This window comes from Notechis scutatus, chromosome 14 (assembly GCF_049901735.1).
Source record: "Notechis scutatus isolate UNSWTSFEM ecotype Mainland chromosome 14, rNotScu1.2, whole genome shotgun sequence".
Taxonomy (NCBI): Eukaryota; Metazoa; Chordata; class Lepidosauria; order Squamata; family Elapidae; genus Notechis; species Notechis scutatus.
In genome coordinates, this window is record NC_142022.1 from 3,480,304 (window position 1) to 3,959,468 (window position 479,165).

The 479,165-nt window shown below is 45.4% G+C and overlaps 22 protein-coding genes, 2 long non-coding RNA genes and 2 other non-coding genes across 36 annotated transcripts; 14 read left to right on the forward strand and 12 right to left on the reverse strand.

The window, feature by feature from the left end:
* Nucleotides 1-6,146: 6,146 nt before the first annotated feature.
* Nucleotides 6,147-37,950, forward strand: PPP2R5B (protein phosphatase 2 regulatory subunit B'beta). The gene is made up of 13 exons (XM_026685775.2): nt 6,147-7,312; nt 20,104-20,300; nt 24,557-24,658; nt 25,083-25,175; nt 26,788-26,918; nt 27,204-27,263; nt 28,762-28,870; nt 28,980-29,033; nt 30,431-30,481; nt 30,625-30,744; nt 32,792-32,919; nt 34,505-34,606; nt 36,137-37,950. Exons 1-13 carry the CDS (start codon nt 7,114-7,116, stop codon nt 36,264-36,266), a joined length of 1,476 nt encoding a protein of 491 aa, XP_026541560.1. The 5' UTR covers nt 6,147-7,113; the 3' UTR covers nt 36,267-37,950.
* A 5,745-nt stretch (nt 37,951-43,695) lies between these two features.
* Nucleotides 43,696-52,522, reverse strand: GPHA2 (glycoprotein hormone subunit alpha 2). Its single transcript, XM_026685776.2, has 4 exons — nt 52,369-52,522; nt 50,747-50,853; nt 47,630-47,814; nt 43,696-44,256 (listed from the first exon to the last, which is right to left on the reverse strand). Exons 2-4 carry the CDS (start codon nt 50,838-50,840, stop codon nt 44,155-44,157), a joined length of 381 nt encoding a protein of 126 aa, XP_026541561.1. The 5' UTR covers nt 50,841-50,853; nt 52,369-52,522; the 3' UTR covers nt 43,696-44,154.
* Nucleotides 52,523-68,405: 15,883 nt separating this feature from the next.
* LOC148129501 (uncharacterized) lies at nt 68,406-70,548 on the forward strand. Its single transcript, XM_087943771.1, has 2 exons — nt 68,406-68,577; nt 69,530-70,548. The coding sequence occupies exon 2, from the start codon at nt 69,555-69,557 to the stop codon at nt 70,503-70,505; it is 951 nt and encodes a 316-aa protein (XP_087799897.1). The 5' UTR covers nt 68,406-68,577; nt 69,530-69,554; the 3' UTR covers nt 70,506-70,548.
* Nucleotides 70,549-71,882: 1,334 nt separating this feature from the next.
* LOC113424183 (uncharacterized) lies at nt 71,883-73,943 on the forward strand. Its single transcript, XR_003372470.2, has 2 exons — nt 71,883-71,947; nt 72,946-73,943. It is a non-coding gene; the product is annotated as an uncharacterized LOC113424183 (long non-coding RNA).
* A 4,031-nt stretch (nt 73,944-77,974) lies between these two features.
* SNX15 (sorting nexin 15) lies at nt 77,975-93,131 on the reverse strand. Its single transcript, XM_087943760.1, has 8 exons — nt 92,943-93,131; nt 92,243-92,278; nt 84,931-85,051; nt 83,349-83,464; nt 82,324-82,516; nt 81,168-81,320; nt 78,923-79,186; nt 77,975-78,234 (listed from the first exon to the last, which is right to left on the reverse strand). Exons 1-8 carry the CDS (start codon nt 93,039-93,041, stop codon nt 78,128-78,130), a joined length of 1,089 nt encoding a protein of 362 aa, XP_087799886.1. The 5' UTR covers nt 93,042-93,131; the 3' UTR covers nt 77,975-78,127.
* A 2,142-nt stretch (nt 93,132-95,273) lies between these two features.
* ARL2 (ARF like GTPase 2) lies at nt 95,274-99,999 on the reverse strand. Its single transcript, XM_026685400.2, has 5 exons — nt 99,848-99,999; nt 98,707-98,817; nt 98,451-98,613; nt 96,851-96,931; nt 95,274-95,799 (listed from the first exon to the last, which is right to left on the reverse strand). Exons 1-5 carry the CDS (start codon nt 99,910-99,912, stop codon nt 95,665-95,667), a joined length of 555 nt encoding a protein of 184 aa, XP_026541185.1. The 5' UTR covers nt 99,913-99,999; the 3' UTR covers nt 95,274-95,664.
* Nucleotides 100,000-103,970: 3,971 nt separating this feature from the next.
* On the reverse strand, nt 103,971-108,219 carry SAC3D1 (SAC3 domain containing 1). The gene is made up of 2 exons (XM_026685399.2): nt 107,201-108,219; nt 103,971-105,476 (listed from the first exon to the last, which is right to left on the reverse strand). The coding sequence occupies exons 1-2, from the start codon at nt 108,081-108,083 to the stop codon at nt 105,016-105,018; spliced, it is 1,344 nt and encodes a 447-aa protein (XP_026541184.2). The 5' UTR covers nt 108,084-108,219; the 3' UTR covers nt 103,971-105,015.
* A 2,461-nt stretch (nt 108,220-110,680) lies between these two features.
* AHNAK (AHNAK nucleoprotein) lies at nt 110,681-185,313 on the reverse strand. Of its 5 annotated transcripts, none has more exons than XM_087943475.1 (6): nt 185,126-185,313; nt 136,073-136,167; nt 134,355-134,508; nt 132,559-132,746; nt 122,773-128,665; nt 110,681-122,223 (listed from the first exon to the last, which is right to left on the reverse strand). In XM_087943475.1, the coding sequence occupies exons 3-6, from the start codon at nt 134,506-134,508 to the stop codon at nt 112,043-112,045; spliced, it is 16,416 nt and encodes a 5,471-aa protein (XP_087799601.1). In that variant the 5' UTR covers nt 136,073-136,167; nt 185,126-185,313; the 3' UTR covers nt 110,681-112,042. The 5 variants fall into 5 exon arrangements, with proteins under 5 accessions (XP_087799601.1, XP_087799602.1, XP_087799600.1 ...); XM_087943476.1 differs by having other exon boundaries at nt 110,681-121,576; nt 122,543-128,665; XM_087943474.1 differs by having other exon boundaries at nt 110,681-120,828; nt 121,198-128,665.
* On the forward strand, nt 179,840-337,373 carry LOC148129502 (uncharacterized). Its single transcript, XR_015745344.1, has 2 exons — nt 179,840-179,965; nt 337,246-337,373. It is a non-coding gene; the product is annotated as an uncharacterized LOC148129502 (long non-coding RNA).
* Nucleotides 233,746-254,672, reverse strand: EEF1G (eukaryotic translation elongation factor 1 gamma). The gene is made up of 10 exons (XM_087943478.1): nt 254,638-254,672; nt 252,524-252,682; nt 250,844-250,907; nt 249,826-249,968; nt 248,814-248,971; nt 247,770-247,891; nt 244,267-244,450; nt 237,005-237,177; nt 236,739-236,863; nt 233,746-234,085 (listed from the first exon to the last, which is right to left on the reverse strand). Exons 1-10 carry the CDS (start codon nt 254,650-254,652, stop codon nt 233,927-233,929), a joined length of 1,302 nt encoding a protein of 433 aa, XP_087799604.1. The 5' UTR covers nt 254,653-254,672; the 3' UTR covers nt 233,746-233,926.
* Nucleotides 255,945-277,694, forward strand: LOC113423846 (pre-mRNA-processing factor 39-like). 2 transcript variants are annotated; one of them, XM_026685408.2, is made up of 14 exons: nt 255,945-256,170; nt 256,896-257,206; nt 259,179-259,304; nt 260,643-260,761; nt 262,999-263,166; nt 265,082-265,283; nt 267,218-267,325; nt 267,548-267,712; nt 269,170-269,296; nt 270,973-271,241; nt 273,397-273,581; nt 273,688-273,762; nt 276,141-276,291; nt 277,162-277,694. In XM_026685408.2, the coding sequence occupies exons 1-14, from the start codon at nt 256,092-256,094 to the stop codon at nt 277,216-277,218; spliced, it is 2,142 nt and encodes a 713-aa protein (XP_026541193.2). In that variant the 5' UTR covers nt 255,945-256,091; the 3' UTR covers nt 277,219-277,694. The 2 variants fall into 2 exon arrangements, with proteins under 2 accessions (XP_026541193.2, XP_026541194.2); XM_026685409.2 differs by having other exon boundaries at nt 255,977-256,170; nt 276,144-276,291.
* On the reverse strand, nt 277,019-282,203 carry MRPL49 (mitochondrial ribosomal protein L49). Its single transcript, XM_026685413.2, has 4 exons — nt 282,075-282,203; nt 280,128-280,293; nt 279,642-279,769; nt 277,019-279,010 (listed from the first exon to the last, which is right to left on the reverse strand). The coding sequence occupies exons 1-4, from the start codon at nt 282,177-282,179 to the stop codon at nt 278,864-278,866; spliced, it is 546 nt and encodes a 181-aa protein (XP_026541198.1). The 5' UTR covers nt 282,180-282,203; the 3' UTR covers nt 277,019-278,863.
* On the forward strand, nt 282,270-291,071 carry FAU (FAU ubiquitin like and ribosomal protein S30 fusion). 2 transcript variants are annotated; one of them, XM_026685411.2, is made up of 5 exons: nt 282,270-282,421; nt 285,421-285,503; nt 287,244-287,388; nt 290,447-290,502; nt 290,905-291,071. In XM_026685411.2, exons 2-5 carry the CDS (start codon nt 285,429-285,431, stop codon nt 291,028-291,030), a joined length of 402 nt encoding a protein of 133 aa, XP_026541196.1. In that variant the 5' UTR covers nt 282,270-282,421; nt 285,421-285,428; the 3' UTR covers nt 291,031-291,071. The 2 variants fall into 2 exon arrangements, with proteins under 2 accessions (XP_026541196.1, XP_026541197.1); XM_026685412.2 differs by having other exon boundaries at nt 282,314-282,417.
* On the forward strand, nt 292,981-294,724 carry ZNHIT2 (zinc finger HIT-type containing 2). Its single transcript, XM_026685410.2, has one exon. The coding sequence runs from the start codon at nt 293,065-293,067 to the stop codon at nt 294,253-294,255; it is 1,191 nt and encodes a 396-aa protein (XP_026541195.1). The 5' UTR covers nt 292,981-293,064; the 3' UTR covers nt 294,256-294,724.
* Nucleotides 298,026-313,000, reverse strand: TM7SF2 (transmembrane 7 superfamily member 2). Its single transcript, XM_087943477.1, has 11 exons — nt 312,464-313,000; nt 310,624-310,794; nt 308,790-308,986; nt 307,797-307,851; nt 306,803-306,997; nt 304,459-304,562; nt 303,146-303,265; nt 302,571-302,739; nt 301,411-301,491; nt 299,272-299,394; nt 298,026-298,590 (listed from the first exon to the last, which is right to left on the reverse strand). Exons 2-11 carry the CDS (start codon nt 310,676-310,678, stop codon nt 298,430-298,432), a joined length of 1,260 nt encoding a protein of 419 aa, XP_087799603.1. The 5' UTR covers nt 310,679-310,794; nt 312,464-313,000; the 3' UTR covers nt 298,026-298,429.
* Nucleotides 312,098-322,104, forward strand: LOC113423844 (uncharacterized). Its single transcript, XM_087943700.1, has 7 exons — nt 312,098-312,118; nt 312,343-312,416; nt 314,381-314,435; nt 315,755-315,874; nt 318,272-318,389; nt 320,867-320,926; nt 321,559-322,104. Exons 1-6 carry the CDS (start codon nt 312,098-312,100, stop codon nt 320,893-320,895), a joined length of 417 nt encoding a protein of 138 aa, XP_087799826.1. The 3' UTR covers nt 320,896-320,926; nt 321,559-322,104.
* On the forward strand, nt 318,461-318,538 carry LOC113423862 (small nucleolar RNA SNORD126). The gene has a single exon (XR_003372439.1). It is a non-coding gene; the product is annotated as a small nucleolar RNA SNORD126 (small nucleolar RNA).
* On the forward strand, nt 321,117-321,262 carry LOC113423861 (small nucleolar RNA SNORA79). Its single transcript, XR_003372438.2, has one exon. It is a non-coding gene; the product is annotated as a small nucleolar RNA SNORA79 (small nucleolar RNA).
* On the reverse strand, nt 333,050-337,851 carry LOC113423841 (uncharacterized). The gene is made up of 2 exons (XM_026685403.2): nt 337,713-337,851; nt 333,050-335,465 (listed from the first exon to the last, which is right to left on the reverse strand). The coding sequence occupies exons 1-2, from the start codon at nt 337,756-337,758 to the stop codon at nt 333,532-333,534; spliced, it is 1,980 nt and encodes a 659-aa protein (XP_026541188.2). The 5' UTR covers nt 337,759-337,851; the 3' UTR covers nt 333,050-333,531.
* A 3,918-nt stretch (nt 337,852-341,769) lies between these two features.
* Nucleotides 341,770-364,535, reverse strand: VPS51 (VPS51 subunit of GARP complex). The gene is made up of 10 exons (XM_026685397.2): nt 364,257-364,535; nt 362,923-363,052; nt 360,967-361,113; nt 357,288-357,507; nt 355,837-356,590; nt 353,454-353,669; nt 348,660-348,878; nt 347,796-347,908; nt 344,778-344,865; nt 341,770-342,412 (listed from the first exon to the last, which is right to left on the reverse strand). The coding sequence occupies exons 1-10, from the start codon at nt 364,464-364,466 to the stop codon at nt 342,152-342,154; spliced, it is 2,358 nt and encodes a 785-aa protein (XP_026541182.1). The 5' UTR covers nt 364,467-364,535; the 3' UTR covers nt 341,770-342,151.
* A 1,279-nt stretch (nt 364,536-365,814) lies between these two features.
* CATSPERH (catsper channel auxiliary subunit eta) lies at nt 365,815-368,554 on the forward strand. Its single transcript, XM_087943709.1, has 3 exons — nt 365,815-366,492; nt 367,110-367,209; nt 368,475-368,554. The coding sequence occupies exons 1-3, from the start codon at nt 366,307-366,309 to the stop codon at nt 368,552-368,554; spliced, it is 366 nt and encodes a 121-aa protein (XP_087799835.1). The 5' UTR covers nt 365,815-366,306.
* Nucleotides 368,555-368,681: 127 nt separating this feature from the next.
* Nucleotides 368,682-383,199, reverse strand: ZFPL1 (zinc finger protein like 1). Of its 5 annotated transcripts, none has more exons than XM_087943484.1 (9): nt 383,058-383,199; nt 383,003-383,024; nt 380,009-380,149; nt 379,490-379,601; nt 376,618-376,811; nt 374,179-374,254; nt 372,181-372,327; nt 371,209-371,338; nt 368,682-370,459 (listed from the first exon to the last, which is right to left on the reverse strand). In XM_087943484.1, exons 3-9 carry the CDS (start codon nt 380,108-380,110, stop codon nt 370,276-370,278), a joined length of 945 nt encoding a protein of 314 aa, XP_087799610.1. In that variant the 5' UTR covers nt 380,111-380,149; nt 383,003-383,024; nt 383,058-383,199; the 3' UTR covers nt 368,682-370,275. The 5 variants fall into 5 exon arrangements, with proteins under 5 accessions (XP_087799610.1, XP_087799611.1, XP_026541178.2 ...); XM_087943485.1 differs by adding an exon at nt 380,360-380,392 and having other exon boundaries at nt 383,003-383,199; XM_026685393.2 differs by lacking the exon at nt 383,003-383,024 and having other exon boundaries at nt 383,130-383,199.
* A 112-nt stretch (nt 383,200-383,311) lies between these two features.
* CDCA5 (cell division cycle associated 5) lies at nt 383,312-396,360 on the forward strand. Its single transcript, XM_026685402.2, has 6 exons — nt 383,312-383,446; nt 387,965-388,077; nt 388,975-389,037; nt 389,742-389,786; nt 392,471-393,004; nt 395,545-396,360. Exons 1-6 carry the CDS (start codon nt 383,392-383,394, stop codon nt 395,623-395,625), a joined length of 891 nt encoding a protein of 296 aa, XP_026541187.1. The 5' UTR covers nt 383,312-383,391; the 3' UTR covers nt 395,626-396,360.
* Nucleotides 396,361-401,446: 5,086 nt separating this feature from the next.
* On the forward strand, nt 401,447-412,540 carry LOC148129504 (uncharacterized). Its single transcript, XM_087943486.1, has 6 exons — nt 401,447-402,826; nt 404,280-404,314; nt 406,853-406,975; nt 407,747-407,813; nt 408,892-408,996; nt 411,538-412,540. Exons 1-6 carry the CDS (start codon nt 401,480-401,482, stop codon nt 412,438-412,440), a joined length of 2,580 nt encoding a protein of 859 aa, XP_087799612.1. The 5' UTR covers nt 401,447-401,479; the 3' UTR covers nt 412,441-412,540.
* Nucleotides 412,541-421,245: 8,705 nt separating this feature from the next.
* On the forward strand, nt 421,246-457,503 carry NAALADL1 (N-acetylated alpha-linked acidic dipeptidase like 1). The gene is made up of 19 exons (XM_026685390.2): nt 421,246-421,564; nt 423,741-423,913; nt 427,521-427,642; nt 429,723-429,845; nt 433,083-433,272; nt 434,078-434,171; nt 440,646-440,750; nt 441,241-441,326; nt 443,520-443,639; nt 444,623-444,708; nt 445,870-445,933; nt 446,686-446,753; nt 448,117-448,208; nt 450,970-451,060; nt 452,706-452,787; nt 453,571-453,744; nt 455,255-455,345; nt 456,178-456,270; nt 457,236-457,503. The coding sequence occupies exons 1-19, from the start codon at nt 421,362-421,364 to the stop codon at nt 457,405-457,407; spliced, it is 2,229 nt and encodes a 742-aa protein (XP_026541175.2). The 5' UTR covers nt 421,246-421,361; the 3' UTR covers nt 457,408-457,503.
* Nucleotides 457,504-460,633: 3,130 nt separating this feature from the next.
* On the reverse strand, nt 460,634-465,700 carry LOC113423838 (uncharacterized). The gene is made up of 3 exons (XM_026685401.2): nt 465,247-465,700; nt 462,775-462,927; nt 460,634-460,975 (listed from the first exon to the last, which is right to left on the reverse strand). The coding sequence occupies exons 1-3, from the start codon at nt 465,652-465,654 to the stop codon at nt 460,805-460,807; spliced, it is 732 nt and encodes a 243-aa protein (XP_026541186.1). The 5' UTR covers nt 465,655-465,700; the 3' UTR covers nt 460,634-460,804.
* Between the last annotated feature and the right edge of the window lie 13,465 nt (nt 465,701-479,165).

Below are 479,165 nucleotides of genomic sequence, written 5' to 3' on the forward strand. Positions count from 1 at the left end.
GAAGTCTTCTCGTCCGGCCAACCCCCTGCAAAAGCAGGAGACCCCACTTCTTTGCTGGCTGGGGAATTCTGGGAGTTGAAGTCCTCCAGGCTTAACGTTACCAAGGTTGGACACCCCCTGCCTTAGACCATCCCAGTCAAATGGTTCTCTAATCTCCTTTTGAAAACCTCCAGCGATGGAGCAGCTACAATCCCGAGAGACAAGCTGTTCCATTCATTGGTCTTGCCGTCAGAAAATTTATCTAGCTTTTGGTTGCTTCTCTCCTTGATGAATTTCCATCCATTGCTTCTTCTCCTGCCTTCTGGTGCTTTGGAGAATAAGTTGACCCCGTCCTCTTCTTTGGGGCAGCCCCTCAAATGTTGGAACGCTGCTATCATGTCACCCCTAGTCTTTCTCTTCATTAAATTAGACATGCCCAATTCCTGCAACCATTCTTCATCTGTTTTAGTCTCCAGTCCTCTAAAATCATCTTTGTTGCTGTTTTCTGCATTCTTTCCAGAGTGTCACCAGGGTGTGTTGTATTTTGCAGTTCCCCAAATGACAAATTAATCAATAAGGAAGTTAACGACTCAGACCCCAAACTTCCTCTTTATTTCTATTCTGTATCCTTCTGAGAATTGCTGAGTTTCACTCATGGATGGACACAGATCTTAGCAAAATGCATTTAAAAAAAAATCTAGGTCAGCCATCACTTCTTTGTCACAAAATCTTGGCAGTTGCCATTCAAAAGTACAAGGAACACTGTATTTAACTTGTCTCCTTTATCTGGGTCTATGCTGTAAAAACACACACCGCTGTTTTCATTCCTAAATATGGAGAGGGTTTTTTTTTTAAAGTGACTTCCTGTAAGCCTGATAAACAATTCATGTCCCCAAAGCTTGCTCAGTTTCCCAACAGTTTCTCTGGGGTCACCCATCATGCAAAACCTACAACCTGGGGAGAATGGAATGGAGAGTAGAGTAAATCGAATCAAATCAAATCGAATCTATATATATAAAAGTGAAAGACCACTCATGCATCAATCGCAAAATCTCCAGCACCGTCAAGCCTACAAACTTGAAATTTAGCACGTAGGTTCCTCTCGGCTTCTAGGGGCTCACTAAGAAAGGATTTTTTGAAATGACCATCAGAGCATCAGCATTTCCTAATAGTAACGCTAAGGAGTTCTACTCCCCCTCCCCACCTGAAAAGAAATCTGCTCCAAATGCAAAACACAAGCAGAGGAGAGGAGTTTGAGTTTCACAGCACTAAGCAACTTTAGCACAGTTGAGCTAAACCATGCCCAGGCTCCTTGCTGTCTCCTTCTTGCTCACACAGCAAATACTGTTTCAGTTTCCAAACAGCCCTCAACTCTCTCACACACTGACAGGACGCTAGCCAGATGAATACTGATGGATGCTGGTAAGCAGAGGCACAATGTTTTTTCCCCTTATTTTCCTCCCCAAAAACTAAGCCCGACCCCGAAGCACGGGTATTGAGCTAGTATCCAATAAAATTATCCACTCACAAAAGCCACAAGATGAGAAGCAGGAGACCCTATACCATTTCAGACAAATGGTCCAAGAAGCTCCTTCCCCTCTTGCCATTGATTAATTGTTCTTCAGTCAGAACTGAAGAAGCTCCTCGGAGGAGAAGCGAAACGTCTTCAGAGAAAAACCAGAAAGTCCAATTGCCTCTTGGAAAAAAAAAAAAAAAAAGCACCTTTGGGGCAATTCTGCATTCTGTTCCCAGGTTCTCCTTGAAGGCTGGTTTGATCTGGTCCTGGCATCTCTGGTTTCTGTCCGGGCTGCCTCCCCATTGGCATCACTTGTCTTCCCATTGCCATATTTCTTTTTGCTATTCTACATTTGTTTGACACACACACACACACACACACACCACATTTTATGTCAAGATGCCAACAAAGCACAAAAGCTGAAGATGGCAGATCTGACAATCCTTCTGTTGAGGCTGCCTAGGCCTGCATTAGCTTTTTTGGCAGCTGTGGCCTACTGCTGGCTCATACAGTTCCACTGTCTGGTTTGGTTCTGCAACGCAACAGGACAGACCCAGGCTTCAGAGAGTGGTCAAGCAGAGGGGCACCCAAATTCATTGATTTAGTTTTAGAGGAGCCTCGGAATTGCAAAGTTTAATAAGCTCTGCCCAAACTACAGTTTGGGAATAATGGCCCAAAGAAATCTCCATGAGACGTGTGGCCACAAAGCTAAATATTGTCAGCAATAGATTTGGAAAGGGTTTTATTTCCATTAGACAATCAGTGACTTGCTTGGGTTATCGTTTCGCAGATATTTCCTCATATAAACTGAGGGGGGGGGGAGACAGGCAAAGAAGCAGGGGTGGCTTTTGACTTCCTGATGGCTTCCCCATTGATTTTCCTTACAGAAAGTTTGGCAGAGCGAGCGCATGGGAAATGCAGATCATGTAACCATATCCGGCTGCAGGAAACGCAGCACCACAAAGTTCTGGGTTCTACATTTAGGCAAGAAAAATCAAATGCATAGGTAGAGTATAGGTGGTACCTGGCTCAATAGTAGTAACTGTGAGAGGGATCTTGGAGTCCTAGTGGACAACCATTTAAACATGAGCCAGCCGTGTGCTGCAGCTGCCAGAAAAGCCAACACAGTTCTAGGCTGCATCGACAGAGGGATAGAATCAAGATCACGTGAAGTGTTAGTACCACTTTATTGTTCCGACCAAGGTTTCCTGAGACACCAACAAACATATAAAATACAAACCCCTTTTATCTTAGTTCAATGGCTGTGAATTATCATCATTCACAGCCCAGAATGAGTTTTAAACCGGTTATAATTAGTCCCAGGGTTGTCTGCCAAAATTCCTCGGGAGAAGTCTGGTAAGAACGCACCTTTATCTGACTTGAAGTGCTGCCAACGACTAAAGTCCCAATTAGACTTTCCAAAACTAAACAGAGAACAAATTCACCAACTTTCAGAGTCCAAACCGATCAGTTACTTCCTGCAACGGATTTTCTACCTTTGCACTTCCTTTATAGCTTATGGGAGGGGCAATCACCTCCAAGCCTTACTCCTAAGTAGCCCCTTTTGTCTCAGCTGCTCCTGCCTTCTGGCAGCTCTGCACATACGCACACTGAGCACAGGCTCCCCTTGCTCCTCTGCCTCATTGCTGCCAGACTCCGGAGGCAACAACCCTCGTCCAAGCCCTCCCAGACTCCCGGACTGGTCCCCGTTCTTCCCCACTGTCCAATTCCGCTGCTGTCTGCACAGGCTGCTGGCGAAACACAGCATTTATAATCCCTTGGTAAGGCCACACTTGGAATACTGCACCCAGTTTTGGTCTCCGTGATGTAAAAAAGAGGTTGGGACTCTAGAAAGAGTGCAGAGAAGAGCAGCCAGGATGATTAGGGGGCTGGAGGCTCAAACATTCGATGAACGTTTGCAGGAATTGGGCATGTCTAGTCTAATGAAAAGAAGGACCAGGGGAGACATGATAGCAGCATTCCAGGATCTACCACAAAGAAGAGGGAGTCTTGTCCTGAAGGCAGGACAAGAAACAACAGATGGAAACTAATCCAGGAGAGAAGCAACCTGGAATTCAGGAGAAACTTCCGAACAGTGAGGACAATTAACCAGTAGAACTGCTTGCCACCAGAAGTTGTAAATGCTCCAACACCGGAAGTTTTCAAAAAGATGTTGGATAACCATTTGTCTGAAGTGGTGTAGGGTTTCCTGCCTAAACAGGGGGTTGGACTAGAAGACCTCCAAGGTCCCTTCCAACTCTGTTATTCTATTCTAAAGTTGCCAAATTTTGGATGCATCCTGCAAGTTCGCCCATTTGAGGTATGTTAATTTAAAATGTGTTGCTCTGAAGAGGCACCGTTTCACCCAATCAAAGGTTACAAACAATCAAACAGACACGTAGCATAAATTTGTTTGTTTCATGTATATTTTGAATACATTTAGAAGCAAATGCGAATTCATGATGAAATCCCAGGCTGCACGTGAAGGTTATGATCGTGCTCGTATTATATTACCATGCTTTTCTGAATAAGCAAAAAAAAGGCAGCATTCACGTTACACCAAAACAAACCACAGCAGCTGGAATCGCTCAATCGTGTTTCAGTTTTTCTGTGTGGTTAATTTACGATTACAGTATTATGGAAATCCAAAATTAAAAAAGATTGAGCTAATAACCACTGCTCAATTATCTATGCACAGGTAAGCATGTTATGGGAGGGGAGGAAGATCACATTTTGCAGGTAAACTATTCCTTAAGAGTTCCAGATTAGATAGCCGTATCTTTTCATAACATCATCCCTGTTTATGGCTATTATTTTTGCAATTTAATTAAGTGCTACATAAAGAATTCACAGGTGTTGGTCTCATCATTTTCTTTTTATAGAATCATTGCTGTAATGTAGTCCTCAGTTTACAATCACAACTGAGCCCAACATTTATGTTGCTGAGTGAGACCGTTGTTAAGTTAATTTTGCCACATTTTACAACCTGTCTTTAACAGATTAACAGGGTTGGAAGGGGCCTTGTAGGTCATCTATTCCAACCCCCCTCCCCAAGTGGGAGACCCTACACCATTCCTGACAGAAGGCAGTCCAGTCTCTTCTTGAAAGCCTCCAGGGATGAAGCTCCCACAACTTCCGAGGGTCCAGGCCCCGTAGATCCTTTTTCCAGGTGTCTCCGTCCTTCCTCATTGTGTCTGGGCTTCAGGTGCCTGGAGAACAGCGACCCCTCCCCCTCTGGGCAGCCTCAAACGCCCCGTCTCCCTTCTCCCTTCACCTGCCTTGCCACAGCTATTGATTGAATTATTGTTAAATTAGTAACCCGGTTGTTAAGTGAATCTGGTTTCCTCATTGATTCTGTCAGATGGTCGCAAAAGAGGATCACACAGTGTAACCGTCATAAAAGCAAACCAATTGCCAGGCATCCAAATTCTGATCCAGTGACCACAGAGACGCTGCTACAATAAGTGTGAAAAAACGGTCACAAGTCCCTTTTTTCGGTGTTGTTGTAACTTCGGCCACTAAATGAACCGTTGTAAGTCGAGGACTATTCTGCTGCCTGGAGCTGATGCCTTGAGGCTGCCTCTATTCTCTCTAGACTCGACATTGGTATCCAAATAGATATTTCTAAAGTTTTTATTTTATTGTATTTACTCATCTAGGTGAAATATTAATATATAATATATTGCTTGTTCATGTATGATACGCCGTACGCTAAATAAATTCACAGGTGTGGTTGCTATATGCCTACGTAGCAAAAAAGAGGAAGCAAATAGTTTTAACTATCTCTTGCAGAGTCATCCTCTTAGATCGGGGTGGGAAATAATGGCCCTTTTATGAAAGGCTCAGGAATTCTGGGAGTTGAAGTCCACAAGTCATAAAATCGCTCCCCGTCCCTGTTCATGGATTAACGGAAGGGACCTTGTAGGTCATCTAGTCCAACCCCCCCGCACACACCATTTAGAGGTCTCTCTGATTCTTGTTTATATCGCTCTTTTTCAATGATACTGCAGATTAAGCTAGGATCATGACTGTTTTTCCGAAGATATTGGCTGGGACTCCCAGAATTCCTAGCTGGGACTACAACTCCCCTGATTCCTAGCCTGGAGAGATACTAGTTGGGAACTAGAGTCCTAAACTGGAAGTGATGAGTGAGAAGGCCTTGCAGATAATTACAACCGAGCCTCATGGGACTGGCTGGGGAGGATGGGTGCTGGAGCTGGATGCCCTAACATGAGACTGGCTGGGGAGGATGGGTACTGCAGCTGGATCCCTAGAAGAGCCTCATGGGACTGGCTGGGGAGGATGGGTGCTGGAGCTGGATCCCTAGAAGAGCCTCATGGGATCATCTGGGGATGAGTGATGATGCTGGAAGAGCAGCCCCATGGGATCGGCTGGGGAGGATGGGTCCTGCAGCTGAGGGGGAGGCCGAACCGCGCAAGCGCTCTAAGCTCTCCCCTCCCCCCTCCCCTCTCTCGGCCGGGCCGGCGGCGATGACATCACCTTGCCGGAGCCTGACGCAGCTTCTATTTTTAGGGGGCCAATGGGAGGGCCCCCGCCGGGGTCACGTGGCTCGCGGGCAGGCGGCCGAGCCGGCGCCTGCGCGCGCGCGGGCAGGCGCGGGCGGGGTGAAGAGCAGGAGTTGTGGCGGGAGCGAGCCCGGCGCGCGCGTGCCCCGAGACGCCTCCCGGGCTCCGTCGCTCCTTCCGTCGCTGCTGCTGCTGCTGCTGAGACGCCCGCGGGGAGGAAGGGAAGCGGAGCGGAGGTGGGGAGGCTGGCCATGCGCTTGCCCGCACCTGCCGGCTAGCCAGCCCGCCAGCCCGCCAGCCCGGGGGGCGCCTCGCCTTCGCCCTGCTGCTGCTGCCGCCGCCGCCGCCCTGGGGGCCCCCATGGGAAGGGGCCGGTCCGGAGGCGCGCCCGGGCCCCGCCTGCCTGCTCGGGGATGCCGCCGCCGCCGCCGCCTCTGATGCCGGCTTGAAGGGAGGAGGAAGAGGAGGAGGAGAAGCAGCTGCAGCCGCGGCAGAGCCGCCTTGACCTTGCTCGGGACGCCGCTCTGCAACCTGTTGGCCGCATCTGCGAGGAGGAGGAGGAGGAGGAGGAGGGGGAGATACAGGGGGTCTCCTCTGCCGGCAGGCCGCTGCCCAAGCCGTCCATCCCTCCTTCCTTCCCTCCATCCCTAAATCCCTCCCTCCGTCTCTCCCTCCCTCCCGGAGCGCCAGGGGACCCCGGTTGACCGGCTGGCCCTGGGAGGAGGGGGTCTCTCCAGGCCCCTCTGCTTCCCCCCTTTCTTCAGAGGCTTGCTTGGTCTCCTCTTGATGGGGGGGCCCTGAACAGGACAGTCTGCAGCCCCCTTCCTTCGATGTGACCCACAGCTGCCACTGAGGACTTCAACTCACCCGAATTCTTCCCCCCCACTCCCTACACTCACCTGAGATTGGCAAGGAGCCAGACTGGGACTGGCGACCCCCCCCCCCGCCATCCCTTACCTGGACAGGTGATGGGGTTCCCGCTGCTGCATCCGGAGGGGATGCCCGGTGCCCCCCTGAGAGGTTAAAAGCAAAGCCGGGCGTCACCCAGGGTTAAGCTGCCGGACGGACAGACGGACTACCCCGCTTAACGACATGGAGACCAAAATCCCTCCGGCCGTCACACCGACCAGCCCTTCGTCCCCGGGGCTGTCTCCGGTGCCGCCTCCGGATAAAGTGGACGGTTTTTCCCGCCGGTCGCTGCGCCGGTCCCGCCAGAGACGATCGCACAGTTCTTCCCAGTTCCGGTACCAGAGCAACCAGCAGGAGCTGACACCCCTCCCACTGCTGAAAGGTAGGACTGGGGAGGGGTGGGGAACTGGCTGGGCTGGCTGGATTTCGGACCCCTGCCCCATGGGGTTTGGGGGGGGGATTTTGTCAGATGCCCAAGGTTAAGCCCCCCGCCCACTCAACTTGGGTGCCATTGGATGCCAGCCTGGGCCGAGAAAAGGCAGCCTTGCCAAGCTATGACCGCCCCCCCCCCGCCCCCGAGACAGGCCGTACCCAAATAGAAGACCGAGTTGGAAAGGGGCACTGAAGGTCTTCTAGTCCAACCCGCTGCTCAGGCAGGAAAAGCTGTAAATCAATTCAAAGAAAATGAATCCCGAGTTCCTGAGAAGGGCAGAACTTGCTCAGATAAACTGTGGATTGCTTATTTGTGAGTCCTGTTGAGGATACCGTAGCTTGTTAAATGATGGCTTGTTAGTACCGTGCAATTTTGGGTGGTTTCATACAGTAAAACTCTGGGATAATTTATTCTTTTTATAGGTTTAAGCCTGCCTCTATTACAAATGCAAGGGAAGGGGGTTGGACTAGAAGACCTCTCCAGGCCCCTTCCAACCGTATTATTCTTTGTTCTAAGGTGGCAAACCTGCCTAACATTCCTTCCTCCTCCTTTTATCCCACAACAGCCCTGCAAGGTGGGCTGGGCTGAGACAGAAAGACTAGTTTAGAGTCACCCAGCTGGCTTTTGTGTCTAAGGCAGGACTCGAACTCCCTGCCTTCTGGTTTGGCTTCAGCCGGCGATCAATAAACCAGAGCCAAGCAGTTGAGATCTTTATGTATTAGATTTATATCCTGCTTTTATTACTGTATATATGTAACTCAAGGCAGAAACAGGTACCTCATACAGGTAGACCTCAACTTACAACAGTTCGTTTAGAGTGATTTAGGACCGTTTTTTCCAGCAGGCCTGTGGTCATGTGATCAAAATTTAGACGCTTGGCAACTGACTCGTATTTATGACGGTTGCAAGTGTCCCAAAAATCACGTGATCCCCTTTTGTGACCTTCTGACCAGCAGAGATAATGGGGAAGTCAGATTCACTTAACAACCAAGTGTCTTAACAACTTCAGGGATTCATTTAACAACGGTGGCAAGAAAAGCCGTAAAATGGGGCAATAGCACTAGCCTTTAGATTTATATTCTGCTTCACAGGCCTCTCTAAGCGGTTTACGGAATCAGCCTATTTGCCCCCAACAATCTGGGTCCTCATTTTACTGACCTTGGAAGGACGGAAGGCTGAGTCAACCTAGAGCCGGTCAGGATCAAACCGCTGGCAGTGGGCAGAGTTAGCCTGCAATACTAGATTCTGACAACTGGGAAGGGAGGGAGGAAAGAAGGAAGGAGCCCTTAGACTTATATACCGCTTCACAGTGTTTCACAGCCCTCTCTAAGCGGTTTACAGAGTCAGCCTCTTGCCCCCAACAATCTGGCTCCTCATTTTACCCACCTTGGAAGGACGGAAGGCTGAGTCGACCTTGCTAAGTCAAACTCACTTAACAAATGTTTCACTTAGCAGCATAAATTTTGGCCTCAATTGTGGTCGTCACTCGAGGAGTACCAGTAAGTTTGAACGTAAACTCACTCCACTGCTAGTCTGCCCTGCAAGTTTAACCCACAAAAAGCAAACTTAAAAATGAAGTTAACTGCAGTTGCGGTGCCAATGGCTCGGTTTTGAAGTGGCTAAGTTAAATGTTTCAGAACCTAGGACTGGGAGGGACTTCGGAGGTCTTCTAGTCCAACCCCCTGCTCAGGCAGGAGACACTTATACCATTTCAGACAAATGGTTGTCCAATCTCTTCTTAAAAACAGTGATGGAGCACCCACACCTTCTGGTGGCAAGCTGTTCCACTCGATGCTTGCCGTAAAAAGGATCAGCCAGGAAATAAGATGACAAGGATAATCCTTTTCATCTTGCAGCTCTCGTGAGTAGATAATTTTATTGGATACTAACTCCATACCCGTGTTTCGCTACGGAACTATGTGGTCGGGCTTAGTTTTTGGGGAGGAAAATAAGGGGGAGAAAAATGGTGCCTCTGCCTACCAGCATCCATCGGTATTCATCTGGCTAGCATCCTGTCAGTGTGTGAGAGAGTTGAGGGCTGTTTGGAAACTGAAACAGTATTTGCTGTGTGAGCAAGAAGGAGACAGCAAGGAGCCTGGGCGTGGCTTAGCTCAACTGTTCTGGACTAAAGCTGCTTGGTGCTCTGAAACTCAAACTACTCTGCTTGTGTTTTGCATTTGGAGCAGATTTCTTTTCAGGTGGGGAGGGGGAGTAGAACTCCTTAGCATCAGAGCGTGTTAATAATAATAATAATATAGGAAATACTAATGCTCTGATGGTCATTTGGAAAAATCCTTAGTGAGCACCTAGAAGCCAAATTTCAAGTTTGTAGGCTTTACAGTTCTGGAGATTTTTTGATGATGCCTGAGTGGTATTTTGCTTTTTATATATATAGATTTTCCTAGGGAGATGACTTGGTTTAATGCAGCTTCCTGGGTCACAATCTTGAGAAGGTGGGTAGATAGGGAGGTGGGCGAGAAATTTTGGGTCAGAGGTTGGATCCTGGGGCGGGGAGGGGACTAAAATTATAGGTGTGTTTGCAGGAAAGGGCCAACCCTGGTCTTGCATTTTTTCCAGCATCTTACTTAAGGGATTATTTTCCAAGGCTCCTGGGGGAAATGCAGGAGTTTGGCTGGAACCAGTGGGGGAGATGCTCTTATTGATTGCTAGTAAAAATGATAGGAAGGAAATCATTTTACTGATGATCTCTTGGCCGAAATGCAAGCCTTAATGATCACTAAACAGCCGAAGAGCCATTAAACACATTACGTATTACGGAGAAAGGCCCAGGCAGATTAGAAGGAAATAACAAAACTTACTAGCTATAAAAAAAAACAAAGTAGCCACACACACACACACACACACACACACACAGAGAGAGAGAGAGAGAGACACTGAAGGGCATATAACTGGAGCCGTGCCCCACCCCAGCTGAACAACAATATCATGGCAAAGGAGGATTTCATTGCAACAAAATATTTCTCTGTTTGAAACATAATAAATGGGAGAAACTTAAAGAAACATTTTGTCTTTTTGTTTTTTTTGGAGGCTCGAAGAAAAGAACCATAGGAAAGTCAGGTCCTCACCAAAGAAAAACAAACCCAAATGTGAAAAAGCAAGAGTTTTTTTTCACCATCAAACCTTCTTCCTGTCCATCCATTTTTCTAGCTATCCTCCCCAACCTTCCCCTATTTTTCCTTTCCATCTATCTTTCCTTCTTCCTTCCTTCCTTCCTTCCTCTGTATATCTATCATCTGTCTGTCTCCATTTATCTACCTACCTACCACTCATCTGCTTCTATTTATTCACCCATCTTCTATCCACTCATCCTTCATTTATCTATTCTCTCCCTCCCTCCCTCCCTCTCTCTGTGCCCATGAGTGCATTTGGTCCCTTTTCCAGAGGTGGCCTCAATCCCCCCCCAGATTCCTTTTACTCCAGGAACTTGGCCATAGTGGAAAGGTCATCTGATGCTACCACGTCCCTCCTGACGCCTTGATGCTGGAGCCTCTTCTCCTGGGTGTTGGAAGCCGTCAGCCTCCCAGCTGCCATGGTTACAGTTCCCGGGGGCTGCCGAGAGCTGCCTGGGGCCCCAAGGGTGCCCCCAAGGAGATGGAGACAACATGCCCAGGGCAGCCACAATCACAACCAGCCTTCTGCTCTTAGTGCCGTTCCTTAACAGGATTCCTTGCTCCGAATGCCTGCTGGCGATGAGCTGAGGATGGCAACGGCTTGGCCCCCTTGCGATGGCCACCCTGAGGTTTCTGGGACCCGGGTTTGCAACTTGCAGCTCCCTCTCCCCCCGCCAAGTCTGGAAAAAGTGCGGAGAAGAGCAGCCAAGATGATTAAAGGCCTGGAGACTGAAGCATATGAAGAATGGTTGCAGGATTTGGATCTGGCCAGTCTAGAAGAAAGAAGGACCAGGGGGGACAGGAGAGCAGCATTCCAGCATTTGAGGGGCTGCCCCAAGGAAGGAGGGGGTCCAGTTATTCTCCAAAGCCCCTGAAGGCAGGAGAAGAAGCAATAAGGATGGAACCTCATCAAGGAGAGAAGCAACCTGGAATTAAGGAGAAACTTCCGAACAGGGAGGACAATTAACCAGTGGAACTGCTTCCCACCAGAAGTTGTGGCTGCTCCATCCCTGGAGGTTTTAAAGAGGAGATTGGACAACAATTTGTCTAGGAAATGGCATAGGATCTCATGCTTGAGCAGGGGGCTGGACTAGAAGGCCTCTAAGGTCCCTTCCAACTCTATTCCCATTAAATGGCAGCAGAATTATCCTGTTGGAGAATTCCCATGGGAAGGGGGGGGGGTGTTTTGATATGTGGGAAGAAATCCTTTTGGCTGTAATTAATGACTTTAATTACAACCTTCAGCCTTTGAAAAGCAGCTTTACTTTTATTGACTGTTTTGAGCTGGTCAGATGTGCCGGCTTGCACTAAATCAAAATATATATGAGTAATTTGTGAATCTCTACAAGTTGTTCACTTAGTTTCCTGGTTACTGACAAGCTCAGTAAGATACAAAGAGCATAGCCTATATCAGTGGTGGCTAACCTTTCTGGGCTCCTGTGCCAAAAATTGTCAATAGATAACAGATAATCAAGAGTTGGAAGGGACCTTATAGGTCATCTAGTCCAACCCTCCACCCAAGCGGGAGACCCTACACCATTTCTGACAAATGGTAGTCCAGTCTCTTCTTTAAGGTCTCAGGTGATGAAACTCCCACAACTTCCGAGGGCAACTTCTGTTCCATTGGTTGATCTTGTGCGTGCGCTGATGCTCGCGCGCCCGCGTGCCAGCACTCAAAAGGCAATGCGCCCCCCCTGCGCATGCAGTATTACAGGAAGTGATGATACAGGCCTATTATTCGTCCTGCAAAGCCTGCAGAGGCTTTTTTCAAGCCTCTGGGAGGCCGAAAAAGGCCTCAAACCAGCGGAAAATCAGCTGTGAGGTGCGCGCATGCTCAGTGAGGTAAGTTTGCCTGCAGCTCGCATGCCTGCACAAATGGCTCTGCGTGCCCCCTGTGGCTCTGCGTGCCATAGGTTCACCATCACGGGCCTATATCCTATATGGGGAATTCTGGGAGTTGAAGCCCACACACGTCTTCGAGTGCCCAAGGTTGAGAAACATTGTTGTTCAAAAGTTTCCCATCCTTAATGAAAAGAGGCCTCCGTCCTTGTTTGCTGTTTAGAGGGGAAAAGTTTTTATCTATACTAGCTCAAAGGGTCATTGTTCTTTAGTTTTTTATCAGTACCAAAGAAAGCCAGAGGTTTCTCCCTGTTTGACTCCCTAATTTTCCCGACATTTCCTTGTTTCTTTTTCATTCTTTTTTCTTTCTTTTTTTTTGTATGTGTGTGTTTTACGCTTTTTTGAATTTTAGTAAACTTTTGGGAGGGAGAAAAGAAAAATGAAAGCTTTTTATCTGGGAAAAGTAAGAGGTTATTTAACGTATCCTTCCTTCTTCCTCAGCCCTCGGTCTGTAAAGAGTGCAGAGAGTCAGTAACAGAATAGAGCTGGAAGGGACTCTGGAGGTCTTCTAGTCCAACCCCCTGCTCAGGCAGGACCCCCTACTCCTGGTTGATGAGTTTCCACCCATTGTTTCTTCTCTGCCTTCTGGTGCTTTGGAGAATAATTTGACCCCCCTCTTCTTCTTTGGGGCAGCCCCTCAAATGCCGGAACGCTGCTATCATGTCCCCCCAAGTCCTTCTCTTCATTAGACTGGCCAGACCCAAATCCTGCAGATGTTTTAGTCTCCAGGCCTTTGATCGTTTTAGTTGCTCTTCTTTGCACGTTTTCCAAAGTCTCAACATCTTTTCTTGTAACGTGGTAACCAAAACTGAATGCAGTATTTCAGGTCTGGTCTTATTAAGGCTTTATAAAGTGGTAGTAATACTTCACGTGATTTTGATTCTATTCCTCTCTTTATCCAGCCAAGGATTGTCTTAGCTTTTTTGGCTGCTGCCGCACATGGCTGGCTCGTGTTTTAAGACCCAGAACGGGTCCCGCACAAGCAAGCACAACCCCAGGTGCACATGTGCGGGATGCAGGAAGCGTTATGAAACCACATTGCCCCCATGGTCCGTGGGAAAACCGGCTCTCCACACAGACCGGTCCCCGGTGCCCAAAAGATTGGGAGCCACTGCTATAAGGCATCCCCCCCCGATTTTCACCCCGAGCAAGTTGGTGGCCCTAGAAATTTTCATCAATAAATCAACGAACAAACCGTTAGAGAATCAGGCTGAAAACTGAAGGAAATTTCAGAAAGGCTAATGCCAAATTAGCTTCGCTTAGCAAGCTGAAACCGACAGGACGCTGTTGAAAAGGGAATTACCTTTGCTCGGTAATAAATGTGTGTGTGTGTGTGTGTGTGTGTGTGTGGGGAAGCTGTTTTTGGTAACAAGCCGAGTGTGAATCAGCAGTGAGAGAGATGATGATTTAAAAAAATAAAAGGCCATTTTAGGCTCCATCAACAGAACTGGTCACAGGATTTTCACTGTCTTCTGTGCCAGTCAGCCGCTTCCTCTAAACCCCGTGTGCCTCTTTTTAAAGCAAAGCATTATTATTATTGTTGTTGTTTGTTGTTGTTGTTGTATCTTTAGTGAGATTCACAGCCTTTGGGGCTGGTTGGTAGTTCAACAGCTCGAGTCCTAACCAAGGACCTAGGAACTGTTCAGGTAGCCTCGGAGGATATGAGCTGTTCCACGTAGGGTGGTTTTTTTTGTAGAATCAGGGTATTCAAGTCTGATAAATTCAGGATTTCCAAATAGCGAGGCAGCTCTTTAGGTATTGATCCAAGGGCTCCTATTATTATTATTATTATTATTATTATTATTATTATTATTATTATTATTATTATTATTATTATTATTTACACATTTTCCAAACATTTACACCACATTTCCATTTTTGACAGTACATCAGAGTCGTCTTCTTTCCTATTTCCATAGTAATAATTTCATTTTCAATTCCTGGTATATTTCTCTACTATTTGTACAATTGTATTTACCTTTTTATAATTCCTTATATATACATTTCCTGCAACTCTCCAGTAATTTTATACCTATTCTTTACTTTTCTCCTCTAGCCACTCATACCACATGTCCCAAATCTTAATAATATTCTGTTTCCTCCTTATCTTTAAACTCCATCATTCATTTGTCGATTTCTGCACATTCAAGCCCTTTTTAAAATCACCGTATCTTCTGTAAGGGTATCGGTCTGTTTCCACTGTTGTGCGAAAACAATTCTGGTCACCCATCGGTATATGAAATCTATGAAGCAAAGCGTTTTAAGCGGGAGTTGTGCCGACGTGAAATCATGAAAAATGGAAAAGGCTTGAAAAAAAGGGATGGAAACGTGGAGTAGGAACTGGGAGGAGAGGCATGGAGGCCGCTGGAAATGTTTAGCTTTGAGAAAGAGGCTGGGTCGTTCCAGAGCAGACGTGAAAGGGAGGATGTCAACTCATACAATATTTCTATGGTCTTTTTAGAGTTGCCAAAACGAAGAGAGGGAGGAGCAGTGCAAAACCAAAATTGCATTCCATAAATGTTTTCAAAGATAGTAACTAGGTGACTGAATATCTAACACGCAAATATCTAACTGGAGAGCCTGATTGATGACTTGGCTATGGATGTGTCCCATTGGAGAATATGAATTACGATGCACCCAGGGGGTGGGGGAAAACCAGGGTCAAAAGTAACAATGAATTATGTGTCTCAGAGTCGGCTACACGCAGGCAGTGCTGACATGCTAACTCCCAATAAATCCTTTTAAGTTTTGGAAGTTTGGCTTGAGACTCATGATTTAAATTGGGGGTAACTGCCGGAATCCTGACAGAGGACTTCCTACTCCCAGGAAAACAGATTTCTGTGAAATTTTATTTTATTTTATTTTTATTTATTTATTTGTCAAAAGCTTACAATACAACAGAAACAAGAATAAATGTAAGTTTAAATACAAGAAATAGGAACAGGGACGGTAGGCACAATTGTGCGCTTATGCACGCCCCTTACAGACGTCTTAGGAATGGGGTAAGGTCAATAAAGGTTAGTTTGAGGGTGAAGGAGTAAATGTTGGGTAAAACTTCCTAAATACATCAGCTCCTCTCTGCCGGATATCTGAAAGAACAATTAGGAAGAGATGAGCATGGAGGAAAATCTATCCCCGATCCCCGGGTTGTGCAACCCACTAATCGGCCGTGGCCTATTCGCAACCTGGCCACACAGGCAGCACACCAGCGGACACACGTATGTTTGCACAGCTCTATTTGTCAAGCTGGTGGGCATAAGCATGCACGCTGGCACACCACACACACGAGTTGTGCATGCATGCCGGCCCACCCTCGCGTGGGTCGGCTCCCCTCTCCTCCCCCCCAGCCAGGCCACCAAGTGGGGGAACCACAGGTCTAGGTCAGTGGTTTGGCAATTTTTAAGATGTCTGGATTTCAACTCCCAGAATTCCTGACTGGGGCATACTGGCCGGGGAATTCTGGGAGTTGAAGTCCACCCATCTTCATACATGCTGGCTGGGGAATTCTGGGAGTTGAAGTCCACCCATCTTAAAGCATGCTGGCCAGGGAATTCTGGGAGTTGTAGTCCACCTAATTCAAAGTTGACATGATTGAAAATCACTGTTATAAACTGATGGTTGAGACAAACTTTGTGATCAGTGTGTGTGAATCCACCAGAATTACACTGGGAATTATACTTAATCTTCTTTTTAAAAATACTTCTTTTATGCCACAAAAAAAGTGTAGGGTTTTAAAAAAAAAACCACCTGGGAATTAGATTACTTAATCTTCTTTTTTAAAATTTTCAAAAATGCTTCTTTTTCACACAACCTTGTATAGTTTTTTTTTAAATATTCATCTGCTAATTTGAATGTACAAGTATACCGGGCTGGTGAAGGAGTTCTGATTTAGGATGGTGCTTCCTAAGAGCTGAGAACAACTCGTTAGCACAAAAATCAAAAAGATATTTGCTGGATGTCTCGAAGCACAAGTTAGGCGCTCACCTCTCCGGGATGCTTTGACTTAAATTCCTACACCGAGCAGAGAGGCTCAGCCTGATAGCCTCAAGGAACCCTTCCAAAACTCGGGTTCTGTGCCTGCAGATCTCGAATATCCCCATTTGTGAGCTGAGATATTTGGGGTGACAAGAGGACAGCAGCAGACTTAAACTAACCTTCAGGGCTAGCTTTCCTGGTACTAGACGTTCCATTAGTAGAGGGGTTGTGTGTCTGTATTTACTGGGCGATTTGTAAACATTTGAAGCATTCTTCTTGTCCCTATTTTAGGAAAGGAACAAAGTCACTGAAAATAGAGCAAAGTTTTCCTTGCAAAGGCCATGAAAGATCAGCAGTGGAGCTAAGCTGTGGGAATGCAGGAAAGGTCAAGGAACTGTTGGTATCGCATTTCAGCTTCTTCCAAAGCTTAATTGCCCTGCAAATTCAAATGTAGACTTACGCCTGCAATATAAGCTTATAATATATTTATGGCTGCTTAGTCAGTTATATCTGAGCGGTATACATGTCTATGGAGGTAAGCAGCTTATTTATTTCACTGAAGGGAACTACACCCTTTTAAATTATTTTTTTAACCAGACGCGCCCAGAAATTATTATTTTTTCCCACTGCAGAGATTTTGGGAAGTGAAGTCTCTTGAGTTGAGCCTCACTTGTTTTTCTTTTCTTTTTTTTTTAAATTACAAAAATTTTATTGAATAAATTGTTAAAAACATTGGCCGTGGTGTGATTGTCCTGGCAATCCTGTTTGTCATACATATTATGGCATAAGGTGTTTTATATGCATTTATGCGTTTATACACATTTTCTATTTCTACTCATCCGTTCTGCCCACCCTCCTATCCTTTGGTTCTAGATCCTTCCTTTCCCCCCTCCCCCAATGATAAAATTTATCCCATTCTTCGTAGTATTCTGTTTTGTCTTTGTCTTTTTAGAATAGAATAGAACAGAACAGAATATAATTCTTTATTGGCCAAGTGTGATTGGACACACAAGGAATTTGTCTTGGTATAAATACTTTCAGTACACAAAAGAAAAGATACATTCGTCAAGAGTCAAGAATCATCAGGTACAACACTTAATAAGAGTTATAGGGTACAATAAGAATAGAATAGAATAGAATGGAATAGAAAAAAATGGAATTGGAATAGAATAAAAAATTGGAATAGAATAGAATTATTGAATGGAATAGAATAGAATTCTTTTATTGGCCAGGTGTGATTGGACACGCAAGGAATTTGTCTTGGTGCAAATGCTCTCAGTGTACATAAAAGAAAAGAGACATTTGTCAGGATTCAAGAATCATAAAGTACAACACTTAATAATAGTCATATTTCTAAAGTTGATTTGTCCATCTCAATGCAAGTCCAAATCTTTTTTAATACATCATCTTCATCAGGAATTTATTTTATCTTTCCACTTTTGAGCAAAAGCTAACCTTGCTGCAGTGATCACGTGTATTATTAAGTAGATCACCTCTTTTTTTGTGTTTGAGTTCAGCCTCACTTTCTGGCGGTCTTGGGTGAACCCAGCCCTGCAAGTTGTTTTGGGAATGGTTTTCTGTTGGTGTTTGGATCCTGGGGACTCTTTAAAACAGGGGTCCCCAAACTTGGCAACTTTAAGACTTGTGGACTTTAACTCCCAGAATTCCCCAGCCAGCAGAGCTTTAAAAAAATGCACAGGCTGTAAGTCACCCATCTTTGAATTGTGATATTTCCCGGGTACAGCACTAAGCGATGAAGGTTTTACGAGCTATCTTTGAAGTGTGGTGTAAAGCGCCATAATTAAAATACTCCGTTAATTGCTGTTGCCGTGAAGTTGCTCCATAGCAATTAGCCCCCAGAGATAGAAGGGTGTGTGTGTGTGTGTGTGTTTTCCCAGGCTCTGTGGCATTAGAGATGCAACTTTCCCAATGCAATTCTGAGCCGTTGGTGCTTTCCCACAACCGGTTGGATTTCCGACGTTGTTGGCGGTTGTAAGCACATATTTTGGTAATGCTCAGCAGCTCTGGTCTTTCCCTTCCAAAAAAATAGTGGAAAAGAGTGAAAGGATATGTCACGCGTGTTGGGCCAGTCAAAGCCGGATTGCAGTGAAGGGAAAGAGACAGCCATGTATGTGCTTCCAACATATGAGCCCTCTGCTTTCTCATATGGGATGCCATGTAAATTCTCACGGGGCCTCTGCTTTCTCATGGAGGATCCCATTGTATGAGCTGTGATGGCGTGGTGGCTAGAATTTAGCATTGCAGACTGACTCTGCCCGCTGCCAGCAGTTCGATTCTGACCAGCTCAAGGTTGACTCAGCCTTCCGTCCTATCCGAGGTGGGTAAAAGGTGGGTAAAATTGTTGGGGGCAAGAGGCTGACTCTGTAAACTGCATAGAGAGGGCTAAAGCGGTATATTAAAGTAGCATAAGGACTATTTGCTATTGCTCTCAACAAGACGTAGAGGCTGTATTGAACACTGCAACAATCCCAGATCCAGGAATTTCTCGCAGAAAAACAACAACACGTTTGGTCTGAACCTCCAGTGCTAGTTGCTCACCAACAGCTCCTCAAGGTCAAGGGGTTAAAAGCGCTCTGTGCATGCTCAGAGGACTACGCATGAAGGTTATCATCTAAAGACATCCCATTGTTTTTAAAATCTTGGGGCATAATCCTGGCTCTTCTGTGGGGAAGGGTGGGAACCCTGTCCCTCCTCAGAAACTCTGAGCACACATTCTCATTGGCTCCAAGTTGGCTCAGCCTTCCCTTCTTCTGAGGCCGGGAAAATGAGGACCTAGATTTTGAGGGCTAGAGGCTGATCCCATAAAAAGCTTAGAGAGGCCTGTAAACACACTGAAGTAGTATATAAATATTCTATTCTTTCAGTCCAATATTCTACTCTACTCTACTCTACTCTAACCTTCATTCCAATATTTATTCTATCCTATTGCCATGGTGGCACAGTGGTCAGAGTGCAATATTGCAAGCTAACTCTGCCGATTGCCAGCAGTTCCATCCTAACAAGCCCAAGGTTGACTCAGCCTTCCTTCCTTCCGAGGTCAGTAAAATGAGGAGCCAATTGTTGGGGGCACGAGGTAAACCGCTTAGAGAGGGCTTTAAAGCCTTATAAAGTGGTATATAAGTGTCTAAATGCTATTGCTATTGTCCCTTCCTTCCTTCCTTCCTTCCTTCCTTCCTTCCTTCCTTCCTTCCTTCCTTCCTTCCTGGTTAGAATACAGTATTACAGGCTAACTCTGCCAACTGCCAGCAGTTTGATTCTCACTGGCTCAAGATTGATTCAGCCTTCCATCCTTCCGTGGTCGGTAAAACGAGGACCCCGATTGTTGGGGGCAAGAGGCCGGCTCTGTAAACCGCTTAGAGAGGGCTGGAAAGGACTGTGAAGCGGGATATAAGTTCAAGGGCTATTGCTATATTTTCCTTCCTTCCTTCCTTCCTTCCTCCCTCCCTCCCTCCCTCCCTCCCTCCCGGTCAGAATGTAGTATTGCAGGCTAACTCTGCCCACTGCCAGCAGTTCGATCCTGACCAGCTCAAGGTCGACTCAGCCTTCTGTCCTTCTGAGGTCGGTAAAACGAGGACCCCGATTGTTGGGGGCAAGAGGCCGGCTCTGTAAACCGCTTAGAGAGGGCTGGAAAGGCATTGAGAAGCAGGGTATATATACGTCTTAAGGGCTGTTGCTCTGTGAATGCTCACGGCCCCCTCTGCTTTCCCCCTGCAGACGCTCCGGTTTCAGAGCTGCACGACCTTCTGTGCAAGAAGCTGCAGCAATGCTCCATCGTCTTCGACTTCCTGGACTGCGTCGCTGACCTGAAAGGCAAGGAGATCAAGCGGGCAGCCCTGAACGAACTGGTGGAGTGTGTGGCCACCAACCGTGGCATCCTGATCGAGCCGCTCTATCCCGAGATCATCAAGATGGTAAAAAGCTTCTGCTTGTGAAGAGGGGGGGAAAGAATTGAAACTTTGATCTTGGTTTTGTGGATCAGAAAGATTATTTCTGGCTAACGAAATATCAGTGTGTAAAAGTAAAACGTGGAGGCTGGAGTTAGTTTATCTCGTACGGTGCTAGAAAGTGTTGGAAGTCAATGCCCCCTTTTATTTCTTTTTCTCTTCCCCCTTTTATCTCACACCCCCTTTTCCCCATTCCCTTTCCTTCCCTTAATTTCCTATTTTCTTTTATTTTTTTGCTATTTTATACAATAACTAGCTCTTATACCCGTGCTTCGCTACGAAACTATGTGGTTGGGTTTAGTTTTTGGGGAGGAAAATAAGAGGGAGAAAAACTCTGCCTCTACCTACCAGCATCCATCGGTATTCATCTGGCTAGCATCCTGTCAGTGTGTGAGAGAATTGAGGGCTGTTTGGAAACTGAAACAGTATTTGTGTGAGCAAGGAAGAGACAGCAAGGAGCCTGGGCGTGGCTTAGCTCAACTGTTCTGGACTAAAGCTGCTTGGTGCTCTGAAACTGAAACTCCTCCGCTTGTGGTTTTGCATTTGGAAGAGATTTCTTTCCAGGTGGGGAGGGGAGTAGAACTCCTTAGCATCAGAGCCTGTTAATAATAATTGTAATATAGGAAATACTAATGCTCTGTTGGTCCTTTCCAAGAATCCTTTCTTAGTGAACACCTAGAAGCCAAGAGGAACCTATGTGTCAAATTTCAAGTTTGTAGGCTTTACGGTTCTGGAGATTTTGTGATGATGCGTGAGTGGACTTTCGCTTTTATATATTTAGGGGGGGAAAAGAACAATGAAAGAAAAAGATGGTAAAAAGCTGCCCAAAAAACGTGCAGAGTAGTGGCAGGTGGTAGGAACTCGTACTACAGGTGGTCCTTGACTTACGACCGCAGTAGAGCCCCACATTTCTGTTGCTAAGTGAGACAGTTGGTAAATGACTTTCATTCCATTTTGTGACTTTTCTAGTCGCCGTTCAGTGAATCACTGCAGTTCTTACATTAGCAACACGGTCATTAAGCGAATCTGGCTTCCCCACTGACTTTGCTTGTCAGAAGGGGATCAACACGAACCTAGGACTCTGCAACCGTCATAAATGTGAATCAGTTGTCAAGCATCTGGATTTTGATCATGTGACCATAGCAACCGTCGTAAGTGTGAAAAATGGTCCTATGTCACATTTCTCACTGCCGTTGTAACTTTGGAAGGTCACTAAATGAACGGTTGTAACTCGAGGTCTCCCTGCACCAACCTTCCTGAGTTTTTATACCGATCCATTGCTCTGAAAGGAAGAAGGAAGAAACCACAATAAACAATAAATTCAGAAAAATCACAATAAATTCCCGAACGCCATCACTCTGCTAAACAACTAATTCCCTCAACACTGTCCAACTATTTACAAAGTCTGCACTACTATTCCTATTCATCTTCTCATCCCTCCTTATCACTCATTTCCTCCCACTTGTGATTGTAGGACTGTAACTTTGTCGCTTGTATCCTTACAGTTTATATTGACCGTTTCCTAGAATGATTTGATTGCTTATTGCACCCTATGACTATCATTAAGTGTTGCACCTGATGATTCCTGACTTTTGATGAATGTATCTTTTCTTTTATATACACAGAGTATTTGCATCAAGACAAATTCCTTGTGTGTCCAATCACACTTGGCCAATAAAAAGTTCTGTTCTATTCTATTCTATTCTATTCTATTCTATTCTATTCTATTACTTCCAATATCTATTCTATTCTATTCTATTCTATTCTATTCTATTCTATTCTATTCTATTCTATTCTATTCTATTCTATTCGCACCCTATGACTATCATTAAGTGTTGCACCTGATGATTCCTGACTTTTGATGAATGTATCTTTTCTTTTATGTACACTGAGTATTTGCATCAAGACAAATTCCTTGTGTGTCCAATCACACTTGGCCAATAAAAAGTTCTGTTCTATTCTATTCTATTCTATTCTATTCTATTCTATTCTATTCTATTCTATTCTATTCCATTCCATTCCATTCCATTCCATTCTATTCTTCATTCCAATATTCTATTCAATTCTATTCTGTTCTGTTCTATTCTATTCTATTCTATTCTATTCTATTCTATTCTTATTGTACCCCATGACTATCATTAAGTGTTGTACCTGATGATTCTTGACTCTGGACGGAAGTATCTTTTCTTTTTATGTACACTGAGAGCATTTGCACCAAGACCAATTCCTTGTGTGTCCAATCGCACTTGGCCAAGAAAGAATTCTATTCTGTTCTGTTCTATTCCTATTCTTTCTATTCTACTCTACTCTACTCTACTCTACTCTACTCTACTCTACTCTACTCTACTCCTATTCCTATTCCTATTCCTATTCCTATTCCTATCCTATCCTATTCTTCATTCTAATATCTATTCCATTCTAAAGAAAAATGGGGAAACGGAATTACTTATCCAAAGCATTACTCATCATTAGACTTATCCAGTTGAAGGTGATGCTGAGTTGAAGATGACACATGTGCTGTCAAAAAAGGGGAAGAAAGATTAGATACCTTTTACATTGTGTTTTCAGGGAATCTGAGAAGTCGCTGTTAGCTTTGCAGTTAAATTATTTGCAGATCTAAACCTAGGCTTTCAGTCTTCCAACGGTTTAAAACAGGAGTTTCAAACTCAAACGTGGGAGCCGCATTACATAAAATGTGTTAATTTGTGGGCTGCATTCATAAAACATGCAAACTTGTAAGAAACAGTCAACGTTCATTCATAATTCATGGTTTAAATAAGTAAAACAAATGATTGTATAACTGCTTTGTAATGAATCATGGTTTAATTATTTTAAAAACTAAACCAAAAAGGCACGATTGAAGGCTAAGGGAGCCAGTTTGGCATTATACTGGAGGCCCCAGCCAGAAACCAGGCAAAGGGGAGTTCTAGTCCCGCCTTAGGCACGAAGCCGGCTGGCTGACTCTGTCACTGCCTGTCACTCTCCCTCAGCCCTCGGAAGGAGACAATGGCAAACCCCTTAGACCTCTTTGCAATGGCAAATCCTTAGAATGAAGGAGAAACTTCCAGACTGTTAGAACAATTAATCAGTGGAACGAACTTGTCTCCGGAAGTTGTGAATGCTTCAACACCGGAAGTTTTTAAAAAGATGGCTGGATAACCATTTGACTGAAGTGGTGTAGGGTTTCCTGCCCCAAGCAGGGGCTGGACTAGAACAGTGGTTGTCAAGCAGTGGGCCGGGGACCACTGGTGGTCCGCGAGAAAATTTTGGTGGTCTGCCGAGAAATGTCACCCTCAAAACAATTAATCCAGGCTGCCCACATGGCCCGCGGGAACACAAGGCTTGTGTCGCTTGCATTGCGAACCACATGAGGTGGTGAGGGGAGGGGGAAAGGGCGGAGGGGGGGAACTTGCCCCATGCGCCCCACACGCCTGGCCTGGCCACCGGGCTGCTTCTTTCCGCTTCTTTCTTCTTCTGCTTTTGGCTGCATGCAAGGAAAGCAGCCAAAGTCTTTCTTTCTCTCCCCCAAACTCTGCCAGAAATGAGTCTTTGAGACCCTGCAAGGCCTCCTGCTCCAAGAAGCTGCGCCGGCAAAGACTCATTTCTGGCGGAGTTTGGGGGAGAGAAAGAAAGACTTCTGCTGCTTCTACTGTTTTCCTTGCATGAAGCCAAAAGCTCTCTCTCTCTCTCTCTCTCTCTCTCCCCGAGAACAGAGCTGGAGACGGTATCCTGCAATCCCAAATAAAAACGATCAATCGGTAGGAAAACAGGGTGGGGAATTTTCCTGCAGACTTTTTGGGGGATTTTCCCAGGGTCTCTGGTCCGCGGGATTTAAAATGATGAGTTTGGTGGTCCCTGAGGTCCCAAAAGTTGGCGACTCCTAGACTAGAAGAACTCCATCCTATAACAGGGTTGGGGGCTTCTAGTCCAACCCCCTGCTAAGCAGGAAAGCCTATACCAATCTAAACAAATGGCTGTCTAATCTCGTCTTAAAAGCCTCCAGCGATGAAGCCCCCACGACTTCTGGTGGCAAGTTGTTCCACGGGTTCATTGTTCTCCCTGCCAGGAAATTTCTCCTTAGCTCTAGGTTGGATCTCTCCTGTTATTTTTTTTCCTGGGGCTTAGCTCTGGATCCAAAGCTTGGGTGGGGTCAGTTCTGGCCTTGAAAGGTTGTCTCATTTCCAGATTTTGGGCTTGGGCTGAACTCTCCCTTCTCCCTCCAGATCTCAGTCAACATTTTCCGAATTCTTCCACCCAGTGAAAATCCAGAGTTTGATCCTGAAGAAGATGAACCAAATCTGGAACCGTCTTGGCCGCATCTCCAGGTGAGAGTCCTTCTGAAAGCCTGGAGATTAATCGCTTACTATCCTTGAAAAACTATGCATGGAATGCACTTTCGATTTCCAAGCTGCTGCTTCGCCCCCTCCCTTTCTTTTTTGGCAACTCTAAAAAAAACCATAGAAATATTTTATGAGTTGACTACCTGTTTATCAGAGAGGCCAGAGTAACCACATCTTCACCAGCAGCAGGCAGATCCTGCGCTTTTCTTTTCTCAGCTGATCGTGGGAGCCTTTTTTTTTTTTTTTACTACCGCTTCGGACAAACCGGTATGAACCGCTAGCACTTCCCCCCCCCTGGCCTGGTGGAACTTCCATCTTTTCAAGGCTTTCAGGCTTTCGCCTCCTGGTGGATGAAGAAAGTTGAGTTGGGTTTGCTGGCTTCTCCTTCTCTCCCTCTCTCTCTTTCCAGCTTGTATATGAATTTTTCCTCCGGTTCCTTGAAAGTCCAGACTTCCAGCCCTCGGTGGCCAAGCGATACATAGACCAGAAATTCGTGTTGATGGTAAGCGAGAGCAATAGGACGGGTTTTAGGGTTGGGAATCATGGTGGGGAGGTCGTGGGTGCTCCCATCACCGAGGTGTTCAAGAAGAGAATTGGCCTGAAATGGCATAAGGTCTCCTGCTGGAGCAGAGGGTTAGGCTAGAAGACCTCTGAGGTCCCGTCTGCGGGATGATTCTATGAGATAAAGATGGATGGGTAGATAGAGATGATAGATGATAGAGATAGATAGATAGATGATAGATAGATATGGATGGATAGATATATAGATAGAGATGATAGATGATATTTGATATATAATGATAGATAGATGATAGCGATAAATAGATGATAGATAGAAATAAATAAATAGATGGATGGATAGATGGATAGATAGAGATAGATGGATAAATAAATAGAGATGAATAGATATAGATACCGTATTTATCGGCGTATAACACGCACAGGCGTATAACACGCATCTTCATTTTAAGGGGGAAATTTCAGGAAAAAATTTTTAAAAATTCTGCCTGCCTGCCTTAGTTTCTGGTTGTTTGGGAGCAGCTTCGGCTGAGAATAATAACTATTCGCCTCTTTTACTCAGCCGAAGCTGTTCCGATTCAACCATTAACGAAGCGCAGGCAGGCAGGCAGAACGGAGCACTGCGGGCGGGCGGGCGGGCGGACGGGGTGGGGAGAAAGGCGACAGGAAAAGCCCCCCCCGCTTCTTTGAAGCAGTTTCTTCCTGTGCTGGTGGAGGAGCGAGAGAGCGACTGAGAGAGCTGACCCAGAGAGAAGGACAGGCTTCGGTTGCTTCCTCCCTCCCCTTCTTTCATTTGTGTCCTTGATCCCCGATCCCAGCAGCATTCACCGAAGGCTTCTTAACATTATATCGGCGTATAACACGCATACATCATTTGCCCCTATTTTCAGGGGGAAAAAGTGCGTGTTATACGCCGATAAATACGGTAGATGATAGAGATGATAGAAATAAATAGATTGATAGAGATAGATAGATATGGATGGATAGATAGATATAGAGATGGATGGAAGGAAGGAATTAGAGCAAGAGAGACCCAGAGGTCATAGGTGCTCCATCACTGGAGCTTTTCAAGAGGAGACTAGGCTACAATTTGTCTGAAATGGTATAGGATCTACTGATTGGGCAGGGGTTGGACTAGAAGACCTCTGAGGTCCCTTCTGCTCTATGATTCTATGAAATAAGATGGATGGATGGAATTGGAGAGAGAGACATCCAGTGGTTTTGGGTGCTCCACCACTGGAGGATTTCAAGAAGAGACTGGACAGCCATTTGTCCGAAACGATATAGGATCTCCTAATCGGGCAGGGGTTGGACTAGAAGACCTCCAAGCTCCCTCCCAACAGTATAATTCTGCCTTTTCTGTTCAGAATAGAATAGAATAGAACAGAAAAGAAAAGAATAAAATGAATGGAAGAATAGAATAGAATAGAATAGAATAGAATAGAATAGAATAGAATAGAATAGAATAATGAAATATAACAGTTCTAGACTAGCCCATTAGGATGCCTTTAACAACTTGCAATGCATTTGAGGTCATGAAGTGGGAAACGTTTTCCAAATCCTCGGCAATAATGCTCTTTTTTCTCTCTCTCCAGCTGCTAGAATTGTTTGACAGTGAAGACCCCAGGGAACGTGAATACCTCAAGACCATCCTTCACCGGGTTTACGGCAAATTCCTGGGCCTTCGGGCGTACATTCGCAAGCAATGCAATAACATTTTTTTGAGGTGAGCTTGGCCTGCGTTTTTCATCCCCAGCCACCGAGGAGCGTCATGTTGTGCGTAAACCTTTTCTGATTTCTAACCTGGCCCCAAAATTTCTGATTAGTTCCAAGGAGGAACCTTATCAACTGAGCCTGTAGACCTACCTACCTGTCGTGTTTCAGGAAGGTGGGGGAAGGGGCCAAAGGGGAGAGGGAGGGAGGAGTTGCCTGCCAACCTCAGTTTTTAGGGAAGACAATGAGACGAGGATAAAACCCTCCCTGTTTCTTCCTTTCCTTCCCTCCTCGACAGGTTTATCTACGAGACCGAACATTTCAACGGAGTGGCTGAATTACTAGAAATCCTTGGAAGGTAAATCTTTCAGGGCTGGGGGCAAGCAGACGCTCCGTGAGGGCGTAGCGAGGGTGGCCTTTCCCCGTTCTTGGGACGGGAGCCCCGAGGTCATCTAGTCCAACCCTCTGCTTGAGGGCAGAATCCAGGAAAGCCATCTCTTGAAAGGAGGGGCCTCCAAGCCCTTTGGCCTTTAGCCAAGGAGAACTTGCCACTTCATGTGGCGGCGGCTTCCACAGGCTGCCGGCAAGGGTGGGATTCAGACCGGTTTGGGCGAAGCGGGTGTTAAATTTACATCTAGTTCACCGGACCGGTAGTTGAACCGACCGCCTGACCCCGCCTACCCCTCCCAGAGGCCCATGTTGGATACAAGTAAGAGCAGGGTCCGCGTTCCGGTAGGCCACGCCCACCATGGCTGTGCCCACCCAGCAACCGGGCAGCGATCCCACTCCATGGTTCCCGGTCTATACAATTCCTACTCATCTGGATTTCTTTGAACGGTGGTTTTAGTCCACTGGTGATCCTTCTGCACACAGAAGAACAGGGGAGGAAAACGTTTCCTCTTCTTCCCTTTGACAGTTTGGAGACTGTTTTCCTCTCTTCCCCTGGTCTGTCTCACCTGGAGACTGGACCTACAGAGATCCTTTGACCTGGTGGGTGGACAAGCCAAATGTCCAATTTCTGCCTCTTTTTAAACGATTCTTAGCACCCGAAAGGAGCATTGAGACAAGCCCAGCTTTCCGCGTTTGTTTTATTGTAAAAGTCACTTTTTGTTACAGGTAACGACCAGAATTGGGACCAGAAGTCCCATCCCTAAGCCATGTGGTCGTTAAATGAACATGGTCATTAAATTAATGTGGCCTGATTTTACGACCTTTTGTTGTTGTTGTTTGCCACGGTGGTTAAGCAAATCCAGCTTTCCCCTGTGCATCCTTTTGGGCACCTTCCCAAAGAAAGAAAGAAAGAAAAAAGGAAAAAAAGAAAAAGAAAGAAGGAAGGAGAAAAAGGAAACGAGGGATGGGGCGGGATGGGATGGGAAGAAAAAAGGGAAGGAAGGAAAGGAAAGGAAGGAAGGGAAAGAAGGGAAAGGGAGAAAGTAAAGGAGAAAGAAAGGGAGGGAAGGAAGGAAGGAAAAAGGAAGAAAAAGAAAGAAGGAAAGAAGGGGATAGGAAGAAAAAGAAAAAGAGAAGGAAAGAAAGAAAAAGGGAAGGAAGGAAAGTGAAAGAAAAAACAAAGAAAAAGAAGGAAGGAGAAAAAGGAAACGGATGGGATGGGATGGGAAGAAAAAAGGGAAGGAAAGAAAGGAAGAAAGGAAAGAGAGAGGAAAGAGAAAGAAAGAAAGGAAAGGAAAGAGAGAGAAAAGAAAGGAAGAAAGAAAAGAAAATGGAAAAACTGGTGTATTACTGTTTCTCAACCTCTGGGGAATTCTGGGAGTTGAAGTCCACTCATCAAGCCGCGTAGCTACAATGGCCCTGCCGGGGATGACCCTCCCTCCCTCCCTCCTCGGCGTCTCTTTCAGCATCATCAACGGCTTCGCGCTGCCCCTGAAGGCGGAACACAAGCAGTTCCTTGTCCGGGTTCTCATCCCGCTTCACTCCGTCAAATCGCTCTCCATTTTCCACGCCCAGGTGAGACTGGCAGTGCCCGGCCAGCCACCCCGGGGTTGGGGGCGGAGACGAGCCTTCAGGGGGCGCTCTGGGCTCCTGTGGGTTCCTGACCCAGATTCCTCTCTTGCAGCTGGCCTACTGCGTGGTCCAGTTCTTGGAGAAAGACGCCACACTGACCGAGCATGTGAGTCGTCCGGCCTTTGCCAAGGGGCGGAGCTGAGGGGAGGGCCATGGGCGGGCTGGGCGAGATTTGGCAGCGGGACAAACCTGGTGGCAAGCTGTTCCACTGGTTCATTGTCCTCAATGTTCAGTAAGTTTCTCCTTTAATTCTCTCCTTGATTCGTTTCCATCCGTTATTTCTTGTCCTGCCTTCTGGTGCTTTGGAGAATAAGCTGAGCCCCAAATCTTCTTTGGGGCAGCCCCTCCAATCCTGGAATGCTGCTCTCATGCCACCCCTAATTCTTCTTTTCTCTAGACTAGCCAGGCCCAGTTCCTGCAAACATAGAATAACAGGGTTGGAAGGCACCCCAGAGGTCTTCTAGTCCAACCCCTTGCTCAAGCAGGAGACCCTATACCATTTCAGAAGGCAGCGTCATGTTGGGGTCTGATTCCGAGGGGGAGGTCGAACAGCTGACCGGGAGTGGGAGTGAGGCTTCAGTGGCTGTGGAGGAAACTGGGGAAGGGCACAGTCCGGCTGGCCTTCAGAGGAAGACCCAGGTCCACCCCCTCTTCTTCGTAGGGCACGCAGGGAGGAACAGAGAAGGGAGCAATGTGGGTTACGGGGGAGGAAAAGGCCCTGATTCCCTTCATTAGCTGCAGCTGGGAAAACAGGATAAAGAGGGGGTTTGTGCACAGCATCTTGCTGGAATTCTCTGTCTTTGCCACGTCTTATCTGGGTTCTGGCGTCCTCCCAACCGTGCGTGTTTCGTTATCTTTTGAAGCCTGCAATTCCTTACCTTGCTCTGTCTCGTTAATTGCTGCAGCCGGTGGTTTGTGTTGGTTTTTATTTATAATTTAGATTTGCTTTGGGTTCAGACTGAATTTCTTCCCTTTAAAAACTGTTCTTGGGAGAGGTGTTTTTTTTTTTTTAATAACTGTTCATTGGAGGCCAAGTTGGAGGAATTACAGGAACTTCACCTGCTTTTGTGACTTCGTTGCTTTTGTGCTACGCCCCGGATCATCACAAGTGGCAGTCCAGTCTCTTCTTCAAAGCCCCCACAACTCTTGGAGACAACTTCTGTCCCACTGGGTGGTTGTCCTCACGGATAGGACATTTCTCCTGTCGCTCCAGGATTCGTTTCCCTCCGTTGTTTCTTGCCCTGCCTTCTCGTGCTTTGGCTAAAAAGTTTTGTTTGGGTTATTTTTAACATTAAACAGATGGTTGTGAGGACTGTGTGTGTGTGTAGTCCTCAACTTACAACCATCCGTTTAGTGTTAAAAAAAAATCACACACAGACACACAACACACACAAATGTTTGTTGACACTTTTATTTAAATTAAATTTGTATATCGCATGACCTCTGCAGATACCATACACTCAATGCAAATAAATTAATCAATGAATCTCTTTTCTTTGGCAGGTGATACGGGGCCTGTTGAAATACTGGCCGAAGACCTGCACCCAGAAAGAGGTATTGAAGGCCCCCGCCGAGGGTGGTGGGTAGGGGGTGTTGCATGTATGTTGGCGGGGGGGAGGGGTCGGGCCCTGCAAACGCATCAGCCGGAGGGCCCCCCTCCTTCATCCCCTCCCTATCCCCTCCTCCTTCCTGATCAGGTGATGCTCTTGGGGGAAATCGAGGAGATCCTGGACGTGATCGAGCCCTCACAGTTCGTGAAGATCCAGGAGCCGCTCTTCAAGCAAGTGGCGCGATGCATCGCCAGCCCCCACTTCCAGGTGCTTTGGGAAGGGGGCACCGAGCAAAGGGGGCAAGGGGGGGGCCATCGCAGAGGTCGTCTTCAACCTGCGACCGCAACTGGAGACGGGATTTCAGTTGCCAAGCAATGCAGTTGCTCAAGCAAGTCATCCCGTCACCAGGACTGCATTTCACAATCATTTTTTACTGTGGTTATTAAGCAAATTGCATGGTTGTTAAGTGAATTGTGTGGTCGCTCAGTGACTCTGACCCGCCGCATTGATTTTGCTTATTAGAAGCCAGGTGTCAGGAGTCCGGGCGTTACCCCCAATTAAATCACGAGTCTCGAGCCAAACTTCCAAAACTTACAAAGGATTTGTTGTGTTCTGACCCAGGCTTTGTAAACCGTAATCACGCCCAAACTTATTTTAAAAACAAGACTTATGCTGAGAATTGTTTTCATTCCCAGCCGGAGCTAATCTCAAACAGTTCCCCAAGATAAGCACCCACCTTTCAGTTCTATGAAGTGCGGCCAAATAGAGAAGTATCAAAAGAAACCAACCAAAGTACAAAAGAGCTTCAAGGAGGACTCGGAACCGATCGAATGACTTTGCTTCCTGCAAAGGTTTCGTCATTTAGGCCTGATTTTTATCCCTTATGGGAGGGGCAATCACCTCCCAGCCTTACTCCTGAGTTGCCCCTTTTGTCTTAGCTGCTCTCTCCTTCTAGCAGCTCTGCGCACATGCGCACTGGGAACAGGCTCCCCTTGTTCCTCTGCCTCGCTGCTGCCAGACTCTGGAGGCAGCACCCCACTGTCAGATGGTCCTGGCCCCATCCCTGCATCGGATGCAGGACCCTCGTCCGATTCCTCCCCAGACTCCCGGACTGGTCCCCGTTGTTCCCCACTGTCTGATTCCGCTGCTGTCTGCGCCGGCTGCCGGTGAACCACAACATATTGGGAGTTAACATGTCCGGCACTGCCTGGGTGTAACTGACTCTGAGACACATCATTCACTGTCACCCTTGACCCTGGTTCCCCCCCCCCCCAGTGTATCGTAATTCATATTCTCCAATGGGACACCTCCATAGCCCAGAGTCATCAATCATGCTCTCCAGTTAGAATTTTGCATAGCAGAAACTTCAGTCACCTAGTTACTATCTCTGAAAAACTATGTATCGAATACACTTTCAATTTCCAAGCTGCCACACTGCCCCCCTCCCTTTCTGTTGGCAACTTTAAAAGACCATAGAAATATTTTACGAGTTGACAACAGGTAGGAGGGTTGAAACTGTAATACACACGATTGCCAGTCGTGGTATTTTGTGATCCGATGTGCGACAGTTGCAACTTTGAGAATGGGTCATAAGTCACTTTTTCTGAGGCCGTTGTAACCTCAGACCATCGTTAAGCCATCGGTTGCAATTCAAACACTGCCGTACAGGTCATCCTCTACTTACAACCATTCGTTTAGTGATCGTTCAAAGTTACAACAGCACTGAAAGAAGTGACTTACGACCGTTTTTCACACGCTTATGACCGTCGCAGCCTCCCCATGTCACGTGATCAAAATTCGGAGACTTGGGCCAGAAAAGTAGCTGTGAAACTTAATCTCCCTAGGCTATTGGGGAAAGTACATCCAGTGTTTCATGGTAGTTGATTAAAGCCGTTCGTTGGTTCTTCATTGAGGCCAGCAGAACATGCAGCTCCGAAGCCTTTGCTCGTTGCAGGGCATGAACATTAGGAGGTTAAGAAAATTTTGGATTCTAGGATCTTCAGGGGGAAGTTACAATATTTAATTTATCGGAAAGGTTATCCAATTTCACAAGCAACTTGGGTAAATAGCTGGAAAGTTAATGCTGATAGATTGGTGGGAAAATTCCATGAAAAATATCCACACAAGCCTAAGGCGAATTCTGTGGGTGTCTGGCTTAGCAAGGGAAATGTCTCACTTAACCACAGAAATGTTGGGTTCCCTCGTAGTCGTAAGTCAAGGACTACCTAGCTTGAAGGCAGCTGGGTCGGGGGCTTTTCAAGTGGGCTTTTCAAATCCTCACAATCTTTCTTCTGTGCCCCCGCCCCGAAAACAGGTGGCCGAACGGGCGCTCTATTTCTGGAACAACGAATATATCCTGAGCCTGGTGGAGGACAATTGCCACACGGTGCTCCCTACCATCTTCAGCACGCTCTACCGTGTCTCCAAGGAGCATTGGAACCCGTGAGTCCAGCAGGCACAGTGCTGGGGAGAACTTGGTCAGAGAAGGAGGACTTCCTCACAACTCCCAAAAGTTAGAAAACCCACCTGGGGGAAAAAAAAAAAGCTCACTTCCCACTCCAGGAAATTACAACCTGGTGTAGGTTGTCCTCTTGGTCAATTGAAATGGTACAACTCGCCATGGACAACTCGCCACGGGACAATTCGCTGCAGGTCAATTCAATAATTCAATTATTTCAAATATTTTTTAAAAACAAATTATAGGGACCCACCTCAGCTCTCCCCCTCAGGAAAGCATGACTCTGGAAACCAGGGATTTGTCAGAATTACGCGTCTCGGAATCGGCTGTCAGGATTCCGGCAGTTGCCCTAGTGAAATCATGAGCCTCAAGCCAAGCTTCCAAAACTTCAAAGGATTTATTAGGAGCGAACATGTCGGCTTGCCGTGACCCTGGTTTCCTCGCACCCCTCTGGGTGTATCATAATTCGTGTTCTTCAACGAAATGCATTCGTAGAGGAGAGTCATCAATCACATTCTCCAATTAGGGATTTGCAGGGCAGAAATTCCGGTAGCTTAGTTACATCATCTTTTCAAGATCAGAATGGAATAGGCACTTTTGGTTCCAAACTGCTGCATTGCTCTTTCAAATTCCTCCCCCCCTCCCCCCTTCTGTTCATGGCAACTCTAAAACAGGCCGAGAAATGTGTTATGAGTTGACAGGGTTATTTCAAAAGGAAACTTTTTTACTGATAGAAAGTGATTGCAGGGAAGACAGGGAGAAGCGGAAGTTCCCGCGGAAAGCGCTAGGCTGTTTTCCCCATTCAGACCCTACCCCAGTGCCCCTCGGACCGCCAGTAGCCGATGGAATGCCAAAAAGGTATTCAGAGAACTCTGAGGTGTTGGGCTGGTAGCAGTTCATCCACAGGACGCTGGGACTTTGGTAACAGGCTAGAACTGGTTAGAACAAAAGTGAAAACTTGCAGGGAATTCAGCTCTCCAAAAACCCACCCCCTCCCCGCCAAAATGGCAGCATCCCTAAGAGGGCCTGGCAAAAATATTATAATTGTTGTCATTCACATTTTATTTTTGTCCCTCCTTTGGCATCCTTTCCTTAATGATTCTGTTCAGCCATTTCTTTGATATTAGTATGACTCGTGTCATACAGTGAGTTGGCCATGGCAAGTTGACCATGGCTACTTGGCCATGGTGAGTTGGCCATGAAGAGTTGGCTGTGGTGAGTTGGTTATGGAGAGTTGGCCATGAAGAGTTGACCATGGCTACTTTGCCATGGCGAGTTGGCCATGGAGAGTTGGCAAATGAAGAGCTGACCATGGCTACTTGGCCATAGAGAGTTGACCATGGCTACTTGGCTGTAGTGAGTTGGCCTTGGAGAGTTGGCCATGAAGAGTTGACCATGGCTACTTGGCCATGGAGAGTTGACCATAGTGAGTTGGCCATGGAGAATTGACCATGGCTACTTGGCTGTGGCGAGTTGTCGTAGTTGTGGGACTGTAGGAGTGTCTGTCCTCCCCGTGTGTCCCAGTTTTGTCTTCTTATTCTCACCCCCTCGTCCCACATCTCTTCCCAGGACCATTGTGTCCCTGGTCTACAACGTCCTCAAGACCTTCATGGAGATGAACAGCAAGCTCTTCGACGAACTCACGGCCTCCTACAAGGTGGAGAAGCAGCAGTAAGTGTGTTTGTGGGAGGGTGTGAACTGTTTGAGTGGGGGGTGGGGGGGAGATGGTGGGCGGGCAACTCTTGGTGATGGAACAGAAGAACAGAGCTCGCTGGTCTTCCGTGGTTTCAGAAGATGTGGTGGGAAAGCTGGACAAGCTAAACCAAAGATGTCCAACCTTGGTGGACTTCAGTTCCCAGAATTCCCCAGCCAGCACAAGTTTACCTTTCTGCCTGAAACAATTTGACCAAATTCACATGACATGCTAAGCTTGGCTTGGTATTGTGAATGGGGGGGTGGACTTGGCATCTTGTACAAAGCCGGCCCATCGAGTTAGTCGAGGGTTCAGTCAACAGTCATAGAATTATGGAGTCAGAAGGGATCCCAAGGATGAAAATACGGAATAACAGAGTGGGAAGGGGCCTCAGAGGTCTTCTAGTCCAACCCCGTGCTCAAGCAGGAGACCCTCTACCATTTCAGACCAGTCCAGTCTCTTCTTAAAAAACCTCCAGTGATGGAGCATCCATAACTTCTGGTGGCAAGTTGTTCCACTAGTTAATTGTTCTCCCTGTCAGGAAGTTTCTCCTTCATTCTAGGTTGGGAGTGCAAGAAAATTAGCTAAACCACTCATGTGACTCTGTGTGTGTGTGTGTGTGTCTCCAAAACCTCCAAAGAGGGAGAAATCACAATCTCTTACAACTGATGTTCAGATCTTACCCTCAGGAAGTGTTTTAAGCCTCCTGCTTGGGCAGGGAGTTGGACTAGAAGACCTCCGAGGTCCCTTCCGGCTCTATTCTTGATTGATTGATCACTGGAGATTTTTTAAGAAGAAGAGATTGGACAGCTATTTGTCTGCAAGGGTATAGGGTCTCCTGCTTGAGCAGGGGGTTGGACTAGAAGACCTCCGAGGTCCCTTCCGGCGCTGTTACTCGGAAATACAATCGGGTGAACTCCACGTTAGGCCAATCATTTAGGTCAGTGGTCCCCAACTGTTGTGGCTTGGTGGCCCGGCTGGAAGGGGGGAGAGGGGAACTAAAGCCACATGAGTGGTGGGCCAGTGTGCACACACACACATGCATGTCGTGCAAGTTGAGCTGTGCGCACGTGTGCATACGTGCCAGCCTGTTGCTCGTGCAGTGGAGCATGGCCTGGAGGGTTGAGGATCTCTGGTGTAGGTATACTTTATTGGGCCAAATGGCTGCCCAATCTCTAGAGCAAGGGAGCACAGGCTGGCTGAGGAATTCTGGGAGTTGAAGTCCACACGTCATAAAGTTGCCACAGTTAGAGACCCCGTAAAGTTGCCACGGTTGTAGTCCCGGTAAAGTTGCCCAGGTTGGAGTCCCCGTAAAGTTGCCCAGGTTGGAGTCCCCTGCTTTAGAAGTCCTCCAAGATTCCTCCCAAATCCCATTATTCCGTAATTCCGAATTTTGTCCTTTTTCTGGGCACCTGCTTGGGGTGGGTGGGTGGGTGGGCGAAGAGGGATGCCAAGCCTGTTTCCTTTGCCCCTGACCACCCGCCCTCCCCTCCTGCCCCTCCCCGCAGGGAACTGAAGAAGGAGAAGGAGCGCCAGGAGCTCTGGAGGCACCTGGACGAACTTCAGCTGCAGAAGCTGCAGGGCCTAGAAGAAGCCAAGATGAACCGCCTGAATTTGCAACGCACCCTGGCCAGCTAGGAGGCCCTCCGCCCCCTGGAAGCGAGCCCCTCGCCCCACCCCCGACTCGTGGGCGGTGGGAATGGTCCGACCCTCCCAGGCCTTTGAGTCAGCGGGTTCTCCCCCACCCCCACCTGGCGTGAGGAGTCGGAATTCGCGTCCTCGGCTGCCCCCCCCCCCACACACCCCACCGCCAGGCCAGCCAGAAAGCAAAAGGACACAAGAGTTTGGGGGCTGGGCTGGGGGGCAGTGGAGGGAGGGGGCAGAGGCCCCCACTGGGCTGCGATGCCCTCCCCCCCCCTGCCTAAAACTGATGGGCCTGTAAATAATAAGGGAGCTGCAATCTTGCCAAGACAATTTGGGGGGGGGGGACGGCTAGACAGACTTTGGAGGGGTGGGATTATGACCCCTTTCTAAGGCCCTGTGGGACCCAAACCTATTTCCCTCTGGGGCGGGTGCAATAGGAAAATTGGAGGAGGGGTCACACAGTGCTCTCCTCCCCCCCATGGCCCTCCGGGACAGGGAAAATGCCCAAACCCCCCCACCTTAGTAGTGACCCTGACCCACGGCCGTAGAGCCTCTCCTTGCCTCCTAGCCCCCACGCTTCCCTTCCCCAAAGGGGCCATCCTCTTTGCTTGGGGGGCAGAAGGATGGTTCTGAAAGGCAGTGGGGGCATGCCCTGCCAAGGAAGAAATGGGGTGCCACACCGGGAGAGGCCCTGCGCAAGGGGCGTAGGTGGTGGTGGACTTGAGTGGGGGAGAAATTTGCCCCCCACCCCCAGCAGTTGTTAGGGTGGGTTTGCCGTTGTGTCTGGCTGTGTGTGTGTGAGAGAGAGAGGGAGGGAGAGGGAGGTGGTAGGTGGTCTTCACATCGTCCTCTGCAGCTCTGGGGGGGCACGTGGGGAGGGGCCTGTGTGTGCCCCCTGTCTTCTGTTTGTGTTGCCCAGAAGGTATCGGGGAATACTGGGTCACAGCTGCTTTTGCCCACGGCCAGAGCAAGCGCCTCTCTTCCTCTCCTCCTCCCTCCTCTTCCTCTTCTTCTATCTGCCTTCCTTTTCTCCTCCTCTTCTCCCTCCTTCCTCCCTCCTCCTCTTCTCCTTCCCCTAGCTGCCTTCCTTTATTTATTTTATTTATTTATTTTGATTTGTCAATCACTTACAAGATAACAGGTATAAATATAAACATAGTTATGAATACATGAAATGGATACAAATAAGAAAAATATAAAAGAATCAATAGGACAGGGACGGTAGGCACGTTGGTGCGCTTATGCACGCCCCCTTCAGACCTCTTAAGAAAGGGGTGAGGTCAATAGTGGACAGTCTAAGGTTAAAGTTTTTGGGGTTTGGGGGAGAAACCACGGAGAGGATTCCAGACATTGACCACTCTGTTGCTGAAGTCGTATTTCCTGCAATCAAGTTTGGTGCGATTAACCTTGAGTTTGTATCTATTGTGTGTTCTTGTGTTGTTATGGTTGAAGCTGAAGTATTCATTGACAGGTAGGACATTGCAAGGTATGGTTTTATATACTGTACTTAGATCGGACCGAAGGCGGCGTAGTTCTAGTTTTCTAGGTCTAGAATTTCGAGTCTGGTGGCATAAGGTCTTCTCTTTTCTCCTCCCTTTTCCTTTTCTCCTATCTGTCTTCCTCCTCTTCTTTTCTCCTTCCTCCTCCTCCTGCCTTCCTTCTCCTCCTCCTCCTCCCTGCGTTTTCTTCCTCTTCTCCCTCTCCTATCTGCCTTCCTTTTTTCCTCCTCCTCTCCTCCTCCTCTTCCACCTCCTTCCTTCTTCTCTTCCCCTTTCCCCATCTGCCTTCCTCCTCCTCCCTGGGTTCCTGACTTTAGGGAAGATATATTTGCTGAGTGACTTCCAAGGGGTTGCAGCAGGCTCTCTGCCTATCTCGCTCTGTGTGTGTGTGTGTGTGTGTGTGTGTGCCTGTTGTATGTGTTTAGTACATAAGAGAATCATTCTCAGCCACCCAAAGTCTCACTGAAGGAGGGCAGGGCAGGAAACTGACCGCAGCAGCCCCTCTGATGGGCTTGGCCTGTGGGAGCCTCTGGAAAGCAATCAGCTCCATTCTCTGCAGGCATCCGCATCTGGCTTGGGATGCTCAGAGACACAGAACATCTGGAAAGCTACCTGAGGGGACTTCTCCATCCCCGCTGCACCTGGGTGGGGACTGAGCGGAGGAGCGTTAAAAAAAAAACAAACATAATTTTTTATAGCTCCCCGTTGAACTGTGAGGTCCTGGGTGCTCTCTGAGTTTGGTGGTTTTCTTGCAGACGTTCCATGCTCCAATTAGGTCACATCAGTGCTAAGTCAATCAGAATAGGAGGGACCTTGGAGGTCTTCTAGTCCAACCCCCTGCTCAAGCAGGAAAATCTATCCTATTTCAGACAGATAACACTCCCGTCTCCTTAAAAACCTCCAGGGATGGAGCAGCCACAACTTCTGGAGGCCAGTTGTTCCACTGGTTAATTGTTCTCACTACGAGAAAACTTCCTCCTTAATTCCAGGTTGTTTCTCTCCTTGATGAATTTCCACCCATTGCTTCTTGTCCTGCCTTCTGGTGCTTTGGAGAGTAAGCTGACCCCCAAATCTTCTTTGGGGCAGCCCCTCGAATCCTGGAATCCTGCTATCATATCCCCCCTAATTCTTTTTTTTTTTTTTTTTAGACTAGCCAAACCCAAATCCTGCAGCCGTTCCTCACGTGTTTTATCCTCCCGTCCTTTAATCGTCTTAGTTGTTCTTTGCACTTTTTTTTAGAGAGTTGGCAGGGGGAGAGAGAGCTGCAGGTGGCAGAAGCGTCTGTTTGTCTTCCTACGGTCCGATGGGGCTCTATGAAAAGTCCAAGAAAGACACTCTTAGACTCCGTTGTTATAGAGAAAATAAACTTTTACTGGAAGTGGTAGCATCCAAAGGATTCCGGATCTGAGGATTTATGCGCAAAAAACACATATCTAAAGTGATGGCAACATTCCCACCCACCCTAGTTCAAATGGCCCGTCCAATCAAAGATGTGCAAAATGTCATGTGGGGCATCTTCAGGTGGTGATGCAGACACCTGGCCATTGACTTTGGCCTAGTTTGATAAAAGAGGTGCAGTTGCACAGTAAGCAAGTAAACAAGGATAAACAAGAGTTTCACCCCCCAAGTTGTACAGTTCATTCTCTAAAGCCTCCAGCACACTTCCCACCTCCACAAAGCCCAATTAATTCACCCTCACCCCCCGTTACTATGGCAGCCAAAAAGATAGCAAGAGAAAGGAAAGGAGTCTTGAAGGCTGACACCTTTTAGTCTCCAGGCCTTTGGTCATCTTACTTCCTCTTTGGACTTTTTCCAAAGACTCAACATCTTTTTGTAAGGTGGGGGACCAAAACTGGACACAGTCTTCCAGGTGTGGCCTTAACTAAGGCTTTACAAAGTGGTGCTAACACTTCGCCTGCTTTTTGATTCTGTGCTTCTGTGTACACCCCCTCCGCAAGGATTGTATTCGCCTTTTTTTTAATGTTAGATGCACTGATGAAGTTCCCTCATTGGGTCTGCAAGAAAACCAGCTCAGAGAGCACCAAGGACCCCCCCCCCCAATCCTAATTTTAAGTGCCAGGCTATGGCTGCAGCTGGCATGATAGCTTCTCTCCCACCCACCCCAATTTTTGACTGCTGACATCCTATTCTCCCTCCAGATTGACGTGTTTTTCTCTCCACCGAAGGTTGCGTGTTTTGTGTGTGTGTGTGTGTGTGTGTGTAAGAGTCTACATGTGAGGGAGGTGAGGAGTGCGAGGTAAAACACCCCCTCCCCTCCCTCTGGGCATGACCATCTCCACACGGTCTTGGTACCCAAAAACAGACCCTCGGTGGGGAGGGGGAAACGGGGGGCAACAGCTTTCATGGCAGTTTTATTTTTTTAGCAAACATTCGGATCAGATTCTTCTCCTATATAATCGGACTTTAGTAATAATACCCCACCGCTGTAGTTTTCACAGGAGAAGACCCCCCAAAAGCGCTGGAGGGGAGGGCCAGGGGAGGGTCGAAGTGGGGCTAGCAGGGTAGACCTGGGAGGGGGCTGCAAGAGAGATATTTTGTGGGGGGTGGCAGGTGGGTGGGGAGGGTCGAGTCTATTTATGAATAGTTTCCTGGTCACGAAACCTTCCCACTTTCCCCGTGTTCCTTTTGCTGGACGACTCTGTATTCAATAAAGATGAAAGTTTCATGTCCCAAGCGCTGTGGGGTCGGCTGTGGGTCCAGGGTGGGTGGGGCAGGGGCATCACTCAAGGCTGCAGAGAAGGGTCTGTCAGACTTTCAAAAAACGTAGGGTGGTTTCAGAGCTGGAAGGGACCTGGGAGGTCTTCTAGTCTAGCCCCCTGCTCCAGAAGGAGACCCTATACCCATGATGGCGAACCTACGGCAAGTGTTCCACAGGGGGCACGCAAAGCCTTTTCGGCCGGCCTGCGAGTTGCAGGCAAACTTACCTCACTGGGCATGTGCGCGCCTCACCGTTCATTTTCAGCCGGTTTGAGGCCTTTTTTGGTCTCCCAGAGAATTGAGGAAAGCTTCTGCAGGCTTTGCAGGCTGAAAACTAACCCCGTTCCCTCACTTCCGGGATTTTCGGAAAAACAGGAAGTGACGAAACGGGGCTAGTTTTCGGGGGGATTACACACGCATGCATAGGGGGCGTGCATTGCCTTCTGGGTGCTGGCACAGGAGCCCAAAAAGGTTAGCCACCTTATACCAGTCCAGATAGGTGATTGTCCAGCCTCCGAGTGATGAAGCACCCACAACTTCTGGTGGCCAGCAGTTCCTCTGGTTAATTGTTCTCATTGTCAGGAAATTTCCCCTGAATGTCAGGCTGCTTCTCTCCTTGATTAATTCCCCTCCGTTGCTTCTTGTTCTGCCTTCTGCTGCTTTGGAGAATAATTGGACCCCTTCCTCTTCTTTGGGGCAGCCCCTCAAATCTTGGAAGTCTGCTTTCATGTCACCCCTAATTCTTCTTTTATTTGGCCAGACTCCAATCCTGGAGCCATTTCCTCCTGTATTTTAGTCTCCAGGCCTTAATTAATCTGAATTGCTCTGCCCTTTTTCCAAAGTGTCACCATCTTTTTTTGTAATGTGACCAAAACTGGATGCCATATTCCAAGTGTGGCCTTACTAAGGCTTGATAAAGAGGTACTAAAGCTTCACATGATTTGGATTCTATGCCTCTGTTTATACAACCAGGGATTGTATGAACTTTTGGGGCTGCCGCCCCACATGGCTAGCTCGTGTTTAAGGGACCGTCTACTAAGGCTTCTTCCACTGGTTAATCGTCCTCACTGTCAGAAAGTTAGTTTCCATCCGTTATTTCTCGTCCTGCCTTCTGGTGCTTTGGAGAATAAGCTGAGCCCCAAATCTTCTTTGGGGCAGCCCCTCCAATCCTGGAACGCTGCTCTCATGCCCCCCCCCTAATTCTTCTTTCCTCTAGCCTGGATGGGTGGGCTTTGATTCCCAGAAGTGCCCAGCCAGCATAAAATGGAGATGAGACGATGGCCAGCTGTAGCCTGTTTGAAGCGAAGGAGTCCTAGATGCCCGGCCCTCTTTACTGTTAAAGCGCTTGTAAAAAAAAAAGGCTATTTCAATACTCACAACAGGTGGAAATGACACTGAATAGAAAATGGCACCCCACCCTATTGAAGCTTTTCGTGCAATTTGGAACAACTAGTAGTCCTTGGCTTACAACCGTTCGTTTAGTGAACGTTCAAAGTTACCAGGGCACTGAAAAAAGGACCCATTTTTTCACAGTTACGACCCCATGGTTATGTGATCAAAAGTCAAGTGCTTGGCCACTGGTTCATACTTATGACCGTGGCTGTGTCCCAAGGTCACGTGATCAACTTTCGTGACCACCTGATCAGCAAAGTCAACAGGGATCGACTTCACAACCATGTAATTACTCATGTGATCGACTGGGGTGATTCTCTTAACTGATGCAAAAAAGGGGGCAAAATTCACTTAGCAGAAATGTTGCGGATCAATTGTTGTCGTATGTTTGAGCCTCCAGTCCCCTCATCATCCTGGTTGCTTTTCTCTGTACTTTTTCTGGAGTCTCAACCTCTTTTTTATAATGTGACCAAAACTGGATGCAGTACTCTAGGTGTGGCCTTACTAAGACTTTACAGAGTGGTATTAATACCTCCCTTGATCTTGATTGTGTCCCTCTGTTAATGCAACTGAGGACTGCATTGGTTTTTTTGGCTGCTGTTGCAAACTGCTGGCTCCTATTTAGCTGGTTGTCCACTAAGACTCCAAGATCCCTCTCACAGCTACTGCTATTGAGCCTGATGTCACTAAAATCAGTTTTCGAGAACCGCATAGCAAAAGTTTGTGTCTTTTGTGCTTCTGAATGTCCAAAGCCTTGTTTGAGAATCACGTTGCCCTGCTCCCACTTGGGAACACAGCCTGGAAGGGCCGACCGATGAAAGATGCTTCAGCCATGATTTACCTTTGAGCAAAAGAGGTTAAATCAGGTTCGTTTTAAAAGCCTCTTTGCCATTTCTGAATCGATTCAGCCATTTTTGCTTTTTATAGGGCAAAGCTAAAATTAATCCCTGGTGTTTTGGTTTTTGTTTTTTTTCCCTTAATGGAGGCTGCTTAAAGCATTTCTGGTCTGACTGAAGATCCCGAGATCCCTCTGGATAGATGTAGGGTCGGTTTGGAAAGATGACCTGAAAAGTGAGCTGGATTCTGCCTCGGTTGTCTTAATGTTAAGATTCTAGGAGAAAGAAGAATTCCAATATTTCAGCATCAGTGGGGAAATTCCCTTCTTTGTGTGACTGGCTCTTGCATGAAGGTTCCCAGCAAAAACGCCCTTTAAAAGGCCCAGCTAGTGAATATTTTGTGCTGCTACAACTCACCTCCCTAATGTGACATGGAGTGTATTGGCTGTGTCTCTGGGGATTGACATGGATGGATGTTCACACAGTCCCTTAGGAAAAAGTGTCCCATAAATGGTGCATTTAATTTGGCCTTTTTTTTTAGGGTCAGAAACTACCTTCATTCCTCCCTCCTTCCCTCCCCACTTCTCCCTCCATTCCTTCCTTTTCCTTTCCTTCTTTCCTCCCTCCCTTCCTTTTCTCCCTTCCTTTCTCCTTCCTTCTTCCCTCCCTCCCTTCCTTTTCTCCCTCCTTTCCTTTCTCCTTCCTTCTGTCCTCCCTCTTTCTGTTCTTCCTCCCTCCTCCTGTGCCCCCTCCATTCCTTTCTTTTCTCCTTCCTTCCTTTCTCCTTCTTTCCTCCCTCTTTCTCTCCTCCCTCCATTCCTTCCTTTTCTCCCTCCCTTTCTCCTTTCTTCTTCCCGCCTTCCTTCCTTTTTTCTGTCTTCCCTCCTTTCCACCCTCCCTCCCTCTCTCCTTCCTTCTTCTCTCCCTTTTTCCCTCCCTTTCTTCTCTCTACTGTCCCTCCCTCCCTCTTTTCCTCCCTCCCTCCTTCCTTCTTTCCTCCCTCCCTCCGTCCCTTCCTCCCTTCTGTTAAGCAGCGCCCAACCATTGAAACCTATCAACAAAAAAGGCAAAAACCAAAACACACATTGTAAAAAAAAAAAAAAAAACAGAATGTATTCCACAGCCAAGTTACCCCAGGCACTCAGGGGATTCCACACACAACGTGGCTTCCCTCATACACAGAAATTCCCTTGTAATTTCTTACAGAATTAAAAGCATCTCTCTTTTTTAAACACAAACGGGCCATTTCAGCGCAAGGACAGTGGCAAACACGGCCTGTAGAAGATCCATTTGGTTCCGTGTTTCTCAACTTTGGCAAACTTTAAAATGTGCGGATTTCAACTCCCAGAATTCTGGGAGTCCGCGCATCTTAAAAGTTGTCAACGTTGAGAAACAACGGACCTTGTTGGTGGCTGCAGAAATCATCAGAAAAGAGCTTCAATATCTGGAGAGGCGGCACACGTCACACTGGCAGGTCTTGGCAGTAAAAATGTCCACTGTTTTCTGCAAACCGAGATGGCAACGCAGCCGGAGTTTCACCTGGAGAGGAACAACGCCAAAAAATAAAACCCCATCATTTGACATCCGTGATATCATCCCGCACTTTCTTTGCACCTGCAAAACTGTAAAATATGGACAACAATTGGCACCCGGTACACTCAACAATCGCTATGCAACAGGGCTGCAGCTTTGCGCACCCGATCAGAAGACCCCCATGTTTTGGTTTGGTTTTGGTTTTTTAACTTTTGGTCCTGCCTTCCTTAAAATGTCTCACTTAACAGCAGAAATTGTGATCGTAAGTCAGGGACTACCTGTCATACGGAATTCTGGCTGCTTAGTGTCAACTCCTAAAATATTTATCTGGTCTTTTTAGAGTTGCCAACAGAAAGCGAGGGGGGAGCAGTGCGGCAGCTTGCAAAACCGAAAGTGCATTCCATAAATGTTTTCAAAGATAGTAACTAGGTGACTAAAGTTTCTGCTGTGCAAATATCTAACTGGAAAGCATGATTGATGACTCTTAGCTATGGATGTGTCCTATTGGAGAATATTAATTACGATACACCCAGACGGGTGGGGGGGCAAACCAGGGTCAAGGGTGACAGTGAATGATGTGTGTCAGACTCGGCTACAGCCAGGTAGTGCCACCATGTTAACTCCTGTCATGCCCCTGTTGAAGTCTGACTCCGAGGGAGAAATGGAAGAGCTGGCAGGGAGTGGGAGCGGGCTCCGGTGGTTGTGGAGGAAACTGGGGAAGGGCACAGGCTGGCTGGGCATTCAGAGGAAGACCTCAGCCCACCGCCTCTTCATCCTAGGGCATGCAGGGAGGAATGGATAAGGGAGCAACATGAGTGGCGTGGTCTATGGGAGAGGAAGGGGCCCTGATCCCCTTCATAGGCTGCAGCTGGGAGGACTGGTTAAAAGGACAAACTGCATGGCAAAGGTGCTGGAAGCAAAGCCTGCATTCTTGTTGGAGCTTATCTGTTTTTTGGCTTCCTCCCAACTGTGGTTGCTGGTTATCTGGTAGAAGGCTGCAATTAATCATTCTTGCCTGCCATAGTAATTCTTTCAGTGCGGTTTTTGTTGGTTTTTTTTTAAATTTTGAATTAATTTTACTTTGGATGCGGACTGCATTTACTCCCTAAACTGTTTTCTTTAAGAGTTTGATATTCAGCCGAGGATAATTGGACATTGGGACCAAGTTGGAGGCATTAAAGGGACTTCCTTCTATTTTTGTGACTTGGTTAGTTTTGTGTCACGCCCCTTTGGGTCATCACAACTCCCAATAAATCCTTCTGAAGTTTTGGAAGTTTGGCTCGAGACTCATGATTTTAATGGGGGGTAACTGCCAGAATCCTGACACTTAGACTGTTACAGGGAGTCCTCGACATACGACCCCAACTGAATCCAGAATTTCCATCACTAAGCAAGACAAGTTGGTGAAGTGAGTTTTGCCCCATTTTGTGACCTTTTGCCACCATTGTTAAAAGGACTGGTTGGAATTCAACTTTTTTTCAGGGCTGTTGTAACTTTGATTGGTGGTTAAATGAAGGATCCTAAGTCAAGGATATAGATAGTCCTCGACTTACAATAGTTCACTTAGTGACCATTTGAAGTTACAACAGATGGTGTTTCACAACTTATGACCATTGCAGCCTCCCCGGGGTCACGAGATCAAAATTCAGACGCTTGGCAACTGACTCGTATTTATGATGGTGCGACCCTTTTGCGATCTCCTGACCAGCAGAGTCAATGGGGAAGCCAGAATTCACTTAAGAACCAGGTTACTTAACAATTAAAATAGGGCAAAATTCACTTAACAAATGTCTCACTTAACAACAGAAATTTTAGGTTCGGTTGTGATCATATGTTGAGGACTACCGGTATAAGCAGCCAGAATTCCATATTACAGGTAGTCTTCCACTTACGACCAGAATTGAGCCTAAAATTTCTGCTATTAAGTGAGACATCAGTGGAACAACTTGCCTCCAGAAGTTGGGGTGCTCCAACGCTGGAAGTTTTTAAGAAGAGATTAGAAACCAATATCTGAAATGGCGTAGGGTTTCCTGCCTGAGCAGGGGGTTGGACTAGAAGACCTCCAAGATCCCTTCCAGCTGTATTGTATTCTGTTCTGTTATCTTCTACATTATTCTATTCTATTGTACATCCTATTCAATATATTTTCCTATTTTATTCTACATTATTCTATTCTATTCTATTCTGTATTTTATTCTGTATTTCTATTCTGTTCTATATATTCTCCTATTCTATTCTATTCTATTCTATTCTATTCTATTCTATTCTATTCTATTCTATTCTGTATTTTATTCTGCATTTCTATTCTAATTCTATCCTAATCCTAATTCTATTCTATTCTATTCTATTCTATTCTATTCTATTCTATTCTATTCTATTCTATCCTATCCTATCCTATCCTATCCTATCCTATCCTAATCCTAATCCTAATCCTAATCCTATTCTATTCTATTCTGTATTTTATTCTGCATTTCTATTCTAATTCTAATCTATTCTATTCTATTCTTATTCTATTCTATTCTGTTAATTTTGCCCCATTTAGGAAGTTTTTGGCCACAGTTGTAAAGTGGATTGCTGCAGTTGTGAAGTTTCTAAGTGAATCTGGCTTCCCCATTGACTTTGCTGGTCGCAAAAAGGGGACTTACGTGACCTTGGGACACTGCAACCGTCATAAATATGAGTCAGTTGCCAAGCATCTGAATTTTGATCCCGTGACAAATGGGGATGTCAGCAGGGCTGGGATTCTACCGGTTCGGACCGGTTCTATAGAACCAGTTGTTATGATTCTGCACAGAGAACCACAAATTGTGCCTCTGGGTAGCCCGGCCCCTCCCCACTCCTCCCCTCCCCACCCAGTCAGCCCCACATCGCTGACTGTGTTCTCCCCCGTCCAGTCACTCCTTAAGGGGTTTCTTTTTCCCCTCCCTCCCAACAATCAGCTGTTCCAATGATCGGCTGTGCCGGGATCCCCCTCACTGTCTTCACCCAGGAGGCAAAAAGGGGCATGCGGGGGTGGGGGTGGCGCTGTGTCCCCCCACTCCATTTTTTCCCTTCCTGGGCCTCAGGGAAGCCTTCCTGGAGCAAAAACGCCCCCGGAGGCTGGCCTAAGGCCCAGGAGGCAAAAAAATGGGGGTGTGCTGCAAAAAAGCCACACCCACCTAGCCACGCCCACAGAACCGGTTGTTAAAAAAATTGAACCCCACCCCTGGATGTCACAATGGTCACAAGTGTGGAAAGCGATCCTAAGTCGCTTTTTTCAGCGCCATTGTTTGAAACGGTCGCCGCGCAAACTCTTGCAAGGTGAGGACTACGTGTATAATTTCCTTCCGCTTCCAGAGAGGACAAAAGCTCGGAACCAGCCGAGTCGGAATTCTCTCACCGTCTGCATTCGGCTGATGGTGCAGCATTGCGAGACGGAGGTGATGTTGTGCTTGAAGCTGCTGGCCAGGAGCACCGAATACTTGGAGGGAAAGGCGCTGGACTCGCAGTACCCCACGCAAGCCTGGATGGGGCGGGTGCCCCGGCACATGCCCTGGCGGTCACTTTGGAGGGTGACGTTGAAAGCTGGCGAGGAGAGGAAAAACAGAACAGCATCAATTCCTGTTTCCCCCACAGGGCGGACTGTCAACTAAAAATACTCCTGTGATCTTTTTAGCGGCCAGCAGAAAGGGAGTAGGGGAAAGCAGGGCATTCCTTAAATGCCTCAGATAATTCTGTTGGCACGCAAGATTATTACTGGAGAGCATATTTGATGGCTCTTGGCTATGGATGTGTTCCACTGGAGAATATACATCCAGGGGGTGGGGGGGAAGACCAGGGTCAAGGGGGAAATGAATGATGCGTCTTAGAGTCGGCTGCACCCAGGTAACACCGACATGGTCACTCCTAATAAATCATTTCTTTTTACTCTAAGAGATGCGGCTAGAGACTTAGGATTTGAATGGGGGTGCATGTTGGAGCCTTGACACAGACTACAACTCCCATCCAGAGGTGGCATTCAGCAGGTTTTGACTGGCAGCGGAAATTTGGAGTAGTTTGGAGAACCAGCCAATGCCACCACTGATTGGCCCCGCCCCCATGTCTTCTTCGCCCCCCATTGAGTCCCAGCTGATTGGCTGGTTGCCCTGCACAGGAGAACGGAGCTGTAAAGCAGGTCAGTGGGGTGGGGAGGGAAGGGGGATTTTGCAGTATATCCTTCCCCTGCCACGCCCACAGAACCGGTAGTAAAAAGTTTTGAATCCCACCCGTCCCCTTGACTGGAGGCCTGGGGGTTTCAATCAGGCACGTCCCCCGAAGCCGGCCTCTCCAACTTGGAGCCCTTCAGCTCCCAGGATTCCCCGGCCAGCCCTGCAGTGATAGGAGGGAGGGCAGCACAGAGACTTAAAGGAGGACAGAGATTCTCTCTCCTAGAGAGGTAATTTCTGCTTTCCTTGGTTTTTTCAAGTCCTCCGTTGAGGGAAGCAGATTTATTGTGCCTTTTAAGGCTGAGATTCTAGAAAGAGGGCAGAGAAGAGCAATAAAGACAGAATACAGAATAACAGAATTGGAAGGGACCTTGTAGGTCATCTAGTCCAACCTCCCACCCAAGCAGGAGACCGTAGACCATTCTGGACAAATGGATGTCCAGAGTCTCTTACTGAAAGCTTCCAGTGATGACACTCCCACAACGATGTGAGGAAGGATAGATAGATTGATAGATAGATAGATGGATGGATGGATGGATGGATGGAGAGAGAGAGAGAGAGAGAGAGGTAGTAGGTAGGTAAGTAGATAGAATAGATAGATAGGTGAGAGATCATAGACGTAGAGAATTATCTATCTATCTATCTATCTATCTATCTATCTATCTATCTATCTATCTATCTATCTATCTAATCTATCTATCTATCTACCCACCTACCTATCTATTCTACTTACCTACCTACCTACATCTATCATCTATCATCTCTGTCTCTCTTTCTTTCTTTCTCTCTATCTAAACTATTTATCTATCTTATCTATTTGATAGAATCACTGGTCTGGAAGGGAACTTGGAGGTCTTCTAGTCCAACCCCCTGCTCAAGCAGGAGACTTAGTTTACATCATTCTGGACAAATGGGCTGTCCATTCTCTTCTTAACAGCCTCCAGTGATGGATCATCCACAAGTTCCAAAGGCAAACCCTTCCACTGATTAATTGTTGCCATTAACAGAAAGTTTCTCCTTAGTTCTAGGTTGGGTTGAAGATTATTAGGAGGAGGGAAGGCTGTAGCATACAAGGAATGGCGATGGGAACTGGATATGTCCAGCAAAACAAAGAGAAAAACTAGGGAAGACATGATAGCAGTCTTCCAATATTTGTCAAGCCCAAAATTGACATATGGACTTTGTTCATTTCTTTTTAAATGGATTTCATCCCTTGGAAACCTGACAGCCATAAGGAAGAGGGGGGTCCAGCTCTTCTTCAAAGCAGCCGAAGGCAAGAGGGAACTAACCAAGTAGACAAACACTCCAGGATCAGGGAAGGAATTCCTGACAGTGAGAACAAGGAACCAGTGGAACAACTTCCCTGAGACGTTCTAGGTGCTCCATCACTGGAGGCTTTCCAGAAGATGCTAGACAACCATTTGTCTAGAATGGTGTAGGATCTCCTGCTTGAAGGGCAGGACTAGAAGACCTCCAGGGTTCCTTCCAGCTCGATTCTTCTCTTACGGTGAATGCACGACATAAACCTAGAAGGATCTCCATATCAGAGCAATTCAAATCCTTTTTCTTTCCTGTCTGTTCTGGGTCTGTCTGAGAGCTCCTTGATGCTGCTCTCTCAGCTGGGTTGTCTTCTGGACGTCGTTTCGTTAGCCAAGCTAGGTAGCATTGTCTCTGCTAATGTTCTCCTTTATTGCTCCTTCTGTCTTTCTGTCTGCCTGTCCATTTGTCCCCCTCCCCCGAAGCTGTTCTGACCCAAACCTGGTTCCAAGAGAGTAAACACAAGGTACCAGCACAACCTTTGCTGTTTCATTTACTAATCCTGTTTCTTCACAGATCAAAGGCTGCTTCCCACTAATTAGCTCCGACAAGAAAGAGCCTTGCCAAGTTTTTGCAAGGCTGCCGAGAACAACAGATAAATTTCCTAAACAATAAATCAAAGAGTCTCCAAATACCAACTCAGATATTCTAACGTCCACCAGGCTCGAGGATCAAACAACTTTGCCTTCTGCAAAGAACTGCAGTTTCTCAGCTGGCTTTTATCTCTTGAGGGAGGGGCCATCACCTTGCAGCCTTACTCCCGAGTCACCCGTGCAGCTGCAGCTGCTCTTTCCTTCAAGCAACCCTGCACGTGCACACACTGGGCACAGGCTCCTCGGGGGCCTCTTCCTCACTGCTGCCAGCCTCCACACTCTCCACTCCCTGATGGTCCTGGCCCCATCCCTGCATCCCACGCAGGCCCCTCATCCGAGTCCTCGCTCTCCGACACCTCAGCCGCCTGCACCTGCTGCCGGCGAACCACAACAGAAGCTTACAGTGTAAGTGGCAACCGAGTCTTGCAGCTTTGTGAGCCCTGACTTCTGTAGCCAGCAGACAAGAGAAGACGGCAGCCAAGAAGAACCTCAACATTTCTGTGGAATCTCTGAAAAACAGAAGATCAGTATTAGCAAAACCCGGTGCGAAGCCACAGCAATAAAGGCCACCAAGGACGTGTTTGTTATGTAGCAATTCATGCTTTGGGCCAGAAAACAGTAACATCGGGCTTCAAATTTCTACCCAGCCGACATTTCTTAAGCCAAGTCAAGTTACCTTACAAGGTTGTTGTTCGGGGGAAATTATTCAAATCATCCCTTCTGAACCCAGATCCCAAGCAGAATCGTTCATTCTCATTGGCACTTGGTCGTGTCTCCCTGGGGAAGCTGCAACCATGCAAGGAGTGGACATAAGTCCCTTTTTCAGTTCCATTCTAACTTTGGAGGTCACTAAGTGAATGATTGTTAAGTCAAGGACTGTCTATATACTTTTTATATGACCACATTACTTTCTTCTGGACCAGATCAGCAAATAGAATGAAGGAGAAATTCCCTGACATTGGGAACAATTAACCAGTGGAACAGCTTGCCACCAGAAGTTGTTGGAAGAGAATAGAATTCTATCCTATTCTTCAATTCTTCTACCCTATTCTGTTCTTCTATTCTTTTTCTCTATTCTATTCTATTCTTTTTCTCTATTTTATTATTCTATTCTATTCTGTTCTATTCTATTCTTTTTCTCTATTCTATTCTATTCTTTTTCTCTATTCTATTCTTTTTCTCTATTCTATTATTCTATTCTATTCTTTTTTTCTACTGAGGACCTGTATATCCTGCACGAGTCAAAAAGAGGGCTGTGAAAATATCTACAGACCCTTCACATCCTGGACACTCCTACCCTCCAAATGACGTTATAGGGCACTGCACACCAGAACAACGAGACACAAGGACAGTTTTTCCCCAAATGCCCTCACTCTGCTAAACAAATAATTCCCTCAATACTGTCCAACTATTTACTAAGTCTGCACTACTATTCTATTAACCTTCTCATCACCCCTTATCACCCATCCCCTCCCACTTGTGATTGTAGGACTGTAACTTTTTTGCTTGTATCCTTACGATTTGTACTGACTGTTTCCTAGTATGATTTGATTGCTTGTTGTACCCTATGACTAGCATTAAGTTTTGTCCCTTATGATTCTTGACGAATGTATCTTTTCTTTTTATGCATACTGAGAGAATTTGCACGAAGACAAATTCCTTGTGTGTCCAATCACACTTGGCTAATAAAGAACTCCTATTCTATTCTATTCTATTCTATTCTATTCTATTCTATTCTATTCTATTCTATTCTATTCTATTCTATTCTATTCTATTCTTCCCAAATACCCTTTTCTACACCTTTTTTAAAAACCAGGCTCTCTTCCATTGTCCTGAATGAGATCCGCCTCCCAGGAGAAAAAAAATGCAGAATTATTTTTGGGCAGTTGGTGGGGTTTTAGCATCTGCTCGGATGCCTTCGTCTTCCTTTGAAAAATCCCCTTCCCCAGCTGAGATCCCAAACTCGATCTGCATCAGATCTCCAGCCAATTTGAGACCCCCCCAAACTCTTTTAAGCCACTTACCCGATCGCCTGAGAGAGAGATCTGCAGTTTTCACCTGGTGGGCTGCAGCCGGTCTCTTCTCTTCAGCCGACCAAGGTCTGTCTCAGGTCCCACCCACCTACCCCTCACCTGGCTGCCTCTTCTCACCTGGGCCCAGCCTTCCCCTTCCTCTCTCCACCCACTTCTCAACCGAGGCCTCTTCACACCTGCCTTAGCCTGCCAGCTAAGATTTAAGCACTCCGAGTTTGAAATCAGAGGATTTAGTTAGTAGCTTCAGAGTTAGGGCTGCCATAGGCAGCAAAGAAAACTACTCGGATGGGTTTGTTTGTTTTTTTTGTCTAAAAATGCATGGCAGTCACTAAAATAAAATAACTTTTTTTTCCTCTTCCCTTATTTATATTTCATTTGGTTATCCTACTTAGCTTGACTTTGCATGTGATTTTTATTACTTTACTTTCTTTTGCTTTAAGCAAAAGAAAAGCTTTATTTAAAACAAAAACAAAACAAAAAAACACCAGGCTTTTGTTCCTATAAAGGACAATATTTGTAGCTTAGGGTTGAAATGAGGGGTCCTTGGTGCTCTCTGAGCTTGGTGGTTTTCTTGCAGATGTTTCACTACCCAAACTCGGTAGCCTCATCAGTGCTAGTGAGGGTGGGGATAATAGCACTGATGAAGTTGCCTAGTTTGGTAATGAAACGTCTGCAAGAAACCATCAAGCTCAGAGGTTTTATTCCTTTAATATTTTAATCTCCTTCTCCTTCGTCAGCGTCCTGCCCAAGCAGGAGCCCCAACACCATTTCTGACCGATGGCAGTTCAGTCTTTTCTTGAAAGCTTCTAGTGATGAAGCTCCCACAACTTAAGAAGCGGGGAGGGTCAACCTATTTTCCAAAGCGCCAGCAGGCAAGACAAGAGACAATGGATGGAAGCTAATCAAGCAAGCTACAATTAAATTGAACTTTCCTACAAGTGAGAACAATTCATAATGATAACAGAATAGGTGTGGAACAGCTTGCCACCAGAAACTGGGGGTGCTTCATCTCTGGGAGCTTTTAACAAAAGAACGGACAACCACCTGTCTGAAATGGTGTAGGGCAAGGGTCTTCCAACTTGGCAAGCTTTAAGCCTTGTGAACTTCAACTCCCAGAATTCCTGAGCTAACATGACTGGAGGAGGAGGAATTCTGGGAGCTGAAGTCCGCAAGTCTTAAAGCTGTCAAGTTTGAAGAGCCCTGGTGTAGGGTCTCCTGATTGAGCAGGGGGCTGGACTAGAAGACCTCCATGCTCCCTTCCAGCTCTGTTCTGATCCTGATTTTTCCGCCCAGCCTAGCAACGTCTTCCTGTTTCGCTATCTGCTTTGTGGGCCAGACCAGACCTGCCCTTTCTGGCTGTCTGAGAAGAGTCTAAGCTGGGGGACTTTCTTGCCTCAAATTATTCACAGCCAGAGATAAGCGCCCCCCCCCCGCCCCCATTGCCTGCTTCAGCACGCAATCCAACTGGAAAAGTTGAAGTAAGGCTGATCTGCCAAGTCTCCATCGCCTGAAGGCAGAAGCTTAAAATCCATCCGGCAGAACTCTCTGTTCTTTCCGACGCGTTTATTATAAATTCTGAATTGTGCATGGTCCAATATATGTGTGTGTGTGTTGTGTGTGTGTGTGTGTTGCTGACTCGCATTGCAATCTCTGAGTCCTGTTCTTCCAAGATGCACTGTTATTTTTTTGGAAGGATTAAATTGGTCGTCTGGCAGGGAACTGGTTCTGAGCCCCTGTCACCTTCCTAACAACCCTGTGAGGTAGGTTATGGCTCGGTTGATAAGCCGGATAGCCAGCGCCTGTTTTAATCCAGAATTTTCAGCAGAGAACCAGGTGCCTCTGAGGTCTCACAACATCAAGATGGAGTCCTCTCCCCCCCCCCATAACCTGGGGGTCATTTTCATAAAGTCCAGGTCACTTGTGATTTTTAATCTTAAACTGGATTTGAACATGGATTTCCCCCCCATTTCCTGTTCTTCCTTTACCACAGCGTTTCTCAATCTTAGCACTTCATGATCTGCTTCAAGATGAATGGACTTCAACTCCCAGAATCCCCCAGCCATCTTGGCTGAAGTGTGAGGACTTCAACTCCCAGAATTCCCCAGCCAGCATATTTCAAAATAGGTGGGCTTCCAGGATTCTCCAGTTAGCATGCTTCAAGATGAATGGACTTCAACTCCCAGAATCCCCCAGCCACCATGCTTCAGCATACCTTAGCATGCTGGCTGGGAAGAAGTCCACTCACCTAAAGTTGCCAAGATTGAGAAATCCTGTTCTAAGCCATCACATTTGGGGGGAAAAGGGGGGGTGTTTCCGTAAAGAAAGCGTGATTTTTCCATTTTTGAAAAGGATGATTTTATTTTTCCAGAATGAATGTTGAGCATGGCGGAGAGGGAGGCCCTGCCAAAGAAGGTGCACACAGGCGAGAGCTATGTGCCCAAAGGGAGTTTCGGAGCTCTCCTAAAAGCAGCCGCAAAGAACGGGGAGCTTTTAATGGACCCACCCAGATCCAGAAAGCCTCCAGTAGATCAGGAAGATTAATGAAGCTTTGGCAATGTCTCCTGAGCCATTTATCCACTCAGCGGCCTCCCGGAGTTTGGCAAAGACACAATTCAGCCTCAGACAAGCCATTTCCACCGTGCTCCATCGCGGGAACTTCCTAGAATCGTAATAACGGGCCCAAAGCTTTTGCTATCAATATTTTATTCACGAGGAGGACATTGTGGGAAGTTCTCAGGTCCTTGGACTGCTCTCCAAGGCAGGCAAAGTTGAGGAGGAGGCTTCAGCCCAGCTCGATTTAGGGTGGAAAAACAGTTGAAGGCCACAAATCTTCAAACAGGCTGGATGGGGAATTCTGGGAATCGAAACTCCGCCATCTTAGATGTGTGTGTATTGTGGGAATGTGCATAACGGTTATCCTTTGAGAGCTGAATGCAATGAAATGCAATGAGGTACCAATACTTACTAAGGCTCTATAAAGCCTTAGTAAGGCCACACCTAGAGTCCTGCATCCAGTTTTGGTCACCACACCATAAAAAAGACGTTGAGACTCTGGAAAGTGTGCAGAGAAGAGCAACCAGGATGATGAGGGGACTGGAAGCTGAAATGTACGATGGACAGTTGCAGGAACTGGGCCTGGCTAGTCTAGGGAAGAGAAGGACCAGGAGAGACAGGAGAGCATCTTCCAGTATTTGAGTGGCTGCCACAGGGAGGAGGAAGGAGTCTCAAGCTATTCTCTAAAGCCCCCGAAGGCCACAGAAGGAATAATGGATGGAAACTGAACCAGGAGAGATTCAACCTGGAAATAAGGAGGAATTTCCTCACAGTGAGAACAATCAACCCATGGAACAGAAGTTGCCTTCGGAAGTTGTGGGAGCTTCATCCCTGGAAGCTTTCAAGAAGAACCTTCTGTCAGAAATGGTTTTAGGGCAGCGGTCGCCAACTGGTGGGCTGGGGACCAGCCGTGGACTGCGAGAAAATTTTGGTGGTCCTCAGAGAAATGTCCCCCCCAAAGCAATTAATCCAGGTCCACATGGTTCCCCCAAAGTGGTGCAAACTGGCTGAATCCCATCACTGCAATTGGGTCAGTCATATACAGGAGGTTCTTGAACTTACAACAATTCATTTAGTGACTGTTCAAAGTTGCAACGGCATTGCAACATGGGACTTTTGATAGTTTTTCACAGTTACGACCTTTGCAGCATCCTCCGGGATGTGTGTCACATGATCAAAATTCGGCCGCTTGGCCACGGACTCGTATTTAGCAGAGTTGCAGTGTCTCAGGGTCACGTGACCCCCTTTTGTGACCTTCTGACACACCCAGTCAATGGGGAAGCCAGATTCACTTTACAACCGTGTGTGACTAACTTATCCACAGCAGCGATCCACTTAACAACCGTGGCAAGAAATGTTGTAAAGTGGGACAGAACTCAAATATTTCGCTTAGCGATGGAAATGGTGGGCTCTGTAGTGGTCGTGAGTGGAGGACCAACTTTGCAGGAGGAGAAAATGATCTCATTTAGAAATGGGGGCTAGGAGGGAGGATTATCCTGGCAGGAAATATCTAAGGCTTCTTTTGAGCTGGGTGGGGCATTTCTTAAATGGGTTTTTTTTCCTTTTCTGTTTTTTTCCCCTCTCTCTCTCTCTTTCTCTGTTTCGTTATTATTATTATTTTTGCTTTGCAAGGGGTTATCGAGACAAAGATGGGCGAGACCCCCCAAGACGGAGAGATGGAAACAGCCTCTGAGGAAGGACTCGAAAAGCTTTTTGCAAATCTTGTGCAGCTGCCAAGGGCTTCTGGAGGATTTCTTTCTTTCTTTCTTTTTCCATTGAGTAAACAAAACATAGAACAAGAACTATCTATCTATCTATCTATCTATCTATCTATCTATCTATCTATCTATCTATCATCTATATCTCTATCTGTATCTCTATCTGTATCTATCTATCTATCTATCTATCTATCTATCTATCTATCTATCTATCTATCTATCATCTATCTATCTATCTATCTATCTATCTATCTATCTATCTATCTATCTATATCATCTATCTATTCTATCTATCTATCTATCTATCTATCTATCTATCTATCTATCTATCTATATCTATCTATCTCTCTATCTCTCTCTCTATCTTTCTATCTATCTATCTATCTATCTATCTATCTATCTATCTATCTATCTATCTATCTATCTATCTATCTATCTATCTATCTATCTATCTATCTATCTATCTATCTATCTATCTATCTATCATCTATCACCTCTCTCTCTCTTCTCTCTCTCTCATATCTATCTATCTATCTATCTATCTATCTATCTATCTATCTATCTATCTATCATCTATCTATCATCTCTATCTATCATCTCTATCTATCTATCTATCTATCTATCTATCTATCTATCATCTCTCTCTATCATCTCTATCTATCTATCTATCTATCTATCTATCTATCTATCATCTATCATCTATCATCTATCTATCTATCTATCTATCTATATCTATATCTCTATCTGTCTATCTATCTATCTATCTATCTATCTATCTATCTATCTATCTATCTATCTATCTATCTATCTATCTATCATCTATCTGATTAAAAAGGAAAATAAGACGAATAATTGAACGTGAAGCAAGAGAATGAGAGAAATGAGAAACGACAGGCATTTTTAAAAGCATGATCTTAAGGCAAAACTCAGACGTAAACATCATATGTAATACTAGCTGGATACCTGTGCTTCGCTGCAAAACTATGTGGTTGGGCTTAGTTTTTGGGGAGGAAAATAAGGTGGGGGGGAGAAATCTGCCTCTGCCTACCAGCATCCATCGGTATCCATCTGACTAGCATCTTATCAGTGTGTGAGAGAGTTGAGGGCTGTTTAGAAACTGAAACAATATATGCTGTGTGAGCAAGAAGGAGACAGCAAGGAGCCTGGGCATGGCTTAGCTCAATTGTTCTGTACTAAAACTGCTTGGTGCTCTGAAACTAAAACTGAAACTCCTCTGCTTGTGTTTTACATTTGGAAGAGATTTCTTTTCAGGTGGGGAGGGGGAGTAGAACTCCTTAGCATCAGAGCAAGTTAATAATAATAATATAGGAAATACTAATGCTTTGATGGTCATTTGGAAAAATCCTTTCTTAGTGAGCACCTAGAAGCCAAGAGAAACTTAGGTGCCAAATTTCAAGTTTGTAGGCTTTACGGTTCTGGAGATTTTGTGATGATGCATGCAACGTTTCGGCAGAATCTCATCTGCCATCATCAGGCTTCTGTATTGTGTACGTCTGTGACAGACGAACACAATACAGACGAACACAATACAGACGAATTATTATTATTAATTAATTAATTAATTAATAATAATAATAATAATAATAATAATAATAATAATAATAATAATAATAATAATAATAATAATAATAATAATAATTATTATTATTATTAACTTGCTCTGATGCTAAGGAGTTCTACTCCCCCTCCCCACCTGAAAGAAACCTCTTCCAAAGGCAAAACACAAGCAGAGGAGTTTCAGTTTCAGAGCACCAAGCAGCTTTAGGACAGAACAGTTGAGCTAAGCCACGCCCAGGCTCCTTGCTGTCTCCTTCTTGCTCACACAGCAAATACTCTTTTCATTAAAGAAGAACTTCGTCACAAATGTGAGTTATGAGGATACCTGATGAACCAATAAATGTACTTTGTTATGGACGTCTTGTTGAGTTTATCTATCTGGATCTGCACAGCTTAAAAATCCACTACTGTGCAGAATACAGAAAAGGGTTCAATGAGTGGTTCAGCCAAACCCGCTTAGCAAATTTCTCAGCCACATAAATTCTGGGCTCCACTGTAGTCGTAAGTCTACCTGTAACCAGGGGTGGGATCCTACTGGTTTGGACCGATTCTATAGAAACAGTTGTTATGATTCTGCACAGTTCGGAGAACCAGCAAATTGTGTTCCTGGCTGGCCCCGCCCCTTCACACCCAGTCAGTCCTTATGCGCAACATTGCGCATGCCCGACATTGCCGACTGCATTCTCCCCTCTCCAGTCACTCCTTAAGGTGTTTCTTTTCTTTCCCCCCCCCCTCCCAACGATCAGCTATTTATACGAATACGCCCACAGAACCAGTTGTTAAAAGACTTGAACCCCACCCCTGCCTGTAACATCGACCAGTCCGAGTTGCGGGTGTTGTGTGAATCAAACCAATGTTCCTTGTGAAAAGTTTATTCTCTTTAGGCCAGATCCTGTGAGGAGTGGGGGGAGGGGAAACGGGGGGGTTGGAATCTGTTTTCCTCCGCATCAGTTATGTCTCATCCTGAATTGTGTAGATCACCAGATCGTTACGGAGAGCCGCCTGCCGACACCTCCGGTCGCCTGGCAGCCACCCGCTGGCCAAGGCCACTTTGTGCTTGCGAAGTTTGTACAACAAAGTGACCAAATCCTGCTCCGTTTGTCTGAGGGATCTCAGGCTGGATTGCATGTTGCAGTGGCGCCGAGGAGGAGACCAATCCTGGGCCGGGATCCTGCGCCAGTCTCTGATCTGCAGATCAAAATAAACAGGGAAGCAAATGCTGCCTTTACATAAACACCGGATTTCAATGGGGGATCGATTGTTGGTGGGTTTTCTTGGCATGTGTCTGTACCAAACCATCCTGGATTATTATTATTTTTTCTCTTTTAATCTTTGGACATTGAGCGTTTACAGATTAACAGAGTTGGAAGAGACCTTGTAGGTCATCTAGTCCAACCCCCTGCCCAAGCACAACACCCTACACCATTTTTGATAGAGGGCAGTTCAGTCTCTTCTTGAAAGCCTCCAGGGATGAAGCTCCCACAACTTCAGAAGACAACCTCTGTTCTATCGGTTGATTGTTCTCACTGTCAGAAAATATCTCCTTATTCCCAGGTTGAATCTCTCCTTGATCAATTTCCATCCATTATTCCTTGTCTGGCCTTCCGGTTCTTCATATGCAAGAAAGCATAAAAATGCTGAATGCAATGAAATGCAAGAAGGTACCACTCTATAAAGCCTGAGTAAGACCACACCTAGAATACTGCATCCAGTTTTGGTCACCACACAAAGAGGTTGCGACTGTGGAAAAAGTACAGAGAAGAGCAACCAGGATGATGAGGGGACTGGAGGCTCAAACATACGATGAATGGTTGCAGGAACCGGGCCTGGCTAGTCTAGTGAAGAGAAGGACCAGGGGAGACAGGATAGCAATCTTCCAATATTTGAGGAGCTGCCACAGAGAGGAGGAAGGGATCAAACTATTTTCTGGTAATAACAATTAACAGAATTGTTATTCTGTTCTCTTAAGCCCTGCCAGTGTTGTTTTCCACTTGAATAATTACTCCCTGCATGAGAGGTGTGTTTCTGGTCTGATCATGTTACTTAGTTGGGAAATGAAATGTCTGCATGAAAACAACCCAGATCAGAAAGCTCCACGGTTCAACCACAGTTTAGCCCTGAGCTATAGAGAATCTCTGCTACGTCCCAAGGAGAATGAGGATGTGGAGCTTGTGTACACATCACACCTGTTCCTACAATACCACTAACACAATCATCCTCTCTAGGGGACGATTATCCATCCATCCATCATCTACATTTGTTTGTCTGTCTGTCCGGCCATCCATCCATCCATCCATCCATCCATCCATCCATCCATCCATCCATCCATCCATCTCTCTATCATCTCTATCAACTGTATCAGCCCAAGGACCTGCTGATCCAGTTCTACAGAGGAATTATTGAGTCAATCATCTACACTTCTATAACTGTCTGGTTTGGTTCTGCAACCCAACAGGACAGACACAGACTTCAGAGGGTAATTAGGACTGCAGAAAAAAAACAATTGCTACCAACCTGCCTTCCATGGAGGACCTGTATATCCTGCATGAGTCAAAAAGAGGGCTATGAAAATATCTACAGACCCCTCACATCCTGGACATAAACTGTTTCAACTCCCACCCTCAAAATGACACTATAGAGCCCTGCACACCAGAACAACTAGACACAACGGGAGTTTTTCCCGAACGCCATCACTTTGCTAAACAAATAATTTCCTCAACACTGTTCAACTATTTACAACGTGTACACTATTACTGTTAATCTTCTCACCACTCCTTATCACCCATCCCCTCCCACTTGACTGTTTCCTAGTATGATTTGATTGTTGATTGTACCCTATGACTATCATTAAGTGTTGTATGTTATGATTCTTGATTCTTAACGAATGTACCTTTTCTTTATGTATACTGAGAGTATTTACACCAAGACGAATTTCTTGTGTGTCCAATCAGACTTGGCCAATAAAACATTCTATTCTATTCTATTCTATTCTATTCTATTCTATTCTATTCTATTCTATTCTATTCTATTCTATTCTATTCTATTCTATTCTATTCTATTCTCTCTATCTATTATCTATCATTATCTCTCTCTCTTCTATCTGTCTATATCTATCTATCATCTATCTATCTATCTATCTATCTATCTATCTATCTATCTATCTATCTATCATCTATCTATCTATCTAATCTATCTAATCTATCTATACTGTTGTCTGTCTATCTGTCTACCTATCTAATCCAAGGATCTTCAAACTTGACAGCTTTAAGACTTGTAGACTTCCACTCCCAGAATTCCTGAGCTAACGTGACTGGAGGAGGAGGAATTCTGGGAATGGAAGTCCACAAGTCTTAAAGCTGTCAAGTTTGAAGACCCCTGATATAATCCACCAACCCCCATCCATCCATCCCCCCATCTATCATCTATCTTCTATCATCTGTCTATCTGTCTATCATCCATCCATCCACCCCATCCCTGTGTCCTGCCTCTCCAGGGCCCCCGTCTCTCCCTCCCCCAGGACTCACGGCAGCTTCCTTCGGCCTTGGCGGGCTGCACCCCTCCCCGGTGAAGTCACCCAGGATCCAGACCAGCCCGTAAAAGCCGGCCAGCGTCAAGAACCACAGCAGCAGCCTCTGTCCCAGCACCTCGGAGGGGAGCTGCAGGTCCTGCTCGTCCTGGGCCCTCTTGTGGCTCTCATCGGAATCGCTCAGGACCAAGGTGGGGCCCGGCCAGCCCAGCAGGCAGGAAAAGGCCAGCCTGAGAAGGGAGCTGCCCTCCTGGGGAGCCATCCAGTCATGCTGGGCTCTGCTGGGCTCTCAGCTGGGTGTCAACCAGCCGTGACATCACAAACCCCTGGAGAGGTGAGATGCCAGGCCACTATTTCCCAGCCTGGGATGAATGGACTTCAACTCCCAGAATCCCCCAGGCATGTGCTAGCTAGGGAGTTCTGGGAGCTGGGTGGACTTCAACTCCCAGAATTCCCTAGCTAGTGTGTATGAACTTCAACTCCCAGAATTCCCTAGTCAGCATAGGTGGACTTCAACTCCCAGAATTCCCTAGCTAGTGTGTATGAACTTCAACTCCCAGAATTCCCTAGTCAGCATAGGTGGACTTCAACTCCCAGAATTCCCTACCTAGGATGTGTGAACTTCAACTCCCAGAATTCCCTAGTCAGCAAAAGTGGACTTCAACTCCCAGAATTCCCTAGTTAGTGGGTGTGAACTTCAAGTCCCAGAATTCCCTAGTCAGCACATGGGGAATTCTGGGAGTTGAATTCTGGGGGGAGAAATTAGATAAGAGGCCAAGCCAAAACATGACTGTTTTGTGTTTGTTTTTATTTTGTGTTTTAACTTTGTTCTGAATAAAATAAAATAAAATTATTCTGCCTCTCATATCTTCAGGTGCCCCTTCCAGCAAAAATAAAAATTTAAAAAATTGCAGTTTGGGCCACTGTTTGTCTTTCTCTGCCACTACATGACCAAAAGATGGAATACTTCACCATGATACCAAAATATATATATATAATAATGCTGAGAACTTCAAGGGTGGAAAGAAGAGCAAGGAAGTTGATGAGATCTGGAGGCTAAACCGTGTGATGAATGGTTGTGGGAACTGAGAATGTCTAATCTAATGAAGAGAAAGACAAGGAGGACATGAGAGCAGGGTTCCAATTTTTGAGGGGCTGCCACGAAGAAGTGGGGGTCAAATTATTCTCCAAAGCACCAGAAGGCCAGGACAAGAAGCAAAAGATGGAAACTCATCAAGGAGAGAAGCAACCTGGAATTAAGGAGAAACTGCCTAACAGGGAGGACAATTATCCAGTGGAACAACTTGCCACTAGGAATTGTGGGTGCTCCATCACTGGAAGTTTTAAAGAGAAAATTGCACAACTTGTCTGAAATGGTATGATCTCCTGCTTGAGCAGGGGGTTGGACTGGAAGACCTCAAAGGACCCTTCCAACTCTATTATTCTACGGTTCAAGATGAGAGCCAAGTTCAACAAAATTCCTTAAGGTGGATAATCCTGGCCCTTGCATGGTTGATATTTTGTTAGCACCGACTTGGGTTTTGTTGCCCATAAACCCTGGTTTACAGTTTGACTCTGCATCACATGCAGAACCATGGCTAAAACAAATCATGGCTTATCGGCAGCTGTCTGGAATGGGTTTTTTTTTAAGCCTCCCTGCGTGAGGCTAAACCTTAGAATTGCGACCCCAGCGTGTACATCCCTATCTCACAGGGTGGTTGCCTGGCACATCCACAACCACCCCGGGGCCACTTTGAATCTGGACCGTACACAAAGGGCACAATTTCTCCCATGTGGTGCCCGTCCACTCTCAATACTTTTTATTTCCCGTTATCTAATCTTCTTTCCTTGTCGCTCACTCCTCCACGATATCGTAGACGGCCAAATTAAAGGCCTTGTTGTTCTCTTGGACCCGCTGGCAGGCGGGGGATTTGCAGCTGCGGTGGCGGGAGATGAGGCTGGCCTTTTGGTTGCGGACCAGGGTCATGAGTTTGACCAGCTCTTGCTCCATCCGCGAGAAAGTCTGCAGGAGACGGGTTTTCAACTCGTCTGAAGCCACCAGGGCATCTCGCTGCTGCGGAAGGGACAGAAGAATAGCAGAAAATGGATGGTGTTTTTTTTTTAATTCAGTGGAGTGGAGACAATTACGGGCTGCAAATTTTTTAACAACCGGTTCTCTGGCTGGGTAGGCGTGGCCGGTTGGTCAGGTGACTTGGTGGGTGATGTCACTCATCACACCCAGCTCCCACCTCATGGCCACTCGCCTCAAAGGATTCAGCCAATTGGGGCTAATCCTGCCCCTTTTCGGTCTGTTTTGGCGCCATTTTCAGGCCGTTTTTGTGCCATTTTTGTGCTGTTTTCAGGCCGTTTTTCAGGCCAATTTTGGACTGTTTTTCAGGCTGTTTTCAGGCCATTCTTGGGCCATTTTCAGGTCGTTTTTGGGCTTCTTTTCAGACTGTTTTGGGGCCATTTTCAGAACGATTTTGTGCCATTTTTGGGCATTTTCTGTTTTTTTTTTTTTTTTTGCTGTTTTCAAGCCATTTTTGGTCCAGAAAACAGCCTGAAAATGGCCTAAAAACCAGGCCATTTGGGGGCCATTTTTCAGGCTGTTTTTGTGCCATTTTGGGGGCATTTTCTGGTTGTTGTTTTTTTTGCTGTTTTCAGCCCATTTTTGTTCTAGAAAGCAGCCTGAAAATGGCCCCCAAATGGCCTAAAATGCCCCCAAAGCCAGGCCGTTTTGGGGCCATTTCTCAGGCTGTTTTTGGCCTGAAAAATGGCTGAAAACAACCTGAAAAATGGACTGAAAATGGCCCCAAAACAGACTGAAAACAACCCCAAAAATCAGGCCGAAAAATGGGCTGGGATGGGGCCAGCCAGTGATGGGATTTGCCAGTTCGCCAAACTGCGCCTAATCTGAACTACTGGTCCACCAGAACTGGTGCGAACCGGCAGCAGCCAATCTCTGGGTAGAGACCCGAGAGGGCAATAAACGAGCAAAAATGTCCTTGTTCTTAGGGATGCCATGGTTTAGAATGGTGTTTTCACAAATTTGGTGAGTTTTTAAGCTGTGTGGACTTCAACTCCCAGAATTCCCAGCCAGTCATGTCAGCTAGGGAATTCTGGGAGTTGGAGTCCACAAGTCTTAAAAGTTGCCACATTTGGAGAATCCTGTTCTAGAAGAGTGGGTTTTTTTCCCAAAGTTGCTGACTTTAGGCTGTGCGGACTTCAACTCTCAGAATTCCTCCAACTAGCTGGAATACAATGGAATAGTCCTCAACAACTGAGGCCAATATTTTTGTCGTTAAGCGAGGCATTTGTTAAAGTGAATGTTGCCCCATGTTATGACCTTCCTTGCCACCGTTAAGTGAATCACTGCAGTTGTTAAGGCAGTGACATGGTGGTTAAGTGAATTTGATCTTGCTTGTCAGAACATGATCCTTCCAATGAGCAAAGTCAACGAGAAGCCAGATTTGCTTAAGACTGACTTAATGACCTCAGCGATTCGCTTAACGACGGTGGCAAGAAAGGTTGCAAGATGGGGGGGGGGCAAAACTCAACTTAACCATGGTCTCACTCAGCAACAGAAATGTTGGACTCAACTATGGACATAAGCCGAGGACCACCTATATTTGTTTGTTTGGCCACCCCATCTCACCTCACCAAGAGAATCTGGACCGCTTCCCCCACCCGATGGCCCAATGGGGCCCCCGGGCACCACTTCTCCACCCCAGGGCCCTTCAAGTCCTGGGCCCTTCACCTTGGATGTTCTCCTGCCTTCCGGACTTTGCTTCCGGGTGAGCAACTTCATCGCCAGCGCCAGCACCAGGGCCACCACCATGGCCGAGCAGACCGCCAGCCACTCCCACACCAGGGAGAGGGGCCCTTCTGCATCCTGCCCACTGGCTATGCCTTGGTGCGCGGCTGAACCGCCTTGGCACAGGCAGAAAAGGCAGAGAGGGCCACGCATGGTGGAGGCAGGAGTGCCCGAGTGGAGCCTGCAGCCCAACTGGAGGATGGACTGTGAAGTCACAGTTGGGGCAACTGCTGTGTTGGTTAGCAGGTTGAGTAACTCTTGGGGGGAGGGGGCTTTGGTGTGTGTGGGGTGTCTCTGGGTGGGTTTGCCTTATCCTGGAGAAGTCCCCCTTTTGAATTGAACTGAATTCTTTATTGTCATTGTACGAATATACATGTCAAGTAAAAAAATACTTCTTTGGTCTTTTTAGTTGGCAGCAGAAAGGGAGTGGGGGAAAGCAGTGCATTCCTTAAATGCTTCAGATAATCGCTTTGGCAGCTGAAGCTGTTGGCACGCAAGATTTTTTTTTAAAAATTTTTTATTGGTTTTTAAAACAAACATAAACAAACAAAACATAAAAACATCAGGCCATCTTCCATATATGTACATACAGTGTGCCGGTTGGTTTACAAATTGTTTTGTGCTTCCATTTCGTAGCCTTCAATTACAATTACATTGTATATGATCTCATATTTTCAATCCAATATTAAATACATTGGTATCATTATTAATCAATCATTTGACTATACTTTTATTCATTCATGCTTTAGAAAATAATCATATTTTACTTAATTTGTTTTGTGACAATTCATATTATCATCCCAAATCTATCCTAGAATCATTTTGTAGATATAATAAGAAAAGAATACATCTTTATATATTTAGTATTTTCTAAAAGTCTACATATTTCGTTACTATACTTTGTCTAACCATTGATAGAATAGATCCCAAACTTTATAAAATTGTTTATCATCCTGTTCTCTAATTTCAAATGTCAATCTGCTCATTTCAGCACATTCCAATATTTTCTTAATGATTTCCTCCTGTGATGGTATTTTCTCATTTTTCCAGTTTTTAGCAAATACAATCCTAGCCGCTGTTAATACATTTACAATCAGGTATTTCAAATCTTTACTATATATTTCAGGTTAAATTCCCAATAAAAATATCTCTGGTTTCAAGTCTATATGCTTTTTTGTCATTTTTTCCAACCACGTGTGGATTTTAGTCCAGTATTTTTTAGCATCCGCACAAGTCCACCACATATGGTAATATGAGACAGGTGTCTGACGACATTTCCAACATTTTTCGGATTTATTCTTGAACATTCTTGCTATTCTTGTCGGGGGAAAATGCCACCTGTAAAACATCTTATACAAATGTGCAAGATTATTACTGGAGAGCATGATTGATGACTCTTGGCTATTTTTATTTTTATTTATTTTTATTTATTTGGTTTGTCAATTGCTTACAAGATAATAGGTATAAGTAAAAACATAGTTATGAATACATGGATACATATAAGAAAAATAAAAGAAACAATAGGACAGGGACGGTAGGCACGTTGGTGCTCTTATATGCTCGCCCCCTACAGACCTCTTAGGAAAGGGATGAGCTCAATAGTAGACAGTCTAAGGTTAAAGATTTTGGGGTTTGGGGAAGAAACCACAGAGTCAGGTAGAGTATTCCAGACATTGGCCACTCTGTTGCTGAAGTCGTATTTCCTGCAATCAAGTTTGGTGCGGTTAACCTTGAGTTTGTATCTATTGTTTGCTCTTGTATTGTTATGGTTGAAGCTGAAGTATTCATTGACTGGTAGGACATTGCAATGTATGATTTTATATACTATACTTAGATAGGACTGAAAGTGGCATAGTTGTAGATTTTCTAAGTCTAGAATTTTGAGTCTGGTGGCATAAGGTATTCTACAACGAATAGAGGAATGGAGAACTCTTCTTGTGAAATATTTCTGGACTTTCTCAACTGTGCTAATATCAGATACGTAATGGGGGTTCCAGACTGATGAGCTGTATTTGAGTCTTGGTCTAGCAAATGTTTTGTATGCTCTAGTTAGTAGTGTCATATTACCAGAGAAGAAGCTACGCAAGATTAGGTTAACAACTCTTAATGCCCTTTTGGCTATGTAGTTACAGTGGGCTCTAGCACTTAGATCATTAGAGATGAGTCCTCCAAGGTCCTTGACAGAGTTTGGATCATCAACAAGGTCTTCACTATTCAGCTTGTATTTTATTTTCTGATGTTTTTTGCCAATATGTAAGAAAGAGCATTTGTTTGTTGAGATTTGAAGTTGCCATTTATTTGACCATTCTGATACATAGTCGAGGTCTTTTTGAAGAGGTCTTTTTGAAGTTCCCATCATCCTTGGCCATTAAGGCACTTTGGTAATATGGGGACCAAAACTGGATGCAGGATTCCAAGTGCGGCCTTTTTACATTTAGATAACAACAGAACAGAACAACAGAATTGGAGAGGGACTTTGTAGGTCATCTAGTCCAACCCCCCCAAACCTCCCCCAAGGACCCTGTCTGGCAGATGGGCAGTCCGGTCTCTTCGGGAAAGCTTCCCGTTTTCCCCAAACCGAACGAAATCCGCCTCTTCCACCCCCACCCCTTACTCAACCCTACAAAAGGGAGTCTCTCCTATGGGGGGGGGAGAGACATTGCCCCCAGCAATCCCTCCCCTCCCCCCCCCGCAGCCGTTCCCACGTGCAACGCGCGTCCACTTCTGGTCGTGGGAACGCCTCTTCGGCCTGGCTTTTGGAAGGGAGGGAGGGAGGGAGGGAGGGAGTGGGGGACGGGCCTGTCCTCGCCCACCCCCCACCCCCAAGTCACGTGAGCCCGAGGGAGCCCAACATGGCGCAGTCCTGAGCAGCATCACTCCGCCGGGCGGTTTAAGGCACAGGAAAAAAGGAGAAAGAAAGAGAGAGAAAAAGGAAGAAGGGGGAGAGAGAGAGAAGAAGAAGAAGAAAAAGGGCGGGGGTCGTTGCATTGCACGAGTAGGAATCCAGGCCGGTGAGTTAGGGGGCTGGGGAGGATGGGCTTGATGCTGCAATGGCCGAGGGTCGGGTGCAAAAGCCCCCCCCCACTCACCACACCCCCCACCCCCTTTTGCAAATTGAACCACATTGGGGCGTGGGCCTCGCGTCCCTCTGGTGCAATCCGGATTCGCAACGGAGCAGCGGCTGGGGATATGCTCCGGGACTGCGGGACCCACCATCCTCTCCCCCGGCTTCCCCGCGCTGCATGCACCGCCCCTTCCCTCTTTACCTTCGCCCCCCCACTTCCCTCCTTTCAATGCAAAGTTTGAGGGCGCCCCACGGGAAAGCGTGTAAGGGGCCTCCAAAGACAATGCCGACTTCAGATCCCATCATCCTCAGCCAGTCCAAGCAGCTCTGTGGGTGGGGGGAGATTGGGGTCAGCCTTGGGTTGAGGGTCAGGGGGTCCCCCCATAATTCGGATTCTACACAGACACACACAGCCAATAGTGTTGGTCTAGTGCAGCATTCTTCAATATTGGCAAATTGAAGCGATGTGGACTTCAACCCCCAAAATTCCCCAGCCAGCATGCTTTAAGATGGGTGGACTGCATTTCCCAGAATTCCCCAGCCAGCATGCTTTAAGATGGGTGGACTTCAACTCCCAGAATTCCCCAGCCAGCATGCTTTAAGATGGGTGGACTGCATTTCCCAGAATTCCCCAGCCAGCATGCTTTAAGATGGGTGGACTGCATTTCCCAGAATTCCCAGCCAGCATGCTTTAAGATGGGTGGACTGCATTTCCCAGAATTCCCCAGCCAGCATGCTTTAAGATGGGTGGACTGCATTTCCCAGAATTCCCCAGCCAGCATGCTTTAAGATGGGTGGATGGGGGGGGGGCAGACTTGTTCAACTGACCAGGGATAAACGTAATGTCTGACCGTCTTTAGATTCACTCCTCTCCCTCCTCTTCCTTCCTTCCTTTCAAGGGATTCCTGGCAGGTGGGGGCCACCATGGTGAAGATCTTCGTTGGGGGGCTTTCTCCTGTGGTCACAGCCGAAGAGCTGCGGAAGCTCTTTGAGCAGTACGGCCAAGTCAACGAGTGCGACATTTTGAAGAATTTTGCCTTCGTCCACATGGAGAAAGAGGACGAGGCCCACCAGGCCATCAGCACCCTGCACAAGAGCGAATTCTACGGCACCCACTTGACTGTGGAATACGCCACCTCCAAGATCCGCAACGCCACCAAGATCTACGTGGGGAATGTCTCGGCCAAGGCCACCACCGCCCAGATCCGCCAACTCTTCGAGCGCTTCGGCAAAGTGGTGGAGTGCGACATTGTCAAGAACTTCGCCTTTGTCCACATGGCCAAAGAGCGGGAAGCCATGGACGCCATCTTGCATCTCAACGACACCCCACTGGAGGATCAGAAAATTTTTGTCACCCTTTCCAAGAGCAATAGTTCCCTCCGGGCCACCAAAGGGGCCTCTGTGCCCACCCCACCCACCCCGACGTCCAGCTACTACTTCTCCAGGGGACGCGTGCCCACAGCGCCAGCCACCTATTCGCCCTACTGTGCCCGTGGCTGGTACGATCGGGAGTATTGTGATCAGTACACATACGAGCTCTACGACCGAGCGCGGGCGGCATACGACCGAGCCCTCCCCTCGGCCCCAGCGGCCTACAGAGAAAGGAGCCCCGTGGGGCGGAGGACATCTACCCCTACTGCCGTAGTGGCCCAATACGCTGACCCTTATGCTGCGGTGGCGGCTGCAGCGGCTGCCGCCATGGCTGCAGCAAACCAGACTTACAGCCAAGCCTACAGCCAGCCCGGATACGCCGCCGCCGCCACGTCAGCTGCTGCCACATACTCTCAGTACGGTCTAGGAACTGCCTACAACGTGGCAGAGTACTACGAGAGGTACGCCAGCGCTTACGCTGACCAGTATGCCCAGACGTTCTGAGGGCGCTGCACCCTTCCAGTTGTAAGTGTTCAGAGCTGCTCGGTTGCACGGGGGATGCAGGGAAGGGAGGCGGGAGGGAGGGAGGGAGGGACGAGGGTACGCTGTCCCTATGGGGGAAAAAGAAAAGACAAGGCTGATCTTTGTGGACCAGCAGGGGGGGATGGTTCCGTACAAGTGGTGGGCACGCGCACGTGGGCCTGAATGAAACCCATCGGTGGAAATGGCAGGCACACCTGTCCGCCGCTCGCACCAATGCAGCAACATGCATATTGAATCGCTTGCGTGCTGCTGGCACAAATGGCGATATGCGCGCATGGCCTCCTGCCACTTCCGCGGCCCAGTTCCCAAACGGCTCAAGGCCCAGGAGTTGGGGGCCTCTGATCTAGGAGGGAGAGCAGCAAAGCCCCCCCCCCCCAAGGCAGCGTGTTTATACCCAGCCTGCTTGTGGGTCCACATTCGTGTCCAGCCTCTGCCCAGGAAGGGAGCCCCCCGGTTATTTTGACCCCCTTCTCCCCATGTCTGGGCAGAAATGCCTCGATGTACAACCCTAAGCGAGTCCCCAGATGCCATAACTAAGCAAGGCAGTTGTTTTAAGTGAGCTGGGCCCCATTTTATGACCACGTTGGCCACTGCAGTTGTTTTTTTTTAAAAAAAGCATGCGATCATTCCATGAAACTGGCTTCTCCCATTCACCTGCTGGGAAGGTTGGAAATGGTGGCCATCCATCAACCAGGGGTCTCCAACCTTGGCAACTTGAAGCCTGGCGGACTTCAACTCCTTCAACTGGCTGGGGAATTCTGGGAGTTGAAGTCTGCCAGGCTTAAAGTTGCCAAGGTCGGAGGCCTCTGCTCTAAACCATCCTAAACGTAGGCCGGATACTGTAACCATCATAAGTTTAACCCTCATAAATACAGGCCAGATGTCAAGCCCTGGGATTTTGATCATGTAACCCTGGGGATGCTGCAACGGACGTGTGAAAACCGGTCATAAGTCCGGGTTTTTTCCCAGTGCCGTTGTAACATTGAATGGTCATTAAAGGAACGGTTGTACGTTGAGAGTAGAGGTCCTGGCTGAGGGAGCACTGTAGTTCAATCGTTTCCAGAAGATTCTAGGTTCTCCCCTCTTGTTCCTGCTCCCCCCACCCCACCCCTATGTGGTATCCCACAAGCAACCACTTTGTTTCCAGATAGACACAATGGTGGGTGTAACAACCAGTTCGGTGAGAGCGCGAGGCTGACTAATCGCCAGAACTACCGGTTCACCCGAACAGCTGTGAACCGGCTGAATGCCACCCCTGGGCAAAGTGTGATTTCTGAGGTCGATGCACGCTTCTCGCGATCCAGGTGTACCCCCTAAACTATGTAGATTTCTTTACAGGCTCTTTCCCTGGGCAGAGTCGGAGCGATGTCTCATGGCCAACCCGCTGAGCACTGACTTCCAAGGTTGGTGATGCTGCATTTTGTGTGTCCCTCCTTTCCTCCCCTCCCCCTTCCTTTCTCTTCCTTTCCTTCTTTCCTTTCCCCCACGTTTCGATCCGATCCGGTCGAAGAACTGCCACGCCAACCCCGCCTTGCGAAACTGCGATGGGGGCCGAAGACGGTGTTGTCCGTTGTCTGGTTTTTCTTTCCCCCGAACTCTTCCCTCCGGCACGGAATGCCGCACACACCTTTGCACACAACGGCTCCTCCCCTTCCGCCAGCTCCAATCTTTGCTTGCTGTGTGTTTTGCGTGCTACGCTTCGATCCCTGCCGCCGCCGCCGCCGTCGCCACGATGCCAGCCTCTCTCAACCAGGCTTTCGGGGTGGGGCGGGTGGGTAGGGATTTATGATTATGATTATGATTTTTTGCTTTGCTGGTTTGATCGATGCCTTTTTTGTTTTTCTCCCGTTGATTTGTTCTCGTTTTTAAGTTTGTACAACCGGTTTAAATGAAACGGGTTTGTTGGCGGCAAGTTGTTTAGCTTCCCTCTCCCTGGTTTTTAAGATGTGAACGATTAAACGTCTTTCACAGAAGCTCCCGCGTCCGCCTCGTCAAATGTGTGTTCCGATCGCCCCCCAACCCCTCCTCGCCGCCTCGACCCGGCTTCTCCTCTGCCGCCTGCTGCCCACTTCCTGTCTGCATGGGACGCCACGATCCGGATTTGCCGTAGTCGGCGCCCGCCTTTCACTTGCTCCTGCCGCCTCCGCCGCCCTCCTCCCCTTTGCTTTCCAGAAAGGAGGGCCCCATCCTTCCCCCGCTGGGGGGCTGCTCTCGTCACTAACCCCCTCCCTCCCCGGCAGGGAGAGTCGGCCAAACCGTTGCACAAGCCGTGTGCGCGATTGCCAGATTCCGTCGCTTTTTGGCTTTGAGACTAACCGAACACTTGCCAGGCCACTGATGTTGTTTATCCCTGTTCCTCCCCCCACCCCACCCCCATTGATTTCTCTTTCTCTGTGGACAGCTGTTTCTGGAAGAAGCCAGGGACTTTGGAGACCCCCTCCCCATCTTCCAAGCAGGCAGAGCTGATCCGACACCACACGGCGCAAGATGCTGCTTCATCTACCCAAGGGGGAAAATATCCTGTCACACCCTTTAAAATAGGCACCAGAAAAACACCCGGGGTGTTGTGAAAAATGGCCGTTCATCTCTTGGGTTCTTGATGTTCTCGGAGCTCAGAGAATACCATGATCCAACGGTTCCGTGTTTACAGCTCTTCCCCGACAGTTGGGATTTGCTGGTTTTGCATCCTGTATCGATCCCTTCCCAAATCAGTTATGAGCCACGGTGGCACAGTGGTTAGAGTGCGGTACTGCAGGCTACTTCTGCCAGCTGCCTGCAATTTGGCAGTTCAAATCTCACCAGGCTCAAGGTTGACTCAGCCTTCCGTCCTTCCGAGGTGGGTACAATGAGGAGCCAGATTTTGGGGGCAAGGACTGACTCTGTAAACCGCTTAGAGAGGGCTGTGAAGGCACTGTGAAGTGATATAGAAGTCTAAGGGCTATTACTATTTTCCTTCCTTCCTTCTTTCCTTCCTCCCTCCCTCCCTCCCTCCTTCCTTCCTATTAGAATGCAGTACTGCAGACTAACTCTGCACACTGCCAACAGTTTGTTTCTGACCAGCTCAAGATTGACTCAGCCTTCCGTCTTTCCGAAGTGGGTAAAATGAAGAGCCAGATTGTTGGGGGCAAGAGAGGGCTATGAAGGTATATAAGTAAGTGCTATTGCTATTTCCTCCCTCCCTTCCTTCCTTCCTTCCTTTTAGAATGCAGTACTGCAGGCTAACTCTGCACACTGCCAACAGTTCGATCCTGACCAGCTCAAGGTTGACTCAGCCTTCCGTCCTTCCAAGGACCCAGATCATTAGGGGGAAATAGGCCGACTGTGTAAACCGCTTAGAGGGGCTGGCAAGCACTGTAAAAATGGGATACAAGTCTTAAAAATAAAGCCGCGCAAATGGGAGATCAAGGGAGTCCTCACCTTATGACCACACTTGAGTCCAACAGTTGTTGCTGAGTGAGACAGTGGCTCGGTGAACTTTGTCCGCTGTTAGCGATCCTCGTTGCCGCAGCCTTGAAAGGAATTCTGTTGTTGTGAAATGAGCAACGTGGCTGTTAAATAAATCTGGCTTCCCCATTGCTTGCCAGAAGGTTACCAAAGGGAAACACCTCACCCTGCAACTGTCATAAGTCCATGCCAGTTGCCAAGCCTCTGAATTTGGATCACATGACCCCAGGGATGCCGCGATGGCCGTGTGAAAAGGGGCCCTTAAATCACTTTTTGCCAGTGCTGTTGTAACATCGAACGGTTGCAAGTTGAGGACGTTGGAGATCCAGGCAGGCGGACCGACAGCTGGCATGGGATTCTGGGAACTGAAGTCCCAAACATTTGGATTCCTTTCAGAGGACAGGAAGCTGCTTTATAGTGCAAAATGATTTCTACTTCCTTCCTTCTGTTCCAAGGAAACAAACACCAGATGGAGGTAACAGCAAAACCTTTTAATGATTTTTTACGAATTCTGTTCCTTCATGGTTAAAACTCATTGTCTCTGATAAGAACGAGCCTTGCCAAGGTTATGCAAGACCGCCAAGAACACTAGATAAAGTTGCTAAGAAAGATTTCAAACACAAAAAGTCTCCAAACACAAACTAAGAGAGTCCAAACATTCACAAGGCTTGAGTGCAAAAACTTCTTTGCTTCCTGCAAAGAACTCTGGTTTCTCAGCTGGCTTTTATCTCTTCAGGGAGGGGCCATCACCTTGCAGCCTTACTCCCGAGTCGCCTGTGCTGCTGCAGCTGCTCTTTCCTTCGAGCAGCTCTGCACGCACACGCCCTGGGCACAGGCTCCTCGGGGACCTTTTCATGACTGCTGGTGACTGGGTGACTTAATAAAGGAGATTTGGGTATGGTGGGGGCAACTGGATAGCCACACACAATTTCTGCCACTGCACCTTCCCCAGGTCCCATAGGGAGGCTGGCTGCCTATAGTTGGAGGAGGAAGAGGAGGAAGGATGGAGAAGAGAGAGGGGCACACTGTTTTACTGTCCTTCAGCTGCCAACTTTTAGCCTGATCCAGGCAGTCCTCGATTTATGACCACAATTGAGCCCAAACTTTCCATTGTTAAGCGAGACACATGTGAATGTTTGCCTCCACTGACTATCTCTCTGGCCACCGTTGTTCAGTGAGTCATTGCAGCTGATTAAGTTAGCAATATGGTTGGCTTCCCCAATGGCTTTGCTCGTCAGGTGGTCACTAAAGAGAGAACACATGACCCCAGGATGCCACGACCGCCATAAAAGTGAGTCTTGCTCAATGTCCGAATCTTGGGATCGTGAGGATGTGCAACGGTCGTAAGGGTGAAAAATGGCCATAAGTCACCTTTTTCGGGGTTGTGTCTTTGAACGGTCACTAAGTGAGCTTATAAGTCAAGGATTGTCTGTAGTTTCACACATTGGGGGCTGTGTCCGAAGGGTCAGAGACCCTATTCGCACAACCTATAGCCAAGGGCAACCAATCTAGTGTCTCCATTGAATTAAATTTTAAATGGCGCTAAGCAGCCATTTTGTAAAACACTTGTGCCCATTTTTTGAAATGAGGATGTAGTGATGTCCCCAGCCCCGGGCTGCCAGATGTGCTACGATGCCCAAATAGGGGAATTCTGGGAGTTGTAATCAGAATAACAGAAGGGACCCCAGAGGTCTTCTAATCTAACCCCCTGCTGAAGCAGGAGACCCAATATCATTTCAACACATTGGTTGTGTTCTCCACGTCCTTAACCAGGTAGGTACCTTACCTGCATTCGCAGAGAATCTCAGATAAATTTCATCTCGGTTTGTTTTCATGAGCTTTGGAGGGTCCAATCGATAGTTTATGGCTCAGGAGAGTGTGCGAAGCCCCCAAATGGGATATGGATTTATTCTTGTTTGACTCGAAGATTCTGAGCAGTTTAACAGCATATAAAATGTCCAACGAAAACAGGAAGAGTCCAAACAGGTTTTCTAGGCTAGGGGTCTTCCAATTTAGCAACTTTTAAGATTTGTGGACTTCAACTCCCAGAATTCCCCAGCCAGCGCATGCTGGCTGGGGAATTCTGGGAGTTGAAGTCCACAGGTCTTAAAATTGCCAAGATTGGACACCCCTGTGGTAAAGTCACCCCTTTCAACGCTGTCAAGATTGACGCCAGACTCTCTCCAATGCACTTTCTCTTCTCTTTTTTCCCTTCCCTCATGATTAAAGGATTCCGTTTTTCTGCCTCATTCCTCTAAACCTGTCAGGGTGGTGTGGTGTGTGTGTGTTTTTTTAAGCTGACTTTGCATTGGTAGTGCAACTCTTCCCGATGTTCCTTTTTTATTATTCGATTTTCCTTTTTGAGTTTTTGTATCATTGGGTGCATCTCTCCATCCTTCGGAAACTATCTGCACATCCCTTCCCCCCAAAAGAGGGAGATTTGGGAGACGTTGAAGTCCACAAATCTTAAATTTTAATCTTAAAAATTTAAATTAAATTTAAATTAAATTTAAATCTTAGAGTTGAAGTCCACAAATCTTAAAGTTGTCAAGGTTGGACACCCCTGCCATAGGGAGTCCCGGGTACCAGATTTTGGGTTCATTCTGTAAGTTGGTCCATTTGAAGTTTGCCGGTTCAAAAATGATTGCTGTAGGATGCACCGATTTGCCCAGTTGAGGGTGACAAACCAGCACGAGAATTTTTAGTACAGGTATTCCTTGACTGACAACCACAATGGAGCCCAACATTTAAGTGAGACATTGGTGAAGTAAGTTTTTGCCCCATTTTATGGCCTTTCTTGCCATCGTTGTTATATGAATCACCAGAGTTGTTAAATTAGTAACATGGTTCTTAAATGAATCTGGCTAATCACCATTATGTCAACTCATAAAATATTTCTAGTAGTTGCTATTAAAAAAAGGGGGGAGGAAATCTGGAAGAGCAATGTAGCAGTTTGGAAGCAGAAGTATAATCCAACTCTCCTCTTTAAAAGGCTGTAACTACCAGAGATTTTGCCCTGAATATATTTAATTGGAGAATGTGATTGATGACACCCAACCCGTGAAAGTGCTTAATTGGAGAATGTGATTTATGACACACCCGGGGGGAGGGGGGGGAACAGGGTCACAGGGGACTGGAAATTATGTCTGCCAGAGTTCGCTTCATACAGGGCAGTGCCAGTATGTTGCCTCTAATAAATCCTTTGAAGTTTTTTGAAGTTTGACTCGAGAATCATGATTTCATTAGGGCGATTGCTGGAATCCTGACACATTGAATAATAAACTTTCCCTTCACGTCCGATCTTTGATTTGAAATTCAAGGATTATTGTCCTGAATTCCACTTTTTTGGCCCAGGCCAAAAAAGAGAGAGAGAGAGAACCAAGCATGTTATAATGTTCAAAGAGATTGAACAGCTTGGAATTTGGGCAGGGGGTGTCCCAACACACTTGGGGAAGGCAACCGAATTGCGTTAAACTGTAAGATGGGCAGCAAATAAAATTGACAAGTTTCATTACCTCAGGAACGCTACAGGAGGAAAGGAGATCCATGAGGTTCACAGCCCTGTAAGATGGCCTTCCGATCCCCACATCCTGCACCTGCAGCCCTGAGACCAGGGAGACGAGTTTCACAGCCCTGTGTGATCACCCCAGCCCAGTCCGTCATAAACCAAATTATTGATATTTCTTGAAGTGACACACGACCCGAGGAAGGCTACACTTTTTCCCGATTTTCGACACACCAAGCTGAAAAGGTTAGCCATCACTGCTTTAAGGTTTTAACACGGTAGAGAGTTGAATCAACTGAATTCTGCATTCAGACCAACTCCTGCGTGAACCGAAGCCCTTTCGGCCAACCCCCTTTCTCAGCCCTCTCCGAAGGGGAAAAGAGGTCCCAAGATTATTTTTCACCCGGGTTTAACTTTCCAAATCCGGGATTGAGGGATGGAGGACTGGAAAAGGCCCAAAATGCACAACTAAAGCCAAGAATTCAGCTGCAGTCCTTTGGAAGAGGGAAAAAAAAATGTACAAACTTATTTTACAACATGGGAAAACAAAAACGGCCTTGGAAAAGCCGTCAGCCTGAAACCCGGGTCTGTTGGCAGCAAGAAATAAATACAAGCGTTCGCGGCGGATCGGGAGTCACAGTTCCAGATGCTTCAAATGTTGCTGGAAGATTTCTTCCGCCCTCTGAAGGTATTCTGCAGTCTTCTTCTTCACCGCTTCCCTGCGGGCTGGGTTTGGATCGCCTGCAAACGGGAAGACATATTGGATGCCATTTGGGTGGCTCTCATTTGGACCCTGGAACCCTCCTCTTTTAACAACCCCCATATAATCCCTTGCGGGGTGGAGTCTGGGCAACTGAATAGAGCGAGCAGAGTGTTTACTGGCCGGATGCCCTTCCTGTTGCCATTGCGGAGTTTTGTTCAGCAGAGATATATTCTCATTGTGCCCAGAGAGAGAAATATCTGACCTGGCAACCCAAAATTGTCGGCGCGCAAGAATATTACTGGAGAGCACGATTGACGGCTCTTGGCTATGGATGTGTCCCATTGGAGAATATTCATCCAGGGGGCGTGGGAAAGACCAGGGTCAAGGGGGAAATGAAGGGTGTCTTTTAGCATCGGCCGCATCCAGCCAACACGTCCACTTCTAATAAATCCGTTTTCTTTTCTCTGAGATATGGCTAGAGACTTATGATTTGAATGGGGGTGGGTTTCTTGGAGGTCAGGCCAACAACTCGGGATGACAGCGCCCCACCCCTCTTCACAAGGCACAGGGAAGGGAAGTTTGAACTCTCCGCTGGCTGTGTGGCCTTCGGGCCTCGTCCCGGGTCATCACACGGCACCCTCTTCAGGGACCAAACTCTCCCCACTTTGGGAAAAATCCCAGAAGCCGAAGACACCTGCTCCCCCCGCCCCCAAAAACTCAACCTACCTTGCAGACCCTGAAGGAGCAAGTCAACTCCACCGCGGTAGCCGTGAAAAGCCCCCTGGAAGTCTCTGGAGGCTTCGCACAACACGGCTTGCCGAATCCGCTCGATCGCCTGGGGCAGATACCTGCCGGGATCCGACGAGGAGGCACTTTCTACCTCGGGCTTCTGCGTCGGGTCCGCGCTGAGCAGGGCTTCTGGTTTGGTCTCTGAGGCCTCCAGAGAAGCCAGACCTTCCCCAAGGGAGAGGCTGGTGGCAGTAGAAGAAGCTGGGCCGGAAGGAAAAGAACGGATGGGCAGGTGCTCAACTGGCTAAAGTTTAGTTTAAGTGTAAGTTTTAGTTTAGTTTAGTGTCATTGCACCTCGTACAATGAAATTAAATACTATCTTCAGTGTACATGATGACTATGAAAATAAACCCAAACACACATCCATCACATTCTATACAATTGACTTGAAAACTTCTGATATTGCATTAATATTGCACTCTACAATAGAATTCAGTGGAGTTACTGCCCTGGGTTAGAAGCTGTTTTTCAGCCTGTTTGTCCTTGTTTTTATTATCTGGTACCATCTGCCAGATGGTAATAGTTCAAAAAAAGGTGTGCCCAGGATCTGTGAGAATGTTTTGACCTTTCTTAAGTCAGCGAGAGCCGTAAAGCTCTTCCAAAGAGGGGAGAGGGGCAACCCATGATCCTCTGAGGGGCAATGACGTTCACCCTCTGGAGCGCCGTCCTATCTGCCCCTGTGCAACTGGTGAACCATACAGAGGTGCAGTAAGTTAAGATGCTCTCAGCGGTAGAAGGTCACCAGCAGTTTTTCATTCGGTTTTAAAGAAGAAGCTGGCCAGAAGATCAACAAAGATGATAAATGATCTGGAGGCTAAATCGTATGAGGAACGATTGAAGGGAACTGGGTACGTCTGGTCCAAGGTCTCCAAACTTGGTGGCTTTAAGACTTGTGGTCTACAACTTCCAGGAATTCCCCATTCAGGATGGTTGAAGTCCAATTCTGGGAGTTGGAAGTCCACAAGTCTGAAAGTGACCATGTTTGGAGAGTCTGGTTAGTCTAACAAAGAGACAATGAGGGAGGACATGATAGATATGACTTCTAATACTTGTATCATGCCCCTGTTGGAGTCTGAATCCGAGGAGGAAGACGAACAGCCGACAGAGAGTGGGAGTGTGGCTCCGTTGGCTGTGGAGGAAACTGGGGAAGGGCAAAGTCCGGCTGGGCAGAGCAGGGGAGAGGTAGAACAAGGGAGATGGAGTTCAGAGGAAGACCCAGGCCCACCTTCTCTTCATCCTAGGGTGCACAGGGAAGAACAGAGAAGAGAGCAACATGGGTTGCACGGCTTACAGGGGAGGAAAAGGCCCTGATTCCCTTCCTTAACCACAGCTGGGGATGAGAGTTTAAAAGAGATGCATGCTGAGAGCAGTGTTTTCTGGGAGCAAACACGAGTTTATCTTGTATTGACTTTGTTGACCACGTTTTGGACTTGATTCTCTGCAGCCCAAGGCTGTTCCTGGGAGAGTTTTTCTCCAGCCAGAAAGTATCCAGGACCTTGGGGGCAAAGTTGGAGCTAATAAAGGGACTCATTAGTTAACTGACTGTGTTGCCCTTGTGCCACGCCCCTTTGGGTCATCACACTTGAGGGGCTGTCACAGACCAGACTTAATCCCCAAAGCACTTGAGGCTGGGACAAAAAATATCGGATGGAAACTTATCACGGTGAGATCCAACCTAGAACTAAAGTGAAATTTCCTGACAGCGAGAACAATTAACCAGTGGAATGGCTTTTGCCTTCAGAAGTTCTGGATGCTCCGTATCACCGGAGACTTTCCAAAATAGATGGTAGAAGGTCTCCTGCCTTGAGCAGGGGTTAGACTACAAGACCTCTGAGGCCCCTTCCAGCCCTGGGGTTCTATGCCCCATGGGGAGATTCCACCCCTATCAGTGTCTTGGCTCACAGGCCACCATGGCTGTGCATGGAGAGGAGCAGTGGTAGGATTCTATCAGTTTCCCTACCGGTTCGATGATCGCAGACTTCCCGCGTATGCATTTGCACGCACCTATTGCGCGCAGCTTTCCAAGCACCAGCTGAGGCGAGAATAAGGAACAGAAAAGCTCAGGGGCCGGTAGGACGGCCGATCTCCTCTCATTGTCGGAGCTTTTTCCGCTACTGGTTCGGGTAAACCGGGCTGAACGGTAGCATTTCGCCACTGGAGGAGACGTTCATCTCCTACCTACCTTCTTTGGAGAAGGGGTCAAAGAGGGCTAATTCTTGGACCGATAAGAGGCAGTGAGAAGGCGAGTCATTCTTGGCTTCTTCCTCCTCTTCCTCCCGGAAGGCAAAGAGGGCATCTAGATCTTCCTCTCGTCCCACAGCATCAGAGGCCCCCTCTGTGGTAGAAGCATCGGTCACTAGAAGCAGAAGCACAACTTCTAAGTAAACTCCCATGTTGGGTGGAGATTATGGAACCTTAAGATTAGGTTCCCAAATGGCTGCAGGCATGCAATTCATCAGACCAAAATGTTGGCAACTTTTAAGATGGGTGGACTTAAACTCCCAGAATTCCCCAGAGAGAGAAAGAAGACAGAAAAAAGGAAAAGGAAGGAAGGGAAAGAGAAGGAAGGAAGGGGAAGGAAAGGAGAAAAGGAAGGAGAAAAAGAAGGAAGGAGGGAGGGAAGGAAGGAAGATAGAGAAAGAAGGAAGGCAGAAAAAAGGAAAAGGAACAAAGGAAGAGAGAAGGAGGGAGGGAGGGGAAGGAAGGGAGAAGGAAGGAGAAAGAAAGGCAGAAAAAAGGAAGGGAGAGGGAAGGAAGGAAGGTGAAGGAAAGAAGGAAGGAGAAAAAGAAGGAAGGAGGGAGGAAGGATAGAGAAAGAAGGAAGGCAGAAAAAGGAAAATAAAGGAAGAAAGAAGGAGGGATGGGAGGAAGGGGAAGGGAAGGAGAGAAGGAGGAGGGAGGGAGGGAGGGAGGGAAGGAAGATAGAGAAAGAAGGAAGGCAGCAAAAAGGAAAAGGAACAAAGGAAGAGAGAAGGAGGGAAGGGAGGAAGGGGAAGGAAGAGAAAGAAAGGCAGAAAAAAGGAAGGAAGGGAAAGAGAAAGAAGGAAGGGGAAGGAAAGGAGAAAAGGAAGGAGGGAGGGAAGGAAGATAGAGAAAGAAGGAAGGCAGAAAAAAAGGAAAAGCAATGAAGGAAAGAAAAGGAAGGTAGGGGAAGGAAAGGAGAGAAGGAAGGAAAAAGAAAGAAGACAGAAAAGAGGAAAAGGAATTAAGGAAGAGAGAAGGAGGGGAGGAGGGGAAGGAGAAAGGAAGGAGAAAGAAAGAAGACAGAAAAGAGGAAAAGGAAGGAAATGCTACTTTCATCCTTTCTCATTTTGGAATCAAGAGCCTTAAGGGGGTACCTTGGTTCTCCATTTGGGCCTCAGCGACACCATCTTTATTGGCTGCCTCCGGCTTCGGCTCCAGCAGCCCATCCTCCTGAACCAGCCCCAGAGCCTCCTCGCCCTGTTCGACTCCTGCCGCGGGCACGGGGATGAGAGGGAGGGGTAGCGATGGCGACTCCAAGTGCCTGGGACAACTCTGCCCCTCTCCGCCCTGAAAAGACACAGCAGCCAGGGAACCGAGTCGCTGAGTTTGCCTTCTACTGGATTTGGGCACAAAGGGGTGTCAAAACTGTAGGTAGTCCTCGACTTACTCCCATAGGGAATAAAGAGTGAAAGGGGAGTGGTGTTTGCAGGAGGCTATTAGTTCGTTTAATTAGTGTGAAGATTTGTTTGTGACTCTCAGAGGCTCTTTTTGCCAAGTATTTCCTTGTACAGCGTTGTGCTTGGAAAAGTGGTGGGATTCAAACATTTTTACTACGGGTTCTGTGGGCGTGGCTTGGTGGGCGTGGCTGCAAAATCCCCATTCCCTCCCCACCTCACTAACCTGCTTTCCAGTTCCGTTCTCCTGGGAAGGGCAATCAAAGGAGGCCCAGCCAATCAACTGGGACTCAATGGGAGGCGGAGCATAGATGGGGTGGGGCCAGTCAGAGGTGGGATTTTCCGGTTCTCTGAACTACTCAAAATTTCCACTACCAGCTCTCCAGAACTGGTCAGAACCTGCTGAATTCCCACCTCTGACTTGGAAACTATCGGCCTGGCAACTCTCCAAGCCCGATAAAGGTCTGTGGTCGTAATTCACTCTTGAAAGACGGTTTGCAGGGACTTTGCTGGATGTGGAGGCTAGGAATTCACATTATAGCCTAATAAAAAGAGGTTTTGTCGGGACGAGGAATCTGCTTCCTGATTTTGTGAAACCTGGCTCAGAACAGCCAGCCTGGCAAGCCACCATTGCGCAACGCACAGTCGGCCCCCTCCCTCTTTCCCCCCCCCCCCAACGTGGCTCTTGTTCCAAAATAAAACGCAGAATAAATAAATGAAGGTACCCGGAAGAATTCCTTCAGCTGGGGGCTGTTATTTAAGGCCGGGATGTGTACGGTGAAATGCAGCATATCTTCCGCTGCTTTCCTCCGCTCTTCGATCACCTCGGGGTCGAATCGGCCTATGCAAGATTTGGGAGCAAGGTTTAAGTCTAGTTTATAGGTTAAATTTAATTTATACAAAACATGTGACTATATAGTAGCATTCTTCACCTTGATATTCTCCAGACGGGTTGGGAATTGCAATTCCCAAGAGGCCGAAACTAACTGGGAATCCTGCAAACTGTTATCTAAGTGTAACTGGAAAGTCCTGGATTGAGACTGTTATATACCGTAGTTATCTTCCAATGAAGTTATCCTCAGAGCCTCGGTGGCGCAGTGGTTAGAGTACAGTACTGCAGGCTACTTCTGCTGCCTGCCGGCTGCCTGCAATTTGGCAGTTTGAATCTCACCAGGCTCAAGGTTGACTCGTCCTTCCATCCTTCCAAGATGGGTAAAATGAGGACCCAGATTGTTGGGGGCAACAGGCTGACTCTGTAAACCGCTTAGAGAGGGCTGTAAAAGCACTGTGAAGCGCTATATAAGTCTAAGTCCTTCCTTCCTTCCTTCCTTCCTTCCTTCCTTCCTTCCTTCCTTCCTTCCTTCCCTCCCTCCCTCCCTCCCTCCCTCCTTCCAGAATGCGGTACTACAGGTTAACTCTGCACACTGCCAACAGTTTGATCCTGACCAGCTCAGGGTTGACTCAGCCTTTCGTCCTTCCTATGTCAGTTAAATGAGGACCCATATTATGGGGGGGAAATAGGCTGACCACTTAGAGAGGGCTGGAAAGCACCGTGAAGCGCTCTATAAGTCTAAGTGCTATTGCTATCCCAAGGGGATGTTTCTACAATGGTGCAACTTCCTGGGTAAAGATTTATAAAATGAAAATCACTTTTACATGCAGCTCGGACCGACTTGATATGCTACTTCATAATACTCCGATACTGGCACATCATCTCAAGAAGTCTTAACACACCCTAATCAATATTTACAGAATGCTGAATAGCAAAAGTTGGAAGAGACCCTGGAGCACTGGTGGGATTCAATTTTTTTTTACTGCCGGTTATGTGGGCGTGGCTTGATTGGGCGTGGCAGGGGAAGGATACTGCAAAATCCCCATTCCGTCCCCACCCCACTAACCTGCTTTCCAGCTCCCTTCTCCTGTGCAAGGCAACCAAAGGAGACCCAGCCGATCAGCTGGGATTCGGGAGGCAGAGAATAGATGGAGTTGGCGGGACCAGTCAGAAGTGGCGTTTGCCGGTTCTCCCAACTACTCAAAATTTCCACTACTGGTTCTTGAGAACCGGTCCGAACCGGCTGAAGACCACCTCTGCTTTGGAGGTCAATCCAACCCTCCGCTCAAACAGGAGACCCTAAGAGATGCCTAATGGCTGGGGATTAGCGGCATTGTAATCCCCAGGAAGACAGCCGGTTGGGGGGAAATGGGAGTTGAACACACACACACACACACGCACACACAAAGATCTGGTGATTCCCCCCCACCACTCCCGGGCTGCAAAACTGGACAAAGGGTCACTGGAGGACTCACCGAAGACCTGGGCTCGCGGGAAAGCGGGGAAATCCTCCATGCGACGGAAGAGATTGCGATGGGTGTACGCCAGGTCTGTGTGCAGTTTCTTAAAGTCGCTGTATCTCTTCCAGACCACGATCTGTGGGATGGGAAGGAGAATTTTGTGGCCTGAGCTACATTTTCTCCAAGCAGGGACTCCTTGCATGTCGGAAGGTGTTTGGAGAAGGGTAGTGCAGTATTTCTAGATGTTAGCAATCTTCAGGTGGGTGGACTTCAACTCCCAGAATTCTCCAGCCAGCCATGCTGGCTGGAGAATTCTGGGACTTGAAGTCCAACAATCTTCATGCCCATTATTTCCTAGCCGAACCACAGACAACTACAATGATCTAATACATATCGATTTTACAGAAGACATTGTTGAAATAGCACTGCACAATCTAAAACCAACCCTATCTATTGGACCGGATGGAATATGTGCCTACTTCTTAAAAAAGCTTCCACTGCCATAGTCGAACCTCTAAGCATAATCTTTGAAAAATCTTTCAAGACCAGCTCCTTGCCAAAACTATGGTCACTAGCCACGGTCATCCCCATCTTCAAAAAGGGAGACCCCAGCCTAGTTGAAAATTACAGACCAATCTCCTTATGCTGCGTCACCTGTAAAGTCATGGAATCAATTATTGACCAATCCATCATCCTCCACTTAGAGACAAACAACCTACTCTCCAATAAACAATCTGGTTTCAGGAAAAAACTATCCTGTAATCTGCAACTCTTACACTGCAAAAACACATGGACTACACAACTCGATCAGGGCAAAGCAATAGACGCAATCTACATAGACTTTTGTAAAGCCTTTGATTCAGTGGTACACGACAAACTACTCCTAAAACTAAAATCTTACGGTATCTCTGGACATCTGCATAACTGGATAGAAGCATTCCTGTCAAACAGACAACAAATGGTCAAAATTGGGAGCGTCCTATCAAATTCTGTACCTGTCAACAGTGGTGTCCCCCAAGGCAGTGTTCTAGGACCAACTCTCTTCATACTCTACATAAATGACCTCTGTGATCATATTAAGAGCAATTGCCTTCTCTTCGCTGATGATGTAAAGCTGTTCAATACCACAGACAATACTGCTACCCTTCAAAAAGACCTTGACTATGTATCAGAATGGTCAATCAAATGGCAACTTCAAATCTCAACAAATAAATGCTCTGTCTTACATATTGGCAAAAAAATAATAATCAGAAAATAAAATACAGGCTGCATAGTCAAGACCTTGTTGATGATCCAAACTCTGTCAAGGACCTTGGAGTATTCATCTCTAATGACCTAAGTGCTAGAGCCCACTGTAACTACATAGCCAAAAAGGCATTAAGAGTTGTTAACCTAATCCTGCGTAGCTTCTTCTCTGGTAATATTACACTACTAACTAGAGCATACAAAACATTTGCTAGACCAATACTCAAATACAGTTCATCAGTCTGGAACCCACATTATGTCTCTGATATTAATACAACTGAGAAAGTCCAGAAATATTTCACAAGAAGAGTTCTCCGCTCCTCTACTCTTTGCAGAATTCCTTATGTCACCAGACTTGAAATTCTAGACCTAGAAAACCTAGAACTATGCCGCCTTCGGTCCGATCTAAGTATAGTATATAAAATCATACATTGTAATGTCCTACCTGTCAATGAATACTTCAGCTTCAACCATAACAATACAAGAGCAAACAATAGATACAAACTCAAGGTTAACCACACCAAACTTGACTGCAGGAAATACGACTTCAGCCACAGAGCGGTCAATGTCTGGAATACTCTACCTGACCCTGTGGTTTCTTCCCCAAACCCCAAAAACTTTAACCTTAGACTGTCTACTATTGACCTCACCCCTTTCCTAAGAGGTGTGTAGGGGGCGTGCATAAGCGCACCAACCATGCCTACCGTCCCTGTCCTATTGTGTCTTTTATTTTTATTTTTTATTTTTCTTATATGTATCTATGTATTCATAACTATGTTTTTACTTATGCCTATTATTTTGTAAGCAATTGACAAAAATAAATAAATAAATAAATAAATAAAAATAATAATATAATAAAATAAAACTTGCTAAGATTGAGAAAAATCACTATTGTGCTTCGGGGAGACCTCATGTCTACACACACACCCTTAGGTATAGAACCTCCCTTTCGACAATCTACCTCACAGGGTTGTTGTGATGGAAGAAAAAGAATAATATGGTTAGAAGGGGCTTTAGCAGGGGTGGGATACTATTGGTTCTGTCCACTTCTGTAGAACTGGTTGCTCTGAAAAGCAGCAAACAGAGAGCATACATAGAACCAGTTCTATGTCTGCTGCTGTTTTGGCCCACCCGCCCATCCGGGCTCTTACCTGACCTTTATTTCCTGCGTTTTCAACCACAGCTGCTTTGCACGACACAGCTGCAGTTCAAAAAGCAGGAAAAAAGGGCTTTTTCAACCGCTGCGCACCTGCGCACAGTGCTGCTCAGCTGCCCAGGCAGCTAGATGACGACGATATACACACATCCGCAGCAAAATGTAGAATCACCGAACCGGTAGTTATACCGGTTGGATCCCAACCCTGGGCTTTAGAAGTAAATCAATCACAGATTAAGAGAGTTGGAAGGGACCTTGTAGGTCATCTAGTCCAACCCACCACCCAAGCAGGAGACCCTACGCCATTTCTGACAGAGGGCAGCCGAGTCTCTTCTTGAAAGCTTCCAGTGATGAAGCTTCCACAACTTTTGAAGGCAACTTCTGTTCCATGGGTTGATAGTTCTCATGGCCAGAAAATTACTCATTTCCAGGTTGAATCTCTCCCTGGTCAATTTCCATCCATTCTTCCTTGTCTGGCCTTCAGGTGCCTTGGAGAATAGCTTGACCCCTTTCTCCTCTCTGTGGCAGCCCCTCAAATATTGGAAGACGCTATCCTGTCATCCCTGGTCCTTCTCTTCCCTAGACTAGCCAGGCCCAGTTCCTGCAACCGTTCGTCGTATGTTTGAGCCTCCAGTCCCCTAATCATCCTGGTTGCTCTTCTCTGCACTTTTTCTAGAGTCTCAATGTCTTTTTTATACTGTGGTGACCAAAACTGGATGCAGGACTCTAGGTGTGGCCTTACTCAGGCTTTACAGAGTGGTATTAGTAGCTCCCTTGAGCTTGATTGCATCCCTCTGTTAATGCAATTTAGGATTGCATTGGCTTTTTTGGCTGCCACCGTCTCTTAGTCCACCCCGTCTCTATACTATTCCAGACGTTCTTTGGGCTTGAAGGGACACATACATGTGATCACAGAGAGAATAACAGAACAGAATAATAGAACTGGAAGGGACCTTGGAGGTCTTCTAGTCGAACCCCTTGCTCAAGCAGAAGACCCTATACCATTGTAGACAAATGGCTGTCTAATCTCTTATTGAAAGCCTCCAGTGACGGAGCACCTACTACTTCTGAAGGGAACCATACCACTGGTTGCCTTCCTCTGTGGGTCAGTTGAACACAGAACATGATCCTAGAATGTAGAAAAGGGAGAAGCCCACTACATGCTTCCTTAGTGGCAGATAAACCCAGCAAATTAACTACTAAGTGTATTTATTCTGTGGCAATCTGCAGAGGAAATATCTCCTATGAGGAGAATAACCGCTTTGTTCTTAGAATGCATGATTCTTGCTCACATTCACTTGACTTTTTGTTTCCCTGTAAAAAATCTGCTTTTCTCTTTCTTGCTCCTCTAATAGGTCTCACTTAGCAAGGGAAAATTTGGGCTTGATTGTGGTTATATGGCGAGGACTGCCTGTTTATGTAAACCAAGATTCATATTATTAAGTTGAGCCGGGTGTGTTGCTGCAACAGAGATTTGCAACTGACCGGGGTCAGTGTCCTTGGAGAATTGGCACCACCAGGCATTGGCCAAACCCTGGAAAAGGCTGCTGCTACGAACCCAGCCGCTAAGCTCTTGCACCAGCCCACCCCCACATCTTGGGACAGCGTGTTGTGGGAAAAACAGGCAAGAAAAACAAAATGCGTAAGTACAGTATAGATCAGGGGACTTCAAACTTGACTTGTGGACTTCCACTCCCAGAATTCCTCCTCCTCCAGTCATGTTAGCTCAGGAATTCTGGGAGTTGAAGTCCACAGATCTTAAAGCTGTCAAGTTTGAAGACCCTTGTGATAGATGGTAGATAGATGCATAGATAGATAGATAGATAGATAGATAGATAGATAGATAGATAGATAGATAGATAGATAGATAGACAGACAGACAGATAGACATAGATAGATCCAAAAAATAAAGGGAACACAAAAATAAGACATCCTAGATCTGAATGAATGAAATATTCTCATTAAATACTTTGTTCATTACATAGTTGAATGTGCTGACAACAAAATCACACAAAAATTATTAGTGGAAATCGAATTTAGCAACCCATGGAGGTCTGGATTTGGAATTACACTCAAAATTAAAGTGGAAAAAAACACTACAGGGTGATCCAACTTTGATGTAATGTCCTTAAAACAAGTCAAAATGAGGCTCAGTATGTGTGCGGCCTCCACGTGCCTCTATGATCTCCCTACAATGCCTGGGCATGCTCCTGATGAGGTGGCAGATGGTCTCCTGAGGGATCTCCTCCCACACCTGGACTAAAGCATCCCCCAACTCCTGGACAGTCTGTGGTGCAACGTGGCATTGGTGGATGGAGCGAGACGTGATGTCCCAGATGTGCTCAATTGGATTCAGGTCTGGGGAACAGGCGGGCCAGTCCATAGCATCAATGCCTTCGTCTTGCAGGAACTGCTGACACACTCCAGCCACATGAGGTCTAGCATTGTCCTGCATTAGGAGGAACCCAGGGCCAACCGCACCAGCATATGGTCTCACAAGCGGTCTGAGGATCTCATCTCGGTACCTAATGGCAGTCAGGCTACCTCTGGCGAGCACATGGAGGGCTGTGCGGCCCCCTAAAGAAATGCCACCCCACACCATTACTGACCCACTGCCAAACCGGTCATGCTGGAGGATGTTGCAGGCAGCAGAACGTTCTCCACGGCGTTTCCAGACCCTGTCACGTCTGTCACATGTGCTCAGTGTGCACCTGCTTTCATCTGTGAAGAGCACAGGGCGCCAGTGGCAAATTTGCCAATCTTGGTGTTCTCTGGCAAATGCCAAATGTCCTGCATGGTGTTGGGCTGTAAGCACAACCCCCACCTGTGGACGTCGGGCCCTCATACCACCCTCATGGAGTCTGTTTCTGACCGTTTGAGCAGCCACATGCACATTTGTGGCCCGCTGGAGGTCATTTTGCAGGGCTCTGGCAGTGCTCCTCCTGTCCCTCCTTGCACAAAGGCAGAGGTAGTGGTCCTGATGCTGGGTTGTTGCCCTCCTACGGCCTCCTCTACGTCTCCTGATGTACTGGCCTGTCTCCTGGTAGCGCCTCCATGCTCTGGACACTACGCTGACAGACACAGCAAACCTTCTTGCCACAGCTCGCATTGATGTGCCATCCTGGATGAGCTGCACTACCTGAGCCACTTGTGTGGGTTGTAGACTCTGTCTCATGCTACCACTAGAGTGAGAGCACCGCCAGCATTCAAAAGTGACCAAACCATCAGCCAGAAAGCATAGGAACTGAGAAGTGGACTGTGGTCTGCAGAACCACTCCTTTATTGGGGATGTCTTGCTAACTGCCTCTGCTTTCCACCTGTTGTCTATTCCATTTGCACAACAGCATGTAAAATTGATTGTCAATCAAAGTTGCTACCTAAGGGGACAGTTTGATTTCACAGAAGTGTGATTGACTTGGAGTTACATTGTGTTGTTTAAGTGTTCCCTTTATTTTTTTGAGCAGTGTATATACATACATAGATGATAGATTGATAGATAGGTAAATAGGTAGGTAGGTATGGAGAAAGAGAGAGATGATACATAGATGATAGATCAGGGATCTTCAAACTTGACAACTTTAAGACTTGTGGACTTCCACTCCCAGAATTCCTCCTCTAGTCATGTTAGCTTAGGAATTCTGGGAGTTGAAGTCCACAAATCTTAAACTTGCCAAGTTTGAAGACCCTTGTGATAGATGGTATCAGGCTCATTAGTAGTAACAGTGAGAGGGATCTTAGAGGCCTAGTGGACGATCACTTAAATACGAGCCAGCCATGTGCTGCAGCTGCCAAAGAAACCAACGTAGGCTGCATAAACAGAGAAATAGAATCAAGATCACGTCAAGTGTTCATGTCACTTTATAATGGCCTTGGTAAGGCCACACTTAGAATGTTGCACCCAGTTTTGGTCGCCACGATGTAAAAAAGATGTTGAGACGCCGCAAAGAGTGCAGAGAAGAGCAACAAAGGTGATGAGGGGACTGGAAGCTAAAACATACGATGTTCGGTTGCAGGAACTGGGTAGGTCTACTTCAGTGGTGGCTAATCTTTTTGGGCTCCTGTGCCACAAATTACATGTGCTCTTGCACTTGCGCACTTGCCTGCCAGCACCCAGAAGGCAATGCGCACCCCCCCCCCCTTGTGTATGTGTGCGTGATTCCCCCCACGCCGCCCCCTTACCTGCATTGCGCCTCCCAGCTGATTTTGGCGTGTTTGAGGCCTTTTTCGGCCTGCCAGAGGCTTGAAGGACGCCTCTGCAGGCTTTGCAGGTCGAAAAATGGGCCCGTTTTGTCACTTCCGGTATTTCTGGAAATACCAGAAGTGACAAAACGGGCCTATTTTTCGCCTGCAAAGCCTGCAGAGGCTTTCCTCAAGTCTTTAGCAGGGCGAAAAAGGCCTGGAAATCAGCTGGGAGGCGCGCGCATGCGCAGTGAGGTCAATTTGCCTAGGACTCGCGTGCCTGCACAAATGGCTCTGTGCACTACCTGTGGCATGCATGCCATAGGTTTGCCATCATGGGTCTAGTTTGATGAAAAAAAGGACTGGGGGGGCATGATAGCTGTCTTCCAATATTTGAGGGGCTGCCCCAAAGAAGAAGAGGGGGTCAAGCTATTCTCCAAAGCACCTGAGAGTAGAACAAGAAGCAATGGGTGGAAATTAATGAAGGAGAGAAGCAACTTAGAACTAAGGAGAAATTTCCTAATAGTGAGAACAATTAATCAGTGGAACAGCTTCCCTCCAGAAGTTGTGGATGCTCCAACACTGGAAGTTTTTAAGAAGAGACTGGACAGCCTCTTGTCTGAAATGGTATGATCTCCTGCTTGAGCAGGGGGTTGGACTGGATGATCTCCAAGGTCCCTCCCCGCTCTGTTATTCTGTTCTGTTCTGAAAGGTTTCTCCTCCCTTCCCTTGACAGCGTCTACGTACCTCCTTGGTATCATCTGGGTTCGCCTTTGAGACAAACTGGAAGGAAAGAGAGAAACAAAAAAGTTAAGAGAGAAACGACAAAAAAGTTAAAAATCGGGGCCTGGCCAAGTTTTTGCCCTCCCTGATGGCCGGGGAATGCCAGGAATGGCAGAGGTGCCATCCGACTCCAGGGGGAGGGCAGAGCAGGATGCCAGCTCAAGGCCAGCTCCCTCCTGCCTGTCCAGATGTTCTCTGGGGGGGGGGCAGCAATTGCAGCCTGGGGGCAGAGATTCCCAGCCCACCCCCAATCTCCCCTCCAGACCCATCCACTGGCAGCCCCCAATTGCACCGCCCGGCAACTGCATTACACACCCACTCCTCCGCCAAGGGACAGGCTGGGGAGGGAGTGGGGAGGGGGAGGGCCCTGCTTGAGCAGGGGCTTGGACTGAAAGGCCGGCAAGGTTTCCTTCCCCCTCTGTGATTCTGTCATTTATTGAAGCAGCCCCCCAACCCCTTTTGCAAAAATAAATAAAAAAATAAAATAAAAATAATAAACGCAGAAGGGGAACCAGCGCCTTCCCCGGCTCTCTGCACATGCTCCTGGAAACTCCCTCCTTTGCTTCTCTGGCTGCACCCGCATTTTGTACGGGCTTGGGGTCTGGGGGCAAAGCGAGGTCCTCCCTCCCTCGCCCTGCCTGCTAATGCAACCCCTTTTCCTCACTTTGGCCGTGACTTTGTATTCCGTGTAGCCTTTGGGGTGGCTGCGGGGGTCGCTGACCGCGTAGGAGCGCTGGAACTCCTCCTTCGCCCGGCGGGACATCCCGGCGGCTTTTTCGGCGACGCGGCCCCTTTAAATCCAGGGCTGCGGCCGGAGAGGAGAAAGTCCGCGCGCCGCCGGAGGTGGGGGGCGGGGGGGAAAAAATGCCTCCTCCCGCAGGGCGCATGCGCACCCATGCCTTCCTCTCGCCGCCATCCAAGGGACCGTCTACAAAGGACCATCCTGCGACTTCGGCGTTTAGGGACCGGGGGGCAATATCCCCGTTTGGGCCAAAAGCGAACAAGGGCTGGATTTCATCGCTTTCTTTCTCCAACCTGGCGCCCATCAGGGGACCTTTGCAAAGAAGGACCACTCCCCAAATGCCAAAGCGGGGTCAGGAATCTGGGAAATTGGGCTTCCCACCAGCATCTCAAGCTGCGTTTCTCAAACTTTCACCTGGGGAGGAATGGTCCAGATTGTTTTCTTTTATGTTTGCGTTTATAATTATAACTAGCTCTTACACCCGTGCTTCGCTACGAAACTATGTGGTCGGGCTTAGTTTTTGGGGAGGAAAATAGGGGTGGGTGGGAATTCTGCCTCTGCCTACCGACATTCATCTGGCTAGCATCCTGTCAGTGTGAGAGAGTTGAGGGCTGTTTGGAAATTGAAACAGCATTTGCTGTGCGAGCAAGGAGACAGCAAGGAGCCTGGGTGTGGCTTAGCTCAACTGTTCTGTCCTAAAGCTGCTTGGTGCTCTGAAACTGAAACTCCTCTGCTTGTGTTTTGCCTTTGGAACAGATTTCTTTTCAGGTGGGGAGGGGGAGTAGAACTCCTTAGCATCAGAGCGTGTTAATAATGATAATATATGAAATACTAATGCTCTGATGGACATTTCGAAAAATGCTTTCTTAATGAGCCCCTAGAAGCTAAGTGCCAAATTTCAAGTTTGTAGGCTTTACAGTTCTGGAGATTTTGTGATGATGCCTGAGTGGCATTTCACTTTTATATATATAGATTGGTCAAACCAAAATGAAAACACGAATAATATAAAATTGTGGAAGGGGGACAGGGTGCAAATCTTGAAAATAAATAAATAAATGCAAGGAATCCTCAGTTTACGGCCATGGAGCCCAAACCTTCTATCGTTAAGTGAGACAGTTGGTTAATGAGCTTCATTTGCCCTGTTTTACGACACTTTCTTGCCACCATGGTTAAGTGGATCACTGCAGTTGTTCGATTAGTATAACAAGATTGTTAAAGGGAAACCTGGATTCCTCACTGGCTTTGCTTGTCAGGGATCACATAACCACGGGACACAGTCTGTAACCGTCGTAAATATGAGTCAGTGGCCAGCATCCAAGTTTTGATCATATGACCATAGGGAGGCTGCAGCGATCGTAAGTGTGGAAAACGGTTATAAGTCATTTTCCCAGTGTCGTTTTAACTTGGAACGGTCACTATATGAATTGTTGTAAGTTGAGGACTATCTGTATGCCAAACCCACCATGGAAGAGGTGGGTCACCCCATGCTGGCTGGGGAATTCTGGGAGTTGAAGTCCACCCATCTTTAAGGGATCGAAGTTGAGATACACCCATCTAAGAGATTGCCAAGCTGGAAAAAGCTTATCTGTTCCAACCCCTCTTTTATTAGAGATGCGGGGAAAAACTTTCGAAATCGAAAATATGTTTTCCTGTTTCTGGGATTTAATAAGCAGATTTGCTTCCCTCTCCAAAGTAGGATTACGGTTATTTCAATGTTCTTATGAACCTGGGGACGGGGGACAGTTACGCAACATGGAAAAAAGATTATTTTACAACCATAAATAAAGCAAATAATGAAACACACATGCAGGCCTTCAGATTCAAATTAAAAAAAAAAATAAACAAACTGGTCAGCTGGTTGATGTGGATGAAATTCTAAGCGCAGAAGCTGTTCCCAGAAATTTTTCTGGTTCAAAAAAAATTGTTTTGTTTGGTTTAAAGTTTTAGCCTCGCCCTCCTAAACATAGGTCGGCTTCCTTTTTCCCCCCCCCCAAGGATGCTTAGCCCAATATGGTTAAACAAACTCATTTTTAGACTAGAAAAAAAACAGGCCAGCTTTGCAATCAGGGGCCTAACCACGAAACAAACTAACCGACTTAAGAAACAACCAAGTTTTTAGGAGCATGAATCTAATCCCTCCCAAACCAGTTGTGGGAATACAGCTAAACCTGCTTTAGCATGTGCAAACCTTGAACCCAGAACAGGAGTGAACAGACTCCAGCCACACACAAGCTGACTCCAAAATCACCTGACTCTCTTTAAAACAGCCACAGCTTTATTGGTGTGCTCTTAACACAATCCTGTGTGGAGAAGTGAAGATAATAAAAGACCAGTGGATTTCTGGCCCCCCCACCCGGCCCCCCCAGCCACAGGATTGATGCCACAGGCCACACCAAATACAGATGCAAACACCGATTTTTGCACTGGACGTTGCTTCAAAGATGGACCCAGATCCAGGGACAAAGATGGGCCTTTAAGCAGTGGTCAAAATACAGTCTCTGAATCAGTGTTTTTCAATCTTGGCCGCTGGAAGATGGGTGGACTTCAACCCCCAGAATTCCCCAGACAGCTGTCTGGGGAATTCTGGGAGTTGAAGTCCACCCATCTTCCAGCGGCCAAGATTGAAAAACACTCTTAGATCCTCTCAATCTGCGGTGAATATCCGGCTTGAGATGTCATCCAACAGCCAATCGATGCCCGCCAGTAGATTTTCCCCGGTGTAAGCACTGCAACCTCGGATGCACCAATGGTGGGTCTGGATGCTGTCGAGGCCCAGGGCCTGGGGAGGAAGCAAAGAGAAAAATCAGAAAATCCCCCTTCCGTGCAAGGGTCCCCCCTATTCTCTGGACTGTTGTGGCCTGTGGGCTGCTGGCCCTCCAGCAGCTGAATGAGAGGAGGAGGAGGAGGAGGAGGTGTGGAAGTCAGAGCATCAGACGGAGGCGGAGCCTGGGCCGTCCATCAGCCCTCAGATGGAGAGTCAATAGCCCCCAGGTCTGGAGGGGGCTGATGAGGAAGAGGAGGAACAGCTGGGTCCAGTGCCTGACAGAAGTCAGAGGAGAGGAGAGCAGTGGAAATCTATGGGCCGGTCCTTGGGACGGAAGAGCCACTGTTCTGCTGGTGAAGCCCCACCCAAGCTCTGGGATCAAAGGCAGTGGGGGGCGGAGACGAATAGGGGTGGCAGACAACTATTCATCTCCCTGCCAGACTGACTTGTTAGCCTGCGGTGAGAGAGAAAATTTTTTTTTTGCCGGGGCTCCTAATAAAGGAATCTTTTGAGTTAACTTCTGAGGGTTGGTCATGTTTGGGGAGCTGGGTCAGAACACTGGAGTTATTTTTTTTGTTCTGTGTTTTTTTCTTCTTCACCACACCAGTAATAAAAAACTGAACCGCAATTTAGCAATATAAACATATTAAACTATATTGTTCACGTATCAACAATGTGTGTGTTCATGTGCATACAATTACCTTGTCAAATTGCAATTTAATTTACATTGCTATATCACACCTCATCTTGCTTTTTAAAAATCATTCCACTTGTGTTCTGGAAGTTGAATAAAGTACGTTTTTAAAAAAAAGAAGAAATGTAGTAGTCCTTGCTACACTCGGCAACTGACTCACATTTATGATGGTTGCTGTGTCCCAAGGTTGTGCGATCCCCTTCTGCAAACATCGGACAAGTGAAGTCAATGGGGGAAAAGCCAGATTCACTTAACGAAGGTGGCAAGAAAAGTCGTAAAATGGTGGCTGCCCTTGCAGCGAGAAGCCGGGAGTGGTGGTGGTGGAAGCAAAATAATTCAATAAATAAATACACAAACAACCCTGGTCCTTACCTCCTGGATGGCGCTGGGACTTAACGCACCTGGCAGGTCCTGCTTATTGGCAAAGATGAGAAGCGTGGCCCCGGCCAAGCGCTGTGCAGAGGAAGAGGGAGAAAAGCCAACACAAATGACCGAAATCTTCTTGTTCCACCCAATGTTCTGAGCAAAGGCTTCCTGAGACCGTAATCAAGCACACACTTAAAACAACTCTTGTTTTATTTCAACGCAGGGAATTATGTTCATTCCCCGCCCGTAATGAGTCCCAAATAGTCCCTCGAGATAAGCACCCACCTTTCTCTCCTTTGAATGGCTGCCAACAACTAAAGTGCCAAATGAACTGTAAAAAACCAACCGAAGTACAAGTCCACACAGAGCTTCAAGGTTGAATCTGAACCGAGCGAACGACTTTGCTTCCTTTCGTCCCCTTTGCCTGTCCTTTATCCCTTAGGGGAAGGGCAATCACCTCCCAGCCTTACTCCCGAGTCGCTCCTTTTGTCTCAGCTGCCCTTGCCTTCTAGAAGTTCTGTGCACACCCGCACTGGGAACAGGCTCCCCTGGTTCCTCTGCCTCGCTGCTGCCAGACTCCGAAGGCTCCGGAGGCAGCACGTACCTCCCAGATGGTCCTGGCCCCATCCCTGCATCGGATGCAGGACCCTTGTCCAGACCCTCCCCAGACTCCTGGATGGGTCCCCGTTCTTCCCCAGTGTCCGATTCCGCTGCCGCCTGCACAGGCTGCCAGAAAACCAGAACCCTCAACGGCTGTCTGAAGCTAACAGGGGTCAGCACCCCAAATGCCCATTTTGGGAACTGCAGTCCTAAGAAACGGGACCCGAGGTGGGGCAGCCGGGCCAATTCTTCCCCTGGACGGAGGAGAGCGGAGGCGTTGCCGGGGAAGCGTGGTTCAACTTTACGATGGGCGGGACTTCAACTCCCAGGATCCCCCAGCTTGGCCTAGAAGGTAGAGAGTTCCCAGCCTTTTGCTGGGTTGGGCCACAAATACAGCACAATCCCAAATAGGTTTCCTCAACGGCTTCTCGGCAGATGCTCCACCATGCTGGAGTTGGTTAGGGACTGGATGGGAGACCACGAGGAAACCACGGGGGCGGAGACTACATTGCCAAGAATATTATTTTTGTGATATTTATTTGTATACCGCCTTTATTCTTTTTACAAATAATAACGCAAAGTGGAAAACATACCCAACACATTTTCCTCTTCCTATTTTCCCCACAACAACCCTGTGAAGTGGGCTGGGCTGAGAGAGAGGGACTGGCCCAGAGTCACTTAGCTGGCTTTTGTGCTTAAGGTGGGACGAGAACTCCCCGTCTCCCGCTATCTTTGCGAGATAAAACTGGTTATAAATAACTGGTTATACATTTGTATCTATGAAGCGACTGGGAGTCAAGGAATTGTGGGAACCTCTTCAAAGTTCCCACGGTTGAGGCTCCAGATGTTTTGGGGAAATCTGCCATAAAATCCCCATAATTCTCTGCCCCGGCCAAGGAATTCTGGGAGTGGAGGCCTCCAAGATGCTGGAAGGCTTGCAATGGCCCCCTCCCATTCCACAGGAAGCTGGCCCTTCCCTCCCCCTCCCCCTGACGAGGTTGCCCACCTCTTCCACCAGGAGGGTCTGCAACTCCTTCTTGCAGTCCTCCAGCCGCTGGTGGTCGGCGCTGTCCACCACCCAGATGAGCCCATCAGTGCTCTCAAAATAGTTGCGCCAGTAGGAGCGCAGGGATTTCTGGCCGCCGACGTCCCAGATGTTCAGCTTGAACCTGTGGGGGGGGAGAGAGAGAGAGAGGCATGGCGGAGGTGGCAGTGCCAGGCCAAAGGGCCCCGGGAAGAGGAAGAGGAGGCGGCATCCTCACCCGCGGTGCTCCAGGGTCTTGATGTTGAAGCCCAGCGTGGGCGAGATGGTGTCGATCTCGTCCCCATTGAACTTTTTCAGGATGGTGGTTTTGCCGGCGTTGTCCAGGCCCCTCAGGGTGGGACCGAGTCAAGGGCCACAAGCCAACGGTGTTTCAAAGCAGAGCAGCAGGAAAGGAATGTGCCAAGCTCCTGGCAAAGGAAAGCTGCGGAGCAAGGAAATGCATGCCTCCCTAACAGAATAACAGAGTTGGAAGGGACCTGGGAGGTCATCTAGTCCAACCCCACTGCCCAAGCAGGAGACCTTGCACCATTTCTGACAAGATGGCAGGCCAGTCTTTTCTTGAAAGTCTCCAGGGATGAAGCTCCCACAATTTCTGAATAACAGAATGATAACAGATTAACGGAGTTGGAAGGGGCCTTGGAGGTCATCTAGTCCGACCCCTCCCCCATCCAAGCAGGAGACCCTACACCATTTATTAACAGAATAACAGAGTTGGAAGGGATCTTGTAGGTCATCTAGTCCAACCCTGCCCAAACAGGAGACCCTACCTCCACCTTTTATTAACAGATTAAGAGTTGGAAGGGATCTTGGAGGTCATCTAGTCCAACCCCATTCCCCAAGCAGTAGACCCTACACCATTTCTGACAGGTGGCATTTCAGTCTTTTCTTGAAAGCCTCCAGGGATGAAGCTCCCACAATTTCTGAATAACAGAATAATAACAGATAAAGAGTTGGAAGGGACTCTGTAGGTCATCTAGTCCAACCCCTCGCCCACCCAAGCAGGAGACCCTACACCCTTTCTGACAAGTGGCACTCCAGTCTCTTTTGGAAAGCTTCCAGGGATGAAGGTCCTCCCCCCCAAGCACTTCTCCTCCCCTAAACTTAAGGGCAAGCGTGCCTGGGAAGCCCAGAGCATGCAGAGATGGAGCCCAAAGCACTCTGTCCATGCACAGGGGCACTCTCGACCAGGCGAGTTGAGAAATGGGAAACGCTGCCTGGGGAGGGAGCGCAGGCCGAAGCAGCTCCTCTTTCCTGGGATGCCAAGTCAGGGGCGCCCCCCCGCCTTTCCCAGCTCCCCCCCCCCCAAATCCCGGTTTCTCCCCCCGCCCATTGTTCCTTTTTTCCTCGCGGAAGGATACAGCATCAGCAGCCGCAGCTCCCGCTCCTTTTGCCGCATCTTCTTCAAGATGCTCAGCAGCCCCATCGCCCGCGCGGAAGCTCTGCCCGCGCTCTGCCCACCGCCGGGATACCGCGCGCGGCCCCGCCCCTCAGAACTCCGCCTCCGCCAATCAGAAAGGCCGGGGGGCGGTCCCGGCTTGGAGAAGACCATCAAGGGTGGCGGGGGGGATGTGTAATTTATATACTTCCGGCTCTCAATCGCAATTCTGCTGGTTCCTGACATGGCAGCGAAGGGACTTGGTGTGAAGCAATTGCATAAATGCCCACTAGAAGACCTCTAAGGTCCCTTTGTTATTTTGTTAAATCTCTTTGCTGCCATCTGCACAACGTCTCCACACAACTGTGTGTACCTCTATACAATTGTGTATATACAGTTGCATCTATACAATTGTGTGCATCTAATTTTTAAATTTATTTGTATTTTAATGTTTCAAAATTTCAATAAAGGTTAAAAAAACAATTGTGTGCATCTATACAATTATAGAGTAATATAACTATAGAGACTTTGTGTAGATGGCAGCAAAGAGATTTAACAAAATAACAAAGGAACCTTAGAGGTCTTCTAGTCCAACCCTCCCCCCCCACACACACACACAAGCAGAAGAACCTAGACTTTGAGAGAGCAGTTATGCATAATTTGTGTGAATATTGCCTGGGTGTTTGAAAGTTTTTGGTCTACTTAGAAAAATTAACTTGATATTTTCAAATGGGTGGAATATTTAGTGATTTAGTCAGGTTTTCCACCGCCGATGCAGCTTTCACTTCAAAAGGAACCTGAAGTCGAATCTGCCCTCAAGTAGGACCGCACCCCTTTTGCTTCCGTGGCCATTCAACGACCAGTCCCGCCCCCTTCCGGGTAAAGAAGACGAATCGCCAAGTGGGAGGATTGTTAAAGCTACCGCAATGTAGATCAGCGAAACTTTAAAGAGATACGTACTGTTGCATTGAGAGTTTAAAAAGATTTATTTTTTTTTGCCGGATGGAAGAGACCATAAGAAATTAGGAAGAAAAAAACTTGTCAATTTGTCTCAATTCACTTTTTATAATGTTTATTTAATGCAAAATAAGCAAAAAGAGATGTCCGTTGATGAAATTGCTCAGAAAAGGTATCCAAGTTGGTTTACATTTAAAAATCACACAATTGCAAATCAGATCTTCATATTTCATTGACTAAAAATCAGCCATCTCCAAACTTGGCAACTTATTAAGACTTGTGGATTTCAACTCCCAGAATTCCCCAGTCATCATGGACTGCATACATGGAATGCAGAACCCCAAGCTGGCTGGGGAATTCTGGGAGTTGAAGTCCACAAGTGCCTTAACATCGTTGTCATGCCCTTGGTAGAGTCGGACTCTGAGGAAGAGGAGGAACAGCCAACAGGGAGCGGTAGTGTGGCTCCAGAGGTGGTGGAGGAGGCTGGGGAAGGGCAGAGGCCCGCTGAGCAGTCAGAGGAGGACCCAGGCCCATCCCTCTCCACTAGGGGCAGGGGAGAGGATCAGGGAAAATGTGGTCTACTCGGGAGGAGAGGGCCATGATCCTCTTCATGGGTTGCAGGTATGTGATTTGCATTAGAGTTTGGACCTGTGTGCTAACAGACGCTGGAGACAAATTAGTGTTTTCCTTGGATGAGCTTTATCTTTATTTCTATCTTTATCTTTATTTCTATCTTATTTTTATTTTTTATCTTTATCTTTATTTCTTCGGTTATCTTCCTGGAATGTGTGATTAATTATCTTGGTTTGCCTTGGAACTCTCGTCAATACGGTTTCCTTTTACTTCATTATCTACTTTTTTGAATTTAAACTGTGACTAATAAAACAGCAAAGCTAAGTTGAAGGCATTGCAAGACCTTGACTCATGTTTTAGTTTTTGTGTTATTTTTGAGACCCTACAGGTCATCACAGTTGTCAAGTTTGGAGAATCCTGGGCTAAATGCACCCCACCATTTCTATTTCTAAAGCAACTGCAATTAAATTGTGTGGAAATTTCCCCTGTCCTTCTGCAAGGCTTAGCTTTTGGGATTTGAGTTGATTTGAGACATCTGCACATGCTCAGACTCCCTTCTTTTGACATTTGGCGACAGGGTCTTTGGAAACTTCCATTTAAGTGCATGGGTTTTGTTGTGGTCGGCCTGCAGAGCCGGCAGCAGAGTGGGACAGTGGGGAGGAACATGGTCCAGTTCCGGAGTCTAGGGATGACTCGGACGATGGTCCTGCGTTTGACAAGAGATGGGGCCAGGGCCATCTGAGAGTGGGGTGCTGACTCCGGAGCCTCCAGAATCTGACATCAGCGAGGCAGAGGAGCAGCGGGAGCCTGTTCCCAGTGTGCACATGCGCAGAGCTGCCAGAAGCCAAGAACAGTTAAGACAAAAGGGGCGACTCAGGAGTAAGACTTGGAGGTGATTGGCCCCTCCCATAAGACATAAAGGAGGAGCAAAAGGACAGAAGCCTTTGCAGGAAACAACTTTGTTCGTTTTGTTCAGTTTAAAATCCGCAGCTCCGTGTGGACTTTGTGCTCCGTTTGGCCTTGTACACCTAATTGGCAATTTAGTCATTGGCAGCCTTTCAAGGAAGATAAAGGTGAGTGCTGATCAGCCTTATCCCAAAGGACTGTGGCAGATTTCTGTGGGACTATTCACAAACTGTTTGAGACTCATTACGATGTGTGAATGCATATAATTCACAGCTGTTGAAATAAAAACAAGGTTTTTGGGAACAGCCTGTGATTGTTACTGTCTCAGGAAGCCTTGGTCAGAACAGGTTGTTGATGTGCTTCAATAGTCGATGCAATGTGTGGACTTCAAATTTCAGAATCCAATTCCCCTATGCTGGATGGAGAATTGAATCCACAATACAGGCAGTCCTTGACTTACGACCACAATTGAGCCCAACATTTCTGTTGTTAAGCGAGACCGTTGAGTTTTGCCCCACTTTATGGCCTTTATTGACAGTTCAGTGAAACACTGCTGTTAAGTTAGTAGCATGATGGTTAAGTGAATCTGGCTTCCTCAATTTTGAGTCCAAAATTTCTGTTAAGTGACACACTTGTTGAGTTTTGCCCCATTTTACAACCTTTCTTGCCACTGTTGTTAAGTGAACCACTGCAGTTGTTCAGTTAGTCACCCAGTCGTTAAGTGAATCTGGCTTCCCTGTTGACTTTGCTTGTCAGGTCACAAAAGGGGATCTCGTGACCCTGGAAACACTGCAACCGTCATAAATGTGAGTCAGTTGCCAAGTGCGTGAATTTTGATCATGTGACTGTGAGGATATTGTATCAGTTATGTAAAAAAAACCTGGTCATAAGTCACTTTTTTCAGTGCTATTGTAACTTTGGTCACTAAATGAATTGTTGTAAACTGAGGACTGCCTGTGTTGCATGCATGTTCTTTCAAGGGTATTTTCCTCAGCATTATTTGGGGTTTTATCACAATTGATTGGCGGCGTCTTAGCCTACGTATTCTGTTCTGTTCTGTCCTAGGCTTCCCCCAAAAGCACTAAGCCCAGTGATGGTGAACCTTTGTGTTGGGGGTGCCATAAGCGTGTGCCGGCACCCACAATGCAATGCCCCCCGTGCATACGTGCGCAACACCCCCGCCCCACCCCCTTTCCTGCACTGCGCATCCCAGCTGATTTTCGGCCCATTTGAGGCCATTTCTGCGCTCCCGGAGACTCCAGGGAAGCCTCTGCGGCCTCGGGAGGCCGAAAAATGGGCCTTCTGGAAATACCGAACGTGCCCGTTTTCAGCCTCCGGAGAGCCTCTAGAGCCTCGGGAGGCTGAAAACAGGCCCGTTTTGGCATTTCCGGAAGGCCTGTTTTTTGGCCTCCCAAGGCTGCAGGCTTCCCTTGAGCCTCCGGGAGGGCGAAAATGGCCTCAAACGTGCCACCTGTGGCACATGTGCCCCATAGGTTCGCCATCACAACACTAAGCCAACTCTGAGTCCTGGCAAATGCATTCTTTCGCATAGTTTTGTAGTGAAACACGGGTATCGAGCTAGTAATAAATACTCCAGACTCTGGATACGGAAGTTGTCTCTTTTAAGGGTGGCTTTGTTCCATTCTTTTAAAAAAAACTGAGGCAGAACGTTCCACTGGCTAATCGCAATGTTTTTATTTGGTTTGCAACTCAAGTCTCTTCTACTAACCTACAGCTGGCCATGGATGCTGGGAGTTGTAGTTCATCATCAGAGTGCAGCCATGTGGAGTTTGATGAAATACACGTTCTTCACCTTTGAACTACTGGGCAAAGACAGCCACAAAGACTGACCAAATTCAACCCCAACAGAATAAATTAAATTTTAGTGGTAATTTAGTGCTGGCTTTTCTCACGAACAAAACAGGGCATTGCAGCCCCAAAATAGCTATGACTAGAACTAGTGCATACTTAGTCTATGGCTGAGAAAAGAATACGAGCCATGTGCAGTGAGGCCCAATCCTTTTCTTTTTTTGCACAACTATTCCAGTGCGATAAATAGCACTCACAACACATCGAAGCACAGCTATGAGCCCGTAATACGATCTTTCTCAAACCTCTGCAAATGTAAAATGGGTGGACTTCAACTCCCAAAATTCCCCAGCCCACTATGCTTAAAGCACACTGGGCTGGGGGATTCTGGAAGTTAAAAGTGCACATTTTAATTTGATTTATTGAATTTATATTGCCGTCTATTCGCACATGGCGACTCAAGGTGGCTTATGGGATATAAAACCTCATTTAAAACAATAAAACTAATAAAAAAGAATCAAATAAATTAATATAATAAATTAAAATAACCCCCACCACCGCGACAGCTTAAGATATACTTTAAAGCTTGCTAGTTGGGGGATTCAGGGAAATGCAATCCACCATCTTAGAACCTGCTGGCTGGGGGATTCTGGGAATTACAACCCATCCACCTTAAACTTGCAGAGGCTGAAAAACACAGCTCTAATACAAGCAGCAAATACCGGTTAACCCGTACAGCAGATCAGCGAAGCTGTAAACAAGCATCACGATTTGCTGCAAGCAGCAGCATCCCTGAAGGGCTGGCTTTCTACATACGGGGAGAGGTTTGCAACCCCTCAGCCAGCATTTCAAGGCAGACCCTTCTTCTGCGCATAAAAACGAGACTAGCAGCCGTCCCACGCCACCTCAGCTGCAGACCCTCTCGGAGAGATCCAACAGTGTCCCCTTCCATTTCCCATCCACCAGGAGAAGGGAAGTCCGGTTGTCCAAAGAAGCCGAATCCCTGAAGGAGCCTTTCTGGAAGACAACGCTGCCCTCCGTCACAGTCAAGCCATGCACCCGGCATAAGTCAGCGGCCTCCTCCAGGCTGTCGATCGCCAGCAGGTGGCTCAGTCGGGCCAGGGGGTACCGGCAATTCTTTGCATGGAAGCCATGGCTGAAAGCGAGCAACGCCAGGCGGCGGGTTTTGGCCAAGTGGGGATGGAGGGCGCAGCTGGGGAGGTAAGGGAGCTGCCGGGCCAGGCGGAAGAAACGGGCAAAGTTGCGTTCCAGGAAAGCCCAGTGGATGGCCAAGGCTGCCTTGAGGTCGGGAGACGTCCGGATATCGTCGGAGAGCTGGAGGATCTGCCGGAGGGCATCTGGGGAGCCTGGGGGGGAGAGGAAGAAACAGAGATAAGGCAAAAAAGTAAAAATTAAAAAAAAGGAAGGGGGCAGTAATCCCTGATTTGATTTACGACCACAATTGAGCCAAACATTTCTGTTGTTTAGTGAGACAGTTGTCTTTTTAAAAGCAGATCGGCTGCTTGAATTCTTGTTCCGATGAGTTTGTTCTCCTATGTTGTGCCATCCGTTTATGAAGTGGCTGTTTTGTTTCCCCAACGAACAGAACCTGCAAACAGTTCGTTGCATTTGTGCTCAGGTTGCGTCTGGGTGTTTTTCCAGGATTTTAGGGGCAGCCACAAAGAGGAGGGGGAGGTTCTACCTATTTTCCAAAGAAACCTAAAGGCAGGACAAGAAACAATGGATGGAAACTCATCAAGGAGAGAAGCAACCTGGAATTAAAGTGAAGCTGCCTAACAGTGAGGACAATTAACCGGTGGAACTGCTTGCCACCAGAAGTTGTGGGTTCTCTATCATGGGAGGCTTTTAAGAAGAGACTTGTCTGAGATGGCATAGGGCCGTGATGGTGAACCTATAGCATGCCCTCTTTGTGGGCATGCGCACCGTCGCCAGCTGCTCTTCTGGTTTCTGCCAGCCAGCTGGTTTTTGTGGGTGCCAGGGCACCCCAAAAATACCCCTCCAAAACAGGCCATTTTTGAGCCTTTTTCAGGCCATTTTCAGGTCGTTTTACGGGCTGCTTTCCGGATCAAAAACAGCTCAAAAATGGCCAACCCCCCAAAAAATGGCCTGAAAACACCCCCAAAATAGGCATGCGCGCTCCGGCCAGCTGGTCTTTGGGTTTCCAGCACATACACACATGTTCTGGTTTGGGCACTCGGTGCCGAAAAGGTTCGCCATCACTGGTATAGGGTCTCCTGCTTGAGCAGGGGGTTGGACTAGAACAGTGGTCGCCAACTGGTGGGCCAGGGACCACTGGTGGTCCGCGAGAAAATTTTAGTGGTCCGCAGGGAAATGTCACCCCCCCAAAGCAATTAATCCAGGCTGCGCGGGAACACAAGGCTTGTGTCGCTTGCATTGCGCACAACACGAGGTAGTGAGGGAGGGGAAGGGTGGAGGGGGGGAACTTGTCCCACGCACCTGGCCTGGTCACCGGGCTGCTTCTTTCTGCTTCTCTTCTGCTTTTGGTTGCACTAAAGGAAAGCAGCCAAAGTCTTTCTTTCTCTCCCCAAATTCCGCCAGAAACGAGTCTGTGCAAGGCCTCCTGCTTCGAGAGGCTGTGCCAGCAAAGACTCATTTCTGGCAGAGTTTGGGGGAGAGAAAGAAAGACTTCGGCTGCTTCTGCTGCTTTCCTTGCATGAAGCCAAAAGTCTCTCTCTCCCCCTGAGAACGGAGCTGGAGACAATATCTTGCGATCCCAAATAAAGAACGATCATCAGTAGGAAAACGGGGTGTGGAATTTTCCCGCAGACTTTTTTGGGGATTTTCCCAGGGTCTCTGGTCCCCGGGATTTAAAATTAGGAGTTTGGTGGTCCCTGAGCTCCCAAAGGTTGGACTAGAGAACCTCCCAGGTCCCTTTTATCCTATCCTTGGAGTGGGCAAGCTTCACCTCCCAACCATGCCGTTCCATGGGCAGCCCCTTTTCCTGGCATCCTGCCCCACCCCCTCCCGATCCAACCCCAGGGTTGTCTAACACCCCCCGCCCCCCCAAACCCCAGGATGAGTCCGTCCGGCTGCGCTGCCCGCGGCTCACCCAGGTGGTAGAGGAGGAAGAGCGCCTGGAAGCGCGGCTGGGCAGGATGCGCGGCGGGGCGGCGGTAAGCGCGGCGCAGGGCGGCGAAAGTCTCGCGCAGCTGCCCGTCGTGGAGGTGGGCGTCGAAGCGCGCGGGCGCCTCGTTGCAGAGCCGGGCTCCGGCGTGGAGCAAGTAGAGCACGGCGCGCTCCAGCACGGCGGCGCAAGGCGAGGCGGGCGGCCGCTGCAGCGCCAGATCCAGCCGCACGGCGCGCAGCCGGTCGGCCACGAAGGCGCAGCGCTCGGCCGGCGACACCTCGCTCGCTTCGGCCACCGACCGCCCCAGCAGGTGGTGCACGGTGGCCAAGAGCACCGCCGGCGGGCGCAGGTCGCAAGGCGCCGGGGGAGCCTGGCCGGCCGCCGGGCGGGAGAACTCCTTCACCGCCCGCGCAGGGTCCGCTTGCCGATCCGGCCCGAGCTCCAGCCGGTGCAGCCGCTTCTGGCGCCGCCGCCGCGCGAACTCCCCCGCCGGGCACATCTCCTTGCAAAGGGCCGGCCGCGGAGGACCCTCCGCCTCGCCCTCGCTCATGCCGCCGGCCCCCGGAACCCGCGCGGGCTGGGGAGCAGGGCCGGCCCCGGGAGGAGGAGCCCCGCCTCGCCGCGCGTTGCCCGCCTTCCCGGAGGCTGGTTCTCGCCCTGCGCCCGCGGGCGCCCGGTTGCAAACCGCGCCGAGCCCAGGCGACCTTTCCAGGAAGAACCTTTTTGGGGGCGATCGCGGCTCTTCCACGCTGATCCCCGCAGCACGTGGAGACCAGGATCGGTTCTCCCACGCCGGGGGCAGCCCAGTCCAGTTGCGCCAGCCCTTCGGGGATCGTAAGGCCTTAGGATCGCGCGCTGTGGCCATTTTTTAAAAAAAACTATTATTTTCTTCCTTTCTGGAAAGGGAATTTGATCGCCCGGATTGCGGTGTGGAAGGAAAAGGAGCAGCAGCCGCAGCTCCTCCTCCCACGTGCTAGCCGGGGGTGATGGGGTTTGTAGTCGGGGAAGGCGTGGTTGAGCGGACCTTCCACTTTAGACAACGGGGGAAAAAGAGGCGCAAAAGGGAAATGCGTTGCGACAGTGCAGAATGGTTTCTAAGGCTGGGGAGGGGGGAGCCTTGAGATCTTCTAGTCCAACCCCCCCCTCCTGGAAGCAGGAGACCCATCCCAAAATTGCATTGCAAAAATCCCCTTGTTCCTTTTTCATATTTAGCAAAACCTGAAAATAATAAAAGAGTTGGAATTCTTAGTTGACACCCCCACCCCAAGGGGGGGTGGGGATTAAAAAACGGTCTTCGAAGCGGATATTGCGCTCTGCGTGTCTCTACTAGTTTTATAGATCTAGGTGGCTCCCCCGGCTTGGCCAATCGCCTGCTCCTTCCCAGAGAGGGGCGGGTCTTCAGGGTGAATGATTGCCGGGCGAAAGGGGCGTGGCCCGATTTGTGGTCAATCGACTTCGGGTTCTCGTTCGGTTTGGACGTTGGAAACGGTGGAGGATTCTGGGATTTTAAAAATCAGATCTGATTTTATATTACATTTTAAAATAAAAATAGAAAGAACACAGAAAAAGGATGTAAAGATCCTCTTCCTGATTTTTTTTATTTTAAAATTTAATATTTAAGTTTTTCTATACGTTGTATGGTGTGTGTATTAAGTAAAACCATTGTATTTTAAATCTGATTTATTGTGCTTTTTGTTATCTGAGGGCTTTTTTTTGTTTTTGTTTAGAATCGGTTTATTTGAGCACAAAATCTTGGATTTGTAAAGAAAACCTGACTGGAAACCTCGCCTTAATTTTAGCAACGCTGGAGTTGAGTGTAGGACCAGAGCAAAACTTTTATCTCTCTCAACCCACCAAGGATCCACCCTTTTAACATTTCAATGGCAGAGCAAACATCCTAATCTAGGTAGCCTTGGACTTACGACCACAACGGAGTCCAAAATTTCTGTTGCTAAGCAAGACAGTTGCTAAGTGAGTTTTGCCCCATTTTACGACCTTCCTTGCCATGGTTGTTAATCCGGTTTCCTGGTGGACTTTGCTCGTCAGGTCGCAAAAGGGGATCATGTGACACTGCAACTGTTGTAAATATGAGTCATTTGCCATGATCACGTGACCATGGGGATGCTGCAATGTTAAGTGTGACAAACGGTCATAAGTCACTTTTTTCAGTGCCGTTGCAACCTTGAAAGATCCCTAAATGAATAGTTGTAAGTTGGACTACCTGTGCATTTTATTTATGTGCATACATGTTTTTGCTTTTACAGGCAAAAAATGGTGATTCTCTTAATTCCATGTTGTTGTATCCACAAGGATACAATCAGGATCAAGGGAGGTACTAATACCACTGTGTAAAGCCTGAGTAAGGCCACGCCTAGAGTACTACATTCATACTGCAAAAAAATACCGTTGACAGGCTAGAAAAAGTGCAGAGAAGAGCAACCAGGATGATTTAGGGGACTGGAGGCTCAAACATACGATGGAACGGTTGCAGGAACTGGGCCTGGCTAGTCTAGGGAAGGGAAGGACCAGTATTGGAGGGGTTGCCCCAGAGAGGAGGAAGGGGTCAAGCTGTTTTCCAAGGCACCCTAAGGCCAGAGAAGGAAGAATGGATGGAAACTGACCAAGGAGAGATTCAGCCTGGAAATAAGGAGGAATTTCCTGACAGGGAGAACAATCAACCAGGGGAACAGAAGTTGCTTTCGGAAGTGGTGGGAGCTTCATCCCTGGAGGCTTTCAAGAAGAGGCTGGACTGCCATTGGTCAGAGATGGTGTAGTAGGGTCTCCTGCCACTCACGCATCATCACAAAATCTCCAGAACTGTAAAGCCTACAAACTTAAAATTTGGCACGTAGGTTCCTCTTGGCTTCTAGGGGCTCACTAAGAAAGGATTTTTCCAAATGACCATCAGAGCATTAGTATTTCCTATATTGTTATTATTATTATTATTAACATGCTCTGATGCTAAGGAGTTCTACTCCCTTCCCCACCTGAAAAGAAATCTCTTCCAAATGCAAAACACAAGCAGAAGAGAGGAGTTTCAGTTTCAGAGCACCAAGCAGCTTTAGTGCAGAACAGTTGAGCTAAGCCACACCCAGGTTCCTTGCTGTCTCCTTATTGCTCACAGCAAATGCTGTTTCAGTTTCCAAACAGCCCTCAACTCTCACACTGACAGGATGCTAGCCAGATGAATACCGATGGATGCTGGTAGGCAGAGGCAAATTCCCCCCCTTATTTTCTTCCCCAAAAGCTAAGCCTGATCACATAGTTTTGTAACCAAGCAGTGGTATCAAAGTAGTCTGTAAATATATCAAACTGACTTTCCAGCTGATTAGGACAATTTGGTCACAACCTGGAAGATCTATTTTTGCCTTTGTAGATTTGTCTGCTCTGTGTTGCTTGCAAATACAGACACCTTAAATAGTTGCAATTGAACAACAAAAGAACCCAGAAAAAGCACAGCAGTTAAAAGGTTAATAAACAGTTTATTTGCATTTTACAAGATCAGTTTCCATACATTCTCAATTAATTTGCCATTAAAGTGCTGAAAAATAGTTTTCTTTGTATTTGTTTTGTTTTATAATCAAGGTACAGTTAATGACAAAAGATAACAGTTTGCACCTGTCAGAGGAATTAATGACAAAAATATTTGTTCCTCAGCTAGGATAACTTTTCTTTTACAAAAATAAGAAATATACAGAAACAATTAAGATGACGTCATAAGGACTGTGGCTTGAATTATTTTGCAACAGCAATGCATCTTTTGAACAACAAATAAATTACATGTGGATATTTGGTTGAAGTTGGTTTAGTCGTTTTGCCAAACAAATGAAAAGTCATTTTTGTTGAATTTGACACATCTTACTTGCTTCTGTATATGTGCAGTGTTTCTTTTTCATAAAACCATAATTTTAAAGGATAAAACATTTTAGCCCCCTGTAGGTAAAAGCAAAAAAATAAAAATAAACCCCTAGTAGTTTAAAATTAACACATTTTCATGGATCAACACTGAAGATACTCAGTGAATTGAAATATATATATATATATAAAATATATCTCAATCAAAGCTTGCTTAGGTAAACAGAAAGCTCTTACAGCATACAAAGCACAACCCTATACCTGAACAGAAGAGAAAAATCGTCCAAAATACTCCCAAAAAACTGTACACCTTTCTTCCTTACGGCACAGCTTTAAATATCACATAATCCAGGCTTTTTGAAATTCGTCACTTCTCCGTCTGCAAAAAATTGCCCATTTGCTCATCTGTATATCTGGGAGGAATTCTATATTGAATGAATTCAAACTGATACAGCCGACAAACCTTGCTGCTGTTTGTTTTAAGGCATTTGCTGCTTTTTTAAAAAAAGTTTTTCTTTGTTTAAAAAAGACTTGTGTTTTTTGGTGCAATTCAGCCAAGGCCACTTGGGAAGAATTTGGGGGATATTCACGACCCCAACAAAGGGTCAGAAATTTCTGGTGGGCTCTGCAATGTCACATGCCGTGGCCTCGCCGTGAAAATTGTGCCAATGATATATAAACTGCTCATCATCACCCTTAGATGAGCACGGATGCCGCTGTATCAGTCTGGAATTGTTTTACATCTCTGGAAGATAGAAATCTCTCAGTGGAACCTGCCCTATTCACAGTAAAACAGGAATGACTTTGCTCTCAAATCCTACTATTTCACTGTAGACCACCTGTTTCATTGCAAAGTATTTGAAGCCGGGAGGAAAAATATATATATACAGCGGGAGAAGGAGAGGGCCATGGGGAGAGAGGGACCTTATGTACAGGAAGGGGCGTTATGTACACAAGCATTTTCCTGGACTACTCTTTCTTTTTCGCCACTGTCAGCTCGACTGCCGGCACTCGGAAGGCGGCTTTTGTCCCACTTTCGTTACTCGAAGAGGAGGAAAGTCGAGATTTTTTGGACTCCAGGGAGGCTCCGCTGCCTTGTGTTCTCCCTGCCTCGTTGTCGCTTCCCGTGACCTCGTAAGACCCTTTGCTTTTCGACCCTATCCCCCCAAAAGTGCCAAATTTGATCTTGGCATGCTTGCTTTTGTCTCCTTCGTGCTCCAGCGTGCCGGTCGGGGTGGAGTGCGAGGAGTGCTCATCACTAAACGAGGACGACCGGTGCCGAGACTTTTTGGTCTTGAAGAAGGAGAACTTTCCTTTGGGCGAGACAGCTGCTTCCCCTACTTCCACTTCACCTTCTAAGGACCCTAAACTTGCTTTGAGCTCTCCTTCAACTCTGGCCCCAGATGTTGAGACCTCTGGGGAGCCGACACTTCCCTTGACTTTGGGTTTGGAGAAGGCAAACTTGGGCATTTTGATTTTAGATTTCTTCAATTTCAGGTCAGGTTCTTCCAGCTCAACCGTGCCTGCCTCAACGTGGAGACTTGCTTGTGGCGGTTGGGGAAACTCAACATCGACTCCGACTTCTCTTCCCACCGGTTCCTGCCCTGCCACCACAAATTTTGGTATTTTCATCTTAGGGAAGAACACCTTCCCAGGTGAACTTTCTAAATGGCCTTGTGGAGCATCCATCCCAACAGAAGGACCTTTGATACCTAATTTGGGACCACTGAGATCACCCCCTATGTTTGGTCCAGAAAAGTGAAAGTCCCCTGTCCCTTTGGCGCCCATGTGTAGCTCTGGCGTTTTGGCCTTGGGCCCTTTCAGATTGACCTCAAAGTCCGGCCTGGAAACCTTTGGACCTGAGACATTGAGGGAAGGTCCTCTCAAACAGATATCCGGGGTCCCAGTGTCCAAGTCCAGGCCAGAAACCTTCATGCCTGGCATTTCTAGCCCAATGTGTTGACCTTTCAAGTCGGTAGCAAACTGGGCATCTCCTTTCAAACTTGGTCCTTTCATGTTCAAATCAAAGTCAACTTCAGGTCCTTTGATCTGTGGTCCTGAAATGCTGCCTCCTTCACCAGCGATGGCAAACTGTGGAAGTTTCATGCAGGGAAGTTTAACTCCACCTCCAGAGCCTTCCACCTTGGGGGATGTCATGCTACCAGAAATGCCGAAATCTCCTTTGATCTTTGGTCCTTTCAGATTGATGTCTACGTCAGATCCAGAGATGCCTCCTTCCGAAGTCATCTTCACTTTCGGCCCTTTCATGTCAACATCTGGAGCTGTTAGATTGACGTCTAGACCTGAAGGCTTTTGCATCTGAAACTTCCCTTCAAATCCACCGACACCAACATCTGGCATGCCAACATCCATCTTCGGAGCTTTAATCTCACCAGAAAAACCCAGGTCTTTTCCTAGCTTTGGTCCTTTCAGGTTCACATCCATTTCAGGAATGCTTGCCTCTCCTCCAATTCGTGGGCAAGAGACATCAAGGTGTGCAGAGGGCAGCTGTTCTTGAATGTCTACATCTGGCCCTTCCAGGTTCATTCCTGGCTTCCCAAATTTTGGCAAGCTGAACTTGGGGAATTTCAGCTTCCCTCCTGGGCCTTGGAGTTCGGCCCCTGGGAGATCAACATCACCTTTTAGCTTTGGTCCTTTCAAATGAACATCAACACCGGGGGCAGAGAAGGAAGGTGCGGAAACATCCACAGGGGGTATGTTGACTGATGGACCTTTCAGGTTGATGTCAGGAATGGCAAGGTTGGCCTCAGCGCTGGGGATTCTCAGATCTCCTTCCAATTTGGGACCAGCCAGGTCAATGCTTTCACCTGAGAGCTTGAACTCGGGGGCCTTAAGACCAATATCGGGACCTCCAATGTTGACACTTGCACTTCCACTGGGAACGGAAGCTTCAAGACTGGGTGACGTCACATCCATTCCTGGCAGCTTGACCTCTCCTTCCACCTTAGGCAAAGAAGCATCAGCCTTGAACATGGGAGATTTGATGTCAAACTCAACATCAGGAAATGAGAGTTTTCCAAAGACCGGTTTCTTTCCCTTGGGGGATTTGATGTTGGCATCTGCTTTCAAGGATGCGTCTGGGACCGAGAGGCTTCCTTCCAAATCTGGTGATTTCAAATTGGCGTCCATTTCTTCACTCACATCAAAACCACCCTTCTTGCCTTTGACTTTAGGTCCACTCATGTGGAGTTTGGGCATTTTGAATTTGCTTTTCTTCCCTTTGGCAGAAATGGCAACATCTGGTGACTCAACGTTCAGCTCAGCTTCTGGAAGAGACACGTCCAAAGTGGGAGATTTCACATCAGCCTTGGGGCTCTTTGCTCCAAACCCAAATTTCGGCATCTTAAATTTGGGGAGTTTAACATTGCCCTCTGGCCCTTCAATATTCACATCAGGACATTCCAAGTCAATCTCTGGAGCTTTAGCTTCAATCCCTGGTCCTTGGATTCCAGGAATGGAGACATCCACATCACCCTTCATCTTGTGACCTTTCAGATTTAGGTCAATTTCTGGCATGGAGATCTGAGGTGCTTTGAAATGCATTTCAGGCATCTTCACCGTAGGACCCTTCAGTTGTCCTTCTGGTCCTTTGATGTCCAAACTCGGAGCTTCAATTTTCACATCAGAACCTGATACTTTCAACTCTCTTTCAGGCAGGTTGACGTCCAACCGAGGTCCTTCTCCTTTGAACTCAGGGGTGCCAAATTTAGGAAGCTTCATCTTGGGTATTTTTACTTTTCCATCTGGACCGTGGATATCAACAGTAGGACACGCAATGTCAATTTCAGGACCTTTCAAATCTCCTCCAAGTTTTAGTCCAGAGACATCACCTTTCAGACCGAGCTGTACATCAGGCATGGAGATTTGAGGGGTTTTCATCTGCATTTCAGGCATCTTAATTTTGGGACCTTTCCAACTTCCTTCAGGACCTCCAACATCGATGTCTACTTTGGGACCTCTGATGTCAACATCAGGAGCCTTCAGGTCAGCTTCCAACCTAGGCACTGAAACATCTACATCTCCTTTCATTTTGGGACCTTTCAAGTTCAAGTCAAAATCCGGCATGGAGATTTTGGGAGTTTTAAAATGCATTTCAGGCATCTTGATCTTAGGACCTTTGAGTTTTCCCTCTGGACACTGCAAATCCACATCAGGTATGGAGACATCCAGTTTAGGGCCCTTGATATCAAGATCAGGCTCCTTCAAATCAGTATCTATTTTGGGAGCAGATACTTCTAGATCTACGTCTCCTTTCAGTTTAGGGCCTCTGAGGTTGAAGTCCATGTCTGGCATGCTGATTTTGGGGGCCTTGATGTTAAATTCAGGCATCTGAAATTTAGGGCCTTTCATTTTGCCTTCAGGTCCTTTAATATCAATGTCAGGAGGATCTATCTGAGGAACATTAATGTCTATTTCTGGACCTTTAAGATCACCTTCAATCTTTGGCACAGATACATCCACATCTCCTTTCATCTTCGGACCTTTCAAGTTCATATCAGGCAGAGAAAATGTAGGGGCCTTAAAATGCATCTCTGGCACCTTAAATTTGGGTCCTTTCAACTTCCCTTCTGGGCCTTCAAGATCAACATCTGGAAGATCAACATTTAGTTTGGGCCCTTTGATGTCAATGTCAGGGCCCTTCAGATCACCTTCCAAGCTCGGGACTGAGACATCCACATCTCCTTTCACTCTGGGACCTTTGAGGTTCAAGTCAAAGTCTGGCATGGAGATTTTGGGAGCTTTGATGTTCATTTCGGGCATCTTAAACTTCGGACTCTTCCACCTCCCTTCTGGGCCTTCAATTTCTACATCTGGTGCATCAATATCCAATTTGGGACCTTTGATATCCACATCTGGGCCTTTCAGCTCTCCTTCCAGTTTTGGGATAGACACATCAACATCTCCCTTCAATTTCGGACCTTTGAGGTTCAGGTCAATATCAGGCATAGAGATCTTTGGGGTCTTGAAGTGCATTTCAGGCATCTTAAATCTGGGACCTTTAACTTTTCCTTCTGGGCCTTCAATGTCCAAACATGGAGCTTCAAATTCAACTTGTGGGACAGAAACATCAAGATCTCCTTTGGGGAGGCTTACGTCCACATCTGGACCTTCCCCCTTGAAGCTGGGCATTCCAAATTTGGGCATTTTGAATTTGGGCATCTTCAGCTTTCCTTCTGGTCCATGAAGTTCAACATCAGGTGCATCAATGTCTAATTTGGGACCTTTTATATCCACATCTGGACCTTTCAGATCTCCTTCCAGCTTTGGGACAGACACATCAACATCTCCCTTCAATTTTGGACCTTTGAGGTTCAGGTCAATATCGGGCATTGAGACCTTTGGGGTCTTGAAGTGCATTTCAGGCATCTTAAATTTGGGGCCTTTCACTTTTCCTTCTGGGCCTTCAATGTCCATACATGGTGCTTCAAGTTCAACTTTTGGGACAGAAATATCAAGGTCTGCTTTTGGGAGGCTTACATTCACATCCGGACCTTCCCCTTTGAAGCTGGGCATGCCAAACTTGGGCATCTTGAACTTAGGCATTTTGAGTTTTCCTTCTGGACCATGTAGGTCAACATCTGGAGCATCAATATCTAGCTTTGGACCTTTGATGTCAATTTCTGGGCCTTTCAAATCACCCTCTGGAACCGAGACATTCAGGTCTCCTTTCAGTTTGGGAGCTTTCAGGTTTAAGTCCACATCTGGCATTGAGAGTTTAGGAGTCTTAAAATGCATCTCTGGCATTTTAAATTTGGGACCTTTCCACTTCCCTTCAGGTCCTTCAAGATCAACATCTGGAACATCGACGTCTAGTTTGGGCCCTTTGATGTCAATGTCAGGGCCCTTCAGATCACCTTCCAAGTTCGGGACTGAGACATCCACATCTCCTTTCACTCTGGGACCTTTGAGGTTCAAATCAAAGTCTGGCATGGAGATTTTGGGAGCTTTGATGTGCATTTCAGGCATCTTAAACTTGGGACTTTTCCACTTTCCTTCAGGACCTTCAATTTCCACATCAGGCGCATCAATATCCAGTTTGGGACCTTTGATATCCACATCTGGACCTTCCAGCTTTGGAATAGAAACATCTGCATCTCCCTTCAACTTTGGACCTTTGAGGTTGAAGTCTACATCTGGCATGGAGATCTTTGGTGTCTTGATGTGCATTTCAGGCATCTTAAATCTGGGTCCTTTCACTTTTCCCTCTGGGCCTTCAATGTCCAAGCTTGGTGCTTCAAGTTCAACTTTGGGAAGAGAAACATCAAGGTCTCCTTTGGGGAGGCTTACATCCACATCTGGGCCTTCCCCTTTGAAGCCAGGCATGCCAAACTTTGGCATCTTGAATTTTGGCATCTTCAGTTTTCCTTCTGGTCCATGTAGATCAACATCTGGGACCTCAACGTCCAGCTTTGGACCTTTGATGTCAATCTCTGGTCCTCTAAGTTCTCCTTGCAGTCCTGGAGCTGAGACATCCATATCTCCCTTGAGTTTAGGTCCTTTCAGGTTGAAATCCACATCTGGCATTGAGATCTTAGGGGCCTTGATGTTCATGTCCGGCATCTTAAATTTGGGTCCTTTCCACTTTCCTTCTGGGGCCTCCAGTTCAATATCAGGAACATCTACATCAAGTTTAGGTGCTTTGATATCAACTTCTGGGCCCTTCAAATCACCTTCCAATGTAGGTAAGGTCACATCTGCATCTCCTTTTAATTTGGGTCCTTTCAGGTTTAAGTCAAAATCTGGCATGGAAATTTTGGGAGCCTTAAAGTGCATGTCAGGCATCTTAAATTTGGGGGCTTTCACTTTTCCTTCTGGGCCTTCTATGTCCACCTCAGGGATATCAACGTCCGCTTTGGGGCCTTTGATATCTATTTCTGGACCCTCAAAGTCACCTTCCAGTGTGGGAGCTTTCATATCAATATCTCCTTTGACTTTATGGCCTTTCAAATTCAAGTCAAAATCTGGTACAGAGATTTTAGGGGTTTTAAAATGTATGTCAGGCATCTTAAACCTGGGTCCTTTCAGTTTTCCTTCTGGGCCTTCAAGGTCAACATCTGGAACGTCAATGTCTACCTTTGGACCTTTGATGTCAACCTCAGGGCCCTTCAAGTCACCCTCCAACTTTGGCACAGAGACATCAACGTCTCCCTTCAATTTTGGGCCTTTCAGATTTAGGTCTATGTCTGGCATTGAGATTTTAGGAGTTTTGATATGCATTTCTGGCATCTTAAACCTTGGACCTTTCAGCTTCCCTTCTGGCCCTTCTAGGTCAGGAGTTTCAATGTCCACTTTGGGGCCCGACAGGTCAAGATCAGCTTTGGGAAGAGTTACGTCCACATCAGGAGCTTCTGCTTTGATTCCTGGTATTCCAAATTTGGGCATTTTAAACCTAGGCATTTTGAGTTTGCCTTCAGGGCCATGAACATCAATTTCTGGTGCACCAACCTCCATCTTGGGTCCTTTGATATCAACCTCAGGGGCTTTCAAATCTCCTTCCAGGCTTGGTGAAGAAACATTCAGGTCTCCCTTTAATTTAGGCCCTTTCAAATTTAATTCCACATCTGGCATTGAGACTTTAGGGGAGGAGATATTCAATGACGGCATTTTAAATTTACCACCTTTTGCTTTTCCTTGGATATCCACATCTGGACTCTGAACATTCACTTTTGGCCCTGAGATATCAACATCTGGTTTCTTGACCTTCACATCAACTTCAGGTGTATGAAGTTTGGGGCCAGAAAAATTGAATCTAGGAAGTTTAAATCGTGATTTCTTTGGTTTTGCTTCAATGTCTACTTTTGGTGTCTCCAGTTCAACATCAGGTCCTTTCAATGCAATGTCGGGTCCTTTAATGTCACCTCCTACATCTCCTTTGAGTTTTGGGCCTTTCAAATTCAAATCAATATCTGGCATTGAAATTTTGGGGACGTTAAAATGCATTTCCGGCATCTTCATTTTGGGGCCTTTCATTTTTCCTTCTGGGTGTTCGATTTCCAGATCAGGTGTTTCAATATCTAGTTTGGGACCAGATATATCCACTTCTCCCTTGGGTATGGTCACATCCACTGAAGGACCTTCTCCTTTAAATCCAGGCATCCCAAACTTGGGCATTTTAAATTTGGGCAGCTTGATTTTACCCTCTGGACCATGCAAGTCAACATCGGGCATATCAATGTCCATTTTGGGGCCTTGAATGTCCACATCAGGGGCTTCAACTTTTGGCAATGAAACATCCACATCTCCTTTCACTTTAGGTCCTTTCAGGTTCAAGTCAAAGTCTGGCATGGAGATTTTGGGAGCTTTGATGTTCATTTCAGGCATCTTAAATTTGGGTCCTTTCCACTTCCCTTCAGGTCCTTCAAGATCAACATCTGGAACATCAACGTCTAATTTGGGCCCTTTGATGTCAATGTCAGGGCCCTTCAGATCACCTTCCAAGCTCGGGACTGAGACATCCACATCTCCTTTCATTCTGGGACCTTTGAGGTTCAAATCAAAGTCTGGCATGGAGATTTTGGGAGCTTTGATGTTCATTTCGGGCATCTTAAACTTGGGACTCTTCCACCTCCCTTCTGGGCCTTCAATTTCTACATCAGGTGCATCAATGTCCAATTTGGGACCTCTGATATCAGGGCCTTTCAGATCTCCTTCCAGTTTGGGAACAGAAACATCAACATCGCCCTTCAGTTTTGGACCTTTCAAATTCAAGTCAAAATCTGGCATGGAGATCTTTGGAGCTTTGATGTGCATTTCGGGCATCTTAAATTTAGGACCTTTTATCTTTCCCTCTGGTACTTCCACACTTATATCAGGGGCATTAATATCTAATTGGGGTGCGTCAATATCGAGTTCTGGCCCCTTAACATCCCCCTCTAGCTTTGGCACAGAAACATCAACATCTCCTTTCATTTTAGGACCTTTCAAATTCAAGTCAAAATCTGGCATGGAAATTTTGGGAGCTTTGATGTTCATTTCTGGCATCTTAAATTTGGGCCCTTTCCATTTCCCTTCTGGTCCTTCTATGTCAACATCAGGGACATCAATACCTACTTTGGGACCTTTGATGTCCACACTTGGGCCTTTCAAATCCCCCTCCACTGTTGGTATAGATACATCGGCTTCTACTTTAGGCTTCCTCCAGTTCAAATCTATATCAGGCATAGAGATTTTAGGAACATTAAAATGCATTTCTGGCATCTTAAACTTAGGACCTTTAAGTTTTCCTTCAGGCCCTTCAAGGTCAACTTCAGGAAGGTCAACACCAACTTTGGGCCCTTTGATGTCCACATCAGGACCTTTCAGGTCACCTTCCAACTTTGGCACAGAAACATCCACATCTCCTTTCACTTTAGGTCCTTTCAGGTTCAAGTCAAAGTCTGGCATGGAGATTTTGGGAGCTTTGATCTCAGGCATCTTAAATTTGGGTCCTTTCCACTTCCCTTCTGGGCCTTCAAGATCAACATCTGGAAGATCGACGTCTAGTTTAGGCCCTTTGATGTCAATGTCAGGGCCCTTCAGATCACCTTCCAAGCTCGGGACTGAGACATCCACATCTCCTTTCACTCTGGGACCTTTGAGGTTCAAGTCAAAGTCTGGCATGGAGATTTTGGGAGCTTTGATGTTCATTTCGGGCATCTTAAACTTCGGAGTTTTCCACTTCCCTTCTGGGCCTTCAATTTCTACACCAGGTGCATCAATATCCAATTTGGGACCCTTGATATCCACATCTGGACCTTCTAGCTTTGGAACAGAAATATCCACATCTCCCTTTAGCTTTGGATCAAAATCAGGCATGGAGATCTTTGGTGTCTTGAAGTGCATTTCAGGCATCTTAAACTTGGGACCTTTCATTTTTCCTTCTGGGCCTTCAATGTCCAAACTTGGTCCTTCAAGTTCAACGTTTGGACCAGAAAGATCAAGATCTCCTTTGGGGAGGCTTACATCCACATCTGGACCTTCCCCTTTGAAGCCAGGCATGCCAAACTTGGGCATCTTGAATTTAGGCATTTTCAACTTTCCTTCTGGTCCATGAAGTTCAACATCAGGGGCATCAATGTCTAGTTTGGGACCTTTTATATCCACATCTGGCCCTCTTAGGTCACCTTCCAGCTTGGGAACAGAAACATCCACATCTCCCTTCAGCTTTGGACCTTTGAGGTTCAGATCAATATCAGGCATAGAGATCTTTGGGGTCTTGATGTGCATTTCAGGCATCTTAAATTTGGGGCCTTTCACTTTTCCTTCAGGACCTTCAATGTCCAAACTTGGTGCTTCAAGTTCAACCTTTGGACCAGAAACATCAAGATCTCCTTTATGGAGGCTTACATCAACATCTGGACCTTCCCCTTTAAAGCTGGGCATTCCAAATTTGGGCATTTTGAATTTGGGCATCTTCAACTTTCCTTCTGGTCCATGAAGTTCCACATTAGGTGCATCCATGTCCATTTTGGGACCTTTGATATCCACATCTGGCCCTCTTATGTCACCTTCCAGCTTTGGAACAGAAACATCCACATCTCCCTTCAGTTTTGGGCCTTTGAGGTTCAGATCAATATCAGGCATAGAGATCTTTGGGGTCTTGATGTGCATTTCAGGCATCTTAAACCTGGGCCCTTTCACTTTTCCTTCTGGGCCTTCAATGTCCAAGCTTGGTCCTTCAAGTTCAACTTTTGGACCAGAAGCATCAAAATCACCTTTAGGGAGGCTTACATCCACATCTGGACCTTCCCCTTTGAAACCAGGCATGCCAAACTTGGGCATCTTGAACTTAGGCATTTTCAACTTTCCTTCTGGTCCATGAAGTTCAATATCAGGTGCATCAATGTCTAGTTTGGGGCCTTTGATATCCACATCTGGCCCTTTTAGGTCACTTTCCAGCTTTGGAACAGAAACATCAACATCTCCCTTCAGTTTTGGACCTCGTAGGTTTAAGTCTACATCTGGCATGGAGAACTTTGGAGCTTTGATGTGCATTTCAGGCATCTTAAATTTGGGACTTTTCCACTTTCCTTCAGGACCTTCAATTTCTACATCAGGTGCATCAATATCCAGTTTGGGACCTTTGATATCTACATCTGGGCCTTCCAGCTTTGGAACAGAAACATCAACATCTCCCTTTAGCTTTGGACCTTTGACCTCTGGCATGGAGATCTTTGGTGTCTTGATGTGCATTTCAGGCATCTTAAATTTGGGCCCTTTCACTTTTCCCTCTGGGCCTTCAATGTCCAAAGTTGGTGCTTCAAGATCAACTTTGGAAAGAGAAACATCAAGGTCTGCTTTGGGGAGACTTATATCGACATCTGGGCCTTCCCCTTTGAAGCTGGGCATGCCAAACTTCGGCATCTTGAACTTGGGCATTTTTAATTTTCCTTCCGGTCCATGTAGGTCAACATCTGGGACATCAACATCGAATTTTGGATCTTTAATATCAATCTCTGGGCCTTTCAGATCTCCTTTAGGGAGGCTTACGTCAACATCTGGACCTTCTCCTTTGAAACTGGGCATTCCAAATTTGGGGGTTTTGAATTTTGGCATCTTCAACTTTCCTTCTGGTCCATGAAGTTCAACATTAGGTGCATCAATATCCACTTTGGGACCCTTGATATCCACATCTGGCCCTTTGAGGCCACTTTCTAGCTTAGGAACAGACACATCCACATCTCCCTTCAGCTTTGGACCTTTGAGATTCAAATCAACATCTGGCATGGAAATCTTTGGAGCTTTGATGTGCATCTCAGGCATCTTAAACCTGGGCCCTTTCACTTTTCCTTCTGGGCCTTCAATGTCCAAGCTTGGTCCTTCAAGTTCAACTTTTGGACCAGAAAGATCAAGATCTCCTTTAGGGAGGCTTACATCCACACCTGGACCTTCCCCTTTGAAACCAGGCATGCCAAACTTGGGCATCTTGAACTTAGGCATTTTCAACTTTCCTTCTGGTCCATGAAGTTCAACATCAGGTGCATCAATGTCTAGTTTTGGGCCTTTGATATCCACATCTAGCCCTTTTAGGTCACCTTCCAGCTTTGGAACAGAAACATCAACATCTCCCTTCAGTTTTGGGCCTCTGAGGTTCAGATCAACATCTGGCATAGAGATTTTTGGAGTTTTGATGTGCATTTCAGGCATCTTAAATTTGGGCCCTTTTAATTTTCCTTCTGGACATTCTAAGTGAATGTCTGGTGCTTCCACATCCAGTTTCGGAGACTTTACATCAATCTGAGGTCCTTCAAGATTGCCTCCAATATTTGGTACAGTTACATCCATCTGTCCTCTGGCTCCAGGTCCTTTGATGTTCAAGTCTACATCAGGCATGGAGATCTTTGGTGCTTTGATATTTAGTTTTGGCATCTTAAATTTTGAACCTTTTAGCTTTCCTTCAGGACCTTCAATATCAAGTTCTGGAGCTTCCACATCTATCTCTGGACCTGAAATGTCAATTTCTCCTTTTGGCAAGCTTAGTTCTACATCAGGACTTTCTAGTTTTGGGCTTGAAACAGTAAAAATTGGCATCTTCAATTTTGGCATTTTTAGTTTCCCCTCATTCTGGAGATCAACGTCTGGACCACTTAGTTCTACTGTAGGCTTCTTGATATCAATGCTGGGTCCCTTGAATTCTCCTTGTAATGTTGGAATAGAAACATCCATATCACCTTTCACATTTGGACCTTTCAAACTGAAGTCTGGCATGGAGACTTTGGGTGTTTTGAAATGCATTTCAGGCATTTTAAACTTTGGACCTTTCAGTTTTCCTTCTGGGCCTTCAAGGTCCACACTTGGCATATCAAAATCTATTTTTGGCCCTGAAACATCCAAATCTCCTTTGGGAAGGCTCACATTAACATCAGGACCCTCTCCTTTCAATCCAGGTGTTCCAAATTTTGGTAGCTTCATTTTGGGCATCTTCAACTTGGCTTCTGGGCCTTCAAGTTCAACTTCTGGGAGATCTATATCCAATTTTGGTGTAGCAAGATTGGGTCCTTTCAAATCTCCTTCTAGTTTTGGAACAGTCACATCCATTTCACCCTTCATTTTGGGGACTTTGAGATCTACATCTGGCATGGAGATTTTGGGAGCTTTAATATTCAGTTTTGGCATCTTGAATTTGGATCCTTTAATTTTTCCTTCAGGCCCTTCCAGCTCTACATCAGGGACATCAACATCCAGTTTATTATCTTCAATATCAAACTGAGGACCCTTAAGTTCACCTTCTATTTTTGATCCAGAAATGTCTGCATTCCCTTTCCATTTTGGCCCTCTTAGATTCAAATCTACATCTGGCATTGATATCTTTGGTGCATGAATATTAAACTCTGGCATCTTAAATTTGGATCCTTTTAGTTTTCCTTCTGGGCTTTCAATGTCTAAACTTGGTGCTGCTACATCAACTGTTGGAACAGAAACGTCAAAATCTCCTTTAGGGAGGCTTACATCCATATCGGGACCTTCTCCTTTGAAGCTGGGTATTCCAAACTTAGGCATTTTGAATTTTGGCATCTTCAATTTCCCTTCTGGTCCATGTAGGTCAACATCTGGAACTTCAATATCTAATTTTGGACCTTTGATATCAATTTCTGGACCTTTTATGTCACTTTCTAATTTTGGAATAGAAACATCAACATCTCCTGTGAGTTTGGGCCCCTTTCGATTCAAATCTGGCATGGAGATTGTAGGACCTTTAATATGCATTTCTGGCATCTTGACTTTGGGACCTTTAATTTTGCCTTCTGGTGCTCCAAGATCCCATCCTGGGGCTGCAATATCTACTTTAGGACCTGCAAAGTCAAGGCTGCCCTGGGTAAGACTGACGTCCACATCAGGAACTTCACCTTTCAAGCTGGGCACACTAAATTTAGGCATTTTCAATTTAGGCATTTTGAGTTCAGGCCCATGAAGGTCAACATCTGGTGCTGCAATGTCTACTTTAGGAGCCTTGATGCCCACAGCTGGGCCCTTCAGTTCTCCTTCCATCCTTGGTATGGAGACACCCATGTCGCCCTTGATTTTGTGACCTTTCAAATTTAAGTCAATGTCTGGAATGGAGATTTGCGGAGTTTTGATATGAGGCCCCTTCAGTTGGCCTGAAGGAGCTTTGAGGCCAATGTCAGGAGCAACAATGTCTACTTTGGGTCCTTTAAGGTCTATCTGTGGGCCCTTCAGACCACCTTCTAGTTTGGGCACAGAAACATCCATATCACCCTTTAATGATGGCCCTTTTAGGCTCAGGTCAAAATCGGGAACTGAAACCTTTGGTGCCTTAATGTCCAGCCCAGGAGCTCCCATGTCTACTTTAGGACCCGAGATGTCAAGGCTGCCTTGGGGAAGACTGATGTCCACATCAGGAATGTCAGCTTTCAAGCTGGGCACGCCAAATTTAGGCATTTTCAATTTGGGCATTTTGAGTTCAGGCCCATGAAGGTCAACATCTGGAGCTGCAATGTCTACTTTAGGTCCCTTGATGTCCACAGCTGGGCCCTTCAGTTCTCCTTCCACTCTTGGTATGGAAACACCCATGTCCCCCTTGACTTTGGGGCCTTTCAAATTTAGGTCAATGTCTGGAATGGAGATTTGTGGAGTTTTGATATGAGGTCCCTTCAGTTGACCTGAAGGTCCTTTGACGCCAATGTCAGGAGCAACAATGTCCACTTTGGGTCCTTTGAGGTCTATCTGTGGGCCCTTCAGACCACCTTCTAGTTTGGGCACAGAAACATCCACATCACCTTTTAATGATGGCCCTTTCAGGCTGAGGTCGAAATCTGGAACTGAAATCTTTGGTGCCTTAATGTCCAGTCCAGGAGCTCCCATGTCTACTTTAGGACCTGAGATGTCAAGGCTGCCGTGGGGAAGACTGACGTCCACATCAGGAACTTCACCTTTCAAGCTGGGCACACCAAATTTAGGCATTTTCAATTTGGGCATTTTGAGTTCAGGTCCATGAAGGTCAACATCTGGTGCTGCAATGTCTACTTTAGGAGCCTTGATGTCCACAGCTGGGCCCTTCAGTTCTCCTTCCACTCTTGGTATAGAAACACCCATGTCCCCCTTGACTTTGGGGCCTTTCAAATTTAGGTCAATGTCTGGAATGGAGATTTGTGGAGTTTTGATATGAGGTCCCTTCAGTTGACCTGAAGGTCCTTTGACGCCAATGTCAGGAGCAACAATGTCCACTTTGGGTCCTTTGAGGTCTATCTGTGGGCCCTTCAGACCACCTTCTAGTTTGGGCACAGAAACATCCACATCACCTTTTAATGATGGCCCTTTCAGGCTGAGGTCGAAATCTGGAACTGAAATCTTTGGTGCCTTAATGTCCAGTCCAGGAGCTCCCATGTCTACTTTAGGACCTGAGATGTCAAGGCTGCCGTGGGGAAGACTGACGTCCACATCAGGAACTTCACCTTTCAAGCTGGGCACACCAAATTTAGGCATTTTCAATTTGGGCATTTTGAGTTCAGGTCCATGAAGGTCAACATCTGGTGCTGCAATGTCTACTTTAGGTCCCTTGATGCCCACAGCTGGACCCTTCAGTTCTCCTTCCACTGTTGGTATGGAAACACCCATGTCCCCCTTGACTTTGGGGCCTTTCATATTTAGGTCAATGTCTGGAATGGAGATTTGTGGAGTTTTGATATGAGGTCCCTTCATTTGACCTGAAGGTCTTTTGACGCCAATGTCAGGAGCAACAATGTCCACTTTGGGTCCTTTGAGGTCTATCTGTGGGCCCTTCAGACCACCTTCTAGTTTGGGCACAGAAACATCCATATCACCCTTTAATGATGGCCCTTTCAGGCTGAGGTCGAAATCTGGAACTGAAATCTTTGGTGCCTTAATGTCCAGTCCAGGAGCTCCCATGTCTACTTTAGGACCTGAGATGTCAATGCTGCCTTGGGGAAGACTGACATCCATATCTGGAACTTCACCTTTCAAGTTGGGCACACCAAATTTAGGCATTTTCAATTTTGGCATTTTGAGTTCAGGCCCATGAAGGTCAACATCTGGGGCCGCAATGTCTACTTTAGGTCCCTTGATTCCCACAGCTGGACCCTTCAGTTCTCCTTCCACTGTTGGTATGGAAACACCCATGTCCCCCTTGACTTTGGGGCCTTTCAAATTTAGATCAATATCTGGAATGGAGATTTGTGGAGTTTTTATATGAGGCCATTTTAGTTGATCAGAAGAACTCTTGATGCCAATGCCAGGAGCAGCAATGTCCATTTTGGGGCCCTTGATGTCAATCTGTGGGCTCTTCAGGTTGCTTTCCAGTTTGGGCACAGAAACATCCATATCACTCTTTAATGATGTCCCTTTTAGGCTCAAGTCAACATCTGGCACAGCAACTTTGATTGGGGTAGGTTTCCCAGAGGGCATTGAGATTTTTGGACCTTTGAATGGTTCACCAAGGTCAACATTGGTGCCCTCAATACTCATGCCAGGCCCTTTCAAGTCCCCTTCAAACTTTGGCCCCGAAATATATACAGCTCCTTTTCCTTTGGGACTTTTAAGATTCAAGTCAATATTTGACATAGAGATTTTGGGTGTCTGTCCACTAATCTCAATCCCTCCTTTTGGAACATTGATATCTGCTGCAGGGCCTGAAACAGAAAATTTAGGAATATCCATATGGTGTATTTTGAATTTGTCTTCACTGCCTTCAAATCCAATGTCTGGAGCCCCAAAATCTATCTTTGATTTCACCCCACCTTTCAAATCCAGTCCCTTTACACCTATATCCAACTTTGGTTCTAGTATTCCTCTGCTTGCGACCGCATCTTTGGGGCCTCCTGGAAATCCTCCTGGGCCTTTGATTGTCACAGATGGAGCTGTTGCATCCAGTTGAGGAACCTCAATGTCAGCACCTGGAGATGATATTCCAAATTTGGGCATTCTCATTGCAGGGAATGTAAGATTTCCTTTGCTGTCATCATCGAGACCTGGACTTGTCATCTTGCCTTCAATGCCTGAGGCAGGGACCTTTACCCCTGCGCCTTGAAACCCTCCCAATTCCCCTTTAATTTTAGGACTTTTGATATCGAATTGCAGTCGATCCCCTGTTTTCCCATTGATTTCAGGGCTGCTGAAATCTGTCTGACCTCTCAAACCTTTACCCATGATGTCAGAGACTTGGATATCAGGTTTCCCCATCTTTGGCTGCCGCACAAGGGTATCGGGAACACCTGCCTCAAATTTTCGGGTAGGCAAGTCAATCGTTGGTCCAGAATATGTCACGTCATAAAATTTCCCTCCTTCGTGGGAGGTTTTTCCAAAGCTGGTTCTCCCAGGCGAATCCACGTGTGGGATCTTGATGACAGTTTTCCCAGGTTCTGATTCAATTCCAACATTAGAAATCTGGGTAAGTTCATGTTTAGGAATTTTGATCTTGAACTCAGGACTGCTGATGTCAATCTCTTTGGCACCTTCGTGGCCGGTAACATCAACAGTGTAAGCTGTGACTCTTTTGGTAACTGTGATGGTCCTGCTTTGAGTTCCTGCATGCTCAATTTCTGTGCCATCTTCTGATTTAAGGCGAGGTTTAATTTTCGTGGTGTAAATCCGCTGATACTCTTCATCATCTCCACTCTGAAAGGAAAAGGAATTGTGTATCAAACTTTCTGCTCAAACTAGTGCGCTTCAACAAGGCAATCATTGATGGTAGCAATCTGTATCAAACAACATCCCAAAATGTCTACAGTGATACGTCTCATCATTTCAAATATTCTTGCTTAGAACATAAAATAATAGGGTTGGAAAGGAAGATTGGGGGTCTTTTAGTCCAAACCCCTGCTCAAGCAGGAGACCCTGTACTATTCTAGTCAAATGGCTGTCCAATGTTTTCTTGAAAACCTCTAGTGATGGAACACCCACAACTTCTGGTGGCAAGCAGTTCCACTGGTTAATTGTCCTCACTGTCAAGAAATTTCTCCTTAGTTCCAGGTTGCTTCTCTCCTTGATTAGTTTCCATCTGTTGCTTCTTGTCCTACCTTCTGGTGCTTTGGAGAATAGGTTGACCCCCTCTTTTTTGTGACAGCCCCTCAAATATTTGGAAAGCTGCTGTCATATCACCCCAGGCCTTCTTTTCACTAGAGTAGCCCATCCAATTCCTGTAAACGTTCTTTAGCCTCCAGTCCCCTAATCATCTTTGTTGCTCTTCTCTGCATTTTCTAGAGTTAGTTCAACTACACTTACTTCATCTGGATGTCTATATTGTACAATATCAGAACATCCAGCCAAGTGGGATATCTCTGCCAAATGTGAGGTATTTGATATTGTTTTTCTGGGCAAAATGTACAAAATATAAGCGGCTTGGTGGCACAATGTTGCTCAAGACAAGAGGACAATGTGCCACTTTGACAATATCAAGCACTTGATATTTTTTCATTCTCTTATTGCACGCACGCACACACACACACACACACACAGTATGATTGTGTGTATGCACATTTAATTCTATGATTCCCTGAAAGTATTGCCCATTTCTTACCTCCACCCACCAATGTCAGGTTCTTACCTTCCACCAGCCTGGAAATACATCATGGACAGGTTCAAAGAAACATGTGCCATTCAAATCCAGATTGGCAAAATACAAATCAGATATTTAAAAAAACCATGCTTAATGTCATGAGCTGATTCCACCACAGTCAAAAAACCCTGGAATCTTACAGATTAAATTTTTAACAATTGTTAAATCTGGGATGTTGTTTGGCAGGTGCCTGTCTATTTGAATTCTAAAGTCCCGGAGCAATTTAGCTTCTTCATTTCCTATGACTTTTTCTATTGTATGGTTCCACCAGTTCTTGTTTATACAGGTAGTCCTTGACTTACAATCACAACTGAGCCCAAGATTTATTTTGCTAAGCGAGACATTTGTTGAGTTTTGCCCCATTTTATTATCTTTCTTGGTACAGTTGTTACGTGAATCAGTGAAGTTATTAAGTTACTAGAATCTGGCTTCCTTACTGACTTTGTCAGAAGGTTGCATGTTAACTCCAGGACACTGCAACTGTCATAAATAGGAGCCAGTTGCCAAGAATTTTGATTACATGGGGATGCTGCAATGGTCATATGTATGAAGATATATGTAAGTCAGTTTTTCCAGCACCGTTGTAACTGAAACATCACTAAAAAAAATGGTTGTAAGTCAAGGACTATCTATAGGCAAATGGTATTAAGAGCCTCTCTATGAGGGAGTTCAGTGGTTAAGAAGCTCCATAATTAAAATAAAATAATAAAATAATATAATAAAATAAAATAAATCAAATCAAGTCAAATAAAACAAAACAATAAAATAAGTAAAATAAAATAAAATAAAATAAACCAAGTCAAATAAAATGAAATGAAATGAAATAATAAAATAAAATATAATTCCAGTAAAATAAAATAAATCAATTAAATCAAATTAATTAAAATAATAAGAAAATAAAATAAGTAAAATATAATATAATAAAATAAACCAAGTCAAATAAAATAAAATACTAGTAAAATAAAATAAATCAATTCAATTCAATAAATTAAAATAAGTAATAAAATAAAAAATAAAATAAAATTAATTGGCTGGAGTTAGCCAGGTGTTTAGATTGGATTTGGCATTTTTATGCACCTACTGAGCACTTCCTACTACTATTATTGTTATTGTTATTGTTGTTGCTATTATTATTATTATTATTATTATTATTATTATTATTCCTCCTCTATTATCTTCCACTCTTGGCTCCAGCTGAGGGAAACTTTTCCCTCAGGCCGGCTCTCCCTGCCCTGTTTTTTCAGCTGCTGCCTCCTTTCCTAGCTGCCTCTTCCCAGCCAGGCTGCCTTTTCCCCTCCCCAGTTTTTCTCTTTATTTTGAACCCTGGGCTTTGGCTCCATTGGTGCTGGAGCCCCTTCTTCATGAGGGCCTCAGAGCTCCCAGGTAGCCATTTTGTCTTCCCTCCTTCTCCCCGAAGCCCAACATGGCTGCTTGACTAACAGCTGCTGTGTGATTAGTAGCTGCTGTTTGATTGGCAGCTGAGTCATCCTGACAAGGGGAAGGGGTAAGGCTGAGGAGAAGGCGGGACCACAGGGACCCTGGGGCTCAAGGCAATGAAGACCATGCGTCACTATCCTTGTGCAAATGCCGGCAGCTTCTGGCTGCGCACACCTGCACACAACTGGATCCTCCGAAGGCCCCTGCAGCTAGCTTGCCCTCAATCAGATGATTGTTTGTGCAAGAGAGCCATGAATCGATGTTTGTCAGTACTGATCAGCCTAAAGCAGCTAAAAGAAACAATTAAATAAGGGGGAGAAATGAACTTTTTTGCTCTCTGACCTTCTGGATACTTTTATAGATTTCTAAAAAGTAAAGAAAGAAACTATATGGGAGGGGGAGGGAGGGAGGGAAAGGAAGGAAGGAAGGAAGGAAGGAAGGAAGGAAGGAAAAGGAAGGAAGGAAGGAAGGAAGGAAGGAAGGAGGAGGGAGGAAAAAGAAGAAAGGATATTGAAGAAAGGAAGGAAGGAGGAGGGAGGAAAAAGAAGGATATGAAAAGGAAGGAAGGAGAAAAAGAAAAGAAAGGAAAGAGAAAAAGAAAGAAAAGAAGAGAAAGAAAAGAAAGAAGGGAAAGAAAGAAAAGGAAGGAAGGAAGGAAGAGAGAGGGAGAGGAAGGAAGGAAGAAAGAAAGAAAAAGAAAGAAAGAAAGAAAGAAGAAAGAAAGAAAGAAAGAAAGAAAGAAAGAAAGAAAGAAAGAAAGAAAGAAAGAAAGAAAGAAAGAAGAAGAAAGAGTTTTACATGGGCAAATTATGCTCCTGGCTCGTATCTCTTGCCAATCAGCGCCCCCTCCCCAAATGAGAAAGTGAGCCCGTCTTTGGTCCTATCTCAAGGGGGAGTCTGACTCGAGCCTCACCAAACCACTGCAGTCCCTGGGACCTGAAATGCTCCCCCCAGTCAGCTTCCACCTTATGCTTGCTTGTGCTTGCAAAGAGGGGAGGGAGGGAAACCCACCCACCCCTTCATGGAGATGGTCCATCCTCAGCCTGCCTTCCCCAATTTGTTTTTCTCTCCCTGACGGTGAAATTGTACCAGACCGACTTTTTCAACCACTATTTGCAGGAAGTGGATCAAACCAGGTCTCTAATGCTCTCACTAATTATACCATGGCTGCAATAACAGAATGACAGGAGTTGGAGGGGACCTTGGAGGTCTTCTAGTCCAGCCCCCTCCTCAAGCAGGAGACCCTATACTATTTCAGACAAATGGCAGTCCTGTCTCTTCTTGAAAATCCTCCAGTGTTGGAGCACCCACAATTTCTGAAGGCAAGCCGTTCCACTGATTAATTGTTCTCATTGTCGGGAAATTTCTCCTTCGTTCTAGATCAATCTCAAATTTTAAGCACCCTTGACCTAGAATTAAATAAGGCACTCAAGATAAACTGAGCTTGTTGTGTTCCTTAAATATTCCACACGTGCACAGTACTTCTTCCATTCTTCTTCTTTTCACACTTACTCACCAAAACGACTTCTGGGCTCCTTGGAGGAAACATGTCATAGGAGCCAGACTGCCCTGGTAATGGGGAGCGGTCTCCCTTCCTCTGTAGCCGCAGGCCCACCGTATGATGACCCACATTTTTAAGGAGCTCCGAGACCTCTCCTGAGTGCACGTTGTCAAAATAGATGGTGGCGCTCACAATCTGGTCTCCTGCAGAACGAGAAAGGCCAGGATTTGGTTGTTAGATTAGGAAGAGCTCAAGGAGACATCAAGGAAAGGTAGAAAGGATAATGACAAGAGTTGGAAGGGATCTTGGAGGTCTTGTAGTCCAACCTCCTGCTCGAGGCAGGAGACCTTATTCCATCCCACACAATGGATATCCAATCTCCTCTTGAAGACTTCCAGTGTTGGAGAACCCACAATTTCTGGAGGCAAGCTATTCCACTGATTAATTGTTCTTGCTGTCAGGAAATTTGCGCTTAGTTCTAGGTTGGACCTCTCTTTGATAAGTTTACACTTTTTGTCCTGCCCACAGGTGCTTTGGAGAATAGCTTGACTCCCTCTTCTTTGTGGAAGCCCCTCAGATATTGGAAGATGCTATCACATCACCCTAATTCTTCTTTTCATTAAACTAATCGTACCCGATTCCTGCAGCCATTCTCCAGCCCCCTAACCATCTTTCTTGCTCTTCTCTGCACTCTTTCTAGAGTCTCAACATCTTTTTTCATATTGTGGTGATCAAAACAATGAAAGTGGTGCCACCACACAAGTGCCATCCCATTGGTAGGCATGTCATCTCACATGTGGACAAAACTGAAGGAATATACAGCATACACAAGAGCGTTAGATCTTGGATACTGCTCTTCCGTTAATGGCTGTAATGTGCTTTCTTTCAAATATTCCTCTAATTTGTTTGCATCTATTTCTTCTTGGTTATATAAATTCTCAAAATAATCTCTTGTAATTGTTTTCTTTTTCTCCAATTCCGTCTCTAATATCCCATTATTATCTTGCAATTGGTATATAATTCTTTTTTGGTTTTCTTTTTTCAGTTTATACGCTAACCATCTTCTGGGTTTGTTTGCGTATTCAGAGTAATTTTGTTTTGTGTATAGCATTGTCTTAATTAAATCTTCCTGGTCTAATATATTCAATTCATGTTTAAGTAATATCAAGTCATTTTTAATTTGTTCGTCCCCTGGGGCTTTCATTAATCTATCTTCTAAATCTTTTAGTATTTTTATTAACAGGTTTTGTTTCTTCCACTTTTCTTTATTTCTCTTGGCTGTAAAGGCTATCGATATACCCCTTAGGTACGCCTTCATTGTATCCCAAAGAATTTGCAACGAGGTATCTTGTTTTTTATTAAATTTAAAAATATCTCTAATTCTTCCTTAATTTTTTGAGTGTATCCTTTTTCTTTCAATAGTTGTGGGTTAAATGTCCACCTAGCTTTCTTGTAAGTTTGGATTTTCTGCCCAAGTGTTGGTTAATATTTCTATATTTTTATATCCTTGAGTAGATCATTATTCATCCATGCCATATCTAACCTAGACCAGGATTTATGTGGATTGGAGTAGAAGGTAAACTGGACCACTTCTGGATTCAATTTCCAAGGAGAAATTTTCTAACAGTGAGAATAATGAACCAGTGGAACTGCTTGCCTTCAGAAGTTGTGGGAGCTCCAACACTGGAGACTTTTAGGAAGAGACTGAACATTTGTCCAGAATGGTATAGAGTCTTGCGAAGATGGTTGGACTAGAAGACTCCAAAATCCCTTCTGTTATTCTATAGTGACCCCAAGATTGTTTGACTAACCTTCCTGTACAATTCCTGTCTTGGCAGCTGGCGAGTCCTGTTGGATCTGCTTCACAAAGACACCTTCATCTGTCTCTTTGATGGTAATACCATGAGAGCTGCCTTGCCAATCAGGGAGTAGGATCTCCCGCGTACTCTCTTCTTCCTTGTCCATCTTAGGCACAGAAACAAGAAGCTGTCAATCTCCCAAAGGCTTAAAACATAAAAATAAGGGGAAATCCTATTCGAGAGATATTCAAATTGCGTAACACTTAAAACTAACTGATAGAAGTGTAATGGTTTATACTTACATACATACGACATATATATATATATATATATATATATATATATATATATATATATATATATATATATATATATGTGTATAATGTTTTCTGAGGTTCTCGCGGTATTTGTATGTGGATCTTTGGTTTCTCCACGGAGAAAACCCGAATAACCAAAGATCCTATATATATATATATATATATATATATATATATTTTTATTTTATTTCTTAAGTTTTGGGTACTTACATGTATGGTATTCAGCTTTGTTCGGGTATTTTCCACGTCATTATAGTTGTGCTTTTAAAGTTGTAGCAATGTTCAGCAGAGATCTCATCTGCCATCATCAGGCTTCTGTACTGTGTTCGTCTGTGAGTCAGACTTTCACAGTTGTTTCAGTTTGACTTTCAGTAAAAGTCTGACTCACAGACGAACCCAATACAGAAGCCTGATGATGGCAGATGAGATTCTGCCGAAACGTTGCTACAACTTTAAAAGCACAACTACAATGACGTGGGAAAATACTCGAACAAAGCTGAATACCATACATGTAAGTACCTCAAAACTTAAACACACACACACACACACACACACATATACACATATACACACACACATATATATACACATATATACATATATACATATATACACATATATATATACACACACATATATATATATATATATACATACATACATACATACATACACATACACACACACACACACACACACACACATACATGTCCTATTTTCTTACCAAGGATCTCATGTGGATGCAAGTATAAATGAGACCTCAACTCTGATGAGCTTTTCTGGATCAACCAGAGTTAGCAGGCTGCTGACATTTGGATAAAAGCCTTTAGATCATCCAAATTGGCCAGCAAACTTATCCACAAAAAAAGCACCAATGAAAAGCATTGAAAATTAAATTCATTAAGGTGGAAATTACAATTTGCCACATAATAGCTAAGAAATATTATAATCCAGTGTTTTCCAACCTTGGCCACTTTAAGACGGGTGGACTTCAACTCCCAGAATTGGCTGGGGAATTCTGGGAGTTGAAGTCCACCCGTCTTGAAGTGGTCACATTGAGAAACAGTGCTCAAATCTATCATCTCAACAAGCGAAATCAACACTGTAAAACAGATACACTTAAGGATCACATGATTCAGTGAACAGCTGTGGTGATTTGCTTAATGAACAACCATAGCAAAAAAAAAAAGGTCATAAAATTGAATCACGTGGTCCTTCAGTTAATCTGTTTTTCCCCTGTTGACTTTGCTCATTGAGCAGTGATTCTCAACGTGACCGCTTTAAGGAGCCCAACTCACAACTCGCTCCTTGTTTAGCAACGGAAATTCCTAATTGTGGCCATATATAGAAGACTATCTCTGCTGCTGTTTCTAAAAGGTAGAGGGAAACATGAGTCGCCGTATAGTCTCCAACCTTTCTAGGACTTTGCTTCAGGTAGGATCCGCCCCAGGAATGCAGTACTTCTCACTTGCCGATCCTTTTGGTAATGTTCGTTCCAACTTCACAACCTAGGAAAGAGATTAAAACTTCTGGTGAATAAAATCACTCTCAGTTTTTCTGAAACCTCGAATGTCAGAATTTTACCAAGCACACAACTTGGCAGCCTGTCAGGTCAGTTTTATTTTACTATTTTACTGTACTTTTAATACTTTATTTTTTATTTTATTATTTTATTTACTAAACATTTTATGGCACCCATATCAGAAGTGGTATTCAGCAGGTTCTGACCAGTTCTGGAGAATTGGTAGCAGAAATTTTTAGTTTGGAGAACCAACCAATGCCACCTCTGACTGGCCCCGCCAACCCCATCTATTCCCTGCCTCCCATTGAGTCCCAGCTGATTGGCTGGGTCTTCTTTGATTGCCCTGCACGGGAGAACGGAGCTGGAAAGCAGGTTAGTGGGGTGGGGAGGGAAGGGGGATTTTGCAGTATCCTTCCCCTGCCACGCCCACCGAACCACACCCACAGAAACGGTAGTAAAAATTTTTTGAATCCCACCATTGACCCATATGCTCGGTAAGGTGACAGCTTTTAATTCCTAATTCCTTTCACATCTTTCTTTTTCTATGAAAAGCATAAATATTTCCTCCCTTTCTGCACAAATTTAAGTGTAGCAAGATTTCACACGAAATTTTTACAGATAACCTGACAGGTTGCTTTTTTTCCCCAAGATAGGAAAACACGCAAAATGTTTTTATAAGTGGCAGCTTTTGCAATCAGCTTGACAAAGCATGCTGTGAGATTCGAAAGCTTGCACATTCCTCGCTAAAACCAGCTGGCTGCACAAACGACACTTTTAATTCCCAGTGGTTCGGTTGGCCGCCTTCTCCCCAAGAAAATACAGCTACAGCTACTGTTTACATGTCGTCAGAATGAATTTGTCAGCACAGATCTCTCCATTCAAAAAAAACCCCACCCCACCTGTATATTCCTATCAAGCCATTATTAATCATTAATATCGGATGAGGATTCTGAAGTTTACACATCATAAAAGGAACATGAACTTACTGTTTGCATCAAAATTCATAGGGTCAAAAAAGCCACATCAAACTGACATACACTGGGAGTTGAAGTCCACATGTCTTCACGTTACGGAGATTGAGAAACATTGTTCAAGACAATTAAAATCTCAGAGCCTGAATTAGTGTAAGCCACAAAGCTTAGGTGTTAAACTAAGTTTAATTTTCAGGCTTCGTATGTGCTGTGAAGCAGGAGTGGGATTCTACCAGTTCGGACCGGTTTGGTTGAACCAGTTGTTACGATTCTGCACAGTTTGGAGAACTGGCAAATCGTTCCCCTGACTGGCCCCGCCCCTCTCCGCCCCACCCAGTCAATCCTTATTGCACGCATGCGCGACATCGCTGACTGCATTCTCCCCCGCCCACCCCATTCAGTCACTCCTTGTGGTTTTGTTTTTTTTCCTCCTGATGATCAGCTGTTCCGATGATCGGCTGTTCCGATGATCGGCTGTGCCGGGATCCCCCTCGCAGTCTTACCTAGGATGCTTCCCTGAGGCCCAGGAGGCAAAAAGGGGTGCGCCCACCTAGTTACATGGCCACGCCCACCTAACCACTCCCATCTAGTCAAGGCCACAGAACCGGGAGTAAGAATATTTGCATCCCATCCCTGCTGCGAACCCCCTTAGTTTAGGTTACTTGATGATTCAAAATACGATGCAAAGCCAGAAAGTGGAATAATTCAGAAATTAATTCAAGCAGGTGGTGTGAAGGGGGGCTTGGATAATTTCTCTCTTCGGTCTCACCAATCTGAAGTAAAGTGTTCCTAAACCCAAATCCTTCAATCCTTTCCTTGCAGAAAAACATGTACCAATCAAACAATAATATTTGCTCATTTCCAGTAGAGGACACTGGTGCCAAACCGAGAATATTTTTATCGCTTAGTGGCTGAGACCTCATGTTTTCATTGCTGTTATTACTATAATGTCAGGATTAGATAACAGTTTTTCCTGGCTTGCTCCACACCTTGCTGCACAAGTTGATAATGGCATTTACGTTGAAAACTCAATTCACACACAGAGAAGTGCGTTTTACACAACCTATTGTCCCCAGAAAAAAAAAAAAGGAAGCCTAACCCAGTTTAAAACTCACCAAATTCACGCTATTGTTGAGAACGTGGCCCCTGAATTGTAAATGACACGGTTAAAGCATGTTCTGTGAACAGAGCTGAGTTAAGGTGGCTTGCAAGACACCAAAAAATTTGTACGGGGAAAAGAACTGGGTGCTGGGTGACTTTCTAAATTGGTTGAGCAGTCCCTGTTCCCAGAAGGTGAGCATGCAAACTATGGTACAAATGCCCGAGGAATGACAAGCTTGCTTTCGCACTGCCACGACAGAACGGGCTTTCAGAACAAGCAACTTCAATGGGGAAAAAATTAATGGCGACAATTCACATGTTGTCCAAAGCTGTGGTTGGTTTTAAACCACTCTGGTAGGGGTAGGGACAGAGTAGAGTGGAATAGAGTGGAATATGGAATATGGAATATGGAATATGGAATATGGAGAATGGAATGGAATGGAATGGAATGGAATAGAATAGAATAGAAAACAGGATGGGATGGAATGGAATGGGATGGAATGGAAGGGAAGGGAAGGGAAGAGAAGAGAAGAGAAGAGAAGAGAAGAGAAGAGAAGAGAAGAGAAAACAGGATGGAACGGAATGGAATAGAATAGAATAGAATAGAATAGAAAACAGGATGGAATGGGATGGAATGGAATGGGATGGAATGGAATGGGATGGAATGGAATGGAATGGAAGGGAAGAGAAGAGAAGAGAAGAGAAGAGAAGAGAAGAGAAGAGAAGAGAAGAGAAGAGAAAACAGGATGGAACGGAATGGAATAGAATAGAATAGAATAGAATAGAATGGAATGGAATGGAATGGAATGGAATGGAATGGAATAGAACAGAACAGAACAGAATAGAATAGAACAGAACAGAACAGAACAGAATAGAATAGAATAGAATAGAATAGAATAGAATAGAAAACAGGATGGAACGGAATGGAATGGAATGGAATGGAATAGAATAGAATAGAATAGAATAGAATAGAATAGAATAGAATAGAATAGAAAACAGGATGGAACGGAATGGAATAGAATAGAATAGAATAGAATAGAATAGAATAGAATAGAAAACAGGATGGAACGGAATGGAATAGAATAGAATAGAATAGAATGGAATGGAATGGAATGGAATGGAATGGAATGGAATAGAATAGAATAGAATAGAATAGAATAGAATAGAATAGAATAGAACAGAACAGAACAGAATAGAATAGAATAGAATAGAAAACAGGATGGAACGGAATGGAATAGAATAGAATAGAATAGAATAGAATAGAATAGAATAGAATAGAATAGAATAGAATAGAATAGAATAGAATAGAATAGAATAGAATAGAAAACAGGATGGAACGGAATGGAATAGAATAGAATAGAATAGAAAACAGGATGGAACGGAATGGAATAGAATAGAATAGAATAGAATAGAAAACAGGATGGAATGGAATGGGATGGAATGGAATGGAATGGAAGGGAAGGGAAGAGAAGAGAAGAGAAGAGAAGAGAAGAGAGAGAAGAGAAGAGAAGAGAAAACAGGATGGAACGGAATGGAATAGAATAGAATAGAATAGAATGGAATGGAATGGAATGGAATGGAATGGAATGGAATGGAATGGAATGGAATAGAACAGAACAGAACAGAACAGAACAGAATAGAATAGAACAGAACAGAATAGAATAGAATAGAATAGAATAGAATAGAAAACAGGATGGAACGGAATGGAATGGAATAGAATAGAATAGAATAGAATAGAATAGAATAGAAAACAGGATGGAACGGAATGGAATAGAATAGAATAGAATAGAATAGAATAGAATGAATAGAATAGAATAGAATAGAAAACAGGATGGACGGAATGAATAGAATAGAATAGAATGGAATGGAATGGAATGGAATGGAATGAATGGAATAGAATAGAATAGAATAGAATAGAATAGAATAGAACAGAACAGAACAGAACAGAATAGAATAGAATAGAATAGAATAGAAAACAGGATGGAACGGAATGGAATAGAATAGAATAGAATAGAATAGAAAACAGGATGGAACGGAATGGAATAGAACAGAATAGAATAGAATAGAACAGAACAGAATAGAATAGAATAGAATAGAATAGAATAGAATAGAAAACAGGATGGAACGGAATGGAATAGAATAGAATAGAATAGAATAGAATAGAATAGAATAGAATAGAATAGAATAGAATAGAAAACAGGATGGAGCGGAATGGAATGGAATAGAATAGAATAGAATAGAATAGAATAGAATAGAATAGAATAGAATAGAATAGAATAGAATAGAAAACAGGATGGAACGGAATGGAATAGAATAGAATAGAATAGAATGGAATGGAATGGAATGGAATGGAATGGAATGGAATAGAATAGAATAGAATAGAATAGAATAGAATAGAATAGAACAGAACAGAACAGAACAGAACAGAATAGAATAGAATAGAATAGAAAACAGGATGGAACGGAATGGAATAGAATAGAATAGAATAGAATAGAATAGAATAGAATAGAATAGAATAGAATAGAAAACAGGATGGAACGGAATGGAATGGAATAGAATAGAATAGAATAGAATAGAATAGAATAGAAAACAGGATGGAACGGAATGGAATAGAATAGAATAGAATAGAATGGAATGGAATGGAATGGAATGGAATGGAATAAATATTGGAAGGAGGAGAGGAGAGAAGCTGGAAGGGACCTTGGAGGTCTTCTAGTCCAGCCCCCTGCTCAAGCAGGAGACCCTATACCATTTCAGACAAGTGGCTGTCCAGTCTCTTCTTGAAAACCTCCAAGGATGAAGCACCTACAACTTCTGGTGGCAAGCAGTTCCACTGGTTAATTGTCCTCCCTGTGAGGAAGTTTCTCCTTAATTCCAGGTTGCTTCTATCTTTGGTTAGTTTCCATCCCTTGTTTCTTGTCCTGCCCTCCAGTGCTTTGAAGAATAATTTGACCCCCCTCGTGGCAGCCCCTCAAGTACTAGAATCCTCTCCCCAATGGCTGTGTTGGCTGAGGAATTCTGGGAGTTGAAGTCCACCCATCCGGAAGGGCTCTTAATCAAGGAATGCTAAGCTAGCCAGCTTCAGGACTTCTGTTCAAGTTGATTTCTGACTTTTTAAAACAGAGGTAGTCCTTGACTTACAATCCCAATTGAGCCCAGTATTTCTGTTGGTAAGCCAGGCTGTTGTGAAGTGAGATTTGCCCTGTTTTATGACCTTTCCTGCCACAGACATTAAGTGAATCATTGTCATAGTTAAGTTAGTGAATCTGGCTTCCCCACCGACTTTGCTTGTCAAAAGGCAATTTCACAACTCTGTAACCGTCACAAATATGAGCCAGTAGCCAAGCGGTAGGAATTTTTGATCACATGACCATGGAGATGCTGCAACGGTCAAAAGTATGAAAAACGGTCATAAATCATATTTTTTCAGAGCCGTTGTAAACGGTCACTATAACAAACTATTGTAAATTGAGGACTACCTGTAAGGTGTCCTAAAGGTGCTTTTTTTTCAAGAGGCAACTGGACTTTCTTGTTTTTCTTTGAAAATGTTTCACTTCTCATCCAAGAAACTTCTTCTGCTGTGATTAGATAGTCACTTCTCATCCAAGAAGCTGAAGAAGCTTCTTGGATGAGAAGCGAAACCTCTTCAAAGAAAAACCAGAAAGTCCAGTTGCCTCTTGAAAAAAGCACCTTTGGGACAACCAGGACCGAGAATCTCCACAGTTACCTTTAAGGTGGAAGCAAATTGACAAACGCCACCCTAACAGCCTCACATTTTGGGGAGTTTTAGTGCAGGTGTTTCCAACCTTGGCTACTTTAAGACTTGCAGACTTCAACACCCAGAATTCCCCAGCCAGAATTCTGGGAGTTGAAGTCCAGAAATCTTAAAAGTTGCCAAAGCTGGACATCCCTGTTTTAAGTGGCTGTCGCCAGGGGGCAGCGCTGCCCTCACCCATCTATGTTTTCCAGGCACTGGCTGGCACCTTCCCCAGCCCCACCTCTCCTGCTGTGCCAATTTCCCGGAGCTTCAAGAAAGTTTTCCATTTCCAAGCAGTTGGGGTTCATGTGCAGGACTGAAAGTTGGAGGAGGAGGAGGAGGTGGTGGCAAGGCTTTGCAAAGTCTCAGCTGACATCAATTCGGCCTGTTTGATCTGGATGAGCTTCAAGAGTCGAGATCTGAACCAGAACACAACAATAACAACTCTGCAAAGGTGGCAAAAGAAAAAAAAAAAAAGAAAGAAAAGAAACAGCCCAGGACTTGCCTTGCAGCTTTCCTTCCTGTCTTTTTGCACAACTTCCAAGATTCCGGAGCTAAAGACAAAGGATGTTTCTGTATCTTTTGCAGCACAGAATTCTTAACAGAGGGGAAAAGAAGCAAAATGCTCTCCTTCCTCCTCCCTCCTCCTCCTCCTGTAGTTCAAATTCCTCGACAAGTTGAAAACAGGGTAGGTTGGTGGTTTGGTATGAGTCCACCACGGCTAGAATGTGACATCAAGAGTCCACGGGTTGTCAATTAGCACCCAAGATATCTTGCTCTCCTTGGCTGCCTTTCCCACACTACCTTTCATCGTGTCATTTGCATAACATGGTTTATTTCTTCTAACTTACTTCTTGTTGCATTCATTCGGATCAATCCATTGAGCAAACCGAGTAAGTATGGGAAGCAGCAATCGAGTGAAGGGGAACTTACCAAATTTGCAGATGACACTAAGCTGGCAGGAACAACCACACCCTTAGAAGATAGGCTCAAGATCCAGATGGATCTTGACAGACTTGAATCCCTATCTCACAAAATGAAATTCAATGTACAGAAAAGTAAAGTCCTACACTTAGGCAAGAAAAAAGAAGCACACATCTAGATTGGGTGAAACCAGGTTTAATAGCAGTAACTGAGAGAGGGATCTTGGAGTCTTAGGGGACAACCAGCTAAATAAGAGCCAGCAGTGTGCAGCGGCAGCCAAAAAAGCCAATGCAATCCTAAATTGCATTAACAGAGGGATAGAATCAAGATCAAGCGAAGTACTAATACTGCCTATAGTAAGGCCTAATAAAGCCGTTAGTAAGGCCACACCTAGAGTACTGCATCCAGTTTTGGTCACCACACAATAAAAAGATGTTGAGACTCTGGAAAGAGGGCAGAGAAGAGCAACCAGGATGATGAGGGGACTGGAGGCTCAAACATACGATGAACAGTTGCAGGAACTGGGCCTGGCTAGTCTAGGGAAGAGAAGGACCAGGGGAGACAGGAGAGCATCTTCCAATATTTGAGAGGCTGCCCCAGAGAGGAGGAGGGGGTCAAGCTGTTTTCCAAAGCACCTGAAAGCCAGACATGAAATAATGGATGGAAACTGAACAAGGAGAGACTCAACCTGGAAATAAGGAGGAATTTTCTGACAGGGAGAACCTTCAACCAATGGAACAGAAGTTGCCTTCAGAAGTTGTGGGAGCTTCATCCCTGGAACCTTTTCATAAGAGACTGGACTGCCATCCGTCAGAAATGGTGTAAGATCTCCTGCTTGGGCAATGGGTCAGACTAGATGACCTACAAGATCCCTCCCAACTCTGTTCATCTGTTAATTAGTATCTTGTGTGCAAACTCCACCTTTGCAGCTAAGTCCTCAACATAAGACCATCATTGGGACTAGTATTTCCATTGCTAAGAAAACACTTGTTAACTGAGTCACGCCTGGTTTTATACGGCCATTTTTATTTTTTATTTTTTGGCCACGTTTGTTAGGAAAAATCATTGTGGTCGTTAAGTGAACCATGCAGCCGTTAAGCAAATCTGGCTTCCCCCATTGCCTTTGCTGATTGGAACCTGGCTGGGAAAGTGGTAAACGGCCATCCCTTGACCCAAAGGACACTGCAACCATCGTAAATACATACCTACCACTTGCAAAGTGCCTGAATTTTAACCCCATGACCACCGGTTGTAAGTTATTGATTTTTTTCAGCGCTGTTGTAACTTATTGCACCTGTGTATGGTTTGCCAATTGCACAGGGGCAGATAGGAAAGCATTCCAGAGGGTTAACATCATTGCCAGAGGCTCTCCCCTCTTTGGAAGAGCTTTATAGCTCCCACTGCCTTAAGAAAGTTCAGAACATTCTCAAAGATTTATCCCATCCTGGGTACCCATGTTTTTTGAACTATTACCATCTGGCAGACGGTACCGGAGAATAATAAAAACAAGGACAAATAGGCTGAAAAACAGCTTCTATCCCAGGGCAGTAGCTCGTTTGAATTCTACTGTATAGTGCAATATTAATGCAATATCGGGCGTTTTCAATTCAATGTGTGGAGGGTGAAGGATGTGTGTTTGTGCTTATTTTCATGGTCACGATGTACACTGAAGATGGTGTTTGATTTCGTTGTACGAAGTGCAATGAAAATAAAGTAAGCTAAACTAAACTAAACTAACTTAAACACTCATTAAACGAAAGGTTGTAAAGAGGAAGGCTACCTCTATTTCTTCTCTTGTCTCACACCTTGTCTCCTTCTTCATCAACCTCTTATTTCTTGCTCCAAATCGTTTGGAATAGTGGTGTTTTGTTTTTTTTAAATTCCAATCAAACCTTTTGATTGTACAGGTAGTCCTCGACTTACACCAGTTCATTTAATGATCGTTCAAAGTTACAACAGCAGTGAAAATGGCCGTTTTGCACACTTATGACCCTGGCAGCATCCACGGGGCAGTGGTGGTATTCAATTTTTTTTAACTAAAGTTTCTGTAGGCGTGGTTTGGTGGGTGTGGCATGGCTTGGTGGGCGTGGCTTGGTAGGCGTAGCAGGGGAAGGATCAGAGGTGGGTATTCAGCAGGTTCTGACCGGTTCTGGAGAACCGGTGGTGGACATTTTGAGTAGTTTGGAGAACCGGCCAATCCCGCCTCTGACTGGCCCAGCTAGCCCCATCTCTTCTCTGCCTCCCATTGAGTCCCAGCTGATTGGCTGGCTCTCCTTTGGTTGCCCTGCACAGGAGAACGGAGCTGGAAAGCAGGTTAGTGGGGTGGGGAGGAAATGGGATTTTGCGGTATATCCTTCCCCTGCCACACCCACCAAGCCACGCCCACAGAACACCACACCCACCAAGCCACGCCCCCAGCTGATTGGCTGGCTCTTCTTTGGTTGCCCTGCACAGGAGAACGGAACTGGAAAGCAGGTCGGTAGGATGGGGAGGGAATGGGGATTTTGCAGTATCCTTCCCCCGCCACGCCCACCAAGCTTCAGCCACAGAATGGGCAGTAAAAAATTTTTTGAATCCCATCACTGAGGCTTACCCAAACTAGGTAACATTGTCAGTGCTGGTAAGGGGCTTACTCCTTTACTAGACCTGATGATGTTGCCTAGTTGGGTCATGAAACGTCTGCAAGAAAAAATGCAAGCTGAGAGAACACCAAGGATCCCTCAAATATTGTCCTAAAGTAGTATAAAAACTAACTTGAAACATGAACTCTAGGGTTTCCCAAACCAAAGGAAATTATCCAAATTTAAAAAGTAGTTTTTCTTCAGGTATCCTAAACATAACCCAATTACAATAGGGACATTATTAACCAGAAGTGTTTTACCTACATCAGGTTTTTTTTTTTTCAAAGATAAGCTGTTTTGGAAATGAAGGAAACTGTTGGGGAAGCATTGCATTAACTCGACAATCTCTCCCTGCCTCAAAAGCTCTTCAAAAAAAAACCCTTCTGGATTTATTTCTGTTGATTTAGACCTGTGTTTATTTACAACTAGTTTCTGTTGATGTTTCTGTCCAACTAGCTCAAGACAGTTTCCAAAATGTTGATCCAGGACATGTTGCATGAAAAATATAACGCTCCACAAAATAAACTCTGAAATCCGTTCAGAATATGAATCCAGCATAAGAAAATACCCAGAATGTTTTCTTCCAAAAAATAAAAAAATAAAACCTTTTGACAGTTCTGCTGTTTTGATCAGTATTTCTCAACTATTGGTAACTTTAAGACCTGTGGACTTCAACTCCCAGAATTCCCCAACCAGCCATGTATGCATGGCTGGCTGGGGGATTCTGGGAGTTGAAATCCACACCCCTTAAAGTTCCCAAGGTTGAGAGACACAGGTGTACATCTTTTAATCCCATGTGTGTGAGCCATTGCTAGATTTCACAGACTTCTGAAATTAATTTAATGCCCATCATTTTCAAAATCCCTGGGAGAAAACATGAGCGCATTTGATTCATCCCAAAGTAATTTTATCTGTGCAGTATCTTTACGATTATATAATCATCTGTACCTCTTTCCACCCATCCCCTCCCTTTTAACAACTGGAATTTCTGAAGTTTGGCTAAAATTAAAATAATATTAATAATAAGCATGGGCCCGTCCCAACCACAATATTATTTCCTTGCTGAAATGCCTCCCTGGCCCATTTTGTAAATGCTGATGATTTTGCAAAATTATTTCAGGAATCTAGTTAGGCTGCTGAGTTCTGTGGTTTGCTAAGCAGAAGAGACACGCCCTGGAAATTTTATTTAAGAAACTCATCGATAGAGATACGGATGTGTGGAAGGCGGTTTACACCCTGGAAATTAATATTTACCATGCCTTAGTGCAGTGTTTCCAAACCATGGCAACTTGAAGATGTAGGGACTTCAACTCCCAGAATTCCCTAGCTGGCCAAGAATTCTGGGAGTTGAAGTCCACACATCTTCAAATTGCCAATGTTGATTAGATTAGATTAACAGAGTTGGAAGGGACCTTGTAGGTCATCTAGTCCAACCTCTCGCCCAAGCAGGAGACCCTACACCATTTCTGACAGAGGGCAGCCCAGTCTCTTTTTGAAAGCTTCCAGTGATGAAGCTCCCACAACTTCTGAAGGCAACTTCTGTTCCATCGGTTGATTGTTCTCACTGTCAGAAAGTTCCTCCTTATTTCTAGATTGAATCTCTCCTTGGTCAGTTTCCATCCATTATTCCTTGTCTGGGCTTCAGGTGCCTTGGAAAACAGCTTGACCCCTTCCTCCTCTTTGTGGCAGCCCCTCAAATATTGGAAGACGGCTATCATGTCTCCCCTGATCCTTCTCTTCACTAGACTAACTAGGCCCAGTTCCTGCAACCATTATAATTCTCTTCTAGGCAACCAATGTGGGTTGCGTGCCACCAGACTGGCAAGGCCCCTTAACAGCACTGTCAAAACCATTCTTCACTGAATTATTTTACTCCCCGTCCTTTCCTCGCCAGCAATCCTCATGTCGTTCCTCACGAGCTGCCGATTTTTGCAGCCGTCCATCCGTCCATCATGATTTGCAGCCACTCCTAGCCAAGAAGCGGGTCAGGCCACAAGTTTTCGGGGAAAATATTAGCAGCAGGCGAGGCTGCTATTCCAAATATTTCACCTTTGGCATTCAGAGGCTGAAGGGCCAGTTTTGTCTTCTGCAAAACATCGCAGGGCGGCTGGGATTAAAAGAATGTTCTTGGCCTGGATGATTAAAGGGCCCCCGAAAAGATGTTTTTCTAGAGATATTCCAACTGTGGGATAAGGCTACTGTCCTGTCCCACCCGAGACAGATAAGGAACCCCTGAAAAAAGAAAGGGTCCAGAAATACTTTAAGAGGCCCCTTATTATTCCAGAGCAAGATAAACCTTGCATCTGTTTCAGGAAGTCCTCAAGTTACATCCAGTTCTCTGTAGCCACTGTTCAAAGTTCAAATGGACCTAGCTCAGGGGTATAAACCAAGGGTCTTCAAACTTGGCAACTTTAAGACTTGTGGACTTCAACTCCCAGAATTCCTGAGCTAACATGACTGGAGGAGGAGGAATTCTGGGAGTTGAAGTCCACAAGTCTTAAAGCAGGTTGGCTGGGGGATTCTGGGAGTTGAAGTCCACAGACTTAAAACATGCAGGCTGGGGGATTCTGGGAGCTGAAGTCCACAGACTTAAAACATGCAGGCTGGGGGATTCTGGGAGCTGAAGTCCACCCCTCTTAAACTTGCTAGGGTGGGGAAACCCTGGCTTAGAAACCCTCTGAAGATTCCTTGCGTTCTAGGATCCTCTTAACAGGAAGCAATTCTACTGAATTTATGAGATCTACTTTTAAGGGAAGAAGTGAAATGAAAGGAGCTGTTGGTTTCAATTCCCCAAATATATATTTTAAGATCTGTTTTCCTTCCCTAATATTCGTTCCTCAACCGCTTAGATTGGGGTTTCCCCGCCTTCTTTCCTGGGGGCCCTTCTCCAACTTTTAAAAGTAGCTTGTGGGGTTTCCTTCTTTTTTAAGTCCACGCACCGCAGTTTGCCTTCACCTAACTTTTCACGTGCACAAACGTTCAAACGTTCAACTTGACACAAAAGCAAGTTTCTTTCCATGTGCTATGCTGCAAAAAAACCAAAAAAATCTAACCAGGTTTCCAGCTATTTAAGTTCTACATGTCGCGTCCATCTGCTACCACACTTCTCTCTAACTTAGCATAAGCCAGGTTTAATGGACTTTTAAGGCTCTCAGGCCTTAAAAATCTAGTCTAAGTTAAACAGTTGCCCAAACTAAATGAGGTTGGTAACAGCGGGCTGGGCAAAACAGAAGTGTCCAACCTTGGCAACTTTGTGGACTTCAATTCCCAAGATTCCCCAGCCAGCCATGTCTGTCTGGCTGGAGAATTCTGGGAATTGAAGTCCACAGAGCTTAAAATTGCTAAGGTTGGATAAGAAAACAACACTCTATTTTTCCATCTAAATTCATAGTGGCGCAGAAATAATAAAGTTTTCCTTGCAACGTATTGAAAAAAAAAAAAAAGTTATTTTCCTGGGATTTGCAAAAAGGGTAGAGAAAGAAACAGGAGGCCGAATTGTAAGGAAAGACAATGCAAATAGCTCAAATCTGCCCTAATGAAGGAGAACGTAATGTTCAACAACTCCTTGGAAGGAAGCCAAGCCAGGAAAAGATCAATATGCAAATCAAGAGGTTGTGTGTGTGTGTTGCACTGTTGAACAACAAACGCCCCCCCCAACACACCCATAAGGCAAATATAAAGTTGCGATAAACGAAAGCATTTCCAAGCCGCAACATACCAGGAACTAAATCTGTGTACACAAGGTGTACAATAGATTTACTAATGCCCGCCCCAAATGACCCCTTTTCTTCAAAGAATGGTGTGGCTACCACACTTGGAGGTAAGCCAGGGTGTTGCTTCATCAGGAAATAGATCTATATTGGTTAAATCACAGAATCGGAGTCGGAAGGATTCCCAGAAGGCATCTAGTCCAACTTCTGTGCTAGTGGCATCACAGCATCTCTGCTAGATGGACCTCTTGCTCTGTTTGAAAGGAAAACTCATGACCTCCTCATACTGGGTCCAGTTTTGGTCACCACGAGACCAAATAGATGTTTAGATTCTGGAAAGAGTGCAGAGAAGAGCAGTAAAGATGATTAGGAGGCTGGAAGCTAAAATTGTTGTGGTTTGCCGGCAGCAGGTGCGGGCGGCTGAGGTCCCGGAGAGCGAGGACTCAGAGGAGGGGCCTGTGTGTGATGCAGGGATGGGGCCAGGACCATCAGGGAGTGGAGTGCTGCCTTTGGAGAGCGTGGAGGCTGGCAGCAGTGAGGAAGAGGACCCCGAGGAGCCTGTGCCCAGGGCGTGTGCGCGCAGGGCTGCCTGCAGGAAAGAGCAGCTGCAGCAGCACAGGCGACTCGAGAGGCCAAGGTAATGGTCCCTCTCTTAAGAGATAAAAGCCAGCTGAGAAACCGGAGTTCTTTGCAGGAAGCAAAGAAGTTTTTGCATTCAAGCCTTGTGGACTTTCGGAATATCTTGGTTTGTGTTTGAAATATTGCTTAGTAACTTTACCTGGTGTTCTTGGCAGCCTTGCACCACCTTGGGAAGGCTCGTTCTTATCAGAGGCAATGAGTTTGAAACAGCCTTTTAACCATGAAGGAATGGAATTCATAAAGAATCATTAAAAGGTTTTGCTGTTACCTCTGTTTCGTGTTTGTTTCCTTGGAACAAGGTTTGGGTCAGAATAAAAACATACAAAGAATGGTTGCAGGAATTGGGTATGGCTAGGCCAGAGAAAAGAAGGACTCGGGGTGACGGCAATTAATAACAGAAGTTGGAAGGGACCTTGTAGGTCATCTAGTCCAACCCGCCTCCCCTCCCCGAGCAGGAGACCTTACACCATTTCTGACAGATGGCAGTTCCAATATTTGAGCATCCTGCCACAAAGAAGAAGGGGTCCTCAGCCTATTTTCCAAAGCACCCAAAGGCAGGAGAAGAAGCAAAGGATGGAAACTAATAAAGGAGAGAAGCAACCTGGAACGAAGGAGAGATTTCCTGGACAGTGAGAACAATTAAGGAGTGGAACAGCTTGGCACCAGAAGTTGCGGGCACTGGAAGATTTTAAGAAGAAATTGGACCAGCATTTGCCTGGTGGAGCAGGGGGTTGGACTAGAAGACCTCCAAGGTCCCTTCCAACTCTGGCATTCTGTATATCTTGCTGGCCGCTGGTACAGAAGGGATGTTCCTGCCAATTTCTAGCTTCAACCTTGGTCCATTTATGACCAGTTAACAATTGTTTGTGGTTATGACAGATCTCACCAGAGCGACTTATTATAAGTGACTTTTTAAAAAAATGAGTTACACAATTTTGATTATTGCACCCTGTGACTATCATTAAGTGTTGTACCTGATGATTCTTGACTCTTGACGGATGTCTCTTTTCTTTTATGTATACTGAGAGCATTTGCACCAGGACAAATTCCTTGTGTGTCCAATCACACTTAGCCAATAAAGAATTCTTTCTTTCTTTCTTTCTTTCCTTTCCTTTCCTTTCCTTTCCTTTCCTTTCCTTTCCTTTCCTTTCCTTTCCTTTCCTTTCTTTTTTCTTTTCTTTCTTTCTTTCTTTCTTTTTTCTATCTATCTATCTATCTATCTATCTATCTATCTATCTATCTATCTATCTATCTATCTATCTATCTAATCTCTCTCTCTCTCTCTCTCTCTCTACCTGATCACAATTTTGGCACTTGGCAACTCGTTCACATTTCCAGCTTCTCGCAATAACCCACAAACCTGTGACTGCCATTTGTGAAACGTTTTGTCAGTTTCTAGTGTTTTATTTTCAGGTTATGACATACACACAAAACCCCCCATTGGGGAAAAATGGATTCACTCAACAACATAAAAAGACCATCGTAAAAAAAACTGTTATTAATTTCTAATCCATTCATATAATTTGATTTATGACTACAAGGACTTTAAGTAACTCCAGGCTCAATTCTGGTTGTAAGTTGAGGACTACCTGTGATGTTAGCCCACTGGATTTGGTCCTGTCTACCCATACCCTCCTCTGTGTGTATGGACTTCATGTTGACTGGAGGATTCTGGGAGTTGACGTCTACCTATCTTCAAGCTGCCCAGCTAGAGAAACAGAAGAATTCTGGGAGTTGAAGTCCACTTGTCTTCCTGCTGACCAGGAAGACAGATGGACTTCAAGAAACACTAATTTAGAGATTGCAGTGTTGAACAATGCTTAAAGGCTGATGATCCATTTTGTTTCAAGACAGTTTGATGATGTCTGGACCTCAACTCCCAGGACCTCTTTCAAGAAAGAACAGCTCTAGTATAACTTATCATTGCAGAAATATTCGACCATCAACATTCCAGTGTCAGGCCCGATTTATGGCTTTCTATTTGAGCTTGAATATGTCTGGTTCGGGATGGGCCCGGCTGCTATAGCGACAGAGAATATTTAAAATATTCTCCATTGCTTAAGAGTTGCAAAAGTTTGCAGTGCAAACTTTGTATGAATAAAGGGGAAATCAGCCTTCTCACGGGTTCTAGAGTCAACCTTTGTGTATATTTATTTAAGCTGTTTTCATATAGAACAGTTAGAATAGAATTCTTTATTGACCAAGTATGATTGGGCACACAAGGAGTTTGTCTTGGTGCAAATGCTCTCAGTGTGCATAAAAGAAAAGATACTTCCATCCAGAGTCAAGAATCATCAGGTACAACACTTAATGATAGTCATAGGGTACAATAAGCAATCAAATCGTTCTAGGAAATAGTCAATAAATACAAGCGACAAAATTACAGTCATGCAATCACAAGTGTGTGATAAGGAGTGATGAGAAGATTAATAGTAATAGTACTGCAGACTTTATAAATAGTTGGACAGTGTTGAGGGAATTAGTTGTTCAGCAGAGGGATGGGGTTCGGGAACAAACTCTCCTTGTGTCTAGTTGTTCTGGTGTGCAGTGCTCAATCGTGTTAATGCAAAAAAAATAATAATTAAAAAAATCCCGCTGATTAGTTGCAGAACCTTTGAAATAAGAACCAAAAGTTACTTTTTCTTTCCTCTTTCCTCCTCAGCCAGATTCCTTTTAGGTCATGACAAATTAACAGATTAACAGAGTTGGAAGGGACCTTGTAGGTTATCTAGTCCAGGCATGAAACCCTACACCATGTCTGACATTTCTTGAAAGCCTCCAATGATGAAGCTCCCAGAACCTCTGAGGGCAACTTCTGTTCCATGGGTTGATTGTTCTCACTGTCAGGAAATTCCTTCTTATTTCCAGGTTGAATCTCTCCTTGATCAATTTCCATCCATTCTTCCTTGTCTGGCCTTCCGGTGCCTTGGAGAATAGCTTGAACCCCCTCCTCCTCCTCTCTGGGGCAGCCCCTCAAGTATTGGAAGGCTGCTCTCCTGTCTCCCCTGGTCCATCTCTTCACTAGACTAGCCAGGCTCAGTTCCTGCAACCTTTCATCGTATGTTTGAGCCTCCAGTCCCCTCATCATCCTGGTTGCTCTTCTCTGCCCTCTTTCCAGAGTCTCAATGTCTTTTTTATAGTGTGGTGACCCAAACTGGATGCAGGACTCTAGGTAGACCAACTGCAATTGCATGCCATAAAAAAAAAAAAACCCAAAAGATTTCTGATTTCAGGGTACATAGGCACAGGAAAACACCCCCCTTCCCAAAGACTGCAATTGTTCTGTTGTTGTGGCAACTCTTGGGAAAAAAATGAAGACAAAAGGCACCACACCCTACTTTGTTCCCCTGGAAAGAAGCCTCTGGCCAGGGTGGGGATGCCTGCCATGGATGACTCACAACCTACACACACACACACACACACACACACACACACACACACACTAGAGAGAGCCTGGGGAGGTGTTCTTTTTCTGCAACCACAATGCAAAAAAGAAAAAAGAAACAAAGGATCAGCGGAAAAATAGAACCTGCAATTATTCCTGTTTTTGTTTCTATGTATCATGATTGTGTTTACTTAGCTGTTAACATTTCCATTGTGTCCTTGTCTTAGCTGATTAACATAGGCAGGAGTTAACAGATTAACAAGAGTTAAAAGGGATCTTGTTGGTCATCTCGTAGAACCCCCCACCCAAGCAGGAGACCCTACACCCTTTCTGATAGATGGCAGTCCAGTCTCTTCTTAAAATCCTCCATTGATGAAGCTCCCACAACTTCTGAAGGCAACTTCTGTTCCATGGGCTGATTGCTCTCCCTGTCAGAAAAATTCCTCCTTATTTCCAGGCTGAGTCTCTCCTTGATCAGTTTCCATCCATTATTCCTTATCTGGCCTTCAGGTGCTTTGGAGAATAGTTTGACCCCTCCTCCTCTCTGTGGCAGCCCCTCAGATATTGGAAGGCTGCTATTATAGTATCTAACTGTGACAGTTATAAGACCTGTGGAGTTCAACTCTGTCTGGGGAATTCTGGGAGCTGAAGTCCACAGGTATTAAAAGTTGCCAAGGTGTAAAAAAAAAAAATGCCCCATTTCTCCATCTGAATTCATAGTGGTGGAGAAATAATGACGGTCTTATTGCAACTTGTATGGGAGGGGGAATGTATTTTCTTGGGATTTGCACCGCTGGCTAGGGAATTCTGGGAGTGAAAGTTCCACAAGTCTTAAAGTTGCCAAGATCGGACACTCCCAGCTTAAAAGAAATCCCTATTTCTCCTCACAACAGTCCTGCAAGATGGTTAACCTCTTGTTTGTTGGTTGTCCATTGAATCTTCTTCACATTAAGGGTTAAGCCTTAATTATTTGAACTAGTTCACTTTCCCTGGGACTCACTCGTCTAAGCTCGTAAAATAAAACCCAGAAGGAGTAACCGCCTTCCTTCTCGAGGAGAAATTCCTTCCCTCTCGCTATTTGTCCATAAATCACCCCTCTGGGTACCGCTTCCACCCCCCCCCCATGGGACGGAGCCAGCTTGTGCAATGACTCACGCAGAGTTGCGACAGAAGGAGCGTTCTCTGCAAATGGGTCATTCCATGGAGGAAGGAGAATTAATGGCCACCTCCCTTCCCCATATCGAAGGAAACCCGAAGGGCAGGGATGCCAGAGCCGTGATTCACGTTGATCTGCAGCCGTCAACCCAAATTCTTTTTCTAAGGGGCTCCCTCGCTTCTCATCAATCTATCAATCAGAACAGAGCTGGGAAAAGGGGCCAGGGAGGGGTATTCCAGTCCAACCCGCTGCTGAAGCAGGAGAGCCTCCATTTTAGACGGGTGCATGAGCAGGAGAGTCTATATATACCATTTCAGACAAATGCCTGTCCAGTCTCTTCTTAAAAATCTCCAGCGATGGAGGGCCCATGATTTCTAGTGGCAAGCTGCTCCGCTGGTTAATTGTCCTCATTGCTAGGAAGTTCCAGGCTGTTTCTCTCCTTGATTAGTTTCCATCCACTGCTTCTTGTCTTGGCTTCTGGTGGTTTGGAGAATAATTTGACCCCTTCCTCTTCTTTGTGGCAGCCCCTCAAATCCCGGAAGACTGCTATCATGTCCCCCCCAGTTCTTCTTTTTTTAGACTAGCCAAACCCAAATCCCTGCAGCCGTTCTTCCTATGCTTTAGTCTCCGGGCCTTTAATCCTCTTAGTTGCTCTTCTCTGCACTTCTTCCAAAATCTCAACATCTTTTTTTATAGTATGGTGACCAAAATGGGTTGGCTTTTATAAAGCAATACTAATACTTGACCTGGTTTTGATTCTATGCCTCTGTTTATGCAACCAAGGATTTATTAGCATTTTTGGCTGCTGCCACACACGGCTGGCTCATGTTTAAGTGATCGCAAAAGGGGATCATAAATACGAGTCAGTTGCTGAGCGTCCAAATTTTGATCATGTGACCATAGGGGGGGGGCTGCAATGGCTGTAAGTGTGAAACACTCTTTTCAGTGCTGTTGTACCTTTGAACAGTCACTAAATGAATAGTTGTAAATTGAGGACTACCTTTATGTTATTTTACATTATTTCTGCTGTTTCTCATGTTTGGTTGATTTGGCTACGTTTCTCTTCTGGTTTTCATTGTTAGCCACATGCTTATGAGAATGGCAGCCTTAAAAAGGTGTGAAATAAATACATAATATAATTAATATATTATAATATCATATTGTAATTAATATATTATAATATCATAATGTAGTATACTGTAATTAATATAATATTAAATCAATATAATACATAATGAATTAATAAATAAATGCATAAACAATACCTGGAATACTGCATTCATTTTGGTCCCTACATTACAAACAAGATGTTGAGACTTTGGAAAAAGTTCAGAGAAGAGCAACTAAGAGGATCAAAGGCCTGGAGACTGAAACATATGAAGAACGGCTGCAGGATTTTGGATTTGGCCAGTCTAAAGAAAAGAAGAATTAGGGGGGTGGGAACATGATAGCAGTATTCCGATATTTGAGGGGCTGCCCCAAAGAAGAGGAGGGGAGGGTCAACTTATTCTCCAAAGCACCAGAAGGCAGGAGAAGAATCAATGGATGGAACCTCATCAAGGAGAGAAGCAACCTGGAATTAAGGAGAAACTTCCAAACAGTGAGGACAATTAACCAGAGGAACTGCTTGCCACCAGAAATTGTGGGCGCTGCATCACTGGAGGTTTTTAAGAAAAGACTAGACACTTGTCTGAAATGGTGCAAGGTCTTGTGCTTGAGCAGGGGGCTGGACTAGAAGACCTCCAAGGTCCCTTCCAGCTCTATTCTGATTGAAACGGCCTTCTGCAGATTTATCAAATCAAGTCCAATTTTACCAATGTCCAGCGCATGCGGTGGTCAACCGTGGTACTCACAGAGACCAAAGCAAGCTGCGTGTCACAGCAACAACCAACAATCACATAGCAACTATGATAAGACGTCAAGGGCACCCTACAAGTTCAACAGCCTGCAGAAACTTCCTCCCAGCTATCATTCAAAGAGGAAGGCTCTCTACGCCTTAACTAAGATTGCTAACCACGGTTTGAAGCAATTTCCCAGAAGCCAGTGGTCACATGCACCTTAAGTGCAAAGAGGTCCCAATTGCAAAATGGGACCAAACGAGAAATAGGCACAGAATATCCAGAATAATAGAGCTGGAAGGGACCTCGGAGGTCATCCAGTCCAACCCCCTGCTCAGGCAGGAGACCCTATATCATTCCAGATATCTGGCTGTCCAGTCTCTTCTTCAAAACTCCCAGTGATGGAGCACCCAGTAGAAGACACTGGTTAATTGTTCTCACTCGCAGGAAATTTCTCCTTAATTCTAGGCTGCTTCTCCCCTTTGATTTTTTTGATATCTCCTCTGATGTCACAAAGGTAGACTCCAGAGATGTTGGGCTTCAACTCCCATAATCCTTAGCCAGAGCATCCACTGGAGAGGCTGGCTGGGCAGTCAGAGGAGGACCCAGGCCCATCCCCTCTCCATCCTAGGGCACACAGGGAGGAGAGGATAAGGGAGAGACTGGTCTACAGGGGAGGAGAGGGCCTTGATCCTCTTCATGGGCTGCAGCTGTGACAACAGGATAAGAGGATGGACATGCGTATGGGCGAGTGCTGGAAACAAAGCATGGAAATATCTCTAGTTTATGGTTCCTCTCTGAGTTTGGTGTCCTTCCCAGTGTGTGTTATCTGTAGACGTCCTCCAGCCCTTATCTTGCCTGGTTTGGGTTGCTTTTTTCCTTCTTCTTGTAACTGTTTGTGTGGGAGTTTTTTGTCTTCTGTCAAGGATATTTGGAGCTTGGAAGCAAAGTGAAGGAATAAAAGGGGCTTTCACCTGTTTTCTGTGACTGTGTTTCTTTTGTATCCCACCCTGGGTCATCACACACAGATTCCTCCTTTTCTTATATGAGACACCTTGTCCCATTCTCCACATCCCACCGATCTGAAAAAATTCACTTTTGGGGAAAATACAGGTAGTTCTTGAGTTACGACCATGACTGAGCCCCAAAATTGCAGAGATTCACTTAACAACGGTGGCAAGAGAGATCATACTATGGGCCAAAGTTCACTTAAGGAGTGTCTTGCTTAGCAACAGAAACTTTGGGCTCCATTGTGGTCGTAAGTTGAGGACTACCTGTAGAATCATTATAGGCACAATCATCATATAATTCCCCCTCCTGCCCCACCCAGAGTTTAACAGATTAATAACAGAATTGGATGGGATCTTATAGGTCATCTAGTCCAACCCCCGAAGTTATGACTTTGGAGTTTCGTGCTGATACCTGCCCTTGGCAGGAGGGAGCCCGTTTAGCAAAGTCTGAACCTGGGAAATATTTGTTTTGTGTCCAGCAGTGAAACAGGAGACATCCCACCCCAGGCAGTCATGTCAATCACCCGGGCTTTGTGCCCTGCGCTGCCATTCAGGGGGGCCCGGCGAGCGATTGGCCTGCCTTGTATTTTTAGAAGCATTAACTCTGCCTGGCAAGTACGGAAGCGGGCAGGTTTTCTGGGAGAGATGGGAGCTTACCGGGAAAACGGAGAACAAGCAAAACTTTTGGATCTCTGAATTGCCAAGGGAAAAAGAGATTCCAGGCCACGTGAGCCTTTGCAAAACTTCGGTGTCTGCAAGATGCGGCGAAGAATGGTGGCAGGAATTGGGGGTGTCTAGTTTAACGACAAGAAAGGCGAGGGGTGACACGATAGCAGTCTGTTTGAATATTTGAGGAGCTGCTGCCCCAAAGAAGAGGGAGTCAATCTGTTGTCCAAGACAAGAAGAAATGGATGGAAACTAAGCAAGGAGAGAAGCAACTTGGAATTAAGGAGAAATTTCCTGACAGTGAGAACAATTCACCGGTGGAACTGCTTGCCACCAGAAGTTGTGGGTGCTGCTCCATCCCGGGAGGTTTTTAAGAAGGGATTTGTCTGGAGTGGTATAGAGTCTCCTGCTTGAGCAGAGGGTTGGACTAGCAGACCTTCAAAGTCCCTTCTAGCTCTATTATTCTGTTCTGTTCAATGGGAAAAGTTCACACATACACACAGATATGCACACGGAGAGACATACGGTATATCCCTCTCCTTCTCTCTCTCTCTCTCTTTCCCCGCCTTGTCTCCCTCTCACCCACACAAAATATCTAATCCAGTGCCATTCAAATAGGCCAGGTTAAGATGTGTGGACTTCAACTCCCAGAATTCCCCAGCCAGCACTGCCTTAGTAGAGAATTCTGGGAATTGGAGTGCACACATCTGGAATTGCCCCACTGGGGAAGCACGATAATTTGGACCAGCGTTTCTCAAAACTTGGTCGTTTTAAGGTGTGGTATTCATGGTCAGTTGGAGAATTCTGAAATTTCTAGTCCATCCATCTTAAAGCATGCTGGCTGGGGATTTTGGGAGTTGAAGTCCAGCCATGGCAAATTATGCTGGCTGGGGAATTCTGGGAGTTAGTCCATCCATCTTAAAGCTTGCTGGCTGGGGAATTGGACCAGAAAACCTCCATGATCCCTTCCAACTCTTATTATTCTGTTATTCATCTTGAAGATTGCTGGCTGGGGGATTCTGGGAGTCTGTCCATCTTCAAGTTGCCACAGTCACGAAACATTGCATTCTGGAGCCCCAACTTTATGAAGGCAACAGAGAAGGTGCACGTTATGAGTGCTCGGGGTATCTGGGAAGAATCTGCAGGCACCATCACAGGGTGAAAGCATCTCTTGATCCTAGCAGCACATCTGCCATTGTTCATGTGTACTGTGTGATGACAGACAGAGAAAATTGCCCTCCAGAAAGAACACAATAGGCAAGGATGTGCTGAGCGGAAAAAGACCGGCGTTCCAGCTAATTCTCCATGATCAGCAGCCCTCCAGCCCAAAAACAGCAAACAGAGATTCAGGGAAAATGGCTGAAGCTGGACATTTGCAAATGCTGGTTACCTTTTTCCAGGAAGGATGTTCTGACCCAGGGTTTGTCAAACGTAATTAATCACAACCTTGTTTTAAAAGCAAATATTTTATTTTATTGCAACGCTGGGAATTGTTTTCATTCCCAGCCAGAACAAATCTTAAATAATTCCCCAAGCACACACCTTCCAGTTCTGTGGAATGCTGCCAAAAACAGAAGTATCCAATTAACTACAAAAAAAACCAACCAAAAGCTTCAAGAGCTTCAAGGAGGACTCGGAACCAATCAAACTACTTTGCTTCCTGCAAAGGTTTCATCATCTTGGCCTGTCCTTTATACCTTATGGGAGCGGCAGTCACCTCCCAGCCTTACTCCCGAGTTACCCCTTTTGTTTCAGCTGCTCTCTCCTTCTAGCAGCTCTGCACACACACGCACTGGGAACAGGCTCCCCTTGTTCCTCTGCCTCGCTGCTGCCAGACTCTGGAGGCGCCGGAGTCAGCACCCCACTCCCAGATGGTCCTGAGTCCCTATGCATGTCCGAGTCCTCCCCAGACACCTGAAGAATGGTCCCCATTCTTCCCCACTGTCGAGTTCTCCTGCCGGCTGCACCGGCTGCCGGCGAACCACAACAGGTGAAGAGAAAAATAATCTTTCCTAGATTAATCGCATGGAGAACATTTCGCCTCGCTCCGGTCAAGAATGCAAGGGCTCCTGTGCAAACCTGACAGGTCCTGGATTTAGAATCGTTTGTTGAAGTGACGGTTCAAATTTACAATGGCACTGAAAAGATTGTAACCCTTACGACGACTGCAGCATCCCCACGATCAAAAGTGGGATGCTTGGCAACGGACTCATATTTATGATGGATGTCACATCCTGGGGTCATGTGATCCCCTTTTGCAACAAACGAAGTCCAGGGGGGAAGCCCCACTCGTTTAACAACTCTGCTCCTAACGTTAAACGTGGCAGTGATTCACTTAATGAGGAGGCAAATTCACTTAACAATGGTCTCATTAGCGGTGGATATTTTGGGCTGTATTGTAGTTGTAAATTGAGGACTAACTGAAGTGGACATTCTGGAAATATCTTCAGTTCAGTGACTGGGGAAGTCTGCAGAAAAGCCACTTATCAAAATTGGCTTTGCTGGAAGAAAGAAAATCACATGGATCACATTCATATAACCCACTCGGGCTAAGCTGGGAAATTTAGATTTTTGCCTCTTGTGGGAACCATTCTCTTTGCACATTGTGTAAATAAAACACCCCGTTAAGTCATAGTGTGGCTTATCTATTTAGGCACTGTGTGTTGGGTGAATGCAACCAAGGTGGCTGGCTCAAGGTTTAACCTTGCCTGCTGTTAAACCAGGGTCTCAATAGGTTTAAACCAGTATTTCTGCACCTGGACACTTCTAATATGTGTGGACTTCAATTCCCAGAATCCCCTAGCCAGCATGCTTGAAGATGTAAGTGAAGAGAAGGACCAGGGGAGACATGAGAGCAACTTCCAATACTTGAGGAGCTGCCCCAGAGAGGAGGAAGGGGTCAAGCTGTTTTCCAAGGCACCCGAAGGCCAGACAAATTGATCAAGGAGAGATTTAGCCTGGAAATAAGGAGGATTTTTTCTGACAGTGAGAACCATCAACCCATGGAACAAAGGTTGCCTTCAGAAGTTGTAGGAGCTTCATCCCTGGAGGCTTTTAATGGGAGATTGGACTGCTATCTGTCAGAAATGGTGTACGGTCTCCTGCTTGGGTGGGGGGTTGGACCAGATGACCTACAAGGTCCCTTCCAACTCTGTTAATCTGTCAAAGATGGGTGGACTTCAACTCCCAGCATGGATAGCTGGGGAAATTTGGGAGTTTGGTCCAGAGATCTTAAAGCATGTTGGCTTGGGGAATTATGGGAGTTGAATTCATTTTCAAGGAGCCAAGGCTGAGAAACACTGAGCTAGCATGTCAAGATCAAATGTGGAATTCTGGGAGTTGAAGTCCACCTTAGAGTTGCCCAGGTTGAAAAATACTGGTTTGAACTGTCAAGAATAGGAAAAAAAATATATCTTTCTCGTCCTGACTCGTAACTATGTGAACAAATGAAAAAAACCCTGTATTTCTCCCATTGCCCAAAGCGAGGATGGGGCCTTTTGCTTCTCCCAATCCTGGTTTTTGATCTTGGCTTGTATAGAAAGCCACATGCCAAAGTGCTGATTCAACGGCATTGCTATTTTAAATTTTAATTAATTGAATGTGCTGAATTTGTAAGGCCACCTACTTGTTCAACAACTCAAGGCAGCATTCGGGGAAAGTCAGAAATGATTACGACAGTCAAAAGTCATAAAAAATTACCACCCTAATTTTTCAAGGTGATAAAGCAGAAAGCGGTTCAATCTACAATAGATTCCTATCTGAGCTGCGTTCAATGAATTTAATGCAGCGTACATTTAATATGAATTGAATCCTCCTGAGATTTTTCTGCCCTGGTCTCATTTGAAGTCCTGGGTGAGCTTCGCTCTCAGCTTAAAAAAATACCTTTGCTTTTCAGCAACCAATCCTGCCTGGATCCATTCGCACACGCCTCCTTCAACAGAGAGCAAAATTCTCTAAAATCCTGGCTTATTGTGCTGTGGGAACTGCTCTAATGGTCAAGGCACTAGGCTAGAAACCGGGAGACCGGGAGTTCTAGTTCGGCCTTAACCAGGACAGCCAGCTGACTAGCTTTTGGCCAATCACCAGGTGACGGTGAGTTCTAGTCCTGCTATTTATGAAAACCAACTGGGTAGCCAATTACTCTTTTTCAGCCCAACTCACCTCACAGGGTTGTTGTTATGGGAAGGGGAAGGTGTGTTGGATACGTTCTCTGCCTTGAATTATTTGTCAAAATAAACATGGCGGGATGCAAATAAATAAAAACTATACCAGCTATGGCATTTTCTGCTGGAAAATTCAAATGTGGGTGAACAGCCTATCCCCAGTTTACAACTCGAAAAGAGTGCAGATTTTTTTCCTCCTTTTTCTGCCAGCAGAAACCCTGCCATTAAAGATCTTGCCTTGGCCTTGCAAACCTCCAATTTACAACCCATAGGATCTTCTTCTTCTGCAGGATAACGCAAAAAAGAAAAAAAAATATTCCCACCCAGATTGCATCTGCTTTTGAGCAGCCCTTTGCAGCAGCAGCCGGCAGCTGGTGATGTGAGTGGAAGGGAATGTCAGGGGTTTTTTTTTTGGCAAGGGGTGGGATTTTCAGAAGGGGTGGTGCAGCGCAGGGAGGGGTTAAGAGATGGTGAAATTTAGGAGGCAGCTTCTCAAGAACAGGCTGGGTTTTTAAGCTTAGCAAACCCGGATGCATAAATCAGTGTTTTTTCAAACTTGGGGAAGACTTCAACTCCCAGAATTCCCCAGCCACTGCAACTGTCATAAATGTGAGTCAGTTGCCAAGCACCTGAATTTTGATCAACTTGACCATGGGGGGGGGGGTGCTGCAACGGTCGTAAATGTGAAAAACAGTCATGTCGCTTTTTTCAGTGCCGTTGTAACTTTGAACTGTTGAGGGCTATCTGTAGCTAAATAGAAATAGCTAAATATGAGCTGTGGTTGCACAGTGGTTAAAACGCAGTATTACAGGCTAACCCTGCCCATTGCCAGCAGTTCGATCCAAACTGGCTATAGGTTGACTCAGCCTTTCGTCCTTCCCAGGTTGGTAAAATGAAGGCCCAGATTGTTGGGGAAAAGAGGCTGATAAACCACTTAGAGAGGGTTGTAAAACACTATGTAAGGCTAAATACTATTTTCCTTCCTTCCTTCCTTCCTTCCTTCCTTCCTTCCTTCCTTCCTTTTCCTTCCTTCCTTCCTGGGTGGTGCAGTGATTAGAATGCAGTAGGAATAGGAGTAGAATAGGAATAGGAAGAGAGGAGAGGAGAGAAAAGAGAAGGGAGAGGGGAGGGGAGCGGAGGGAAGAGGAGAGGAGAGAAGAGAAACAGAAACCAGAAGGGACCTTGGAGGTCCAGCCCCCTGCTCAACCAGGAGAACCTATACAGTCTCAGACAAGTGGCTGTCCAGTCCCATATTGCAGGCTAACTCTATCGACCGCCAGCAGTTAGATCCAGTTCGCTCCAGGTTGACTCAGCGTTCCATCCTTCCGAGGTCGGTAAAATGAGGATCCAGGTGGTTGGGGGGTGAGAGGCTTATATTTGTAAATCACTTAGAGAGGGCTCTAAAGCAATATATAAGTCTAAGTGCTATTGCATGTGTGAATCTGTTCCCCAGATGCCAATCCCGCTCCCTTTGGGGCCCCAGTTCCTTGGAAAAATACTTTATTAGTTTTACCTTTAAAAGAACAACATAACTACAAATTATGTACAACAAAAAGACAAATAGGCCTTGGTACAGGCCAAGAGGGAGAGAGAGGAAAGCCTAAGAGAGGGGAAAGGGAAGAGTAAGGGAGGGGAAGGATAGAGTAGGGAAAACAGTTAAAATAAAACCATATTTTGTGACTGTCTGTAAGATCCTTTCTTCTTCAAAAGTTCCAATCATGCACATAGGACACTGAATTGAAACACATCGCATTTGCCCTGCACCAAAACATCCTGGCACGCTTCCCCCCCTTTTTTTTTTTTTTACAGAAAAACTGCTTCCCTGAAGATTTCTGGTCAAAGGAGAAAGATCTCAGCCCCCCCTCACCCCGCTCTACTTAGAATAACAGAGTTGGAAGGGACCTTGTAGGACATCTAGTCCAGCCTCCTGCCCAAGCAGGAGACGCTATATACCATTCCAGAGAAGTGGCTGTCCAACCTCTTCTTAGAAATCTCCAGGGATGAAGCACCCACAATTTCTGGAGGCAAGCTGTTTCATTGGTTACAGAATAGTATAGAAAACAAAGTTGGAAGGGAAGTTGGAGGTCATCTAGTCCAACCCCCTGCCCAAGCAGGAGACCCTACACCATTCCTGACAAAGGGCAGTCCAGTCTCTTCTTGAAAGCCTCCAGTAATGATGAAGCTCCCACAACTTCTGGAGGCCAGCTGTTCCACTGGTTAATTGTTCTCACCTTCAGAAAATCCCTCCTTATTTCCAGGTTGAATCTCTCCTTGTTCAGTTTCCATCCATTGTTCCTTGTCTGGCCTTCAGGTGCCTTGGAGAATAATTTGACCCCCTCCTCGTCTCTGGGGCAACCCCTCAAATATTGGAAGATGCTCTCCTGTCCCCCCTGGTCCTTCTCTTCCCTAGACCAGCCAGGCTCAGTTCCTGCAACCTTTCATAGTATGTTTTAGCCTCCCGTTCCCTCACCATCCTGGTTGCTCTTCTCTGCACTCTTTCCAGAGTCTCAACCTCTTTTTTATAGTGTGGTGACCAAAACTGGATGCAGTACTCTAGGTGTGGCCTTACTAAGGCTTTATAGAGTAGTATTAGTACCTCACTTCATCTCGATTGTATCCCTCTGTTAATGCAGCTTAGGATTGCCTTGGCTTTTTTGGCTGCTGCTGCACACGGCTGGCTCAGATTTAACTGGTTGTCCACCAAGACTCCAAGATCTCTTTCCCAGTTATCCAACACCAGTCATGCTAGGAACCGACATAGGCTATAGCCATAACTGAACCCCAAATTTTCCTTGCCAAGCAAAACTAAGTGAGTTTTACCCCATTTTACAACCATTATTGCCACCGCTATTAAGTGAGTCATTGCAGCTGTTAAGTTAGTAACAGGAATCTGGCTTTCCACTGACATTCCTGGTCAAATCTACACTGTTTTTTTTTTGTTTTGTTTTTTGTTTAGCCTTACAGACTCCAGAATAACAAGAGTTGGAAGGAACCTTGGAGGTCATCTAGTCCAACCCCCTGGCTCAAGGCAAGAGTCCTTATATCAACCCGGTCAAATGATTGTCCAGTCTACTGTTGAAAACCTCTAGAGATAGAGCCACCCACAAGAGATATTGAGACAAAATTTACAGTTTCTTTTCTTTACATAATGTATTTAACTGGATCAGTCCCAAAACTGTATTTATATCAACACTGAATAGATGGGTGGGTTTTGACCTGGTTTGTTGCTGTGGCTTGGTCACTCAGCCCCCTTGGTTAGATTATGCTCCAATGTCCTGCGCAAATCAACCATGTAAAAATGGGCATAGCTATTAGCAGAAGCTGACAACACAGGCTGTTGACAGGATTATAGTCTTTATGGATGGCAGTTTTTGCTGAAATGTTTGATTATGTCTCGTTTTTGCATTTTGTACTGTGAGCCGTCCATTCATAAAGCTGAAATCAATATAAATCGATAGCTATATAAATTCAACCCGTCCATATGTGTCTGTGCATTTACACGCTGGACTGTCACATTTTTTTGATAAAATGCAAGGTTTTGTGTGTACAAAAGACATCCAAACGTTTGTATTTTTGTTTCCCAAATACAGTTTCACTAACATTTTCCCAAACTATCCCCCATCTCTGAGTACAATCTACAGGCAGCCTGGCATTCATTTTAAAAGAAAAACACATAATATTGTCAAATGGCACTAAAAATTACTCCGAGAATTACTTTGGACGGATCCAAGAATAACCAAGGTTCAGTTTCTTAGTTTGGAAATTCAAAATAGATCGGAGGAAATTCTAAATCTAAATGGATTCCTTGACTTATGACCATTTATTTGACATTTTGAAATTACAATGGGGTTGAAAAAATGACTTCTGTCCAATCCTCAAAGTTATGACCATCGCACCACTTGGCAACCAGTTCTCATTTATGACAGTTGTCGAGTCCTGCAGTCATGTGATGCATGATTTATGACCCTTCAGACCATCTACTGACCAGCAAAATCAACGGAGGAAGCGAGATTTGCTTAAGAACTGCAGTGGTTCACTTAATGACTGTGGTAAAAATGGTTGTAAAATTGTGATGCCTCGCTTAATGATTGCATTCTAAGTCAAGGACTATCTATATCAGGGGTTCCCAAACTTGGCAACTTTTAAGACTTGTGGACTTCAACTCCCAGAATTCCCTAGCCAGCATGGAGAATTCTGGCTGGGGAATTCTGGGAATTGAAGTCCGCAAGTCTTAAAGTGGCCAACCCTGCTTTAAACCTTATTTTTAAACCTGCACAAAGGCTCTGTGCTATGAATGGTGTTGTGCTGAGGATGTATGTGCACTAAGGGAGGTTCAGCCAATCTCATTGTACACACGTAGTGCACTGACAATAAAGGTTTGAATTGGAATTGGAATTGGAATTGGAATTGGAATGCAGTCTGCTGGAACCAACAACCCATATTCTGGCTTTGCATCATAGCCAAGACTGCCCCATCAGACAATGTCTGGTGAAAAGCACTTGCAAGCCAAAATTGCAACCATTGTGAGGCAAAGCCTAAGCAATCATAGGAGCCAGATAAGCCCTATCAGTCCTCCAAGGAAAAGAGTCAAATGGCTAGAGTGGCTTTAAAAAAACAACAACACAAGATTCTCTATCAGAGAAATCACTGACTTGGCAGTGCCAAGAAGCAACTCCCCAAAGTGGATTGGCTGGCCTACCACAGCCACGCCCACTCCTGTGCCTGCTTGGCCAATGGAGACAGAGCTATTGACATAATGAAGCTTTGTGGTCAGAAGATTGATGGGGAAAATAGCTCCAAAGTTATAATGGACACGTTGGCAAAAGTGTCCATTTTTAATGCAAAGTTTAAAAAAAGAAAAATAAGCAAACAAGTCCCACAAACTGAGTTTTGGTGCATTTGCAAAGATAAAAAACAACAACAGAGGAAGGTTGCCCTGAGCTGAATGTTTGCTTCTGATTTTGCAAAATATGATGGTGATTTAGGAGAATGCATTTCCCATCTCTCCTCCCCTCTAAATGGCCTCCTTGCCTGATAAGCCAGAAATGAAATCAAACAAACCAAGAAACTAAGCTAAACCGAATTTCCTTTCCTTTCCTCTTTTCTTTTCCTTTTTTCTCCTTTCCTTTCCTTTATATTTTTATTTTTTATTAAATTATTTGTGGTCCATTGTATGCTTTGAGGTGACTGAGTGGCTCAGAGTCCGTTCTTTGTCCTTTCCTTCTTTCCTTTCCTTCTTTCCTTCCCTTCCCTTCCTTTCCCTTCTCCTCCTTTTATCTTACTTTCCATTTTCCTTCTTTCCTTTCCCATTCCTTCCCTCCCCCCTTCTTTGAAATGTCTAAGTGATTGACAGGATAAAAATATCCTTCTGTTGTCCATCTCTTAACCCTGTTTTCATATAGTTTTACGTTTTGAATTTGCGTAGCTTGGATAGTTAAATTCGGTTTCTATTTTTATAATCTATAAGCTGCCCATAGGCATCTTACAGGGGAAATGGACGGCATAAACATTTCATAAATCAATAAAATAAAACGTCAACTCATCTCTACTCACAAGACCGCCTTCAGAGAGACACCCTCTCGTCTCTCCTGTTACCCCCAGCAAAATATCTGCAAAATATCTGGCCATCTACCGTGCAATTAATCCCCAAATGAGCCTCTCCTTCTTTTAGTGTAAGAATTATTAAAGAAAACATGAGCCCTCTTCAAAGTAGAGAGAAGCAACAGGACAGCCATCTGTCAGAAATGATATAGGGTCTCCTGCTTGAATAGGGGGTTGGACTAGATGACCTACAAGGACCCCTTCCAACTCTGTTATTCTATGCTAGGCTAAGTCCAATGTGATGTTTCTCAATCTGTTTTCCCTTCATTATCCAAAACCGTTCCTCAATGTTATCTGATTGTGAAGACTGGTCATAAATTTCTTCCTTGATTACCATCGTAATTTTCGAAAGATGACTGAACAAACTGTCCTAACCTGTATTAATGCAAAGAATATCACTGCATGATCTTGGTATCCTTTCAACAAATTACCACTGACAATTTCATTTATTCAAATGAGTACTTTTGGGAGACGTTTGAATATATTGTACTGTATGTGGCAATCCTTAAGTCAGTTTAAATGACAGACAGGCCATGGGTTTAGGTGTCGAAGAAAAATCTTACCCAATATGGGAGTAATTTATTCAAGGTTGGATAATTTTTAATGACCGGTTTGGCGAACTGGCAAATCCCACCCCTGGATGCCCCCCCCCACCTCCCCCCCAGGAGCCCATTTTGGATGCAGGTAAGTGCAGGGCATGTGTGGAGGCTCGAAAAACAGGACTCCTGGAGGATGAGAAAGGCCAGAAACGGGCCCGTTTCTGGCCCCTGGAGAGCCTCCAGAGCCCGGGGAAGTGCGAGGGAAGCCTCCAGAGCCCAGGGAGGGTGAAAACGCCCCCGTGCCACGGTGCAGGAGGCCAACTAGGCCACGCCCACCATGGCCACGCCCACCCAGCAACCTGGCAGAGAACCTCTTGCTAAGATTTTTGAATCCCACCCCTGGTTGTAATACCAACAAAGCTCTGCAGATTGCCCAGAGCAAAACGTTAGTTCGGCTTTAAACTGCACGCCTTTCCCGGTCTGAAATGCCAAGACAAAATACAAGCCATCCTGGACTCACAACAAGTCCCTTTAGTGACCCATTCAAAAGTTGCAACGGGACTGAAAAAAGAGACTTAGAGGACCATTTTTCACCCTGACGACCATTGCAGCATTTCCCAGGGTCATGCAATTTACATTCGGATGCTTTAACAACCAGTTCACATTTATGACGGTCGCAGCATCCAGTGTGTGTGTGTGTGTGTGTGTGTGTGTGTGTGTCACATGCTTTCCCCTTTTGCAACTTTCTGACAAAAACAACAGGGAGACCTGATTCACTTAGCGACCGGGTTGCTGGTTTTAAGAACCCGCCATGATTCCCTTAACTCCTGGCAGCTGGAAAAGTCATAAAATGGGGCAAAACTCACTTTAGCCAATATCTCGCTTGTCGACCTCAATTCTGGGCTCCGTTGGCGGTCATAAGTCGAGGACGGTCTTGGAGTGAAGCACAGAACTGCTTGGTTTCGATAGAGAACGATCGCCGAAGCCAAAGCAGTGTGTGGGAACAGCCGAGATTCCTTTCATTTTCCTGCCTCGACAGGTTTTTTGTGGTTTTGTTTTTTGTTGGAAGGATTTAAGAGCCAGAAATTCTGGAACCGCTTCCGAGATTGCGGCATGGAGGGCAACGCGGAGCAATTGCTACCCTCTTTCTTCTCTTGGGCGCTCTCCAAACAGACCAGAATTTCCACTCCAGGTTCCCAGGAGGGAATCGAACCCCCACGGCGGGCAAGATCCAAGGGAAGGGTCCCTTCATTGCCAAGGCAAAAATCCCACCTGGGCAAAAGGCGAAGTCACCGTGCCCACATGCCCTGCCCCAACGAGGCGAAATCTTGCGTCCTTTCTATGATTTTTGTATTCTTTTCCGACTTTATCTTATTTCGTTTTATTTATTTTTTAATTCTTTTCTCGGAGTTTCCTTGGCCAGGTTTGTCATCGCCTCCTTCTTAGGGCTGAGAGAAAGTGGCTGGCCTATGCTAACCCAGCTGGGGCGGGGCCTTAGGACTAGAACTCTGGACCTCCCGGTTTCTGGGCTTAACCACGACACCCATTTGTCCTGGAAGGTGACCCCGGTCACAAGCCTTGTGGCTCCGATTTGCCCTTCCTGTCCCATAAAAAAAACCCAACCCATGGGCCTGCAGCACCTGAAGATTAACAGAGCTGGAAGGGACCTTGTAGGTCATCTAGTCCAACCCCCTGCCCAAGCAGGAGTCCCTACACCCTTTCTGATAGATGGCAGCCCAGTCTGTTCTTAAAATCCTCCATTGATGAAGCTCCCACAACTTCCGAAGGCAACTTCTGTTCCATGGGTTGATTGTTCTCCCTGTCAGAAAATTCCTCCTTATTTCCAGGTTGAAAAATCTCTCCTTGTTCAGTTTCCATCCATTCTTCCTTGTCTGGCCTTCAGGTGCCTTGGAGAATAGCTTGAACCCCTTCCTCCTCCTCTGTGGCAGCCCCTCAAATATTGGAAGATGCTCTCCTGTCTCCCCTGGCCCTTCTCTTCCCTAGACTAGCCAGGCCCAGTTCCTGCAACCGTTCTTCATATGTTTCAGCCTCCAGTCCCCTCATCATCCTGCATCCTGGATGCAGGACTCTAGGTGTGGTCTTGCACGTGTGCACTCACGCACCTACACACCCAGCTTTGCACACTGCTCACCGCACCGAAGTGGGAAAATCTCATTCCAGAAGAATGCGCTACAAGCATGGCTGGTTGGAGAATTCTGGGAGTTGAAGTCCACCAGTCTTAAAATTGCCAAGTTTGGAAACCTTTGTGCTAGATGAAGATCGTGCTCAGTGCGCATGCACACACACACACACAAAACACACCTCTCACGTCTTTGCAAGCCTCCGGGCAGCGGTGGAGAGAGAACCTGACCAGACCTATCCCGCTGCCTTTGTTGAAAACAACCTGCCCTGGCTTGTTACTGGCTGTGAGGGTGGCAGCTTCTTTTCAACGGGAACAAGATTTCGTATCCATGCGTGTCTCTCTCCTTTCACACCCACTTAGGATGGGAAGCAAAAGGCTGATCAGGCCGATAAATAAAGAGGCTCGGCTGGTTTTTCCCCATCTCCATGCCAGGGCTACACTCCCCCCCCCAAAAAATGTCCCACCTGATCTTCTTGTCCCACCTAAATTCTCACTGTCTGCTCCCCTCCCCCACGCATGCCATCCTTCCCCCCCCTCCCACATCCAGTGGGTCTTCCGGGCTCCTTCCCTTCTTCTCCTCAGCCTCCATATTTGGGCAAAAATCTTTCCCAGAGAAATCTCGCCAGATCTGAAGGGTTTCTGGGTGAGGAAGAGCTCTGAAGCACAACTTCAAAGGTGTTAGGAAGGGGAGGGGAGAGGAGAGGAGAGAAAACAAAAAGGAACGAAGGGAAGACAAGAGAAGAGAAGAGGAAAAAGAAGAGGAAAGAAAAAAGTGAAGAGAAGAGAAAAAAGAAGAGAAAACAAGGGAAGAGGAAAGGGAAAAGAAATAGAAAAGAAAAGAAAAGAAAAAGGAAGGGAAGGGAAGAGAAAAAAGAAAAGGAAAGGAAAGGCAGCCAGGCAGGCTACATGATAACCAAGACAGCAGATTTCCCAGTAACTAATTAGATGGCCCCCATTTCTGCCTTTGATCTCCTGAAAACAGAGGAAGACTAATCTTCTCCAAGCCTGTTTTAGGTCCAAAGGGTTCCGTTTTACTGGAACGCTAACGCTTGCAACCCGACTTTTACAGGACCAGAGTGGGAGAAGCAAGCTTTTCTTTCTTTATTTTTTTAACCCCAATTACATCGAAATCTCCAGCCACACCAAGGTCTGGGAGATTCTCATTCTAGCTAGAGATGTACACACACACACACACACACACACACCCCTCCAGCTTCCTGCATTCCATTTCGGAGCCTCCTCTGACAAATGAGGATTTCGGAAACCTGTATAATTTTGCCTACAACTGGGCGGGGGCAGAAGGAACTGGTTTAGCTGGTTACGGGGCAGGGCATGAAAATTATGCACAACGAGGAGGATGCTGCAGTGGTGATAGGGAAACTTATCTCCATCCAGAATGGTTCCAAGCATGAGATTTTTAGTAGGCATTTCACCCAAAGTGTTCCAAACCTACAATGGGAAACATGAGGACTAGGAACCTGCAATGAGAAAAAGAAGCACCCCCCCAAAAAACAACAACCAGATTTCTTTTCTTTCTTTTTCCTTTGCAGGTAGAGTCATATTGTTCTTAGTTGCATATTTATATACAATACACTCAGGATCTAACAGGAATCTGAAAGCTAAGCCTAGGTCTGGGCTGTACCATTTCGGATTTCGGGTAGCAGCGTTTTTACTGGCTGGCACAAATCCTCCTCGCCGTCTGATGAGGCAACGAAAGAGTTTCATCAGCTCAGTTTCACCCCATTTTTTCCCCTTGGTTCACTCATTCTTCCATCATTACTGTCCTCTGACAGTTCAGGAAAGTTCAGGTAATCCTCAACTTACAACCATTCGTTTAGTGACCAAAGTTACAACAATGCTGAAAAGAGTAACTTAGAACCAGTCCTCGAATTTAGGATCAGTGCAGGGTCACCGCAGTCACATAGTTAAAAGCAACGGCCCAGAGACCCTCTCTGAGAGAAAGGGGCCATTAAGAAGTCACTATCAGTCTCATTTAATGACCCCATGATCCCTTGCGGGGTGGAGTCTGGGCAACTGAATGGAGCTGAGCATTTACTGGCCGGGTGCCTTTCCTGTCGCCAATGCGGAGTTTTTTCAGCAGATATATTCTCATCGTGCCCAGAGAGAGAGAGAGAGAGAGATCTGCCTTTACCTACTATCGAACTCACAGCCTCCTGATTGTGAGGCGAGAGCTCCGACAGGTGATTAAGAAGTATCAAATATAAACACACAAACAAGCAAATAAACTCTCTTAAATTAACCATGATTGCAGCATCCCGCGATCACATGACCATCACTGGTAATCTTCCCAGGGGGCTTTGGACCAGCTAAGTCCACGGGGAAGCTGGATTTGCTTAATGACTGAGAAAAAAAGCATCATAAAAGTGGGCGCGAGTCACTTAACAACGGCATCCTTAATGATGGAAGTTGTGGTCATAAGTTGAGGACTACCTAAATTCAAGTGACCAGGTCTTGGATGGGAAATCCAATCCAATCCAGTAAGAAATCTCAGGACTGAAGGCAAAACTGAACAATGAAAAAACTAGCAAAGACAAAAGAGTAGAGTAGAGTAGGAGAATAGGGACTATAGAATTGAATAGAAAATTGAATAGAAAATTGAGTGGAGTGGAATGGAATGGAATGGAATAGAATAGGTTGGAAGGGACCTTGGAGGTCTTCTAGTCCACCCACCTGCTTAAGCAAGAAACTCTATACCATCCCAGACAAATCTCTATACCATCCAGCCTCTTCTTAAAAACCTCCAGTGATGGAGCACCCACAACTTCTGGTGGCAAGCAGTCCCACAGGTTAATTGTCCTCACTGCAAGGAAGTTTCTCCTTAGTTCCAGGTTGCTTCTCCCCTTGATAAGTTTCCATCCATTATTCCTTATCCTGCCTTCTGCTATCCTGCTTTAGAGAATAGCTTGACCCCTTCCTCTTCTTTGGGGCAGCCCCTCAAATTCTGGAATACTCCTATCATGTCACCCCTAATTCTTCTTTTTTCAGACAAGCCAGACCCAAATCTTGTAGCCGTTCTTCCTATGGTTTAGTCTCTGGGCCTTCTCAACATATATATATATATATATATTAAGATTAATTAAGACTTGTGGCAGGTGGCTCGAACTTATGACGGTGGCAGCGTCCCGGAGTATATATTTGGTAATACAGGGACCAAAATCGGTTGCCGGATTCCAGGTGTGGCCTTACCAGGGTTTTATAAACCGGCACGAATATTTCACGTGCCTTTCCATCACGGTGCCGAAGGAAACCGCAGTTTGTATCAATAAAATTCGAAGAATCAGCTCAGAATTACGGCACTGAACAACAACATCCCGGTGTTGAATTTCGGACTGTTCCTCAGCTTACAATTGTTGGATTAATGACCTTTGTGAAGTGAGTTTTGCCCCATTTTACAACTTTGCTTCCCACCATTGTTAAGTGAATCACTGCCCTTGTTAGGTTAGTAAGCTGGTTGTTAAGTGAACCTGGCTCCCCCCTTGACTCCGGGACGCTGCAACCGTCATAAGTTCGAGCCACCTGCCACGAGTCTTAATTTTGAAGGGGAGGCTTCGAAGGTTGCAACTGAAGAATAATCATGTCAGGTTTTTTTCAATGCTGTTGCAACTTTGAACGGTTACTTAAACGAACTGTTGTAAGGCGAGGCCACCCTGCAGATATTTCTTTGCTCTCGATGTAAAGGCCAGCTCTCTGTGGCTCTCACCTTTCCTCGCAGGTGACCGAGGCAGAAGAAAAGCTGTTCTGTTTCAAAGATTAATATCAAGAAAAGTGATGTTCTTTTGTCATCGTTGGTATGCCCGTTTAAAAAATGAGGAAAAAAGGCCAGATGTAGGCCACAGTTCCTTTTACACACCTTGTTGTGTCAATTCGTAAAGCTTGCCAAACTACCGCAAGAGAATGGCTTCCTTTGTAAGGAACACGCCGTTTGCAAAAATGCAACTTGGCCCAGCAAGTTCATTCCAGAGGTGGCTCCTGCCAGTTTGCACCGGTTCTGGTGGAGCAGGAGTTAAGATTAGGCGCAGTTCGCCAAACCAGCAAATCCCACTACTGCTGTCCCCACCCTGGCCCATTTTTCAGCTGGAATTTTGGCCCATTTTAAGTCTGTTTTGGGGCTGTTTTCAGTCTGTTTTGGGGCCATTTTCAGTCCACTTTTCAGGTTGCTTTCAGCTGTTTTTCAGATGAAAAATGGTCTGAAAAAAAAACACAGTCTGAAAATGGCCCCAAAATGGCCTGGTTTGGGGGCTGTTTTCAGGCCATTTTGGGACTATTTTCGACCATTTTTTCAGGCCAAAAACAGCCTGAAAACAACCTGTTTGGAGGCCATTTTCCCTGCCGTTTTTGGGTTGTTTTCATGCCGTTTTCTGAACCAAAAATGGTCTGAAAACCGCACAAAAAACAGCCCCCAAATGTCCTGAAAACAGCCCAAAAACGGTCTGAAAAATGACCCAAAAATGACCTGGAAAATCACAAAAAGGGCACAAAAACGGCCTGAAAATGGCCCCCAAACAGACCGAAAAATGGGCAGGATTAGCCCCAACCAGCTGAATCCTTTGAGGCGAGCGGCCGTGAGGCGGGAGCTGGGTGTGATGAGTGACATCACCCACCCAGTCACATGACCAACCGGACACGCCTGCCCAGCCAGAAAACCCGACGACGACGTTAAAAAATCATTTGCAGCCCAGCCCTGGTTCATTCCCTCTGAGATTCTTCTTTTGCGGTGGTTGTTTCCCCCCCCGCTCTGTCCTCATGGTTGCCGTACATGACCTGCATGAAGCCACAGCAATGCAAACATATCCTTTTCGGTGGGATTTAGAAAAGGGTGTGGCGTAAGATTCCTTGTTGTCTGGGGAGCCTGGGTGGCATTCAATCAAAGCTAGGAAAATCTGAATATCACTAGTTCTCGACTTACAACCGTTTGTTTAGTGTTTAGTAGAGTTTAGTAGAGTTGCAAGGGCGCTGGGAAAAAAGGGAACTTAGCACCCGTATTTCACACTTAAGACCCGTTGCCGTATTTCATGGGATCAAAATTCAGACGCTTGGCAAGTGACTCATAGTTACGACGCAACAACAACAACAAAATGCAAGTGTAACTTTTGCAAATCCCCAAACGGTATACGAACCACCTTCTGAATGTCCTGTAAACAGCCACCACCACCATCATCACTACTACTCTTACTACTGCTGCTACTACTACTATTATTATCCTGATTTTAAAAAAAAAAAAAAACAACTGGCAGCTTTTCTGCAAAGCAACACCGACAAAAATCTTGGCCTAGGATCCCGGAAAAAAATCACAAAATTTTTGCAGCGTTTTCGGAATCCACTCTGGGCCTCTCTCACGTGGGGCAACCTCGTGCCTCGGGAAGCCCCCTGCCCCACTTTGGATAGGACGGACGGACACAACGCCGGTGGTGATATTTTTATTTTAGAGCATTATATATATAATCTGTGGCGCAGTGGTTAGAGTGCAGTACTGCAAGCTCCTTCTGCTGCAGCCAGCTGCCTACAATTTGGCAGTTCAAATCCCATCAGGCTCCAGGTTGACTCAGCCTTCTGTCCTTCCGAGGTGGGTAAAATGACGACCGAAATTGTTGGGGGCAAGAGGCAGACTCTGTAAAACTGCTTAGAGAGGGCTGTGAAGCCCTGTGAAGCGGTATATAAGTCTAAGGGCTATTGCTACATAGCTGGATGTGGAACTCTGGGAGTTGGGAGTCCACAAGCCTTAAAGTTGGCAAAGTTGGAGAGTCCTGTTTTGCTGAAACTCAGTTTAGGACATGTGGTGGGGGCCCTCTAACCACTGAACCCAACCACCTTTTGGTTTTGTTTTTTTACAGAGGGGAAATGGGGAAAGCCTCGTGTGAGAAGGAAGCCCAGGCCATTGTGCGTAAGGTGGGTCAGGAGAGGGAAATGACCGTGTTGTTTTCGAAACGGATGCCAGCGTACGGGGACGCCTCGTGTGACCTCAAACTAATGTAACCTCCCCCCTCCCTGCCTTCTTTTTCAGAGCGAACCGTCAGAGCAGAAAAGGAGCAACAGCTGAGAGACAAATTGGACCAGCTTATTTTGAACAGCAGGTTGGGACGAGGACACCAGCAGAAACTAACTTAGGTTTTAAAAAAAGAGAGGAAAAAAACAACAACACGCCAACAAACCTCTGCAGATTTTGCAAACTGGGAAGTGGTGGTGGGGGATTGCAAAGAGGACCACTATGGAAGGAAAATAAAGATTAAAAATAAACATTCTGGCCAAAGGTCCAAGAAACAAAACAGGCCAAAACCTACATGCAAATAAATAAATAAATAAAAAGAATGCACAGGGAAGGAGAAATAAATATGACCACAATTGAGTCCAAATTTTTCACTGCTAAGTAAGGCAGTTGCTAAGTGGGTTTTGTCCCATTTTATGGCTTTTCATGCCACTGTAACCTGGTCGTTAAGTGAATCTGGCTTCCCCATTGACGTTCCTTGTCAGATGTTCGCAAAAAGGGATCGCGTCACTCTGGGACGCTGCAACAGTCCTAAGCATGAATCAGTTGCCAAGCATCTGAATTTTGATCCACATGTGACCACACGGATGCAGCAATGGTTGTGTGAAAACATGGCTATAAGGCAACTTTTTCAGTGCTCTTGTAACTTGGAACAGTCACTAAACGAATAGTTGTAAGTTGAAGACTACCTGTATAGAGGGGGTTGGAAATAGGCTCTAAAAAACATGCAAGAAACAACACAAAGAGAGAAAAAAATAAGCACAGGAACAATGGAATAGAATGGAATATAAAACTCTCTCTCTTTCTGTAGATAGATAGATACATAGATAGATAGATAAGATAGATTAGATAGATTAGATAGATAGAGATAGAGACAGATAGATTAGATAGATAAACTGAGAGTTATATAAACCATTATATAAAAATGACAGAATATAAAACTGACAGATAGAACAATTAACCAGTGGAACAACTTGCCTCCAGGAAGTTTTTAAAAAGATGTTCGATAATCGTTCATTTGAAGTGGTGTAGGGTTTCCTGCCTAGGCAGGGGGTTGGACTAGTAGACCTCCAAGGTCCCTTCCAACTCTGTTATTCTATTCTATTCTAAAATATATAATATATAATATGGAGTGACGGGGAAGGGGAATGGAATGGAAAATAGAATAGAATAGAATAGAATAGAATAGAATAGAATAGAATATTTGATAGAATAGAAAATAGAATAGAATGGAATAGAATAGAAAGAATAGATGATAGAATATAATATATGATAGAATAGAGAATAGAATAGAATAGAATAGAGAATAGAATAGAATAGAATAGAATAGAATAGAATAGAGAATGGAATAGAAGAGAATAGAGAAGAAAATAGAGAAGAAAATAGAATAGAAGAGAGATGAGAATAGAATAGATATGAGAAGAGAGAAGAGAGAATAGAATAGAATAGAATAGAATAGAATAGAATAGAATAGGATAAGATATTGGAAGGAATAGAATAGAATAGATTTGTTAATTGATTAGTCTTGCAATCTTATCAACAAGACAAAAATAAAAATAAAATACGTAATCTGGTTCCAGGATAAAATAAATGGAAATATAATAATAGTTACGTGATAATACAAGCAGGCAGCAATCAGATAAGTGAGTCTTCCTTGCAGAATACACTTATTCCTTATCTCAACTGGCTTCATTAAAAACTCAGCACTTCTGTTTACAATAAATACATTACAATAATGAGGAGCCCCACAAAAATGAGAGGAGCAAGACAGGACTTTAGCCAGCCGCAGAGAGATGCTTGGTTTGTCAGACGGCTGGCTCCTACATTTCACAAATAAAAATCCATCCATCCATCGGTGCAAAGGGCCCCTTTTTTGGGGGGGGGGGGGCTCTCCTGATCCTGTTTTTGTGTCCTTTGCAAAGGCTCAAGCGTGGCAGGCTGACAGGGTTGGAACTGAGATTTGGGAGGCAAAAATCCATCTCAACAGCCCCATGTGTGGAAAAAATGGCTGTTCCGTGTTTTCTCCCACGTGCCAGCTTTCCGCCTGCAGTGGCTGAAATGGAGGGCGATGCAAAGCCAGGGGCTGAAGCCTACGCACCAGAAGGCCTCACTGAAGCTGAAAATCATCCAGCTTCTGTCCTCTCCCTTGGGGTCAAAACTTTGGTGTCCCAGCCTTCTGGCGCCAACTCTGAATTTCATCATTTTGGGAACAAAAGGATGACGCTTCAATCTTCCTCTCTCTCTTGGGCAGAGCAAGACCGAATGAAAAGAACAGGGGCCATGGGAACAGTCCAGAGGCGCCTGCCCCCCCCCGTTTCATGGGCAGCCATTCCGACCAATTGGAAAGCCCCCAAAACCTGGCAACGTCCCTTCCATCCGTGCCAGCCTGCCCAGAGAAGCAAAATGCAAGATCAAACCATTCAACTCCCACTTTTTGTGGCATCAGCAGAAAGCGGGAATGGAGTTGGGGGCCCTGGGCCCAGAGAGAATATCAGGCAGCTCCAGGCCCAGCGGTGGGAAATGGGTTGCAGAAAGTGTGTGTATGTGTGTGTGTGTGGTGGGGGGGGAACCAGACTCTGCCCCAGTTCCCCCCTCCCCCGAAAAAGAGGATTATTATTTATGTAGCGTACGACGGTTGGAAGAGGACAATTTCCCAGATAGCAAATGTAGAAGGAAGTGTGCCATTCATGGATACGGTCGGGAAATGGAGACGACCAGAGCAATCTTGTAGGGTGCGAAAGATCTGACCTTCCTTTTGCCAATCTGGACTCCAGAATCCATAATCCCCAGCCAACTGCACTGCTGGCCAAAGAGCTGAGGACAACAGATTGGGTTGGGGAGGGGGGAGAAGTTTTGATCCCACTCTCTGCTTTTATTGTTGCCGTAAATATTCAGGGCATTGCTGCCCCATTTCAAGAATGCCCCAAACGCATCAGTGACACACCCATTCTGTAAAAGTCACACACCCACAGACACCCCTTTCCTCTTCTCGGAAGAGGTCTTGGCAAGCCTCAACAGCCCACCCTGCAGGGTAGGTCCAGTCTATTGCAAACTTATCTTAAAGTTTTGAAGAGCAGGCAAAACCTTCCCCCATCATCTGCACCTCTAACTGTCTGGTTTGGTTCTGCAACCCAACAGGACAGACACAGACTTCAAAGGATAATTAGGACTGCAGAAAAAACAATGGCTACCCACCTGCCTTCCATGGAGGACCTGTATATCCTGCACGAGTCCAAAAGAGGGCTGTGAAAATACCTACAGACCCCTCACATCCCGGACAGAAACTGTTTCAACTCCTTCGCTCAAAACGAGGCTATAGATCCCTGCACACCAGAACATTAGACACAAGGACAGTTTTTTCTCTGCTAAACAACTAATTCCCTCTACACTGCCCAACTATTTACAAAGTCTGCACTACTATTACTATTAATCTTCTCATCACTCCTTATCACCCATTTCCTTCCCACTTGTGACTGCATGACTGTAATTTTGTCGCTTGTATCCTAACAATTTTTATTGACCGTTTTGCTTACTGTACCCTATGACTATCATTGTTGTACCTGATGATTCTTGACTCGATGGATGTATCTTTTCTTTTTATGCACACTGAGAGCATTTGCACCAAGACAAATTCCTTGTGTGTCCAATCACACTTGGCCAATAAAGAATTCTCTTCTCTACTCTACTCTACTCCTACTTCTATTCTTATTGTACCCTATGACTATTATTAAGTGTTGCACCTGATGATTCTTGACTTTTGATGAATGTATCTTTTCTTTATGTACACTGAGAGCATTTATTCCTTGTGTGTCCAATCACACTGAATTCTCTCTCTACTCTACTCTACTCCTACTTCTATTCTTATGTACCCTATGACTATTATTAAGTGTTGCACCTGATGATTCTTGACTTTGATGAATGTATCTTTTCTTTTATGACTGAGAGCATTTGCACCAAGACAAATTCCTTGTGTGTCCAGTCACACTTGGCCAATAAAGAATTATATTCTGTTCTATTTATCTACCTCCTGTCCCATCCTGAACAAGAGGCAAACCACAGGTTGGGAAAGGAGGAAAAACCTATTTTGACATTCCAAGACAAAACTTGGAGTAGGTTTGCACGACATGCTAATCTAGGTTGAAGTAGGTACAGATAGCCATCGTCTTAAAGCAGTTCATTTAGCCACTTTGAAAATGGCACTGAAAAACAGGGACCTATGACCATTTTTTACACTTACAACAGTGGCAGCAGCCCTACAGACCCGTGAACAAAATTCACAAGCTTTGCAACTGGCTCGTATTAATGACAGTTGCAGCATCCCAGGATCCCCTTTTGTGACCTTCGGACGAGCAAAACCAACGGGAGAGCCAGATTCACTGCCAATGACCGTCGCAACTAATTTAAACCCCTGCAGTGAGCCACTTCACCAATACGGCAAGGAAGATCGTGACATGGGGGGGCAAGGCTCGGGTCATCAATGCCTCACTTAGCGATGGGACTTTTGGGCTCGGTTCAAAGTCGTCCCAAATTCCAGGGATTACGTGGGAATCCGGCTGTTCTGTTCGGACGAAAACGGGATGGGTTGAATTCGGACAGTTGCCTGCTACATCCAGCTCCCATTGTGCGAATTTAGTTTCAAAGGCTTCCATTGCAATGGGTGTGACTTCAGTTAGATTTCAGGAGCTGCCCCTCCTCTCATCCTGGGCTTGCAAGGGGTCTGTCTGCAGCTGGACACCTCCAACCCCTCCTGTCTCCCCCAACATAAAACCCATGGATTCCTCAAATGCTCTGGGACTCCCTTGGGGAACCAAAGCAAGGATTTGGGGGGCAAAAGATCATCGCCTGAAATCTTTCCTGACTCCTCACCCAGCACATCCGCACACTGGCCCCTGTTAAACAGATAAACAGATCAACAGAATTGGAAGGGACCTTATAGGTCATCTAGTCCAACCGCCCTGCCCAAGCAGGAGACCCTACACACCATTCCTGACAAAGGGCAGTCCAGCCTCTTCTTGAAAGCCTCCAGGGATGAAGCTCCCACAACTTCTGAAGGCAACTTCTGTTCCATCCGTTGATTGCTCTCTCTGTCAGAAAGTTTCTCCTTATTTCCAGGTTGAATTTCCCCTTGTTCAATTTCCACCCATTCTTCCTTGTCTGGCCTTTGGGTGCCTTGGAGAATAGTTTGACCCCCTCCTCCTCCTCTCTGGGGCAGCCCCTCAGATATTGGAAGGCTGCTCTCCTGTCTCCCCTGGTCCTTCTCTTCCCTAGACCAGCCAGGCCCAGTTCCTGCAACCGTTCATTGTATGTTTTAGCCTCCAGTCCCCTCATCATCCTGGTTGCTTTTCTTTGGTTGCTCTTCTCTGTTTCCCACCCCTTTTGATTCCCAAATCTCTAGCAGACTCTCTAACTAAAGAGGTCAAAAATAAATCAGGAGAAGCACATCAAGTAGCAGGGAGTTCCACGGCCTAACTTTGCACCAGAGGTACTGTTAGAACTTTGATGCTGACCACAACCAACCATGAGCCTCAACCTCACCAGGCTATGCCAGCCCTGCAGATTAAAAGATTCCTATTGCACTTCAGCCACAGCTATTTGAAATGGTATATATAGGGTCTCCTGCTTGAGCAGAGGGTTGGACTAGATGATCTCCAAGGTCCCTTCCAGCTCTATTCCCTATTAAATGAAGTTGACTTCATACTTCTAGCCCATAATTACTCTTTACTCTCTTCTCCCCCCAAACTGGCAGGAATGTTGCCATAAAGCAGGAGGGAGAGAAATATTTCTGGTTGGGGAAGGTTGTGAGAACACAGCCCTTGTTTTAGCATGCGGCACAAACCCTGCTCCCAAGCCAGACTGCAATTCCTGCCTTCTGGAAAAATCTCTCCCCCCAATCTGTGTGCCCCCCCACACACACACTCTTTGTGGTTATCAAAGACCTGGTGGTTCTCCCTGGTCTTATGCGATTGCAAAATCCCTTTTTATTCTTTCCGATTTGACTTCGGTTTGTGCAATTTAGAATAGAATACAGCTGGCAGGGGACCTTGGAGGTCTTCTAGCCTAACCCCTTGCTTAAACAGGAGCTACAGACCATTTCAGATGAATGCCTGTCCAGTCTCTTCTTAAAAAACCTCCAGTGATGGAGGGCCCACGATTTCTAGTGGCAAAGCTGTTCCACTGGTTAACTGTCCTTCTCCTATTAGGAAGTTTCTCCTTAATTCCAGGTTGCTTCTCTCTTGGATTAGTTTCCAATCAATTAATTGGAATAGAGCTGGAAGGGACCTCAGAGGTCTTCTAGTCCAACCCCCTTCTGCTTAGGCAGGAAACCCTATTTACCATTTCAGGCAGACCTCCTCCTCCTCCTCCTCTTTGTGGCACCCCTCAAACACTGGAATGCTGCTATCGTGTCCCCCCCTAATTCTTTTCTTCTTTTTTTTAGCTTTTACACTGCAAACTCCCCCTCCTGCCCTCTAAATCTCATCAATAAAAATAGAAAAATGAAAATAAACCCAGCCAGGGTGTCCTGTTAACTCTGGGAGGGGTCCAACAGCTTATGCAATCCCTTTCCTTCCTTCCCTCCCTTTTTCTTTCTTTCCTTCCTTCCCTCCCTCTTTCCTTCCTTCCCTTCTTTTCCTTCCTTCCTTTCTTTTCCTTCCTTTCTTTCCTTCCTTCCTTTCTTTCCTTCCTTCCTTCCTTCCTTTCTTTTCCTTCCTTTCTTTTCCTTCCTTCCTTTTCCTTCCCTTCCTTCCTTCCTTTCTTTTCCTTCCTTCCTTCCTTCCTTTTGCTGCCTCGTGTGAATCCCCGCTGCCCGCCTTCGGAATTCCTTCAGCTCCCCTCGGCTTCAGCTCAGAGCCCCCCCGTCCGAGCCTTCTTTTTCGGACGGGCTCAGCCCTTCCCCTCGGAGCGCGGCTGGCCTTCGTCAGTCTTTCCACCCAGCGCATTCCAGAGGGCTGGCGGGGACCCAAGGGCAGGGAAGGGGGGCGGGCGGGGTGGGGAAGGGGAGGGAGCGCTTCCCCGCCCAGAGGGGACCCAGACCCAGCCAGGATCCAGCGCCTGCCCCGCCCGCAATCCACATTCACGCCAGTGTGCAATAAAGAAGCCAAGGAAGAAGAAGAAGAAGAAGGGCTGCAAAAACAAAACAAAAAAAAAAAAACCAGCCAACAAACTTTGCAGAACAAAAGCGAAGTGGAGTGGCTCCGGCACTCCGGGTGCTGCTGGCTGGATCCGAATGGGAGGGTGGGGTGGGTGGGGAAGGGAAGGGGGCAGCGGGTGGGGTGGGGCCGCTGGGCTTCCCACGGGACCGACCGAAACCTCTCTCTCTCTCTCTCTCTCTCTCCCAAAAGCGCTTTTTTTTCTACGAGGCAACTGGACTTTCTTGCGTTTGTTTTTTCTCTTTTGAAGACGTTTCGCTTCTCACCAAGGAGCTTCTTCAGCTCTGACTGGATGGTGGGGAATGGGGATAGTGGGAAGTGGGGATCTCTTTCTTTTTCTTTCTCTCTCCTTTTTTTCTCTTTCTCTTTTTCTTTCTTTTCTCTTTCCCTCTCTCTCTTTTCTTTCTTTTTCTCTTCTCTCTTTTTCTTTCTTTCTTTTCTCTTTCCCTCTCTTTCTCTTTCTCTCTTTTTCTTTCTTTCTCTTTCTCTTCCTTCCTTTGCTCTCTCTCTCTCTCTCTCTCTCCACGAGGCTCTTCCAAAGCGAAGTCGGAGCGGAGTCACTCCGGCAAAAGCAGAGCAGCGGTGGGGGGTGGGAGGCTTTGCAAAGGAAAAGGAAGGGGGCTCCGAGCCCATTCAAGCCCCCTTCCCGTCTCTGGGCTCTTCTGCACAGCTGCCAACCAGCGGCCGCCCCGTTCCGCCACTCCGGGGCGAAGGCTGCAAGCGGAGCCGCGCCCTGTCCCGAAGTGCACACGCGGAGAAACCAACGCCAGTCCCGAGAGAGAGGGGGGGGGAGAGGGGTCCCCGCTCAGGAGCAACCTCAGGGGAAGCCCACCTGTGTCCGAGCCCCTCCCCGTTGCCTCGGGAATGCCGAGAAAGCCTCCAGCCGAAGCGGAGTCACTCCGGATTGAGGCAACGCCTTGCTGGCCCGCCCAGCCACATCAGCTCCGGGCCTGCGCGTGCCTGCCAAGCCCCGAGTCTTTCGGGGAGCCCAAACTTCCTCCGACGGGTCCATGCCGAGGGTCTCCCCCACCGCCCCCCCCCAAAGGAAGCCCCCCCCTCGCCCTGCACGGAGGGGTTGGAGGGGCTTTGGCGGCCCACCCCAGCCGCTTTCTCAAGGGCTATATGGGGCGGGGGGGTGGGGTCCCTTTCCCGCTCCAGATTCAGATTCAGCCCCCGCCCCGGCTGGGTGGAGGGGGAGCGTGTCCAGCCTCTAGGGCAAAGGAGGGCGCGACCGCAGCCCCTTTTCGGACCAGTCCGACGGGACCCCCTCGAGCCGGACCAAGTCTGGTGCCCGAAGTGGGGGCCCCCGCCCCTCCCGCCACGGGGCCAAACGCTCCCACCAATTGCCCGCAGGGAACGTGGAGAGCGGGGCGGGCGGGGGGCTCGAAGAACCGTCCGGACTGCTCGGGGCGGCGGCCAGGAGGGCGGAGGCTTTTTCCTGCAAGGGGCGACCTATTGCGGGGCTCCACTCGGGTCTCCGCCTGGAATCCGGAGTCCGCGCGCGAGGGGGTTGTTTTGGGGGAGCTGAAACGGGGCTCCGGGGCCCCCAGACGCGCCCCCGCCCTCACCTGCCGTCGGTCCGAGGCTCTCAGCTGCCCAGCACGGCCATTCCAGGCGCCGTCCCGGTGTTCACGCCCTCAGCCCCGACGCGGTTCCTGGATTCCTGGTGGCGGCGACCGAGCCCTGGCCAGCGGGCTCCCGACGAAGCCCTGCCGCGGGAACGAAGCGAGTGGGACGCTCCCCGCCCGGCTGCGGCTCTTGTACCTCGGCCCGGGATGGGTGTGACTCTACGCCCGGCCCTCGTCGGGGAAAGGGAAGGGCGGGGAGGGGAAGAGGCGGCCGGGAGGAGGGGAGGGAGGGAGGGAGGGAAAGGAAAGAAGGAAGGAAGGAAGGAAGGAAAAGAGGGAGGGGAGGAGGAGGGGAAGGAGGAAGGAAGGAGAGATCGGTTGGTTGGAAAGAAGGGAGAAAGGGGAAGGGGGAAAGGAAAGGGAGGGAGGGAGGGGAAGGAAGGAACGGGAGGGGAGGGCAGAAGAAAGGAAAGAAAGAAGGAAGGAAGGAAAAGGGAGGGAAGGAGGAGGGGAAGGAAGGACAGATAGGTTGGTTGGAAAGAAGGAAGGAAAGAAGGGAAAAAGGGGAAGGGGAGGAAGGGAGAAAGGAAAGGAAGGGAAGGAGGGAGGGAAGGGAGGGGAGGGAAAGAGGCGGCCAGGAGGAGGGAGGGAGGGAGGGAAGGAGGAAGGGGAAGGAAGGAAGGAAAAGAGGGAGGGAAGGAGGAGGGGAAGGAAGGACAGATAGGTTGGTTGGAAAGAAGGAAGGAAAGAAAGAAGGGAGAAAGGGGAAGGAAAGAAAGGAAAGGAACAAGGAAGGAAGGAACAGGAGGGGGAGGGCGGAAGGAAGGAAAGAAGGAAGGAAAAGAGGGAGGGGAGGAGGGGGGAAGGAGGAAGGAAGGAGAGATAGGTTGGTTGGAAAGAAGGAAGGAAAGAAGGGAGAAAGGGGAAGGGGAGGAAGGGAGAAGGGAAAGGAACAAGGAAGGAAGGAACGGGAGGGGGGAGGTCAGAAGGAAGGAAAGAAGGAAGGAAAAGAGGGAGGGAGGAGGGGGAAGGAGGAAGGAAGGAGAGATAGGTTGGTTGGAAAGAAGGAAGGAAAGAAGGGAGAAAGGGGAAGGGGAGGAAGGGAGAAGGGAAAGGAACAAGGAAGGAAGGAAGGAAGGAAGGAATGAGAGGAGAAGGGAAGGGAAGGAAGCGAGAAAGGAAAGGAAGAAAAACTGGCTGAGCCACTCAGAGTCATCGCTTCTCTTCCTCTCTTCACTCAGCCGCCACCCAGGGAGATCGGAAATCTAGTGGCAAGGAGTTCCATACATTATCAGACAACTGTAAGGGGATAATTTGTCCAATGATCCAGCTGCGGCTAGTAGATTTGCATGAGGTCTGGTGACTTCCCACACAAATGAAAAGTGCTCAGTGCCAAAGATCTTATCAAAGGGAGAAGCGCTGGGATTTTCAAGAACGTTTTTTCATAAAGAGGCCTCAGCCAGATCTACCTCACAGGGCTGGTGTGGAGGGGAAAATGGAAAGGCGAGACCAGAGTATCTTAACTTCGTTGATTTTGGGTGAGTTCACGGAAGCAACTTTGAGAGGGTTATCAAAGCAAAAAAATCTGCTGTATCAATTTACTGTCAGGACTCCAACAAATCCACCCCCATTCAGATCATAAGTCTCCAGCCGTGTCTCTCCGAGAAGAGAATATTGATTTATTAGAAGTGGCCCTGTTGGTGTTGGTTGGATGCAGCCGATCCTAAAATACATCATCCATTCCCCGTCCCCTTTTTTGGAAAAAGTTTTTTTTAAATTTTTGTAACATACAAAATAATAAATAAAACCATCTTTCAGTTATACAGTGTGTCGGTTTGGGATATACATCATGTGCACAATATCTATAATTCTTTCCTCTTACCTTTACACTCGTATTATATTCTAGTCAACATTCCACATCATATTGTCTTGTTATTATACTATTATTAAAATTTTACTTTCATTTCCAGGTCATCTTTAAAAGCAAAACTCAATTCTTACTAAGTTATATTCATAGTATCACTTATTTAAAAATAATCAATTATAATATATCATTACTATTACAATATACTTCAATTTCTTACTCTTCTATCTAGCCATTGATAAAACAAATCCCAAATTCATTTACCCCTTGACCCTGGTCTTCCCCCACCCCCTGGATGTATATTCTCCAATGGGAAACATCCATAGCCAAGAGTCATCAATCATGCTCTCCAGTAATAATCTTGCAGGCCAACAGCTTCGGCTGCCAAGGTGATTATCTGAAGCATTTAAGGAATGCACTGCTTTCCCCACTCCCTTTCTGCTGGCAGCTAAAAAGACCAAAGGAGTATCTTTTTAGTTGACATTTACAATGGTTCGTTTAGTGACAGTTCAAAGCTTTTCATACGAGCATTACAGCATCCCGAAGGTCCCATGTTCAAAATTCGGCAGCCTGGTCACTGACTCACATTTATGATGGGTCGCAGCATCCCGGAGTCACATGATCCCCTTTTGCGATGTTCTGACAAGCAAAGTCGATGAGGAGAGCCCGATTCACTTAACGACCGGGTGTCTGACTTAACAACGGCGGGGATTCACTGGACAATGGTGGCAAGAAAAGGTCGTGAAATGGGCCAAATCTCACTTAACAACTGTCTTGCTTAGCAATGGACATATTGGGCTCGATTGGGATCAAGGAGTAACCTGTGCTCTCTTGTTTAGAAATTCTGAGATTTCCTTGTGGTCCTCCATCCAAGATCTAAATCAGGGATTCTTCTAACTTGACGGCTTTTAAGATTTGTGGACTTAAACTCCCAGAATTCTTCCTCCAGTCATGTTAGCCTAGGAATTCTGGGAGTTGAAGTCCACAGGTCTTAAACTTGCCAAGTTTGAAGACCCTTATGATAGATGATAGATAGATAGATAGATAGATAGATAGATAGATAGATAGATAGAGAGAGAGAGAGAGAGAGAGAGAGAGAATAGATCAGGGGTCTTCAACTTGACAGCTTTTAAGACTTGTGGACTTCAACTCCCAGAATTCCTCCTCCTCCAGTCATGTTAGCTCGGGAATTCTGGGAGTTGAAGTCCACAAGTCTTAAAGCTTGCCAAGGTTGAAGACCCTTGACCTGCTTTCCTGTTAGAACTTAATCAAATTGAGCTCAACCACCCAAGGGTGGGATTCAGCCGGTTCGGACCGGTTCGAGTGAACCGGATATTAAATTTACAACTGGTTTGCCAAACCGGTAGTCGAACCGACCGGCTGGCCCTGTCCACCCCACCCCGCCCCTCTCAGGAGTCTCCACACAGCCTGTTTTGGTCTGCACGGAGGCTCTGGGAGGGGAAAACGGGCCTTTCGGAAGTACTGGAAGTCTGAGGGAAGCCTCCGGACTCTGGGGATGGCGGAAAAAGCCCTCCCGGCAGCAGGCCACGCCCACTGTGGCCACGCCCACCCAGCAACCGGGCAGCGAACCGGTTGCTGGTGTTTTTGAATCCCACCCCCTGGCCACCACCCCAAGGCGGCGTGAGATCTGCAACGCCCGAACTGTGACCTGGGCTAAGCAGCCTGTGGAACTCATTGCCACTAGACACGAACCACCCGTCCTTTGAAGTTGGAAAATAAAACCGAGCCATGTAGGTTAAAGATAAATTAAATTAAATTAAATTAAAAAGGAGCAGAGGGAATTTTAAAAAAGGAAAGTTATTACAGAAGCCAGCGGAAGGTTGTGCGGTCTGGAAGTTTGTGAGATGAGCTGTTGATAAGAAAAGGTGTTTCCCCCCCAATGGGCCAGAGAGAAAGTTTAACAGTAGGAAATGGGACTGTGTGGAGGAGATGTCCAGACCGCAAAGCTTCCTGTGGGTTGTTGAAGAGTGACAGAGCTCCAACCACACCTCCCAGGAGACAAAAGCAGGCCCCTTTCTCAACGCCAAAGAGTGAGGCCCATTGGCCAGTTGTGAATACTCACCCCCTGCAACTGGTTGTTAGCACTTACATATCCTGACCATGCCCTGATTTACAATCCCCACCATTTTCCTCTAGGAGAAAAGAGTTTTTTCCCCCCTCTCATTTTTCTCTCTTTTGATGCTTCTCCAAGCTTTCATGAAATGTAGAATCCTAGGGCTGGAAGGGACCTTGGAGGTCATCTAGTCCAACCCCCTGCTCAAGCAGGAGACCCTATGCCATTCTGGACAAATGGCTGTCCAGCCTCTTCTTGAAAATCCCCAATGATGGAACATCCACAACTTCCAGAGGGAAGCCATTCCACCCATCCATCCATCTATTCTTCCGTCTGTCTGTCATGCAGCTTATGTGTCTCAGAATCCTAGAATCCTAGGGCTGGAAGGGACCTTGGAGGTCATCTAGTCCAACCCCCTGCTCAGGCAAGAGACCTATGCCATTTTAGACAAATGGCTATCCAGCCTCTTCTTAAAAGCCTCCAGCGATGGTGCACACACAACTTCTGGTGGGAAGCAGTTCCACTGGTTCATTGTTCTCATTGTCAGTCAATTTCTCCTTAATTCTACGCTGCTTCTCTCCTTTGATTTCTTTGATATCTGCTCTGATGTCACAAAGGTGGACTCCAGAGATGTTGGACTTCAACTCCCATAAACCTTGGCCAGAGCATCCAGTGGAGATGGGGGCAACAGGAACAGCCGGATTCAACAGGAAAACACCAGCTGGGAGGCTGACTGGTTTTAGACACAGCTTCACTCCCTTTTCTTATATAAGACGCCATGCCCCATTCTCCACATCCCACCGATCCGAAAAAGCTCACTTTGGAGGGAAATACAGGTAGTCCTCAAGTTACGACCACAATTGAGCCCCAAAATTTATGTGGGTAAGGAAAACATTGGTTAAGGGAGTGTTGCCCCATTTTAATGACTTTTCATGCCACAGCTGGTAAGTGGATTTGCTTAATGGCCATGGGGATTTGCCTAACAACCACCTCAAAAACAAAAGACAATTAAAAAAAATAAAAGACATATAACTGAGTCAGTCACATGATGGATCACTTCATGACTGGCATGATTTTTTACTATAATTCCAGGCTCTGTTATGGTCATAAGTCAAAGACTACAAATGGATGGATGGATGGATGGATGGATGGATTGTTGAAAGAAAGGACAGTAGGAAGGAAGGAAGGAAGGAGGGAGGGGAGGGAGGGAGGGAGGGAGGGAGGGAGAGAGAGAGAGAGAGAGAGAGAGAGAGAGAGAGAGAGAATCACAAAGTATAAAGACCTACAAATAGAAGCAGAACCAGTGGCAAAATAAAGCAAAGATAGTAGCAGTAGCCACAGGCACCTTGGGGGCATTCCCAAAATATCTTGAACATCCCTTGAACACGATCAACGTTGACAAAATCCCCATCAATCAATTGCAAAAGGCAGCTTCACTCAGAAAAGCTCACATACCGCAATGACACCTGTAACCCCATGAAACATCCACACCTGTCTATCCCAGGTCTTTGGGGTGGACTCCAGAGGTGGACAAAAATGCCACATCCAATCTAAACATCTGGCTGACTGTGCGATTCCACCCTAATTTTTATTTTATTTATTTGATTTGTCAATTGCTTACAATATAATAGGAATAAGTATAAACATGAGTAAGAATACAGGAAATAGGTACGAATAAATGGGGGCAATAGGACAATAAGACAGATAAGGCAGCACTAATAATCATCATATTCTGGACTCTTCCCGTTTAGCAAGAACAGCTCAGCCATAAGGAGAATGCAGAGGTGGGATATTTAGGAGCCAGAAAGGATTCTGCATCATTGGAGGATCAAGAAACATCTGCCCAACACATGAGAAACAATTTATTGGGGCCCAGAGATGCTGTAAATCTGTGTTTTTTCCAACTTGCCAACTGTAGAGGGGTCGACTTCAACTCCCAGAATTCTCCAGGGAATTCTGGGAGTTGAAGGCAACCTTTTTTGAAATTGCCAAGTTTCAAAAATAAACCAAAACCTCTGCAATAAATTACAGCCATTAGTTAAGTTGGTTTAGGATTCAGCAGGTTGTGTGAACTAAAGCTGCAGAAAGAAGGAAGATCTGCGTTTGTTTCTTTTTTCCGTCCTTTTCTTTCCTGCAGCGTCAGTGAAGTTGGCTTCACCCTGCCGACTCTCTCATTTCAGGTGAAATTTGACTCCGGCATCAACCCTGGAGGTAGATTACAATCCAGATGTTGAAGGTGGGGGGGGGGGCTTTTGAACCGGCTCCATCTCTTTTCTGACCCCTTCCAAAATTTGTGAGGAATTAGTCCGGGAGGAGAGAAAGGCAGCAGGAGGGAATGGCGAAAGACCAAAGGGTTTATTTGAGGAAAAAGCAGGATGTAAAACGATGGAACTCATTGCCACTTGATGCGGAGATGAACACTGGTGGATGAACCTGTTTGTTTGTTCTTTAAATAGGAATAAGGCAGACTTTTCCTGAACTCTCATTGTCCAGCTATGCCAGGGCCACAGGGGCCCTGATGCACAGCAGACATGGTTAATTGCACACAGAGGATGTGTAGAATGGCCAATTCACAAAGGAAACAGCGACTTATTCATTTGTATCCCGTGTTTATTATTTTTCTGTAAACAACTCAAGGCAGTGAACATATCGAAGGCTCCTTTCTCCTCCTATTTTGCCCAACAACAACCCTGTGAGGTGGGTTGGGCTGAGAGAGAGGGATTGGCCCAAAGTTACCCAGCCAGCTTTCATGCCTAAGGCGGGAGGGACTAGAACTTACTGTCACCTAGTGATTGGCCCAAAGTCACCCAGCTGGCTTTCATATATAAGGCAGGACTAGAACTCGCCATCTCCTAGTGATTGGCCCAAAGTCACCCAGCCGTTTTTAACGCCTAAAGCAAGATTTTGAACTCATAGTCTCTCATTTCCAATCTGGTGTCTTAACCATTTGACCAAACTGGCTCTATTTATTTTCAGCCCTGTGGAGGAAAGACCTCCAGTGATCAGGGTCAGTCTCTATAAGATGCCAGGAGAGAAGAGGAAAACAGGACTGGCCCTTAGGGAGGACAGGAGGTGAAGTCCTGCTGTAAGATTACAGATTACAGATCAATGGAGTTGGAAGGGACCTTGTAGGTCATCTAGTCCAACCCCCTGCCCAAGCAGGAGACCCTACACACCATTTCTGACAAATGGAAGTCCAGTCTCTTCTGGAAAGTCTCAGAGGATGAGATGTCCTGGGAAACCACAAGCAGAGGTACACTGTGCCTGAGTCGGGAGGCTCCACTGAGCTTCGCCTCTTTTCTCTACCCACTGGGCCTCGCTTCACCCTGGCCAGCGTCCTTCCCTGCCCTGATCTGCAACAGCTCTGTGCACATTTGCAAGTCATTTCCCCATCCTTGGAAGGGGGGCTGGGGGTGGAGAGAGGCGCCAGAAAACGAAGACTAATTGCTACCTGCCTTGCAAGATATTTAATTAGAAGCATCGTTGTCCAAGTCTGCAAGAGAGGGAGAGAGAGAGGGAGGGAGGGAGGGTGGGAGGAGAAAGGGGGGGCAGGGAAATCTTAGGGCATCACTCCCCCCCCACCCCACAGACATACATGAAAGGGAGACAAACATAAATTTAAAAAAATAAAATAAAATCGGGAATTTGGTGAATCTGGTGCTGAAAATGAAACAGGGTACATCCCTCCTCCCTGGCAGCTTCTCTCCTGCCAAACTTGCCCCCCCAAATATCTCCGTACCCCCAAATCTTCTCCCCATCTCTTCCCACCACCGTATTTCTTTTTGCTGCATCCACACAATAACTTTAGTCTACTTTCTGGGTTGACTTTCCGCCAGTGGTGAGATTCAAATTTTTTTTTTACTACCGTTTCGGTGGGCGTGGCTTGGTGGGCGTGGTGTAGCTTGGTGGGCGTGGCAGGGGAAAGACACTGCAAAATCCCCCTTCCATCCCCACCCCACTGACCTGCTTTCCAGCTCCGTTCTCCTGTGCAAGGCAACCAAAGAAGACTCAGCCGGTCAGCTGGGACTCGATGGGAGGCGGAGAAGAGACGGGGGAAGGACCAGTCAGAGTTGGGATTGGCTGGTTCTCCCAACTACTCAACATTGCCGCTACCGGTTCTCCAGAACTGGTCAGAACTGGCTGAAGACCACCTCTGCTTTCTGCCGAAAAAATGCACCCCATGCTACCTAACCGGAGATGTCCCCCAACTCTTCGGCTCACTCACCCCTTCGAGAGGTTTCAGATTCTTCGTTGACCCCTCTGAAAGATTTATTTAAAAAAAATTCCCCTTCCAATGAAGCCTGATTCTCAGAGACCTTCTAGATCAGTTGCTGCAGTTTCCTTGAAGCGGTTCGCCATTGCCTCTTTCCTGGGGCCCGAGGTCACCCAGCTGCTTTTGTGCCTAAGGGGGACGAGAACTTACCACCTCCCAGTGTCTAGCCGGGTGTTTCGACTATGACACCAAGCTGGCTCCCTTTTATGTTATTTAATTAACATTAAGTTACTATATATTTTACTAATTGCTTAATTATTACTCTTAATTTTTATTACATGGCACAATCCATATTATAAATGATAAATGCTGCTTTAATACTACCTTAACTACAACTGCTTCTTTAAATACAATAATAATAATAATAATAATAATAATAATAATAATAATAATAATAATAATAATAATAATAATAATAATAATAATAATAATAATAATAATAATAATAATCATAATCATAATCATAATAAATTAAAGCTGCGGTGACTGGGGGCTTACCATTCATTCTTGGATCACCCTATCTGACCACTTCCAGCACCCCAACTTCAGGATTAGGGACAGCTGTGAAACTCCTCAGAGACCCCAAAAGGTTCATTGACACCCCCCCCAATCAACTTCCAGTTTTTGCTGCCCATCCCCCGATCCCCCAGCGAAGGCATCAGGCTAAAAAATCACTGGAGCCGAGGCAAGTTCTAATCCCATCCCAGGCACCGATGGATGACCTTAGGCCAGCCAGTTTCTCTTGGCCCTGGGAAGTGATTAAAGCCTAAGCAGTCCAAGTGAAGTCAACCTTTTGAGGCTACTGTCCCCGAGACGCCACTCCAAGCCTGGAGGGTTTGTTTTGAATGGCAGTTCTTAGAAAACACCACTCGAATTATGTGTGTTTATACACAATTGCTCTGTTATGGTGTAATTTGGTTGAATTATTTTCGTGCCTTGTATGTTGTCTCCTCTTCCTCCTCCTCTTCTCCTTCCCCTCCTCCTCTTCCTTCCTTCTCTTCTCCTTCCCCCTCCTCTCCTCCTTTTTCTCCTCCTTCTCTTCTCCTTCCCCTTCCTCTCCCCCTTTTTCTCCACCTCCTCTCCTCCTCCCCTTTCCCTCCTCCTCCTCCTCCTCCTCCTTCTCCTCCTCTTCTCCTTCCCCTTTTTCTCCTCCTTCTCTTCTCCTTCCCCTTCCTCTCCCCCTTTCCCTCCTCCTCCTCTTCTCCTCCTTCTCCCTTTTCTCCTCCTTCTCTTCTCCTTCCCCTTCCTCTCCTCCTTTTTCTCCTCCTCCTCTTCTCCTTCCCCTTCCTCTCCCCCTTTTTCTCCACCTCCTCTCCTCCTCCCCTTTCTTTTTGACATTGAGAATAACGAACCAGTGGAAATGTGTGTCTCTAGAAGTTATGGGCGCTTCATCATTGGGAATTTTAAAGAAAAGACTGGCTTACGATCTGTGTGAAATGGTAAATAGGGTTTCCTGCCTAAGCAGGGGTTGGACTAGAAGACCTCTGAGGTTCCTTCCAGCTCTATTCCGATTGATTGATTGACTCAGGGGGCACTGTTGTCAACTCACCAACTTTTCTCAACTACCATGAGTTGCCTCCACTTCATGAAAGTGCCTGCCTTTTAATAAAATTTAATAAAACTAACCCCTAATAATGTATAAATGTATATTTGTTTAGTCTACTTATAGATAATTCAGTTTATTTTATTGATTTAAATGAGATCATTAAAGTACAAATTTAATAAACAATAACTAATTTAATAAAGAAATATTTAACAAAGATGTATATTTATTTAGCTTATATGCTGATAGTTCCATTTATTTAGTATGTATTTAATTTAGAACTTTAAAGTGCAAATTTAATAAATATTGCCTTGTAATAAGCTATATGTATTCATTTAGCTTATTTATCCCATGTTATTATTTATTTAAATGAATTCATTGAAGTACAAATTTAATAAATAATACCTAACAATAGATTTAATAAACAACAAATATTTAATTAGTAATATATATTTACTTAGTTGATTTGTTGGATAGCTCCACTTATTTAATATTTATTCCATTCAGATCTTTAAAGTATAAATTTCTGAAATAACACCTAGTAATACATTTAATAAATAAATAATAAATAAATAATATATATTGAATGAGTGAGACCATTTATTAATTTAGTTTATTTATTATTTATTTTATTTAGATATATATAAAGTAGAAACTTAATAAATAATATCTAAGACTAAATTTAATAATATGTATTTAATCATATATATATATAAAATTCTCGTTCTCTTGTTCTCTGTCTCTCTCGTTTTCTCTTTCTCTCTTTTGTTTTCTCTCTTTCTCTCTTGTTCTATCTCTCTTGTTATCTCTCTCTGTTTTCTCTTGTTCTGTTTCTCTCTGTTTTCTCTTTCTCTCTTCTTCTCTCTTTCTGTTTTCTCTCTCTCGTTCTCTCATTCTCTCTTGTTCTCTCTCTTTCTCTCTGTTTTCTCTCTCTTGTTCTCTCACTCTTTCTCTTTTCTCTCTCTCTTTCTCTCTCTTGTTTTTTCTCTCTCTCTCTCTTGTTCTCTCTCTCTCTCTCTTTTCAGCCCCTTCTTTTTTTGTCACAGTCAAATAACCACAAACCACATGGCTTCCGGCGCAGTGTCCTGCTGTTTTGTTTTTTTCAAGATGGAAAAAATAATACTAAACAGGAGGGGGCGGGGAGAAAGGGAGTTTCTCTTCAGCTGAAGGTTCAACTCCAGCTTTGCTCTGAATAGTTAGGGGGGTTCATATTGGGCCAGCTGAGTCAAAGACCAGGTAAACCAGGCTCAGAGAACCCAGCACAGGATGATTCGAACGACTGTGGGGGTTCTAGTTGCTCTCTGAGCTTGGATGGTTTGCTTGCAGACATTTCATGACCCAGCTAGGTAACATCGTCAGTGCTTGTGGGGGTGGGGTTTGCTGTCTGTTTTATACATATAGTAATTTCCCTTTTGGTGGGTTTTTGCTCTGTGGAAATGGGGAAAAACAACAACAACACTTTAATCAAGGAACCACTAAGGAGGAAATTACATCCCATCCATACGGGAACATCTCAGCCATTCGGCCAATGCTCCAATATCGCCTGTCTTCAAAAGAGGGGTGAAGAATTAAGGCTGCCTCACTTTCGTGTCCACTTGCGATCGCTGTGCAGAGATTGTGGCCCCCCTAACCCTGTTAATAACATAACAACTCCAGTGATTCGTTTAAAGACGGTGGCAAGAAAGGTCATGAAATAAGGCAACTGCCTTGCTTAGCAAATCGAAACACTGGGCTCACAGTCGTGGCTGTCTAAGTCTAAGGACTAGCTGTAAAACGATAGAGGAATTGGTCTGCTGATTTGCAAACCACAGCTTATATATTGTTGCCAATTGTGCAAAGGTGGTTTTGTGGACAGGAGCATGGTTAAACAAGCCACAATAAGCCTACATACCAGGTATGATTTAACTAACCACAATGGATGTCCTCAAGCAGAGGAAACCTTCCTTGTTCTTGATCCCCTTTTTTGGGGCAAAGATGCTTGGGACCAAACTAGAGATAGTCCTCGACTTACGACTCCAATTGAGCCCCAAATTCCCACTGCTAGGAGACATGGAGTGGGTTTTGCTCCGTTTTATGACCTGTCTTGCCAGTTAGTGACATGGTTGTTAAGTGAATCTGGCTGCCCCCGTGGACTTTGCTCGTCAGAAGGAGGTCGTAAAAAGGAGTCATGTGACACAGCAATGGTCAGAAATACGAGTCGGTCGCCAAACATCCAAATTTTAACCACTGTGTGACCATGCGGTTGCTGCAATGGCCGTATGTGTGAAAAACGTAAGTCATAAGTCACTTTCTTCAGTGCCGTTGTAACTTTAACGGTCAGTAAACAAACTGTTGTAAGTTGAGGATTACCTGCACTATCACTTTATAGTGCAGTGGTGGCAAACCTTTTTCGGCTTCTGTGCCAATAATTGCGTTCGCGCTTGTGTGCCAATACCCCCCACACTCCCTGTGCATGCGCGCACGATCCCCTTGCCATGTGCCGCACATCTGCACATGCGTCTCTGTTCGCAGTCGTTAAGTTAAAACAAACAGTTGCAGGATTTGGGTTTGGCCAGCCTAGAGAAAAGAAGGACTAGGAGTGACATGATAGCAGTCTTCCAACATTTGAGGGGGCCCTCAAATTATTCTCCAGAGCACCAGAAGGCAGGACAAGAAACAATGGATGGAGGCTAATCCAGGAGAGAAGCAACCTGGAATTGCGGAGAAACTTCCTGACATTAAGAACAATTAATCAGTGGAACTGCTTGCCACCTGAAGTTGTGGGTGCTCCGTCACTGGAAGCTTTTAAAGAGGAGACAACCAATGGTGCAGATTTTCCTGCTTGAGGGGTTGGACTAGAAGACCTCCCAGGTCCCTTCCAACTCTTGTTATTCTGTTCTGCCGGCAAAACATCCATTCAAATGCATGGCTGCCCTTAGACAGAAGTTCCCCTGAAACCTGGCTTGTTCCCCTGCCTCCTTAAGGTCTGCCGGGATCTACCCTGGAGATCTTAAGATCCTGCAGCTGGAGAAAGCCAAGGATTCCCCCTGAGGTCCTTCTTGCGCAAAGCCACAATTTCAAATCCGCCTGCAATGAAAAGCTCAGGGCTGGGATGGCAGGGAAACCGGGCCAGAGAGCAACCTTAATCTTGGCTGTTGCAGGGTTGACTGGGTGCCAGGAGGGGAGATGATGAACCCATCCCTCCGGCCTGTCCCTCCACCGAAGGCAGGGTGCTTTTGCAGCAGAAACCGCCAAGAGGCCGGAAACGCATGATTTCTCCAGCCAAGATCAGCAAGCCGGAGGAAAAACTGGCCACTCCTGTGGTCAGAAGCGCATGATCTTTCCACCAAGGGTGGAAACCATCATCTGGGGGACGATGACTGTTCGGTTTGACGGCTGCTGCTGCAATCCGGATTATCCTGCACCATGTGGCTGCTTCTGCACCCGTCAGCCCTGAAGTCTTAGCAGAGGCAGGAAGGTCTAACTGGGATTTGACGAGCAAAGGGGAGCATTTAGAAAATGTTGGTGTGTGTGTGTGTGTGTGTGTGTGTGTGTGTGTGTGTGTATTTGCTGCCCCTCCTGGGCTGGTTCTTATTGGATTGGAAGACCGCTCACTCTCAAAATTTCTTTGCGAGCAGCAAAGGGAAATTCCTGTCTTTGTTGACTGAAGAGTTGGCCAAGGAGGGTGTGTGTGGGTGTAAAATCATATAATCCAAGGGCTAGAAGGGGCCTCAGAGGTCTTGTAGTCCAACCCCCTTCCCCAAGGCAGGAGATCTTATTGCATTCCAAACAAATTGTCTCCATTTATTTGTACCAACTTCCTGTATTCTTACTCAGGTTTACACTTATACCTATTATCTTGTAAGCGATTGACAAATCAAATAAATAATAAATAAATAAATGAACATCCAATCCCTTCTTAAAAACCTCCAGGGATGGAGCACCACCCACAACTTCTGGAGGCCAGCTGTTCCACTGGTTAATTGTTCTCACCTTCAGAAAATCCCTCCTTATTTCCAGGTTGAATCTCTCCTTGTTCAGTTTCCATCCATTGTTCCTTGTCTGGCCTTTGGGGGCTTTAGAAAATAGCTTGACCCCCTCCTCCTCTCTGGGGCAGCCCCTCCCTCAAATATTGGAAGACTGCTATCATGTCTCCCCTGATGCTTCTTTTCATTAAACTAGACATACCTGATTCCCAGCAACAGTTCTTTATGTATTTTAACCTCTAATGATCTTTGTTGCTCTTCTCTGCATTCTTTCTAGAGTTTCAACATCTTTTTTATAATGTGGTGACCAAAATTGGATGCAGTATTCCATGTGTGGTCTTACCAAGGCATTATAAAGTGGTATTAACACTTCATGTGATTTTGATGCTATCCTTTGGATGATGCAGCCTAAGATTGCATTGGCTTTTTTGGCAGCTGCAGCACATGGCTGGCTCATATTTAAGTGCTGCCTGCTAGGACAAAGACTTTGGAAAAAGTGCAAAGAAGCGCAACTGAGATTATTAAAGGCCTGGAGACTAAAACATATGAAGAAGGTTACAGGATTTGGGTCTGGCCAGTCCAGAAAAAAGAAGGACAAGGGAGGACATGATAGCAGGATTCCAGTATTTGAGGAACTACCACAAAGAAGAGGGCGTCAATTTATTTTCCAAAGCACTTGAAGGCAGGACAAGAAAGAACAGATGGAAACTAATCAAGGAAAGAAGCAGCTGAGGAGAAACTTCCTGACAGTCAGGACAATTAACCAGTGGAACAGCTTGCCACCAGAAGCTGTGGCTGCTCCATCCCTGGAGGTTTTTAAGAAACCACTGGACAGCCAGCTGTTTGAAATGCTGTAGTATCTCCTGCTTAAGCAGGGGGTTGGATTAGAAGACCTCCAGCAATACTCTGATTGATTGACTCACTCCAGTCAGTAACTTATGACTGTAAGAGGTAGGCTCTAACTCGAGGACTACCTGAGCTTCTCCTGAAAGCTAATGCTTGCTCTCATCCTGGTAATCAACACGCCTTTCCTGCCTCCAGTCAGAGGCTGTTTAAATGCTGCAAACATTTTAGGAATTGTAAATGGGATTTTTAACACTGCCGGGAGGGTTGAGGGCTTGGTAACGATCTTCCCACAATCTGCACAGGAAATTAAACATGGCTCTTAATGATCAGCCTCCTTCTTCCTTCCTCAGTGAGAAATCATAACAAAAAATTAAGTGGGCTGAATGCTTTTTAACCTAATCAGCAAGACAATGAAACAGGAGCCAAAGGATGTTGGCCAGAACAAGGCTAGAATGATATGAAAGGAACCTGGCCTTAGGAAACAGAAACTTAGAATAAAAGAATATTTTTTAAAAGGGAGGAGGCAGAGATTTGAGGTGCACCATCTAGGTTGTTGAAGAGGGGGGAAGGAATAGAATGGAATGGAATGGAATGGAGTAGAATAGAATAGAATAGAATAGAATAGAATAGAATAGAATAGAATAGAATAGAATAGAATAGAACAGAATAGAATAGAATAATAAAGAGAAGAGTGGAAAGAATAGAATAGTAATAGAATAGAATAGAGAATAGGATGGAATAGGATAGGATGGGATAGAATATGGAATGGAATGGAAGAGAAGAGAAGAGAAGAGAAGAGAATAATAAAGAGAAGAGAAGAATGGAAAGAATAGAAGTAGAGGTAGAATAGAAATTAGAATAGAATAGAATAGAATAGAATAGAATAGAATAGAATAGAATAGAATAGAATAGAATAGAATAGAATAGAATAGAATAATAAAGAGAAGAGTGGAAAGAATAGAATAGCAATAGAATAGAATAGAGAATAGGATGGAATAGGATAGGATGGGATAGAATATGGAATGGAATGGAAGAGAAGAGAACAGAAGAGAAGAGAAGAATAAAGAGAAGAGAAGAATGGAAAGAATAGAAGTAGAGGTAGAATAGAAATTAGAATAGAATAGAATAGAATAGAATAATAAAGAGAAGAGTGGAAAGAATAGAATAGTAATAGAATAGAATAGAGAATAGGATGGAATAGGATAGGATGGGATAGAATATGGAATGGAATGGAAGAGAAGAGAACAGAAGAGAAGAGAAGAATAAAGAGAAGAGAAGAATGGAAAGAATAGAAGTAGAGGTAGAATAGAAATTAGAATAGAATAGAATAGAATAGAATAGAATAGAAATTAGAATAGAATAGAATAGAATAGAATAGAATAGAATAGAATAGAATAGAATAGAATAGAATAGAATAGAGAATAGGATGGAATAGAACGCAGAAAAACCTATGCAGAAAAAGAAGCAAAATCTTATTTTCAAACTATTGGAAGTTATATAAACTCTACCACAATATCCAGAATTATTCCAAGCAGTTTTCCCCCATTTTTTTTAAAAAAGTATGCATAATACATTGACCTGCAAAGGTGTGTTTTGAAATATTAAATATCAGCTGCTAAGTGATCAGAAAATTCCAAATTGTTTTACAGGTATATTTTCTGCTTGTAAAACAAGTGGAAGAACTTGTAATTTTTAACAAGTTTGCAGGAGGGTTCAGCTGGCGGGTGTGTCAGGATGGCAGGTTTATTTGCACACTTGTTACTTGTTGCTGTGTTGACTTGCCCCACACCCCAGTACAGGTTGCCCCTGGCAGCCTGTTTGATAAACTCTGCTAACAGTGGCTAAAATCAGCAGAGCTTCAGGCTGAAAAGCAGAGAAGATGAAACATTTAAAGATAAAGTGTTTGCAAAATGAGCTTATTTTGGTGGAAATCTGCAAAAAATATTGTCATTCTTTGTGAAGATTTGGCGTGAGTACACACATCCCCCCCCCTCTAAATATTAAATAATAAGGGAAGGGTCTTCGGAGGTCTTCTAGTCCAACTCCCTGTTCAAGCAGGAAACCCTGAACTATTCAAGAGAGAAGCACTTTAGAACTTTAGAAATTTCCTGACAGTTACAACAATTAATCAGTGGAACAACTTGCCTCCAGAAGTTGTAAATGCTCCAACACTGGAAGTTTTAATTTCTCTGAAGTGGTATAGGGATTCCTGCAGGGGGGTTGGACTAGAAGACCTCCAAGGCCCCTTCCAACTCTGCTATTCTTTTGTTTTTTAATTTTAAAAATAAACTTTACTAAACATTAAAAAATATATACAAAATACAAAACATCTCATAAAATACAGAACCAAAAAGTTATACATAACCAATAAACATAAAACATAAACATGTCTAATTGCTTAGACGGTGTGTTTTTATCAAACAATTTTCCAATATTTAGTTCCTATATTTGGTATATACGCCTATCGTAACCTCTTTATATTTTCCCTTGCCTATCTGTTTTCTCACATGTTTCTATCCTTTATCCAATTATACCAGTTTCCCCAAACTGTAAAATATTTTGAGTCTTCCTTATCTTTAACTTTTGGGTGAGTTTATCCATTTCCACGCAGTCATAGATCTTCTGGATTATCAAGTGATCTGTTGGCATCTGATCTCCCTTCCAACATTGAGCAAATGCTATCCTTGCTGCATTTATTATATGTAAAATTAAATATTTGATTTCTTTTGCGATTTCACCTTTTATTATTCCCCCCCCCCAAAAAAATCAGCCTTAAGTTCTAATTGAATGTTTGTGATCACAAACATCACAAACCAACTCTGCTTTCTATTCTATTCTATTCTATTCTATTCTATTCTATTCTATTCTATTCTATTCTATTCTATTCTATTCTATTCTATTCCTTCCAATATCTAATCTATTCTATTCTATTCTATTCTATTCTATTCTATTCTATTCTATTCTATTCTATTCTATTCTGTTCTATTCTATTCTATTCCTTCCAATATCTATTCTATTCTATTCTATTCTATTCTATTCTATTCTATTCTATTCTATTCTATTCTATTCTATTCTATTATTTCAGACAAATGGCTGTCCAGTCTCTTCCAAAAAACCTCCAGTGATGGAGAACCGACAAACCTTCTGGTGGCAAGCTGTTCCGCTGGTTAATTGTTCTCACTATCAGCCTATTTCTCCTTAATTCCAGGTTGCTTCTCTCCTGGGTTAGTTTCCATCCATTGCTTTTTGTCCTGCCTTTGGGGGCTTTGGAAAATAGCTTGACCCCTTCCTCTGTGGGGCAGCCCCTCAAATACTGGAATGCTGCTATCATGTTCCCCCCTGGTCCTTCTTCTCTATACTGGCCATACCCAATTCCTGCAACTGTTCTTCGTATGTTTTAGCCTTCAGGCCCCAAATCATCTTTGTTGCTTTGACAGATAACATTGTGAGATAACATTGTGGCTTTGTTGTTGTTTTATTTGTTATCCCTGGATTCTCACTTAACTCCATCTTTGTTGTTTTAAAAATCAAAGCAAAGGAAGTCTGGAAGAATGCAAGAATGCAAGAAATGGTAAACAGATGGCAAGGACGCTTCTTCGCAGGGGTTGAATGTCGAGATACCAGATAAATGAAGATATTGTGTTGAAATGCAAGATAAATGATACAAATAGCATGCAGAAGCAGCCTCCCCTGAACCCTTGGGCGTTGGTTTGATTCCCACAGTGCATTGAATTAGGTAGGCAAATACAGATATAGATTAACATTAACAGAGTTGGAGGGGATCTTGTCGGTCATCTAGTCCAACCCCCACCCCACCCACCCAGCAGACCCTACACCATTTCTGATATGATTGCCAATGCCCGATGTCCTGACCCTGTCGGAGTCTGAATCCGAGGAGGAAGAGGAACAGCCAACAGGGAGTGGGAGTGTGGCTACGTTGGCTGTGGAGGAAACTGGGAAAGGGTGAAGTCCGGCTGGGCAGAGCAGGGAAGAGGTAGAACAAGGGAGAGGGGGTTCAGAGGAAGACCCAGGCCCACCCTCTTTTGCGACCTTCGGACAAGCCAAGTCAACAGAGGAGCCAGATTCCCTTAACAACCAGGTTACTAACTTACCGACTGAAGTGATTTACTTAACAATGGTGGCCAGAAAGCTTGTTAAATGGGGCAAAATTCACATAACCACTGTCCCTCTTAGCAACAGAAATGTTGGCCTCCATGGTGGTCATAAGATGAGGTTTTAGTATAACCAAGAGCCGTGTGCAGGCTTTGGGGGAGAAACTGCTGGAAGGGCACTGGGCCGGGGCTGGGGAACTCACAGTTGGTGCAAGAAGGAAGTTGGACTTCCTGGAGCTGCAGAAACAGAAACAACTGGTCGGTTGCAATCGGAGGCTGGGGGAAAAAGAAAAAAGAAACCAGATTGCCATCAACTTCAATTTCTCTTGCAGGGAGAAACATCTGCAGGGGGAAAAAATGACAACAGAGAAATGGAAAAGGCAAAGACACGATGCTTAGAAATTTCTCCTTTAAGGAGACTTTGAAAAAGGATTCAAAAATAATGTCCTCTCACTTATTATATCATTTCCCTCCCCTGCTATGCAGTTTTCCTTTTAGGTCCAAACTTAACAACTAAGACACGTGATGAATGGTTACGGGAACCGGGCATGGCTAGTCCAGTGAAGAGAAGGACCAGGGGAGGCAGGATGACCTACAAGTTCCCTCTCAACTCTGTTAATCTGTAATCTGTAAATTTTAACACTTGTGGACTTCCACTCCCATAATTCCCCAACCAGCCAGTTCCTTCTCTCTCGTCTCTTGGCTGACTCGCCTAAACTTGCACAAACTCACATTGAGGGTTTGCACAAAGCATCGCAAACACTCCCCGTTCCAAATCTAACCTAAGGTTAAGAATTAAACCGTTCAAGTCCTATCAATGCAACCAGGGTTATTACTGAGCTAATTCAGCAGATTACACAGGCTCTGTATATATCGTATTTATGTCCTAGCAGAGATTTGCAACAATTTCTTTTCTGTGGACTTTAGAAGGGGGTCTCACTCTGCAGTAGGAAAACGTTCAGGGAGGGGGAACAAAACAATCTCTGTCTATTTAACCTAGATAATGATTTCCAGACTAGGCTCCGGAATGGTTTGACATAATCCAGGGTAATCCTAAGGAATGCCGCATATGGGGGCGAGGGTCTTAATGTTAACTTCAGGCTACAGTTTCAGGGTTTCTCAACTTCAGCGACTTGAAAATGTGCGGACTCCAACTCCCAGAATTCCCCAGCCAGCATGGTCAGTGTTTGTGGAAGTGGGCCAGATGCAAATTTTGCAAATAATAAACAAATAAACTAATGAATGAATGAAAGAAGGAAGGAAGGAAGGAAATCAATAATTCAACAATTCAATAAATCAATCTATATAAAGCAAAATACCACTCACGCATCATCACAAAATCTCCAGAACCAAAAAGCCTACAAACTTGAAATTTGGCACGTAGGTTCCTCTTGGCTTCTAGGTGCTCACTAAGAAAGGATTTTTCCAAATGACTATCAGAGCATTTAGAGTATTTCCTATATTGTTATTATTAATAGGCTTTGATGCTAAGGTGTTCTACTCCCCCTCCCCACCTGAAAAGAAATCTGCTCCAAAGGCAAAACACAAGCAGAGGAGTTTCAGTTTCAGTTTCACAGCACCAAGCAGCTTTAGTACAGAACAATTGAGCTAAGCCATGCCTAGGCTCCTTGCTGTCTCCTCCTTGCTCACACAGCAAATACTGTTTCAGTTTCCAAACAGCCCTCAGCTCTCCCACACACTGACTGGACGCTAGCCAGATGAATACTGATGGTTACTGGTAGGCAGAGGCAGAATTCCCACCCCCACCCCTTATTTTCCTCCCCAAAAACTAAGCCCAATCACATAGTTTTGTAGCGAAGCATGGGTATCCAGCAAATAAATAAATAAATAAGCAAGCAAGCAAACAAACAAACAAATAAGCCAAACCCACTATAAGACATTAGATAAGGGTTTCTCAATCTCAACAACTTTTAAGATTAGTGGACTTCAACTCCCAGAATTCCCCTGCCCGGATGCTCAGAGTTTGTGGAAATGAGCAGGATGTAGATTTTGCAAAGGAAGGAAGGAAGGAAGGAAGGAAAATTAAATCAGCCATTATAGTAGATAATGGATGGTTTCTCAGCCTTGATCACTTTTCAGATCGGTGGACTTCAACTCCCAGCATTCCCCAGCCAATAATGGGGAATGCTGACTGGGGTATGCTGGGAGTTGAAATCCGCCCATCTTAAAATCAGAGTTGAGAAATTGCTCATCTATTATCCTGTGACTTATTAAAGTGACTTGTTTTGATTGATTGATTGATTGATTGATTGATTTACTTACTTACTTACGTAGCTAGGTAGTTAGCCAGTCAGTCAATCAGTGAGTCATTTATTTGCAAAATCTAGAAGAAGGTTGATATCTCCCAAACAGGCTTGGAATGGGACTGCTTGGATGTTATCTCTCCTCCAGCCAGCATGGTAGAAAGTTGCCAATCTTTGGGGGTCAGGGAGAACTGGTTGGCACAGGAGGACTCTGCAGCCCCTGGGGCAGAACGGGAGCTCCAGCAAAAACTCGGCCAAAGTAATAAAAAAAAGGCCAGCCTCCCTCGCTGGAAAATTGTCCTCATTAAGCACACCCCCCCCCCCAAAAAAAGGGTGGGGGGAGGACATGTTTGAAGGGTAGCTCATCATTCAGGGAATTCCTGCATATTGATAATTGTTAATTGTTCTGTGAATTTCCAAATTCCTGAAGGAATACTCAGCGCAGCTGCATAGGAAGGAAGTTCGCTGTTCCCAGTGATTGACTGCAGGGCTTTGCAATCTGGGCCCCTTTAAGATCTGTGGACTTCAACTCCCAGAATTCTGTGGACTTCAACTTCCAGAGTTCCCCAGCTGGCTGGGGAATTCTGGGAGTTGAAGTCCACAGATCTTAAAGGGGGCGCAGTTGAGAAACACTGTTGGAGCTTGTTAAACAGATGTGCTCTCTGGACTACGGAAAATATAGGTAGTCCTCAACTTACCACAGTTCATTTAGTGATTACTCAAATTTTAGAACAGCACTGAGAAAAAGTGACATGCGATCATGTTTCACACTTACGACCATTGTCATGTTCACACGATCAAAATTCAGACAGTCGACAACTGATTCACAAGCAATAGGGAAGCCAGATTTTCTTAACAACCGGGTTATTAACTTATCCATTGCAGTGGTTCACTTAACAACCATGGCCAGGAAGGTTGTAAAATGGGGCAAAGCTCATGTATACAATGTCTCACTTAGCAACATAAATGTTGGGCTCAATTCTATTCGTAAGTCGAGGACTACCTGTAGTAGGGGAGCAAGGGGAGGGAAAAGGTGTCTGAGCATATGCAGAAGGCACGTTCCCAGACTAAGCTACCATCAGGCTTGGAATAGTCGTAGAAAGATGGCCAGAATTTATAAATCCGTTATAGGGGCAGTTCTCGACTTATGACCACGATTGAGCCCAAAATGTATGTTGTTAAGGGAGAAATGTGTTAAGTCAGAACATAGAACTAGAGAAATGTCAAAAATTATGGGAAAGAAGCTATACATTAACAATGGAAAGTTCTTATAAAGAAAACTTATATAAAATGCTTTATAGATGGCATTTACTACTTAGTAGGTTAGCTAGTAAATAGTAAAGGCCTTCCCAACTTCCAGGAGGCCCATTTTTCACCCTTCCGGAGCCTCCCTGCAGGCCCTGAACTTACCTGGGATCCAAAACGGGCCACCTGGGGGACTCCGGGGAGGGGAGGGGCCGGCCAGGGATGAGATTTGTTGGTTCATCAAACTGGCCATAAAATTAGTTACTGGTTAGCTACCAGTTCGCATGAACCAGGGTGAACCGGTAGCAGCGAATCCCTGGGTCCATCATAATATGAGATAATTATTGTGGCAGTCTTTATAAAGAGGTTTCATACCCCACTCCCCACAAGGGAACTCTGCCTATGCTCTGAGGTCCACAGCTGTGGGGTGGGGGCAGAATTCCTGAAGGGCTGGGCTATTTCCAGAATAGCCGGAGTACAAATATTAGTGGCTTAATTTAAGGACCTCAAATAGGTTGTGTTCTATTTCTAGATTTCCCCTTAAGTAAAAGGATTAGAAGCTCAGGATTGAAAAGGAAACCTGAGCATTCGAGAAGACGGGATGGATCCCTCAGACCCTTAAGAAGATGTTCAGGACAAACGTCCGTTGCTTTGGAATGGCTTTTCCACGTGGCCCCGAGAGGGGGGTGGAACCTCATTTCTTGTACTTGGACAGAAAGGAAAGGAAAGGAAAGGAAGGAAAAGAAGGGAGGAAGGAAGGAGGAAGGGAGGAAGGAAGGAAGGAAATTACAAAAAATAAAATAGGAAGGGAGGAATTCGAAAAAGAAAATTGGAAGAAGGGAGGAAAGAAGAGAAAAGAGAAGGAAGGAAGGAAGGAAGGAAGTTATGAAAAATAAAATAGGAAGAAAGGAATTAGAAAAAGAAAATTAGAAGGAGGGAAGAAAGAGGAGAGGAAGAGAGAAGGAAAGAAGAAAAATATAAAAAAACAAAATAGGAAGAGAATAATTAGAAAAAGAAAATTGGAAGAAGGGAGGAAAGAAGAGAAAAGAGAAGGAAGGAAGGAAGGAAGGAAGGAAGTTATGAAAAACAAAATAGGAAGAGAATAATTAGAAAAAGAAAATTAGAAGAAGGGAGGAAAGAGGAGAAGAGAGAAGGAAGGAAGGAAGTTTACAGTAATCCTCAACTTGCCACTATTCATTTAACAATACAAGTAATCTTTGACTTACGACCACAATGGAGCCCAACATTCCTGTTGTTATGTGAATTTTGCCCCATTTTACAACCTTTCTTGCCACACTTGTTAACCGAATCATTGCTGTTGTTAAGCTAGTAACCCGGTTGTTAAGTGAATCTGGCTTCCCCATGGATTTTGCTCATCAGAAGGTCGCAAAAGGGGATCACTTGACCCCAGGACTCTGCAACAGTCATAAGTATGAATCAGTTGCCCAGCATCTGAATTTTGATCACGTGACCATGGGGGGGGGATGCTGCAAAGGTTGTAACTATGAAAAACCGTCATAAGTCACATTTTTCAAAGCCCTTGTAACTTCAAATGGTTACTAAATGAATTGTTGTAAGTCGAGGATTACCTTCCCAGTAGCTTCGGACAAGCGAAGTTGAAGGGAAGCTGAGTTCACTTAATGACTGCATGATTTGCTTACTGACCATGGTAAAAAAAATGACTGGCTTAACAACTACATTGCTTAGTGATCGACCTTCCCATCTCAGTTGTGGTCATAAGTCAAGAACTCCCATGTAGTTGATCAAAACGCTGGAACTGATGTAAAATCAATTAATCAGAATATAGCTGGAAGGGACCTTGGAGGTCTTCTAGTCCAACCCCCTGCTCAAACAGGAGACCCTACATCTGTGATGGCGAACCTATGGTACGGGTGCCACAGGTGGCACGCAGAGCCATTTGTGCCTGCACACGAGCTGCAGACAAACTTACCTCACTGTGCATGCGCGCGCTTCACAGCTGATTTTCGGCCTCCCAGAGGCTTGAGGAAGGCTTCTGCAGGCTTCTGCAGGCTTTGCAGGATGAAAACTAGGCCCATTTCATCACTTCCTGTTTTTCCGAAAATACCGGAAGGGATGAAACAGGCCTAGTTTTCAGCCTGCAAAGCCCGCAGAAGCCTTCCTCAAGCCTCTGGGAGGCCGGAAATCAGCTATGAGGCGCAGTGCAAGGGGGCAGCAGGGGTGGGTGAGTGGGGATTGCGCACGTATCTGTAAGGGGCATGGAGGGCGCATTGCCTTCTGGGTGCTGGCATGCGAGTGTGAGCATGCCAGTGCGTGCACAATTTTTGGCACAGGAGCCCAAAAAGGTTAGCCACCACTGCCTTATATCATTTCAATCAATCAATCAATCAATCAGAATAGAACTGGAAGGGACCTTGGAGGTCTTCAAGTCCAGCCCCCTGCCCAAGCAGGAGACCCTAGAGTAGACCATCTCAGACAAATGACTGTCCAGTCTTTTCTTGAAAACTTCCAGTGTTGGAGCACCCAGAACTTCTGGTGGCAAGCTGTTCCACTGGTTAATTGTCCTCACTGTCAGGAAATTCTCCTGAATTCCAGGTTGCTTCTCTGCTTCATTGGTTTCCATCCGTTGCTTCTTGTCCTGCCTCCGGGTGCTCTGGAGAATAAGTTGATCATTAAATAGATAAGAAAATAATCAAGAGATCCTGGAATGATCCCTGTCGAAGTTCCTTGACTAAAATCTCGGCGTCTTCTTGGCGCGTCGTCTTCCCGAGCTGAACCGAAGGATCTTTGGGATGCCAAAGCTTTGGGGCCAGGCCTGGTGGGATCACGCGGTCAAGCGGCCTTGAAATGGGATCTCTTGGGCTGGAGATCCCTTCCCTTAATAGGCCGAGAGGGATCCTTTTCATGGCCAGCATTTTCTCCTGCAGCAAAAACAGGGCAGGTATTTAAACTATCTCGGCTTGTGTCCAGCGGGTGGGAAACATTGCAGGGGTCTTCCCTCCAATGGATAAAGACAGATATGGGTGGAGGGCTGACAGCTGGCTGGCCAGGAAAAAGGAACTGGGTCTGGGGTTGTGATCCGTCTGTACCAACCCCCTGGCTGCAATTCCCCGAAAAGAAGAAATCCTTTCCTTTTCATGGAGAAATTTCTTTTTCTCCCCCTAATCACAAAGTAAGAAAGTGTATGTTATCTTTTCCCAAAAATACAACCTACCTTGAAAGTAAGTCCTAGCTTGATTTTTCCACATGCGCCCAATATAAGCCCTACCCTCCCCCCCAAAATAAGCCCTAATTAAGATCCCGCCCACTCCAGAGTGCATGGGTGAAAATTAAGCTAGGGTGGGCAAGGGTGTTTGCACACAGCACCTTGCTGGAAGCAAAGCGTGCATTATCTTTGTCAAGGCTTATCGGGGTTTTGGCGTCCTCACAACTGTGTGTGCCTCCTTCTCTTTTGGAAGCCTGCAATTTATTATCCTGGTCTGTCGTGTTAATGACTTCAGCATGGTTTGTGTTGTTTTTATTTCTACTTTATCTGTACTTTGAGTTCGGACTGCATTTCTTCCCTTTGTACACTGTTTTTGGAAGAGTTTGATCTCCCGCTGAGGATAACTGGATATTGGGGGCCAAGTTGGAGGCATTAAAGGGAATTTATCTACATTTGTGACTTTGTTATTTTTGTGCCACGCCCCGGATCATCACACCGAGCCTCCATGTGAGCCCTGCAATTATCTGCATCTAAAACGGGCCACGTGGAAACTCCGGGGAGGGGAGGGGGAGGGTGGGCGGGGCCAGCCAGGGGTGGGATTTGCCGGTTCACTGAACCGGCCATAAAATTAACTACTGGTTCACCCGAACCGGTGCGAACCGGAAGCAGCTCACTCCTGGATCACATGACCCCGGGATTCTGCCATGGTCATAAGTATGAGCCAGTTGGCAAGCCTCTGGATTGTGACCACGTGATCGTGGAGACCTTGCAAAGGTCATAAGTGTGAAAAATGGTCATAAGTCCCTTTTTTTCAGCGCCGTTGTAACTGGGAACGGTCACTCAACGAGGTGTAAGTCGAAGATTGCCCGTATATAGGTTTTAAGTAAAATAAATAAAAAACCTAACAGCCACAGAGCCTTTGGATTAAATGTACACACAGCGGCATCAAAATCAGGGATCTGGTGGTGGATTTTCCAGCCCATCAATTTTATGAAGAGCTGCAGCGGACAAAAGTTTCCACTTTTTAAATAAAATTGATGAGCCGGAAAAAGTGCCACCCAGCCTCTGAGGTCTTTTGCCATTGTAGACTAAGACAACCGTCCCTCCAAAGTGTGGCTTTAAAAAGTCCGCTGCTGTAGGATAAATTAAAATCACAAATCAAGTGCCCTGAAAGGCTGAATTCGCACCGCACAATTCAGGGGGAGAGTGAATTGGATCCTGTGATGATGACCCAAAGGGGCGTGGCACAAAAATAACAAAGTCACAAAAGTAGAATAAATTCCCTTTAATGCCTCCAACTTGGCCCCCAATGTCCAGTTATCCTTGGCTGGAGACCAAACTCTTCCAAAAACAGTCTACGAAGGGAAGAAATGCAGTCCGAACCCAAAGTAAAGATAATTAGAAATTAAAAAACCAACACAAACCACACTGAAGTAATTAACACGACAGGCCAGGATAATAAATTGAAGACTTCCAAAGGATAACGAAGCAACACACAGTTGGGAGGACACCAAAACCCAGATAAGCCTCAACCAAGAAAATGCACGCTTTGCCATGTGCAGTTTGCCCTTTTAAACAGTCTTTCCAGCTGCAGCCCATGGAGGGGATCAGGGCCTTCTTCTCTCCTGCAAGCCAGGTTGCTCCCTTCTCTGTTCCTCCCTGCTTGCCCTAGGATGAAGAGGGGGTGGGCCTGGGTCTTCCTCTGAATGCCCAGCCGGCCTGTGCCCTTCCCCAGTTTCCTCCACAGCCACCAGAGCCACACCCCCACTCCCTGTCAGCTGCTCAATCTCCCCCTCGGAATCAGACTCCAACAAGGGCATGACACTGGAGGATGCCAGAAATGGGCCTGTTCCCAGCTTCTGGAGAGCCTCCGGAGCCCAGGGAGGCTGTTTTTGCCCTCCAACAAGGGCATGACAGATCCTTTTGCGGGATCTTCAGCTTCTCTGGAATCATCGATTTAAAATGTTACAGGCTGTTGTTCACTTAGTGGCCGTTCAAAATGACACTGAAAAAAGGTGTCTTAGCACCGTTATTGGCACTGAAGACCACTGCAACTTGCCTGTGATCACCTGGTCAAAATTCAAACGTTTGGCAACTGGCATGTACTGATGACGGTTGCAGTGTCCCGGGATCACATGGTCTCCTTTTGTGACCTTCGGACAATCCAAGTCAAAGGGGAAAGATGGATTCACTTAACAACGGTGTAATGAATGTTCTAACTGCAGGGATTCACTGAAGAGGTTTGGCAAGGAAGTTCATAAAATGGGGCGAAACTCCACAAATGTTTCACTGAGCAATGGAAAATTGGGGCTTTTTTGTGGTCATAAGTTGAAGATTACCTGTCTTATTTATTTTTCGGTGGTTAGAGTGCAGGACTGCAGGCGACTTCCGCTGCCTGCCGGCTGCCTGCAATTTGGCAGTTCGAATCTCACCTGGTTGACTCAGCCTCCTGTCCTTCCGAGGTGGGTAAAATGGGGAGCCAGATTGTTGGGGGCAGGAGGCTGACTCTGTAAACCACTGAGAGAGGGCTATGAAAGCACCATGAAGCGGTATACAAGTGCTATTGCTTTTGCCCTTCCTTCCTTCCCTCCCTCCCTCCTTCCTTTCCTCCTGCCATCCCTCCCTCCTTCCTTCCTTCCCTCCCTCCCTCCCTCTCTCCCAGTGGTTAGACTGCAGCATTACAGACTAATTCTGCCACTGTCAGCAGTTCAATCTTGACCGGCTCAAAATTGCCTCAACCTTCCGTCCTTCCGAGGTCGGTAAAATGAGGACCCAGGTCTTTGGGGTCAAGAGGCCGATTCTGTAAACCACTTAGAGAGGGTTATAAAAGCATTGTGAAGCAGTATATAAGTCTAAGGGCTATTGCTATTGCCCTTCCTTCCTTCCTTCCCTCCCTCCCTCCCAGTGGTTAGAATGCAGCATTACAGATTAATTCTGCCACTGCCAGCAGTTCGATCCTAACCAGCTCAAGATTGCCTCGTCCTTCCATCCTTCCGAGGTGGGTTAAATGAGGACCCAGATTGTTGGGGGCAACAGGCCGACTCTGTAAACTGCTTAGAGAGGGCTGTAAAAGCACGGTGAAGTGCTATATAAGTCTGAGTGCTATTGCTATTCTGACTTAGCACAGCGGTTGTCAATCTTTCCTTCACCACTGACCGCCCTTTAAATATAGTTTCTGGTCACGCATCATGGCTGTGGATCTCACCACCCCAAGATTTAACTCGAGATTTAAATCCCAATTTTTCTTCAAGTTCGTGGGCCCCCCTTCCCAGCGGTCCACAGAGCATGGGCTGAGAACCGCTAACTTAGCAAGGTTTGCAAACCCAGCCTTTCGATGCGTTTATGAAGGGAGGCTCTGAAAAGGAAACCGTGCAGAGGCTCAGAGGTGTTGTGTGAACCTGGGTCTCCGATTTCAAGGACAGACTAATGCATCAGAAGGTCACGAGGAAAATAAATCTGCATTTGAATGGGTGGCACATTCCTGGGACCCTGGCACGTTTCCCCCAGCCCGGCCAATATTTCTAGTAAAACAACCCCGTTGGAATGGCTGAGATTCCAGCTTGACATTCCCTGGTGACCTTTAGGGGCTTGCTATGCCAGAGGGATGCCAAGCTCTCAGCCCCGGCACGCAGGCTGCGCCGGTCTGCGCATGACTCTCAGGAGTGCCCTTCTCTCAGGCGCTGCACCTGGTCTACAGCTGCCTGCCATTGAGTGATGTAAAAGCTGGAAATGGCGGTGCCATTTTTTTGAGTAGGGGAGGCTGGATCCCGGGCTGCAATATCTGAGAAGCCAAGAGGTGGCACCAAAGAGACCTGAATTCTTAACCTGCTGCTGCCATCTAGTGTTCATCTGCAATTTAGCAGCCCAGCTAGGAGAGCCTTGAATACAGAGAGTCCATTACAACTGTTCATTTAATGACCATTCAAAGTTACAACGGCACTGAAAAAGGACTGTTTTTCACAGTTATGACCTTTGCGGCATCCTCACATGGTCAAAATTCAGGCGCTTGGCTGCTGACTCGTATTTATGACTGTCTCAGTGTCCAAAGGTCATGTGATCTCCTTTTGCAACCTTCAATAGGGAAGCCAGATTCACTTAACAACCATGACACTAATTTAATGACTGCGGTGATTTGCTTAACAAACATGGCAAGAAAAGTTGTAAAATGGGGCAAAACCCATTTATTGTGTTTCCCTGAAAATAAGACCCTGTCCTATATTTTTTTTGCCACCAAAAAAAAAGGCACCAGGTCTTATTTTCAGGGGATGTCTTCCACTGGCTAACCTCACTTGCACGTGTTGCCCCCGGCCTCCTTTTCCCTGTCAGGGGCCTTCAGGAACTTCTTCTTCTGCGGCCAGCAAGGTTTCCTGAAGGCCTCTGCAGGGGATAATGGAGCTCTGGATCGATCCAGAGCTAGGTTATAAGCTCCAGAGGCCTTCAGGAAAGTCTTGCCAGCCTTGCCAGCTGCAGAAGAAATGGGCCAGCAAGGCAGGTGTCAGGAGGTGCCAGGCCTGGCTACACCTGTCCAAAGGTAAGTAGGAGGGCAGCTCCACACTCCATCCCAACCCTAGCTTAATTTTTACCCGTCCACTCAGGTGGGATCTTAATTAATTTTGGGGATAGGGCTTATATTGGGCTCACGTGTAAAATCAAGCTAGGACTTACTTTCAGGGTAGGCTGTATTTTCAGGGAAACAGGATAACAAATGTCTCCCTTAACAACAGACATTTTGGAGTCAATTGTAAGTTGAGGACTACCTGTATACAGTAAAGTATTCCTCAACTTACAACCATTCATTTAGTGACTATTCAACGTTGCCATGACACTGAAAACATGATCAAGATTTGCAACCTTCCCGTCTGGCTTCATTGGGGAAATCTTGATTCATTTAAAGACCATGGCAAAAGAAGTCATAAAATAGAGCCTGACTCGCTTATTAATTACCTTGCTTAGCGACAGAAATTCTCATCCCAGTTGCGGTCATAAGTTAAGCACTGCCTGTACTCCAGCTTTTGCAAAATGGCGACAATTGCTTCTTTATACCAGGGATCTCCAAACTTGGCGACTTGTGGATTTCAACTCCCAGAATTCCCCAGCCAGCCATGCAGTGACGGGCTGGTGCAAGAGCATAGAGCCTTAAAAGGTGGTAGAGATTCTCCTAGAGGGGTCAGTTTCTACTTTCCTTGGTTTAAAATTGACCTCTCTAGGAGAATCTCTACCACTTTATAAGTCTCTATGTTCGTGCACCAGCCCGTCACTCCATGGCTGGCCGGGGAATTCTGGGAGTTGGTTCACACGTCTTAAAGTCGCCAAGTTTGGAGATCTTGCTTTAGTTTAGTCCAATGATTCTCACCCTCAGCAAGGAAGTGCAAACTCCCAGAATACCGCAGGTCAACTGGGGAATTCTGGGAGTTGATGTCCAGTTCATACACCTTAAAACTGCTGACGTTGAGAAACATTGCTTTATATACCCAATAAATTTGATATCTAACGGTCACCCTGAGTATTTATACCACGCTTTCCAGGAATCAGACCTCTTTCATAAGGAAAGAGAGGTCTGTCAACAGCAAAACCTCCCTATCAGGAGTAGTCTACCTCCAAATATCAAACAGGGAGGCCAAAAGAGGGGATATTGCTCCTTTGCTCGGACATGACAATTGCTTTTGAAGCTGATGTTGTAAACACTAATTACGCAGACGCTTCAAATAAAAGGCCATTATAGATTTCGATTGGATTAAAGGGAGGACTCAGCCACTCGTGGTCTGTCGCCATAGCAGCAAACGACAACTAACATTTTTGGGGGGAAGCCCAAAGGGGAAATGTGAGTCATGCCGGGCATATTGGTGGCACATCTGTGCCAGGCCTTCCGTTCCTCCTCCTCCTCCGGAGAGGCTGGCGTTGCTGCAGCAACTGAGACAAAGGAAAGCAGGACTCATCGTGGTCAGGCTGGTGACTCAGTCGCGTGGCCCGTTGAGGCAAGACCACAGAGTCACCCGGTTTGCCCCCTGTGAACCATCACTCGCACCAGCCACCCGAGACCTGAGCGGCCCAGAGGGGAATGCCAGCCTTTGGAGTAGAAACAGGGCCGAAAACTTGCATGGTCTTCTCGTTCCTGGGACTCAGATCCTGAGTTAGTTAGCAGCAGCAACAGCACCTGGTACTGCTTCTCTAAGCGGTTTGACAGAGTCATATCAGGTGGCAGGGAGTTCCACAATTTCATTTCCCTGCTTGCTTAGCCTAGGTTTTTCACAATGGAGTAAGCCCTGGAATCCAAGAGGCTGGGTTGACGCAATTTGTACACAGGGAGAGAGAGAGAGAGAGACAGAGACAGAGACAGAGAGCGAGAGAGAGAGAGAGAGAGAGGGAGAGAAAGAAAGAGAAAGAAAGAGAAAGAGACAGAAAAAGAGAGAGACAGGGAGAGAAAGAGAGGGAGAGGGAGAGAAAGCAAGAGAGTCCACAGACAGGGAGAGAGAGAAAGAGAGAAAAACAGACAGAAAAAGAGAGGGGGGGAAAAGAGGGGGAGAGAGAAAGAGAGAGAGAGAAAGAGACAGAAAAAGAGAGACACAGAGAGAGGGGGGGAGAGGGAGAGGGAGAGGGAGAGAGACCAGAGAGAGAGAAAAGGAGAGAGAGACTAGACTATTGGTATTCACACTTATCAAGCTTGATTTCGGGGCGATTGCAATTGCTAGGTCTCCAACCAGCAAGCCAACCTGTCTGCTGTGGGTTCAAGGAACAGACAAAACTCAGCTTTAGCCAAGGCAAAAACAAAACAAAACAAAACAAAAAAGGGCTTGTGATCTTATGCAAATAGCCGAGTCCCTCCCCAGGTAAGCCCAGACAAGCCTCTTGTGCAAACAGCCTCCACCCTCATTCGCACCGTCTGCGCAGGTGAGGGTTCAGCAGAATGACCAACCCTCCAGATAAACTCAAGACAAACCAGAGTGCCAGGCGGTGCTTTTCAGGAGCAACTGATTCCCACCTTTCTGCTCAAAACGTATTATTATTATTATTATTATTATTATTATTATTATTATTATTATTATTATTATTATTATTATTATTATTATTATTATTATTATTATTATTTTGCAGGCTTTAAAATGCTTTCAGGGGTTTCCACATTGGTCTTGTAAGCCTTCGTGAGAGGTTTGGGGACCGGCATGGAAGCACAAAGCCCAACCAACTACCTGGCTAGTCTAAAGAAAAGAAGAATTAGAATTAGAAGAGAAGGGAGCTGGAAGGGACCTTGGAGGTCCTCTAGTCCAGCCCCCTGCTCAAGCAGGAGAACGACATGATGATAGCAGTACTCCAAATACTTGAGCGGCTGCCCCAGACAAGAGAGGCTCAACTTATTTCCCAAAGCACCAGAGGGCAGGACAAGAAACAGATAACAGATAATCAGAAAGAAGGGATCTTGTAGGTCATCTTGTCTAACCACCCATCCAAGCAGGAGACCCTACACCATTTCTGACAGATGGCAGTCCAGTCTCTTCTTGAAGGCCTCCAGTGACAACTTCTGTTCCATGGGTTGATTGTCCTCACTGTCAGAAAATTGCTCTTATTTCCAGGCTGAATCTCTCCAGTTTCCATCCATTGTTCTTTGCCTGGCCTTCAGGTGCCTTGAAAAATAGCTTGACCCCCTCCTCCTCTCTGGGGCAGCCCCTCAGATATTGGAAGATGCTCTCCTGTTTCCCCTGGTCCTTCTCTTCCCTAGACTAGCCATGCCCAGTTCCTGCAACCGTTAATCGTTTGTTTTAGCCTCCAGTCCCCTCATCATCCTGGTTTTCTTCTCTGCCCTCTTTCCGGAGTCTCAACCTCTTTTTTATAATGTGGTGACCAAAACTGGATGCCCTACTCTAGGTGTGGCCTTACTAAGGTTTTACAGAGTGGTATTAGTACCTCCCTTCATCTTGATTGTATCCCTCTGTTAATGCAATTTAGGATTGCATTGGCTTTTTTTGGCTGCTGCTGCACACGGCTGGCTCCTAATTAGCTGGTTGTCCACTAAGATTCCAAGATCCCTCTCACAGTTACTGCTATTAAGCCTCGTTTCACTCAGTCTATATCTGCACTTTGGGTTTTTCTTGCCTAAGTGTAGGACTTTCTCTACATTGAGCAATGGATGGAAGCTAATCTAGGAGCGAAACAACCTGGAATTAAGGAGAAACTTCCTAACAGTGAGGATAATTAACCAGTGGAACAGCTGGCCACCAGAAATTGTGGGCGCTCCTGTCATCCCTGGAGGTTTTTAAGAAGAGACTAGACCCGTGATGGCGAACCTATTACATGCGTGCCAGAAGTGGCATGCAGTGCCATCTCTCCAGGCATGCCAGCTGTCACCCATTGCTTTTCTGGCATGCATGCACACTGGTCACCTGGTCTTCCGGTTTCTAATGGACATGCGCTCACAAAGACTGGCTTGCACATGCATGTTAGAAACCAGCTGGCCAGTGGCTCTTCTGGCTTGCACATGCACGTTAGAATCTGGAACACCAGGTGGCCGGCACGCATGCGCGCACCGGGAGCTGCTCTTCTGGTTTCTGGCACTTGTGCGCTCCCGTTTCGGCATTCGGTGTTGAAAAGTTTGACCACCACTGGACTAGACAGTCACTTGTCTGAAATGGTATAGGGTCTCCTGCTTGAGCAGGGGGCTGGAGTAGAAGACCTCTGGGGTTCCTTCCAGCTCTACTCTATTCTATCTTGAGCCAGAGTGAAAAATCGGGGGGGGGGTCCCCAAAAGCTTATATTCACACAGTCCACAGAATCTGGATACTGATGTCCTTATGATTTATTATGTGATTTGTTTGATTATTTAAAATCCCACCATTATTACTTTTGTGCATAACTCAGGTCGAGAACATATCTAATTTACCTGGGCTGAGAGAGAGAGCAAAAGGCCCCAAATCATCCAGCTGGCTTTCGTGGCTAAGACAGGACTAGAACTCACCGTCTCCTGGTGACTGGCCCAAAGCCACCCAACCAACCTTTATTCCTAAGGCGGAACTAGAAATCACCATCTCCCAGTGATTGGCCCAAAGTCACCCAGTTGGCTTTCATGGCTAAGACAGGACTAGAACTCACCGTCTCCTGGTGATTGGCCCAAAGTTACCCAAATGGCTTTCGTGGCTAAGCAGAACTAGAATTCACTGTCTCCTAGTGATTGGCCCAAAGTTACCCAAATAGCTTTCATGCCTTAAGACAGGACTAGAACTCACCGTCTCCTTTGATTGGAGCAAAGTTATCCAGCCATCCTCCATGCCTAAGATGGGACTAGAACTCACTTGTGCCTTGAGCACTAGACCGAACTGACTCTCTTATCATACAATGATTGGGCCAGAGAGGATCTTGAAGTTCTAGGCCAACCCTGGGTTGGGCTTGCACCCCTAATCACATAAATATCCATCGGCAAGCAAACTGTCTATCCAAGACTGAGAACTTTCTCCTAAGAAAAATGTATTAAAAATGGAGATTTTAAAAACTGGCCTCCATCATCGCTAACAGAAAACGGGTGGCTGTTTTTTTAGCTACGATCTCGTGATCTCTTTAGGTGGATCTCTCTCTCTCTCTCTCTCTCTCTCTCTCTCTCTCTGTCTGTCTCTCTGTCTCTGTCTCTGTCTCTGTCTCTGTCTCTGTCTCTCTCTCAGGGATTGACTCAAAACCGGCCTGCAGTTAAGAATGGGGAATTAAAAGAAGGAAAGTACTCCATTACCAATGGTGCTGTCAGGGCAGAATTTGTTGGAGATGGGTGGGAAGGAGGCCGCAGAGGAGAAACTGCCACGTTTTGAAGTGAGGAGGAAACCTCTTAAAGCCAGTAAAACAAGCGTCTCCACTGAACCTTGGAGCCAACTGAGAAAATAATTTGCTTGCGTAATAGCATGTTGATACTGTGGAACTCCCTGCCACAAGATGCAGCTGAGGCTTGCAATCTGAATGACTAAAAGCAAAAGTATTTGGAATGGGAAGGGCTGCCAATGCCTTTCTACGCAGCTCTGCTTGGTTCAAATCTTTACCCATCTTAAATGCAGCTGAGCAGGGCAGCTCCTTCTCGAAGGCCAGCCCAAAGCCCAGGAACATGGCCAAGCACCATGGGATGTTGGTTTGCACCAGCAAGGGTGCTTTTAAAGTTGATAAAGTGAGAGAAAGAGAAAGAGAGAGAGAAAGAGTGTGCTAAAGAGAGAGAAAAAGACAGAAAAAGAAAGTGCTAGAGAGAGAAAGAGAGAAAAAGGCAAAGAGAGAAAGAGAGAGAGTGCTAGAGAGGGAGACAGAAAGACACAGAGAATGAAAGAGAGAAAGACAGAGAGACAGACAGAAGGAGAGAAAAAGAGAGAGGGAGAGAGAAAGAGAGGGAGAGAAAGAGAGAAAGTGCTAAACAGGGAGACAGACAGAGAATGAGTGCTAGAGAGAGTGAGCGAAAAAGACAGAGAGAAACAGAATGACAGAGATAGAGATAGAGAGAGATCATGACAGGGGGGAGAGAGAGAGAGAGAGAGAGAGGGAGAGAAAGAGAGACAGGGAGAGAAAGAGCAGGGGAGGGAGGGGGAGAGAGAGTGCTAGAAAAACAGAAAGAGACTGCTAGAGAGAGAGAATGAAAGAGAGAAAAAGACAGAGTGTGCAGCTCAGGAAACGTGTGTGTTTGTATGTGTGTCTCTCTTTGGGGAGGGGTGGGGGGAAAAAACTTTCCCAAAGTTTCTTCAGAACTTGCAAATGTGCAGCAGAGCTGTTCTGGCCCTGACCCACCAGAATAAATTTCCTTTTGGGAGGCTGTCAGAAGTAGTAAACACCCTGGCCATGTTCCTTTTCTTCTTCATCTTCTTCCTTTTTAAAAAAATAATAATAAATAACTTGGGTTTGGATGAGTCACTGCCAAACCTGATTTGTTCCTCTCTCTCTTACACACACACACACACACACAGAGCAGAAGAATGCAGCTGGGTGGGGCTGCAATGCTGGATTCCCAAAAATGAATTCCAGATGTGGAGCATAGAGGCCAAGCTTCTCTCTTGCCTCTCCAGCTGCTGCTGGGGGAACAGCTCCTCCTTCCCCCAATCTTTGCAGCAGAGTTTGAGGAGGGTTTGTTGTTTTTCTTTTGCGGGGGGGGGGGGGGTGGGGTCCCCCAAATCTGGATTTCCAGTTGTGCACAACTGGGTGAAAAGTTTCTGGAGTTTTTTTAACCCGTTCCCTCCAAAAGGAAAGCTTTGTTTGTGGGTCAGCTGTGCCCGGCACAGGGCCTGAGAGGAGGAAGAGTTGCAAACTTCAAAGTTTCTGTGGAAGAATTTTGGAAGGGTGCCCAAATTTTACAGCCAGCCCCCAACTTCACTGCGGCTGGAGTTGTTTTCTTTTGAAAGAAACCATCCGGCGAAGCGTTGATCCAATTTATTCCATGTTTGCAGCTGCTTTCCCCCCTCCCTCAACCCCCACATCTATTTGTTCGTTTCGTTTTTAATGGATGGATTTAACGTATTGAAAAAAAACTCCCCGCCTGCCTCAGAGACGATAATTCAGTCATCACAAGAGCAGCGGCTCCGACTTTGGCAATGTTAAGACTTGTGGACTTGTGGGGCATGCACTGGCTGGGGCATTCTGGGAGTTGAATTCCACAAGCTTTAAAGTTGCCAAGGTTGGAGACTAGCTGGGGAATCCTGGGAGATGAAGTCCACAAGTTGAGAGTTACCAAGGTTGGGGAATCCTGGGAGTTGAAGTCCACAAGTCTTAAGGTTGCCAAGAAAATAAATGGTTTCTCAGCAGGTCAACAATCTCTGGGACAGAAATATGATTCAGCTTCTTCTTTTTGACACGGCTGTTGTTTTTTTCACCCAGTTTGACCTGAAAATAGTTTGGGTGTTAGGGGTGCAAATATTTGGGGTGTTAATGAGTTTTGTTCTCCTGGTGTGGTCCTCAGTTTAAGCGGAGCTAAGCCGTGGCAAGCAGCAGGAGGAGGAGGGGGACAGAAATGGTCTGCATTTGCACCAAGGGTTGCAAAAGCCAATGGGTCTTTGCACTGCTGACAATAATAATCCTATCAATCAAATCTTTATTATGGTCATCGAGCAGCATTAGAAGGGTGGAATGGCAACCATTAATAATGTTAACAGCTAAAATATTTTTAAAAAATGTATTAAAAAGCTAAAAATACACATTAATTAAAAAAATTACTATAAAAAGATAAAGAAAAGTGAGGTTTAAAGTTAGAAAAGCCAGAGTTGGAATTTTGGTCATTGACAGCAATAAATAACAGTTCTCCTGCTTCTCCGCCTCTTCCTTCTTTCTTCTTCCTCTTCTTTCTCCTTTCTTCCTCCCCCTCCCCCTCCCCCTCTCCCTCCTCCCTCCCTCTCCCTCCTCCCCTCTCCTCCTCTCCTCTCCCTTCTTCTTCCTCTTCTTCTTCTTCTTCCTTCCTCTTCTTCTTCCTCTTCTTCTTCTTCTTCTTCTTCCTCCTCTTCTCTTCTTCTTCTTCTTCTTCTTCTTCTTCTTCTTCTTCTTCTTCTTCTTCTTCTTCTTCTCTTCTTTCTCTTCCTCTCTTCTGCCTTCCATTGAGGACCTGTATATCCTGCATGAGTCAAAAAGAGGGCTGTGAAAATATCTACAGACCCCTCACATCCCAGACATAAACTGTTTCAACTCCTTCCCTCAAAACGACGCTATAACACTGCACACCAGAACAACTAGACACAAGTGCAGTTTTCCCCCCCGAAAGCCATAATTCTGCTAAACAAATAATTCCCTCAACCCTGTTCAACTATTACAAAGTCTGCACTACTATTACTGTTAATCTTCTCATCCCTCCTTATCACCCATTCCCTCCCACTTGTGACTGTATGACTGTAACTTTGTCGCTTGTATCCTTACAATTTATATTGACTGTTTCCTACTATGATTTGATGGCTTATTGTATCCTATGACTATCATTAAGTGTCTGTACCTGATGATTCTTGACTCTTGACGAATGTCTCTTTTCTTTTATGTATATTGAGAGTATTTACACCGACAAATTCTTTGTGTGTCCAATCACACTTGGCCAATAAAGAATTCTAATTCTATTCTATTCTATTCTATTCTATTCTATTCTATTCTATTTTATTCTGTTCTGTTCTGTTCTGTTCTGTTCTATTCTATTCTATTCTATTCTATTCTATTCCATTCCATTCCATTCCATTCCATTCCATTCCATGATTCTATTCTGTTCTGTTCTACTATTCTACTCTACTATTCTATTCTACTCTATTTCTATTCTATTTTATTCTTATTCCCTATTCTATTCCTATTCCTAATTCTATTATTTTGTTCCATTCCGTTCCATTCCATTCCTTCCAATATCTGTTCTATTCTATTCTATTCTATTCTATTCTATTCTATTCTATTCTATTCTATTCTATTCTATTCTATTCTATTCTATTCTGTTCTGTTCCTCTTCTTCTTTTCCTCCTCCTCTTCCTTCCTTCCTTCCTTCCTTCCTTCCTTCCTTCCTTCCCTCCCTTCCCTCCTCTTCCTCCTCCTCCTCTTTAAATGATCCTTTTATTTTTCCTTCTTGTTCTTCATTGGGAATTTTCCTGCTCCTCCTCCTGGAATTATTCTTTAAAGGCATGGACAGCTATCCTCCTCCTCCTCTTCTTCCTCTTCCATATGGTGGCAGGGATATTAAGAATTCCAGCAGAAAAGGAGCAGATCCAGCAGCAGAAAGGACCTGCTCCGTTGCACCAGGGGGGGGAAAAAATGCAAGAAAAGAAGAATTTTGCAGGGCGGGGTGCAGCTCTCCCTCCTTCACACCAATTGGGTTTGGCCAGGATAGGAAACGCCCCTCCAACCTGTGTCCGAGACTGACCTGCTTACAAGATGCAGGGCTGAATTTATTTATTTATTTATTTATTTATTTGATTTGCCAATTGTTTACAAGATAATAAGTATAAGTGTATACATAGTTGTGAATACATGAAATGGATACATATAAGAAAAATAAAAGAATAAGAGAAACAATGGGACAGGGACGGTAGGCACGTTGGTGCGCTTATGCACGCCCCCTACAGACCTCTTAGGAAAGGGGTGAGGTCTTAGGAAAGGGCTGAATCCCTCTTCCCAGGGGCCCCCAGCAGCCAGATGGAGGCAATTAGTCCCCCTGCCCCCTCCCTCGTCCCCCCCACCTTGGTCCTTGTCCCTAAAAAGGGAAGGGCACGGAGGGAAGACAGGAAGGAAGGAAGGAGGTGGGGAAACAGGCAGGCCAAGCTCACTAGTTATACCCAGCCAGGGATGTTTCCAGAGGTGGCCTTCAGCCGGTTCTGACCAGTTCTGGAGAACCGGTAGCAGACATTTTGAGTCGTTCAGAGAACCGGCCAATCCCGCCTCTGACTGGCCCCGCCAACCCCATCTCTTCTCTGCCTCCCATTGAGTCCCAGCTGATCGGCTGGATCTCCTTTGGTTGCCCTGCACAGGAGAACGGAGCTGGAAAGCAGGTCAGTGGGGTGGGAAGGGAAGGGGGATTTTGCAGTATCTTTCCCCTGCCATGCCCACCAAGCCACACCCACAAAACTGGTAATATTTTTTAAAAAAATAACTTTTGTTGAATAAACATTAAAAACAATTGAACAGAGTGCGTCTTTCTTGGCCATCGTTTTCACCATACAAACTATAGTATAGAGATACACAAAGTTAATTTTCTTTTTTCCCTTATGTTATTATGTATAGTGCTAGCTGCATATTATTTCCATTTCCATGTATCTACATTTTACATATGATTATATACATATTTACAACCGTCTTTTATACGCGTACATTCGTATCATCTCATATTTGTAATCTTATGCAAATAGCATAAATAGTTAAAAAAAAAAAATTGAAGCCCACCCCCCTTGGATAAGGGTCAATGTCACTCAAGGGAAGTTGGGTTCAGTTCGTTTGTGGCTACATAGGGATTCTGGGCTGCTCCCTCTTTTGAAGCCGCCCCTTGGGCTTCTCCTACAATGGTGGCCCGGTCTCAAATCCTGGGGATTCCATGGGGGGGGGGGTATATAGGTAGTCCTTGACTTACGAGCATAATTGAGGTCAAAATTTCCATTGCAAAGCAATATAATTGCCCAACCCCTGCGCATGCAAGTGCAACACCCTCCGCCCCACCCCCTTACCTGCACTGCGCATGCATGCGCCTCCCAGCTGATTTTTGGCCTGTTTGAGGCCGTTTTCGCTGTCCCGGAGGCTCAAGGAGCCTCGGGAGGCTGAAAATGGGCCTGTTTCGGCACTTCTGGTATTTCCGGAAGGCCTGTTTTTCAGCCTCCTGAGGCTGCAGAGGCTTTCCTCGAGCCTCCAGGAGGACGAAAACGGCTGAAAAATGAGCCGCAAATCAGCTGGGAGGCACATGCATGCGCAATGCAGGTAAGTTTAGCTGGGGCTCGCATGCTCACACAAATGGCTCTGCATGCCACCTGTGGCATGCGTGCCATAGTTTCGCCATCACGGTCCTACACCATTTCTCCCAGAATGCTGTGTGTCTCAACTTCAGCCATTTTAAGAGGGGTGGACTTCCACTCCCAGAATGCTGTGTTTCTCAACTTCAGCCATTTTAAGGGGGGGTGGATTTCCACTCCCAGAATGCTGTGTGTCTCAACTTCGGCCACTTTAAAAGGGGTGGACTTCCACTCCCAGAATGCTGTGTGTCTCAACATTGACCACTCCCAGAATGCTGTGTGTCTCAACTTCGGCCACTTTAAAAGGGGTGGACTTCCACTCCCAGAATGCTGTGTGTCTCAAATTCAGCCATTTTAAGGGGGGGTGGACTTCCACTCCCAGAATGCTGTTTTTCTCAACTTCGGCCATTTTAAGGGGGGGTGGATTTCCACTCCCAGAATGCTATGTTTCTCAACATTGACCACTCCCAGAATGCTGTGTGTCTCAACTTCGGCCACTTTAAAAGGGGTGGACTTCCACTCCCAGAATGCTGTGTGTCTCAAATTCAGCCATTTTAAGGGGGGGTGGACTTCCACTCCCAGAATGCTGTTTTTCTCAACTTCGACCATTTTAAGAGGGGTGGAGCTGGCTGGGGAATTCTGGGAGTTGCAGTCTACCCGTCGTTAAAATTTCCAAGTTGAGAAACAACGGTTTAATCTGACATAAAAAGAAAATAACTTACCGACTCATCGTATTACAGCAACTGCCCTTGATCAGTTTAATTTAAATCAATATCTATATTAAATCAAACAGAGCTTTCATTCTGGCCCCACCCTTCTCTTTGTCCCAGCTTGTCTAGTTTGAACACATCAGACGTCCAGCTCCAAAGAAAACAAGACACCTCCTGTCGAAGGGAAAAAAGGTGAGATGGCTGGATGCTAGCGAATCAGGGCTGTTTTGCATCCTTCCTTGGTTGGTCTGTAGCAAATTAGGTCATGCCAGTTACGATTTTGGGCTTAGCGTGAATCCAAACCCTGGCTGAGGTCTGATTCCAAGCCACAGCAAAGCTTTACAGGCAGTTCTGAAGTTGGAGACTGAACCGTGCTTGGCAGGGAGTATTTTACTCAAGTCTAAACTGAACCTCTGAACCATTGTGATTTGCAGATGGTTTGGGCAAGCTTAGGAAATTAGATTGAGTAAACCCAGATTAATTTATAGTTAGCTGCATTGTGTAAAAAGCATTCCGCCTGCACTGCAATTTGTTAATAAAATTGCTCAAGATTGGGGTTGCTTTGCAGGAATTTAGCTGCAACCTGGACCTCGGGACTCCAATGAAGAATTTAACAGATAACAAAATAACGAGAGTTGGAAGGGACCTTAGGGGCCCTTGAGTCCAAACCCCCCGCTCAAGCAGGAGACCGTATACTATCGCAGACAAACAGCTGTCCAATCTCCTCTTAAAACTTCCGGTGTTGGAGCCTTCACAGCATCTGAAGACAAGCCGTTCCACTGATTGATTATTTTGTCAGAAAATTCCTCCTTAGTTCTAGGTTGCTTCTCTCCTTGATTAGTTTCCATCCATTGGTCACCACACTATAAAAAAGATGTTGAGACTCTAGAAAACCTGCAGAGAAAAGCAACTAGGATGATTAGGGGCCTGGAGGCTCAAACATACGATGAACGGTTGCAGGAACTGGGCCTGGCTACTCTAGGGAAGAGAAGGACCACGGGAGACAGGATAGCAGTCCTCCAATACTTGAGGGGCTGCGCCAGAGAAGAAGAAGAGGTCAAGCTATTTTCCAAAGCCCACGAAGGCCAGACAAGTAATACTAATGCATGGAAGCTGATCAAGGAGAGATTCAACCTGGAAATAAGGAGAAACTTTCTGACAGTGAGAGAATCAACCCATGGAACAGAAGTTGCCTTCAGAAGTTGTGGGAGCTTCATCACTGGAGGCTTTCAAGAAGAGACTGGACTGCCATTTGTCACAGATGGTGTGTAGGGTCTCCTGCTTGGGCAGGGGGTTGGACTAGATGACCTACAAGGTCCCTTCCAATTCTGTTCATCTGTTAAAAACTGGAAGACTGCTGTCATGTCACTCCTGGTCCTTCTTGTCATTAAACTAGACATACCCAATTCCGGCAATTGGAAGTTTTATCCTCCAACCCCCTAATGCTCCTGGTTGCTCTTCTCTGTACTCTTTCCAGAGTCTCAACATCTTTTTTTTATATTGTGGTGGCCAAAACTGGATGCAGTACTCTAGGTGTGGCCTTACTAAGGCTTTATAAAGCAGTACTAATACTTCACATGATCTGCACAAACACACTTGAAACACGCTCACTGCAGAGGGAAGCGTAGTCCAGGTTGCACAAAGGGACTTTTGGAGAGTTGTGGCTGCAGATGAGGGGTAGCATTTTCTAATTTCTAATTCCAATTAAGTCCTTTGACATACCTGGTGCTTCGTTCCCTGCCGGTTTTGTACTTTCTAGTACAGATAGTCCTTGACTTACAACCACAATAGTGTTCCAAATTTCTGTTGCTGAAGTTGCTGGAGTGAGCTTTGCCCCAAATTACAACTTTTCTTGACACAGTTGTTGAGTTTGGTTGTTAAGTGAATCTGGCTTGCCCATAGACTTCGCTTGTCAGGTCACAAAAAAAGATCATGTTACCCTGGGACACTGCAAATGTCATAAATATGTGTCTGAATATTGATCAGGAGACTAAGGGGATGCTGCAACCGTCGTTGTGTGAAAAATGGTCATAAGCCGCTTTTGGGTGGGGGGTTGGACTAGATGACCTACAAGGTCCCTTCCAACTCTGTTAATCTGTTATTATTATTTTTTAGTGCCGTTGTAACTTGGAATAATCACTAAACTAATTGTTGTAAGTTGAGCACTATCTGTATTGGTGTTCTTTTATCCAGTTGGTGTGAATTTTAGTGCTTTCAGTGCAGAATGTTTCAATGCTTTTTCACTTTCTAATTGTTTTATACGGTCTGTCCAATTATTTGATAGCGAGATAGGCAAGCGTGCGAATTGAATTCATAGCGTCAGATAGATCTACCGTGAGGGACAGGCGCACAATGCAAAAGATCTTTATCCTTTCAAAACTAAACTGTTCCAGAAAGGTTTAGCGTAAAATGCTCACCTGTGCAGGTAGCATTTAAAATATGTGATTTTTCAACCTGCCCAGGAAGCGGGTTAGCCATGGCCAAAATCAACAGCCAGGGTGTGGGGTTACTTGATCTCAATCTTGGCCTTTCCCCTGAACTTTCAGATATATGTTTTAAGTTTCTGGGTGTTACCCTAAAAGAGGACCTGACCTGGGGGGCTCACATTGCAGCCCTGGTCAAAAGGGCCCAGAAGAGATTAGACTACCTGAAGCTTCTCAGGAAACAACAACTGAATGAAAAACGGCTGGTGACCTTCTACCGCTGCACCAGAAGAGAGTATTTTAACTGACTGCACCTCTGTAGGGTTTGCCAATTGCACCGGAGCAGATAGGACGGCGCTCCAGAGGGTGAACGTCATTGCCCAGATCACTGGCAGTGGTGGGATTCAAAAATCCCAATAACTGGTTCCCTGCCCGGTTGCTGTTTTTCACCTTCCCCAGAATCTGGAGGCTTCCCTCAGGCATCTGTGAGGGCAGAAACGGCCTCCCCTGGGTTCTGGAGGCCCCCCGGAAGCCGGAAACAGGACCGTTTCTGGATTTCCTGAACTTTTTGCCCTCCCAGACCCTCTGCGCACACCCTGCGCTTACCTGCATCAAAAATGGGCCACATCGAGACTCCTGGGAGGGGCAGGGCCAGCCGGTCGGTTCAACTACCGGTTTGGCGAACCAGATGTAAATTTAACACCCGGTTCGCCTGAACCGGTCCAAACCAGCCTGAATCCCATCCCTGGTCATTGGTTGCCCTCTCCCCTCTTTGGAAGAGCTTTATGGCTCCTGTTGCCTTAAGAAAGTTCAAAACATTCTCAAAGATCCATCTCATCCTGGGCACCCTTTTATTTTTATTTTTTTGAACTATTACCATCTGGCAGACGGTACAGGATGATAATAAAAACAAGGACAAATAGGCTGAAAAACAGCTTCTATCCCAGGGCAGGAGCTCGTTTGAATTCTACTGTCTAGTGCAATATGAATGCAATATCAGGGCTTTTCAATTCAGTTGTATATAGAATGCAAAGGATGTGTGTTTTATTTTTACAGTTATAATAATGTACACTGAAGATGGCATTTAATTTCATTGGGCGAGGTGCAATGACAATAAAGTAAACTTAAAGCAGAGGAAATCTCTTGGATCTAGGATGGCGCTTTCTCCAGAAACCAGGTTAAATCCCCCACTTCCTCTGAGAATGAGCCAGGATGTTGGGGCACCGGAGCCCAAAAACCAGTCTGGCAATGAAATCTTGGCGTCATCTCCACCCACCCACCTGCCTCTTTCAGGCCTGAACTGAACAAGCTGGCAAGTCAGGCCTACCTTATCTCAGCCTAGTTCGATCCATCTGGGTTAAACAGATTTTCCTGCAAGAGGAGATTCTGGGAGCTCAGCACATTGGCAGAGCCATCAGCTTTCTGACACAGAGAATCAAAATGAATCCCGAGTCCTGAGTTGTGGACACCTTGCTTTGATTTCCAAAGATCTGCAGCCAGAGATGTAAAAATGAGCCACTTTGGCCTAGTGCGGTTTTTTCCCCCAAATTTAGTGACTTTTAAGACTTGTGGACTTCAGGTCCCAGAATTCCCCAGCCAGCCATGCAGTGATGGGCAGGTACGAGAACATAAGAGATTGAAAAGAGGATAGAGATTCTTTCTCCTAGAGAGGTCAGTTTCTGCTTTCCTTGGTTTAAAATTGACCTCTCTAGGAGAATCTCCACCCTCTTTTAAGTCTCTATATTCTTGCACCCTCCCATCACTGCATGGCTGGCTAGGGCATTCTGGGACTTGAAGTCCACAAGTCTTAAAGTCCCCAAGGTTGGAGGCCCCCTTGGTCTAGTAGTGAAGGCCAAGCAGCAAGGCCCTGAGTTCAAGTCCCACCTTAGCCATGGAAGCTGGCTGGGCGACTTTAGGCATCATTTTCTCTCACTCTCTCTCTCAGTCCAACCCACCTCACAGGGTTGGCGTTGTGGGGGGAAAGGAGGAGGAGGAAGGAGCATCGTGTGTGTCCACTGCCTCAGAGTTCTTTGTAGAAGTAATAAAAGGCCAGATCCAAATCAACAAAATAAACGGAAAAAGTCCCTCCGCTTCCTGACAGTGACAAAATCTAGCAATTACCTGAGGGGAGGTGGGGGGTGGAGAGAAACAATGGAAACGGCAGCTCTTAATTTGCAGCTTGATTTGAGTGTTAAGAATAGGAGCCAGCTGCCGAAATTGGCACCTGTCCTGCAGGCACCTTTGCCAAACAGATGCCAAGCTCGCCAGGCGCACAAAGGAGGCAGGAGCAGCAATCAGAATAACAAGAGTGGGAAGGGATCTTGGAGGTCTTCTAGTCCAACCCCCTGCTTAGGCAGGACACCTTATACCATTTCAGAAGCCAGCTTTGGCCATAGTGGCTCGTTCTGTATGTTGGCTACTGCAAAACCTAGCAGCTCCATTTCAAACAGTGCTTTGGGTGTTGGTCCTATCACCCTGTTGGGTGCACTGCATGGTGGAGCCGTCCGGTGGCAGCTGCACTTGGTGGTCGTTAACCTCAAAATGGTCGCCAACCAGCAGGCCAGGAGTCACTGGTGGTCCACAGAGAAATGTCCCCCTCCCAAAGCAATTAATCCGGGCTGTGCGGGAACACAAGGCTGCGCTGCCCACATGGCCCATGGGAACACAAGGCTTGCGTCGCTTGCATTGCGAACAACTCAAGGTAGTGAGGGGAGGGGGGAAAGGGCAGAAGGGGGAACTCGCCCCACGCGCCTGTCCTGGCCACCGGGCTGCTTCTTTCTTCTGCTTTTGGCTGCAGGCTAGGGAAGCAGCCAAAGTCTTTCTTTCTCTCCCCCAAATTCCGCCAGAAATGAGTCTTTGCGACCCTGGAAGGCCTCCATGCTCCAAGAGGCTGCGCCAGCGTGACAAGTCTCACAAAGACTCGTTTCTGGCGGAGTTTGGGAGAGAGAAAGAAAGACTTCTGCGGGGGTATGGTTTTTTTCCCTTTGCTTTTTCTTTAATTCACATTTTTAATGTTTTTGTCTTCATTTGGTTATGTTTCTTTTGTATTTTAATCTTCTGAATAAAATAAAATTGTCTGTAGTCCTTAAGGACTCTCCATCTACATGGAGAGAAGCATGCAGTGGGTCACCTCAAGATTTTCGCTTACTCTTCAACATCTTCCTAAATGATGAGAGGATAGAGGGGGAATCCATCAAATTTGCAGATGACCCCAAGCTGAGGGGAATTTTTAACACTTTGGAAGACAGGCTGAAGCTCCAGAAGGATCTTGACAGATGCAAACACTGGGGCCTATCTAACTAGGTACAGTTCCTTGGTGAGAAAATTAAGATTCTACACTTAGGTAGGAAAAACCAACTGCATAGGTACAGAATAGGCGGTACGTGGCTCAGCAGGAATAAGGGATGTCTTAGTGGACAGCCACTTAAGTTAGGAGCCAGCCGTGTGCCGCAGCTGCCAAAAAAGCCAATACTACAGTCTGATGAAACCAGAAGCAAAGCATAACTAGCTGCACGTGTGTAAAACAGTGTTTCTCAACATTTAAAGACCGCTGGACTTCAGCTTCTTAAAATTTCTCAGCCAGCGTCTTTTTAAGATTTTGTGGATTTCAACTCCCAAGCTACTGGCTGGAGAATTCTGGAAGTTTTACGTCTTAAAATGGCCAAGTTTGAAAAACAACTTTGTTTTCAACCCACCCAACTTGACGTCGACAAAGGTGGCCAATGTTCATGCGGTAAAAGGGAATCCGGAGTCTGCTGACGGAGATAAGAGGAGAAATCACAACATTTATGTCCTTGTGCCTGCTGACATGCACTCCTCCCGCCAACGCCTTGCATTTCAAATCATTTCAGCTGAGGATGATGGGCTTCGGCCTCCAAACTATTTATAGGCAGCTTTAGGTTGGGGAAAGCTTGCATTGAGTGCAGTGTTTCTTAAGCTTGGGCCCTTTAAGACGGGTGGACTTCAACTCCCAAAATTCTGGGGAATTCTGGGAATAATTCTGGGAGTTGAAGTCCACCCGTCTTAAAGGGCCCAAGCTTAAGAAAAACTAACGTGTTTCCTGGAAAATAAGACCCTGTCTTATATTTTTGTTGCCACCAAAAAAGGCACCAGGTCTTATTTTCGGGGGATGCCCTCCACTGACTAACCTCATTTGTGTGCGTCGCCCTCGGCCTCCTTTTCTCTGTCAGAGGCCTTCAGGAACCTTCTGTGCCCGGCAAGGCTCTCCAGAAGGCCTCTGCAGGGGATAATGGAACTCCAGATCCATCCAGAGTTTTCTTATCAGCTCCAGAGGCCTTCAGGAAAGTCTGGCCAGCCTTGCCGGCTGCAGAGGAAATGGGCCGGCAAGGCAGGGGTCGGGGTGAGTGAGGCCTGGCTACAACGGTCCAAAGGTAAGTCATAGGGCAGCTCCACCCCCTCATCCCCACCCTAGCTTAATTTTTACCCGTCCACTCTGGAGTGGGCAGGATCTTAATTAGGGCTTATTTGGGGGACAGGTCTTATATTGGGCGCATGTGGAAAAAAACAAGCTAGGTCTTACTTTCAGGGTAGGTCATATTTTCGGGTAAACAGGGTATTGTAGGCTGACTTACACGCACTTGTCCCCAAGAGAAATAAAGACAGCAGAAACCCTGTCTTTCACTCCCACCCATCTGCAGCCTAGATGAGACCCCCCCTTCTTTCCAGCTGCAAGTAGATGCAAAAAAATAAATAAAATAAAAATAAAAGTAGTGCATTCAGGATTTTAATGCACAGCTTAAAATGTCACTACTTCTCCTGCTGCCCAAGTCGGTCTTCTTTTTTTTAAACTTTGGTCTTCCTTAACAGCGGCGGTGGTAGCCGCTCCGGAGAGATGTCCCTCATCGTGTCCGTATTTGGGGGAGGGGGGTGCCGCCGGCGTCCTGCCTCCTCATTTGAAGACCTTGCCTTGGTTGAACGCTTTGCCAACGTGCTTGAACTCGCCTTCCCAAGCGAAATACTCCTTCACCAGCGTCTTGCACTCCTCGCTCTCCGGCTCCAGCTTCCGCCAGGTGTAGGATTCGTAATCTACCTGCCAGTCGGGACTCAGCTGAGGAAGAGATGGCGGGGGGTGAGGAAGGGGGCAGGAAGGGGCTGCATGTCTCACCGAGAACCCTTACAAAGGCAGAAGTGCAACATTGGGGGCTTGCTAACCACCCGATGCCAAGGAAGGCATTCAAGAGGTGCTGACATGCAAATAGAGGCAGTTTTGGACTTACAACCACAATGAAGCCCAAAATCTCTGCTAAGGAGGACAGTTAAGTGAGCCTTCCCTTCCTTTTATAACCCTCCTCGCCGGTTGTTAAGTGATTCACTGCTTAAATTTAATTGGAACGGTACACATGGGATAGGGCTGTGATGGCGAACCTGTGGCACGCAGAGCCACTTCTGCCGGCACGCGAGAGGTCACCCAGAAGAGCCCCACTGCGCACGCAGGCACCCCCCACCAGCCAGCTGACTGTCAGTATCTGCCGTGCATGCATGCACAGAGGCATGCAGGGGCTGGCGTGTGCATATGCAGGGGGTGGGGGAAGTGGCGCACAAATTGCATCATGGGTGCAGGCACACAAGCGCGAGCACACACGAGTGCCCTTTTGGCATGCAACGTGGGAAAGGTTAGCCATCCCTGGGATAGGGTCTCCTGCCTGAGCAGGGGGTTGGACTGGATGACCTTGAGGGCCCCTTCCAACTCTGTTAATTCTGTTCTTAAATAAACGAATCATGCAGTTGTTAAGCAAAGCTGGCTTCAGATAACAGATAATCAGAGTTGGAAGGGACCTTGTGGGTCATCTAGTCCAACCCCCCGCCCAAGCGGGAGACCCTACACCATTTCTGACAAATGGCAGTCCAATCTCTTCTTGAAAGTCTCAAGTGATGGCGCTCCCACAACTTCCGGGGGCAACTTCTGTTCTATTGGTTGATTGTTCTCCCTGTCAGAAAGTTTCTCCTTATTTCCAGGTTGAATCTCTCCTTGGATCAGTTTCCATCTATTGTTCCTTCTCTGGCCTTCAGGTGCCTTGGAGAATAGCTTGACCCCTTCCTCCTCTCTGTGGCAGCCCCTCAAATATTGGAAGATGCTCTCCTGTCTCCCCTGGTCCTTCTCTTCCCTAAACTAGCTATTCCTGCAGCCGTTCCATTGTATGTTTTAGCCTCCAGTCCCCTCATCATCCTGGTTGCTCTTCTCTGTACTTTTTCTAGAGTCTCCACTGACTTTGCTTGTTAGGTCACAAAAGGGGATCATGTGATCCCAGGACACACTGTGGCCATCGAGACAGTTGCCAAGCATCCAAATTTTGATCAGGCGACCATGGGGATGCTTGCAACGGTCATAAGTGTGAAAAACGGTCCTAAGCCGTTTCCCCCCCCCCCCAGCGCCGTTGAAATTTTGAACGGCCAGTAAGAGAATGGTGGTTAAGTCGAGAACTGTCTGTATTTGTCCCTGGTTAACGGCGGTGTTTGCTCACAGAGCATTACGGTTTGATCCTGGCTTAGAAGGCAGGAAGCCCAAGCCCAGGCCTCAGAAACCCTTGTGTCGTTTCGCTCGTGGCCCCAAAGGGGGATGGCAGAAGAGATGGAATGGCTTCCCCATTCCACCCTTAAGAGTAGCTGCAGGAGATCCCCTCTTTTCTGGGAGAGGCAGGAGAGAAAGGAACAAACGGGATTGTCATGATGTGCGGGAGGGAATGGATGCCCTGTGGGGTTGTGCAGGAATGCCTCTCTGTGGGACAGGTGACATCATTCCTCACACCTAACACACCCAGCCCCTCCCTACCAGCACAGATATTGGAAGAGAGGCTATCAAGGGCGGTTCATCCATCTGGTTAAGGGCCACAAATGTCTGATCTGCCTTTTAGGGAAAGCTTTGGCGGCCTCGGGAGCCCAGAAACTCTTTCTCCCTGTTTACGAGGTAGAAAAAGCTCTGGCAGTTGAGCTTATGTGGTGCAGTGGTTAGAGGGCAGTACTGCAGGCTACTTCTGCTGACTCCCGGCCACTTGCAATCGGGCAGATCAAATCTCACCAGGCTGACTCAGCCTTCCGTCCTTCCAAGGTGGGTAAAATGAGGAGCCAGATTGTTGGGGGCAAGAGGCTGACTCTGTAAACCGCTTAGAAAGAGCTGGAAAGGCACTGTGAAGCGGCATATAAATCTCAGTGACGTTGCTATTGCCCTCTAATCTGGGGGGGCCCCCAACCCCCCCCAACCCATTGGTCTCTGATGCCCTCTTGGGCTTGGTGGTTTTCTTGCAGACGTTTCAGGAATCAACTGGTCACCAGCCAGCACTGCCAACGTTACCTACTTTGGGTAAGAAAAGGTCTGCAAGAAAACCACCAAGCTCAGACAGCACCAAGGGCCCCACAGTCCTTTTATTCCTCCTCCTCCTCTCTCCTGCAACCCCTTTCTCTTCTAGCACTGAGGATGTTCCCTAGTTGGGTCATGAAACGTCTGCCGGAAAACAACCAAGCTCAGAGAGTACCAAGGACCTCCATAGTCCTCCTCCTCCTCCTCTTCTGTTTCTCCTCCACTCCGCAAACCCCACTTCCTTATATAGCACTGAGGATGTTCCCTAGTTGGGTCATGAAACGTCTGCCAGAAAACCGCCAAGCTCAAAGTGCACCAAGGGCCCCTTTCAACAGCCTCCCTCCTCCGCTGCGCTTTCCCTGGTTTCTCTCTCACGGGGCCCGTCCACAGCACCCCCCAGACTCACGGGGAAGGCGAGCTCCTGTCCGCGGAAGACCCAAACGCCGGAGATGCTGCTGTCGTTGTTGGCACCGAAGAGGATGACGGAAGCGAAGGCGTTCTTGCGCAGTTTGTCCAAACGTTGGAACATGCCTGGGGGAGAGAAGCAAAGAGGGTTGATGAAACCCTCGGTCCAAGCTTGTAAGCGTACTAAAAATAAAACTTGTGTGTGTGTGTGTGTGTGTGTGGGTGGGTGGGTGGGTGAGGGTGGTGGAGGAAAGGAGGAGAGCTTACCAGTGATAAGGTTGCAGCTCATGAATGTCTGGGCCAGCTCCTCCGGGAAGCGGTACTCCGCATACCAGATGGACCAACCGTCTTTGTCAAAGTGCTCCCAGAAGTGAGGCAGGGCCACCTTCAAGGTGTCTTCATTGGAATATTTCCGCTTAAATTCGTCCATGATAAAGGGACTGGGGGGAAAATAAACAAAGGAGGAAGGGAGGGGTCTCACTCAGTTGCAGCAGAGAGAAAAATAGGGGGGGTGAGGAGGAGGGAAAGGGCACAGCTGGATGTCCTCGCTTGCCTTTTGCTCTCCCCAGCTTCCAGAGGGAGAGCCTTCCAGACAGGTAGTTCTCTTGGCCTGGGGAGGGGGGAAGTGGGGGAGGAGGGCTTGGCCCCCTCTCTTGGGCAGCCAAGGGCCAATCTGGAGCATCATCTAGATCAGGGGTCTCCAACCTTGGCAACTTTAAGACTGGTGGACTTCGTCTTAAAGTGGCAAAGCTGGCTGAGGAATTCTGGGAGTTGAAGTCCACAAGTCTTAAAGGGGCAAAGGTTGGAGAACCCCTGATCTACATGGCTAAAATCCTTGATGCCAAACCATCATTGCGAGAGGATAACAGAATAGCAGAGTTGGGAGCGCCAGTGGTGCGCGCAGCGGGCTTCACCTGTCTGTTGTTCAGCGGGGCTTTTGTTAAATGGAGTTTTGCCCCCGTTTTAAAACTTTTCTCACCACAGCTGTGAATCCCTGGAGTGGGTAAATCAGTCACCCGGTTGTTAAGTGAATCTGGCTGCCCCACTGACTTTGCTTGTCAGAAAGTCGCAAAAGGGGGAATCACGTATTTAATATTACACATCTTAACAGCAGCGAAGATTATCTTTGCACAATACTGGAAAAACATGAAGATATACCCCGAGATGAAGATAGTCAAGAAGATACTAAATTGTGCAGAAATTGATAGACTGATGTTGAAAATTAAGCAGAAAGAGGATGTAGATTATCATCAAGCATGGAATCTATTTTATCAATGGTTGGAAAAAAAGGGTGGGGAGATGAAAAACGTAAATTTGTATTGTTGAGCAAACTATATACTCAGACAACACAATGTTTATTAAGCACTAAGAAATGTATTTATTAATAGAAAATCAATAAAAACAAAAACAAAAAACAAACAAAAAACAAGAGGATCATGTGACGCCGGGACACGGAGATCATCATAAATGGGTCAGTTGCCAAGTCTGAATTTTGATCATGTGACCACGGGGATGCTTGAAAAACAGTTGTGTCACTTTTTCTGCAGTGATGTTGTAACTCTAAACCCAGGGTTTTCAAACTTGGCAAGTTTAAAGGCTTCTGATCTATCACCCCCTTCTCTCTCTCTTTGTACCTATTTACCAATCAATCACCTATCACAAGGGTCTTCAAACTTGGCAAGCTTTAGGCTTGTGGACTTCAACTCCCAGAATTCCTGAGCTAACATGACTGGAGGAGGAGGAATTCTGGGAGTTGAAGTCCACAAGTCTTAAAGCGGTCAAGGTTGAAGACCCCCTGCTCTAAACGGTCACAAAATGAATGACTGTAAGTCGAGGACTACTTGTACTAAGAAAGAGTTGTAACCATCCCAGACCAGATCTGAGCAACATTCCATAGCTTTTTTTTTAAAGGCTCCTCCTTTCTTTTCTGCAAGCAATAAAATCAAGCCCTTTAGCAACAATTTCGTAACCTTTTTGAAAGAATGAGCTATTTTTTCTTCCCTTCAAGTCAGTTGACTGAGTTTGTCAATAACTATTTGTCTGCTTTATCTCAATTTACCATATTAGGCCTTGTGGGGGATTTTATTTTGGGATGACAAGCTGAATTGTCTGATGTGTTCCAATTGCCTTTTAAAAAACAGGCTTCTGCATGCAGTGGTCTCACAACCCCAATTGAGCCCCAAATTTATGTTGGAAAGAGAGAAATTTGTTAAGTCAGCTTTGCCCCATTTTATGACTTTGTGTTAAATTAGTAACACGATCATTAAGAGAATCTGGCTTCCCCACTGTTTGTCAGAGGGTGAGATAACAGATAATCAGAGTTGGAAGGGACCTTGTAGGACATCTAGTCCAACCCCCTGCCCAAGCAGGAGACCCTACTACACCATTTCTGACAAATGGCAGCCCAATCTCTTCTTGAAAGCTTCCAGGGATGAAACTCCCACAACTTCCGAATGCAACTTCTGTTCTATGGGTTGATTGTCCTGTCAGAAAATTCCTCCTTATTTCCAGGTTGAATCTCTCCTTGTTCAGTTTCCATCCATTGTTCCTTGTCTGGCCTTCGGGTGCAGCCCCTCAAATATTGGAAGACTGCTATCATGTCTCCCCTGGTCCTTCTCTTCCCTAGACTAGCCATTAGTAGTTCCTGCAACCGTTCTTCGAATGTTTGAGCCTCCAGTCTCCTAATCATCCTGGCTGCTTTTTGAAGGTTTTCTAGAGTCTCAACACCTCTAGCAAAAGGGGATCATGTCATAAATGTAAGTCAATTGTCAAGTGTTTGAATATGTCACACAACTGTGGGGATGCTGCAAAAGGGTGAAAAATGGTCGTAAGTCACTTTTTTCAGTTCCGTTTTAACTTCAAACGGTCACTAAGCCAACTGTTTTAAGTCAAGGATTGCCTGTAGATCAGAACACCTCTCCAGGATTGGCACAAGAGGCTCAATCTCTTCCAAAGTAGAGAAATCTTGCACCACTTGAGATGGTTTTTGCAACCGGGCTAATAAAGCCCCGGCAAGAGCTTACAGGGTTTGTCTGTAAACCAGCCATCTTACAGACTTGTAAGCCTGGCGGACTTCAACTCCCAGAATTCCCCAGCCAGGCTTAAAGTTGCCAAGGTTGGAGACCCCTGTTATACAGACTGCAAGGCCCATGATTTCCAAGCCACTGGAGAGGAGCAGGCTAGCAAAGCCACTCACTGACCAGCCCTTTTTGCAGCCGAGACTGAACACGGCCAGCTCACTTTTGACTCACTGCAGGATGAAACGGTTTATCCAGGAGGGAGAAATTGGGTGGGTGAAACTTAAATGAACAACAAATCGTCTTGTTAACTCTCAAGACTCTTTTTTTCTGCTCTATAATCAAGACAGTATATATATATATATATATTTGTTTTCTTAAGTTTTCACGGGTACTTACATGTATGGTATTCAGCTTTGTTTGGGTATTTTCCACGTCATTATAGTTGTGCTTTTAAAGTTGTAGCAGCGTTTCGGCAGAATCTCATCTGCCATCATCAGGCTTCTGTATTGGGTTCGTCTGTGAGTCAGAGTTTTACTGAAAGTCAAACAGAAACGACTGTGAAAGTCTGACTCACAGACAAACCCAATACAGAAGCCTGAGGATGGCAGATGAGATTCTGCCGAAACGTTGCTACAACTTTAAAAGCACAACTATAATGACGTGGGAAAATACCCGAACAAAGCTGAATACCATACATGTAAGTACTCGTGAAAACTTAACAAATATATATATATATTGCAGTCCTTTTGTATAAAGTTGACACTTTTGGATGCTAGTTGCTAGATAGATAACCTGATTGTTTTTTTCTCTGTACACCGTAGCACGCATTAAAATGAAACTCCGATATATGTATGTGTATGTGTTGTTTGTGTGTGTATTGCATTACATATGGTGCTATGTTATATTATTATTACTAGAGAAGGTAAACATGGTTGGTGGCTGAGTTTTCTTTCCTTTCATGAGGGCATTCATTTTAATGTGTGCCATTGTGTAGAGAAAATGACAATAAAGTTTACCTATCTATTTGTCTATCTCTACCATCTATTTGTCCATCATCTACCTATCATCTGCCTACCTCATTCATTCCTCTCATCTACCTCTCTCTCATTTACCTATAATCCATCCATCACTCTCATATACCTATCATGTCTGTCTGTCTGTCTCTATCTGTCAATCATCTACCTACCCATCATCCATCTATCATCTCTCTCCCCCTCCTTTCTCTTTCTCTCCCTATCTTTCTCTCTTCCTTTCTCTCCCTATCTTTCTCTCCCTCCCCTTCTATCTTTCTCTCCCCTCATTTCTCCCCCTATCTTCTTCTTTCCCCACTTCTCTTTCTCTCTCTCTCTCTCTCTCTCTCTCTCTCTCTCTCTCTCTCTCTCTCGTATCTTTTTCTATCTTCTGCCCAGTAGAGAAGTTGGGGGTGGGGTGGAGTGGGGGGAAGAAGAGGCCAGAGGGAGGTTCCTTGCCCGAAAACAAGTCAGCCACTGTGTTGAACTGATCCTGGATCACAGGACAGCTAGCTGGGAGCAACAGCTGAAAGGCCAGGCGGCCAGAATAAATGAAACGCGGCACCTCGAGGTCAGCGTTGTGCAGAGAAGGCCTCTTCCTCCCCCCTCCAAGAATCTGCTCCCTGGCCCCCTTGTCTTCCTCCAGGGAGGGGGAAGGACCTCTCCAGTTGCAAGCAGCAGCTGACAGTCTCCTACAGGCAGGGACAAACTTTGCTGGGGCAGGAGGGGGCCTCTCCCCACCCAGCAGCCCCTCCCTTCCAGAGGGAGGCAGCCCAACCTGGCCCTCTGCCACCTCCAAGCCCGACAAACAAGATCCACCCCCCCCCTTCTGCCTCCCTGGCTCAGCCAGGCTGGAAGGAAGCCCAAAAAGCAACCGGCTGGCCAGCGTGGGGCTCTACCGCCACCGTGTGGCTCATCCTGGGCAGCCCAGAATTTCTCTTTGGCACAGCCAGAAAAAGGAGCCAAGGAACAGCTGTGTGTGTGTGTGTGTGTGTGTGTGTCTTTTGTGAGTCTCTCTCTTACCGGCCTGTGCGGCTGAGGTTAGGGCAAAGGGGTAGCAACCAGGCCACAAAGCCCATTTACTGAAGTGCCACGCTCCCAGGGCCACATTTAAATTCAAAACCAGTGTTTCTGATTGTAAGATAACACAGGGGTCCTCAACCTTGTCAGCTTTAAGACTTGTGGACTTCAATTCCCAGAATTCCTCCTCCTCCTCCAGTCAGGTTAGCTCAGGAATTCTGGGAGTTGAAGTCCACAAGTCTTAAACTTGCCACGGTTGAAGACCCTTGATGTATTAGCCTCATGCTAAATAACTAAGCTCCATTTCATGCGGAATAAACTAAATCATTACTGTATCTTAAAACCTCTTTTTAGATAGATTTTTACTCCAAAAGCATTTTATTAAAATACATTTGAAAGAAATAAAAATATGATTTAAATAAAAAAAAATCCAGCCTGGGCTGTTGTGTTTGTAAGGGCTACCTGTGACACACCACACCTCTTCTGCCTCAACTTTTTCATTGTCCCTTTGAAGGGTGGATTTGAATGTGGCTTATCCCTATATATTTAGGGTTTATTTGGATTTATCTCTTTTTGTGTCTACTAAATGCAGGAAGCGCTGAGTGTACCCTGCAGACAATAGCACGAAAGATCATTTGCCCTCAACGGTGAGACACACAAATATCCTTTTCCTCTTTCATTGGGACTCTCAAAACATCTAAAACAAATTTCCAAAACTAAATTATTGTTTTTTTTCAGAAGGAGCACTTCCTTAACTTACAAGAATTTGTTTAGGGACTTTTCGAAGTTGCAACAGCACTGAAAAAAGGGAGTTATGACCATTTTTCACACTTACAGATAATCAGAGTTGGAAGCGACCTTATAGGTCATCTAGTCCAACCCCCCGCCCAAGCGAGAGATCCTACACCATTTCTGACAGAGGGCAGACCAATCTCTTCTTGGAAGTCTCAAGTGATGGCGCTCCCACAACTTCTGAGGGCAATTTCTGTTCCATGGGTTGATTGTTCTCCCTGTCAGAAAGTTTCTCCTTATTTCCAGGTTTAATCTCTCCTTGATCAGTTTCCATCCATTCTTGTCTGGCCTTCAGGTGTTTTGGAGAATAAATTGACCCTCCTCCTCTCTGTGGCAGCCCCTCAGATATTGGAAGGCTGCTATCCTGTCCCCACTGGTCCTTCTCTTCCCTAGACTAGCTATTCCTGCAGCCGTTTCATTGTATGTTTTAGCCTCCAGTCCCCTCATCATCCTGGTTGCTCTTCTCTGCACTTTTTCTAGTCTCAAATGTCTTTTTTATACTGTGGTGACCAAAACTGGATGCAGTACTCTAGGTGTGGCCTTACTAAGGCTTTATAGAGTGGTATTAGTACCTCCCTTGATCTTGATTGCATCCCTCTATTAATACAATTTAGGATTGCACAATGGCTTTTTTGGCGGCTGCTGCACATTGCTGACTCCTATTTAGCTGGTTGTCCACTAAGACTCCAAGATCCCTCTCACAGCTACTGCTATTGAGCCTCGTTTCACCCAGTCTATATGTGTCCTTTGGTTTTTTTTTTGGTTACGACCATTGCATCATCCCCGTGATCAAAATTCAGAAGCCTGGCAAGAGATTCATACTTACGACGGTTAGAGTGTCCCAGAGGGTTACCGTTGGCAGCTTTCTGACAAGCAAAGTCAATGGGCGAGCCAGATTCACTTACTGACTTCACAACTGGCCTGATTCACTTAACAACCGGGTTGCTAACTTAATAGCTGCCGTGATTTGCAGGAAGAATCGTGGCAAGGAAGGTCATAACATGGGCCAAAACTCACTTAACAACGGTCTCCCTTAGCAACAGAAGTTTGGGGCTCAATGGTGGATTGCCTGTATAATCTTTTGTTCATTGACTGTTCAAAGTTACAATACTGAAAAAAGTGACTCATGACTTATGTTTTTTACGCTTACCACCTTTGCAGCACGTGATCAAAATCTGGCCACTGGCATGTATTGGTGGCAGCTGCATTGTCCCAGGGTCACATGATCCCACTTGGCAAACTCCTGACTGGCAAAATCAGCGGGGGAACGCGAATCACTTAACAACCGTGCTAGTAACTTTGTAACTGCAGCGATTCACTTAACGGCTGTGGCCAGAAAGGTCATAAAAACTGACTTGTTTAGCAATGGAAACTTTGGGGTCAGTGGTGGTTCGTGAGTCGAGGACTGTCTGTAAATACGGAATTGTGTAAGAAAAAAAAAGGGGGGAATTTCCTAGATTGGACATATGGTGAGATATGCCTAAAATTATGATGATGGAACTATTTTTTCCCCAAATCCACTCCTGACTTCCTGGTTGCTTCCACATTTGACTGAAGAGCGCTGTGGGGTATTCTCCAGGTTGTCCTGAACCCCCCAAATGGGAGTCACCCCATTCTTTCCGGACGCTGCAGCGCCCCTCCTCCAACCCACTGGGTGGGGGGGGAGGGGGGAGGGGGCGTCCCTTACCTTTTGGCGAGATGAGCAAAAGGATCTTTGGATTTGGGCTCGGCTGCCAAGGCCTGCTCACACTCGTCTAACTCCTCTTCCGGCTCCGGCTTCATCTCTTTCTTCTCCGCTTTCTTCTCCTCCTTCGGCGTTTTCTCCTTCTTGGAGGATTCCTTCTTAGGTTGGTTCTCTGCAAACTTCTTGGCTGCAAAGCCGCAAGGAGGAAAAAGGAAAAGGATTCAGGGTTTCGGTGCCGAATTGTCCATTTCTGGCCTCTTGGAGCACTAAAGCAGCATTTCCCAACCTTGGCCCTTTTGAGACGGGTGGACTTCAACTCCCAAGATAAAATAACAGATTAACAGAGTTGGGAGGGACCTCGGAGGTCATCTAGTCCAACCCCCCACCCAAGCAGGTGACCCTACACCATTTCTGACAGACGGCAGTCCAGTCTCTTTTTGAAAGCTTCCAGGGATGAAACTCCCACAACTTCCGAATGCAACTTCTGTTCTACGGGTTGATTGTCCTGTCAGAAAATTCCTCCTTATTTCCAGGTTGAATCTCTCCTTGTTCAGTGACCATCCATTGTTCCTTGCCTGGCCTTCGGGTGGCTTTAGAAAAGAGCTTGACCCCTTCCTCCTCCTCTCTGGGGCAGCCCCTCAAATATTGGAAGACTGTTTTCCTGTCTCCCCTGGTCCTTCTCTTTACTGGTTCATCGTATGTTTCAGCCTCCAGTCCCCTCATCATCCTGCTTGCTCTTCTCTGCACTCTTTCTAGCGTCTCAATATCTTTGTTATAGTGTGGTGACCAAAACTGGATGCAGGACTCTAGGTGTGGCCTTACTAAGAAACCCCAACCTTTTCAGGAGTGGATTGTCATTGCTTCCTTTCTGGGGCTAAGAGATGGATTAGCCCTACCCAGGCTTTGTGCCTAAGGCAGCACTAGAATTCCATTCAAATTTTCTGGGTTCCTAGCTTGCCTGTCTTAAGCTACAACCACAAACTGGCTACTATACTGATATATATATATATATCTATATGTCTATTATATAGCTATATCTATCTATCTATCTATCTATCTATCTATCTATCTATCTATCTATCTATCTATCTATCTATCTATCAATCTATCTATCTATCTATCTATCAATCTATCTATCTATCTATCTATCTATCTATCTATCTATCTATCTATCTATCTATCTATCTATCTATCTATCTATCTCTATCTATCTCTATCTATCTATCTATCTATCTATCTATCTATCTATCTATCTATCTATCATCTATCATCTATCTATCTATCTATCTATCTATCTATCTATCTATCTATCACTATCTATCCATCCATCTATCTATTTTAGAAATCTCATACAGACCTCCCCCACTGCTTAAGCATGGAGCTTTAATAAACCCACATCTTTTTGTTATCATACTGCTGTATCCTTGAGATCTTTTTTATTGTTTATTTTATTGTTCTATTATTTAATTTCTGTTCTGCTTATACTCTTTTCACTCCTTCCTTTTTATTGCTGTTAAGATGCCCACAGCAGCCCCACAATGAGATAGGCAGCAAATAAATTTACCAAAATAAATAAATGTCATCTGCCAACGTTCATTCAAGTAGCTTAATTCACAAGATCTCCAAGGGAAGGAAAAGACTTCTAGATATGAAACATCATCTTCACCAACTAAGCCATGGAGTGGGGGTATTTAATCATGGAGCTGAATTTGCAGAAAAAAGCAGGCAACGTTTTCAAAAACAGGGTGGCGGGGCTCGAGACGTGCTACAGGTCGAACCATATAAAGTGCCCTTCAGAAAAGGCTTAAAAGGCCCCCAATTTTGGAACCAGCCCACTCTCCAGCAAACAGTGAACATGAAATACGACCCCTTTTCTACTTCGTGTTCTAATTTTAGTCCCGGAAGTTGCAGAGCCAAAGACAGACAGGGACAGTAAAATGCACACTATTTCTTCCACAGGCTAAGCAGGTAACAGATTAACAGAGTTGGAAGAGACCCTGTAGGTCATCTAGACCAACCCCCTGCCCAAGCAGGAGACTCCACACCATTTCTGACAAAGGGCAGTCCAATCTCTTCTCACTTCTATTTTCCTAAGATTGGCGGGCTTTCGATACAGGTAGTCCTCGACTTACGATCACAACTGAGCTCAAAATTTCCATTGCTAAGTGAGATGTTCGTTAGCTGAGCTTTGCCCCATTTTACAACCTTTTCTTGCCAGTCGTTAAGTGAATCATTAATGGCAGTTAAGTTACTAACACGGTTGTTAAGTGAACCTGGCTTCCCTGTTGACTTTGTCAAAAGATTGCAAAAGAATGACCACATGATCCGGAACACTGCAACTGTCATAAATACGAGTCAGTTGCCAAGCACCTGAATTTTGATCACATGACCCTGGGAATGCTACAGTGGCCGTTAAGGGCAAAAAACAGCCCTAAGTCACGTTTTTTCAGTGCCGTTGTAACCCTGAACACTCATAGTCACTAAATGAACTGTTGTTATGTTGAGAACTACTTTTAAAGGAGGGGTCCCCAACTCCTGGAGCCCATTTGGAGTTGGCAGGCATGCGCACTTGCAACTCTTATTTGCGCAAGCAGTGGGCACCCTCTCACGGGTGAAGCTCCATGTCAACTCATAAAACAGTCCTATGCCTGTTTTAGTGGTTGCCATAAAAAAAGGGGGAAGGAAATCTGGAAGAGCTGTGCAGCAGTTTGGAAGCGGAAGTACAATCCAACTCTTCTCTTTAAAAGGCTGTAACTAAACTACCAGAGCTTTTGCCCTGAATATATTTAATTGGAGAACATGATTGATGATACCCAGCCCATGAAGGTGCTTAATTGGAGAATCTGGTTTATGAGACACCCAGGGGAGAAGGGGGGAAACAGGGTCACAATGGACTGTAAATTAGGTATGCCAGAGTTGGCTTCATACAGAGCAGGGCCAGTAGGTCGCCTCTAATGAATCCTTTGAAGTTTTTTGAAGTTTGGGTCAAGAATCATTACTTAATTAGGGCAGCTGCTGGAATCCTGATACTAGGAGACCTACGAAGTCCCTTCTAAGGCTTCGCTTCGCTTCTATTCCTTCCTCTGTTCTATTCTATTCTATTCTATTCTATTCTATTCTATTCTATTTCCTCTCTCTCCCCACCACCCCACCCCACCGGCCGGTCCTCAAAGTATGAAAAGTTGGGGACTACTGCTATGAAGGATGAAAAATCAGTTCTGTGTAATGGATTTGTATGAGTAGAATAGGATTTCCTGCTTGAGCAGGGGGCTGGACTAGAAGACCTCCAAGGTCCCTTCCAGCTCTATTCTATTCTATATTCTATTCTAGCTCTCTTTTTGTGTTTTCGTGTTTGTCACTAAGAAAAAACATGGAATTAATGGGAAGAGATTAAGCTACGCTAAGTCCAGGAGTGATGTAAGCTGCTCGTGACGCATCCCGCCTCCCATTTTCCAAGACAGAAGGGCCGTTTAAGAGAGAATCGGGGGGGTGTTAAATTTCCTGACCGTCAAACTGTGCCATCTTCTCACACAGCTTCAAGTCCCCCAGGATGGCCTTGAACTGGGGCTGGTTTACGCAGGTCACAAACCAACGGTTCACATTTTCATACGGCTGGCGGAAGGGGGGGCTCCAGCACCTGGAAAAAAGGTGGGAAAAATTTCAGTTCAAGCGACACACAATCTGTTTCTTTCAATGTGGACGAGACCAGAGGTCCCCAAACTTGGCCACTTTAAGCCTTGTGGACTTCAACTCCCAGAATTCTCCAGCCAGCTATGCTGAAGTCCACAAGTCTTAAAAGTTGCCAAGTTTGGGGACCTCTGGACTAGACAAAAGGGAAAAACTAGGCATTATGAACCCGTCACATAACTTTTGATTTCTGGTTGTCGTCAATTTACGACAGGGATCGAGCCCAGAATTATGATCCTAAATCATGTCAGTCGTTAAGAGGGTCACCATGCAATCCTCTCTCTCACTCATTCACACAAACTTATACCAATTTTGCAAGCGTAAAGCAAACGTGGCAGTTGTAAAGAGAATCCTGAGGTCTTAAGATCTGCAATGGATTTGTTGCAGGAAGCTTAACGGTTTCTGATTTAAAGAAAAAGCCCATTACCCAGAAAAAGAAAAAGCCCAGGATGAGATGGATCTTGAGAATGTTTTGAACTTTCTTAAGGCAGCAGGAGCTATAAAACTCTTCCAAAGAGTGGGGAGAGGAACCAATGATCCTCTGGGCAATGATATTAAACCTCTGGAGGGCTGTCCTATCTGCCCCTGTGCAATTGGCAAACCCTGCAGAGGTGCAGTAAGTTAAGATACTCTCTATGGTGCGGTGGTAGAAAGTCACAAGTAGTTTTCCATTCAGTTGTTTGATACAACTGATTTAAGGCAGGCCCTGCCTATCGCCCAGAAGATCTAACAAGCCTCTTGTCCTCAGAGGCCAATTCCTCACAGGGGAGAAAATGCCTTTTCCGGCTCTTTTTCGTCCAACATTCCTAGGCTCCTCAGCAGGCCTCTTCTCCCACCCCACCCACCAGGACCTCCTCAGCCACCTACAGAGACTCACCTGCTTGTAAAGCCAGAGCAGAGTGCAGACCACTGTGATGTCTGCCAGCGTGATACGCTCCCCAACCAAAAACGTGCGGGTCTTCAGGTGAGAATCAAGCAGGCTCAAGATCCGTTTCACTTCCTCCTTGGCATACTCCGTAGCCTGCAGAGGGATCAAAAAAAAAATGTAGGTGGACAGCCTAAGGATTTAGGGGGGATGGGAGGCAAAGGAGAAATCCAGAGGCACACAGCCCAGAGGCTGTCAAAAGCCAGAAACGAAGTCAGTTGAATAGATTGAAACAGCACAAAAATATAATGAACTTCCGTTTTCAAGTACAGGAGGTCTTCGAGTCACGACAAGCAAGCACACTTCTGTTGCTAACTGGAGACAGTTGTTAAGTGAGTTTTGCCCCGTTTTACACAATTGCCACAATTGTTAAGGGAATCTGCACTCCCCAATGACTTTGCTTGCAAAAAGGGGATTGTGTGAGCTCCGAGGGGGAAGAGGGAATGGAGATGGCAGAGAGAGACGGAGGCGGAGCCCGGGCCATCCATCCGCCCTCAGATGGAGAGTCAACAGCCCCCCCAGGTCTGGAGATGGCTGATGAGGAAGAGAAGGAACAGCTGGGCCCAGTGCCTGACGCACAGAAGGCAGAGGAGAGGAGTGGAAATCTGTGGGCCGGTCCTTGGGACAGAAGAGCCACCACTGTTAGCGAAGCCCCACCCAGGCTCTGGGGATCAAAGGCAGGGGGGGCAGAAATGAATAGGTGTGGCAGACAACGATTCATCTCCCTGCCGGATGGATTTGTTAGCCGGCGTTGAGAGAGAAACTTTTTGCCAGGGCTACCAGAGCTCCTAATAAATGCCTTTTTTGAGTTCCCGTCTGGGGGTTTGTCGTGTTTGGGGAGCTGGGTCAGAACAATAAGGCATCTCTCCAAGCAAAGAGATTTCTGCTCCCTTCTAGCTTTTTAGATGGCTGGGAAATCTCTTTTTCTCTAAAACCGGAGTGCTCCTTACCTGCTTGTTATATTGCATGATGCCAAGTGTGGGGAAGACCCAGGTACTGGCTGGGGGCACAATGTCGCTGTCAGCAAAGCTTACCCACTGAAGGACCTGGGAAGCTGCCTCTTGAGTTGTGCCTCGTAGCTCCTCGTTGCTGACTGAGAGAGGAAGGAAAACCAGCCAGTTAGAGAACCAATGATCAAAAATAATAGAGGTAATCCTTGACTTACAGCCAAAATTGAGCCCAAAATTTATGTTGCTAAGTGAGAAACGTGTGAGTTTTGCCCCCATTTTATCACCTTCCTTGCCAGAGTTGTTAAAGGAATCACCCAGGTTATTAAGCGAGGAACCCAATCAGGGGTGGGATGCAAACTTTTTAACTACCGGTTCTGTGGGCGTGGCTAGGTGGGCATGTAACTGGGTGGGCCGGGGTTGTTGGTTTTTTTGCCTCCTGGGCGAAGCAGTACAACAGCAGGGGGAGGGGGAATCAGCTGGGCCATGTGATTTAGATTAGCTAGAAAGCAAGAAATCCAACGATTTCCTGCTTTCTAGCTAATCTAAATCCCGCCGCCCAGCTGATCTTCGGAAAACAGCTGATTGGTGGGGGAAAAAGAAAAAGGAAATACCTTGATCTTCGGAACAAACTGCTCCCAGCTGATCTTCGGAGCTATGGGTTCACCCGAACCGGTAGAATCCCACCCCTGAACACAATTGTGAAGTGAATCTGGTTTCCCCGTTGACTTGGCTGGTCAGAAGGTTGCAAAAGGGGATAAAATGACCCTGGGACACTGCAACTGTCATTTGAGTCAGCTGAGGAACATCCAAATGTAAGTCACAGACGCTGCAATGGTCATACGCGTTAAAAATGGTTGTAAAGTCCCTTTTTTCAGTGTGAATGTTACTAAGTGAACTGTTGTAAGTAGAGGACTACCTTACAGTGGCAACTTTAGTTTTAAGGCAGTTTCCTGTAAACCTGACCCAACACGGAATCCCCAAGATTTTGGATGAAAAACGGACAAGCGCATAGATTTACCGTAGTGTGCGATGGCATTGCTCTCGAATATGCAAAATCCATCTTCTCCTTCGAAGGCCGGAACCTACAGGGGGGGCAGAAAAAGAGCCTCTCTGAGAAGACAGACGGAGAGCTCTCCTCCAAAGAGGTCAGTGGGCAGCCCCGTTTCTCAGCCTCAAGAATTTTAAGGCTCTTAGGACTTCAACTCCCAGAATTCCCCTTAAACAGTTGGCTGAGATTCAGAAAGGTCGATTTAAACTATGACAAGATGCCTGTTCTTACAAATCTCTAGAGATGGATAACCTGCAACCCAATAGGTACTGTACAGTTGTGCAGATCTTATTATCATAAAGGTTTTTATGGTATTTAAACAAAATCTAGGGAGCTATGACTTAATTTCCCACCATCCTCAGGAAGCAATAATGCTGAAAGGAAACAGCTATTGTTGTAAATCTGGAGGAACGTTTCTCAACCGTGGCAATGTTAAGATGAGGTGACTTCAATTCCCAGAAACCCCCAGCCATATCTAGCTGGGGAATTCTGGGCAATGAAGTCCATGTATCCTCAAGCCGTCAAGGTTGAGAAATACTGGAGAATGCAGAATTGACTCATCAAAACCAACAGAAAAATATCAAAGCTGCACTCACTCACTTATGTAAGTGGAGGAATACCCCAAAAAGGAACCTCTGGCTTGTTCTGAAGATGCACAAAGTCCGCTGGATACAGGGATCATCCCATCTCACATAGTGTCAGGCTGCTCCTGGTCCTGCCTTTTTTTTTTTTTTGGACCAAGCCCCAGGCAGTTTGGTCTAGTGGTTAAAGTGCCAGGGTAGAAAGCAGGAGACTTGGATTCAAATGCCACCTTATCCAGGAAAGCCAATCACTCTCTCAGCCCAACCTATCTCGTAAGATAGGTTATTGTGGGGAAAATAGGAGTAGAAAGGTGTGACAGACATGTTTGCCACCTTGAGTTATTTGTAAAACTAGCTCTATAGCGGTGCTTCGCTGGTCGGGCTTAGTTTTTGGGGAGGTAAATAAGGGAGAAGAAAAATTCTGCCCCTGCCTACCAGCATCCATTCATCTGGCTAGCATCCTGTCAAGTGTGTGTGAGTTGAGGGCTGTTTGGAAATTGAAAGAGTATTTGCTGTGTGAGCAAGGAGACAGCAAGGAGCCTGGGTGTGGCTTATTAAAGCTGCTTGGTGTTCTGAAACTGAAACTCCTCTCCTCTGCTTGTGTTTTGCATTTGGAGCAGATTTCTTTTAAGGTGGGAGAGGGAGTAGAACTCCTTAGCATCAGAGCGTGTTAATAATGATAATATAGGAAATCCTCTAAATGCTCTGATGGACATTTCGAAAAATCCTTTCTTAGTGAGCCCGTAGAAGCCAAGAGGAACCTACATGCCAAATTTCAAGTTTGTAGGCGTTACGGTTCTGGAGATTTTGTGATGATGCCTGAGTGGCATTTCACTTTTATATATATAGAAAGAAGAAGATAAAGGTGGGATACAAAGGAATGAATGAATGAATGAATGTTCACAGCTCTAGCTAACTAGTCGCCTGGAAACTAGCAAGAATCAAAATCACCCAGTAAGACTGCAGACATCTTCTATTCTCCATTCTCCAAAAAAATAAAAAAAATCCCAGAGCTGGAACTCCATGGCATAACTTGAGTTAGACAAGGAAAAAAAATGGTGCTGCTCACCTTTCCAACTGGGAATTTTTTCAGAAACTCAGGAGTCTTGTTGGTCTGCCCGAAGTGGAACTGGGGCGGCGTGGAGAGGACTTTGATCTTGGCCCCGCTGTACTGAGCAGCAATGAGGGCCTTGAATGCCCGCCAGTTCTCAGGGTAAGTGTAGAGAGTCTGCAAGGGGGAGCAAGCAGCGACGGGTTAAGGGGTACACCCTGAGAAGCGAAGCCATGACTTAATCATATGCGCTAGACAGCCTTTTCCGAGCATTAACATCCATTTCCAGCCAAACGCTGTAAGCCGAGCTCTGTGCATTGATTTGTTCAATGGGTAGGTTCAAACTCTTGGCAGGTGACTCTGCAGTTGTGGTGGCTAGAGGACTTTGCTACTGCAAAGCAGACTGGGCACCACCACAATGCCACATCAGCAGGAGGCCCATTTATTTATGGGATTTATATTGCCCAAGGTGGCTTACGGAATATAAAACATCATTTAAAAACAATAACACTAATAAAAAAGGATCCAATAAATTTAATGTAATATTGATCCATAATCTCCTAAATTCTCCATTGGCCTGAGAGCTACACGCTCCCTTCTCCAGAACCACACCCACCATCTAGCAGGCCCTTCTCTTCCTTGCTCTAGAACCCCTTAAAATGCCCAGGAATCTTCACTTGGGACCACACAATCGTGCCTTGATATTCTGCCTGGAAAGATCTACCTAAACATTTCTGAGTGCAAATATAGGGCCACCTTCCCACACCACTACCTCCTCATCTCAGAATATAAGACAACAGCAGATTTGGAAGGGGAGGTCTTCAATACAGTCCAACCCCACACCCAAGCAGGAGAACCTGTACCATTCTGGACAAATGGCTGTCCAGTCTCTTCTTAAAAACCTCCAGTGATGGAGCACTACAACTTTTCGCACTGTCAGGAAATTTCTCCTTAATTCTAGGTTGCTTCTCTCCTTCCTAAGCTTCTCTCCACTGCTCCATCTCCTGCTCTTGGGAGTCTCCTAAAATCAAGAGCTTCCACTCCAAAGCCTGGCTCTCCAAGCCAACTTGGGTGCAAATCCAAGGCCATCACACCCTCATACACCTCATCTCACCTTCTGCTCAAGAGCATGGCCCACCCAAGAAAATATATTAGGTACAATTGTTAGCACAAGACATATGTACCCAGTCCACATACTGTATGAATGAAAGATGGAATTACTGTAAATATTAAAAAATAAAAAATTTGCATGGCCCACCGGAGCCCACCATCCTAAAATCCAGCAAATTCTCAACATATGAAAACATCTCCACTGGAAGACAAGAAAACCAGTGTTGGATCCAGCCACTGGCATCTATCTCAAGTTGCTGCCAAAGCATCCAGATGCCAAATTCAGAGATGCTACAACCCATCATCCTTGCCCATTCACTTCTGGGATGGCCCAAAGGCTAGGAAACCGCCGCCCATTCCTGATCTTCGTCCCCAGGTGCCAGAGAGACAAGTGCCTCTTCCACCCCACAAAAGGGGTCTCTCCAAGCCCCATGTGGCTTGATTTGGGTGTCTTTCCTCTGAAGCTAATTCAAGACGTCAAAATGCTGGTTTGCCTTCCTCCCACGTGGCACAGCAAAAGTTACTCAACCCCATCCACACAAAACACACTAAACCCGTGTTTCATAACCTGGTCGACTTGTAAGAGGGGCGGACTTCAACTCCCAGAGTTCCCCAGCCAGTATATAGCATGGCTACGCATAGGGCACAGCTGGCTGGGGAACTCTGGGAGTTGAAGTTGACTCTTCAAAGTCGACCATGTTGAGAAACTCCGTCCTAGACAGCTCGGATTACCGCTCCTATATGGCATGGCATTTAGGCCGGGGCGTATGGGAGTTGTAGTCTTGGCCGTTCGGGTCCCTTTAAACCCCTCACGCGCGTGGCAAGGGAAGAGAGGAGCAGCCTGACACTCCCCCTTTCGGGTTCTGCCCTCCCGCTTGGCCTCCTCCATCCCTGGCGAGACTCCCCGTTGCAAGGCCCTCCTTCGTCCCTTCCCAGCCCCGGACTCCGGGGCCGCCCTAGCCCTCCCGGTAGCCGGATGCAGGCGGATCAACTCTAGGCCTCGACGGGAACCGCAAGCTCACCCCGGCCACCGCCATCTTAGCGAGGAGAGGAAAAGGAGGAGCGTCGCCCAAAACGGCCGTAAAGCAAGTAGGGAGGAGGAGGAGAAAGCCGAAGGCGATGAAGCTGTTACGTCACTGTTGAGAGGCGGAGCTCTGCAGTGACGGGAGGGCGGGGGAGCGCGAGAGCATAGAGACTTAAAAAAAGAGAGAGATTCTCTCTCCTAGAAGGTCAGTTTCTGCTTTCCTTGGTTTAAAGTAGAGCCTTCAAACTTGGCAACTTGGCAAGATTTGTGGACTTTCAGAATTCCCCAGCAAGCCAGGGGAAATTCTGGGAATCGAAGTCCACAAGTCGTGAAGGTGCAACTTTGGAGACGCCTAAATTTAAACATTGGCTTAAACCAGAAGTCTTCAAACTTGACAGGTTTAAGACTTGTGGACTCCAACTCCCAGAATTCCTCCTTCTCCAGTCTTGTTAGTTCAAGAATTCTGGGAGTTGAAGTCCACAAGTCTTAAACCTGTCAAGTTTTGAAGACTCCTGGTTTAAATGTTGCCTTGACTTGGCACCAAATATTCTCCATTACTTTCCTCTGGAATTGGTTGCTGCAAGGTGAAAATGAAAATGGCAAAGGCCTGCAATAAAACAAACAAGTAAATAAAATAAAAAGGTCTGCAGAAATGGTGTAGGCCAGGGTCTCCTGCTTGGATGTGAGGGGCGGGTTGGATTACAAAGGTCCCTTCCAACTGTTACTCTGTTCTGTTAAGTGTGTCTGAGCACCTTAAATAGCCAGAGTTATGTTTGCGTTATGAGTTATATAACATATTGGTTATATTGCCTTAAAAATGTAGATAAAACGTAGGGACAATCTATGTTTCAAGCTTGCTCCAATTAGCACACATTCCTTGTCTCTCTATCTTGCTAACATGCTCCCCATTCCTCCAAGAATACAGAATACCTGCTTGATTCAATGCAACTTTGGACCAAATAATTTATTACATTTATATGCTGCCCCATTTTCAACGACTCTGAGCAGTTTTCCTTGTGCATATTTTTTAAAAATGATTTAATTCAATTAAATTCAATTTAGAGCATCTGCTCTTAAAACCCTACATTTCTCAATGGCCTTCTAAGGAGAGCCTTTCTAAGGCGTTTACTTCCATGGGGCCGAGGAAGCAACGAAATACAAACAGTTGGAATTTAACTTTTTCACGATTCTGAATGACAGACAGACAGACATACAGATAGTAGAGCGGCCGTTCTTGCATTCCTCTCTATGGTTTTCCCTCCAGAAACCTACCTTTCTACCCTTTCCTTCTCTATGGCAGCTGCCCTAAGCTTCCCGCCCATTCGCCAAGGAGGACATCTTCCTGGCCGGCATATCCGGGTCATTACGGTCGCGCAGGCGCAGTGCGACCTCACCGGACCCGCGACGAGGATCCGTGAGGGAGGGTGGCGCGCTCGGGCGGCTGCGGCGAAGATGGCGGAGGCAGCGGCGGAGGCGCCGGCCATCCTCGGCGAGGCGGAAGGCGTCCAAGAGCTCCCGGGGGCGGAAGCCGGTGAGAGGGACACCTGGGGCGGGTGGGGGCGCCGCCGCTGCCGGGATACCGGAGGGAGGATGGGGGAAGGAGTGGGAGGGGGGTCCTTGGGGTCTCTGGGGAGAAACCCAGGGAGGCTGAAGGGACCCGATCCGGCTCCACTTTTAGCGGGGAAAGCGGGACTTCCCGAACTTCGGTGTAAGGTAGACAGCTCCTGGACAGGGAGGCTCTCTTGACTCCGCTTGTCTTGAATCCCGACCCTGCGTGGCTTCAGCTGCCAAGAGGGCCTCCTTAGGTTGTCGTGGGGGGTGAGGGAGGAAGAGTATGGGAGGCAAGTCAAAAAGAGAAGCGGTAAAGCTTCCAAGAGGGTGAGAGATGATGGGTAGGAAATTGGCCATACTAAAAATTAGACTAGATTAAAAAATAATTCAGAAATGGGTTGTTGTTTTTTTGAAATATTATTATACCTATTGTTACCTAACCTCATTTAGAGTGAACGTCGGAGGTTAAGATCAGAGTTTGAAAACATGGCAAGAAAAGTCGTGAAATGGAGCAAAACAAATTTCTCACTTAGCAACATAAATTCTAGGCTGATATTGTAGTCCTAAGTGGAGGACTACTTGGATCTCTATAGATTGTTATCCTCAACTCGGGGTGGTGGTGGGGGAGCCAGGAAGGCAGAACAAACCAACAAGTAAATGAAAATGGACACCAGGAAACTTTTTAATGTCTTCCCTAATCTGCAGGCACTGACAAAGAGGGGCTCCTGAGTCAGGAGAGTAATGGCCCTCCCAAGCCAGATGAGGCCAAGCCAGTGCAAGAGATCAATGGGGAGAGCCTGGAAGACAGCGCGACAGCCCTGCAGGCCGAGCCAGCCAGAGAGGAAACCCTGCAGCCCCTTGCTTCGGAAGTGGGGATGATGATGGCCTTGAGCCAGCCCATGGAGGACCTGTCCATCACCTACCCTCTGGAGTTTGAGCGCTACTGGAGAGCCACTCAAGAGAACCCCCTGGACTTTACCGCATGGACCGAATTGTTGCAATACGTGGAACAGGAGGTAGGAAGAAACCATAAGTGTCCAAACTGATTGTCTATGGAGAGTCTCCACCATCCAGGTCCTGGTTGTCCCAAAGGTGCTTTTTTCAAGAGGCAACTGCACTTTCTGCTTTTTCTTTGAAGAGGTTTCGCTTCTCATCCAAGAAGCTTCTTCAGCTCTGACTGGATGGTGGGGAGGGGAAGGATTTATATTCCTTGCAGACAGCTGGTCATTTGCATCCTTTCATAGGGTCATTGAGGCCACTTGGAGGTTTCTCTGGGTCACCCAAGTAGTGCAAATGGGTGTGGAAGGACCCATTTACACGAGGACACAGATTTATCTGAGGATACAGAGAAACCTCCAAGTGGCCTCAACAACTCTCTGAAATGCCCAGCTGTCTGCAAGGTGTATAAATCCTTCCATTCCCCACCATCCAATCAGAGCTGAAGAAGATTTTGAATGAGAAGTGAAACGTCTTCAAAAAAAATATCAGAAAGTCCAGTTGCCTCTTGGAAAAGCACCCTTGGGACAACCATTAACTGATCGTTGGGGCTTAGCGAGATGCATCAGCCCAGCCATGGTTTAGTGTATTCCGCCACCCATGGTGGAAAGATAACCCTGGCTTAGTTGATGATCACACTAGGTCAAATTGTGCAACCGAATGGGAGGCTGGAAAAGAGGTGGGAGGGAGGGAATGTCTACTATCGCACTGCAGCTTCCCAGGGAGGAGATAGTACATTCCAAAGAGAAACCTAGAATAAAAGACTCCATAATCCTAGACTGGAGTTGCAGAGAAGAGCAAGAAAGATGATCAGGGGGCTGGAGGCTAAAATGTATGAAGAAGGTTGCAGGAATTGGGTATGTCTAGTGAAAAGAAGGACGGGGGGGGGGGAACGGGGGGGGACATGATAGCAGTCTTCCAATATCTGAGGGGCTCCACCTATTCTCCAAAGCAATGGAGGGAAAGACAATAAGCAACGGGTGAAAACTAATCAAGGAGAGAAGCAACCTAAAACTAGGGAGAAATTTCTTAACAGTGAGAACAATGAACCAGTGGAACAACTGGCCTCCAGAAGTTGTGGGTGCCTTATCATGGGGGAATTTTAAGAAAATATTTGAAATGGTATCCGGTCTCCTGCTTGAGGATGGAGTTAGACTAGAAGGTCCCTTTCAGCCCTATTGTTCTGGGTGGGAGAGGGGGATTCAAGGTAGCTACATTTTAGAATGTCTCAGGATACACCTAATGGGCTAGATGAGAAGGTTATACCTTTAATCTGGCGAGATTCTGCCCATTGGGTTAAGCAAATAAAGAATTTGACTCAATAGGATTTCACTGTGTCATTTTTGTGCTTGGGCCTGACAGGCACCAAACAAACGGGAGTTGCGATCAGATCTCATAGTTAATGGCTGGTCCTACAGGCATGGGATCCTGACCTTCCCTGGCAGCTTCCAGCAAAGTCAGTGGGGAAGCCAGCAGGAAGTGGTGGTCATGAATGCAGCAAGGTCTGCTGGCACGGCCACTACTGAGTGAAGCATTGACTTAATTTCTCCAGTTAGGACCACATCAATTAATGGAGTCTGTGGTCCATATTAGAATGGAATGGAACAGAATAGAATAAATAATAGAATAGCACAGAATAGCACAGAATAGAATAGAATAGAATAGAATAGAATACTTTATTAGCCAAGTGTGATTGGACACACAAGGAATTTGTCTTGGTGCAAATGCTCTCAGTGTACATAAAACAAAAGATTCAAGAGTCAAGTATCATAAGTTAAACAAGAATCATTAAACAAGGACTACCAGTAACGCTCAAACACAATTTGCTTAATTCATGTGTGTTAGATAAACCCGAAGGGGCTCACCTGAGGCCATTTGGGGGCTTCTGTTCAGTCTTGGTTTCCTGTGCTGCCTTTGCACTTGTGCAGTGTTTTGTATTTTCCTGTGTCCCTCTCAAAACCACCCAAGCTTTCCTCTCTGCTGCTCTTGCAGAATCACATCTACGCAGCCCGCAAGGCTTTCGATAACTTCTTCCTGAGGTACCCCTACTGCTACGGCTACTGGAAGAAGTACGCAGACATGGAGCGACGCTTTGACTTCATCAAGGAGACCGAGGAGGTACCTAGTAACAGTGGAGATGGCGCGCAACGCAGCCCTGCCCTGACCCACAAAGAACGAGGTTCCGTGGGCTAGAACTGGGAGATTCCACCCCCCTCCTGCCCGGCGACTCAGTGAGACAAGCCAGTTCCAGATTTTGAAAGATCAACCAAGAGCAAGCCTACAAGTAGTCCTCGACTTACAACAGTTCATTCCGTGACTGTTCAAAGTTACTACTTTGAACAGCACTGAAAAAAAGTTGACGACCATTTTTCATACTTATGACCGTTGTAGCATCCCCAAGCGACATTCAGATATGCTTGGCAATTGACTCAGATTTACGATGACTGCAGGGCCCTAGGGTCACCTGATCCCCTTTTGCAACCTTGTGTGATTAGGTTGGAGTGATTCACTTAACTCAAGGGTCTTCAACCTTGGCAAGTTTAAGACTTGGGGACTTCAACTCCCAGAATGCCTGAGCTAACATGACTGGAGGAGGAGGAGGAATTCTGGGAGTTGAAGTCCACAAGCCTTAAAGCTGTCAAGTTTGAAGACTCCTGATTTAACAAATGTGGCAAGAAAACCTGTAACATGGGATAAAGCTTGCTTAACAAATGTCTCGCTTAACAACATACATTTTGATCGTAAGTCAAGGACTACTTGTACTTTAGTGCGTGCTTGGATACAGGGGTGTTTTCTTACCATACACATTAGGTTTGAATGTGAAATGAAACTTCCCAGTGTACCTCTGGACAAATCTTTCTCAACAACTTTAAGGTGGGTGGGATTTAACTCCCAGAATCCCCCAGCCAGCATGCTTCAAAAAGGATGGACTTCAAATCCCAGAATTCCCCAGCCAGCATGATTCGAAGTGGATGGGTTTCATATTCCAAAATTCCCCGGCCTGAAGTAACTGGCTGGGGAACTCCGGAAGCTGAAGCCCACCCATCTTAAAGTAGCCCAGGTTGTGAAACACTGCTCTGGAGTAGAGCCATAGTAATTAAGGCGAGGTGCCTGTTGGGCGTGGCTGTTGTGGCTAATCGATCTTGTGCATAGAGATAATTCCAAAGCTAGGGGAAATAACATTTCTTTTTTTCCCCTTGTGGATGCTCACTATGCTATAACCACCTGAAAATTCAGAAGCCTTGCCTTGTTGCTGATTTACTCTCGCCCTACTCAGTCCCATAGCATCTGGCTCTCTTCTCCTATTGGCCCCTGCTGTGTTGTAGGGCAAATATGGGGGATCTCAAAAGTTAGCGTGAAAAAAAAACCCTTAATTCTCAGGAAGTCCTCTTTGCACGAGTGAGGGGGAGACACCCCACCCCTCCAAGGGTTTATTTTGTCTGCTTGCCCCTGCAGGTTTTCCAGCGAGGGTTACAGTCCATCCCGCTCAGCATGGACCTCTGGATTCACTACATCACTTTCCTGCAGTCCACCTTGGATATGAATCAACCCGATTCAGCTCAGAAAATCTGCGGGTAGGTCATGGGAGAGCTTTGGAGTGGGACGAGGGATTGTCCGGGGCGTTGAATCCTCCATCTTGTCCCCCCGTTGTTGGTGTTTTCTCCAAAAGTTCAGTTCTGCCCCTCAGGCCTGTTTTGAGTACAGGAGAAGGTGACACCGAAAATAGGTTTTGGGAGAAGCTCCGCTCCTGTTAACGTCGTGGACGCTCCCTCTCAAGCCTCCAGCTCTGGAGATTTTCCGTTGGTCTCCCACCCAGAAACTCACAAGGCCCAGCACTGCTTAGCTTCCACAAGCAGGTAACATGTGTCAGCTAGGTGAAGCTCCATTCAAAATCCAAGGAAGAAAACCGGAGACTCCATTGTTACAGACAAACGGATTTTTACTGAATTTGAAGTGGTAGTATGATGACCCGGGACGTGACACAAAAATAACAAAGTCACAAAAGTAGAATAAATTCCCTTCAATGCCTCCAACTTGGCCCCCAATGCCCAATTATCCTCGGCTGGATATCAAATTCTTCAAAAAACAGTCTACGAAGGGCAGTCCGAACCCAAAGTAAAGATAATTAGAAATTTTAAAAAACGAACACAAACCACACTGAAGTAATTAACAAGGCAGGCCAGGATGATAAATTGCAGACTTTCAAAGGATAATGCAGCACCCACAGTTGGGAGGACGCCAAAACCCAGATAAGCCTCGACCAAGAAAATGCATTTGCCGTGTGTGTGTGTGTATGTATATATATGTGTGTGTGTGTATGGTATTCAGCTTTGTTCGGGTATTTTCCCACGTCATAGTAGTGGTGCTTTTAAAGTTGTAGCAACATTTCGGCAGAATCTCATCTGCCATCATCAGGCTTCTGTATTGTGTTTGTCTGTGAGTCAGACTTTCACAGCCGTTTCAGTTTTAAATTTGGGGCTAGCCTACTGCTGTGCCAGAATGGTTTTTTCTTCATCCTGATTGGTTGGGAGTCTTGGTCTGTGTTTATTGGTCTTGGAGTTTGCTGTGTTCTGCTTGATTGGTGTCTCTAATATCTTCTGTCTGTTTTTTGGCTCTTTTTGTATCTTGATTGGCTGGCAGCATTGTGTTACTTTATTGGAGGCCTTTAGTGCGGCTTGGCTTCGGGTAAATGGACGGCTATCATTAGTTAGGAAGCTGGGTTTCATCTGGGTGCCTGGTTGGGGTGTGTTTGAGCTGGAGGTATCAGGGGGGATCTGTTTGTGCCCAGGTGTTTGCAAAAAAAAAAAATCTCCACACCACAAGCCACCCTATATCAGAGGTCTCCAAACTTGGCAACTTTAAGATTTGTGGACTTCAACTCCCAGAATTCTGGGAGTTGAAGTCCACAAGTCTTAAAGTTGCCAAGTTTGGAGACCTCTGTCCTATACCATTTCAGACAAATGGATGTCCAATCTCTTCTTAAAAACTTATAGTGTTGGAACCACCACAATTTCTGAATTCAAGTCGTTTCACTGATTAATTGTCCTCACTGTTAGGAAGTTTCTGTTTGATTCCAGATTACTTCCCTCCTTGATTAGTTTCCATCCATTATTTCTTCTCCTGTCTTCCGGTGCTTTGGAGAATAATTTGACCCCCTCTTCTTTGTTTGTAGCCCCTCAAATATTAGAATATTGCTATCATGCCTCCCCATGTTCTTATTTTCTCTAGACTAGACATGCAACCTAAATGCAACCTAAATAAGTTTTAGCCTCCAGCCCCCGAATCATCTTTGTTGCTCTTCTCTGCACTCTTTCCAGAGTCTCAACGTCTTTTTTTTACATTGTGGTGACCAAAGGGTGGCTGTCAGGATTCTGGCACTTAATCCCATTTAAATCATGAGTCTCGAGCTAAACTTCCAAAGGATTTATTGGGAATTAACATGTCCAGCACTGCCTGGGTGGAGCCAACTTTGAGACACATCATTCCTTGTCACCCTGGACCCTGGTTCCCCCCACCCCCTGGGTGTATCGTAATTCATATTCTCCAATGGGACACATCCATAGCCAAGAATCATTAATCATGCTCTCCAGTGAGATATTTGCATGGCAAAAACTTCGGTCATCTAGTTACTATCTCTGAAAATATTGGTGGAATGCAGTTTTGGTTTGCAAGCTGCCGCATTGCTCCCCCTTCCCTTTCTGTTGGCAACTCTAAAAAGACCCATAGAAATATTTTATGAGTTGACAGTGGCCTTACCAAGGCAAAGTGGAACATCTATTGAAATTGTTAATATTTTCTGTTTTCTCTGCAGCACTTTTGAGGCCGCAGTGGCTGCCGCGGGAGTTGATTTCCGTTCGGACAAGCTCTGGGAGATGTATGTGGAATGGCAGAAGGATCAGGGGGACCTGAAGGCCGTCACCAGCATTTATGACAGGGTGCTGTCCACTCCCACCCAGCTGTACAGCCATCACTGGGAAAAGTAAGCGCGAGACTTGGGGGGCATCCCTGTCTCTGGGTTTTTGCAGTGACGTTCTCCAGCCCAGCCCTTGGCAGATGCATTGGGGATTACAGGGAGTCCTTGACTTTGCCATTGGATTAGTTGACTGTTTGAAGTTATAACAACACTTGCAGAAGTTGACTTACGAGCGGGTCTTGCACATACGATCATTGCAATTTCCCCACATTCATAGGATCAAAATTTGGACACTTGGCAACTGACATATATGGCCAGCACAAGAAATAGCAATAGCACTTAGACTTATATTGCGCTTCACAGTGCTTTTACAGCCTTCTCTGAGCGGTTTAGAGAGTCAATGTAAGGCATCCAGAAAGTATCCATGATATCAATCACTCCGAGACATTTCTCTCCAGTTGATTTATTTAGAAACAGATCTGGCATGTCAAAGGCAATTTCCCAAGTGAAATTATTTTCGCCCATTACACAGAATCCACCTTCTCTCCTCCCTTCTCTCCTCCCACTTCTACACTTCATAAATCACGAGAACCAATTAACTGCCACTGGAATTTCTTAATACGACATACAGAATAACCTTGAACTTTTCAACTCCTCCAACTCTCTAAAAAAAATGTGGCAGCTGAATTTTAAAGCTGACAGTCAGCCTCTGGCCCCCAACAATCTGGGTTCTCATTTTACCCACCTCGGAAGGAGGGAAGGCGGAGTCAACCTTGAGCCTGGTGGAATTCGAACTGCCAAATTTCTGGCAGTCAGCAGAAGTAACCTACAGTACCGTACTTTAACCTCTGTGCAAATGAGGCTCATAAATCAGGAATCCATATAAATACAAGTTTGTTCCATGCTGTCTCTTATGAGCCGGGGTGGTGCAGTGGTTAGAATGCAGCATTACAGACTAATTCTGCCGTCTGCTAGCAGTTTGATCCTGACCAAGCCAAGGTTAATTCAGACTTCCGTCTTTCCGAGGTCAGTAAAATGAGGACCCAGATTGTTGGGGGGGAGGGGGGCAAGAGGCTGACTCTGTAAACTGCTTAGAGTGGGCTGTGAAACACTGAAGCGGTATATAAGTCCTATTGCTATTGGGAAGGAAGGAAGGAAGGCACCCTGGTGCCACAGTGCTTAGAATGCAGCATTGCAGACAAACTCTGCCCACTGCCAGGGGTTTGATCCTGACCGGCTCAAGGTTGACTCAGCCTTCCACCCTTCCGAGGTGAGTAAAATAAGGACCCAGGTTGTTGGGGACAATATTCTGACTCTGTAAACCACTTAGAGATGGCTGTAAAAGCACTGTGAAGTGGGATATAAGTCTATTTGCCCTTCCCTCCCTCCCTCCCTCCCTTCCTTCCATGGTGCACAGTGGCTAGAGTGCAGGATTGCAGGCTAACTGCCCACAGCCAGCAGTTCGATCCTGACTGGCTCAAGGTTCTAGTCCGGACATAGATGTCTTGTGGGTGCGAAGAGACTTGAGTCTGATGACGTGTTTAACCCCTCCTTCATGCCCAGCCTGATCATTGACATATATTTGCGGTGTTTCATTGGAGAATATGAATGACGATATACCCAGAGGGGTGGGGTGGGTGGGGGGAAACCAGGGTCAAGAGTGACAGTGTCTCAGAATCAGCTTCAATGCAGGTCATGCCAACATGTTTGCTCCTAATAAATCCTTTGAAGTTTTTGGAGGTTGGCTTGAGGCTCATGATGTAATTAGGGCAACAGCCGGAATCCTGATAGCACCTTCGGGACAACCAGGACCTGGATGACTGAGAATCTCCCTAGACCTTTAGCCACGGGGATGCTGCAATGGTCATAAGTGTGGGAAATGGTCATGAGTCTCTTTTTTCAGTGCCGTTGAAAAAATGGCCACTCAACGAGTGTTGGTTGTAGCCGCTTTCTGTAAAGCCCTTCTTTCTCCTCAATGCAGCTTCAAGGACCATCTCACCAGCCATCCCCCTGTGGACATTCTCTCCATGGAAGAGCTGGTATGGATGCAGTCCAAGCTGGCCTCCGATACGGCCCCCAAGGCGATGGAGGGAGAAGGCGAGGAGGAAGCCCCACCGGGAGAAGAACTGCCCCCGAAGGCGGAAAACAAGCACGAGGCCACTGAGCCGCAGAGTCAGGCATTGGTGAGTCCCTGTCTTGGCTTGGGCCTTTCGTTCCTTCTCTTTCCAGGATCACAGTCTAGGCCGGGGTCTTCCCTATTTGCCTCCCTGGAACTAACCTATAGCCAGAGTCAAGGGTGGGTGGGTGGGTGGGCAGTAGCAGAAATCATAAAGAATGCAGGTGGTCAGCCAATCAATTAGAATGGAGCTGCAAGGGACCTTGGAGGTCTTCTAGTCCAGCCCCCTGCTTCAACAGGAGATCCTATACCATTTCAGACAGGTGGCTGTCCGGTCTCTTCTTAAAAGTCTCCAGGGATGACGTTCCCGCAACTTCTGGTGGTGGTCTGACTCAAGGCTTCCTGAGACACCAACAAACACACATAAAATCCAAACCCCTTTTATTTTAGTTCAATGGCTGTGAATTATCCTCATTCACAGCTCAGAATGAGTCTTAACCGGTTATAATTAGTCCCAGGGACATTTGCCAAAGTTCCTCAGGAGATGTCTGATAAGAAAGCACCTTTATCTGACTTGAAGTGCTGCCAACGACTAAACTCCCAATTAATGTATATACTCGAGTATAAGCCTAGTTTTTCAGCCCATTTTTTGTGCTGAAAAAAATCCCCTCGGCTTATACTCGAGTCAGATTCCCCTCTGAAAAAAATGGTGTGGAGTCGCGGCCTCCGGCGGCAGCGACTCCCAACAGCCCAAGCCGGGAAGGGAAAGGCAAAAAGCGCTTTGCCTTTCCCTTCCCGAGGCGGCGGGACTGGGGCCGCACCGGCGGTAGTGACTCCTGACTCAGGGGGCCTCCGAGGGAGGGAAGAGAGTGACTCCTGCCTCCCGCTGTCATCATCATCTTCTTCTTTTGGGTTAGTGAATCAATTAAACCTTTCATGATAGTGAGATCGTTTCCCAAATTAATTATTTTTATTTTTGAAATTTACCAGTAGCTGCTGCATTTCCCACCCTCGGCTTATACTCGAGTCAATAAGTTTTCCCAGTTTTTTGTGTAAGATTAGGTGCCTCGGCTTATATTCGGGTCGACTTATACTCGAGTATATACGGTAGTCTTTCAAAACCAAACAGAGAACAAATTCACCACGGAGCTTTCAGAGTCCAAATCGATCAGAGCGAACAACATTGCTTCCTGCAAAGGTTTTCCTACCTTTGCACTTCCTTTATACCTTATGGGAGGGACAATCACCTCCAAGCCTTACTCCCGAGTCGCCCCTTTTGTCTTAGCTGCTCTTGCCTTCTGGCAGTTCTGCACACTGGGAACAGGCTCCCCTTGTTCCTCTGCCTCACTGCTGCCAGATTCTGGATCCTCCGGAGTTAGCACCCCACTCCCAGATGGCCCTGGTCCTATCTCTGTATCCTCTTCTTCCTCCTTCTCCTCTCATACACACACACACACACACACACAACTCAGGCATCAACACAAAATCTCCAGAACTGTAAAGCCTACAGACTTGAAATTTGGCACGTAGGTTCCTCTTTGCTTCTAGGTGCTCGCTAAGAAAGGATTTTTCCAAATGACTCTCAGAGCATTAGTATTTCCTATATTATTATTATTATTATTATTATTATTATTATTATTATTATTATTATTATTATTATTATTATTATTATTATTATTAAAACGCTCTGGTGCTAAGGAGTTCTACTCCCCCTCCCCACCTGAAAGGAAGAGAAGAGAATAACAGAGGAGAGGCTTCTGTGGGGCAAACCTGAGGGAGAGAAGGGGAGGGGAGAGGCCAATCGTAATTACTTGTTAATGTTCAAGCTTTAACTGTCAATTTATCAAGCCCGATCACATAGTTCCATAGCGAAGCACAGGTATCCAACCGACTAGGAAATAAGTAAAAAGGAACCAAGCAGTTGGATCCTATTCTGGTTCCCCACTTCCTTTCACAAGGGTTCCTTCGATACCCCTGATTTCACCTCTTCTTCCGTTTCAGGGGGCGTTGGATCCGGAGAAAGTCATAGAGCAATCGATTTCAATCCGCCAGCAGATCTTCAGCCAGAACGAAGCGGAAGTCAGCAAGCGCTGGAATTTTGAGGATGGGGTATGTACTTCACAACTGTGTTACTGGCTTTACAACATTGCACAAGATCACAATTGTGGCAAGAAAGGCGGGGCTGAATGTGCTTAACAACTGTCTCGCTTAGCAATGGAACTTTTGGGCTGGATCCTGGTCATAAGTCGAGGACTTCATTCTCGAAGTGGTGCTGGCTTGTCTTGGCACCTCTGTGTGGTAATCCGTCGCCCTGTCTCTGCTCCCTCCCAGATCAAGAGGCCCTACTTCCACGTGAAGCCGCTGGAGCGGGCGCAGCTGCGGAACTGGAGGGACTACCTGGACTTTGAGATAGCCAGCGGCTCGCACGAGCGCACCATTGTGCTGTTTGAGCGCTGCGTCATCGCTTGCGCCCTCTACGAGGAGTTCTGGATCAAGGTCAGCTAGGCTAAGCGGGTTTCTCCATCGCCTCTACCTGCTCGGTGCCTGACAGAAGGACGGAGTTTGAAGGAACTCTGGAGGGCTTCTAGTCCGAACCTCCCTCCCCCTTGAGCAGGAAACCCGATACCACTCCAGACAGACGGCTGTCCAATCTCTTCTTCAAAACCTCCAGTGTTGGAGCAGCCACAACTCCTGGACGCAAGCCTTGAGGGGAACAGTTCTTTTGCATGGCCCCTATCAGAGCCATTGAGCCAGGAGCTAAACCCCCATTCCCCACCCCACCCCCCAAAAAAACAACAACCCTGCAAGTATCAGCTTGTTGGGCTGACCATGTTTGAATTGGCGTTGAGGGACAATCCTAGGATCCATTCAGAATGAATCTTGGGGCGGGGAGAAGTTGGCAAGCAGATCATTCTGAGCCCTGCTGAAGGACAGGCATTTATTTTTCTTAGAACGGAAGCAGCTCTGGAGCCATGTTTCTCGACATTGGCTAGTTGAAGATAGGTGGACTTCAACTCCCAGAATTCCCCAGCCAGCATGGCTGACTCTAGCCCAGGGGTCTCCGAACTTGGCAACATTAAGACTTCAACAGATTAACAGAGTTGGAAGGGACTTTGTAGGTCATCTAGTCCAACCCTCCCCGCCCAAGCAGGAGACCCTACACCATTTCTGACAATCCAGTCTCTTCTTGAAAGCCTCCAAGTGATGAAGTTCCCACGACTTCTGAAGGCAACTTCTGTTCCATGGGTTGATAGTTCTCGCTATCAGAAAAGTTCTCCTTATTTCCAGGTTGAATCTCTCCTTGATCGTTTTCCATCCATTATTTCATGTCTGGCCTTCTGGTGCCTTGGAAAATAGCTTGACCCTCTCCTCCTCCCTGTGGCAGCCCCTCAAATACTGGAAGGCTGCTCTCCTGTCTCCCCTGCTCCTTCTCTTCCCTAGACTAGCCAGGCCCAGTTCCTGCAACCGTTCATCGTATGTTTGAGCCTCCAGGCCCCTCCTCATCCTGGTTGCTCTTCTCTGCACTTTTTCTAGAGTCTCAATGTCTTTTTTTATACTGTGGTGACCAAAACTGGATGCAGGACTCTAGGTGTGGCCTTACTAAGGCTTTATAGAGTGGTATTAGTACCTCCCTTGATCTTGTTTGTATCCCTCTGTTACTGCAACTTAGGATTGCATTGGCTTTTTTGGCCACCACTGCACACTGCTGGCTCATATTTAACTGGCTCATATTTAACTCAATTTAACAAAATTAACTTCTGGATTTCAACTCCCAGAATTCCCCAGCCAGCATGGCTGGGTGGGGAATTCTGGGAGTTGAAGTCCACATATCTTCAAATTTGAGAAACACTGCTCTAGAGTCAGGTGGAGTAGATGTTTGCCCTATGAAGCAACTCTAAAACCACTTGTTCTGATGTTTTTCCCTGTTCTCCCTACTCCTTTCTTTAATGTAGTATATCAGGTACCTAGAGAACCACAGCATAGCTGGAGCCAGAAGCGTTTTCCAGCGGGCGTGCTGTTACCATCTGCCTCGTAAGCCCAACATTCATCTCTTGTGGGCAGCTTTTGAGGAGAAACAAGGTGAGGAATAAGCAGCGTCAGTGGGGGGAATCTGGGTTCACTTAGCAGCCTTAGTTTAGTCTCAAAACCTCTTATCAGTCTAACAAGACCCGTGGTCACCAACCTTTGACGCTTCGTGGCCTGGTATGTGTGTGCGTGAGAGAGGGGCAGATGCGTGCATGTGCACACAGCTCCATTAGTCGAACAGCGGTGAATGGAGCTTCGCGGGCGAGCATGAGCGCCCGCCATTGAAGTGCCCTCTGCTCGTGCGAGTGGAGCTGTGAGTGCAAATGCAAGGCCCCACCGCTCGTGCAAGTGGAGCTTCGCATGTGCGCACTAGCCCGCCATTCATAGGAGTGGAGCTTCATGCTCGTGCAGGCCGGTTTTGAAGAGGCTGCAACCCGGTATTTGGTTGCGGGCCCCTGGACTACCCGTGTCTCCTCGAAAATAAGACCCCGTCTTATATTTTTTGCCAGGTCTTATTTTCAGAGGGGGAGGTGTCATCCACTGACTCACATCACTTGCGTGTGTCGCTCCTGGCCTCCTTTTCGTTTTCAGAGGCCTTCAGGAACTTCTACTGTGGCTGGCATCCGAAGCTCCGTTACCAGCTGCAGAGGCCTTTAGGAAAGCCTTGCCAGCCACAGAAGAAATGGGCCAGCAAGGCAGGTATCGGGCTATGCGAGTCCTGGCTGGAACTGTCCAAAAAATAAGTAGTAAGGCAGCTCCCCATAGCTTAATTTTTACCCGTGCATCCTGGAGTGGGCGGGATCTTAATTAGGGCTTATTTGGGGTTGGGTAGGCCTTATATTGGGTGCATGTGTAAAAAAAAATCAAGCGAGGACTTTCAGGGCAGGTTGTATTTTCGGGGAGAAACTGTAGATCATATTGGAGTTAATAATCTGGGGCCCTAAACTGATAATGCTTCTACACATAGTCCTCCACATATAACAGTTTGTGACTGTTTGAAATTGCAACACAGAAAAAGTGATGTGTGACTGTTTTTCACACTTACAACCATTGCAGCATCCCCATTGTCACACGATCCACATTCGGACGCTTGGCAACTGACTTATATTTATGACGGTTGCAGGGGCCCAGGTGTGTGTGTCACGTGATCCACTTTTGAGACCTGACGAGCCAAGTCAATGGGGCAGGCGGATTCACTTAACGACCGTGTTACTAACTTAATAATTGCAGTGATTTACTTAATAGCTCTGGCAAGGAAGGTTGTAAAATTGGGGACAAAATTCATGGAAGAAATGTCTCACTTAGCAATAGAAGTCACGGGCTCAGTTGTGGTCCTTAGTAGAGGGCTGTCAGGGCTCCGGTATCCACCCCCATTTAAATCATCAGTCTCTAGCTGCATCTCTCAGAGTTAAAAAAAAAAGATTTATTAGTGAACATGCCGATGCTACTTGGGTGTAACCGACTCTGAGACACATCATTCATTTCCCCCTTGACCCGGGTCTTCCCCCACCCCTGGATGTATATTCTCCAATGGGACACATCCATAGCCAAGAGTCATCAATCATGCACTTCAGTAATTATCTTGTGCACCAGAAGCTTCGGTCACCTAGAAATTATCTAAGGAATGCACTACGTTGTAACTTTTTGCTGACAACTCTAAAAGACCAGAGAAATATTTTTGAGTTGACATTCTACCTGTCCTGAAGATGTCCTTCCATGTGTTCCCACAGGAGAGGTGGAGGAAGCCCGACGTATCTTGAAGACTTTCGAGGACTATGTGCCCGGCTTGGTCATGGTGCGTTTGCGGCGGGTGAGCCTGGAACGTCGGCTGGGGAACATGGACATTGCGGAGGCCCTCCTGATGGAAGCCATACGGGACAACGAGGGGATGCCCATCTCCTCCTTCTACTCCGTCAAGCTGGCTCGGCAAGTCCTCAAAGTGCAGAAGAACCTGGCCAAAGCACGGAAGATTCTCCTCGAAGCCTTGGAAAAGGACCCGGTAAAAAAACAACAACCCAATCCCGTTTTAGGCTTATGTTCACACAGTCCTTGACTTATGTCTGTCAGGTTCCAAGTAATGCAATCGTCATAAAATGAACTCGGAGGCATTTTAATTCCTCAAAGGACTATTTTATTTAACGACATTTTGGTACTAACTGGTGGAAGCCAGTGCTGAAAGTTTCCCGGGCTTCCACATTCCTGTCACTATAGAGTTTTCTTATTTTTCCAAAACAGTTGTCCAACTGGGATACGAAATGGTTTCCTGGCAACTTTGCTCCTTCCTCTGGCTGAGCCGCAGTTGGAGTGCAGCTGACTCATCGCCCAGCTGTGTCGTTTTGGCTGGAGCTTCATCCACCTTAGTTCTCACTCCCTCTTCCAATTCTCAAGTGTGTCAAACTAAATTCATACAATTGTCAGGGTTCCGGCAGTTACCCCCATTTAAATCCTGAGTGTCGAGCCAAACTTCCAAAACTTAAAAGGATTTATTGGGAGTTAACATGCCGGCACTGCCTGGGTGTAGCCGACTCTGAGACACATCATTCCTTGTCCCTGGTTTTTCCCCCACCCCCTGGGTGTATCATTCATATTCTCCAATGGGACACATCCATAGCCCAGAGTCATCAATCAGGCTCTGCAGTTAGAATTTTGCGTGGCAGAAACTTCAGTCACCTAGTGACCATCTTTGAAAACATTTATGGAATGCAGTTTTGGCTTTGTAAGCTGCCGCTGCTCCCCCTCCCTTTCTGTTGGCAACTCTAAAAAGACCATAGAAATATTTTGAGTTGACTTTCGGCTCCCCCTCACTTCATATAATTCATTGTCACCCTTGACCCTGGTTTTCCCCCAACCCCTCTGGGTGTATAAGTAATTCATATTCTCCAATGAGACACCTCCATAGCCCAGAGTCATCAATCAGGCTCTCCAGTTAGAATTTTGCCCGGCAGAAACTTCAGTCACCTAGTGACTATCTCTGAAAACTGGAATGCACTTTCGGTTTTGCAAGCTGCTGCACTGCTTCCCCCTCTCTTTCTGCTGGCAACTCTAAAAGGAACCATAGAAATATTTTATGAGTTGACAACAATTCCACCACCAAACTAAATTCAGGCTTGACACTGTCCATTTGTTCAGCGACTGTTCCAATGGGCACTGGGAAAAAAGTGACTTATGACCGTTTTTCACACTTATGACCGTTGCAGCATCTCACTATCATTCGATCAACTTTTCAGGCATTTGGTAACTGATTCATATTTATGACCTTTTCAGCTCAGTTAATGCAATCGGTTAATTATTATGATTTTAGTTTTGTTTTTTAAACTAGATTGTTGACTGCTTATATTTTTGCTTTTCCTCATTAGCTTCCTTGACTTTCTGTAGGGTTAGGGTTACAATGGTACTGAAAAAAAGTGACTTACGACCATTTTTCACACTTATGACTGTTGTGGCAGCCCCACAGTCACCTGATCAAAATTCAGATGCTTGGCAACATGGAGGAACATGGATTTGCCTTTTGTTGGGGCTTCATATATACATCTGTATTTTTTTGGAGATTCCTCAGTAACATTTTGCTGTTTTGATGGCCAAAACTTGGCTCATTTAAAACAACCACCTGGGTCCAAAGATTGAACATTAATTTATGAAACATACAAACAATTAGGGCATTTTTTTCTCAATCTGTAACTTTAAACTGGGTGGACTTCAACTCCCAGAATTCTCCAACCAGCATGATTTAAGAGGGGTGGACCTCCACTCCATGCTGGCTAGGGAATTCTGGGAGTTGAAATCCACGCATTTGAAAGCATTCTGGCTGGGGATTTCTGCAAATTGAAGTCTACCAATCTCCCAGTTGCTGGGGTTGAGAAATTCTGATTTGGATGAAAGTGGTGCAGTGGTTAGAATGCAGTACTGCTACTTCTGCTGACTGTCGGCAGTTCGAGCCTCACCGGCTCAAGGTTGACTCAGCCTTTGGTTCCTCCCAGGTCAGTAAAATGAGGATCCAGATTGTTTGGGGGCAGTATACTGACTCTGTAAACCTCTTAGAGAGGGCTGGAAAGCACTGTGAAGTGGCATATAAGTCTTGGATCTGCCCTTTGCTCTTCTGAATTTTCTCTTCCCTCTCCCTCTCCCCTCCATGGCTGGATTCACTTTGGGTGCAGGACAACGCCAAGCTCTATGCGAACCTCTTGGAGATGGAATTCAGTGCTGATGTCCGGCAGAATGAGGGCAACACCATGAGCAGTTTCGACCGAGCCTTGACCAGCGGGCTGCCCCTGGAGACCAAGATCATTTTCTCCCAGCGCAGGGTGGAGTTTCTGGAAGATTTTGGGTCGAGCATAAACAGGTAATTGAGGTGGGGTGGGTGGGGGAAAGTGCTAAGCACGTTCTCCTCCACCTCTGACGACTCAGATCGAAGGACCAAAGTTCACCCCTCACTTCTCTCTTCCCAGCTTGCTGATGTGCTACGAAGAGCATCAGAAACTCCTGAACCAGCAGATGATGAGGAAGAGGCTTCTGGAAAATGGGTAAGAGTACGTTCCTTCCTGCCGCTCTATCCTTCTTTTCCTCTCTGGTTGCATTTGCATTTTGGAGGGAACAAACAGTTTGCCTGGCCAAGACTCAGTTTGTGCATTGCACTAAGCCATCATGCAGCTTGCAGATAGGTAGTGTTCTGACTAAAGCTTCTGAGACCATAATTAAGCACACACTTATTTTAAAAACAAGTCTTGTTTTATTGCAACGCTGGGAATTATTTTCATTCCCAGCCAGTAATGAATCTCACAGTCCCTCGAGATGAGCACCCACCTTTCTCTCCTTTGAATTGCTGCCAACAACTAAAGTGCCAAATAAACTAGAACAAAAACCAACCGAAGTACAAAGAGCTTCAAGAACGAATCTGAAATGAACGAACGACTTTGCTTCCTGCAAAGGTTTCATCATCTTTGCCTGTCTTTTATATCTTATGGGAGGGGCAATCACCTCTCAGCCTTACTCCTTGTCCGAGTCCCCTCCAGACTCCCTGACTGGTCCCCATTCTTCCCCACTGTCTGATTCCACTGCTGTCTGCACAGGCTGACGGCGAACCACAACAGGTAGATAGGTAGGTATGTAGGTAGGTATGGATGTAGAGAGAGAGAGAGATGAGAGATGATTAGATAGATAGGGTAGATAGGATAGATAGGATGGATGGATGGATAGGGATAGATAGAGATATAGATTGAGAGAGATAGAAAGGTAGATAGATATGGATGTAGAGAGGGAGATGAGATGATGATGAGAGAGAGGGAGAGAATCTATCTGTCTATCTTAACAGAAACTGCACAATGGCTTGGTGTAATGTATATATATATATATACACTATTTGACCTTCCCTTATTAGTTTCATAGCTAACTCAAGGCAGCCCACATACATAATACTTCTACATCTTCCTGTTTTCCCCACAACCATCCTGTGAGGTGTGTTGGACCGAGAATGAATGGCTGGCCCAAAGTCACCTAGCCGGCTTTCATGTCTGAAGTGGAACTCGAACTCACCGTTTCCTGGTTTTTAAGCCAGAACTTTTTACCACAGTGCCAAATGTTCATTCTTGTCTTTATCTAAACCCATCCAACCATAATCAAGAAAACTGGCTTGCTGTGAGGTGTGGACCCTCACTTATTGTCAGTTAAAGTGAAATTATTTAGGCTGATTTAGTGAAAACACCTTTCTATGTATTTTGGAGAGGGTTTATATTTTAATGGTAAATTACACTGAATGGGCTTTTTAAAAAACGTTTAAAAGTTTTTCTACAAAACATAGTGCTTTCCACCTGACCAATAGATTAGCATTGTGTCTGGATTGAGCTATTTGGGGATAGGATGTCACTTCAAATGTATTTTGTCACTTTACATGTACACTAATCAGCATACATTAAAATGAAATTTTGCTGAATCCAGCTCTCAAAAGATAATTATTCAGCTCTTTGGTTGAGTTAAAGGCTCAGTTGATATCCACATATCTTAAAGTTGTTTTGGGGTGGGGGATGCCTTCCTGTTGCTGCCATCTCTGCTTTTTTAATCTTCTATGTATCTATTTAAAAGCCAAATACCACGCAGGCATCATCACAAAATCTCCAGAACCGTAAAGCCTACAAACTTGACATTTGGCGCGTATGTTCCTCTTGGCTTCTAGGGGCTCACTAAGAAAGGATTCTCTGAAATGACCATCAGAGCATTAGTATTTCTCATATTATTATTATTAACACGCTCTGATGCTAAGGAGTTCTCCCCCTCCCCATCTGAAAAGAAATCTACTCCAAATGCAAAACGCAAGCAGAGGAGTTTCAGTTTCAGTGCAGCGAGCAGCTTTAGTACAGAACAGTTGAGCTAAGCCACACCCAGGCTCCTTGCTGTTTCCTACAGCAAATAGTTTCAGTTTCCAAACAGCCCTCAACTCTCACACTGACAGGAAGCTAGCCAGATGAATACCGATGGATGCTGGTAGGCAGAATGTTTTTTCCTTATTTTCCTCCCCAAAAACTAAGCCCAACCACATAGTTTCATAGCGAAGCACGGATATCCAACTAGTTCCTTTATGTTTTCCTGTGAACTGCCCAGAATTTTGGGTTGTTTATAAACTGAATAAACAACGAAACAAACCAACTCCACAGTCAGCCCAGGGCAGACCCAGAAACTGGGTTCCAGTGGCATCCTGAGCCAGCGTCTGCCAGCCTTCCAAAAGATCAGCAGACTCCGAGGTTTCCCGGGGTGGGGAGGGAAGAGGTGGCTTCGCTATGCAGCAGACCCCACAACAGAGACTGGCTGCATCGCCTTGAGCAAGCTACGATCCCCACGAATGCCCTGGTGTTGCAAGAGCCAAAAGCGACCAGCTGGCAATTCACCCTTTTTTTTTGGAATCCCCAAGCAGCGCCGATGAAACCGATGACAAAAGGTTGAGACTTGAAGACGCAGCCATGGGAGGTGGCAGCGTAGCCATGGCGACAACGGGCATCACGCCCTTGATGGCGACTGATGCCAGCACCGCAGGCACTTACAACTATAACACATGGTACCAGGTGAGTTGCCCAAGGCTGTTGGGCTTCTGCCCCCGGCGATCTTGGGACTACAATTCCCAGAAAGCATAGCTGCCATATTGGGAGGGTGCGTTAGGCCCTGCTGTACCAGGAGATCTCGGGGCATCGGTTGCAGGGAGATCAGAGTATATGATGATAGGATTGACTCTTAAGTGTGACCCCCAGTCTGACGGTCTGCGCAATCCATATCAGTAGAAATCAAATTGGGCTACAGAGCTGGAATTAATAAGTATTTGGTTTTTAAAACTCTGGTCAGTGTCAGCAGAGACTTTACAGGTAGTCCTGGATTTACAACCAACTAAGACTTAGAAGAGCTGTGGGGGCACAGGCTAATTCTGCCCACAGCCAAGAGTTCGATCCTCGGCCTTCCATCCTTCTGAGATGGGTAAAACGAGGACCCCGATTGTTGGGGGCAAGAGGCTGACTCTCTAAACTGCTTAGAGAGGGCTGGAAAGGACTGTGAAGCGGGATATAAGTCCAAGTGCTGTTGCTAAGTGGGAAAGAAGAGCCACGGCGGGACAGTGCTTAGAATGCACCATTGCACTCTGCCAGAAGTTCGATCCTGACCAGCTCAAGGTTGACTCAGCCTTCCATTCTTCCGAGGTCGGTAAAACGAGGACCCAGATTGTTGGGGCAAGAGGCTGACTCTGTAAACAGCTTAGAGAATCCAACTTGGCTTGGGGAATCCAGTGGAAGAGATCCTACTTGATTGATTGATTGATAAATTTTATTTGCTGCCCCATCTCGTATCTTTAACGACTCTGGGCACCTTACAACAAGCTATATAAAATAACATTTCCGTAATCCACGTTTCTTAACCAAAATGCTTTCCCCGCCCCCCCACTGCTACAGCAACAGTACGGATACCAGAACACGTGGAACTACAACCAGTATTACCAGCAGACCTAAAACCAACGGACGAGAGACGGTCGGCGCTGATGGGCAGCTGCAGCTGCCTTTGCTCAACCTCTCCACGGGAGCCAATGTCTGGCTGTCACCTCTTCCCTGGTGGCGGTGGCAAGCCTGGTTGCTAGAGCTTTAGAGAAACCTGGCCCTTTTTGCATTGATTTATCACCCCCACCCTTAATTTCTGAAACTGCAGTGGACACGTTGCCATCCAGAGATCCTGCGTGAAGAAACAAGGTTCCTTCGTTCCACTGGCAGGGCTGAAAAGAATTCAGTGTCCAAGGGAAGTCCAGCAGGGTTGCTTCTGAAGATGTGCAACCACAGACTATTGCTGATACAGCATCCTCTTCCTGGGTTCAAATTTCATTTTAAATCAAGGCCTCGGAAACAGCATTTTATTTTTATGTTTTTTGTAAAAGGGTCCCCCTCTGTACATTTTCACTTTTTGCAGCTGTAAATAAACTGGAATTCTTAATGTCTCATCCTCTCTTATTCAGAGCAGACACTTAGTAAGATTGCTTTAAGGTAGTGTTTCTCAACCTTGGCAAATTTTAAGATAGGTCGACTTCAACTCCCTAATATTCCCTAGCCAGCATGATTTAAGAGGGGTGGAGCTCAACTCCATGCTGGCTGGGGAATTCTGGGAGTTGAAGTCCACCCATCTTAAAAATGGCCAAAGTTGACACTGCCTTAAGGAAAGATCTGTCTCAGCAGATATTAATAGTCAACCATACCTAGACTCAGAGCCATCCAGCTCTAATTCCTATCTGGATGGGAGGCCAAGAAGAAATCCTAGAGCAAGGGTGTCAAACTGGTGGTTCATGGGCCGGATGTGTCACACGCAGGCCATGGCCACCCCAGCTCCACGAAGGAAAAAAAGCATCACGTGAACAAAATGATGCGGCAAGTTTGATATCCTGTGTCCTAGAAGGAATTACAAGTTAAGTAGTCCTCTACTTACAACAGTTCGTTCAAAGTTATAACAGCACTGGAAAAAAAGTGACATATGACCATTCTTCACTTTTACTACTGTTGCAGCATCCCCAAGTTCATATTTATGACGGTTGCAGTGTCCAAGGGTCATGCGAGCTCCCTTTGCGATCTTCTGACAAGCAAAATTGATGGGGAAGCCAAATTTACTTAACAACCTTATTTCTCACTTAACAACAGCTGTGATTCACTTACCAATTGTGGTAAGCAAGGTCATTAAAACAGGGCAAACTCACTTAACTGTCTCACTTATAAACAAGAATTTTGGGCTCAATTGTTGTAAGTAGAGGACTGCCTATAATGCAATCAATTTTAGACAAACCCACTGGACCTTCCTAGAAGGCTCCAGCCCCATTTGCACTACTCAGGTGATCCTGAGGACACAAGTGGCCTCAGCTCTCTAAAAAGATGCAAATGACCAGCTGTCTGCAAGGAATATAAATCCTTCCATTCCCCATCCTCCAATCAGAGCTGAAGAAGCTTCTTGGATGAGAAGCGAAACTTCTTCAAAGAAAAAGTCCAGTTATCTCCTGATAAAGTCCACAATCGCGCCCAATGGGTAATTCTGGACTAAGCCACAATTACCCATTGGGTAAAGAATAGGTTTCCCAAGCACATCTTTGCAATAGCAGATCCTGCCACATCTGCTATTCTTTATTTAAAAGCCTCTGTCCATCAACCATGTCTTGAGTTCTTCCTCAAAATAGCCCTTGACACGGATACTACAGGTGTTTTCATTGACTTGGGTTGCTGGCGTTCGTCCGGACAATTCTGTAAGGAAAGCCTTCACGTCATTCTCTAGGGCCTGGAGAAAGAAAAATGTAAATTTACAGGTTACTCCCTGTAAATATTTATTTGCTTGGTTTCTATAGCACCCGGAAGCCTACCAATATCCAGTGTAGGGCCTACACTGGTCTGAAAAGCTCCCCCTGGGCAGTGCCAATTAGCATAGAGACCACTGTGGTCTGAACCAACTGCAGCCTGCAAGCAATCGCCCAAACAGCCAGGTAGAACGGGAATTCCCAACCCCTGGGGCTGTGGCCCACTGCTGGACAGTGGCCTGTTTGAAACGGGCTGTGCGAGCGGTGGGCCCTTGCATTCACATGCGCAGCTCCACTCGCGCAACCAGAGCGCGCTTCTGCTCAGTTCATGATTGTCCCAAAAGTGCTTTTTCAAAAGGAAACTGAACTTTCTGTTTGAAGACATTTCGCCTCTCATCCAAGAACCTTCATCAGAACTAAAAAAAAAAGCTGCTTGGATGAGAAGCAAAACATCTTCAAAGAAAAAAAAAGGAAGTCCAGTTGGCTTTTGAAAAAACACCTTTGGGATAACCATTATCTGGATGACAGAGAATCTGTAGAGAGATTGGAAGAATTAAAATCAACTCACAGTGTCAACAGCTCTTACACCAGCCTATAGAGAAAGCTATAACCTACCCAGATATCGCCTTCAATTTTCCTGATAATAGTCATCTTTCTGGATCCGTGGTGAGAAGTATCTTTGTACACAGGTACATTTTGCATGCGTGACCGTCGTACAAAGTAGGAAAGATCAGGAGGAGGATCTGTGAAAGAATTGGAGACTTAAAATAAATATGACTATATTGTCTTTTTATACAATAAGTAATTTATAACAAAATCTGGCCAGGGGAGATCTACCTGCCTCTTGCTGAACTATTAATTTTGCACAGGCTTCATTTAAGAAATGTATTTAAAATGTAAAACGTGAACTTATAACAGTGGTATGAGTCAGGAAGAACTGAGTTATAAGAAGCTGTTTTTTTAAATTTTATAATGAATGCAGTTATTCTACCAAGACGATCTAATTTTGCTCACTTTTCCATTCAGGGGAGACACTAGAACACTTTTTCAAATATTATATATTAAGGAAATCAAATTTGGAAATATTTTGCCCCATTTTACCTTGTGGTGGCCTCCATCCAGAAGGTGTAGGATACTGGTCATGTTTTGGAGGTATGGGTACAGTGGTAGGTGGTATCAGCCTCTCCACAAATTTATATTCTTCGGTAGACTCGATAATCCCGGGGTACATCCGGTCTGCAGAATTAGACTTACCCGAAACATGTCTCTGAAACAGAAAGATGAGAAAGCAGTGAGCTTTTTCACCTACAAAGTTTGTCTGTAATTGCTGCATCCAATTTAATAGAAGTTGAAATACAAATACAAAACATTTTTCTGCTGGCCTGGAAGTCCTGTGACTGGAACGCTAGGAGGACAGGATTCAACAGTCACAAGACAAAAACAGAATGGTGGCTGAGCATGATGGAAGTGATAGTCAAAAGTGAAAATCACTGATGGGCCCCAGGAATAAAGATGGGAAGGAAGGCATGGAAAAAAAACTGGGAAAATTGGGGGGAAAATAGGGGGGGGGTTTCCATTTTTTTCCCAGGCCTTTCCATTTCTACCCCAGGAAGCAAGAGAGGATGGGAGATGCATGTTAGCAGAAGACATAAAACTTAAATAGAAAGGCTAGGTGACAAATAAAATCGAAATGTAATGAATTGCACCATCCCATAAAGAACATTTCTAAGGAGCACAGAGACAAAAAAGGATGTTTTTGCATTTTGGAACTGGGGAGAAATTTATGGGCAAAATGCAGGGAGTTAGGCACCCACTTCCTCTTTAAAAAGAGCCAGTTTGATATAATGGTTCAGATACTGGCCTACAAACCAGGAGATGGTGAGTCCTAGTTCTGCCTTAGCCATGAAAGCCAGCCGGGTGACTTTGGGCCAGTCTCTTTGTTTCTCTCTCAGCCCAACCCTTCTCACAGGGTTGTTATTGTGGAGAAAATAGAAGGAAAGAGCATCAGGTATGTTCACCACCTTGACTTATTTCCAAAGTAAGATAAAAATCTTAGAAATAAAAGTGTCAAACCTCCTCTTAAGAGACTCAGCCAGTTGGAATATTACCTTAAATGGTAATATCAGAATAGAATAGAATTTTTTATTGGCCAAGTGTGATTGGACACACAAGGAATCTGTCTTGGTGCAAATGCTCTCAGAGTATACATAAAAGAAAAGATACATTCGTCAAGAATCATAAGGGACAACACTTAATGATAGTCATAGGGTACAATAAGCAATCAAATCATACTAGGAAACCGTCAATAAAAATCATTAGGATACAAGCGACAAAGTTATAGTCATACAGTCACAAGTGGGAGGGGGTGAGCAATAAGGAGTGATGAGAAGAAGAATAGTAATAGCGGTGCAGACTCTGTAAATAGTTGGACAGTGTTGAGGGAATTATTTGTTTAGCAGAGTGATTGTAAGCAAAGTATAGATAATACACAGTTCTATTATTATTATTGTTGTTATTATTGTTATTATTATTATTGTTATTATTGTTATTATTATTGTTATTATTATTATTATTATTATTATTATTATTATTATTATTATTATTATTATTATTATTATTATTATTATTATTATTATTATTAATCACACAGTCAGCCACATGTTCAGACCATCTAGTCCTTACCAAGGATCTGGGATAGGCAAATCTGGATGTTTGATGGTTACAGATATGATGATGATGATGATGTCTGTTTGTATCAAAATGTATTGTACCCAGAGACCACACTGTTCATGTACTGATATTGATGTATATTTAAAAATAAAAATTCAATAAAGCTAAAATACAGTTCACCAAGCACTTATGGATGTTAAAGAAAAAAATCACAAATAAAAATATTAAATAAATAGAGAGAGAGAGAAAATAAGCCTGCAGTGCTTGTACCCGTCATATAATAGAACCGGATTCCAAGCAGGGGTACCATATCTAGGCTGCAAAAACCCGGACAGCCTCTAGATAGCAAAAATCTGCTCCATTTGCCTCTGTCCCTACCAGTAAAGCAGCCTGGCCGGGCCGCCTCGTCCGCCCGGCCGCCCGCAGCACCAACAGCGACTTCCTCAGCCCGACAGCCGCGAAAACTGAGGGAAAGGCCGCCATCTTGCCTCGGAGGCGCGCGTGGATGACGTTAAGGCGCCCGGGAGGGACGTCACGCACAAGCCACGCAGCGGGAAGAGCGAAAGAGGGAAGCAAGAGAACGCCGCGGCGCGGTCCTCTTTCCGCAGTGCGCCTGCGCTTCTTGTGGCCCCGCCCCTCCCGTCAGTCTTTCCTTTTCATCGTCGGCGTGAGGCGGCGGCGTTTTTTCTTCTCTCCGACCTCCATCTTGGCTCGGCGTGAGGCGGGTGAGGGGCGCAAACTTTCCGTATTATGGGCTGGACAGCTTCATTTATTGGAGGGGCGGAGGGGCAGAAATCAACGTCCTCTCCCTTTCGAGGCCTTAAACTCCCATCATCCGCGGCCAAATCCTCCCCAAGGGCCTTCTAACTTGCTCATCCCCAGCCGCCTCTCCTTCCCTGTCGCTCTCCCGCCCCTCGAGTCTTTCCAGGTTCACCGGCGCGGCCACGTCTCTCTTGCCTTGTCCCTGCGGCTCCCCAGGTGCTTTGGACTACCACGCCCATGCTCCCCAGCCGTGTCTGAAACTGAAGGGGGGGGTGGAAGCAGGTAGTCCTCGAGTTATGACCACAATTGGGTCCAAAAAATTTTGTTAAGTGAGACGTGAGTTTTGCCCCATTTACGACCTTTCTTGCCACAGCTGTTAAGTGAGTCACTGCAGCTGATAAGATAGTAACTTGGTTGTTAAGTGAATCTGGCTTCCCCCATTGACTTTGCTTGTCAGAAGGTCGCAAAAGGGGATCATGTGACCCCGGGACACAGCAATGGTCATAAATATGAATCATACTTTGCCAAGTATCTGAATTTTTATCATATGACCATGGGGATGCTGTAATGGTCATAATATGAAAAATGATCATGTCATTTTTTTCAATGCCATTGTATCCTCAAACGGTCACTAAACGAACTCTTGTAAGTCGAGGACTACTGTAAATACCTAGTATTTACTCTAATCGCTCTGCAATGATGGAAGGCAATTCATACACACATCAATCCATCAGAATACAGCTGGAAGGGACCTTGGAGGTCTTCTAGTCCAGCCCCTACTCAAACAACTTGTTTGAAATTACAACTGCATTGAAAAAAAGGGACTTGTGGCTGATCCTCACCCTTATGACCATCGCACCATAACCCCCATGGTCACATGATCAGTGCCTGAATTATGATCACGTGACCATGGGGAGGCTACAATGGTCGTAAGGGTGAAAACCAGTTGCAAGTCCCTTTTGTGACTTGACTAAACGACTTGTTGTGTTTCGGACTCTCTGAATTTTGATCATCTGACTGTGAGGATACTGCAACGGCCCTAAGTGTGAAAAATGGTCCTAAGTCATTTTTTTTCAGTGCCATTTTAACTTTGAACGATCACTAAATGAACGGTTGTAATTTGAGGACTACTTGTAGGTAAGGAAAAAAGACTGTGACAAGTGTGTAAGGCAGGGGTCCTCAAACTTGGCCACTTTAAGACTTGTGGACTTTCAACTCCCAGAATTCCCCAGCAAAGCTGGCTGAGGAATTCTGGGAGTTGAAGTCCACAAGCCTTAAAGTGGCCAAGTTTGAGGAGCCCTGGTGTAAGGGGATTTGATGGAAGAGACGGGTAAAAAAAGAACCTGGAATTGTGGTGCTGGAGGAAGGCCTAAGGTTAGCCCTTTGCTGCTGTGTTCCTCAATCTTAGTGATTTTAAGATGGGTGGACTTCAGCTCCCAGAATTCCCCACCCAGCATGGTTTAAGGAGGGATGGACCTCAACACCATGCTGGCTGGGGAATTCTGGGAGTTGAAGTCAGTGGCGGTATTCGATCGGTTCTGATGAGCCGGTAGGAGCGATGAGTAGACCAAACCGGTTCTCTCCACTCCTCTGTTAGACTCACCTGCCTGCCTGGGCTCCCATACTCACTTTTATCTGCTGAATTTGAAGCGCAGCTGAAGCGACCAGGATCGTGCAGGCTTTCAGGAGGTGAGTTAGAACGCCTCTGCGCCTGCGCAAAGTGCGTGTTTGGCATGCAAGTGCATGCAGTGTGTGCACACGTGTAAAGCGCGCCCCCAAGCCACACCCACCAAACCGGTGGCAACAATATTTGAATCCCACCACTGGTTGAAGTCCACCCGTCTTGATGTATGCTGGCTGGGGAATTCTGGGAGTTGAAGTCCCCTATCTTATTGCACACTTGAGAAACACTGCAGCACAGGTAGTCCTCAACGTATGACCATAATTGACCCCAAAGTATCCGTTGCTAAGCAAGACAGTTATGTGAATTTTGCCTTTTTCTTGCCACAATTGTTAAAGTGAATCACTGCAGTTGTTAAGTGGATCCGGCTTCCCCATTGGCTTTGCTTGTCAAAAGGTATCACATGACCCCAGGACACTGCAACCGTCATAAATATGAGACAGTTGTCAAGCATCTTGAGTTTTGATTGCGTGACCATGGAGATGCTGCAATGGTCCTAAATGTGAAAATTGATTATAGGTCACTTTTTCAGTGCTGTTGTAACTTCAAACGGTCAGTGAATGAACTGTTGTAAGTCAAGGACTACCTGTGTGCAAGAAAACCAACCCAACCATCTTAGATGGCTGGCTAACCTTCCTGTGCTTAAGAACATCCAACAATGAAAACCCACAACCTCCAGGGGTGTTCTCTTCCACTGCTGGACAGATCTTGCTCTGAGAAATGTTTCATTTCAAAGAAATCTTTTAATTCTATGTTTTTTTAATTGTAATTTTATATTCTCATTGGTATGGTTTTATTGCTTTTAAACTGGCCAGAGTTGCCTTGTAGTGGGATAGGTGGCAAATAAATTTAATAAATAGTAAATAAAAGTAAATTTAGGCAGCTCCATCTTACATTTTCTATTTTTGGTTTGTGTGACTACAAAATAATGGCTCCATATATTTATCAACCAAACATGTATGCAAACATCTCAGCAAAGATAACCCTATATATTCCCTCCATCACCTTTCAAAGTCCTTGATCATTGATTATCAGGATAGAAAACCCAAGCTCACATTTTGTTGTCAGGAAGGATGGAGTGGATTGAAAGAGAGGTTAGAGGCCCACAGCTCTTCTTTGTGGGTTGTTAAACATTCTGTTTATTTTATTCACTACTTTGTCTAAAAACAGCAAGGGGTGGAAGAGATCAGTTTCTTAGTCTCTGCCATTGTTAGGATACTCGATTCTTTGAGGTCTTGGATTGCTAATCTTAATGGCTGCTTTGCTTTCTCATCACTGCAGGTGAAACCATGCAGCTGTTTGTTCGTGCTCAGAATCTGCACACCCTTGAGGTGTCTGGACATGAAACAGTATCTCATCTCAAGGTAAATGTTTTTTTTGTTTTTTTTTTGCTTTATGTGGACCTTTCATTCGGATGAATACTGTTACTGGACCAGTAGCATTTGTTTCTCCCAAATAAATCTTCCTTCAGAACTGGGCAAGGCTGAAATCATTTGCAGACAGAGATTTTCTAAATCAATTTTCAGTAATAAGTTATTGTTGTTTGATTAATACCTTGTTGTAATGAGCTTTCTATTTAATCAGCTTTGGCCAAGAAGCAGCAATATATAAAAGAGCTCTTTCAGAATTTTATATTTACCTTGTATTTTTATTTTTAAAGGATATTTTATATCGTGGAGATAGACTCTCAAAGCTCATATGGAATGTTCTGCTCTTTTTGTGCTTGTTTCATTGTTAAATCTTTTTTTTTTCCCATAGTTCTTGTACTTTCTGTTTGGTCATCTTTGGGTGAAAAATCATGTCTTTAAATAGTGTTTTAGGGCAAAGCTTGCTTTCCTGTTAGTCATTTTCAACTTATTTTCTGGATATTTACTTCGAGGTTATTGATGAAAGGCAATTGCAGTGGTTGTCCTTTGAGCTAAAGTCTTAAATTTAAATTAAATCTTAAATTCTAAATTCTTTAAGTGTGGATTTCAGCTGTGCTAGAATGGAACATGGTTTGATAATCCTATATTCACACCAAGAATTCTGTTGAAGGAACTTGGAGGTATGGGGGTGATCCTTTTCACCGCAATTCTTGGGCAACATTTTTTCTGCACGTTGTGGGGAAAATCAGTTTTCAGATGAGGGACTGTCTAAGACAAATTGAAATGTAGGGAATGTGTCCTTGTAGCTCACAGCAGCCTGTGGCCAGTTTTATCAGAACATTCCCATAGCAACAGCTGAATCTCAAGATGCAAAGGTTTCTTCTAAGACCACTGAACTCTATAGATAACAGAAAGGTAGGAAGTAACCTGAGATCTATTATGTAATTATTTATGGATATGTATAATGAGCCTCTGTGGCGCAGTGCTTAGAGTGCAGGACTGCGAGCTACTTTTACTGCAGCCAGCTGCCTATAATTTGGCAGATCAAATCCCACCAGGCTCCAGGTTGACTCAGCCTTCCATCCTTCTGAGGTGGGTAAAATGAGGACGCAGATTGTTGGGGGCAAGAGGCTGATTCTGTAAACCATTTAGAGAGGGCTGGAAAGCACTATAAAGCAGCAAATAAGTGCCATTGCTATTGCTATTTATGCATCATTTTCTGAAATGAATAAATATGAATGCATCTCTTTGCCTCAGCAAGGGTGTTTCCCAGTATTCTTTTCAATGAGACCCCTCCAGTGTGTGCAGTGTTAAGAATTAAGTACTGCAGTGAACCTTGATTATTTGCTATGGGTCTTGTGCTTTGATTCCACAATTTCTACTTAACATCCCCTAACCCTAACCCCTCTCTATTTCAGTTTTTGATTATTACAGGTCAGAAACACAATATGGATTCTTCTTCTCCTTCTCCTCCTCCATCCCCCCACCCTGCCGCACCGTGTTTCCAGACCTCTTTGTCCTGGGAAACACTCATGGTATAAAAACCGATGAGTGCTGGCAGGACTGCAATGGAATGATTCTAAGGCATTTCCTAAATATTGCCATCCACCAAGTTTTTGAACATGAACTTTCTTATAATGTCCAAGGACTGTTGGAGGCTCCCTTCCCCTCTTCTTTCCACTTAGTGAGCGAAGTGTCAATTATTCATGTTCCCACTCTTCTTTCTCCCCTGTTTAGGCTCGTATTGAGTCCCTGGAGGGCATCGCCCTTGAGGATCAAGTGATTCTTCTGGGTGGGATCCCCTTGGAAAATGATTCTGTCATTGGTCAATGCGGCATCAGTGATCTTACAACTTTGGAGGTTACTGCACGCATGCTTGGTGGTAAGTACCAAAGAGAGAGGACCTAGATGGAAGCTTGTTAGAAAAACTATGTCATTTCCAGAGCTGCTCTGTACAAAAAAAAAAAAACCGGAAAAGAAAAAAAATGTGATTTTTATTCTACAAATTTCTCTGCTGTGTTGGTAGAAGATACAGTCATGATGGACTTAACCATATATTAACCGCTTTATTCAGTTAACTCAGTTTTCACAAAACAATGAAGTAATCACCTAAAATTTACAAGAGTAAAGACTAAAATGTGATTGGCTAATTTGTGATTCGGTGTGTAAGATTACAAAAATAGACTGTTGGAGCGACCTTCCTTCCTGATAACTTCATGAATATCCTACACAGGGCTTTTGGCAACAATACAGAAATGGTTTGGCACTGCCTGATTCCAGGTTATTTTTTGGACTTCCCTGTCTATCTTCCATAGCCATTTCCTTATGACCTCTTGTCCAAATAACAGCACTGCTTCCAAGCCCAGACTTTCCAGATTAAGTTAGGTTCAGAGTACTAAATTCAGACCGGATTAAAAGTCCGTCTGCTATGTCAAACGAAAATAACTCTAACCTGTGCATGGTTTGCCAGTTGCACAGTGGCAGACAGGACAGTACTCCATAGGGTGAATGTCATTGCCCAGAGGATCCTGGGTTGCCCTCTCCCCTCTTTGGAAGAGCTTTATAGCTCCCGTTGCCTTAAGACAGTTCAAAACCTCAAAGATCCCTCTCATCCTGGGAACCCTTTTTTTATTTTTAACTATTACCATCGGGCAGACAGTACAGGATAATAAAAACAAGGACAAATAGGCTGAAAAACAGCTTCTATCCCAGGGCAGTAACTCTTATTGAATTCCACTGTATAGTGCAATATGAATGCAATATCAGGGGTTTTCAATTCAATGTATAGAATGTGAAAGGTGTGTGTTAGTGCTTTATTTTTATAGTCATTTATGTACACTGAAGATGGCATTTAATTGTACGAGGTGCAATGACAATAAAGTAAATTAAAAAAAAAGTAATACAGGTAGCCTTTGACTTACAACCACAATTGATCACAAAATTTTTGTTGCTGAGCAAGGCAGTGGTTATGTGAATTTTCCCCAGTTTTATGACCTTCGGTTTAAGTAAAACCCTGCAGTTGTTAAATTAGCAACATGGTTGTTTAAGTGACTCTGGCTTCCTCATGGACTTTGCTTGTCACAAGGTTGCAAAAGATGATCACGTGACCCCGGGACACGGCAACGGTCATAAGTACAAGCCAAGCACCTGAATTTGGAACACATGGCCATGGGGATTCTGCAATGGTTGTGTGATGACCCGGGAAGCAGCACACACCTAATAAATTCCCAAACGTAAATACATTTCCTTTAAAGCCTCCAACTTGGCCCCACTGTTCAATTGTTCGCAGTTGGAGATTAAACTCTTTCCAAAATAGTCTCCAAAAGAAAGAATTACAGTCCAAACTCAAAGAACAGATAACAGAGAAATAAAAAAAAAAAACCCAAAACAAACCGCACTGAAGGAATTTCCATGACAGACCAGGATAATTAATTACAAACTTCAAGAAGATAACAAGGCACAGTCCGTTGGAAGAGCACCAACCAAGATAAACCTCAGCCAGAAATAAAACATGCTTTGCTTCTGGCAACGCTGTGTTTTAACCATCTCTCTTATATACTAGTTTCCCTAGCTGCAACCAATGAGGGGGATCATGGCCGCTTCCTCTCTCGCAAGCCAAGTTGCTGCTTTCTCCGTTCCTCCCTACATGTCCTAGGATGAAGAGGGGATGGGCCTGGGTCCTCCTCTGACTGCTCAGCCGGCCTCTGCCCTTCCCCAGCCTCCTCACAACCTCCAGAGCCACACTCCCACTCCCTGTCGGCTGTTCCTCCTCTCCCTCAGGGTCAGTCTCCAACAGGGGAATGACAGGTTGTTAAGTGTGAAAAATGGTCGTAAATCACTGTTTTTCAATTTTTCAATGATGTTCTAATTACAAGCGGTTGTTAAGTTGAGGACTGCCTAAAACTGGGTTTTGTCTGCATGCTGCAATACGCTCAGCTCCCTTTAGGCCCAAGTGAATGTAGCCAGCGTGTCTGTGACTCTTTTTTTGTGAGAGGATTGATCCCGTACAGGTAGTCCTCAACAATAGTTCACTTAATGACCGTTTGAAGTTACAACGGCACTGAAAAAAGCGACGGACGACCATTTTTCATCCTCACAACCATTGCAGCATTCCCCGTGGTCACGTGAGCAAAATTCAGATGCTTGGCAACTGGTTCCTATTTATGACGGTTGCAGTGTCCCGGGGTCACGTGATCTGCTTTGCGACCTTCTGGCAAGCAAAGTCAATGGGGGAAGCCAGATTCACTTAACAATCATGTGACTAACTTAACAACTGCAGTGATTCACTTGATGACGGTGGCAAGAAAGGTGGTTAAGTAGGGCAAAACTCACTTAACAAATATCTCACTTGACAGCAGAAATATTGGGCTCAATTATGGTTGTAAGTCAAGGACTATCTTTACATTAACCTCATGGTCCCTTGTGACTCTCATATAATAAAGCCAGTTCCTTTGTCGTCGGGCGTGTGGGGAATCAACTCAAAATATTTCTCTGATCTTTTTAGAGCTGCCAACAGAAAAGGGAGGGGGGAAAGGGGTTTAAAAGAGCAGTGCGGCAGCTTGAAAACCGAAAGTGCATTCCATAAATAGTTTTCAAAGACAGTAACTAGGTGACCGAAGTTTCTGCCTCGCAAAATTCTAACTGGAGAGCCTGATTGATGACTCTGGGCTATGGACGTGTCCCATTGGAGAATATGAATTACAATACACCCAGGGGGTGGAGGGAAAACCAGGGTCAAGGGTGAGAATGAATGATGTGCCTCAGAATCAGCTACCTCCAGGCAGTGCTGGCATGTTAACTCCCAATAAACCCTTTTGAAGTTTTGGAAGTTTGGCTCGAGACTCAGGATTTAAATGGGGGTAACTGCTGGAATCCTGACAGTGGGTTTGTTTTCTGCCCCCTGGAAAATCAAGCCTCCTCCATTTTGCTTTTCTCTCTAGGGAAGGTCCATGGTTCCCTGGCTCGTGCTGGCAAAGTGAGAGGCCAGACTCCAAAGGTAGGCAGTTCGAGACGATCCCACCCACCCACCCACTCCCAGTTGTGCTTGGGAGGGTGGGGGTGTTTGGGGCATCCTTTAGCCTGCTGCTTGTCGGACCCCCAAGGACAGCTGAGAGCGCCTAAATTGCCGGCTCTTCATTTCAATTTCAGTTGCTGGGCAGAGACCCTTCGCCTAGAAATGAAATGAGAACCCAGAACATAGAATCCTAGAATTGGAAAGGGACCTCAGAGGTCTTCTAGTCCAGCCCGCTTACTTAAGTCTGGAGACCTTAGGGCCAAGCCTGTCAAACTGGCGGCCCACGGGCCGGATGCATCTGCCCAACATCAAGAGCTAAAATGAATTCTGGGAGGAGAAGCCTGGCCGGATCTTTTGACTAATGCCTGCTTAACGTTCTCTCAGGTTGCTAAGCAAGAGAAGAAGAAGAAGAAAACCGGGAGGGCCAAGAGGCGCATGCAGTACAATCGCCGATTTGTCAATGTCGTGCCCGGCTTTGGTAAAAAGAAGGGGCCCAATGCCAACTCCTAAAGAGCCCCCAGTCATATAATAAAGACATATATTTCCTCGAACCGTTTCCTGGTGTTGCTACTGCTTTTTCCTGTTTGGGGCATGAGCTCAGGTCAACCTTTTGCCATTATTGGCAAAAGAGGGAGGAGGGCTTTATACGTATGTGGTTCCCTGGGAATATTTTGTATTTAAATCATCATAGTCTTTTAACAACCCCATAATCTTTTGCGGGGTGGAGTTTGGGCAACTGAACGGAGCTAGCAGAGTGTTTTTACTGGCCAGTTCGCCTTCCTGTCACCAATGCGGAGTTTTGTTCAGCAGATATATTCCCACTGTGCCCAGAGAGAGAAATATCTGGCTCTACCTAGGATCGAACTCACAGCCTCCTGATTCTGAGGCCAGAGCTCCACCTCTAGGTCACCAGCACCACTTTGTTAACATTTTGCATTTAAGCGTGTTGTGTGAATTGTCTGAAGTGTTTCTTAACCGTGACAACTTTGAAACACGTGGACTTGAACTCCCGGAATTCCCCAAGGCAGCCATGAAAACATAGTTGTAGAGGTCGTCCTGACCTTATGGCCATAATTGAGCCCCAAAAAACTTTTTTGTCTTGCTAAGTGGGGTGGTGGTGAAATGAGTTTTGCCCCATTTTGCCATCTTTCTTGTCACATCTGTCAAAAGGAATCGTGGCAGTTAAGTTAGTAACGCCGTTAAATGAAACCGGCTTCCCCTTTTGTCGGACAGTCGCAAACTGGAATCACATTCCCCCCTCTCCCCCAGTCACACAGCAGCCGTCATAAATGTGAATCGGTTGAATTTTAATCACAGGACCACAAGGACGCTGCAACGGACACGAAAACCGACCATCAGTCACTTTTTTCCCCACTGCTGTTCAAACTGTCACTAAGCGAACTGTTTTAAGTCGAGGACTACCTGTATAAAGAAATCTAGTGGGTCAAGAATCGGCTTTTAATAGGATCTAGTTTCTTTCACCTTGAGAGCCAAGTCCCCAAAAGGATTTAAGAATTTGAGATGCACTTTTAGCATCTCAGAATTGTATTCTTTATATCTTTCTTTATTGCTTTTATTCTGTTTTTAACTGTTAGCCATCCAGAGGTAACCCTCAAATTATGACCATGATGGAGCCCAAAATTTCTATGGCTAAGCAAGGCATTTTATGTGAGTTTGCCCCCTTTTTGCCACCGTTGTTAAGTGAATCACTGTGGTTAGGGTTGTTTAGTGGAACCTGGATTCCCCATCGACCGCTGGTCAGAAAGAAGGTTGCAGACTTTCACGTGCAACCGTCATAAAATGCATGCCGGTTGCAAGCAGCTGAATTTTAATCCTGTAAGACCAGGGATGCTGCAACGGTCGTTAAGTGAAATTTGGTCATAAGTCAGTGCTTTTCTTACTTGAAACAGTCAAGTTCCAAACTGCCTCTGATAGAAGAAGTGGACTGAAGCCAATCCTCCATGCAAAGTTTGTTTCAGCCCCAACTGCAGCTGCTGTCAAGGACACACACCCTTATAGAGCCTTTTAGAACAATTTTTTTTAACCTTGGCGGCTTGAAGCTTACGTGGACTTCATTTCCCAGAATTCTTTTCTTTGAAAAGCTTAGAAAAAAGGATTTTTTTGGGGGGGGAGGGGGAGAAAGTTATTAACAGATTAACAAGAGTTGGAAGGGACTTTGAAGGTCATCTAGGCCAACCCACCCAAGCAAGAGATCCTACACTATTTCTGACATGCTCAGATACAAGAGCTCCAGTACTCGTTTTTAAAGCTGGAATTGTCTTCACAACTCCCGGAAACTCTGCGAAACATCCAAGAAACGGTGTAGCGCTACACGCTACACAACTGTTTATAGCAGGGCCCGGGGCATCATGGTCAATGTAGTTTTCTTCAGAGATGAAGCAAGCGACAGGACTTTTCAAGAAGCGCTTTTCAAGAGGCGCCTGCGCATTAGGACAAGGGAAGGTGAGTTTCCTCTCTCTCTCTCTCTCTCTCTCCGGGAAATAGCCGAGCGCGTTCTCGGAGCAGCTCGGGCGCCTTCGACGCATGGAGGCCTCAGGTGGCTGCGGCCTGTGTCAGGCCGAGCGGGCGCCCTACACCTGCCCTCGCTGCCACGTCCGCTTCTGCTCCGTGCCTTGCTACCGGGAGCACGGCTCCTGTGCCCGGGACTTCCAGACGCGAGAGTTGCAACTTCGGCTCCGGGGCCAGCGTGGGGACGCGGGTGCGCGAGGCCGCCTGAGGGAGGCCCTCCTCCGGCTGCAGGAGCTACGCGAGCCCGGGGATGCGGACCCCGAGCTAGGCCTCGACCCGCAGGCGGACGACCTGTGGGAGCAGCTGAGCCCTCAGCAGCGCCAGAGGTTCCAACAGCTGCTGAGCAGCGGGAAGATCTCGGGGCTACTGCCCCCCTGGAAGCCCTGGTGGGTCGTGGCCAGCCAGGGGCCACCAATGGTCCAGCTGCTTGAAACGAAGGGTGCCCAGGACTCACAGCCACAGCAGCAACCGGGAGCCAAACCAGACCTGGAGGCTTCATCCCAGCCTCCAAAGGAAGAGACGGTCGTGGGGGACCGGAATCATCGGCCTCCTGCCCGGGATTCGAACTCGCTACCCGCCCTGCCTGAGGCGATCCGCCCATTGAGCGACCTGGCCAGCGGCCCCGTCTCCCCCCTGGTGCGCTTCCAGCTGCCCAACGTCCTCTACGCCTACACCTACACCCTGTCGCTCTACAACGGAGAGACCGACGATGCCCAGGTGTTGCCCGAAGTCTGCGAGACCCTCTTGGACCTCTCGGCCGTGCTGGGTGCCCAGCGGGTCTTCTCCTCCACGGGGGAGGCCCTGCAAGCAGCCCTGCAGGCCGTCACGGACGGACAGTACCCGGAGTGCCCCCTGGGGAAGGCCGGGGCGATGGAGGCGGTGGGCCATATTTTAAGAGGGAAGCAGGGCCGGTTCGCCCTGGCGGCCTTCGCCCACCTGGTCCGACTGCTGGGCCAAGGCAAACGCCGAGTCGCCCCCCAGGACCAGCCCAGGATCTACAAGGCTAAGAAAAAATGTGAATTCCTGCTTTCCTGGGCAAAGGAGGAGGAGGAGGAGCTCCCTTCCCTGGCTTTGGAAGTCCAGAGGGAATACGTAGCCCATGTGGTCGAGGCCAAGGAAGTGGGCGCCATCACCCAGGAGCTGGAGAAGATGTGGGGAGGGAAGGTGCCCCCTTCCAAACAGCCTCTGATAGAAGAATTGGACTGAAGCCAATCCTCCATACAAAGTTTGTTTCACCCCAACTGCAGCTGCTATCAAAGACACATCTCACCCCTTAAAGCGGAGGTCTTCAAACTTGACAGCTTTAAGACTTGGGGACTTCAACTCTCACATTTCCTCCTCCAGTCATGTTAGAGTTGAGTCCACAAACTTGCCAAGTTTGAAGACCCTTGCCTTAAAGAGTGAGATAAAGTGTGCAATGGATTTTCCTCCCTGGTTGAAGAAGGGAAGTTTTCTAGTTTCCTGGGGGTGGTCCAGAAAGAGGGAGGGACAGGAGAGGGCCTGGGGGTGGGGGGAGAAGAGGGCCAGTGGATCACAGCACCGGGGTCCTGGGGTTTGAAGCCTAAACATGAAGATGAGGGGGGAAAGTCAGTTTGTTTTTCTCCTACCCCACAAAAATGGACGTGGATTAGTGGCAACAGTGGGAAAGCTGTGATTAAAAAAAAAAAAAAGACCAGGAATCCTCGGTTTGTGCCCTCTTGTTTTGTTTCCTGCTTCCTTTTAACCTGGTTAACACAAATAGGTTTACTCGTGGGTTGAGAATGAAATCATCGTGCAATGATTTCTCAACTTTTTAAGATTTGGGGACTTCAACTCCCAGAATTCCCCAGCCAGCATTGGTTAGCTGGGGAATTCTGGGAATTGAAGTCCAAATGTCTTAAAAATTAAACCATGCTGGCTGGGGAGTTAGGGTCATAAATAAGTCATAGTGTAATAAGATGGGGACTGGGTTAGGGACTTCTGTCCTCACTGTGTGTTGTGTTTGAGTGGGGAAGGTGCACAAAGGGAGGCTCAGCCAATCTCATTGTACACAGGTAGTCTGACAATAAAGGTAATAAGAAGGAAGAAGAAAGGAGGAGGAGGAGTCAAGGACTACTATTAAAGTGGGACATCTAAAACGAATATTCGGAGACGGATGTGTATCTAGTGCCTCTTAAAAACTCGTGTTTCCCCAAACAATACAGAGTAGAAAAATTGCAAAAATTACCTTCCAAATCCAGTAGGTTTTTTCCCCCATTCCTTTTATTTCCTTTCAAATAACTGCAGAAGCCAATAATTCCTTAATTCTGGAGCTACTGAAGGATCCCAAGAGGTCTCCAGATTGGGTGCCCTCAGAGCTCCCTTGCCGTGTTTCCCCTCCTCCCTTGTTCCAATACAGTTCTAGTCCTTGACTTGCGGGACGACAAGTTTCTTCAATGGTAGTTCAAAGTTACACCACCACTGAAAAAGAAAATGACCATTTTTCACACAACTGTTGCAGCTTCCCCAGGGTCACGTGATCCAAATTCAGACTCTTGACCATTATCTCATAGTTATGACAATTGCAGTGTCCCCGGGAGTCACATGGATCCCTTTTTGTGACCTGACAAAGTCAATGAGGAAGCCAACCAATTAACCGTGTTACTTAGCAACTGCAGTGAATCACTTAACAAATGCTGCAAGGAAGGTCATAAAATGGGGCAAAACTCACGTAACAGATGTCTCACTGAGCAACAGATCAATCGTAGTCAATTGTAAGCCAAGGACTACTGTATTGTGATTCAGAGAAATCCCCTTTCAAAAAAGATTTCATTGCTAGCTACAAATAAAACAGTTCACTATTTTCCATTATAAAGAATATTTTTATTATTCCCAGCATCCAATTATTTGCTATTCAAGAGCAAAAAAACCAAATGTTTTGAGTTTTAAATGTTATTTTTTTAAAGCTGCCATTAATTCAATCCTCAAAAGACCTAGTTAAATAAAAAAACCTAAAAGTTAATTCTTAAGTCTGAAAATCTCTAACACCAGTTTCTAACAGGTGTCATTTTTGTGACACTCCAAATTATATCTCCTTTATTACTTCAGCCTGCCGATTAGTATTGCTTTGCTAATTTGTAGAGTTTCGAGTTTAAGAATTTCCCAAGGATCCTATTAATCTCTTAAAAAAATATTCAGCTTCTATCTAGAGCATCTTACTGAACACTTGCAAATGTGGTGAACTGTTGGGAGATGAAGAAGCATCACCAAAGAGCTTTGATTGTTCTGTTGGAAAGTGTGCAGAGAAGAGCATCAAAGAAGGTTGAAGGTCTGGAGGCTACGTTGTCGTATGAAGAACGGTTGTTGTGGCCTCTTGGCCACCGGCACCTCCAGCAGCCAAATCGGGAGAAGGAGGCGGCTTGGGAGTCGGGATCAGCATCAAAGCAATTTGAGAGCTCTGAGGGGGAAGAGGGAATGCAGCTGGCAGAGAGAGGGAGGGAGGGAGGGAGAGGGAGAGACAGACAGACAGACATGATAGGGAGGACATGATAGCAATCTTCCACTACTTGAGGGGCTGTGTTGTGGTTCACCGGCAGCAGGTGCAGACAGCTGAGGTGTCGGAGAGCGAGGACTCAGAGGAGGGGCCTGCGTGTGATGCAGGGATGGGGCCAGGACCATCAGGGAGTGGAGAGTGTGGAGGCTGGCAGCAGTGAGGAAGAGGATCCCGAGGAGCCTGTGCCCAGTGCGCGTACGTGCAGGGATGCTCAAAGAGCAGCTGCAGCAGCACGGGCAACTCGGGAGTAAGGCTGCGAGGTAATGGCCCCTCCCCTTAAGAGATAAAAGCCAGCTGAGAAACCGGAGTTCTTTGCAGGAAGCAAAGAAGTTTTTGCACTCAAGCCTGGTGGACTTTCGGAATATCTTGGTTTGTGTTTGAAATATTGCTTAGTAACTTTACCTGGTGTTCTTGGCAGGAATGGAATTCATAAAGAATCATTAAAAGGTTTTGCTGTTACCTCCGTTTCGTGTTGGTTTCCTTGGAACCAGGTTTGGGTCAGAACAGGCTGTCAGAAGAGAAGGGCCTTGACTTCATCTCCAGAGCACCAGAAGGCAGGACGAGAAGCACGGGGCGGAAGCTAGTCAGAGGCAGATCCAACCTGGGACTATGGAGAAATTTCCTGACAGTGTCAGCTGCCACTTTAGGCCTGCTTGGGGAAGGAGGCGGAAGGAACAGAAAGTGCTCCAAAGTCACACAGAAAGAGGAGGTCACAGACCAACCTGGACTCAGATTGGCCCTGATAGAAACATCTTGCAAGAGCTTGATTGATTGGTGGGCAGCGGGAGGCAGACAAGCGGGGGTGGGGGGGAAACTGGAACTTAGTGATTTTGTGGCGTGTGAATCTCAGTTCTGGCTTTGCTTTACTGTAATTCACTTGACCTTTATGAAAGTATTCCCTTTTTTATACAAATGTCCTTAATGTTCTTACTTAGAAGCTCCAGCTGAGACGGGTATGATAGGAGCCCTTGTTTCTGGGAAGTTGTGGCTGCTCCATCACGGATAGTTTTAAGGAAAGACTGGACAACCATTTGTCCAAAATTAAGTATAGGCCGAGTCAGGGAGATGGACTAGAGCAGGGGTCCCCAACCGCCGGTCCGCGGACCGGTGCCGGGCCAGCGGAACAAGCCTTACCGGGCCGCTGGTTGCTGGGCGCCGCCATCTTTTTTGTAAAAGCGCCTCTGGTGAGCTTTTCGGGTAGAAAGCTCACCGGAGCGCTGTTTCGTCATAAAAAGATGGCGCCGCCAGCGCTTCGTGAGCTTTTCGGGTAGAAAGCCATTTCTACCCGAAAAAGCTCACCAGAAGCGCTGGCGCCGCCATCTTTATGGCGAAACAGCGCTTCCCGTGACGCCACCGGAAGCGCCTTTTCGTCATAAAAGATGGCGGCGCCCAGTTGACTTGCTACCGGGTCGGGCGCCCAGCTGATGTCGGAACCGGGCCGCGGCGTCGAAAGGTTGGGGATCCCTGGACTAGAGGACCTCTGAGGTCTCTTCTGTTATTCTGTGACTCTGTTATTCTGGGTCCTAAAAAAAAATCAATCTATTTCGATAAAAATGATTCCAGCTCCAAAGTCTTATTTTTCCAGTCTCTTTTCCTAATCAGGAGCAGAAATCTAGACAATTGGAAGGCAGGGAAGGAGGTCAAAGGAAGTTTTCCCCAGGCGACGAATGTGAAACAGGGAGAATGTCTATGGAAGAAAAATCCAGCCGTCTTGATGGGGCAAAGTTTGGAGAAACAGCGATGAACTGCTGACGCTTTCCCCCCATTTGCCAGGCCCTGCCGGTGTCTTTTCTCTCATGCTGCCCTGAAGCCAGGAGACCATCCTCCTCTGGAGTCCAGAGACCACGTGGAAAACGGGGGTTTAGGAATTCAGTAGAGATATGGGACAATCCGGTAGGGGACACGCCGGCAATATTCATGCCACGCCAGCCCATACTTCCTCAGGCATTGGTGCTCGTCCCGGGCATCCCGATGAGCGAGCAGCAGAGTGAAATAGATGATATAAAAATAAGGCAAGATGTGAGTGAAGCCTGCAATGAAAACAAATGAAAGGCCAGCTTAGATTCCTGCCTCAGTGAGGTTGGACTAGAAGACCTCCAAGGTCCCTTCCAATTCTATTATTCGATTATGCTTCTATTCCTTTTCCATTTCTATTTCTATTCAATTTCTATTCCTATTTTTATTCCATTCCATATTGTATATTCTATTCTATTCCTTTCAATATTTATTCTATTCTATTCTCTATATTTTCTATTCTATTCTCTATATTGTCTATTCTATTCTATCTTCTTTTCTATTCTTTCCAATATTCTATTCTATTCTATTCTATTCTATTCTATTCTATTCTATTCTATTCTATTCTATTCTATTATTCCTTCCAATATTTATTCTATTCTATTCTATTCTATTCTATTCTATTCTATTCTATTCTATTCTATTCTATTCTATTCTATTCCATTCCATTCCATTCCATTCCATTCCGTTCCATCCTATTTTCTATTCCATTCCATTCCATCCCATCCTGTTTTCTATTCTATTCTATTCTATTCTATTCTATTCTATTCTATTCTATTCTATTCTATTCTATTTCTATTTCTATTTCTATTTCTATTTCTATTTCTATTTCTATATTCCAATATTCGATTCTATTCCCATTCCAGATTGCTGCAGAGAAACTAAACTGGAGCCCCTCCTAGATGCCTGCCCCTTACCGCAGGGCAAGGACCATGCAAAAGCCATGATCAGGTCCCCTAAATAGTTGGGGTGTCGCACAAAACCCCACCAGCCAGAGACCAGGAGTCGCCGACCGGTTGCCGTAGGGATTGTCCGGAGCCCTGAGGGGGGAAAAAAGAGAGTGATAGAAAGTCTTTGAGCAGGAGGATGGACTAGGCTCTGATCCAACCCGCTGCACAAGCAGACCCTATACCAAAGGGGGTCAAACTCAATTTCACTCAGGGCCACATCAGGGTTGTGTTTGACCTTGGGGGGGGCAGGCGCATGGCCAGGGTGGATGTGGCCAACTCGGCGTCACTCGGCCCGCCTGGGCCTCCTGCAGCCCTCTGCCAATGAGAATGGAGCTTGGGGAGGTTGCTTTTCTCCTTGATCAGTGTCCACCCATTGCTTCTTGTCCTGCCTTCGAGTGTTTTGTGTCAACTCGTAAATTCCTATGCCTATTTTCGAGTTGCCATAAGTGGGGGACAGCGGGGGGGGACGGGGGACCAGAAGTACATTCCACACATAGCTTACAATGATTGTAGCTAGGCTACCGGATCTTCTGCCTCCGAAAATCCTTCATTGGAGAATCTGATTGATGACACACCCGGCGGCGGTGTGTGTGTGTGTGGGGGGGAACAGGGTCACAAGTGACCGTAAATCACCTGTGTCAAGAGTTGGCTTTAACTGGGATAATGCCGACATGTTGCTCCTAATAAACCCTTTGGATTCTTTTGAAGCTTGGCTCGAGGTTCCTGATTTAATTAGGGCAATTGCCGGAACCCTGACACTTTGGAGAATAGCTTGACCCCCTCTTCTTTGTGGCACATATTGGAGCCCTGCTATCGTGTCACCCCGCCAGTCCAGTGGTGGCTAACTTTTTTGGGCTCCCGTGCCGATAACTGCGCGCAGGCTTGCCTGCTCGTGCTCGCATGCCATCACCCAGAAGGCAATATGCGCACCGCCCCCATGCCTCCCACGCATGCATTGCGACCTACATGACTCGCACTTCTGCACATGCGACTCGTGCGACCTGTGTTGCACGCTTCTGCGCATGTGACCCTTGTGCGATGCGTGCTTTTGCAGAGGCGCAAGTGTGTCCTGCGCACTGCTGCACCCCCACACATGTGTGCCAGGTACCCAACAATCGGGTGGTGGGTGCACATGCGCAGTAGATCTTTTCTGGGCGAGTGCTTGCGTGCCAGCAGTAATGGCTCTGCGTGCCACTTCTGGCATGCGTGCCATAGGTTCACCACCATGGCCCTAGTCCATCTCTTCATTACACCAGACATACCCAGTTTCTCTCACTGTTCTTCCTATATATTTAGCCTTCAGCCCCACAATCATCTTCGCTGTTCTTCTCTGCACTTTCCAGAATCTCAGCATATTATAGATTCGTCTGCTGACTGCAGGTCCTTGCCTCATTTAACTGAAATGTTCTGGGGTTGCACCACTCAATGGAACCTTACCCAAAAGTTGAATTCTTACCAGCTGCTAAGGTCCTCCTGCTGCAAACATTTCATCTTACTCTTGAGCAGGGGGCTGGACTAGAAGACCTCCAAGGTCCCTTCCAGCCCATTCTACTCTAAATATAATTGCCTAGGTCAGTGATGGTGAACCTTTTTGTTGTGAAATGCGCCCTGCTCACCTGCGCATGTGCACGCAACATCCCCGCCCCCTTACCTGCACTATGCATGCGCACACCTCCCAGCTGATTTTCGACCCATTTGAGGCCATTTTCGCCCTCCCAGAGGCTCGAGGGAAGCCTCTGCAGCCTTTGGAGGCCGAAAAACAGGCCCGTTTCAACACTCCCAGTATTTCCGGAAGGCCCATTTTTTCGGCCTCCTGAGCCTGCAGAGGCTTCCCTCGAGGCTCCGGGAAGGCGAAGACAGCCTCAGGCTGAAAATCCGCTGGGAGGCGCATGCACAGCGCAGGTATGTTTGGCTGGGGCTCGCGTGCCCACACAAATGGCTCTCTGTACCACCTGTGGCATGTGTGCTACAGGTTCGCCATCATGGGTCTAGGTTAAAAGGAAGCAGGCCCACCACGTTGTTTAAATGCACCTGCCGCGTTTTGGACTTGGTCAAGTCTCTCTTGTAAACCCACCCCCCCAAACTGAAATGTGTACAGCTACAAACCAGCCACTCTGGGATCAGCAGGATTCCGTCGGAAGGTGTTTTTCTGGGAATTGGCACCACGGAATATGGAATACCCCAGGGCTGCAAAATGGAAAAAAAAAAACGACATTGAGATGATTACAGCGTATTGAATCATAGCGTCATACAGTTGGAAAGGACCTTCGAGGGAATCCAGCCCAACTGTTTCTCTTGGCACAGGGGCCACCAGATCAATGCTTCCCAAAATTGGCAATTGCCAGCTGCATGGACATCAACTCCCAGAATTCTGACCAACAGCCATGTTGACTGGAATTCTGGGATTTGAAGTTCACATGCACAGAAATCATTAAGGTTGGGAAAACCCTGAATTGGATGGATGACCAGCCTCTATTGGAAGACAACAAAAAGAAAATAGGAATGGAATGGAATAGAAGAGAATGCTCTGTTATTCTGTAAAATAAAGAAGAATTAGAATTAGAATAGAATAGAACAGGGATCCCCAACCTTTTCGCGCCGCGGCCCGGTTCGGCGTCAGCTGGCGCCATGCGCCGGTTCGGCGTCACCTGGGCGCCGCCATCTTTTGACGAAAATCACTTCCGGTGGCGTCACTGGAAGTGATTTTCGTCAAACTGGCGGCGCCAGCGCTTCCCGGTGAGCTTTTTGGGTAGAAATGGCTTTCTACCGGAAAAGCTCACCGCGCTGGCGCCGCCATCTTTTTTGACGAAAAATTGCTTTTTACCAAAAAGATGGCGCCCAGCAACCAGCGCCCGGTAAGGCTTGTTCCGCGGCCCGGTACCGGTCAGCGGACCGGCGGTTGGGGACCCCTGGAATAGAATACTCTGGTCTGTAAAATAATAGAATATAATAGGGAATAGATTAGACTAGAATGCTCTGTTATTCTGTTATTCTGTAAAATAAATAATAGAATAGAATATGAAATAGAATAGAATAGAATTGGAATAGAATAGAATAGAATAGAATAGAATAGAATAGAATAGAATGGAATTGAATTGGAATAGAATAGGAATAGAATAGAATAGAATAGAAATGGAATAGAAATGGAATAGAATGAGTTAGAAGGGACTTTAGAGATCTAGTCCAGTCCTTCCCACCTCACTCAAGCAAGAGATAACGAAAGCATTATGTGCATGCTCAGAGGGCCTGTTTGTAGCCTCACTCACCATTTAGCAGGACAATGCCCCCCGCCAGAGGCAGGCTAAGCTTCTGGGGGTGAGTTACGAGGAAGCAGGACTGGAGGCTGTACAGGAACGGCACCCAAGCCAGGTCCCCGTAAGCGAGCATGAACCCGAAGCCATCCTGGACGATATCCATTGTGGTGAGAACGGCCTCCTGCAAAATGTTCCTAAATGTCAGCCACCAATTTCTTGACGCCAGTCTTTCTCGACCTTGGCCCCTTTAAGACGGGTGGACTTCAACTCCCAGAATTCCCCAGCCCATCTGGCTGGGGAATTCTGGGAGTTGAAGTCCACCCGTCTTAAAGGGGCCAAGGTCGAGAAAGACTGCTCTAGCTTCATCCAGCTATGCAAACAGCCATGGATCACTCAAAGCACTGAGTCAAGCCAGATTGCGCAACCAGCCTTGCACCTCTAAAATTATTTGCTCGCCAAATAATTTGGGAGGCTCCAAGATGGGGAAATATTTTGTTTTTCTCCCAAGTTCCAAGGAGAACTTGTTAAAAATTTTTGGACCCCCCACCCTTCCCGTGGCCTGGCCTGCTGGCCACGCTTTCACCTACCTCATGCCAGAGGGCGTCTACCACGTAGAGAAATTGGAAGGCATTAACCAGGATCATGGCCAGAGAGGGGCTGCCTCTCAGCTCTGTCTCTTTAACCAACATTGCCATGTTGATCAGGGCCTGGGGGGGGGAGGGGAGGAGGAGACAGACAGTCCAGTGATGAGAACAGGTTTATCTTCAATTTCCCTATTTGTTTCTCCCTGTTTTCCCCACAACAATGGATTTTAAAAACATATGGATAAAATTAGGAAGCTGGAGGCTAAAATATATGAAGAACAGTTGCAGGAATTGGGTTTGGCTAGTCCAGAGAAAAGAAGGTGCAGGGGAGACATGATAGCAGTCTTCCAGTATTTGAGGGGCAGCCCCCCAAGGAAGAAGAGGGGGTCAAGCTATTCTCCAAAGCACCAGAAGGCAGGGCAAGAAGCAATGGGTGGAAAGTAATCAAGGAGAGATGCAACCTGGAACTAAAGGGGAATTTCTTGACAGTGAGAACAATTAACCAGGAGAAAGGCTTGCTTTCAGAAGTTGTCCATCCCTGAAGGTTTTTAAGAAGAGACTGGACAACCATTTCTCTGAAATAGCATAGCGTCTCCTGTTTGAGCAGAGGGTTGGACTAGAAGACCTCCAAGATCCCTTCGAACTCTGTTATTCTATATTCTAAATCTCTGCAGTCTTGGAGAAAGGGACACCATTTAATCCTTGCTTCCCAAGGATCAGGTGAAATTGTCTGGATCACATTCCTGCCCAACGCATTAATCTTCCTTTCCTTTCCTTTCCTTTCCTTTCCTTTCCTTTCCTTTCCTTTCCTTCTTTCCTTTCCTTTCCTTTCCTTTCCTTTCCTTCCCTTCCCTTCCCTTCCCTTCCCTTCCCTTCCACCTTCCCTTCCCTTCCTCCTTTCCTTCCTTTTCCTTCCCTTCCTCCTTCCCTTCCTCCTTTCCTTTCCTTTCTCCTTCCCTTCCCTTTCTTTTAATCTTTCTGGGTTGGGCAAACAGATTTTTGAGGACACATCATAGGATATGAAGACAGCGTCTAGCTGATGAAGCTCATCAAAACTTGCAAATTCCAGTAAGAACACAGAATATAGAATGACAGGGTCCTTGGAGGTCTTCTAGTCCAACCCCTGGACAAATGGCTGTCCAGTTTCTTCTTGAGCAGCCACAAGTTCTAGAGGCAAGTTCCGTCCTACTGATTGATTGCTCCATCTATCAGAAGAGGAGCCCCCCCCCCTCCCAGCCCTTCCCAATATAGGCCTCTGATTGGGGTCAGGGGGTCCCTGCTAGCTTCTCCTCACCGCCATCGCAAAGGAGGCTTACCCAGCCGAGGAGACCTGGGCGCAACTCGCAGAAGAATTTGAGATCGAAGAGCCCAAGGCGCGGGTTCAACTCGTGGCCCATGAAGAAGTCATAAACGGGGTTTCCTGCAGGAGGGGAGGGGGGAGAAACACCCCAAAACTTTTCCCGAAACCTTCAAAAGTGCCCGGCTGAGCACGGCAGGGGTAGCATTCAGCCGGTTCGGACCAGTTCTGCAGAACCGGTAGCGGAAATTTTGAGTCGTTGGGAGAACCAGCATAAATCCCACCTCCGACTGGCCCCGCCAACCCCATCTATTCCCTGCCTCCCCTTGAGTCCCAGCTGATCGGCTGGGTCTCCTTTGGTTGCCCTGCACAGGAGAACGGAGCTGGAAAGCAGGTCAGTGGGTGGGGAGGGAAGTTTTTTTTTGCAGTATATCCTTCCCCTGCCACGCCCACCAAGCCACGCCTGCCAAGCCACGCCCACAGAACTGGTAGTAAAAAACTTTGAATCCCACCACTGGAGCACGGCCTTCATTCCTCTCCTACTTCCCAGGAAAACTGCCCAATACCGGTCCAGTGGGTCCTCAGGTTATGAGCACAGCTGAGCCCAAAATTTATGTTGCTAAGTGAAACATTTGTTAAACCAGTTTGCCCAAGAATAGAATAGAAAAGAATATAATATAATGGAGAAGAGAAGAGAGAATGGAATGGAATGGAAGGGAAGGAAGGGAAGGGAAGGGAAGGGAAGAAGAAGAGAAGAGAAGAGAAGAAGAGAAGAGAAGAGAAGAGAGAGAAGAGAAGAGAAAGAGAGAAGAATGGAATGGAATGGAATGGAATGGAAAGGAAGGGCAGGGACGGAACGGGACGGGACGGGATGGGATAGAATATGGAATGGAATGGAAGAGAACAGAACAGAACAGAACAGAAGAGAATAATAAAGAGAAGAGAAGAATGGAAAGAATAGAAGTAGAGGTAGAATAGAAATTAGAATAGAATAGAATAGAATAGAATAGAATAGAATAGAATAGAATAGAATAGAAGAGAGAATGGAATGGAATGGAATGGAATAGAAGAGAAGAGAATAGAATAGAATAGAATAGAAGAGAGAATGGAATGGAATAGAATAGAATTAGAATAGAATAGAAAATAGAATAGAATAGAATAGAATAGAATAGAATTAAATGTAGGATAGGATAGGATAGGAGCTTGGAGGTCTTCTAATCCAACTCCCTTCTCAGACAAGAAACCTTATACTATTTCAAACTAGTAGCTGTCCAATCTCTTCTTAAGAACTTCCAGTGTTGGAGCAACCACAACTTCTGGTGGCAAGCAGTTCCACTGGTTAATTGTCCTCACTGTCAGAAAGTTCCAGGTTGCTTCTCTCCTTGATTAGTTTCCATCCATTGTTTCTTGTCTTGCCTTCTAGTGCTTGACTCCCTCTTCAGTTGTGGGTGCTCCAACTCTGGAGGCCTTTCAGAAGAGATTGGAGAGCCACTTGTCTGGAATGGGATATATACGGTATCCTGCTTGAGCAGGGGGTTGGACCTCAGGGACCACCAAACTCATCATTTTAAATCCCGCAGACCAGAGACCCTGGGAAAATCCCCCAAAAAGTCTGCAGGAAAATCCCCCACCCCGTTTTCCTACTGATCATTCTTTGGGATCGCAGGATACCATCTCCAGCTTCGTTCTCGGGGAGAGAGAGAGACTTTTGGCTTCATGCAAGGAAAGCAGCAGAAGCAGCAGAAGTCTTTCTTTCTCTCCCCCAAACTCCACCAGAAACAAGTCTTTGCCAGCGCAGCCTCTTGGAGCAGGAGGCCCTGCAGGGTCCCAAAGACTCATTTCTGGCAGAGTTTGGAGGAGAGAAAGAAAGACTTTTGCTGCTTTCCTTGCCTGCAGCCAAAAGCAGAAGAAAGAAAGAAAGAAAAGCGGAAAGAAGCAGCCCGGTGGCCAGGCCAGGCGCATGGGGCAAGTCCCCCCTCCTCCCCCCTCCCCCCCCCCACTACCTTGTGTGGTTCACAATGCAAGCGATGCAAGCCTTGTGTTCCTGCAGGCCATGTGGGTGGCGCAGCCTTGTGTTCCCACACAGCCAGGATTAATTGCTTTGGGGGTGACATTTCTCTGCGGACCACCAAAATTTTCCCACAGACCACCAGTGGCCCCCAGCCCACCGGTTGGCAACTACCGGACTAGAAGACCTCCAAGGCTCCTTCCCACTCCATTATTCTATTATCTTAAAGTCGCCAAGAGGGAGAAACCCTGGGCTAATCTCTTTGAAGACTGCAATGGGAATTGACATTCCCTCCTCTGGGCTTTTCCTCATTCCACAGCCCCCACTGAGTTTTCCAGATTTGGGGGGCCCTTACCTGAATTCCCACTAGGAGCCAAGGCTGTTTCTGGGGCCAGCAGAGCCTTGAAATAGAGAAGGAGGCTGAGACCAAAAGCCAGGACCGTTGCTGCAAAGGCCAGCTGCAGGATGTGATCGTAGATGTAGCTCAGGCGCAACCCGCCAGCCAGTCCAGCAGCCAACATCAGCACTGTAACCAACATGGCGTAGAAACCTACCCAAAATGAAAAAGCAAGAAGGGGGATTTGTATCCCAAATGAGATCCACGGCTCAGGAGTTCTCTCTGGGAACTCTAAAAACTGAACTAGGCAAAGAATTGACGGAATCATCATCTTCTTTGAACAAGTTCATAATCTTTTGTGGGGTGGAGTTGGGACAACTGAATGGAGCTGGGTGTTTGTTTACTGGTTATATGGCTATAACTGTGTTGCTTGTATCTTTACAATTCTTATTGTTTTATTTGTTCCGTAGTATGATTTGATAGCTTATTACGGTAGTAACCTATGACTATCACTAAGTGTTGTATCTTAAATTCTTGATAAATGTATTTTTATTTTTTCTTTGTCTACACTGAGAGCACATGCACCAAAGACAAATTCCTTGTGTGCCCAATCACACTTGGCCAATTAAGAATTCTATTCTGTTCTATTCTATTCTATTCTATTCTATTCTATTCTATTCTATTCTATTCTATTCTGTTCTGTTCTGTTCTGTTCTATTCTATTCTATTCTATTCTATTTATTCTATTCCTTCCAATATTTATTCTGCTCTGCTCTGCTCTATTCTACTCTACTCTACTCTACTCTATACTCTACTCTATTCTGTTCTCATTTCCATTTATTCTATTCTATTCTATTCTATTCTGTTCTGTTCTGTTCTCATTTCCATTTATTCTATTCTATTCTATTCTGTTCTGTTCTGTTCTCATTTCCATTTATTCTATTCTATTCTTTTTACTCTAAGTTCTATTCTATTCTTATTCTATTCTTTTTCACTGTCCCAAAATATCTACCATTAATGCGATATTGCAGCCGGCTCTTGTCCCGAAGAAGGCTTCCTTCCGTGATCTGTGGGGGAATAAAATAAAATAAAATTAGAAAAAAAAACAAACCCAGAATTTCCGTAAGATCTTTGAAGCAGTCCATCTGGTCAGACAAAACAAGGAATTAATACCCACCCAAATGGGCACTTGATGAAAAGATTCGTCTAAACACTTGCAGCAATTTATTTAACAACCGTAGCAGAAGAGGGTTGTAAAACGGGGAACAAATTTAATGACGTTGCTTAGCTACAGAAATCTTGTTTAGTCTTGCTTAGCAACAGAAATTCTGCTCTCCATTGCGGTCGTAAGTTGAGGACCATCTGTCATAATGAAAACTTTCTCTTATATACCACAGGTGGTAATATGAGCCCAATATCTAGTTACATTTCCAGCACTTAGTGGAGATATCCTTAAACATCTCTGCTCATCTTTCAGGCAGAAAATGCCATCTATAAAACATTTTACTTTAGTTTACTTTATTGTCATTGCACCTCGTACAACGAAATTAAATACCATCTTCAGTGTACATGATGACTATGAAAATAAAGCACAAACACCCATCCATCACATTCCATACATTGAATTGAAAACCCCTGATATTGCATTAATATTGCACTAGACAGTGGAATTCAGCAGAGCTCCTGCCCTGGGATAGAAGCTGTTTTTCAGCCTATTTGTCCTTGTTTTTATTATCCTGTACCGTCTGCCAGATAGTAATAGTTCAACATTTTATATAAATTTTATTTGAGCTGTCCAGTCTCTTCTTGAAAACCTCCAGTGATGGAGCACTGACAACGCCTGGAGGCAACTTCAGTTCAGGTGATTAATTGTTCTGTCAGGAAATTTCTCCCAGAAGGAAACCCTTTGCCTTTCTTCCAGGATTACATCCCATACAGCTTTTCCTCCCATTATACAGATGAGGAAAACTGAGGCCGAAGCCAACTGGGCAGGCAGGAGCCTTACCTTCCCCATGGGCAGCCGGTAGAGCAGGGCTTGAAATGCCAGCCAGGCCAGGACCAGAGCGAAGTCTTGGGGACTCCAGAGGGAGCGGAGGGAGGGCAGCGCCCAGGGGGGGCTCAGTGCGCTGGCCTGCTCTGTCCTGCAGACCAGGAGTAGGTAGAAGACGGTGCTGGGCATCACAACCATTAGGAGGGCTACCCCTGTAAGGAGGAGGAGGAGAAAGGAGAAAGGAGGAGGAGGAGGTGGTGATGGCGGAGAAGGAGGAGGAGGAGGAGGAGATGGTGGAGAAGGAGGAAGAAGAAGAGGAGGAAGGAGAAGAAGAACCCCCCTTGTTACACAACTCGGCTCAAATCCCTTTCCCACCCCAAAGGCAATCAACACAACAGTCGCTTTGCAGGGTGAGATGGGCGTCCAATCAATGTAATCCATTTAATAAAAGTAAATTTTATAAATAAATAAGTCACCCAGGTTCACTTTGAAGCGTGAGGTGGCTGGCAGATAAATTTCATAAGTCCTTTTTTATATAAATAAAGAAGCTTCAAAGAGACTTCTCGGATAGTCAGATGGGCGGCACATAAATTTAATAAATCAATGATTAAATAAGGAGCGGTACGGTGGCCTGGAGGTGAAGCTCTTGCCTCACAATCAGGAGGCTCGTGAGTTCGATCCTAGGTGGAGGCAGATATTTCTCTCTCTGGGCACAATGGGAATATATCTGCTGAACAAAACTCTGCTCTGGAGATAGGAAGGGCATCCGGCCAGTAAACGTTCAGCTCTGTTCAGGTGCCCAGACTCCACCCCGCAAGGGATTATATGGGGTTGTTAAAAGGAGATAATCAATGAACAAATAAGCTGCCCAGAGTCACTTTGTATGGGGAAAGGGGCTGCGTATCAATGTAATCAATCAATCAATCAATGAAAAGTTATTGGCCACAGACATGTCTTGGGAGCCCCTGAGGCCAGTCCCTCCCTCTCAGCCCCACAGCCAAGCTGGCCCTGTGGAGATGGGGCTCGATTAGAAGCACCGTCATTTTTCAGCCTTTCCCTCTACAGGTTGTCCTCGACTTACAACAGTTCACTTAGTGACCATTCAAAGTTACAACGGTACTGAAAAAGGGGACAGGATCATTTTTCACACTTATGACCATTGCAGCATCCCCATGGTCACGGATGCTTGACATATGACTCACATTTATGATGGACGCAGCGTCCTGGGGTCACGTTCCAAGCCCTTTTCTGACTTTCTGACAGTAATCAATAGGGAAGCCGATATTCACTTAACAACCGTGGGACTCATTGAACAACGGCAGTGGTTTCCTTAACAAATGTGGCAGTTGTAAAATGTGACAAAATTCACTTCACTGTTGTCTCGTTTAGCAACAGAAATGTTGGGCTCAATTGTGGTCAGAAGTTGAGGATTACCTGTACTCTGGTTCCGTGATGGGATTCAAAAACTTTTTACTACTGGTCCTGTGGGTGTGGCTTGGTGGGCATGGCAGGGGAAGGTTACTGCAAAATCTCCATTCCCTCTCCACCCCACTAACCTGCTTTCCAGCTCCGTTCTCCTGTGCAGGGCAACCAAAGGAGACCCAGCCAATCAGTTCGGACTCAATGGGAGGTGGAGAATAGATGGAGGCGGGGCCAGTCAGAGGCGGGATTGGCCGGTTCTCTGAACTACTCAACATTTCCACTACTGGTTCTCCAGAACCGCTCAGAACCGGCTGAATCCCACCTCTGCTCTGGTTCTTAAAGGAGAGAGTAAGAAGGGATAATAAAACTTGAGAACTGGAGATGTCAAAGCTCTGGGCTCCCCACCCCAATTTTTCCTCCTCCTTACCAAATACACCCCCAAATTCCAATTCTTTTGTCCGGGGAACCTTCAGCCGATCCATTTTCCTTCTGAGCTCAGATCCCGAAGCGTCTTCGGTTGGGATTTTTCCACCTATGGAGAACTCCCGCGTCTCTTTTATGCCTTCATCTCCATTAAATAGCCGGGCACCGTCTCAATCTGCAGGAGGAAAAGAAAAAAAAACCCGTTTGGACAAATGGCAGTTTGTGTTCGACAACGCTGGGCCGCAGAGAGAAAGTTGGGAGACCTTGCATATTCCCGCTTTCCAGCTGGCCAAAGGATCCCCTTCCCATTGAAACCCATCTTGGAACCAAACTAAGCGTGGAGAGTAGATTTTATGTCGGCATCATTTTCTCTGTGTGCAGCTGGGCTTGTTTGTAATTCTAGCTGTGTCGCCTTCTTTTTTTAGAAATTAATCACAAAGGGAGCACGCGAAAGTCTCGCACAGGGCTAACAAAGGACAAGCCAAATGGGTCTCTTCCTCCTTACTCTCGTTGGGAATTTTTCACCTCCATTTGGGATTACAGATTAACAGAGTTGGAAGGGACTTTGCAGGTCATCTAGTCCAATCCCCCCACTGCCCAAGCAGGAGACCCTGCACCATTCCTGACAGATGGGAGTCCAGTCTCTTCTTGAAAGCCTCCAGGGATGAAGCTCCCACAACTTCTGAGGGCAAATTCTGTTCCAGGGGTTGATTGTTCTCACTGTCAGAAAATTCCTCCTTATTTCCAAGTTGAATCTCTCTTTGTTCAGTTTCCATCCATTATTCCTTGTTTGGCCCTCAAGTGTTTTGGAAAATAGCTTGACCCCCTTCCTCCTCTCTGGGGCAGCCCCTCAAATATGGGGCGGCTTCTCTCCTGTCTCCCCTGGTCCTTCTCTTCCCTAGACTAGCCCAGTTCCTGCAACCGTTCCTTGTATGTTTCAGCCTCCAGTCCCTAAATCTTCCTGGTTGCTCTTCTCTGTACTTTTTCTAGAGTCTCCACATCTTGTTCACATCTCTTCTTTGTGGCAAGTCCTGAGATATTGGAAGACTGCTATCATGTCACCCCATCCTTCTTTTCTGGCCCCATCTCTGCCTTGGACGCAGGACCCTCATCCACGTCCTCTCCAGACTGGTCCCCATTCTTCCCCACTGTCCGATTCCACTGCCATCTGCACAGGCTGCCAATGAACCACAACAGAAGGAACCTTTGCAGGGCTGGGGTGGGCTGGGCTTGTGAATTCAGACCTTAACACCACAACAGGAAGAGGGGAACACATTTTCACTCTTTTATAAAGATCAGCCTTAACATAAATCATCTCATGCACGGGTACCTGGGGGGTCCTGTTTTGGTGGGACACCCCTCCCTCCAGGGCGGATGGGATTCTGTACATCAGAACGCATTGGCGCACCAAAGTGCCTGCGGTGCACACAGCAAGGCCCCCTTCTGAAGCTTGCAGCTTGCATGCAAGGGTGCAGGACATGCAAGCGGGAAAGCAGGAGGTATCCCTCACAGGAAGCAGGCATCGTATCCGTGCTGCTGGAAGCCCCACTGCAGGATTTGATTGACAGGATTAGAACCCCTGGATGCCTCCCCCCCCCCACTGAAGACGCCCCGAATGAGCTCCAGGTAAAGCCAAGGGATAAAAACGAGAGTGATTTCTGGCCTGGCAGGAAAAGGACGCTGCATTCCGGGGACCCAAAGGATTCCCTCTTGAATCTTCCAGATTCACACGATTCACTCCTGGGACCTCCCTTTTTCAGAGGAATCCTCCTGCGTTTTCTTCAGCAACCTGCCCCAGTGAGGATGGAGGGCCCCCCCCATGTCTCCCCTTAGGGAGGGCTCACCTATGCGAGAATGCGAGGAGGCGCACCTGTCCACAGAACACCTGGCGAGAGAGCCTGACAGCTGGCCTCCCCGCCCTCTGCCGATGCTTGCCTTAGGCAAGGAGAGCCAATCACCTCCCAAGGAGGGAATGACATCACGGAGCAAAGAGCCAATCCAGGTGGCAGGAGGGCCCCAGATTGCTTTTCAGTTCTTCTGGGGGAGGGAGGGAAGAAAAATATGAAGGGAATTAGGTAGAAGAAAATAGGAATGATAGAGGAATTAGGGGGAAGTAAATGGAAGGAAGGAAGGAAGGAAGGAAGGAAGGAAAGGAAGGAAGGAAGGAAGGAAGGAAGGAAGGAAGGAAGGAAGGAAGGAAGGAAAAGAAAAAGAAAGAAAGAAAGGAAGGAAGGAAGGAAGGAAGGAAGGAAGGAAGGAAAGAAAGAAGCTAGAGAAGGAAGGAAGGAAGGAAGGAAGGAAGGAAGAAAGAAAGAAAGAAAGAAAGAAAGAAAGAAAGAAAGAAAGAAAGAAAGAAAGAAAGAAAAGAAAGAAAGAAAAGGCTGGAAAGAAGGGAGGGAGGGAGGGAAAGAAAGAAGCTAGAGAAGGAAGGATGGAAGGAAGGGAGAAAGAAAGAAAAGAACAAGGAAGGAAGGAAGGAAAAAAAAGAAAGAAAAAGCTGGAAAGAAGGGAGGAAGGATGGAAGGAGAAAGAAAGAAAGAAAGAAAGAAAGAAAGAAAGAAAGAAAGAAAGAAAGAAAGAAAGAAAGAAAGAAAGAAAAGAAAGAAAGAAAAAGAAAAGAAGGAAGGAAGGAAGGAAGGAAGGAAGGAAGGAAGGAAGGAAGGAAGAAAGAAAAGGCTGGAAAGAAGGGAGGAAGGAAGGGAAAGAAAGAAGCTAGAGAAGGAAGGAAGGAAGGAAGGAAGGAAGGAAGGAAGAAAGAAAGAAAGAAAGAAAGAAAGAAAGAAAGAAAGAAAGAAAGAAAGAAAGAAAAAAAGAGAAAAGGCTGGAAAGAAGGGAGGAAGGAAGGGAAAGAAAGAAGCTAGAAAAGGAAGGATGGAAGGAAGGGAGAAAGAAAGAAAGAAAGGAACAAAGAAGGAAGGAAGGAAGGAAAGTCTGGAAAGAAGGGAAGGAGGAAGGGAAAGAAAGAAGCTAGAAAAGGAAGGAATGAAGGAAGAAAGAAAGAAAGAACGAAAGAAAGAAAGGAGGAAGGAGGGAAAGAAAGAAGCTAGAGAAGGAAGGAAGGAAGAAAGAAAGAAAAGAAGAAGGAAGGAAGGAAAAATATGAAGGAATTAGGTAGAAGAAAATAGGAATGAGGGAGAAATTAGGGGGAACAAAATGGAAGGAAGGAAGGAAAGGAAGAAGGAGGGAAGGAATGCTGGGACGAATGGGAGAAAGAAGGAAGCAAGGGAAGGAAGGAAGCTAGAGAAAGAAGGAGGGCAGGCAAAAAGAAGGAAAAAGAAAAGGAAGGAAGGAATGCTGGAAAAGACCAGAAGAAGGAAGGAAGGAAATTAAAAGAAGGCAGGAAGGAAAAGGGAGGGAAGGGAGAAGGAGAGGAGGGGGGAAGAAAGGAAAGTGGGGAGCGAAGGCAGGAAAAATAGAGAAAGAAGTGAAGGAGAGGAACGAGAGAGGAGATAAAACCCCAAAAGTTGCTCCCAAAGCCTACAATTTATCCCTTAGCCTCAGATGTGCCCAAGAAAAGAAAAATGGCCCCCCAATATCAGCAGAGTACAGTTCTCCCCCCCCCCCAAGAAAGACACATATTTATGTAATTTGGTCACTGAAAGCTGCAGGGGGAATTCTGGGAGTTGAAGTCCACACGTTGCCAAGGTTGAGAAATACTGGTAAGTCTCTCTCTCTCTCTCTCTCCTAATTGGTGGGAAAAAATACTCCCGCCTCATGTTAAAGCAATAATTGGCCAGGCCTCTCAACCAATAACAAGGCAGGGGTCCTTATTTCCGGCTCCTACCACCTACTTCCGTTTCCCTACAGGTCTGGCGGGTAAGGATTGCTTGTTTCGTTCATGCTCAATCCATTAATAATCTTAATTATCTTTTTGTCATCCGTGTTTATTATAACTTCGGAAATAGTTTAGCCAACTTAAGGAAGAAGTCCCCATCAACAGGTTATCGGATTATTAAACGCTTTGTTTATTTTTAAGCCATGATTCCATCGGGGGTTTGTTCCATGCGGGGCGCCTGGAATGATTATGCTGGCTTTCTTAAAACCCAGGAATTTATGCTGAAATAAGCCCAAATTCTACATCAAAGCCCTAGATGACAAACAAAACCAACTTTCAATTAAACAATTTTGATTATTTAATAAGTAAATATTATATATCATGTGTTTATCGTATGGCATTTGCTATAATGTATCGGAAAATCTAGACTTCATTCAATTTTTAAAATTAACCTAAAAACCTGGACAGGGATTTTTAAAAATCCGATTTAAAACCCCAGTTTTGGTATTTGTATGTTTTAAATCAGATGAGGCACCTTTTAATTCTGCTTCCTTGTTTGTGATGTGTAGCTTTGTAAAATATAATGGTATTGTGATTTATTTTTTATCTATTGCAGATATTTTTACAAGCAAGACAATTGTGTTCCCCCAAAGACCTCATGTGCAAACTCAGAAATTTCATTAGATTGGAGTTTATAGTCCAATAACCCCATTTTAGGCTTCATAATTAGAATCCAAAACTACCGGATTCTTCAAACCGTAAATGAAATCTTGAGACATAAACCAGCACAGGGCAGTCAAACAGCAATTTTAAAAGCTAAAGAGAATATAAAATGCATAGTTAACAAAACTAAAATAAAGATAAAAATCTATAGGAAGGGATAAGTAAATATATAAACATAAAAATTAATACCTGTCAAATTGAATTGTAATAATATATAGGATAATATGTACAAAAACACAGTTAACAAAACTGAAATAAATATAAAAAGCAAATGTATAGGAAGGAATAGGTAAGCATAAACATAAAACGTACTATATGGCAAACTAATGTACAATTGTAACAGGATAATTATAAAATATACAGTTAACGAAATATATGGCAAACTAAATTGTAATACTGTAATATATAGGATAATATATACTTATGTACCGAGGTTACATATAAAGATTATAAAACATAAGACAGTCTAATATATGTTTAATGTAATAAACCCTTTTTTCAATCATGTTACTGGGGATAATATTAAAGTAGTAAAATGAATACAGTAATGCAGTACAAAATGATAATTGTTTTGCTGGGAAATCTGAGATATATTACAGGGCTGCTCTTAAACCCATTTTCCTTTCTTTTTTTACAGCCTGAAAATGGTTTGTCTCTTTTTGAGACTCTCCTTGTGGGGGTCAGTTGTGTCCCTTTACGGAAAACTAGCATCCTCTGGATCTGCAAACCAAGATTTCTGTATTTCTCATCTATTTGGGTAAGGCTGGGGGTGAGGGGAAATTCTGTGCTTTTAATTTTATGAACTTTATGGAAAGATACATTGTGCTTCTAAGTGCAATGTTTTTCAAGCTTGGTGACTTTAAAATGGGTGGACTTCAACTCCCAGAATTCCCCAGCTACCATGCTTTAAGGCACCGTTGGGCCGCGGCCCACCTGTGGTCCGTGAGAAAATTTTGGTGGGACGCAGAGAAATCTCACCCCCAGAGCAATTTATCCAGACTGCGGGGGGAACACAACGCTACGCCGCCCACATGGCCCATGGGAACCCTCCCTGTCCACTCACTCCTTACCTGGCAAACTTGCCTGCTAAATTGCTATTTTTCCGGCCATCAGCTGTTCTGCTGTGCCAGGAGATTTAGATTAGCTAGGAAGCAGGAAATGGCTGGATTTCTTGCTTTCTAGCTCGTCTTTAGATCTTTGGCTCTGCTTTTAAGCACAACCGAACCTCCCTTAGGACTGAAGTTTCTATTATTCAATGCAGACTCACAGCAAGCAAATTTTATGTGACAGACTGAGCTAGCCGAAGGCAGATAGATAGATCACTGAATGATTCTGTGAGCAACTCAATGTGCCTGCCTGCTTTGCCTGATTTTTTGGTAAAAATGGCTTTTTTTAAGTAAAAAATTATATATTTACATACATGGTGTGTTGTGAGTTAATTTTGTGAGTTTGCTTGCAAGCAAATTTTATATGACTGAGCTAGCCGATGGCAGATAGATCTCTGAATGAATCTGATTCTGTGAGCAACTCAATCTGCCTGCCTGCTTTGCCTGATTTTGGGTAAAAGTTGCTCTTTTTTAATTAAAAAAATTCAATATTTATATAAATATTTATAATATTTACATACAAGCCATCCCCAGCCAGTCACATGACCATTAGGCCACGCCCACAGAACCAGTTAGTGGTCCCTGGGATTTAAAATTATGAGTTTGGTGGTCCCTGAGGTCCAAAAGGTTGGTGACCCCTCCTTTAAGATACATGGACTTCAACCCCCAGAATATGACTTGATTGGGGAATTCTGGGAGTTGAAGTCCATGTATTTTGAAGCGTGCTGGCTGGAGAATTCTAGGAGTTGAAGCCCACCCAACTTAAAAGTCACCCAAGGTGAAAAACACTAAAGAATAAAACCAGGCACCTCGCTTTACATTATATGAAATTCACTTTTATTTTTAATCGTGATATTGCCAGATGCAATAAACGATCTTATAATAGGTGGAAAGGCTTATTAAGATTACTTACTTGGGGAAAAAATAATTCTAAACAATCTGTGACTCCAGGAGTCCTTGTTTGAGAGAATACAAATAGTCCTATACTTGCAAGGGCAATTAAGCCCAGAATTTATTTTGGTAAGCGAGACAGTTATGTGAGTTTTGCCTGATTTTATGACCTTTCTTGCCACAGTTAAGTGAATCTGGCTTCCCCATTGATTTGGCTTGTCAAATGGTCACAAAAGGGGATCACATGACCTTGGGACACTGCAACCGTCATAAATACCAGGCATGATATTTTTCCGATTAAAATCGGGATTCCGATTTTTTTGGGAATCGCCCGGGCGGTGCGAGGTGCGCGCGGCGGGCGGGCAGGCGATTTCTTGGCGCGCGGTGGGGGGTCTCTTTTGGCCGGCCCCGATTTTTTTTTCAGAGGGGAATATCATGCCTGTAAATACATGTCAGTTGGCAAGTGTCCAAATTTTGATCATGTCACGGATTACAATGGTCGTAAGTGCGAGAAACAGTCAAGTCACTTTTTTAAGGGTTGTTGTAACTTTGAACGGTCACTCTACAAAGGATTGTAAGTTAAGGACCACCTGTAGGATAAACAAAATTACAGCCTCAACTTCTTACTTAGTAAATTCTGTAATGAGGGGACACGGTGGCTCAGTGGCTAAGACGCTGAGCTTGTCGATCAGAAAGGTTGGCAGTTCGCCGGTTCGAATCCCTAGCGCCGCAGAATGGAGTGAGCTCCTATTCCTTGTCCCAGTTTCTGCCAACCTAGCAGTTTGAAAGCATATTTTAAAAAATTCAAGTAGGAAAATAGGGACCACTTTGGTGGGAAGGGAACAGCGTTCTGTGCGCCTTCAGTGTTTAGTAATGCCAGCCACATGACCACAGGGATGTCTTCGGACAGCGCTGGCTCTTCGGCTCTGTCACGGAGACGAGCACCTCCCCCTAGAGTCGGAAACAACTAGCACGGATGGGCGAGGGGAACCTTTACCATTAAATTCTGTAATAAATTAACCAAATTAGAAAAACACAAAGCAGAATGTTGCAGTTTTTTTCTCCTGACTTGAGTGGCATATTGTTCTAAAAAAGAATCAGTATCAAGATCCTAAATGAGTGAACGTATTTTCTGATAACCGATCTTTTCTTTAAAGCTTGAGTGCCGCAGGATCTTGAAGGGAGCAGCTGCATCGCAAGATGCCCTGAAGGAATTCTGGAAGTCCCCGACCCTTCGGGAGTTCGGTATAGTTGGTATGAAGAGAATGGGAAAAGGTATCTTGATTTTTTTTAACTTGGTTTCTGGTTTTTTTTTTTAATTTGGAAATATTAATAGGATTTTCAATAGTCTGCTATGATGAACTGCATGTTCTGTCCGTGTTTCACCTGATAAACCATGATTAGAAACATGCCCTGAGCAGAGCCTCTGCACACAGCTGTCTTGACGGGGATGATGTTTAGCTCTTGAACGCATCCCTCTTAAGTGAAACAAATTACAGGTAATCCTCAATTTTCAACAGTTCATTTAGTGGCCGTTCAAAGTTACAACGGCACTGAAAAAAGTGAGACCTGTCAGAGCATTTGTAGCGTGACTGTTATGAGACAACCCAGGAGCAAAACACAGCACACAAGAGATCTAGACATTTAACAGTGCTTTATATACAGGACATATACAGAAATATAGGTGGTAGACAAATAATCTGCAAGCAATCAGTCTTCTTAACTCTACACGGAGAACTCTGCAATGGATACAGGACACAAGGAGAGAGAAATACGCCCTCTAATGGCTGCCTTTATATAGACACCTCTTATTATTATAAATAAACTTTATAATTATAGAACTAAAACATCAAACAAACACATACACAACACACAGAAAAAAAGAAAAAGGAAAAAAAATGATTAAAAACTAACAATTCTATCGACAGTCTATGGTTCCTTGTTTGTTATCAATATTAGTGATATATTTACAAATACATCTTATTGCGAATATATAATTACTACCTCTTACATTTTACGTTGTTTACTAATATATTTTCTATATTTGTTCTATCCAGTCATACCAGCCTTCCCAGCTTCTATAATATTCTGATGTTTCTTTTTCCTTAAGTGCTAAGGTTAACTTATCCATCTCTGCATAGGCTGTTATCTTCTGAATAACCATTTCCTCTGTTGGAATATCTGCTTGTTTCCAACACTGTGCAAAGGTTATTCTAGCTGCAGTAAGAATGTGCAGTATGATATATTTGACTTTTTTAGGAATTTGTCTATTAAATACCCCCAATAAGAAGAACTCTGGTTTTAATTCAATTTGCTCCGCCGTTATTTCCTCTGACCATTTTTTTATTCGCCCATATCTCGTCACCGGAGGTCCTATATAGCAGTGATCCCCAACCTTTCTTATGCCGCGGCCCGGTATCCCCAACTTTTTTATGGCGCGGCCCGGTACGGCATCAGCTGGGCGCCGCCATCTTTTGATGAAAAAGTGCTTCCGGTGAGCTTTCTACCCGGAAAAGCTCACCGGAAGCACTTTTTCATCAAAAAAAGATGGCGGCGCCCAGCAAACCAGCGGCCCGGTAGGACTTGTTCCGCGGACTGGTGGTTGGGGACCCCTGCTATATAGGCACCTCTTAAAAGGGTAAAGACTTCTGTGAATCTATTCTTCATCTTAAAAGGGCAATATCCATGCTATGCTGATTCATCCTTATTGCATCAGCCTTCTATTGCAGCAGCTGGCAGCTATTAAATCTTATACCTCAACAAGACCATTTTTCACACAACCTTTGTAGCATCCCCATGGTAACCTGATCAAAATCCAGATGCTTGTCAACTGATTCATATTTATGACCTTCCCAGCTGGTTTCCAACCAGTGAAGTCTGTGGGGGAAGCGAGATTCGCTTAACAATTGCATGATTCGCTTAACGACTGTGGCAAAAGAGTCATAAAATGGGGCAAAACTCAACAGTTGCTGTAAGCACTGGACTTTTTCCCTTCAACCGAAAAGAATGAACTTCGGGAAATAAGCATTTCAAAAGGAATTCTTTATTGAAAGGGAGTGATCCCAGCACTAGTCAAAGCAGAGTCTAAATGCTCCCAGGCGTGCAGTAATAGATAAGGGGAGTTAGGACCTCTCCCCTTGTTTAGCTGTGTATTTTGTCAAACAAAGAACCAACTTGTTAATTCCCCCCTCCCCTTCTCTGAGAACGTATCTTTTGAAGAGTTCCCAGGGAGTATCTTCCGGAGCTGGAATTTTTATGGTCCCTTCTCTGCTTGCTGTCTCTTCAAGAGGTGGCAAATTTCTGGACATCTGGCTCCAATCCTCCAGTTGTATATCGTGTAGTTTATACAGATTCAATATAAGATTTAATATATTCAGGTTACATCAAAAAGGATTACTTGTACCAACTCCCCCCTCCCCCCTTCTTCTTCCATTGAAGAATGGCAGATACATGGATCTGACAGTTGCCTTGTTTAGTGACAAATTTTGGGCTCAATTGTGGTCATAACTCAAGGACTAATTTTGTACCCATGACCCAACGTTGGTTTTGCAGTATGGAAACAAAATTGAAAATAAAATTGAAAATAAAATTCTCATTTAAAATTGAAAGTGTTTCATTCTGAACTGCCTTTGATAATAAAAGATGAAGAGAAGAATGGTTTCTGTATTACAGATTGTTTTTTTACTGCCAGTAGATCAAAGTATTTGGTTGCTAACTCAAGAATTATTGGGGTTTGTTTTGCTTTTTTACAGGATTGAAGATTTCTGCAAGAATTGGGTGAAAACCATCAATTCCCCCCCCACTTTGAAAAGGTGTGTATGGATGCTTTTTTCCTAGTTAATAGGAGACACAAGACTGTATCTAAAGAAGAGGCTGTTGAAGGTCATTTTCATCGCCTTCTCAGGCTCACAATCTAAGAAGGCACACTGGGGGAGAGGGAGAGAAGAGAGGCGTGATGGGTACCAGCATTTAAGCGGTCAAAGGGTTTTATAAATGCTTGAATGATGACTGTTCCTCTCACTGCTGCAAGCCTCCAACAGTGGGATTTTATGTCATCAAATACTAACATGACTTTTCTTCACTCAAAAGTGTCTTTAGATGGGTTGGCCATCTGTGACACGGTTGAACTTTTGCAGGGTCGCACATTCTAAAGAGCAACAAATGTGACTTTGGAAGCTTTGAAGATCCTGGCTGTTCTCATTTTTTGTGGTCTCCTATTGCATTGTAGTCTCCTGTGATACAGATTTTTCTTTGTTCTAATTCAATAATTTTCTTATGTAACATTTTGTAAAATTCTTGTTGGTTTTCATTGGGTGTATGGATTACTAATAATATATGATTTGAGGGCTATCTATGCTTCCATCATCAAAATTCTTCCGTTGGGATCTGCAAAAATTTCGCTTGTATCTCCTCTTTAATATATATGGCTATTCCTTTCTCTCAGGACTGCCATTCACAGATGACAGCCTCTTGCGTGCCGGGCTCGAAGGTTTCCTCTTTGTCGCGAGGGCGATTGCCCTCCGCTGCTTCGCTCCTAAGAATATCCTCACACTGTCATGATTCTCCGGGATTTGCATTCCCCACAGGATCGTTCCAGCACCAAGGAAAGGGGATGAAGAAACAAGCCCATTCTTCATCTCTTCTATTTGTCCTGACATCACTACCAGAAGTCCAATCCACACCAATCGTCGTCACGCATTGATATGGCCTGGATGGGAGGAGAAATAAGAGAGGAAGTGGAAAGCATAGAAATTTTACCAAATTGTTGGGCCAACCATAACCCACTTAAAATAAGCTGGAGAAAGAAGACAAGATGTAGATGGACTCTAAACACACAAATATTAGAAGAGACCGAATTTGTTCAGAAATTAAGAGAAGAACTAACATATTTTTTCAAGGAGAATAATAGACAACACACTTCGACACAGAATTTATGGGATACCATGAAAGCAGTTACTCGGGGAACATAATATATACAGCAAAAAGAAACCAAGAAAAATCTGCTCAACAAAATAAGTTGCAGGAAAAAGACAAATTCAAATTCAAAACTATAGGCCAATATCATTACTAAATGTCGACTATAAAATATTCACAACCATCATAGCGAATAGACTGAAGAGTCTTCTGAATGAATACATTCACTCAGACCAAAATGGATTTCTGCCAGGCAGACAAATTAGGAACAATTTGAAGACAGTAATAGATATTTTAGAATATTATGATGCCCACCCGGAGAAACAAGTATCACTTGTCTTTCTGGATGCTCAGAAAGCATTTGATAAATTCATGATACAGCAAATTTATAATATGAATTTAGGAACTAAATTTGAGCACATAATAACAATATACTCCAATCAGAAGGCAAATATAGTGAATGGTGAAATTACCCAGAGTTTAGAAATAAGAAAAGGAGTCAGACAAGGTTGCCCACTCTTTCCTCTGCTTTTTATACTATCACTTGAAACTTTACTTAGACGAATTAGGCAAAATCCGGAAATAAAAGGACTAAAAGTCAGGAAAGAAGAATACAAATCACAAGCTTTCGCAGACATATCGTAATTTGTATTCTTCTTTATTAAAGACCCGATAGAAACAGTAAAGGAGCTAATTAGCAAATTAGAAAGATGGGGAAATAGGTCTGAAAATTAATAGACAGAAAATGAAGCTCTTGTCTAAAAATTTAACAGAATCACAAATAGAATAATGGGACTACAAACAATAAAATTAAATAGGTATATGGCTGACCACACAATGTAAAATAATAAAGGAGAATAATTATGATAAATTATTACAACAAACAAAAAAAGATTTGGAATTATGGGCTAAATTGCAATTATCTTTACTGGGAAGAGTAGCATCCATAAAAATGTCTATCCAAATTTTTATATTTATTTCAAATGATCCCTATTACACTAGAGAAATCTTTTTTTTAATGAACTCAATAAAATTGCTCTGATGTTTAATTTGGTTAAGCAAAAAACCTAGAATAAAGATAAAATCATTACAGAATGTAAAAAGCAGAGGATTGTTGGGTCTTCCGAATTGGGAGTTATATTACAGCGCAGCAGTGTTAATCTGGACAAAAGATTGGATCTATTTAACCAATAAAAGAATACTAAGTGGAAGGCCACGACCTGCAAAGAGGATTTAAGGATTTTGGAATATATTTGAAACCACAGCAACTAGATAAAATTTTAATAGGCCCAGACAAAAAAATATTACAAAAATTTATAAGTACTCGTTGGAGGTGGATTTAGAGGAAGAGATTGTGAAGGGATGCATGATAGCGTGGGCTCAAAACATAAATTTGACAGAATGGGAAAGCATGTGGAATCGAAATTATAAAATTGGCCTCATACAAAGAGGATGCCTACAACATGTTTTATAGATGGTATTTGCCTTCTTCGAGATTAGCAAAGGTGTATCCTAATAGGAATCCGATATGTTGGAAATGCAAGAAGAAAGATACATTCTATCATGTGGTCATGCCCAGAGACTCAAAAATATTGGCTTAAAATAAAAAAAATGGTTGCAAGAGATTACTAAAGTACAAATAGAATTAGAACCGGAATTATTTTTATTGGGGATATTTAAGAAGAAATATGGGATAAATATAAAATATATATTACATATCCTGATGGCAGCCCGAATTGCTTATGCCCAATGCTGGAAACACTCATCTATACCTCCACATTATTATTCAAAATTATTCAGAATAATAATGGTTATTCAACAAGAGTGTTGGGTTTACCTGAAATGCATCTTCTAGTTGTACGGGAGGAGAATCCAAAGCGTGGGCTGTCTCCTGCTTCCTTGCTTAAAGATGGAGCCAATCAAAGTTTAGTCCAGCCCCCTTTCCACTGCGCATGCCCAGTTTTTGATGAAGGCTGATGATTGACTTGGAGAGTTCTTGGTGCTCGCTCTTGACCGTTCTGAGCTCGTGACTGACTAAGGGTGGGATTTGGATTCTTCTCCCGTACAGCTAGAAGATGCGTTTCAGGTAAGCCCAACGCTCTTTCTCAGTTCTATGGGTCGGAGAATCCAAAGCGTGGGACGTACCAAAGCTAATTGTCCTGAGGGCGGGCCAACTCCTTGTCCCGAGCCCCCATCTCCATGTGAACTCTTTGTGGCACTCTTCTTCCAAAGGATGCTTCCGCTGATGCAAACGTATCCAGTTTATAATTTCTCATGAATGGAGATGGCAATGACCATGTTGCTGCCCTACAGATCTCTTCAATCGAGGCCTGTGTCTTCCATGCCGCTGATGTGGCTGCACTCCTGGTTGAATGTGCCGTAATGTTACCTGGCAGTTGCAATGATTGGCTTTTATAAGCTTTTGTGATACATGTCCTGATCCATCTGCCTATGGTAGATGGTGAAACCCTTTGTCCCAACGAACTCGGTCTAAATGAAACGAACAATGCTTCTGTTTTTCTAAGGGGCCTTGTCCTCTTAATATAAATGTGTATAGCTCTCCTAACATCCAAGGAATACCACTTCCTTTCTAGGCTATGGACCGGTTCCAGGCAGAAGTCTGGAACGTAGAATTGATCTTTGGGATAAAGGTTGGGTCTAATCTTAATACTACCCTGTTGGGGTGAACTATACAGAGGTCCTCATGGATAATGTTGCCAACTCTGATACTCTTCTGGCTGATGTAATGGCTATTAGGAAGGCCACCTTAAGGGTGAGTGAGGATAGTCCTGACCTCAGTGGTTCAAAGGGCTCAGTCATGAGCGCCCTTAGCACCTTTGTCAAGTCCCAAGTAGGGTACCTGTGTATTACTGGTGGCTTTAGATTAGTTGCTCCCCTGATGAACGTGCGGATTAGGGGGTGTTGTGAGAGGGACTCCGAGGTCCCGCAACCCAACACCAAAGCTATCACTGCTACTTGCCTCCTTAAGGTGTTAGGGGTTAAACCCTTCTCTAGGCCTTCCTGGAGAAAATCCAGCACTTGAGTAACCAACACTGTGGTTGGATCTATTTGTTTCTTGGAACACCAGGTTCCAAATGCTCTCCAAGTAGCATCATAAATTCTGTTGGTTGATGGTCTCCTGGATGCCTGGAGTGTCTGTATTACCTTGTCTGAACACTAAACACTTTAGCGTGGTCCTCTCAAGTGCCATACGGTTAGTTGAAGCCATTGTGGCTCTGGGTGTCGTATGGCTCCCTGACTCAGTTCTACCTTGTCTGGGGGAATTCTCCATGGTCTGGATACCGACAGATCTACCAGATCCGCCTACCAACACCTCCCAGGCCAGAGAGGTGCTATCATTAAGACGTCCACTCCCTCTTATATCACTTTCTTGATTACCCTTGGTATCAGGGGGAGTGGGGGAAATGCGTGGAGCAAACCCCTTGGCCAGTACCCCCTCTGCCTGTTGATATGAGCCTTGGTGGTCATGTCTGTCAGGATTGACACATGCTGTCCCACTATCACTGACCTGAAGGCCCTTAGAGCCAGGTGAGATGCCCTGAGCTCCAACCAGTTGATGTTCTTGAGGTCTGACTGAGACCACTGACCCTGTGTAATCTGGCTCTGACAGTGGACTCCCTAGCCGACTAAACTTGCATCTGTTGTGATAGTTGGGTGTGTTATGATATGTACAGAATAACCCATGTGTAACAAGGATATGCACATGAAAATGTTTATGAGATAGTTATGAATAATTATTCAGCCACACAGAGATACACTACATTGAGTTTACTTTAAGAAATAGCACAGTCCAATAAACAGTCCAGGTCATATACGTTTTACAGTCCAAAGAATATCCAATTACAAAGTCTTCTTACCGGTTGCCTTTGTCATTTTCAGTAAACAAAAATATCAAAGTATAAGCACAGCATAAATACAACAGAGAATCTTAGATAGCAACAGAATGTCAGACAAACAGAATGTCAGAGAGAGCACGCTATGATCTCTAGCTCCCTCTTATGGTAATTTGCAATATAATCAACCAATCGGAATATAGTATAAATCAATACAGTGATTTTGTCTTAAAGCTACAAACATAGATTGTTGGTTTATATATTGCCAACCCAACTACTTGGTGGACAGATTCCTGACAGGGTGGGTTCCTTGAACCCACATCCCCTCGTCACTGCGGGTGATCCCCACTAGAGTGACTGCTTCACTCTGGGGGGGACTCGTACCTTGGTTCCCGTATTGCCGTTGCCTGCTCTCTGGTAAGGTAATAGGAACCACTGCAATGTCCTTGCGTGCAGCCTGGCCCAAGGTACTATCGAGATGCATGTTGTCATCTTCCCTAATATTTGTGACAGCAAGTCTAGGGACACCCCCGGAGCTGTGTTCACTTGATTTATTGATGACCTCATGCTGTCCTGACTTTCTTGTGACAGGTAAACCTCGCAGCAGTTGGTGTCTATTACAGCTCCTAAGTGTTGTAAAAGCCTTGTCGGTTCTAAGTGGCTCTTTTCGAAATTCACCAAAAAGCCATGCTCTTGTAATGTCTGTATTGTGGTTTCTAGATCACTCTGTGCTCAGTCGATGTTGACTGTATTAATATGTCGTCTAAAGTTGCATTGGATCCGTATGGGCTTTGTCCTGAGGAAGGCTGCTGAGGACAGGCCGAATGGTAGAGCCCGGCACTGGTAGTGTCTCCCTGCATAACAAAACCGCAGGAACATCCGATGCCTCCTGGTAATAGGTATGTGTAAGTTAGCATCTGTGAGGTCTACTGATGTCAGGACATCCCCCTCCCAGATGCTCCGTAGTATAGCTTGCAGGGACTGCATCTTGAATCTCTTGTATGCTACAGTATGTGCCTCTTTAATAATTTGAGATCCAAAATCGGTCTCCACCCCCCCGACGACTTCTGCACAACAAACAGGTTTGAATAGAACCCTTGTCCCTGTTCATTCTCTGGTACCACTTGTATCGCCCCAATGTCCAGCAGATGTTGAACTGCTGTTTCCATAATCACCCTTTTGGTTCTCTCCCTTGGCGTCGGGCATCTTCTGAATGAGCTCGGGGGTATGGAGATGAATTCCAGAACTAGGCCTTAATGTGTCTAGGACCCACTTGTCCGTTGTTGTTGACTCACATCGGTTGGTGAATAGGTCCAGTCTCCTGCTGATGGGTGCATTGTTCCAGCCGTCACTTTGTATGATGGAAGGCCCTGCCGGTCTAACTCCGGAAGGGGCACCTTCCCTGGGACCGTTGTCCACCCCTATCTCTAAATCCTGACCTATCTGGATGTCTAGTATGGGTCTGTGCGTACTGTCTCTGTGTATGGGGGGTGGCTTCAGGAAAGGGCTGTTGCCGTGTATATGGAGAAGGTCACCTATCTGCCTGACCGAATTTCCTGGGTAAGACCTTCCTCTTGTCCTTAGTCCTCAGTAATGGCTCAATGGCCTCCCCGAAAAGTTTGTCCCCTTTAACTGGAGTTGATGCCAGTTTCCATTTATGTTTCAGATCTGCCTGCCAGTAGCGGAGCCAAACAAGTCGCCTTGCAGCCACTTAAGCTGCGATGGCCTTAGTTGCGTACTTGACCCCATTAAGTGTGGCCTCTGCTATGAACTCTGTTGCAGCAGTTATTTTGTTCAAATCAGGTGGCGTCCTTTCCTCCATCTGTTCAATCCACATCAGGACTGCTCTGCTGAAAAATGCCGTGGATGTTGCCTTTACTGTCCATGCCGCGGCCTGGTGAACTTTTTGTAGGGTCTGTTCTGTTTTCTTATCCTCCCTTTTTAGACCATCCTCTGCTTCGTTAGCCAGCACTGTAGCAGATGTGGAGGCTGCCACAGGGCTGTCTATTGTGGGAACTGGAAATAGGTCCGCTAGTTCCACATTATAAAATTTCCTCTCATTCCCCCCCTGGCGTTGGGAAAATAACTGGTCTGTCCAACTGTCCTTCCACCACTTCCCTGAACGATTCAGGTGAAGGTATGGATTTACTTTCAACCTTGGTTCTAACAGAAAATCTATCTTTGGGATCAGATGGTTCTGACTCAGACCCTTCTGTCCCTGTGATTCTCCCCAGACCTGTTGCTATCTTAGCCTTCCCCAGCAGCATCTTAAACAGCTGGTGACGAAATAGACCTGTGAACATTGGGGTTTCTGCTTCATTAGCTTCCTCATCTGAGAAAACTAACTCCCTATATTCTTCCTCTCTTGAAACAGAGGCCTCACTGTGAGTGTCTGATCTACTGGAACTGTCTCCCTGGAAGCTCAGTTCCTCCCTTACTCCTCCTGCTCGAGTAGAATGATGATGAGCATCCTGTCTCCTCTCATTATGTCTCAGGCTGGGTCTGTTACCCTGACTGTCCCTGAATTCTGCCATCATTTCTTTCATCGTAGCCCTCATTTCCTCTTTAAAAGACTCTTTCCTGACTCCCTGATGCTGTGGAGGAAGAGCTCGACTCTTGAAAATCTCTCTCTCTTGGGGGAGGGCTCTTCATTGCATGCCTGAGAGTTACACATGTCTTTCTGATTCACTCAATCCTTCGTCCACACACACAGCCGGCTGAAAAGGCTGGTCTTCAGTGCCCTCTAGTGTTGCACTCCTTCCCTGATACTTGGCTTGCATTGGTTTGCCTGTTGGAGCGCGGGAATTTCCATTCTTCTCCACCTCCTTTTCTGCCCTTGAGAAGCATTTCTCAGTGGCCCTTTGTCTCCTTAATGCCTCCCTCTCGTCTGCCTTGGACACCCTGCTGAGAGGCCTTTCGGAAGGCCTCCCAGCCTCTCTGGGTTCCTTTGTGCTTTGCTCTCTGCTTGGACTGGGGGCAGGCTGCTCCTCCAGGCTTGCCTCAGTTTCGGAACATTCGGCCCTAGTCTTTCCCTTTGGCTTTTGCCAATAGATGCCCCGGTTATGAGTATCCTCAGACCGGCCTGAGCATGGACTCTAGCCTCCCTTTCTCCTGGGTAGGCTTGTGTGGCTGTGTTGGAAGCTTGCTCAGCCTAAGACGGTGTTTGCCCCAATTAAGGAGAGCGCTTGAGGCTTTGTGCGGCTTCTGGTTTGTTTAACGAAGGCTCTGGGAAGGCTGAGAGTTAGCTAATTTTCCCTCTTTCTTTGCTAGCCGATCGAGAGCCCGCCTGCTCTTACTGAGGCTGCTGCCGCTTATTCTCTTAACACCAAACAGCTGTGTGGGCTTTCCCATCTTGGGATGAAGTCCCGGCTCTTTCGCTTACTCACGGTTTGCTGACTTTCACTCTTCCTCTTTTCTCTCTCTTTTTTCTCAAAGAATCCAAAGCGTTGATCCTATATTTTCTATCTTTCTTTCTGAGCACTCTCTCCTCATGTCCTCTTTGCATGAAGACAGAGTCAAAAACTGGGCATGCGCAGTGGAAAGGGGGCTGGACTAAACTTTGATTGACTTGTCTTTAAGCAAGGAAGCAGGAGACAGCCTGTAGAACTGAGAAAATGATGACATGTGCCGAGATGGATAAATTAACTTTGATGTTAAAAGAGAGAGAGGAGGCCGAATACTATAAAATTTGGGGGAAATGGTATGACTGGATCGAACAAAGATAGTTATATGGTTGATGAATTAAGGATAAGTAATATGTAAGTTAAATGTTTATAGTTGCATAAACTATATATTTGTAAATAATGCACAAAATAGTATAAGAAAACTCACAGCTTGTCGAATTTAAGATACTTTTACTTATTCTACTTATTTTGTTTTTTAAAGTTTTTTAAAGTCTGGGGACAGTGAATTGGCCCCATTTTAAAAGTTTGAGGACCCCTGCACTAAATTCACAAACTGCACTAGCAAGGGGGAAACGAGGTGCAGTGTGACCTCAGGGTAGTCTTAAGATGAGGCAACCACTGCCGAGCTGCATGCTTTCATATTGTTTCAACCATTACAACAGTCACTCTGCTCCGAGGATACCAATTCTCATCCGATCGTTTTATTTATTTCTCAGGTGCTCTTTTTAGGTAAGTTTGGCCTTAACTGTATTTTCTTTGTAATATTTCATGGCATCAAATAATTTGATTTTGACAACTATCCTTGTTTGGTTTTAGATTCTAGTGGTTTCCATGAGTGAAAAAAAAGCAAAGGAATATTTTGCATTTCTTTAGTAATACAAAAGATAACATTACTAATGATAAGAGTAGCAATCGCACCATACCTGTGCTTTGCTATGAAACTATGTAATCAGGCTTAGTTTTTGGAGAGGAAAATAAGGGGGGAGAAAAATTGTGCCCCTGCCTACCAGCACCCTTCGGTATTCATCTGGCTAGCATCCTGTCAGTGTGTGAGAGAGTTGAGGGCTGTTTGGAAATTGAAAGAGTATTTGCTGTGTGAGCAAGGAGGAGGCAGCAAGGAGCCTGGGCGTGGCTTAGCTCAACTGTTCTATACTAAAGCTGCTTGGTGTTCTGAAACTGAAACTTTCCTCTGTGTTTTGCATTTGGAACATGTGGGAATAAACTTTGACTTGAGTATTGGGTAATGATTAGTCTAAGACCTTATACATACATGTCTGCCTAAAGGTCACCGAGATAAAGCAAGGAAATTAAAAGCAAACACCAGAAACAATTAAGCAGCTCAGACAAGTATAAACAATTCTATGTACTATATCTAATTATTGTAAATCCACAATGTGAATGCTTACTATGTACAAAATTCTCAATAAAAGGGAGCACTGGAATTTGCTCTAGACTCCCATCCCGAGTACACACGCTTGTGTCTCATCCTTTCCATGGGAGTCCACCACAAGTGGTGACCCCGACGTGATCCACTGCAGGTGGTACGTGTCTGGACCTCCGTGTTTCCTCGCCTGGAATAGGTAAAGTACGTACTTAACTATTGCTGGACAATAGGATTTTTTCAGGGAACATGGGGGGAAAACTCAGCCACAGGAACGGCATGTTAGTGAGCTGCTGAAGTTAGTCAGGACAAACTTCTTTATCTTTAAACCCTCTGGGGGGGAGCAAATAGTTCTTTCAAAAGGTAATGCTCCTTAGCATCAGAGCGTGTTAATAATAATATAGGAAATACTAATGCTCTGAGAGTCATTTTGAAAAATCCTTTCTTAGTGAGCCCCTAGAAGCCAAGAGGAACATACGGGCCAGATTTCAAGTTTGTAGGCTTTATGGTTCTGGAGATTTTGTGATTATGGATGAGTGCATTTTGTTTTTATATATATAGATAACAATATGTATACTTCACTTAACTGTGAGCTGATCAATGAATCAGAACCTCCACAGTCCTCGTCAGGCACCATTAGGAAGAACATTAAAACGAGGCGGAAAGAAGAAAAAAGCTCAAGAAAATATGATCCGAATTACTTGAAATTTGGATTTATTCAACAACCTGGCAGTGAACTGGATCCATGGCCGCTTTGTGTTGTGTGTTCTGAGAATTTATCCAATGAAGGCATGGAACCTTCGAAACTCAGAAGACACTTGCAATCAAAACACCCAGATTTAGCTAACAAATTACTTGAATATTTTCAAAGAACGCATGAAAATATGCAAAAGCAAATAATTGCTTTAGCAAAAACTACTGTTGAAGATAAGTCCTTATTAAAGGCTTCTTATCTGATAGCGCTTCAGATCGCACAAAATAAAAAGCTATATGATTGGAGAAGAATTAATTAAGGCTTGCATGTTACAAGCCGGTGAATAGGTTTTGGGAAAGTGGGTTGTCCAGAAACGGAAAGCAATTCTTTTGTCTGCTACCACTGTCGTGCACAGAATTGAAGACATGGCTGAAGATATTGAAAATCAAGTTATAAAAATGGTGAAAAATTCACCATTTTATGCAATTCAACTTGACAATAGACACATGAGTAATAAGGCATTTATCCTTTGTTTTGTGAGGATTGAGTGTGAAGGAGAGTTCCAGGGAGAACTATTTTACTTGCTCCACTTGCTGGGTAGCACAACTAGCTCTGGAGATTTTTGAAGCGCTGAATAGTTATTTCCTGGAACACGGAATTGAATGGTAAAAATGTATTGGGATATATGTACAGATGGTGCTGCAAACATGACTGGACATCTTTCAGGAATTGTTGCAAAGATGAAAAATGTTGGTCACCCAGATATTTTGTCTACACGCCGCATTATACATTGTGAGCAACTTGCGATGAAAACATTGTCCCCAGAACTACACGAAGTATTATCAGATGTTATTAACAATGTAAATGAAATTCAACACAAAGCACTCAATTCTCGAACTTTTGAGGCACTTTGTGAAATTAGGATCAAACTGCTGGCAATTGGCAGAGTTAGCCTGCAATACTGGACTGGACAGTCACTTGTCTGAGATTGTATAGATTCTCCTGCTTGACCAGGGGGCTGGACTAGAAGATCTCCAAGGTCCCTTCCAGCTCTATTCTATTCTAAATGGGTTCTGAATATACTCACCTTCACGCTGAGGTGAGATGGCTGTCAAGGGGCAAAATACTAACCCGACTGTTTGCCTTTCATGAAGAAGTCAAATTATTTTTTGTACCAGCAAAATAATCCAAAATTTCAAGAACTCTTGTCTGACAATGAGTGGGTAGCCAAGCTTGAATACCTGGCAGATCGTTGTTAAATGAACTAAACATATCTTTGCAAGGACAACTTAAGGACGTGTTCACACTAGGAGGTAAAATGGATGCTTTTCAAAGGAAAATATTACTGTGGCAAACGGAGTTGGCTGAAGAAGATCTGCAGATGTTTTCAAATTTTGATGAATATATGAGAGAGAGAGAGATCAACCGGCAGGTAATAATCATTGTTCAACAGCACTTACAGTCACTCACAGAATCTTTTGGTCATTATTACCCAAAGAAAGAAGATCCCAGACATGACAATATGTGGATAATAGATCTATTTGCAGCAAACATTGAAGATAACAATTTAAGTATGCATGAAAAAGAAAGCCCTCATTGATCTATCATCCGACGACCGTCTCAAAGCTAAGCTCCAATCATCCATCTCAAGACCTCATTTCTGGCTCTCCGTAAAAAGTGAATACCCATTGATGAGTAAAAAAGCAATGAAAATTTTTATTCAATTTTCAACAACACATTTGTGCGAAAAGACATTTTCATCTGTCACAGCAATTAAAAACAACTCTTCATCTTCCAGTAACGTCCATTGGAGCCCCAAATCCATAAACTTATTTCAAATAAGCAGGAACAAATATCATACTACAAACATGTAATACTTAAATAAGCTTCAATTGTTTTGTAATAATTACACTATAATAATTTTGTTACACTTAAACAACCTTTTAAAGATTTTGTTATGATTAAATAAGCATTTATGATTTTGTAATAATTAAATAAGCGTTTATAATTTTGTTAAATAGATGCATTTCATATAAAGTGGAAGTTCTCTGATCATTATTTTGCAAATGTATTTATCTTTTTTTTTAAAAAAAATCGTATTGGTGGTCCGTGGGATTTAAAATTATGAATTTGTTGGTCCCTGAGGTCCAAAAGGTTGGGGACCTCTGGTCTAAAAGGCACAGTTGTTCTGTAGGAACTGGCTCATGGGCTGCCTCTGGAAATTAGAGCTGGTGTGCATGCAAGTCAGGAGAACTTCAGATGCCTTCACAATTGTGTTTTGGTTCTGCAGCCAGTTCTGGAAATTGTTGAGGTCACAGGTGCAAATTAAGGACAATTCCCTCAAATCCAAGAATTGCAGCTTCCCCATTGGTTGAAACAAGGAAGGCGAGAGGGTCACCAGTGGATTTCCATGGAGACTGAGACTACGCAGGGATTTCAAATGACGGAAAATCTGTTCTGGAAGTTTATACAACCTGTTGGCCCCGAGGTCCAGGATTTCTAAAGACGCCAAACTCTGGAAAAGTTTCTCAGGCAAGTCTTGAAGGTGATTGGAGCTGAGATTTAACACCTGGAGTTTCTCTAAATGCTGGAAGAGGTCCATGCATTTCTGGGTGGCCCAAATGCTTCCCAGATTGTTGTGGGAAAGGTCCAGTTGCATGAGTTGCCTTGGAGACTTCTCAACACGCGAACAACTTGCCAGGTGGTTGCTGGAGAGATTCAGAAACGTTAAGGAGGGGATCTTGGCGAGATGATTCCAGACGTTCGCCAGGTCCTTTAGGTGGTTGGAGGAGAGATTAAGATGGATCAGGTTTGGGCCAAGTTTTTCTATGCCCCAGGTGTCCCGGATCCTGTTTTGTCCCAAATTAAGATGCAGCAAGGAAGGGAGATTCCCCCTGGGAACTCGGTCAAGAGCGTTGTCTTGCAGGTCAAGGAACTGCAAAGAATTTAGACCCACCAGGGCGTTATGCTGAACAATTCCAATGTGGTTGGACTTCAGAATCAGATGTTGTAAAGGAGAGGACTTCAAATCCTCCAGTCCTCCTGTGTACAGTTCTCCAAGGAGATTGTTGGACAGATCAAGAACTTGGAGCTTCTTCAACCCTGAAAATGCCCCCGGTTGAATCTTATTAATCTGGTTGGATCTCAAGAACAAGGTGGTGAGGTCTGGCAAGTTTGAGAAGACGGAGGTGTTCAGTGTGCTGAGAAAACAATGAGACATGTCGAAAGTCCGGATGTGGCTGTGACGCAGCCCCGAGAATGTGGTGGCTGAAATGTCCTTCAAGTTGTGGAACCCAAAGCCGCTGCCAATGGCTCCTGAATGTTGCACCTTGAGGTTCTGGATCATTGTGCCGTCCAGGTTTTTGAGGAACATTTTGAGTCGCACCACATCCCACGGGTTGGAAGAGAGGTCCAAGGTGCCCAGAGTGATTTTGCGAAATGGTTTGGGGCAAGAAGAACCATTGCTTGACAGTCGATTGGAGGAGAGGTCAAGGATGGTCAAATGGCGCCCTCTGAGGTGTTGGAGGTCATTCCCACAAATGGCCTCGATTTTGTTGAGTTTCAGCTGGAGGACGCTTAATTTTTTCAGTCTTTGGAAGGTGGGATCTGGATTCAACCGATGAAGTTGGTTTCCTTGAAGGTCCAAGGTTTCCAGCGATAAAAGGTCTTGGAAATAGCCCCTCTCCAGGATTCTGTTGTCAAAACCACTAGTGTCTAAGAGTAATACCTTGAGTTTGGTCAAACCCTGGAATGCTTTGGGATGCAGTGACAACTTTGCGTTGCCTCCCAAGTCTAGGAAGGTGATGTTGGGCACGTTTGCAAAGGCCCTCTCTCCAACATGGAGAGGCTTGCCCAATTGTTTTCCCAACGACAGCATCTTCAGGGCACTCATCTGTGGGAAGGAAGACTCCTGCAGGAGGGAGAAGAGGTTAAAATTCAACAGCAGGACCTGAGTGGACACGTCCACCTTGGGGGTGGCCTTGAGGCCTTGGGCCTGGCAGTTGGCTACTATGTGGTCATTGATTTTGGTCATGGAGCATCGGGAAACCACTTCTGTGGCCGAACTCAAGGCTGCCGAGACGAACACGATTGCGCTGATGGAGACTGGAAGGAAGGAAGGGAGAAAAAGGGATCTATTAGCTTCCTAGCCATATCGCCACTATAAAATTGCTCTTTCTGGGAATCCATTGGTCAGTGGAGCCTTAACAATTGATCACATGGCTTGTTGGTAGACCGTACTACTCGACTATGTGGGATTAATGTCCAATACAGTCTCTCTCAACTTTGGCTGCTTTAAGATGTGTGGACTTCAACTCCCAGAAGTCTTAAAAGTGGCCAAGGTTAAGAAAGACTGGGCTAATGTGTTGGAACCATAGAATTTTGGGGCAGGAAGGGACCTTAAAGGTCTTCTAGTCCAACCCCCTGCCCCAGGGTAAAACACCTTATTACACTTAGCAATAAATGGGTGTCTTAAGTTACAGTTGCCATCCTTGTCTGCAAAGCTTTCTTGTTGCCTCCATGGCACTAAACCATGGTTTGTTTGTTTTTCATTTTGGCTTAGTGCCATGGGAAAAAGCAACAATCAGATTTGGGTTTAGCGTAGCATAATGTGCCAGTCCAGACTTTGATGACCACTTCAAGAAATGATGGCTAAACAATTTATCATTTGAGATGAGCCTTGTTATCAGCTAGCCACTCTTTCTGAACTTTGGCCGAATTGTGAATTGGGTATGCTAGAATCTGAAGAAGGGTGAGGGTAAAAATGGTCTTACATCATTTAAATTGCCATTAAAGGGAACAGTCTCTGCATGTTTCTAACTTCGCTCAATGATGCCCACAGAACATGGTAATAATAGGAACACAAGGTACTGTCATGCATTTAGTTCCTCTTTGGTACAATGTTATTGTGCACATACAGAATAACACAGCTGGCAGGGAACCTGGAGGTCTTCTAGTCCAACCCCCTGCTCAAAAGCAGGAGACCCTAGACCATTTCAGAGAAGTGGTACCGAAGAACCTCCAGTGCTGTAGCAACCGTTCATTGTATGTTTGAGCCTCCAGTCCCCTCATCATCTTTGTTGCTCTTCTCTGCACTCTGCACCCACTCAACGTCTTTTTTTACACCATGGAGATCGAACCTGGATACAGAATAACTGAGTTGGAAGGGGCCTTGTAGGTCATCTAGTCCAACCCCCTGCTCAAGCAGGAAACCTTATACTTTTCCAGACAAATGGCTGTCCAATGTTTTAAAAACTTCCAGTGATGGAGCACGCACAACTTCTGGTGGCAAGCTGTTCCACTGGTTAATTGTCCTCACTGTCAGGAAGTATCTCCTTAATTCCAAGTTGCTTCTCTCCTTGATTAATTCCCTTCCATTGCTTCTCCTCCTGCCTCTATGTTCTTTGGAGAATAGCTTGACTCCCTCTTCTTTGTGGTAGTCCCTCAAATACTGGAAGACTGCTATCATCTCTCCCCTTTTTTCACTAGTCTTAGACATACCCTATTCCTGCAAACTTGTTTCATGTTTTAGCCTCCAGTCCCCTAATCCTCTTTGTTGCTCTTCTCTGCACTCTTTCTGGAGTCTCAACATCTTTTTAATACCATATGGAGACCAAAACTAGAGGCAGAATTCCAAGTGTGGTCTCTCAACAGTGCAGTATAAAGCAGCCCAGTAATCAAGAGTATTGCTAAAGAAATAATTCCCTCCAACTATTTACAAAGTCTGCACTACTATTACTGTTCATCTTCTCATCAGTCCTTATCACCCATCACCTCCCACTTGTGACTGTATGACTGTAACTTTGTCGCTTGTATCCTTACAGTTTATATTGACGGTTTCCCAGTATGATTTGATTGCTTATTGCACCCTGTGACTATCATTAAGTGTTGTACCTGATGATTCTTGACTCTTGATGAATGTATCTTTTCTTTTATGTACACTGAGCATTTGCACCAAGCCAAATTCCTTGTGTCCCCAATCCCACTTGGCCAATAAAGAATTCTATCTATCTATCTTCTAAGTGCTGGCAACGTGCTACATGCTCTTTCCAACTTAAAACATTAATAATTTTCCTCCCTTATCTAATTCATGTACGCTCTATAGACCCCCTGGCCTTATGCATGACATTTAAGTCAGTTTGTTTAGCCACAATGTCTTGAATCCAACACTGCTGGCTGGGATCATTAGCTGATAAGCCATGGTTTATAAACCACCCTGGGTGGGTTGACACTATTAACCCACAAAGCCAAATTTTAGTTAATATGAAACAAAAACTTGGGGAGTGGTGTGCTCCCCAAGTTTAAAAAGCAATGCAGAATTTCAATTTTTACCCCCTTCCTTTGGGTCCTCACCTTTGTGAATCTTCCACCGGGGCCATTGCTGGAGAAAGCCATCCATGCTGCTGTGTGGAACGCAACAAATCCTCTCACTTCTGGATGGCGATTGTTGGTCTCTCTGTGGTGTATGTACAGTTGGCCCTGGAATTTGTCCCATATAAATGCCCTTGGAACCACCCATCCTTCCCAGCCCTACGTCAGAGATGACACTGGACAAAAAGGAAAGAGTTGCACAACAGGGAAGTGGCAGGGAAATTCTCCCTCCCCACCCCGAGCCGTTTTGTGATTGTTGCTCCACACATACACACACAGTGTTTTCCTTTGACAGGTTTTCGCAGGTCAAATACTTAGAAAGGGCTCAAATAAAACCCTGAGTCAACGTTGAGGGGCAAACATGCACCAATTGGCTTTTCATTATTGGGTAAAGCATTACATGCTACACGGACCTCGTTACAGAAGGAGAAACTCTTAAATCTCTGGAGGAAGTAACTTTCTGCTCATTTATCCAAGATAGGATCACTTCCTCTTCGATTTCAGACTTTGTGCAAGACTCTGTTAAGCACATGAGTGGCCCTTAAAAAAGCACGCAACTCTGGTTAGTGACGGCCAGAGCCGCGGTTGTTAAAGTGAATCGCTGCAGTGGCTTGTTGGGTTGCAACGAAGAATAGGGTGTGCAGGGTTAGACGTCTCCTATACGCCCAAAGGGACAGGTAGACGTCAAAACAGAGATGGAGCTCAACGTTGTTGTTTTTTATATAATTTTTTATTGGTTTTTAAAACAAACATAAACAAAACATAAAAACATCAAATCATCTTCCATATATGTACATACAGTGTGCCGGTTGGTTTACAAATTGTTTTGTGCTTCCATTTCATAGTCTTCAATTATAATTACATTGTATATAATCTCGTATTTTAAATCAATATATTAAATACATTATTATTAATCATTTGACCATACTTTTATTCATTCATGTTTTCCAAAATGATCATATTTTACTTAATTTGTTTTATGACAACTCAGATTATCATCCCAGATCTATCCTAGAATCATTTTGTAGATATAAGAAAAGAATACATCTTTATATATTTATTATTTTCTAAAAGTCTGCATATTTCATTACTATATTTTATTGTCTAACCATTGATAGAATAGATCCCAAATTTTATAAAATTGTTTATCATCTTGTTCTCTAATTTCAAAAGTCAATCTACTCATTTCAGCATGTTCCAATATTTTCTTAATGATTTCCTCCTGTGATGGTATTTTCTCATTTTTCCAGTTTTTAGCAAATACAATCCTAGCCGCTGTTAATACATTTACAATCAGGTATTTCAAGTCTTTACTATATATTTCAGGTAAAATTCCCAATGAAAATATCTCTGGTTTCAAATCTATATGCTTTTTTGTCATTTTTTCCAACCACGTGTGGATTTTAGTCCAGTAATTTTTAGCATCCACACAAGTCCACCACATATGGTAATATGAGCCAGGTATCTGATGACATTTCCAACATTTTTTGGATTTATTCTTGAACATTCTTGCTATTTTTTTTTTTTTTTGTAAATTTTATTGGTTTTTTAAAAACAGACAAAAACAAACAAAACAAAAAAACATCAAACTTTCTTCCATAGATATACAAGCAGTGTGCCGGTTGGTTTACAAAAAAAAAATTTGTGCATCCATTTCATAGTCTTCAGTTACAGTTACATTGCATAATAGCTCATATTATCAATCAAACATTGAATACCTTAGTATCATTGTTAATCAATCATTTGACTATAATTTTATTCATTCATATTTTACGAGATAACTATAATTTACTTAGTTTATTTTATAACGATTCATATTATCCTCCCAAATCTATCCTAAAACAATTTTGTAGATATAATAAAAAATAGTACATCTTTATATATTTATTATTTTCTAGAAATCTTCACTGATTGAGGCAGTTGAGTTCAACATTTTTGTTCCTAAGCAAGATAGCTGTGAAAGGCATTCTGCCTCATTTTAGGACCTTTTGCCACAGTTGGCAAGTCAATCGTGCCCTTGTTAAGTTAGTCTCCTGATTGTGAAGTGAATCTGGCTTCCCCACTGTGTTGTGGTTCACCGGCAGCAGGTGCAGGCAGCTGAGGTCTCGGAGAGCGAGGACTCAGAGGAGGGGCCTGCGTGGGATGCAGGGATGGGGCCAGGACCATCAGGGAGTGGAGTGCTGCCTTTGGAGAGCGTGGAGGCTGGCAGCAGTGAGGAAGAGGACCCCGAGGAGCCTGTGCCCAGGGCGTGTGCGCGCAGGGCTGCTTGCAGGAAAGAGCAGCTGCAGCAGCACAGGCGACTCGGGAGGCCAAGGTAATGGTCCCTCCCTTAAGAGATAAAAGCCAGCTGAGAAACCGGAGTTCTTTGCAGGAAGCAAAGAAGTTTTTGCATTCAAGCCTTGTGGACTTTCGGAATATCTTGGTTTGTGTTTGAAATATTGCTTAGTAACTTTACCTGGTGTTCTTGGCAGCCTTGCACCACCTTGGCAAGGCTGATTCTTATCAGAGACAACGACTTTGGAACAGCCTTTTAACCGGGGAGGAACGGAATTCGTAAACGATCATTAAAAGGTTTCGTGTTTGGGTCAGAACAGACTGACTTTGCTTCTCAGAAGATCCCAAAAGGGGATCATGTGACCCCCAGGACGCGGCTAAGCACCTGAATTTAGATCCTGTGACCCGTGGGGATGCTGCAACCATCTTAAGTGTGAAAAACGGTCGTAGGTCATTTTTCAGGGCCATTGTAACTGGTTCACTAAATGAACTTGTTGTAAGTCAAGGGCTTGGTAGATAGCAACCATGAGGCTGAGCAGCAGGGGCCAGAAATGTTGATGGAGATCCTCCGTCATCCAGGTCCTGGTTGTCCTGAAGGTGATTCTTTCAGGAAGCAACTGGACTTTCTTGGTTTTTCTTTGAAGACGTTTCGCTTCTCGTCCAAGAAGCTTCTTCAGCTCTGGCTGGATGGTGGGGAATGGAAGGATTTATATTCCTTGCAGACAACTGGTCATTTACATCCTTTTAGAGGGTTGTTGAGGCCACCTGGAGGTTTGTCTGTGTCCTCAGGTCACTTGAGTGGTGCAAATGGGGTGTAGAGCCCTCTGGGAACTGCTGAAAGGACCGTGTTGTAGACTGGAGATAGGTGATGCCATATCCCTCCCCCTCTGTTGAGGGAGGGCTGTTCAGTTTTGACACCGATGGCCTCTATGATCCCTCTTTCAAACCAGCTGTCCTCTCTGTACAAAATGTGGACCTTGCTGTCTTTTTTTTTTTTTCCAAATAAAGATGGCTGCTGAATCTTGTCCTAACGGGGTTGTTCTCCTGTGTTGTGCCATGCATTGGCGAAGTGGTGGTTTTGTTTCCAAAAGGCACACCACCTATCTCCAGTCTGCACCGCAGTCCTTTCAGCTGTTCCAAGAAGGCTCCACACCCCCATTTGCACCACTCAGGTGACCCCAAGGACACAGACACACCTCCAAGTGGCTCCCTTAGAGAACCCAGTGGGGATGCTGGAACGGTGGGGCAACTCTGAAAAAAGGTCGTAAGTCACTTTTCTCAGGCCCATTGTAACTTTGAATTGTCACTAAATCTTGTAATCCTATTAAGTGTTGTAGCTGATGATTCTTGACTCTTTAACGAATGTATCTTTTCTTTTATGTACACTGAGAGCATTTGCACCAAGAGAAATTCCTTGGGTGTCCAATCACACTTGGCCAAGAAAGAATTCTGTTCTGTTCTATTCTATTTTCTATTCTCTATTATTCTCTATTCCCTATTATTCTCTCTCCTCTCTTCTCCTGATTATTCTATTCTAATCTGGACTACCTGTAATTGATCTTGCATGGTTCACCGATGGGGCTTCCTCCAAATAACTGATCTTGCAATCTTTTACCTACGAGCCGGTTGCAATGGGTTACTGCAGGCGAGGATACCTTGTAAAAAAATCAGAGAGGGGCAAGGATTGTATTTGCTCACAGTTGCAATTTTGCAGATGGTGCCGGGATCAGCTGGCTTGCAATAATTCACCCAGTACTCCGAAGGTAGCAGAGAATTAAATTTATTTATTTTTATCAGAATTTTCCCACCATTGAAAGTTTCAAGGTGCAGGGCACATCCACGGGGCAAGCCCAATTTTCTCCCCCATCACTTCCCATACAGTAGAAAGAGAAATGTTTTCTCTTTATAGAAGTTTTCAGAAGATCCTTTGCTGAATAAGAGTTGGGAGCTTTAAAATAAAGAGACTGTGGGAACTTTAAGAGGTGTGGACTTCAACTCCCGGAATTCCCCATCCAGCAGCCATGCCGGCTGGGGAATTCTGGGAGTTGAAGTCCACACCTCTTAAAAGTTCCCCCAGCAGCTGGACAAACACTGTTCCTGCGTGGTCCAAATTAAGGCTCCATCCTTAACTGTTACCTCCCTCCGTTCTACCCGCGTTCACAGATGACCTCGATCACGCTCTGCTCCATGGGCACGGGGTCGAGGCACCGGTGAGCCGTACTGCCCACGATCTCGTCCAGCAGAAAGTGCACCAGGTTCTCGTCCGAAACGAAGCGCCAGAGGTAGAGCTGCAGGTAGTAGCAGTCGACCTGGATCTGCTGCAGGCCGAAGCGGCCGAAGGTGCGCAAGCGGACGCACTCCAGGAAGGTCTTCAGGCTGATCTTGATGATGCCTGTCAGCACGGAGACCTGGGTGGAGGAAGAGGAAGAGTGTTTGAAAGAGGGCAAAAATCACAGGCGGGATATTTATTTATGTTTGTTTGGATAAGATTGGGAGGCAACCAAATCCTTTTGATTACACATACAGATACGGATGAACAGAGTTGGAAGGGACCTTGTAGGCCATCTAGTCCAACCCCCCCATCCAAGCAGGTAGTCCTTGACTTAAGGCCACATCTGAGCCCGACATTTCTGTTCTTAAGCAAGGCAGTTAAGTGACCTTTGCCCCATTTTATAGAACTAGCGATAGCCCTTTAGGCTTATATACCGATTTATAGTGCTTTCCAGCCCTCTCTGAGCGGTTTCCAGAGTCAGCCTCTTGCCCCCAACAATCTGGGTCCTCGTTTTACCCACCTCGGAAGGACGGAAGGCTGAGTCAACCTAGAGCTGATCAGGATCGAACTGCTGGCAACCTACAACACTACATTCTCACAACTGGGAAGGGAGGGAGGGAGGGAAGGAAGGGGTAGCAATAACACTAACGCTTATATACCACTTTACAATGCCATTACAGCCTTCTCTAAGCGGTGTACAGAGTCAGCCTCTGGACCCCAACAATCTGGGTCCTCATTTTACCCACCTCGGAAGGACGGAAGGCTGAGTCAGCCTTGAGTGGGTCAGGATCAAACTGCTGGCAGTCGGCAGAATTAGCCTGCAATGCTGCATTCTAAGCACTGCGCCACCAGGGCTTTATGATCCTTTTGCTACTATTGTTAAGCACATCACCGCTGGTTGTTAAGTGAGCCCAGTGGTCCCTGAATGCGTCTGGCTGCTCCCATTGACTGGTTGTCAGAAGGTCGCCAAACGGGAACACTTGACCCCGGGACACTGAGACCGTCATAAATATGAGTCCCTTCCGGCCCTAGGAGTCTCCATCAGGCTCACCATCTTCGGCTGGGTGCTGCGCTGGCGTCCTGCCATCAAAGGACTTGGGGGTGGGGATGAGGAGCTATCGAGGGGGGACGGACAGAAATGGGCAATAAACCTGTATGCATTTTTTGCGTGGGAATTCGGGAGGGGACGACAGCTGAAGAAAAACAGATCCTCGTGGGACTAATTCGTGCCAAGGCTGTCTTGCCCAGAGTGTGGAAAGTGACCTGCCACAAAAAACCTCCAGTGTTCCCCCAAAGCATCCTGGTGGCATCGCATTGGCTAGCTTTGGATTGCTCATTTTTTGGGGGTGGGGGGAACTGAAGGGAATAGCTTTTGTCTCTTTGTGGGGGGACTCAAGATTCCGCCTGCCTCTAAAGCAACCAGTATCAAGCCCGCCATTGACTTATGCCTAGCCATTTTATTTAGCCTTATTATTATATATTCCTTTTCCTTTATTTCTCTTTGCTGGTTATGGGGTGGGGGGGAGAAGGGTTTCGGGCTTGCCACATTCCTAAGGTGGGAGGAGCAGAGATAGTGAGAGTTGTTTAGGCTAGGTGGTTCTCCTTCCTGTGGGAACGAAAACTGACCCTGCTGAGACCTGGAAGTGGAGATTGATGACGCCAGGCAAACGATGGTTTACTTCTGTTGGAGAAGGTGACTTTGGGGAGGCTGTTTTCTAATTTCCAATATTATGTGGTGTAATTCCGGGTTGTGTCAGATCCGGAATTGCAACAGACTTTGCCAATTAGATGCTTTAACTAAATAAAAGAAATTGTTTTGGAAGGTGGACTTTGCTCTTTTTTTAATTTTAAAAATAAACTTTATTAAACATTAAAAAATATTTACACATTACAAAACATTTAGTTAAAACAAAATCAAAAAACATATCCAATAAAGGCAAAACATGTACATACACATTTCTAACTGCTTAAACGGTATATTCCTATCAGACTATTTTCTAATACTTATTTCCTCTATCTGGTTAGTACTCCCATTATAACCTCTATATATTTTCTCTTCCCTATCTGTTCACTCGCTGGCTTCTATTTTTTATCCAATTATACCAGTTTTCCCAAACTGTAAATATTTTGAGTCTTCCTTGTCCTTTACCTTTTGAGTGAGTTTATCCATTTCTGCTCTTTTCTTTTTAAATGGATTTCATCACTTGGAAACCTGACACCAGCATCCCTTAGTAAAAAGTACCATTCGCTTCCACCAAATGGGAGTCGAGGGTTTTCCTTCCCTCAGGGATCAGACCGGGGCAGGTCTGACACTACGGTTCTAAGTAGCTTAATGTTGGGGGCGTATCCTTTCCTTCCTGCTAAAAAGCTCTCCCAGCCATTGTTCAAATCAGCCTACTTTTAAAACGAAGGCTCCGTCTGCTTCCAAGGGTGCTGGGCGAAGAGCAGGAAAAGAAAAGAAAAGGAAAGAATTGGGCCCCGTGCAGCCCGCTGATCCTCACCTTGTTAAACTCCACAGGGCTGAAGATATCAATCCTCTCCGAGAAAAGCTTCTGGATGTTGCTCAACAAATTGGTATCCATGGGGGCACTGGCCGCAATTGTGGCGTGGGGAGAAGAAATAATTGATTACTTTAAATAGATTATACACCCATCTGCATTGATGGTGTTACCTAGTTGGGTCATGAAATGTCTGCAAGGAAAGAACCCAGTTCAGAGAGCACCAAGGACGCCACAATCCTCTTCCTCCTCTTCTCTTCCATTCCAACAAGCTCCCTTCTAGCACTGATGATGTTCCCTAGCTGGGTCATGGAACGTCTTCAAGGACACAACCAAATTCAGAGAGCACCAAGGACCCCACAATTTGATGGTCTTATTCCTCTGTGTAACTGAGGATCTTTTTCTAGGGATTCCGCCCCAAAAGTTCTTTTCAAAGCCATGCCTTTTTTTTCCAGGCCCTTGGGAATACAGGTAGCCCTTGGCTTATGACCACAATTGGGCCTGGGATTTATGCTGTTAAGTGAGAAATACGTGAAGTGAGTTTTGCCCTGTTTTATGATGTTCTTTGCCATGTTTGTCAAGGGAATCACTGCTGTTGTCGAATTAGTATCATGGCTGTGAAGTGAATCTGGATTCCCCGTGGACTTTGCTTGTCTGAAGGTCCCAAAAGGGGATCACATGACCACAGGACACTGCAACTGTCATAAATGTGAGTCAGTTCTCAAGAATGTAAATCACATGTCCGTGGGGATGCTGCAACGGTCCTAAGGGTGAAAAAACGGTCGTAAGTCACCTTTTACAGTGCCGTTTTAACTTCGAATGGTCACCAAATGATCTGTTGTAAGTTGAGGACCACTTGTACTGAAAGGATTAGAGCATATACAGAGTGTGTCTGGCTCAATCTTTGATTCCCTTGCTGGGCTGAGCTGAGCTCTATTGTAACTTGTGCTGAGCTGGGAGCTGAGCCAACTTCTAGGTCAGTGGTGGCTAACCTTTTTGGGCTCCTGTGCCAGCACCCAGAAGGCAATATGTGCCACCTATACCCCCTACGCATGCGCACACAATTCCCACCCACCCACGCCCCCCCTTACCTGCACTGTGCCTCACAGCTGATTTTCAGGAGGTTTGAGGCCTTTTTCGGCCTCCCAGAGGCTTGAGGAAGGCTTCTGCAGGCTTTGCAGGCCGAAAACTAGCCCCGTTTCATCACTTCCGGTATTTTTGGAAAAACAGGAAATGACAAAACGGGACTAGTTTTCAGCCTGCGAAGCCTGCAGAAGCCTCTGGGAGGCCGAAAAAGGCCTCAAACCTCCTGAAAATCAGCTGTGAGGCACAGTGCATGCGCAGTGAGGTAAGTTTGTCTGCAGCTTGTGTGCTGGCACAAATCGGTCTGCGTGCCACCTATGGCATGCGTGCCATAGGTTCGCCATCACGGCTCTAGGTGAAGTGCCAACCTTAGCCTAGCAAAGTAACTACTTGAGAAACGCAAAATGCATCTACCTGCTCACTGTAACTAACTGAGAATGTGTTCTTCCCAGTAACTTAGAATGTGAGAAACGAAGCTTTGGGCTAAAATGGACTTCTTCCCCAATCCATCTAAGGAAGGTTCCTTTGTTTGTAGAAGCGCTGAGAAAATTTCATGAGCTTTGCATGATATGAAGTAATGTTTCCGTAGCAATGACGGTCTTTGCAAGCGGTATAATCTATAAAAGTCCCAAGAAAAAGTTTTTGCGCGTGCACCTGCTTTTCTCTCCCTGCCTTGCTGTTTGAGGTGGGAGACCAAAAGGTTGCTTTCTGATCAGAGAAATAAAAGTGATTGTCAGTAGCCTCATGTTCAGAGTTTCTGTGATGACCCAAAGGGGCGTGGCACAAAAGCAACAGTCACAAAAGTAGGTAAAGTCCCTTAAATATCTCCAACTTGGCCCCCAATGTCCAGTTATCATCAGCTGGAGAAAAAACTCTCCCAAGAACTGTTTTTAAAGGGAGGAAATGCAGTCCGAACCCAAAGTACATATAGATTATAATTAAAAACCAACACAAACCACAAACTGCAGCAATTAACAAGGCAGGGCAGGATAAGGAATTGCAGACTTCAAAAGATAATGAAACACACACAGTTGGGAGGATGCCAGAACCCAGGTAAGGCTTGACAAACAAAGATAATGCACACTTTGCGTCCAGCAAGGTGCTGTGCACAAACGCCCTTTTTAAATCCTGTTTTCCCAGCTGCACCTAATGAAGGGAATCAGGGCCCTTTTCTCCCCCATAACCCCTGTAAGCCACGTTGCTCCCTTCTCCGTTCCTCCCTGCGTGCCCTAAGATGAAGAGGGGGTGGGCCTGGGTCTTCCTCTGAATGCCCAGCTGGCCTGTGCCCTTCCCCAGTTTCCTCCACAGCCACCGGAGCCACACTCCCACTCCCTGTCAGCTGCTCAATCTCTCCCTTGGAATCAGATTCCAACAGAGGCATGACAGTTTCATTGGACTTATCAGATTCTCAGCTGCATTAGAAAAAACCTTACAATACTTTTTTTTACTTCGTACTCTTTTCTTTCCTCCTACAGAAAGTCAAAGAAGCTAATGAGGAAAACCAAAACTTTAGAGCCGTTTCAAGTTTTAAAAAAGCCCATTATGATTTTACATAATTTAATTACCATAACTGATTACAGAGAACCCTAGCTGGCAAGGTCAACTTAATTGCTTATAGCTTGGCACCAGTGCCATTTCCCTAAAATACAGGCTTAAGTCCTTGCCAAGTCAATGGGGAAGCCAGATTCATTTACAGCCATGTTTGCTAACTTGACAACTGCAGTGATTCACTTAACAACTTAGGCAAAATGTCCCCATAACAAATGTCTCACTTAACAACAGAAAAGTTGGGCCCAATTGTGGTCCACCTGTATTCCGTTAAGTCTCCTCTTAAATCTCCGTGGTGGTCGAACTCGCTCTCTTGCAGGTGTTTTCATGCAGAGGAGGTAACCCCTGCACCCCGCCTCGCTAACGTGGCCTTCCCCCCCATCAGCTCACCTGGGAGTGTAGCTGGGCGCGTAGCGGCCCTGTTGTCGAGACACGGAAAAAGTGCGCTTGCTGGAATCACTGCTCTGAGCTTTCCGTACCCCTTCCTCGTAGAGCAGGCCCACCTGGGAGGAGACAAAAGGGCAACAGGCAGTGGCAGCACAGAATAGGGTGCAGAATAACAGAGTTGGAAGGGACCTTGGAGGTTGTCTAGTCCAGCCCCCCCCCCCCCCAATTGATATAACTCCCACAACTTCTGAAGGCAACCTCTGTTCTATGGGTTGATGGTTCTCACTGTCAGGAAATTCTTTCTTATTTCCAGGTTGAATCTCTCCTTGTTCAGTTTCCATCCATTATTCTTTGTCTGGCCTTCAGGTGCTTTGGAAAATAGCTTGACCCCCTTCCTCCTCTCTGGGGCAGCCCCTCAAATATTGGAAGGCTGCTATCCTGTCTCCTCCTTGCCAAGGAAATATTTGGCAAGGAGTCTCTGTGAGTCACGAACGAATTTCACACTAATTGAACGAACTAATTATCTCCTGCAAACACCTCTCCCCTTTCGCTCCTCTTTATTCCCTATGGGAGGGGCCGTTCACCGTCCACCTGTGCCTTTACTCCAAAGTTGACCCTTGTTCCTTAGCTGTTCCCTTCTCCTGGCAGCTCTGTGCATGCGCACCCTGGGAACAGGCTCCAGCTGTTCTTCTGCCCTACTGATGTCCAACTCCAAAGGCAGCTGATAACTGTCAGACTGTCCTGGCCCCATCTCTGCCTCCGACGCAGAGACTCCAGGACTGGCCCAGGTTCCTCCCCAACCTCCTCACTGTCCATGTCTGCTGCCAGCACTGCTGGCTGGCCACAACAGGCCTTCCCTGCATTCACCTGTACATCGATCGAGGTGGCGTCTTCCACCACTCTCTTCATGACAGCCCGGACGTTGCGCGGCTCGATGGTGGAGATCCAGTCCCGCGTCTCCACACTCTTGCGCAACATCTGGGAGATGATCAACCCCTGAACCTTCACATAATGGTTTAGCAGCTTCTGGGCAGCCTCCCTGGCTTCGGTGCACAGCACGGTGACCGGCGTCACAGGGGAATGGTCCTGTTGGAGGGACAAGACCCAGTGAGAAAGGAGAGCCTGGCAATTGGGGAGACCTGAAACTGAAGCGTCACTCACCAGAATTTTAAGCAGCATCTCCTTTCCTGGAGATGTTTTGGACCTCACCTCCCATCATCCTGAGATTGGAGCCTGAAGCTCCGGGAAGATACAGTTGCTTCAGTGTTTATATCATCAGCATAGAGCAGGGGTGTCAAACTTGATTTCATTGAGGGCCCCATCAGGTTGTCTTTGACCTGGGCATGGCCCCCTTGACATCACTTGCGAGCTCCGTTTTGGGCTGCGATGGCCTCCTGCAACCGGCGTGTGGCCCTCGCAAGCTCTGTTTTTACTGGCAAAGGCCCCACAGGGCATCCTTCACTGGGCCCAGAGGGACTCTGCAGGCCACATCTAATCACACACACCCCGGGCCGGATCTGGCCCCCTGCCTTGAGTTTGACACCCCTGGCATAGACCAAGCTGTTACAGGATGTACTGAGGATCACTGGCATGTGTACCATGGGATCCTTCATTAACCCTGTCATTGCAAGTCACTGATATATAAACCAAGACATAACAGGGCCAGGATACACCCGTGCCTTACCTCTTTATTTGTGTGAATCCTGTTAGTCAGCGCCCCCTTAACCCTATATCACGCCCTCAAACAGGCACTTGTGTAAAGGGCTTTAATCAAATCAGTCTAGGTTGTTTTGAGAGATGTCGCTTTACTCCATAGTACTTCTCTGTTTACCATATGAGACGCTGCCGTGAAGTCTATAAAAACTCTCCTCTTATAGGGATATTTGGCAATTAGATGGTTGCCTAAAACCTGCTTGCTCTTAAGTTTAGTTTACTCTTATTGTCACTGCACCTCGTACAACGGAATACCATCTTCAGCGTGTACATGATGACTATGAAAATAAACACAAACACACATCCTTCACATCCTACACATTGAATTGAAAACGCCTGATATCGCATTAATATTGCACTATGCAGTATAATTCAAACAAGCTGCTGCCCTGGGATAGAAGCTGTTTTTCAGTCTATTTGTGCTTGTTTTTATTATCCTGCACCGTCTGCCAGATGGTAATACTTCAAAAAAAAAAAGGGGGGGGGATGCCCAGGATGAGATGGATCTTTGAGGATGTTTTGAACTTTCTTAAGGCAGCAGGAGCTATAAAGCTCTTCCAAAGAGGGGAGAGGGCAACCATTTGATCCTCTGGGCAATGACATTAATCCTCTGGAGTTCTTTCCTATCTGCCCCGGTGCAATTGGCAAACCATACAGAGGTGCAGTAAGTTAAAATGCTCCCTCTGGTGCAGCGGTAGAAGGTTCCCAGCGGTTTCTCATTCAGTTGTTGTTTTCTGAGAAGTCTCAGGTAGTAGAATCTCTGCTGGGCCCTTTTGAACAGGGCTGCAATGTGAGCACCTCCTGCGAGGGTATGGTTTGCTCTACCCAGATTTCAATTCTATTTAAAAGCATCTATTTTTGCTTGCAATGTCAATCAGATCGATGGGCCTATAATTAGTAGGATCCTTTTTATTCCCTTTTTTTATATATGGGGACAACGATTGCCATCTTTCACCCATCTGGTATAGGGCAGGTATTATTTATGTGTGTAAAAAGATCTGCCTCAATGTTTATTAGAAAACTGGAAACACCAGGTACACCAATGCTGAGAGGCAGCGTTCTCAACTTGACAACTTGAAGATGGGCGGACTTCAACTCCCAGAATTCCCCAGCCAGCATGCATTAAAATGGATTGACTTCTACTCTCAGAATTGGGGAATTCTGGGAGCTGAAGTCCACTCATCTGAAAGTTATCAAATTGAGAAACACTGGATATGTCAGTGTTCCGACGGATGCTCTAATTCATTCATGAGTCTCGAGCCAAGTTTCAAAAGAAATCCAATTATTTAGTAGAAGCAGGTTATTATTTATTATTGACAGGTTAAAGGTGTCGACTCCATGCTGTTAAATGCCTAGTTTTGTAAACAGAGTCCTTAATCCGAGCCAGACGTGGATGCCAAACTTAATATAGGATTACTGGCTAATGTCACCAATATTCAACATTTTTCCCCCATACCCAATCTGGTTCCTGAAGAGAACTTGCATAAGGGGGGCTCAGCTCAGAAGCTGCTCCCAGCCTGAGCCACTCTGGGTTTTTCCTTGGGCTTCCCCCCACAGCTCAAGAGCAGGAAATGGTACCTTTGAGTATTGCAGGAGGGCCCGTGCAATGGCGCAAGCAACCCTCGATGTATTGCAATAAGGAAACGCCGAGGACAAATTGTGCAAAAGTGGCATTGTGTACATGTGTTCCTTCTCCTGTCACCAGCTTGCTGTGGCTTTATTTCAAAATAATTAAGCTCACGGGGAGTTGCATAATACTTTACAAAGTTTTTTCCCATTAGAAGATGTTTGTCCCCATATACAAAATGTTCTACAGATGGTATTTACCTCCTGCCAGGTTGGCAAAGATGTTCCCAACCAGGAGTCCAAACTGCTGCAGATGTAAAAACAAACAGGGCACCTTCTTCCATGTGTGGTGGACATGTTCAGAGGCTAAAAGTTATTGGAGTAGGACTCATAAGTGGATAGAGGAAATAATTGGGGGGAGGGGGGATTGAATTCAGATGGGAACTGTTTCTATTGGGAATATTAAGGGGAGATCATACTAAGACAGACGTATACATTATTTTACATATAATAAAATCAGCCAGGATTGTGTATGCACAGTACTGGAAATAGGAAAATATACCATCTGAGGGGCCAGTGATAAGAAAAATTCTGGACTGTGTGGAGATGGACAGGCTGATTCTAGAGTCAAAAGACAGAAATTAAACGGAGTATTATTTAGCCTGGGATGCCTGGTATATCTGGTTAGACAATGGACATAAAAGTAACATAGTAATTGATATATGAATATGAAAGTTGACGAGGCTGTAACTTTGTTGGAAATGTAAACATGCTTTTAAATTGTTGGAAAATGCTTAATATTTTTTTTTTAAAAAAAGATGTTTGTCCCTCCGATTGCGGTGATCAGGGAACAAAATTATTTTATTCTACATTTCTTGTCTCAATGGATTTTTAGCTTTACCCAGCCAGAATGCTTTAAGATGGGTGGACTTCAACTCCCAGAATTCCCCTGCCAGCATGCTTTAAGATGGGTGGACTGCATTTCCCAGAATTCTCCATCCAGCATGCTTTAAGATGGGTGGACTTCACTCCCAGAATTCCCCTGCCAGCATGCTTTAAGATGGGTGGACTGCATTTCCCAGAATTCTCCATCCAGCATGCTTTAAGATGGGTGGACTGCATTTCCCAGAATTCCCCAGCCAGCATGCTTTAAGATGGGTGGACTGCATTTCCCAGAATTCTCCATCCAGCATGCTTTAAGATGGGTGGACTGCATTTCCCAGAATTCTCCATCCAGCATGCTTTAAGATGGGTGGACTGCATTTCCCAGAATTCCCCAGCCAGCATGCTTTAAGATGGGTGGACTGCATTTCCCAGAATTCTCCATCCAGCATGCTTTAAGATGGGTGGACTTCACTCCCAGAATTCCCTAGCCAGCATTAACATGGGAAGACTTCAACTCCCAGAATTCCTCAGCCAGCATGCTTTAAGATAGACGGACCTCCAGGAGAATATATTTGGATTTACAGCTCCGTGATTCCCTTAGCAACTATTGTAAAAACAGGTAAACTTGGGTGCCTTGACTTACGAGTGTTCCGTCTTAGGACCGAAATTCCAGCCCCAATTGCGGTCATAAGTCAAGGACTAGCTGTCCTATGTAATGTTAGTGTCAAAATAAATTACGACTTCCTGAAGTGTCGGGTCTGCAGCTCAAGGAGGAGGCTGCAATCTTCTCTGTGCTGCTCACCAGAATTTGGATCTGATGAAGTTCTGACAGAAGAAAAGAACCCTGCAAGGTTTGGACTTGTCATGCCCCCCCCCATCGGAGGAAGACAAACAGCCGTCTGTTGGCTGTGGAGGAAACTGGGGGAGGGCAAAGTCTGGCTGGGAAGAGCAGGGGAGAGGTAGAACAAGGGAGAGGGGGTTCAGAGGAAGACCCAGGCCCATCCCCCTCTTCATCCTAGGGCACGCAGGGAGGAATGGAGAAGGGAGCAATGTGAATTGCGTGGCTTACGGGGGAGGAAAGGGCCCTGATTCCCTTCATTAGCCACACTTGGGAAGAGAGTTTAAAGAAGAGGCAGTTGGGAGGGGAACAAACTGTTGAGTTTATCTAGTGTTGACTGTTGTTATCAGTTCCTGACATCCTCCCAACTGGTTGGATGTACTGCCATGTTACTTCATTGTTACCTTATCTTGCTGGGTTGGATTTATAGTTTAAAGTTTTCTGTTTACACCATTTTCGATTGGAATATCTGCAGCCAAAGGCAGTTGCAGGTTCCTGGGAGAGTTTTTATCCAGACTGGAAGGTAACTGGATCATTGGGGGCAAAGTTGGAGCTAATAAAGGGACCTCTACTTATTCTCTGGCTGGGTTGCCTTTGTGCCACACCCCAGGTCATCACAGGACTTCTGAATTGGCGCTCTCGCCAGCCTCTGACCCTACCTGTACCAGGAACTGCTCATCGGTCAAGGTAAGGATGTAGCTGATGGTGGCCGTCTCGTAATCCAAGCAGAGACGGGAGAGGAGCAGCAACAGAGCCGGCGGACTGGATCCCCCTTTGTCGCCCGAACTCTCGCAGAACTGCCGGGCGATCTGGCAAAGGGATTTGATGAAGCTGACCACCAGGCCTTCACGGACACCCTGGCTGCAGAATTCGCCCTGCAGGAAAAAAAAAAAGGGACATGCTAGCGGGGGGAGCGCTATACAGGGAATCCTCGACTTATGATTCCAATTTAGCCCAACGTTTCTGTTGTTAAGTGAGCTTTGGACCGTTTTACGACATCCCTTGCCACCGTGGTTAAGGGGATTGCTGCAGTTGGTACATTAGTAACCCGGTCATTAAGCGAATCCGTCTTTCCCATCAACTTTGCTGGTCAGGAGGTCAGAACAAGGGGATCCCGGGACACTGCGAGCATCATAAATGTACGTCGTCTGAATTTTGATCATGTGACCATGGGGATGCGGCAATGATCGTAACAGTGAAAAATGGTCTAAGTCACTTTCTTCAGTGCCATTGCAACTTTGAATGATCACTAAATGAGCTGTTGTAAGTAGAGGACCACCTGTATTTGCCTTTCCCACCTTATAACCATTGTATTAAAAATGCATTGAAAATGCTAGAATATGCATTTGTCTATGGCCTTAATTATAGGTGAATAATCTACTTATAGTGCTTAAGTGGTATCTATATATAAAATACCCCTCACGCATCATCACAAAAACTCCAGAACCATAAAGCCTACAAACTTGAAATTTGGCACTTATGTTCTTCTTGGCTTCTAGGGGCTCACTAAGAAAGGATGTTTCGAAATGACCATCAGAGCATTAGCATTTCCTATATTGTTATTATTAATAGGCTTTGATGCTAAGGGGTTCTACTCCCCCTCCCCACCTGAAAAGAAATCTGTTCCAAAGGCAAAACACAACCAGAGGAGTTTCAGTTTGAGAGCACTAAGCAGCTTTAGTACAGAACACTAAGCCACGCCCAGGCTCCTTGCTGTTTCCCCCTTGCTCACAGCAAATACTCTTTCAATTTCCAAACAGCCCTCAATTCTCTCACACACTGACAGGATACTAGCCAGATGGATACCGATGGATGCTGGTAGGGGCACAATTTTCCCCCCTTATTTTCCTCCCCCAAAACTGAGCCCAACCACATAGTTTCATAGCGAAGCATGGGGATCGAGCTAGTTTAAAGTAAAGGCAAAAGTTTCCCCTGTCCAGTTGTTTCTGACTCATCACAGATTTTTAACTGAAGTAGCCAGCACTGTCCGAACACATTTCTGCAGTCATGTGGCGAACATGACAAGACGCTGCAGAACGTGCGGTGAAACACAGAACGTTGCTACCTTCCCATCGAAGTGCTACCTATTTATCTATTTGCGTTTGCATGCTTTCGGACTGTGGGGTGGGCAGGAGCTGGGAAAGGCAACGGGACCTCGCTCCTTTGCGTGGCGCTCAGGTCTCAAACCTGGGCTGTCCACATCCTTAACCACTGAGCTATGAAGCCCCCCGGTTGGCATTTAGCATTTCTTAAATAAATGTATTTTTTTTAAAAAAAGATTGTGTTTAATGTTATTATGGAGCGGAGCCTGTTATTTGGCCTAGAAGAAAACTGAATTTAAACATTATTCAGATTGCATTGTCTTATCGAGCAATGGAAAGGCTGAGGGGCAGCGCTCTGAGGCTACGCTTAGTATATCAGTTGGCCTTACTCTGGCCTTGTATAGCACAGTATCTCATCTCTAAAAAGAAGAGCAGAAAAGAACAACCAGGATGATTAGAGGACGGGAGGGTGAAACATATGAAGAAGGGTTGCAGGAACTGGGCCTGGCTAGTCTAGGGAAGAGAAGGACCAGGGGAGACAGGAGAGCATCTTCCAATATTTGAGGGGCTGCCCCAGAGAGGAGGAAGGGGTCAAGCTATTCTCCAAGGCACCCGAAGGTCGAGAAGGAAATGGATGGAAACTGATCAAGGAGAGATTCAGCCTGGAAATAAGGAGGAGAACCATCAACCGATGGAACAGAAGTTGCCTTCAGAAGTTGTGGGAGCTTCTTCCCTGGAGGCTTTCAAGAAGAGGCTGGACTGCCCGTCTGTCAGAAATGGTATACGGTCTGCTTGGAGGGGAGATTGGACTAGATGACCTACAAGGTCCCTTCCAACTCTGTTAATCTGTAATCCTTGGCAATGTGTAAGACGCGTGGACTTCAACTCCCAGAATTCCCCAGCCAACAGAATTCTGGGAGTTGAAGTCCCCACATCTTAAAAAGTTGTTATGGAGGAGAAATAAGTTACAAAAGGACAAATCCCTCTTCTTCTTTTTTACCTTGAAGTACGGCTTGTTCGAGAAGTTGATGTCCTTGGCGGTGAAGAGGTGAACGTAGGTGAGGACAGACTTGATCTGGTTGAGGATGGAGGCCGAGATGGTGCCCAGCAGCTCCGCCAGGCTGGGGTTCTCCTTGCCCACCAGGCGAGGGGCAGCCAAGGACTGGCGCACGTCCGTGAGGCAGTCTAGGTAGAAGCTCTCTAAGGCCTGGAGGTACTGCCGGATGCGCTCCTTGGCCGCGCGCACCACAATCTCCGTCCCTTCAGCGGCTGCCCGTGAGGCCGGCAAGAGCTTGGCCAGGGCTTGCAGGCGCCGGTGGAAGCGGTCCAGCGCCCGCACCAGCAGGGAGTTGTCGCCTACCCCTTTCTCGAGCTGGATGCGCCTCTCCACCAGTGCAAAGTAGCGCCCCATCAGGCCGTCGACAAAGGCCACCAGCTTGTCGTGAGCCATGCGGGCGATGCCCTGGGTGCCCTCCCGGTGGATGAACAGCTCCTGGTAGGAGGCGATCACGAGGCAGATGTTGCTGACGAAGCTGTTGCACCCGCGGTCCGTGAATTCGAGGATGTCGGTCGCCGGGCCAGACGCCATTAAACACGGCCCGTCTCCCAGCTCGGCCTCCAGGGTCTGCAGCTCGGTCTCCAGCCGGCAGTGGGCGTGAGAGAGGAATTCGTCGCACAGCTCTTCCGCCGGCTCCCCCAGCTGTAGCAGCAGTTCCACGCATTCGGCTAAGTCCTTGGCCCCGGAGCCTCCATCCCTGGAGGGGAAAAAAACAGAAAACAGGTGGACTCATCAGAAGGTAGTAGCAGTGCTGTGGTGGCCTAGAGGGGGAGCTCTCGCCTCATAATCAGGAGGCTGTGAGTTCGAACCCAGACAGAGGCAGATATTTCTCTCTCTGGGCAAAATGAGAATGTATCTGCTGGGGAAAAAACGCTGCCCTGGTGACAGGAAGGGCATCTGGCCACTAAACAGCTCTGTTCAGTTGCCCAGACTCCACCCCGCAAGGGATTATATGGGGTCATTAAAAGATGTAGTAATTCCCCCCTCTTGCTCCATGGCAACTCGCCGCATTTTATAGGTAGTCCTTGAGTTACAACAGTTTGCTTAGTGACCGTTCGAAGTTACAAACGGCACCGAAAAATAATGACTTATGACCATTTTTCACACCCCTGTTGCAACTGGTTGTAAATTCAAGCCAGTTGCCAAGATCTGGAATTGAGATCTTGTGATGCAGTGGTTGTAAGTGTAAATTCAGGCTGTAAATTGACTTTTCTGAGGCCATAGTAACTTTAACTCATCATAGTAACTTTGACTCGTCATAAGTTGAAGACTACTTGTGCTTTTTTTGCAAGACCTTGTTATTTTAGCCCTCTGGGAATTCAGGGACCGAGAACCCACACCTTCCATGCCAATAGTCTCCCCTGCCCTCTTCCCCGCCTCCTCTGGACACTGACCGGAATTTCTCCCGCAGCTTCTGAGCGAGGTCGGCCATGATCTTCTGACAGTCATCCTGGATGCCCCGGAAGGAAGGCATGTGTTGGTACTGGTGGAGGATGCAGCGGGCTTTGCTGTAGTACCGGACCGCTTGCCCGTAGGCCGCCAGCTCCACACACTTGGTCAGGCGGGCCGGGAGCTCGAACAGGAACTGCAGCTTGCGCAGAAGTGCATGGACTCCTGGAGTTGGGAAGGGAATCAGATCAGGTAATTGTGGTTCATCGGCAGCCTGTGCAGACGGCAGTAGAATCGGACAGTGGGGAAGAACGGGGGCCAGTCCGGGAGTCCTGGGAGAACTCAGACGAGGATTCTGTGTCCAATGCAGAGATGGGGCCAGGACCATCTGGGAGTGGGGTGCTGCCTCTGGAGCCTGGCAGCAGCGAGGCAGAGGACCCAGGGGAGCCTGTTCCCAGTGCGTGTGTGCACAGAGTTGCCAGAAGGTGAGAGCAGCTAAGACAAAAGAGGCTACTCGGAAGTAAGGCTGGGAGGTGATTGCCCCTCCCATAAGGTATAAAGGACAGGCAAAGGTAGAGAAACCTTTGCAGGAAGCAAAGTCATTCACTCTGTTAATCCTTGAAGCTCTGTGTGGACTTTGTACTTCAGTTGTTGTTGTTTTTTTCCAGTTCATTTGGCACTTTAGTTGTTGGCAGCAATTCAAAGGAGAGAAAGGTGAGTGCTTATCTCAAGCAACTGTTTGGGACTCATTACAGGCTGGGAAAGAACATAATTCCCAGCATTGAAATAAAACAAGAGTTGTTTGGACTAAGGGTGTGCTTAATTATGGTCTCAGGAAGCCTTGGTCAGGTGATGCTCTGAGCCATTTGGGAGCTACCACACATTCCTCTCTAAGTTGTAATCAGGGTTGCCAAAATCTGCCGGTGAATTATGCCAGAGCGGCCAGTCGGATACAGGTAGTCCTCGACTTACGACCACAACTGAGCCCGAAATTTCCACTGCTAAGTGAGTTTTGCCCCATCTTTACAACCTTTCTTGCCACGGTTGTTAAGGGAATCGCTGCAGCTGTTAAGCTAGTAACTCGGTTGTTAAGTGAATCTGGCTCCCCGTTGACTTTGCTGGTTCAGAAGGTCGCAAAAAGTTATTATATAACCTCTGGACACTGTAACCATCACAAATAGGAGTCAACTGCCAAATAGCAATAGAACATAGAACATATATACTGCTTCCCAGTGCCTTTCCAGCCCTCTCTAAGCGGTTTCCAGAGTCAGCCTCTTGCCCACAACAATCTGGGTCCTCATTTTACCCACCTCGGAAGGACGGAAGGCTGAGTCGATCTTGAGCTGGTCAGGATCAAACTCCTGGCAGTGGGCAGAGTTAGCCTGCAATACTGGTAGTGACAGATTTTATTTTCCTGGGCTCCAAGAACACCGCAGATGGGGACTGCAGCCAAGACATTAAAGGAGGCTTTCCTCCTGGGGAGGAAAGCTATGGCAAATCTCGACAGCATACTAAAAAGGAGATTCCCCCTGCCAACAAAAGTGCGTAGAGTGAAGGCTACGATTTTCCCAGTTGGAATAGAATAGAAGAGAATTAGAATTCTTTATTGGCCAAATGTGATTGGACATACAAGGAATTTGTCCTGGTGCAAATGCTCTCAGTGTACATAAAAGAAAAGAGACATTTGTCAAGAGTCAAGAATCATCAGGTACAACACTTATTGATAGTCACAGGGTACAATAAGCAATCAAATAATACTAGGAAACAGTCAATATAAATCGTAAGGAGACAAACAACAAAGTTACAGTCGTACAGTCACAAGTGGGAGGGGATGGGTGAAAGGATGGGAGGATTAATACCGTAATAACAGTAGTGCAGACTTTGTGAATAATTTGACCGTGTTGAGGGAATTATTTGTTTAGCAGAGTGATGGGTGTTCAGGAAAAAACTCTCCTTGTGTCTAGTTGTTCTGGTGTGCAGTGCTTTATAGCGTCATTTTGAGGGAAGGATGCAATGTATGGCTGCGAAAGTTGGACGCTAAGGAAGGCTGAGCACCAAAGAATGGAGGCCTTTGAACTCTGGGGCTGGAGGAGGAGACTGCTGCGAATCCCTTGGACTGCAAGGCCATCCAAGCGGTCGGTCCTAGATGAGATCAACCCTGACTGCTCTTTAGAAGGCCAGATCCTGGAGAGGAAACTCAAAGACTTTGGCCACCTCATGAGAAGGAAGAAGGACTCCCTGGAGAAGAGCCGGATGCTGGGAACGATGGATGGCAAAAGGAGGAGAAGAAAGGGACAACAGAGAAGGAGGGGGCTGGATGGAGTCACGGAAGCAGTCGGCGTGAGCTTAAAGGAACTCTAGGGGATGGTGGAGGACAGGAAGGCCTGGAGGAACGTTGTCCATGGGGGGTTGTGATGGGTCGGACACGACTTCGCAACTAACAATAACAACAACTGCATTCTAATCGGAAGGAAGGAAGGAAGGAAGGCAATAGCCCTTACATTTAGATATCACTTCACAGTGCTTTATAGTCCTCTCTAAGCGGTTTACTGAGTCAGCCTATTTCCCCCAACAATCGGGGTCCTCATTTTACCCACCTCGGAAGGACGGAAGGCTGAGTCAAGCTTGAGTCGGTCAGAATCGAAATGCCATCAATTTGGCAGTCAGTAGAAGTAGCCTGCAATACTACATTCTAACCACCGCGCCACCATGTCGGAATTTTGACCAGAGGATGCTGCAAACAGGCGTAAGTATGAAAAATAGTCTTAACTCCCTTTTTTCATTGCCATTGTAACTTTTAACCATCACTAAGTGAACTGTTGTAAGTCGAGGACTACCAATAATGCCAAATCTACATCCCAGCCACCACCCTCATTGCTCGTCCAGGAGATCTTTGCCCAGCCATCTTACACGGCTTGTAGTGTAAGGACACCGTCAAAGCAGGAGCATTCTATAGAAAGACAGCATTTATGGAATAAATCGAATGGCAGATAATCATTCCTTTAGTGACCATTCAAAGTTACAACCGCACTGGAAAAAAGCGACCAGAGGACCAGTAGTTACTGGTTGCAGCATCCCCAGGCTCATGAGCTCTTGGCAACTGGCCTGGAGTTATGACAGCTGCGCTGTTTTTGAGGTCAAATGATCGCTGTTTGCAAACCTTCGGCAAGCAAAGTCAACAGGGAAAAACCAGGCTCGCTTAATGACCATTTAACAACTGCAGCGGTTTCCTTAACGAAGTCTTGCATAAAAGGTGGTACCATTGGGCACGGCTTCCTTAACCAACCGCCTCGCTTAGCAACGGAGGCCCAGATCCCAATTGCGGCCATGGTTCGAGGTCTGCCTGGCATCCACTGGTGTGTAGTCTCGTCAGATAACAGGGCTGTGGTAATGAAGGAAAACAGGGACCCCTTTGGTGGGAAGGGAACAGTGTTCTGTGCGCCTTCAGCATTTAGTCCTGCCAGCCACATGTCCACGGAGTCGTCTTCGGACAGCGCCGGCTCTTCGGCTTTGAAACAGAGAGGAGCACCACCCCCTAGAGCCGGAAACGACTAGCACATGTGTGCAAGGGGAACCTTTACCTTTATCTACCCTTTTTGTGACCCAAGAAAATTCACTGCTGCAATGATATGCTTTGGTCTCCCACCCATCTAAAACCCACCTGAGCACACCAGGCACACCCACCTGACAGCTTGGTGATCTGCTCGTGTTGATCCTGCAGGGTCCCACTGATGCGGGCACTAAACTCAGTGATCACGGCCATGTTGGCAGCCAGGCAGTCCATCTCGTCTTCCATCTTCTTGAAGTCGTTCTTCATCTTGCGGATTGTGTCTAGCGGGGGGGGGGGGAGGACAGGAGTAACAGAATGGCAAGTGGGGAGGGACCTTGGAGGTCTTCTAGTCCAGCCCCGCTGTTCAAGCAGGAGACCCAATACCATTCCAGACAAATGGCTGTCTAATCTCTTCTTAAAAGCCTCCTGTGAGGGAGCAGCACCCACAACTTCTGGAGGGAAGCAGTTCCACTGATTAACTGTTCTCACTATTAGGACATTTCTCCTTAATTCCAGGTTGCTTCTCTCCTGGATTAATTTCCATCCATTAGTTATTGTTCTGTCCTCAGGTGCTTTGGAGAATAGATATTCTTTTGTGCTATTTAGTGGACTGGAGGGAAAGGGGGCTGAAACACCACGTAGAAATTAGGCAACTGCACAGTGACTTGAGTCGGAAGGACACATTGCCATCATAGAGTTGGAAGGGACCTCATAGGTCTTCTAGTCCAACCCTTTGCCCATGGAAGGAGACCCTACACGCCTCGGCATGGTATGGATCCAGTCTGGCTGAAAACTGGAAGTAAATGAAGTCTTTGGCCAAACTGCTGCAAAACTAGGTCATGTGATCGTGGGACACACCAAACAGTTGTAAACATGACCCAGTTGCTGAATGGCTGAAGTGTGGACATGTGATAATTGAGGGGGGAGCATCGGGACTTCAGGTAAAATAGCCCCCACGTAGGTTCATTAAGGTTAGGTTCAGAGGTGGGATTCAGCAGTTCTGACCAGTTTTGGAGAACCAGTAGCAGAAGTTTTGAGTAGTTCAGAAAACCGGTGGTAACCTTCCCCCAGGAGTGGGGAGGGAATGGAGATTTTACAGTATCCTTCCCCTGCCAGGCCCACCAAGCCACGCCACGCCCACAGAACCAGTCATATATTTTTATTTGAATCCCACCACTGCTTAGGTTGGTTGTTAAGCATCCAGCTGTAAATCAAGGACTACCTATCTCAAAATTATTATTTGTTAAATTTATTTGCTGCTTATCACGCATGGGCCAACTCTAGGTGGCTTACAACAATCAAAAGACATGAAAAGATGTGAACAGATCAGAAAACAATCGAACAACAAACAATGAAAGACAAGATAAGAAATACCACTCTATGATTGCCATAAAAGAAAGATGAAATATATAATGAAATATACTTAGATGAAACAGCACTAGCACCAACAGTTATATATCACTTTATACGCTGGTGACTTTCTACCGCTGCACCATAGAGAGCATTTTAACTTCCTGAACCTCTGTATGGTTTGCCAATTGCACAAGGGCAGATAGGACAGCGCTCCAGAGGGTTAATATCATTGCCCCTCAGAGGATCATGGGTTGCCCTCTCCCCTCTTTGGAAGAGCTTTATAGCTCCCGCTGCCTTAAGAAAGTTCAAAACATTCTCAAAGATTTATCCCATCCTGGGAACCCTTTTTTTGAACTATTACCATCTGGCAGACGGTACCAGACAATAAAAACAAGGACAAATAGGCTGAAAAACAGCTTCTATCCCAGGGCAGGAGCTCTGTTGAATTCCACTGTATAGTGCAGGGTTGGTGCGGTGTTGGGGTTTTCTATTCAATGTGTGGAGTGTGAAGGATGTGTGTTTGTGTTTATTTTCATGGTCATGATGTGCACTGAAGATGGTGTTTGATTTCGTTGTACGAGGTGCAATGACAATAAGCTAAAATTATAGTGCTTTACAGCTCTCTCTGAGCAGTTTCCAGAGTCAGACTACTGACTCCCAGCCAAATGGCTCCTCATTTTACCCACTTCAGAGGACAGAAGGCTGACAACGGTGTCCCCTCCCCTTCCTCAAATTACCTGTGGCAGAAATGAATTTGTTGTAATTCTCATAAACCAAGGTCTGCATGTCACTATCCAGGGCTCTGATCTGCTTCACCATGTCTGTCTCACAGTCCATCAGCTGAGCCAAGGGGCATTCTTTCCGCAGCTGGTAGAGGGGGAAAAGAAGATGTTTGTTGGTGGCAGCAGGAAATAGCTTTGCTTGGGGTTTTTTTGTTTTTTGTTTGGTCTTCATTGCAAGATCATGAGAGTGGCAGAGAAAAGCCCAGAGGCTGAATCCCAGTCAGCATCTCCAGAGAGGGAGAGGCTCATTGGGGAAGACCAAAACTCTGATCTGGGTTTTTTTTTAAAGTAATAGAACTTAGACTTATATGCCGTTTCACAGGGCTTCACAGCCCTCTCTAAGCGATTTACAGAATCAGCCTCTTGCCTCCCAACAATCTGGGTCCTCATTTTACCGACCTGGGAAGGACAGAAGACTGAGTCAACCTTGAGCTGGTCAGGATCAAACTGCTGGCAGTGGGCAGAGTTAGCCTGCAATGCTGCATTCTAACCACTGGGAGGGAGGGAGGGAGGGAGGAAGGCTGAGTCAACCTTGAGCTGGTCAGGATCAAACGCCTGGCAGTGGGCAGAGTTAGCCTGCAATGCTGCATTCTAACCTCTGCACCACAATGGCTCTGATTTTATAACACACACACACACACACACACACACACAAACTGCAAAGAGCAGACTTTAAAACATAGAATAACAGAAGGAAGTCTTCTAGTCCAGCCCCCTACTCAAGCAGGAGACCCTATACCATTTCAGACAAATGACTGTCCAGTCTCTTCTTAAAAGCCTCCTGTGAGGGAGCAGCACCCACAACTTCTGGTGGCAAGCAGTTCCACTGGTTAATTGTCCTCACTGCTAGGAAGTTTCTCCTTAATTCCAGGTTGCTTCTCTCCTTGATGAGGTTCCATCCCTGGTTTCTTTTTCTTGCCTTCTGGCGCTTTGGAGAATAGGTGGAGCCCCCCCCCCCCTTCCAACTAGATTAAGCTGTCAATCTAAGGGTTTCCTCTCCACCTGGCACCCGCTGTTTTGTACTCAGGGCCCACCAGGATTGTTGGAGAGCAGCTTCCATAACACCCTCCAAGGAACCAGACGGGAGAATTTCAAGAGGAAACTGGACAACCGGGATGGAATAAGGATTCTTTGTCTTTGGGCAAGGGGGAGTTGGACTGGATGACCTCCAGAGGTCCCTTCCAGCCTTCGGATTCTATGGCCAAAAGGGACGAGTGGGTTCTGTACATGCTCAGAGGCCCCTTCGGCAAAGGGGCGTGTCCCAAGCCCCCCTTCCTCCCCCTCCCCACCTTGGTGAGGTAGATTTCTGGGTCGAAGTGGGGCCCGTTGATGTCAATGGGGCCGCCGAGGTCGCCCCTGGCCGCGTCGGCTAAAGCCTCGCCCGCCGGGTCCGGCAGCCCGTAGTAGAGCTTCAGCATCCCGTGCGGACGCCGCTTCCCGCCCGGAGGCTCCGGGTCGCCTTCGGCCTGAGCCGCCGCCGCCGCCGCCGCCGCCGCCATGGGGAAAAATAAAAAACCCAAACCCTCTTCGGCTGGCTTGGCCACGCCCTCCGCCCGCGGAACACTTCCGTCGCGGCGCGGGCGCAGTCCGGAAGTCCGCCTGCATCTCCATGGAGACGCGCCCGCGCCTTACACTTCCGGAAAGGTTTCCGCGCGATCGAGTTTGACAGCCGTGGCCTAGAGCAGGGGTCTCCAACCTGGGTAACTTTAAGCCTGGAGGACTTCAACTCCCAGGATTCCCCAGCCAGAAACTCCCCATGTGCCACTCTCCAGAATTCTGGGAGTTGAAGTCCTCCAGGCTTCAAGTTGCCAATGTTGGAGACCCCTGGCCTAGAGCGTTAAAAAGGGCTGCTCCGTCCGGGTTTCTCACTTGTCTCGAGCCCCTGGCCGACTTTAGAGCCGCGTGAAGCGAATAGCCTGTGAAGGGATTGTTGGTTGGTGGGGGGAGGGAGGAAGTGCCGGTAGCCATGGAAACCTTATCCTGCCTTCCAGTGCTTTGGATATTAAGTCAAACCCCTCTTCTCTGAGACACCCCCCCCCAGGTACTGGAAGACAGCTATCATGTCATCCCTAGTCCTTGTCTTTTGTTAGACCAGACATACCTCATTTTCTCCATTGTTCATTGTGTGTTTTAGCTTCCAGACCCTTTATCATCTTTCTTGCTCTACTTTGCACTTTTTCTAAAGTCTGAACCTGGTTTTTGTATTGTGGCGACCAGAATTGCATGCACGTCTGGTGTCACTTTTTTGAAAGTTGCCTCTCTGTTGAAGGAGCTTGCCCTTCAATCCTTGCAGAAATAACACTTGGGCCATGATTTGTCAGTATTACTTATCCACAGTGCTTGGATGTCTACATCTGTACCTGCTGTCAGGGTTCCACCATAATAGATCCATAGCAAGCAAAACTCCAAGGCAGGTGGATTCCTCAAAAGAGTAGCTTTATTGGATAAATCATATTGGCACAGATCGGGTGAAAACAGACTCTGAAGCTTCCTGCGGTTTTCAGCCTAATTAAAAGTTTTGTCCCTTTCTCAAAACAATCAGTCACGCGATCCAATCACAGCGCTGTCTTGTTGCCGGGCGACATCACTCCGCCTTCCTCTGACCAGGTGTGAGAATGTTCTTGGTTCCCAAGAGAAAAGTATTTTGTTTTGGCCATAAAACCCCAGCTATCTCAAATCCACCACCACCACCACCATTCCTCATCCCTCATCCAGGGTGGCGACACGGAAGTGTCCAAGATGGCTCCGGCTTAGTTTATTTTATTGTCACTGCACCTCGTACAACGAAATTAAATGCCACCTTCAGTGCACATTATAACAACCAAAATAAAACACAAACACACATCCTTTGCATTCTATTCATTTGAATTGAAAACCCCTGATATTGCATTAATGTTGCACTAGACAGTGGAATTCAATAGTTATTGCCCTGGGACAGAAGCTGTTTTTCAGCCTATTTGTCCTTGTTTTTATTATCCTGTACCGTCTGCCAGATGGTAATAGTTCAAACAAAGGTTGCCCAGGATGAGATGGATCTTTGAGAATCTTTTGAACTTTCTTAAGGTAGCAAGAGCTATAAAACTTTTCCAAAGAGGGGAGAGGGCAATCCATGATCTTCTGGGCTTCGGTCAGGTCAACTTCAGGGTTGACACCTGCTGTTGGGTGATGCCCGACACCCACCTGCTTTGGGGGGGGAAGGCTGCCAATCGTCCGGCTTCTAGAACTTCTGCATCCTTGTGACTTCATCAGCCCAGGATCTCTTGTGAGACCCACCTCCTCCAGGAAGGGCCTCCTTATTCACAGCTCCCCTAGGACTAAGGAGAACCCAAGCTGCCCAAGATGCCGCAGATGGGCTCATGGAAAGACCCTTTCCTAACTGTTACCTTCCCCAGCAAGGTCATCTTCATCATTGCCTCGTGGGTGCTGTTTGTCATCAACACTGGAGTGATCATTGGGGATCTCTACCACTTCCTGGTGTCTCAAAGGGGAGATCTCATGAGCTTCCGGTTCACAGTGTCGCTGCTGGTAAAAGGACCTTCCTTGGCCTCTTCTGCAATTCAGTCATCCTACCGTGGGGCGGGGCAGGGGGAATAGATGACCTCTAGCTGTGGTGCCAGAAAAAAAAAACAGGTCAGGGCAAATAGAACCACTGCAGCCTTTACAGATTAGCAAAGGTCGCAAGGTGTTAACTTTCAGCGTAAAGGCTGAGGTGGGATTTTTCAGAGCATGTGGTGGGCACTTTCACAAAATGGCTAGCGTTTCCCCAGAAGGCCAACTCCTCTCCCACGATGCTCTCTGCCGCTCCTGAAGGTCCTTGTGGCGGTATGTGTGTGTGTGTGTGTGTAACACAAGCCATTCCTGTAAATCAGGGGTCTCCAACCGTGGCCATTTTAAGACAAGTTGAAGTTGAAGTCCACAAGTCTTAAAATGGCCATGGTTGGAGACCCCCCGCTGTGAAGCAATAAGATATGAGAGGCTACCACTTCTGAGGGGAGCATGTCATCTTCCTATTTTCTTTCTTTCTTTTTCTTTCTTTTTTTAAATGAAAATTGTATTTTTTAACACATTGGAGAAGGGAGCTCTGCTCTTTGCAACGGGAAGCCATTCATTTTTTTCTCCGCTCTTCTTTGGGTTTCTCACAGTTCTCCCACGTGACCAGTTTTTATTTGTCCCTCCTGGCCAGCATCTACACCTTGCAGGCAGATGATGGCTTCTTGACGTGCTTGGCCCTGACCTCCTTTGGTAAGATAGCAATAGCACTTAAGACTTATATCCCGCTTCACAGTGCTTTCCAGCCCTCTCAAAGCGATTTAGAGTCAGCCTCTTGCCCCCAACAATCTGGGTCCTCATTTTACCCACCTCGGAAGGACGGAAGCCTGAGTCGCCCTTGAGCCTGGTGAGATTCGAACTGCCAAATTGCAGTAGGAGTAGCTTGCAGTACTGCACTCTAACCACTGCGCCACCAAGGCTTCATAAGAGGAGGGGGGAGGAGGGGGAGGAAAAGGAACAGTGAGTTTCCTAGGGTAACAAGCCAGCGTCTTTTAGCTATTGTTTAGTTTCCAATCCTTCCACCATCTAGGCCAGTATTCCCTAATCTTGGCAAATTTGGAAGTCTAACCATCAACTCCCGGAATTCCCCAGCCGGCTTGATTTACGATGAGTGGACTTCAACTCCCCAAATCCCCCAGCCAGCCTGCTTTAAATGTTGTGGTCTTCAACTCCCAAAATTCTCCAGCCAGCTCTACTGGTTGTGGAATTCTGGGAATTAAAGTCTGAGGTTGCAAGGCGCTGATCTAGGCCCTACATTAATTTTTTCCCCTGCCACAACCAATTTTCCAAATTCCAAATTCAGACAGTTGAAGTCCACATCGTAAACAGACCTGGTCTAGTGATTAAGACACCAGGATAGGAAGGAGGAGATGGTGAGTTTTAGTCCCGCCTGAGGCACAAAAGCCGCTTAGTGACTTTGGTCCAATCACCAGGAGATGGTGAGCTCTAATCCCGTCTTAGGCGTGAAACCTGGGTGGCTGATTGGACTGATCACCAGGAGACGGGGAGTTCTTGCTCTGTCTTAGGCAGGAAAGCCAGCTGGTTTGAGTTTGGGCCAGTCCCTCCATTTCAGCCCAATCCACCACACAGGATTATCGTGGGGAATCACCAGGCAACTGAGAGTTCTAGTTCTGCCTTAGGCATGAAAGCCAGCTGACCGACCTTGGATCAATCATCAGGATACAGTGAGTTCAAATCCCGCTTTAGCCATCAAATCACCGTCTGGGCGATTTTGGGGCCAATCGCTAGGCGACGGTGACTTCTAGTCCTGTCTTAGGCACAAAAGCCAGCTGGGCGACTTTGGGCCAGGCCGTCTTTCAGCTCAGCCCACCTCAACAGGGTAGGAGACGGAAAAGTACATTTGGCTACGTTCACCGCCTTGAGTTATTTGTCAAAATAATAAAAGTGGGATATAAATGAATGAATGAATGAAAAAAAATCCTTTCCTTTCCATCCAGTCGCCAATCTTACTTTGTACATCTGCCGATTCTGGATGGACTATCTCACCATCGAATACAGGGAAGAAAAATACGAATGATCAGAAGAAACCAGGGACGACACGAGCAAGGCCAAGAGTGAGAGGTTGTTTCCCTCCCCCCACAAGCTTGTTCATATTATCCCAGCCAGTAACCTCTGAAGGAGCAACAAAGGAGTAGCCACTACCCTTTTAGGATTAGCCAAGAGAGTTTAATAGAATATTAACAAATGTCTCTATTGCTTCAATGTGCTAGAGCTTTGCACTCTCACCGTCCTACGTCCGAAGTACACGGAGGCAAGAAATAAAACCTTGGCGGGCCATTTCCCATCGTTCCACCAGCCCCAAACCTTCCCAAGCCTGCAGGGGATGATGGGCCTCACCCTTCTTGATCAGACATCAGGGGCGAGAGAGAAGCCTTTCCTCCACCAGGTGTCTCCCCCCCCCCCCAAAAAACTCAAAATGGATGGGGACCATCGCTTTCAGTCAAGCGGCCGGGCCCACCAAATCTGCCAACACCAGAGAAGGGAGGGGAAAGTGATTCAGGAGAAGACAAGGTGGCTGCCACCCTTCTGGAGAAACTTAACGTCCGAATGGAGTGGAGATGTTTTTCAGAGGTGAACCTGGGAGGCAGACGGTTGTCTGGAACGGAGAGGACAAGAAAGAGTTGGGGCATAAGAGGATAATGGCCTTCTTTTTTGGGGGGGGGGAGATGTGTAGTGCCTATTAAGGGAAGCCATTCGTAAGCACTGAGCTGTCCCCCCTCTTCTCATCTCCACAGCACTTCAAGCATCTGCCAATCAAACCCTGGACTTTTCCCAACCACTGGGTTGCAGAGAAAGGCTGCAGGGGCAGCCTTTGGTCCTACAGGATGGCCCCCTGAGCCCGAGGGGGGCGAAGACACACTTGGTGGGGCTCCCCAAGGCAGCCAGCGTCCCGTATCTAGCAGGCCATTTAGAAGGAAAGCGGCGGAGAGAGGCTGGAAACCAGCCGTGTTAAGGGAAAGGGTTGAGGTGGGGTTACTTCAACCTTAGACAGAGCTCCCTTTTTCGGGGGGGGCGGGGGGGGGGAGCTGTGGTGTTCCTACCACTAAGGGCAGCTCTGTGCAGAAGCATCAAAACGGATTTAGGATAAGAGATCCTGTTAGTTGACGTAGAAATCCCCAAACCTGGCCATGCTCTTTTATAAAAATGGCTACGGGCTGGGTGGCAACAGAGCAAAACAGACAGACACACACACACACACGATTCCCAGTCGATCGCTCCCGTCTCAAACAACCACCGAAGAAGGAAAAACAAAGCAAATGGGGAAATCACTGGACCTCAAGGTAAGCCCCTCTTGCCGGGTCGTGAGAAAAGAGAGACAGGGAATTATTTTGCCCACCCACCTACCGAGCAGCACTGAGAGAAGAAAAATGGAAGGGGGGGGGGGCGTTGTCATCTTTAAAATTGCTAGTTCAATCCTGTCCCTAAACTGCCCACCTGCATAATTGGGACAACAAAATTTTGCCGTTGGCAAGTCCATCAGACTGTGGAGAGGAGGAGGAGGAGGAGGAGGAGGAGGGGAGGAGGAAGAGATGGACCGTCTTTTAACTGGCATACCTTCATCCAAGCTTCAAAGGTGTCCCAACCAACCTTGTCTGTCCAGGCTGGGAAGCTCACAGAGACACATCCAGCAGCTGCAACCCCGGGCCTCCCTCCGGGGTGCAATTCTGCCGCCAAGAGGAAGAGCCCAAGAGTTGGGGTTACAGGGCCACGCGGCGACGGAGAGGCTGGCCCTACTCACTACTGTCCCACTCGGATGTGAGGGTTGAACTTGGGGTCCAGGCTGGGGTCGTTGTCAGCTGAAGCCCGGCCGAGCTTCATCATGACAACGATGAGCGTCAGGAAACCAATCCCGCCGATCAGAAGGAAGATGACAAACCTCTGCATTAACGATCGTGGCTGCTTCCGGGTACCGAAGCGGTTCCTGCCGGCAGAAGGAAAGAGAAGATTGAGCTCTGTCCCCCCTCCTCCTCTGGGGTTCTGATCTGGATTTTGCCTATTGGGAATGCTTTTAAAACTGTTGGCTGGCTTGCCGTGAGATCCCGTCCTGCACCAGGGGAAAAGGAATGAGGAAGCTGCCAGGAGAGAATCCAAAATAATCAAGAGAGCAGAACCAAAAAAACTATTCCAAAGTCCACTGGATCTGAACCGTAATTACAACCTGCTTTGGAATCCCACCACTGCTTTTCCAAAAGGCAACTGGATTTTTTCTCCCACCACCCCTTGAAAACGTTTCGCTTCTCATCCAAGAAGCGGCTTCAGTTCTGGATGAGAAGCAAAATGTTTCTTCAAGGAAACAAACCAAGGAGAAAGAAATCCAGTTACCTTTTGGAAAAGGTAGCAACCGTGAGCTGGAGGACTGAGCCTTCTCCACAGACATGCAACCGCGTGACGTCAGCTTGTTTCTAAGTTGCCAACCTGCTCGGAAGCCAAGGCAGAATTTGGCACCCGCACTCAGAAGAGGCTCATGAACAGCTTCATGCAAACCAAGAGGACGTCGCAAGGAAAATGGAGCCCTCTCGCTTCGTTTTTGTGACTTTCCTTCCCGTCGCTCTTGGCTCTCCTCAGCGGCTCTCGGTACCACTAGCATCTCTTGTTGGGAGAGCCAGCTCCCACACCAACGAGCCGGGAAGTGGGTTTTTTTTGGGGGGGTGGGGGGTGGGTGGGACTCACTTGAGCAGCTGGGCGAGCCAACTGAGTGTCGGTCTCCGCCGGTATTTGTCCTCGTCGAAGTCGATGGTGGTGCTCGAATCCTGGCCCACGCCTGCTTCCCGGGTGTCATAAATTTTCCGTGACGAGGAGGCTGCGGGCAAAGGGAGAAGGGAAGGGAAGAAATAGCAACCCTTTCTTTTGCTCTCCCCGCTTCCTCCCGGAAACTCATGAGTTTGGCCAGAGAAATTCTGCATAATTGACGACGCGAAACCAAGCGGGAACAGTTACAGCGATATCATGTAAACGCGACATTATGAATCATGACGGCTTAAGGGGAAAAAGCAAAAAAAATATACAAGTCTGGGAAAGGAAACTGCGTACTGGACAATCCTCCCCATTATGCAATCTGGCCATCTAATGCTTGAAATTCTTCTTCCTTGTCCTTCTGTAGGATATTGACGAGACAGCAAAAGCACAGAGATATTTTATGCTTTGTTCTCCTTCCTCTTTATTTTAGGAACATTACCCCCCTGTATTCCCAAAGAAATTAAAAGTAGAAGTGGGGGACCTCCCAAAGTACTTATGATTTTGCATTAAGATTTTTTTCCACTTGAATCGAAAAGGCATTCTGGGTGATATTAATGGAGGATTTATCCAATACTTCCAATAAAGCAGAACTCTCAAAACTTGGCAACTTTAAGACTTGTGGACTTCAACTCCCAGAATTCCCCAGCCAGCTGGAGAGTTGGGAGTTGAAGTCCACAAGTCTTAAAGTTGACAAGTTTGGGGACCCCCTGAAATAAGATTCTATGCAAGGATAATCCAATGATCAAAGGTTGGCAGCAAACGCCGACCTTCATTGGGAGCTCTGAAGGGGATACGGCTACAAGCAAGATGACACCACCTCACCCTGCCCCCAATGGATTTATCTCCCTCCGTCACCCACCCCCAAATGCAGCTGCCTCCCTGCCTTGATGCTGAGAACGCCTCTACCTCCATCACTCATGCTGACAATCGTGTGTTGGTCCGCCACACCGTTCTTCAGGTTCTGCTGCTGTTGCTGCTGTGGGGACTCGAAGTTGCAGCTGGCACTATAGGCAAAGGCCGAACTCTGTGGGGCAGCTTCTTCTGAATTTAGGGCTGCGGAGGGAGAAGAAGAACAGCTTGAGCTCCATTAAGAAAGTGTTTTTTTTTTCTTATTTTGAGATGTTTTAGCATTTAGCTCTGCTGTTAGGCGTTAAAAAAGAGTTTCCTGGGAATTATAGAACCGTCTGCGTTTTTTGCAGGCTGCTCAACCACTGAGGAGGCAGCCCATAAATCAGTGTATGAATCAATAAAGTGAGCCTGATGGTGGCTGAATGTAGATACTGGGGTGGTGTTTCTTTTTTTCTTAATTTAAATGTATTGTTTTAGTGTAGAGAATAAAATGCAGAACAGTAAAGCAAACAAACAAAAGGAAACAAAGCAAAAACATGCATCCAGCTCTAACAACAACAACATCAACAACAAATATAGTGTACAAAAAAGAGAGGAAAAAGTGATTAATTAGATTTAACATGTAGGATGTACCCTGGCTAAGTGCTGAAAGAAAAGATTATTTAGGTAGGTAGGTATATGGATGGATGACAGATAGACAGACAGATGATGAATAGATGATAGGTAGGTAGATGAGAGAAAGAGACAGGTAGATAGATGGTAGACGCGTAAATGAGATAGATAGATATGGATGGATAGATGATAGATAGCTGCACAGGTGATATTCAGCCGGTTCTGACCAGTTCTGGAGAACCAGTAGCGGGAATTTTGAGTAATTTTGAGTAGCGGATGTGTTGAGTGCCTGCCACTCGCTTAAATAGAGCTGCATGTGTCTGCCACTTGCCCGGCCCGGGCCCAGACGAGCCACAGCCCAGGACCGGGCCAGAGCCAGGGGGTTGGGGACCCCTGTTCTTGAGGGACTGTTTCCACAACATGTTAAGCAGGATTAGTTGTAATCATACAGACTTGGATGGGGGAAGGGAGGATTTAACAGGCAAGCCTTCGATTCATTTGGACTACAAGACCTCCAAGATCCCTTCCAACTCTATTCTCATTGGTTTATGTATGATTCAATGCGAAGCATTTGGGGAATAATTCATTGACCAATTTAAAGGTAAAGGTTCCCCTCGCACATCCATGCTAGTCGTTTCTGGCTCTAGGGGGCACTGCTCATCTCCGTGACAAAGCCGAAGAGCCTCAGTGCTGTCCGAAGACATCTCTGTGGTCATGTGGCTGGCAGGACTAAACGCCGAAGGCACATGGAACACTGTTCCCTTCCCACCAAAATGGTCTCCATTTTCCTACTTGCATTTTTACAGGCTTTCGAACTGCTAGGTTGGCAGAAGCTGGGACAAGTAACGGGAGTTCACTCCGTTCTGCAGCGCTAGGGATTCGAACCGCCGAAAAGCGAACCTTTCCGATCGACAAGCTCAGCGTCTTAGCCCCTGAGCCACTGCGTCCCTCAATTGACCAATTGTTTAAAAAAAAAAGGGAGGGGTGGCTTTGGAGGCATTTCAAGTACAAAGATTTTTGCTTTTCCCTCCCAAATACTGTAAGAAGGGACAAAAATTTGAAAGGGGATTTTTTAAATAAGAAAGATGGGCGAGAAACTCACCCCAACGAGTGGAATAATCTTCTCTCCTGTATTTTGAAATACAGATGCTTCTAAGGCACAAAATACGGATGGCCCATCTGCGCTCAAATGAGATTGGAGGCTTGCACTCTTGAGGGAATCACACCAGGCGTAAGTGGTAGGTTCTACCAGAAAACTCCAAAGAGGTCTCCATTGCCAAGGACATGATGCCATCGCCCCTATCTAGCTCTTCACACTGTTTTCTCCGCCTTAGCAGTTCTTAAGATGAGTAGCCAACTGGCTGGGGGATTCTGGGAGTGGAGGTCCACTCATCTTGAAAATTGTTAAGATGGAGAAAGGCTCCCCTGAGCCCATATACTCACCTGTGAAACTGGACCAGTCGCTGCACTCTGAGGCATTGTGGGTATCTATCTCTTGTGTCACTTCCGTTTCATCAATCTGAGCATAAAAAACACAAACAAATCCAGGTTAATCTGGTGGGATCTGGAAAGAAAGGCAAGATGACAGGTGCTTTGATTTGACTCTTAGAGACATCCTGGACAAGTTTGGTTGCTTGTTTATAAAATGTATTGCCTGCCGATCTTACGATAAGGTAATTCTAGGTGGCTTACAGAATTAAAAAATACATCTACATTAAAATAAGAGAAATTAAAACCAGGATTTAAAGTCCTAAAGATTTATGGTGTTTTCAAGGCAGAAATCCAGATATTCACAGCTGCTTCCTTCGATTTATTTTATAGTTTTTAACTTCCTAGTCTAGTTTATAGTCCTGGGATTTTCTCCATGGGAAGTATTATTAATCAGGTCTGAGCCTGCTGTCCAGAGTCAGCTGGGTTTGGTTTTTGGGGACCAAGCAAGGCCCAAATAAAGGGAAAAATCTTAACAGTTGAAAAACTGGCTTTCTCCTCCTCGCTCCCAAAGCTGGTACAGATGATCCTTGACTTACAATCAAAGTTGAGCCCCAAATTTTTATCACTAAGCAAGGCAGGTTGTCAATCTTTTTAGCCAGAGTTTTTAAGCAAATCACCATAGTTTATTAATTGAATCAAATGGTTGTTACGCAAATCTGGCTTCCCTCATTGACTTTGTTTTTATGGCGACCGTCATAAAAACGAGTCAGTTGCCAGGTGCCTGAATTCTGTGGGGATGTTGCAATGGTCGTAAGTGTGAAAAACGGTCATGTCACTTTTTTCCAGTGCTGTCGTAACTTCGAACAGCCACTAAATGAATGGTTGTAAGTCGAGGATTACTTGTACTGCTGTCAGGTGTTAATTTTTTATAGATGTTATTATAATTTTTTTCTGATGTAAGCAGCTGAGCATCATAACAATTTAAAAAGAAAAGAACAAAGTCCCATCTTTCAAGACAATTTCTTTTATTTAGGAAATAGCAATAGCAATAGCATTTATACTTATATACCGCTTTATAGTGCTTTCCAACCCTCTCTAAGCAGTTTTACAGAGTCAGCCTCTTGCCCCCAACAATTTGGGTCCTCATTTTACCCACCTCGGAAGGATGGAAAGCTGAGTCAACCTTGAGCCTGGTGGGATTTGAACTGCCAAATTGTAGGCAGCTGGCTGCAGAAGTAGCTTGCAATACTGCACTCTAACCGCTGTGCCACTGAGCTCTCAGAAAGCATCAAATTGGCAAAGTCCATGGTAATTCCCAATCTGACACAACCCGGAATTACCCCACAATACTTTAGAAGTTAGAAACAACCCCCAAAAGTCACATTCTCCAACAGAAGTAATTCAATGTTGCTTGATGTCATAAATCTCCACCTCAAGGGGCCCAAGCATGGACAGCTCATTTCCCAAGGGAAGAAGAATCACCTATCCAAAACAACTGTCTCTATCTCCACTCCTCCCCACTTAGGAATGTGGCAAGCTCGAAATTCTTCCCCCCATGACTGTCACAGAGAAAGTAAGAAAAATAATATATACTAAGCCTAACTAAAATGTCTACACATATGTCAACTTCGGGCTTGACAATCGCATCACATGCCCCAATCACCATCCGTCCCAACTTAAGACATCCTCTCATCCAGGTGCAGAAATGACATGACCTTGACTTAGAAGAAGAATGCTATTATGTCTAACCACATACACTCCAAGAAATTCCCCCCTTCCATTTTCCCAGGCTCAAGAATGTGGCAGCGTGGAACCATCTGACTTCCAAAGCTGACACTGGGTCCTCATTGTACCTACCTCGGAAGGACGGAAGGCTGAGTCAACCTTGAGCCGGTTAGGATCGAACTGCTGGCAGCTGGCAGAATTAACCTGCAATATTGCACTGCGCCACCATGGCTCATAACAGGGGCAGACTCTGCCTTGCAGGAGGTTTCCAAACCAAGGCTGGATAGACAATACCCAAGGTGATTTAGTGCATGTCTGAACTGAAGAGGGCTGGCCTATATGACCTCTAAGGTCCCTATGAACAATTGTATTGTCTGTGAAAGGTCCCACAAGGTCTTTTAAAGTAGCCTGCTCCCTGACCAGGACTGAAGCTGCCAAATAATTATAGAGAGGTTGTCTGCAGGGATTATTTTTTTGAACAAAAACAGCTATTTCTTTCTTTCTTTTTAAATATGGACAAAATCAAAGGCTGGAAACCTTGGTCTCAAATCCAAATCTCTGCCTTCAACAGAGATCAGTCCATCAGCCTTCCTGAGGCTCTCAACCGCTGGAAACAAACACAACAATCTGGATTCATTTCAAAGCAGATTAAAGGTTTAACTCGACCTGGTGCTGTGAAAAATGGCTCAGGGAGCAGCTCAACGATGGCAGGATTTAATTTCTTACCAGGGGAAGCCGGAGTCCAGCCCGAGCCCAGTTGACGGTGGAGAGCTTGTCTCGGAGGGCAGACGCGACCGGACTGACCAAGTTGGTGGGAGGGAAGACGGGGCCCTGGCAACAGGGACACTGGTAGCCAGCGGGGGCCGTGTTCTGTGGAAGCTGGTTGGCCATCTCATTGAGGCAGGACCAGTGGAAGAGATCTGGAGGGAAGAGAAGCCATTAAAGCCAAGTCTTGTCTTGGAGGTGCTATGCCAAGAGGCCACATGTCTATGGAGATGGTTGATCATTCAGTTTTTCCAAAACAGTGGTCACCAATTGGTGGTCCGTGAGAAAATTTTGGTGAACAGCATATAAAGAAAATCTGCATAAGATGTTTTATAGATGGCATTTTGCACCGGCAAGGCTGGCAAAGATGTTTAAAGACAAATCAGCTAAATGCTGGAACCAGACACCTGGAACATATTACCATATGTGGTGGACATGTACAGAAGCTAAAAGATATTGGACAAAAATACACACATGGTTTGAAAAGATGATAAAACAACACATAGACTTAAAACCTGAGATATTTTTATTGGGGATTTTACCTGAAAATTATAGTAAAGAAAAAACATTTAATCATACACATATTAACAGCATCTAGAATTGTATTTGCTCAAAATTGGAAAAATGAAGAGGAAGAGATGATTATGAAAATATTGGAATATGTGCAGAAATGAATAGAATAACATTGGCAATCAAAGAAGAAGTGGAATATTATATGATATGGGATCTATTTTATAAATGGTTGGAAAATAAAGAAGTTAAATGAACATCATTATAATAACAAGATATATAAGTTTGAGTATTTTTAATATGAATGTAATCCTAGTAAGAAATGTATACAAAATATAAATATTTGCACAAGATATATGTACCCAGTTGAGCCATTGTATAACTGAAAGATGGATTTGTTGTAAAATAAAATAAAAAATATTTTGGAAAGAAAAAAAAGAAAATTTTGGTGGTCCACAGAAAAATTATTTGCATTTTTAAAATATTGCACAAAATACTATTTATCTTTTTTAAAAATTCATATTAGTGGTCCACTGGATTTAAAATTATTTAGGGGTCCCTGAGATCCAAAAGATTGGCGCCCCCTGTTCCAAAGGGCAACTGGACTACCTTGTTTTTTTCCCCTTTCTTTTTTAAAAATGTATTTATATATTTTCTTTTTACATACAATGTGCTTAGTGAACAGTGTGCTGTCTGGGTCCGTTTGTTTACATAACAATATTAAATTCCTAGTTTCCACCTCTGTTATCCAATCATTGGTAAAACAAGTCCCAAGTTCGAAAATATCCTGTGTCTTCCTTTTATCTTCAGTGTTAATCTATCCATTTCTGCACAGTCTAATATTTTTTAAATTATATTTCCTGTAAGTGTTTTTTCCAGTATTGTGCAAATACAATTCTTGCTGCTGCCAAAACATGTAATATTACATAGACATTCCCTTTATCGTGTTTTTCTGTATTATGCCTAACAAAAATAGTTCTGGCTTATAGTCTACATCAGTGGTGGCTAACCTTTTTCGGCTCCTGTGCTGATAATTGCGTGCGCGCTCACGTGCCAGCACCCAGAAGCCAAGGCATGCTGGGACACCCCCCCCATGCCCCCTGTGCGTGCGATCCTCATGCGACATGCGTCTGCGGGAGAGATTTCCCCCGCACGCCATGCATCTGCGCATGCACACACGATCCCCCTGTAAGTGCTGTGCGTCTCCCACCTCCCCGCGCATACGTGCCAGGTACCCGACAACTGTTGGGCGCTGGCGGCGCACGCACAGTGGGGCTCTTCCGGGTGAGCTCTCACGTGCAGGCAGAAGTGGCTCTGTAGGTTTCCTTAACATTGTTTCTAACCACATGTGCACTTTTGTCCAATCTTTATTTATTTTTTTGCTTTTGGGCATGTCGACCACATGTGATAATATGTGCCCCGTTTTCTTGGTTTTTTTTTCCCCAATGATCAACTCTCAAAATGACCAGATGACTCCAAGGAATGTAAATCCTTCTATTCCCCACCATTCAGTCACAACTGAAGAAGCTTCTTGGATGAGAAGGGAAAATGTCTAGCGAAAAACTAAGAAAGTCCAGTTGCCTTTTGAAAAAGCACCTTTGAGACAACCAGGACCTGGATGACTTCAGAATCTCCACTGACACTCAACTTCTCTGCTTAATAGCTGTCAATGGAGATGTTCAATCATCCAGGTCATGGTTGTCCCAAACAGATTTCTTTTACTAAAGAAACCTAGATTTTCTTGGTTTTTTTTCCTCCTTGAAAATGTTTCGCTTCTCATCCAAGAAGTTTCTTCAACTCTGACTGGAGGGGAATGGAAGGATTTATATTCCTTGCAGACAGCTGGTCATTTGCATCCTTTTTTAGAGAGTCATTGAGGCCACTTGGGAGGTTTGTGTCCTCAGGGTCATCTGAGTGGTGCACATGGGTGTGGAGCCTTTTTGGAACTGCTAAAACGACTGTGTTGTAGACTGGAGGTGGATGATTTTGTATCTCACTTCCCCCCCTCCCCTCTGTTGAGGGAGGGCTGTTCAATTTTGACATAGATTTTTGATCCCTCTTTCAAACCAGCATTCCTCTCTGTCCACAATATGGACTTTGTTGCAAAAGAATTAAAATGACCAGATATATAAATCCTTCCATTCCCCACCATCCAAGCTCTAAACTGAAGAAGCTTCTTGTCTTCAAAGAAAAACCTGAAGGTCCAGTTGCCTCTTGAAAAAAAAAAGCACCTTTGGGATGTACTTAAGTCAATGTCTCTCCTGTCCCAGAGAGAGTTTTGGGGAGCCACAGAAGAGAGAATGCCCAGAGATTTTCTACTGACCATAACACACAAGCCGAACCGTCTCTTTATTGGAAAGAAGCGCGTTACACAACCGGCAGTTGGGATTGTAATCGCTGTCTTGAAGCCACTGCAGGTATGATTGGACGATGCACTGGAAAAAAAAGAAACAGAAAAAAATAATAATAGTAAGACAATTGGTGCCAAAGGTAGCAGGTGGAAATTGGTAGGGGAGGAGGAGCCTGCTTATGTCATTGAATGGAAAGTATTTCAGTTTTTAAGGTGATTTGTAGCAATCAGGAGCTAACACAGAGGAAAAAAAACAGTATGCATCTGGTTTTTGACAATTGAGGCCATAAATCAGATTCTAGTTGAGTCAGCTGTAACTTTAATATCCAGATCGCTCGAACCGGTCCAAACCGGTAGAATCCCACCCCTGCCTCTGAGGTTCTTTCCTATTTGTTAACCGCGTGGTTTCATGCCCTGTTCGTACCAGACCCTTCTGATTTCTCCAGACTCTCGTTTCAAAGCATTTGACTTCTCTGGGCTGTTTCCATTTACCTTGGCATGGTTAGCGACAATGCAGTACTCGCAAACGTTCACTCGATGCTCAAAACAGAACAGGTTGGTGACCTTCCTCTTGGGACACTTGCAGAGCCCCATCGTAGTCGGCGCAAGGGTGGCTTAGGGTGGCGAGAAGAGCTGGAGAAAGGGCACATGGACAGAGGGATTACCTACACGAGGGCTTTTCAAACCACGGCTTAGCCATGGCTCACCTGTGCTTCCTTCCCCAATCACATTCGCAGTTCCAAGACGTCCCCTCGGAAAATCACAACAAACTGGACAATATTGAGAGCGCAACGTTTTTGCACCTCTGCCAAGATGCAAATTAGGTATGCTAAGGTTACACACCTTACCAAACATCCTGCTTTTGTGCTTTCATAGCTGCATACATAAAAGGAAAAAGAGGAGGTGTCAGGCTTGTCACAGCTTGGGCACTTAGGAAAGAAAGACCCTCGACTCCATTTGTAACGAAAGGTAGACTTTTACTAAAGCCAAGTGCTTGTTACAGTCTAAGCAAAGCCGGATCTGAATATCCCAATCAAAACCTGCCTTTCCCTCATTTTGGGGGCCCTCCGCCCCACTTGACCCGTTCATGAGTTTCCAAATGATATTCAAAGTTGGTGTTTCGGTAACCGCTTTGAGGTTTGGCACCTCTTTGGTATATAGCTTTGCATTCTGGTCTCCTGCTTGAGTCCTTAGATGTAGTGATCTGTTCCGGATTGGCACCTGTGGTACCTGTCATCCCTCCCCCTTCTGCATTTTATAGCAGGATGCCAGCGAAGCAAAACAGGCTGAAGCACTTCCTATGGCAGACTTGACAACAGGTGACACTTAGGAACACAGAGAAACCTGTTCTTGTTGAATGCCTATCTTATGAGCAGGAATGAGAGTGCCTACCTTACAGGTTATAAAGAACAATCACTTCCAGAAGTATATTATATCCATATATAATCATATATAGAATTACTACCAAGTAAATCTTCACAGGACAAAAGTTTATCTCAGGGTTTCTCAATCTTGGGCATTTGAAGATATGTGAACATGCAAACTGACTGGGGGATTCTGGGAGTTGAAGTCCATATCAAGGAAGAAAAAGCCCATCCTCACCAAGCATGTGAATCTATCAATTACTTGTTACTTGCATTGTTTATGCATTTTACAGCACTTGTCAGGCCCCTAAAAGATACCAGTTGTGGTGTTCATTTATTTATTGAGGAACAATATATGGCTGCCCAATTCAAGCAGTGAGATTCTGGGTAGATTGCAATAATAAAGCAAAAGCAATTTAGCCTCACCAGGGAAAGAACAGGACAGTTAAGACAAAGAGAAAGGGGAGAAAAAGAACAAGCTCAACCATCAATTCTTAAAATCATCTCCTTTTAATGACCCCAGAATCCCTTGCGGTATGAGTCTGGGCAACTGAATGGAGCTGAGTGTTTACTGGCCGGATGCCCTTCCTATCGCCAATGTGGAGTTATATTCATCAGATATATTCTCATTGAGTTCAGAGAGAGAAATACCTGTCTCTACCTAGGATGACAGAAGCCCTGATCAATAGAAGAGAATATCTGCAGCTCAGGCTTGAACTGTGGGGTCTTTGTTATTCTCTGAGCTTCGTGGTTTCCTTGCAGATGTTTCATGACCCAGCTAGGGAAGACCATCAGTGCTAGAAGGGAATGGGATTTGCTTTCTATTTATGTGCAAGTGTTGCTGGGAATGTTCTTGGTGATTCCTAGACTAGACTGTTGTTTATTATTTGTTTGCCTGAACTGGTAGTCCCTTAATTGAAGCTTTGTTTACTGCTTCACTCCTTTTTAGCATTGATGATGTTCCCTACTTGGGTTATGAAACATCTGCAAACCCACTCACCCCCCCAAAAACACCCACCAGAAAGCACTAAGGATCCCACAGTGCTTTTCCTCCTCCTTTCTCCTCCTCCACAAACCCCACTCCCTTCTAGCACTGATGTTACTTAGTTCAGTAATGAAACATCTGCAAGAAAACTTGGAAAGTGCCAAGGACCCCACAGTCTTCATCCTCCCCCTCCTCTCCCCAGACCCCACTTCCTTCTAGCACTATAAGATGCAACCTAGTTGGATCATGAAACATTTGCAAGCAAAGAACCAAGTTCAGAGAGCACCAAGTATCCCACAGTCCTCCTCTCTGCAAACCCATCTCTCTTCTAGCTCTGATGATGTTACCTAGATGGGTCACAAAACGTCTGCAAGAAAACCACCAAGCTGAAAGAACACCAAAGATCCCACAGTTGCCTCCCCCCTCCTTGCAAACTCCACACCCTTCTAGCATTGATGTTGTTGCCTAGTCAGGTAATGAAATATCTTAGAATAGCTTTATTAGAATAGCACACTAATTGGCATACATTGAAATGAAATTTGGTTGCATTACAGCTCTTCAAAAGGCCTCCACCTCCAATATATACTACATAAACATGACAAAATAAATACAAAATTAAGCATCCACCCACATATATTATACGATGTGGAGAAACAACGCTCTAGTTTGGATGTATACATCTGCAAGAAAAGCACCAAGCCTGGAGAGCATCCAGGACCCCAGAGTCCTCCTCTCCCTCCTTCTCTCCATAACCCCCCCTTCCCTTCCATTCTAACACTGATGATATTCCCTAGTTGGGTCATGAAACGTCTGCCGGAAAAACCACAAAAGCTCAGAGGGCACCAAGGACCCCCACTCCCTACCCACCCCCAGAAGCCCTCATCACCTGACAGGGCAGCTCCATAACTGACGGGCATCCAAACGCGCCCGCCCGCCGTAACTCCGAAGCAAGCTCGGTCTAATTGGGAGGGGCTGATTCTACCCCCTCCAACCGGCCATCAACAGATGACGGAGCCCAGCCCCATGATCCCCAGCCCTTCTGGCCATCGAAGCCTATCGCTCCCCGCCCCTTCAGGACGGGGGGGTGGGCACGCGATCATACTCCCGGCCCCGCAGCCATGGGGGGGTATACTACACCTGCCTCCCTTGGCGAGGGAACCGTCCCGGGGCGGCCCAGGCAGCGGTAACGGAGCGTCCGAGCGTCGCCGGAGCAGCCCAACCGCCTCTGGCTCTCCCTGGTCCACGGGCGAGGGGCGAGGCCCACCTGTCTCCGCCGCCTCTCTCCAGCGCCCGCTGCCACGTCTCTTCCGGGAACGTCGCGCTTTGCTTGCGTCACGCCGGCCGCTCTCTCTCACACTCTCTTACTGATTCCCTTCCCGGCCCCGCCTTCTCTCCTAAAGATGGCGCCGGGCGTTCGTCGCTTGCGCTTTTCCGGCGGACGGCCCCCGACGTCACTTCCGGCGAGGCTCTGGCGGGCAATTTCAACGGCGCGGAGCAGCGATTGGAAGGAGGAGGCAGCGGCCGCCATGGCGGGAGGCCGCCCCGGGAGGCGGGCGCGCTCGGCCGGGGAGGCCCGGGAAGGTGAGGCCTGGGGGGCGCGGGGAGGGGGCTCCGCGGAGCAGGCCGTACAGGGGGAGGGGGCTTCCCTGCCTCGCCTCCAAAGCGCTGCTGGGTCGCCCCGCTTCGCCAGGCGGAGGAGGAAGAGGGGGGTGGGGTTCCCCGCGGGGGTGGCTGCCGGCCTAGACCGCTGGCTTCGTTTCTCATATCCCCCCTTTACTTCTTTACTGTTGTTATATCCTGCCTATATTGTTGTTATTGTTATTATTGTTATTGAATTTTTATTATATTCTGACTTTATTACATTCCACCTTTATTATTATATACAGCTATTATTAATATTGATATTGATATTATCATCATCAATACCATTAATATGCCTTTATTCATTATTATATTAATAGCATTCATTTTTTATTTTTATTATATCCTGCCTTTATTATTCCACCTTTATTATTTTATATGGCTATTGTTATTTATATTGATATTATTAATATCATTTGCTTTTTATTTTATCCTGTCTTTATTCATTATTTTCCACAATCATTATTAATATCATTATTTGCTTTTTATTTTTTTATATCCCGCCTTTATTATTATACTCCACCTTTATTATAATATGCCATTTTTATTATCTATCATGATCATTAAATTATCATCATTCGCTTTTTATTTTTATTACATCCTGCCTTTGTTGATTATATTCCACCTTTATTGTTATACTTTGCCATTATTATTATTACTACTACTACTATTATTTACCACTTTTATTTATTATTTCCCACCTTTATTCTTATATTCCACCTTTATTATTATGTGCTGCTTTTATTCATTTTTATTATATCGTACCATTCATTATTATTACATCCTGTCTTTTTCATCATATCCTGCCTTTATTTGTTATTACTATGGTTAGGCCACAGGGTGAGCCAGATGTTCAGACTGGATTTGACACTTTTATCCACCTGTCGCATCCTTTCCAAGGACTTGGATTGGCAGATGTGGATATTTTGATAGAATTGGTTATTTACAGGTAGTCCTGGAGTTACAAGAGTTTGTTTAGTGATTGTTCGAAGTTGCAACCGCTTTGAAAAAAGCCACTTATGACTACTTTCACACTTACAACCATTGCACCATCCCCACCACCACGTGATCAAAATGCAGACACTTGGCAACTGGCTCATATTTATGACGGTCATAGCGCCTGGAGGGGGTCACATGATTCCCTTTTGCGACATGAGCAGCAAAGTCAATGGGGAAGCCAGCTTCACTTAACAACCGTGTGACTAATTTAACAGCTGCAGTGATTCACTTAACAGGTGGCAAGACAAGTTGTAAAACGTCTTGCTTAGCAACAGAAATTGTGATTGTAAGTCGAGGACTACCTGTATGGGCCGCCCATCTTACCACAGGGTAACTCTGTGCAGCTTACAATCCTAAAAATAAAAATTGTATAAACTAAAAACATAAATAAATACAAATCCATCCCCTATGGTTCAATGAAAGATTGGGTGGGCGGGAGCAGAACTGGGCCATGCCCCAAGCCAATTGTCAGGGTCACGTCTTTAGGCTCTTATGGAACCTCAGGAAGGTTGGAGGAGGGGAGGTGTTCCAGAACGGGGGTCTCCAACCTTGAGAACTTTAAGACTTGTGGACTTCAACTCCCAGAGTTCCTCAGCCGGCAAAGAATCACTTGCATTTAATGTGCTGGCCTATATTGTTCCTTATTATTCATGTACTGTTTATTCTTTTTCTTCGTGCAGTATTTTCCTGCAAAAGTTGCACTTACCGTATATACTCGAGTATAAGTCGACCCGAATATAAGCCGAGGCACCTAATTTTACACAAAAAACTGGGAAAACTTATTGACTCGAGTATAAGCCGAGGGTGGGAAATGCAGCAGCTACTGGTAAATTTCAAAAATAAAAATAATTAATTTGGGAAACGATCTCACTATCATGAAAGGTTTAATTGATTCACTAACCCAAAAGAAGAAGATGATGATGACAGCGGGAGGCAGGAGTCACTCTCTTCCCCTCCCTCGGAGGCCCCCTGAGTCAGGAGTCACTACCGCCGGAGCGGCCCCAGTCCCGCCGCCTCGGGAAGGGAAAGGCAAAGCGCTTTTTGCTTTTCCCTTCCCGGCTGGGGCTGTTGGGAGTCGCTGCCGCCGGAGGCCGCGACTCCACACCATTTTTTTTTCAGAGGGGAATCTGACTCGAGTATAAGCCGAGGGGGGTTTTTTCAGCACAAAAAATGGGCTGAAAAACTAGGCTTATACTCGAGTATATACAGTATTTTGTTTTTGTGTTAACTAAGTATGTTGATCTATTGGTTGCAACAGAAATTGACCAACCAGCTTGTCACCCAAGTCCAATGTCATAGGCTCAGAGTGAGTGACTGGCTCAAAGTCAGCCAGCCAGTGTTTCATGCTTAAGGTGCCACTAGAACTCACCATCTTCTGGTTTCTAGCCTTGTTCCTTAACCACTAAACCAGACCATTCACATACTGGATATAAGACACCTAAAAAGGATTTGCAGTTGTTTCCTTTTCCTTCCTTTTGTGGTGATCAGGATGCAGCATTATCTTTTGTCAAACCTGCCTCTTCTTCCTCAAGAGAGCCAAGAGTTTCCCATCATCTCCAGTCCAGAACCTCAAGACCTGCCCAGGTGCCACCTCTCACAACTTTCATCCCTTCTGAGAGGGTAGAAGTCCACAAGTCTTAAAGTTGCCAAGATTGGCAGCCCCCTGTTTCAGAAGGACTTTATCTCATCTTTGCTGTTATTATACAGTCAGATTGTCTGGGAATCCAGCCAAGTGAGATTTGGTAGGTTTAGCGGGTGTGGTCATGGTTTATGGTGGCTTAATGTTTTGTCCAGGGTTGACAGCTCAGCCCTTTGAAATATGATACACACATAAATACATTTTGGGAATGCAGAAAGAAAAGGACCCTTCTAAATTAGAGGTTCTCCCCCCCCCTCCATCCCCGGGTCTGAGGACCAGGACTGGTCCACGGAAACAAAGCCACATCTGTGGGGTGCAGGCGGCACATGAAACCATGTCCCCCTCCGGCCCACAGAAAAACCTCTTTCCGCGGAACTGGTCCCTGGTGCCCAAAGAATTGGGGGGCATTGTTCTAAATAACTCTTCCAAAGGATGGTTTACAAAACTTAACAGCCCTGTTTAACAATAGATAACGGCTGCATTTACTGTATGTCGCCTCTAATAAATCCTTTGAAGTTTTTTGTAGTTTGGCTCAAGACTCATGATTTTATTAGAGGCGACATACTGCATGACCTGTATGAAGCCAACTCTGGCATACGTAATTTCCAGTCACCTGTGGCCCTGTTTTCCCCCCCTCTCCCCCTGGGTGTCTCCTAAACCATATTCTCCTATTGAGCACGTTCACAGGCTGGGTGTCATCAATCACGTTCTCCAATTAAATATATTCAGGGCAAAAGCTCTGGTAGTTTGGCTACCATTTTTTAAAGACAAGAGTTGGAATGTACTTCCGATTTCAAACTGCTGCATTGCTTTTCCAGATTTCCTTTCTCTCCCCGCCCCTCCTTGTTTATGGCAACTCTAAAACAGGACTTACTTTTTCGCACTTCCAACTGTTGCGGCATCCCCACGGTCACATGATCAGACTTGGGGTGCTGGCAACTTGCCGTGTCTTGGGGTCATGTGATCCACTTTTGTGACCTAGTCAACGGGAAAGCCAGATTCCCTTAGCAACCTTGTTCCTGACTTAACAACTGCAGTGATTCGCTTCACAACGGTGGCATGAAAGATCGTAGAATGGGGCAAAAGTCATTTAACAAATATCTCGCTTAGCAACCAGGAATGTTGGACTCAACGGTGGTAGTAAGTCGGGGATTAGAATAGAATAGAATAGAATAGATAAACATTGGAAGGAATGGAATAGAATAGAATATAATTCTTTACTGGCCAAGTGTGATTAGACACACAAGGAATTTGTTTTGGTGCAAATGCTCTCAGTGTACATAAAAGGAAAAAATACATTTGTCAAGAATCATAGGTATAACAATAGTAGTCAAAGACTACAAATAAGCAATGAAATCATTACTAGGAAATAAGCAATCAAATCATACAAGGAACAGTCAATATAAATCGTTAGGATACAAGCGACAAAGTTAGTCATCCAGTCACAAGTGGGAGGAAATGAGTGATAAGGAGTGATGAGAAGATGAATAGTAATAGCAGTGCAGACTTTGTAAATAATTGGACAGTGTTGAGGGAATTTTTTGTTTAGCAGAGTGATGGCATTTGGGAAAAAACTGTCCTTGTGTCTAGTTGTTCTGCTGTGCAGTGCTCTATGGCGTCGTTTTGAGGGAAGGAGTTGAAACAATTTATGTCCAGGATGTGAGGGGTCTGTAATTATCTTATTATAATTACATTATCTGTGTAGGATGTCCTGGCTTATAGTACGACTACATTTTAAAATGAAAACATTCCCAGAATGTGGACTTCATGATTTTTCTTAACCGTTTTGATCAACCTCTTTGATGATTTCTTTTCCCCAGGTGCTGCTTCCTCTCCTCCCAGGCGAAGGTCCGAGAGAAACTTGCCTTCCTCAGCTCGTCCAGTGTCCCAGGATAACCCCAGTGGGGTGACCAGGAAAATGATGGGCACCCCGGTATGAGAAAAGCATTGTTGTTTTCTTTCTGTTAGGATTCCGGCCGTTACCCCCATTTAAATCATGAGTCTTGAGCCAAACTTCCAAAACTTCAAAAGGATTTATTGGGAGTTAACATGCCGGCACTGCCTGGGTGTAACCAACTCTGAGGCACATAATTCATTGTCACCTTTGACCCTGCTTTTCCCCCACCCCCTGGGTGTATCATAATTCATATTCTCCAATGGGACACCTCCATAGCGCAGAGTCATCCATCATGCTCTCCAGTTAGAATTTTGCAAGGCAGAAACTTTGGTCACCTAGTTACTATCTTTGAAAACTATTTATGGAATGCACTCTCGGTTTGCAAACCGCCGCACTGCTCTTTCAAACCCCTTTCCCCCCCTCCCTTTCCGTTGACAACTCTAAAGAGACCATATAAATATTTTATGATAAATATTTTGTTCTTTATGAATTTAAAATTCTGCTTGAGTTGCGATGCGTTGGGTAAGCCATAGAGGTAATCCTTGACTTGCAACCATTCATTTAGGGACTGGTCAAAGTTAACGACGACAGTGGAAAAAAGTGACTTATGACCGTTTTTCACACTACGACCATTGGAGCATGCCGATGGTCACATGATCAAAATTCAGAGGCTTGGCAACTGACTCGTATGGGGCAAACCTCACTTAACAACTGTCTCACTTAGCAACAGAAATGTTGGGCTCAGTTGTAAGTCTAGGATTACCTGTATTTGGAGTAGGAGTGGTGATTGTTCAAGTTCTCTCAAAGGATGCGGTGTATTTTAGAGACACAAATCTCTAATTTCTGTGTCTTCCAAGAGAAAAATTCTCTCTCAGCTGCGTTTTTCTTTCCCGCCTGCTGAATATATATTTTTTTCCCCCGTCTTCTTCGCAGCGCCCAGGTGCCTCTGTCATGCGCACGATAACTCTGAGAAAGATTAAGCCACGGAATCAACAGGTGAGTAGTTGTTATGAAACTGTTTATACATGTTCCATTTTTTGGTGATTTTTAAAAAATAATTTTATTGAAGTTTATCTGAATAAAAGATACGAGTGAAAAGACAATAGGAAAAGGTTGGGAGAGAAACAGAAGGGGAACGAAGATAGGAAGGAAAAAGAAAAGGGAGGAGGAAAAAAAGCAATGACCTCCAACTTTTTTCGGTGCAGTAATTAAATTAGTAAAGTATAATGAAGTAAATTATACTTTTTACTTTTATATAATTAGTAACTAGTAGCCATTTCAACAGCAACAAACTAAATCATCAACATCCAAAGTCAATGTTTCATTTTAAGCTGTTTCAAGTAAAAATCTAAAAACAATCTCCAAATAGAAACAAAACTGGATATATTATTTTCCTTAATTAAGATGCTTTTGCTACCTCTGCCAGTTCTATTACTGTGAGAATTGACTCGTCTTTCTGTGGTATTATTATTATTTCATACGGTGTAACAGAATCCAGCAATAATGCATAAAAACTCACCAAATCAGCATATAAAATGTGTATCGAAGTATAAAACACCAGAGCAATGAACCTTTTTAAAAAACCTACAGAACACAAGTAATGAATACAATTTTGAATAAAATTAAAGGATGGTCTTTTGCCAAATTAACTACATATTTTTTTCTTTTCTTTTTCTTTTTTTGTTCTCCATTATTCCCAGGATCAGGTGAAAGAAAGTGATTTAATTCCTCGTCGGAGTCCAAGGGTAAGCACAGACCATAGCAATTTTTGAGAATTAAAAGAATGTCTTTCAGCAAGGTCTGGAACTTTTCAGTAGCTTGGTCTTCCCCAAGGGGGCTGGAGAATTCTGGGAATTGAAGTCGCACACATTTGGCACCAGGGGCTGGTTTCCTGGAAGATAATTTCTCCACGGACTGGGGTCGGGGAAGGAAAGGAGAAGCACACGAATTAGATCCCCCATGTGCACAATTTATAGTAGGGCTTGTGCTTCTATGAGACTCTTGATGCCTGATGACCTGAGGTGGAACTGAGGCGGTGATGCTAACTCTGGGGAGCAGCTGCAAGTGTAGATAAAGCCCCGCTCACCAGCTGTTCACCTCCAGCTGTATAGTCTAGTTCGTAACAGACCAAGGTCCAATCCAGGGCTCGGGGATTGGAAACCCCTAATCTTCCAGGTCAGGGGAGGTTAATGAGAGAGCATAGAATTAATGATTCTGGGAGGGATTAGCATGTTTGATTTTCTCTTTGGCCTGAGTTCTCCAACAGAGAATGCCCTGGAGTGCCTTCATATTAATACCCGTGAGATTCTCTGCCTCGTCAAGTTTTAATGTATATTAATAAATCAACTGGATATCCGTGCTTCGCTACGAAACTATGTGGTCCAGCTTAGTTTTGGGGGAGGAAAATAGGGGGGGGGGGGAATCTTCTGCCTGCCAGCATCCATTGGTATTCATCTGGCTAGCGTCTGCCAGTGTGTGAGAGAGTTGAGGGCCGTTTGGAAACTGAAACAGTATTTGCTGTGAGCAAGGAGACAGCAAGGAGCCTGGGCGTGGCTTAACTCAACTGTTCTGTACTAAAGCTACTTGGTGCTCTGAAACTGAAACTCCTCTGCTTGTGTTTTGTCTTTGGAACAGATTTCTTTTCAGGTGAGTAGAATTCCTTAGCATTAGAGCGCGTTAATAATAATAGTAATAATAATAATATAGGAAATACTAATGCTGTGATGGTCATTTCGAAGAATCCTTTCTCAGTGAGCCCCTAGAAGCCAAGAGGAACATACGTGCCAAATTTCAAGTTTGTAGGCTTTACGGTTTTGGATATTTTGTGATGATGCCTGAGTGATCTTTTGCTTTCCATATATATATATGTTTTGTATGCTCTCGTTAGTGTGATATTACCAGAGAAAAAGGTACGTAGGATTAGGTTAACAACTCTTTATATATATATAAAGAAATCAGTATAAATTGCGCTAAATATCACTGCTAGCAGGCCAAATGGTTGGAGAGCCTCTCTTTTGAGGTGGGGGGAGGGGGAGAAGGAAGGTGATGAGGAAATATCTTTCTCATAATGGGAAATACGATTAAAGGTAGTCCTTGACTTACCACAGTTCATTTAATGACAGTCCCAATTAAGATCCCTGAAAAAAGTGACTTATGACTGTTTTCAAGAAGCTTCTTCAGCTCTGACTGGATGGTGGGGAAGGGAAGGATTGATATTCCTTGCAGACAGATGGTCATTTGCATCCCTTGAGAGGGTCGCTGAGGCCACCTGGGGGTTTATCTGTGTTCACAGGGCCACCTGAGTGGAGCAAATGGATGTGGAGCCTTCTTGGAACGGCTGAAATTACTCAGGTGGCCCTGAGGGTGACACAGATAAACCTCCAAGTGGCCTCAATGACTCTCTATAAAAGGATGCAAATGACCAGCTGTCTGCAAGGAATATCAATCCTTCCCTTCCCCACCATCCAGTCAGAGCTGAAGAAGCTTCTGGGATGAGAAGCGAAATGTCTTCAAAGAAAAACCAGAAAGTCCAGTTGCCTCTTGAAAAAAAAAAAGCACCTTTGGGACAACCACGACTTGGATGACACAGAATGTCCATAGACAATTTTTTAAAAATCTTATTTATCTTTGACATCCCAGAAGCGTTTCCAGAGGGCTTAGCGATATGCAGACTGATGCATGGCCAGTCAAAAAGGGGGAATCAGATTAGATCCTGTTGAAACATTTGGAAATCACCTCACAACCTCTCTCTCCTTGTAATATGTCGATGAAGATTCTCAGTCATCTTGTTTGAAGGGGGAGAAATGGTAGCTGGACTAATTTTTGTTGTTAACTTGAGACATTTCGCTGCTTATCCCGGTATCTGCTTAATTAGAACAGAATAACAGAGTTGGAAGGGACCTTGGAGGTCTTCTAGTCCAACCCCCTGCTTAGGCAGGAGACCCTATGCTATTGCAGAGAAATGGTTGTCCAATCTCTTCTTAAAAACTTCCAGAGTTGGAGCATTCACAACTTGTGGAGGCAAGTTGTTCCACTGGTTAATTGTTCTGTCAGGAAATTTCTCCTTAGTTCTAAGTTGCTTCTCTCCTTGATTAGTTTCCACCCATGGCTTCTTCTTGTCCTGCCTTCTGGTGCTTTGGGGAATCGCTTGACCCCCTCCTCTTCTTTGGGGCAGCCCCTGAGATATTGGAATATACTGCTATCATGTCACTCCTAGTCCTTCTTTTCATCAGACTAGACTTAACCAGTTCCTGCAACCGTTCTTCACGTGTTTTAGCCTCCAATTGCTTTGTTTTGACTGATGAAGGATGGATGAGCAGCGAAACATCTCAAAACCAACAAGAAAAATTACTCCAGCTGCAATGACTCCTCCCCTTCTCCTGCTTCCCGCTTTATAGTAAGTAACACAGACTGTGTTCCTGTTTTGCAGATCTCCTTAAAAGAAAACAAGGAGAACAGCCCCCCGGAGGCCTCTGAAAATCAAAGCCCCCACGGAGGGGAGGCCCCGAAGAAAAGCCCGCCTTTTACCCCGCGCTGCCCCTTGAATCTCAACGCAGAGAACTCACCGAAAGAGACTAACGTCCTGTCCCCGGTCAGCGCCAACACGCCAGAATCTCCGCCGGGATGCGAACGAGACCTGGCCATGGCCAAGCGTGTGCGCCGGTCTTACAGCCGCCTGGACGTCTCCTTGTCCCGCAGCTTCACGGACAAGCCGGAGTTTCCCAGCTTCAGCCTCGCCGGCACCTCCACACCCGCCGGTGCTCCCAGCAAACGGCAAACCCTCTTCGGTTTTGAGAAGCTACTGCTTCCGGGGGAGCTGGCCGAGCCCTCCGCTGAGCCTATCGTCAGCGCCCCCAAGGCAGCGGCTGCAGAAAGCGGGGCCTTCGGGAAGCCGGACACCGACATCCCCGGCATCTCGTTCGGCAGGGAGAAGCGAAGGAAGAAGAGGGTGCCCGAGTTTGATGTGAGTCGGGCTCTGAGCGCTGTGGCTGTAAAGTTGGTGTTAAAATTATGGGCTGCTCAGTTCCCTTGATCTGATTTAATGCACTAAGAGAGTCAAGTCCCTCTAAGGGCCAGACTCTCTCCCCTTCAAACGATAAGAATGAACTTTTGAAAACTGGGTATTTCAAGGGAAAAGATCCAGGTGATGTTCAAAGCAGGGTGTCAGGGCTCCAAATCCCCCTCATTCAAGGCAACAGTCTCTAGCCACATCTCAGAAAAAGTAAATTGGTTTATTAGAAATTGCCCTGTTGGCGCGTGGCTGGGTGCATCCGGTACTAAATGACATCGCACATTTCCCCCTTGACCCTGGTCTTCCCCCCACCCCCTGGGTGTGACTTCTCCAATGGGGCACATCCGTCTCCAAGAGTCCTCCGTCATGCTCCGACAACTTTGGGCTGCTGAGTTGATTTCTAGGCATTTCAAGAATGCCTTGTTTTCCCCCACTCCCTTTTTTTTTTTTTGGCAGCTAAAAAGACCAAAGGGGTATCTTTTTAGTTGACACAGGGTCTAATATGCCTCCAGGCATGCAGCTTAGAGAAAGGGAGTTAGAACCCTTCCCCTTAGTCCGGTGTGGATTTCGTCAATACAAAGAAGCAACAACCTGTTAATTCCCCCGCCCCCTTTTTTCTGGGACCATAGTTGAGAAGAGCTGCTCAGGACGAGCTGGAATTTTTATGGCCCCTTCTCTGCTTGCTCTCTCTCCAAGAGGTGACAAGTTTCCAGGCTTCTGGGCTCCAGTCCCCAGTTGTATATCGTGTGCAAGTTATACAGATTCAATGCAAGACTTAAGATATTCAGGTTACATCAAAAAGGATTAGTTGTACCAGCCTCTCCCCCCTCTTCTTCCATTGAAAAATGGCAGATACACGGATCTGACAGTACCACTCTCCCCAGGCATGGGAGGTAGCGGCTGTGGTTTGTGCGGCGTAAGAGGGTGGTGTTCCACCGATTCTGGGGAAACGGTAGCGGCAATTTTGAGTAGTTCGGAGAACCGGCAAATCCCACCTCCGACTGGCTCCGCCCCCATCCCTTCTCTGCCTCCCATTGAGTCTTCCAGCTCATCGGCTGGGTCTTCTTTGGTTGCCCTGCACAGGAGAACGGAGCTGGAAAGCAGGCTAGTGGGACGGGGAGGGAAGGGGGATTTTACAGTATATCCTTCCCCTGCAACGCCCACTAAGCCATGCCACACCCACAGAACCGGTAGTAAAAAAAAAATTGAATCCCATCCCTGCGTAGAATACCAAGAGATTCCACTCCAAGAAGTAGAGGATGGCATCAGGGCTTGTTTATTTTTATTTAGTAAATGGCATGACTTACATGGAATAACACAGTTGGAAGGGACCTTGGAAGCCTTCTAGTCCAACCCTCTACCATCCCAGACAAATCGTTGCCCAGTCTCTTCTTAAAAACTCCCATGATGGAGCACCCACATGTGAGAGAGACATTGTTGAAAATACAGAATCATAGGATTGGGAGGGGCCTCGGAGGTCATCTAGTCCAGCCCCCTGCTCAAGCAGGAGACCCTGTACCATTTCAGACAAGTGACTGTCTAGACTCTTCTTTAAAAACCTCCAGTACTGGAGCAACCCACAACTCCTGGTGACAAGTCATTCCACAGGTTAATGGTTCTGATTGTCAGGAAATTTCTGCTTAGTTCTAGGTTGCTTCTCTCCTTGATTTTGCTATGGACTAGCACATATATATATATCTTAATAGTTCACCTACACTAGTAAAGGTAGTCCACGACTTACAACAGTTCATTTAGTGACCGGAGTTATAACGGCACTGAAAAACAAAGTCACTCAAGGCTTACGACCGTTGAAGCACTCCTTCGGCCATGTGATCAAAATTCAGCCGCTTGGCCACTGGTTCATACTTATGACGGTTGCAGTGTCCCCGGGGTCATGTGATCCCCTTTTGCGATTTTCCGACATGCAGAGTCAGAATGGGGAAGCCAAATTCACTTAACAACCAGGTTACTAACTCAGCAATTGCCGTGATTCTCTTTAACAACGGTGGCAAGCAAAGTCATAAAATGGAGCACAACTCACCTCACAAACTCTTGCGCAGCAACGGAAATTTTGGAGTCAGCTGTGGCTGTAAGTTGAGGACTACCCGTTTAAAGATCTGTGCAGGAATTTAATCAAGAGGTATTGCAGGATTCTGGTAAGATGGTAAGAGCTCCGGTGGCGCAGCGGCTGCCTGCAATTTGGCAGTTTGAATCTCCCCAGGTTCAAGGTGTTGACTCAGCCTTCCGTCCTTCCGAGGTGGGTAAAACGAGGACCCAGATTGTTGGGGGGCCAGAGGCTGACTCCATAAACCGCTTAGAGAGGGCTGGAAAGGCACTATAAAGCGGGATATAAGTCTAAGTGCTGTTGCTATTCTGATTGCCTTGGTGCAAAACCTTAGCAGACTCTTCTTATCTCGTCACATGGGTTGATTGTCAAAGCAGGGACATCTTTTTATCAAAATAAAAAGTTGTTTTTATTGTTGCCTTTATAGAAATCAAAGATGGACGAGTGGGCCGCACAGATGAACGCCGAGTTTGAGGAAGCCGAGAAATTTGACCTCCTCGTGGAGTGAAAAAATGCATCTGCTCCGCACATTGTTGGTGGCCTGAATGTTCCTTGTACATAATCCCCCCTAGGAGGACGCTTAAACTTTCTTGGCATAAAGCTGTAAATCTCCCCCCCATTTTACAGGCTTACTTGCTGACAAAAGGCAGCTAACACTTCTCTTGATGCTCCCCCTTAAAAACAAAATATATTGTATTCTGTGGGGTTACTAGGAAATATTTTTTTCTCGTCCGCAACCTGAAAATACGTGCAGAAGGGTCTGAATTCTATGCGGTATCACAATTTTTGTAATATGGCTTGGCTAACTTTGGTTTTTTTTCCCTCTCCCTCAGCTGCCATTATTCCCAGAATAGGCAGAAAATAGGCAAGGTGTTCAGGTGCATTCTAGTCTTTGAAAGAGCCACGAGTTTCTCCCAGTAGTTTAATTTTTTTATTATTATTATTAATATTCTTCTGCGTTTGCCTTCTGCAAAGTCAGGTTTGCTTAAATGGAGTGGGAACTAGGTTTGCTCAGCCAGCTTCCTTTTGTGTGTGTGGGGGGGAGGCAGGTTAATGGGGAGCAGGCCTGTTTTAAGGAACAGTCTGTTTCTTAAGCCTCTCTCTGGCCGTCTCTCTTAAAGGATTCCTCACAGTTGATGAAGCTTTTGACGTTCGGTTTGTCTCTTGTCCCGCTGGTGATGTTTCGCAGTGCAGCCCTGTTAGAATAATTGTGAGAAAATTAAAAAGACTTTCCTTCAGGTTTCCTGTTGTCTTTCAACTACTGTGTTTCACCCCAAAATAAGACTCTGTCTTATAATTTTTATGTCACCAAAAAAGGCACCAGGTCTTATTTTCAGGGGATGTCTTCCACTGACTAACCTCACTTGCACGCGTCGCCCCCGGCTTCCTTTTCGCTGTCAGGGGCCTTCAGGAACTTCTTCTGCAGCTGGCAAGTTTTCCTGAAGGCCTCTGCAGCCGATAATGGAGCTCTGGATCAGTCCTGAGCTTTGTTATGGGAAACAGAGGCCTTCAGGAAAGTCTGGCCAGCCTTGCAGGCTGCAGAAAAAATGGGCCGGCAAGGCAGGTGTTGGGATGTGCGAGGCCTGGCTACACCTGTCCAAAGGTAAGTAGTAAGGCAGCTCTAATCCCCACCCTAGCGTAATTTTTACCCGTCCACTTTGGAGTGGGGGGGGGATGTTAATTAGGGCTTATTTTGCAGGGGTGTAGGGCTTATATTGGGCGCATGTGGAAAAAATCGAGCCAGGACTTACTTTCAGGGTAGGTCCATTTTTCGGGGAAACGGCATTCACATGGATTTTTAAGAAAATGATCTAGGGTGAAACAACTTGAGGGAATGCTGGGATTATTTTACATAGTGATGTGTGAAAGATCCGAAACAAATACAAGTAGTCCTGGACTTAACAATCACAACCGAGCCCAACATTGACGTTCAGTCAGAATTTATTAGTGAATTTTGTCTCCCATTTTACAACGCTGCTTGCCACGGTGGTTAAGCAAATCGCGGCAATTGATAAAGTTAGCAATCCAGCTGTTAAGTGAATCCTGGCTCCCCCGTTGACTTTGTCAGGAGGTCGCAAAACTTGGCCCCCCTGGGACACTGCAACCATCATAAGTATGAACCAGTGGCCAAGCATCTGAATTTTAGTCACGTGAACATGGGGAATGCTGCAAAGATAATTGTGAAAAATGCTCGTCATTTTTTTCAGTGACGTAACTTTGAACGGTCACTAAATGAACATTAAGTTGAGGACTACCTGTACGATTGCTGCTAGATTTGCTTTCTCCCTCTAAATTCCACCCCAATGGTTGCCTCTTCAAGCCACAAATAACCTTATGCAGGTAACCTTACAAACATTCGTTTCTGACTGTTGAGACTTTGGAAAGAGGGCAGAGAAGAGCAATTAGGATGATTAGGGGACTGGAGGCTCAAATATATGATGAACGGTTGCAGGAACTGGGCCTGGTTGGTCTAGGGAAGAGAAGGACCAGGGGAGACAGGAGAGCAGCCTTCCAATATCTGAGGGGCTGCCCCAGAGAGGAGGAGGGGGTCAAGCTATTTTCCAAAGCGAAAGAAAGGAAAGAGAGAGAGACAGAAAGGAAAGAAAGAAATCTGAGCAAACCATGGATGGACAGAAGACATGCCTAATTTAAGGAAAAGGAGGATGGGGGGACATGATAGCAGTCTTCCAATATCTCAGGACTTGCCACAAAGAAGAGATATGAACAAGATGTTGAGACTGTAGAAAAAGTGCAGAGAAGAGCAACCAGGATGATGAGGGGACTGGAGGCTGGAACATACGACGAACGGTTGCAGGAACTGGGCCTGGCTAGTCTAGGGAAGAGAAGGACCAGGGGAGACAGGAGAGCAGCCTTCCAATATTTGAGGGGCTGCCCCAGAGAGGAGAAGGGGGTCAAGCTATTCTCCAAAACACCTGAAGGCCAAACAAGGAATAATGGATGGAAACTGAACAAGGAGAGATTCAGCCTGGACATGAGGAATTTTCTGACTGAGGACAATCAGCCCATGGAACAGAAGTTGCCTTCAGAAGTTGTGGGAGCTTCATCATCACTGGAGGCTTTCAAGAAGAGACTGGACTGCCTTCTGTCAGAAATGGTGTAGGGTCTCCTGCTTGGGTGGGGGGGGTTGGGCTAGATGACCTTACAAGGTCCCTTCCAACTCTGTTAATCTGTAAAGTCTGACAATGTCAAAGACCAGGCTGTTGATCCTGGGCAGGGATTTAGAGTTCTCTTGGCCGCTCGGGGAAGAGGGGAGAGCGGCGTGAGACCCAGCTGAGTTTACGGAAGGCTGCACCAGATTTGCTTTCGTACGCCGGGAACCTTGGTTTAAAAATAATCACAGGATTGATTTTTCCTCCGTGCAGCACAGTGGGTCAATATACAATTGTTATTGTTAAAACAGTTTGCTTTGAAACACGAGCAAAAATGCTCCCGGGGAAATGTGTTTATGTAATCCACCCACTGAATTGCAAGCAAAAGACTTCCATCACTGGAGATTTTTCAGAAGAGGCTGCACAGTCACTTATCTGAAATGGGATAGGATCTCCTGCTTGAGCAGGGGGCTGGACTAGAAGACCTCCGAGGTCCCTTCCAGCTTTATTCTGATTCAAACATGAATTACAAAAGGGGATGGAGAGACGGATGAGAGAGAGATTTTAGATAATAGAGCAGTGTTTCTCAACCTGAATAATTTTGAAACGTGTGGACTTCAACTCCCAGAATTCCCCATCTAGCATGAGGAATGTTGGAAGCATAGGGAACTCTGGGAGTTGAAGTCCACACCCATTTTCATGTGCTCACGGTTAGGAAACCCTGCTTTATCTAATCCCTCATCTTTTGTTATCAAATCTCAGGGTGGAATTTGCTCAGTTTTATGATCAAAGCCCAGATTACCATGCTGCTGCTGTTAAATCATTAAAGCATCTTTATGCAATTTATTGGTGTGATTGTTCAGCTCGGCAAGGGTTTAAAGAAAATATGAATTCAGTCTACTTAACTGGATTGCTAAACCCTGGTTCGTGAACGAAGCAACAATGCCCTGGGGTTACGCCATCCACCGAAGGATAAACCACAGTTTACCAATGTCTGTGGAGATTTTCAATCATCCAGGTCATGGCTGTCCGAAAGGAGCTTTTCAAAGGGCAACTGTTCTTTTTTCTTTGAAAAAGTTTAACCCAAAGGTGCTTTTTCAGGAGGCCACTGGACTTTCTTGGTTTTTCTTTGAAGACATTTCGCTTCTCATCCAAGAAGCTTCTTCAGCTCTGACTGGATGGTGGGGAACAGAAGGATTTATATCCCTTGTGCACAAGTTGGTCATTTGCATCCTTTTTAGAGGGTCATTGAGGGGGGGGGGGGGGGGGGGGGGGGGGGGGGGGGTGGGGGGGCCGCTCTGGGGTCCGGGGGGGGGGGGGTTGTTAGAGGTCATTGAGGCCAGTGGGAGGTTCGTCTGTGTCCTCAGGGTCACTTGAGCAGTGCAAACCTCCAAGTGCCTCAAGGAAGGAAGGAAGGAAGGTCATTTGCATCCTTTTTAGAGGGTCATTGAGGCCACTGGGAGGTTTTACCTGAGGACAGAGATTTATCTGAGGATGTGGCTGTCCAATCTCTTCTTAAAAGCCTCCAGTGGTGGAGCAGCCACAACTTCTGGAGGCAAGCTGTTCCACTCTTAATTGCTCTCACTATTAGGAAATTTCTCCTTAATTGTAGGTTGCTCCTCTTCTTGGTTAAACTTCAAGATCCTTCTCACAATTACTCCTCCGGAGCCAGCAGCATTTTGTTGGCCAATGCCCAAGGTTACATTAAACTCAATTTCAATTCAATGCAGTTTATTACAGTCAGAGACCAGTGTGTGTGTGTGTGTACGAAAGACACACATCATCACAAAATCTTCAGAACTGTAAAGCCTACAAACTTGAAATTTGGCACATATTGTCAGGCTACAGAACTTTTTCCCATTCAATTAACAAGAATTAAATCAAAAATCAAAAGGAATCCTTCATTGAGATGAGACAATTCATGTAGGAGTTCAAAGCAGCGTCTGAGGTCCCTCAGGCATACAGGGATAGATAAGGGAGTTTAGAACCCCTCCCCTTATCTCAATCTGTATTTAGTGAAACAAAAGCCAGTATGTTAATTCCCACCTCCCACCCCTTCTGTAGAAACGATCTTTTTCACAGTTTCCCAGGGCATACCTAATTTCCTCCACCCTCTTTTCAGAACTAACTTTCCCAGAGATTCCCAGGACACATCTCACTGTGGAATGTTTATGGTCTTCTCATCTCCTGGCTGTCTCTCTCAGAGGTGATAGGTTCCGGCCATCTGGGTTTCCTCCCTCCATTGTATCATGTGTGGGTTATACAAATTCGATATAAAATTAAATATATTCAGGTTACATCAAGAAAGGATTTCTTTATCAGTCTCCCCCCTCCTTTTCTTCTTCCACTGAAGAAATGACAGATACATGGATCTGACGCATATGTTCCTCTTGGCTTCTAAGTGCTCACTAAGAAAGGAAGAAATTTTTCAAAATGGCCATCAGAGCATTAGGATTTCCTATATTATTATTATTAACACATTCTGATGCTAAGGAGTTCATCTCCCCCTCCTCACCCGAAAACAAATATCTTCCAAATGCAAAACACAAGTAGAGGAGTTTCAGTTTCAGTTTCACAGCCGCAACCAGCTTTAGTGCAGAACCGTTGAGCTAAGCCACGCCCAAGCTCCTTGCTGTCTCCTTGCTCACACAGCAAATACTGTTTCAGTTTCCAAACAGCCCTCAACTCTCACACACTGACAGGACACTAGCCAGATGAATACCAATGGATGCTGGTAGGCAGAGGCACAATTTTTCCCCCTTATTTTCCTCCCCCAAAACTAAGGCTGATCATATAGTTTCGTAGTGAAGCATGGGTATCGAGCTAGTCTATGATAAAATCCAGCCTGTCCATTGTACATGGTCTAAGTATACTAAAATTACGCTCTGATTTAGTACACTAAAATTACAATCTATAAACTCTGTGGCCCGTTGTCAATTTAATACTAAAAGGGTATTAAAATCCCTTATTGCATTAAAGTCCCTTATTGCATTAAAGTCCCTTATTGCATTAAACTCAGATCTTCACCTGGATGTTGGCAAAGGAGGAATTTGCTTACAAAACCCGGTTTGGTGGGGAGGATCGAGGCGCAACGGATGCTCCGGTCAAACTTGCTGGCCTCTATTAGTTCAATCAAACGTCCAAAGCTGATTGTATTGACAGGTCCCCTTTCCGCTCCACTAAATTGGCCGGCCCCGGCTAAAATGACCAGGGAAGATGTGGTTAGGAGCAGACGGGCATCCGCTATTCAAGATGAGTGCCTCAGCCACCCGGCAAAAGCTGGAGAAGAAAGAGCAGGCGGCGGCATTCAACCCAACCCGCTGGACGGAGGAGAATGATGGCAGCGGCGTCCTGGCCGGGAAGTTCCAAGTCCTCGAGAAGTTCTTCACCCCGGTGCAGCAGGCCAAGCGGCGGAAGGAGAGGGTGTTTTTGCCCCTGCAGATGGAGACCCTGGACGACCGCTTCTCCATTCACTCCTCCAGCTCGCTCACATCCATGTCTTCAGCCCTGTGGTCTTTGGAAGCCCAGCTAGAAAAGGAGGCTCTGCCCATGGCGCCTCCTCAGTACCATTCTTCTCCATCCGGATCTTGTAGGGAGGGCGCTGTGGAAGGCATGGCCTCCCAACCCCCCATGCAGGAGACAAGAAGGCTGGGTGGGTCCTTCACTCCCTTCGTCAGAGGGGCGGGCGATTTGCCTCTTGGTCAGGGCCACCTGGAGCTCCGGCCGCAGGTGGCACAAGCCGAAGGCCTGGAGGAGAACTTCTACAAGGCCACCGGCCTGCAGCAGTATGGTCCAGCCTTCAGGGAAGAGCCTGAGATCCCAGCTCTGCAGCAGCCCTCCAAGACTGTCCGCCCTCCTCTTGGCCGGGTTGTTTTGAGAAACGGGGTGGTGGAAGAGGACGGCCGTTTGTGGAAGACCAGGTCCAGCGAGGCTGTCATGGAACGGCCCACAGGACCGAAACCTCTCATGGCTCCAAAGCCCAGGAGATGCCACCACCACCAGCAGGAGAAGCCCTCCTCTCCCAAGAGCCTGGATCTGAGCCTCCCCAAGAAGTCCCTCATCCTAGGAGAAAACAGGCGGATAGAAGACAAGCTGCGCTTTTCGGAGTTCCTCAACGAAGTCACCCAACAGATCATGAGTCCGTCAAACCTCATGTCCCTGGGATGGAAGTCCCAGGGCTCTTCTCCAACCAACAGAGCACCCAGCACCAAGTCTATGTCGTCAGAATCATTGCTGGAGAAGAACGGGGGGAAAACGTCCTTGCCCAAGAGGCCAAGAGTTGGCCCGTTCGAAGCCAAAGGAGATGCCACCTCCATCCTTCCCAACCAGCTCCAGGCAAGCGCCAAACCTGTCAGGACCCCCGACGACACCAGCAGCAGTTCGGAGTCGGGCCTCTTTACGCCTTTTCTGGTCCAGCTGCCTGAGCTGTCCGAAGAAGGTTGTGGAGTAAGGAGGCATGAGGAAGGCGCATCGGGGCATGTACTGAAGCCCAAAGCTCAAGAATGGTCCTTCAAGAAAGCGGAGGAGATGGTGACCCGAGGAGCAGAGAAATTGGAGGGCAAAGAGTGGTCAAGGACCGTGGCTGGGAAGGTGTATAAGGTACCAGGCGTTTTTCTCAAAGCAAGAGGCTCTCTGGCTCCCTAGCCCATGTCTTCCACATCCTGAAGAAGGAGAAGAAGACCTGTGGTTTGTCTTTTGCGGGGACTCCGGTCCCTCCTTCATTAATGTAGCGGTCAGGGTGGGGAATCGGGCCCTCCTTCAAAATTGCCTCCAAGTTTCTTCAGGTTTCCAATCACTTGTCTAATTCGGTGTTTCTCAACCCTGACAACTCTATGGTGTGTGGACCTCAGTTCTCAGAATTCCCCAGCCGGCAGGCAGCCAGTTGGGGAATTCTAGGAGTTGTAATCTATATGTTTTAAAGCATGCTGGCTGGGGAATTCTGGGAGTTGTAGTCCACACATCTTAAAGCATGCTGGCTGGGGAATTCTGGGAGTTGTAGTCCACACATCTTAAGGCATGCTTGCTGGGGAATTCTGGGAGTTGTAGTCCACATGTTTTAAAGCATGCTGGCTGGGGAATTCTGGGAGTTGTAGTCCACACATCTTAAGGCATGCTTGCTGGGGAATTCTGGGAGTTGTAGTCCACACGTCTTAAAGCATGCTGGCTGGGGAATTCTGGGAGTTGTAGTTCACATGTCTTAAGGCATGCTTGCTGGGGAATTCTGGGGGTTGTAGTCTGCACGTTTTAAAGCATGCTGGCTGGGGAATTCTGGGAGTTGAACTCTACACATTGTAAAGGTACCAACATTGAGAAACACTATCTTTTCCTTCCTTCCTTCCTTCCTTCCTTCCTTCCTTCCTTCCTTCCTTCCTTCCTTCCTTCCTTCCTTCCTTCCTTCCTTCTCTCTCTCCCTCTGCAACTTTTTCTCCCTTAATTTGAATAGTTCTTCATTTTGATTTCTGTTTTGAGATACTCTGATCCTTGCTTTACCTTTTTTGAAATTTAGCCGGGGGGGTGGACAGGAGAAAAATATGGGCTGATCTGGACACAAATGCCATTTTAGTTCAACCCAGCCCTTGGCTCTCCTTGCCCTGACAACGATAATAACATAGCAGGAAGGGAAGATCTAGAGGTCTTGAAGAATAAGTGGGGAGTTAGAATAATCAATGGATGAAAAGTTACTAGGGCCAAACACACCTTTCTTGCAGAGATATGAAAGCCCACACAAAAAATGTACAGCCCCCATTTTCAATGGGCCTAGTGGATATGTTGGACTTTAGTTCCCATAGTTCCCAGCAGGTATGCTTTTCTGTCGTTGTTATTGCCACTTCAGAAACGCAACCATACCCAATTGCGGGAGAGAAGCTCCTATCCAGAAAGCCCTGGATTCAAATCCAGCCTCTTCTGAAACCCCTTTTGTTATTCGGGTTTTCTCCCGCGTAAGATTGGAAGTATCTAGGCAACGTTGCCTAGATACTTCCAATCTTACGCGGGAGAAAACCCGAATAACCAAAGATCCATATATATATATTTCTTTTCTTTTGCTGTTCAGGAACTCCTGGTCGAAGTGAACCCAAAGCCATCCAGGTGAGTAGGCCTGCCTCTTTGTATGCATACTGACATAAGGATTTCCTGCGCGAGCAGGGGGTTGGACTAGACGACCTCCAAGGTGCCCTCTAACTCTGTTATTCTGCACTTCTTTTGGAAATACTCTCCTAGGCAGTTAAGAAATATGAAACAAACAAACAGATGAATGAATGGATGAATAAGAAAATAAGTAAGTGAGTGTTTGGCTACTGAGTTAGGGGGCTCTAGTTTTCTGAGCCCCCTACTGGTGCCTCATTTGATAGTTGTATATTTTGATTTCTGTACAGGTAGTCCTGGACCTACAACAGTTTATTTAGTGTCTGTTCAAAGTTACAGCAGCCCTGAAAAATGTGATTTATGATGGCCATTTTTCCCAGTTATCGACCTTACACCAGGGGTGGGATTCAAATTTTTTAACAACCGATTCTTCTGGGGGCGTGGCCAGGTGGGTGTGGCCATGTGACTGGGTGGGCGTGGCTTCTTTTGGCAGCAAAAAAAAACAAAACCCATTTTTTTCTGCCTCCTGGGCCTCAGGGGAGCCTCCTGGGCTAAACACTAAGACAGTGAGGGGGATCCTGGCATAGCTGATCATCGGAACAGCTGATCGTCAGGAGGGGAAACATAAAAGAAATGCCTCAAGGAGTGACTGGGCGGGGGAGGACACATTCAGGGATGTTGTGCATGCACGATAAGGACGACTGGGTTGGGGAGGGGCGAGGCCAGCCGGGGACACGATTTGCCAGTTCTCCAAACTGCAGAATCATAACAACCGGTTCTATTGAACCGGTCCGAACCGGTCGAATCCCACCCACCCTCCCTGCTTTCCAGCATTCCCCATGATCCTGTGATCAAAATTCAGAGGCTCGGCCACTGGTTCATACTTATGACCGGCGTTGCTGTGTCCCAAGGTCATGTGATCATATTTTGCAACCTTCTCACAAGCAAAGTCCACGGGGGAAGCCAGAATCACTTAACAACCAGGGTTACTAACTTACCAATTGCAGTGATTCACTTAACAACAGTGGCAGAAAAGGTTGTAAAATAGGGCAAAGAAATTAACGTAACTGAAATGTTGCGATTATAAACCTACATTGTTTTTTTTTTAGGTAGACTATCAGAAAAAACTTGATAAGTAAAGTATGTATTTAATAATGCGTGTCTTAGCAGCAGCGAGATTTTTCTTCCCACAATACTGGGGGGGGGGGAAATGAAGATATATCCCAAGATGAAGAAATAGTGAAGAAGATACTAGATTATGCAGAAATGGATAAATTGTCATTGAAAATTAAGCAGAAAGAGGACATAGAATATTATCAAATGTGGAATTTATTTTACCGATGGTTGGTAAAAAGGGTGGGGAGATGAAGAATGTAAATTTGTATTGTTAAGCAAACTATATATCCAGACAACACAATGTTTATTAAGCACTAAGAAATGGATTTAAAAGAAAATCAATTTTTAAAAAAATAAATGAGACTTATGACCACAACTGAGCCCAAAAATTTTTTGTTGCTAAGTGAGACAATTATTAAATGAGTTTTGTCCCCTTTTACAACCTTTCTTGCCACAGCTGTTAAGCAAATCACTGCAGCAGTTAAGTTAGGAACACCGTTGTTAAGTGAATCTGGCTTCCCCATTGATTTTGCTTGTCAGAAGGTCGCAAAAGGGGATCACGTGACCCCAGGACATTGAGACTGTGAGAAATATGAGCCAGTTGCCAAGTGTCTGAATTTTGATCATGTGTTGATAGAGATGCTGCAATGGTCACAAGTGTGGAAAATGGTCATAAGTGTGGAAAATTCAGTGCCGCTGTAACTTCAAACACTACATGAATTATTTGTTGTGGTTCAGTGGCAGCCTGTGCAGATGGCAGCGGAATCGGACAGTAGGGAAGAACGGGGACCAGTCTGAAAGTCTGGAGAGGACTCGGACGAGGGTCCTGCGTCCGATGCAGAGATGGGGCCAGGACCATCTGGGAGTGGGGTGCTGCCTTCGGAGCCTTTGGAGTCTGGCAGCAGCGAGGCAGAGGAACAAGGGGAGCCTGTTCCCAGTGCACATACGTGCAGAGCTGTCAGAAGGCATGAACATTTAAGACAAAAGGGGCGACTCGGGAGTAAGGCTGGGAGGTGATGGCCCCTCCCATAAGGGATAAAGGACAGGCAAAGGTGACGAAAACTTTGCAGGAAGCAAAGTCATTCATTCAGTTCAGATTCATTCTTGAAGCTCTTTATACTTCGGTTGGTTTTTTTTTTCTCTAGTTCATTTGACACTTCTGTTATTGGCAGCACTTCACAGGAAAGAAAGGTGGGTGCTTTTCTCAAGGAATTGTTTGAGATCCATTACCATCTGGGAATGAAAATAATTCCCAGCATTGCAATAAAATAAGACTTGTTTTTAAAATAAGCATGTGCGTATTTACGGTCTAGGAAGCCTTGGTCAGAACATGATTGTAAGATGAAGGCTAACTGTCCTGCCCAGCACATTTGGGTGATTCTGGGTGATTAACAAATAAAAAATGAGTTTCTGTTCTCATGCAAGGTCTTCTCAGGATCAGGAGCTCCCCAAAATTCCTGTTTTGGACTCCAAATCTGGATCTGCTCAACAAGTTCTGCAAAGAAAATGGGAAGAGACTTTGGAGACGTTAAAGGAAAATTACAGCAGGTAAGGAAGATGTCAACTCATAAAACATTTCTATGCCTGTTTTAGAGGTGCCATGAACGGGGGGAGGGGGTGAGAAATTTGAAAGAGCAATGCGGCAGTTTAAAACTGAAAGTGCATTCCATTCTTATCTTGCAAAGATTGTAATTAAGCTACCGGAATTTCTGCCTCGAAAATCCCTAATTGGAGAATGTGACTCTTGGCTATGGACGTGTTTCGTTGGAGAATCTGAATTATGATACACCCAGAGGGTGCGGGGGAACCAGGGTCATAGGTGATAGTGAATTACATGTCCCAGAATCGGCTTCATACAGGTTCATGTGCCAACATGTTTGCGCCTAATAAATCCTTTGTAGTTTTTGAAGCTCGGCTCGAGGGTCATGGTTTAATGAGGGCAATTGCCAGAATCCTGACAGAAGAATTGAAAGCACACCAGATCTTTAAAGGGTGGGATTCCCTGTAGCCCAACCCACTTTCAGGAGGAGTTGAATATTAAAATATTAACATTAACATCATTTTTGCACAACACATAGATGCAATTTGGGAATCATTATAGGAGTTCCAGTGTTTCTCATCTTTTGCAATTTTAAGATTAGTGGACTTCAATCCTCAGAACGCTGGCTGGGGAATTCTGGGAGTTGAAATCCACCCATCTTAAAATGGCCAAGGTTGAGAACCACTGGTTTACTTATTTGTCACATCTGATCCCAAATTCCTCTGGGTAGAACTTTCATTCAGAAATTTTTTTATTACTTTGCACTTTTCTTCAATTAGGATTCATGAAGAGTACTCCAACACCCGTCATACCAACCAGCTGTTAGAGGAGAAACTTCAGAGGATTGTAAGAATTCTGTTGTATTACTTATTAATAATATTGTTAATTGTATATTAAGTTACCTCACTGATTACAATGACATACTAAGTTGGGAGCCTGTTTCCCAATGCAATTTCAGATAGATAATTTTAAATGTTCTGAAATCTTATACCAGCTGTATATTCCATTCATAACGGCAAGGTTAATATATACTGGTTAGCTGAGCTCCGTTTCCTGTTTTCCAATGATTATGAATTAAGTTCACCAATAAGCTTTCATGCTGCAGAAACTTGGTATCACCCTGTCTGTCCTCATTGACTTGACTATGTCAAGCATTTTTCCATTTAAGAGGAATTATGGGAATTAGAGTCTTAAATCATTTGTAGGTATCGCGTAGAAAAACTGGTATCTAATAACTGCAGAATTTATTTGTTTATTTGTTTATTTAATGGATTTTTATAGTTATTTGTTTGTTTGTTATTTAATAGATTTTTATAATTGCCCAACTCATGCATGGTGATTCTGGGTCTGGATGATAGAGTCAGTTTGGTCTAATTATTAAGGGGCACCAGAGATGGTGAATTCTAGTCCCGTTTTAGGCATGGAAATTGACCAAGTGATTTTGGACCAATCACCAGGAGTCAGTGAGTTCTAGTCCCGCTGTAGGCATGGAAAGTGGCCAAGTGACTTTGGACCAATCACCAGGAGTCAGTGAGTTCTAGTCCTGCCTTAGGCATGGAAATTGGCCAAGTGACTTTGGACCAATCACCACAAGACGGTGAGTTCTAGTCCCGCCTTAGGCACACAAGAGCCAGCTGGGTGACTTTGAGCCAGTCCCTCTCTATCAGCCCTACACACCTTGCCAGGTTGTTATGGTGGTGGTGGTGGCAAAAATAGGAGGAGGAAAGTGTGTGGGACATGTTCGTGGCCTTGAGTTATTTCCATCCCTTGAGGCAGGTTATGAATGAATAAATAGGTAAACAATAGATAAACAATCAAACAAATAAATTCCACATTTAAATTTCGGTGGGTTTGAATAGATGTCTGTCCTCAGGTTGTTCTAATCTATCTCTTTGTCTAACTCCCCATCTGTCTTTCTTATCAGGTACAGACAATGGCCGAGGAAAGGCAGGCTTGGAACCAACGAATCGCTGAATTGGAACGGCTTATCAGGTTCCAAAATGTTTTTTGCGTCTCGGAGAAAATTAACGTGAGTACCTTACTCGCATCACAATATAGGTGTTGTGTGCTAGTGGAGCTGGCAGCAGAGTCGGACAGAGAGGAGGTTGGGGAGGAACCTGGGCCAGTCCTGGAGGCTGAGGAAGGTTCAGACAAGGGCTCTGCATCGCAGGCAGAGATGGGGCCAGGGCAGGCCGGCTGTCATCAGCTGCCTTCGGGCTCAGACAGCAGTGAGGTGGGGGGAGCAGCTGGAGCCAGTTCCCAGCCTACACATGCGCAGAGCTGCCAAAAGAAAAGAACAATTACGAACTAAGGTTCGGCGTGGGAGTAAGGCCACAGGTAGACGGTGAATGGACCCTCCTGTAGGGATTAAAAGAGGAGCAAAGGGGGAGGGGGCTTTTGCAGGAAACAATTCCTTCGTTGCCGCAGTGTGAAGATCTGTCTGTGCATCTCAGAGTCTCTGTGCCGAGTCCTTACTTGTCAGCACTGCATTTGGAAATAGTTACTTGGCAGCTCTCCAAGCTAGATAAGGTCTGTGCTCCTAATCACACCCTTGAAAGGCTGTTCGTCAGGCCTCTGGCTGAAAGTGAATGCAAGAAATTCACCTTCGTTTAATAAAAAGGGGTTTTGCCGGGACAAAAAGTCTGCTTAGTGCTTTTTGGGGAAGCCTAGGACAGAACAATAGGTTGAGATAAAGACTTGGGGGACAAAATACCTGGAACTTTGATACTATATATGTTGATGGCAGCAAGATTACTTTATGCACAAAAATGGAAGGACATTTTGATTCCCACAAGGGATGAGTGGCCACAGAAGTTGATGGAGTTAGCAGGGATGGGGAAATTGATTGCTTTGATTAAAGAAAAAAAAAACATAATTACTTATGTTTCTATTTGGAAACGGCTTCTGGACTTTGTGCTTGAGATGGGAGAAAAATGAAACCTTGATTTTGGGTTTTTCTGATGAGATAGGCTTGTTGCTATGGAAATGGTTAGTTTATATTATTATGTAAAAGTAAACAGTTGAGGTTTGATGTTATTATTTATTCTACTGCATCAAAGGGACTGGAAGCCAATGCCTTTTCTTTCTTTTTCCCTTTTCTACACTTTTCCCCTTCCCTTTCTCCTCCCCTATCTTTCCTACTATTTTCTTTTGTATTTCTGAATTTTTCCTATTTTTCCTACTATTTTCTTTTGTATTTCTGAATTTTATAGTTTTAATATAACATTAAACAAAAATGATTAGGGGACCGGAGGCTAAAACATATAAAGAATGGTTGCAGGAATTTGGAATCTCTAGTTTAATGAAATGAAGATCTGGGGGGAACATGAAAGCAGCCTTCCAATATCTCAGGGGTTGCCACAAAGAAGAGGAAGGGGTCAACTTATTCTCCAAAGCACCAGAAGGCAGGACAAGATAGGAACTAACCAAGGAGAGAAGCAACCTAGAACTAAGGAGAAATTTCCTGAGAGTTAGAACAATTAATCAGTGGAACAAATTGCCTCCAGAAGTTGTGAATGCTCCAACTCTGAAGCATTTAAGAAGAGCTTGGATAACCATTTGTCTGAAATGGTATAGGGTTTCCTGCCTAGGCAGGGGGTTGGACTAGAAGACCTCCAAGGTCCCTTCCAACTCTGTTATTCTATCCTATTCTGATACATAAGTAAACTAATAGTAATAGTAATAGTAATAATAATAAGAATAATACTAATAATACTAATAATAATAATGATAATGATGATGATGAAATATAGGTTGGGGTAAATATTGGTGTGCGGAATCTAAGATGCTAGATGGATGGATGGATAGGTAGATAGATAAATAGATGATAGATGATATATCTATCTGTCTATGATAGATAAAGACATGATAGATGATAGATTGAGAGAATTTATGGATATAGATACATACATAGATATAGATATAAATAGATGATAGATAAATGGAGAGATGATAGATATAGATAGATAGATAGATAGATAGATAGATAGATAGATGATAGATAGATGAAGAGATGACAGATAGATAGATAGATAGATAGATGATAGATAGATAGATAGATAGATAGATAGATGATAGATGGAGAGATGATAGATATGATAGATAGATTGATAGATGATAGATAGATGGAGAGATGACAGAGATGACAGATAGATAGATAGATAGATAGATAGATAGATAGATGATAGATAGATAGATAGATAGATAGATGATAGATAGATGGAGAGATGATAGATATGATAGATAGATTGATAGATGATAGATAGATGGAGAGATGACAGAGATGACAGACAGACAGACAGACAGACAGACAGACAGATAGATAGATAGATAGATAGATAGACAAACAGACAGAGTGTGGATAGAGAAGTGTGTCTCAAATGTATCAACTTTAAAATAAGTGAACTTGAACTCTGAGAATTCTGGGAGTTGAAGTCCACCCACCTTAAAGCTGCCACAGGGTTGAGAGAGAGATAGTGACACGAGATGGTTAAAGGAATGGCAGGTTCTTGCAAAGTCTGGGACATCTAAACAATATCCTTGTTTCTGTCTGTTTCTCAACCTTGTCCAGGTTTCGGATCTGCTCCCCAAATCCGGTGTCCAGGCCCATCCTGGGGGAGAGAACCCCATGGGTCCTTCTTCTGAACCTCTCTTGGAGGTCATTCCTCCCCCTCCTCCATTCAAGGATAGAGACTCCAGCACCCGGAGCAGCAGTCCCACCCCGGCTGATTTGACCCCTGAAAGCATCAAGTTGGGCTGCAGCTCAGAATTTGGCCCAGCCAGGCCGCTGGGGGACTATGAGGCCCGTGGACCTCCTCCTCCTCCTCTTGTTGCCAAGAGCTTCCTCCACCCACTGCCTCTCTCTGCTTGGAAGCCCACCAAATTCTGTGCGGAGTGCGTAAATGTGACAGAGGAGGAGTACGGCAGGAAAGAGAGGGGGCCACCATGTCCTCCGCCAGCCCCCTGCTTTTGGTACCTGCAGGAGGCCTGGGCACCCTCATCCCTGGCTCGCCCTTTGCCAGACCCAGAACTGGGGGCTTTCCCCGTGCTGCATCCACCTCACCTGTCTGGCCGCCCAGCGGCGAGGGAGCCTCCGGCGGCTGAATGGAGCAGGTGGGCCCACTTGGATGCTGCCGAGGCCTCTCAGAGCCCTGGCTTGGTGGAGAAGGCATGGAGAGCCCGCCTGGAGCATCAGCCGAGGCCGAAGGTGCTGGACAGCTGTGCCTTGACCCCCCGCAAGTGCTCAGAGCAAGAGGAGAACCCAGAGAAAGGGGGCGCCTGGTGCCGAACCCGTTGCATAACCGTGCAGGAAGAAGAGAGCGGCAAAGAGCTCTCGCGTTCTGGAGCGATGGCTTCGGAGGGGAAGCTACACCCCAGCCTTCAGCATACGGGGGATTTGCTCCCCCAGGTCAGCCAGCGGGGAGGAAGGGAGAGGCGGGATTTTGCCACCATCCAGGACTCGACGTCACTGTGAGAGGCAAGTCCAAAGCCCCTCCGTGCCCTCCCCTCACAGCTGAGACCCCTGGAACTGCAGCAGTGGTGGTATTCTACCAGTTCTGGCATACCAGTAGCGCCGAAGATCAGCCAACCCCAAACCGGTTCTCTCCGAGCTGCTGTTGGGTCCACTCACCTGCCCGGGCTGCCATACTGACTTTTATTCCCTGCTTTGGAAGTGACAGGGAGAGTGCAGGATTGCAGGAAGCGAGTCGGAAAGCCTCTACACCTGTTGTGCAAAGTGTGCCCACGTGCATATGCAAAGTGCATGCGTAGCCTTGCAAAGCGCACCCACCAAGCCACGCCCACCAAATTGGCGGTAAACTATTTTGAAACGCACCACTGGGCTGCAGGTTGCATCGGTGTCAAGGTTCCCAGTCATACATCCCCTTGAATAAGGACTCCGAGGCAGGCCTGGCACAGGATTGGGAAGCGGCTGGAAGAAATGATGGGATTTAAAATAGAGCATAGACCAGAATGTTTTTTTTAAATTGGGAATTATATTTAAAAAAAAAACATAATAAGGAAGAGTTATACGTGATAATACATGTCATCACTGCAGCAAGAATGGTATTTGCCCAGAAGTGGAAGGAGAAAGAAATCCCTAGTGAAGATGCAGTAATAAACAAAATTCTGATATGCGCTGAAATGGATGGGCTAACCCTAGAGAGGAAAAATAAGGATGAATCGGAATATTGCATAATTTGGAATAGATTTTACTATTGGTGGGGACAGAAAGGAAGGACCTAAGATGGAAAGGTGTTGTTGAGAGGATACCTGAGACTATGAGAGTAAAATAACACTTAAGGATGTTGGAGAATGTAATTAAGGATGAATAAATGTATATGTGTGTGTGTGTGTATATATATATATATATATATGTATGTATGTGTATATATATATATATATATATATGGTATTCAGCTTTGTTCGGGTATTTTCCCACGTCATTGTAGTTGCGCTTCCTACAATGACGTGGGAAAATACCCGAACAAAGCTGAATACCATACATGTAAGTACCGCGAAAACTTAAGAATATATATATATATATATATATATTAGACTAGAATGGTGACCAAAAGTTATGTCGAAACAACTCCACCACGTTCAATGTTTTTAAATGTTATGTTTAATAAAAATTATTATTAAAAAAAAAAAGAACTGTGAGGTAGGCCTATTCCTCAAAGAATATTTTATTGGGACATATCAAATTGGCACAGGCTTAGTGGAAAACCGGCTCTAAAGTTCCCACTGGTTTTATGCCCAATGAAAAGTAAAACTTTGTCACTTCCCCCCACCCCCCAGAGCCTCCAGTCACCTGGTCCAATCAGCACATAGTCCAGTTGCTAGGCAACCTCCGTCTCTGCCTTTTGAGCACCTGCACCAATGTCCTTGATTCCCAAGGGAAAGAATTTTATTTAGACCACAACACCCTCAGCGGTCTCTAGGCCCCCACCTCCCTGGGCCCTTTCGCTCCAGGCTGGGTCAACCCTGAAGCAGTGAGAGGAAGAAACCTCCATAGAAAAAAGCTACAAAAAGGGAAATGGCCGCAGTTCAGCCAACATCAGGATTGACAATCGATTGTGTTGCAGTGAAAAATTGTGATGGAATTTAGTGCAGAGTGGCGGAAGGGGGGGATTGTCTTTCCCAAAGAGCAAAGAGGTGATACCACTTGAAATGTCTGGTAGGCAGGAAGAGGACGAGGGGGACACTCCCTAGCAGTTCACAGTGTGTATCTATAGTTATGCAGATAAGTACTTTAGTCCGGCAAGGATGCTGTCTATAGGTGAACAATAATAAAGAAATTTCCCAGAAGCAAGTGCTCGAGTTATTTTTGGTTCCTTGGGTGTGATGTGCGCATTGCACTGTTCCAAGGGAGGGTCTCCCTTGATTATGATCTCCCCTTAAAGCAAAGCTAAACCTGGGTTCTGATCTAAGTCTCGAGTTAAACTCTTGAGGCCTGGGCCTCCCTTGAAATATTGCATCCTGTTGAAGTAATTCCCCGTTAGGAGAATGAGTGCACACAGGGAGACGTAGTGTGAGTAATGTTGAATATCACACGACCAGCACACAGATACACTGAATAGTAAAATGTAGTTTTTTACTTCCAGTAAACAGTTAAGCAAAGTCCAACAAACAGTCCAAGTCATACACGGTTAAAGCAGTCAGTTTTCAGTCCAGGGATAATCCAAATAACAAAGTGCAGTATCATAAGCAGTTCAGTAAATAGACTCACAGCAATCCAAGAAGAACGACGATCAGCAACAGTCAACAGGAAAAATGCAGGAACCAAAAACAGTGAACATCAGAACATCTAGCAACAAGCAACTCACAGCAACAACAGAACATAACAGCCCAGGTTTCTGGCTCAATCTTATGGCTGTTTGAGGAACCACACCCAATTACAATTTTAGCATTCCCTTAAAGAGACAGTATTAAATGTCTATCCTGGTTTATAAATTTCCAACCCAACTATTAGGTGACTATCAATTCCTAACACATTCTGTTTTGGTCGTCATGATATAAAAAGGATATTGAGGCTCTGGAAAGAGCGTAGGGAAGAGCAATAAAGATGATTAGGGGGCTGGAGGATAAAATATAGGAAGAACGGTTGCAGGAACTGGGCCTGGCTAGTCTAGTGAGAAGAAGGATTACGAAGTGACATGATAGCAGTGTTCCAGTATTTGAGGGTTTGCCCCAGCACATGCACACATGACCTCCGCACATGCTTTACCCCCCCCAACCCGTACATGTGTGGCAGAGACCTGAAGACCAGCTGGCCACGTGTGCGCATGCGTGACAGAACTGAGCTGGGCGATGTCTCGCATGCCCAGAGAGAGGGCTCTGCGTGTCACCTCTGGCACATGTGCCATAGGTTTGCCATTCATGGTTATAGGGCCTCCTGCTTGGGCAGGGGGTTGGACTAGAAGACCTCCAAGGTCCCTTCCAGCTCTATTCTGATTCTGATTCAAACCGAAAGACCCAGCAGCCCCAGAAGGAAAAACAGGATGTGATGACCCAAAGGGGCGTGGCACAAAGGCAACACAGTCAAATAAGCAAGAAGAGTCCCTTTATTAGCTCCAACTTTGCCCGCAATGTCCAGGTTACCTTCGGCTGGACAAAAACTCTCCCAGGAGCAATCTTTAAGTGGAGAAAATTCAGTCCGAAAACAAAGTACATGCAAACTGTAACTAAAATTCCAAACAAACTAAGCTGCAGTAATTAACTTGACAGGGCAGGGAAAGGAATTGTGGACTTGAAAGCACAGCAAAACACACACAGTTGGGAAGATGCCAGAAACACAGATAAGCCTCGACGATACCAGATAAATTCACAATTTGCTCCCAACAACTTGCTGTGCACAGCTTCCCCTTTTAAACACTCTGTTCCCAGCTGCAGCTAATGAAGGGAATCAGGACCCTTTCCTCCCCTGTAATCTATGCAACCCACATTGCGCTCTTCTCCCTCCCTGCGTGCCCTAGGATGAAGAGGGGGTGGGCCTGGGTCTTCCTCTGAACTCTCTCTCCTTTGTTCTACCTCTCCCCCTGCTCTGCCCAGCCAGACTTTGCCCTTCCCCAGTTTCCTCCACAGACAACGGAGCCACATTCCTACTCCCTGTCAGCTGCTCGGCCTCCCGCTCTGAATCAGATTCTGACAGGGGCATGACACTGGAATTATCTACACAACATACAATGTCAGAACTGCAACAACCCCTCTGTAGGACAAACAGCCAGAAGAGTGGCATCCACTGGCAGTCGGAAGACATTGACGGAAATTCTTTAATTTCACAACATATAGACAAATTTGACCATGGTTTCAATTGGGAAAATGTGACCATCCTAGACCAGGCCAAATGCTACAAAAATGCCAGGGGATTTCTAGAAGCCAGGCACTCTGACAAATCAGCCATCCATAGACAACATAGACATTTACAACATCTATAGATTGTGCTATAAGGGAGCCAGCGTGGCTGAGATGCTGAGCTTGTTGATCAGAAAGGTCGGCAGTTCGGCGGTTCAAATCCCTAGTGCCGCGTAACGGACTGAGCTCCTGTTCCTTGTCCCAGCTTCTGCCAACCTAGCAGATCGAAAGCATGTAAAAAAATACAAGTAGAAAAATAGGGACCCCTTTGGTGGGAAGGGAACAGCGTTCTGTGCACCTTTGGTGCTTAGTCCTGCCGGCCACATGAACACAGAGACGTCTTTGGACAGTGCTGGCTCTTCGGCTTTGTCATGGAGATGAGCACCGCCCCCTAGAGCCAAAAATGACTAGCACGGATTTGCGAGGGGAACCTTTACCTTTATAGATTATGCAAAAGAGACAATCAATCAACCCAAAAGAGAACAAAAGGACTCCAGCAGTTCTCCACCAGTAATCAGCAACCAGATTAACATAGATTAACTTCAAGGTTAACTTCAGACCAAGAATCAAACAATACCCCAATCAAGGAACTGCCAAAGAGCCATCAGTAAACAGCCCAACCAAAGAATATCTAAGGCTACCACTCACCCACACAGGCAGGCAAGACACCAGAATATAAGCTAACAGCAAACAGCACTCCTTACTAGCACTGATGATGTTACCTAGTTGGGTCATGAAACATCTGCAAGAAAACAAGCAAGCTCAAGAGAGCATCACCGACCCTACAGCCTTTTCCCTCCAAGGTTGTAAAATGGGGAAAAATTCACTCAGCAAGTGTCTTGCTTTGCAACAGAAATGTTGGGCTCAGTTGTGGTTGTAAATCAGTTGTGTTGATTGAGAGCAATCAACCCATGGATCAGAAGTTGCCTTCAGAAGTTGTGGGAGCTTCATCCCTGGAGGCTTTCCAGAAGAGACTGGACTGCCACCTGTCAGAAATGGTGTGGGGTCTCCTGCTTGGGTGGAGGGTTGGACTAGATGACCTCCAAGGTCCCTTCCAACTCTGTTAATCTGTAAATCTGTAATATCTAAGCAATCAATCCCTGGAACACAAGTTGCCTTCAGAAGTTGTGGGAGCTTTGACTTCCGGTTTGGGCTTCTTCGGCAACGGACCGAAATCGTGATCGTCCATGGTTTTGATCCGTGCTCGCCGCTGGAGCTCCCCGAGCTGCCTGGATTCGGGGCTGAAGCCACCTCATAGAGGTGGTGAAGAAGGGGGAGCCATCAGTGGGGTTGAGGAGAGCCGCATCTCTCCTCCTCGGCTGGCCATTACTCCCTTCCCCAAAGGCGGTTGCAGCGTTGGTCAGAAATGGCCACCTCAAAGAAGAACCCGACCGGACAAGATTGTGCAGGAGGAAGTTTAAAGGAGAAAGTTTGACTGACTGGGCTGAACGGAGAACATCTATTTAAGGTACCTGGAACCTGAATTTTAAAGACTAATATTATTCCTAAAAAAGATTTTAAGCTGCGAAAGAGAAAGGGAAAGGAAATGGAATTGGCTTTTTTCCCTCTAACTGACTTGGAACATTATGAAGAAGAGATTGGAATAAGAAATTGATACTAATCCACTTTGACATTAATAGGCTATTTCTAGCTGAAAATAAAGTGTCAAAGGGATAAAGATTCTTGGATAATTTTAAAACTTTCTTTAGAAAAAGAGAAAGCAGCGGAGGGAAAAATGAAAAAAGAGGGTGGAATCTGGAAAATGGAGGAGACCACCTGGATCTTAAAAAAAAAAAAAAATTGATAGTGGAATTTTAACAAGGCTTGCAAAAGTTACATTGTAGCTGAAACGTTGTTACAAGACAACAAAGCCCCTGGAAAGAGAAAGTGAGAAAAGAAGCAAGAAACAGTTTTGGATTATTGGATGATTCCTGGAACTTTGGATGGAGGATCCTAATGAAATAAAATAAAATCAATTGGGGGTTGTTTAAATTTTTTTAAAATGGCATCACTCCTTGAAGAGTTAAAAATGAGACTTAAAGAACAAAAAGAAGAAGCACAAGACGGAAGAGGATCTTTTGGCTTTGTATTTCAATTTTTAGAAATGGAGATCTTGAACTATGAAAAACAACAAGAAACGCTGGCAGAACAAGAAGGGCGGGACAACGAAGAAGCCATCTTTAATGACCAATAAATTTTAAGCGGGGTAAAAAAGGGAAAGGGGGGGAAAGGGAGTTAAAAACTTAAGCACTGAAGCAACAACCAAAAAAAGAGTAATTTGAAAAGTAATCATAATATCAAGAAGAAGCAGAAGGGAGGATCACAGAAGGGAGAATCAGATAGAAAAGGGAATAAAAAGGGGAGGGAGAAGAAGAGAGGGAAGAGGGAAAGGAAAAGAAGCTACAAAAGACAGAAACAAGATATAGAGGTACAGGAAAAACGTACAAGAATTAAAGGTATAAACCTATCTAAAAGACACAGAGACAATGGTTAAAATTTAACTTAAGGAGAGGATTCTACAAGGGTGCATGGGATAGCATTGTTATATTAGAAATAGAAAATGGTTAGAAAATATGTTAGATGATTAAAGTGACTGAAAAAATTTCTATTGATATGTAGTGGAATATTTGTTTGTAAAGAGAATAAGGCTCTCAATGATTTAAAAAGAACGTTTAAAAAAACTGAAAAGAAACATGGAAGATTTTTATCAGTTGACAAGATGAATAAGAATAATAACTTTATTGACTACTGTTAATAACTATTGTTTGGTTTTTTATTTAAAGACAGTAATAAGTAAAATATGAAATATAGATGATTAAAGTGAAAAACAACTGATATTACTAGGTAATGTTTGTTAAAAGAAATAGAAATGTAAAAGATTGTTATTAATATTAATGGCAGAGCTGTAATTGAATAGAATAATTATTCCATTTACTATTGTTATACATATATACACAGATATATATACATATATACTTTTTTCTTTTAAGAATTTAGGGTATATTTTAAGGGAATGTACCAAGCAGAATTCAATTGTAAATAGGTATGTGTTACAAAATAGAGGTTAAAAAATGAATGTTATAACTGTAAAAATGTAACTTAAAATTTTAAATAAGATTTGTAAAAAGATACAAAGGTGTTACACTCCAATCTAGTAATTACAGGGGAAAATTTGTTTCATGAGAAAAGATAATATGAAATTGTAAACAGGACAGACGAAAGTATAAAAACATTGATTAGAAAGATTTTAAAAATTAGAAAAAGATATGTAATTTAATTAAGAAAGGAATGAGATAATTTAAAATAAGGCTATAGGAAGTAAAGAAAGGGAAAAGCTATTGAAAAAATTGTGAAAATAGTTATAAGATATGGATTAGAATGTATAAGATAAAGATGTATTGAGTTTATGTCTGTATGGAGAAGTGATAACCGGGGGCCACACTGTTCTCAAAAAAAGATTTTGTATTTGTATGTTTTGTGAAAACTTAAATAAAACTTTTATTTAAAAAAAAAAAAAGAAGTTGTGGGAGCTTCATCCCTGGAGGCTTTCAAGAAACTGGATTGCCATTTCTCAGAAACGATGTAGGCTCTTCTGCTGGGGCTGGTGGGTTGGACTAGATGACCTATCAGGTCCCTTCCAGCTCTGTTATTCTGTTATTGACTATGTATCAGAATGGTCAATCAAATGGCAACTTCAAATCTCAACAAATAAATGCTCTGTCTTACATATTGGCAAAAAAATCAGAAAATAAAATACAAGCTGAATAGTCAAGACCTTGTTGAGGATCCAAACTCTGTCAAGGACCTTGGAATACTCATCTCTAATGACCTAAGTGCTAGAGCCCGCTGTAACTACATAGCCAAAAAGGCATTAAGAGTTGTTAACCTAATCCTACTTAGCTTTTTCTCTGGTAATATCACACTACTAACTAGAGCATACAAAACATTTGCTAGACCAATACTCGAATACAGCTCATCAGTCTGCAACCCACATTACGTATCTGATATTAGCACAGTTGAGAAAGTCCAGAAATATTTCACAAGAAGAGTTCTCCACTCCTCTACCTGTTGCTGAATACCTTATGCCACCAGACTTGAAACTCTAGACCTAGAAAACTTACAACTACGCCGCCTTCGGTCCGATCTAAGTATAGTATATAAAATCATACATTGCAATGTCCTACCTGCAAATGAATAGTTCGGCTTTAATCATAACAATACAAGAGCACACAATAGATACAAACTCAAGGTTAACTGTACCAAATTTGACTGCAGGAAATACGACTTCAGCAACAGAGTGGTCAACGTTTGGAATACTCTACCTGACTCTGTGGTTTCTTCCCCAAACCAAAAACTTTAACCTCAGATTGTCTACTATTGACCTCACCCCATTCCTAAGAGGCCTGTAGGGGGCGTGCATAAGCGCACCATTCGTGCCTACCATCCCTGTGCTATTGTTTCTTTTTATTTTTCTTATAAGTATCAATCTCATGTATTCAAAACTATGTTTATTCTTATATTATTCTTATCTTGTAAGTGATTGACAAATCAAATCAAATAAAAATAAAGTTGTGAGAGCTTCATCATCCCTGGAGGCTTTCAAGAAGAGACTGGGTCTGGACTCTGTCAGAAATGGTGTAGGGTCTCCTTCTGGGGGGGGGGGGTTGGACTAGATGACCTACCAGGTCCCTTCCAACTCTGTTAACCTGTTTATCTGACTACCTGTAGCACATTCGTCCGCCGTGCGACTGATTCGACATGCCTTTGGAGCACCAGAAGGCCACTGGGAAAACTCACCGCTTTCCGCCTGGCTGGTCCAAGAACCCCCCACCCCACCCCCCACCCGTTGGCATAACCACGTAAGCTGTTTCCTTGATCAGCCCATCCCAGGCGATCAAAGGGCAGGTCATCGTTGCAACACGCCTGCCTTCTCACGCTACCAGCTCCGAGCAAGACCTGCCTGGAGCCAGGAGCTAAGAAACCAGGGGCTCCTTCCGCAGCCAGAGGCCCCCCCTCTCTTCCTGGGCCCCCCCGTCCACCATGGCAAACTGGAAATGCATTATGGGCTCCGTCTTCGGTGGGGCGCTGCTGCTGACCGCAGGGATCTTGCTGGGGCACTTTGCCATCCCCAAAGAGGCGCCGTCCCCCGACTGGATCCACAAGATCACCCAGGATGTGGATCTAGTCACCCTGGAGGATTTCATGAACCAGGTGGAAGCTGCCAACATCCGAGAGAACCTCAAGTAAGCATTTGGGGTGGGGGGAGGTGAGAGGGGCTCAGGACCAGCCCTGACATCGTGGGAAGGGCCCTTTGTGGAGGCCCTCGGGTTTGTCTTCGAAAGGGCTGGCCTAGGAACCTGGGGGCGGCGAGTTTGAGTCCCGCCTTAGGTACGAGAGGCTGCTCTGGGTGACTTTGGGCCAGTCCTTCTCTCTGAGTCCAATTCAACCTTGCAAGGATGTTTGTGGGAAAAATGGGAGGGGGAAGGAGGAATGATCACCTTGAGGATGGAAGGAAGGAAGAAGAAAGAGACGGAGGGAGAGAGAGAGAGAGAGAGAGAGACGGAAGGAGAGAGAGAGAAAGGAAGGAAGAAGAGATAGAGGGAGAGAGAGAGAGAGAGAGATGGAAGGAGAGAGAAAGGAAGGAAGGAGAAAGAAAGATAGAGGGAGGAGGGAGAGAGCGAGGGAAAAGGAAGCAGAAACAAAGAAAGAGAAAGAGGGGGAGGATGAAAGGAGAAAAGAGAGAGAGAAGAAGGAAGGAAGAAGAAAGAAAGAGAAAGGAAGGAGAAAGAAAAAGAAAGAGATGGATGGAGGGAGAAAGTAAGAAAGAAAGAGAGGTGAGGGAGAGAGGGAGGGAGTAAGGAGAAAGAGAGAGGAAGAAGAAAGAAAGAGAGAGAAAGGAAGGTAGGTAGGAGAAAGAAAAAGAAAGGGGTGGAGAAAGGAAGAAGAAACAAACAGAGAGGGGGGAGGAAGAAAGGAGAAAGAAAGAGACAGAAAGGACGGAGAAAGAAAAAAGAGGAATGGAGGGAGAAAGGAAGAAGAATGGATGAAAGAAAGAAAGAGGGAGAGGGAGGGAGGAAAAGGAAAGAGAACTTTTCTTTCATACTCCCAGAAACATCAGGGCCGGGGTGACCTATTTTGTGTCTACTCAGTTGGATTCAGGATTAACCCAAGCTTGAAATCTGGGCTGCCTGCCTGAATCCAAAGTTTGAACGCTTCTTGCCTGCCGTTCTTTCAGATCAGTTGAGCTCAGAGAAGATGGGGGGCTAAATCAGCTGGCTTCTTAAAATATCCCAAATGTGATTCATTTTAAGTTCTGCTAGACTCCACTTCATTTGCTGGCAAAGCATGTTAAACTTACCTACCAGCCAGGTATGTGATGAATGTAGCATCTGAAAAGTGGCTTAATAGTTAACCAGGTTACATATAAACCTATTTTTATAAAAACCAGCCTGTTTGGTCAATGCTCCACTCAAAGCATCATTACAAACTCTGAAACTTAGACCCCAGATGGTATGAATTGAGTTGCCATGTTGGCAGTGCTGGGAACAGACTAAAAAAGCCCCATTTTTTTGGTGGCACTTTTACATTTCTTGGTCTAAAATGATTTAGCTGAATTATACGGTACTTACAGCCATTCATTTAGCAACAATTCGAAGTTACTACGACGTGGCTGGCTGGGAAATTCTGGAAATTGAAATCCATACATCTTCAAGCTGCCTAAATTGAGAAACGCTAATTTATACTATGAGATAGATATTGTGATAAGTGCAACATTGCAAACTCCTGGACAACTCCAAATATGTTGTACTAACAATCCCACCATCCCCTGCCGCTGGTTATACTTAAGCATGATGGGAGTGGTAGTCCAAAATATGTGGAGATTATCAGGCTGGTCAGCTCCAGTTTAATAACAGAATAACAGAACAAACAGAATAACCATAATTACAGAATGACCAGAAAAACAGAATTACAAAATAACAAGAACAGAATAAACAGAATAAACAGAATTACAGAATAACAAGAACAGAATAAACAGAATTACAGAATAACCAGAATAACAGAACAAACAGAATAACAGAATAACCAGAATAACCAGAAAAACAAAATTACAGAATAAAACGAACAGAATAACCAGAATAACAGAATAAACAGAACAACCAGAATCACAGAATAACTAGAATTAGAGTTGGAAGGGACCTTGGAGGTCCTATAGTCCAACCCCCTGCTTGAGCAGGACATCCAATGGCTGTTCAATCTCTTCTTAAAAATTTGCAGTGTTGGAGCATTTACAACTTCTGGAGGCAAGCTGTTTTTTCCTCTGTTGAAAGATGCAATCATCCCCCCAAAAAGTGACCTTAGTGAAATCTGAAATATGCGGCAAACAAACATGGTTTCCCCATCTGTCCTTCACAACTTTAGGAAGCTGTCAGCCAAGCCCCACATGGCAACCACTAAGGGGGACCAAGATCTAGTCAAACTCCTCCTCGAACGCTGGAACGACCCGGAATGTGGTCTGGACAAGGCCACGGAGATCCAGTACGACGTCTTTCTGTCCTTCCCAGATCCAGAGAAACCTAACAGGGTGGCTGTGGGTGAGTATGGGAAGTGGGGAGGACAGGGCGGTGATTGGGAAAGTTTTGTGGGGACAACCCTCCCTTGCCACTTTTCCCCTTCCTGGTAGGGAAGACTGCCTAAATTCCCCATTTATGGGGTGTCACCATGCAACACCAGACAAGAGGAAGGTTCAGGTCCAAGCCAGGAATAAAATAAAATGACGGTTGATTGGAATAAAAGTTTAATGATAAACACAAACAGGGGGCTGGACTAGAAGACCTCCAAGCTCCCTTCCTATTCTATTCTATTCTATTCTATTCTATTCTATTCTATTCTATTCTATTCTATTCTATTCTATTCTATTCTATTCCATTCCATTCTATTCTATTCCATTCCAATATCTATTCTATTCTATTCTATTCTATTCTATTCTATTCTATTCTATTCTATTCTTTCATTCCAATATCTATTCTGTTCTATTCTATTCTACCCTATTCTATATTCTATTCCATTCCATTCCATTCCATCCTATTTTCTATTCTATTCTACCCTATTCTATATTCTATTCTATATTCTATTCTATTCTATTCTCTATTCCATTCTCTATTTCATTCTGTTCTATTCTATTCCATTCCATTCCATTCCATATTCTCTCCTACCCTATCCCATTTCATTCTATTCCATCCTATTCCATCCTATTCTATTCTATATTCTATTTTATATTCCATTCCATTCCATTCCATTCCATTCCATTCCATTCTATTCTATTCTATTCTATTCTATTCTATTCCATTCCTTACAATATTTATTCTATTCTACCCTATTCTATATTCTATTCTATTCTATTCTATTCTATTCTATTCTATTCTATTCTATTCTATTCTATTCTATTATATTCTATTCTATTCTATTCTATTCTCTATTCCATTCTCTATTTCATTCTGTTCTATTCCATTCTATTCCATTCCATTCCATATTCTATCCTACCCTATCCCATTTCATTCTATTCCATCCTATTCCATCCTATTCTATTCTATATTCTATATTCTATTTTATATTCCATTCCATTCCATTCCATTCCATTCCATTCCATTCTATTCTATTCTATTCTATTCTATTCTATTCTATTCTATTCTATTCCTTCCAATATTTATTCTATTCTATTCTATTCTATTCTATTCTATTCTATTCTATTCTATTCTATTCTATTCTATTCTCATTCTATTCCTTCCAATATTTATTCTATTCTATTCTATTCTATTCTATTCTATTCTATTCTATTCTATTCTATTCTATTCTGCATTCTATTCTATTCCTTCCAATATCTATTCTATTCTATTCTATTCTATTCTATTCTATTCTATTCTATTCTATTCTATTCTATTCTACACACAAAGATAGTGTGCAGTTCGAGCTCAGCTGAATAACTAGCTAGATGAGTGCCGGTATTTTTATACAGGTCCTGAAATGCTGCTGCTGCTCTCTCTCTCTCTCTCTGTGTGTGTGTGTGTGTGTGTTGTGTGTGTGTGTGTGTGTGCTGTGCAATGAAGGGGGCTTGTGTTTTGAAAGGGTGTTGGGTGATTCTTATTGTGGCCAATGGCTTTTGTCCTGTGTTGGATGTGATGATCCAAGCTCTGTCAAGGACCTTGGAGTATTCATCTCTAATGATCTAAGTGCTAGAGCCCACTGTAACTACATAGCCAAAAAGGCATTAAGAGTTGTTAACCTAATCTTACGTAGCTTCTTCTCTGGTAATATTACACTACTAACTAGAGCATACAAAACATTTGCTAGACCAATACTTGAATACAGTTCATCAGTCTGGAACCCACATTATGTATCTGATATTAATACAACTGAGAAAGTCCAGAAATATTTCACAAGAAGAGTTCTCCACTCCTCTACTCGTTGCAGAATACCTTATGCCACCAGACTTGAAATTCTAGATCTAGAAAACCTAGAACTACGCCGCCTTCGGTCTGATCTTAGTATAGTATATAAAATCATACATTGCAATGTCCTACCTGTCAATGAATACTTCAGCTTCAACCATAACAACACAAGAACACACAATAGATACAAACTCAAGGTTAGTCGCACCAAACTTGATTGCAGGAAATACGACTTCAGCAACAGAGTGGTCAATGTCTGGAATACTCTACCTGACACTGTGGTTTCTTCCTCAAACCCCAAAAACTTTAACCTTAGACTGTCTACTATTGACCTCACCCCTTTCCTAAGAGGTGTGTAGGGGGTGTGCATAAGCGCACCAACGTGCCTACCGTCCCTGTCCCATTGTTTCTTTTATTTTTCTTATATGTACCCATTTCAAGTATTCATAACTATGTATATACTTATACCTATTATCTTGTAAGCGATTGGCAAATCAAAATAAATAAATAAATAAATAAATTTGAGTGAGGGGCTGCTTTCTAATCCTACCCTTCTGCCTTTGTTAGCTGTCAAACTTTGCTGCAAGGCATTTCAAAATATCCTATCTTGAGTGGGTTTCCGCCTGCAGGATTTGCTTTGCTTATGAATGGAGCCATCTTGGCTTCCTCTTTCAATAAGCTCTTTATCTTCTTGAACTTCATCACTCTTTCAAGAAGAGACTGGATTGCCATCTGTCAGAAATGGTGTAGGGTCTCCTGCTTGGACTAGATGACTTACAAGGTCTCTTCCAACTCTGTTATTCTGTTTTCTGTTATTCTGTATTCTTAAGCGCTGACATCTGCTGTGAGCTGTTAAGAAAGAATTGGGGGCTGCTTTCTGCCTCTCAAAACATGTTTCTCCATTTCTCCTTTAGGGAAATATAATATTCTGCTTTTTTTAGTATTTCCCAAAATATTTCATTCTTCAGGGTGGTGGTGGGGCTTCCCACAGCTGGTTTGGAAAATGCTAAACCAGGTTTAGACCATGAAGGATCAAGCTGTGGTCCATTTAACTGGCCTCCACCTCCCATGATGGACTACCCTAACCCTAATCTTCGGCCTGCTTTCAAAAGGCAACAGGTTGCAATCCATGCAGGTAATCCTTGATTTACAATCTTTTCTTTTAGTGACCGTTCAAAGCCACAATGGCACTGAATAAAAAAGAGTAAAACACAGAATAACGGAGTTGGAAAGATCCTTGGAGGTCTTCTAGTCCAACCCCCTGCTCAAGCAGGAGACTTAAATGATGGTAATGTTAATCATAATGCTCAAACAATGGCAATAACAACAACAAACAAACATGGTTTGGAGTTCTAGGTAGTTCTCGGTTTAACGACCACAATTGCTGTCATTAGCTTTGTCAGGACCATTTTGGCCAGAGTGGTTAAGTGAATCAGGTGGTCATTAAGCAAATCCAGCTTTCCCCCATTAGCCTGGCTTGTGGGAAGCTGGGTGGGAAGGTCACAAAGATCGATCACATGACCTCCAGATGGTGCAACTGTCATAAATGCATGACATTTGTCAAGCAATTTTGATTGCATGACCATGGAGACATGGCAACGGTCGTAAATGCGAGGACTGAACGTAAGTCATTTTTTCCCAGCACCGTTGCAACTCTGAAGGATCTTTTTAGAGCATGCTAGCTGGGAATCCTGGGAGATGACGTTAAATTTTTTGAGGGAGAAATTTTAACCAAAATTTATTTCCTTTCCAGTGCTGGAAAACAACACTGAGGTGTTTGCCTCCAGAGAAACTGAGGAAAAACTCACTCCAGACCAAGAAGATCCAGATATAGTAAAGCCCTACGCAGCTTATGGACCCCCAGGGACCGCCAAGGTATAGCTCCTCAAAGAGTAACTCTACCCTTGCCTTTTATTCTTCAACCTCGGTGGCTCAACCTCGGCCTCCTGAAGATGGGTGGACTTCAACTCCCAGAATTCCTTACGCTTCCAACATTCTCCATGCTGCCTGGAGGATTATGAGAGTTTAACTGATTTAACAGATTGAAAGAGTTGGAAGGGACCTTGTAGGTCATCTAGTCCAACCCCCTGCGTAAGCAGGAGACCCTACACAATTTCTGACAGATGGCAGTCCAGTCTCTTCTGGAAAGCTTCCAGGGATGGAGCTCCCACAACTTCTGAGGGCAACTTCTATTCCATGGGTTGATTGCTCTCATTGTCAGAAAATTCCTCCTTATTTCCAGGTTGAATCTCTCCTTGGTCAGTTTCCATCCATTAATCCTTGTCTGGCCTTCAGGTGCCTTGGAGAATAGCTTAACCCCTTTCTCCTCTCTGTGGCAGCCCCTCAAGTATTGGAAGACTGCTATCCTGTCTCCCCTGGTCCTTCTCTTCCCTAGAGTAGCCAGGCCCAGTTCCTGCAACCGTTCATCGTATGTTTGAGCCTCCAGGCCTCTAATCATCCTGGTTGCTCTTCTCTGTACTTTTTCTAGAGTCTCAACCTCTTTTTTATAGTGTGGTGATCAAAACTTATGAAGTCCACCCATCTTCATTGGGTTAATAGAAGGGGCAACCCGCTTCTATCTAATCTCTCATCTTTGTTATCGCATCTCAGGCTGGAATTTGCTCAGTTTTATGATCCAACCCCAGATAGCATGTTCCTCTTCTACTGCTGTTAAATCAATGAATCATCTTTATGTGCTTTGTTGGTTGTTAAAATTATTGCTCAACTCGGCGGAGTTTTAGCTTCAGGAAGAGAACATAGAAGGACGAATCCATCTCTAATTTTTTTATTTTACTGAGTGCCTTTGATTGATTGGCTTTCGTGTTCCCCCCCCCTTCTTTTTTAACACAAGAAACCTTGGATGTTTTCCTTCAACATTTCACACCAAAGGTTTTTTGTTTATTTGACAGATGAGACTACAGATTACTCCATTCATTTAGTCACCATTCAACGTTACAAACGGTGGTTGAAAAAGTAATTTATGACTGTTTTTTCACACTTAATGACTGTGGCAGATTCCCTGTACTTCAAAATTTGGACACTTGTCAACTTGGCTCATGTTTATGACTGTTGCAGTAATCTTCTGACTAGTCAATAGGGAAGCCTGATTCACTTAACAAAGGTGTGACTAACTTAACAGCTGCAGTGATTCACATAACAACTGTGGCAAGAAAGTAAAATGGAGGAAAAACTCACTTAAGTGTCTTGCTTAGTAATAGAAATTTGGGGCTCACTTCTGGCCGTTAGTAGAGCCCATATTAGTGCATTGATCTGTATATGTATATAAAAGTGAAATGCCACTCACACATCATCACAAAATCTCCAGAACCGTAAAGCCTACAAACTTGAAATTTGGCCTCTATGTTCCTCTTGGCTTCTAGGTGCTCACTAAGAAAGGATTTTTTGAAATGATCGTCGGAGCATTTGTATTTCCTATATTATTATTATTATTATTATTATTATTATTATTATTATTGTTATTGTTATTGTTATTGTTATTGTTATTGTTATTGTTGTTATTGTTATTGTTATTGTTATTGTTATTGTTATGCTCTGATGCCAAGGAGTTCTACTCCCCCTCACCACCTGAAAAGAAATCTGTTCCAAAGGCAAAACACAAGCAGAGGAGTTTCAGTTTCAGTTTCAGAGCACCAAGCATCTTTAGTACAGAACAGTTGAGCTAAGCCACGCCCAGGCTCCTTGCTGTCTCCTTCTTGCTCACACAGCTAATACTACTTCAGTTTCCAAACAGCCCTCAACTCTCTCACACACTGAACAGGGCGCTAGCCAGATGAATCCTGATGGATGCAGGTAGGCAGAGGCAAAATTCCCCCCCCCTTATTTTCCTCCCCAAAAACTAAGGCCGACCACATAGTTTTGTAGTATCAGTATAATGTCAATTTATCAATAATAACATTGCATTTTCTGCCACTCCATGGCACTTGATTTCTTCCAGGGGAAACTGGTCTATGCCAACCAAGGAAGAATGAGTGATTATGAATTCCTTCTTAATCAAAGTATCGACCTCAACGGCACCATTGCCATCACTCGCTATGGAGGAGCTGGCAGAGTTGCGAAGGTAACCCTGGAGCAGAGGGAGCATGTTTTCCTCCTGCAGTGACAGATGTTTATAAGATGGTCTTCAATGCACAGGATCAGTTGTTCAAAATCTAAGTCTATCCGTTTAAAGCAGAACTCTCCAAACTTGTCCAATTTTGGACTTGTGGACTTCAACTCCCAGAATTCTCCAGCCAGCAGAGCTGGCTGAGGAATTCTGCAAATTGAAGTCCATAAGTCTTAAAGTTGCCAAGTTTTGGGACCCCTGATTTAACGGACAAATCAGTATTTCTTAACCTCAACCACTTTAAGATGGGTGGACTTCGACTCCCAGTTGGCTAGGGAATTCTGGGAGTTGAAGTCCATCCATCTTAAAGTGATCAAGGTTGAGAAATACCAAGTTGGTTAAGCTAACTTACTAGAGAGGCTGAATAGTCCAACGATCAATAAAATAAACCACATAAGCCAGGTTTTCTCAACATATGATGGCTATAGATACAACAAAGCCCTTTGATCATGGTAAACCACTTTAATTGAGCCTCACATGACAAAGTTTCTTGAATTGACTTTTGTGCATGTTGTGTTAACAATAGGGAACATGCTCTGGTAGTGATTTAAGGCCATGTTGTATGTCTTTTGCTTGGACCACTATCTCTCTGCCTCTTGAGATGCTTGCAACTCTCCATCATTCCCAGCCTGGCTGAGAGTGATGGGAGCTGTAGTCACACATGCCTGGAAGATATTGGAGTTCAGAGGGTCTGTGTGTGGTTTTTCGCAGTATTTTGTAACACACTGTTGAAGATGTCTGGCCTCTCTGAATATGTTCTGCCCATTTTTAAAATTTTCATCTATAATTGTGTTATATAATATATATTTATCAATATATATATATATATATATATATATATATATATAGTAATATATATTATAATTATAATATAATAGGCAATAGTATAGTATTATATAATAATCTATATAAATAGATAATATAGATTATATAATTGTTTGTGTATAATTATGTTATATAATATATTATCTCTCAATATAATATACACAGTAATATATATTATAATTATAACAGGAAATAGTATAGTATTATATACTATATAATAATAATCTATATAATTACCTATGTTCTATGTACTTAACAGAGGGATAGATATGTTTTAGCCTTCAGTCCCCTCATCATCCTGGTTGCTCTTCTCTGTACTTTTTCTGGAGTCTCAACCTCTTTTTTATAGTGTGGTGACCAAAACTGGATGCAGTACTCTAGGTGTGGCCTTACTAAGGCTTTATAGAGTGGTATTAGTACCTCCCTTGATCTTGATTGTATCCCTCTGTTAATGCAACTTAGGATTGCATTGGCTTTTTTGGCTGCCACCGCACACTGCTGGCTCATATTTAGCTGGTTGTCCACTAAGACTCCAAGATCCCTCTCCCGGTTACTGCTATTGAGCCTGGTTTATATGTGTACGTTTGCTTTTTCTTGCCTAAGTGTAGGACTTTACTTTTCTCTACATTGAATTCAAGGGTGGGGTTCTACTTGTTCTATCTGGTTCTATAGAACCGCTTGTTAACTTTCTAAGCAGTTCGGAGAACCGGTAGTTAGAAGCAATCTCCTTTTGTTTTTTTCCACCCTTATTACATTCTTGCCAGTACGCCTAGACTTCCTGTCCCGGAGCTTCTGAGGCTTAGCTTTCTTAAAGGGGAAGGGTTGTTTTAAGATTTTTACACTGCTGTTGGGAGGAAACACTTCTCTGGACAATCAGCACTTTGAAGAAATAATTGAATAATGAAGCAAAGCTTTTAGTGACAGGGAACCAAGATGAGTGCCATTCAGCAAGGTTTCTTGGCTAGTTAGAAAGATTAACATTCAAATGTGAGTTTACATACCCTTGTCTGAGTTTTGGTCTAAAACTGGTTTTTGGTGAAGGTTAATTCTGTGCTTGGTGATGTTTAATCCTGTGTTTATTGATGGGATAATTTTCCCTATTCAGCTTCAACAAGTAACAGCTACTATTGTGATTTAATTATTTGTGTTGTGTTTGAATTTTTTCTTGCCTCATGGTTTCTTTTTCTATTGGGGGGTGGGGGGTGGGGGGCTTCCTCACTGCTTTAGTACTATCTGGCACTGTCCTTTTGGGGTGTACTTCCAAGAGGCAGGTTACGTAATCATCATAACTTTCATCCAATGAGGAAAGAATGACGTAAACCTGATGCAGCTCTGAAAAAATCAGTTCCTTTTCATGTAGCTCTTGAAAAGTTCTTTTCATAAAGTTCAAATGAGCTAACATATGCTCCACCTTTCAGAAGACATGCTCTAACCAGCGAACAATAAACATCTAGCAACAGAACTAACAACCCAGGTTTCTGGCTCCATCTTATGGCCGTTTGAGGAACCAAACCCAATTACAATTTTAGCATTCCCTTAAAGAGACAGCATTAAATGTCTATCCTGGTTTATATGTTTCCAACCAACTGTTAGGTGACTATCAATTCCTAACAACTACCTGTATTCTTTTGGAGTATTTCTGTATTAAGTTATGAATCTTGCCCCAGTCTTTCTTTATGTGATGACCCGGGGCGTGGCACAAAAGCAACAAAGTCACAAAAGTAGGTAAAGTCCCTTTAATACCTCCAACTTGGCCCCCAATGTCCAGTTATCATCAGCTGGAGAAAAACCTCTCCAAAGAACAGTTTTTAAAGGGAAGAAATTCAGTCCGACCCCAAAGTACATATAAATTATAAATAAAAACCAACACAAACCACAAGCTGCAGCAATTAATGAGACAGGGCAGGATAAGGAATTGCAGACTTCAAAAGGTAATGAAACACACACAGTTGGGAGGATGCCAAAACCCAGATAAGACGTGACAAACAAAGTTAATGCATACTTTGCTTCGAGCAAGGTTCTGTGAGCAAACACCCTTTTTAAATCCTGTTTTCCCAGCTGCAGCTAACAAAGGGAATCAGGGCCCTTTTCTCCCCTGTAACCCATGTTGCTCCCTTCTCCATTTCTCCCTGTGTGCCCTAGGATGAAGAGGGCCTGGGTCTTCCTCTGAATGCCATGCCAGACTGTGCCCTTCCCCAGTTTCCTCCACAGCCACCCGAGCCACACTTCCACTCTCTGTTAGCTATTCTACCTCCCCCTCGGAATCAGATTCCAACAGGGGCATGACACTTTGCTTTGTCACAAGTCTGCCAAAGATGTTCCTGGAATTAAATCCTGATTTGATGGATTTTTCTCTTCTATCTCTAGGCGATCAACGGGGCAAAATTTGGCGTCATTGGTGTGGTGGTGTACACAGATCCTGCAGACATCAACGATGGGAAATCTTCACCCGAGGAGACCTATCCTCTTTCGTGGTATATGCCCCGCTCTGGTGTAGAGAGAGGCTCTTTCAAAACCGGCTTTGGAGATCTTCTGACACCCTATTTTCCTGCCAAAAGTAAGAGGAGGCACAAAGAGGGTGTCTTCAGAGGTCAAATGGTGGGTTTTGAACCCCTCTCTTAGTGGGCAACCAGCTAAATAGGAGCCAGCCGTGTGCAGCAGCAGCCAAAAAAGCCAATGCAATCCTAAATTGCATTAACAGAGGGATAGTTGAAAACATATGAAGAACGGTTGCAGGAACTGGGCCTGGCTAGTCAAGGGAAGAGAAGGACCAGGGGAGACAGGAGAGCAGTCTTCCAATATTTGAGGGGCTGCCACAGAGAGGAGGAGGGGGTCAAGCTGTTTTCCAAAGCACCTGAAGGCCAGACAAGGAAGAATGGATGGAAGCTGAACAAGGAGAGATTCAGCCTGGAAATGAGGAATTTTCTGACAGTGAGAACCATCAACCGAATGAAACAGAAGTTGCCTTCAGAAATTGTGGGAGCTTCATCACTGGAGGCTTGCAAGAAGAGACTGGACTGCCCTCTGTCAGAAATGGTGCGAGGTTTCCTTCTTGGAAGCGGGGTTGGACTAGATGACCTACAAGGTTCCTTCCAACTCTGTTAATCTGTCAAAGATGGGTGGACTTCAACTCCCAGCATGGCTGGCTGGGGAAATCTATTCTATTCTATTCTTTCCAATATCTGTTATGTTCTGTCCTGTCCTATCCTATCCTATCCTATCCTATCCTATCCTATCCTATCCTATCCTATCCTATATCTTCCTGCAATCTTTTCCTGCAATTCAGTTCTTGCTGGGTTCTCAAATGCCCCCAATTTTATTCTCATTTATTTTCTGTTCCACTTTTTCCTTTTGATATTCAGATTTCACCTACCGGATTCCAGAGGATCAGATCTCTGGGATTTCCACAATCCCAATCCAACCCATTGGCTTTGAGGATGCCAAGGAGCTCATCTGGTGGGTATCAAATCAAACACACAGAAGCCCTTCATAGGCAGAGCCTAGATGGGTTATATTAGGGGTGTCCAAAGTTGACAACTTTAAGACACCTGGACTTCAACTGCCAGAATTTTGGTCACTGCACTATAAAAAAAGATGTTGAGACTCTAGAAAGTGTGCAGAGAAGAGCAACCAAGATGATGAGGGGACTGAAGGCTGAAACATATGATGAACGGTTGTAGAAACTGGACATAGCTAGTCTAATGAAGAGAAGGACCAGGGGAGACAGGAGAGCAACCTTCCAATACTTGAGGGGTTGCCATAAAGAGGAGGAGGGGGTCAAGCTATGTTCCAAAGCCCCTGAAGGCCAGCCAGACAAGGAACAATGGATGGAAACCGAACAAGGAGAGATTTAACCTGGAAATAAGGAGGAATTTTCTGACAGTGAGAGCAATTGACCTGTGGAACAGAAGTTGCCTTCAGAAGTTGTGGGAGCTTCATCCCTGGAGGCTTTCAAGAAGAGACTGGACTGCCATCTGTCAGGAATGGTGTAGGGTCTCCTTGGGCAGGAGGGGTTGGACAATACAACCTGTTAAGTTCGGGAAATAATGGAGACCAGACATCTGACCAGTGACTTCAACTCTTTAATAATTGTGAATAGAATAGAACAGAGCAAGGCTATGGGCAACAGCAACCCTTTTATAGGGTTATCTGCTACCTTGTTAACCAATGACATGTGCAATAAGTTTAAACTTATAACCAATGAGAAGTGTCCAAATAGTGGCCAATCAGGGACTACCTATGGACCAATCCCTAGTTGTTGTATAAGGGCCAATCAGGTATGCAGGTTCCCAAACCCTGATTTGCATTTATGCTAGTAACTTTTATTGATTCACAACACCCCTCCCCCTTGGGTTCCGTTTGAGGGGGGCTGTAACAAAATCCTCAAGATAGACAGGCCGTTTGGTCTGTCTGGCTGATTTCCGTGGTTCCACCTGGTTTGGTCTAAGGTCCGGTTCCGGTGGAACGTTTGGATGATCTTTATTAACTACAGTTTCGCTGCACGGTGATTCCGTGCTGCTTCCACTGTGGTTGTCTCTGCTACTCCGTGTTTCTTCGGGGTTTTGCAGTTCGGTTTCCCCGTATTAAAGTTCCCTGAAAAATTCAACTCCCTCCCCGCTTCAAGTTCCGGTGTTTCGCTGGGCCGTAGGGTTTCCGTTGGCCTGCTATTTGTCATATCAAAGTCAATTTCCTCGATATTTCCTCCCCCTTGAGTTGGTGAACCCGGGGAGTCATGGGTGCTGGGTGGTAATCTCGAGCGGAGTTGGTCTATGTGGCGTTTCCACACCCTCCCATCGTCCGTTAGCAGGCGGTAAGATCTAGGCCCAGTAAGGTGGGTAACGGTTGCGGGTATCCATAATGGGTCGCCGGAAAAGTTTTTGGCAAAGATTAAATCGCCTACCTTAAATTCCCGGCATTTGCTGCTGGAGCCGAAGGGCTTTTCCGGTGCGAATGCGGGGTGGAGCCGGTCAAGGTGCGATCGTAGTTTCCGCCCCATAAGAAGTTCAGCGGGCGTTTTGTTGGTCACGCTGTGGGCGTGATGTGCTGCAACAAGAGAATTCGATTGATTTTCTCGTCGATGTTGCCAAATTCCATTTTGTGGAGGGTCTTTTTTACAAATTGTACCATGCGTTCTGCACGTCCATTCGCCGCAGGGTGCACGGGCGAGGTTAGCGCATGGCGGATGCCCCGATCAGCAAGATATTGTTCGAAGGGCAATGCAGTAAACTGTGGGCCGTTGTCCGAGACCAACACGTCCGGAAATCCGTGTGTGGCAAATAGTCTGTTTAATTTATTGATGACTGAGTCCGTTGTAGTTGTATTCATTCGATGAATCTCGAGCCAGTTTGAATAGGCGTCGACAGTAATAAGGAAAGTGTGTCCTTTGGTAGGCCCCGCAAAGTCAATATGAATACGGGACCAAGGTCCCCTCGAAGTTTCCCATTCGGTTGGGCTTGCTTTAGGTGGGGCGTTGCTGACGTCCTGGCAACGTTGACAAGTAGCGACCCAGGCCTCGATTCTTTTGTCAATTCCCGGCCACCAAGCATAGCTGCGTGCGAGTGCTTTCATCCGCATGATACCCGGATGTCCCTCATGCAATACCGCCAAAACAGTTTGTTGCAATTTGCCAGGGATTACGACTCGATCGCCCCACAAGATACAGCCTTTTTGGGAAAACAGTTCGGTTTGGCGGGCTTTGAAAGGTGCCCATTCCGGTGCTATTTGGTCCGTCGGCCACCCCCGTTCAACCCAGCGCAGGTGGGTTGCAGAACGGGGTCACGTTTCGTTTCAAAAGCAATGTCTCTAGCCGTCAAGGGTGGTGCGTGTAGAGCTTCGATCTGTAGTGTTGAGATGGTTGGGGCTGGATCTACAACAGAGTCTGGGAGCGGTGTTCTGCTCAATGCATCAGCGTGGAGAATTGATTTCCCCGGGCGATGTTGCAAGGTGTAGTTGTAGGCCGCCAAGAATTCAGACCAACGGGTCATTCTGGGGGACAATATATACGGGGTTGGTTTATTACCCGCAATGATCCCCAGTAGCGGTTTATGATCGGTAATTATCGTAAACGCACGGCCATAAACATATTCATGAAATCTTTTAACTGCAGCCACAATAGCTAAAGCTTCCTTGTCCAGCTGACTATAATTTCTTTCAGCTTTAGCTAGGGTTCGCGAAAAAACGCGATGGGGGCTTTCGCTCCATTTGGTAATACGTGGGCCAGAATTGCCCCAACCCCAAAAGGTGATGCGTCACACGTGATAGTGAGCGGAAGAGTCTCGTTGTACTGCATAAGTACAGAATCAGAAGTTAGCAATTTCTTTACTTGTTGGAAAGCACATTGTTCCCGTTGTCCCCAAACCCACGTTGCTTTTTTGTCTAATAGTCTATGCAATGGTTCTGCTACCGTTGCTTTGTGTGGTAAAAAAACATTATAGAAATTGATAAGTCCAAGGAACGCCTGTAAGTCTGCCTTGTTCCTTGGAGTGGGGGCCTTTTTAATCGCCCTTAATTTGTCTTCGGTGGGATGGATTCCTTGGCTGTCCAGGAGGTATCCCAAAAATTCTACTTTTTCGGTACATAACTGGCATTTATCTTTTTTAACTCTGAGGCCTGCGTTTTGGAATCTTCGTAAAACCTCTCTGAGTCGTTTTTCTAAGATGTCTTTGTTAGGGGCGGCGATGAGTACATCATCAAAATATGGTACGACCCCTCTGATCCCTTGTAACAACCTTTCCATTAAACTCTGAAAGATTCCGGGGGCAACGCTTACCCCGAACTGGAGCCGGTTGCATTTAAATGCGCCCCTATGCGTTACGATAGTTTGCGCTTCTGCCGTGGTAGGGTCTACAGGCAATTGCTGATACGCCTGGGCTAGATCTAGTTTAGCGAAAACTTTCCCGCCACCCAGGGAATGGAGCAAGTGTTGCACTACCGGCACTGGATATGCACTTTGCTGCAGTGCGTGGTTTAAGGTGGCCCGGTAGTCTCCGCAAATTCTCAGTGACCCATCAGGCTTTATAGGCGTCACTATAGGGGTTTCCCAACGGGCGTGGTCGGTGGGTTCCAGCACGCCCTGCGCTATTAGCTTATCGAGTTGTTCGTCGATTTTAGGCTTCAAGGCGAATGGCACCCGACGTGGCTTAAGGCGGATGGGTGCTATCTCAGGGTTCAAGTTAAACGAAATCGGGGTCCTCTTGTACTTGCCTAGTCCGTTCGCGAAAACGTCTTGGAATTCTTGCACGAGTGCCTCCTCCCAATCGTTGCTCTCGGCTCAGTGGACTCCGGCTACAGTAATTCCGAGCGGCCTGAACCATTGAAGGCCTAAAAGACTAGGCCTGTCGCGGTCCATGACAGTCAGTGGCAGAGCGACGGTACGGTCCTTGAAAGAGATCTGGAATCTGCGGGACCCGACGACGGGAATTCGGTTGCCCTGATAGTCTTTGAGTATAACCCTTTGAGGGTTAAGGTCTTGGCGGCGAATCGTTGGAATGAGCTGTTGGAGCGTTTTCCACGACACCATCGAGAGGGAAGATCCCGAGTCTACCTCCATCACGCAAGGTTTGTTTTCGATGGCGACCTTTACTCGGATTTTCCCGGCATCAAGGGATGTAGCGTGGCCAATGGTGATTGTTTGGTGGGTCTCTTCCCGCCTGGGTTCTTCACGCCTGGTGGAAGTGGTGGACGGCTTGTTTCTGTAGGAGTGGTTTCCCCATTGGTGGTTCAGTTTTTCTCGGTGTGTGCTGAAGAATCCTGAAGATTGGCATTCGGCCTGTCGGGGTTTGGAGCTTTGTTTGCTTCTGCAAACCTTTGCAATGTGACCTCGTCTCCCGCAATTTCGGCAGAGTGCGTCGAGGAATTTGCAGCTGGATCGTGGGTGATTCGCCCCACATCCTGCACACGGTCGGAATGAGGGTTGTGTGAACTGGTCTCGTTCCGTTCGGAGTCGGTTGACCTCTTCCTCATCGCTTTCTGATGGGGATTCTAGGTCTTCGTGGTGAGTCGATACCGGGTGTCTCTCTGAGCGAGGCGAGGTATCATTGGCGAGTTTACGTAGCGGTGCGTTGGTGCGGCGCATCCGGGCCGCCGACTTCTTTGTCGCCTCCGCTGCCGAGGCTTCTTTAAGGGCATCGTTGAGGCTGATGTCCCCCTTAGCCATAATTTTGCTCTGGATCGTGCCGTCTTCTAGGCCTAGAACCAGGCGGTCCCGGAGGGCTTCTTCTAAGTCGGCGAATCCTCAGAGGCCTCCAAGGTTGCGGAGGTCCGCGATGTAATTGGCAAGGCTTTCGCCCTTCCGTTGGTCCCTCTGGTAATATTCGTGTCTTCTGACTAAGGTTGGCACGGTGGGCGCGTAGTGAGCCCGTAGTAAGGGCTCGAGGACATCCCAGTCCATTTCTTTTACCTCTGCTGGCTTGGCAAGTGATTTTGCCATTTTAAACACGGTAGGCCCGCAGTGAGTTAGAAAGATAGCTCTTTTTTTGCCTGTTGTTGCATCTTTTAAATTGTTGGTCTCCAGAAACATCTGGAACCGGTCCATGTATGCCTCCCAGTCTTCGGTCTCTGGGTTGAATGGAGCGGGTGGTACGGCACCGCTGGCCATGTTGCCGTTGATGGTGCGTGTTCGACCACGTGCTCTGTTGGTTGCTCTGTAACTCAGTCAGCTCTTCGGTCTCCGTATCCCACCTTCGTCGCCAGTGTTAAGTTTGGAAAATAATGGAGACCAGACATCTGACCAGTGACTTCAACTCTTTAATAATTGTAAATAGAATAGAACAGAGCAAGGCTATGGGCAACAGCAACCCTTTTATAGGGTTATCTGCTACCTTGTTAACCAATGACATGTGCAATAAGTTTAAACTTATAACCAATGAGAAGTGTCCAAATAGTGGCCAATCAGGGACTACCTATGGACCAATCCCTAGTTGTTGTATAAGGGCCAATCAGGTGTGCAGGTTCCCAAACCCTGATTTGCATTTATGCTAGTAACTTTTATTGATTCACAACACAACCTACAAGGTCCCTTCCAACTCTGTTAATCTGTATCTGTAATTGAGTAGGGGGGAATCCTGAGAGTTGAAGTCCACAAGTCTTAAAGTAAGGTTTTACATTTAGGCAAAAAAGAAGCCAAATATACACGTACAGATTAGGTGAAACTTGGCTCAACACAGCAACTGCGAGAGGATTCTGGAGTCCTTAAGTGGACAATCACTTAAGTATGAGGTGATATGATATGATACAATCCTTGGTGGTATAAACCAAGGGATCAAACTCATGTGAAGTATTAGTACTGTTTTATAAAGCCTTAGTAGGACCATAGTTAGAATATTGCAACCAGTTTTAGTCACCATATTATAAAAAGATGTTGGGACTCTGGAAAGAGTGCAGAGAAAAACAACGATGATTCGGGGACTGGAGGATAAAACATGCAAAGAATGGTTGCAGGAATTGGGTAGGTCCAGTTTAATGAAAAGAAGGACTAGTGGGGGCATGATAGCAGGGTTCCAATATTTGAGGGGCTGCCCCAAAGAAGAGGAGGGGCACAACTTATTTTCCAAAGCACCAGAAGGCAGGACAAGAAACAACGGATGGAAACTGATCAAGGAGAGAAGCAACCTGGAATTAAGGTGAAACTTCTTAACAATGAGAACAATTAACCAGTGGAACTGCTTGCCACTAGAAGTTGTGGGTGCTTCATCCCTGGAGGTTTTCAAGAAGAGACCGGACAGCCATTTGTCTTGAATGACATAGGGTCTCCTGCTTGAACAGGGGTTGGATTGGAAGACCTTCAAGATCCCTTTCGGTCTTGTTCTTATATGTTGTATGTTCTAAGACTTGACGTAAGAAACATGCTGACTCATTGTGACTTCTGGATATTTTTTTTCCTCTTGGTGAATTAATCCAGCTTTTGTGGACTCTTTGTATCTTGGTTTGCAGTAACCTTGATGGACCCAAAGCGAAGGCTGCCTGGCAAGGGGCCCTGGGCTGTGATTACCACCTTGGACCTGGATTCCGAGAAAGTGGGAGCTTTTCTAACACCAGGTAGTTACACCTACGAGATGTTAAATGGGAGTATCTCAAGAAGCTGGATAGGGTGAAAGTCAGGGATGGGATTCAAATTTTTTAACAACTGCTTCTATGGGTGTGGCTAGGTGGGCATGGCCATGTGACTAGGTGGGTGTGGCGCCTCCTCCTTCCTCCTCCTCCTCCTCTTCTCCTTCTCCTTCCTCCTCCTCCTCCTCCTCCTCCTCCTCCTCCTTTTTTGCAGCATCCCCCCCGTTCCCCCCCCCAGAGGCGTTTTTGCTCCCAGGAGGCTTCCCTGAGGCCCAGGAAGACAAAAAAATGGAGCGTGAGGGGGGCACAACCCCCCCCCCACGTGCCCCTTTTTGCCTCCTGGGCCTCAGGGAAGCCTCCTGGATGAAGCAACAGAACAGCTGATCATCGGGGGGGGGGGAAATAAAAGTGACTCACCCCAAATTAATTGCACGTGTCCCATTGCAATTGATTAAACCCAGATTTCTTTGCATCCCAGCAATGTCCAGGTGAGCGTCTATAACTGGAGACAGATCAAACCATCTTCCAATGTCCTGGGGGTGATACGAGGAAGTGTGGAACCAGGTGAGCTACTGTCCCTTCTTCTTTTCTGTGCCCTCCTCTCTTCATTGGGCAGGTCCATTCTGGATCCTTGGAAGTGTCCTTTAACCTTTTTAATTCTCTGAACATCATTTGCTACGAGCTGTAAATCTTTTCCTGAACCAAGCACAGGTTGTCCTCTACTTTTGACCACAGTTGAGCCCAAGAGTTATGTTGTGCAGTGAAAAATATGTTAAGTGAGTTTTGCTCCGTTTTCCAAACTGTCTTGCCACCGTTGTTAAATGAATCCTCTGCAGTGGCTCAGTTCGTAACACCGTTGTTAAGCGAGTCTAGCTTCACTATTGATTGTGCTCTTTCAGAAGGTCGTAAAAGGGGATCATGTGACCCTGGGGCACTGCAACCATCATAAATATGAGTCGGTTGTCAAGCATCTGAATTGTAATCACGTGACCATGAGGATGCTGAAATGGTCATAGGTGTGAAAAACAGCCATAAGAATAAATCAATAATAAATCAAAGAATAACTCAAAATGAAGTCCACACAGCTGTGAGGAAAGGAGATGTATTTATTCCCAAAAGTAAAGAGGTTTGTCTGAGGGGGTAGCTACAGAGAAACGGGGTACAAAAGGGCTGTTTTATAAGGGGAGCTTGTCCTTGGTGTGGGTCTTAAGTGGGGTGGTTGATTCTAGTCTAGGGCGACATTTGAGAGGTGTGGGTGCGTGTGTGTGTCTGTGTTGACTCTTCTTAGAAGTGCTGTTTATATAAAGCACCACACAGAGCAAACAAAGAGCACATTCACCAGGTGCTTTACTGCTCAACTATTTCACTGGAACAGGAAATAGGAAACTACTCAGAACAAGAGTATAAAGTGTGTAAAGCTGTAAATACTGTCATCTAATGGCGGAATACTACTCTACAGCTAGTCTTCGACTCATGACCACAAGGGAGCCCAACATTTCTGCTGATAAGTTAAACATTTGTTAAGTGAATTTTGCCCCATTTTACAACTTTTCTTGCCACAGTTGTTAAGTGAATCATTGCATTTGTCAAGTCAGAAACACGGTCGTTGTGAATCTGTCTTCCCCATTCATTCGGCTCATCAGAAGGTTGCAAAAAGGATCACGTGATGCTGGGACACTCTGCAACCGTCATAAATACGAGTCCGTTTTCGAAGCATCTGAATTTAGATCAGGTGACCATAATGGGGATGCTGCAAAGTGTGAAAAACAGTCACTCTTTTTCAGTACCATTGTAACTTTGAACAGTCACTAAATGAACTGTTGTAAGTCAAGGACTGCCTGTAGTTGTTGTACAGAAATATATTCCAGCAATGAATTCCAACAATTCCCGAGAAGCAGTTGATTAAATCAAGGGATGTGAATTGAGTCTGTTTGTTTGAATTCTGAGTGTTCTAATTATATGAACTCGATACCTGTGCTTTGCTGCAAAACTATGTGATCGAGGTTAGTTTTAGGGGAACAAAATAATGGGGGGGGGAATTCTGCCTCTGCCTGCCAGAATCCATCGGTATTCATCTGGCTAGCATCCTGTCAGTGTGTGGGAGAGTTGAGGGCTGAGTATTTGCTCTGTGAGGAAGAAGGAGACAGCAAGGAGCCTGGGCATGCCTTAGCTCAACTGTTCTGTACTAAAGCTGCTTGGTGCTGCTGTGAAACTGAAACTCCTCTCCTCTGTTTGTGTTTTGCATTTGGAAGATATTTTTTTTCAGGTGGGAAGGAGCATCGGAACATGTTTATAATAATACTATAAGAAATACTAATGCTCTGAGGGTCATTTTGAAAAATCATTTCTTATTGAGCACCTAGAAGTCAAGAGGAACCAACGTGCCAAATTTCAAGTTTGTAGGCTTCACAGTTCTGGAGATTTTGTGATGATGTGTGAGTGGTATTTCGCTTTTATATATATGTATGTAGGTAGATAGATAGATAGATAGATAGATGGATGGATGGATGGATTTATGTCATCTAATTGAATTTTGTGTGTTGCTTGTGTGTCTTTACAATTTGAAATAAGTATTTAATTAATTCTTATGTTTGCTGTAAGTTTAAAGTATTTTGGAGGCTGTTAATCAGTAAATTCCTTAACATACGGTTCCCTATGAAATATTTCTCATTGAGTTATATAAATGTGTAAGTTCTTCCCTCAATTCTCTCTTAGTTTCCTCCACAACTACTAGCTGTTTTCCTCCTCCTCCTCTAGATAGGTACGTCCTGTATGGGAACCACCGGGACAGTTGGGTTCATGGAGCCATTGACCCCAGCAGCGGAACGGCTGTCATGCTTGAAATCACGCGTATTTTGGGGAAGATGGTGAAGGAAGGTGAGTTTGCATGTAAAGGAGAAGGGGGGGAGGCTTTAAAAAGGTAATGAATAAAAAAAACATGGGACAAACATGGATATGAGGCCCTTTGCTAATTTGATTTAAATGTGTGGTGTGAAAATGGAACAGCACGGAATAGAAAATGTGGAGTGGAGTGGAGTGGAACGGAATGGAACAGAACAGAACAGATATTGGAAGGAATAGAATAGAATAGAATAGAATAGAATAGAATAGAATAGAATAGAATAGAATAGAATAGAATAGAACAGAGAATGGAATGGAGAGGAGAGGAGAGATCTGAATTTTCTTCTTTTTTCTTTGAAGACATTTCACTTCTCATCCAAGAAGCTTCTTCAGCTCTGACTGGATGGTGGGGAATGGAAGGATTTATACTCCTTGCAGACAGCTGGTTACTTGCATTCGTTTTGAGGGGCATTGAGGCCACTTGGAGGTTTGTCTGTGTCCTCAGATAAATTTGTGTTCTCAGGTAAATGGGTCCTTTCACACCCCATTTGCACTACTCAGGTGACCCCGAGGACACAGATAAACCTTCAAGTAGCCTCAATGATCCCTAAAGGGATGCAAATGACCAGCTGTCTGCAAGGAATATATAAATCCTTCCATTCCCCACCATCCAGTCAGAGCTGAAGAAGGTGGAGCGCTGTGAGTTCGATCCTAGGCAGAGGTGCTAAATCTTTGGAATAGATTCTCCTCTTTGAGCAGGGGGTTGGACTAGATGACCTCCAAGGTCCCTTCCAACCCTGTTATTCTATGTTATTCTATGAAAAAAAACAAGGAAGTCCAGTTTCCTCCTAGAAAAGCACTTTTGGGGTGTGAGCTGTAGTTTCTCTCATCTTAAGTGGGTGGTACTGGTAGGTCAGAGCCCTTGCTGGGATGCCTCCGTTCTATTCCTGTTCTTGCACATCTCATGAAGGGGTTGAGAATTCACTCTGTGAGTTGTCTTTCCCTCTCTTCTCATGCAGGGAAGTGGCGCCCACGAAGAACCCTCATTTTCGGCAGCTGGGGTGCTGAAGAGTTTGGCCTCATTGGTTCGACAGAGTACACAGAGGTAAGAAAAAGAGCCGAGCCATGAGGAGACACACACCCTGTCAGTGCATTCCTCAAATGCCTCAGATAATCGCCTGAAAGCTGTTGGCACACAAGATTATTACTGGAGAGCATGATTGATGACTCTTGGCTATGGATGTGTCCCATTGGACATGGGGTGAGGGGAAGACCAGGGTCAAGGGGGAAATGAAGGATGTATTTTAGTGTCGGCTGCACCCAGCTAATGCCGACATGGCCACTCCTAATAAATCTTTTTTTAAAAAAAAACCTCTGAGAGATGTGGTTAGAGACTTACGATTTGAATGGGGGTGGATTGTTGGTGCCTTGACACTACCTCTCCCTTCTTTCTTGGGGTCCGTGCAATGAAACTGCAGAATTCTGGATGTGCCATCAACAAGAGAAAAAAATTCCCAACGGCGTTTCATCCCCTGGATTTCCTAATTCAGAAAAGAAATTAAGATCCATAGGGTTTTTTTGAACGTTTTATTCTATTTATTATGCTATACATCAATTATATATCTAGATGGTGGTGCCGTTTTGCCCTTGACTTACAACCATCATCTGGAGCATCATCTGGAGCAAGGCGGTTGTCTCACCTGATTTCACAACTTTTTTTTTTTGCCAGTATTGTTAAGCAAATCATCGTACAGTCACCGTTGTTCAGCGAATCTCTACAGTTGTTAAGTGGATCCTGCAGTCATTAAGTGAATCCAGATGTCCCCCATTGGCATTTTAAGCTATACTAAACTATCTCAAATCTCAAAAACTTTAAAACAAATGCCCAACAATAATTCTGAATTGTAGATCCTCCCAAATCTCCCCCTCCAACCCTCCCCCCCAAATCTTGACCATGTGGTTGTGGGAATGCTGTGACAGTCATAAGTGTGAGGACCAGTCATAAGTCAATTCTTTACGTGGTAGTGTAACTTGAAACTGTTGCTAAATGGACGATTGTAAATTGAGGGCTTATTTGTAAATCTTAAGTATGCTTCTTATATATTATTTCACTTTTAAACAATAGCTGCCTTGATCATTTGGTGTCTTCTGGATGTTTGGAGCTCCATCAGCCCCTGGCAGAGTGAAAGGGCAAGGGATTGTGGACACTGTAGTCCAAAACATCTGGAGGGCACTGAGTCCTCTCTTTTTTCTCGCTCACTCGTAGGAATTTTTCAGCAAATTGCAAGAGAGGAGCGTGGCCTACATCAACGTGGATATTGCTGTCTTCGGTAAGTGTCTCACATGTGGTACAATCAGGATTATGCTTTGGCTATTTTCAGTGGTCCTGGGTGTTAATTGAAATTAAATTAAATTCATAACTGTGGGTAGGGGAAAGAAAGAATGAGAAAGATGGAAGAAGGAAAGAAAGAAAGAAGAGGAAGAGGAAGAGAGAGAGATGGAAAGATGGAAGGAAAGAAGGAAAGAAGGAAAGAAAGAAAGATGGAAAAAGGAAGGAAAGAAAGAAAGTAAGAAGAGGGAGAGAAAGAGAGATGGAAAGACGGAAGGAAGGAAAGAAAGAAAAAGAGGAACAGAGATAGATGGAAAGACAGGGAAGGATATGGAAGGAAAGAAAGAGGAAGGAAGGAAGGAAGGAAAGAAGGAAGGAAAGAAAGAAAGAAGAGGGAGAGAGAGATGGAAAGATGGAAGGAAAGAAGGAAAGAGAGAGATGGAAAGACAGAGGGAAGTAAGGAAAGAAAGAAAGAGATGGAAAAAGGAAAGAAAAAAGAAAAAGAGGAAGAGAGAGATGGAAAGATGGAAGGAAGGAAGGGAAGAGAGAGATGGAAAGAAAGAGGAAGAAAAGAAGGAAGGAAAGAAAAAGAAAGAAAGAAAGAAAGAAAGAAAGAAAGAAAGAAAGAAAGAAAGAAAGAAAGAAAGAAAGAAAGAAAGAAAGAAAGAAAGAAAGAAAGAAAGAAAGAAAGAGAGGTATGAGAAGCGTAACCCTTCAGCATCTTCTTTTAATGCTCAGCATTTCCTTCTCCAGCTAATGCCACTCTGAGGGTCCAAGGAACACCCCCAGCCCAAAGTGTCGTGTTTGCAGCTACTCAGCAGGTAAGGGGAGAAGGTGAAGGCGAGGAGGGAGGGCAGCTGCTGAAATACAGTTCTTCGTTGGGGTAACAAAAGCCTGGGAGACCCAGCCGAGCCTCCCTCTCCAGGAACAGCATACCTCAGAGTCAGGTGCTGGAGAAAGGATATAAATCTTCAGGGCACCAGACTGGAGGAGAAATATTAAGGTGGCTCGAATGGAACCTAACGTAGAAGGGATCAAACGTTTTCTAAACGAAGAGCAGGTCATCGCAGCTGCCAAGTCCTTTGAAGTTTCTGACCTGGATAGAAGAAGGATGGGATGAACCAATGAAATGCAGAAGCGAACCAGTTTTGGGATCTAGCAAAACAGGAGAGTGAATTTGAGAGAATCAAAACTTTTCATGGTGGAGGGGGGCCTGAGAGAAAGGTAAAATACTTTCTTCAGCACAGATCACTTAGAGATTCACAGCTTACTTCCTCTGTTCACCTTTCTCTACATCTAAATATGGGCAGTTTCTCAACCTTGCCAGCTTGAAGATGGGTGGGCTTCAATTCCCAGAATTCCTCAGCCTGCTGGGGGATTCTGGGAGCTGATGTCATGCCCTTGGTAGAGTCGGACTCTGAGGTAGAGGAGGAACAGCCAACAGGGAGTGGAAGTGTGGCTCTGGAGGTTGTGGAGGAGGCTGGGGAAGGGCACAGGCCGGCTGGGCAGTCGGAGGAGGACCCAGGCCCCTCCCCTCTTCATCCTAGGACACACAGGGAGGAACGGAGAAGGGAACAACTTGGCTTACGAGAGAGGAAGCGGCCATGATCCCCCTCATTGGTTGCAGCTGGGGAGAATAGTATATAAGAGAAATGATTAAAACACAGCATTGCAGAAGCAAAGTGTGTGTTATTTTGGGCTGAAGTTATCTTGGTTGGTGTCCTTCCAACAGACTGTGCCTTGTTATCTCCTTGAAGTTGGTAATTACTTATCCTGGTCCGTTGTGGAAATTCCTTCATTGTAGTTTGTTTTAGTTTTTTTATTTCACCTCTACCTGCTCATTAAGTTTGGACTGTATTGCTTTCTTTTGAAGACTATTTTTGAATAAATTTTATCTCCAACTGAGAATTATTGAACAGTGGGGACAAGTTGGAGGCTTTAAGGGACATTTATTTATGTTTTGGATTTTGTTACATTTGTGTTACACTCCGGGTCATCACAGCTGAAGTCGACCCATCTTGAAACTGCCAAGAATGATGGCATCACTCTGGGCACGAAATTTACAAAACAGATTTTTTTTTCATCACCACCCAAATGGATTTCTTCTCTCTAGCTGGAGAGCACCACCCTATTTTTAAAAGATGCCAATTTTGCACCCTCTTTGAAGACCTCCTTTCTCTGTAGGTCAAGACCCCAGCCGATGCTTCGGTATCTGTCTATGAAAACTGGAAACGCCATTTCAACAGAAGTAGCTCGGTCTACGGAATAATCCCCAGGTAAAAGAGGTTGTGTCAGTGTGTGTTTTGTGTGTGTGTGTGTGTGTGTGTGTACTTGGGTGTGTGCTTGTTTGTGTAAGCAGGTGGGTGCATGGACCTCATACCCCCCCCCCATACATTCATTTCTTCAAGTAGCCCAGCCGGGATGAATTTCAGGTAGTCCTCAGTTTATGACAGTCATAAAGGGGAGCCAGTGCTGAAGTTCTGGTATCCCTCCCCCCATGCAGTCATGTGACCATTTTTTTTTTTTAAAGTAAGTTTTTAATTTGATTTAAAATACATACATTTCATCTTCCATTTAACGGTGTGTTGCCTGAGTACAAATACCTTGTGCAATAACAATTAAAATTACAACCATATTCATTACTTTGGTATTAATTTTCTATTCTTATCTTATTAATATACTCAATATCTCTATCACTATAACACTCATCTTCTTAACATATTTAATTCTACTAACCTATACCAACCTTTCTCTATTTCACTGATCTATTGGCTATTTCTAGCTTTCATGTTTTTTTTCTCTAGCCATTGATAAAATAGTTCCCATACCTTATTGGGTTCGTCTGTATTGTGTTCGTCTGTCACAGACGTACACTATAGAGAAGCCTGATGATGGCAGATGAGATTCTGCCGAAACGTTGCTACAACTTTAAAAGCACAACTACCATGACGTGGGAAAATACCCGAACAAAGCTGAATGCCGTACTGCAAGCTACTTCTGCCGCAGCTGCCTACAATTTGGCAGTTCAAATCCCACCAGGTTCCAGGTTGACTCAGCCTTCCATCCTTGCGAGGTGGGTAAAACGAGGACCCAGATTGTTGGGGGCAATAAGCTGACTCTGTAAACCGCTTAGAGAGGGCTGTGAAACACTGTGAAGCAGTGTAGAGTCTAAGTGCTATTGCTATTCATTTCTGCACAGTTTAATATTTTCCTGATCACGTTTTTTTCATCAGTAGGAATCTCTTCACTTTTCCAATTTTGAGCAAATACAATTCTAGGGTGTGACCACATTTTGGACACTCCTGCAACCAACCCACATTGATGGTTGTTTGCACCATCCCGAGGTCACGTGACTTCAATTTAGAATGTTTTTGCTGAAAATTGGCCTTTGATTCTGGTTTCTGAGAAAAAGCACCCATAAGTGAACAATAATTGCCCCCTTTGCTTAACCAACTGCCATGAAAAAGATAATAAAATCAGGTTGATCATATGATTATTGATGGCTCATTTTATGACTCACATGATTTATGACTGTAATTGTCAGGTTTAATGATGGTCGTAAATTGAGGATTACCTGTAATCCAGGTTGAGCTGTTGTGAATGCATTGGCAGCACCTCTAGATCTTAAGCAGGGGTTGGCTAACTTCACAAAACGAGTGGGACTACATTTTATCCATCGTGGCTGTTTAAACCATAGTGTGTTGCTTTTGATCTTGGGGTTGCATAAATGCCAGTCCTTACGCCAGCCTGCCCATAACCAGAGAGTGTCTACAAATACCCTTGTGTGGATGGCATCACACAACTTTCTGAATTGGCTTCTTAAGGGTTGGAGTTAGTAGAAACTATGCAAAATTTACTGATTTGATTGGTTTGATTTTTATCCCACCCCGTGACAACAATCCTGCATGGTTGGTTGGGCAGAGAGAGAAAGAGAGAGAGAGAGGAAGAAAGAGAGAGGGAAAGAGAGAGAAAGTGAAAGAGAGAGAGAGAGGAAGAAAGAGAGGGAGAGAGCAAGAGAAAAAGAGGAGACAGAAAAGGGAGAGGGAGAGGGAGAAAGAGAGAGAGGAAGAAAGGGGGAGAGAGAAAAAAAGAGACAGAGAGAGAGTAAGAAGGAGAGAGGGAGAAAGAGAAAGAAAGTGAAAGAGAGGGGGAGAGAGAGAGGAAGAAAGAGAAAAAGAGGAGAGAAAGGGAGAGGGAGAGGAGAGAGAGGGGGGAGAGAGAAAGGAGGAGAGAGGAAGGGGGGAGAGAAGGAGAGACGGGGAGAGACAGATTTCATACCAGTCACAACTAGACAATGGAATACATGGTTCATGTATTTTGTGCAACGATAGCACTATTCAGAGTAGTGACAGTAGATGGCACTGCTTATAAAATTTGTAGCTGCATCTTATACTACTGACTCCGAGCAAAGTTTCCTGCTTCCTCCTTGCCGTTAAGCAGAAAGGCACATGTGGACTGTGCACTGTTTGTTCTGTAGGGCTATATACAGAATTTCTAACAAGAACTTACAGTCCCCCCTCTCTCTCTCTCTCTCTCTCTCTCTCTGTCTGTCTGTCTCTCTCTCTCTCTCTCTCTCTCTCAAATATATACAAGGACTCACATATACAGATAACAAAATAAATCAATGTTTTCATTTTGTCCAAACACGACCAGTAGCTTTCTTAAACTGACCAGGCCACCCACTCTGCATTGGCACAAAGCCCTGGAGTAACTCTGTTGTCTCGGTAGACAAGAACTGAACATGATCCAATCTAGTGAGCACTTTGGAAAGGAGACCACCAAGGAATCCAAAACCCACCCAGAGAAATCCAGTGTGTGCCCATAAAACCGCCAGTACTCAATCTCAATACAATGGGAGAGATTCACCTTCTTCAAAACGTTGTCCCATAAACAAACCAAAGCATTTGGGTTCACACAAACCAAGCTAACCAAGATTCAAAGGAACCCAGTTTGTCAAGTGACGGCAACGTAGCCTCAATTCTTGAAATGTTCTGTGCAAACTCAGGTGGGATTTTTGCTTGCTCGATTTCTTTGCAGCTTGGGGTCTCTGGGGGCTGGAAGTGATTTTGCTCCTTTTATCCACTATCTGGGCATCACCGCGATGGACATCGCTTATACCTTCGATCGGGTGAGTCCCTGGGGCATATATGTGTTTGAGTATGTGTGTGTGTGTCATGCCCTTGTTAGAGTCAGACTCTGAGGGAGAGGTGGAACAGCCGACAGGGAATGGAGGTGTGGATCCGGAGGTTGTGGAGGAGGCTGGGGAAGGGCAGAGACCGGCTGGGCAGTCAGAGGAAGAACCAGGACCATCCCCTCTTCATCCTAGGACACTCAGGGAGGAACGGAGAAGGAAACAACTTGGCTTATGAGAGAGGAAGCAGCCATGATCTCCCTCATTGGTTGCAGCTGGGGAGAATAGTATATAAGAGAGATGGTTAAAACACAATGTTGCCAGAAGCAAAGCATGTGTTATTTTGGGCTGAAGTTATCTTGGTTGGCGTCCTTCCAACAGACTGTGCCTTGTTATCTCCTTGAAGTTAGTAATTACTTATCTTGGTCCCAGTTGTGGAAATTCCTTCATTGTAGTTTGTTTTGGTTTTTTATTTCACTTCTATCTGCTTATTAAGTTCAGACTGTATTGCTTTCTTTTGAAGACTATTTTTGAGTACCTTTTATCTCCAACGGAAAATTATTGAACAGTGGGGCCAAGTTGGAGGCATTAAAGGATATTTATTTATATTTTGGATTTTGTTACGTTTGTGTTACACTCCGGGTCATCACAGTGTGTGTGTGTGTGTGTGTTTGTGTGTGTGTGTGTGTGTGTGTGTGTGTGTGTGTCTATTGCACCCCAGAGAGTGGGGGGGCCTGAGGCCAGAAATGGAAGGAATCCAGAGAAGAAGAAGAGCTGAACTGAACTCTAAATGCATTTGCTTTGGCTAATTCACCCCCTGTATTTCACATGTTTTCCCCCACATTCGAGCACCTGGACATTAAAAATGGGAAATTAGAGAAAAGATTATGCACGTAGTCCTTGGTTTACGGCCACAATTGAGCCTAAATTTCCGTTGCTAAAGCAAAACTGTTGTCAAGTGATGCTGCAAAGCTTATAATTTTGAAAAACGACCACAAGTCATTTTTTTTAGCACAATTGTAACGTTGGTCACTAAATTAACCATTGCAAGTCAAGGACTACCTGTGTTCAGTATTCTGCATTCCATTTATAGCTCCCATTTCCTTTAATTTCCTGCTTAACATCTGAAGAACCTCAGCTGGGTAGCATCTCCTAGCTCTGGTGGACTGAGCTCTGGAAAGGCAGATCAGTTTAGCAGGTGGAGGCGGCAGCACAAGGAAATCACAGCGGAAAGTTGGAAAGAAAACATTTCGATAAGCCAGGAAGCCCATTGTGATGTGTGTTTTCTTTCCTTTCCACTGTAAGGCATCCAGAAAGTATCCATGATATAAATCACTCCGAGACCATTATCTCTCCAATTGATTTATTAGAAACAGATCCGGCATGTCAAAGGCAATTTCCCAAGTGAAATTATTTTCGCGCATTACACAGAATGCACCTTCTCTCCTCCCTTCTCTCCTCCCACTTCTACACTACATAAATCACGAGAACCAATTAACTGCCACTGGAAATTCTTAATACCACATACAGAATAACCTTGAACTTTTCAACTCCTCTAACTCTCTCTAAAAAAAATGTGGCAGCTGAATTTCAAAGCTGACATCTACTTTTCTTTCTTTCTTTCTTTCTTTTTTTTGTCCAGAGCAAAACGTCGGCACGCATTTACCCTGCCTACCACACAGCCTTCGATACCTTTGACTACGCAGATCGATATATCGATCCCGGTAACGATTGGTGGGCGGTGGGACAGGCAGGCAGACCTCAAGGCTACTGTTTTTTATTTACTTATTTCATTTATTTGGATCCCATCTGTATTATTTTGATAACTCAAGGAGGCAAAAGGATCTGCCACAGATCTTCTTCCTCTTTTTTCCCCTGGAGCAACAACCCTGCAAGAGAGTGATTGGTGCAATGGTGGGATTCAATTTTTTTTTACTACCGGTTCTGTGGGTGTGGTTTGGTGGGCATGGTTTGGTGGGCATGGCTTGGTGGGCATGGCAGGGGAAGGTTATTGCAAAATCCCTATTCCCTCCCCACCCCACTAACCTGCTTTCCAGCTCTGTTCTCCTGGGCAAAGAAAGACCAAAGAAAGACCCAGCCGATCAGCTGGGACTCGATGGGAGGCAGAGAATAGATGGGAGCAGGGCCAGTCAGAGGTGGGATTTGCTGGTTCTCTGAACTACTCAAAATGTCCGCCACCGGTTCTCCAGAACCGGTCAGAACCAGTTGAATACCACCTCTGGATTGGTCCAAGTCAACCAGCTGGCTTTCATGCTTAAGGTGGAACTAGAACTCACAGTCTCCTGGTGATTCCATCTTTGAGTGAAATTGCTCAATTCCCACATGGGGGTTTGTCTCACCTTCCGCAGACCAAACTCATAAGCAAGGCTAATCACAACACCCATCAAAAGCGGATGGCCGCCATCTTGTATTTTTTGACACACCCAGGGTATAACTGCAAGCTTCCCAGACGCCACAGTCGGTCAGCCTCCCCTCTCTCCCCACAGGATTCACCAGCCACCGGGCCGTGGCACAAACGGCCGGCAACGTCTTGCTGCGCCTGGCAGAGGCATTGATCCTGCCATTCAACATGAACGACTACGGGGAGACCTTGCAAGCCATGTACGACACGGCTGAGCGAGTGTTCCAGACGGACCTCCTCAACCATGGCATCTCTCTTGGTGAGGAGGGGAAAGAGTGGCCTGCCTCACAGGGCTGTGGTACGGAAGAGACAGCAAGGAAGGAGATGGCACGGCTTCACAGTTTTTTTCCCCCCTCCAAGTTGAAATCTGATCAACGGCGGTGAACGCAGCCTTTATAGACCCCCTTCAAATAGGAAGTCCTGGGTGCTCTCTGACCTTGGTGGTTTTCTTGCAGACATTTCATGACCCAGTTAGGAAACATCATCAGTGCTACTGGTAGAATTGGTTTGCAGAGAGGAGGAGGAGGAGGAGGAGGAGGAGGAAGAGGAGGAGAGAGAAAAGGAGAAGAAGGGGTCTTTGATGGTCTCTGAGCTTGATGGTTTTCTTGCGGACGTTTCATGACCCGACTAGGTAACATTGTCAGTGCTAGAAGTGAGAGGTATTGGCAGAGAGGAGGAGGAGGAGGAGAACTGTGTGGTCCTTAGTGTTTTCTGAGTTTGGTGGTTTTTTCATTACATTTCATTACCTAACTAGATAACATCATCAGTACTGGAAGGGATGGGGTTTGCAGGGAGGGAGAGGGAGAGGAGGGATTCTGGGGTGCTTGGTGCTCTTTGAGGTTGCTGTCCCATGACCCAACTAGGGTATATCATCAATGCTAGAAGAGAGAGGTATCTGCAGAGAGGAGGAAGAAGAGGAAGGGGAGGAGGAGAAAGAGAAGGGGAGGGAGATGGGGAAGGACTGTGGGGTCCTTTGTGTTCTCAGGCTTGGTGTGTGGGGTTTTTGCAGACCTTTCATGACCCAACTAGAGAACATCATCAGTGCTAGGATGGAATGGGCTTTGCTCTCTGAACCAGGCAGTAAATAATACCGCAATCACATAGTTTCGTATTGAAGCATGGGTATCGAGCTAGTATATCTATATCTATATCTATATCTATATCTATATCTATATCTATACTTATACCTATACCTATACCTATACCTATATCTATATCTATATCTATATCTATATCTATATCTATACTATACCTATATCTATATCTATATCTATATCTATATCTATATCTATATCTATATCTATATCTATATCTATATCTATATCTATATCTATATCTATATCTATATCTATATAAATCTATATATCTCTATCTGTCTATCTATCTATCTATCTATCTATCTATCTATCTATCTATCTATCTATCTATCTATCTATCTATCTATCTATCTATCTATCTATCTATCTATCTTCCTTCCTTCCTTCCTTCCTTCCTTCCTTCCTTCCTTCCTTCCTTCCTTCCTTCCTTCCTTCCTTCCTTCCTTCCTTCCTTCCTTCCTTCCTTTCTGCATGCTGGCTAGGGAATTCTAGGAATTGAAGTCCACAAGTCTTAAAGTTGCCAAGATTGGAAGACGCCCCTGTAATCAAAGATTTCATGCCATTGCAGGTGTCATCTGTTGTCCCACCATTCAAATTATTACATGTGAAGGAAATATAAAAAGCATTCATCTTTTCCCCCCCTCCCCTTTTCTTTTCTTCTCCATGTTCCAGTCCCCCTCCGTCAGGCAATCGCTCGCTTCCAGTCTGCAGCTGCCGGCCTCAACCAGCACATCACAGGTTTGCAAAATGAAGACTCTCCCAGGTGATTCCCCCCCCTCCACATTTTTCTAATCCCATCCATATAGTACAGGGAGTCCTCGATTTACAACGGTTCGTTTAGTGTAGCAGCAATTACTTGGCAAGAAGTCAGGGACAGATCTTCACCCTAATGAATTGAATTAATTGTCTTATGCAAATACCCTCCCCTTTCGCTCCTCTTTATTCCCTATGGGAGGGGCCATTCACCGTCCACCTGTGGCTTTACTCCCAAGTTGACCCTTGTTCCTTAGCTGTTCCCTTCTCCTGGCAGCTCTGTGCATGCGCACCCTGGGAACAGGCTCCAGCTGTTCTTCTGCCCTACTGATGTCCAACTCCAAAGGCAGCTGATAACTGTCAGACTGTCTTGGCCCCATCTCTGCCTCCGACGCAGAGACTCCAGGACTGGCCCAGGTTCCTCCCCAACCTCCTCACTGTCCATGTCTGCCGCCAGCACTGCTGGCTGGCCACAACATATCCCCATTATTCTGCCCCGGAAACCATGAATGATGGCTTAGTATGTATTCTTTTCTATCTGGGCAACTTGGTCTATCCAAATATGGAAAGGAGCATACTGCAGAATGCTTTACCTAATATACAAAACAGCCCAGGTTTGAATCCCAGAAGGGTATGGCTAGATGATGAGATATTGATCTCTAGACTAGTCTCCCTTTATTTCTTTGTCAGTAAATATAAATTTAACACAAGATGGCTTAGTATCTTCTGTTAAACTAGCTAACAGCTGTTTCCTGAACAAGCCACAGTTAGGCTTAGTGGAATGTGGGTAACCAGCCTCTCTCTTTTTCTCTCGCTCTCCTTCATCCCTGACATCCGTTTAGCCCTTTCGCTCTGCGGATGGTGAACGACCAGCTGATGCTGCTTGAAAGGACATTTATGAACCCGAGAGCTTTTCCAGACAAGCATTATTACAGGTAACTCACTCCACCACAAACACACCTGGTTTTTTTTCCCCATTTAGTCAGGCTGAGCCTCCCTAAGGTTGGAGTCTGCCCAACTCCAATGATTAGTAGCCCATTGCTACAAGCTCAAAAAAGTCAAGTTCTCCTGCAATCTGAAATTGGATGTCCTTCCTTCTTCTTCTTTTCTTAATCCTCTTTTCCTTTCCTTCTCCTTCCTCCTTTCTTTTTCTAATTCCTCCTGATTTTGATTTTTCTAATTGCTTCCCCTTTTCTCCCTCTCTTCCTTTTTTCTTTTCTTTTTTCTTTCCTTTTATTCCTTCTTCCCTCCTCTCCATCCTCCCTCTCTCCTTCCCTCCATCCCTCCCCTCCCTCTTTTCCTATCTTCCTTCCTTCTTCCCTCCCTCCCTCCCCTCTTTTTCCTCCCTCCCCTCCCTCTTTTCCTACCTTCCTTCCTTCTTCCCTCCCTTCCTCCCCTCCTTTTCCTTCCTCCTTCCACTCCCTTTTCCTTCCTTTCCTTCCTTCCTTCCTTCCTTCTTTCCTCCCTCCCTTCCTCCCCTCCCTTTTTCTTCCTCCCTCTCTCCCCCCCTCTTCTTCCCTCTCTTCCTTCCTTCCTTCCTTCCTTCCTTCCTTCCTTCCTTCCTTCTTTCTTTCTTTCTTTCTTTCTTTCTTTCTTTCTTTCTTTCTTTCTTTCTTTCTTTCTTTCTTTCTTTCTTTCTTTCTTTCTTTCTTTCTTTCTTTCCTCCCTCTCTTCCTCCCCTCCCTCTTTTCCTTCTCCCCTCCCTCCCTCCCTCTCTATAATTTTGATGGGATCTACAGAGTTTTGAGTGAACTGCCGTAGCTGCCATCTTGACTTTCTTTGACCCTGCACGATAGACGTCCCTGGCTGCCCTCCAGTAGAACCGGGCGATAAGAATTAGTATGTATTGTTGCCTTTGAATGCAATTTGCACCAGGATCTCTCTCCTTCTGTTCCTGCAGCCACGTCATCTGGGCCTCCCGCTCGTCTTCCGTGGCTACCTTCCCCGGCCTGGCCGACGCTGTGGCTGCAGCCAAAGACCAGGACGAGTGGGACCACGTCCATAAACACCTGACGGTAGTTATCCAAGCGGTGGAAAATGCAGCCTCCTTCCTTGAACCCGTGGCCGAATGACCCGGCCTCATCGTGGCTCCCTGGGGAAGCCTTGATTGTGACAAGCCAGCTTTACGTCTTTGGAAGAAATAAAAGCTTCGCACTTTATAAACTTTTTCTGAGCGTTGGACGCGATTCTCTTGGTGTTCTGACCCAGGCTTCCCAAAATCAGGAAGCAGATTCCTCGTCCCAGCTAAACCCCTTTTATTTAGGCTAATGTGAATCCCTTTCATTCACATCCAGCAAAGTCCCAGCAACCAGTCTTTCAAGAGTGATTTACAATCACAGTCCTTTATCAGGCTTGGAGAGTTGCCAGGCCAATAGCTTCCAAACGCCACACTGTAGCAGACAATACTTGGCAAGGAGCAGCGGTGGGATTCAATTTTTTTTACTACCCTTTCTGTGGGTGTGGCTTGGTGGGTGTGGCTTGGTGGGCGTGGCAGGGGAAGGATATACTGCAAAATCCCCCTTCCCTCCTCAACCCACTGACCTGCTTTCCAGCTCCATTTTCCTGTGCAGGGCAATCAAAGACCCAACCGATCAGCTGGGACTCAGGAGGCAGAGAATAGATAGGGGCGGGGTCAGTCAGAGGTAGCATTTGCCAGTTCTCTGAACTACTCAAAATTTCCGCTACCGGTTCTCCAGAACTGATCAGAACCGGCTGAATGCCACCTCTGGCAAGGAGTCACGAATAAATCTTCACCCTCATTAAATGAACTAATTGTCCCCTGCCAACACCCCTTCCCTTTCGCTCCTCTTTATTCCCCATGGGAGGGGCCATTCACCTTCCACCTGTACCTTTACTCCTGAGTCGACCCTTGTTCCTTAGCTGTTCCTTTCTCCTGGCAGCTCTGTGCATGCACACCCTGGGAACAGGCTCCAGCTGTTCTTCTGCCCCACTGATCTCTGACTCCGAAGGCAGCTGATAACTGCTGGACGGCCATGGCCCCATCTCTGCCTCCGACACAGAGCCCTCGTCAGAGCCTTTCCCCGACTCCAGGACTGGCCCAGGTTCCTCCCCAACCTCCTCACTGTCCGAGTCTGCCGCCAGCCCCACTGGCCACTGGTGGCCCACAACACTTGGGCTTTGCACTGAGCAATACAAAACAGTCCTGCAAGGTAGGCTTTGGGATCATACTGCAGGCGGACTCTTCCCCCTCACGGATCCATCTGTAGGGCTTCTTGGGCAACAATTGAGGAAGTTGATTGTGATTGTGACCTTGGGTTTAGCCTATTAGGCCCTGGGATTTCTTTGTGATGTCAGGCAAGAAGCGAGTAGCACTAACCAAAGTCAGTTGCATCCTGCCAATTTTTCAGGCCTTTATTTTCTGGGGTTGCATGCAGTTCTCGACTTACAACCTTTTGTGACCATTCAAAGATACAATGGCACTGAAAAAAAGGGACTTATGACCGTTTTTCACACTTACGACCATTGCAGCATCCCCATGGTCACGTTAACAATTGTAACATTGAACAGTCACTAAATCAACTGTTGTAAGTCGAGGCTTACCCCTATGTAAGGATTTATTTACGTAATTTATGGTTTTATGTAAATATTTACATAAATATTTAAATGTTTATGTAAGTATTTAAGTAACACTTAGAATATTGCATCCAGTTCTGGTTGCCAAGATCCCGGAAAGATGTTGAGACTCTGAAAAGCGTGCAGAAAAGAGCAATAAAAATGATTAGGGGACTGGAGGCTAAAACATACGGAGAACTGTTGCAGGAACCGGCCTTGGCTAGTCTAGTGAAGAGAAGGACCAGGGGGGACAGGAGAGCAGCCTTCCAGTTGTAGGAATTGGGGTTGTCTAGTGAAAAGGGACGCGATGACTCAGTGGCTAAGACGTTGAGCTTGTCGATTGGAAAGGTCAGCCATTCGGCGGTTTGAATCCCTAGCGCCACATAACAGAGTGAGCTCCCGTTCCTTGTCCCAGTTCTGCCAACCTAGCAGTTCGAAAGCCTGTAAAAATGCAAGTAGGAAAATGGGGAACATTTAGGTGGGAAGGTAACAGCATTCTGTGCGCCTTTGAAGGCGTTTAGTGATGCCGGCCACATATGACCACAGAGACATATTTGGACAGCGTTGGCTCTTTGGCTTTGTAACAGAGATGAGAAAACGACGAGCACGCGTGTGCAAGGGGAACTTTTACTTTTATAGAGCCAGAAAACGACGAGCACGCGTGTGCAAGGGGAACTTTTACCTTTATATTTAGTCTAGTGAAGAATAGGACCAGGGGTGACATGATAGCAGTAATCCAGTATTTGAGGGGCTGCCCCAAAGAAGAGGACGGGGTCAACTTATTCTCCAAAGCACCAGAAGGCAGGATGAGAAACAACGGATGGAAGCTAATCAAAGAGAGAAGCAAGCTGGAAATAAGGAGGAATTTTCTGGCTGCGAGAACAATCAACCAGGGGAACAGAAGTTGCCTTCAGAAGGTGTGGGAGCTTCATCACTGGAGGTTTTTAAGAAAAGACTGGACAGACACCTGTCTGGAATGGTATAAGGCCGTGATGGCGGACCTATGCCACGTGTGCCAGATGTGGCACGCAGAGCCATTTCCCTCGGCACGCCAGAGTTCGCCCGGAAGAGTCCTACTGCGCATGCGTGCGTCCGCTGCCACCCAACAGCTGATTGTCGGGTATCTGGCACGCATGCATGGGGGGGCGTGGGAGACACTCGCACATGCACAGAGATGCACAGCGCATGCTGGGGGTCATGGGTGCATAAGCAGAGATGTGCAGTGTGCAGAGGGATCGTGTGCACCTGCGCAAATGGATGGCATGCAGGACAGATCGCGCACGCATACGCAAATGGATGGCACACGGCAAGGGGATTGGGGCAGGGGGTGTGGGGGGGGCAGCACACATTGCCTTCCAGGTGCTGGCTTGCCACTGCTTGAGCGGGGGTGGGGGGTGGACTAGAAGACCTCCAAGCCCCCTTCCAACTCAGAATTTAACAGAATGCTAAATGTGCCTAGTTGTCTAGTGGCCATAATGCAGCCACATAACTCGGGGAGGGAGAGCAGCTATTGGAACTTAGGAATGGGTCATGAGTACTTTTTTTCCAGGTCCGTCATAACTTTAAATAGTCCCTAAGAGACCGGTTGTAACTCAAGGACTCCCTGTAAATGTCCCCCCCACTTGCATTCAAAGGCGAAGCCCCTCCCTTGCTTTTCACCCGCCGAGGCATTCAAAGCAGCCCAGGCCTCACAGCGAAGAACTGACCACAGTTTGACAACATGGCAACGTTTATGCAATTTAATCTTCACAACTATTTCGGGAGGAAGGGACAGAGAACTACGTGGGAACCCCGGGCGGAAGCTGCGCTAAATTCCATTTTTTGCCCCCAGGAGAATTTTGAGGCTGTTGCATCTAAAGCGATTGCCAGGCAATGAGGGAACGAAAGCGAGAGACATCAGAAGGAAGGACCGAAGCGTCTGGACGGAAAACTCAGCAAGTGATCGAGGTCCAATGAGTCTTCGGACTGGGAACCATCCCAAAACACCACCGGCTCGCAGTCCTGCCTTATCACGGTGAAATCTCCTCTCCAGGCGTTGAGAAACATGTAAACTCTGCATTTCAATATCTGGAAATTTGGGGAGATAGTAGAGGAAGGGGGAAATGAGTTAGAACAGGGGGGCTACCAAACTCAAGGCCCCCGGCCGGCTCATGGGGTACTTAGATCTGGCCCACAGAGATGCTCTGGAACGGGGGTCCCCAACCTTTCAGACCTCAGGGACCACTAAATTCATAATTGCAAATCCTGTGGACCACAAATATGATCTGCCTAATGACCAGCTGAGTGGGAATGGCTAGGTGGTCGTGTGACTGGGTAGGTGTGGCCAACTCACGTCGAGGGGGTGCCTCGCTGGCCTCTACAAGCCCCCCCCCCGCCCGCCCGCCTGGGCTCCTTAGGGCCCCAACAGGAAGCCGTTGTTGGAGGTAAGCAATGCCATAGGTTTGCCATCATGGCCTTCTATCATGGTCCCCCACTCCCATCTAGGGCACCATTTCTACAAGCATTCAGTTGATCCTTCTGATGCTTGGGGGACTGATGATCCTGGTTTGTTTACAACTAAGGTCTTTCGTTCTAGTCGGGCTTCTTGGTTCTTTCCTCTGGAATTTTTCAGTCTCTTTACCCCAAAAGATCCTGGGATTCTCCCCTTGCCTGAAGCGGGTCATGCAAACGAAGCACGATGGACTACGGACTGCAAGGTGACAGCCAGGGGGGGACTGGCCATGGTGGGGGCATGCCTCCTGCACCACCTGGCCTGGGGTGAAACAGGCCATGGGGACTCCTGGGAGGAGTGGGGTGGGCGGGGCCAGCCAGGGGTGGGATTTGCTGGTTCCCAGAATCAGCCATAAAATTAACAACCGGTTCATCTGAACTGGGGCGAACTGGTAGCATCCCAACCAGTGGTGGGATTCAATTTTTTTTTACTATCGGTTCTGTGGGCAAGCCTTTGTGGGCGTGGCTAGGTAGGCATGGCCATGTGACTGGGTGGGCGTGGCTTTTTTTTCTTTTGCAGCCACCTCCCCACCCGGTTTTGGGGACTTCTGGGCCTCAGGCAAGCCTGGGGGGGCATTTTTGCTCCCAGAAGGCTCTCCTGGGGCTCAGGAACCTGGAGGGGGCGCACAGCACTCCCCAGCTCCGTCTTGGGGCTCCCCGGAAGGCTCCCCTCAGGGGCTCAGGAAGGCAAAAAAATGGAGGGGAGGACTGCACCCCCCCCCCCATTTTTTCCCTTCCTGGGCCTCAGCAAGGGGGGGAATCCCGGCACAGCTGATTGTATGAACAGCTGATTGTTGGAAGGGGGAAAAGAAAGAAATCCCTTAAGAGGTGAGCGTCAGGCGGAGGGCGTGTGAGTGAGCATCGGGCGGGCGGGGCAAGTGAGCCAGTGGCCACCAGGTGACCGGGTTGGGGGCGTGGCCAGCCAGAACTTACGACTGGTTTGGTGACCGACGCCAAATCCTTGGTGCGAAACCGGCTGAATACCACCACTGATCCCACCCCTGACGACAGAGTCCCTAGATCAGGGTTGGGCAAACTTTTTGGCTCGGGGGCCTCATTGACTTTTAAAATTTGACAGATGGGCCGGGTCAGCACAAGATACGATACATATAAAAAACTGCAAAATCTCCGCAAAATCAAGTCACTGCGCCTAATGCACCACCTGGTGTCGAAATGCCTGTCATTACAAGTCAAAATCAAATGAATGCAATCATTCAATCATTCACATCAAACCTTAATTCTGTATCAATCTTCAGCGGGCCGGATTAAAAAGACCAACGGGCCGGATGTGGCCCGCGGGCCGTAGTTTGCCCACCCCTGCCCTAGATGGACAAGCTTGGCAATGCACAACCCAGATGTGGGCGCGCAAATCTTACCTTCTCCTCGTGCTCTGGCACGGCCACGCAAGGAACCACTTCTGTGGTGGGATCGCGTTCGTACCACGGGATTGAAAATTTTTGCCCTTCTTCTTTGGTACAGTTGGTGTTCACCAAAAATTGCGTGAAAGCCAGGATGGTGCCAGTGGCGCGCTGGAAAAGGAATGACAGAGTTAGAAGGGACCTCAGAGGTCTTCTAGTCCAACCCCCTGCTCAAGCAGGAGACCCTGTACCATTTCAGACAATCTCATCTTGAAAGCCTCCAGCGCTTCTGGAGGGCAACTGGTCCGCTGGTGAATTGTTCTCATGGTCAGCAAATTTCTCCTTAGTTCTAGGTTGCCTCTCTCCTGAATTCTAGGGACCCTGGAGGTCATCTACACCACCCCGCTGCTGCCCAATGGAGAAATCCTCAGACTACCTCAGGCAAAGTATGATCACGCAGCGGGAGAACATGGGTCTCCAGACTGAGAGAAACAGACTCAGCAGTCATGAAGTGAAGCAGTAAGCACTGAGCCGCGGTAGCGCAATGGTTAGAGCGCAGTACCTCAGGCAGCTTCTGCTGACTGTCGGCTGCCTGCAATTTGGCAAATTGAATCTCACCAGGCTCCAGGTTGACTCAGCCTTCCGTCCTTCCGAGGTTGGTAAAATGAGGAGCCAGATTGTTGGGGGCAGGCGGCTGACTCTGTAAACCGCTTAGAGAGGGCTGGAAAGTATTGTGAAGCGGTATATAAGTCTAAGGGCTCTTGCTCTTGCTATATTATAAAATAAGTTCTTGCAGAGGTGGCCAGCTATGTGGGCACACAGAGGAATACATTTCTCCCGGTTTTTATTCCCTCCACCCAAACCACAACCCCCTCTCTGGCAGCCCCCTTTGACAAAGACCACAAGCTTGCAATCTTCCCAGAACTCCTGTTTTTCCATGAATTTCCTCCCCGTGCTTAATCTGTTTCCCCACCCTTTGCCCAGTTCCCCTTCTTCCAGGCTACCTTTTGTCCCCCCTTTTAAAAAAAGTTCTTTATCTATATTTCTTGTTTCCTTACAACCCTTGCAGCATAAACATAATAAATTGAGGCAAGCGGTTCATTTCTCTACCATGTACTACTAGACTGAGTGGTTAAAACTGTGAACTAATCTGCTTGCCCGAGCTGAGTTGCTTCTCCGAATTGCAGACACTTCCTGTTTTCCAGTCCTGACCTTTTTATCCTTAATGTCCCAATGTCCTATTGAACTTTTAAACCCACATCTCTCAAAAATTGCGTTCTTTGCAAAAACAACAAACACTCTTTGAATGGTGTGGGAGTAGGAATGGATTTCCAGAAGAAAAAATTGCAGGCTACAAGAACCATTTGCACCATTCAGGTGACCCTGAGGACACAGATAAACCTCCCAGTGGCCTCAACCACCCTCTAAAAGGATGCAAATGACCAGCTGTCTGCAAGGAATATCAATCCTTCAATTCCCCACTCTCCTGACAGCGTTGAAGAAGCTTCTTGGATGAGAAGCAAAATGTCTTCAAAAGACATTTATCTGAGAATACAGACAAACCTCCCAGTGGCCTCAACGACCCTCTAAAAGGATGCAAATGACCAGCTGTCTGCAAGGAGTATCAATCCTTCAATTCCCCTCCATCCAGTCAGAGCTGAAGAAGCTTCTGGGATGAGAAGCCAAACAGTGACTCCTTCTCCAACGGCATGCAGGTAAGTGAGGGAATTGTACAAAGATTTCCCAAAGTTTTGGTGTTTCAGGGTTGGTGCCTTCCAGTTACGGTGGAGAGGCTGAACATCTTTATTCTACCTTCAAATTTGTTGCACGCCAATTTTCCAAAACACCAAAAGGGCAGGACAAGAGAAGCAATGGATGGAAACTAACCAAGGTGAGACGCCAACTAGAACTAAGGAGAAATTTCCTAACGGTGGAACAGCTGGCCACCAGAAGTTGGAGTTGGTCCAGAAGGAGGTGTTCTCGGGGATCATTTTTGGAGCGGGAGTGGGCAAATGACAGATAGCGTAGTTGCTAGTTTGGGATGGGTCAGGGGTAGCCAAACTCCTCTATGGATTGCATAATCTGGGTGGTCGGCAACCTTAAAGAAGCCATTTGGACCTGTTTCCCACAGAAAAGAAAACACCGGGAGCCACAAAACCTTCCTGTGCCTGACTATATCCTGAACGGCTACAAAACTAGCATATAAAGTTGAATTAAAGATTCTGTTTTTGTCTGAAACTTTTCTTTTCTTGGATTTATCCATGGTTAGCCTACCGGGGTATGTGTGTGTGTGTGTGTGTGTGTGTTGAAAAGCTCAATAAATCGCTTGCCGGCAGGTGTCGCACATTGGTGGTTGCGATGCATATTTTGAGAGACCATAGCAGAGGAGTGCAAGAGCCACATGTGCCTCCGGAACTGCGGGTTGCCGACTGCTGGCATAATCCACCCCCACCCCTGCGCCCCCTTTCCAAGGGATGCCCCTTGAATTACCTTTACTTTGATGTTTGTATCTTCTATGGGTCTATAGTATGCATCAGTTCTGCGTTTGTTGAAGTCATCCAGGGCCAGCCGCTTCAAGAACTTGGCTTCGTAGAAGCCTCTGGTGTCCTGCATCCTTTCGCGATAATACTTCGCTCTTTCTTCCAGTTCTTCTGAATTCAATTCTGCTGGGGGCATTAGCATCTTTTTCAGCTTTGCTGGTCCTCCCGAATTCAGTCCTGGCTCCTCCTCCTCCTCCTCTTTTTCCGGTTCATGCGAAGTGGAGTTGTCTTTAGGGCAGCAACTCTTCTCTGGAGGCACTCCTGGCCCACAACATTCCTTCTTTTCCTCCGCCACCGAGGTCCCCCTGACCAACACAAAGGCCAGGAGCAGCTGAAGACCCACCAGGGAACTTCTCATGATGGCCAGGAGATGCAACGAAGGTCGGAACCGTAGGCTGGAGGAGGGAAGGGCATTGAAATATAACCTCTGAGGAAGCCTCACCCTCCAGAAAGCTCCACCTCGAATCCAGAAGGCCGTCCTCCTGAGTTTGGGTCTCTTCGGCTAAGCTTGAGCCAACGAGAAGAATTGGTGAAGCAGAACAACTTTGCCCAGATGTTCTCCTCTTCCCTTTCTCCTCTTCTTTAAACGTTTCTTCTGACTCCCTGGTGGAGGTTGAGTTTGACTTTCAAAGTGAGGTTAAGTCTTTCTGAAATTATATATCATTCTGCTTAGGCAATCGATGTCCTCCAGCATCTGGGAAGAATTTCAGGCAAATTTATTTTTTTGCAAGTGAAGACAGGTGTATTCAGAAGCACACACACACACACACACACACACACACACACACACACACACACACAGATATGATTGATGTTTAGCTTGGAAGCTCACCTTTCGCAGGCTGGTTTAGGTATGATCTATAGCACAATCTCACTATCACATTGTGCATCATGCCACGGTTAGGTGGCATTGCAAGGTTGAATGAAAACTTGTCAAGGTTTCTTTATAGAATGGTGGAGTCCTTGGTACTTTCTAAGCTTGGTTGTTTTCTTGCAGACATTTCGTTACCAAACTAGGTAATACCATCAATGCACTGATTTTATTACCTAGTTTGGTAACGAAACGTCTGCAAGGAAACAATCAAGCTCAGAGAACACCAAGGACCCTGCAGCTCTTCTCCTCCTCTTCGCAAACCTTCTAGCACTGATGATGTTATCTAGTTGGGTCATGAAATGTCTGCAAGAAAACCACCAAGCTCAGATAGCACCAAGTCCCCAGATTCTTTTTCTTCCTCTTCCTCTTCCTCCTCTCCATAAATCCCATTTCCTTCTAGCACTGATGATGTTACCTAGTTGGGTCATGAAACGTCTGCAAGTGAATAACCAAGCTCAGAGAGCACCAAGGCCCCAGAGGAGGATGGTTGTTGTTGTTGTTGTTGTTGGTTCTTCTTCTTCTTCTTCTTCTTCTTCTTCTTCTTCTTCTTCTTCTTCTTCTTCTTCTTCTTCTTCTTCTTCTTCTTCTTCTTCTTCTTCTTCTTCTTCTTCTTCTTCTTCTTCTTCTTCTTCTTCTTCTTCTCTTTCTCCTTCTCCTTCTCCCTCTTCCTCTTCTTCTTTTCCTCCTCCTCCTCCTCCTCCTCCTCCTCCTCCTCCTCCTCCTCCTCCTCCTCCTCTTCTTCTTCTTCTTCTTCTTCTTCTTCTTCTTCTTCTTCTTCTTCTTCTTCTTCTTTCTTCTTCTTCTTCTTCTTCTTCTTCTTCTTCTTCTTCTTCTTCTTCTTCTTCTCTTTCTCCTTCTCCTTCTCCCTCTTCCTCTTCTTCTTTTCCTCCTCCTCCTCCTCCTCCTCCTCCTCCTCCTCCTCCTCCTCCTCCTCCTCCTCCTCCCCCTCCTCCTCCTCTTCACAAACCCCATTTCCTTCTAGCACTAAAGATGTTCCCTAGTTGGGTCATGAAATGTCTTCAAGAAAACAACCATCCTCAGAGAGCAGCAAGTATCAGCAGGATTGATCTGTGGGATACTGAGAGATCTTGATCTCTTTCTGATAGAAGCAAAGGGATGCATGATCTGAATTTAAATTTGAACATTGTAATTTCTTCTTCTTAAACTAAGACTAAGTGTCTTAGTTTAACCAATATCCCTGAGGTTCCCCAAAAGGCAAAGTTTCAGGTCCTTCTTCAGACAGAGAAAAAGGAACTTTTTCCTAACGTTGAACTCTAGAAAAAACAACTCTTGAAAGAAGTTGAGATTCTGGAAAGAGTGCAGAGAAGAGCAACCAAGAGGATTAGGAGACTGGAGGCTAAAACATATGAAGAACGGTTGCAGGAACCGGGCTTGGCTAGTCTAGTGAAGAGAAGGACCAGGGGGGACAGGAGAGCAGCCTTCCAGTATTTGAGGGGCTGCCACATAGAAGAGTGGAGTTAACTGTTTCTCCAAAGCACCAAAGGAGGACAAGAAACAATGGATGGAAACTAACCAAGGAGAGAAGCAGCCCGGAATTAAGGAGAAATTTCCTGGCAGTTAGAAAAATGAACCAGTGGGACAACTTGCCACCAGAAGTTGTGGATGCTCCATCACTGCAGGCTTTTGAGAAGAGATTGGACAGCCTTTGTCTGGAATGGTCTAGGGCCGTGATGGTGAACCACAGGTGGCACACAGAGCCTTTTTTGCTGCCACGCGAGCTGCAGGCAAACTTACCACACTGCGCATGAGCGCGCCTCACAGCTGATTCTCGGCTGGTTTGAGGCCTTTTTCGGCCTCCCAAAGGCTTGAGGAAGGCTTCTGCAGGCTTTGCAGGCCGAAAGCTAGCCCCGTTTCATCACTTCTGGTATTTTTTGGAAAAAATACCAGAAGCTCAAGCCTCTGGGAGGCCGAAAAGGCCTCAAACTAGCCAAAAATCAGCTGTGAGGTGCAGTGCAGGGGTGGGTGGGGATTGCACATGCATGCGTAGGGGGCATGGGGGGTGCGCATTGCCTTCTGGGTGCTGGCACATGAGTGCGAGCACAATTTTGGGCAGAGGAGCCCAAAAAGGTTAGCCACCACTGGTCTAGGGTCTCCTGCTTGAGCAGAGGGTTGGACTAGAAGATCTCCAAGGTCCCTTCTGACTCTGTTAACATTGTGCACTCTTAAGTATGTGAGATCACAACAACCAGGGCAGTGAGTCAGCCACAAAAAGCCCATCCCTGGATTTCTAATCCCACCACACAGGAAGACCGACATTAGAGGAAGCCAGCCTGGCTGATTTTTGGTTTCAGCAGGACCCTGGCCAGCTCAGTATCCCTCAAGCTCGGCCACTTTAAGATGGACAGACTCAACTCAACCAGAATTCCCCAGCCCACATGGGAATTGTAGTCCACACATCTTAAAAGTTGGCAAGCTTGAGGGAAACGGCTCCGGATTGCGATGCCACGTCTCCAGCCACGTGCCAACAAAGCTACTTTGTGCACTTCTGTTGTGGTTGCTTGGCACAGCCCTTCTTGGCTCCCATCTCCTCGTGCCTCAGGCTCCCCCCAAAATAAACCCAAGTCTTTGAAGTCAAGAAAAATTAAGCACAGGTCAGTGGCATGGATAGATTTCTGAACAATGAAGAAGGTACACCATTCATTGGGTTTTTATTATCAGAGTTTGGCAAAGGGTGTTATTTTGGTCCAGGGAAAGATGCCCAATGTCTAAGCAAGCCACAGTCCAAAGAAAATGTTCAGGGGGGTTCTGAAGGGCTTGGCTGGAGCCTATGTCAACCTGGCCTTTTCGGTGGTTTCGGATGCAAAATGTCACTGCCCTTCGGTGGGGGTCATTGAGCAGCCTGCTGGATCTGAGTTGAAGGGAAGATGAAAGGTGGCCAAAGATAATATGCCTGATTGTGCTTTGTGTTCAAGGTCATGTTTTTTCTCTTACGAAGCAGGTATCTTGGGTTGCTTGGTTGGTCTTCAGGCTGAGAACTGTATTTCCTTCCTTCCTTCCTCCCGTCCTTCCTCCCTGCTTCCTTCCCTCTCTCTTTTTCTCCTTCCCCTCCCTCTTTTCCTTCCTTCTTCACTCCTTCCCTCCCTTTTCCTTCCTTCCTTCTTTCCTTTCTTCCTTCCTTCCTCCCGCCCTTCCTCCCCACTTCCTTCCTCTCTCTTTTTCTCCTTCCCCTCCCTCTTTTCCTTCCTTCTTCACTCCCTCCCCTCCCTTTTCCTTCCTTCCTTCCTTCTTTCCTTCCTTCCTCCCACCCTTCTTCCCTGCTTCCTCCCCTTTCTTTTTCCCCTTCCCCTCCCTCTTTTCCTTTCTTCTTCACTTCCTCCCCTCTCTTTTTCTTCCTTCCTTCCTCACTCCCTCCTTTCCTTCCTTATATTATACTACCTGAGATTTCTCAGGAAACAACAATGGAATGAAAAACGGCTGGTGACTTTCTACTGCTGCACCATAGAGAGTGTCTTAACTTACTGCACCTCTGTATGGTTTGCCAATTGGACAGTGGCAGATAGGACAGCCCTCCAGAAGGTGAACATCATTGCCCAGAGGATCATTGGTTGCCCTCTCCTCTCCTTGGAAGAGCTTTATGGTTCCCATGGCCTTGAGAAAGTTCAAAACATTTTCAAAGTTCCATCTCATCCTGGGCACCCTTTTTTGGGACTATTACCATCTGGCAGACAGTATAGAATAATAAAAACAAGGACAAATAGGCTGAAAAACAGCTTCTATCCCAAAGCAATAACTTATATTGAATTCTACTGTCTAGTGTAATATTAATGCAATATCAGGGGTCTTCAATTCAATGTATAGAATGTGAAGGATGTGTGTTTGTGTTTATTTTCATAGTCATCATGTACCCTGAAGATGGCATTTAATTTCATTGTACAAGGTGCAATGACAATAAAGTAAATTAAACTAAATTAAACTTTCCTTCCATCTTCCCTTCCTCCTTCTGACAAGCAAAGTCAATTGAGAAGCCAGGTAACAATAGTTTTACCAGCTAAACAATGGCAGTGATTCACTTAACAATTGTGGCAGGAAAGGCCATAAAATGGAGCAAAATTCACTTACCAACTGTCTTGCTTTGCTGCAGAAATTTTGGGCATGATTGGAAGTCAAGGACTAATATTATTTTTAAATCTCGTTTTTTCTATATATATATATTTTTATCATGAAACTTAATAAACTTTATTTGAAAGCCTATATCTGAAATTCTGTATTTGGAATTTGTTTCCAGAGTTTGGGATCAATCTTTCCCCATCTGTTGACCTCCATTCCCTAAGTAAGGTGGAAGTCCAATCCATCTGGAAAGATGAAGGTTAGGAACAAATATCCTAGATTTTTTTTTTAATCAGTGATTGCAAATCCAAGTATTATCCAGTTTGCAGCAAATGAAACTGACAAGTTGATCCAAAGAACCAGAAGCAGGGATGGGATTCTACCGGTTCGGACCGGTTCTATAGAACCGGTTGTTACGATTCTGCGCAGTTCAGAGAAATTGTGTCCCTGCCTGGCCCCGTCCCTCTCTGCCCAGTCACTCCTTATCGCGCATGCACAGCATCGTGTACATGTGCAACATTGCTGACTGCGTTCTTCCCCGCCCAGTCACTCCTTAAGGTATTTCTTCCCCCCCACTCCCAACAATTAGCTGTTCCTATGGTCAGCTGCGCTTGGATTCCCCGTGCTGTCTTTACTGCTTTGCCCAGGAGGCTTCCCTGAGACCCAGAAAGGCAAAAAATGGAGGGGGGTGCGGCAAAACATAAAAAGAAGAAGAAGAAGAAGCCATGCCCACCCAGTCACAGAATGGAAGAATGGGTGGAAACTAACCAAGGAGAGAAGCAACCCAGAACTAAAAAGAAATTTCCTGACAGTGAGAGCCATTAGCCAGTGGAATTGCTTGCCACAAGAAGTTGTGAAAGCTCCAACACTAGAGGCTTTTAAGAAGACACTGGATGGCCACCTGTCTGAAATGGTATAGGGGCTCCTTCTTCAGTAGGGGGTTGGACTAGAAGACCTCCAAGTTCCCTTCCAGCTCTATTCTCATTGATTGGTTGATAAAAACCAGGAGACCTTAACTGTAGTTCAGGCACAGAGTCCAGCTGGGGGACTTCGGGCCAGCCCCTCTTTCTGACTCCTAGGAAGCCCCTTCTGAAAAAAAATCTGTCCAAGAAAACTGCAATGATTTTCAGTACAACTGTCCAGAGTCAAGATTAACTCAACAGTTCACAGTCAGTCACAACTTGAAAACATGAGCTCTCCAATGTTTAATAATTCCATTGATATCCTTCAGTGAGACCTAGAGAAGAGAATCCAAGGGCTGGAAGGGACCTGGGAGGTCTATTAGCCGAGTGGTCCCCAACCTTTTTGGCTTGGCGGCCTGGTAAGGGTGGAGAGGGGAACCAGGCCGTGTAAATGGCGGGTTGGTGCACATGTGCGCATGGGGTGGGATTCAATAATCCCAGCAACCGGTTCTTTGCCTGGTTGCTGGGTGGGTGTGGCCACGGTGGGCCTGGCCTACCGGAACTTCCAGGAGGGTCGTTTTTCCCCCTCCCAGAGCCTCTGCACAGACCCTGTACTTACTTGCATCCAAAACGGGCTACGTGGAGACTCCTGGGGGGGACAGGGCAGGGTGGGCGGGGCCAGCCAGTTGGTTCAACTACTGGTTTGGCAAACCAGATGTAAATTTAACTTCCGAACCAGCCCGAACCGGTTGAATCCCACCCCTGTGCATAGCTCAACTTGCACGAGTGGTGGGCTGGTCCGCATGCCCATGCGCTCACAGCTCAATTTGTGCAAGTCGAGCTGTGTGTGCATGTGCCAGCCACTTGTGCGAGTTGTGCACTCACGTGTGTGTGCCTGCCTGCCGCTTGCGCTGCCCCATTGCAAATAAGCCATGGCCTGCGAGTTGGGGACCCCTGTTCTAGTCCAACCTCTGTTCACAGCCGAAGACCTTATATCATTTCAATCAAATGGCTGTCCAGTTATTTCGTAAAACCTCCAGTGATGGAGAACCTACAACTTCCAATATTTTTTGTAATTTTTTTTTATTTTTGACAACAAACATAAACAAACATAAAACAACAAATAAAACCTTCTTTCAATTGTACAATGTGTCGGTTGGTACATATTTCTTGTGCATAATATCTAATAATATCCTTCTTAGATTTAAATTTATATTCAAATTATATTAATCAACTTTCCATGTCATGTTATATTATTATTACATCATCATTAGACTTTAATTGCAAGTTCGCATTATCCTTTTAGAGCAAATCTCAGCATAATAATCAATTATAACATATCATTACTATTGTATTATATTTACTATTGTATTATATTTATATTTCATTTTCCTATTTTTCTATCTAGTCACTGATAAAATAAATCCCATATTTTATAATATTCTTTTTCTTCATGCTCTCTAATTGGCAGTGTTAATCTACTCATCTCTGCACATTCCATTATTTTCTTAATCACCTCCTCCTCTATCGGGATTTTTTCATTTTTCCAATTTTGAGCAAATACAATTCTAGCTGCAGTTAAAACATTAATAATCAAATATGTCAATTCTCTATTGTATCCTTCAGGTAAGATACCCCATAAAAATATCTCTGGTTTCAAGTCTAAATTCTGTTTTGTCATTTGTTCCAGCCATGTGTGAATTTTAATCCAGTATCTTTTGGTTTTCACACACGTCCACCACATATGGTAATATGATCCAGGTATCTGTTGACATTTCCAACATTTTGCCGATTTATCTTTGAACACCCTTGCTATTCTTGCTGGGGGTACATGTCACCTGTAAAACATCTTGTACAAATTCTCTTTATATGCTGTCGACATTGTTAATTTATAGTTTCAAGTCCATAATTTCTGTCATTTTTCTAAATCTATCCTATATCCAAAATTCCCACCCTCCAAGCAATCATTGTTTCTTTAACTTGTTCTTCTTTTAATTTCACTCCAAGTAAATATCCATATAATTTTTTATTGGTTTTTAACATAAACATATTGGTTTAACATATTGGTTTTTAAACATAAACAAACAAAACATAAAAACATCAAGCCATCTTCCATATATATATACATACAGTGTGCCGGTTGGTTTACAAATTGTTTTGTGCTTCCATTTCGTAGTCTTCAATTACAATTACATTGCATATAATCTCGTATTTTCAATCAAAAATTAAATACCTTAGTATCATTATTAATCAATCATTTGACTATACTTTTATTCATTCATGTTTTAAAAGATAATCATAATTTACTTAGTTTGTTTTATAACAGTTCATATTATCATCCCAAATCTATCCTAAAATCATTTTGTAGATATAATAAGAAAGAAGTACATATTTATATATTTATTATTTTCTAAAAGTCTACATATTTCATTACTGTATTTTATTGTCTAACCATTGATAGAATAGATCCCAAATTTTATAAAATTGTTTATCCTCTTGTTCTCTAATTTCAAATGTCAATCTACTCATTTCAGCACATTCCAATATTTTCTTAATGATTTCCTCCTATGATGGTTTTTTCTCATTTTTCCAATTTTTGGCAAATACAATCCTAGCCACTGTTAATACATTTACAATCAGATATTTCAAGTCTTTACTATATATTTCAGGTAAAATTCCCAATAAAAATATCTCTGGTTTCAAGTCTATATGTTTTTTTGTCATTTTTTCCAACCACATGTGGATTTTAGTCCAGTATTTTTTAGCATCCACACAAGTCCACCACATATGGTAATATGAGCCAGGTGTCTGATGACATTTCCAACATTTTTTGGATTTATTCTTGAACATTCTTGCTATTCTTGTCGGGGGGAAATGCCACCTGTTAATCATCTTATACAAATTTTCTTTATATGCTGTTGACATTGTCATTTTATAATTTTGAAACCACAATTTTTGCCATTTCTCTAAATCAATCCCATATCCAAAATTCTTCCCCCAAGCAATCATAGTTTCTTTAACTTGTTCTTCTTCTAATTTAATTTCTAATAAATATCCATACAATTTTTGAATCACCTTTTCATCAGTACCTGTCAAAATCTTATCTAAATCAGTCAATTTATCATAGAATCCTTCCATTTTAGAATCTTGATCATACTTTGAATGTATTTGCGCATATGAAAACCAATTCATCTTTATACTTTGTTCCTCTAGTTTTTGTATAGATTTGAGTTCACCCTTTTCATTCAATATTTCACCATATCTAACTGTTTGTTCCTTTTTGTATATTATAGGATAAGAAAATGCTTCAATAGTCGATAGCCAGACTGGAATTTTCAAATAACATTGTCTTTTAATCTTCTCCCAGTTTAACCACAGAGACTCCTGTATATAATGTCTTCTAAAATACCCCTGTGTTTTAGTTCCTTTATACCATAAAAAGCATGCCACACCAACAACAAATCATGTCCTTCTAATGTCAACAATCTAGTATTTCTTAGTATTATCTATTCCTTAACTCACATCAGATTTGTAGCTTGATAATACAACTCCCAATTAGGCAAACCAAATCCTCCTCTAATTCTAGCATCTTGCAAAAGTTTTAACTTTATTCTCGCTTTCTTACCTTGCCATATATATTTCAACACAATTTTATTTAAATCTTCAAAGTAATCTTTTCCAAGCCTAATTGGAATTGTTTGAAACAAATATAAAATTCTGGGTAATATATCCATCTTGATTGTTGAAATTCTCCCTATTAGTGACAGTTGTAAATTTTCCCATATCGCCAGATCTAGCACTATCTGCTGTTTAAGTTTGATATAATTATTCTCTTTTAGTGTACTACATCTTGCTCTCAAATATATCCCCAAGTACTTAATCTTATTCGTGACCTGAATTTTCAATAGGTCTGCCAGTTCTTCCTTTTGTCTTTTGCACCAAACTTGATTGCAGGAAATACGACTTCAGCAATAGAGTGGTCAATGTCTGGAATACTCTACCCGACTCTGTAGTCTCTTCCCCAAACCCCAAAAACTTTAACCTTAGACTGTCTACTATTGACCTCACCCCTTTCCTAAGAGGTCTGTAGGGGCGTGCATAAGCGCACCAACGTGCCTACCGTCCCTGTCCTATTGTTTCTCTTATTCTTTTATTTTTCTTATATGTACCCATTTCATATATTCACAACTATGTATACACTTGTACTTATTATCTTGTAAACAATTGACAAATCAAATAAATAAATAAATAAATAAATTAATAGCATATTCTTTGTCAAGATCTTTGTCTTATCTTTATTTATTTTCAAACCAGCCACCTTTCCATATATCTCTATCTTTTCTATCAATTTTGGTGCTGTTTCTAGAGGGTCTTCTAAAATGAAAACCAGATCATCTGCAAATGCTTGCAGCTTAAATTCTTCCTTTTTGATTTTCATTCCTTTTATATTCTTTTCATCTCTAATATTTCTGTTTAGCACTTCCAAAGTTAACACAAACAACAAAGGTGATAGTGGGCACCCTTGTCTTTTTCCTTTTCCTATATTGATAGAGTCTGTCAGTTCTCCCTCTATCATTACCTTTGCCATTTGCTTGTAGTATATAGCTTCTATTACTTGAATAAATTTTCTAGCAAAGCCCATCTGTTCCAGCAGTAATAACATGAATCGCCAATTCACATTATCAAATGCCTTCTGTGCATCTAGAAATATCAAAGCCATTTGTTTTTCAGGATGTGCCTCGTAATATTCCAAAGTGTCCAAGATTACTCTCATATTGTCTTTGATTTGTCTCTTTGGCAGAAATCCATTTTGGTCAGGATGGATAAAATTATTTAAATACTTTTTAAGTCTTTCTGCCAATATTGAAGAAAAGATTTTATAATCTGCGTTTAGTAGGGAGATAGGTCTATAATTCTTGATTTGTAATGGATCAGTCTCCTCTTTTGGAACAAGTGTGATATAAGCTTCTGACCATGATTTAGGTATCTTCTTTAACATAACTTCATTCATAACTTCTAGCAATGGAAGATTCAACGATTCTTGTAATGTTTTGTAAAATTCTGTCGGAAGTCCATCTGGGCCTGGTGTCTTTCCATTATTTTGCTTCTTGAGTGCTTCAGTTAACTCCATCATCGTTATATTGCTTTCTAACATTGTTTCAATCTCTTTAGGTATCTGAGGTAAATTAGCATTCTGTAAGTACTGTTTAACTCTTTCCTCATCAATATTCTCTTGCATATATAGTTTCCCATAGAAGTCTTGAATGATTTCCTTCTTCTCTTTACTACCATAGCAAACTTGGCCTTGGTCATCTGTTAATTACAATATTTTCCTTGATTCTTTCTCCTTTCTCAATCTGTATGCTAACCATCTACCTGGTTTATTTGCATCTTCAAAGTAGTTCTGTTTAGCACCTCTAATTTTCTGTGCTAATTCTTCTTTTTCTATTTGACCCATTTTATGTTTAACTATATCCATTTTTAGCTTGATGTCCTTTTTCTGTGACATTTTCTGTAGCTCTTTTTCAAGTCTTTTATACTCATCCTCTAAGGCCTTAGAGGCTAATCTTTTCATAGTATTTCTTTTCCTTGTATAGTCTATTATCAAGCCTCTAACATATGCCTTCACTGTATCCCATACATACTGAATTGATGTATCTTCTTTTTTGTTTTCTCTAAAGAAAAAAGCCAATTCTTTCTCCATCCACTGTGTGAAGTCTTTTTCCTTTAAAATAGTATTATTTAACGTCCATCTAGATCTTCTTTTTTGTCCTTTCCATTTAATTGTCATTGGATTGTGATCTGCCCAAGTACTTGTTTCAATATTTATTTCTTGAATATTAGTTATTAATTCTGTTGACATCCATATCATATCTATTCTGGACCATGATAAGTGTCTATTTGAATAGAAGGTGTATTGTTTGGTTTTAGCATTTCTTTCTCTCCATGTATCTTTTAAGTTTATTTCATCTACCATTTTAAAAAAAGATTTAGGGAGAGTCTTTCTGTTTTGTTTTATTGTTTTCTGTGCTGTATAGTCCAATTTATTGTCTACAATTCCATTAAAATCTCCCATCATAACTATATTAGCATAGTCCAGTTCAATTATTTTCATATGTAATATTTTGTAGAATTCTTCTTGTTTGTCATTCAGAGCATAGATTGCAATCAGGAGTGTTTTCGTATTATTGTCCATTATTTCCACCATTAGTATTCTTCCGTCATCATCGGTATAAATCAATTTTGCTGGGATGGTCTCTTTAATATATAAAACCACTCCTCTTTTCTTACATTGTGTCAAGGAAGTAAATATTTTCCCTAGTTTTGGCTGTATCAACAATTGTTCATATTGTTTTGTAATATGTACTTCTTGTAGACAAATTATATCAAATTTTAATTTCTCTAATTTATGAAAGGTTTTCCTTCTTTTAACGGCTGAGTTAAGTCCATTTATATTAATTGTAATCAGTTTTTTCTCTTCCATGGTTATATTTTGTAGTTTAGTTTAGCAGCTCTCATAGATCTTAGTTCACATTGTTCTTTGGCTTCCACCTTTCTACCTACTGCACCTTCTTCTTTTTTAATCGCCATTTGGCAGTCCTCTTGGAATTCAATTAGTGAGATTTCTTTTTCTGCCTCTTCCTCTTTCCCTCCAAAAAATTCTGTATAAAATAATTCCACTTTCTCAATTGAGTCAATTCTATGTCTCTGTTCTTGCCATGTGAATATTAAACCTTCTGGAATCAGCCATCTATAATTCACCTATTTTTTAAGTAGCATTTTAGTCAGGAATCTGTATTCTCTTCTCATCTCTCTCACTCTTCTGGGTATTTGTTTCAAGACCACAATCTCCTTGTCTTTATATTTCAATGTTTTCTCTTTTGCCACTTGCAATATTTGCATTTTAATGGCTTTCTTTGTAAATCTAATGTGAACTTCTCTTGGTAAGCTATTTCTCATCGCATATCTTGTGAAAACTCATATATTCCATCCATCATCTTCTCTTGAGTTATTTCCAAAGCTTCAGCCAGTATTTCTATCATTATCTCAGCTAAGTTTTGTCCTTTTTCTTCCTCTACATTTTGGAATCTAAGATAGAATTCTGATCTATCCATCTCCCATCTCAACATACCACTTTTATCTTGTTCAACCACCGTTAATCTATTATCAATATCTCCAATCTTCTTGTCTCTTTGTTTATCTTCTTCTTCAATTTTTTGGAATCTCTCATCATACTTCAACATCATTTGTTGGATGTTCTCCACTTTTTCATTGGTTTTCCCTGTTCTTTGTTCAATGTTCTCTGTTCTGTGTTCAATGTTCTCTATTCTCTTTTCAATATTCTCTGATCTTGCTTGAATATTTTGAATTCCTTGCATAATCATCTGCAGAGTCACTTTTTCTTGCTTTAACATTGTTTGTATTGAACGTTGTCCTCCAGATGGTGGAGAAGAAGAAGTAGAAGTTGAAGAACCAGGAGCTGTAAATTTCCTACTCATTTTAAGCAATTCAAAATCTTCAGGTTCTTCTAAACCTTAATCCAATTGTGAAATAACCAATTGTAGTTCGAAATAAAAATAGTAGAAAAAAGAAGCCAAATAGTAATGATTTTTTTAAAAAAAGGGAGGACAAAATTTCTTCAGGTTCTTGTATACCTTAATCCAATCAGTAGTTAGATGAAGAAAAAGGCTTGGGGGGAAAAAAGAAAAGGAAAAATTCTTCAGGTTCTTGAACACCTTAATCCAATTGAGAGGTCTCAAATAGAAAAGAGTGCATAAAAATAAACCAAAAAGGTAGATGAAAAAACAAAAATACCAGGAAAGGAGAAAAAAAGTCTGTTCCCTTTAAAAAAAAAGGAAACATTAATACTAAAGCTTTCCCTTTAAAATAAAAAGCAAGCATAGAGATTGGACTTCCAAAGGGAAAAAAAGAAAAACAAAGACAAGCTGCAACAAAGCCAAAGATCCAAATAGCTATTGCAAAACAAAAAAAAGATAAAATGAAATAAAATAAAGCTGGTGAGGA

Excerpts from the sequence above, each read along its gene's own strand:
- GPHA2 (XM_026685776.2), bottom strand. The coding sequence starts at position 50,840 with ATGTTGAGGTTCTTCTTGGCTGCCGTCTTCTCTTGTCTGCTGGCTACA. Across the intron at positions 47,815-50,746 it reads ACTCGGTTGCCACTTACACT|CTTTCAACGTCACCCTCCAA; the intron begins GTAAGCTTCTGT and ends TCTCCTCGCCAG. Across the intron at positions 44,257-47,629 it reads CCATCAGCCGAATGCAGACG|GTGAAACTCCGGCTGCGTTG; the intron begins GTGAGAGAATTC and ends GTTCCTCTCCAG.
- CDCA5 (XM_026685402.2), top strand. The coding sequence starts at position 383,392 with ATGGCGGGAGGCCGCCCCGGGAGGCGGGCGCGCTCGGCCGGGGAGGCC. Across the intron at positions 389,038-389,741 it reads TTAAGCCACGGAATCAACAG|GATCAGGTGAAAGAAAGTGA; the intron begins GTGAGTAGTTGT and ends CATTATTCCCAG. Across the intron at positions 389,787-392,470 it reads TTCCTCGTCGGAGTCCAAGG|ATCTCCTTAAAAGAAAACAA; the intron begins GTAAGCACAGAC and ends CCTGTTTTGCAG.
- ZFPL1 (XM_026685393.2), bottom strand. The coding sequence starts at position 380,110 with ATGGGGCTCTGCAAGTGTCCCAAGAGGAAGGTCACCAACCTGTTCTGT. Across the intron at positions 379,602-380,008 it reads TTGTCGCTAACCATGCCAAG|TGCATCGTCCAATCATACCT; the intron begins GTAAATGGAAAC and ends TTTTTTTTCCAG. Across the intron at positions 370,460-371,208 it reads TGGCTCGCCCAGCTGCTCAA|GAACCGCTTCGGTACCCGGA; the intron begins GTGAGTCCCACC and ends TTCTGCCGGCAG.
- NAALADL1 (XM_026685390.2), top strand. The coding sequence starts at position 421,362 with ATGGCAAACTGGAAATGCATTATGGGCTCCGTCTTCGGTGGGGCGCTG. Across the intron at positions 427,643-429,722 it reads GACCCCCAGGGACCGCCAAG|GGGAAACTGGTCTATGCCAA; the intron begins GTATAGCTCCTC and ends GATTTCTTCCAG. Across the intron at positions 452,788-453,570 it reads AGATCGATATATCGATCCCG|GATTCACCAGCCACCGGGCC; the intron begins GTAACGATTGGT and ends CTCTCCCCACAG.
- LOC113423841 (XM_026685403.2), bottom strand. The coding sequence starts at position 337,758 with ATGGATGGCTTTCTCCAGCAATGGCCCCGGTGGAAGATTCACAAAG. Across the intron at positions 335,466-337,712 it reads CCGGTGGAAGATTCACAAAG|TCTCCATCAGCGCAATCGTG; the intron begins GTGAGGACCCAA and ends CCTTCCTTCCAG.
- SAC3D1 (XM_026685399.2), bottom strand. The coding sequence starts at position 108,083 with ATGGCCACAGCGCGCGATCCTAAGGCCTTACGATCCCCGAAGGGCTGG. Across the intron at positions 105,477-107,200 it reads CTTCCTCCTCTACCACCTGG|GCTCCCCAGATGCCCTCCGG; the intron begins GTGAGCCGCGGG and ends TCTCCCCCCCAG.
- LOC113423844 (XM_087943700.1), top strand. The coding sequence starts at position 312,098 with ATGCAAGCGGGAAAGCAGGAG. Across the intron at positions 314,436-315,754 it reads TTTCCCTACAGGTCTGGCGG|CCTGAAAATGGTTTGTCTCT; the intron begins GTAAGGATTGCT and ends CTTTTTTTACAG. Across the intron at positions 315,875-318,271 it reads TGTATTTCTCATCTATTTGG|CTTGAGTGCCGCAGGATCTT; the intron begins GTAAGGCTGGGG and ends TTTTCTTTAAAG.
- AHNAK (XM_087943472.1), bottom strand. The coding sequence starts at position 134,508 with ATGGACAAGGAAGAAGAGAGTACGCGGGAGATCCTACTCCCTGATTGG. Across the intron at positions 132,747-134,354 it reads GACAGGAATTGTACAGGAAG|GAGACCAGATTGTGAGCGCC; the intron begins GTTAGTCAAACA and ends CTCGTTCTGCAG. Across the intron at positions 128,666-132,558 it reads GGAGCCCAGAAGTCGTTTTG|AGTGGAGATGATGAAGAGTA; the intron begins GTGAGTAAGTGT and ends TTTTCCTTTCAG.
- ARL2 (XM_026685400.2), bottom strand. The coding sequence starts at position 99,912 with ATGGGGCTGCTGAGCATCTTGAAGAAGATGCGGCAAAAGGAGCGGGAG. Across the intron at positions 98,818-99,847 it reads GAGCTGCGGCTGCTGATGCT|GGGCCTGGACAACGCCGGCA; the intron begins GTATCCTTCCGC and ends TCCCACCCTGAG. Across the intron at positions 96,932-98,450 it reads AGACCCTCCTGGTGGAAGAG|CGCTTGGCCGGGGCCACGCT; the intron begins GTGGGCAACCTC and ends TCCTCTGCACAG.
- FAU (XM_026685411.2), top strand. The coding sequence starts at position 285,429 with ATGCAGCTGTTTGTTCGTGCTCAGAATCTGCACACCCTTGAGGTGTCT. Across the intron at positions 285,504-287,243 it reads AAACAGTATCTCATCTCAAG|GCTCGTATTGAGTCCCTGGA; the intron begins GTAAATGTTTTT and ends TCCCCTGTTTAG. Across the intron at positions 290,503-290,904 it reads TGAGAGGCCAGACTCCAAAG|GTTGCTAAGCAAGAGAAGAA; the intron begins GTAGGCAGTTCG and ends ACGTTCTCTCAG.
- ZNHIT2 (XM_026685410.2), top strand. The coding sequence starts at position 293,065 with ATGGAGGCCTCAGGTGGCTGCGGCCTGTGTCAGGCCGAGCGGGCGCCC.
- CATSPERH (XM_087943709.1), top strand. The coding sequence starts at position 366,307 with ATGCCGCAGATGGGCTCATGGAAAGACCCTTTCCTAACTGTTACCTTC. Across the intron at positions 366,493-367,109 it reads GGTTCACAGTGTCGCTGCTG|TTCTCCCACGTGACCAGTTT; the intron begins GTAAAAGGACCT and ends GGTTTCTCACAG. Across the intron at positions 367,210-368,474 it reads CTTGGCCCTGACCTCCTTTG|TCGCCAATCTTACTTTGTAC; the intron begins GTAAGATAGCAA and ends CTTTCCATCCAG.
- VPS51 (XM_026685397.2), bottom strand. The coding sequence starts at position 364,466 with ATGGCGGCGGCGGCGGCGGCGGCGGCGGCTCAGGCCGAAGGCGACCCG. Across the intron at positions 348,879-353,453 it reads ATGAGCAGTTCCTGGTACAG|GACCATTCCCCTGTGACGCC; the intron begins GTAGGGTCAGAG and ends TCCCTCCAACAG. Across the intron at positions 342,413-344,777 it reads GCCCTGTGGAGTTTAACAAG|GTCTCCGTGCTGACAGGCAT; the intron begins GTGAGGATCAGC and ends TCCTCCACCCAG.
- LOC113423838 (XM_026685401.2), bottom strand. The coding sequence starts at position 465,654 with ATGAGAAGTTCCCTGGTGGGTCTTCAGCTGCTCCTGGCCTTTGTGTTG. Across the intron at positions 462,928-465,246 it reads ATACAAACATCAAAGTAAAG|CGCGCCACTGGCACCATCCT; the intron begins GTAATTCAAGGG and ends TTCCTTTTCCAG. Across the intron at positions 460,976-462,774 it reads TGCCAGAGCACGAGGAGAAG|ATATTGAAATGCAGAGTTTA; the intron begins GTAAGATTTGCG and ends CCAAATTTCCAG.
- LOC148129504 (XM_087943486.1), top strand. The coding sequence starts at position 401,480 with ATGAGTGCCTCAGCCACCCGGCAAAAGCTGGAGAAGAAAGAGCAGGCG. Across the intron at positions 404,315-406,852 it reads GTGAACCCAAAGCCATCCAG|GTCTTCTCAGGATCAGGAGC; the intron begins GTGAGTAGGCCT and ends TTCTCATGCAAG. Across the intron at positions 408,997-411,537 it reads GCGTCTCGGAGAAAATTAAC|GTTTCGGATCTGCTCCCCAA; the intron begins GTGAGTACCTTA and ends AACCTTGTCCAG.
- TM7SF2 (XM_087943477.1), bottom strand. The coding sequence starts at position 310,678 with ATGGATCGGCTGAAGGTTCCCCGGACAAAAGAATTGGAATTTGGGGGT. Across the intron at positions 308,987-310,623 it reads GGAATTTGGGGGTGTATTTG|GGGTAGCCCTCCTAATGGTT; the intron begins GTAAGGAGGAGG and ends TCCTCCTTACAG. Across the intron at positions 304,563-306,802 it reads GGCTCCTAGTGGGAATTCAG|GAAACCCCGTTTATGACTTC; the intron begins GTAAGGGCCCCC and ends CCCCTCCTGCAG.
- EEF1G (XM_087943478.1), bottom strand. Across the intron at positions 250,908-252,523 it reads AAAAATTCCCAGTTGGAAAG|GTTCCGGCCTTCGAAGGAGA; the intron begins GTGAGCAGCACC and ends CCCCCCCTGTAG. Across the intron at positions 249,969-250,843 it reads CAATGCCATCGCACACTACG|TCAGCAACGAGGAGCTACGA; the intron begins GTAAATCTATGC and ends TTCCTCTCTCAG.
- SNX15 (XM_087943760.1), bottom strand. The coding sequence starts at position 93,041 with ATGTCCCGCCGGGCGAAGGAGGAGTTCCAGCGCTCCTACGCGGTCAGC. Across the intron at positions 92,279-92,942 it reads AATACAAAGTCACGGCCAAA|TTTGTCTCAAAGGCGAACCC; the intron begins GTGAGGAAAAGG and ends CTTTCCTTCCAG. Across the intron at positions 79,187-81,167 it reads TGACCCCTTCTCCAAAGAAG|CTTCTTCTACTGCCACCAGC; the intron begins GTAGGTAGGAGA and ends CTTCCGGCCCAG.
- PPP2R5B (XM_026685775.2), top strand. The coding sequence starts at position 7,114 with ATGGAGACCAAAATCCCTCCGGCCGTCACACCGACCAGCCCTTCGTCC. Across the intron at positions 20,301-24,556 it reads ATCCCGAGATCATCAAGATG|ATCTCAGTCAACATTTTCCG; the intron begins GTAAAAAGCTTC and ends TTCTCCCTCCAG. Across the intron at positions 24,659-25,082 it reads CGTCTTGGCCGCATCTCCAG|CTTGTATATGAATTTTTCCT; the intron begins GTGAGAGTCCTT and ends CTCTCTTTCCAG.
- LOC148129501 (XM_087943771.1), top strand. The coding sequence starts at position 69,555 with ATGGTGAAGATCTTCGTTGGGGGGCTTTCTCCTGTGGTCACAGCCGAA.
- LOC113423846 (XM_026685408.2), top strand. The coding sequence starts at position 256,092 with ATGGCGGAGGCAGCGGCGGAGGCGCCGGCCATCCTCGGCGAGGCGGAA. Across the intron at positions 256,171-256,895 it reads GCTCCCGGGGGCGGAAGCCG|GCACTGACAAAGAGGGGCTC; the intron begins GTGAGAGGGACA and ends CCTAATCTGCAG. Across the intron at positions 273,582-273,687 it reads TTTGGGTCGAGCATAAACAG|CTTGCTGATGTGCTACGAAG; the intron begins GTAATTGAGGTG and ends CTCTCTTCCCAG.
- MRPL49 (XM_026685413.2), bottom strand. The coding sequence starts at position 282,179 with ATGGCGGCCTTTCCCTCAGTTTTCGCGGCTGTCGGGCTGAGGAAGTCG. Across the intron at positions 280,294-282,074 it reads CCGGCCAGGCTGCTTTACTG|AGACATGTTTCGGGTAAGTC; the intron begins GTAGGGACAGAG and ends TTTCTGTTTCAG. Across the intron at positions 279,011-279,641 it reads AAATTGAAGGCGATATCTGG|GCCCTAGAGAATGACGTGAA; the intron begins GTAGGTTATAGC and ends TTCTTTCTCCAG.